The 576,716-nt window shown below is 35.4% G+C and overlaps 5 protein-coding genes across 12 annotated transcripts; 3 read left to right on the plus strand and 2 right to left on the minus strand.

Annotated features, from left to right (window-relative positions):
• Positions 1-12,622: 12,622 nt before the first annotated feature.
• Tmem117 (transmembrane protein 117) lies at positions 12,623-454,988 on the minus strand. Of its 3 annotated transcripts, none has more exons than XM_077798672.1 (8): positions 454,912-454,988; positions 445,624-445,928; positions 365,764-365,896; positions 207,327-207,426; positions 157,458-157,555; positions 88,908-89,067; positions 24,857-24,986; positions 12,623-14,281 (listed from the first exon to the last, which is right to left on the minus strand). In XM_077798672.1, exons 2-8 carry the CDS (start codon positions 445,898-445,900, stop codon positions 13,635-13,637), a joined length of 1,545 nt encoding a protein of 514 aa, XP_077654798.1. In that variant the 5' UTR covers positions 445,901-445,928; positions 454,912-454,988; the 3' UTR covers positions 12,623-13,634. The 3 variants fall into 3 exon arrangements, with proteins under 3 accessions (XP_077654798.1, XP_026257209.1, XP_026257210.1); XM_026401424.2 differs by lacking the exon at positions 454,912-454,988 and adding an exon at positions 454,441-454,740; XM_026401425.2 differs by lacking the exon at positions 454,912-454,988 and adding an exon at positions 454,211-454,307.
• Positions 131,941-133,711, plus strand: LOC144254878 (mitogen-activated protein kinase 3-like). The gene is given in 2 exon segments (XM_077798624.1): positions 131,941-132,016; positions 132,019-133,711. Coding segments are annotated over 2 exon segments (1,137 nt in total). The 3' UTR covers positions 133,080-133,711.
• A 25,460-nt stretch (positions 454,989-480,448) lies between the features above and the next one.
• Twf1 (twinfilin actin binding protein 1) lies at positions 480,449-491,703 on the plus strand. Its single transcript, XM_026401423.1, has 9 exons — positions 480,449-480,551; positions 482,157-482,234; positions 484,353-484,531; positions 485,874-485,969; positions 487,212-487,316; positions 488,969-489,094; positions 489,705-489,855; positions 490,038-490,159; positions 491,431-491,703. Exons 1-9 carry the CDS (start codon positions 480,527-480,529, stop codon positions 491,599-491,601), a joined length of 1,053 nt encoding a protein of 350 aa, XP_026257208.1. The 5' UTR covers positions 480,449-480,526; the 3' UTR covers positions 491,602-491,703.
• Positions 491,704-501,775: 10,072 nt separating this feature from the next.
• Positions 501,776-528,597, minus strand: Irak4 (interleukin 1 receptor associated kinase 4). 6 transcript variants are annotated; one of them, XM_026401436.2, is made up of 12 exons: positions 528,509-528,597; positions 521,706-521,875; positions 519,467-519,612; positions 518,490-518,672; positions 517,693-517,853; positions 516,771-516,835; positions 511,238-511,352; positions 510,723-510,832; positions 506,104-506,287; positions 505,204-505,266; positions 501,965-502,123; positions 501,776-501,835 (listed from the first exon to the last, which is right to left on the minus strand). In XM_026401436.2, the coding sequence occupies exons 2-12, from the start codon at positions 521,864-521,866 to the stop codon at positions 501,800-501,802; spliced, it is 1,383 nt and encodes a 460-aa protein (XP_026257221.2). In that variant the 5' UTR covers positions 521,867-521,875; positions 528,509-528,597; the 3' UTR covers positions 501,776-501,799. The 6 variants fall into 6 exon arrangements, with proteins under 6 accessions (XP_026257221.2, XP_026257222.2, XP_026257223.2 ...); XM_026401437.2 differs by having other exon boundaries at positions 527,582-528,597; XM_026401438.2 differs by lacking the exon at positions 505,204-505,266.
• A 181-nt stretch (positions 528,598-528,778) lies between these two features.
• Positions 528,779-558,499, plus strand: Pus7l (pseudouridine synthase 7 like). Its single transcript, XM_026401435.2, has 9 exons — positions 528,779-528,851; positions 531,890-532,812; positions 539,412-539,571; positions 541,574-541,766; positions 546,465-546,563; positions 549,564-549,645; positions 552,460-552,737; positions 557,294-557,347; positions 558,179-558,499. Exons 2-9 carry the CDS (start codon positions 531,906-531,908, stop codon positions 558,497-558,499), a joined length of 2,094 nt encoding a protein of 697 aa, XP_026257220.2. The 5' UTR covers positions 528,779-528,851; positions 531,890-531,905.
• Positions 558,500-576,716: the final 18,217 nt, after the last annotated feature.

Consider the following 576,716-nt stretch of genomic DNA (forward strand, 5'->3'; position numbering starts at 1 on the left):
ACTGAGGCAGACAGCAGGAAGCTGTCCACGACTACTTCGCCTGCAGCTGGACAGCAAGTTTTGGTAAGGGATCTCCACATCTACTACAGTCATTAGAATGTCTTTAATTGGAATTGCTGCTGTTTCATGAAAATTACTTGCAGAACTGAGGTTGTTTTTCAAGGAGAACAGACCATGGTTAGAGCTGAGACACCCCGATGACTTTCCTACTTTTGCATGTCATCTGCACATAGAAATTTTGACACATCGATCTCTTTATGTCCCCAGGTCTTGCTTACGTTAACCTTCTGAAAAACAGTATGTATTTCACTTCATTATACAAATTGAAATATTTGAAGGTAATCCTTTAGTTATTACAAAGATCTGAGTTACAAGAGTCTCTTTTGGTGTCTTTTTACTGGGTGGCTCAACCCTCTGTCACCATTTCCCGGCTGTCTGCGGTGAGCTCCCTAAATCAGAATCCCTTGTTAAGAGGGAGCCAGTTTGGTGTGGTATATTCACACAAGCAGGTGGTGAGTAATTTCATTCAGTTGTACAGAAAAGACCTAAAATACTGCATTCTAAATTGAAGACTAAATTGATTTAATTGGTTTTTTAAAAATATTGATTGGGTTTCAACATCCATTCTCCGTCAGAGTAATTTTTAAAACGTGCTCTATCTGATGACACCATTTCCTACTTAAAATTCCTCAAGGATTTCCCATTATCCTTAGAAGAAAATGCAAATTTCTCAACAAGGTCAAGCATAATCTGGCACCTGCACACCTCCCCACTTCAGCATATTCGAGAGAGACACCAGAGATACAGCAGTGAGCCTTACAAATACTAGACAGAACTGTGCAGATAATCCCTTAATAGTAGTGATAAGAAATATTGCCTGCTCTAATTTGGACATGTGTTAAAGACTTGGTCCCCAGATTGGTGCTTTTGGGAGGGGGTAAAACTTTAAAGAGGTGAGGTCTAGTGGGAGGTCTTAGGTCATTGAGAATATGCCCTCCAAGGGGATTGTGGAACCCCAGCCTATTTTTCTCTTTGCTCCCTGACCCCGAGGTCAGTGAGCATTCTGCTCCACTGAATGCTCACTGCTATTGTCATTGTTCCTATAAAAAGTCCAAAGCAACAGGTCTCTTGATCTTGGATTGGAAACTTCAAAATCTTGAGACAAAATAAATCTTTATAAAATTTGTTCTTTTTAGTTATACATGACTGTAGAAAAATGTTTTGATATATTTATACAAGCATGGAATATATCTTATTCTAATTAGGATCTCAGTCTTTTGGGTGTACATGATGATTCCATTCACCCTGGTGTATTCATATATGTACATAGGAAAGTTGCATCAAATTCATTCTACTGTCATAACTATTCCTATCCCCTCATTCTCACTGAAATTCTGCTCTTCTCCTCCCCACCCCTTGTTAGCATCCACATATCAGAGAAAACATTTGACCTTTGGCTTTGGGGAATTTGCTATTTCACTTAGCATGTTAGTCTCCAGGTCCAACAATTTACTGATGATGGTCATAAAGTCATTCTTCTTTATGGCTGAGTAGTATTCCACTTTGTGTATATACCACAATTTCTTTACACATTCTTCTGTTGATAGGCATATTGGTTGGATCTATGACTTAGCTATTGTGAATTTGCTGTTATAAACATTGATGTGGCTTTATAAGTGTAGTCTGCTTACTTTAACTCCTTTGGATATATACTGAGGAGTGGGATAACTGGGTCAAATGGTGATTCTTTGCCACCCACACATCAGATAAGGTGTTATTTCCAGGTTATAAAAAGGGCTAAAAAAAGCTTAACACCAAACAAACAAACAAACAAAACAAAACAAAACAAAAAACACCAAAAAAACCCAAACAAACGAAATGAAATTAAAGCTCTATCTCTCACCGTGCACAAAACTCAACTCAAAGTGGATCAAAGGCCTAGGAATTAAACCAGAGACACTGCGCCTATTAGAAGAAAAAGTAGGCCCACATCTCCATTATGTCAGATTAGGCCTCAATTTCCTTAATAAGACTCCTATAGCACAAGAATTAAAATCAAGAATCAATTAATGGGGCAAGTTCAAACTAAAAAGCTTCTTTTCAGCAAAAGAAACAATCAGTGAGGTGAATAGAGAGCCTACATCTTGGGAGCAAATTTTTACCACTCACACATCAGATAGAGCACTAATCTCTACAGTATCTGAAGAACTCAAAAAGCTAAATACAAAAAAACCCCAAAAACCAAAAAACAAAAAAAACAAATAGCCCAATCAATAAATGGGCCAAGGAAATGAACATAAGATTCTCCAAAGATTATATGCGATCAATCAACAACTATATGAAAAAATGTTCAACATCTCTAGCAATTAGAGAAATGCAAATCAAAACTACTCTAAGATTTCATCTTACTCCAGTCAGGATGGTAGTTATTAAGAACAAAAACAACAATAAGTATTGGTGAGGATGTGGGGGAAAAGATACACTTTTACATTGCTAGTGGGACTGCAAATTGGTGCAGCCAATATGGAAAGCAGTTTGGAGATTCCTTGGAAAGGTAGGAATGGAACCACCATTTGACCCAGCTATCCTACTCCTCAGTCTATACCCAAAGGACTTAAAAACAGCATACTACAGGGATACAGCCACATCAATGATTATAGCAGCACAATTCACAACAGCTAAACTGTGGAATCAATCTAGATGCCCTTCAGTGGATGAATGGATAAAGAAAATGTGGCATATATACACACAATGGAATAGGTCATTTTCAGGTAAATGGATGAATCTGGAGAAGATAATGCTAAGTGAAGTCAGCCAATCCCAAAAAACCACATGACAAATGTTTTCTCTGAAATAAGGAGGCTGATTCACAATGGTGTTGGGCGGAGGGGGGGCATGAGAGTGTTAGACAAACTCTAGATAGGACAAAGGGGTAGGAGGGAAAGGGAGGAGGTATGAGGGTAAAAAAAGATGGTGGAATGAGATGGATATCATTACCTTAAGTACATGTAGGAAGAAACAAATGGTGTGAATATACTTATATACAACCAGAGATAGGAAAAATAGTGCTCTATATGTGTAACATGAATTGTAATGCATTCTGCTCTCATATATAACAAATTAGAATAAAAAATAAAAACAGGGGACTGGGGATATAGCTCAGTTGGTAGAGTGCTTGCCTCACATGCATAAGGTTCAATCCCTAGCACCACAGAATACATACATACGAACAAACAAAGGATACAAGGAATATATATTGAAAGCTGAGGCTTGACCAGTAGAAAAGACCTGGTGGGTCTGATCCTAACAAAGGGAAAAAGCCCACAAATACTTTATTTATAGTGAAACACACCAAAGGAATTTATTGTGGGGAAGGGTTCTTCATGGTAAACAAGAGGTGAGAGGCTGTGGGGAAGTTGGCCTGACTAGGGACTTGTCACTTGCACAGTAATTCTTCCTCCTCCAGGCAGCAGGCTCCTCAAAGATAGCTGTAGCACTGATATCTCATTCCACCTCTGGGGAGTTGCATTTGAACCTAGGGCTGTCTGAACTAATAAATTCTGCGGTATTACAGAATTCTCTTTGAGCAGGTCATTGCCAAGGGAACAGAGCAGCCTCAGATGGGTCATACCACACCGAGAGTTTTCCAAGAGGCACACCTCTGCTTAGAGATGGCTTAGACAAACCCACAATTCATCTGCCTCTCCCAACAGTGGGGAAAAGGCTTACTCATACGTTGTTGGTGGGGCTGCAAATTAGTGCAACCACTCTGGAAAGAAGTTTGGAGATTCCTCAAAAAAAAAAATTAGGAATGGAAACTTTGTTTTATATGACATTTATCTCAGGTATTTTGTTAGGGGGACAGAATGTTGATAGATGAATTGCTCATTCCTTGTATCTTCCTTTGTTTTTTATGTCGTCTATTGTAAAAGTAAATATGATCCTTTCTGCCTTGGTAATTCTGGTGTTATTTCAGTTCTTGTGTGAGTGAGAGTGTGTGTGTGTGTGTGTGTGTGTGTGTGTGTGTTTCTGTGCTTGTGTACAAGAATGTCCTTACATTTGTGGATTCAATTGCGTTCAGCACTAACTCTTACTGAAGTCCAGCAGTGTCCCAGGATCCTGATCCTCATCAATGAGGTCTATTCTTACAAGTCAGTTATTCTTGTTTGGGGGCACTGAGGTGCCCCCATATGGTGTGACTCGCGGGGAGGACTAGTCCAGCCTGGCCCCTTGTCTATTGTCCTGTTCTACCTGTACACTGCCTTGAACCCAATACCGTCTGATTGGCCACTGGTAATCGGTCTATCACCAAGTACAAAGTGACCCATCTTCCAGTTGTGGGTTGTCCCTGTGCCCCTCCTTTGGCCTCCTTCAGGGTTGCTTTCTGTTTAAAATGATTTCTCTGGAACCATGATAGCACCTTGGCAGTGCTGAAGGTGACAGAGCTTCAGTAGTGTCTGTCACCACACCTCCTCCCTTGTTGGGTCCCTTGGATATAACGCTGACTCTGCCCTCTTGACATCTACTCCCTGACCTTCTCAAATAGAAGCACTCTGCAGGAAAATTGGGCCCTTGGCCCTGGTTGCTGTTTTCCTCGATGTCAGATTTATTTTCCTGTTTTCAGGTTTGAGCTATGACACATATTTAAGCACTTAGGTTTCAAAAAAAAAAATAGATCATCTCAACTCTGTCTGTTCTCCTGAAGGGACAACAATAAGTGGGGTTGGGGGAGGGGCACAAGAGGAGCATATCTTCACACTCACTACCTTGAGTTAAGAGGGGACTGATGATAAAATGCCAAAGGGCTGAAAGAGAGGACATGAGACCGGCCTTGCCTGGCTTGTCACCCTCCCACAGTCAGCACTCTGCAGGATCCAGGCTGGCAGGGCTGGCTGCGTGCTCACACTTGGACCCCGCACTATTGATTCACTTTGGGCTGAGTGCCAGCTTTTTCTTCCAGCCCCTACAAATCTAATCAAATTAATGGATGCTGCTGCTGGTTCTCATCAAATACCATTAAAATATAACTCTTTCATGAATAATTCTAAACATTGACTCAAAGCAATTGATTACAAGAACCACATATTTCAAATGGGAGGAATAATTGATGTCTTCAACATGTAAATAGGCTTGTAAGGAATTTTGAGATACAAGTTATAAGAGTACAGCTATAATCAGTTCATTTGGGTTTTAGAACTTCTGACTGGTATTTATTTTTTACTTTTGGCTTTCAGAGAACAACATGTAAAAGCTGAAAAACTGCTATTCATCTCTCCGTCCAGCTTTCCCTGTAGTGTCACTAAGAACGATGGAACTGTACTCATAGAAGGTGTCTCAGGACACACAGTCAGCCATCATGTAACTGCCTAATCGACCGATCACAGTCAACTCACACATCAGTAGAAATAGGTGAAAGTAGATGAAGATATAGCACTCCTGCCTCAGAAACGAAGCCAGCGGACTCCCAGCTGCCCTCTCTGGTTAGCAGCTCTTTATAAAACCATATATCATGCTTTTTCCCTGATTGGGCTCTTAGTACCTACCTTGAGCCTGCCTTACTTTGTGTGCATGTTTTCTGGATTCACTGTGATACTCTCTTTGAATTGGATTTTAAAAAATATTCTTACCCTTACCTCCTTCCCCATATCAAATGTAAGAAAGGACCCTGCCTCCCAACCAAACCTAAAGGATTTGATTGGCAGAGTCTGCATGCACCCTTACAAGAATTCTCAGAGAGAGGATCAGAGAATTTGAGAATATTATCTACATAAATAAGTCACTTCTAAGTTTATTACTTCATTCAATACATAGTTATCCATTCAAATTTTATTGAGTCAAAACCTGTGATAAAAAATCATGTGTCACCCTGGCCCCATCCCAGGTAGTCATTATAGACAGGATCAAATGGTGTATAATCTAAAAGGAGGTATAGACTGTAAACACATAGTAGAAGAAAGTGCTCAAGATACCACAATAGATAAAAGATAAGTCACAAAGGAATTCAGTGAAGGGGCACTCAATCCTACTTTGGAAGGTGAAGGAAAACTTAATAAAAGTGATGATATATGAGTTTATTTCAGTAGTCAGTGTGAAAAGGGGGGAATCTCAATAGAAGACATTGAGTAAAAGCAGTGTTGAGTAGTACAGAGGCTCATTAGGAGAGCTGTCAGTATTCCACATGCCTGAATGACTAGACCCCCTTTTTTATTAATGATATTCAAAATAATATTTGTAAGAAAATCACTTTAATAACTTAAGAACTCAACTCCATCCCAAACCCACTGAATTGGAACTTCCAGGCATAAAACACATCTGAGTATATTTTTTAAATCCTTCATGACTAGAAACTCCTGAGACTGGTTCCCTATTCTTTGTGGACACAGAGATGAATAGCATTTCCTAGAATCCCTTGCAGGAAGACAGACCTCATAACTGAGTCAGAACTCAGAGCCAGATGGATTGTACAAAAAAAAAAAAAAAGTGATGGAAATCTCTTCCATATCTATTCCTGGAACTTCCTACAGGATCTTCCTCACCTTGTCTCCTTCCTAATCAGCCAGCTGGGTACATGGATGACGCTAAAACCCAAGAGAGCCAAGGAACCATCTGGAATACATCTGAGTCCTTGAGTCATTGAATGAGAGGTTACACTGATGCACAACTTCAGCTTGGGCAAGGAGTGAATTTTTGTGTGTGTGTGTGAGTTAAGATACTGGAATTTTTGGAGTTATACATAATTCTATTATAAACCACTGATGGGAAACTTTGGCCACTCAAAGAAGGAAGTGATATGATCATATTTGCATTTTGGAAAGATTGTCCTAGCAGAAGTGTGGAGAATGGGTTGCTGGATGAAGTGTGAGTCAGGGAGATCACTGAGATCAATTGTCGTTATCCTAGGAAAAGAGGAGATCAGTGGCGATGATGGGGAGTGTGAGAGAGGACCCACTGTGGGAGACACCAAACTAACAAAATCTATTCATTCTGGAGGCCATTTGGATATGTGAATGATAGGGCCTCTGAGTCTCTGAAGCTCTAAATATTGCTCCTCAAATTCAAGAACAGTATAATTTGTTCAAAGGCAATTTTCCAGAAATTTCATGGTTATCAAATCTGAAATAACAATTGTCAGAGTTGTCTTTCCCGATGTGGCTATTGTCCCTTTTCTTTTCTTATAACATTTTGTTTCTGTGTCAAGAATGACTATTTTTAAACGTACATATTTTTCTAGTGTGATTAGGTTGAAGTCAGCTGGACTGTACAGATGAAATACTGTATTCAAGGCAAGTAAGTCTAAAACCTGAATGGAAAACCAAACTCTTTTTAGAACATTGTTCTCTAAAGCACCACGGCTTGCCCACAGTGTCACCTTTATTCCACTGGATGGTAAGGTGGGTTCTTTCTAAAAGGGCACGGCTGGGGTGACATCCTGTTTCAGAAACGGCTACCTGGACAGCATCCAAACACAGTACACGATCTTTGAAGGGCTGAGGCTCAGGTGTCGATGTCAGCTCTCTCTAAATGCTGAAGGCACAAGCACTTTCACTGTGGGATTTATAAAAGGTAGTGGATTACTGACATGATGAGAAAGTCGTGATAAGAAGCAATCATAAAGGAAGGAAATAATTTAGACCTCCGGAGCCTCAGGAAACATTGAAGAATTAGTTTGGTCCAGCAGCTCCAAGGGATTATGGCCATTTATTTCAGACAACATATCCACTTGTGTTAAACTAAGAGATCTGAACTTCTGTTAAAAGTGAAAAGGGATTATATTGCAGCTTGTCGAGTTCAAAACAATGACCAAGGGACAGAAAATTGGGAGCAAATGGCCCAGCTCTGTTCAGTGGCAACATCTACTTAGAACTGCTGAAGAAGGCATGCTCCGTGGGTGCTGCTGAAAGCAGGGTGCTGGCGGGGACTGGAGCCCACTTGTGATATTTACCTCACACTGGCATGACTCACCGCAGCCCAGAAAATTTCCACATTCACAGTCTTATTTAGTCCTCTGCAAAACCCGGAGAGGATCTCCCACTCTGGGATAATAATATATAGACTAAGAGTGTTCAAGGCCCACATCTTGATGGCCAGTGCTTGTCCTGTGAGGATGCAGCTTGCTCACCTTGCCAAAGATGTTTTAAAATGTAAGTTTTGAGAAAAAAAAATTGTAAGTTTTGAAATGATCACTTCAAAGTATGTATTCCAGAATCTATATTCAAATTATGCCTCCTAGAACTGTCCATTAGTTAGTATTTTTTTTCTCATATAAATGTTCATAACTACTTATTCCTCTTTTGTCCTTTAGCAGTTGGGGGTGTTCAAAACATGCAGAGTTCTATCTGCTTCCTTTCCCCAAGAAAGTGTAATCACACACCACACACAGACGACACACAGACACACACACACACACACACACACACACACGCACACACATACACACACAGGCACACGCACTGATCAAGGCTAGAAATTGCTTCAGGATCAATCTATGTTGTAGTATTGTAAATGTAGCTTAAGTCAAAATGCTTTGCAATGAAGTGACTGCTCTTGCCATTTAATTCAACTTTATCTTTTTCAATCATATGATTTAACTTGCAAATTGCATCCAGGCAGCTGTACAAATTTATTTAAAAATATGTAACTTAGGATCTTGAGTGATAAGAATTGCTAGAAATCAAGTAACTTGTATTTTTACAACTATTCCCTCTGTGATTCAGTAAAGATCTTGTTTGAAATATTCTGGCTTTGATGGATATTTGTGAATGATTGTAATGGAAAATTAGAAGGTTAATAAGGCCAAACAAACCTGAGTTCAAATCTTAGCTTTGCATTTGTCCAGCTTTATAATCTTGGGACAAGTCAATAAACCTCTCTGTGCTCAGGTGGAATATCTGTAAAGTGAAATTAATCAAACTTACCTCCAAGGGTTAACATGAAGATTAAGTAGGTAAGTTATGTGAACAACTTGGAAAATATTCAAAATGGTATTACTAATTTGAGGATTGAGCAAAGATCTGGATAGAGTAATAAATACATTAATGCAGGAGCACCTATGAACTGGTTTGGTTACTATAATTCTGCATTTTATATTATAGAATCCTCAGTTACATAGGTAAGATTTTTTTTTCAGTACTGGGGATTGCATCAACCCTGGGGTGTTTATTACTGAGTTACATCCCCATTTCCCTACTTTTATTCCTCATTTTGAGACAGGGTCTCACTATATTGCCTTGGTTGGTTTCAAACTTGCAATCCTTCTGCCTCAGCTTCCTGAGCTGCTGAGATCACAGGTACATGGGGAAGTCCCCATGAAGCCCAGTAGAATAATTATTTGTTGTTAAGCAATGTAAGACCCTGTGAAAAATCACTCTGGAGGATGGAGGTAGGAAATAAACCTATGAGATATAGTAGCCATATTTTATATTCACAGAAGGAAAATCATTGATAATTCACCCTAAATTAAAATATCATCAGGAATATTTTCTACATACTAAGTTAGTAATAATCACTTTCCGATTTTAATTTCCACTAACATTTTTCAGAATCTCTACCACCACAAAGCTCCTGAATAATACTTTTGTTAGGAAGATGTCAGTTTTAAATGGTGATGATTGCTTACAAGCAGACTTGGCCCCTTTGTTCTTCCATCAGGAATGTCCCAGTCTTCCTGAAGTGAGTGTTGGTTTTGTCTGTCTCTTATGTTGCCCAGTTTCTTCCTCTACCTTTGGGGTTTGCTCCACAGGTGCTGCTTCAATCCTCTCCCAGGTCTCGCCATGCTAACTGGGGTGGACAGAATGAGTTTAATGCTAGCAAGTTTAAGGGAACATCGGGCTGACCAGCCAGGTATTTCTGTAATCTCCTCAGCTGATCATATCTTTTTGAGTTCTCCATCTAACCCACAGGAGTTTTGGACTCATCTGAACCGTATATTCCTTTTGCAAAGCCCTTGATCCCCTCTCTACAGTTTCAAAGCTTGTTCACAATACATTGCCATTTTTATTCCTAATGTTTCATTGCAGCCACCTTGACTTGTCCTCTACTCTCTGCCTAACCTCTATCATACATATCCACCTCTTTTAACTCTTTCTAGTTATAGAGTGACTGGTGAGTTATAAGCACTCCATCTAAACTTCTCTAGTTGTTCAAATGATAATAAAGTGCTAGTCTAGCCTAAAGGTAGTAAGACAAGTATTTATGAGCTTGATTCTCTTATCCATATTGGTTCCCATGAATCATAACCCTTTGCACACAAAAATGTATTAAAGTCAAAATAGAAGTATAGGGAAAAATGAGAAAAATGCTGGATTATCTGCTGCAGAACTAATGCTGTTGCTCTTGCTTTCATATATGTGTGGCTGGCTAATAGGACAGACAGCCTTAGGTTCTGAGGGACAAAACTAGAGGAAATTGGGCCACATAAAGTAGTGAGCGAAGTCACAGTCTCAGAGAGAAAAATCACTGTAAGCACCATATCCAGGGTGCAGTTGCATTACCACAAGTTGGAATTTAAAATTGGGATTAGTTCTGACTGAGGACAGATACACGATAAGCAATGGTGGGGTCCTGAGGTCTTGGCTGACTGTCAGATAACCCAGTTGGCATTACGGACTATCAGTCATGGGCATAGCTAAAAGTGATTTATTAGCATTATCTTTTTCATGCTTCATATTGGGTCACATCGCTGACCCAAAGGGCAGCCAAGTAATATAACAGAATTGCTCATGGAGCCCAGTGGTGATATACGGCATACTGACTTCTACCTTTGCATCTGAGTGTCTGTGTTGAACTTCTCCCCATTGCACTGCCCACTAGTAGTGCTTCTGCACACTATATGTTGTCAAATCTAAGGCTATGAGAATAAAAGGAGACTTTGTACCTGTTGGACCCTTATGATAAATGAAGAAAAAACAATCCTTAATATTTCTAGTAAGAATCACTGGAAATCTTAGATGTGTGAAAGATAAGATATTCTGATAAGTAGCCATCACAAAGGAGAAAATGTGGTAACTAAATATGGTGATATAATACAGATGGTCATATGGTGATGAGATTTATGTCTAAGTGTATATTATCAGGCATAAATTCATAGTGTTTATTTAATTTTCCATTTAAACTACAAATGAAGTACTTTATAAGTGCAGGATACTGAAATTATGTCAAATTAGAGAAAATTCTGCACTGCATGGAAGAAAATATAGTAATTACTGCGCAGTAGAAATGTAATTGTTTGTAGTCCTTAAGCATTGCTACAATTAAGATATCACATGTGTTAAGTTTTTAGAATCAGTGCTTAGAGTTATTTTTAATCTTTTTTGTTTTAACTCTTTACCTTCTGTGTTTGTTACATGGCTTTTAAAAAATGCTGTTAATAGTTCAAAAGGTAGGCAGAATAATAGTTTATTGGTATATGACACAGGATTTGAGACTAAATATGAATTAAAAATTTAATTTTAACTTTGATTTTATTTAATTTTATAATTGTTACTTGGTGTAAATATAATATCTAAACAGATGTGGCAAAAAAAGAAAGGGGACTCATGAATAGATGTAAAAGGTCATTATCAGTAATGGAATAGTTGAAGCCTTAAAAGTTTCAAATCTTAAGTACATTAAAATTCTACCTCTGGAAATTATTCCAAATGGTGCCAAACTTATGGAACTTTTAGATACATATTTTCATAGCTGTTGATAAAGTCATCATCTCTAGCCAGTTCCCAGAAACACATAAGCATGGTGCCCTACAGTTGTTATTTTTTCTATTTTACATCTACTAATTAGACCTTCTTGTTCAGCTTTTCCCTTAATACTCATGCAAAAATTCTCAAATCATATTTTCATAAGGAATGCATACTGGTAATAAATGCCTACTTTCTAAATCAACTTCCTTTTTCATCCTACAAGAAAATGACTTTCGGAATAAACAAAAATATGGTCCCAGATGGTATTATTTACTTGTCCCAGGGCTAAAAGTTGAATATTCTAGGCTGTATGAATTTGGTCTAATGGCTAACATTGCCACATGTCAGGGATCACATTTCTTTGGACAGCATGGTCAACAATTACTCTAGTGAACTTGATCTCTGCATTTTCAGTGCCAGAGATATTTATGATTCTAAGTACATCATGCATAGCTTAAAGGTAAAAGAAACAGCAGGGGCATGGTTCCAACTGCTTAGTAAACAATTGTAGAAGGATGTTTATTAAAGCTGGCTCTCAAGTGACAGATAAATGCATAGTTCTATTATGCATGCTAAATTCAGCATGTGCAGGCTTAAAAGCAGAAAGATCAAAACAAGAAAGATTTAAAAAATCATAAAGACAAAATGCAGCTATGTCAGTATGTGACAGGAAAATAATTTTGTCCTAAAAATGATCTCCCCTCAGCCCCTCAAGAAACATGTAACCACAATTTATGGAATAAAATTAAAAGCAAGTTAGTAGTGTTCCATTCCTTAAGTTGCCTTGCATAGGGCTTTAAAAACCCATTCAAATGGGCTCTCATTAAGCCAAGATACCATTCAATCCTATTAAAAAAGGACCACATCACATAATTATGATGAATACTTCTTATTTATTAATGTGCAATGTTTGGTTCTTAAAAAAAAAAACCCAAAATGCACACACATCAAAGACACTGAACGTTTTCTCCTTGTACAGCTTTTCCCAACACATAAGGTTCCACTGCATGATCTGTAGAACAGTTCACTTATTCAGCATTGGCATGTTTTTCAATTTTCACTGTCCAGAACCACAGTTACAGAAAAATGTACAAATATTGTAGATGGTGGGCTGTGCCGCCTCCACATGATTACAAATTCAGTTCCTTAGTTGTCTGGGGCTTTGTGTAAATGCCAATAAATGTGAAAGTTCACCCAACTGTACCTCTTAACCTTTGTTCCCAAAGGTAAAGGGCAGGATTTTTAATCAAGTAGCAATTTATCTTTAATTAGGAAAACATAATTAGGTATTATCACCTAATTGTAATTACTGGTTGGAGAAAGTCATATTTCATGAGTAGTGACCCACATTGGATTACAGTTCTCCTCTTACTGAATTTTGCATCTATATTTGTATTTGGCAGACAGCCAATACAATGTAAAAGGTGATCACTATGCTTCTCTGCAGTGCAGGTGTCAAAGTCACCAACTCTGCTGCCAAAGAGACAACCAAGAGATCCTTCCCAAACCACATCTTGTCAATGTCTGTTTCCTGCTCAGACATCAAGTGTAAATCAAAAGAGTTGTATAAAAAAAAAAATACCAGGTGAAATAAGTTAGAGAACTGTTCCACACTTCATTTCTGGTACAGTTAAGAACAGTTTAATGTCTCAAGGCACCACTATGGTTGAACATCAGATACATGGATAGTTGGCTAATCTACTAGGCTGGAAAGTCGGTATGTAGCTTGTGCAGTTGTGAAAAGCAATCTCTAGAGGACTGTTAAATATATAGTAGGCACATGTATCATAATACAAATAGAAAACAATGAGTCCTAGAAAAAGCATGTTGAGCACCTTTGTGGCATTGTTCATATTTCTTTACCTAGCACTACGTAAACCTTACATTTACAAAAGGAAAGACTAATTTTTTAAAGTTACACTCAAGGTTACTTTTTGTGCTATCTCCACATAAGTGAATCTAGTTCGTAGGGGTACTTTTAGAAGTTGTTGGGTCTTGATCAGCTTCTGTTGCACTGGTGGATTCATTCAGGTGGGAGCTCAAGTTTTCCGATGTCAGGTGGGAGGACTTGTAAATGATCTCGTTGAAGTCGGACCTGATGCAAACCAAAGGAGGGTCGTTCAGTGGGTCTTCCACTGAGACTTGGGTGTTTTCTCGTGTGATTCCCATGTCTTTGCTATGTTCTGATGGGGACTTTCTTTTCATGCGAGTGTAAGTTTTGTCTTGATTCTCCATGCCTTGCTCATTTTTCAAAAACCGTCCAAAGAACCAAATGAAGAATCCAAACCACACAAAAGCTATTAAACTTGGAACAAAGGCCAGACACTTGACATCAAGGCTAGCCCCTATGAATCTGCTGTGCAAGAACATGTCTCCCTCAACATACGTTTTATTAGTCTGAGGGTTAGTGTGATTGGACCTCCATTCCCAGGACAGCTTGGTTCTGTTCAAATCCTTTAAGCTTTCTGAGTCTTTCACTGTATATATCTTCTGCCCTGGGCCAATATACTGCCCATACTCATGAGGTTTATAAAATATTTGGTTCTTCCACATATTAAGATCCAAAATCAAGACGAGAAAGATAATTCCATAGTTAAACCATTTACCTGCATTAAAAAAGAAATACTGCATTAATCAAAGACCCATAAAATTGCAATAGGGTTTTCTATAATAAAATGAAGATAATGGCATTAATATAAATTGTTCATATTTTAAACCTGTTAACAATTAAATTTTTGACAGTGCTATGCTGCCGTAAAGTGAATTGGCAAAGGAAGCTAACTAAATTCATTCTAGACATATGAAAAACCTAACTGTAGATCCCCAAACCAATATCTTATGATATTTATAGCAACAAGATTAAGTCCTTGTTTTATAGGCACCACAGCTACATCAAATGTGGTTCCATGTAGGTTATTTTCTAGTACATTTTAATTAGTGTTGAAAACAAAGTTCTAATGAAATTCTTAGAAAGTCCAATGTATGATTGAACAGCTCTTGCAGTTTTATAATTATATTTGGGCAAGAAATAAATCATTTTGTAATGCAAGCACAGTAGTATATCAATTGAATTCACATTGCTGTTGCAGGTAACCTGTTGATTAAGCCATTAGTTGATGTGATTCAGATCAATAATCCTTGTGCAATTGTTTCAAGACTTAAAAAATAATTTCATTAAATTATCAATGGTTGGAATGAATTCATCAAAAATATGATCAAAACTAATGAACTACTTTAAAAGACATAATTTGGAGAGAATGTAACTACTACGATTTATTTGCAGTCTTTAAAATCTTTTATAAACAAGATGTTATTTAGTGATGTCTTACTGAGTGGTGTCTTTACATCTGCAAATGCAAAGAATGTAGAAAAATTTCCAAGGGATACTAGTATCCATTATAATATTTGTATTACTTCATTACAAATTTATAGCATCAAGTATATTGTAATGATATAGTGAAGTCCACTTTGTCATTTTGTTGTAGCAAATTTGGTGATATATGTAAAAGGCCCTAGAAATTTCAATTGTAGTTTCAGCTACCATGCCCAAATTATTTTCTTTTTATTTGAAGATAATAGCATTGGACATTTTAAGTTACTACTTCTTTTCCTGTTTTGTTTTATGGTAGGTTCTTAGTATGCACCTGATCTAGTTTTGAAGTTCTAAGGAGTGATTTGAACTTAGTGCCAAATGTTATAAATATTTTATCATGTCTGCAAACAACATTCTCACTGTTCTAAGTTATTTTCTAGTTTGGGTTTGAAAAAAAAAAGCAAATAAACAAGGGGTGACAATATTTATTGAGCTCACAATCACTCTGTGTAGGACACATTGGTAGATAGCGAAGGCATATGTTTCTGCCTTCCAGAGGGAATTCATCATCGAGTTAGGGGAAAGGACAAAGACATCAACACATAACAATAAGAGGTCACATTTGATAGATACCCAAAGAGTAATACAGAAGACAAATGCTGTAGATGTTGAGAACATGGAATAAAATCGGAGGAGTAATTTTAGGATTTTGGAGGAAGTTCCAATTCATTAGGTCCTTGAAGGAAAAACAGGACAGAGAACACTTTGGAAAAATCAACTTTTTTAATTATTATTTTTTTAGCTTATGCTTTTATTATCCTTCAAAAAAATAAGGTGATGTAGAAGAGAAGAGCCAAGAGGAAAAGCAAGGCAGGATAGGGATAAAACAGATGAAGTGAAAATGTTCAGAGCTTCTCTCCTGGTATGAAGCACAGAGGTTGCTTATTTGTGGTGCTGGGGACTGAACTCAGGGCCTCCTGTGCAGCAAGCAAGCACTCTGTCCCCTGAACTATGTGTCTCAAACCTTGTCTGGTGTTAAGGGGGCACTAATCTGTAGTTTCCTCAACAAACAGAAAGTTGAAGAGGGGCTTTGGGTTCTTCTCTGCTGTAGGAGATTCAGACCTATTCTCTTGCTATAAACTGCATGTGTTACCAAAACTAGATTAAATAATAGAGGTAAGAGATCCTTGAGTTTGTATGACTGTCTGCCACAAATGTCTCCCTCTTTAAGTCTTTTAAAAATAAAATCACAAATAGGATAATCCCTCATAATGGGTTTCCTGTTGCTAGGGTTAACAGGATATAAAAAACTGGAGATAGCAGTAACCCAAAATCAGAGGACTCAAGAACACTCATGGAGATTGGCAAAGGGTACTTTCCTGATGGGTAGAAGATGCTCCATGTGTTCATGGTCATAGAAAACATAAAAGACCAATAAAATTGCTGAAGCAAAGTGGAAGTGATGGGCACTGGCCAAACTAAGAAAAAAAAAAAAACACAGAGGAACTTTTCTCTATAGTCTCTAATTATTTTTCTACCAGTTGGATACTGCTGGATATTCTACTAGTTAGATATAGTCTGGCCCTTCATTTCCACATGAAATAATCAATTTATGTTATTTCTCACATGCCCTGAAGTCTGAATATTTAGATGGAGTAGAGGAGAAGCAAATTAATACTGTGAAGCCTAACTTCAATTAATGGATATCATCCCCAGGCTCCCATACATCCTTACCAAACTGTGAGAGGGCATGCAGTGAGGAAATCAGCAGATGTAGGTCCCATCTCAACAGCAAACTTTGACCCCAGGTAACCTGTTCAGACTTGCTTCACCACAGTTATTCTATTTTCAAATTGAGGACACTAAATGAGATGGCTTCCAGTTCTATGATTTTTGCCTTCCTCCCCCCAAATCCTTCTATTTATTAACTCCAGGTAGAGTCCAATTTTTTTATTCTATGAAATGAAGAACTAATACCAGTGTAACTATTCAAAGGATCTTTTTGTGAGAATAAAATAAGAGGTTATATCTGAAATATTAAGTTTGCCAAAAAAATATAGGGTGGTGTTATTTCTCCAATTTCTTTCTTTTGCTTCCTCAGTCCAGATAATGTAACATCTTGGTGATAGAATAGAGTGAAAGACAGGTGTATACAGCTTGTAACAAAGATATATCTTAAAGGTGATCAAAGTTTTCAGTTTGGATAAACTAGCATGACATTCTGAGTGTTGACATCTATAGGTAAGTCACCTGGGACCAGAAATCCAAGAGGCCCACTTTGTAAATACATGTAAATAGACTTCTTTAAATCAGCACATTTAACTTCTGAAAAATCCTTAGTCACTGTCAGGTTGTGTACAACTTGCACTAGCATTGGGCCTGAGAAGAGTTCTTTTATATACACAGATTTTGAGGCGAAACAGCAAGGGGTAGTGTTCCCCAGAGTTGAGAGGCCAAATGAGGTGGGAAAGAGCAGAGGGGAGAGATGGGAGAGGGGAGTGAGGCAGGCTGCATATTAACATTCTAGTCCCTTTCATTTTCCTGTGGATGGGCCAGCACCCCCCCATCCTCCACCCCCCACTGTCATAGCCACTCAGTTGAAACTTGAAGCTGTTTAAAAGGGCAGAAGGAATGGTCCTTCTTTTTATTTGTGTTTGTTTCCAACCTCCTGATGTGACCTCCAGTCCATTTATCTATTTGCACAGAGGAAGGATATTCATCTTTCTCTCCATCATCTATCTTCCCATTTTCTCACACAGTGTTTTGTTACCTTGGTAATGCTTTCTCCTCTTTAAAAAAAAAAATTATTTTGCCCTGCGAGATGTGGTAAACCAGAAAGCAAAGTCAGGCAGGGCATCACAATCTCTATGCTCTTGTCTATAAAGTGAAGGAGTTGAGCTGTATAATCCTTCAGGTTTCTTCCTAGCCTGAAAAGTCTCTTTGATGAGTCTGTGAAATAAACATTGCCTAAACCTTAATGTTTTATGATGGGCCAGAAAAATCTCACCATTAGAGCAAAACAGATGGAATACACAGTTTTCATATGGAGAAAGGTTTCCCTTAAAAAAAAAACAAACCTGTATATTCTGAGAAACACGGTTTACCATAAAAAATAAATTTGAGTCCCTGAAATGACCCATATGGAAAGGATATAGACACAAAATGGAGAGAATAGAAAGTACTTCTTCTGTAGCCATTTCCCCAAGTGTGCTGTTGTGTATATATGATCAACAGTGACGAGAGGTTCAGTGTTTCCGCATTAATCACACGAGAGCTTTGCATTTCCCCCGTTGTTTCAGCTGCACAGCATGATGTAAATCAGCAAGGAGGTAGGCTAAGAATCCATACGTTATTCCTATTAATCTCCTTGTTGAAATATTTCACTGTCTCCTTTAATGAGAAATCACTGCATGGTGTTGGTGGGATTACCACTTTCTTGTATTTTGTGCTTTTAATGAATCTTACTGATTGTCAGAAATGATATTATAATGGAAATTTTATCTTTTTACTTTGTGGGATTTTATAGAATTCTGGGACACTTAATTTTAAAAGGATTCTTCATTAAATATCACCCTCACTTAACACAGCAAAAGACAACAATTTGGGGGAAAGTGTTATTTTTATAAGTTAAGGGGAAAGGCAATAAAGTGCTGATATTTCTACCATGTGATAAACCAGTCATGATTCAAACATGCAACTATGATTGTGTGTGTGTGTCTCTTACTGAGATTGAACCCAAGAGACCTTTTCCACTGAGCTATGTTCCAGCCCTTTTAATTTTTTTTTTTTTTTTTTGAGACGAGGACTTGCTAAGTTGCTGAGGCTGGCTTTGAACTTGGAACCTCTTGCCTCAGTCTTCTGAGTCACAGGTACCACCAAGCCTGGTAACTCCAGTTTTTAATCCTTTACTCAGCACATTTGCCAGTCAGCACTATAATTGAGCTGTTCTGTGGGCACCTGTTCAACTGGGATTTGATACTACTCAGCCAGACACCCAGGGCAGGTGCACTAGAGCCATGGTCCACAAAGCTCTTCAGCATCCATCATGGGACAGTGGGAAACCATGGCCTTGAAGAAGACAAGTTTTGGATAAATAAAATAGTTTTCTATCAATCTTCTTGGCCTTGTTCAATGTCCTCTTATTTTAGACAGAGCAGTGAAAACAGGGCTCACTTAGTTATCACCTCTTCAGGTCTCTCCCTAAATAATTGGGGGATCACTAGAAACCACTTAAGGACTTAGGTCATGAAGAGACCATTTAGTAAACCGAAGGTATTTACTTACTAATTTATGAATTAATAATAATTGAGTTAGTAAAGTACCTTCTTAAGACTTAAAAGCAAATTGATAAAGCTTCTTAAAGTGCCTCTCTTGTCATTACTAACTTCCTAAGTGGGAGACTATTCCTTTCAGAAGTAATTCAATATGACAAGTACAGGTAGTACTTGGTAGATCACTTTGTGATAATAAAAATAAAAAGAAGAGGCCATGCGGGTGTACTGAATTAGATGGCCATTAGCCTATGACTTTCTTGAAAATGTGTCATGGGAATGGTGTCATGCTCATTTCTCTGTTCTCTGGATCCTAGCCTGGTTTTTGATACACATTAACTCAGAAAATGTCCGTTAACCAACATATATATTCTGAGACAATGTGCCCAGAAAAATACAAAGAAATGAAATCTTAGTGTTTTGAATCAAATGTATGTGTTGCAATCATGTGGTGACGTCCAGATATGTCTAAATTGGATATAATCTGGAAAATTGGGAAAAGCAAAATATTCATATCTCTAAAATTATGATTTATTCTGTATTCTAAGTCCTTTTCTCTGGCTGTGAAGACATTCCTGAAGGGGATGTGAGTTTTATTGCAAAAATGCATGAATGAAGACAGGATGCTCAGCTTGAGTTGGGCAGACGAACTCGGGTCCAGCAAGGACTCACAGGCTATGGGGCAAAGCAACCAGAACCCTGAAGACAAGTTTTGTATGAATAAAAGGAATTGTTGCTTCCTATAAAAGTAAACATAGTTAACTTCTAGAACTGTACAAATGCATTGAAAATGAAAATAGCTTCAGGAGAGATTTGGAAAAATTCCCCATTGAGAGACGAGCAAGAGGTCTTCATGTACTCTGGAAAATTCGTGATCTTTGGGGACCGTCCTTGTGGACAGGATGTATCATATTTCCCTATAACAAGTCCCTTGCTGATCTTGTCAGAATCTTCTGCTGGCTGGACTAGAATCTTGCCCCTCCCCGGCACTACCCCTCAGCTGATTGACATAGGAGAACTCTTTAAGAAAACAATCTCTGGGAACTCATTTGCTAGAAATCACACACCTATGGAAATAAAATGAAGGGCTTTTATTCATTAGTTTGCACATCCTCGCTGCTGTTGAGCACCTGTGCCCTCACACCACTCAGGAAACTGAAGTGGAACACAGACGCTGTGGAAGCTTGTTTACTTCTACATTTTCCATTTTTGCCGAAAGGGTTCCCGGGGGCATCATTGTGCCAACAGTGAGAACTCTTCTCGTGGCTGCACAGGCCTTCCTTCTGGCCTTTCCCTCAACCCCCTCCTAATTTACTCAGATGATGGCCACCGATGGGACACTTCCTTTGTCTAGCTGGGATGACAGATGGCAGAGTTTCCACCGGGATTGGCATTAATAGGACTCAGAGGAGTTTCTGAGGCTGAATTGAGAGGCCATTCCTCTCTCGCCTCCAGAGGTTTAGTGCATCACATTTTTTAAATCCATCTCTGCACTCACCTTTTAGGTAAAAGGGAAGAGGGCAGAGGGGATAATTATGCAGTCGCTTTTAGCATTTTTTCTTTAAAAGAAGAACAATGGACTTGGGCTAAAAGTACCAGTGTGATGAATCTCTAATCACTTATCCCTTTGTTAGCTGAAGTCAAAATTCCAAGAAAAAATGTTTTAACACACCCTTGGATAAAGATGACTTATTTTTATAAGCTGTAGCCCAGCTTATAAAATGAAAGCTCATACATACTGCAGCAAACCATCTGTCAAGGGGGATCCAGATGAGCTAAACAGATGCAACAATTCAAGTTATTTCTGACATGCATAAATAAAGCTAGCTTGGAATCAGGATTAAAAAATACTCAATTCCTAAATGCTTTTAAAATGTCAATGGGAACTCATCAGTGTCAGATAACCCTCTGCATAGAGCATTGTGCCGGGAGAGAGCATTTTCCATTCCAGCTTTCTTCTGCCTGAGGACTCATGACAGTAGGTAACAGCAGAGCAATCAGAATAGTGGATAAATGGTAAGAGAACGCTTTCTCTGGCTACCCAGTGTTTCGAATTAAATAGGAAACACAAGCTCTGCATGAATGAAAGGAGAAACTTTAGGTAAAAAATAGTGAAAGCTTACTACAGGGCAGGCAATGTTTTAAGGGCCTTGCACTTGTACATTAATTCTCACAACTGTTCCCATTTAGGAGATAAGAAACTGAGCCTCTGAGAAGTTAAGGAACTTGATGAGGGAGGGCCACACCACCAATAAGTACAGAGCTGCAGCACATACATCAAACCTTTACCCTCAGTTGCTTCAGAGTGTGCTGAATGCCTTGTCTTGGTCATAGAAATGTGGCAGCTGGGGCCAAGGTGGGGCCACCTCTGACTCTGGAAGACCCTTGGCTGTCTCTGCCCCGGCTCTTCAAGTGCAGTATGAACACAGGGAGATAAAGCAATGGGGGAAGGCATCTAGGAGCCCTCAGGGTTCCTTTCTATCCCTGGCCCCTGCTTCTTCTGTGAACACCCAGACTAGCACCTTTCCCTGATCATTCTCCACTTTGAGACAATTTCGGTTGGTTTAGCTCTGAACTTTCCAGCTCCTGGAAGGAAGGACTCTGCCATGTGCCTTTCTATTCTACTGAATTTGCATTTTGGTTTTAACAATTGCATATGAAAATGAATAAAAGCTGAGATTAGATGAATTAGATGAATTCTGCCTATAAAATGTTTCTCAGCAGCAGAATTTCTCTAAGAGTGCTCCTCTGGCTGCCTGCCCCGTTACCACATGTTGTTGAGAGAACGATGAATTCAAAACCCTGCCCCCATACCCCGGGCATTAGATCCTGGGTGTATGTACGACTGATGGATTTCTTTTTTAACGTCTCCAGGTGATTCTAGCATACTTTAAAGTCTGAGTTCCATGATGAATATAGAAGGTTCCATGCTTAGTCACCACCCCAGGGTAATAAGTATATTTGCTTCTCAAGGAAAGTACTGAAGTGTCCTTTAAAAACAAAGCAAATGTTGGGGCAGCTGGTCAACAAGTAAGCATTTGCAGTTCACATGGAATCTTGCAAGAAATTTTTCCACCTAATTATGGAGAATCTTAAAATACATGACAAAGCACAGTATTTTGGAAATTTTATCTAAGCTTTTCCCCCAGAAACAATTGTCTTATAAGGTGAGGTAAAGTAGAAGGCCCTTCAGGATTAGATGCTTTTCCATAGCAACCTCTGCACCTTGCCAGCTTCTTCAGTTGATTAACAGAAAAGACGTAGTAATAGAAACAGAGCACAATGAGAGGGGAAGAGCTCTTTCTTCAGCCTGCAAACTTGTTGCCATTTTCCCAGGTATTTTAACAATGGGTCTGTGGAGGCATGTGAACAAATTGGATTTACCACAAATCAGAGTTAATGGGAGAATTCTTGATGGCAAAGCCCTCCCCTCCCCTACTTTATTTTGAATTTAAACACCAGAATCCTTAAAGGCCTTCCCAGTAGATCCAAGTAATAATTATTTTCATGGCCAATTTCATGGAGACATTCTGGAGTCATCTGCAGGTTCTCCATCAAAGAGGAGCACTTCTAAATTATCAATGTCACCTGGGGAAATCTCATTCCCTTGCCCTTTCCCAGACCTTCTGGGTCAGACCCATTAGGGATGGAGCCCAATGATCCATATAAGGTTCCTCCAGTCATGTGGCTATGTTCCCACCTTCTGAAAAATCTTATTTACATGCAATCTTCATGACAAAAATTTAAGTAGTTTTTCTTCCTGTACAGCTTTTAGAAAATAATACGGGGGGTGGGAAGGGGCAAGAGTTTCAAGTCACGTGTCTGCTTTTCTCTAAATGTAGTGTGGACTTTACTTTAATGTTAATGACACTGGAGTTTCAGGGAGTCCTGTGTGCATGGCTCCCTTCCAAGGCACTTCAGATAATTTTCTAATATACTTTTGTATTCATCTTTTTAAGAAAAAATATTCAAATTGTGTAAACAGTGCTCATTACAAATCCTGAATCTTCTTCCTTCAATAAAGGACAGTGTATATAATAACAAAGTCATGTAAAATAGCCCTAAATTAAATATTTTTAACAGCTCAATTTTTTTTAACTAATGTGTTCTTCAATTGGTTTCTTTTTTTCTTTTTTTTTTTTTTTTTTGCCTTAAACCAATGTTCTGCACTTAAGCAGTATATTTTTGACAGGCATTCTGATAGTCAGAGACAATATTAGCACAGTGATAGCCTGGGACAAGAGCTAGTAGCTAGAACAGATGGTCCAGGCAAAAGCCCACCCAAAGGGATATGCTGATGCCATGTGTATGATAGCTGTTTTAGAAGTCCGAGAGGGTAGCATGCTGCAGAGATTAAGTGGGGACTCAGAAACCACACTATGTGACCTGAACTCAAATTGATTGATTTACCCAGTGAATTTAATAGATGGGACTCATTCATTTTGAATAGGAAAAGAAACCTACTGCATCTTCCTTATTCATGAGCTCATTCTCCAATTTAGGAAGGTCGCCTCATGCTCAAAGGAAAAAACAGCCTCCAAGCTGGGAAGCAAAGGTTTTCTGCAGTGTTCAGATGTTAAGGTTTTCTGTGTTTGGGCTATTTTTATTCAGCAGCACAGACGGTAGTGTAAGCACAGATTTCTTCAGCAATTTTTATTATAGCAGGTGTGGGATCTTAGGCCATTGTCCTTAAAACACATGTGCCTTCATTCCCTGCATTTGAACAGCTTGGGAGCTAATGCCAATTTATCTGTGATAATTCAGCTGTCTGCTTCTTGTTATAAAGAAAAAGAAGTATAAAATGTAACTCCAGGAAGCCTTTTTTTTCAGATGAGAATGACTAAAATTTCATGAAAGAACATTATAACAGATCATATTTTAGTCATTTCAAAAGCAGGAAATATTTGAAAATGAAATACTCCGGGGTCTACAAAAGAATCACTTAAGACAAACCCATGTTCAGATACAGAAGTAGGTTTAACAAAATGAACGGGTAAGTGTCCTAACTCCATAATGGCATATGAACTGATGGGAGCATTTGGAATTCCATTGTCTCGATCTCGGTAGAAAATGAAGAAGTTTTAATGTTGAAAATATATACCATACATGGTGAGAAAAGAAATACCCAATGAGCAAGATCAAAGCCTTGTGGTACATGGAGAATGGCAGAAGTGTTATCTGTTTCAAAGATGTGTCCTCCCCCTTCCATAATCATATACTGGAGGGTCAACCCAGCAGGGGTCTGTGCGCCCTGGTTCACTTTAACTCTAAGAAGGAATATCTGCTAGTTACCACAATTGGAACATGAGTAGAGGTGACATGTTTCTTTTTCAGGCCAAGGTGGTTAAACAACAGGTGAGTCTTAAACATTTTCCCTATTCTTTTTATCCTCATCTGCCTGTTGGATGTTAACACTGAAATTGTCAAGGCTATTAGTAGCCGAAGTCCCAGACTGATGATGCTCAGTCCCCAGCCAACACGAACCACCTTTAATGAGAGAAAAAATTGAGTTGGTGCCTCTCAAATGTTTTGGTTTGCTTGTTGAGAGCAAACACTGGATAGCAGACAGTCGAATGGTGTTCAGTTATGTAGCATACCTGTTATGTGAATGCGGTATTCCTCCTTGAAGATCTTCTGGAAGAAAGGGATCTTGAACTGCATGTGAGGAGTGTGCAGCCCAGGGAGGTTTACATCAACATCTCCCATGAAGTGGGGGAATTCCCAGTCCTGTCAGAGAAAATCAACAGAAATCACATTTGTGATTTGTTTCATTTCCAAGTAGCAAAAACTTCCAAAACCGACTTCTTGAAAGTATTCATTTTATAATCATTTAAATGTAGACAGCTGTTGGATGCATCAATTTCATTCTGTGATGGTTATTTTATGTACATGAGGTAGCAGTATGCATTCAAAATCAAAATTAAGTCATAACTTAGATCCTTAGATTTTTCTCTTTCATGTAGCAATAAGAAACTAACACAGAAATGATTTACAACTATATATGTTTATTTCTTGCATTCTGGAGAACTGATCTTACATTTTTAGAGAAAGGAAGTGATCTGTATTTCATAAATTTGAAATAAGTGTGTTATATTTTGTTTTGCTATTTTTCAAAAATATGAACCTCTAATAACATGTGTTGTAGAAGAGGACAAAGTAAAGAGGATTTCATTCACTTAACCAAATTCTTCAACTTATACCAGGGGGCTTTATTAATCATCTCTGCTGGCAGCTGTTCAGAATGTACAATATCAAAGACTCCTGTCCGGATTTCTTGGAATTCAGATCAATTTGAGCCAAAAGATGGAGGACCTGACATGGGGGCACTAGAGATCAACAGGGAACTGATTCCCACACTGACATTAGTTATTTCGTGTCTCACCTGCTCTTGGTTTTTAGGTAGAGGCACCAAATTAAATTAAAGAAACAACACATTGAATCTGAAAAAAAAACATTTGAGATGGATTCACAGGCATTAATACACACAATTCTGCTTTAATTAATACTAAATTATCATGAAATCATAAGTGCTATATCTAATTAATATTTTAACCAACTTAAATATGAAAGTCTTGAACAAAATATTAATTTGAAATTTCAATCCATTAGCTCAATGTAAAACAGTTAAATTTATTCAAGACTTCTACCTATGCAGCTGACAGAAGTTTAGAAATAGAACGGCCTGAACTTTTTAGGAGTTTCCATGTCCATTCCACTCTTCCGTCTGTTGAGCACATTAACTAAAGAAGAATAAACCTGGAGGGAAGGAGGCTGTGTGAGTAGAGTAAAGCCTTCAGTGTCTAGTAGGTTCCTCATCTGGGAATCATTTCAAGCTGACAATACGAAAAAAGTACACAAGGAAAAAAGATGAAAGAATGCATCATATCTTTTCTATCAGTGTGTGTGTGTGTGTGTGTGTGTGTGAATGAATTTCATATTGGTCTCACCTCCCCTTATTTTTCAGATGCCATCAGCGAATAGACATGTCATTTGGAAAGTTCAGAAAACCCAAAGCACTAAGGCTGAATGAATTTGGAATATTTTGATCTGAAACATTAGCAAAAACTGAATTGGTAATGGTACCTGTTAACTACTGGTAAGGCTGTAGCATAGCATTTGCCTTTCCTTTTTCCCTAAAACCATCTTTTGCTCTTTCTGTGCTACTTGCAAGAAAATTGATATTAAATTTAGGCCTTTGTTAAAATATAACTGATGAAAACATATGCTTGGAAAAGAAAATGACTTGTAACTAGAATATCTTTCACTTACCCTGGATAAATGACACCTTATCATCGATACAGCAATTCTCTTTTTATTTCTTGGCTTAAGGAAAAGAATATTTCCTGGTAGTAATTGGGCCATTGTATTTAGAATTGGCTTCTTTTTAGAAAGACATTTCTTGGATGCTCCCATTTGGTTTTTCCTTTTGTGAAACTGAACTTTTCTACTGGGTGTGAAATTGGTTTTGGTTTGAAAGCAATCTCTGGAGATTTCATGTGAACTGCGATCAAAATTCCATTCACTAAAAAATGGCTTCTCAATTATTTCCCACCTGTACTTGGAGATAGAAAGAAGAGTTAAGGAAATGGGGAGTAGAAGGAAAAGGGAGAAGAAGAAGTCTTGGTGTTTATGTGGATGATGACTTTTGGGATTCTTAAAAGATAATCAGGGAAGGGAGTCAGTGGCAGGGGCTGGGGGTTGAGATATGAGAAAAAGAGGTGGTGCCATATAAGAAATTTTTTTTAAAAAAACATAAGCAAAAAAGATGTTGTCTTACTCAGAAAGTCTGACAGATGCACTCCTTCTATTTTATTTTTATAATAATCATGTTTTGCTTTGTCAAAACTTTTAATTTCTCAACTCCCTGTCTCCAATCTCTTCCTCAACTACTCCAGTTATTACATTTCAATTCCTACTCTACGTAGTTCTTCAAACTTATTATTCTTGAATCAGTGTAAACTCTGGCCTAAATTGACTTGGGGAGGGATGGAAAGAACTGTTACCATTTTTCAGAACATTTTGAGCTCATCTTAATGGAAAATGGATGTCTGAGGTTAATGAAATGTCGGTTATTTATTGAAAGAAGGCAGAAAAAGGAGGAGGATAGTCTTCTGAGCCTTCCTAGATTTCAGTTTCTTCATGTACAGATCGCTCTTGAAAATATCCACATCACAGTTTTTGGGGGAGGATGAGGTGATGCCTGAACAGCAATTGGCACACAGGGGAAAGTCGTGGAAATGGCCAACATGCATAGTTGATTTCCTCGCATGATTCCAAGGTCAGGTTTATTCTGAGAGTAAAGCAGAGGAAGGTGGATCTATTTTCTAAGGGTCACGTGTTGGTGGCTTTAAAGAAATGTCGGCTTTAAGATCTAAAGGAAAAGAAAGAGAGTTATCTTTTTGCCTTCATCCCTTGCATAGGACTCCCTACCACCATATCTCTGGCTGGGATTTGGCCAGAGCAGAGATCTACCCAGGTCAGGGAAAAAGGGGGAGCACCTCCCTCAAAGGCATATAGGAGGGGCCTCATGAGGAAGACAGAGAAAGACTTTAATGTTTCCTGGTGCAATGTGAGTCACAGTGACCTCCAGAAATAACTGTGGGAGATTTAAATGATGCAGAGAGGACTTCTATGCATGTAGGAGAGTGAGCCAGCAACATGTGCAACTAAAGGCTGAGGAAACCATGGACATTTGTGTTATACATTATTGAGCACTTGCAATGTTCTAATATCATCCTAGGATGTATGCTCTTATTGTCTCTCTGTGTGTGAATTTAAATACCTCATCTATTTATCTATCTGCACATACATTCAAAATAATCCTGAAAACTTGTTATTATTGACACATTTCTCCCGGTTTTATTGAGGTATAGTGTACAAATTAAAATTATGTGTACTTAATTAAAGTCACAATGTGATGTTTCGATATATGTAGTCATTATGAAATAACTATCATAAATTAATTAATACATTCATCCACAAATGGAAATTTGCCTCAGAGAAGTTATTTGTCCAAAGTGGAAAAAAGGGTCATGCAGCAGAGCCCAAGTTTTAACTGGTTCCAAAGAACCCATACTTTCCACCAGGCCAGGCTGTCATTAACCATGAAAAGTAACATTATTTTCTGTTTGTAATTCGCAAATGGAATTATTTTTACCTGCTTTGTGTTCTGAATGAGAAGCACCAATGATCATCTACACATCTCTAAGAACCAATGTCATATGGGTTTTAAATTTTCTCTCCCCAACCCCAAAGGGCTGCCATTTATCTGACCCTAATGTGAACAGGAAGACCAGCTTTAACTCTTTCTCCATGGAGCAGCTGCCCCAGGGACTGTTGGCTTTTATCAGACTGCCAAGAGGCGGATAGTTTGACCAATGGGTGATTTACAGCAAATCCTGAGACTGTCTTGGCATCATGAATATGGGTGCATAGCCAGTTTTATACACATGTTAAATATGCGTATGTTATGAGAATCATGGCTTCTTTTCCTTCTGCATGAATGTAAAAAGGCATATTTTGAACACAAGATAAAGTATTTATTAAAAGAATGATAAGCAAGATGTGTTCAGTTACTAAACTCACGGTAGATAGGCACATCTTGGACATGCACATTATGAAATGTTCATTTATTTTGTTCTTCAAAAAGTGTTATCAGTGTTTAGTAATTCAAAGCCTTCTTACTGTTCTCTGCTATTAAATCCAGCAATAACTGGCAGAAGTCTATCAGATTTGTGGTTCAGTGGTGTGAGAATTATCTAGGCACATGGTAGTATGCTAGTCTGGTTCTCATCATTTCGTGATGATATCCACAGTGCGAACAGACCACTAGCCTTGCATCTGCCTCATATAGGAGAAACAGTTAATTTTCATTCAGATGGGCATATTTCCATATAAAAATAAATGAGCAGTGTCATGATATATATCCAATCTTATTTCTTACATACTATGGTTTACTTCTGCCTATGGCAATAAAAAGCAGCTACTGATCCCTATTATTCATGGCCCACATTTGGACAGAATTTCAGGACAATGTTAAGTACATAAGCAAGCTAGTCTCAGGACATCCTGGATTCATCATTTCCCAGTGCTTTCTCATTACGATCCATGCCTCAGGGTCAAGGAAAAGAACTTGGTACTATTCAGAGGAACTCGAGCTTGAAACCAACACTGTTTTGAATTCCCTGACTAGCATTCAATTTCCCAAATCAAATGAAGAGACCTCATTTCTATTTAGGGAAGTGTTTGACGATAAAAATGTAATAACACTGATTATCCTGCAAAACTAGAGCCATCGTATCAGAACAGAAGTTATATTTTCTGGGTTAAAGATTAGCCACCTGTTTTTTGAGGAAATTAAGAAAGACATTAGATTTTAATGAAAAGCTGGAAACTATTTAGAATTGAATTGACAATAGATTATTCAATGTTGCTAAAAATATCAGTATTTTTCAATGTAATAATTTATATATCTCCTCTTTATAGACATTAGACTATTAAATTTCAAATTATTTCAAAAGCCAACTTTACAGATATATTTCTTTCCTTCTTTGTTAATCTCTATTTCACCATTCTCTAGAGCTGAATTTAGATCCCTGAATATCAGAACATTTTGCCAAAGATCTTCCCAGCTTGTAAAGTATCCTTAGCTTTTCCATGCTTAGCAGTGTCCTAGCAACAGGATTTTAGATGACAGTGAGCAGTGGTGGCCTGAAGAATTGTACTTATGCTTTGGGTGATATTTTTGTTTCTTATTAAGCAACTAGAGTGCCTGGTTTCTTTCAGAAACTCTGTGCTTCTTCTAATTGGCAAAGTTGCCATAGTATCATTCAGTTGAATTAATCCTTGGAAGCTCTGACATACAGTTGGTTTTGTTATTTATTTGTTTATTGCCTGTCTCCCCCACTGGAATGTAAGCTCTAGGGAGCTAAGAGGAATTTTTTTTTCCTGTTTTGTCCACTGCTGTGTTTCCCACACCTGAAATAGGGTTCAGCATAGAGTAAGAACTCAAATATTTGCTAATTGATGAATGGAGTGCTCTGAAAGTTATGCAACAATCCATTTTGGGTTTCATGTAAATGGAAACACAGATGGATGTAGTTAAACAGAAACAGCACAATAAAAACCTGTTTTTGTAAATAAATGTTACACATCACATAAGATTAATTATTATAAGGAAATTTGTTGTCTTACATTTTCTCTTTATTCACCAGGAATACTGGAATTGTATGGAGAGCAACAAAAAGTCTCAGCCATTAGCCAAAGATCACAAAAGAAAGAAGAGAATGGATCATCAGAGGGAGTGAAGGTCAAGTGTAAATATCATATCGTGAGTTGAGCTAATAAATGTTTGGGAAGTTGGTTAATACACTTTGTATACAACCAGAGATATGAAAAATTGTGTTCTGTATGTGTAATAAGAATTATATAGTGCATTCTGCTGTCATGTATAAATAAATTAATTAATTTTAAAAAACAGCAAAAAAATGTGTGTTGGGGGACTGAAAAGGGGTCCCCTTTGAATTGCCATTTGCAAAGGAGCTCATGAGATATGTGCAAACAAGTTGGAAAACATGAATGAGAATATAAAGGAGCATGTGGTTTGGAAAGGGTGAAGGGATAGCTTCACACAATGATGACAGTAGGAGAAGTGTTGAGGCAAAATGGAATGCAAGACAGAACCTGGTGTTCACAACAGAGGTTTCAGGACACTTTTTGATGTCCTTTGACATTGACCCTTTTCTCATATGTTGTATTCTGATTTTCTTTTGATATTCACTGTTGTTTTCCCCCTGAAGATCAAATGCATTCTATAACCTTTTGTAGTTTTCTTTTAGAAGGCAAATAGGCTACATAAAGGATTTAAAACCTTTTGGGGAAAAGTCTTGGGTTTCTGGTTGAAGTAGGCTTTTGTCAGCTAGTAGTAGAATTGGCAGACCTCATTCATCACTAAAACAAATCCACGCTGAACTGCAAATCTTTACTCAAAATGTAAAGAACTTGACTCTTTCACGCATTTCTGTGTATCCTAAAGAACTCTCAATATTATTGTGGTCTAAAATATAATTTATATTAGGGGTTTACTTTTTAGTGTCATATAATATCTTTTCTTCATCAATATTGTTTTTTAACTCACAAAAGACAATATAAATTCTGGCTAATTTTGAAGACATTTACCAGTGAGATATAAATATTAGTCTAGTGCCTATATAAAAAAACATGTCAACCCCAGAGCAGGTCTGAAAACTAAATATAGTCTATTACTTTTTAGAAAACTTGCCTAAAGGCTGTGGCAAGGTAACAGTGGGTTTTTAAAAAGAAGTTCCATTACATCTAGACATCTGAAAGCATCATTCCTTTGAGCGCCAAAATGGATACGTGTTTAATGAAATGCACTGAGCCTCATGTACAGATGTCCTGTCCTTACAGACTGATGTGATGAAGGACAAAATAAAAGTCAGTCTTATAAGTGTTTACAACTAATGGAAATGCATCATGTGGCATCCAGGAATAATGGAAAATCAATACCCCTTACTAGGGCACCACAGTTCACCAGTACAGAAGGCAAGAGTGTTCAACATCTTAAAGACTCCCATGAAATGGGGAGGGAGGAAGCCTTTGGCTATGAAGAGTGGCTGATAACTAAATTTAGTGCAAAGTCTGAAGAAATGCTCAGCACTGGGTCATTTTACATAGTCTTCCAAGTGATCTACTTAGTACTTTTTAAGAAGAACAAATGTTAACTATATAATAAAGTGACATGTATTTTACTCAAAAAAGAATTCCTCTTATAAGGAAAGAATGAAATCTAGTTAAAGAAAGTTATTAAACAACACATTTTTGTGTTCTTTTTCAGACACGGGCTACAGCATAATAACATATATTTCCTTCTTATTCTCTGCTTTATTGTATTTGCATATTTGGTACAAAATGCCACTGCTCTAGTGTCTATTCTGGCTTTACATATGCTGCCAGCAATGGTCACATTCAATTGTCTGAATGACTAATTTCTTCTATGGGCTACTTAGGAAAATTAATGCATACTGTCAAAAGAGTAGATATTATTGTCCTTCATAAATTCTTTATGTAATATTGAGGTCATTTTTCTCCATGAAAAAATAATGATAATGGATATCAGTGGGAAAATGTGATTCAATATATAAATGCTCACCTCACAAACAATGGAAAGAGTATGAAGTTGATCTTAATGTCAGATGGGTGGTAGAAAAAAACAGCCTTTGAAGTTCTTTATAGTGGTTTCATTTCTATTATTTTTTCAGGATTTTCTAATGGAGCATATATTCTAGTTGGGAACACAGACTAGTCTTTTAGCAAATGAGGATATAATATGTTGTCAAACAATGATAAGTGTTCTGAAGTGAGGAGGGAAAGGGATGAAAAATAGTGAGATGTCATGGGTGCGACTTGAATTGGTCAAAAGTAAGTGTATCTAAAGGCAATCTTTCTACCGAGTACTGGTTCATATGAAGAGAAAGCCCTGTAAAACTCTGGAGGAGGATAATATCAACTAGAAGGGAAAGCAAGCACAAAGGCCCTAAAGTATGAAGGATGGGACCTTTTTGTGTTCAAGAAGCAGGAAGACCAGAGTGGTTATGGGAATGTGGGTGATGTGGAGAGTGGTGGGAGGAATAAAGTCCACCCAGGAGACTGCTGCAGAAGTTCAGGTGTGAAGTGATGTGGATAAAACATGGGCAACCAGATGGTCAGGTCAAGATGCATTTTGAAGTTATTACAACTGGTTGGAGCAGCTGGTAAATGGCAATAGCATTTATTGGCAAGGAGAAGATTGGGGGGACGAATCCACTTTCAGAAAATGGGAAAGTAGGTAAGAAATTCAGAGAGCTATTCAGAATACGCTGATATGGAAAACTTAATAGATATTTGTCATAGTTTGAATCTCTCCTCCAAATCTCATGCTGAGATTTAATTGTCATTGTGACAGTATTAAGAGATGGGGCCTATAAAAAAGTGATCAATGGAGTAATGTCATTATTATGTGCCTGCTTGCCCTTTTGTGATGTTATGATGTAGCACAATGAAGACTATGTAAAATGACCCAGATGCTGGTGCCATGGTCTTAAACTTTCTAGAACCATGAGTGTTATGGTTTGGATGTGAGGTGTCCCCCAAAAGCTCATGTGTGAGACAATGCAGCAAAGTGTAGAGGAAAAATGATTGAGTTATGGAAGCCTTAACCCAATCAGTGAATTAATCCCCTGACAGATTATCTGAGTGGCAACTGAAGGTGGGTAGTGTGTAACTAGAGAAGGTGGGCTGTGTGTGGCTGGAGGAAGTGGGTCATTGAGGGGTGTGCCTTTGAGGTATATATGTTGTATCTGGTGAGTGGAGTCTCTCTGCCTCCTGATCCTCATGTGAGCTGTTTCCCTTTGGCACTCTCTTCTGCCATGATGTTCTGCATCACTTTGAGCCATGAGGAATGGAATCAGCTGTCTCTGGAATGAGACCTCTGAAACTGTGAGCCCTCAAATAAACTTTTCCTCCTCTAAAACTGTTCTTGTTAGTTTTTTTTTTTTTTGCCACAGAAGCAAAAAAAAAAAAAAAAAAGCTGACTAAAACAATGAGTCAAATGAACTTCTATTGCTTATAAATTACCAAGTCTATGGCATTCTATTACAGCAGCAGAAAAGGTACTAACCCAACATCCAAGTTGAAATATCATGTAGGCAGTTGAGAAGCTTAGTGAAGAGGCTGAGCCTAGAAACACAGATGTGGAGTCACCAGTGTGTCTATTGATATAAGGTCACAGAATTGGATAAAATTACATAGAAAGGGAGTATACAAAGCCAAAAGTAGAGGTCCAGAAGCCTAATACTAAGACACTTCAGCATTTAGAATCTTTAAAAGGAACCAGCAAAGTAACCTGAAAAGAACAGTCATGTCCTAGAAGCCAGGATTAAAAAAAAAAATGTTTCAAGCAAGAAGGAGTGATAACTATGTCAAATGTAGCTGAAGGTTTGAAGAAGAATACGACTGAATATTAGCCATCAGATTTGGCAGTATGAGGGTTGTTGTTCTTGACAACACCTCTGTGCTCCAGTGAAGGACAAGTGAAGGACAAAAACACAACTGGAGTTGACTCAAAAGGAAATGAAATGAGATGTATAGTCAACTGGAGAAAGGACAGCCTTTTAATAGAGGGTGCTGGGGAAATTGTGTAGAAACAGTCACAAGATGACACTGGAGCCTTATCTCTCACCAGTTATGAAAATCAACTTAAAATGGATTAAAGACTGACATAAGACCCCAAACCATGAAACTACTAGAGGAAAACCTAGCAAAAACATTTCTGGATATTGGAATGGGAAAGGATTTTTTTCTTTTTAAAAGATACCTTAAAAACACAGGAAACAAAAGTGAATATAGACAAAGGGAATTATATCAAACTCAATAGCTTGTGTTTAGCAAAATAAATGATCATCAGAGTGAAGAGATGACTCATGTTTAAGTAAAAGTATGTAAACTGTTCATCTAACAAGGGGTTAATATTCAGAGTTTATAAGGAACTCGAAAAACTCAATAGCAAAAAAGCAAGTAACTCAATAAAAAATGGGCAATAGACCTAAATGGATATTTCTCAAAAGTTGATGCATAAATGGTCAACAGATATAGAAAAAAAGTTCATCACTAGTTTTCAGAAAAATGTAGGTTAAAACCAAAATGAAATATCACCTTATTCCAGTAAGGATGGGCCAATTATCAAAAAGAGAAGATGATAAGTGTTGGTGAGGATGTGAAGACAAAGAAACTCTTGCACACTGTTGGGGAGAAGGCAAATTAGTATATCTACTATGAAAAACCATCTTGAGGTTCCTCAAGAAACTATAAATAGAACCACTATATGATCCAGTGACCCTCTCCTAGGTATATATCCAAAGGAAATTCAAGCAGTATGTCAAACAGGTTTCTGCACTCTCTTATTTATCGCAGCACTAGTCACAACAGCCAAGAAATGGGAAAAACACAAGTGTTCTCAGCTGATGAACAGATGAAGAGACTGTGCTGCATAAACACAATGGGACACTATTCATCCATAAAAAAGAATGAAATCCTGTCATTTGTGACAACTTGGATGGAACTGGAGATAAGTGAAATGAGCCTGGCATAGAAAGAAAGTACCACATGATCTCACTTATATGTGGATCTAAAAGCATTAATCGCATACAAGGTGAGAGAGTGGTAGTTGCCAGAGGCTGGGGAGGATGGAGGGGAAGGAGGGAAGGGCAAAGTATGATTGACTGGTATTAAGCTACAGTTAGGAACAAGAAGTTCTGGTGTGCGGTTACACCACAGGGTGACTATAGAAAATACTGTACTATGTCTGTACATCTGTATAACTGTTATGTATCTCAGAAAGCTAGAAAAATATTTGGAATGTTTTTGTTAAAAATAAGTAATAAATGTTTGAGACATGTTCATGATCTCAAACTTTTATGACTTATATGATCACGCAATGTGTACATGCATTGAAATGTTACATGGGACCTCACTACTATGTACAATTTTCACATTTTTATGTAATCACTTAAAAATTAATTTAAAGAAAATAATGAATATTAAAAATGAAAAATATGTAAAATAGTAGAGGTAATACATATAGAACTTTTAGGATCTCTGCTGTAAGAGAGAATAGTGTAAATAGACAGTAATTCAGGAGAGACCATGATTATGTTAGTTTCAAATGATTTTCTTAGTATAAAATAGAGTGAGTTATTATAGACTAGGGAAGTCTGAGACCTGTAATTTTCTTTTTATTTTTTCAGTAGTTTTGCAATTACCAGTGTTAAAACTGATTTGCACAAGTATGGACATACTGGTTGTTTACAGCTGTTGTCCATTTCTAGTGGACAGTGTCTATTCAGTACTGACTACCAGTCACTACTGCTTTGGCCAGTAGTTAAACATTCTGACCATCATTATCTGTGATCCAAAATGGCAATTTTTCTAAAAAAGCCAAAGAGCCCCTATCTATTGAATACAGCAGGCTTTTAGAAACAAGAGGCTGGGTCCTCACTTCTCTGTACCCAGTGTGGTTTCCTTCTATTTTCATCTTTCTTTGTAAAGACTCAGGCTCTGGAACAACCTCAGAGCCCCCTGCTTCTGACCCCCTGGACCACTCAATGATAACATGTAACAGAAAGTAAAACCTTTAGAGCAATGAATTTGAACTGTCAGATTTTCCTTGTCTGTCTTCAATGAATTTTAGGTCAAGAGTGTTCATCCTTTGAGCTCTAGAGAAAAATTATCCACCCTCAAGTAAGAAACCAAAGACTAGGAAATAAGATATATTGGTACAGGTTAGAGGGATGGAAAGAATAAAATATATTTTTGTTGTTTCTGAATTATATCCTCAGTGAATTGAAAAATTTTCTGAAACTATTGTTAGTCCAGAGGTCAATGGCCAACAAAAGTCTAACATGCATTGCTTTCCTTGTTCAACACCTATGGGAGGGATATTCCATCACCCTGAGTCCTTTTGGAAAACAGAACTACAAGCTGGGGTAAAGAATCTTCCATGCATGCCAGCAATGGCATATCTTCATACTGACACAATCCATTCAGGAAAGTCTGATGTGGCCACAGTGAGCTTGGCCTGTAGACTTCATAAAGCCCTTATACAGTCAATATGAGGTCTACATTTCTCAAAGAAATTCCCAAGGACATATTCAATTTCCCCAATGAATGGTATCACATTATTAGTGAACTAAATCAACAGTTATTAAATGCTTACTAGATGCAAAGCATATATTCTCAAAATGTATAAAATGGTATTAATAAGTGAAAAAATAAATTATGTTCTTACTTTACAGTTTTATACAATGGTGATTACAGGAATTGCCCCCCCCACCATGGAACCTAACAGATTACTAGTAGGAAAGAGACAAGATGAAATTAAATCAGTAACCCATGATATATTCCATTTTATCCCCATTTATATTATGGAGAAATCTTCACAAAAGTCCTATTTATGAGATTGGATATATTTTCATATTCATATCAGACTAAGCAAACAAATATTTATTATAAATCTGCTCTGTGCCATCCATTTGAAATACTTAATCTACTGTAAGCCACATGTAAATATATATGACAGATTTTTTTTCTCATTTTGTATGGGAGTAAATTGAGGCTCAGAGAGCAGTCAAGTAGTTTGCCCAATGCTGCACAATTGGTGCCAAAAAGGTTTGGTCACAGGGCAGTCTAACTACAAAGACGTTTTTGCTTGCCACATCAAATTTTCTCATGACTTTTCCTTTTTAAAAAATATATTTATTTCTTTTTAAAAAATATATTTATGTGGTGCTACAGATTAAACCTAGTGCCTCACATGTGCCAGGCAAGCATTCTACTACTGAGCTATTAATGGTGCAGTTATTTACCTGCCTAAAAGCCAACTGCCATGCTAATATGTATTTCTTTTTGATGATAAATTGTATCTGTAATGAAAGTGGTATGTTGCAGCTCACCTTGAAATGATGTTTTCTTTGGAATATTTTGCTTCTCGGAGCACATTAGGAAGTTATCCTGTCTAGCTTTCATTGCAAAATTAAGAAGTGGCAATGAATCTACTTTTATCATGCAAGACATTAACAAAGTTTGCAAAATATTCAGGTTGAGGTGCACATTTAACTGTAGATGATTTATAGACCTCTTATAATTTTCAGTGCCAATGCATAGATTAAGCTCTAAATTTATAATATTTAAAACAATGAATATTATCTCCCAAAAGTATTTACTCTTTGGTTTTCTCAGATGAGGATTTTTTTCATCATGCTCAGGCACTCTGATGGCAGAGAATAGACTTGGGGATGATTTAGGGTCCATCAGTGATAGTTATCAAACCTTGTAACTTGCTAAAAAGACACATCTTTCATGTTTCTTTGGAACTTACATAATGGTAAGATTTATGCTACTAACATATTGTGGCTGCACATATCATTAAGTGGTTAAAGTTTCATATTATGCCCATGACATGAGGCAAAGCAGAAACACATGAAAAGATCTCTATGTGTAAATATACACACATTTTATAGCAACCTAACAAACTTTTATTTGAAGTCTTCCTTTTCTGTATGTCAATGCAGTGTTTAATTTATTATTTTATGATGATCCTCACATTTCAAAGATTAGTTCTTTTTCTCATAATTATGATGGAGAGATGGCATAGTGTTCATAAATATAAAATTACTAATCCTTTTATTCAGTGTTCTTTATATTTGATTTTAAACAGAATTATCAGTATGATCAATATTAAAAAGTACAAGTGTAATGTTACTAAGAGGTCAAAGTTTTACATTGTATCTCTGTAGTATATCAGAAATCTAATGAAATATGTCATACTTAGAAATATTACAGACAATATTCTTAGTATATGTGGAAACAAAGTAACAGTGGGCTTTGGAAAGGAGGTAAAAATGATGAGAAAATAATTTCATGCCACCTCAGGATAATATCTCATAAATTTTTTGCTCATAAAAATGGTATGCCTATGGTTCTGAAAATTGACTTTTAATGCACAGAAAAGCTATATGGTAGTAATAATGAAAACTAAATATAAAACATAAAATTTTGCCTTCAAGCATCAGATTGTACTTGGTGAGCCATTGGTAAATGTGAAATTATCACATTTGCCAGTTGCCATAGGCTTTGCTTTATGGATATCTGCAACATTATATACATAAATCAATTAATATGGTTTTTTTATATATAAACCCAGGTGTGTGTGATTCATTGCCTCTCACTAGAAGAGAAGTTGGCAAATCAACATAATTATGAGACTGTTCAGGTGACAGAGTATATTGAGAAATTAGTTCTCTGAAAAAAGTTCCATGTTCCCTATGATTTGCCAACTGGTCCCTACCATTAATTCCCAACTTAGAGAGTCCTGGAATTTTAATACTCTATTTATCTTTAATGATAAATGTACTTCAACAGCTACAAAGATGAATCAAATCCCTTAACTAATCATGTATCATCTGCCTTTCAATTAGCATTAGCCAGAAATGGGGACTTCTTCACATCTCATCTTTGGGAACAATACATAGGAAGAATGATTTGTTGTTTTAATGGAAGCACCTGCAAAGTATGCAAATTAACTCAGATTCAGTGAAAGAGTCCTTCAATTGTGCTGTCTTAGCATCAACTGCAGTCTGTGTAAAAGAACAAATATTATCTTCGTAATTAACATTTTTTTTCTGGTTTTCTTTTTCAAGTCAATTGTCCATGATTTAGCATGGTCTTGCCAATAATTAAAGAGTCTGATCAATAGGTTACTCATTCTCTGATCTAAAATAAAAAGATAGCTTCTAAAGTTATTTAAATGAAAGGAAACAGACTCGCCTTTTCTAATATTATTAAGTATTCTGCTTGTCACACCTCCAGCTGGGCCATATAATTGATGTACTGTTTTAACAACAGCTACCATTCAAGGAGCTCCTATAAAAAACAGTTTCTGCCCCAGAATAGTTCTTCACATACATTTCCCTAATTATTCTTTAAAACAGTTCTGTAGGAGAGGTTTTATTTTTTCCATTTTTCAATAATGGACACTGATTTTCAGAGAAGGTAATTTTGCTAATAAGTAGAAGAGTAGAAGCCAACGTAGGCATGTCTAGTTCTATACAAGTGTTTTATATATTACATTGATGAAGTGAGTTACTTAGTTTATCCTGGCTCTAATTTGTGTCACTGTCTTATATTTGCTAAATGTCTGCACACTCAATAACTGTTTCAGTCTCTCTTCTAAGCATTGACAATATAGCAATGAACCAGGCAGATATGATTTCTAGATTCTGCCTTCCTGGGACTTATAGTTTGAATGTAGTATAAACACATAAACAGAATAATTTCAGGAAATTATTTACCCTACAGAGAAAATAAACCAGGATAACAGTTGGGCATAATCTACTTTAGCTAGGGTTAGAAAGATCTCTATGAGGATGGAGCCTCTGCAGCAAATGGCACCAGATTCTATAAGGTGTGCTGTGGATGCAACAGGAACCCAAACAGAGTTCCTAGTGGGAACAACAGGTAAAAGAACTGGTGAAGAGTCAAATAAATGAAATGAGTTACAAATAAAATAAACTAGGGATTGATAGAGAAACAACAAGGAGGGCATTTGAGGAAGTGGCTAAGTAGTGATGATGTCTGATCTGAGAACTGAGGCCAAAAATGACCCAGATGTATATAAAGTGGAGAATACTTAGTAAAGCAAGTGCTCAGTTATCTACTATATGTCATGAGCTCTCTTAGATCCTAATTAGAGGAATTATATCCTCTAATTTTGGGAGTTTGATGAACAAAAATCCATGAACATCCTGGTTTCTTGAAGCTTATAATCTAATAGGGATTTGAACATTAATCAAATAATAATGGGAATAGACTTTGGTATTTCTGAATACTAAAATACTGAAAGCTCACCCTGCAGTGGAAGAGGCAAACAAGTTAAACAGTACTTATTACTATAATTTGTTTCTATACCATTATTATAGGATGATACAGAATTATCAAAGTTGGGGTTATGGAGCTAATGGAGAAAGCATATACCTTATTCAAACTTCAAGAGAATGAGTGAATTACCCAGCCATTGTCAACCTTCCATTTTCATAGTGACCACAGGCTGCTAAGATCATGTAGATCATCCCATGCTTCAGGTATAGAACATTGCCATATAAATGGATCATCTTTTTTATAATTTGTGTTGTTAGTTTAAAACACAGACCAAATGGACCTTTTTCCAGTGAATATCTGTGGTTTACCTAACATTAGGTCATCTAAAAAATCATCTCTTCACAGACCTTCTTTTCTTATAATATTTAAAATTAAGTCTTTTTTCACCCAAAGATAGACACCGCTTATTTGATGATACAGTAAAACAGAAAATGCAATGTACAGAACTGCCACAATGTTCCGTGCACAACATTTGAATGCCATTACTAAAGTAATGTTATCAGGAATGGTTTGAAAATTTTCTGTAAGAAAATAGAAATGATTTTGGTGTCTCAGATTACCCTGCATCAGTCTGCACATTGCAGCCAACCATAAAACAGTTAACAATGGGCATTTGAATTTAAATCAACAGAATACTATCAAGAAAAGTGATTAAAACTTCAAAACTATGAATCCATGATTCATTCTGCATTCCTTACTCAGAATTAAGCTTGTATTGACTTCATATTCTTGTTGTCATTCAGATTGATTGCCACTGGAGTAACATTGGCCTGGCAGTTTCCTTGGTCAGTATTTACATCACATCATCAATATATTTTTTTAATGTTTATCTTAACCAAAGTCAATATTTCTCATCCTTGAGGTAATTACTTTGGTAAATGACTATGGCATAAATCAGATAACCATGGAACAAACCCTCATTGACAATAGTTATATGCATATCCTTTTCCCCAGTGCCTCTATAATTAGAAAAATTTGCAATGTTATTTACCTTCTTGAAATGGGACTTCAGGTATACACATACACACTTTTCTAATTATTTTCATAAACATTTGGCCACATAAATTTAAATTAGAAGGGCAGAAAAATTACTTAGTCTGTCTGAGTAAACCTATTTTTTTTTTACATCATGTACACACTCATGTTTTCTATGTGATTCAACATTCTCTGTTATCTGGCTCCACACTATTAAAGTAATTGAAATAAATGAAGATGTGATGAGAAATAAAACCAAATGACTTTTCACACAGAGACAAAAAATTATTAACATTTTCACTTTTAAATTAGCTGCCTTGCTAATTTGTAAACATCGTCTTTAGATATTTTCTTACTATTTGTTTTTTTCTATAACATGCTAATTTGGGAGCATGTTTCTGCAGTCATCTTTTAATAGTCCATATTAATCTGCTGATTCTACTTCTAGAAAACTCTGCAGAGAAAATGGCTTTCAATCTATTGTTATTTGTTAGGTGAACAAGTGGAAAGAAACTTTTGATAGATAAAAGTGAAACTGAATATAGTATATCATTCCATGGGAAATTATACAGCTACTCAGAATTAAAATTATGTAAGCTTTACCATATATTGTTAAGTGAAACTACATAATGCAAAGTTAAATATAAGCTATAATTTTAAGTGGCTATTTGCAGATGCACAGTGAAAATAAAACAAAAACTAACAAAAGACAGCAAGATAATATATCAAATTGGTTTTGTCATTACAGTAAAATTATAGTTTGTTTTAAATTGATCATGTTTTATGAATTTCTAAAGCATGTTAATATTATTTTAATTTTGTGTACCCATATATTACTATGTACATTCTAGATATTTATGCATATTCTAGACATATTCCCATTTTCAAAGCAATTTTTTTTTCTTTTTTTCTTTTTGGCTTTAAATCTTTCTTTAATTCTAACAGTCAATATCTTTCCTTAACCTCTAACCTTATATCCTCCTATAAATCTTGCTTTTATTCAATCTTGCTTTTATTTACTTTTGGTTGGAGCAATTCCTTTTCAGCTCAGGGTTCAAAGGGGATATAATATCACCTGCCTTCCTTTATGTCCCCAGAGTGCTGTGGATTTAATGAGATAATGTCCACACAGCACTTTGTGCTCCTTAGAGAAAGGTGCTATATAAAAAACAATGCATTATAATTATTTATGTTATTATAAAACCCACAGAGATATTAGAGCTACAATTTAGCACAAGCAGACAGGGTTGGACTAGCTCCAAGTATAGGCTGGGCAGGGTCCGTTAATACCAAGCTCTCAGGAATTGGATGCAGTTGCTGCTTCTTTTTCCCTGCATCTATTGGTACTAAAATGCAAATCCACATTTCTTCTTGATTTAAAAACAGAATACTTTAATTTTAATATGAAATCTTTAAAAAAATCATAACATGTCACTTATTTTTACTTGATTCTCTGTCTTCCTCTCTCTTTTCTGCTTCTATTTATGGTAAATAAACCTACAAAGCTAGGGTTAAAAAGCAGATATTACTGACTACTGAAAAATCAAAATTAATCCCTTCCTTAATTCAAGGGATTGTGAATTAATGAAGAATAACACAATTTTTGAGCTAATGCAGTACAGCCAACCACTACCTAATACACAAACAACCTACTTAGTGGCTCAAAAGTAGTCAGACATTTTTCTGAGCACTTATAATGATGGAACAGAGCTAAATTCTTAAAAAAAGAAAAAAAAAGTCTGAAACCTAGAATGTTCTGCTGTACATTTTGAACAAGAAAAGTTCTGTTCTGCTGGAGCAAGGAGCAAGGAAAGTATTGTACTATGAAACTATTGCAAAAGCCTAGGAAACACATGATGATGACCAACAGTCCCATAGTAAGAAAATGAGAGTGAAATTTGAGAAAATAATGGCACTGCTGTCAACATGCTGGATATGGGAAACACAGCATTAGAAGAAGCACAGGTGAAACTATTTTCCTTACTTGGAAGATTGGATGGCTGCTGGCATTACCACCAACAACAAAATGCAGGGGACAGAACAATTTGGGGGAGAACGTTAGGGTAAAAGAATGAGTTTTGATTTGTTAAGTATGAGGTTTCTAAAGGATATTCAGCTGAAGATGTCCAGAAGAGAGCTGGGAATGTGGATCTCCAGCTAGGGATAGAAGTCAGAAATGGAAATAAACTAGGGGTGGGGGGGGGGAGAAAACCTAGTTTAAAATATGTAGAAAAAAATAGTTTGGATGAACTCAGTTGCATACCTACTGAGATTTACTATGATATCCTTTATTTTGTGAATTCTGTCATTTCTTCCAGAGATGCTGTTGATGCCATGAACTCATTCAAAAGACAATAAAATAAATGGAAATGGATGAAGGAGCTCCTTTATGCGTGTGTTTGAGTTAATATTGTTGGTTTCTTCTCATTTCCTGTTTTTTATGTAATCATGTAATTTGTCATTCTTTCCTTATCACATCAGAGTATTCCCTCTTCCCCAATACACCTTCCAGAGGAAAAGTAACTTAAGGTTTTTCTTTTTTTTAATACCTTCATTTTAATGTGGTGCTGAGAATCGAACACAGCACCTTGCACATGCTACGCAAGTGCTCTACCACTGAAAAACATCCCCAGCCCTTTTAACTTAAGGCTTTTTAAGATCTCTTATTATTATTATTATTTTTTAATTGCCCCCTCCAAACACAGTTCCTGGGAAATTACCAATGGTCCTCACAATTGCACAGACATCCAGTCTGTTTCCTATTTTTTTCTTCTTCTGACTCACAACAGAAACCTACCACAGAAGACAAGGCCTGTGAACCTGCTGGAAGATGACAAATAGCCAGTGAGTTACCACTGACCTTTGTGGCACCCTCTCCCTTCAGTGCTGATTTTGCCTCCAGCTAACACTGCCAAAGAGGTTTCCTGTCCTATTTCTTCTCCAGGGCAGGTAATGGGGGGTCTAGTCTCCTGCTGCACTGAGTAATTCTGCTCTATGTTCTCTTCTTCTGGTACCATATAGGCTACAGAACAGAATGCTTTAGTCTTTGCAAATTTTCTGTAACTTTTTTTATCAACCACACACTCTCCCTAGGAATCAAGTATATGCTGTGGATGGAAGAATGAACCATATAACATTCATGGTGTGTTTCTTTCTACTCTTAAAGACTTGAATTTACATCAAGCGCCTCTATTTCAACTCTCTATTCCCATAAGATGGATTATTTCTCAAAGATGTCTCAATTTATCAGGCAAATGGACTCTTGGAAGGCCAATCCTCCAGCACTGTGCAGGTATATCTGATCATATCTAACTTCAGTGAAATACAAATTGGCTGATCGTATGTAAAACCACATATTTCAAGGAGAATAATCAGAACAGTGTTTATATAGCCTCTAGATAGCCAATGGAAAGAAAGTGTCAAATCAAACAGAAATAAACATACTTTGGATTTCTATTTTGAGAAACTAAAAAAAAAAACCACATTACTATTAAATCCAAATAGAAGTTTGATGAAGTATAAAGCAATAACCATCAGAAGATGGATAGATTTCCAAACAAAATACAGAGCTAAAAATGCCAACTTGTAGAAGGAAAACTCATATTTCAAATTACTGTGCATCATTTAATTTTTACAACATCATGCATGAAAGTTTAGTTACCTCAGGCTTGGGAAATAATAATAAAAAAATAGCACTGCCTATCCATTTACTTTGGGTCTGCTGACTTTATTATTTTTAATGCTAATAAAAATTTATATATTGTGAAGATGCTGATCAGATTAATTCTGACTACATGCTTTCTCCAGTAATTATGGTTCTGCATAAAATTTTTAAAAGAATTGAAAAGACATAAAATTTCCTCCTTTGACTAATTCTCTTTACAGCTTAATACTACTAAAAATTATTTCCCAATTTAAAGGCATTTCACTTACTTTTCAGTGAAAAGCTCCTTTTATAACTTTTAGATACTGTGTGTATGTTTCTGTCTTAATGAAGAAACAAAAGGGGAAGGGCAAGAAAAGTGAATAAAAAGGAAAGGAAGATAAATTCATTTACCAGCCTTCTATTTGACCCCAACACAGAAAAGGCTGTAACTGAGGGTGATTGCTGGGAAATGCAATTTTAGCTTTTCTTTATGCCATGGCTATATATCTACCCATGACAATGCTAGGTGGGGAACAGGATCTTCTTCTTCAAAGCAGTTTGGTTTTCAGAAATCACTTTTCAGGATTTCACTGCTCTAAATAACCATCCCTATTTCATTTCCTCAAATTGACATTTTTGAAACTGAGTTGACCAGGCCCTTCCAAGGATGGCGGGTATTAGGTGACTTTGCATGTGGCAAGTTTCTCAGCTGTGATTATGTACCCTGAAGTCAAGGACTATGTCTTATTCATCTTTTACATTCTTAGCCTGTGGTACAGCATCAGGAATGCAACAAATATACCAATTTACAAAGATATTGTCAAAAGAGTGGATGAGTGAGGGAGAGGGTGAATGAATATCTGTTCCATGAGACAGCTGCAATTTTCCAAATTAGAAAAAGCTGACAGATTAAGCTCTCCTGGTGAGAAGAATACTGCTTCCAAAAGAGTGCTTGGCACTTCTGTAGGAGCATAAAATGCAGGTTCTGGAAAGTATTCTCACATGAAGAGACAAAGACTTCAGCACTCTGAAGGGGATCTGACAAGAATGTCAACAGCCAGGTTGACATTAATAATGGAGGACAAGCACTCAGACAGGAGCAGCCTGCACTGCTTAAACTAACACTCACAGCACAAGACTAATTTCCTCCATTATGAATTCTGCTAAGCACCCACAACTTGATTCAAGTTTTATAGCTGTTAAAATAACTCCCTCATTCATATTTTACTGAATGGGTGGGGATAAAGAAGAATTCAACTTACTATTTGTTTAAATAATAGGAAATAGTTTGTATAATAGAGGCCCTGGAGAATGAGCTAAGTGAGTTTATTAGCAATTAGACACATGAAAAATTAAACACACATTTTCAAAAGTTGGAAGATACACTCTTCATCATACTTTATAATTCAAGCCTTTGAAAACCATAAGGAAAAGCTTCATTGATACCAGTCTGCAGTACTTCAAGGGGGGTAAAGATGCAATTTCTCTGAACTCTAATACCAGTGGATCTTTGTCAAAATTTCATTCTTTATTGATATTAATAGTTTTAGTACTCCTTGGGACTGGGAAAGACTTCCAACTGAAGAAGTTTGTTTTAATTATCTCCCTGACTAGGATGTTAAACCTGCAGCTACAGGCTAAGGTATAGAGGAAGCATCTCTCTCACAAAAGTGACTCTGTTTACGGATGAGATAAACTTGGTGGGAAAAGAGGACCATGCAGATGACCTCAACGTTTTCCCTCTAGTTTCTATCTGTTCTAGAGTTTTATCCATACAATCTTCTCCACATGAATCAATGCTCCATTGCTTAGTCCAAATGCAAACACTACAACTTGACAAAATTTCTCCCTTTATTCTTTTAAATATAACTTATTGTATCATTAACTTTCCAAAGAAAAATCATGAAAAAATTCAAGTGATATAAATGCACACTTTTCCCACCCAAGTTGGCTTACATGTAAGTTTCTGAGACTATGTTAATTAAGACCTTCACCTACAAAGGACTAAGAACTACTGTTTGTGCTCCATTTTAAAGTCAACCTTGGTTATTTTCTGTGATGTCCTGATGTCAAACAATGTTCCTCTTTAAGATGATCTCTGTGATCACAGTTTTTACATCTTTTCAAAGTGAAAAATAATCTATGCCCACATCTTATGCTCTTTCATGGCCATGTCCAAATAGGACTTTGAATGAACACTGAATAAAGTAGTTTCTATTACTATGCTGCTCACTACTTCCTTCTGATACAGCCTTTAATTTAACAAAAACAAAGCCCTCTAAATCCATGGTTCTCACTTCTTGCTCAGTTGGGCTCTGTCACTTGGATCGCTTTACAATGAGAATCAGGAGTATTTTTTTGTAAATCCTGAAATTATGATATAGAGCCAGATTTGAAACACAGCTCTAAGAACTGAGTGAAGAAAAAAGCCTATTGTTCCTATTGAGGAGGAAGAGGAAGAGTAGCAATAGTAGTAGTAGTTGTTGTTTTTGTTATTGTTAGTGGTGTTTATTTCTCTGAGTTTTAAGAAAATACCATCCTTGACTGGGGAATTACTCTTGTAAGAAATTCACTCCTATTATTCAGAAAAACACAAAGTTTCCAAGAAGAAAGGAACATCTTACCTGAGATTGTTACCACCTTAAATTCTCTTGGAAACTGTGCCAGGTGTAAGAAAACTTATTCATGATTTTGATGATTGTCTCTCCAGAGATTTCCTCTGCTCATATAGGGAGGACTTGGGGTTTATAAAGTGTAGAAGTTTCTATTGAAACTGAGATAATGTTGAAAGATAGGAATCATTCAGCAGTACCAACACCTTTGTCCTCTGTGATTACTTCAAACTCAAGTTACTTAACCCTGGAGTATTCTTGGGACACAACTGAGACTTTCATGATTCTATCAGAGGCTGGGAATTTTCTAGAGCTCAAATTTATTTCTACATCTTTGTAACATGAGACGAGGTTTAAAATTCAGGGTTTTTGAAGTTCCTTCCAGAATCTGTAACCTATGGGCAAAATTCCAAACTTTTAATCTAGAAGACTTATTTGCCATGAATAAAAGGTTACAGAATAGGTAGGATTGATTTAATTGGAAGATTAAACAATGGGGAAAAGGTTTCTTTTAATTACTGTATGCTCTCTTTCTCTGTGTGTGTGTGTGTGTGTGTGTGTGCGTGTGCTTGCGCACGCATGTGTGTTTAGACAGACGGAATAAAATTATGATGAATATTTGCCAATAAATCATATTCACTGGTCTAAATAAATGACAAATCAATATCCTTATTAGGAAAAAAAAGTGACTAAAGCTAATTCATTGGCCCAGAAAAACAATGTCCTCCACCATGGCAACCCTCAGAGGGGCATTATTTTCAATGACATGCTTGCTTAATACAACCATTTGCAAAGGAACAACTATTATACCACTTCAGTGAGCTGAAGATTTTCCTTATATTTGGCCTGTGGCATCTTTCCCCCTATGTTGGAAAACTCATCAGTTAAAATACACACAGATTGTCAACTACAGAGTAGGCACTCAGCTCTGAAATCACTCTGCTGATTCAAATTGTGTTCTGAAGGGAATTGGTCAAGCTGCATTGGACACAATGAGGAACAACGCAGCAATGTATGCTGAAGTGACACCGTCTGGGAAACAAGGAATAAAGCATGTCCTGCTGCCTGGGACCACTGCTACTTCACAGTGTGTGCAAGAGTCTGCAAGACAAATAGACTCCCTGAGTGGTTTTCCTACAGGGAAAAGGAAACAGAGTGAGAGCAAGAGCAAGAATGAGAGACTCCGTTGTGCACTTTGTGTGCTTCATGTTGCCTGGGTATTTTTGAGGAGGAGATTATAGACCACCACACAGTGCAGACTGCAGCACAATGAAAGATGACCACATGTATCTGTTTTGTAAATGAATGATATAGAATAGGCATCATTATTCAGGAGCAGAGGGTTATGCAGGTAGATTCACTCAGATCCATTGTTGTGGAATATTGCAATGATATACACCATTACTTGCACAACATGCCATTTTAAAATTACAGGTACTACCAAACATTTTGTTCAAAATAATCAATTCAAGAGCATAATAAAAGGAGAACAAGAAAAATCAAATAAGAGAAGCCTTTTTTCCCCCCAGCTAAGACTTAGATTGAAATGATTTAGGTTAGCTCATTTTAAGGTAACCAAATTAGATAAATAACAAGATTGTATTATTATTGAACTGGTAGCAGTTTAGCCGAAAATAATCCAATATTTTAAAAGACATAGTTTCACAGATCTAAATTGCTTCATTTATTAAAAGGGAAAATATTATTAAATGATCTGTAAGATCTTATGTGGAGCTAGAATATTATGTTTCTATAGAAGTGAAATAAACAACCATAGTAGAAAATAAGGGATTACACTGTCCCTAACTGTAAATTTATTTACAGAACCATAAAAGAGATTCTAACAGCACCAGCACTCACTATTCAGATATGTATTTTCAATTTTAAAATGTAGCATTAACACATCTGTACATACAAAACAATAATGACAATCAGAAAACAAGGTGATATGTTGACAGGGTAATTGAGTAGCATCAATTAGTGTTTTATTCACCTTAATCCTTACAGATGTTTGTACCAGTCTATGTGTTACATTTTTAGTCCTTCACATTGAGTAATAATTACACCACTGATTATATGAAACACAGGCATGAATCATTTTGGTATCTATTTTGTGCTCTGCAGGTGACATAGTTTACCTAATACACGATTCACAGTAACATATGCATGTGTGTTTCATTTGTTTGATAAAATGAGAAACTGTAAATTCATCTCAGAGAGGTAAGGTCACCTACTCAAGGTCTCACATCTCCTGTGATAATTTCACAAACTGAGTTTGGGTCAGACTGAAATTGTGGTGCCGCTCTTTCCATTATTCCATGTGTAAAGCAACTGAGTGGAACATGCATGGAAGAAATGGGGACTGGTGAAATGAACAGAAATCCAGAGGTAATAAAATTCTCTCCAGACACCTAGCTCAGAGAACTCTGCTACACAACAGGCCCTCTTACAGTAAGTCCCTCCTTGAATCTGCCTCCTTGCATTGCCCTGAGAGTTTAACTTGGGCAGTAGTTTGATGTTATCAGTGCCAACACTGGGCACACAATTGAAGGGTCCATTGAAATGTAGGGGCCCTTGTTTAAAAGGTCTCAAACATTTCAAGAAGGCAAGAGCTGAATACTCAACCAAGTACAGGATCCGTCTGAGTGTGGGAAGTAGTAACATGTCAATGGAGTTCGCCCAGGGGGCCTGTTTCCTTTACTTCTATTTGGCTCTCCTCTGAGGAGAAGAGGTAAAAACCATGGGATGGCTCCATTATCAAAACTATGTGAAGCAGCAGACATTTGCTTCTCCTAAAACCTTCCAGCTCTCAGACAGTACTAATAAGTTTCCTATATTTTCCTGATGTTGTAATTGTGGTTTTTAATTTAGGCCTGTTTATCCCTACTTACCTCTCAATGTTAGCAGAAAACCAATTTTTATTTTCTCCTTATCCTTTGTGTGTGCCCAGCACTAGACAAGCTAGGCCAACAACAATAAGAGCTACTCATACCCAGCTGGCCTTGCCCAGGTTTCCAGCTCCCTGCCATAAGGTTAGGCACAGCCCCAACCTCATAGTCTGTGTCAGTGCCAGCCAAACAGACTCCAGGAGAAACAGCCTATCACCGAGCTCCTCTGACCCAAAGTATTATTGCACGGGAGATTATGGAACTGAGCATGTAAAACTGAAACTCTGAACTCTAGTCACTGTAAAATTACCTTTTATTAATATAATTTATTGATTTTAACTTTATTTTAAATCATGGTAAAATAGGCATAACATAAAACTTACCATTGTAACCACTTTTAAGAGTACATTTCAATAGTGTTATGTGCATTTATGTTTTGGTCAACCTCTTTATCATCCATCTTCAGAAATTTTTTATCTCCTCAAACTGAAACTCTTCATACTAAACAACTCCCCTATTTGGCCATTCTCCAGCCTCTGGCAACCAACATTCTACTTTCTGTCTCTCTGAATTGAAGACTCTAGGTACCTCATAAATTGGATCTTGAATACCCACTAAAAGCCCATGTGTTAAATAAAGACTTGGGCCTTAGCTTGGTGCTACTAGGAAGTGGTTGCATGTTCAGGAGGTGGACTGTCGTTGGAAGAAATTAGGACAGTGAGTCATATCTTGAAGAGAGTATTGGGACCCCACCTCTCTTTTTGCATCTTAGCCTCTAAGAGGTAAACAGGTCTCAATCTGCCACATGTTCCTGCTGGGATGTAGGAGGCCACCACAGGCCCAAAACAATAAGGTCAAGTGATCACACTCTGACACCTCTGAAAAGTAACAGATTTCCTCCTTACAATTGGATTCTCTCTGGTATTTTGTCATAGTGACAGAAGGCTAACACATGGAGTCTTATGGTTCTCATCTTTTAGTGACTGGCTTATTTGATTTTAACTTTTGCTGTAAAATTTCCAGGTGAGTGTGGTGAACTGGAGAAAAGTCCCATCAGGGGTAATCAGTGGACAGCCAGTAACTTTTAGAGAATCTGCTTATTTCTATAGGAAATACAGCCTGAAACAGAGTATTGAATTTGGTCCCTGGGTTGTAAATATTCTGTCACCACTTTCCCCAGGCTAAGTCTCTTTCAGGTGCTTCTTATTTGTCAAGGAGAATATTAAAATACCTTGAAGTCAAATGCTTCAATCTAAATTTGAAAGGTGGTCTGTTTCTTGAGTTATTACAAAAGGAAAAAAGTGTCTTTTTGTCTCTTACTAATAAAACTCAACTTACAAACTCAACTCATTGTTAGATATTTAATGTCTTTAAAGAAAAAAAATTTTTTTTTTTTGGCTAATCAGCACTCATTTCTGCTTTCTTATTCTCAGTTCACCCTTGGTACTGGGAACACTTTGCACAGATATGCAAATCTTTGCAGGCTGATCTTGATAAATGGTCTATGTTTGTGTTATTTAGATTAGTTCAGTAATTGTTTGGAACAGAGGCCAGAAATCTTCCCAGGGGTATTAACCATTTACTTTCAGAGCTTTGAGATCTATGAGGAAGAAAAGATTATAGACCCAAGTTCCTCCATCATCTCTGCCCCAAGCCCACACCTACTCTTGCTGTCTGTGCACAGATTCTTGGAACCTACGAGCTGGAAGCTGGCTGAGAAGAGGGTCAAGTCCCTAAGATTTTCCTGAAAAGCTGAGATGTAAAGCTGGCTAACCTTTAGAAAAAAGCAGGGAGAAAAATCAAGTCAAAAAGATAATAAAGGTGGTCCTATGACCTTTAGACACAAGCAATGTGCTGTGGCTTGGCTTTAAATAGCTGGTACAATAGAATAGTGATTGAGGAACTAGGTGACTGAATTCACAACATACTTGAAGGTTGTTTTATTATATAAATCTATCCCTTTTTTGTTTTTTAAAGTATCTGGGAACTCCTACTAATAGTGAGTACAAGTAAGAATTAGGATACTCTCTAAGAATCTCAGAGTTTGATCTCTATTCTTTTCATTTTTCTTATTCAACCTGACAATTGGCTTAGTTTTGAACAGCTCCCGTATGAGAGAACTGGCCCCTCCCTTATGGCCTGCCTGCTTAGTGTTCTCCTCCATTATTGATCCAACATTGCTTACTTTATCACTTCCCTGATGCAGCCAGATCCTTTGAGACCACAGCCACTATGTCTACTGCCTCTTCCAGACTCTTTTCCAAGAACACTGCTGTATTTCCTACCCCAGTTACTCCTGATCCAGGTATGTACCCTTACAGGCACTTGTAGCCTTTATCATCTGCTGACTGCAAATTCCCTCATGCCATGGCTGTGCTTCCCCTGGAATGTTCTGGCTGCTTTACAGACCTCTGGTTCCATCTCAGGCCAGGTTGACCACCTCAGAACAGAACAAGATCAGCATCAACTCTGTTCCAGAAGCTACATTTCTTTTAAGTTATGAAAAGTTTCACACGGCCAGAAATTCAAACATGCCCAGAGGCATCTAGATTCCTACAATACAAAATCAATTCTTTTTCCTCCTCCACAGCCTCCAGCCCTATCCTCTTCCAAAGGCAACTACTGGGTACCCTTTCAAAGCGTGAATTCTTGATGCACACAGCTAAGGAATTAGAAGGTTTGGTCATGGGTTTCTGAGCTATTTCGTCCCAAGCCTGGTATATTTTTAAGGGAAAAGATTCTTGATCTGGCTGAAAAAGAGAGCAGGCAGACTTCCAGATGTTAGTTCAAACTGAGTCATGGCAATGCTAGCTAATAATCTTTCCAAAGCATTAGAGAAAACACTTCAAATCACAGTGTTTATAAATGTACTCCTTTGGCTTTTAGATTCAATAGGTACAGTGTTATATCTTTTTGAAAAAAACAAATATATATTTTAGTTGTCAATGGACCTTTTTAAAACTTACTTATATGCGGTGCTAAGAATTGAACCCAGTGCCTCACACATGCTAAGCAAGCACTCTACCACCGCGCTACAACTCCAGCCCACAATGTGGTATATTTTTTGTTGATTTTCTTTACATTATAACTAAAGTTGTGCCTACTTTGAGAAGCTTATTAACCATTTATGTTTATCAATATTCTCTTCATATTCTTTACTCACCTTTTACTTTCACACATTTGCTTCATTTGTGTCATATTTATTCCTTTGGTATGAAGAATTAGGTTGTGATCCTACTTTATTTTTTTCCCAAATACCTAGCCACGTATCTCACCATTTATTAAGTTTACCTTTTCCCTAGAGATGCGCTATGCCACCTTCATTTTACATTAAATTATTTCTAATCTATTTAGGATACACTCCAATTCTCTACCCTAATTCATTGAGCTACTATTTCTTCTTAAGGCAAAGTGATTTTAGTTTTTGTCTTCATGAAATATTTTAATATCTGACAGTGTCTCTCAGACTATTCATTGTTAACTTTGTACATGTAGTTTTCATTTAAATGTAAAATTATCAGGTTCAAAAAGTCTTCATTTGGATACATTAATATAGGTTCTATATGTACAGTATATACATTGATTGTGTACCAGTAAAATTGAGAAAATAATACACCTATATAAGCATCATATTTATTAATTATATATGATTAATTTTAGTAACATTAGAAGACTGATAATATTGACTCTTTCATTTCAATAAGCTATGCTTTTTATTAAATGCCTTAACAGAATTTTTTAGGGACTTCTTCACACAACACTTACATCTTTCTTTTCTAATTTTACGCCAGCTAGAATACTCTTTTTTATTGATATAAAGGGATAACTCCTTTCATTGCATTTTATAATTAGTTTCTGATTAAAGAAAAGCTATTTGTATATATCAATGTTATAACCACGATCTTTCTGAAATCTAAATGTTTCTCATAGTATTTGTGTTGGTTCTCTTGGTTTTCTGAGTATAGGACCATGTTAGCTGCAAACATGAAAATTCTGCATCTATTCCACTGATGACTAGTTTCAGAGCAATGTTTGATTTAGGTCTAATTAAAGGACAGCTGTTGTAGATATTGCAATTATAACCATTTCATTTTTCTTTTCAAAGGATCGCTTGCAAGAGCCTGGACAACTAAAGACTACATTTTTTCAGATTCGTTGGACTTTGGATTTTACCAATAATATAGTTTACACCAAGCAGAAGTCTCCTCATGAGATTTGGATTGTAGACTTAAGAAAAATTGAGCTGAACTTCTGGTCTGGTGATCTACAAAGTAGAATTTGGGTCATAGAAATTTTGGGGAAACACCAGTGGCAATTCCTGGTTTTATAGGTGTTGAGAGGCAGTGGGCAGGGTATTCATTTTGCTACGTAGATCTTACTAGTGACATTGTAGCCGTGGAGGCAAGTGCTGGGCAGCACTCACCACATTTCCCTGCTGCAGAATGACAGTATAAGCACCAACTTTCTTGGCTGATCAATTATAGGTACAATATTCTGGGAGACATACTTAGAAACTCTGATCTACCTGGAAGCTAAGCCCACGTCTTGCTGTACCAACTCATCCAACCATTTCATAATCAATTCTGCCATATGGCCTTTTCTACTTAAACTAGCTCTAGTGTTTTCTGTTTTTGCAACAAACTCTGATAGGACATCATTATCTTGCTTCCAACTTTAAAGAAAACAAACTGAGAATTCTAATATTTTGCGACTTAGATGATGCTGAATTTTTGAAAATGTTTGCATGTGTGTATATAAATACATGTGTGTAATGATTTTAAAATATTACCAAAATTATTTCTTTAATTTATTCCAAATCTATGGATGTTTACCCTTATAGTTGCTAATTTTATGGGGCATTTTCTTCCTTGGTGATTTCGAATTTCTAATGAAAGTTGATAACTTTAAAAAATGTTTTACATGTTACTTTTAAGCCTATTTTCCATGATCCTTTTATGTATGCATGTGGGCACATGTGCATGTGTGTTTAAAGGACAGGACACAGATTTGTCCTAGAGTTTTATAATCCAGTATATTATCTATATATTTGACCTTTGTTTTATCTGTAAATTTGATCAGAATAAAATTCTTTTTTACTTTAAAAAATGGCTACAAGAATAGGAGTGAAAATAAAAGTCTGATGTAAGACCTTTAGAAGTCACTTTATAAATTGACATAAATTTATTAAGTGGCATTTTTAAGTTATGATTTTTATTAGTTTCAAACATGCTGAATTATATTTACACTTATCCCACATTTATTTATTTTAATTTTAAATCAGGCCATTGTGTTAAATTTCACAAATAATCAATTGCCTAAAGGATCACAATTTCTTTTTAAACACAATTCCATTATGTTATTTAAAAAATAATTCTTTGAGTAAGTCCCATTTGTTGATTCTATTTGTTAACTCTAGCGCTATGGGCCAAGGACCTGAACAGACACTTCTCAGAGGAGGACATACAATCAATCAACACGTATATGAAAAAATGCTCACCATCGCTAGCAGTCAGAGAAATGCAAATCAAAACTACCCTAAGATACCATCTCACTCCAGTAAGACTGGCAGCCATTAGGAAGTCAAACAACAATAAGTGCTGGAGAGGATGCGGGGAAAAGGGCACTCTTGTTCATTGCTGGTGGGACTGCAAATTGGTGCAGCCAATTTGGAAAGCAGTATGGAGATTTCTCGGAAAGCTGGGAATGGAACCACCATTCGACCCAGCTATTCCCCTTCTCGGTCTATTCCCTAAAGCCCTAACAAGAGCATGCTACAGGGACACTGCTACATCGATGTTCATAGCAGCTCAATTCACGATAGCAAGACTGTGGAACCAGCCTAGATGCCCTTCAATAGATGAATGGATAAAAAAAACGTGGCATTTATATACTATGGAGTATTATTCTGCATTAAAAAATGACAAAATCATAGAATTTGGAGGGAAATGGATGGCATTAGAGCAGATTATGCTAAGTGAAGCTAGTCAATCTTTAAAAAACAAATACCAAATGACTCCTTTGATATAAGGGGAGTAAACAAGGACAGGGTAGGGACGAAGAGCTTGAGAAGAAGATTTACATTAAACAGGGATGAGAGGTGGGAGGGAAAGGGAGTGAGAAGGGAAATTGCATGGAAATGGAAGGCGATCCTCAGGGATATACAAAATGTCATATAAGAGGAAAGGAGGGGTAAGACAAGATAATACAAATGGAAGAAATGATTTACAGTAGAAGGGGTAGAGAGAGAAAAGGGGAGGGGAGGGGAGGGGAGGGGAGGGGGGATAGTAGAGAATAGGACAGACATCAGAATACATCAGACACTAGAAAGGCAATATGTCAATCAATGGAAGGGAAACTGATGTGATACAGCAATTTGTATACGGGGTAAAAGGGGGAGTTCATAATCCACGTGAATCAAACCGTGTAATATGATGTATTAAGAACTATGTAATGTTATGAATGACCAATAAAAAAAAAAGAAAAAAAAGAAAAAAAAAAGAAAAAATAATTCTTATAAAAACATGTTAAAAACAAGATTCTGAAAACTCCTGTTCCAATGGGAAGCCTTAATATCCCTAGAAATGGAAATCAATAGTGCTTTTCCTTCTAGTTTAAATATTCAGTCAGCATTTCTCATCCTAGGTCAGTGGTTCTTAATCATTCACTGAAGTTCCTTTTGTTCTTTGGTTCGTAAAAGGAAGAAACAATGTTAGGCTACACTTTTCTTCGACAGCATCTGATTTATACATTTTTGTCCAATCTTTAATTCATTTAATGCCAAGATACCTTGAGAAACACACAGACACTCACACACACACACGCAATGAGGCGACAGTTATGGAGTCAATCAAATCTCAACCATTCTTGGGAAGAAAAGTGTCATGAACAACAATTTTAACAATCATTTTATGACAAAAAAGAAGTGGAATAATGTATTGAATGCATCCCCTGTATGACTATGAGATGCATTTTGATGTGAAAATGTGTGTTTGAATGGCCTGCATGTTGTAGCACTAACTCAAGGATTTCTTGCAAGACTGGTCTTCCTCATCTCAATCAGGAGGCAAATTCGTTATTTTTCTTTTTTACATGAATGAATGATGTAGTCCTTTGGGAATCTGCAGTCAGGTTCTCAGTCTCTAGCCAAGAATGTCCCTGAAAGATGAAGGGCAGGATTCCCTGGCAGCAGAATCACCTTTTCATCTTTATGGATCTCCTTCTCCCCTCTTAAGAGTTCAGCTACATTCTTACCCTACTAATGCCACCAAGCACTGCTATGGTCTGAACGTGTCCCTGAAAATTCATTTGCTGAAATTTCATTATTGGTGTGACAATATTAAGAGCTAGAGACTTTAGGAGGTAATTAAATCACGAGAGTAGAGCCTTCATCAATGGATTGGTGCAAGTTGCTTGTCCATAATTTCTGCCATGAGTGGACACAGTCTCAGTCCCCTGTGGAGGATATGGCAACAAGGTATCATCTTGGAAATACAGAGGGGCAGCCTCACCAGACTCTGAAACTGCCAGCATCTCATGTGACCTATCCAGAGTTTGAACTGAGAAATAAACTTCTATTCTTACCAATTATCCAGTTTCAGTTATTTTATCAGCAGCAAGAATGGACTAAGGCTTTCTAGAAACTTCCACAAATGTAAAGGAATTTTAAATATAACAGAAAGGAATAGAAGATATTGAAGGCACTGAGCTTCAGATAACATTTTAAAATATTCATTTATATGTTTGACTTCATAATGCTACCCAGTCGGCAGCATCAACTGTATTATTACATATTCTTAGGAACTGCTATATCCAGGAGAGAGGGTCCAGTTGATGGTTTACTCAAATCATTTTGAAATAATAATTGTGTAACAGATGTAGAAAAGAGCATGAGAGGAAAAGAAGGACAAGAAAGAAATACTAGATTTAATCATTTGCAATGTTCTTACACTATGATTGATACCATATTTTACATATATAGCTTATTTTAGGAAAAAAAAGCTATAGTTTCTAAAATTGCCTATAAAATGCAACCTTCAGGCATTTTTCCAAGGCCTAATGGATTGTTCTAAAACATAAAACCAGGAATCCAGAAATTATTTGTTTCTGGTTTCCCATAAAGCTTCATTAATCATCACAGATCACTAAAAATCAGTAAAATGTCATAAAAGCTTGCTTTCCATTTTCCTGAATATCTAAGATTGACACTTCCATGGTGAAGGGTTACAAAATTGAATGGACTCAACATGTTCTAGAATACAAATTAGTAGTTCATGGCAGATAGGAAATACAGGCACGCACGCTTCTATGTAGGCGATGGATGCATAACTGTGGTTTTGCTGGCATGAGAACGTTTTATGGCTTACCATCAGCTCATTTCTTTGTTCATTCCCTATTTAAAAAAAAATAATTACAGATAAAAATTTACTGAATTTTTATCCTTATTTTATAGATAATGACAATAAGACTTATAAATGCTGAGATTTTCATAATATCACATAGCAAATGCAGGGACCAAGATTTGTACCCCAGCAAATCTGGCTCTAGAATCTATCCTTTTAAATACAGGCTCTCCTCAAAGTTTCCAGCAATGAATGATCTGATGTATTATCATGTAGCCAGAGTCTAAATCAAGTACTCAAGAAATTAAAAGTTAAATGTGTTGCTTGCCATGTCCTAAATTTGATCTGCTTTTGGAATACATATTATGTCTCTTCTACAGAAAAAAGTTTTTGAAATAAATCCCAATTTCTTGTTTTATTTCTAATACTTAAAACTTTACCCCTTTAGACTGCAGTGAATATAGTTTTATTGGTAAAAAGAAAATAGTTTCTGACTACTGATACATAAACTAACACATACTACTATTTGAGCATGATGATATTTGAGCAATATAAATTCATTTAATCCAGTGAAATCTGCCTAATTCTCTTCAATGCTGTTGTGCAGGCTTACAAACACACACATTTTAAACCTCTAATTAAAAAATAAAACTTGAATTAAAATTTGTACAGGTTTTTGCCAAGATTATAGAATGAAGTTTTTAGACAATATGCATTAAAATCTGAACTATATTTTTACTATTGTTAGATAAATTTTAATTTCAATGATAAGAAATTTAAAATTCAGGATTTTTTCTTCAAATCCAGACTTTGCCAATAATTAACACGATGACCTTAAATACACCATTTAACCTCTCCAAGTATGTACTTCTTCCTTTGTGAAACAAACACATATACTAGTCCACCTGTTCAATTGCCATGATAAAGGAAATGAGGGTGAGTAATAAACTTTAAAATACAATTTAAATTAAAAAAATATATAAAAAATTATTTTAAAAAGATTTTGTTCTGAGCCTTAGTTCATTTAGACTTGGGAGATTTACTAAAATCTGTTCTAAACACCCAGAGCCCCTATTCTGAACATGTCAGGTTTGTGCTCAAAGCCACCAATGGCTCCACAGTTTTGACCCCATGGAGTGGACACTCCTCTGGGCTTAAGCACTTCCACAACCTGCCTTCAAGCTACATAGCCACTGTTGGTTCCCTGTGTCAACCACTATCCACTCTACTGATCTCCTAAGACCTGTCTCTGCACTGTTCCAAATCCCCCTAATAATGCTCCCACTGGGCCATGTCTGTTCCGTTTTTCTCTTCTGTGAATTTTCTTACAGTCCTCAAAACCCCAAATTATTTATCCCTGGAGCCTCTGGAGAATCTATGAAGAGTAGACCTCATTTTTAGATGCCTCCCTTATGTTGCCTGATGGTTTTTGTTGCTATTTGTGTTTTAGTCTGGCTCTCCTCTTTAAACTCTACCTCCTTGTGGTGAAAGGCCACTCTTTATACTTTTTCAGAAGATTTCTATAGGGTTGACTATATAACTGGTGATTTTTTTCCTCTTAGATTATGCACCAGATACTCATTCAACAATGTCTTTTAAATGTCAGGCACTGTGCTGTGGAGCAAAATGAGCACCATGCCATGCCTCATGGAGAGCACAGTGGGTTGGAGTCAGTCCTGAGCAGATGTTCAGGGAAGAATTGCAAGGTTCTTCCTCAGGGAAACCCAGGGGAGTGACACAAACCCAAACCATAGGATTCATGGCAGGTTTCTCAACGGTGACCCTTAAGATAAGAATCTCAGAAAAAAATAAGGATCACCCAGGTGATTTGGGTACAACCTCATCCTTCAGCTTCTCCAACTGAGCTAAAAGGGGCTCAGGATTCACTGAGGCCCAGATCTGTACTGGGCCTTTCCAATCCCCTCAGTGACAATCATGAGCCCCTAACTCTTTCTTCAGTTGCTTTTCCACTAAGTCATGTGGCTTTACTCAGTCAAGCTAATGATATGCATGATGCATGCTATTTTCCTAAAGTCTATGAATTCATTTCTTAATTACATTACCAAATACTGCAGTTGAAATAAAGCACCCTAAATTGTATTTCCACAGAAGATATGATTTTATATTATAATTACCTATAATTTTATATTATAATTGTATTGAAAGTCTTTGACCTGTATAGAATATGGAATAATGCTTAAGAAGACTACAACTTTATTAAGCACTAAAAACAAAGTCTATCATCAAAGAGCAATAAGAAGCAAGACACTAGTAAGTATTAGATGCACATTATATGCTGGCCACTCAAAAGTATGTTTTCCATTCTTCAAAATTTCTAATGAGTTAAATACAAAAAGACCTCTACAAATGAGAAGAACAGATATTTCAGAGAGGTCAAGCATCTTATTTCAAGATACAGCAGTCAGCTTGAAACTCAAGCTATGTTCCTCCAAAGCCCACGTCATTTCTCCTTAACCTCTTCGCTTGGCTGATTACTCAGAGTTTTTCTCCAATCAGGATGTGACAGTTCCTTCCTTTTCATTGTCCTCATATTTCCCCATACTTTTCTATAATAGAAATCAACACAGCTTGTGCCTAGTATTTATTTCTGTGATTCATTGATTAGTATCTGCTTCTGACACTAGATCAGAAGGTCCTAAAAGATGGTTCTATTTTTATCTACCACATTTTATGCCCATTGCTAGGCATGTTGTTGGCATTTAAAATTTTCTTACCAATTAAGTGACACTTGCCCCATGCATTCTGAAGCAAGACCCTTGGGAGAAGTTGACAAAAGATACTTCCAGTTAAGATCAATGTAGTCCCAAATTGGTGAAAGATGTGCCAATTGTCTGGGAAATTTTAACAACACAAAAATATCAGTTTGAAATGTTAAGAAACATGCTCCAGGAAGCTTTTGCTTCTTATCAAATTGTAATAAAATATATAATGTGATAAGAAACTGAAAATGTACAAAGATGTTTTTAAATCTCTTGGTAGCATTTATAATGGAATAGGCATAGGTTTTACATAAAAATTTAAAGTAAAATTATTTTAAAATTACAGATTTTTATTCCTTTAGTGTTAGCTAAAACTGTGTACAAATGTGCCCATGTGCACACACACACACACCGGGGATATTACCTCTTATGGAAATATATTCAATGAGGATATTTTGTTTCCAGTCAAGAATTTGAGTGTGTGTGTGTTTGTGTGTGTGTGTGTGTGTGTGTGTGTAATTTGTGTAGTTTTGTTTTTATAAATCTGGGAGCTGATTCTGCCTAAATCATTCATAGAATGATTCATGCTATGCTTGAGAATGTAAACTTTAAGTATGCCAGGGAATAACATTTACTTAGATAATGACAGAGACCTACAACAATTTTATCAGTGGTCATATTATTATAAAAAATTCAAAGGTAGCTTTATATAAGCCAACTCAGTTTTTTTTTTCATTTGGCCTAGATATTTGATTGATACAAAGCAATCTGGCATAATCCAATGAAAGACTGGTTTTATCATTCTAAGCAAGATCTCTTTTCACCTGCTAGTAAGAATTGCTCTGCACAAACTTATAACAATTCTTCAAAGCAAAGAAGGAAAGGTATTAAAATAACACATTGCATAACTTATTTATTACAGAACCTCTTTATCTTATTGTTCCCATTTCATTGATAATGAAAACTAAAGTCCAGAGAAGTTACATAACATAGTTGGGGTGCCAGAGCTGGCAAGTAGGGCAATCAGGACATGTCTTCTCTGGGCCTCAGTTTACACACATGTAACAAAAAAGTGACTTTTCCACCTAAATGTGCCTGATTTATCTGATAAATTGTTTAATAAGTGAGACACTCATAGCACAAATTTGGTGCTTGGTAGGGACTCACACATAATTACTGAACAGATTTTATTCTCTTGATCAAATTTAATTTTGGGCTGCATGGATAAAACCCATGTTTCAAGGTAACAAGAATGAACATTTTTGTCATCAATGGATTAGCAAGTGTCACTGAGCACTATGAGAGAAGTCAGTGGGGATGAAAAAATTGTAGTTGTTGTGGGTTCAGTCCCAAGGTAGCTGCCACTCCCTTTATGGAAGGGGAAAATCTAGTACACCAAGAAGGTAAAAAATTGTTAGATTCTATTGGAAGCTTAGAAAGATCGTCAATATTGTTCATTAAATTTCAATCAACTTCACTGCATTATTATTTCATGAACAATTTCCCTGCAATCCAAACTGTCAACACTGAAGCTTAAATTGACAAAAGTTTCCTTCTTAATTGTTTAAAAGCTCTTTAACTGTTTGGCATGGAGGCTGTACAGAGAAGAAACAAATAAAACAACCCAGAGGAGCACTGACATGGGATAACATCAGTGGTCATCAGTGACAGTTGGCCTCTTGAGGGCTCTCGCACCAGAAACAGCACAGTTGCTAAAGCTGACAAAAAATCTCAAGATCAAATATCTTATGTGACGATTTCTGATTTGGTATCCATGGTGCTATATTTATGTAACAGTACCTTATATTCTGTAGATACTAAAAATATACCTAAATCATCAAAGAATATGAATAAATCACATATGTGACTCAAAGTGTCCCTCTAGAAGAAATATTAGAGCCTGTATTTGGGTTCTAAATCAAATACTTGAGTATCTATCTCATATACTGGTTAGCAGGAAGTCCACGCATCTGTGTTCAGGTTCTCAGAGGAGCTGAACAATGCTTCTCAAATTAGAATTTAGTTGAAATATTGTTAGTTAAAAAAGAAACAGTATGAAAAATACCATTGACTTGCAGTAATGTAACATATTTGAGGTCAACGTGAGCAGGTGGTAAGATGTCAGCATGGCTCACCCGTGCACAATCTGCCTCTGAACAAAGGATTTCTGCAAATCATATTTGATAATTGGTTGGGTTTTGGCTTATAATTTCTCACAGCATTAATGAATATTTCATTAGAATGAAGATCTTAGATCTTCCCAATATATGAGTCACTGTCCATATATGGCCACTGAGCACTATAAACATGAGTAATCAGAACTGACCTGCATTATAAATATAAATTGCCTGCTAATAACAATAGGAAAAAGTGTGAAATAATAATTTTTATGTTGATTGCATGTTAAAATTATGGTATTTTGGACATATTGAGGTAAAAAAAGCATATTGTTAGAATTAGTGTCATGTGCATCTTTTTGTGTTTTTAAATGTGGCTGCTAGAGAACTAACATCATCAAAATGGTGATATTACCAAAAGTTCTCTATAGGTTTAATGCAATGCCAATCAAAATCCCAATGGCATTTCTTGTAGAAATAGAGAAAGCAATCATGAAATTCATATGGAAGAATAAAAGACCCAGAATAGCAAAAACAATACTAAGCAGGAAGTGTGAATCAGGTGGTATAGCGATTCCAGATTTCAAACTATACTACAGAGCAATAGTAACAAAAACAGCATGGTACTGGTACCAAAACAGGCGGGCAGACCAATGGTACAGAATAGAGGACACAGAAACCAACCCACAAAACTATAACTTTCTTATATTTGATAAAGGGGCTAAAAGCATGCAATGGAGGAAGGATAGCATCTTCAACAAATGGTGCTGGGAAAACTGGAAATCCGTATGCAACAAAATGAAACTGAATCCCTTTCTCTCGCCATGCACAAAAGTTAACTCAAAATGGATCAAGGAGCTTGATATCAAATCAGAGACTCTGCGTCTGATAGAAGAAAAAGTTGGCTACGACCTACATACTGTGGGGTCGGGCTCCAAATTCCTCAATAGGACACCCATAGCACAAGAGTTAACATCTAGAATCAACAAATGGGACTTACTCAAACTAAAAAGTTTTTTCTCAGCAAAAGAAACAATAAGAGAGGTAAATAGGGAGCCTACATCATGGGAACAAATCTTTACTCCACACACTTCAGATAGAGCCCTAATATCCAGAGTATATAAAGAACTCAGAAAATTAGACAATAAGATAACAAATAACCCAATCAACAAATGGGCCAAGGACTTGAACAGACACTTCTCAGAGGAGGACATACAATCAATCAACAAGTACATGAAAAAATGCTCACCATCTCTAGCAGTCAGAGAAATGCAAATCAAAACCACCCTAAGATACCATCTCACTCCAGTAAGATTGGCAGCCATAATGAAGTCAAACAACAATAAGTGCTGGCGAGGATGTGGGGAAAAGGGTACACTTGTACATTGTTGGTGGGACTGCAAATTGGTGCAGCCAATTTGGAAAGCAGTATGGAGATTTCTTGGAAAGCTGGGAATGGAACCACCATTTGACCCAGCTATTCCCCTTCTCGGACTATTCCCTAAAGACCTAAAAAGAGCATGCTACAGGGACACTGCTACATCGATGTTCATAGCAGCACAATTCACAATAGCAAGACTGTGGAACCAACCTAGATGCCCTTCAATACACGAATGGATAAAAAAAATGTGGCATTTATACACAATGGAGTATTACTCTGCATTAAAAAATGACAAAATCATAGAATTTGGTGGGAAATCGATGGCATTAGAGCAGATTATGCTAAGCGAAGCTAGCCAAGCCCTAAAAAACAAATGCCAAATGTCTTCTTTGATATAAGGAGAGTAACTAAGAACAGACTAGGGAAGAAGAGCACAAGAAGAAGACCAACATTAAACAAGGATGAGAGGTGGGAGGGAAAGGGAGAGAGAAGGGAAATTGCATGGAAATGGAAGGAGACCCTCAGGGTTATACAAAATTACATACAAGAGGAAGTGAGGGGAAAGGGAAAAATAATACAAGGGGGAGGAATGAATTACAGTAGTGGGGGTAGAGAGAGAAGAGGGGAGGGGAGGGGAGGGGGGATAGTAGAGGATAGGAAAGGCAGCAGAATACAACAGACATGAGTATATCAATATGTAAATCAATGGAAGTGTAACTGATGTGATTCTGCAAGCTGTATACGGGGTAAAATGGGAGTTCATAACCCACTTGAATCAAAATGTGAAATATGATATATCAAGAACTATGTAATGTTTTGAACAACCAACAATAAAAAAAATAAAAAAAAATAAATGTGGCTGCTAGAAAAGTTTAAATTACATATGTGGTTTGTGTTGTATTTTCATTGGAAAAAGCTATCTTGAAGTGTGGGATTTTAGGAGGTTTGGAGCTCCTAGGAAGTGCAGCTCCAAGTAATTTAGCTAGAAATATAGATTTTTCTTTAAACTTATAGGAAAAGTTCATAGTTGTAAAGAAAAATAAATGTATGACTCATCAGTAGGGCATGCAGATCCAAACGACAATCAGACATTACTTCACACCCATTAAGATGGTTATCATCCAAAACAAATGAACCTAAACCCTCCTCCCCTTTAAAACAAACGAAAATTAAAAACAAAATCCAGAGAAGAACAGTATTGAGGAGCATGAGGGTAAATTGGAACCCTTGTGTGGTGGGGGGAATATAACATGGTACAGCCTCTATGAAAAGTAGTTTCATAGATTCTCAAGAAATTAAAAGTAGAATGTCCATATGATTCAGCAGTCAGCTTCTGAGAATATACCTAAAATAATCGAAAGCAGAAATTTCAGAAGAGATTTGCCTTACCCATGTTCATAACACCATCAATCACAACCACAAGAAGATGGGAGCCATCCATTTTTCTTGTGTTCATGGCCAGATGAATGAATAAATAAAATGTGATAGACAGAGACCATGGAATATTCTGCCTTAACAAGGAAGAAAATTCTGATACATGATACAATGTGAATGAACCTTGAAAACATTATGTTAAATGAAATAAGCCCATTGTAACTAGACAAATACCATATAATTCCACTTCTACAAGGGTATGCACAGTAGTCAGATTGATTAAAAAAAAAAGTAGAATGCTGGCTGCTAGGTCCTGGGTGAACAGGGAATGAGTTATTGCTCTATAGACAAAGATGGGGTTATAGTGGCTTTAAAAAGATGAATTATTCTGATGCTTGTTAAAATAGTGAGGAAGAGTTTATTGAGGACTCTGGTGATGGGTGTCAAGACTGTCACGACAGGGGAGAGAGACTGGGCTCAACTTCAATAGAGTCGAGGCAGCTGGGAATGTTTAGCCAAAGCAGAAAGGGCGTTGGGGGGCGGGGGTTCTGGACAGCAGGGTAGGGACATTCTTGCAAACCCATCTTGACAGGATTCTTGCTTAAAAGCCAGCCAGGATGACCAGACATACAAGGAAGAGATGCTCTCTGAGTGGAACTTTTGTACATCTGGAAAAGGCAGGCTTGAGGACCAGGCTGGACAACAAGACCTGGGCAGGAGGAGAGCTCAGAGGACACTGCACTACAGTTTGGTCAAAGAGAGTCTGTCAATCTCCAAACAATGTGGATGTATTTAATGCCCCTGAACTATGTAGTTCAAAAAGGTTGAAACATAAGTTTTATGATCTGTATATTTTAGCACATTTTTTAAAAAAAGTTAATGGCTTCTACCTATCATGAGAGTTTCTCTCCTCTGTCTCTCATTTCCTACTACTTCATTTCTATCTCCTGCCAAGGTTAAGGCCTTTGTCCTTAAGACATACTTAAGTTCAGCCTTCTATTAACTGCTCCATATTTTAAGAAAATTGTCTTTGGAGACTGGAGGGATAGTTCAGTGGTAGACAGTGTGCTTATCATGCACAAAAGGCACTGCGTTAAATAGCAAGTACCACCAAAAAATACTAAAAATAACTTTTTAAATTTTCCTTGAGACCTTTTTTTCCCCCCAAGTTTTCTACCACTTCTCACTATCTTGGACAATTTCTCCAACAAATGCTCCCATTTTATTTATATCTTTCAGAACAAAATCCTAGAAAGGGAGGGATAACCACTTCAGACTAGGGCCCAATCATCACCTCCGGTGTTTCAAATTCCATATTTCTTTTAATACAGTCCTGGTTCTCATAACTGTGTTTTCCTGCACATTGCTACTAAGCTTCTATTCTGTTTGCCCTTTGATTTTTCAGAACCCTTATACTTCTTCCTGATTTTTAAAGAACCCTTATACTTCTTCTTCCTGTGTGTTTTCCTGTTATATTTCTGGCACTGTTATAGAATTGTGGTGTTCAAAATATTTTTCACCATAAAATCCTGAGAGATATTTATTTTATAGGAATCTGCAATAAAATTGAAGGTGTTCCTATTGAGGCAGAATAGTCCGCATGCCTTTTATGGCTCTCAATGGCCCCTGCAGTATCACTGTGGAAGCCAGGATTATGAGAAATACGGTTTGTGTCTTAAGCTATGAAGATATGTTTTGTTATTTCTAACATCATTTCAGGTCCCTAAATTTCTCAAACATTTCACCCTGATTCCAAAAGTCATTGAGGCAAGATGTCATTAATGCAACAGAAAACTTGTACTTCTACAAACTATCTTGTGGTAACTATTTCTGATGTTCCATTTACCTGAATGGTCTCTGACCTCTCTGGTAATGAGACCTTTCTGCTACAGGAGAACTCTAGAATTCTCTAGAAATAAATAAATCAAAATGGTAGAAAAAATTAACATGAACATTGGAAAAAATAAGTTTAAGATATCTTCTACTGATTGTAACATTTTCCACATCTACCTAGAACTTACTGCTATGGCTAGACTGTCACAATAATTTTCCAAAAGCAGTAGAATGATTGAAGGTAAAAGCTAATAGTTTTCTCATGGAGTTATTTACTTACTGTCAGAATAAAATGCAACTGTTTCTATGAAGCTTCCAACCTTAATAGAACTGAAAATGTTAACTGAGTTGGAATTCTTGATGGTGTTTATCTTCCATGGCAAATGAACTTAATGCAATTCGCAGTTCAATTTGAGTTGCTGCACAAGTATGCAAGCTCTTACTGCAACACACTGGCCAAATGGTGGTGATACTACTCTAAAGGTGATGGCCCGGCTTTCAGGGAGTTCATAGTACAGTGGGTTGAGCACCATTTTGGAACTTCCAAAGGAAACCAGGCATAACCAAAGCAATTAGTATCACCTCAATATATTTCATAGTGAAAGAGTAAAAGGGTTATATATCATGTTGAGAAAAGGCTAAGATATTTGAACAACTAGAGATAATGGTCAAACCACATTTGGATGAAAAGTCTACTATATAGAAATTTCTTAACTGGTTCACTGCTCCACAGAGAAACACATTTGTAATCTGTCACAGAAGTTCAGGCCCAGGTCTAGCGGATCAGCCTGCTGTATGTAATGTGGCAGGACGCATTTTCCTTAATGGGCATTCCATGACAGCCTACTAACCAGCTCTGGAAGTGTGGAGATACAAATTAAAATACTGAGGGCTTCTGACCTGGGCAATTTTGGATTCTTAGTGACTGGGAACTTTAGATGCTTGGCAACAGTGTTATTTGAAAGCACCAACTCCAAATGCAATATATGTAATTTGCTCCTAGAAAAACTACAACTCCTACTTCAAATTGCTATATAACAATAAGGAAAAAAACTGTTTTCTTCTATACAGTGGAAGGGAAAATTATCCATTAATGGTCACAATGAAATATAAATATAACAGATGCTACAATACATAACACGCTCATTATCCCAAGACGTTCAGTGATTAACTATGCACATTTTCTTTTGTTATGCAAAAACATTCAGGCGCTTTATTGAACGTTATAAGCATTCCTAAGCAAGTAAAACTGAATGTGTCTTTCAGTTAACATACTGTTTAACACCAATCAAATTTTCAGCGGAAGCATAAACATCTTCCACTTAATCATCTTGGTAAAAATTGTGCATTTAGACTCAGAGCACAATCCTGCTATTTCTCTATACAACTCAAATGAGTTGAATTCTTTTCTTTAATGTATCCTCCTAAACGATCTATTACTAAGGATAGTTTTATGTCTGAAAGTATTATAAATTAACACAAATTTTGGTAACTGCTAAAGTGTGAATTGTGTGGTTGTGATCCCCTCTCCAATTTTAAATATTCACTCATCTTTCCTATTAAATTTTCATTGATTTTTCTTTTTTGAGATATTGAGGATCTCAGAGAAAGTGATATGTATTTTATTTGTCTTTGTAGCCCCAGTAGACTACAGCTAATAAATATTAAATGCATATAATCATATGTAAATACATATAAATATATCATTGGGTTTTCAGGGATGTGTTTTCTGGGTAGGTCATAATAGTGACATTTCCGAGAAAGGATTATGAGAAAAGCTGACTCCCAAGGACTCTGCACTGCCTAGGATGTGACATGTGGCTCAGGATAGAGGGAAGGGGTTATGGCCAATAAGAAAACTTGGGCAGCTCCTTGGGTGGGGAGCACCAAGGTTGCCAAATGAGGCTTTGATTGTGAAGGGTCTCATAGATGCTGAAAAGTCTCCTGAAAGTGACAAAAGCCACAGAAGGATTCCAAATGAGGAAGTAACAGGAGCAGTGCTGTTTATAAAGGAAAGCCCAATGGAAGGTGGACTCCATGCCCTGTTTCCAGCATGCTGTTCTTAGAACCCACAGGCTTCTGATGCTACCAGAAGAGCTACGTTCTCTCTTCCACTTGGCTGTCTCTCAGAAACATGAAGGTAGCTAGCATGTTCCTCCCCAGAGTCTAAGTTTCAAGTTAAACACATTCATTTCCTCCATCGTTCTAACGTTACTCTTTCTTGTACCTCTCGGCATCCTGTTTGCTGGCCTTTGGACATGCTCTCCAGTTTTCCAGTGTCCCTATTCTAACACAGTGCCCACAGCTTATCATAAAAGGCAGAAATCACAAAGAAAAACATTGGTAACTTTAACCAGCAAAGGAAGATCAGTAGAATAAAGGAAATAAAGGGACCTGTGGGTGGAAGCCACAGAGGGAAGGGGGAAGTGCTAAAGAAGGATATTGGCCAAATTATTTTGTTATATTGTTTGCATATATAAATATGTAGCAAAAAATCCTACCATTATGTACTACTATAAATGTACCAATAAAAATAAGCAGAGAAAAGAATGTTGCTCAACCTTTGCAATTAAACAAATAAGTGAAAAAATTAACTAGATCTATTAAAAAGTATGTGTTGAACATAACCTATAATAAATCAAATGATAGATCTCTGATTACCTATATAAGAATCATATTTGGGTTAAGATTTAGATTCCAGAGTTCTATTCTACATGGACCTTTTATATAATTGTCTTTTTAAGGGCAGGAATTTGCATAGATATGCCAACATCAGACTCAGCCCCCACCACATGCAGACATGGATATACACTAACCAGGCTATTCTTGGGCCACAGCTTGAAAGCAAACAATGGGTATAGTTATTCTTTTAAAAATTTTATTTGTTTTAATTAGTTATATATGATAGTAGATGCATTTATGCACTTTGATATATCATACATAGATGGGATATAATTTCTCATTTTTCTGAGTGTACATGTTACAGAATCATATTGGTCATGTAGTCACATATATACATAAAGTAACAATGTCTGTTTCATTCTTCTGTCTTTCCTATCCAAATGAAACTGGGAACAAATATTTGTAATACATGTAACAGGAAATGGGGTAACACACTTAATGATCAAAGAATTCATGATAAAAATATTACACTGTTCTAACAGGAATTTGAGAGGAGGGTATAAATAGACAATTCTCTAAAGAATAAATATAAATAGCCAAGAGAAATAACAAAAAATAAGCATCTTCACTACATGTACACCATCTCTTGTCCTCAATTTTGAAATATAAAAATGTTAAAAGTAAAGATTTATCATCAATCATCCTGAAATTTTCGGGAAATGGGTTATTATTCTGCCTACTACGCCAAGTATTTCCTGTCACTGTTGGTGGGAGTATATATTCTTACAACCTTTCTGGTAGTTTAGCATTAAAATGTCCATGTGGATTACTTTACATCACAGGACTATAGTCATATATTGATTGGATTAAGAAGTTCCATTTTAAAAACATTTCTCAAAAAAGTGTTGAAAAACATTTAACTTGGCTTTCTTCCCTCAAATCCAGTGGTGGTGATCTGTTCTTTATGATGGCCTTAAACAAGTTCCAGTCTATGCAGATATGGTAGTAATTTGTTAAAACACAATTTTTAAGTTGGACTTAATGACAGATGAGGGAATTAGAAAACCTTTTAGAAGCTTACTGTGACTTTGAGCAGAATCAATGAGGTTTTCTAAATACTCTAGATCTGTAAGAATTAATAATCTTAAAAAGATGTTCCGTTATTCATTTAAATATTTATTTCATTGAGTCAATCTCAGAAAATACACACTGTATTACCTGAAGGATCCTAAGATCCTAAGAACGCAGAACGTTTCATAGCTACTAACTATGAGAATGTAGACAGAACTCACACCTGCATCATGCTAAGGAGTGACAACTTTAGTGTCTTTTCTGTGACACTATTTCTCCAACACAAATCACTGATACATTTTATCCAATCAAATTGTGCTCTTGCTATATAGTTTACTCTTTCCCAGGTCATTATAGCTAGAGATGTTTTTCAGTTTAAAAAAATCAAATTTTATGACAATCTCTTTCATGTTTTCCAATTTTAATTGTTAAAGACTACTAACTTTCTTCCTCTCCACATCAAATAAAACACAATGTTTTATTTTATTATAGAAAATGTAGTTAATATATTTAAAGTTATATTATAAGCCACTGACCTTGAAATCTTGAGCCATTCAATATAAAAATATAAAACACAAACTAATATTATTATTAATATCAAGTAGTTTGCAATTGAAAATAGGTGATTGTAAATTTAGAGAGCACTATGGATTCTCCATGGCTAACTTGAGATCTATGAGATGTGAAGGTTTTAGTTTTTTTTTTTTGTTGTTGTTGTTGTTGTTTGTTTGTTTTTTACCCATCCTAATAGAAGTTTTTATTCCTAATGTGAAAGTCTGTGATTGCAATTTCCTATTGCTCCATTCTCAAGGTAGTAATTCTGCGTGGGAATCACCAGGTCAAATTCAGTAGGTAGTGACAATGAGTCCAGGTTTAGTCTTACTATACTTCCTTCTTTTCCCATTCCAAGGATTCAGAAAAAAAATAAATAACAGGGTCTGTCATGCTCAGAATCTCTTCCTGATAATATTGAATTCAGAGTTTCCAGCATGCTTCATAACATAGGGAGGAGCAATAACAGTCTCTAATTTTGTCACATTTTTAGACTTGTTTAAAGCTGTCTATAAGAGGTACTTTATTGGAATTAATGGAGGATACTAATTTCAATTAAGATTTTAGCTGAACAAAATCTGGGCTCAGGGAAAAGGCAAAGACCAGAGTCAAAGCAAAGACCCTTGCCTGAGTTTATGATGGATATGCTTTGCAAAATACGAAGAAAACTGATGAGATCCTAAGTACTAGAGCCTGTATCACATTTAATACAGAATTGTGTATCATCAATGGGAACTTAAGTAAGCTCTGTAAAAGAAAACATTCCAGTTTCTGGTCAATTCAAAAAACAAATCTTACATAGAAAATTCATAAGAAAGTAGCGCATTCAAGTGCACTATTCCAATTGTAAAAATATAAATATATAAAAGTTTCCCCAATGACTATACTCTAAAAGCTTTTGTTTAAAATGTGGGTAGTAAGTCCCAGTGACCTGTCAGGTACTGGTTTAAGTACTGGTCTGTTTAACCAACATCTGTTGAACATTCTCTATATTTGACCTGACCTATTCCATATAATTCTCATGACTTTTTAGTAAGATAAGTATAGACATGCAAGCAAAGAAATTCAATGCAACAGTGGAATGATTATTACTAAAATATCTAAACACTGCCATGGACATACAAGAAAGGGTGCTGAAGCTTATTTGAGAGAGGTAGGCAAGACTCCTTGGAGAGGTTAGTGTTTCAGATGAGGGTAGAGGAGTACCTGGGAGTCATGTGTGATGAGCCAAGCATGCATGTTGAGGAGAGGTCCTTCCTTTGCATATGCAAAAGCCTGTATCACAAGAATGGCATTGTCACTTGGGTAACCAGCAGGTGTTTCATCATTGTAAAGGTGAGGATTCACATTAGGAGAGAGGAGGTGGTGATGGTGATCCAAAGATAAAGCTAGCAGCCAAGATGTGCTAGATGAGAAGATGCTTGTGTGGCATGAAAAAATTTGGAGAATCAAATTTTTACACTAAAAAGATTACTTTGGGGAAATAAGAGACTATTATACTAATAAAAGTGAAAGTCATGGTAAATGAACTAAAGCATAGATGATGAGTTTAGGGGAGAAACAGATTTGGAAGGCATTTAACTGGAAGAACATCTAGACATGATAATTGAATGCAATATACGTGATAAAGGGAAATCTTCACTATTTCCAAGGTTTTTGACTTGAGTGGGTAGATAACAGCCGGAATAATTAATGGTAGGTTTGTTTTAGGCATAATGTACCAGACACATTCATGAAACCTCTAGGTGGATAATGCTGTTTGGCAGATAGGTATCCAGGTCTGAAACTAAGCAGAGACATTTGGAATTGAGAAACATTTGAAAAGACAAGCCTAAGGACAGAATTTGAAGCCTAAGTGACAGAGTTGCCTTATAAAAAGTCTGGGATGAGAAGATAAGAAAACCCAGGACAGAACTTCAAAGGATATAGATACCCAAGAGAGAGGTAGAGGAAGGGGATCAGACAAAATGGACTGAAAAGAAAGAGATATATGGTTTGACTTTGAGGGAAAAAAACAGAGGTAGTTTCATTGAAAAAAAAAGAGGAAAATATTTCAAATATGGAATTAAAAGCCAATGGTAAGAAAAAGAAAATGTAACCACCAGACCTGGTTTCCACACTTAACTCTTTAGTGTAGAACCCACTAATTTTCCTATTTGTATAATCAGAATGTACCTTGACATCCATGACATTGCCTCTCCCTCACTCTTTTCTAGAAAGTCAGTCTTGAAACTAAACAGGAGGATGAGGGCTGCGGGGGAATAATGCCAAAAAGAATTAGAAAATATACATGTTCTTCTTCTAAAATATTTTTTAAAAAATATTTTTTTTAGTTGTCAGTGTACTTTATTTTGTTTATTTACATGTGGTACTGAGGATCAAACCCAGTGTCTTACACGTGCTAGGCAAGTGCTCCTCCTCTGAGCTATAATCCCAACCTTTTTTCTACAATTTTAAAGAGATGCTGGATATATAATGCAACATTGCATGTGACAGAGGGAACATTCCCAAGAATCCTCTATTTCCCAAGCTCTATTACTGATGGCAGCAGTTATCTTCAGGTCTTCCCTATCTCTTTCCCTAAACTTCCAATATTTAACTCTAAAATCTTATTCCATACACAAAAATACCCACTTAGGTCCCCAAGTTTTTCCATTTTGAATCCATGCCCACCTCCCTATTCATTAAAACAAGGGGTCTTCCTTGGTATTCTCCCTCTTCAGAAGGGCCAGGAAGGGATAGAAGAGCTTGTAAACAATTATTTTTATTTTTTTTCCTAGACATATGTTTCTGCATATTAAGTTTGTTTTAAATAATTGAAAAATACACCTTTTGGTTTCATGCTATTTCTGTACTTTAGATTTTCTTCTTTTCTTGCCAAATAAATATACTCCGCTATTAAAATCAAACAAAGATTAAATGAATGCTAAGCATCTCAGACATGAATACCATTTTAGCAAAGGGATATTTATGAAATGAACTTTCATCAAAATTAGAGAAAAAAAGCAAGTAGTATTTAGTTTTATTTCTTCAGCTTTTCATAATAGGTACCACAGGAGCAATGCAGTTTTAGAGGAAAATACAAAATATTGAAAATTTCTCCATACTCCATCAAATACAATAAATTCAGAGAGCCATCTGGCACTTTAGAATTTTCTTGGGGTTCTATCATGTATAGCCATCTGAATCCAAGCAACAGCAATCATTAACTTATTACCTAAGAACAGTGAGTTTCAGAAAAATTATAGTTGAGCTAATTAAAAACTAATATTTCCAACCAAATACCCTAGTGAATCTGAGTCCACTAGATGAAAGAAGACCAAAGAATTTGCATTTTTAAGCAGCAACCAAGTGATTCTAATGTAGGTGACTATGGTAACAAGAATTATATGTAAGGATGTAAAAGAAGATTTCCAGTTGCCATTGCACACTTACTAAACAAGAAACTTTTGGAGATCGGTTAACCACACAACTCATAACGTCATAAAGATTCTGGTGATGATATGATTAGGTGAGAGAATCACTCCCACAGTGTACACTTCCATTTGCAGGCTATGATTATGGTTTCTCAGACTTCAGCTTCCTTATGTACTGTCACATAGTCCTCCTTAGCTGGAATCAAAGGAAGTTTGAATGATCAATTCTAATTCAAAGAAAAAATCTAAACATTTATTTATTCATTTATTGTTAGTGGTGCAGGGGGTTGAACCCAGGACCTCATGCACATTAGGCAAGTGCTCTACCACAGCTAGACCCCAGACCTCTGAATCTTTTTTTTTAATTAAATTTTCTTTTATATAGCTTATGCGATTTTGTTACACAAAAATGTCAGACCTCAAGCGCTTTTTGAATTTGATCACCACAGGAATCCTATAACAAGTCTGGAAAGACTACCATCCTAAAAATTTTAAAAAAGGCTTCTTGGAAAAGAAATGACTTAACCAAGGTCACCCAATCACTAAGAAATACAGCCCTCACTTCAGTCTATTGCCAGGAGTGTCCCTATCAGTCACTAAGCTTCTTGTCACTTGTCAAGTGCTTTTCTTTGGACATTGTGTATATCATTTCTTTTGATATGCCCAACACTATAATGAACTATGAAAAGTGTCTGGGCTTTGGAGTCATAGGAATATGTTTTTGAAACCCTCCTTCTGCTGCATCCAAACCCTATTTGCCTTGGAATAATCTCATTTGTAAAATTATATAGGTAATAATATATAGATTATTTACTTAGTAATATATACTAATAAGAGTAAATAGTAATATAAGGATAATCATATTATTTGTGTAGGTTTTAGAAGATTAACAAAGTGCATCCGTTTTAGTCTGATTTCTTTGCCGATATGACCAAAAGACCTGACAAGAACAATTATCAGAGGTCTCAGTTCATAGATGGCTGGCTCCATGGCTCTGGGCCTGAGGTGAGGCTGAACATCATGGAGGTGTGGCCGAGGAAAGCAGCTCAGAACATGGCTCTGGGAAGCACAGAGAGAGAGTGAGAGCTCCCCTCACCATGGACAAAATGTCAACCCGAAAGGCATGCCCCCAGTGGTCACCTCCTCCAGCCACACTCTGCCTGACTACAGTCACCATTTTGTTAATTCCTATTAGGGAATTAATTCACAGATTAGGGTAAAGCTCTCCTAACCCAATCAGTTCACCTCTAAATTTTCTTGCAATTTCTCTCTCACACACACACATTTTTGGTGGACACCTTGTATCTAAACCATAACAGCATCCAGGACAGTGCCCACACACAGTGAGTGCTAGTCTTTTGTTTTTCTTCCTCCCAGCCTCTAGGCTTCCATCTTTCTTCTCTTTAGCCCAGTAGCATTTCCATTGCACCACTCTGTTTTTCTGAGTAGGCTGTTCCTCGTCTATACTATGAAGGGTCCTTGTTATGGTCTCCTATTATTGGACACACCTGTAACTAAACTAGACACTGAATCTCCTGCTTGACAATATTTCCCCAGGCTTTTTCATGTCCATCTCCAGAGTTAGTGGCCCTTGACTTTGGAACTACATGTTAGGGAAATTGGTTTGGAGGCTCAGGTTCCAGATTGGGTATTGCTACTGACTGACTTTATGACATCTGGCAAGTTACAGAATCCCCCCGGGTTCAGCTGTAACAAGTGGGACATAAAAAAGTGATCCTAAATATTCCTTCTATTTTAAAATACCATGACTCTGTGATTTATTGAACTTGTCTGTCTAAAAATAGCCCTTTTTCATTTTTTATTTTGGCATGAGTTTTAAAAGAATACTCTGAATTATGGAGGATTCTTGGCCCATCTGATCTAGGGAGAGGACATTGAAATGATTGTCTGCCACATTTAGAGCTTATATCTACCCTTACCTCCACATGCCCCAGAACGGCTGGTACCCTGATACAATGACTGAATATATACATCTTCAACATTGTACTTTTTATCATGCACAAATGGTATAATGATAATTGGCAACTGCTAAAGAGACTTCCAGGGCCATCTGGACACACCTGTAACTAAACTAGACATTGACCACACTGCATTTACAAAGATGGAAGTGAGGATGAGGACTGAGATATTCTATCAGGGTGATGACTATACATTAACTGGGGGGAAGGAGGGGAGAGAGAGAGGGGGGAGAGAGAGAGAGAGAGAGAGAGAGAGAGAGAGAGAGAGAGAGAGAGATCTTGGAGAAATACTATTTTTAAAGTGTTATATCTCATTGCCTCAATGTAGCTTTGTATTAACTGCTGCCTATGTGGAGTAGTATAGAATTTATATCTTTCTAGTTTTTAAATTGTGTCCTAGTTTTCTTTTAAGAAAATACATTAGGGACTGAAGAATTTTACTTGAAATTGGAATAAAATTTGAATGTCTCTATTTTCCACTTACTTAACCAAATCTTATAATTCCTTCAAGCTATATTCTTCCCACATTATACATAAAGACTCAAATAATCTTTCCTGTTCACATTAATCCCTCACAGAACTTCATGCCTCTTTGAAAACTGTGATCTATATTATATGCCAAGCAGACTCTTGGTTTCATTTTCAAGTAAATGTGTTTGTACTCCAGTATTCATGATTAGATCCTAAATTTTTTTTGCCTGATAATCCCAATACTTCCATCTTACCTTATCCAAAATGCTCTTTTTACCATGGGTCACCTGTCAAGACATCCCACTAGGCACCTCATGCAGACTGCCCACTTGCTGGATTCCTTCATGCTGCCTAGACACAACCCACTTTGGTAATTCTGTCTACTATCTGGAGAACAATTGCAAATCAATATAATGAGATCTCCCTTTCTCATTCTCCTTGAACTAGCAGTGATATGGGAAGAGCAAAATTGTGTTAGCAAATAAAGCTGAGATTTAATCTTTCAGGCATCTACCATGAAGAGAGTGGGCATTTGTTATTAATTCAGGTAGTGCTTAAATTATAAGCTATTTACCATGTGTTATCACTTGGGACCTGTAACAGAAATCACCATTATTGGGTTTTCAAGTAGGAGCATAACCCTAGAGTAAGAAAAGTGAATATGTTAAACAAACACAAAGAGCAGTTTAAAATACTTTGGAGAAATTATATAAAATATTCCTAAACTCAAGAACATATTAAATCTCAGGGACAGCCATTTAAATAGACCTTTCCTTCTAAGTATCCTGTAAACAAAACCAGTTGGAATAACTTAGCCTGAAAATATATTCCAACTTGTCAAAACACCAAGGCTATTTAATTAAAATAGGTTTCTGCTTGTCGCTCTGCCCTATATTCTGAAATGATTGAATCCAGTTTGTACTACTGTGACTTCAAAAGAAGTGTCCTACTAAAGTCAGGTCAATGGGGTTTTAAAATGAAGTCTACAAGAGTCCCAATGTCTATTTTTTAACTAGTCAACCTACTTTGCAAAACTATGTATGAAACTAAAACAAGCACACTTTAAATCTGTTATACCATGAAATGTTTGTAGAATTCAATTTTCATAATTATATTTCAGTGCATTAAGAACTGCTTTTGGAAATATCACTTCTCTCTAAGTGCTTTTAGACCAGACCAGAGTCCTTTCTAACACTTAGCTGAGCAAGTTACTCAGATTTTATTTGGATACTTAATTATTATAAGATCATACTTCAGTAGAAATGACCTAGTATTATTGATGGTTTATTTTTCTGCTGTTAGTAAAACCTTGTACCTTTTGAAAAAAAAAAAAAACACATGTTCTTTGGCTTTCCTGAAATAATGGTATTTTCATTCTTTTGTTTATTCTTTCCTTTGGCAAGATAGTTATTGTAAAACTGTAATTCACCAAACATGAGCTTGCTGTGGAAATAAACTACTGGTAAAATATTTCCTCTCCTCGAGGGGCTCACAAGTTACATCAAGAACCTAGGTACACAAGCAACAGACAGGCACATAAGACAGAGAAGTATCAAAAAGATGTGTCAACAGCATGGAGATTTACCAGCTCTTGCCCTGTCAGCCTTTTTCTTTTTAACCCATTATGTCCCATCATCCAGATGTAGAACACCTGTAAAAAAATTTAGCCACAAATGGATCACTTACGATAGCTTTGAAGCAATTAGTGTGCTTTTAGAGGTCTATTCTTTTGAGAAAAGTAATAGGTATTAGGGCATTCAAAAGTATTTTTAAATTCATTATGAAAATGGCATACACTTTACTGCAAAAGTTACTTCTATTAAATGTTCAGCTGAACAAAATATAACATTCATAACTGATATTTAATATAAGAAATGCATTCATTAAAGTATTTCCTAGAACTGGGTTGTCATTTTACTTCAAGGAATGGATTATATGTCAAATTATCATTGGTGAAAAATAGCTGTCTTATAAATAGGACACAGGGACAACGTATACTGCATAGTAATGGGCGATGTGCTTGTCTGGATGTTCTGGGCTGCAGAAATGATGCCCACCTGCCCTCGTTATTCTCAATTTTATACACCAAAATTCATCTTTGTCCCTCTCTACCCTCCCTTGAGTTCTAGGAGGCTGACCTCTAAGGACCATGTCAACAAGGTTATTTTCCCTCTGATTTCCTGTTGGACTTGCCAATAGAAGACACTGCCCGAAATGAGACAAGAGGAGGTCGGGGTACTTCATGATTCTGTGTCACATGCTGTAAATGGCTGAGGGTGAACCTTTACCCAGAGCCGCAACTTCTGCTGCTTCAGCACTCACTGGCTTTGCTAGCAGGAAATAATAATAAACTGGATAACAACTGTCCCCATCTGTTGGCAATCTCTGGGTGATTCTATCTGGTTAGTTTCCATAATCCTGTCTATACCTCCGTAAACAGTTTCACTTTTGCACTGCCTTCAAAGAACGCTTTTGAATGCCATTCTTTTTCTGCTGAGGCCTTGACTCATATATTCATATACTGTTCCTGAGAAATAGTCTCATAGCAAGTCACATATATAAGTAAGCAACATTGTATGCCTAATGCTGTAATAAAGATAAGCCAAAAGTACAATGGATGCACAGGTGGATGTTTCTAGTCATTTGCTCAGAATCTATTTTTATTTTCTTCCTTGGGAGTAAGATATTCTACAAAAGCTTGAAGTGGCAGAGAATCCACAATCACTCTCTTTTTTTGACAATCTATTCATTGGTTATGATTTGTTGGTATAGCTTTGAAATATTGGATTTCAACCTACAGGCACCATGAGGGAAAACAGACTAGAGTCCTCTAAAAGCAAAACACTGATGAAAAAAACAAGAGGATCATACAATTATAGATTTGACACAAATAATGAAATTTTCATTGTAAACTGGTTAGATATAAATGTGTCATTTTGGGAACAAACACAGTCGATCATTTGTCAAATTTCAATAATGGAAAAAGAAGAGTAGAGCCAGTGTGCCTCACCTAAAGCAGTCAGTGGCACCTGCGACAGTTTCAATGGTGGTGTGGACAGACACAATGGGTTGACTTCCAAATATTCCACTTCTATTAGAAGCGAAAAATGACACTGGCTTGTGTTTATTTGAATATTGATATATTTATCATAAATGCATGGATTTTTCACAAATTTGTAAACAAAGATATTTTAAATTTGTTGGATTTCAAAGGAGACATCTGCTCAGCATACCTACAACAATGCCATGGGAAGCCATCATGGGGAAGAAAGTGTATCATGCCCAAGATGATGCATGATTTGACAGGAGAGGCCATATTATTTTCAAATGGCAAAAATGCCAAAATAAGATATTTCATAGGAAAATGACACCATATTGTAAAAAATGTAATGTAACCCTTTGTTTGAAGTGTTTTGCCACTTTCCAGAAAAATAGTTACTGAATAGGTAATGAAAGTTACTTCTTTGTATATTATGTAATGTGTGCCCAATGTCCTAATTATAGGACAGTAAATACATATGCCAAATATTTTATATTACACCAGTGTCCTATTTATAAGACTGTGTCTATTTTGTTCTCATTTATTTTAAAGGATACATAGCTGTAGATTATGCATATGATTTCCAACCTATTATAATGCACCCATGTCATTGAAGTATTTGCAAAAATGAAAACTTGGGACTTAATGAACAAATAGTCTCTCCTCTACAAAGCTTCTCTCATCACCTTGATGCACATAATTCTAAGATATTATATACAGACACACACATATCCATGCATATGTATATATATATGCATATGTGTACACATATTTGTATCTATGTATATAGAAAGATTTCTGCTAGGCCTATCGCCTACTTTCCAATTTTCTTCTGCTTTTTTTGTCTCTTTAAAAATAATTTTGTTTCCTTTTTATTTGACATAGTAATTGTGTATGCTTATGATATATAGAGTGATGTTATCATAAATGTATAAATTGTGGAGTGCTTTAACATATCCATAACCTCACATACTTAGCATTTGTTTAGGGTAATAACATTTAAAATCTAGCTTTTAAACAATTTGGAATATGTAATACATTATTATTTACTCTAGTCATCATGTCATGCAATAGATCACAAAATCTTACTCCTTCTAACTGAAACTCTGTATACTGTCACCAACATCTCCTCTTTCTGTCTCCATCATTTCCAGACTGGGGCATCTGGCCTTTCCTGCAGCTCCATAAGCTTAATTCAAAACTCCTGACATTTTTCTTCAAACCACTTATTTTGTCACATTTTTGGGCTTTAGTCAAAAGTTCCACCATTATTTCAATTTATTGCTTGAAATCTTGTAGTAGTTATTTGCTAACAACATTTAAAAATATCTATAGTATTAAAGAAATCCTGTAAGAAGCTATAAAGAAGATGAGTATATAAAAGTAATATGTGATTCCTACTTGAAAGAGCTCACAAAATGGCAGGGTGAACAATCACAGCTAATGATGCCATAATACTTATATTGAGTAACTTTCCCTTCATTTCAATGTATGCATAAACAATCCCTGTTATTTTCATCCTCAAATAATACATTTGTGTGTTCATTTTATTTATACAACCCTATTCAGTCCCCTAACACTCCATTTATAAAATGCCACACTACCATGCAAACTTAACTTCCTTCTTTTAGTACTCCTTTCTAAATCATTCTTCAACCTTTAAAGGAAAATTTTTAAAATAACATTTAGTTGCTTAAAACTCTAATTGGCTCATCATTATCCATAAAGTCCAAATGCTTCGTAGCTTTTCAAGGCCTTCCATGATGTGGCTTCAGTAACATTTAGTTTCTAGAACTTGTTGCTTAGAACTTTAATTGGCTCATTATTATCCTTAGAATAAAGTCCAAATGCTTTTCGGAGCTTTTCAAGCCCTTTGAAATGTGATGTGGCTTCAGTCTACTACAAACTTAGTATTAGAACTCACATATAACTTTATTAGCATTCTCACTCATTGTTGAGTACAGTTAATATTTTTTAGTACTTACTCTGTGCCAGCCACAGCTGTATGCAATTCTGAGCCATAACAAACGATATGAAGTCAACACTAGTATTAGCCCAGGTTAACTAAATACCCAATCTCAAAGTCACACAGCGAGTCAAAGGCAGAGGCAGAATTTGAGCCACAGATGTCTGATTCCAGACCCTGTATACTTAACCACCATGCTTTAAAATCCAGGTGGCAGTTAGATAACTTCATAATTGGCTTGGGACTAATTGCAAAGAAGTAGAAGTGCAAAACCTTTTCATACTTACCAATACATTCATAGAAATTTATTTTGTCATGGCTTCTTTGGCCTCCAGAACACCTGGTAGGCAGTTATTATCTCAGTGCTAGATCACATTGGTCCATGTATGAAACTGAATGGATTTTAATTTTCTCTAACACCAATTCCCTAGTGTCCAGTTATGTAAAGTGTCCATGAGAAATGGACATAGCTCCATCAGTCTCCACAGTCATCACTGTGCCTAATCCTGCCCCGAGCCCATCCACACACACTGAAGAATGGTATGGATTCCTCCACTTACCTTCTTTCTGGTTCCTCATATCTCTCTACCTACACCCCTCTTTCTCCTCCTGCTCTTCTACTGTCTCCCTATCTTTTCCTGTCTAGTAAAAAGAACACAGAATGTTCTTTTTTCTTATGAAGAAAAACTTCCTTTATGCGGGCCCTCATTCATACCAGATATGCTAGTTCCTGAGATAGTGAGAGAGGTGGATTTTGAAAGTGGCAAGAGTATAGATGTTCCCTTTCTACCTGAAAAATTCTTCTATATAAAAATATCTTCCTAAAATTTCTCTACCTTTCTACTCTTATTTCTTCTATTGAATTATAAATTCCTGTGCAACTACAAACTCTTGTAGTCTTAGTGATCTTTGAATGTCTTTCACTCCATGCTCGGTCCCCAGCACCTGCAGTGCACTAGGAATGAACAATACATGTTTTCTGAACTTTATGTAACAAAACTGAGTAATGTGATCATCATGCCATCACGTCTGACTGGAAAAACAATATACCTGCTTCTTGTTAGGTGTTCTCACAGGCAGGCTGCCCTTCAGGTCTCATCTCTTCCTTGAAGTTTTCCCCTTCTACTCTTGTCTGCATTGATCTGCCTTCTGTAAACACCTCTGACATTTTCTTTACTCATTCTACAACACTCATTTTTAGCTCTCATATGTCTTAGCTATATCTTTTCCTTAACCTAGCAGGGAAAATAGGTGGGTGGAACATATTACAAATCGAATACTTATGCAATGAAATAAATGGAAGTATAAAAACAAATGTCATAATAACAAACACTACATAGAACTTGAGATAAAATTTTTCCCAGAAAGATCTTTTCTTTAAAATTTACTTCTTGTGTTCTGTAGCATATTCTTTTGTATAAATCATGTTACATTTTGCAGGCATCCACTTAAGTCTTAGTTGTGATGACTTTACTAAAACAGAAGAGAAATAAATGTGCAACAACAAATAGTTTTAATAATAAATGCAGCAAATTCCTATCTCATGAACACCTATAAAATGATTGCACTTTCTCTAGAAGTATTAATAATTGGACCACTAATGTTGTTAAAAGTAAAAATCTTTATGGAAATAATATCAAATTCTTTGGGTTTAGTAGTATACAATCTACTTAGCATGTTTAAGACCCTGGGTTCTTTCCTGGCATCAGAAAAAAAATTAATGGTTTCTTTTTTTTTAATAATCAAACATTAAAGTACCTTTCTATCAAATAAGTGGAATTTTCCTACAATTAGAAAAGCCTTGGTCAACTGCTTTTAAATCCCTAAATAATTCTAATGAAGACAGGCCTTTTAATGAAACTGCTCCTTCCGTTTCCATTAATTTTACTACTTCTCTATTTTTATTTTATCTTATATATGTGAATATGAGATGAATTGGATCGTAATTTAGTTGGCTAAGGACTTGTTGGACCATTTGTATTATATATTTTCTAATGTCTTGAAGACATATGTCTTTAGGAGCTGTGTTTTCTTTATTGAACTCCTTTACCACCTGCGCCAGTTCCCAGAGCTTCTACATGATGCTGTCAAAGGGGGACATATGGCACTGTCAGGAGACTCATGCTGGACTTTCACTTCTTCATCCTCCTCAAGCATTTATTACTCCAGGCTTACTCTGTTTTTGTAAGACATTGTGCTAGCAAAACTACAGAGTCACAAAGAATAATAAGAAAAAAGTGGAGTGTTGGCTTGCAGTGCAGGTACAAGGTGCTGTGGAAGTTTGAAAGAGGAAGTAATCCCGTGACTTCAGTGAAGGGGTGTGTGAATGATGGGACCTAGATGAGTAGAGCAGGACAGACACAAAGTCTAGTGAGGAAAGAGAGGCTCCCAGACATCCTGGGAATAAGTGTGCTGTGCTCAAGAGCAAAGCAGCAAGCCCCTCGTCTGGGAAAAGTGGGAGCCCTGGAGATCCAGGAGGAAACAGAGCCAGGGTCACATCCTGGAGGACACAGGAGGGTCTGGGACTTTATGATTGGTCCCTGAGGAATCACTGACAGTATCTGAGGCTGGTGATATGTGTACAATATGACATTTCTGATTCGAGGGTAATGAGGGCAAGCTGTAGAAGGCAAAGAGGGTAGATGGGGTCATCAGGAAGCAAAAGTTTCCATCACCTATTTTATAATCATGTAAAGGACAGTCAGGACTGGAATGGTGGCCAAAAAAAAAAAAAAGAGAGAGAGAAGAAAGGATTGGAACAAAAAGACATGAAAAGATAAATGATTAGGCCTGACTTGCTGACTTGGTATTACGCAAGAGAGCAAAGGAGTTGAGGTCTATTTGGGGGGGTTCCTTCCCAACTCTTCTTTATATTTCACACCTATTAACTTGATTTTGAGACTCAGTTTCCCCCCCTTTTCTTTGGTCTGCCCCATCTCCACAGCCTCCACACTGACCTAGTCAGACAGGGACAGGTGCAGGACAATCCAAACTCTGCAAACTCTGCTGCCTGGGGATCTGGAATTGGGCCTGACAAGTAGAGCGGCTGCCCACTGAGCTGTTGGTTGTAGCCCTTTTCTTTCACGTGAACTGGAAAATGGAAAGAGCTGCTTTCCAGTGGGTGGAAAAAATAAAAACAGAAGTGAGAACCCAAGACAAGAGATGGAAAATTAAGGCTAGGACTTGTTTTACTTCAGTCTCTGATTTCAAGTGTCTCTACGGGCAGCTGCAACCATTCACTTGAAATGTGTAGGATGTCCCTATAATGCAGAAATACGTTCTCCCTTTGATTAAGCTGCCTTGGCAGGGTTATTGTTACTTGCAGCCAAAGTGGTCCAAACTGATATATTCCTCAGCATGAACTCTTCATCTTCAGTCAATTGGTCTCGGGCCACTCTCTGAACACTTGAGCATTTACTGACTCCTTGGCATTTTATGCCGTTCTTTCATCTAGAATGTCTTTCCCTTTCCAGTCTTGCTGACTCCGCATGAATAAATCCTGGCGATCCTTCTTTTCTTCCATCTGTCTTTTATTAAATACTGTTTGAATGAATCTATACTATCTGTAAATTTTAATGTTATAGTTTTCTACTTGATGTCCCTAGCTTTAGAGAGCTTATTTGGAAGAACACTTAAAACTTACATAAATAGGATAGAAAGCAGAACATGGTAGTGGGCAATAAGGGAATGTGTGTTCTCCCATATGTAAATGCAGCAAATGGAACAAATTTAAGGAGACAATGGTCTACTTGGTTACTTAAGACTTTTGACTTTAAGATGGATTCAGAGAGGTACCTGTAGGCCAATGAACCAAAGAGGATATTTAACATTAGGACATATATTAGGAAGTGGAAGAAGATAAAAATGGCCTTTCTACAGTAATTCGTAACGCATTGTTACCTAAGTGCTATAAATTCAATTTTCAGCTATCCAGAGGATGTCCTGCAGCTGGTGAGAGACAGATCTGCAACCTGCCAATACTGTTCAACTCCAAGTCTAAGGTTTGCTTCACTGTGCTACACTACCTCACAGCAAGGGAAAGAAAAATGTGTTAATTTTTAGATGAGACAAGAATATTCAATTTTATATTTTCAAACAATTTTTAGGCGACAATGTATTTTAAATATCATCCGTTCAAAAAATAATATACTCTAAGAATCACTGTGAACCTATTGCCTAGGATATATTATATGCCAATATGAAGAAACAAACAAACAAAAAAACCCCCAAAACTATTGTTCTTTTTTGAGACAACACAGAATAGCTCTTAAAAGGGCCCCTCTTTGCCTCTAGAAATAAGAAAAACAATCTGCTATCCTACAAAATCTCACATAAATTCAGAATACAATAGAGTCTCCTTTCCCTTTGGCAATGGGACCCTTTGTTCTGATGACTTATAATGCCTCAGGAGGGAAAGACCAAAATTGCCTTATGAAAGCAATACGAAAATGTCTAGCAAATGGATGGACATTTAATGAACAAGATAAGGCACCAAGAAATAGCTAATATCTCTTTCTGCCCCATTCAAAACATGATTTCTGAAGCCCCAAACATTCACACCAGAAGATTACACGAATCACGCTGGTTAGTGAGATATTATTGTACAAAAAAAAAAAAAAAATTCTGTTGCTAAGCAGGACAGAAATATTGTTTACATGAAAATGGAATCATCTCTGGTGAACACTGAAAGAAAGTAATAATTTCCATAGTAGAAAAAGCATCTTTACATCACTCCATTTCAACTGCTATAAAAACCCTGAGTTGCTTTGACAATTGCTTTTCCCTGCTTTGCTGGCTTTATATCATCCTCATCTCTATAGCTTTCTGTTTGCTAAATGACAGTATTTTTTTTTTTTTGTCCCTTCCCATGTCCCCCACCTCAAGCCTTGGCAGAAAATGTCACCATGCTGCATGGCTTCTAGAGGCCCACCTTGCAATGTTAATAAAATGAACTTTGGGTGCCCCTCTCATAAAATCCCTTTTGGCTTTTCCTCCCAGTAAACTGCTGAAAGTATGATCAGTTAAAGCCCCATTAATAGCCACTGTAAACTATGCACTTCTCTGGTTTTATGGAGCCTGTAGTTTATAGTGTTTGTTATACTGAAAACAAAGCATAGAACAATTTCAGAGAGAGGAGGGAAACACAAAGACACTTACCTGCATCACAATAAGAAGGTCAAAGACCAAGATGAAAGAAGCAAGGAATGCTCTGGAAACCTCATCACTGGGCAGAAATCCCCGGTTCAGCTTGTCCCAGCTGATCCAGTCAGTTGTAATGACAAGTACGACCACAGAAGTCAGAGTAAAAAGAACTGTCCTGCAAGGCAGAGGACGCTCATTACAGTAGACATAATAATATAGTGCTAAAGACTGCATACTATCCATACTATACTAAATGTCTAGCAGATACCTACCCGAGGCACATTCACCAAAAGATAAAAAAAGAAATAAGTGCTTTTTTTCAAAAGCAATTAGAAAAAGTTACAACATCTCTTCCAAGATTTTCTGTCAAGAATATTAAGAAAATGATCATGACACAAATAATTGACAACAAAAATATTACAAACGACCTTGGTTAATGCTGTTAAGTATCCCAAAGAGAAGATTGGTGTGTTAGCTCTCAGTCCACGTACATTGTTGAACTAAGGCAGTGGGTGTGTTTGTGAAAAGCTCACAGCAGTTAGTGAAAGGCTAACGAAGGCCTTGGATTCCATTATCCTCTCATAGGAAAGAGGAACAGTTTGACCAGCTTCATGACCATCATCAGTCATGATGAGCTCATTAGAGGAACCACTTCCAAAGGATAGTGCTATAGCTTCTTCTCCTGATAAGGTACATCAAATAGAAGGCTGTGGCCTAATGACCTCCCTCGCTGTATTATCTGCTCCTTGTTATAAGATGTAGGAGCCTGAGATTTTCTCTTACACATCAAGGTGCATTATCATTCACAGATGGGTTTTAATGGCTATTTGTTGAAATTAAAACTTTTATAAAATCAAAAAATTAAACACGTAAGTCTTTAATATTATTAACATTCAAAATAGATCTGACATGTGGGCGGTAGAAATATAATTTGCAAGATAATTGTCCAGAAGTCAGGGAAGTTTCTGCTTCCAGAGATATATTGGTATCTGCATTTTGTACTGAAATTTGAAAAGGAAAAAAATAATTATTTTGAAATAAATTCAACCAGAAAGCATTAAGTAAAAGAAAGAAAAAAAAAGCCAATAAAGAAAAAGAAGAAAAGGGCTGAGGTTTTGGCTCAGCGGTAGAGTGCTTGCCTCACACCTGTAAGACCCTGGTTCAATTGTCAGCACCACATAAAAATAAAAAAAGCTATTGTGCCCAACTACAAATAAAAAAATAAATATTTTAAAAAAAGAAAAAGAAGAAAACATATGATTGTGAAATAAAACCTTAGAAGACACAATTAACAAGTACATTTGACCTCTAACGTCTTATAATGAATACAAATCTTCCCTTAAGTCTCTATTTTAATTATAAAGGGTATACATTTCTAAATTAAAAGTTATGGGTTTCCTTTTCACAGCTCCCTATTTGAAGTAAGTTATATTTTGATATAATAGACAATGAAACCTTCCTAGATGTTTTTCCTGTGAATGGAAAAGATACATTTTAAAAGACTTTGACTCATGATTTACAAAGTAGAAATTCCAAGATTGTCTCCTCCTATTGTTTAGAATAATTTTGATCACAGAAATTCAAACAGATTAAATAAGCTTATGAGAAAACCTTAAAAATTATTATAATTTAACAGAAATTACAAATATCATAAATTCATATATATGAATAGTGGGATTTTAATGCTTTTATTGGCTAGGTTAGGACAATTTGTTTTTGGTTTTTGAATTTGAGAAATTTTAAATGATCTGAATGAAATTAATAATTCTCCTCCTCCTCCTCCTCTTACTCTTCCTCCTCTCCCTACCCCTCCTATTCTTCTTCCTTCTTTCTTCTCTTCCTTCTTCTTTTGTCAACAAGGACTATAACAACAACCACCATGAAGAATAGATAAATATGGAATGTTCTCCAAAGCTCCTTTTCATAATAATGGTATTGTCTTGCCAACCTTGGCTTTTCAAACATATTTACTCCAAAGATGCCATGGATATATATACTCTTTCAGAATGCACTGGTTGTATTGGCTGGTAAGAAAGTGAGGGTCCCAATTCCATGAAGTTTCCTCTTCTTTGCCTCCTTGCCTCCTTCACAGGACCCTTCCTCACTTTCTTGGTACCAAGCACTACCAGGTCATCACTTCTATTCAACATAGTACTTTAAGTTCTGGCCAAAGGAATTAAGTAGGAAAAAGGAATAAGAGCCATACAAGTCAGAAAGGAAGACATTATCTGTTTGCAGATGACACAATGTTATATATAGAAATCCTAAAAACTACAAGCGCACACACACACACACACACACACACACACACACACAAATACTGCTAGAACTAATAAAGCTGAATGAAGGTGGAGGATTTAAAATCAACATAAAAATCAATTGTGTTTCTAAAAACTAACAACAAACTCTCTGATAATTAAATCAAGAAACTAATTATAATTACTAATGAATCAAAAAGAGCAAATATACTTAAGAACAGGGTTAACTGCAGAAACAATCTAAAATGGAAAGACACTGATGGAAAAATTAAAGGTGACAGAAATAAATGAATGGATATCTTATATTAGTAGACTGAAGAATTAATATTGTTAAAATATTACTACTCAAATTGATCTATATATTCATTATAATCCTATAAATATTACAATGACATTTTTCACAGAAATAGAAAAACATTCCTAAAATTCACATAAGTCATAAAAGAAGATCCTGAATAGTCAAAAGAATATTGAAAAATAAGACTGAAGACATTGATTTCCAATTACATCACAAAGCTATAGCAATAAAAATGGTATAGAAATGGGTAAGAAGGCCAATTTTAAAAAAAAAACTAGAGTGCACAGAAATAAATCCACATACATTTAGTCAATTAATCTTTGACAAGTTTACCAAGAAGACACAGTGGGGCAAGGATAGTCCCTCACCAAGTGACACTGGGAAAAAACAGATATACACATGCAAAAGAAAAATTGAATACTATGCTCACCCCATAAAAAAGTATTAAAAACTCAAATGTAAGGCTGAAACCATAAGACTCCTAAAAAACAAAAACAACAACAACAACAACAACAACAAAACACAGAGAAAAAGTTCCTTGCTTGGTTTTGACCATGATTTTTTTTTTTTTTTGGCTATGACTCCAAAAGCTCAAGCCACAAAAGCAAAAACAAACAAATAAGATTACATAAAATGAAAAAAAAATTGCACATCAAAGAAAACATTCAACAAACAACAAACGATAAAGCAATCTGTGAAATGGGAGATAATATTTGCAAACTAAATACCCAAAATATGTAAGTAACTCAATGACTAAAGTTAATTAACCCAATTAGAAAATGGGTAAAGAACCTAAATAGACATTTCTGAAAAGACATAAAATGGTCAACAGGTACACTAAAAAAACCTCACTAATAATGAGGGAAATGCAAATGAAAATCACAATGGGATATTATCTCACACCTGTTAGGATGAGTGTTACTAAGAAGATTAAGGTGTTTTTTTTCAATTCTGGGGTTTGAACCCAGAGTCTCATGCATGCCAGGCAGTCACTCTACAACTGAGCCACATATCCAGAACAACACTATTATGTATAACTACAATGCACTAAAACAGAAGAAAAATGACAGGGTGAAATAAAAACCATATATATATATATATATATATATATATATATATATATTCCCCCTAGTGATGAAGGAAATGATATGTGAAGTAGAATAAAAACTAAGCATTTTTTGGTTATCCATTTATGAGGTGGCTTAAATTAATGATTTTTCAATTAAATAAACAAAGCTCTGTGGTTAAAAATAGAGAGGAAAGATTGTTGATGAGGATGTGGAGAAAAAGGAAATCTTTGCACCTTATTGTGGACTGTCAGTGACACCTTCTTGAAAACAATGGAAAAAATGGAGAATGCTGGCTAAATTTTGAGCTATATGAAAATAAGTTTTGGGATATAATATGATATAGTTATGTTAATAAAACATATCATCTATAGTTAAGAAGACTGTAATATTTGCTTGTAATTTGCTGAGAGTAGATATTAAGAGTTCTCACCACCCATAGACAGTTCTACCCCCCTCAGCAATGATTTTTGATGATGTTAATGGTGTTAATTAATTTTATGGTGGTAATTACTTTACAATGTATATCAAATCAATGTACACCTTGACTGTGTACAATTTTTACTTGTCAATTATATCTCATTAAAGCTGAAAAAAGGAGTTATTCATGCTAAAATAATCTCATTATGAATAAAGTCATTAAAATTAGTCATTAAATTTTTGTTATAATTTAGTGGTTACCTTGGCAATTAGAATTTATTAGAATGCTTTTTTTTTGTGTGACAGCTTCCTGAAACCAAATCAGCACTTATTCACCTCATGGATAATTACTTTATTTGGTAGTTTCCATTTATGCAATATATAATACTCTTAAGAGCTCTTTGTAAGTGTTTTGCTAGCTTTATTATATGCTTCTCTTTTGACAAAGGGTATTGCTACAGACCTCAAGAAATAGTTGCTGGTAACATTTTATTACTCCAAAGGGAAATTAAAGGAGTATTCTGCCTGATATTTAATATTTAATACTACAAAAGGAATAAAAATGGCAATCATTAAATATGAATGCATACAGCTCAGAGAAAGGGTCCTAAAAATAAAGCCTCGAGAGAATGGGAAAAGAAAAAAAAAATGAGGATCAAAAATATTAAGTGGTCATACAACCTCCAAATCTTCCTCTGTGCTATATACATTCATTCATTCAAATGTATTGAAGTGGTTTGATTTTTCTGAGCCTCTCTTTGTAAAACTGATAGATTTTACCACACTGATAATTCAAGTAAAACTGCCAGATTATAAGTGGTGACTCAATGGCTCAGTAAGGTTATATAGAAACAGTTCCTTGTGTGAAACTGCCATTAAGGAAAGGCAAATAATAGCACTTTACTATTGTAGCTACCTGGCATTCATAATATGCCAGGCTCTGGCACATTATGCTGTATACAAATTAACTTACATAATCTTTACCACAACCTTGCTGACATCACCCCTAATATTCAGGTATAGAAACTGAATTACAGAAAGTTTAAATAATATAAAATAACTATAACAAAGGCTATATAAAATAACTATACAGAATACAAGATAGAAGTGATATAAGATGCCTCAAGCCCAAGCTGACTCATGACCATTGCCATACACCTTCCTGTGACTACATTTGTAGCTAGAATTTCATTTAGTTCCTTTTTCATTGTAAGTATAGTGTTAGAAAATTATCATCACAAAGTCTTTAACATTGACAACAAAACTGGAAAGACTGTCAGGTACTGACAGGAAACATAAAGTGAATAGTCTTGTGGCACTGAAAATGGAATTAGCCATCGATGTAACATCCTTGGTTTTTATTTAATCAATATGGTTGAAAAAGAAAGATGTTTACTCTGGACCCCGAGTTTTAGGGAATTCCAGCCTCTCTTTTTAAGTAGTATCCAATTAAACAATTATTTGGATTATTTTCCTTTCTGTCACAGCCAGTGCCAGCATGACATACTGGCTCATCAATTTCACTCCCTCTGGTTTCTGGCCACCAGTCAAATGGAAAGAACTCATACATAATTATCAGCTTGAGTGGTTAGTCTCTTCACTCTCATGGTTTCAAATTTCCAGTTAATTTGTTCCCTTTTCCCCAATTGTTGCTAATACCTCTTATATTAATAGGAATTAGAATGTGAGACCAGAAGGGTTAACAGAGCAGCTTTTCCAATCCAATAGTTCCCAACCTCTGGGGAGGTTCTGAGGCACCACAGAGCTGCTGGTAAAGAAGGGTGAATTCACAAGTGCACTGAGTGGTTGGTAAAGTACAAACAAAATGCTTCCCCAGAGGTTAGGGCAATTGCACAAGCCACAATGTGCCAGTGATGTTAACTAATAAGAGTTCAGGTCTATGTCTCTTCAGCCAAAGATCCATAGAAATTATCAAAAATTTGATTTCATCTTCATGTCATCTGTTGAAAACATACTCATCTTACAGTCTATTCAAATGTCTATTATAGATTGTTTAGAGACAGAGAAGCACATGTAAATAAGTCTACATCATCTGAAACATGGTTTAATTCATAAACTTACACTCTCTTTCATCCTAGCTCCTGGATTTTAAAAAATGCTGAATGTTTTTTAAGTATCTAACTTGTGATTTTTTTTCTTTCATTCATCACCACTTTATGATAAATTTATTCAGTAGTCAAATAGCCTGAAAGCAGGTATCAAGAGACTGAAGGACGGACCTTCAAGGACTGACTGACCTCAGGTTTGAATAACCTGCAAAGGGCTCACTCATTTAGCATTAACTATCATGCAATTTCATTTTAATTAAACAAAAAGATGAGAAATGTGAAGAATCATCTAATACAAATTGAATCAAAAAACAAGATTTGATCTTTTTTCCCAATTTTTGTGGTGCTAGGGATCAAACTCAGCACATGCTATGGAAGTGCTCTACCACTGAGCCCCTCCACCAATTTTTGTCCAACTTAAAATAGCAACTCCACGTGACCAAATATAATTAATATGCTTTTCTGTGTTTTAATATATTAGCCATTTTTCATTTTCTAAAATGTGTAAAATCTTTACTTTCAGTCATATATATTATATTGCTTTCTGATCATGCCACACAATTACTATAGTCTTAAAAGAAGTTAAAGACCACTTATTTCCTTCTACAATATTCATGTTAAAATGTTGGAACTCAATCAAAACAAGCCAGATCATGTTTCATAGTTTTGCACTGAAAAAACAAAAATCCATAAATCCTATTTAAACTGAAAGAATTAAAAAAAATAATGCATGAATTGAGGTATAGTCTCATATTCCAAAGTGCTAAATCCATAAAATAAAATGTGGCATGGCAAAGGAATTTAAAAGTATTTAATATCATAATTTTAACCATGCTGCTTAAAAAAGAAAAAAAATAAATAAAACAAGCAGGCATAAACAGAACACTTTCCTTCACTTTTTACTGCAAAACCAAGAGCCAATTCAAACATACAGTTCCCCTCTGAACACTAAGTACCAGCACACTGAAGTCACAGATGGCCATCAGAGAATGCCAACACTTCTCATTCTGCTTGTTTTAATTATCAGTGTTGCCACTGCAACTCTGTAAGAAAAAACAATCACATTTATGCCCTTAAGCCAGTTCATTCTGAAATGTGAGTTTCCTTGGCCCTACAGCCCAGCTGATGAACTCAAGGTTGCACCTTGGGAAGAGCAACCTCCTGATCTCCTACTGTTGAGATCAGGAAGTACCAAGGGAGCACAAAGAAATGTTTGCCAAGTGACCTAGTGAAACAACACAGCTTCTCCATATGGCTTTCATTAAGTAAATGCTACTGCCAGTTATTGGCCAACCTGTACACATTCATTAAGATAGAATCCTTGAGAAGGAAGATGCAGTTATTAACTCATCTTGTTTGTGGCTCCATTGGGATCAGGAATCTGTAAAGGAAATTATTAGATTCTAATGTCTATTACACTATACATTTGTGTGTTATTTATCTTTATATCTTTCTATTACTTTTCAAAGGAAAGTGCACTGAATACAGCAGGAACTCAAAAAGCACTGAACAAATTGAAGTGAAGAAATAACTTGGTACCTCTTGTTCCTAAAAGACTATAAAAGAGGTGGCTGTAAAGTCACCATGGCTCCTAGCATTTGGCCATACACAGTGTAATGTATTGAAACAGTGCCATGGCACACACATCTGTGTGAACAATGCCCCTGGGAATTCTGTAGTGCCCAAGTATCCAGCCATGTGAAACTCTGGGCATTGGCAACATGATACGAGAGGTGTCAAGTGAAACAACCATAGTTCTTTTAGTGACTTGAATTCCTCTGCCTATCTCTGAGTGATGTTGCTGTTTAATCAGAGGCACTTAAAAGTCATTCATGTGTACAGAGTATGATTAGTCTTGGTCAGAAGGAACAAATTTAGTGTCTTTGTGTTTCACAGTTTTAAGTAGGAAATAAAATGTATGCTAAGAAAAAAATTGTACCTACTGGACAGCAAAATCCTTAAGATAGAGCTACATCATTTATTACTGATTAGTATTGACTGGCACATTATTGGTGCTTAATAAGCAGCTGAATGAATAAAATCATCTATCTAATGTGGGATAGAAAAATGCTCATCTTTTATTCTTTGCCAGGCACAGATGCTACTGTAATTTATGATACTTCCTCCAGTGTTCACAGAGCAAAGAAAGAGGCCTGGGCAATGTTAAATTAGGTTAGATGGACCAGGTGGGTGTGCTGATCCTGTGCCTCTCTTAGCAAACTCACAGCCCAGTGTTTCTTCTTAGTAAATTATCTTGTGCATACTAAATGATTCATCAATTTAACAGAGAGAAACAATGAAGTTCAGAAATAAAAGAAACAATAAAGATAGGGCTATGCAAATTACAGATGATACCAGCAAGAACTACATTATTCATCATTATTTATTTAATGAAAATAAAATGGAAGCTATGACACTCCAAATACAGTCTTGACTTTTGAAATATCAAAGTGAAAATTTTAAACACACCAAGTGGAAATTTTGAACACATCAAGACATTGAGAAGCATCTTTTTCCCATTCTTAAATTTTCTTACCAAAAAAAAAGAAGGAGGAGGAGGAGGAGGAGGAGAAGGAGGAAGAGGAGGAGGAGGAGGAGGAGGAGGAGGAGGAGGGGAGTACTGGAAGGAAAGAAACAAAAACTAGGATATTTTCAGGTGGGGGAGACAGAACAAGAGTATGTTTCATTTTATTTTTAATAAATGTTGGATTTGTTTACTGGTTTAAGAAAATTGTTCCCATAATATTTGGTGACTTTGACCAACCAAGAAATTTACACAAACCAAAACAGAGGACAAGAATAAATTTTGTGTTTCATCTTAAACATCTCTTGAAGAATGTATATCATCAGGAGACTGTCTATCAGAAAAAAAATATTTTTGTAACTCCCCACAAGTACCCTTGGAAGAGAATATCTTTTCCATGGCAATGTGCACATGATATAATGACTATGAAAACAGATGTTATAAACACAAAATATTTTTTCTGTTTTGAAAGAAGACTTGAAAATATACCACATGAACAGAAAAATTCCCTAAAGTTATAAAAAATGTTGGAAGGAAGTAATGCTGTGCCAGAATGAAAGATCAAATACTTAGTACTGGGATTCATAAAAGACTTACTTCACCCTTAAATTCTAAGGGAAAAGATTTTACAAAGATATAAAACCATATATGTGAAAACATATTTTTTTTTCTTGGGAACTTATGAAGACTAATTTATTTAAGACTAATTCAGAACAAAATGGAAAAAACCCACGGCTTTACTGAAAAATAAGGGAAACTAGCACCAGTTATCAGGGGGGTCTACTCATTAATTCAGTTTAATTAAGAAGCGATGTTGACATTTTAAAGACACACCATCAACCTTGTCTGATAAATCTAGTGGAGAATTTTGAAGCTATATAAAAAGTGGAATTTCATCAAAATTTAGAAAACCTCTTGATATAAAATATTACTAAAGGTAATTTAAAGAATTGAGAAACAGGATTACTTTGAATGGGAAAGTCATATTGCCATATATCCAAAAGTACAGGGAACTGAGGAAACATGTTAGGAACATCCACTATTACAAAGACATAGTTAGATTGTCAGGACACAGGAGTGATCTCTGCCCTTAGAAAACTTGTCATCCATTGAGGAGTGCCAATGTGTGTACACGCAATCAAGTTTAAAATCAAGTGAAAACCATAATGCTCTGGAAGTTTCTGAGAATATCCTCTTTGTTTTCATTTGAGCATCAAGGGTGAGTGGGAGGTTTAATAAAATTAATCCTAAAAGATTGGTAGACATGGGCTGGGGTTGTGGCTCAGGGGTAGAGTACTAGCCCTGCGAGGCACTGGGTTCAATCCTCAGCACTGCATAAAAATGAACAAGTAAAATAAAGGCATTCTGTCCATATACAAACTACAAAAAAATTAAAAAAAAACCAAGAAGATTGGTAGACATATTCAGTGGAATAAATATTGTAGGCAGAAAGACAAATTTGAAAGGAAATATGGAAATTGTAATGAGTGTGTAGTGAAATATGGAGGAAGGCTGGCAGATGTTTCCAAAGTTTCTAGGTTGTGTCACTTAAAGTGACTGAACTGAAATGAGAGATATGAAGGAAGCAGAAACAAAATATGAATTTGATTCTGAACTCATTGAGTTCAAGGGGCAGGCTGGATATTTACACAGGGATTAAGAGTTAGTTGGAGATAGGAACCTGGGTCCAGGAAAGGTGAGGTCCTGAAATCTGAAGCATTCAAATACAAATAATTGTTAAAGACACAATTTTTTTTTTCAGGTAAACAAACTGAAAGGAATACAGAGCAAATCAAGGACAGAATCTTGAAGATTATTCTTTTTTAAGGTATAACTTAAGAAGGATGGAGGCTAATAAGATGTGGCCAGAGGTAAGTAGAGATCAGAAGAAAACAATACAGGTGTTCACTGACTTAAGATAGAGTTACCCAACATAATTCAAAAATGAATTTAATATACCTAACTTAATATAGCTCACTGTAGAGAATCTGCTGCTCACCCTCATGATCGCATGGTTGACTGGGTGCTGCCCCTCACTGCCTCTGCCAGGTATATGAGAAAGTATTGTACAACATATTGCTCATCAAGAAACTGATCAAAACTCAAAATTCAGAGTACAATTTCTACTGAATGTATATTACTTTTACACCATCATAAAGTTGAAAAATTAAGTAAAAACATCATAACTCAGAGATTGTCGCTGTTATGGAAGCTAGAGGAGAAGAGAACTTGAAAAATGAACTGGTGATCTACCTTCCTAAAACCTTCACAGAGGTTTGGGAATAAAAATGAAAGATGGGCCAGCATTGAACCCACCTTCCATTAACACAAGACTACTTTAAATAGTGCACACTTGGATGTGAAGAGAATTTTAGATATTTTTCTCTATAAACTCAGATATGGGGTTATTTTGTGTTCTGCAAATTGATCTTGGCTTAATCAAAATGGAAGATCATCTGGGTGGGTCTCAATCACATAAGCTCTTTAAAGTAGAGAGTTTCTCTGATAGCAGTAGAGGAAGCTAGAGTCGTTGAAAGCATGAGAGGGAGGTTCTCTGTTGCAAAGAGAGAGGGAGTCAATGGGTCAAATCTGAGGGGAACCCTAGGATCTGAGAGCAGTGTAGAAATACAAACACAAGAAAATGGGGATTTCAGTCCATACCCACAAGGTACTACATTCTGCCAATGACAGAAATGAGTTTGGCAAAGAATACCAAACTCCAGTTAAGAATGCAGCCAGCTGACAACCTGACTTTGGCCTCAGCACAGAACCCAACCACATCAGGACAGACCTCTAACCAGTACAGCTGTAGGGTAATTGATGTGTAGGGACTTTTTGTTTTGGTTGATGAGTTTCTTTTCTTTTTTTCAATACAGCAAGTTTCTGGTAATTTGTTATGCAGTAATAGAAAACTAATAAAGTTCTAGAAACTTAATTTGGAGGATCCTAAAATGATTGGTTATTGGAAATATTTCTTAGACCAAATTTAGAAAAGAAATGCTTAGACATTAATATTTAATAAATTAAGATAAACTATAAAGGATTGCCTATTTAATCTGGAAAATGAACCTAGACTTCATCTGAATTTCCAGTTATAGGAAAATTCTTCCTGAATTAGAAAAATACAATTAATCTTGAAAAAAAAATATGGTCCATATACATGTCCTCAAGTACATAAATAATTGTACAGGGAAAACTGAATCTATGTCTTTTTTAAAAAAAATTCAACATGAAAGAATATTGCCTTTAGTATGTATTCAGTAATACTAAATTTTGGTACCTAGAATCTACATGCAATTTCTTTTCGTTAAATTCAACTACCATAGTCCTAGAAAATTATTATTTAGGATCTATTCTGTAAGAGAATCTATTCATATATCTAAAAAGCAAAATTTTCAAAAGAAAGATTCTGGCAACTAGCCTTGTTCACACTAATTATTTTTAATTGAATTTTATTTTTATTTTTTTATTTATTCTTTGTGGGTTTGTTTGGTGGTGGTGGGGTGCATACCAGGTATTGAACTCAGAGGCACTCAACCACTTGAGTCACATCCTCAGCCTTATTTTGCATTTTGTTTAGAGACCAGGTCTCACTGAGTTGCTTATTGCCTTGCTTTTTCTGAGGCTGTTTTGAACTCAAGATCTTCCTGCCTCAGCCTCTGAAGCTGCTGGGATTACAGGTATGCACCACCACACCCAGCTATTTTTTATTTATTCTTAATTGACAAGTAAAATTTGCATGCTTTTGTGTACAACATAATGTTCTGATAGATGTTATGTGTTGAAGAATAAGTACGTCAAGACATTTAGCATACACATATTACCTCACATGCTTGATATTTTGTAGAGAAAATACTCAAAACCTCTCTTAGCATCTTATCTCTCACAGTTAATAGTTGGAATTATTGCCACAAGCATCCCTGGAAGGTGGTTGTACCCTTCAGGGGACTCTCTACTTAAATGACTTCACTGCCAGAATTCAGAAAGGCCAAACTAAGGGACAGTGGTATGTTTGTTTGGGAACATGAAAAAGTAGAAGAGATTGGAACAAAATTGATGCTTAACTGTAGAACCACATGACATAAAGAGAGAAAAACAATATTATGAAGAGAAAACAAAGGAAATTCATTTTCCCCTCTTTATAGTACTTGAAAATATGATCTTTAATTCCCAAAGAGGCTACTGAATCTCTCTCTCCCACTGGTCTTATTCTATGCTTTGCTTTTGCAAATAAGTCACGACCAGCCCTGTATTGCTGCTAGTGCCAAATTTCAGATTCTTAAAGGTATACACTTGTCAGTGAAGTATATAATTTGTACTTTTTCTACCATCATCCTTATTTGCAGTGATGCAGAATCTGACTCTAAGCAAAATTTAGGTCATAATTATATAAAAAGAAAAAAAATTAAAGTTTTAGGTAGTTTTTGTAATATTCCAAACTTAAATCTTTTACTTCACAATGGATAAAGAACCCAAACCAAGAAAATAAATAAGAACTGTTGCAAAAAGTAGTCTTAGAGGAACATTGAAGAATTTTATAAAACAGCAAAATTGTTGTTAATAATTGATTTAAAGTTGACAAAATATGCAGTAATGAAATTGTTTAGGATTATGAAAACTAGAGAAGCCAGGTATAGGAAGAAATTAGTGGTCATTTGGGGGAGTGGGATTAGGTCGGTAGTGATTTGCTTTTAATTATGCCTTTTAATCTCACTTGCATTTTTGGTTTTGCTTACCATGTACATGTATTAGTTATAGAAACATCATAAATGTAAATGTCATCCTAAGTTAAATTCAGACAACAAAGGAAGGTGAAAAATCCACTTATATGTCAGACTTCCATAAAATTTATATTATTCTGTAACACTGGAGTAACTTCCCAATTATTTGACAAATCTGACAAAGATGGTGAGGAAAAGAAAATTATGGGCCGATTTCAATAGGAAATGCTGCTCATACTCATTGGGTTTCAAGAGATGTTATTCTCATATTCAATGATTTGTCCGAAACCATGAAGACGGAGTAAGAGAATGATTAGAGGTCTATCAACCTTTCTTCCACCACAATACCCTTTCTGTTTTTCATATATGTGATCTCCTTGTCTCTCTCCTTTCTGTTAATACCTCTATATATCTGCTAGTTTGACAAAAATGGAATAGTCAAGCAATAGCAAATACTGATGAGTATATGGACTACTGTGAACTGAATGATAGGTTTTTAAGTTAAGAAAACAACTCTGAAAAACTATTTAGCATCATGTAGTAAGATGTACACCCAGTATATGCCACTTCTAGGTATATAGGTAATACAGAAATTTCTAAGTATGTGCTCTAGAACATTTCCAGCTTTATTGACTGTAATAATACAAAATCTGGAAAGAACAATAATTCATGAATGTATCAATTATATTAATATAAAGAGATATTTACAGACACAAAAAAGAATGACCCACAAGTATATCAGCAAAAGAATTGAGTCTCACAAATGTAATGCTACATGAAAAATAAAAGACACAAAAGACTGTATTCATTTACATAAAATTCAGAAGTGAGTAATCTAGATTGTACTACTTAGGAATATAATTTTTTAAAGTATAAAGTATACCAAGAGAATGATTATTGAAAAAAGAAATAATGGTTATCTTAAGGAGAAAAAGAACTCTGATTTGGGAAGAAAAAATAAGAGTTGGGGAGGTCCCTATAATTGTCAATTTTTGAGTGTTGGGAGTTAAATATATATATTTAACTCTTCCATGTATATAATATATCTCATGATTATGAAAAAATCTTACTTCATTTCTTCCCAGAAAAAGATACCATAATAGTATATAATTTTCCCACTAGGACTTTTTAGTGGATACATCTAAAGACAAAGAGCATCTTCATGCTTTAATAAAATTCTTAATAAATATCAATAGGAGAATTTTTAATATGATGAAATACTTAAAATGTTCTAATTTATATTAGAAGTAAGTAAAACATGAACAATTTTACTGAGGTATAAATATATCAAAATATGTATAATATCTTTATGAGAAAAATTAAGAAACTTTAATACAAAATGAAAATAGATCAAAATAAATGGAAAAACATTCTGCATTTCTGAATAGAAAATTCAATATTGTTAAGATACCAGTTCTGCTCAAATTGATCTAAAGATTCACTTCAAACTCAATTAAAATCCCAGCAAGTTACTTCATGGATACTGCCAAACTGATTCTAAAACTTATATGGAGGAATAAAGATCCAGAATGGCCAGCAAAATATTGTTGAACAACAGAATCTGGCGACTGACACTATCTAACTGTTCTTCTTAATATTAATTTACAACGTGGTATATTGGTGAAAGATGACGAAAGCAGACTAATGAAACAGAAAAGAGCCCACAAATATACCCACACAAATAGAGTCAGCTGACCTTTGGCAAAGGAGTGATAGCAATTCAATGGGGAAAAGAACAAATCTGTTGAAACAAATGGGCAACCACATTCGAGGAAAAAAATTAATATAAGCAATGGTAGGTATTTCAACTCTCAAAAATTAATTAATGCAAAATAAATCATAGGTCTAAATGTAAAATGTAAAAAGTAGAAAACTCTGAAAGATAACATAGAAGAAAATCTAGATGGCTCTGTGTTTGACCAGAAGTTTTTAGATATAATACCAGAGGCAAATTCATGGAAGAATATTAAATTAATATTAAAAATTCATCTTTGAAAAACAATTAAGTTGAGATTAATACAAACTATGTTGTTTTAAGTAAAAAATTTAATTCTTACTTACTAGGCAACCACTTTTTCAAGCAATTTTTTAAAATATATAGTAAAAACATAAAAGGGGAGTTTAGTATACTAGAAAACTATTTAACACAAAAGAAAGGAGTAAAGGAAAAATACAAATGCAAAAAAGATATGACAATGTAGAAAGTAAATAGTAAAATAACACACACAAATTCTGTGAAAAAGTTGACACTTAAATTTGAAAGACAGAGGTTGACAGAATAAAGTATTTTTTTAAAAAATGTAATACCTATAGGAGACATACTTCAGATACCAAGACAATTTTTAAGTATAGGAAAAGATATATTATGCAAACTGTAACCAAAAGAGAGGTGGAGTGGCTACATTAACAGCATAGAGAAAAGATTTTAAGGTAAACATTGTGACTGGAAATAAAGAAGTAAGTTGTATAATGAAAACAAGGTCAATTCATCAAGAAGATATAATATTTATAAAAATATATGCACCAACCCCCAAAATAGAGCAAATAAATTTATGCAATTAAAAAAGATAGATGATTTAACAATAATTGTTTGAAGCTTCAATACCTCCTTTTCAATAATTAGCGGAACAGCCATACAGAAATCTAGCAAGGAAATACAAGATTTGAGCAGTATCATACACTAAGTAAAATAACACATATATATGGAATACTCTACCTGCACAAAGTAGAATGTGCTTTATTTTTTTTTGTTCTTTTTAGATATATATGACAGTAGAGTGCATTTTGACATATTATACATACATGGAGTATAACCGATTCTAATGAGGAATCCATTCTTGCTGTTGTACTTGATAGGGAGAATGTGCATTATTTTCAAGTGCAAATGCATAGACCATGTGGTGGGCTATAAAACAAGCCTCAATGAATTAAATAGGGTTGAAAATAATAGTGTGTCTTCTGACAACAATAAAATTATATTAGGCATTATTAACAAAAGATTGGAAAGCTTACAAGTATGTAGAAATAAAATAATACACTCCAATCAAGAAAAGAATTCAAATTACTACAATCAGAATTGAAAGAAATACTGATAAAACTAATGACTTTACAGAAAGAAATGGATTACAGAGGAATGCCATGAAAAACTGCAAGCCAACAAGTTATAAAACATAGATGAAATGGAATTTTTCCTTAGGAAGACACAAACTATCATCAAATAAGAAAAATTAACAAAAAATCTAAATCCATTAAAAGGTAAGAGAACTCTAACAAGTATGAAATTAGTAATTTTAAAACTTCTCAGCAATAAAACCTCATGTATGGATGATTTTGCTGGTGAATTCTACTCAATGTTTGAAGGAGATTTTATACTAATTCTTCACAAGCCACTCCAAGTATAGAGGAGAAGGGAGTATTTCCCAGTTCATGAGGTCAGCTTACCTTGATAGCAAAAGCAGACAAGATATCCAAATAAAAAAATTAAAAATCAATGTCTTATGGATATAAATTCAAAAACACACAATATAGTAGCACATAAAAGGGGATCAGACAAGACAACGTTTATTCCTGAAAACGCAAACTTGGTTTAACGTATGAAAGTCAGTCAGTGTGATAAAGCATGTTAATAGAAATATGGACTAAAATAAGTAGGTGATCATTTCAGAAAACAGGAAAAAAAGCAATTGACAGAAGTCCAAAAACCCAATGACTTTTTTTTCATTTTATTTATTTAGTTTTTCATTTTATTTATTTTTATTTTTTTAATTTGTTTTAATTAGTTATACATGTATCTTGACATATCATACATTTGAATAAAAGGGGTATAATTTCTCATTTTTCTGAGTGTACAGGTTGCAGAAACACATTGGTCATGCAGTCATGAATATACGTACAGAAATAATAAAGTCTATTGACTTTTTATGAAAATAGTACTCAACAAATTAGTAATAGAAGGGAGCCTAGATAACCTGATAAAAGTTGTCTATAAAAAACTCATAGATGATATCATATATAATGGTAAAATACTGAAAGGATTTTCACTAGGATCCTGAATAAGAGAAGGATGTTCACTTTTGCTATTTCTATTCAAAATAGTGAGGAAGTTCCAGCCAGAGAAACTAGGCAATAAAAAGAAATAAAAAGCATCCACATTAGAGAGAAAGAAGTAAAAAATATTTCATATTATCATGTCCTTTGATTTTTTCTGTAGAAAACTCTAGACTCAATAAAACAAAATAACTGTTATAAATAATAAATGAATTCAATGAAGTTAGAGGATACACAATCAACATATAGAAATGAAAAATCATTTGCACTAATGAACTATCTGAAAAAAAAATTAAGAAAACAATCTAATTTACAATAGCATCAAATTTTAAAATATTTAGGAATAAATTTAAGTAAAAGAGCTGTATATTGAAAACTATGAAACATTAATGAAATAAATGGAAAAGACACTTAAGGGGACATTCACCTTTAGATCAGAAAAATCAATATTATCAAAATTGGTACACCAGTCCAGATGACCACAGCTACAGATTCAGTGTTATCCCCATCAGATTGTAGTGGCAGTTTTCACAGAAATAGAAAAAGCAATCCTAAAATTCATGTGGAGGCTCTAAGAGACCCTAGATAGCTGAAATAATCTTGAACAAAAAGAACAACACAAAAGATTTGGATTATCTGGATGACATGGGCAGATTTCTAGCAAAGCAAAACCTACCTAAACTAAATCATGAAGAAATAGAAAATCTGAATAGATCTATAACTAGCAAGGAGATTGAATCTATAATGAAAAGTCTAGTGAATTCTACCAAATATTTAAATAAGGAATTGATATCAAATCTTCTCAAACTTTTCCAAAAAGGAAAAGAAACACTTCCTAATTTATTCTGTGAGGCTGGAATTACCCCAATACAAAAGTCAGACAAACATCTTAAGAAAACTATACACCAATATCCCTTAAGAAAAATTAACAATAGAAATACCATATTCTCAAGCAATCTCACTACTGGGTATATATCCCAAAGAAATGAAATCAGTATGTTGAAGACATGTCTGGGAAGGAGGGGAGGGAAAGGGAAGATATTGAAAATAATTTTGGTCCTATTATGTCCATATACAAACATGGCATAATGAATTCCACTATTATAAACAATTACAATGCACTGATAAAAATAATAAAACAAAAAAGAAAAGATGGGTGTACTCCCATGTCCACTGCAACATAGTCACAACAGTGATGATGCAGAGGCCATCTAAGTGTCAGCTAATCAATGAAAATATAAAAGAAAATTTGTAAAGAATGACTTCTGGAGACCTATAGTACAGCATACTGCTTATAGTTAATAATACTATAATGTGTACTTAATTTTCTAAGAAGCAGATCTAATGTTAAGTGTATTTATCATACAAATAGTAATAATAAATTAAAAAGATGGGAGCAAACATTTGGATGTGATGGACAGGTTTATGGCATAGATTGTGGGCATAGTTTCACAGATGTATACCTTTCTCCAAACTCACCAAGTTGTAAACATTGAATATGTGCTGCTTTTTGTGTTAATCATACTTCAATAATGTGGATTTTTAAAAAATCAGCTGTATTTTTATACACCAGTAATCAACAATCTGAGAATGCAACTAAAAGTTGCATTTATGATAGCATCAAAAAGAATAAAATGTTGGAAAATTAAACAAAAAAGTACAAGATTGTACTATGAAAACTACAAAACATTGCAGAAAAAAAATGAAAGAAAACCCAAATAAATAGGAAGATATCCCATGTTTATGGATTAAAAGATTTAACATTATTAAGATGGAAATATTCCTCATATTCTTTCATGTATTCAATAAATCCCTATCAAAATCCTAGCTGCTTTAATAGCAGGAACTGACAAACTAATCTTAAAACCCATGTGGGAATGCAAGGGAACATAAGAATAAGAACAGACATGCAAGTCAATAGAATAGAATTGAGAATTCAGAAATCAAACCATATATCCATGGTTGATTGATATCTAACAATGATGTCAAGATTATTCAATGGGGTGAAATAGTCTTTTCAACAAGTGGTGTTGGTATAACTGCAAAAGCACATTAAAAACTAATGAAGTTGTATACTACCTCACACCATATATAATGATTAACTCAGAATGAATCAAAGACCTATAAAGAGCCAAACTATAAAACTCTTATATGAAATTAAGGGAAGAACTTTTTGTCAACTTGAATTAGGCAACTATTTGTTAGATGTGATACCTAAAATACAACAGAAAATAACAATAAATTGAACTTGATCAAAATTTGAGTCTTTTGTGCTTCAAAAAACACCAAAAAAAATGAAAAAACAACTACACAATGAGAGAAAAATTGTGAACCACAGATAAGTATCTTCTATTTAGAATACATAAAGAATTCTTATAATTCAACCATGAAAAGACAACTCAATCTTAAAAATGTGAAAATAATTCAAATAGACATTTTTCTGGTAAGATTAAAAATGTCCAATAAGCACAAGATGTTCAATATCATTATACATATAGGAAAGAGAAATTAAAATCATAATGAGACATCACATCCTACCCACAAGGATGACTAAAATAAAAGTGACAGACAACAAGCTGGAGAAGATATGAAGAAACTGAAAGCGCCATCCACTGCTGGTAGGATTATAAAATAGTATCACCATTTTAGTAAGCATTTGGTAGTTCCCCAAAATGTTACATGTTATCATACGACCTGGTAGTTCCTCAAAATGTTATAGATCTACTGTATTAGCCAGAGAAATTCCACTTCTAGCTGTACACCCAAGAGAAATAAAAGCCTATATCCACAGAAAAACTGTGCACGAATGTTCATAGCAACAGTATTTTAATAGTCAAAAAGGAAAACAATTTAAATATTCATTAACTAGTAAATGGATAAATAAAATATATTTTATCTATATAATGGATTATTAAAATTGTACATAAAGAATGAATTGTTGATGTGATACACCATGAACAAAACTTGGAAGTTTATGTTAACTGAAAGAAACAATCATAAAAGACTATATAGTGTAATACCATTTATGTTATATACACAGAAAAGGTAAATACATACAGACAAAACACAGATTGGTGGTTGTTAGGACCTGGGAGGAGGGAGAAGGGGAAGCGTCTCCTTACTGGGTAAGGTATTGTTTGGGATGATGAAAATGACTTTGAATTAGGTGCTGAATAACATTATAAACCTACTAAATATTAGTGCATATTTTTAAAATGGCTAATTTTCAGTCATGTCAACTTTACCTCAGTTAAAAAAAAAAAAGCTGAAGAAAACCATATCCAGAATTTCTTCTCTTGTCTCCAAGTCCACTACTAATACTGTAGCTTAAGCCGTTGACCTACTGTTTCTCTCCTGGGCCTCTGGCATAGTCTTGTAAACACAATTATTGCTCACAGTGTACCTCCTATAATCATACTCCACAAAGCAACCAAGATGACCTGGTAAACTTAGACCAGGTCAGATGACTCCCTTCCTCCAATGTTATTTCATTGCATTTGGAATGAAATCCCAGCACTCTACCTTAGTCTGGCAGGATCTATACCACCTCTCTCCAGTGTTAAGCGGCACTATTTTCACTCTGGCCTTTCCTCTGTTTCTAAACCCCACCAAGATCCATCCTGCTGTGCAGGCTTTGGTTGGCTGTTCCCATCTGTCTTTGCTTGTCTCTTGTTACCCAGTGTTCTGGTTCAACTTCAGGGAAGAGTTCTCTGAACTGTAAAAGCATCCACCTGAGCACTCCCTCACTTCATCCTCTTTTACTTCCTGACAAGCAATCTTCCTTCACAAGCTGAAATTTTTCTTGGACTGTTTTTTTTTTTTTTTCTGTCATTTGTTCATCAACTACTATCCTCAGAACACATATGTTGGAATCACACTGCTTAGTTTATAATGTCGCTTTAGTGACAACTCATATTACCCATAAATAATTCATAAGGTTGTTGTGAGGCTTATGTATGGTAACATTTATGGAATGCTTAAAAACTTTACACTAAACGGCTGTCAAGTATGCTAGGCATTATTTATTTATTTATTTACTTTGTATTCTTTTAGTAAATATTCATATAAATAATGAAAATCAGTATTATTTTCATGTATTCAACCAACATTTTTATCTTTTTCTGTTAGTTTGAGTATCTAGAAAACTATCTGTTTTGTCAGATTTTGTGGTCTAGGGCTGTTTAGTCCTTCTGACACAAACTATCTAAATAACAAGGCGGCCCATGATGTCATTCCTTTGCAATAAGGAGACAGCTCTGCTTTCCTTATGTCTTCCCTGATGTCTTATCATCATCATCATCATCATCATCATTCTCATCTGAGGGCTCTGCAAGCAGCCTTCTCTACTTCCTTCATCCCTACACATGCACAGGGATGCATAGGGATGTTCAGGGACACTCCAGTGTCCTGAGAGCTAAGGGGCTAAGATACCAAGGGGAACATCTCCACTAGTGGGTCACTCTGAATGCAGTACAGTGTTCACAATTTGTGCTTGGTGAAGGAAAGATAAGTGATGTAGGGTGACACTTGATTAATTGTTATAAAATTAAGCAAGAGAGGCACGTTTATAATGGGTTTGCATTTCCAGACAGCATGAGACCTTTTAGATAGACAACGACAATGAAAAACAGTGATCAAATAAACAGATTAAAAAAAAAAACTATTCAGAAACAATTAGGTAATCTCCTAGACACCCATTAAATAGATAGATAGCTTTACCATATTAACTGAATGTCTTACACAGGTAGACAGTCCATATTAGACTACTTGCCATGTTACTGAATACTCTTTAAATCCTTAAGAAAACCATGAAATTGAATTAGCAACATTTTAGAGTCTAAAACAGAGATTTTAATTATTGAGTGGAATTGTAAAACATTAAACAATCCTATTATTGTGAAAATGTTAATATGATCCTGCAGGGTATAAATGCACCTTCACTGAAATAAATTATGAACTAAAAAAATATGGAATGATTATTTTGTTCTGTAGGTAAAGGACTACATATATTTTATATTTATATTTTCAGCTATAGTACATTTCCTGGGTGCTAATGTATTTCTCAATTGTTTTTCTATATGAAAGGCATAAGGATAAGTGATTCCAGGAAAGTACAGCATCATTGGCATCAGGCAGTGAAATGGCAGATTTTCTCCAGGGATAGCCCTTTTATCTAGGTGGCATCATCTTGCCTCAGAGTTATTATATCACAGCAGAAATGATTAAAAATAATAAATACAAAGTGATTTTGTGCTTTTCTAAATGACAAAGAATTAGTTAAATAAGCACAGAGAAAAATTAGATTTATAAAATGCATTATGCTATAGGTAAAAGCAACTCTGGATTTATTTTACCCTATCATTAACTTCCCAAAATGAAAGTCTTATCTATTTCAAACACCAGCTTATTTAAATTAAAGTGGTTAAGTTACAAATGCCATTACCTCTCTGTGACATAGCAAAAGAAAAGTCATAGCTTTATAAGAAAGTGCAATTTAAATAAAGAATTCTTGCATAAAAATAGAGCAGGGATTAACACAAATTATGGTCATGAAACTTTCCTACTACCTTCCATCTTAAGGTAACTGTTTCATTTGCTAAGACAGCAATATTAAAAATGAAACTTGTGCAATGAAAATAGTGGTATATCATATTAATTTAGCTACCATAACATTGTGTAATACCTAAAGCAGACCACATAAAATTTTCACTCTGGTGGCTAACTTAATATAAAGGTATTTGTATCCAGTGATAAGTTTTTATATTGAAGAAAATACCGCCTTCATTTCTCTCAACAGAAAAGTTTGTGGAAGTGACAGGAATGAACGTTTTTAATCACTGAGTGAGGAAAGGAGCCTGGGATATGCAAAACTTTCTGCTATAGTTTTTTACTTCCTGATAAAAGAAATTTACTTTCTATCTCTTTATTATTTCCTGAAATAAAGAAACAATGTGTGCATGTGAATATACACATTATGCATGTGGATTTATAATACATATATGTACAGCATATTCCATAGTCCATGCTGACTAAAAATGTTGTAATACCATTGAAATATCAGCATGCTAAGTATAGTTAGTGGAACCCTTCACCCATTTTCCTCCTTATTTTTGAGGCAGAACTTATATCTTTATACATCTTTTGTATACAAATGTTCAGAGAAAACTCTAGAGGAGTTGGTGCACACCTATGTTGATCTTTAGCACTTTTTCTTCTATAAAATGTCTGCATGGATTTCTTTTTAATGGCAAAAAAATTGGTTGTTTACATTCCATTTCATTAAACAAGGTAATTTTCCAACTTTGAACAAAGGTCATTATCTTGTAATTCATACTCAAATCAATAGAGAATTACAATAAGAAAAATTATATAGAACGGAAAGCAAAGAAAAAGCTTGTTGAGACTTCATTCAGATGGATTTCTTGATTTGTTTTTAATGTAGTGCTTTGTTCCGCACCCTATTAAGAATGCTGGAACTCACAAAGGTTTTTCAAAGACTCCTACTTCTCCACTTACCACTAAGTTAGGAAAATTATAATGGGGTTTCTTTACAAATATAATGCCACAATAGCACCAAGAGGATTATGGGACAACACAGTACCTTCCATATACATTCCCCTTATTTAAATTGGACTGCTTCCTTAAACTTTCTTCTCTTGATCTAAGTGTGGTAGATGGTCTCAAAGATCTACAGGTGGTTTCCTACTGTCAAATTACTAGGGGGAGAAAAGGGTGGAGGATGATTTAAAGCAATACTTATCTCTATCTGTGAACATTTGTCTTTTTACCATTAAACTCATGGAGCTCGAAATACATTTTGTCATAGCAAATAAGGATTACCACAGTAGCCAATTGTAAAATTAAGTTTTGAAGTAACTTTTGCCCATCAAACAAGTAATAAATACTGTACACCTTTTTTTTTCTGTGTATTTACTGAAGAAGTCACTAATGGGTGATATCAATGGATTGAAAACAGGAAAATGGAAAGTACTTCATTACTATGAACATTTTTGTAAGTTTGAAATACAGCATCCTTTAGGTAGAATTTCATGTGAAATAATAGACCTTCTCATCTTACATGGAAGGAGTCTACACCTGTGTATTTTATGTCTGAGACAGGATATGAGGAAAGATTTAGAGCTCACCTACCTGGAAGACATTTCAGAAAACCACAAGGTACAATGGCATGAGATTATCTTTGTAAACGCAGCGTAAATTGCAAATTGTTAAAAAGCCTTTTTTCTTTTGCCCCTTTATCTAACCTACAGATGCCTTTGGGAATAATAATCTTATTGGCCATCACAGCCTTCTCTGTAGAACAACCATGTGCTGTGTAAGAACATTATCACTATCACCAGTCCCTTCCTCTCTGACAGGCAGCAGGAGGGAAGTTGCCCACAGCTGCTTCCCAAGCCAGTATGACCTAGGAGAGGCAGGATTCAACGCAATGTTTTAACTCTTCTTAAGTGTCCTATACTTCTTTAACAATTTTCATGTTTTTTTAAAAATAAAAAATTATTGGTTTCTAAAAAAAATTGTTCTAAAAAAATTGTGCTTCAATCTTCAGCTCATTAAATATTAGTACTGTTAAATGGGGGCTGGCTGGGTAACAAAAATAATTTAATAATGATATTTTAGTACCATTTTGTTCCAAATGTTTTTTTTCCTAATTCAAAGAGATAATTTTAATTCAAAATAGGTAGTTATTTTTAATAGAGTCATCATTATTATTCAGTCATTGTAATGATAAGTGTGAACAGAAACATTTAGATCAAGGTCCACCTCAGTGAATGCCATGGTTTACTATTCCATGGGAACATAGTTGACTGCATGCTGAGAACACCTAACATTAAAGATGTCTTCTGCAGCTTTCACCTACCATCATCTGATCACCATCATCACCTCAAACATCAGGAGACTTTAAAATACTCTGCCATGGCCTCATCTCTCCACTGTGGCCAATAATTCAGAAAAACTGGTAAGGGGCATCAGGAGAGTGAGAAAAGACACACACATAGAGAAAGGAGGGACTACGTGAGACGCTGACCTATGATGAAGGAGCAGTGACTCAGAGCTAGTTCAGCATGTTTAGTATATAAATTTCATCCAAAGGTTCTTTGTGGGAAAGTTTCAGCAAAGCAGGAAATCTGAAGGACACAGGACTGGAGAGACATTAGGGTTATCTTGTTATGCTTGGAATTTTATGCTTGGAAATTAGTGCCTGAGCTCAAGGTCCACATTGATACAGCTCTATCTTTTCAGGGAGCCTCCTCCAACTGGGCATCACCATAGCAACTGGGCCATCTTGACCTACACTTTTGTACAGGAAGTTCCCAGTGCAAGACAGTCAGAGAGACCATGAGTCAAGTCACCACTCTCCACTACACTCCTTGCAATAAATCAACACCTTAACAGAGTTCTTGAAATGACTTCAGATAAAGAAAAGTGGTTCCAAAATGAGAGAAGGAAGGGCTGTGAAGACTTAAGACCTTTATTTTGAATATTGACTTAGCCACTTAAGCAGCTTTGTAATATTTATATTAGATAGATTTTGAACTATCTAGACTCAGTTTTCTCATCTTAAAACTGGGGTTACAATAGCTACTAGAGTGTGCCATATTCTGAAGAATCAGTGAGATCATTTATGTAAATCATTCAGCACATAACGATGGTTATTATATCACATAACCAGAAAATTTAGATTAAGATTTGCCACCTCATAGTAAGACATAGCTGAGTCCATTCAGGAAGCTGCTCTACCTCATACATAGTTTAGCAAGAAACAATGACTAGGGAAATGTTATAAGGATAAAAATACTAATACAAAAATGAGGAATATTTTTATTCAAATATTTTGTACACAAACACAGAAATAACACATAGAGCACAAATATGAGCCTTACATGTAAATTTTAGTTTTATAGTAATCACATTGAAAGAAATTAAGAAGAAAAAGTGGCATTAATTCTAAAAGCATTTTGATCCAATATAGCCAAAGCATTATTATTATAAGATATAATTGGTATAAAATAATAAATGTGATATTTTACATTCTTCTTTCATACCGAATCATGGATAGTGTGCTGTGTAGTTTATACTATTGCATGTTTCAACTCAGAAATATTTCAAGTGCTCAGTAGCCACCTATAGTTAGTGGCTCCTTTATTAGACAGTGCAGACTGAAACGTATCCAGAGGAATGAGCTGAATGCATCCATATGCATTTCAATATTGCAGCAGCCTATGGACACAGCCACAACTATATCTTTGCTAATTCTATAAATTTCATATGTGATTCTCAAGAAAATCTATCTTCTCCATTGAGATGCCTTGAAAGAGACACTGACTATTGAATTGTGAGAAGCTTTACAAGGTAAAATGTAATTACAAATGTTTTGAACCCATCTTTAATGTTTCTTCAAAAGACTTGAATAAATATAGATTCTTTCATCTAACAAGGTTGATTTTTTTCTTTAGTAAGAGTTTAAATAAAAGAAATGTCAAAACACTCTAATCTTTTTTTCCCTAGTGATGCTTTAATGTTAAAAATATTTCCCTAGAATATATACCATATGTCATGAGGGAAGAAAAAAAATTTTACAAGTAAATGAAACTTCATAACCACTCATAAAAGTTATAAATCTTTTCAGCTCTTTTGTAAAATATCTTTATTTTATTTATTTATTTGTCTGTTTGTTTATTTATTTATTTAATGTGGTGCTGAGGATTGAACCCAGTGCCTCAAACATGCAAGGCAAGCACTCTATCACTGAGCTACAACCCCAGCTCCTTCTTTTTAGCTCTTGAAAGAAAAAAAAAAACAGCCAATATACAGCAAGACCACATCTGTTCTTATATAATAGCCTAAGGTGAGGAGAACTCATGTCAAAGAAAAAATATAAACACTTATTTTTGAAAACAAAATGGAAGAAACAGGGAGGTTCCTTTAAGCTTTGAAAGGGTTTGTACTGTCTAGCATCAAATTTTATGTCACAGACGTATTTTGTTCAGACTAATTCTTGTTTTGGTACCTCTGGAGCTGAATCCAGCCCTAAACCAAGGTGAAACAATTCCTAGTTAAAATGTAATTAAATTTCTCTCCCATAAAAATGGCAATATTTTAACCTTTGTTCAATCTTTCCATAAAAGTAAGAAATTTTAATAATCTTTAGGTTTTTTAAAACTGTTTGTTTGAAAGACACTAGATTCAAATTATTCTAAAGAAGATTATGAAAATAAAAAATCATGATCTTACAATAATGAGTTCAGAAAATTATGGCAAAAATAATTCTGGCTCAACCCAAAATATATGTGATATATATAAAATATATATGCTATATATATAACATATGTGCTGTATTTATATGCTTTTAAAAATAGAAGTACTGTATTTTCTCAGGAATTTCCCCCTTATTGTATATTATTGTGTGTGTGTATATATTTGTTCTGCAGTAAAAAAATAGAAAATAAAGAGTTTTTACTATGTATTGTGTTTTATTTCAGGATTTAAAGTCAGATGTAAGTGTGTCAGGTGGAATTTAAGTTGGAGTAGCTGATTTGCTCTTTGAATGCCTGAGATAGTAGTTTACAATAAAATCCATAAGGTAATTTGGCCCCAGTATTAACGAAAATTCTGGTTAGGAGAGAAGATTTTATGTAGAGGAGAAATCAGATGTTAGTGGCAAATATCTAAGCTATCAATCCTTTAGGAATACAACCCTAGCCAGCAGTAGAGGAATGGCAGACAGGGTTTGCCACTAATGGAAATGGTTGAAAGGACTAGATCAGAGCTACAAGCCCAAAACAAACTAGGTGAAAAAACAAATGGAATAGAAATCTATACATAGAACTTGAATCAACATGTGAGAGGGTAGGAAGAATCAGCAGTGAATGCACTTGCAAATGAGAAGGGTTCAGCTTAGGTACACGATATTAGGCCTAGAGTATCAGAACTATTCTAGGTCACAGTAGGAGGAAAATTCTTCCTCTGGGTGTGCAGCTTTCCCCATCTTCCTCTTCTTTGTCAGAATAGTGTGGTCTCTTCAATGATCTAAGACATAGGTTATTTGAGGAATTGATGAAGTAACATGGGTATAGATATTGCAATATAGGAAATATTGCATAAGTCCTTTCCTCCTTAATGGAAGGGTTATTTGGTAGGGATGGAGTTCATTTGTCAAGGGTAGCAAGGACCCCCATCACAAAACTGGAAAATTAAAGATACGAAGCACAGAACTGGGTCATATGTGTAAATAAATTCCAAGTTAGAAAAGACTTCAAGAAAAAGAGTGAATGTTTTCTCTGACATGTGTAAGCTAACTAACAAAAAGGGGAGAGGGGGGGAAGAATAGAGTTCAGAGGATTAGACAAAGGGAAAGGAGGGGAGATAGGAAAGTCAGTGGAAAGAATCTGACATAACTTTCTTATGAACATACATACATCAATACACCACAATGAATCTCAACATCACATACATTCACAAGACTGGGACCCTAATTAGAATAATATATATTCCATGCATGTAAACTTTTATCAAAATGGACTCTACTGTCATGTATAACTAAAAAGAAACAATAGAAAATAAAAATAGCTCAAAAAATAAAGATTTAAAGCCAAACACATTATTGTTTCATACTAGGATTGATAAAGACAATAACCCGTAGAATCAAATGTACAACTTTAAAGATAATAATAATGTTTTAAAGGCACTGAATTTTTAAAAAATAAAATGAGAACATTACTTTGTTTATTCCAAAAATGATATTCTCAGAAAAAGAAATAAAGTAAAATAAGTGACTGTATTATATGATATTTTTAATTGTAATTGTAAATTCTTTGGGGGGTTTATGACATCCTACTAAATTCTAATGCCAATATTTCTACTGGTTATATCTTTTGTTGTAAAATCCAAGAATCCACAGTGCTGTAATGCAGTAAAATTCCATATTGTATAAATCTACATCAAAATTCTCCAGAACTAACCATATATTATTTATAACAGTAATTTCATCTTGTGATTCTGATCAAATCATAAATAATGAGAAGAAGCCCAAAATGGAATTTAGCTTTATTGAAATATATGATTGCATATTTCTTCCTTTCCTCCTATTTAAAAGGTTAAAACATGACATTTTGGGTCCACATTCAATACAATAAGTAGTTTAAATATAATAATGAGATTCCATATTATCTGATCAACTGAGCTTTAAATACTGTAGGCTGAATGTGGCTACAATAAAAAATTGCAGAAATGCAATAAAAATGCATTAAAGTCCTCTACCTTTCAAAAGTTATACACACATACATATATAATCTAAGCATATAAAATTATATGTATCTTTATTGTATATGTACGTGTATATATGTTTGTATATTATGTGTGTGTGTGTGTTTATTTGTAGTTTATAGTTTTTACAAAACTGCTGACCACAAATGATCTCACTAACTATTGTTTTCCATAGAAAGTAACTGAACTTATAAATTACAAATACAGTTAGTGGGAAATGCCCTTGGGAATCTGAGGCATTGCTTGAATTGCCTCTCTAAGGCAGGTTATTAACAACTTGCTTCACTGAACAACAATCTCACAGTTATTATCAGTGTCCAGTAATAACATCCTCATTCTGAAATATGAAAGTATTGATTTTCAAAATGTATTTTCAATTTAAAAATTATTTTAAAATGCTCATAAATACAGAAGGATGCATAACAAAAAAAATCTTTACAGTATTTTAATGATGGTTTTCTTGACATTATTTTCTTATTCTTTGACTTCTTTATTCCAGTATTTTCTCTACAGCTGTGAGTGTTGGGGGTGGGAAATGAGGATATGTTTTTAATACATACATGTATGTGTGTAGGGCAGGGTCAATATAGCATAGCAGCTTTTATGCAAGTTCTGAAGTCACACTGCATTTGTAACTGTAGCTTCAGCATTTACTAGCAAATGACCTTGAACAAATTATCCAATCTTTCTATGCCCAAAATTTCTAAGTGCAATGCGTGGATAACAATAATATTGACCTCATAAGATTTAAGAATGGCATGAACTCAGGCAGCAGCCAAATCAATCAACCCAATCTAGCAACTCAGGGTCTAATCTCCCAGAGTCTACTACTTAGACTACTTAGAAGTGCCTGTGGGAAAAGAAGTTCCTTATAACCAACACCTGAAATTCAGCATCTCTGCCTTGGGGATTTCAATTAGGGGAGGCCCATGTAGTTTCCCCCCCTCCCCCGGCTCTCTATTAGGCTTCAGTTTCAGGGTCTTGAGGGGATGATTGGTTCCCTAGAGGGCAGAGTGAACTTTTCATGAATCATAATTAGAGGCTCAATATGGAGAGGGTTCCTCCCACTCTTCTTCCCTCCCTCCTTCTGTGCCTTCCTTCCTTCCTTCCTTCCTTCCTTCCTTCCTTCCTTCCTTCCTTCCTTCCTTCCTTCTTTTCTTCCTTCCTCCTCTTCCTCTTCCTCTTCTTGTTGCTACATAATTATCCTCAAAAACCACCCATAAAATCTTACTTCATTAGCTTTATTGTTCCCATTTTGATAAAGGACAGTACAATATTTTTTTCTTGACAGAATGGAACTGACATATCCCTGGTGTCTTTAATGTCTCCTCTGTATCAAACACCCCGTTAGACATCTTCTACAACCCTATGAGAAAAAAAAAATAAAAATAATAAAGAACAATGCTCAGAGGGTTTGTTTGGCTAAGAATGGGATTCCATGCCAGTCTAAATCAAGCCCACGTAACCATTAAAATTGAGTACCAGGAAACTATCCTATAACATAAAAATAAACCAATGGAAGTGAAAATGAAGAGGAAAGATGACGTAACTATGAAAGGGGGGAGGATTCCAGAAAAAAAAAATGACACTTAAACCAAACTTTTGGATTTAAATGTGGTTTAATAGTGGGAAAAGGAGGCAGGGGCTTATGGGCAAAATATGATCATCATCACCAGGGAGGAGACACCTGGCAAGCTGGTGACACTGTGAATAGTATGTGGATAAACTGAAGTATATATAGGTCAAGAGACAGGAAAAAGACAAAAAGAGAGGATGAAGCAAATGCTGTAAAGCCTTGAACATTATGCTAAGAAGTCTGTTTTTCCTGCTGTAGGTAATTAAGCTGGATGCAGGAAGTAGTAAGGATGGGGTGGGTTGATCTCTGAGTAGGGAATTAGCACTAAGTAAAGATTTCAGAAGGTGACCTGCTCTAATCCCTTTTAAGAAGTAAATGCTGAGTGTTTTAATTTGTGACCTACTTGTTTATAACCTCTGCAATTCGTGCTTGACTTCTGTAGAGGTGAATGATCTCAAATATTGTCTTTGACCACCAGGGTACACAGGCTCTGACTAAAAGACTAGTTAGCAGTGTTGGTAGATTCAAGGTCAGCTAATAAGATTATTTGGTATATCCAATTATTCTGTGGCCTATGGTATAAATTAATTCAATATATAGCTGTTTAAGAATCCATATTACATATAAAGGAACAAGCTGTAAAATGTATCCTCAGTGATCAAGGATGTGGCCAAACTACACTTGGCCTCATGTTGCTATTGCAGATGATTAAATGCTGGTTCTCAAGGGAGCTGAACCTATCATCTTATAGCCAACCTTGAGGATTCTCTCAGTATAAGAAAAGCATTCAACTGATGGCCTTAGAGACCTTAAATGCCAGTGTCCTGAAAGAGGCTTTGAAAGCGCTGAGCTTTCACAGCTCATAAATTGGCTATGGCAGATCTGTCAGTAACCACCTTTTAAATGCTTCCCTGGGATTTCAGGTTTCCATTTTAGAAGACCTGTTTTCATTTTATATCCAGTTAAATTATGGTGATGCTTCCCTTTTTTTCCTTTAATAATGTTGTAGATCTAATTCAGAGATGAATGCCTGGGCTTGGTAGTGCATCCATCAGAGACGTCATTCACTTTGGAGTACCAGCCCTCATTTCTACAAATGCTTTCTAGGAATGAGATGATCTATAATGCTAAAGTGTCAGGACATGTACCATCCCAGAGAACCATCTCCAAATCTTGACCCTATGTAGATTTCTTTGCTCATTGTATGAATTCCAGTCACTTGCTAATTCTATTTGCTGCAGACTTCAGCCTAGAATAATAAATGAGCAAACTTGTAGAATGAGATTTTAACCCATATACCACATACACCTGAATGCAAACCCCAAGAAAATAATGAAAACTCACACTCTTCCCCTATGCTAAATATTTTTTTCTTCTGTTATTTAAAAGAGTACTAAAGTATATAAGAATATGTGGCCTTCTCCTCCTGTAGCTTTTCTCCCCAAACATGTTTAGTATTGATTTAATCAGTAATATTGTAATAGCTCCATTACTCACTAGTGGTATAAAGTGCAGCTAGTCACTACTATACAGATTTCTCTATATGAGAGAGAAAAGTTTAATGACCAGAAAATACAGATTGAAGTAATAACATAAGCGAATGGTAATTGGAAGGTCTAAATACCACTGTTATAAGCAGAAATGGGGGTTTAGCTAATGCTGATACTTTCCATTAAATGGGCTGAAGATTGTCTCACATACTCTAATAGTGGCAAATTTATCAATGAGGTGGTGTTGGGTAGCTGAATGCTAATCCCAACTCCCATTCTCCCTCCTCTGCCTGTACTTCTAGAGATGATTAAAAATAACCACTGCTTCTGAGTGACTGTCAGTCAAAGCTCTGTGTAGGATGCAGTAGATGCAGGGCTCAGAACTATGTTTTTAGCCCATCAAGCATCAGCTCACTGAAAGATGCTGAATAAATTAAACCAAAAATATAAACCCCAGGTTGATGTGTTTGAACCTCTCAGCAAACATTCTTCATACATATTTAATTGCTCCATTGAGACTGTTACTGTTTGGAGAGGTTCCAGGCATTATTTCCATTCCATTAGTAAGCTTGCAGGGTGTCTACTCCTTAACCCAAAATGATTGATTCTATAAATGCCTTTCCACTTACTGACCTGAACATTAATTGAGTTTGTGTATAGATTTAAAAGAAAAAGTGTGTTTTCAGAAAATGTTTAAAGTATATTGCTGTCATTAAATTTCTTGTTGCAGGAGAAAATGGTACATCTAAATGATGACACTAAATGTCTTATCTGAATTGGCTTTTTAAAACATGGTGTGCAGCAAATTCAGTTACAAAGCTTGAAAAAAAAACTAGCTAAAATAGATTTTTCAATGCAAAACCAGAATGTCTTCTTTAAAGAAAGGATAAACAAAGATATTAATATCTTATTCTGGCACTTTCCAGTTCTTCTCATGGTGGATGTATTTATTGTCAGAATACATAAAAAAATTTCTTGTATTCTATTACAGAAACCTAAAACCCAAAATATCTTATAATTTAGTTCTATTTGGGAGAGATAACAAAATGTTTGAGACCTTCTACACACAGAACTAAAAATGGTGAAGTGTATAGTACCTTACTTGCAAAATAAAACTTCTATCTTCATACATACTTTGTAAAGATAAGATACACGTAAGTGATGCTTATATAATGTTATTTGGCTTGAGAAACAGCTCACGATTTCCATGCTTATTCAATCTTTGTTACCCTATAAACTGTGATGAATTAAAATTCTTAATCATCTAGCCTAATTAAGATGAGTAAAAATAATTTCTAAAAATGCAAATTATAATAATAGTTTTGATGCTGCACATATTGAGTTATAGGATTGCTAGATACATTGTCCATGTAATATATTGCTTGTGAGTGCTACATATATTTTATATATAATGTGTTCCTTTTAAATTGCCTTTCTAAAAATGTAAGCTATTTTTTGATTATAGAGAATTCTACTTTCCTGACCCTATTACTGTTTTTTTTTTGCTAACAATCATTCTAATGCCAAAAGTGCTCTCTGTAGTCCTCTTACTATAATACCAGAGTTCTCAGAAGCACTTAGTTGCTGCTTAAATTGGTTTTCTTAAAAAAATAAACATAAAGAGATAATTGATATACAAATATGAAAGGAAGAGGTGAAATTGTTTGTTTGCTGATGACATGATCTGATATACAAAAAAACTTTAAAGACTCCACCAAAAAGACAAACTACCAGAACAGTTATATGTGGTAAAGTTTCATAATATAATAACACACAAACTTAGTAATATTTCTAAATGCCAATAATAAAGTATTTGAAAGGGAATTAAGAAAACAGTTCCATTTATAATAGTGTCCAAAATGTAGAATACTTAGGAGGAAATTTAACCAAGGAACAGAAAGGTCCTGAAAACAATAAAAACATTGAAATACTGAAAAATAGAAGCCACTAATGAAAGAAAATACAAATGAATGGAAAGATATCCCATGAATAAGAATAAGAATAAGAATTATAATATTATTAAAATTTTTATACTACCAAAGTGTCTACAAATTCAATGCATTCCTTTTCTAAATTACAGCATAGTCTCCTGAGAAACAGAAAAAAGGATCAATCCTAAGATGTACATGGCATGGAACCATGAAAGATTCTGAATAACTAAAGTAATCTTGTGCAAAAAGTCAAAGTTGGAAGCATTAATCACTGATTTCAAAATAAACTACAAAATTATCATAATCAAAACAGCATGGCATTGGCATAAAAACAAGTCTGTCAATGCAATAAATTAGAATGTCTAATCAAAAAAATGTGGCATTTATACACAATGGAGTATTACACAGCACTAAAAAATGACAAAATCATGGAATTTGCAGGGAAATGGATGGCATTAGAGCAGATTATGCTAAGTGAAGCTAGCCAATCCCTAAAAAACAAATGCCAAATGTCTTCTTTGATATAATGAGAGCAACTAAGAACAGAGCAGGGAGGAAGAGCAGGAGGAAAAGATTAACATTAATCAGAGACATGAGCTGGGAGGGAAAGGGAGAGAAAAGGGAAATTGCATGGAAATGGAAGGAGACCCTCATTGTTATACAAAATTACATATAAGAGGTTGTGAGGGGAATGGGAAAACAAACAAGGAGAGAAATGAATTACAGTAGATGGGGTAGAGAGAGAAGATGGGAGGGGAGAGGAGGGGGGATAGTAGAGGATAGGAAAGGTAGCAGAATACAACAGTCACTAATATGGCATTATGTAAAAATGTGGATGTGTAACCGATGTGATTCTGCAATCTGTATTTGGTGTAAAAATGGTAGCTCATAACCCACTTGAATCTAATGTATGAAATATGATATGTCAAGAGCTTTGTAATGTTTTGAACAACCAATAAAAAAAAGAAAGTGTTGGTAAAAATAAGATATCCACATACAATAGAATGAAATTGAAGCCTTAGCTTAGTCTACATACAAAAGTCAATTCAAAGTGAATTAAAAACTTAAATATAATACATAAAACTATAAAACTGGTAGAAGAAAACATAAGAAAAAGCTTTACAACATTGATCTAGGCAACGATTTTTTGATACCACCTCAAAAATGCATGCCAAAACAGCAAAAATGGACAAGTGGAATTTCTTTAAACTCAAAATCTTCTGCACAGCAGAGAAAACCATCAACAGTATGAAGAGACACGCTACAAAACAGATGTACAACTGTACATATAATACAGATGTGCAAATATACATATAATGAGAGGTTAATATTCAAAATATATAAGGGACTAAAAAATCTCAATAGCAAGAAAACATAGAAGATATACAAATACCAACAGGTATCTGATAAAATCCTCAAAATCAATAATCTCCAGGGAAATGAAAATTAAAACTATCATGACTACCACTTAATCCTTATTGAACTGCTATTATCAAAAAGATGAACAATAACAAGTGTTGGTAAGAATGTGGAGAAAAGGGAATACTTGCACATTATGGTGGGAATGTAAATTAGTACAGTATAGTCATCTTGGAAAACATTGTGGAGATTTCACAAAAAAAAAAAATTAAAAATAGGATTACCAGATGATCCATCAACCCCATTTCTGTGTGTATGTACAAAGGAAATAAAATCATTGCCTGCATTCCCATGCACATTGAAGTATTGTTCAACAAGTGCCAAGATATGGAATCAATCAAAGTGCCCATCAATGGATAAATGGGTAAAGAAATTGTTATATATATATATATATATAATGGAATCCTATTCAACCTTTGAATAAAGGGGGTTTTGTCATCTTCAATGACACAGATTAATCTAGAGGATATGAGTAAAATATAAGTAAAATGAGCCAGACACAGAAAGACAAATACTGTATAGTTTCCCTTTTAACTGGAATTTCAAAAAGTTAACCTCATAGAAGTGGAGAGTAGAAAGGTTATTAGAGAGGAGAAAGATGAAGGGAGAAAGCGGAGATATTGGTCAAAGAATACCAAATTATTTACATTAGACAAGAGGAATAAGTTTTAGTGATCTATTGAACAGCACAATGATTATAGTCATATTCAAAATGTTGGAAAAGAGCTTAGTGGTGCACACCTATAATCCTAGCAGCTTGGGAGGCAGAGGCAGGAGGACAGGGAGTTCAAAGCCAGCCTCAGCAATGGTGAGGTGCTAAGCAACTCAGTGGGAGCCTGTCTCTAAATAGAATACAAAATAGGGCTGGGGATGCAGCTCAGTGGTTGAGTGCCCCTATTTAATCCCTGGTAGCCCCCACCCCCCAAAAGTTGGAGAATACATTTTAAATGTTAAACATAGAATTACCTATTACTCAGCAATTTCACTCCCGATATGTATCTAAGGGAAAAGAAACATATCCACAAAGGGTCTTGCACAATTGTGCTCAAAATAGCATTGTTCATAATAGAATGCACAAAACTGACAAACATTGACAGGTGTGTTGTAGAGAAGACCTGTCCATGGAGCTGAAATTGCCATGGGGGTCTATGGCCACTGGTTCTTGCAATCCCACAGGAAGAATTTTCAGCAAGTTGCACAGAGAAATAAAGAGAAATTTATTAGAAAGAGAGTATAGACATTAGGTATAGGCACTGATGGCGCCTCTGTGGGGGATGGCATGGCCCTGGGATTTATAGATATTTGGGGAGTCACTTTGTTCTTTTCTTGTTCTTTCATACTAACTTCAACAGTTTATTACCTCTTTGTTGAGTCCTCAGCAAATTTTCTTTGTGAGGGTTGTGATAACCTAGTCACAAGCCTAGGTGTGACGTGATCTTATTATCATTAACTATGGTGGAGGGAGATTTGACATGCCAATTCCATTTTTTATATGTTTGTTTTGATAAGGTTCCCAGCGATTGCCAGTCCTGATACATGAATTGTTTTTGTTATATATGTCTGACATCCTTCCTGAAAGTTACCGCCATTCATTGTCCTTCTCCATCCACTTGTATTGAGCTGACTAGCTACCTAACAGGTGAAGAGATAAACAAAATGTATCTCTACAGCTCAGTTGGTAGAGGGCTTGCCTCACATGCACAAGGCCCTGGGTTCAATCCCCAGTGCCAACAAGAAAAAAAAATGCCAAAATATATCTCTACAATATGACACCATTCATCAGTGACAAAGGAATGAAATACTCATACATGCTATAACATGGATGCATGTGAAGAACATTACACTAAGTTTCAGGGAAAGAAGTCAGATGAAAAGACTTCATAGTGCATGAGTCCATTTATATAAAATGTTCAGAACAGGAAAATCTATGGGTACAAAAAGTATTTCAGTAGTTGCCTGAGGCTGGGTATGGGAGGAGGGATTAATTGCAATAGGCATGAGGAAGTTCTTTGGTTTAGGATGATGAAAATGTTTGAAAAGTGTGTAAGAATTGGATTGTGGTGATGGTTGCAGGATCCCCCAAATTTATCAACACATCATTGAATTGTCCCTTATAATGAGTAAATTTTATGTTATGTAAATTTTGTCTCAAAAAGAGTAAATTGCGATGTATAAAAAAAGTTTACATCACAAAAAATAATGAGTATATGAAGTGATAGATATATTTACTAGCCTGATTTATTCATTTCACAATGTATATATTTATGCATTTTATAACATCACATTGTATCCCATAAATCTATACAATCACTAGTTGTCAATTAACAATAAAATTTACAAAAAAGAAAGGAATTTTGAATTTCTTCATATTTGGTGTTAAATATAAATTTTTAAACCCTTGGGAACATGTAAACTCTTACATTGTAATAATGCACAGAGAACTCTCCAGTTTGTCTCAGGTTTAGCTTTCTTATATGACAGTGACCTTCTAGCCCATTTCTATGTATCCTGTGAAGACATTCATTCTACTATGTCTAAAGCCCATTCTAAAATCAAATAGGTAAGAGAGGAACAGCAAAGAAAACTCTAACAAAGTAAAAAATTGGGGACCCATTGTCCAGATATTAATTATATTCTGAACTTATTATAAAGCACTACTAATTTTAAAAGTTGAGTATTCATAAAAGGATGTAAAACGGATCAATAGAGAAGACTAGAATGTCCAAAGATTAGTGATAATGTCAAAAATATGTCAAATCTATGGGGAAAAAATCATTGGGAAAATGGTGAGACTACTGGACAGCCAGCTTAAAAAATCATGAAAGTTTTTTACTCCTCATTCTCTAAAAAAATGAATTAAAGAATTAAAAACAAAGAAAGAAATTTATAAAAGTATTAGAAGACATACAAAAATTTTTCCATAATTTCAAAGTAGGAGAGAGCTTCTAATAATAACATGAATCCTAGAAGTCATAATCAGAAATATTGGTAAGTTAGATGATATACAAATAAAATATTTTCATATGACAAAAATCTCATAGTTATCAAATAAAAAGAAAATTATTAATCTCATTCAAACTAAAAGTAATACAAATTAAAACTGCAAAGAATTGTGACTTCTTGTTTCATCAAAGGCAAGGATTAAAATTTTTGATCATATACTGTGTTAATAAAAGGGTCTGATAAGACAAATATCAAATAATACCATACATTATCCAGCAATGGTGACATTTGGTACATATTTTAAGATAAACAATTTGATAGTACTTACCAAAATTAAAAATGCATGTTCCTTTGTCCCAATAATCAAATTTCTATCAATATATACTACAGTTTCTTACAAGGGTGAGATAATATGTGTAGAAAGATATTTGCTAAAAACTAAATGAAATTTCATTACAACCAAACTTTTTATCAATAGGGGAATGGTTAAATAAATTGTGGTCCATCTATAAATTTATACACTCCATTTCTTATGTGATACAAAAGAAATAAGTAAGAGTTTCTGAGAAGAACTAGGTAACTGGGCGACAAGGACAAGAGATAATGGCAGAGGCCACTAGTTATGGCATATCTGTTTTCCTATTTCTTAAGGATAGAGTATTTGATATTAAAAATACATGTAAGTCATATGTGCAACTTTGGGGAGGTGCTTTTAAAAGAAGAGAAATATGTGTTGCATTGATTATTCTTTTCCTCTTTCCAACAGACTACAGTGTGAAAATTCAAGCATCTATTTGGCCATGAGGTAAAATGACAATGATAGCAATGCAGTAAAGTATAAGAATGTTGGGAATCTGTAAATAGTGCAGCCATAATACTGGCCTGATGTTGGTCACTTCTGGACTCTTATTAAGCCAGTTGCTGTCAAATTTCTGTCACTCTCAGTAAAACATGATCTAGGACAACAGGAAAATCACTATTGCCCAAGTATTTTAAAATTTAATTTGAATTCTTTTTATTGGTTCTTTTTAGTTGTACATGACAGTAGAATCCAGCTTTGATTCATATGCATGCATTTCCTATTCAAAAATAATTTTTGTAAATTATAATTGTAAATAAAATAATATATGTCAATAATTATCTTTCAAAATGATTTTTTTAAACCAGGGATTGAACCTAGAGGCACTTAAAAAATGAGCCACATCCTCACCTTCCCCCTTTTTCTTTCTTTCTTTCTTTTTTTTTTTTTTAATTTTGAGACAGGATCTTGTTAAGCTGCTTAGGGTCTCACTAAGTTGATCAAACTGACTTGGAACTTGTGATCCTCCTGCCTCAGCTTCCTGAGGTGTGCACCACTACATCTGGCTAAAACTGAAATTTTAACAAAGACATATGAAGTCATAGCTCAGATACTTGGAGATATAAAGAGTGAAACAGCAACTATCTCTTCGTGTGTGTGTGTGTGTGTGTGTGTGTGTGTGTGTGTGTGCCTGTGCAGGCATGTGCACATGCATCCTGTGATTCTAAGCATCTGAAATGAGAGTTATCATACTGGTACTGTTGTTTGGCCTTGATAAATTTATAAAGAATAGAAAAGAGGCTAAAGCCATGAAGAGAATAAGATATCCCAATTGTCAAAGTCACATTATTTTTAATTCATTGAGATTTTATTTTGAAGAGTAAAGATAAAAATTGTGGAAAGAAATCTATTTTCTCCTATATTTAATATAATGTAGAATGTGTTTAAAATTTTGGAGTCATCAAGTATTGATTTTTTGCATGTTTTTTTTCTGAAAAATTATATGATGGCAAGATCCAGCATCATTCATTTTAAAGAATGAATTGAGTGGCATCAGGAAAAAGGATCCAAAATATCTCTCTCTCTCTCTCTCTCTCTCTCTCTCTCTCTCTCTCTCTCTCTCAGAAGATTCAGCTTTATTTAGCTAAAAAAGGCACTACTTTATACACAATTGATTGCTAGTGTTATTTAATCCAATCTGTTCCTGCTCCATACACGACTTTTGTTCCTTTCTTAGTACCAATTTCTTTTTTAATTTTATACTTTTGAAAACAATATGCTAGTACATTTGATACATCTCATTAAAATTTTTAATAACTGATTATGGGACTGATTTTTGATAAACATGCTTGCTAATCAATTTTTAACTACTTTGAATAAGTATGGAGATCATAAAAAGCTAACAGGGTTCAAGAAGAGCAAGTCATACAAAATTAACAATTTTGTCCTGATGAAAGGTTTAATTTTGACAAAGGAAAGTAATAATCATTAGCTGCCATCTTGATTCAGTGTATTTGATAACATTTTCTGCTGGACAATCCTTAATGTCACAGGTACAGATGTAGCTTATTCAATGTTCTCGCCCCCAAAAAATAAATAGCAAAAGCTATGGTGCTGCCTGTAGCAGGCCCTAGTCCAGTTGCCAGGCTTGTGTTCAACTTTGCCCTGTTCTACATTTTTATCAACTATGTAGATAAACACAAAGAAAGTGTGCTTACACAACTTGTGATTAATAGATTGAAAATGCTAGAAAAAATAGTCTAAAACTAGAAATCACAAGGTGATTTAAAGGTGAAATATTAAAAACTCTATACTAAAAAATGTAAAGTCTTATGAAATGCAGGTATCTATATTGATGTAGTTTTTTGACAATTAGTTCAATTTTACTGTACAATGTGTCATCAAAATAATCAACAGTGATAAAATAACAAAAATATAAATTAAGTTTAGGAAAAATTCAAAGTACAGTACCAAGGACAACTGGTAATGGTCCAAATGACAGATAACCTGTGGAGTTCCATGATCAATTGAGTGCACCTGTCTTAAAAGATAAATTGATAGAATTTCCTAATCCACTTGAAAGCAGTTGAATTTGTCAATAGGATCCAGGATTGAACTAGTCCTTTGACTCTAGAGATGATTAAGAAAACACACCTTTGTTTTTAGATACTATAAAGACTACTACTGAAAATGAAATTGAGTTTTTAAAACCATAAAATATCAGATTTGGTAAAAACCAGAATATATTGCTTGCCTTCCCTTCCCTCTTTCTTTCCATTTATCCCTTGTATAAATTTTTAGTGTGTTTACTATTATGTACTATTGTATTGGCATTTGACATACAAAAATCAACTTAAAAGTCTCTCTCCTTATGTACTTAAAATCTCAACTATACTTCACATGGAACTGGTACTTAAGTAATGCTTCACTTTCTTGCCTATAAGCAACTTCTTTCAGCTTTGCCATAAATGCTCAGCTGCAAACACACACAAACATACATTTACATTTCTCCTTATATGTAATTTCTTCACATTTGTTTAAGTGATGTGAGAAGTTAAGCAGGTTTTCTTGGTGGAGTCAAAGTCATAATGGATTATAGAAAAATAACTACTTTCTTAGCTGTTTTTTTTCCTCCTTATTCTATACTGAGCTTTAGTATCCTAAAACTGTTCACACAGTAGTGCTCAATAAATACCTGCAGATATCATTGTTTTATTTAGCCAGCTTTCATGGAATACAGAAATAGTTTTCCTAGTCTCATACAATGAAAATACACTGACTTGTTTCAATTTGTACTATTTCATCTGTGACCTTAGATTACTTGGCTTTCATTCATTTTTTTTCAACAGAAAAGTATGTAATGCCAATTGTATGCTGTGAATTGCACTGGATTCTGATGATTAAATGGTCAAAAATGGTATAGTCCCTGTATCTAAAGAGCGTGCAGATTAATGGTGTGTATAAAAACAAATGTATATTACAATTCCAAATACGTGCTACAATGCAAAGAATAATAAAAGTTAAGTAGATGAGCAGTGAGTGTTCTAGGTAGAAGTAACTTGAGATTTCAGTTTTAGGTTAAGATAGAACTAGAAAATTTAAATTAAATCTGTTGCTGAAAAAACTTTAAAAAGCTGAATATTATATAAAACCAGCATTCTTTAAAAACATAAAACTGCTGGAGGGAGGGGAGGAGTGGAGATGGCGGCGGCGGCGGCTCAGGGGGGCGGGGGCGGGGAGCCCCGGGGAGCCGATGGGGTCGGCCCGGGGGTGCGTGGGAAGTCGAGATCGTGAAGGGGCAGCCGTTCGACGTGGGCCCGCGCTACACGCAGCTGCAGTACATCGGCGAGGGCGCGTACGGCATGGTCAGCTCAGCTTATGACCATGTGCGCAAGACTCGAGTGGCCATCAAGAAGATCAGCCCCTTCGAGCATCAGACCTACTGCCAGCGCACACTACGAGAGATCCAGATCTTGCTGCGCTTCCGCCATGAGAATGTCATAGGCATCCGAGACATTCTTCGGGCACCTACACTGGAAGCCATGAGAGATGTCTATATTGTGCAGGACCTGATGGAGACAGACCTGTACAAGTTGCTCAAAAGCCAGCAGCTGAGCAATGACCATATCTGCTACTTCCTCTACCAGATCCTGCGGGGCCTCAAGTATATCCACTCAGCCAATGTGCTCCACCGGGATCTAAAGCCCTCCAACCTGCTTATCAACACCACCTGCGACCTTAAGATCTGCGATTTTGGCCTGGCCAGGATTGCTGATCCTGAACATGACCACACTGGCTTTCTGACGGAGTATGTGGCTACACGCTGGTACCGGGCTCCAGAGATCATGCTTAACTCCAAGGGCTACACCAAGTCCATCGACATCTGGTCTGTGGGCTGCATTCTGGCTGAGATGCTCTCCAATCGGCCCATCTTCCCCGGCAAGCACTACCTGGACCAGCTCAACCACATTCTGGGTATCCTGGGCTCCCCTTCTCAAGAGGACCTGAATTGTATTATCAACATGAAAGCCCGAAACTACCTACAGTCTCTGCCCTCCAAGACCAAGGTGGCCTGGGCCAAGCTTTTTCCCAAGTCAGACTCAAAAGCTCTTGACCTGCTGGACCGGATGTTAACCTTCAACCCCAACAAACGTATCACAGTAGAAGAAGCACTGGCTCACCCCTACCTGGAACAGTACTATGATCCCACGGATGAGCCAGTAGCCGAGGAGCCCTTCACTTTTGACATGGAGCTGGATGATCTACCCAAGGAGAGGCTGAAAGAGCTCATCTTCCAGGAGACAGCCCGCTTCCAGCCAGGGGCCCCAGAGGCCCCATAACCTGGACAGATGTCCTTACCCCCTGGGGCCTGGCCCTGCCTCCTGCCTGCCCCTTCCCCGCTGGACTGTTAGAAAATGGACACTGTGCTCAGCCCAGACCCCTGCAACCCAGGCCAAGGGTGGGCCTGGCTACCTTCTCTCACTCTGCTGGGGTCTCCTGCTTCAGGCAGGCCGAGGTTCCCTCTCACCTCTATCCCTGTTCCCTTTCCCCACCCCACCCCACCCCATCCCACCCAGCCGTGGGCCTAAGGGGCTCAGTGGCCCTAGAGCAAATCTCTCTGCTGCTCTGCCTCCATCTTGCCCAGTCTCTGGAAGTTCTGGAATAGAAAGGCCCTGGCTGCCCCAGGATCTACCCAGGGGCAGGGGCACTAAGTAGGGCAAGCCCTGTCCCAGTCACCTCATTAAAACTCCACCCGTTTTCCCTGAAGGAACATTCCTAAGTCTCAAGGGCTAGTATCCCTGAGGAGCCAAGCCCAGGCCTAAACCCCCTCCCCCCTCAAAGCTGCCACATTTAACGCCCTTGCTGCTTCTGTGTGTGGGTGAGTGGAACTGGAGGCGGGGGCACGTGGAGAGTCCCGTGCCCCTGCCCACCTCCCCGTGCCTGTATCTAATATATAAATATAGAGATGTGTTTATGGAAAAAAAAAAAACTGCTATAAGGAAGCAAGGAATAATTGTGATAAAAATAGAAGGTAGAAAGATTCCAACCGGTATGCCTAGCAATCAAAGCTGGTTTTACTTGGAAGAAGACGTGAATTCGGACTTTTGCAACCCTTGGAAGCTCATAAAATTGAGTTTGTAAAGCCTAAGTATCTGAAAAGGTGGAGTTCTGACAAATCATTCCTGACTTTAACATTGGGAATATGAACAGCCTGAAGACAAGTTGAACTGTGAATAAAACAGCCCTTGCATGAACACTCAATTGAGCTCTACTATCTCACTACTTTATATCTCAAGCCTTGGCCTTCTATTGAGGAGGTTCTGAAGCATTCCCTAGCACAAACAAAAACCTACTCTGAGACAGAAGCCATCTTCTTAAGCCTCAAATTATTCCCAGACAGTGCTTTCAAATGCAAAATGCCCATTATACAGTAGATGATAACCAGGTTTCCAAGGAAGCAAGGTGTTAACACTACATCCAAGAGGAGCCACAGAAGCACATTCACTCAAAATGCCCAAATATAATGACCAAACATGTTTTATTAATCAACTATGCTTACTATTTCCCATGAAATAAAAATCAAGAAATAAAACTTGGACTGTAAAATTTCAAAAAGGACCCGAAACTTTTAAAATGAAGTGGCAAGTCTGAAAAACACACAGAGAGAAATTCTGTAAGTAAAAACCAATGACTCAAACCAAGAAATACATTAACAGAAGACTAAGGAGAACCAGTTGGCTAAAAATAGACTAGAAGAACATAGCAAGAAAAGAGAAAAAGGCCAGGCAAAAACAGAGGAGAGTGTGAGAGAATCACAGATACAGTGTGAAAGTTTGCTTGGCACCACGTAGAAAAGTGAAAGACAATGGCAGAGTGGCAACGTGTGTGTGGGCAGGCGGGGACAGAAACAGAGGGAAAATAAGAAAAGAAATTTCTAAAACAAGAACGAAACCAATCTACTGTTTGAATAATCCCAAGAAATTCCAAACATCATAAATAAACTTTAAAAAATCCAATCTAGGAAAATCATTGTAAAACATAAAGAGATAAGCAAAGAACTCTCCAGAGAAGCCACAGAGAAAGAACAGATTACAGATTACAGATCACAGAGACAAGGGAAGCCAGAAGACAGTGAAGTGATATACTTAAAATAATACATTCAGCATGAATCAAAAATGAGTTTGAACCTAGAATATTTTTCAAGATTAAGGTAAAATTAAGACATTTTCAAAGAAACAACTGGGGAATTTTGTCACCAGCAGACCTACAACTAAAGAAATAAAAATTTTAAAATTTTACTTTAGGGAGAAAGGATGATAGAAAACAATTCTAGGAAGAAGTCATGGATGCATAAAAGAATTAAGAGAAAAGAAAGAATATTGGGATAAGAGAACAGATACTAATATTGAGCATTGATAAGTTAAGGATACATCTATTCAAATTCTTCCAGTTAACACAAACAGAATTAAAATATTTTTAACTTTCATACTGATAAAACAAATGCAATTATGGATGCTATTAATCCAACTCCCACCCAAAAAAGACAAAAGGAATGAAAAGAAAAGCACAAATTTAGATGGTATGTTTAAACACAACAAAAGTAGTACTTACATTAAACATACATGGGACAAATGTTTCAATCAAAATAAAAATATTTTCTTATGATTTCTGAAAATCAGTGTGTACTTACAGATATGGACCTTATATGAACATAAACATTTAAAATATATTAGACAAAGCAAACTTTAAAAGCAAAATGTATTTCCAAAAATAATCACTTCAAAATGACAAAAGATATAACAATTTGATTGTATGTACAATTTAAAATCTCTTTAAAACTATAAAAGTGTTAGCACAATAAAACGACTTCTATCTCTTGAAGGTTTTTAATGTATCTACATATTGATTTAATTAAGAAGACCATACAAATCAGTAAAAATATAAAAGCTTTATTTGATGGACACATAGAGAACTATACATCTCCAAAATAGAGGATACACATTTTAAAACAAATCAGAAATTCTTCAAAATTGATCATAGGCTCATAAGTGATAAAGGATGGTTAAATATGCCTTGACAAATTTCCAAATTTTGCGAAGAATATGCTTTGACCACAAATCTATTATGCTAAAAGTCAATAACAAATAGATAACCAAAAGTAGTTGACATATGCCTTAGTACTCATATCCAGAAATACACATGGAAGAAAAGAAGTATGCCTGTGAAGTAATTCGCAAAATATTCACTTAAGGATGTTAGAAACAAGCAAAGAGTAGAAAATAATGAAAAAATAACAACAGAAATTAATGAAAATAAACATAAGAAACTAAAAGGATCAACAAAGAAAAATATTCATTTTTTAAAAAGACTACTAATGAGACTATAGAAAATAATTGTTTCTTTAAATAAAAAGAGGAACACATAAACAATATCAGGAATGACAAAGGATCCATCAATACAAATCCTGCAGGCCCTAAGATAGCAAGGAAAGATTAAGAACAACTTCATACAAATAAATCTGAAATGCAGAAAACCTGCAAATGAAAGGTATGCTTCATCAGCACAAACTTATGACCAAAGGAGAAATATGACTATAAGTCATCCTGTAAAAGCTAAAAAATTCTAATATCACAATATTCAACAGAGATGGAACCAAGATAACATTCACACACTGCTTCTGAAAATGTAAACTGGTATCAATGTTATGGAAAACTATAGAGATTTTCTAGTGAAGGTGAAAATATGCTTACCATTTCTCTCCCATCCTCTGAGTTAATGTGTGTCCTAGAGTTATATGTGTACATACACGCCAAGGGACCATTATATAAGAATGATTCAAAAGTATTAATTAAAATAGTTAAAAATGGGAAACTACAAAGATTCCCACTAAGAGCAGAATGATTTTTTAACAAAGTTACATTCATATAATGTAATATAAAGCCATATAAAAATGAGGTAACTGGAGATATACTATAAAACTTTACAGATATACTCTAAAACCTTATAAATATAAGTGGCAAAAAGAAAACATAGAACATGGTTATGTCAATTTCAAAAGGAGGAAAAGCTAAACTGCCCTGTTTGGGAATGCATGTGCAATTGGTGAAACCATAAAAAAAAAAAAAAAATAGAAAAGCAGATGATGACCATGAAGTTCAGATAGTGGTTAACTGAGGATTTGGGGGCAGGAGATCCAGAGGGTATAACATCAAAGACTTCAGAGATTATCTGATATGTCAGATGCTTTCTTTTCTTCTCACATAACAGAGGATATGCAGGGTTTTACTCATATAATACACTGCGCTTAAGACTTTTTCTGAATTGTGTTTTATTTCACAATTTTAAAAATTCACATATTTTAAGTGCTTTAGGCAAGTGATAAAATATCCAAAGATCCAAAGACAAGTGATAGTGTCACCTTGGAATTAAAGACATTCATTATACCTATTACAAAGAGTGTCAAGGGGAATTGGAGCGGCGGGAATTACAAAGGATGACGCTGAAGACTCAAGGAGATTTACAAAATCCTGACAACTTTTCTGGAATTTATCAGAGCACAAGGGAACCACTGAACAACTATAAACAGTAGTGGCAGAAAGATTTGTGTTTGGGTCTTTTAATTCTGAATTTTAGTGAAGAATGGGTTAAGAGGAAACAAGGATGTAGCAAGAAATGTTAAATGCCTATTGTGTATTCCAAGAGAAAAAGGATGATAACATGAACCAGCAAAGTGGCAAAGAAGAGGGGCTGTGGTTGTAGCTCGGTAGTAGAGCACTTGCCTAGTACATGTGAGGCACTGAGCTCGAACCTCAGCACCACATATAAATAATAAATAAATAAATAAATACATAAATACATAAATAAATAAGGTTGTGTGCATCTACAATGAAAACATTTTTAAAAAATAAAATAAATTATAGAGAAGAAAGAAAATATTGGACTTCACAGTTATAAAATGGAGGGATTTTCAGGACTTGAAGAGTTGTGGATATAGAGGTGATGAGACTACAATGACTGAGGGGATAATATTGTCATACCAAGACAGAGGGTGAGGGGGTGGGAGAGAAAGGAACAGGAAAAAAATTAAGGAGGAGGGAAAATAATGAGTTGCTTTTGGAAATTTTTAAGTTTTTCGATTCTCTAGGACATTGAAGATGAGATACGCAGTAAGCAATATAGGTTTCTCATCTACCTGGTACACATGCTGAGTGTCTGTTGGTCTAAGCACTGAGAATACAAGGATAAAACAGCAGAGTCTCTGCTCTTATGAATCTTTCATATAGCTGAAACTCAGGTGAAAATCAGGATGGAAATAGGGAATTTCAAGCCATCATTTGCTCTACATCTCATTTTTTGGAACATGAAAATTATTAGTGAGTAAACATATTTTTATAAAATCATAGCATGTGATTCAGGAAGTTGGATAAACAGTAAACCAAAAGAACAGACAATATAGTAGGACAGAGTGGCATGATTAATTTTTAGACCAAGCTAACTTAATCACCATTCAAAAGCAGAAAATGGAAAATATAATAGTGGGAAAACTACTCCTTCAGAGAGCTGATATGCTGATTAAATAAGGTAGTATAAAAACACCTTGCTCAGATCATAATAGGGGCTTGACACAGGAATCTGACTATGAAATGAGCATAATAGGGCACTTTTAGATAACTGTGAGAAAGCACACCATTAGCACATACATCAGGAATGTGACTGCAGAGTTAAGTAGCTCACAAAATTGACAAAGTTAGATTTTTGAAATGTAAAGTTTTAATGTTTGGTTTATGTAATTTTTATAAGTAAATATTTCCACTGATTTATTGTGTTTAATGTGGCTCTATATTAAAAGTATATTGGAATTAAAAGTAACAATTTTTCCCACAGCCTACACAGGTAATCTACAATAAATTTTCTTCCAATATAGTTAAAGCTAACACTTGTTAAATGTTACAGCTTAATTGTGGCTCCCAGAGGATACCTTAAACAGTGGAATGGGTGGAAATACGAGCATATATATTGTCTATATCTTTTCAAAGCAAAGAGGCAAATGTGAGACAAAGGATCCCAGGGATTAGAGGGAGTCAAGGAATGCTTTCTAGAAAAGAGAGAAATGGAGGGAAAGAAAATCCAGAAGCAAATCACCCCCAAATCCCCATATGATGCATATAAACTATACTATGTGCCTTTTCCTCTGGCGTGATGCATTCACCCGCACTCCATGAGCATGCAGCTAGGCACTCTGTGGCAGATTAGGTAATAGGAACAGTGACCACATTTCCCAAGACAGAAGATCATAGTGGTGTGATTCTATTCACAAAGGGATTAGGGGTTTGGTTTTGTTAGGTATTGATTTGTCTAAGTAAGGGAAAATGAATTCTTACTTAAATCAGCTTGCTTTATTAATATTTCTAATATGATGTTTAAGTGTTCGTATTTTATTCCTGAAATCATAAATCCAGAAATTCACACCTTTTTCCTTTCTTTCTTTCTTTTTTTCTTTCTTTTTTTTTTTGGTACTGGAAATTGAACTCAGGGGCACTCAACCACTGAATCACATTCCCAGCCCTATTTTGTATTTTATTTAGACAGGATCTCACTGAGTTGCTTAGCACCTTGCTTTTACTGAGGTTGGCTTTGAACTTGTGATCCTCCTGTCACAGCCTCCCAAGCTGCTGGGATTACAGGCGTGAGCTACCTCGCCCAGCATTTCCTTTCTTTTATAATAATCTGCCTATTTAACATCATAACTTGGGGACCTGGTAGGTGTCTGTCCAAAGAGAAACTTTGATTCTCTTCTCCAAACCTGCTCTTCCAGTAATCTTTCCATCTCTAATGGTGTCATCTCCAGTGCTCAAGGACACAAGAGTCATCTTCAAATAGTGTCTTCCTGCTATTCTTTGTGTCTACTTTCCCTCCCAGACATATGCTTGATCTATGCTCCTCTTCATCTCTACTGCTGCCTCTTTGGTCCAATCTAACATCATGTCTTGCTCAGATCACTGATTTGTGTTCTGCGCCCTCACCCCCAATCAATTCTCCACACTGCAACTAAATCAATCATTTTATAAACCAGCCTAAAATTCACCCTGGATTCATGTCATACTCTTTAGGTAGCCCACAAGGCTTCACATCACATCTTGCCTGCAACTACTTCTTAGACCATCTAAGCATCATCTCAAATGACCCTTCACCTTTTTCACCACATTGTCCTTCTTCCTACTCATAGAACAAGCCAAATTTGCTCCCACTCTAGGCCCTATGCATTAGCCATCCCTCTGCATGAGATGCTTTGTTCTAGATCTTCACATGGCTTGTGCTTTCGTGTCATTCAGTTCTCTGGTTAGTTATTTATGTGTCTGACACATAACAGGTAATAATCAAATTAATAGGATGCTCATTTAAAAAACCTGAACAGATCTAGTCAGGTATTTTTTTTTCTAAAATATTTCTAGAATCTATTTCCATCTTTTCATTTCAGCTGTTTCCTCTGTAGTCCAAGTCACCATGACCTCTCTCAAGGGTGACTGCAATATTTTCCTAATTGGTCTCCTTGCTTCTCTCAGTGGCCAGAGCAATCTTCCAAAATGTAAATGAAATCACATCATGCTTCTATTTAAAACCATCCATGGCTTTCCATCTCTCTTAGGAAAAAAAAAATCCACATGTAAAATGATGTAGCCTCTGCCTGCTGTCAACTCCCTCCTCAACCCTAATTTCTGGGCTGTGCATCTGCCCCAGCCCTACCTGTCAAGTAAGTTTTCTGGATCTTAGGTTCTTCAGCTATAAAAACAGTTAATGTGGAAAGCCATGCAAATTTACTGGTCATCTGCTGTACGGCAGCAACTATGATGGGCCTAGAGAACAGACATCTGAAAGGCATAGTCACTGCCTTTGAGAAGATCAACACAAAAAACAGTTACAGAGCAGCAAAAGCTATCAGGAGGGAAAGCTGAGTGATGTGAAATTAAGCATGGTGGAATCTAATGGAGACTGAGAAGGCTTCACAAAGGGGAAAATGCCCCAAAGATCCTTTGTAAGCTGTGAGACACTATGGAAATGCAAAGTGAGCAAAGCAGTATCATTGTTTGAATTTAGAAGTATGAGGTTTGTTTTTGTAAGGTCTTTGCTGCCCTAATACAGTATTAGGCAGAATGAGCTGTTTGAATAAGCTGAATTTCTAGCCAATCCTCAAAACCCATTTTGTTCCAACTTGCAAATATTTCTAAAATCTAATAATCCATTTTCTTGCTTTCATAAGTGTAATAGACTAAACATGATTGAATTTTTTTCTTTCATGACTGCATATAATAATGTGCCCCAGGGTCAGGTTTCTGCAAATCAACTTACTGCTGTGACCCTGTAATGCAAATATTGAGTAAGTGGGAGATAGGGCATAACATGTAATGAGCCAAAGGCATCCAAGCCCTAGAAAATGTCTTTGTATAAATCTATTACATAAGGTTGTTTTTGTATTTTTTTAACTCTATTGGGAATTAAAGTTAGTTGGTCTGATCTTACTGTGCTTTTTTCAATACAACAGTTAGTTTGCTGTGGTGCCATAAATAAAGTTCTACAGACTGGATGGTGTAAGAAGAAAATAATTTTTTTCATTTCTGGATGCTAGAAGTCTGAGATCAAGGGTTGATTTCTTCTAAAGCCTCTCTCCTTGGTTTATGGATAACTGTCTTTTCTCTGTCTTCATATGGTCTTTACTGGGTATATGAGTCCTAATTTCCTTTGCTTATAAGGACACAGTCATACTTCATTAAAGTCCACGCTAATAGCTTCATTTTAATTACCTCTTTAAAGTCCCTATTTCAAATTTAGTCACATTTTGATATACTGGGTGTTAAGTTTTCAACATATGAATTTTGAGAGAACATATTCAGTCCAAAACAATATGTACATTATAGATAAATAATTATATGAATTGTACATATATTATATACACATACGCACACATGCAGGCACATACACACAAATACAGAGAGGAGGAGACAGTTGGAGTGTGAGATGAACCCTCCCTACTCCAGGATAAAGGAAACCTAATATTAAACCCAGGGAGCATGCTGGTTAATGGCTTTAGAAAGAGGTAAATCTTGCACCCCACAAAGATGTATGAGTTAATGGTGATCCACATATTGGACAAAGGTCTAATAAGAGTATACATTTTCATTTACATAAGCATAAGGTGATGTTCACCCCATGACAAAATCAACTAAATATGCATTTCTCAGTGTCCCTGTTAAGTGGTAAATACCCATAATTAATTCTATCACTATGCTAGTTTAAGGGTATTTCCAATGACATCTTTCTCTGCCCTCCTCATCCTATTCTTATCCAGAGAGACCACTTATCAGTCTGAAGCCAACTTACAGGGAGGAAATGATTGGTGACTTAGCAGACCCTAAAACAGAAACGATAAGGAAAACATCTGAATACATATTGGTGGTAATTCTAACTGACTCGAGATAATTTTGATGATTCTCCCAAACAAGAAAGATGCTTCTCTCAGGGGGATACATTAACTTTTCTTTTCTTAAACATTTGGACCACCATGTAAATGTAGAGTCTGTTTATGTGACTTAAGTTAGATAAACTGGAGTTTCTTACTGTATACAAAAACAACAATATTTACCTCAATGGGCTTGAAAAGGTGTGGTAATATATTTAAAGCCCCACCCTTAGTAGAGAGTCTCAGAGATGTTAGTACTCTTCCCCCTTCCCAAATCCAGTCTAATAACTTAAACCCACTGTCAGAACAAATCTATTAAAGACATTCCTAAAGGGCAGAAAATTAGGGGTAGCTTAACCAAAGTCTTCTATAGTATAGGATGGGAGTACAGCAAGTGGTGATGCTAGGTGTCCAGTTCATTGAGACTTGAAATTTGCACTACCACATCTTGCACTGCAAAAGTGAAGATGTTTACATACTAAATTGCCTTAATAGAAATAAATAATGAATATCTTCCTATAAAATAGCTGTAAAATCAGAATTCAGTGGAAGAATATATGATTTCATATACACACATATGCATTTTATACTAAAAGGAAAAACTCAGCTCATTTTTTCAAAGGGGAAAAAAAACATACTAAATTGCCTTTGATAGTTTCAACCTTGGCAACATTCTGTTCTTTTAATTCCAGAAACTCTGTCACTGCACTATTTTTGCAATGCAACTGGGGTAATTCAACTGTATGCCAAGTACATTTTAATTTAGTTTCATGGCAGTTTTTTGGCCTGTCATTTCCTCTCTGCGATAGTCAAATTCCCTTTCATTAAGTAGTACATTACTTCATGGTATGTTACAAGAGAATCCCAACCAGCTGGATTTTAGAAGTGTGAGGGGAAACCTAAAAGTGTTGTGTTCTCTCTAAATTGGATAAAATATGTAAAGTATTTTCCTTTGAAATATAGTCATTGTTCCTCTTCCTAATCCAAATTGCCCCTACATGGAGATGCACGAAAATTAATAAAATAAAGTAAAATGCAGGATTCAGTGATTCTATCTCACCAAGCCTGCAGGTATGAATAAATCATGCAAATCCAGGAGCACTGAGTTAACCTTCCCACTGCTTATAGAAGGGAAAAGGAGAAGGTGCTGCATAGAAGCCTGGTGTTATAGGTGGTTGTTCTACCTGAAGCTTAAAGGACACAATCTTGTGGAGATTGAGAGGAGGACTGAGTAAGAATGAAACAAAGTGGGCTCAGGAAGAACAAAGTTAGGGGGACTTTTAAAAAATTCTCCATTTACCCTACAATGAAAGCTGTGATCATTGATTTATCATAGCATGTCTTATTGTCTCTGGTGGATTTTAGCTACTAAGTGTATTGAGAAGCAAGATTTGTTTTGTAGACAAAGGGGTTGGGGGACCACATTTATGTGTTAGAGGTTCAGAGAGAAAAACAAATGAAGCTCCTAATGATGCCTGTATTCAGATTCATATGCTTTCTAATTCTTGACACTTTGCCAAAGATCTCTTTTCAATTAAGACATTGTTTAAAAATACATTAAAATTATTAACCATTCCTGGATCCCCTTTCTTATAGATGAGGCACAGACAAAGGGGTAGAGAAGAGTTACCAATGGATGTGTAGAATCTAAGGGTTACAGGTTGGGGAAGAATGTTTCACCAAAAAAGAGGAGAGACCAGTACGTGTATAGCACATACCAAGATACCAGAAAGCAGTGGATCCACAGATGGGGGATGGATGACATCCAGGAAATCCTCATTTGGGAAGTTACAAGCCAGTTGGTTGAGAGAGACAAACAATCATATATTTCAGAAGCTTCGTTTAGCATTTTTAGTACTCTTGTTGATTATTCATCTGAATTTCTGTTTTTGCACTGGTTTGCTATACAACCTCTCAGTAGAGCTGTAGGTTGCTGAGTTAGTTACTAGGATGAAACTACAATACGGATAGTAAGACAGGGCTCTAAAGCTTGGAAAACTCATAGTTTATTTTAAAAATAGAGAACATTTTGGATTAAAAAGTGAGCAGCATATCTTGAAGAGTAATGGAAGTGACAACTTAGAGAAAAGTGGAATATTCTGAATAGTCTTTGTTTTGAAGGAATGCATAAAAGTAAATAAATTTTACCTTTGGGAGTAAGAAAGAAACTCCATCAATAATGTATATAAATGGAGGGATCTAGTTCCAAATAAAGGCCTAGATAGAAGCTACTAAGAGGGAAGAAGGTTTAAGGTGGGATTGGCAGAATGGAAAGGTTCAACTCATCTACAGAATCACTGTTCCTATAATGCTGAATAAGAAGAGTCTCCAAACTTCATATGGAATGGGGCCTGGAAACTGAGGACTGAAACAAATTTAAGAAAAACATTCTTGAAGCTTTTAGGTTTTTTGTTTGTTTGTTTGTTTTTGCTTTTTGGTACTGGGGAGTAAACCCAGGGACATTTAACCACTGAGTCACATCCCTGGCCCTTTTAAAACTTTATTTGGAGAGAGGTCTGGCTAATTTGTTTAGTGCCTCACTAAGTTGCCATAGGCTGGCTATGAACTTGCAATCCTCCTTCTTCAACCTCCTGAGCTGCTAGGATTACAGCCATGTGCCACTGCACCTGGCTTGATTTATGACTTTTCATTGAGGTGCACCTTCATTTATAGTCTCACTTCTTCTTGGATCCAAAATCACCAAAATATGTGATTTACTGTAGCACTCTGAAAAGATTTAGACTCCTAGAAAGTTCAGTATGTGGCATTATAGCATTACTTACCTACAAGACCAGGGCATAAATATAATGGGGTTTATATTTAAAAACATGGATTAAAGTACATGATAACTTCTACTTTTTAATATCTCAGGGATCCTGTATCAAGAGGCCACCTTGACCTGACCACAAAGGTGGAGAGAAGAGAGAATGGAAATGATGTAAGAGAAACTCTTGCCCATGGAAACAAGAGATCTACTGAAAAACCAGACATTTATCCAAAATGGACAGACTTGACCAAATAAGACTGAGTCTTCTGAAAGAGATGATTTTTAAATTATTTAATTTACTTTTTAATTGGCACATGTATATATTTATGGGGCACCACATGATGTTTCAACACATGTCTACCTTGTGTAATGTCCCAGTTCTAGCTCCTCAAACATTCACCATTTCTTTGGAATGAAAATATTCAAAATCCTTTCTTCTAGCTTTTTTCTGAAATATGTAGGATGTTATTATTATCGATGAGTCAATCTCCTGTGCAATGTAGACAAAGAAACCTCATTAATTAGTGACTTAAAATGTTCTGATGATTCACTGCATCCAACACCCTAGCAACAAAGGAGTGTGCTCATAACTAAGACATGAACTGTTATAGATCATAAAAATATTCTAATGGAATTATTGTATATTCATATATATACACATACATAACACATATATGTACAAGTATACATATACTTGAGATATCACTGAAATGAAAGGAAAACAGTATCAGTAAAAAAATTCATAGTTAGAAATCTATTCTAAGGTTGTCACACTGGTGACATGAAGAGTGTGATTGCTGCAGCCTTGAGGTCTTAGCACAAGTAGGCAACAACAAAATCTCCTGCATAAACAGCTAATAGTTCCTCATTAATTTGGGAGAAGACCCCTGAGATTATCAGAGAAGGGGATATATAAGATTATCTTTTCTCTTTCTGTTTTTGCACTCTTCCTTTTATTCTGACATGATAAGATGCTCCAGGATCATTTGTATTTTCAGCCACATCTTAGAATTTGTCATTTCCCAACATTCCTGGTTCCTTTAATTGGAGATTGGTATTATACACCAAGATCTGGGCACTAGGTGTGCTTATTGCCACTAAGGAGTGATCCTGTATATGCCCTCTCCATAGAAAAAGCAAAGTAATGCTGTCATGCTTAATAATGTGGATATGTTCTGAGAAATGTATCATTTGGTAATTTCATCATTGTATGAACATCCATCGTAACATGTACTTATAGAAATTTAAATGGCTTAGCCTATTACCTGCTTAGCCTATTTCTCCTAGGCTACAAAACAACACAGCACGTTACTATACTGGATACCATAGGCAACTGTAACACAATTGTAAATATTTGTGTATCTAAACGTAATTAAACATACAAAAGTACAATAAAATATCAGGTAGTAGAAAAATTTTAACTCCATTATAATCTTATGGAACGATCATTGTATACCTGGCCTGTAATCAACTGAAATGTCATTATGTGGTGTATGATGGTACCTATACCTACAAACATCTAAGATTATTTTTGCATCTGTCCATCTATCTATATATGACTTCATACTGATGTCTCTCACTGTAATCCAATTCCACATTGTTCATTATAGCCTTGCTTATCTGCAACAATATGACAAACCTTCAGTAGTGATAAAACTGGCTTCTATCATCCATTATGCATTTACCGATTGATCAATACCAGTATATACAGGTTTTAGCATTTGGGTTACTGTGAACAAAATGCCTAACAAGAAAAACTTGGAGGATAAAAAACTTATTTCAGACCTTTGGTTCAAGAGGTCTCATTCAATTTCATTGTTCTGGGCTCAAGGTGAGGTAGAATAGCATGGGAGAAGGGCCTAGCAGGGAAAAGTCACTCGGATTCTGGTAGGGTCTCCAGAGAAAGAGAGAGAGAGAGAGAGAGAGAGAGAGAGAGAGAGAGAGAGAGAGAGAGAGAGAGAGAGAGAGAACCCCTCAAGGGCAAAATCTCCAGTGCTCCACCTCTTGCAGCCATGCCCTATCTGCCTATAGTTACCATCTATTTAGTCCATTCATACTAGGATGAACTGAATAGGTTATAGCTATTATAAACTGACCATGTCCCTCTCCTGTATCATACAGGAGCTTCTGGGGACATCTCCTAAGAACCATAACAATATATAAAGCAGGCTTACAATTATTAACTGATACCTACATCAGAAATCACTTTACCAGTTAAAATATGGTTGTTTATCTAATATCTTGTTTTTAGTCTTTCACTTCCATATCAAAACATCATTTTCTAAAGTTAACTACAAAAGCATCTTTTTTCCCCCTCTACCTCCAGTCCCATTGCAAAGCACAGATTCTATTGGCTGTATAGTGTTCATAGAATGGGCATGCTCAAACTAACTCAACATTTCCTTAGGATGTTACTTTGAGTTGATTTAATCATTATTCTAAGTACTACATGTCTATCCAAATATATAGGTAAACTTAGATATGAAATAGGTTATGTAGAATTATAGAACAAAAAAACTTTGACTATCATCTAATCTAAAAACTTCTGGGACATTCCCTGACACTGAAATCACTATTTTCAAAGGCAAAGTGCCTTCTTTAATTACCTATAATGTTTAATATCTCCTTAGTGTTTCCTAGGAAAATTCTGGGGTTTTGTTGCAGTTGTTATTGTCAACATTTAAGACATCAATGAAATCTTTATTTTTAATCTTAAAAATGTGTTTTAAAGAAATTAAGTCCTTGAAAACCCTGAATATAAACCAAACAAGAAAAATATCAGTTGGCTTTTCATATGTGAACTTAAGTAAAGCTTCTGTTAATACATCACATTTTATTGGCATATTAAACTACATATTGTACATCTTTTTTTCTCACCTAATTCCTATAATCGAGAGAAAATGATATACAATTACATCAAGTTAAACTGTGCAGAATGCTTTGATTATTACTACTGTCTTCCAAGAGCTGTTACCTCAATACATCCAGTTATCAGCAAATCCTTTTAGTTTGAATTTATTGATTTTTTAAACAAATAAACAGAAAAAGAATATATGGAGGCAATATGGTACAGCAGAAAGACTATTAGACTTGGATTCAGTAGCTCTGAGTGTTTGTTGCCCATAGGAACCATAATTAATTTTGTGACCTTGAGCAAATCACTTACTGTTATTTCAATTTCTCTGTCAATAATACAAAGTTACTGGAACGTAAGCAGAAAATCTTCAAAGATTCTTGGATTTCGTGTCTTTCTTTAGCTAGCCTACATTCATTTTCAAGAAGAAAGAAAAGTTATAGTGAACATATACATTTAAAATATGAACAATAGTGGTTGAAGGTGTTAAATAAATGAAGTTGTTCCCTGTAGTATTTTCAGGCTTTGAGATCAACTTGCCATCACTCAGCTCTCAGCTTTGTTGATCACCAGCTATGCAACCTCAGCCAAAGGTTTCTGTTCTTAAAATACAGCTAGTAGCAGTATGTACCTTGTAGGGTAGTAGTGAAGATTAAATGAAACAGTGACTATCAAGAACCCAGTACTGGGGCTGGGGATGTGGCTCAAGCGGTAGCGCGCTCACCTGGCATGCGTGCGGCCCGGGTTTGATCCTCAGCACCACATACCAACAAAGATGTTGTGTCCGCCGAGAACTAAAAAATAAATATTAAAAAATTCTCTCTCTCTCTCTCCTCTCACTCTCTCTTTAAAAAAAAAAAAAAAAAAAAAAAAGAACCCAGTACTGGAGATACAAAGCATTCACTAAATGGCATTTGTTCTGGAACAGGATTATAGAATATTTCAATAGAGAGGTAATAATGACTGGTAGTTGATATGTCTGATATGACTGACAGGTTAAATGTCTATGTCTAAATAAAATAATCCTGATTTCTTTTTTGTTTCTGTTTTTCTTGTTCAATTGCTCTGGCTTGGATTTCCCAATAATATATTGAATACAAGTGTGAAGAATGGGCATCGTTGCCTGGTTTAGAAGAAAATCTTTCAGTTTTTCACTGTTAAATATGATGTTGGTTAAGGGATTTTCATAAATGGCCTGTGTTATGTTGAAGTACATTCCTTCTATACTTAGTTTGCTAAGAATATTTTCATGAAAAAAGGTGTTGAATTTAATCAGATGCTTTTCCAGCATCTATTGTGACGATCGTGTGACTTTCCTTCATTCTGTTAATGTGTTGTAATTACATTGATTAATTTGCATATGTTGAACCATCCTTACCACCCAGGAATAAATCCCACTTGGTTATGGTACATGATCCTTTCAATGTGCTGCTGTGTTAGGTTTCCTAGGTATTTTTGAGGACTTTTGCATCTTTGTTCACAGGATATGTGCTCTTGTTCAGTGTTGCCTGACAGGTATAATGCTTAACACCATCAACATATATAATTACAAATGAATAAACAAGGCAAGCTTGCCCTTTTCTCTGATTCATAAAAGCTCTCCTAGTTTATACATGAAAACATTGTTTTCTGTTTGGTTTCCAATATGTGAGTCACTCATATGCCAGGTATTATAAACAGTTTTTATTTAAGCTTCATAAGAATAAACTACAGAGTGACTCATCTGATTTGTGACACCTGCCTTATAAATAGAATTTACCTCTGCTTTGTCATAAAACTTCCTAGATAAAAAACAAGTATCAAAGCATCTCTATCTTCAACACAGTTAATGTATTATCACTTCTTTTAAAGACAGAAGGCACTCACAGAGGGAACTGTGACCAGTGGTGAAAATTTAGGAAAATGATATTCTGAAAACAAGAGTGGACATTACATAACCACCACTGCTGTGGGAAATGCATACTAAATCTGGGTGATAGCAACTGTCTGATCCCAGAAAGACTGATCATTGATGGGTACTGTCACCAGCCATACATGTCCTGGATAAACCTTCCTCTGCACTCTGTACCTCTTAATTTTAATCCCTGACTCACAAAACAAATAATGATTTATCTGCACCTGATCACAGTAAATGAGTTGCCTTGTAGAAGACACCAGAGTATTAGTTACTAGCAATTCTAATTTGAAAACCAATCAATTCTAAGTTTCCAACAATGACTAATGTAGCACAAAATTGAGCATATGGATTGCCAATCTCAGAACCAGATCTGAACCATTGTGAGTCATAGGCCCTAAGCAACCAGCTGTATCTTCAGAACATTTATTGTTCTCCCACTAAATTTGCCAAATAGCTGATGGACACATATGATCCAGATGAATTAAACAAAGGATGACAACTACTCTGATGCAATTCTCCCCTGAGCAGAAAATCTTAATTTAAACAAGCAGATCTTAATCGAAAAACACAAAACTAAACGTTTTTTAAAAAAGGAAGACTCTTATGCCAGCAAAAGACATTATTGTTATAATAACATTTTTCTCAATAAGGAACTTGCATAGTGGTCACAGTAAATATTTGCAAAATGAAGATACATACCTCAAAGTATTTCACTTATACACTGGAAGATGTGAGTAAATAGCAAGAGTGAAAATATCTGCACTTTCTAACAGGTCAAGTTATAGTAATATTTGAAGTTTTATTTTGTGTGGAAGACTAGCATTGTTAGACTATAAGAAACAATAGAAGAGATCAGGGCATAAATTATGGAAAAGAATGAAAACATAGGCAGAGATTTCCTGTACTGCTGAAATGGGTCAAGTGGCTATCCAAACTTAAATATGACTTTCTCTCTTCTGAAATTTATTGTTTTTTTATTTTAAATCCATGCATTTATACTATTATGTATGAACTCAGGGACCTTTGAAAACACAACCTGTATTTTAGAAACATAATAAATATGACTGAGGTCTCCTTGAACAGAAGAGTATTCCATTCAACCAGCAAATTTAAGATTGAAGAGAATAACTGTATTCTCCAACAACTACTATGGAAACTATGCAGCATCTCAAAGACTTTATTTAGGGGATTTTCTTTCAATGAACCATAAATCCAGTATTATTCTTGGACTCAATGTACCTATTCCAGACTTTAGCAGTTGGAATAAAGGCCTATAATAGGGGGTCCTATTTAAGAAAATTAGGATTAACATTATTTTTCTTTTAAACTTCACTCACCTTTGAGAAATGAAGACATAATCTCTAAGACAAAAATTTTCAGGGTCATTAGGAGAATGATCTTGTAGCACTATAGTTGTACAAACCTCAGTATTTTAATGGACTTTCTACTTGTAAGTAGAGGACATAATTTAAGATCAAATTGATTTTTTAAAGTACTGAAAATAAATGCCTAAAGTTTTTCATTAAAGAACTCACAAATTTTATGACTCTTATGAAGCACTCGTTAGTTTCAAAGTCAAAATGGTTTTAAATGATCTATCATTTTATTATTTTCAATGAAGTCCTCTGTATTAGGCACTGTGCCATGTCCTAAGGGCATGTTAAATAAAACATTTTTATTGTTTACATTAGTATGACAAAGGTAGAAATATGTAAAAAGCTAATCATTATTTTTACTTTAATATATTCCTTCAAACTAGTAAAGGAATTTTAGTTTAAAATCTTATGCACTATTTATTCTCAATCGTCATACAAAAAAAAATGAGGACTACACAAATAAGAAATTTCACCACAGAGATTATAGATGTTTTAATTCAATGCCTATGCAGCAAATATTCAAATTCAGGGTTTTTTGATTAAAAAAATGGATATGCTCTGGATAAAGCAAATCAATAAGTAGCAAAACCAGTAAGTATATTTAACTTTTTTCCTTGGGAATATTCATTTCTAAATATATATATATATATATATATATATATTTAGAAATATATATATATATATATATATATATATATCTTTCCAATCTCTTTTTTTGCCTTTGGGCTCAGTGTTTCCAATTGCTCCTCTCCTAATCATAACTTGATCTAGGACAAGTCTAACATTTATGAGCATTGTTCCAGAAAAATACCATAGACTTATTTTCTACCTGTTCTTAACTAAAAGAGCACTAGAGTATTTATCCTAGCAGGTATTTTTTCTTACTCTATACTTACTCACATTTCTTTTTAATGCCATGTAGATAACCTCTGTATTGAAGGTAGAAGTATAAAATGAAATAGAACTTTTGTTATATTTCTGCCTTAGACTTCATTCCAGAGCTTCATATCTGCATATAAAACTGTTTATTGAATGTTTCCACAAGCCACCTCATGCTCAACATATTCTTTTGTTCATTATGCCCCATACCTAAGATTTACTTCTTTACCACTACCTCCTCTCTCTGTGAACAGTATAATCATCCATTGAGTGGCTAAAGCCTAAACACTCAGTGCGACTCTTGATTTCTCCCTCTTCCATGCTGCACATATCTAACCTATCTCTGTGTCTCCTCCTGTCTGGCTCCTACTTATCCTAAGATGACACTTCAGCTTTACAAAAGAATACCTGGATCTTGTTTAGCCACACAGCACAGCACCCACTCCCATGGCTAACACTGTATCTCTTTCTCTTTTTATATTTATTTTTTTAGTTGTAGATGGACACATTATATTTTATTTATTTATTTTTATATTTTGCTGGTGCTCAAACCCAGTGCCTCTCATGTGCTAAGTACATGCTCTACTGCTGAGCTATAGCCCCCCAACCCCTCCTCTCTCTCTCTCTCTCTCTCTCTCTCTCTCTCTCTCTCAATCTATCTATCTCTATCTCTATCTCTCTCCGTGTGTGTGTGTCTCTCTCTGTGTGTGTCTCTGTGTGTGTGTGTATTTTTCATTGATCTGAAAATTACTCTGTCAAAGTCCTTATTTTGTCTTTCAAAGTTGTATTCTCAGAACCATGGACAGTGCCATGTCCTGGCAACAATGAAATTACTACACAGAGCACTGAGTCATGAAGCCAGAATTGAAAGCTAGGCAGGTAGCTCGAAAGGTTGTACTGCTAACCACTATTCTACATTGTATTCAGCATTTAATAAGTATTTATCTAAATAAGTCAATAAAATCATGGCTATTCTTAACTTAGCAATATTAAATCAACAATGACACTGGGTTGAGTAAATGCTCAGGCATAAGTATAGGACTGAGAGTTAAATCTCTCAAGCATAAATATAGTTTATTTTTTAATGAAAATCTTCATAAAATACAACATAATAATACAGCATCAATCATCTTTTTATCAAAATGTAGTACTCTTATGTCTGGTGAGAAAATTAGTTGAAGCATATCCTTGAACCTTGCTGTAGAAGGTCCAAAACAGCATACTTAAATTAGAACCTGCTTACTTAGTACCATGTTAAAAGTTACAACAGCTAATTTACTAGGTAAATTTATCAAGTTGTGACCAAAATTGTTCTGTTTTTCCTCAATTACATAGGCACCTTTTAATCAAGGATGAACAACTGCCTAAAGAGACAGGTTGAGAAAGGATTGTGCAGAGTATATTGCATTTTAATTAGTACCTCCTCCACTATGAAGTGGAGATATGCAACACTTTTCTGGTTAAAATTTAGTCACAGAATTTACAAGTTTGATACAAAATTAAAAGTAATTTCTTTTTGTCCCATTTAACATGAAAATCCTTCTATAGCATCCCTAATTGATGATTATCTAGGTTTTGCATAAAAGTTCTGGTGAGGGATTCATGAGAAGTTCACTGAGAAGTTCATGTTGTTTTAGGGAATCCCTTTTGTATGACTTACATTCTACAGTCCATATTTTCCCTCTGGAGCAAAATAGTATAATATTATTTTCTGGTCATCATTTTAGTCTTACAATAGAAAATATCAGAGCCGAAAGAGCCTTCATAGTATAATAAAATGCATCATTTTACAAAAAAGAAAAGGAAAAGGAAATTAAAAGGAAATCGAAATCTAAAGTAGTCACACAGGTTATACAGTCAGATATTAGCAGAGTTGTTACTAAAATTCTGCCTGACATTTTCCCTGAATCTTAGATGTTTTTATTTATTATATTTTTATTAGCATATTAGTCTCCTACAGCATGAGTAATGTAACTTAAACTAATAACTGTTTCTTGTTAAACTCTTATCTGGTCAAAATTAAGTGACTAAGTGCCTTTTGCTAGACATTTAAAAGTATGATATTGGGGCTGGGGATGTGGCTCAGGCGGTAGCGCGCTCGCCTGGCATGCGTGCGGCCCGGGTTCGATCCTCAGCACCACATACCAACAAAGATGTTGTGTCCGCCGAGAACTAAAAAATAAATATTAAAAAATTCTCTCTCTCACTCTCTCTTTAAAAAAAAATAAAAGTATGATATTAAAAGGAAAAATATTGTTCATTTGCAATATCTAATAATCCCCAAATCTCAGAGGTTTAACATTCATTCACACTGTATGCTCACTGAGTTGTTAAGGATGCTTGATTTATTCTGCATTTTTTCAGCTAGACCCAAGCACCCACAGTAACTACCAACCAAAGAACTTATATAAACATTTTCCTTGGTCAAAGCAAAGCACATAATCAGTAGGAGCAGAGAAGTAGAATCCTCTCATGTGTCTGGAGAAACAATAGATCCTCCAATTTCTTCTTCTGCTAATCACTCTACTAAAAAAAGAGTGTCTCTTATTTTAAAAAATAATAAACCAAGTCTTTGGGAAATATCATCCCAAGATGCTTCCCATCAGAAGCACACCAATGATGTCTCTGGAGAAAAAAAAATAAAACAGGAAGAGAGAAGATAACATGAGTATCATATCACTTGTTCTTTGTTTATGTGTTTCTTTACTTTAGGCATAAGTCAGTGAAAATGGTAGTTGTTAGTCCCTCTGAAAAACAGAAGAGCAATTGCATAAGATTTAGATTCTTAGATCTTTGTCTATTTAATCGTCAAAAGGGCTGGCGAAAGTGCTTTGGAAAAGATTTATGAATATTCCTTCTTTATCATTTAATATTTTCAAATGCAGCTATAATCAGGTCTCCTCCCAGTATGAAACCCTCAGTGTTATAGCAGCTTCATCTTTGCACAACTACAGAGATAAATTGAAGCACTTCATTCAGTGTAGAGATATCTAACACTAAGAGTCAAGAAAGAAAACACCTCCACAGTTGCAAATGATATAGTTTCTGACAGGCACTTATGAGTTAAAGCAGCTATACAAAAGTAAGAGGTAAATTCACTAGAACAAATTGCACATCGAACAAACTGCAATGTTGTTCAAACTGCTGCACATAATCACACTGCAACTCATGAAAGATTTCCTTTGCAAAATTTCTTCTCTAAAATAGACTTTTTTATACTAATTTCTCTTTATTAACTAGAGCAAAATCAAAAGAAAATACCTCTTTTTGAGTGGGTGACATGTAGTATGCAAATACTTTCTTTAACTGAATATAGAGTCTTGCCAATGATTTCTGTATTTTTATCTCCTAAGATTAAAAAGAAAACAAATGCCCTTTATATACATTAAATCCCTTTTATCTAAAGAGTGTGAACAAAAGGGAAGATGTCTTTGCTTCTCACATCATTACCATTTTGAACTGTTGTGTCAGATTTTCCTTTTTTTCAAATTATGAATACTGTTGTCAAGACAGTCTAAACAAAAATGGAAAAATATATTTAAAGTGACATTTAAATATTTTTCTTTAATTATTTTGTGCTTTTTATGATTTGAAATACTACTTTGAATAAAACGATGAAAAACTCTCAAATATATTATCTATTTATTAATTTACAGAAACAGTGACTATAAAAATAAGTGTGAATTTTAGTTTGCTCTCCATTGGAGAATATTATCCATTTGCCAGTGACTATAATTATTATTCTGAAACCATTTAGACTACACTTTACCCATTGAGGGTATATTATCATACAAGCTCAAAACAAACCCTTTTGTATGAGACAGATGATATATAAGCTTGAGTAACAATGTTCAAGGAAAAATTTACTGGGGTGCTTCAGGAAATATCTAGCATGATTTTCTCTCTTCTGAAATAGCAATTGTGATTAAGAACAGCTAATGACAACAATCACAGAAGCCTTCTAATTACTATATTCATGGCTTACCTTTGCAAATATTATATGGGTGACTTTGGTAAGTGGTAGCAGCAGTCATCAAGATGCTGATTTTGAAGATATATTAACTAATACAGAATATGTGTAGACATAGTAAATGGGTATTGTTTTAAGAGAGATGGTCCATAAATGCTATTAGTCTCTCCCCTTTCAAACTATGATTTTTCAAACCCTGCATTGAATTCTGTAGGGTACAAGAAATCCCAGAATCTCATGGCTTTATTTAGCACAGGAATTAAAAATAATCAAGATGTTTGGAAATTTGCACACCAAACAGGCTATTACAATGATTAATGGTATCAGAGACCTATTCCTATAATAACAGTACCTACTTTATAGGGTTGTCAGGATTAAATGAGTAAACATTTAGAATGTCAAGTCTTTAGCTGAGTGCTTGGAGCAAAACATATCCTCAATAAATATTTGCTATAGTTATTGTATATTATTCACACAAGGTACATGAGGAGCTAACAAACAGGAAAATATATGAAGGTTAAATAGCACCAAAAAAAATAGGCCACTCTTGACTTATAGGGACAAGGTGTGAATAAACATTTACAAGATTATATTCATTTTCACATTATTGAAAAACCCACTTCTGTTTATCTGTTAAGAATTGAGTTCAAAATGTCATATATCCCTGACAAAATTTAATGATAGTGCCAAAGCACAAAATATAATGTAGAGTACTTATTTTCCCCTAAGCACTAGATTACCATGCTTTTTGTAGCTTTCATATTAAAAAAGCAAATAAGAAAACAGAATTAAGTCTAAGAATAAACAGATTTTTCTTCTCCCATTTCAAAAGGCAGGTGCACAGGCTAGAAATTTCCAGCTCAAGCTATCATCAGTCACATTGCTTCTGAACATTAGCATACATAACTTTCACATATCTGGCAGAACCACTGTGCTGCTGGAGTACCTCACAGCCAGGTGAAATCACCTCTCTTTGTATCTTGAGATAGCTACCTTTTCTATTTTAATGGTCCAAATACACATAAATAATAGTGACTCTACAAAAACAAAATCAGATTAGACAGTGGTTGCTTTTTAATTGCAATGATTATGATGAGGCACCAAAGGAAATCATGTGAAGAAGAAACACAAATGGGCCAGATATGATTTGTAAAGAGGTTCCTTCGTTCCTGGAATTACTTTTTCAAATACTGGGCAATTTAGTGTATACAGGAGCTAGTTTTATGTATCAGATTTCACTGATGAAAATTACAGCTTGTTTTTGCTGAGTCAAAAACGTACTTACCTCTGGTCAAGTAATGCATCACTGTATTAGCAAAACTTCTGCCTTATGAATGTGTACATGTAACAGTATATAAGTAGAAATTAACTCATCAAATAATTAGGATAATGATTTTAATTGGGCATGGTAGCATCTCTAGATAGAACTCTATATATCTAGGAAAAGATTACATCCTACTCATGGTTTTATGAATGAGACAAGGCAGAAACAAAGAAAATAAATAAAACAATTTCTTACCAGAATAAAATGATCCTAACATTTCCTTTCTTCCAGAAAGCTCTTGCAGATTTTCCCCAATCAGGATAGGGTTTGTCCTGCAGCATCATATCAGTGACCTGAAACAATGACAGGAACTTGTTTAACACTTTCAGAAATCACAATCTGAATATTCAGCCCATAATTTACATTCTAGTGAGGTAGAATATGTACATATTTTAACATTAGGATATGTGAAGAGATAAAATTAGAATATATTTCATTAAATTAAAAATTTTAATAGCTTTTTTGACTTTACATCCTGAATGAGCACATATAAGGTCATTCAGCATGTCAAATATTGAGACCATTTTTTTTCAAGTCAATTAAAATTACCTTTGATATAAACCACCTTTAAATATCAATATCTCCACAAAAACAAACATATATAACAAAGAAAAGACTACATTCTTTTAAAATTTGTCTAAATTAGAAACTTCAAAATCCAAATACTTCTTGATGTGCCTAGATTTTTAGCTATCCTATTAGTCAAAATATTATCTTCTCTTTTTCTCTTCCTTTTATCATATAATTGTATGTGCAGTACAGTGTTTAATATTCAGTTTGATGCTATGTTTATTCTAATTAGCTAGCATTCTCCCATCCACAATTTTATGCCTTCTTCCAAAAATATTCCTCCTTTCTTCCCACATGCAGAGACGGTGCCCATCCTCTGAGGTCTACATCAAGTCCTGTTACCATCATGATATCTTCACTTTTCTCTGCTGACAGACACCTGCAGTTCTTGATACCCACTTCTCATGTCATATATCATGTTCCATCTTCTATTTTATTTACTTATGTGCATATTTTTCTCTCTCTACTACACTTTAAAATCTCTAAAGATGATTTAACTTTATCTCCTTTCTAATGTCTATAGAGAATTTTATATAATAGAATTAAGCATTTACTCAAAGAAGAAATGACAAAATGAATTAGGATATAAATGCTTGTTTGTAAAGACCCATTAACAAAGTAAATTGCTCATTAGTCAAATCACATATTAATCGTTTCTCCAAATGCCCAATATATCATAAACAGGTAACCTATTATGAAAGTATTTTAGAAGTCTTATGTCAGTGGAAGGTGAACTTTCTTCTTTTTTAAAAAAGAAAAATGAAAATATGTTTGTCTATGCATACATACACACACACACACACACACACACACACACACTACTCTCCTCCTTTTCCTATAGAATCTGTCCTCCCTTCAAGAAATGAAAACCTTATTTCATTAGCTGTGATTTCTATTAATAATGTTCAAATTCAAACACACAAAAAGATTCAAAATTAAGAAAACTGCACTGGGTATGGTAGCATATGCTTATAACCCAAGCAACTCAGGATACAGAGGCAGGGAGATTGCAAGTTGAGGTCAGCCTTGGGAACTTAGTGAGACCTTATCTCAAAATAAAAATAAAATGGGTGGAAGATTTAGCTGAATGGTGTAGTAACCCTGGTTAAATTCCCAGACACACACACACACACACACACACACACACACACACCAGAATGGGAAAAAAAAGAAAGAAAGAAAAACTCATACAAAATTAGGTATACTTTATTGAGTAATGAAGAATTTTCATTACCCATTAAAGCATACTTATCTCTTGCCCTTAAAATCTTAGCATTGCATGTAATTGAAGCTTCCAACAAATGGCCTTGAAAGAAGAGAGATTTAATCACTCATGACAGAAGATTGTGAGTCAATGGGGAATCTTTCTGGATCAGTGACCTTTGGAGAGTACTGAGTTTCCCATTGCTACTCAAGCAAGCCCATCTTATTGTGCCACACAGTGTCCAAAAAATTGTCCCTTGAAAATATTCACTGGAATGCCAATACCCGCCATGTTCTCCTAAGAAGCAACCAGAATGGTGGCTAAGAAGCCCAGTTTCCAGGAAAGACTTCAGCTTGATTCTTATTTATTTTCTTTCTCAATGTCAATTCTAAGAACAGAGTTCCCAACATTCTCTCTGTTGATGAGAACTAAAGTTAGTTCACTGTAATTAACTGAGCAACAATGCAGATTTATGAAAGTTCTGCCTAACAGTCCTCTAGTAATTTTACTTGATGCTTCATTATTGAATATGAAAACATTCAAGAATCACAGATGGTTTTAATATAAATTCTCAGTTAATTTCTTTGTAAATTGTTTTGATAAATATGAAATGCAACTAATATTAATAATTTAAAAACAAAAAACACTTGCTTTACTTATTTTTAAAATAATCTAGTTTATGCATTATTTTCTTTATCTATAATTTCTTCTTGATTCTTTAAAATTATAGTATTTCATTTTCTTACTCAGATTAATGCCCATGGATTGTATCTTCCTCCTAAAGTGATTCATGATATTTATCAAAATGAGAAAAGGAAGACAATAGAATAAAGATTAACCATGAGTCCAGTGAACTATATTATTACTAGAAAGTAAATAAAGATGAAAGTAGAGAAATTTAAATCTTATACATTTGGGGGGCATAAAAGAGTCTTATAACTTCCCTTGAGGAAAGAATTGTTATCCTTTCAAATACAACAATTTCAGCCACTGCTTTTTTTAACCTTGGACAAAAGTTCTTGTGTCAAATATTTTACTGAAACCTCAAAGTTAAATAAATAAATACTTAATAAATATTTCATGTTTGACCAAATTTGTTAAAGATTTAATGCATTCTGTTCAGCAATATTTATTCTATTCCTGAAAGAGTTTGCATGATAATAAATATTTTCAGGGAACAAAATGATTACTGGGTAGGTTTTATTCCGTTTTCAGTGTTTTCTCCAGGGCACTTTCTGGGAAGTACTTATCATACTTTCTAGAAGGAGGCAATCTGCTGCTGTATGACCAATTATTACAGCAGCATGTTTTGTGAAAATGACATCAAGGATAAAGCATTTTCTCAGGAAAATGGCAAGACAGGGCCAAGACTCATTCTTTCTGATGGCAGGCAGCTGATCTTTTTCACCCCAGCTCCAACTCTTTATTTTAAGTCATATCATAAGATCAATGTCAGGTCACTTGCAGCTAAATTGGCAGTTACAGAGACAGTCATTAAGGGATGCATTCAATAAAGGAAAATCCAATTACCTTCTGCATTAGAGAAATCAAATTCATTTCTTATGTTGGTCAAGGACAATCTTTGTGGGAAAAGATGCAGGAAAGAGAGGCTGAAGGCGATTTTAAAAAGGTTGCTGTGTGGTATAAATACAACAGAAACCTGTCGATGCTTCTCCCAAAGGGAGATATTAGAATGTGAAAATGCAGGTCTTTCTTTCTATGCAGAGAGAAATTTGTTTCACTGGTTGAATCTCACCATCCTTCCCTTCCCCGCTCCTGTCTGCTCATAGCACAGAGCCTCACTGTGGCACTTACCACATCATGCTTTGTCAGGCGGTCTTTCTCAGCATATAAGCTCTTTTAGGGGATTGATATTGTTCAGTCTGAGCAAGAAAATCCATTTTGAGGTTTAAAAGTCAGTAAAGGATTGTAAAAACAATTTATCTCTACAGGCACCTAATTGAAATCTTTGCTCCTCTGTGAGGCGGGCCTGAAAGATGCTGTGGCGACAGTGACAGTGTGAAAACAGCACTGGTGACAGACATGCCTTCCATTCACCATAGAGCTTCATGGATTACCAACTCTTAGGGGTGTGCTCTCCCTGTTAATTGTCGCAGCAACTCTTAAGTCATTATTTTCCACCTTTCTCCAATGAAGAGAGAGAAGCCAGTGAGATTATGGAATAGCAAAGTCACAAACCTAACGAACTGTTCTGTGTACCATTTGCCAGCCTGGGTTCTAATACAAGCTTCTTCATCTCCCCAGCTTTTGATTTAAGGCAAGATAATTAACCTCTTTGTACCTCAAGTTCTAATTCTCCATCTGGGAGCATGCAGTATTATTAGCAGGAGTTATATTTCTGCTTCCTCTTCCTCTGTCTTCTTCCCCTCTACCATTCTCTTTTATTTATTGTATTATTTTCCTATTAACTTTTTGACTCTTTGAATATATCTCTGTTTTATTTATCATCTTTAAATGATCTCTTCTCCCCTTATCTATAAAAGATGAGCAAATAAAAATACGTTTTTGTACCATATGTCATTGCTATATTGTTAGGGTTTAGGAATATTCTACATCGCATATTTCTTTTAACATTAGTCCTACAATTAAATTGCTTCAATGATCTTTCCCAATACTTCAGCAAGAGTTTGTTCTAGTGCCTGAACTTCATTCCTAATAAATTCTTCAGGAAAGTGTATGAGAAAAATGTTGCCATCAGCCAAATTGTTTATTTTTTTCTACAGTTGACCAGTGGGTAGGCTGAATACAAAATTATTGGGCTCACACATTTGCCCTTAGGAATTTCAGGCAATGTTTCACAGTTTTAAGATTGAGTGATGCCAGGAATAAACTAGAAATTGGTATTATTATTATTATTTTCCATATTTAATGGTGATTTGCTTATCTTGCTTGGATACCCAAATTTTTTTTTATTTTGAGTATAATAATTTTGCTAAGTTTATTGATTCCTCTGTTATTTTTCTGGGCATGATTTTCCCTTTTATGATAAAGGGAAAAAATCACCTTTTTCTGGTGATTAAAAATTTCTTTTATTCTTATAAGTCTTTCTAGAATCCTATTATTAACAATTATTTTTCTATTTTATTATTGTAGTTCTATAATTTAGGGACAATAACTATGCCTTTGCTGGTTTTCTCTGTCTTCTATATCTACCTTCTTTTTACCTTTAATTTTGCTCATTCAGTCCTGACCCATATTATGGATTTTGAGGTATACATCAATTAACATTTGTGAAAATTCCATTTTGACTATTATTTTCTCAGTTTTTTTTTCATTTCCACATTTTTTTCACTGAGCCTACCATCTCTTGTTTTATCTTCCCACACCATAATATCTGGGACCATTTTTTAAAAACTTATATTGTAAAGACAATTATTTCTCTAATAGTTTTCTAAGTCAAGGGGATGTCTTGGGTCACCCTTTTCCTTCACTCTGTGGTCACATTTTTTTGGTGGAGGATTTTTCAGCCACTGTTGAATTTCCCTGTTATTTTCTTCTTCTTTTTATTCCTAGTAATGAAATCCTTACATTGCTTCTTTGGGGACTGATTGCCATTGAATGATGTCAGTTTTTCCTGGACTTGCTCTCTGCAAGAGGTTCATGTTGAGGGGTAGCAAGGCCCATTTTCATCCAGCACACCCCCTCCTCAGCACACCCCAGCACCTACCTGGGAGAACTATCCTCTGCCAACATTGCCTTTGATGGGCACCCAACATGTCTCCTCTTAGCACTGCCTTGAAATGTGGTTGACTGTATTTGGCAACCTCCCATAATGGATTGTGCTTAAGAGAGATGTCATTTAGTCTCACTTAAAAGGTAAGACTAGTGTTCTTTATTCTTGTTCTTGGTTTTCTTTCATTCAACTATTAAAAACTCCCTATTTTAAAACAAAATTCTATAGTACTGTTTAAAATTATCAATCAGAAGCTTATGTATCATGATAATTTTTTGGCAATTTTGAGGTAATGCCACCAAAATAATTATTACATCTCTGCAATGCTTTTCTACTTTTTAATTTAGCTATATTTTTATTAATGTCTTCCCCTAATATGACTTTTTTTTCAAAATTTAAAATATGAGATCCTGTAGGAATTTGAACATAGGACATTTCAGTTTTTTGGAGAGAGAATTTTGAAGGAAAGCTTCATTACATATTCAGCTTATGTGGTCACATAAACATTTAGTTAGTTTATCTGGCAGCACACAAATAAAAATAAAAAGTAGCTAGTAAATGGAATGCTAAGAGTTCTATAATAGCATTTAGTAGGTGGAGTGTTCATCTCATCTCATAAAGATAGTAGACAAAACAAGAGATGGCAGACCCAAGAAAGAAGCGCAGAGAGAAAACTAGAGAAATAATGATCAAATTGGAATTTCCACACATGTTAATTGGCATACTCTAGTGGCCCCAGGTTGGTAGTGTCTCCCATCTCTTGAAAACTGCAGAAAAATATGGTACCAGGTATACACAATTTTTACAGACATCTATAATTATCTTTTAAATGTTTGGGGAATGATCTTGGAGTGTTATCATGGTGAATATTTTCTTTTAGTTTCTTATCCACCTCAGAAAATTGAGATAATTAGTGAATTATTGTTCCATCACAAAATATTCTCTTCCTGATTCTGTTGCTGACACTTTTATCTGAATTTCATTGAGGTTGTTGTTGTTTTATAGGTACACATCAATTTTAGAAAAAAACTCTTTAGATAAAATTACAAGGTAATATTTGTAAGCATGTAAAGAAAATTAAAACCAAACTTTCAATATCAAAGAACTCATATTTTGGCACATACTTTGAAATTTCTTATGGTGGCTAATTCAGAAATAGGATGGGAAGTTACAGGAATCCCTTTAATTTGTAAGAGCAGACCTTATGTATAAGGACTTTTGCTGCCCAAAGATGATGATTCAGGAAATATTGATTTATAATAGTTAAAACCAATATAAAAATGAGAGCATCTTCACACACCCAGGCCAAGAGGAAAGACAGCATATCATTATGAATAACATGAGCACTGACCATAAGCTACATACTATTGGTCACAAACCAGGAAATTTGCCTAACTGGAGAGGAGGAGAGGTGAAGAGCAGGGCTCCAATATTTTTTTTAATTGTGATTTTACTTCCCTGGTTCTAAGTATGTAGACATGAAGTCTGCATTTAAACTATCTCTCAAAATTCCTTCCAACACCATCATAACTGTAGCACACAGACTAAATGCTTTGGGGGGGGGGCAGGGGATATCTGATTGCTTACAACTTCTAAGCCTCATTTCTCTTTCTTCCCCTTCTAACCACATCTGGGAAAGCTGATAAGGAAACTTTGAGGCTTCTTTCTTTGGCACCAACAGGAAATTCATACCATATATAGAAACTTCTTTCTAGATTTCTCCCCATATGCACCATAAAAATTCCATATCTTTTTGTCTCTTGAGCCATGTTCAGACCTGTATGGAAGCTATTGTGCTGAGGAAAGAATTTTCTGATTTCCTATTGGTATAGTGTGACATCATTCATCTCAACACCCGAACAAAATTTGGACATGTGTCTATCTTGTTTATATGGAGTGGCTGCAACAATAACAAACCCAACATTGTCATCACAAGTACAGTTTTTTGCAACTTGTTTTGCTGTCTTGTTGGGGATCCCAGATTTTTATATGGGATAGTGTCATCTTCTGTTACAAACATATTCTCATCTCATCACTAAATCGTAGTTCAAGAGGCCTCACATAAATTGAGATATTTCTGAAAGATTGTGTTAAGGAAACTTCAATGTAATCCTGAAATTCCAGCCCCATGCATAAAAAACTGCTAATATTTAAATCCTTCCTACAAAATATAGAGGAAGTAAAAGATCCTAATTCTGGCTAAATAAACCCTGAACATAATGGGAAATTCTATAAAATGCAAGAGATCTTAAGTGGAAGAATTAACCCTGAAAATGTTCCATTACTGCAAGGATTTTATCTGTTTTGTTCACACTGGATCCCCATTATCTAGTGGAGAATCTAGTAGTTATAGGATGTCAGTAAATATCTATTGACTGACTGACTGAATGAATGAATGAATAAATAAATAGATGGACTGTATGAATAAAAAGGAATCAAGAGAAGCACGAAATGCAAAGTAGATATGTGGGGAAGGCTTGGACAAATGGCACTCCTTTACTGCTCCTTTACAAGGAGCTCCTGTACTGTCCCCATTTAATGTCTCTTTGGCAATTACTGAAGGGATGATGGTTATGGAGGTGGTAGTAGTGATTGTATTACTGACAGTGGTACATGTACAATAGAGCATTCAATTTCCTCCTGACCTTATTCCTTCTATGCCTGGGAAGGAGATGTTAAGGTGTCAAAAGAAGTATATACAGTCTTTCTTGACTGCTAGCAAAATAAAGAAACCAAATATGATTTTGAACAAGAGGGATATCAAGCCTAAGAGGCATGACTACTTACATTATCCAACTGAACAATGTATCTCTTTGATTGTGAATTATTTATAGAAGAACTAAATAAGGATACGTATTAATCATAAATTTTAAAAAATGTAGTATGCTTCTGTATGCATTATTTGCAGTGTTGTTATATTGTACAACTCAGGAGGGAGATGGTGAGTTATGGTGAATGTGGCCTCTGGGATTGTACAGTGTTCAGTCTGTGCATCTTTATGTGATGGCTCTGTTTTGTATTTTTCTATGCACCCACTTATTTTACCTTTTGTTCTGCCCTCCCAGATACCACCACACACACCACACCACATACAAACATGCATATGATCATTCTTATACAATAGCACTTCCAGCTGAGACAAAGAAAAACCCAAGGTCTAACCAGAAAGAATTACGCATACTCACTGAGAAACATTAGCTGAGTATGCAATTAAGTAAATGGAAACCATGGATTAAAGTTTCCTAAATTACCCAGTGATGCCTTGAATGAATTGCTCCAAGAGTATCAGAAAATCACTGGCAAACATCTACTAGTGAGCATTAAACCTGGAATGTATTCTACAGCTTTTCAGAAACACAACCAGGATCTCATAAGGCATGAATATTAATGCACTTGCTTATTATCTCCAATGATAACCTGCACTGCTTTTGTGATGTATTGCACTTTATTGCTAGATCCCTACTGATTTACAATGCATCATGGACTGTTTTATTATTAACTAAGGAAATTGGGCATGTCTCAGAATATAGAATCATTTAGAGAAAGACACCTGAATCACCTGAACACCGAAATATACACAATCAAAAACTTCTGCAGAGTTTCAAACAGTGTGTTAACAAATACAAAATAAATATGATGTGCTCCAGTGCAATTTGCTTTCTACCACACTGAATTATAATTTAGAATGAATAGGGGAAAAAATGAGAATGACTACTGGTTTGCTGAGAAAAAGCAAGCAGAAAAAAAATATTTATGGCATCTTTTGACACGCTATTCCCCATTGTGGTATAAATTATAAAACAACAATAGCCCAATATTACATAGTTGGGCATTTATTTTTGTTTTTTTCCTGAAAGAAGGAATACTTTTCAGTATGCACACCTATTCTGTTTTGTTAACATATATTGAAAAAATAATTACACAAAAGACACTATCATATGATGGCTTTCTAACTTAATTTATGAATAGAAGGGCAACTGGAAGAAAAGTAAAGGGTGTTTTCAGACATGTAATTATGAGAAGAAATATTCAAAATGGAGCCCTTGGGACAGAAAAAAAGAGCAAACATCTCTTCAATGGGAAAATAATTATTTTTAGGATGCCCAGCATTGCAGTTTTCTAAATGAAATGCCTAACACATGCTACCCCTAATGATAGTGTCCAAAACCCTAACTCAGTCTCCCAGGCCCAGCACCACTTGGTACCTTTCCATACTGCTTATATAATTATCATTTATCAGGATGGTTCAGCCTGCTCTATGGGGTAAAGAATCCAAAACTGTGAGCCAGTGTGGAAGGAGAAGTTTAACTGATTCGATATTCCTAAAGACAAAAATGGTAAGTCCACAAAGACTGGTAAGTCAACCATCTGACATAACCACAACAACTTCAGAATTTGAGAAATTATAAAGTAAGGCAATGCTGAAGTAACATGGTCTCTAAGTTTAAGCAAGCATTGTTTCTGTTTTATGATCATTGAAGACAGGTGTACCTGTGACACAATGACATAGTAGCAAGCTTAGAAAATCAAAAAGCATATTTTTGTAAAAAGAAATACTTTGTATCAACATTTAGTGTCTGAAAATAAATCCAGCTATTTGTGTTTTTTGCATTTCAAGTAAAATTGAAATATTGGGTTTTAGGGCATATTTTAAAAATTACACCAAATAAAAGTGCTTTAATCAAGCTTTTTGTTGTTGTTGTTGCTCTGTTGTTTAGTTACTATATCAGTGATAGCTAAAAATTCAAGATGTTTTCAATAGAATTATTAAGTTTGATATATATACATATCATACATATGCAAGTTATAAAAAATAGGAATAGATAGAAAGCAAGTTTGTACAGCCTGCCTTGACAAAAGGGGAACAAAAGGCCCTTCCTGTACTTGTCCCCAGTCATTATCCTCCCTACCTTCATCAAAGGAAACCACTAATCTAAATGTTGTATTTACTATTCCTGTTCCTTTATTTCGCACTGTGGTTTTACCCCATCTTGCTGTATCTAGAAATGAAATAAAATAAGTTGTTTATATACATATTTTGGCATGTTTGTAATTAAGCAGAATAATATAGTATCATTTTCCTGCATCTGGTTTTTATCATTCAATATTAGTTTCCTTAGATTTATTTATCTATACTGAATCAAATATTTGTACCTTTGATTCCTGATGCATATTTTTAATATGGTTTGCTTACTTCTTTTTCCTTTTAATCTTAATTAATTATATAAATATTTGCTAGTTTTATAAGATTTTGTAAAACAAATTTTGGATATCATAACCCTCTGGTAGTACTTAATTTTTATTATACTAAGTTCTCTTCATATCTTTATTTCCTAATACTTTTTGACTAATTCTCTTGTTTCTTTCCTTAGTTTCTTACTGTTAAATGCCTACTATATTCATTTTCAGAGATTTTTTGTTTTAATTTTGTACCATAAGCATAATAATGTTAGACTTTTCAATTACCAAATTATTTTATTCAATTTAGTCTTTATAAATTTAAAAATATGTTAATGGTTCTTATAAGTTTAAATTGTTATACCTTCATTATATGTTCACCCTATTTAATCCTAAAAATATTTTGCTTCCCCACAAAAGTCCATCTTGCTAGATATCAGCTTTTTTTAGAGAGTGTTTTCCTGGTATGTTTTTCAGTCTTTTACTTGGAACTTTTCTGTTTCTTTATGTTCTGGCATGACTCTGAAAACAGCATGGCAGAATTCTAAGAATGACCTGCAGTGGCCCTTGGCCTTCTCTGGGTCTGGGTGGAACCTGTGACTATAATGAGTTATGTCCCATTGATTGCTATTTCCTATGGTAAAAAGATTTTTGAGTGGGCCTAATTTAATCACATGTGCTGAGGGCCATTGCCAAGTAGGAATGATGCATCAATATTTCCTTGCCAGCGTACCCCATGTTAAATGAACTTGCCTTGGACATTGCATGTATGCTTTAGTAAGGTGACCTTGCTCAAAGACCAGGGCGGATCCGGGTTTAGAGCTGATCAGGTATGAGGAAGTTTCCCCGCTCCTTGAGTTTAAGGCGTTCCCGGTTTAAGATAATAGGGGTTTTAGGGAAGTTGGAGGTTGAAGATTATTGCTGCTGGGATTAGGGTGTTCCTGCTGCTTGTTCCCGTTGAGTTCTCCTGAGATTCAAATGGGATTTGGAAAAAAGCCTCGTGGAGTAGGTGATTTGGGGCGGCGGCTTATTGGAGATTGGACCAGAACATGTTTGTAGAGGCCAGTGTGAGTTCGGGAATAAAGGATTGCTGTTTGAATCTACAAGGTGTGTGGTGGCTTGTGATTCTGTGCCAAGCCCAGACATTGGCAACATGAGCCACTTCAAAGCAGTAGAAGATAAAGATATTTGAAACTTGAGAAGGATTCAATGCAAGTGATGCTCTCCTTTGCTGACATGGAAGAGACCCTTTGAATGGACCTAGAGTAGCCAGCGTTAACAGTCATCAAGCAAACAGGGACCTAAGCCCAGTTCAAAAGAAACTGCATTCTACTAACAACCTGAATCAACTTTGAGGTAGATTCTTCCTCAGGATCTCCAAGAGCCCAGTCTGAAGAATGCTTTGGTTTCAGCTTTTGAGATCCTAAGCAGCAAATGCAGAGGAGCCCAAGTGGACTTCCGACCTCCAGAACTGTGAGCTAGCAAACACATCTCATTTTAAGCTGCCGAGTTTGTTTGTTAGGCAACAATACATAATTAAAACAGCACATAGAAGGAAATGTTTTAAGCTAATCTGACAGTTTTTGTCCCCTAAAAGAACAGTCTCGTTGATTTGGCTTAACTGAAATAACCAATTTTTACCCCTTCATTGTATAGAATCTCTTGCTGACTTCTTTTCCTTCACTTTTGTCTTTTTTTTTTTTCAGATAGATTGAATTTTTATTTGCATTTATTCTGTATTGTCTTGAATATTATTTTACTTCTAATCACAATGAAGATTACTTGGAAATTTTACTTTGCCTTCTCAAATTAGCAAAATCTAATAACTAGTCAATATCACCACTTCATTCAAAATGAACAACTAAAACCTCACAATGACTGAACTCTAATAACACCTTCCAAACTCTACAGAGCAAACTGTCCCCGGCTCTGTGTTACTCCCTGAGGTAGAGAACAGTGATTCTTAGACTGTGCCTAATCCTGTTATTCCATTTTATAAAGTAGTAGTTTTCTGTCAGTTATTCCATTTTGAGTACAAGTGCTAAGGTAGAGTTACTCTACACACACTGTAAAAGTAAACATCTACCATTTGCCTAACAACCACAGGCATAAACTGATAAATAAATTAATCATACTAATAAAAATGACTGTGAACTTACTGAATTAATCAGAGGACATGGAAGCATGGGAGTAACAATCCCATATCAGAAATACCAAGCGCATAACTTATCAAACATATGAACCACCAAATGAAACAACACCTTCCTAAGACCCCCCAAAGGAGGATCACTCCAGGACTGGACATGGTAGCTCAATGACCCTGTCACCTGGTCATTCATCATGAACCATGCCCAGAAAACCTGACACAGCAAGAGACCTGTGGTTTCTGTCCCTCCAGGCTTCAGAATAGCATGGTTTCTCCTGCCCATGATTACACATGGCCCACTCCAAGCCAAGACATCAAATTGACACTCCATGTTGATGCTCTCACACTGCTGTCCATTATACACTGGCCTAGAATAAGTTCTGCACTCTAACGGCTCTGTATCCTAAGCAAGTTCTTTACCTGGTATCTAATCTTCTCTGACAACCTCCAGTGACTTGCATTAGTATCTGCTCTCTGCATTTGTTCTCAGTTCAGCCTGTGAACACCTGTGGCCACTATAACCCTTTCTTAGCCTTCTGTAATATGTGTGTGTGTGTGTGTGTGTTTGTATAAAGTGTGATGTGTGATTTGAATGTTATAGATATTAGTAGTAAAGTATGGAATAAAAGAACTTGTGATTGCCCAGCCTATTGGGTAACCCACAAGTATTTAGTGAATTGCAGCTGCTAAAAGTGGTATAACTTGTGAATTTATTATTATTCAATAAACTTTGATATTGGAAAAAGACACAAACATATTTGATCTATGTTAGTGGCATAGCTTGCTCATGACGTAAACTTACATGTAAATTTTCCAAAATTTCAATACTGTCTGGTTATTAATACTTAGATATTTTTAAGGAATAACTCATTTACTATAGTTAACGTTTAATATAGCTAATGTTCATATATATTTAAAAGCATATTAAACATACAGTACCCACAAATTCCATCTTGCATCTTGGATTGCCTGATTAATGTTTTTTCCTTTGTATTAACTGTAATGTCAACTTGAAAATTTTCGTTAGTGAGGGTCTGTTAGAGGTAAAGTTGACTTTTATTTTTCTTGAAAATATGTGTTTGGCTCTTCCCCTTATAACACAGTATCTCTGGGGAATTCTGTTGTAAGATAATTTTCTTTTAGTACCTGGAAGGTACTGTTCTTCTAGTCTCCATTGTTGCTAGTCAGAAATCAGTTGTTACTGTCATACTTGTTTTGTCTCGGACACTTTTGGGATTAGTTTTACTTTGATGGTAGTTTTACTCTCATGTGTCTGGAAATGAGTATTTTTGTTTTAAATTTGTTGTGATTCTCAAATCTGAAGATTCATACATTTTGATAATTAGAAAAATTATAAATCAATTTTTTTTCAAATATTGCTTCTCCCTATTGTATTTTCACCTTCAAAAATTTTGATTAAATGCAAAATAGAGTTTTGCCGTTTGTGTGTGTTACCTTCTATTAAATATTTTTGATTTTTCTGTGCATCAATCTGGAAAAATATAATTTAAAGTGTATTATATTTAATAATTAATTATTTTGTCCAATATGCTCTTTAAACCCCAAACTAAACATTTCTTTTTAATCATTTTAAATATTAATTTCTAAAAGTTCTTTTTAGGTCATTTTCAAATGACTAGTATTTTATTCCTCGTTTTACTTTCAAAGTCCTCTTAATTTACATATATTCCTTACTAGATTATTTTATATTCCATTTGGATCATTCTAATATCTATGATCTGTGTGGATTTAATTCTGTTAGTTGTATTTACTATGATTTCTAATAATATGTGTTTCCTTGAGTGCTGTATAATTTTTTATTATGCAGTCATGTGTATCATCACTTTATTTAAGGAGAGGTTTTAAAGATTGATTTGTTAATGTTAATTTGTTAATTTGTTAATTTTGGCACCCTGAGAGAAGAAATGCCTGATTTTGTGAAAGGCCTAAGGATACTTCCAACCTGAGATCATTTTATGGTGAGAATGTTGGTCTTCAACACGCTGGAGGAAGAGTTTATGGTTAGAAATTCTCAGTAGAGACTTCAGTTATTCCTCTCTCTAGAACTTAAGAGAAGACAATCAAGTTTCCAAGGTGCCTTACTCTTTAGGGCATTTTTATTTACAGTTAATGGTTTCACTGAGAGTCTAGCTTTTCCGGGTTCCTGGCCTCCTCTTGACTATTTCTGATTCTATAACATACCTTATCTGGGCTGTTGTTTTTGTCTCCTCCCCCTCAGGTGAGTGTAATAACAAGAGCTCTAAGTCACCAGTGATGGGCAAGTTCCCTTAAGCCAGCTGCTTTCCCACTCTATACCAGGGTTTGAGTCACACTCTGTTTTTGGTCTCTAATAATATCTTTACTTTCCCCAAAAGCACAAAGATTTTTAAAGAATTACTGTTTTTATCTGTTTGCTTATTTTATCACAGAATATTATCATTGCTGTTGCTTTTCCCTGGTTATGCAGCCCACCTTATTTTCAAAAACAGTTTGACTTTTTTGCACACTTTTCCTCTCATCCGCATTTTAGCATTGTATAGAATCAAATGTTTTAGCAAAGAATTCAAGTTTTCATCACTAATCTTAGAATGACATGATTAATAATTTTCAAAGGTATATAGCCAAAGAAACCCCACTGATATCTCTCTCTCTTTTTTTTTTCCCTAAGGTTATATTTGAGACTTGCTTCCTCTCCCCATACCCCATGTTTACCTTTATTTCTCTGAAGTAGAGAAAAGGCTAATCACGTTTTCACTTCATACCATCAGGGGCCTAACATATATTTAATGACCACTAAGAACATGCATTTCCTCCATGATCTAGGTATTATTACCTTCACACTTTTATAAGCCGAGACAAACAGCTTGGAGAGGATTGGTAGCTGGTCTGTTGTAATAGTGGGGCAGTGCCAAGATGAAGATTAAATGCAGGCAGGCTTGACTCCAAAGTCCAAGTACTGTGTGTCTATTCCCCCAATAGTCACAATGTTCGATGAATCCATAATTTATTTATTTTCTATTTTCAGAAAATTTTATGAAAATCCATTTATTTACTCAATGTATTCATTCAATACTTCACTGACATTAAATAAATAATAATTATATAATAATTTCAAAGTACTCTTGCATTTGTACCCATAACCATTCATTGTCTTGCGAGTTTGACAATCTTCTCTGCACAAAATGTTGAAACAGACATGGAGAAGTTTCATGATTTGCACAGAGCAATTAACTTACAGAGCCCAGTTTCTCTGCAGCCCAAGTAGGCCAATTCATTCTTAATCTTCTTCCTTCACTTATACTTGCAATTAGAAAATGGCAATTCTGTTACAAATAAAAACTGAAAACACTGGATGTCTATCTAGTGGGTCTGAAATATCATGAAGCCAAAGTAGGAAGTCTGAAACCAAGCTGAAACTGCAGAGGACCTGGGATGTTGGATGTGACCAACTGACTCTGTTACTGAAGAATCCACTGATGAAGAGGAATGAGGGTGACACTCCGCATCCTTTTATCTCAAATACACTTTCTACATTGCTAGTATACTCCTCTAAGATTGAGCATAAGTTATTAGAGGAAAGTTTACGAAAACAAATGTGGTTATTGTATGATATGAAAAATTATGAAAAAAACATTTTAGCCACAATTCAGTGTCAAATCTACCCTTATACATTAATCTTAATTCTGACTCTGATCATAAATATATAAGTAATATTTGCATTCCTTGATCCTTTTATATGTGCTCATTGGATTTGGAGAATGCTTATATGTTTTATTAAAATGCTTATTAAATATTTTCTTTTTAAAGTTTTTTTGAGCAACATACACTTATGTATTTCTTAACTCATAGGAAAAAATTTATTTGCTAGTCCAACTCAGTTTAAAGCAAGACTCAATTTGCTAAGTACCCATGGAATACTCTGGCCTCCACTACACATTGATAATTCATTAACTCACCCCAGGCTGGGCTTCCTTACAATGGAATGGCAAGCTCTATATACTTCACAAAATTTCTTTAGGGTCTGGAGCAAATACTATTTTTAAGTGGTCCACATGTCAGGTTATTATAGCACACAGGAAGCATGCAAAATATCCACTCTCAAAAAGTTTAGAAGGAGGGAGTTGAATGCTGAAGTTATTTGAATAGAACAGAACAACATGTCAACTGAGACCATTACTACCTATCAGCCATCTCTTTTCCAAAACTTATCAGGGCCAGGCACATTTAAAAATGTCTAATCTTCAGTTTTTAGATGTAGAATACAGTACATATACCTATAAAGTCTCCTCAAGAAAGCACACTCCTATTTCTCTAACAAAACACATGACTCTTTACACTTGTTGGGCCAAACAAAGAGCATGCAAAGCACTTATGTCAATTTGCAGAGCAAATTTTATGAAATCTTTTTTTTTTATTTCCAAGCTTCTGAGGGTTTAGAATATGAATAAGGAGTTGTAAATCTCAGGAGTATTTAAGTGATGTGGTTGCTTGTTTGCTACTCCACCCATTCTATGTATCTAGATATAAAGTTAGGTGAGTTCTCTTTTTGTAATAACTAGAAACCAATAACAGAAAACAGATCACCAAGCAATTTTTCTGTCATATTATTGTGCAGTCTCATCTCAAGACATTTGGATTCTGTCTACTGGAAGTAGGATGGAGGATTCTATTTTTTCCAAAGTCCTATCAATGATTTGCTATGTACCCTTTAGTAAGAAACACAGCTTGAAGTGACAACATATTAATATTTTATCTATGATGATAGATAAAGATACAAACCACTTATATTTATGAGGTTGAATTGCATAAGAAATTCAATAAGCAACAATATTTCATGTAAAATTAACCACTCCCCAATTTAAAGGTTTTTCTAAAATTTTAGCATTTTGGATGCTACTAAAAAGTATTGGAATATCAAAAAAATGGGTTGTTCATTTTATTAAAATCTTCATTTCAAGTGTTCATTTTCCTTATTATTACTTTCTCTAGATGGACCCTTCTATAGTCTGAATCAATACTATGTGCACAGTTCATGTGAACCAATACTTGGTTACAGTAGAACCTGTTTGGCATCTCTATTCAGTGAAATGAAGAGTTTAATCTTCTGTAAGCATAGACCTACAAACCTTCTGTCAAATAACCATCCTCAATTCACAATAGCAAAGTTATGGAATGAACTGAGGTGCCCTTCAACAGATGAATGAATAAAGAAATGTGGTATGTATACACAATGAAATATTATTCAGCCATAAAGAAGAAAGAAATTATGATATTTGCTTATAAGCGGATGGAACTGGAGATTATCAGGCTAAGTGAAATAAGCCAGTCCCCCAAAAACCACAGGCTGAATGTTCTCTCTGATATGTTGATACTAACCCACAATAAGCAAGGGAGGAAAAATAGGAACTCAGTGGATTAGACAAAGGGGAATAAAGGGAATGGAGGGAGAATGGGATTAGGAAAGAACAGAATAAATCAGACATAACTTTCCTATATTCATATATGAATACATAACCAGTGAAATGCCACATCATGTACAACCACAAGAATGGGATCCTAATTAGGATAAGTTATTATATATATATATATATATATATATATATATATATATATATAATGTCAAAATTCACTCTACTGTCATTTATATCTAAAAAAGAACAAAAAATGATGCTTGTTATTCACTTACAAAGAAGTAACTACAGAATTTCATATAATTCTCAGCCATCTCCTCAATCATATAATTTCCAATAAGTTAGAAAGAATGATTTAAACTCCAGATTTTTTCTAAATTTGGGGCGCCCCCCCGCCCCAAATCATGACTCTACCCTGTAACAGTGATGCAGACAAGCTGATTTTGACAGCATTTTTTTTCCCTAAGTGTGGAAGAACAGATGCACATTGTTGCTTTTCTTTCCCTAGTTAAGATTTCTGAACTGATTTTCTTTCCCTTTTACACAAAAGATCTTTAAGCATTGCAGGTTACTGGCTTTTTTATTTTGTTCTGGAGGAGTTTCAAGGGAATATTTTATTTCTTCTTTCAGGTACAGCATGCCTTCAACTTCTTTTGGACACTATAAGCAAGTTAATAAAATTCATGCTCATGATAACATGAGCTTAAGATAAATACATTTATTTCCCAGAGTATTCTATTGTATAGAAGCAAATCTAGCATTCTTTCCACTTCTCTAGCTTATCAAAGCCTTTCTCACATATCTTTACATATTTTCACTCTGATAGCAAATCCTTTCATACCCAACAGAGAAATACCATTTTCTTGTTAACACAATTGACAGAAAAATTCCTTTCAAGTAGATATTTGAAATTAAGAATGCAAAATAAGTCTACCATTCATTCTGACAGTTATATGAACATGGAAATCACTTATTCATTAAGCATTTATTCAGCATTAGCTATATGCTAAAGCACTCTTCTGGAATCCTGGGCTACATCAATAAAAACAAAAATGTACATTCCACTGAGAAAATAAAACGTTAAGAAATTAACACCATAAATAAATTTCATGATATAAGACAATAAGTGACCTAGATAAAATAAAAGATTGATTGTGACAAATCAGATGAGAGTGGCAGAAGGAGGTGGCAGCAGAGGAGATGGCAGCAGGTGCATTTAGTGTGGTCAGGGTAGGATTTGTTGAAAAGACGTCATGGGAACAAAGTAGACGGCAGGTAGGAGATGCTATACACAAAATGCAGACTAGCAAGAGCACAAGCTTGCTACTCAAGTCAACTGATCCCCTCTATTACCTTTGTAGATAAAAATCAAGAAGCAACTGATGCCTATAAGAATCCCTGGGGCCCTCTGATTATTGGGACTGGCATTATTAGGGCTGACTTTCTCTAAAAACCATGATAGTCCACCTATACTTTCCAATTCTGTCTTTTTACCAATAATGAGCCCTCGAAATAGTTAAGAAACAAGATGTACCAAGACTAAAGTGAGTACTGGAAAAACAAACAGGAAAAATCTGTATTTGTAGAAAAGGTAAGCAGAAAAGCAAAAGTCCATTCTTCTCTGTTCAATTGCATCATGACCAAAATTCAAGAAAATTCACAGTTCTACAAAACTAAAAGGAGCCCAAAGGAATAAATAAATTCTGATATGGAAATGTAAATAGTTCACATTGGCCAGCTCATTTAATGTGATCTACAAGGTCTATGTTTATGCCTTCCTGCCTCTATAATGTCTCCAAGTATTTTACAGTATTTTATAGCCTCCCCTTCATGTGTGTTATATAAGAAGCTCTAGGGGCTGGGGATGTGGCTCAAGCGGTAGCGCACTCGCCTGAGATGTGTGTGGCCAGGGTTCGATCCTCAGCACCACATACCAACAAAGATGTTGTGTCTGCCGATAACTAAAAAATAAATATTAAAATTCTCTCTCTCTCTTTAAAAAAAAAAAAAAAGAAGCTCTAAGTCTTGTCCCCATGTATACCAGATTGGATTCTCTTTATCCATTCTCAGCTTCACCTGAAACAAAAAGTATTTGATTTCATCAACTGCCTCGTGAAATAGAAAGCAAGCCATATTGATTCTTCCTTAGAGATAGTGGTTAGACAGATCAATGGTAAGTGAATCATTGGTGAGAGTACCATGAGTCAGTTATGATGTTACAGAGGGTCTCTTGGCTTGGTATTTGTGTACTATATACCTATTTTTAAAAATTCTGTCAATAAAATGGGGTTATTTCAACAGATAATTGATCCTCAAATGTTAGAATACAGTGCATTGATGGAAAAGTGTCCACTTTTTTGTTTGATAATTTCTACTCATGAATCAAGACCCAGCACAAAGATAACATTCTTGTCTCCATCATTAACCTGAGTTCCTCCAGGTTAGCCCATCTTAATCCATCTGAATTCCTCCACACTTCCTTTGACACATAGTATTAATTTAAAAAACATTAACTGAATATAACTGAATACAAAGCATATATATATATATATATATATATATATATATATATAGAGAGAGAGAGAGAGAGAGAGAGAGAGAGAGAAAGAGGGAGGGAGAGTCATTATATATATATATATATATATATATATAGTCTTTAGGCAAGCCTGACTTATGTATATATACATGTTTATACATGTGTGTGCTGTTTATTTGGTACTGGAAATTGAACCCAGGGGTGCTTTTCTATTTATTGACACCCCTACTCCATTTTTTAAAATATATATATATATATATATATTTAATTTTGATACAGACCTCATTAAGTTGGTGAGGCTGGCTTTGAACTTGTAACCCTTTGCCTCAGGCTTCCAAGCCACTGGAATTACAGGCATGTACCACCATGCCTAGTATACAACATGAGTTCTGAAGGGCATATATGAGGAACTAACAACTCATGGTCAGATCTACTCTTTTAGTGCATAATATAAAATGATATACTTTTGAAAAATAGGAAAATGAGAATTTTGCTTCAATAATCATAGGATCAATGAAACAGATGAAAATATCAAAGCTCATGATGACCTTGATTTTTTCCCAATTACATTTGTCCATCTGGATTACACTGATATGGGAAAAGAAATATGCAAATATAAAAGTCTGGATATAATTAAAAAACACATACATTAAATAATTTTAAGATGCTTCCCTAGTGAGAGCCCATCTGTGTGAAAAACTAATATGTACAAGAAAACTTATTTTCCTTAAAAATTGAATAAGGCTGTCTAAATATAAAATTACCACTTGCTTACTATAGGATTATTTTATATGCACTCCTGGGTTCTCCCACTGTTCAAATCACTCCCGAGGAGTAAGTCAGGCTTGCCTAAAGCTAGGGTAGCTCCTTCAGTCTAGCAGGGAGCCACTATCAAGGAGCATTCTGTGAGTTGAAATTTTAATGTGCTTCCAAAGCACTAAAAACACAGTCACATAGTAACCAGAGATTGGAGAATAAACTCATTTTGCTTTTCTAGTGCCATTATTTTCTAACTGCTTTATTTATAAATTCATAACTTTGTTTCCTCTTAATTTTCTTTCACAGGAATGCTATAAAGTGAAGAATACTAAGCCTATTAGGCACAGTAAAATTAGCCTTATTGGATATATAATGTGGCAACTCAAAATTATTTGAAACTGAACAGAGATCTGATTACTAGAATTTTGAAACATATGCTCTATACAGAAATAGGCTATTGTGATAGTAAATTATTCTCATTTTCACCTACTCCATCCCATAGGAAAACAGGCTAAGTGTGACATAACATATGGAGATGTTTGGCAGTAAGCAGTTCACGCATACATGCCTCCCTCTCTGCATCTTTCTATGTGCACTTAACAGCTCAGAGAGAACTTGCAAAGTTGGCTGTCAATTAAACAAACAAGTTGTAGAATGAAGGGTACCACTTTCACTAGACTGACCTTTCTTGGTTTGCCAACCCCAAGTCTCTGGAGGAAAAATTGTTCTGATTATTTTCATGGAGGCATAAGGTTCACTGGGAAGGCAGGCAAACCAGGGGTTCCTTGACTTGTCTGTCAGTGTTGGTGCTGGAAACACTTTTCGTGATATCTGTAAGAGCAGATGTCACAATCCTAACCACACCTCATTATCAGGCTTGCAAAAGTGCTTTCCACAAAACTGGAGGTTTTGGCAGAGACTTTAGACAACTCATCTCTGATCATTCTACATTCTACCTGTTGAATTGTCCTAAGAAATTCCTATTGGGTGTGTATTGCTTTCTGTCTTAAGTCGACTGAAGAACATTCTAGTAGCCTGTTAAAAATATGATGCTGCTGTGTTAGAAGGGGTGGTAGGTAAGAAATTCACAAATAACACCACCATTAAAAATCAGGATCATAGCTGGACATGGTAGCTCACACTTGTAAATCCCAGAGGCTTGGGAGGCTGAGGCAGGAGAATTGTGAGTTCAAAGCCAGCCTCAGCAAAAGTGAGGCATTAAGCAACTCAGTGAGAACCTGTCTCTAGATAAAATACAAAATAAGGCTAGGAATGTGGTTCGGTGGTTAAGTGTCCCTGAGTTCAATCCCCAGTACCTCCCAAATCAGGATCCTATAAATACATATATGTATATATATGCACATGTATGTGCATATATATGTATATTTATATAATATTCCTACTTTATAATTTTATAAAATTATACATATGTATGTGTAATTTTTTGTTAGGTAGGATAAACGGGAGTACCATATAGGCCCCCTTTTCTCAAGCACTAATCATATTATGTTTGCTCTGCATCATGTTAACCAGAAGTGAGACAACCATTAAATGATCCCAAATCCCTAATTTTCATAGAGCAGGGACCACTTACCTGATTTAGAAACTAAGAAATCAGTGCTATTTATAGAACATAGTCAAATACTAGGGTATTTGTATCATATAAACTAAGAATAATTTTTCCCAAATACTAACAGATGATTAAATTATATTTACACAATAAAAAATTACACTATAAACATAAGTTCATGAAATAAAGGGCATTTTTAGCATCATTGTTTTTTACTAAGGGCTTTTCTTTGTGTTGCTATTATTAATAATTTTGTCTTTTTCTTCTGCTTTTATGAACTTGTTCTTCTTAGAAGAATAACAGGTAGCAAAAGTCTGAAACATAATTTATAGGATAAAGCTTAAAACTGAGAATTTTTCATTGCTATATTTTTTCTATAAACTGGCCAAAAAATACAATTGTCCCATATTTGTGACTGAATATTTTGGGACAGCTCATTGAACTTAGCCAAGGAGCCATTCTTCCTTCAATTATTGTTTTAGCAATGATGATTTGCATGCCTCCCAGTGTTAGGCTCTTTAATAGTCACTGAAGATACAAAAGTCCAACAAGATACACTTATCAACAGTCATTTTAGGTTGAAGAAGAATATGGACAAATGAAGCCATGATTACCAGTGGATAAATTCAAAGACAGAGTATGCATAGATTACTATGGCAATATGGAACAATGGCATGGAAGTCACACTGAATCACATCAAGGAAAGCTCCCTGAAAAAGGTGGTACGGGATTTTAAAAAGTCCTTTTCATGCTTTGAACCTCTCTGAGCTCCCCTCTGTCTCATCTATGCAGTTGCATCTTTCTAAAACTTTTGCTTTTCTCAAAAGGTGCTTTTAAAGCCTCCTGTGATCTCATTGGATCCAACCAGATAATCCAAGCCAACATTCCTATTTCAAGGCCAACTGGTTAGAAAACCTAGTTCTATGTACAAAGTCCCTCCAGAATCATCTAGATTGATGTCTGAAAAGCCAAGGTACAGGAATGGATAACATTTTTAGAGTTCAGTCTGTTGCAGGGAGGATTATTTTAGGCCTTGAGCCTGGGACAGTCTTGCTAAGTGTGAAGGAAGTAGCAAGTTGGTGGAAAATGGAATTATTTTCCCTCAGCTCCCTCATTTGTTTAAGTGCCAAAACCCAGTACGAAGGTGTGAGCCTGCCCCTTACCCACTCTTTCTCTCAGCAAACTATTCAGTTGATCTTCTGTGACCATATTTCTTATCTTGGATCTTATTTCTTAGACCTACTTTCTCTTGTACAAAAACCAATCTGAATGTTCTGTAGATGATATTTCTCTAAAACAAGTGCTTGCAGAGGCCACAATACATAACCCTCTAAGACTGTCCAGGAAACAAATACATGAAAACAATATAGTGATTATAGTAAAGGGACTAGGCCAAAACTTGTGGAGCACATGACTTTAGTAAAGTATGTTATAATTACTTGTGTACTTTATAATCAGTCATGTCCAGATTTTTGTCACCTAAACATGTAAATACCCACAACCCTTATATAAAGTAAATAAATATTTAAATTAGGAGATCAGTGAGCTCACTAAGATTACACCCAGCCATATGTTGGCATTTACAACAATTATATTGGCTTTCATTCAATAATAGGAAATATTTAAATAAACAATGACACTTTTATGTCCTTAAAAATACATAAACATTAGTTGTAATTCTCCCATAAACATAGAAAAAAATTATAGAAGTATACCAAAATTTTAATTATCTCTAGTTGAGAAGTTTTGCTAACTTCTTTGCATTGTTTATGTATTTCTAAATTTTCTAAATCCTGCATGATTTTTTCATTTATTCCTGTGTATGCATACAATTACTATAAATATATTTTAAACAACAAACAACTGGTGTTTATAAGTGGTTAACAGTGATGTTTTAGAGGAGTATGTTATTACCCTAAAGCATAAAAAAAATCAACTAAAGGTATATATTTAGAGAAGGTGACTTCTAGATCTAGAAAAATTATCTAAAATTAACTATTTTGATTAAAATGGCTGTTTATTTCACTATACATAAAAGGAACCTACTCATCACAGTGTTGCCAATCAGTACAAGTAGGATATAATATCATTGCAGTCATCCTAAATTTCAGCAATGATAAAATAGATGATAGATGCAATGATAAAAATCACCAGTATTAATGGACTATTTACTATGTGCCAGCCCTATGCTGAGCAATTTGTATGCAATATCCCATTTAAGTGTTTCCCAGACTCTGCAAAGTAGATATGTTATTTCCTTTTAAAGGTAGAAAATCTTTATAACAGAAGGACTGCATAATTTACCCTGGGTGATTAAAAATCTGCTATATAGCAGATTTGGGAATGGTGTCTAGGATCTCTGAGTTTTCAACCCATGCTCTTAACTACAATGTGATATTTACATGTTTGAAATTGGTTGAATGACCTTATCCAAAGAGTCTGATAAATGAAATGATGCCCACCTAGAGGGATTGTTGAGGTTTAATATATCAATCCATGAATTGAATAAAGATGTACAGTTCTATGTATCAAACCTGCAGGTGCCAGGGTGCTAGCAGAGATAAGTAGATTAGATGAGAGAGAAAGATCAAAGCATTTATTAAAAGAATGCAGGGATGACTTGGATCTTACAAGTTAAATGTAAGTTTCTATTACAATAACCAAGAAAGAAAATGGACAGGTACAGAATAGGAAAAGCATAGTTCAGCAGTGACAAAAGTTATGTAACAAAGTCATCCATACATTCAGTATGGATCAGTTAATTGATGTGATTGTCACAAAAAATATACTCTTGGGCTAAATTAATAGACTGCCTAAAAGATGAGAAGCAACAGCTTAGGGTTTTTTTTTTTTTTTTCTGTGTTGATCGGGCCATAACTGGAGTAATGAATTGGGTTGTAGAACCACTGGGGTAGAGAGAAATATTGGAAAATGGAAGGGATACTGATATCTTAAAGGCAAGTCAATTGAGAAATAAATTGTAGATTCCTTTTCAGAGAATAAAACACTTAGATGAATTATATTATATATCTTTAAATATATTAGAGTATATCATATAAAAGGAAGTTTTGATATAGCCTCAGCAGTTGAAGTAATCATCACACAATGAAAGCTCAAAAAATAAAAAAGTGATTTGACAAACTATCAAATAGTCAGACCTAAAAGGTCTAGAGTGGGTTGTCCCAGGAGGCAAGCCTAAGCTAGACCAATCATAACCACTTTATACAGAACAACACAGTGATCATCGAGATTAATAAGACAATCATTACCTTCTCCTCTCAAACTGAGACACATTAATTAAATGAATGATTTGTAACTGTAAATTTTAATCAATTTGTACCCCAAACAGTCCCCATTTTATAAGCTAGGAAGATTGAATTATTAATAACTTTCCTGAGGCATGATGAATCGGGTGAGGTAAAGATCTAAGAAAAAGAAGAAATGTGAAGGGTTTCAGGCTGAGTGTACCCAGTACATGATTATTAATTAAATTTGCAAACAATCTGCTTCACTCCACCTGCAGAAGCACAGCCACAGGCAAATGTAGAACACAAATAAGCTATAAATAAATAAATATTTCCATTATAGAACAGGCTGGTGAATGTGGAAAGAGAAGACTGTTTATAAGATTTAGGTGGTGAGACTGCAAAGAGATTGTTCATTTTGTATTGAGCCTTAAATGGGCTATAACAGTAAATCTTCTGTGTAAAGAAGAAAAGGAAGATAGATGGTCAGTAATATTTTGTCCTGCATAAATATATATATTTTCATCCAGCAAAGTTTACAGATTTAGAGACTTGACCATTTAGTCCAAAACAGCTGTGTATCATTCTGTTATAAAGCAATGTTCCTCTTTTGAAATGTACTGCATTATAAACTAAACGTTCCTACAGAAAACCAGTAAGAAGTAGTACTGGGTTTGGAGCTAGAAATCACATGTTTTTAATGGTTTGTAGCTCAGTTTTTGTTAATCTGAGAAATGCATATGGAACAGCATTTTTTTCAATATGAGTAACATGACTATATGACTGGTGTCCCCAGGTTTTTGGGTTTTTTTTTTTTTTGATACTTAGGACTGAACCCAGAGATGCTTTACCCCTTTTAATTTTTTTTTTATTGTGAGACAGAGTCTCACTTAGTTGATGAGGGTCTCAATGCATTGCTGAAGTTAAAATCCAACTTGTGATCCTCCTGCCTCAGCCTCCCAAATCACTGGATTATAGTTGTGTACCACTGGACATGGTTTGGCTGCATTTTACAAGTCATGAAGAACTTCAGGCCCTTCCTTCCTGAGATACTTAGTTCTCCTTTATACATTACCAACCTTCACTCACTGTTTTTTATATTCTTAACCTTGTTACTCTCTCCCTGTAGTGTTTTATAAAAAGACTTTGAAGGTAGCATTTTAATTATCTCAAGACCATATTTTAGTGTGGTTTCCATCAAACAGCAGAAATTCATAGTGTTTGGGACTCCTCACAATGCAGAAAAGGAAATGGCTATAGCCAAGTGAACAGCACCAGATTTTAATCATCATACAGGATTATTTTCATAGGAAAACATACTTTTTGTTTTAAGTACAGCAGAGCTCAATTAAGAGCTGAAAGCAAACTTTCTTCAAACTTCCCTTGGCTCCTAAGTTCCTTGAACTTCCTTCCTTCCCTCGATATGCAAGGCAAGATTTAGTCATTCAGCACAAATAGGTTCAAAAGACTATTAAGTGTTAAACTCTGTACAAGATGACACATTTCTCACCAATAGTATGTGCTCAATAAATGCTTTGACATCTTCAAAATGCCCAAAAAGTGAAATGAGTCCAACACAAAAGGACAAGTAATAAGAATAATGTACAAACAATAAGAATAATGTACAAATGTGAAAAGAAAAGAAAACAACTGTTAACCATGGTTTTCACAAGATGATAGGAATTTGAGTAAATTTTTTTGTTTTTATTTCCCATTATTTCTTTTTTATTTTCCATATGCCCATTTGTGTCATGTATAAATAAAATGGTTTTTTTTTAAGGGGGGTGCAGGGGTAGTATAGTTACCATAGTAGGTTCTTTAAACCAGCCAGCCATCTTTCAAATCCAAATCTTTTCTTCATGGCCTAACTGAATATAGGCACTTAAGAAATAAAAGAAAACTTTGGAGCTTTCAAGAGGGTAAATAACTTTTAGCTCTGACTATACCAGGCACTGCATTACTCACAGACCAGTACTAGGTAATGCCAACCTGAGAACTGTGTACCTATGAACATCATTTTCTCTACTCTTCTGGGGGAAGAGATGAAGACTCAACAATTCTAGACAATTTGCTTACTTGTGGATTGAAATGGCAGAGCTGAAACTGAAAACTCATTATCTGATTCCTTATCTTGAGTTCTTTTAACACTACAAGTATTATTCTACTTGGTCAAGAAGAGTGAACCCAGGCATCAGAAGCATTGCATTGGTCTCTGAAGCACATTTTTAAAAAGCCAACTCTATGTGCCCAACAGGGCTACAATACAGTAGCAGTGTGGTTGGTTGTAGGGATCAGTCTCATGCATGGATTCTACAATTAGGTAAAACTCAAGTGGAAAAAAGAGGATGTTATAATAGTAAAACAGATTGTGACAATCCTTACAAGAAAAGCACATTCTGATGAATCATGGCAAAATCAATTTGTTCATTCAGTGTCATTGTGCTTAAGGATTTGATAGTAAAACCATTCAATATGGTATATAACACTTTACATACTAGTAAAATGAAAACATTAAATTACATATAATTTCAGGGGAAAATATATATTCTAGGGACCATTTTTTTTGTTTAAGTTTATTTTTATTTGTTCCTTTTAAATATACCTGACAGTAGAGTGTATTTGGACACATTACATACATGCAGCATAACGTATTCTAATTAGGACCCCATTCTTGTGGTTATACATGATGCAATGTGGTTGTAGGGACCAGTCTCATGCATGGATTCTATAATTATGTAAAATTCAAGTGGAAAAAAAAGGATGTTATAATGGTAAAAGAGATTGTGACAATCCTTACAAGAAAAGCACATTCTGATGAATCATTGCAAAATCAATTTGTTCATTCAACAGATATTTATTAAGCAACTAAAGGGGCTAGACATAACACAGGTGTGGAACTAAGGATGATAGGTGTTAAATTTGGACAGACTCTAGTATATTTAAGTTATGATCATGTTTGATAAGACAACTTGTAAATATGGGTAGGAAGGTTAAATTCAGAGGCAGAAGTACTTGAAGAACTTGAAATGCTGTGCTGAAATTGCCCTGAACCACTCAATACAGAAGAAGAGTTTGCAAAATGCTTATATTTGTGTGAACATAAGAGTCTCACAGAGAACTAATAAATATAATCTTCTTTACTGAAAAGTTTGCAGCAGCATGACCACTTAAGTAGTAAAACATGTTTATTTTAGAAAATTTTATTTGTTCACTTAGAAAGAGACTAGTTTTGTGTAATTCACTCTATAAAAACTGAACTCATTTCCAAACCATAAGCATTTTCAATTCTTAAGCTGGGCTTTTCTCTTAGTATGTTTGTATTAAGGAAATTCAAGCTGTCTTTGGCACATTTGGTCCGACTACAACATGAAACGTCATTTTTTTTTCCGCAAAAAGTATTAATAATAACAACCCTCAACAAAATTGATTTCTGTAAAAGGTTAACTTTGGAGAGGTCTATTTGCTTTTTAATCAACTGAAGGTTATCATGAATGTGGTTAAGTTATTGCTTTGGGATCATGTTTGAACAGTTCTCCCTGTATTCATACTTTCTGCTTTAACTGCCACACTTACCAAGTCTAAGGCTGTTAGCTCCCTAATTCAGAAGTCTTCTTATTGTACCTCAGGGCATAAGGAATATTTTAAGCTATTATTTTTATTTCAAAATTCTTTTTCCTATATTTCCATCCTGTGATCTTTTACCAGGATTTTTTTCCATTCCCTTACAGTGGTTATGGTTTCCCTACTTTGATTTATATTTCAATTCCTGAGGGCTATCTCTCAAGTATCTCTTCCTCCATTGTATAATTGATTCATTCCAGAACCCCTGGGAGTGGAGTGGAAAAGATATTGTGTCCAATCCTGCCCTACCTCCTGTCCCAAGCCCTCGGGATCACTGAGAGCCAGTTCAATTATCATGGGATCTCTCTCATCTGGGGAAGGGAAAAACAAAAGAAACTGAGGAAAATTAGTCAACGTGGCATATTAGGATGATTAACTTCAATAACTCTGCAAGTCATTTGAAGATATGTTTTTCTTAAAATATAAAGATATAAAAATTAATGCTACCTAGAATGTCACATTTTAGAAATCTCATTTCTGAACAGCGGTGAATTGATGGCAACCCAACAATGTTATTGACATTAGTACATTTTGGTAATACTCATCTATTTACTCTGGGAGGAATCAGTGAAATAATTCTTTCAATCATCTATTTGGTTAAAGCAAAACAAGGCCAGGTTTTTAAAAATTGTTTTACATTCTAGTGCTAAAAATTCCCATAAATAAAAATGATGAAAATCAGAACCCTTTATCGCAGTGCTTTCAAAAGTGCCACACATTTACCTATTGCCTCTAAGGCAAAGCATCCAAAGATAAGAATTTATTTACTGACTGTTTCTATTATCTTTTTGTACCTTCGGTGAAAGATCATTTCAGAAATGCAGACTTGGGTAAAGATAGAAATTCAATACTATTTCTAGATGAATGTAGAGCTCATTCTGGGGGAAAAAAAGTTTGAGAGCATTTTTAAACTTTCCATGTCCCTAAATATTATGTCATGAAATCATTTTGTAGACAGAAGATATTAAGTAGGCATGAAAAGCTTTGGTGAGCAAATTTAAAATGAGGCATTCGCAATAGGAAAAAATTTAATCTTATTTCTTAAATGTGGTTGGCTCTGGATTTCTGTTAAAATGCAAACATTATAGATTTGCTAAATTATTCTTTCATCCATGGAAAGAAGGAAGCTTTGTAGTAAGCTATCTCTAAAGTTTTCCAGCCTCACTTTTTCAAACAGAGACTCCCTTCTTTAAAACATTTAAAAAGGCATGTAAATGATAAAGAAGAGAGATCTGAGTCTGAGCTGGTGGGGTCTTTGGTCCGCTGGCTGGTGTTATTGGAACAGGCATGAGAATTTTCATAGTGCAGCTGACCCGTCATTATACACAGGGAGAATCAGTGAGGATTTTTCTAGGATGCAAAAATCATATGGGAAAGTCTGTTTTTCTTTTAAATCTTGGATTCAATAATTAATTCTGAGAGAAACAATCATGGAATATCTACTTAGAAGGCCATGCAACCACATGTGCTTTATGAAATTAAGGCAAGAGGACATCAGAGATGTTTTCAATGGAACCAGTGAAATCAATGGTTGTTGAATGACCAGTATTCATGCAGTCTGAGAACTACCATAACATCATTAATTCAACATTAATACTAGAGTAAATAGATACATCTGGAAGGAAGAAATAAAACAGGATAAGATATTATAGTCCCTTGTGAAAGCAATAAGCTTTTGGTAAAATAAACTGCTTGATCAGGGAAGTCTAAGGTTCCTAGTAATGGATATGCATTAGGTCACAGTGTAAATAGGTAAGAGACAGTTTGAGTGATAGTTCAGGGATTGGCTCTGATACAAAAAGACCATAGACAAGTTATTTTGTCCAACATTTAACTCTCAGAAGAAAGAGAAAATACGTCCTGAGAACAGGGAGCGCCTATTACCCCTGAAGAAGACACAGAATATTGGGAAATATTATGAAAACTGGGAGAGTGTGCCTAAGAAGCACTCAGCCAAGTTGGTATGAAGGCATAAAGGGGTTCTATGTCATTCTCAAAAATAAGTAAACACACATTCAAAGGCCCAGGCGGACCACAGATTCTTTGTACTCGTACAGTACTTTATTTTTCTGTATTCTCTAGAATGTCCATGTTCTCTGGATCTCCAACACAGCATACTCCTTTACATATTCCTTAAATTCACTTTAACAGTTTCAAATAGCAGATATATTCTGATGGTTTCAAAACATTTGTTTATTAAGGTAGGACATATGCAACCATTTTCAGGAACATTTCATCAAAACACAATAAGACTGTTTTTTTCTAGTTTGGTGAAGAATGTCATTGGTATTTTGATGGGGATTTCATTGAATCCATATAAATAAAGCTTCTGGTAGTGTAGCCATTTTAATAATATTAACTATGTGTATCCAAGAACATAGAAGTCCTTTCTATCTTCTAAAGACTTCTTTAACTTCCTTAGTGTTCTATAGTTTTAATTATAGAGGTCCTTCACTTCTTTTGTTAGATTAATTTCCAGGTTGTTTCTTTTTATTTTCTTTTTTTGAGGTCATAGTGAATGGGATAGTTTTCCTGATTTCTTTTTCAGCAGATTCATTATTGGAATACAGGACAGGAAGCTAGACCAAAATAAGGGAAGAAGGGCCGGGAATCCCATGAAAATAGAAAAAATATATCAGTGGAGGAGAGGAAAGGAATTGAAGGAGAGCGAGGAGGGATGGAAAAAGGGAGGAACAATGGAATTAAATTGACCAAACTATCCTATGTACATATACAAATATACTATAGTGAATTTCACTAATTTTTAATATCTATACAGCACCAATTTTAAAACGGTATAAATAAATAGAAGGAAGACAAGTGGATGAAAGGAAACAGGGGAAGAGAGGAGACAAGGGAAATGAAAAGCACTAGGGACCAAGTTACAGCAAATTATAGCCTTTGCTTGTATAATTATGTCAAAAGGAACCCCAATATTATGTATAACTATAATGCACTAATTTAAAAAATGAAAAAGGTATTTAATTTAAAACCACAACAATAACCACAAATTTCCAGGAATTTAGTGGCATTTATCTTAAATATTGAGTGTTAAAACATCTCACATGAGGTGTTATGCAAAATCCATAATAACCTCATTGCCCAAAGCTCATGAGACCTTTTATAGTCCTTTAGTAACTGTGTTTGCCACACTGCATCTCCCTTCTCTTAACTGTAAAATGGGAACAATAAAAAAAGATACCTAATAGCATTGGCTCTACATAAATCAATAGATTTAAAATATTTATTAGAAGCTCTCACATGTGAGGCTCAGTAAATTTATGTCATTATTGTTACTATGGCAACTACAATAGTTCAATTCAAGTTGCTAGTGTGAATGGAGGCAATGGTAGGGTTATTTATTAAACAATGTAATGAAATCAAACATCATTCAATAGTTGAATTCTTGAAAAATTATGGAGAGATGAAATCTTTAATACATTGAATAGCATTTTTCTTAAGATACACTTCATTGATGGATTATTCTCCACTATTCATTTCCTTTTATCACTTTTTAAAAATAAATTTTATTTCTCAGTTTACTTTGTTTCCCCACCACCACCACACATTTTTTTATTGGTGCATTATAGTTGCACATACTGATAGGATTTGTTGTAACATATTTGTACACGCACACAATATACACTATAACAATATAATATGGCCAATAGCACACCCCAGAACTTCCCCCTCTCCCTCACTTCTCTTCACTCCTTTGTCCATTTCATCTACTGATCTCAAATTTCATGAGATCCACCACCTTATTTCGTTTCCTTTTTTCTTTTTAGTTTTCACATATGAGAGAAAACATGTCCCTTGATCTTCTGGATTTGACTTATTTCACTTAATTTAATGGTCTCTAGTTCCATCCATTTTCCTGCAAATGATATAATTTCATTTTCCTTATGACTGAATAAAAGTACTTTGCGTATACTTACCAGATTTTCTTTATCAATTCATCTGTTGATGGACAATTAGGCTGGTTTCATAGTTTGGCTCTTGTGAATTGGGTATGGATGTGCATGATACATGGGTATGCATGTATCACTGTAGTAAGATGACTTTAATTCTTCAGGATAAATACTGAGGAGTGATAGAGCTGAATCATATGGTGGTTCCATGCCTAGTCTTTTGAGGAGTCTTCATACGGATTTCCATAGTGGTTGTGCTAATCTATAATCTCATTAACAGTGTAAAAGTGTTCCTTTTTCTTCACATCCTCTCCAGCATTAAATGAAATTTTTAAATGGAAAGGGAAAACTAAAGAAACATGGATATTAGCTTTCTATATGTGAATTACATAAATATGTATATTTCTGTATTTGTGTACAATTTTCTAAAGATATGAGCAAAGTAATTTAGATGTCCAATAAAGTGCCGCTTAATTGACTTGTGACCTAAAAGAGTTAATGCTGCTTACAAATTCAGGAACCTCACTCTAGGGAGTGGCTTGGACATCTACACATTCTCATTATTTATTTTTATCCTTGGAACACCTTCAGGAAATGTCATGTTGCTTTCCAGGTTACTAACAGGATCCTGCTAATTTACAATCTGCCACTTCTCTCTCAGCCTTTGGCCACAGATTTTGTGTTTCCATCCACTCTCTGGTTTGAAACTAGGAACCTGGGTGGAGAAGAGCATTATCCCAAATTGCCTACATTTGTTTCTGTGCCTTCTCTGTCATTTCCACACCAACATTTTGTTTCTCACCAGGCATCTGGTGGCTTGGATCCTTTTTTAAAGTTACTTTTCAGTATCCTCAAGAACCATCTCAATTAAGCTCATTCTGTGGATATTTTCAACAAAATCTCAAAATAACTAACAATAATTTTGTTCAAATTTTTACTTTTAATGATATGTGTGGGAAGAATAGTAAATATACTTATGTTTTAGGGTTATCAGTACTAATTTATAGGCATGCAGAAATTATGTGCCTCACAGTTTGACATCAAATCTTGTAATTATCTGGCTACACATTATACTCATGAATTTCAAGCATGAATGGGCAAAGCCTTCATTAGAAATTATGGACCCACTGTTTAGGAAAAAAAAAAAAACGCTAACATCAAAAGGAAGGCTGGCATTTGGTAAGCTTTCAAAAGCACAGCTCTGCAACTATTTCAGCCTGATTAACCATTCACACCTTTATATTTGTTTTAGAAAACTGAACCATCTGCAGTGTTTTGTGTGTTTTTTTAAGGCTCTTTAAAGAGTAAATAATGCCATTGGACATGTCAGTTTCATTTTTCCTTCAGCTAAACAGGATGAGAGGTAGAGTCCAAGAAGCTGATAAGGAACATTTTTCAAAGAAAAGGAAAAAACTGAAGGAGGCAGGGATTTTAAGGCTGTAACCAATGTTACATGTAAAGAGAAGGACTTAACATTTTGAAGCTCTACAAGTACCATGGCTTTTGCCATGGCTACAACATTTAGGGATTATTGATTGCCACTCATGGCTGCCATTGATGGAATATTATTTGAGTGGCTATGCAATTCCTTCCAATTCCTTCCCCATTAAAGATTGGCCAATTGCCCATCCCCCCACCACACACACACACACACACACACACACACACACACACACACACATACCCCAATCAACCTAATTATCACAGAATTTCCCTGCAGATCCTTTCTTCCACTAGTACTGTCCATCTCACAGGCAATACCCCATACTCGTGGCTGCTGGCATCTTGCACCGTGTTCAACCCTTGTTCCTCCTCACCACCTTTCTTCTTCACTTGCACATTAGCTCCAATCTGTCAGCCAGCTGTACCACAGCAAGGATGCCAAAGAGCAGGGCAGGCACCAACAGCTATTGACAACATGGTCAATAATCACTTGCCTTTTGTGTTGAATTCCTATTGTGTAGAATCCATGTAATTGACTTTCAGGGCTGGCTGTTTTATTTTGTTTTTAAGTTCCCAGATGCAATTTAATTTTTGCAATAATATTCCTAAACTTGATTATTTTCCATCCAAACTAAAACACGAGTATACCCAACATTTAAAGCCCAACAATATATGATTAATTTTTAGATGTCATGGCAACCAAAGATTAAATTTGAATTTGAATAAAAGAACTCAGCCTCCCTTAAAATTCTTCTCTTAGCTGGAAAGAATACTAATATAATTTTATGTGGAGCCTTGTCAAGTGCATTCAAGAAATGTCAAACTATATTTTTAGCCGTGGAGTTTGCTTAATCCCATAAGACTCTATCTCGCCTTTATGTTGACAAATGAACAGCACTGAAATATCAGGGATCTGAGCTTCTGTCAAGATCCACTCCGCATCAAAAGTTGTTGTTCTTGCGCAGCTGTTTTCTCAAAAGTTCTGAATTAGAATCTACACTTACCTTACTTTTATGATTCCCCTGGGTTTGCTTTGAATTCCTTTGTTGTCACCCCCTAATTGACTCGAAACTTTACTTTTATAGACAAGTCAATGAAGTGTTGTGGAAACATAAAGCAACAGGAAAATCGGATGAGTGTCTTCTGATTAATTGTCATCGAATAGGAAAGTACCATCTTCACTCATCTGCTTCCCAAGTTTGTTTCCTGAATAGCATATCTGACACCAATTCCCTTCCCTTCATGTTTTTCTGCATATTATTAATTTTAGAGAATGCAAAAGTAGTATCTTAATAAAATCTCCTACTTGAACTCTACTAAAATAAGCAGGGCTAAAAAGTGTATGCATTGAAAATATTTAAAGAGTGTCTTAATTTTGCCTCAAATGTAGACTTATTTAGAACTCAAAACCCATCTGGAGGGAAAATGAAAAGACAAAACATTTTATAGCAGTTAAAATTTCAAGTTGTCCACATTGTGCCAAGACTAGGTTGCAAAATTCTACATTTTTCACACCACTATTTTGTCGCTACGATTTGGCCATTCTAGACTCTTCTCATCTTTTGAAAAGTATACCTGAGATAAAAGTATTCCTTAGAGAATATGAACTCTTCATTGTGCATTTTCATCACTATACATAATTCATATCATTCATATCTTAATTCCTAAAGCAGAGAAAATTCTGGCAAATGACATAACACTAGCATCACATATATTTATAATTTAGAGTGACCTATTTAAATCTGACCTCATTTGAAGGGGGAAAAAAAGCTTGCTTTGTGAAATAGTGATTATACAATCTTGGTATCAGTTTGTATTTGACTGAGCTATGGAATAGCAGTACAGTGAAAATAAAAAGAGGTTAAAATTAGTAAAATGTCTTCATTCAGAAAATGCAAATTATGAACTATATTTTAAGATGTTCTCATTTATGAAACACTGTAATTTTTTAAATTAAGTAACACTAACAGTATTAACAGTCATAATTCCACATGCTTTATCTTTTATCTCACAGCAGTTCACAGCCATATTCTCTAAGTAATAATTACTAAAAGTAAGCCATCCCCTGGGCAAATGGCAACAATACTTCCTAACGTTTAATGAGAGGTAAAAAAAAAAAAAATCAAATTAAAGCACATGGAGAACTGGAAGAGCAGGTCATTTGCTGGTGGGAGGGTAGATTGAAAGAATTTTATGTAGATGACACATTACAATAGGCAAAATTACAAAATGACTGTTCTCGGTATTATGAGCTGAAAGGGTGGAGATAGAAGTACTTGTTCTGATAACTACAGGGAGGAAAAAATCTTGAATAATTTGATCCAAAGCCTGGGCACAGTGACACTTGCCAGCTTTTCCTCAAATCTGATATACTTTGAAGAAAATTTGCTATATCAAAAGGATCTTAGAAAATTGTTTGGTAAGAAGCCCAAACCAAGTTCTCAACTTCTCACTGATGGCTAGATAACATTAACTGAACCCTCATATTGTTTTGTGGCCATGTGCCTTCAGGATGCTGCCCAAGGGGAACCCATCACTCTTCTCATCTTTTCTTCAAGCCTGCTTCTCCCAGGCATGTTGTATAGTTTCATAGCACCAAAAATTCCTCCCCTGGGCTCCCCTTCAGCCTTCACACCTGATGGTTATGATTCCATAATGCCTGATGGTTTGACAAAAGCATGTCAAAATGTTCCTATGACCGACTTTCTGGAAGTGGGAGTTCCCAGTCCTGTCTCTGGGAGAGGGACACAGGTGTCTGTACTATTTGAAGCTACCAGGTGTGCTACCAATGTGCAGACAGGTTGGAAAACCACTGAATTATGGAATTCGGGTAAAAATTGATCAGGGCAAACAACTAGACAATAAGATTGTTTCACTGTACCTATACATAAACTGCCTAACAGCTTTATAAATACTGACATCTTAATAATATTTGTATTCATTTAAGATTTGCACAATGCATATTCATTAAGAACCCATCTGCACACCATTCCTGATAATAAACCAAAGCTAGCAAGTCAGTCAACAAATACAGCATGAGCTTGAGGTCTCTCTGCATCCATGCTGGTAACGGCCAACCTGACCGCAATAACAAGCATTTCATTAACACTTCAGTAAGTGTTATTATGAAAATGTTTTTCTGCCCACTTGAGCCTTAAATGTTTGGGTGGAATAAGTGCTGAGTGGTACAAGGATTCTGATTGTTTTTATGAGCTATGATTAGAGTGTAAGGGTTCTTGCCTTCCCTAAATTTTAGTGGTAATGTCAAAACAGGGAGGACTAACCCTTTAGAGAATGGATAAGTTTATGTGGTGTGGTAATGGCACCAGAGTGGCACCTGCCCCAAATCCACTCCCCACAATTTTTTAATACCTTTATTTTATTTATATGTTTTTGATGTGGTGCTGAGAATCGAACCCAGGGCCTTGCACATGCTAAGCGAGCACTCTACTACTGAGACACAATCCCAGTCCCCCCACATTTTTCTATCAACATTCGTGTCATGTGTCCACTTCCAGGTTCACGAACCCTGTTTTAAAAGCATAAAATAGGCATATCCTTTCCTTACCAGGCTGCAGCCACCACTGTGTGGAAGTTTAAGACAAACTTGATTGCCATTATGAATTCCTTTATAAAGAAGGATTAATGGGAGCCAGGAAGGATTTCCAAATGCTATAGCACCCAGAACTGGCAGAAAATAATATGCTCAATCTTTGTGTCATGAGGGGTACACCGTCTCTTAAATATTGAGACTATATAAGAAGCACTTTTTCCTGGAGACATTTCTATGGGTACTTTACAAACAAGTGCATCCAGTGTCTCTGTGATTACTTCGGCCTGCCCCCTGAGTGCATGCCTGCCCCCAGCACCAGAGCTGTCCCAAGATTGGCAGATCTTGCTCAAAGATCTGGAGAGTGAGTGAACTGCAAGCCTCACAAGACAGGGAGCAGAGAAACCTGCAGAGTGCTGTGCCCTCTGGTGCTAACAAGAAAGCAGGCACTAGGACTTGGTCAATAAGGGAATTCTAGTTCAGAGGAGGATTTAGTCATAAATGAGGTTAGCCTCCTCATTAATGTTGGAGGGGACTATTTTCTGTTGAACAAACTTGCAACCAGAAAAACAAATTACAAATTGGCACAAAACAGGAGTCTCTATCTAGTAACCCATAGGTAAAGTTTGTACTGAAGTTATAGTCTACTTAGCATTAGTGGTATTTTTGTGTTAAATTGAACACAGTGTCTCTTTGCAGGGAATACGCTCTCTGGTTCAATACAGCATCCCCCACCATCCATACACACTGCTTTATCTCACACCAGATGTTTCACAAATTTACTAGATCAGCCTGGCCTTAGGGACATTTGAATTTGCAACTCTGGCATTTATTATTTATGCAAGTTTAACACAGAAAGACACTGTCACTCATTAAAATCTCACCACAAATTGATGACTTCAGATATCTGAAAGAAAGTTGGTAAGGTACAAATAGATCAAAAGAGTTGCAGGACAACTCCTGCACAGCATGAGCATTCCCCAACCTGCAAGTCTCATGAGGGAATGTCTGTGACATGTTTACCATATGTAATAGAGCATAAAGTTTACTCTCTCACTCATTTATTACAGTTCCATAGGTGTTTAGTATATACTTGGTAAGTGAATATAATAAATACATAGTGAGACCCTCAGTGGGGTTTGGAATACTAAAGGCTTAATTTAATAAAATATTTTAAATTATGCAGAGAGACAACTTATGAGCTTTTTCATGTAAAAAGATTTTGGAGGAAATGTTAGTTTGAATGGAGGCAAAAGGGTAATATCTTAGGAAATATATGGGCTAAAATAAAGTTGGATTATCCTCCAGTTAGTTAAAGAAGCTTTGAGCTTCACAAGTCCCTTGATACCACAGAAAGTGTTTTCTCCAAAATCTTTATGGTCTATATAGACAGTCAGTTGGAGATGTTGACAATTTTTGGAAAGATAGCAATGGCACTACAATACAGGCTTATGGAACTAAGAAAGAATGCAAAACAGATGCCAGGAATATTTATTCTATGGCATGTGTTTGTATTATCAAAATAAAGAACTTTTAAATATTTAGACCTGGTTGGGCAAAAAATTGGTTCATTTCACTAATTTTTTATTTTATCAAAATAAAATGCATTTTTTTAAAAAACTCTGCACTTTTATTTGAAGAAATGCAAAACAAATCAACAAACAAAATGAAACAAAACCCTTCTATTAATTCTACCATCTCTAGTTGAAATAGAAAAATCCAACTAGAAATTAGTCAATTATAATAGAAGTCAAGGAAAAAAAGAACACAGATCTTGAAAATTCTTAGCTTTCTTTTTCTTACCAGTGGCTACAGATTCATAGTATCTTTTATGATGTATTTTTAAATCTTTAAAAGATACTGTTCTTTTCAATGAAAATGGATAGCTTCTGTCCAGGTTTCCCGTTTCATCTGAGCATTTGACTCATTTAGGCACTGCTTCTCACATATCCTCTGGTTAATAGTCAAAGCAAGAACAACTTGTAATTTCTAAATTAGCACATGTGGTGTCCTAACTTTCTTTTTGTGAGCCCTTGTCTATAGGATTAAAGAAATTGTTGATGTGGACTTTATCTTCCATTTTAATTGATAATTTTGGGAATGGCAAAGGTATTTATTTCATCTTACACTTGACTAGTCAGTAATTAGAATTGCTTGCTTAACTGACTGCTCTGCTTGTACAATAGTATATTCAAAAAGCAACTCAGGATGCTTCATTTAGCATCTTGGTAGATTGGTGAGCTAGTGGACTCAGGTTTATCACAGGGTAAGATCTAGGACAAACCTTACATATATCAGCAGCCAGGGTAAAAGAAATCTCTTCATTTCCTAATCAGCCTTCAGATATATAGGACAGAGGAATATATATGCCAAACAGGGCTTTAAGAAACCTCTCAGGATTGAGGCTGTCACTCAGTGGTTAGAGCACTTGCCTAACATGTGTGAGCCTCTAGATTGAATCCCCAGCACCATAAAAGAAAAAGAAAGAAAAGAAATGCTTAACCATTTCTTATCAAAAAAAAAAGTCTCCGATCATTCAAACTCTTCAATCACTTGAAACATGATGTAATAGCTTTTGTAAAGCAATAATGACAAAACATAAGTACAAGGTACTTCATTGCTATAAATTTCCTTTTGATGTTCATAGAACATTTAACTACAAATGCAACATACTCTATGAATATAAAATCTTTAGTACTTTCAAAATCCTTGAGGCAAACAACTGCTAAAGGATAGCAATTTCACATAAACAAGACACTTAGCACTTAAATAACCAGGAACTGCAGTATCTATCTTAAACAATGATAGTATATCTTATTCCTTCACTTTCTTTCAGTTCTAGGAAAATAGCATATTTGTCCAAAGAGAATCAGAATAAATAGCTGACTTTGATAAATTGAAAAGTAATAGTTTGGCTGTACATAATGGAAATATCACTTGCTAACTGAAAAGATATGCAATCTCCTCCCTCCATAGAATTATAAACTTCAGCAAAGTTAATTGACATGCTGGCAGAAAAAAAAATTTCAAACAAAAACCTGTGTATATTCCATGCCATATTAAGATCTTCCATCAAATATTCCCAAGATAATTATTTAGCTCGGGAGGATAGCATAACAGTTGAAAACTTGGAACCAGATGGTCTGGGTTTAAATTCAATTTCTGCACTGACCACTGGTGTGACCTTAGGCAAGAGCAAGGCATTTAACCTCCCTTAGCCTCAATTCTTCCAACTGTTTTAGGGTTATTTTAAGTGGGAAATGAGTGTATATAGAACATAAAGTCAATGATATAATGAAGTGAGTACCAGATATTAATGTTAGCTAAGATTAACCCTTGAAAAAAGAAGCTACATACCTTTTTTGTAATACTTTTAGAAATAACTATATTACTTTTCTCATTGTATATTGTTTTTGTTTTTTACCTTTTTTAGTACTTCCCATGGGCCTAGCTCTATTCTAAATATCACGTGTATCTATATACAGTGTGTATATATAATACATGTAAGTATTATTTTGCAGATATAATTATATTAACATAAATACTGTATATGTTTATATATAAGCAGTACTGTAAATAAAATACACTTGAAATAGCATTTGGCTTACAGGGGGTGCTAAATAATAGGTAAATGAAATGATGAGGGGAGCAATTCAGCTACTTCTAAAAGAACTACAAAAGAAGCACATAGCTTCTTTTTAAAAATTCTGATCTGACCTAATATTAACAACCTGCCTCATTTTATCATAGCATTGACTCTCAGGGGGAAAAAATCAAATATCAATGTCTTCTGGCATTTATTTAAACTTCTTCAGATAAATGATGGGTACATGGTACTTTAATAGGTATAGAACATTATATTATGTTGGGAAAATCATAAACAATATATGGTACAAAGGGTACACCTGCCCTGGAGGAAGTCTAAACCAAATAATAGAAATAAAGGATAATGGAATTGAAAGAGACTTAAACTGAGCTGGGAATGGAAAAGAAAAAGTGAATATCTCTTGCCTCTAGTGGGAATGCCTTTCCATAAGGCATGTCCTCTGTGTCTTTTGTATTTTAATATATTCCAATTCAATACCTTTTCCTAAGTGTCTTTCATACTCTTAGTGCAACATATTCCATAAATTTTTAATAAATGAATATAAATTACATACACTACATACTATGGAATGTTTTGGTATTTTTGAGATACATTGAAGTTATAAAACACATAGCAAAATCCAGAATTTTTGCTTCCATTCTTGAATATCTCTACACTATTTAATACACTTTTTTACTCAAAATTCCTTTTTTTTAACTTTACATCATACTCTATTTATGCTTTTGTAAAATTCAGGAGTCCTAAAAATTAAAAGACTCTTGATCATCATTTGTGATGCTATCTGAACATAGGAGGTCAGACCCTCCTGTCTTATTAATTTTTTAGTGGGAATTTATTATTTCGAAGGAACATGAAACACAAAGCTAAAATATTTATAGAGACATTAAAATATTTATACATGCAAAAGCAAAATGACCACATTTAGTGCCCTCTATATTTCCTAATGAATAAAAAGGAAATGTAAAAAATAATTCCTCAAAAAAAAAATAATAATTCCTCTCTTACATGCTTTGCTTCAGTCAAATGATCAAACAAACTGGCAATGCTGTTCTGGAAATTGTAGGTGCCATTAAGTTTACTGTCCTTGGGTTTCCTCTGCACACTAGTTCATATTGATGCCCTTTCCATACCCTTTTCACTTGCTCATGCACTACATTCCCCAGAGCACAGTATTCGCCTGGTTGACCAGGTCAAGGGCAGATTCTACCTAGCCCCCTTGACCATGTCTTTGCTTTCCTATTTTACTTCATCTCCTTCCATGTCTCCCTTAAGAGCACTTCTTCTGCAAGCCATGTGCCACCAAATCCGTGATATATGTTTTTCTCCTAGGGAATCTCACATAAAACAAAAATCTTAATAGAAAGATAATAAATCACTTAATTAAATGCTTAATCTAGTTTCATTTTCACTGTATAATGAAAGGTAACACACAAATTTTCCAAACATGGGGTTAACTAATCAGGAAGATGGCTGAAGTCCTGAAGTAGCTTCAGTGAATAGGCAGGAAGAAAAAGCAAATGAGGAAAAACTCAGTTATGTTTGGCTCTCAGGTCCAGTTCCAGTCGTTAAATACCTGGTTTGTACCCTTCCATTTGTCATATCCACTTGTTCATTGAGTTTGCTCACTCTGCCCTTATAATCCATGTTTCACAGTTTAAATTATTTCCATCATAAAGTTCGGGAAAGCTATCATTGCCACTTTATTTCCAGCAATAAATCAAATTCAATTATGCTTTTTATTCTGTCATTTTGAGATCAGTGGAAGACAAATAATTAGAAAACTGGCATTGATCATAATATGAATTGTCAAGCTCAGTTCCAGACAGAATAACAAGCCAGATTTGATGTTGGTTATATTCCAAGTTGTTGTTCATTGATAAACTTAGCATTTGCAAAAGAGTCTGAAATACAGTGACATGTATATATTAGAAAAAAATTTAATTCAATAAACTATTTTTTTAATTTTGTGAGATAAAAATAACACAGATATTTTGTTCCTGTCTCCCTCCCTTCCTTTCCTCCTTCAAAACTGTGTGATAAGCATGGAACAACAGAACATTTAGCACATTTTTAAACTGTATGTATATATAATCATAAATTATTTTATTTTAAAAAATATTTAAGTTGGAAGGAATACTTTTTCTTTCAAACACCACAAAAGTTTTCCCTTCCTTGATTTTGTTCTAGATTGAAAATAAGTATTAACCAAGAAGGCGAATGAATAATTCTCAAATACACACCATACTTTAATTATTTCTGATTCTCCACTGAAATTTTATCATCCAGTCTTAAGTAGTACTCTCTGATTTCAGGGACATATCTCAACCCAGCTTCCTTCTTCCCTAGAGCTGGGATTAGGACTATGCAATGACAGCAACAATGACTATTCAAGGAAAGTATAGCAGGATCTGCAAAGGTCCAACTGTGTTTTATACTCCTACCCTTTACCTGAAAGGATTGCATCACCATTCTGGAACAATCATATTGATAATCTATTACATTCACTCAAGGCTATCACCGGTATGTGTCTTCATGGTTATGCAGATAAGTTTATCACAAACATACTTATCCTGCCTGGTTCCACATTGGGTGCTAGGAGTGCAGTTATGAATATGATTGGCATCATAACTCCCTTCAAGAAGCTTCTAGCTAAGGAAAGGTGGAGTTTTCAAAAGATAAAATATCCTTTTGAGAAAACAATAGTCCAAGATAAATATTAATTATAAAATCTCTCTGAAGAAATAGAAAATGTGTGACAAATAAGAAGGCAAAATATGTCACTTAAACATTTAGATAAATAATATAGTATTTATACATAAAATAGGTACAGTTAAAATATTTCTAAAAATTTCTTTCTTCTAAAAATGCTATACTTGCTGGAGTCTCAAAAGAAATTATTAAGAATATTTGGGGGGCTGGGACTGTAGTAGAGTGCTTGCCTAGCATGCTTAAGGCACTGTGTTTGTCCTCAGCACCACATAAAAATAAACAAATAAAATAAAGGCATTCTTTCCATCTACAATTACCAAAACAAATTTTTTAAAAAAGAATATTTAGAATTTTTCTTGTTGTAACACAACTACAAAGGCTGTCTTATTAATCCAAAGGCATTTCCACATGAAGGTATTGAATAAGCTTGTCTGGTTCTAATGAAACTCCAAGTTTCAAGGAAAAAAAAACTGTTAAAATCATACGCAATTTTATGAAAAAATTATGACAATATTTTCCTGAAACAAAGGTAAAACTGGTAAATAACTAAATTATTTTTGGTGTCTATGACATTGCTTTATGGTAGAATCTTTGCTGATAGCAGCACACATATGTTAAAACCCACATTTAATCCTGAGAATGACATGTCAAAACCAAGCACTGTTCTGTCACTGCTGGGAGTTGATATACATGGCATGTGGATTTCAGGATGAAGGATACTTCATGACTTCAGTGTTTACCATCCAAATTGTCTTCTTAAATCATGTTCCTATTTCTTCTTTGTATCCTCCTTACTTCACAAGAACCCTAAGCCGCATCACTAACATGAGTCATACTAGTTGTCAGTTTAAGAGAAAAGCAACTAGAACAGGATGTATGAGGGGCCTGGGAAAGGAGATAGCATGGTAAAAATAAAAAGGAAGTGCCTTTTCCCTCTGGTATTAAATTTGAAAGAGAAGCAAGTGCTACCATGATGGCCACGGAGTCTCCTGCCACCTTAAACCTCAGCGGAGGATGAAGACAGAATGGCAAGCTGGAGACATATGCTGTGGGACCTGCTGACCTTCCTCCAACTCCTCCATGAATGGCACAGGGCAAGGGCACACACACAGACATGGATGTGGTAATGCAAGAGGTAGCCAGTGTGGTTTTATGAGCATCTTCACATACAGAGCTACTTCTGCTCCTGCCAACATCAGAGGGTCAGTTTAGTGCTGGATCACAATGCTCCTCACTTTATGTATTCTTTGACCTTACTTGTATTAAAATCGATTTAACACAAAAATCAGTAACCCTAACCTGGCATGATATACTTCTGTCCTCTACATGGGGCTACTGAGAGCCAGCATCTGTCAGGATTTCTCAGGAAATTGGATCTACTAGAGCTTGACACTTCGTATGAGAAGGCCAAAGATACTTTACAGATTGGTTGATATAAGCCTCATCTTTGGATCAAATTATTCAGTCCCAATATTTCTTTTAAACCATGGGAAAGCTTTGAATTATTTCCAAAAGAAGTAAAATCCTCCTTTCAAAAAAAGGCACCCTTTGAGTGTTAATGTAAATAGTCACTTGCTTTTTCATGACAGGCACCTTCATCATTAATATTCATTTCATGATGAGAATTCTACACACAGATGAAGGTCAAAGTCACCTGAGACTCCTCTCATGAGGAAAATATTATTTTTAAAATGTTATCAATGCACACATATTGTATACGTATAAATATTTATGTGAAAACTTACTGCCCACTCAGTGAATAGAAGCGGGAATAGCAATGATGTGCTCTGGGAATCCTCCCTGTGTGACTGTACTTTCAAAGCAGAAGAGCTCGGTATTTCCTTTGCTATTTCTTTCCCTGTGTCTAATGGGGAAAGGTCAATGTTTCATATAACATAAGCAGAAAGCGACTCTGGATTCTGTTCCAGTTTACAGGAAGGAAAAGATGAGAGCCCTCAGAAGGCTAGATGGCCCAAGATCATACTGGGAGGTTAAACCTAGAACACAATTTTCTTGACCCTCAATTCAGTCCTAGTTTTGTGGTAAAGCAATAATCTTGGGTGTGGGGGAAAAGGTATCAGGTTTGCTAGCAGAAATAGAAAGCATTACAATAGTGAATTTAGGATGAACTATGAAGTGTGGCCAGACCTTGGAGTGAGACCAAGACAACAGGCTGAACTGTCGGGTTCTTTGTATTCCTAACCACAAGAGATAACAGACAAGCACATGGCAGGAAATTCAACCAGAAAGAATTAAAGGTCTCTGATCAAAGCTGCATTCTGTATTTTCCTCTAAAGTCTGTCCTAGCAATTAAATCCTACCTTTTCATTAAAAAGGAAAAAAAATCCTAAAAAAAAAAAAAATGGTAACCTGGAAATAGTGGCAGATCTGTATGTAGGATAAGAAACACTGTCTTGGAGGAAAGTTTGAGGACAAATTAGATCAAATCAAATTGGGTCACAAACCAATAATGATGTCAAAATGGGAAAAAAATGGTTTATGTATCAACCTTGTCATGAGCCTATAAACTCAAGTGATTTCCTAAATCCTGATAGTCTGTCATTTCTCCCTGAACTTTTATCAGAGTAGCATTTGAGTAAAGTCAGGAAGCAATGTTCCATATCATCTCAGTTCACCTCAGCATTAGTAAGTGGAGGAAAACTCCAGACACTCTGGACATAGGCCTGTGGGGTGGGATTGTAAGGTTCCCGGGGCTCCATATAAGGGTCAGGAAGCTTAGGCAGCATTAGGCCTGGATCATTGACCAGCTCTTATATGTTAGTTAGCTTTGCATCACTGTGACCAAATGTCTGGCAAGAACAACTTAGAGATGTCAGAGATTCAGTCCACACTCAACTAACTTCATAGCTCTGGGCCCAAGGTGAGTCAGAACATTATGGTGGAGGGGCATGGCAGACAAAGGCTTCTCACTCATAGAAGCCAGGAAACAGGGAGTGAGAGAGCCTGAGGAGCCAACACCTGCCTACAATTACCACCCAGTAATCTGCTGAAATTATTAATCCATCAATTGCATTAATCCATTCATTAGGTTACAGTTCTCGTAATCTAATTGTTTCACATCTTGCATTCACACAGGAGTTTTAGGGGGACACCTCATATCCAAACCATACTACCTTGCCATCACTGCAAAGGACCAGGACCAGCCAAAAATGTGAACAACAGCAATAAAACACTTTATATATATCTTACACCTCAGCATTTTAAGTCCTGTCACAAGGCCATACATTTATTCTTTATGTAAAACATGTAATACAGGTAAGAACTATTAAACCCATTTGAGGAATGTGCAAAATGGACCTCTGAAGATTGCATAGCATTTATGGATGATCAAACCATAGGTGGCAAAACCAGAGAATTTTAATTTTTGAACTCTTGATCTAGTTTTTTGGTTTTAGGTTTTTTTTTTTTTAATTTTAAACAAATTCACCATACAGTCAAAAGTACAATCATAATTAATGCAGAAAATTTTCAAAAGACATTACTCCAAATTTCAAGGATATTATAATTTCCAGAGTTTATGTAACTTCTTCTAAACAACTTTTCCCAACAGAAATGGAAATTTTCATATGAGGCAGCCTGGTCTCAATGTCCAGCCTCTTCCAGTTGCAATTTCTAGTGATTAAAAATAAATCATTTCTGTTCTATTAGCATTCAATCAGCAGGATAAGGGAAGGCTCAAAAGCAGACCATAAAAACTCTTTTGTGGTTATAGCCATGTGTCAATTAACCATGGGACTATGTTTTCAGAAATGTGTCTTTAGTTGATTTTGTTGTTATTTGAACACCACAGAGTGCACGTCACAAACTTAGATGGTAGGGCCAACTATAAACTTAGGCTATGTGGTATGTACCATCATATATGCAGCCATAGTTAGCCAAAACATCATCATGCAGCCCATGATTGCACCTGACACTTCTCTTGGATAATCACTGGGCACAGATAAGCTAGACTGTATTTCCGTTCCCTGAGAAACATCTGTTCTAGGTAAAAAGCAAAGTTATCAAGAGAAATGGCAGGGCCTCTGTTGTGAAGATCTACCTATGAACTCTGGGATGCATCTGTAGGGTCATGTCCACACCAAATCTTACTGGGGTCAGACATATCTTTCTTTTAGTAGTTCTCATTTTCAAGTGAATGGACTGACAAAGATAAACAACTGCATTTATGAAAGGTGTTGATACAGTGTTGTGTCTGCATGGGGTTATACTTTTGGCACTCTGTGATTCTCTCATAAATTTATAGAACCTAGAGCCTTTTAGCAATATACTGTCTTCAAGTTTGATTAACACAATGGTTAAGAACAGAATTTACTGTGTTAACAACTGAACTTAGCATGAAATATGGATTGGCCTATTTGTTGTAGCCTTAAAATTAATAAAGAGTAAAAATGCACACAAAAAAATATTGAAACAAAATTCTCAGAACTCTTAGTTACAATAAGTTAGTAGGTTCAAAGAGGAAAATAAATATAGAGATCTATTTTTTTGAGTCCTTAAAAAATATTTCATATGGTCTTGAGACAGGCCAGACCATAATTCTTACCTGAAAATTATACAAAAAAAAAGTCTTCACAATACAATTTAGAATTTTGCAAGAAAGAATTTTCCTTTAATTTTAGGAACACCTATATGTTTGTATGTTCAAATATAGTGTGTGTGTGTGTGTGTGTGTGTGTCCTTGTGGAAAGCCATCATTAATATTCAAATCGCACTAATTTTTTTTCTAGGTCCACAGATATTTCATATAATCTCTGGACTTATCTATACTCATAAGTTTGTTCTACTCAAAAAAGAAATAATTGTTCAAACCATCAAAAACAGTGTCTTTCCAATATTAGGAACACATCTTCTGTCTTAGTTAGAAATGGGAGAAGTTAAAATTGTCTTACCATCCAAGCTGTGACAAAGTCCCCCATCCAGGTCCCTACAGCAGCTAATTTCATGAAACTTTCATTGCGGATGCCCATATAGTCTGTAATGATATATGCTCTGTGGAAACAAACACACAAAACATTGCCCGGACTCAGAGAGCCATCTAGTCAAAGCTTTTTAGTTCAGCAACACACAAAGGGACATTCCCTTGGGTCTCAACAAGCTACCTTGCTTTGGTCTCACCACATATGCTTATATATTTGAAAGGCTGGGAAGAGCTCTGAAGGTGTCTGGGTCAGCTTCAATTAGATTTGAAGGCTGATTGTGGCTCTAGCAATTATCATGTGCATTTCACATTTGAACTGCAAGACTAGCAACAGCTTTTGAAAAAAGCAAACAGAAATACTCAGCAAAGGCATCATTTCAGGCTCACTCAAGTCTGAGCAGAGCAGAAACAATTCCTGAATTAGATAGCTTGAAAGGGGAGAAGAGAGCTAAGTTAGCTGCAGTTGTGTCAATTCAAAAACTACTAAAAAGGTGCTAGGTTAGGCTTTTATACTTATTAGAATATTGAATTTTATCACTTTATTTTTGTATATTTAATTCATGTTTGCTTGAGATAACACCAATTCATATTCTTCACTACTCAGAGACAGATTTAAGGAAACAACAGATCATTAAATACCATCATTAATAAGACCGCAGTGTCATTTAGTAAGCATTTTCTTTTTCAATTTTCTCATATACTAATTTTTACTAATTAAGTGTTATTTTCCCACTTTGTGATTTCTTAGAGAAAACTGGGAATCCAGAGTTCACTTAATTGGTCCAATCAATAATACATAACTAATGAATAGTTGCTAGGATCAATTTTCTCTTCCTTCCTTTTTTTTAAAAAACTCAGTTACTGAGTTTGTTTTTTACCTTTCTCAACTCAGATTGATTTTTACTTTAAATTGTGTTCCTTTTGTTATAAATTATAGTTATACAATTTTCAGTATTAAATTTGATTATTCTTAGATTAATTTTATAATAGATAATGATATGCTCCTTTTTTCCTATTGAAATTGTGAAAATGCAAGTTTTTCAAGTTAACAAGAGGTAAATTATTTCTAATTCAGTTGTGTCCCCTCCAACACAGAGTTTTTCAGGTTCTTTCATTACCTATATAACAAATATTCTGGATAATGGTTCAGAATAATATCAAGATTTGAGAAAAATTTCCATATAAGGAAGCAATATTAAATTTTATTTAAATGCATGTAATTTAAATTACTACCAAAATAGTAACCAGAATGTTTCACTTAATAACAAAGGTAAACTTATAAACTCTTAAAGCAATTCTTTTTCCATAAGTTTCATTCACCTACCTTGGAAGGTCTATATAAATGTGTTATGGTCACAACCACAAATTTGGGGTCTCCAATTCCATGGATCTCCATAATAGCAAAAAAATGTATAACTACCATAAATTGCATGCTTACACTGTGCCCTTTAAAAACAGTAACTCCATCAATTTTGATGTAAGTACAGTAAAAGGTACTTATATCAAAGTACCTTTACCTATTACAATTTCACATAAATGAAATTGAAGTTTAGATAATCTTTGCAATTTTGCTCATGGTAAGCATGACAGGACTGGAATTAAAACTTGATTGACTCTCAAATATAGGCACTTAACCAGTATTACAAGTATTAGTGAAGATGTAAAAACACACAGAATATATATTCCCCCCAAACCCTTGCACTGGATATTTTAGTCAACAATCAAGACAAAATTCCCTTGAAAATAAGTTATAAGAGGAAATAACAGTAGCCTGCAGAAGCTTCAGCTCTTCAGAGTTACCATCATGTCTTGGACTCATTTTAGGTTCCAAGTTAAGTAGCTGCTTCTAGTTGGAACCCCCTAGTTAACTAGGACATCTTGGTATTAGTCCGTTCAGTACCATGATCACAAAACCCCTCTGAGGAGTGACTTCAATGTACTATAGAATATTGGCACTGGTAACTGTCCAGCTCTTTCAGTTTCACCTATTTTGAAGAACTTTCTCAATGTCACTTTTCTATCTGTCTGCTTTGTCAATGAATTCTAGAACCATTAGGATCCAATGAAAATGTTATTGTACATTCCTTGTGGTTGTATCAATATGTATAAGGGAAAGCATCATTCTTTTATTTCAATATCTAAAAATATGGATGGGCTGGATATGTTTGCAAAAGATCGATGATCTAGCCAAGGACAACAAAAAGAATCTAAATAAAATACAAAAATTACCCACCCAAAATTCTAAAAGGCACCCAAGATTTGATAAAGCAATGAGGACTAGAAATAACATGACACTAGATTGAAGAGAATTATGGAAAAAGTTAGAATCATGGGAAGGCTAGCTATAGTTTTGATAGACACACTTGCTAATTCTACATGCTTGGCAAGAGGTTAACAATCTGAGCTTCACCTGGGCAGAGGATAGTCTCATGATCTGGATAAACAATATTGGTAACTTAAGAAAACAATATTATAGAAAGAAAGGAGGACCCAGAGGAGAAGATGACCTACAGTTGGTTTGCCTTTCAAGACATTTGCCATATTCTGAATTTGGGGGAGGAGACTATTAGACTAAAAAAGCACTATGGAAACTGGGAACAGTGGTGCTCACCTGTAATCACAGCAATTGGAAGGCTGAGGCAGGAGAATCCCAAGTTCGAAGCCAACCTTGACAACTTGGTGAGACTCAGTCTCCAAATAACAAAACAAAACAAAAAGGGGCTAGGGATATAGCTCAGCGATAGAGAACACCGGGGTTCAATTCCCAGTTCAGCAAAATAAAAAATAAAAATAAAGTATGTGGAGGTTCAGCAACTTCACTGTGCTGAGGAGACTTTTATAGCTCAAAACTTTCCAAGAGTGTGATCCAAGAGAATAAGGGTTGTGGAGGGCTAGAAGAAAGCACAGAGGGACATACCCTTGATAAAAGCACAAATCAGTCCTTTCCCAGTCCATTCTATGACAGATTATAGTGTCAGCTTCTGCTCTTTTCCCCCAACAGAGGAACGAGTGAGCTTTTTCTAGAAAAATAAAATATATTCTAGATCTGATATAAATTTTTATACAGGACATCTGTCAGCCATTCAAAAATTACTATGAGGTCAAGAAATAGGACCATATCACAAGAGGAAAAAAATCTAAAGCAAGATAATCAGTTTCAGGAAGACGGGCTATTTTGTTCAAGGATGAATCCCCAGTGCCTAGAGCACTGCTTGCATATACTAAGTGATCAGCAAGCATTTGTTAAACTTCTAAATTAATGGAGTGACCAAATTATTCATATTTATTTCCACATGACATGAGTAGACCTATGTACATTAAACCCTAAGAATATAAATAAAATGGGATTGAATCACAATGAAACTTTCCCATATAAAAAGACCTTAAAAAGTTTTAAATTGTTTGATGGGTTGTTCACTTTACTTCCCCAAAGACGTTTGTAGCTCTTTGCTGTCCTATGTTCACCTAGGATGACAGGACAACACAAATCAATTATTCTTTCCTCTGGCTGTGAGCACATGATAAGTTCTAGTCGCTATAACAATGCAGATGAGATAGCATGGATAATTTATGAAATAACTAATGTACTGAAAAGTGAACAGTGCTATATGAAGACTAGTAGTTATTCTTTGCTGCTTCAGATAAATATGAGGATGAGTTATTAATATGCAAACTTGTCATAAAAATTTTCAACTACTATTTCATTGATTTGCATGTCCATTAACATTTAACAATAATTCCCAGTTGGATTGTAAAGGACAGTGTATGTATATTTTTTATCAGCCAGTTTGAATATCACATGAACTTTAAGAAAGTGAAGTTGTATAGCTGCACATACACATGGGTTTGGGGAAGTGATTCAGGATTAAATATTTGCTAGGAGGCACTGTTAAAACTTCAGTTTTGTTCGTCACTTCAGTTGAATATTTCAACTATTCGTATGTCTTTTGGTTGTTTTTATTTGTACTTTAACTATTATTTCTACTATGCATAGATTTAGAAAATAATGCAGATCTACCAGCCTTTCAGGTAAATATCAGTCATTAATACAGTCTTTAAAGATGCTAAATAAATTTCTTCATAGGCTAAAACTTCAGTTTTTATTCTTCCTTAAGACTTCAAACTTAACTGTCAAGTCCATAACAAATGTGTGGAAACTGCAATATATAGGATCTGGAAAAGGTTAATAATCATCGGAACAACTCAACAACATGAGCAAGTAACTTTCACCCCTATTGAGACCTATGTGCTAAATGACTAAACAGACTCTAACATGAACTAAATAATAAAACTATAATATTATGAATTGGTCTTATGGGTGAGAGTCTTGATCATTAACAATAAAAGTTTCATTTCACTTCAGTCTATTACTCATACCTAAGTGGATGTAGTCAATGCCAGGTGATTTAGGGGTTGAATCTCTGAAAGTTTAACAGGAGGCAGTAAACATAGATCACCAAACCAATATGGATTCATGCTTCACTGAAGATCCATCTGTGGCCAGCTGGATTCATAATGTCACAGCTGTCTCTCCCAGTCATGTTTGGGCAGCATAAACAAGATTGGGGGCTTCATATACAAGTAAATCATGGGTAAGGAGTTGACGTACGTGAGAAAAGTCTTGCATTGAACACAGTGAAACTTACACAAAAACTCGTAAGTATTCTTAACACATGGAGGTAAAAAAAATTTTCACTACAAAATGTCAATGATTGTTGGGGACCACATTTTATCCCCTGTGAACTGAGGAACAAAATCTACAGCAAGATAAAAGGAGTCCAGAAGCAGGGAGAAAATTCAAACAGACTGACTCTTGTAAAGAAGGTAAGAAGAAACAAGAGAGACCAAGGGTGATGTGGGAGTCTAATTCCAATGTCTGCCTGAGACCTGCAATCCCACATCTTGAATTCCAAGGGGCACACCTGTTACTACAAGTAATCACCACCTTTGAACCCCAACTTTGTCCTTCAGCTGACTTGAGTGATTTTCTATTAGTACCAATGAAAAGTGTTAACTATTTACCATGGAAAAGATATTACAATCTATAAATGTGGTATTGAATATGTTGTTCAATTTTAATAATACTTTTATCCCTTTTGAGAGGAATATCACTAAATTGAATGCAAGAAAAGAGTCACTAGTGTAGTTTAAAGACTGAGTCTGGTTTTCATTATTCCCCACAAGAACAAGGATAAATATATATGTGTCCGTCCTTTATGGCACTGCCCAAGGCAATAGTGAGGCTTGTATTTACCTTAACAGATTCTATATGTGTGCTTAAGTTTGGAATAGTGCGCTCTTCCTCAATTGAAAATGCTTCTATATGCTCTAAATGAGAAAAATCTATTAGAATGTGTCTCCATTTTGAAATATGTGGGGCAAACTAGGAGCGTATGTCAAATGAGTGACAGTAAGTGAAGTATCTGTGCCTTGAATAGATAAAAAGCTAGATCAAGAGTTCAGATCTCTCAGCTAGCTAATGCAAATGGAGCTTGATTTTGAAATAAAAAGTGTTGAAAAAAGACAAAGACAGATAATGTGTAGCTTGGAGAGAGTGAAGGCTACATTTCTGACAGATCAAACATTTTTATAAGTCTCATACAAAGTGTCAGAAGAAGGTAAGAGAAGATCAGAATAATCAGACATCATATAGCATTGTGGAATACACTGAAGACAGCAGTATAGGAAATTGGGAGAGGATTCATAGTAGTGAGTCTGACAACGACATAAGAGTGACCTAGGATAGAAATGCAGGACTTTGAAGCATCTTCTCTTACGGTGCTCAACTCTCCCTGAACTTGGTCCTTCCATGTAAGGACTCCAAAGCCTGCGGGACATCTTTTTAGTCAGATAATGCCTTATTATTATCAAATGCCTTCAAATTAGGAGAGATGGTTCTTATTGCTCTATAAATTTGTTCTGCAACATTACTAATTATATAGCTTCGTTTGAGTTAACAGTAAAGAATTTCATGCTCTGCTTTTGCATGTGTACTTCACAAGCTTCACCACACCAGCTCACAGTTTAAAAAAAAAAAAAAAAAAAAAGACAGAGTGAAAGCTGCATTACCACTTACCCTGTGAACATTTCAGATCCATGAAGTTCCTCCCAAATAATTCAGTCAGTTTTCTGAGAATAATTTTTTATGCCATTGGAGCTAGTACTTTTAGCTCCCACAGAATTAGTTGTCTCTTTTACCACTTACTGTAATAAAGTCCTGTTGGTACTGAGGCCAAATGTGGTTCCAAAGATTCTCTTTCCTACAGATCTCTAACTAAGACCCTCCTCATGTTGTCAATATGTGTGCCAAGACCCATCTAGGCCAACAGCAATGAAGACAAAATTCTGCTACTGCAACCAGTGCCACCCTTGTAAATTTTAAGATCAGCGTCAGTACACCACATTACTTCACCTGCCTGTGCCACAATAACCCAATATCAAAAGTTCTGATGTACTGCAGTCTCAAATTCCTACAAAGACTATGGACAAATGCCTCTTTTGACTTTTACTTTTTCTTGTACAATAAATAGCTTCTTACTTTCACTTTCAGGTGTGAGTCAATGGAGTAGGTGTAAAATAGATTCTGTTTTATTTATAATAATATCTTTCTTTCAGTACCTGCTCATTGTCTTCAAACCGGATATCCTTGCTTCAACCCTCTCTCAGATTTAATTCCCCAGGAGATTCTTTGATGCCACATGTAAACATCACTCTAAAGGCACTTTCACATGTCAACTTGGTCAAGTGAGAAATTATGTTTCCCTCCTCTAGACTCTACCAAAATGACAGTACAGGAATAAAACGTAAATAAAAGAATAAACCTGCAGAGTAGGCAAAGGCATGACAGATGATGGGAAATTTTAATAAAATGTTAGAAAGCTGATTGAGGAATGGTTAAGGGAATGGTTTCAGCTTCTCTGTTGTGGTAACTCTTTCTGGGGTATGTATTAAAAAAAAAAAAAAAAAGCTGAATTTTGCCTCTGGACCTCAACAGTGCTCAGGGACTGGAGGCTTGGTATTTCTGAAGGGTGAAGGAGAGAAAGGATGGACCTTCTCAGAAGGATCAGTAGAAATGTTACGTGGTGAGTTATTAGGCCACCAGGAGCCCTGCTCTAGCCAATGAAAGAAGAACGACTTTCATCCCGCCTAGTTTCTAAGATTGGTTTATCTATCTCTACAGATCCATATATACATGTATATATAGTTGTATATATATATATCTCCACGTGTATAGATCTTACAGGGATAGATAGCCAGATGGATCTGTAAGAGTTCCACTATCCACTATGCTGTTTGTCTGGGTTGAAATTTGTGGGGAGCCATCCGTGCACTGTGCATGCACTGAATCCACCACATAGAAGCCATTGGGTAGGAAAGTCTGGTGCTGGGAACTCCCAGTAGCATCCCTGCTGGTTTGAGAATGCTGGGTTCATGTGACTTCCTACCTCGCTCCAACAGAGGTTCTGCACAGCACAGGAGATGGGGTGACCCGTTAAGAACCCAACAGCCTGCTGACCCCTACCCCTATCCTGTTTTGTCGTGAAGAAGTTCTTATAGATCCCTTTTAATCTGTACTGCTATAAATAAAGCAAGCGCAGGCTCCTTTCATTGTTAGAAGCTGCACCCCTCTGGTCGGCTTTGCTGTTGCTGCCCCCGCTCTGAATACATATTTCTGGTCTCTGGTGTTTACTTTATGGTACTATTTTCCTCGATTTTATTTTGCAGCTAACCCATCCCTCCAGCAGGAACCCTTTCCTTTGCTCACACGGGAGGTGAGTGAGAGAAAACAGAAATTCATCTCAAAGAAAAACTTATAAGCTTTCCCCAAAGGCATATTAACAACTGAGAGTCCCCCAGTGAAATAGCCAAATCCCCACAATCACAACCTCTGTCCCTCACCCATCAACAAGCCTGTCCATGCACTGAACTTTCCAACCATCTTTTGTTGCTCACAATGAAATATGAGCAGACTTCAGACATTTCCATATATTTGAGGAAAAAATTCAGAAGGGGCAGAAAAAGCTCAAAACTAAGCGAAACCAAGGAACTTAGAGGAAAAAGTAGTATAGAAAGCAAAGAAAAATTGTGAGGACAGAATAAAGATATTTTTTAGTTCGGTAAAAGCAAAATTCAGTTATATATTGTCTACAAAAAGTAATCTAAAACTAAGGCTACCTAAAGGTGAAAAGTAAAATATTAAAGACAATATACAAACAATAACAAAAAGAAACTGATGTAGTTTTATGAATATTAATATTCAAAGGCAAATAATATCATGGATGAATAGGAGCCATCCTAAAACTAAATGTTTCAACTCATCAGGAAGATAGAATATGTCCTCAAGATATGTAAATTAAAATAAATCATCAAAAATTATAAGGAAAATTCACATTAAAAATGTGAGATATCAATGAAATTCTCTCAGTAGCCAATGGAACAAGAAGTCAAAGGTGTGGGTGTTGGGGCATAAAGGATTTGAATAAGAGGATTAACAAACTACCTAATGAATAAAGAGTAATTCACGAACACATTTGGTCCTATGAAAATGTGTAAAATTGATCATTCCCTGACAAGACTGAACAAAATATAAGTAGGTACAATTAATCCATGTGAAAATGTAAAAGTGGTATTACTAAAGATACTGCAGAAATTAAACAAGCTAAGTATGCATATTAAGAAATTTTATGCCAATAAAAACGAAAATTTAGATGAAACTGACAAATTTATAGAGACAATAGAATTTACCATAATGTACACAAGAATAAAAAAGAACCAAAAATAGATCCGCAATTATTCACATAACTTAATCTGTAATCAGAAACTTTCCCATTAGAAAAACCGAGGCCCAGATGTGCACATAGGCACCAAAAGAAATATGCAGGAATGTTTATGGCATCATTATTTATAACAGTATGAAACTGGAAACAATTCAAATGTCTATCAACAGAAGAATGGATAAATATATTATGGCATAGTCATACAATGGAGATGATTTAACAATAAAAATGAACAAATTATTGTTAGACAAAGCCTAGACAGATCTCAGAAACCATTGTACAAAAGAAACCCAACAAAAGAAAAGAGAACATATTGTATAATTACAAATATATAAAGCTCAGAAACAGACAGAACTAAGTAATGTTGGAGACCATATTACAAATGGTAAATCTATGCAGCAAAGCAAGAAAGTGAAAAACCAAAAAATAAGTCAGTGGTAGCTTTGGAGGGAGAGGTTTATTATTAGAAAATTCAGCCAGAAGCTTTCCAAATACTAGAAATTTTTCATTTACCATGAATGGTGACAATATGGTAGTCACTCAATAACATTTTATAATAATTCACTTTGCTATAATTAAGCTGCACATATGCATTGCATGTATTTTAATGTAGGTATATTATTTCTACTTCCAAATTTTTTTCAAAAAAAGTAAGCAATCTATTAGCATAGTAGAAGCTCCAGAAATAGTAGCTATTCTTATCATTTTGTGGTAGAAACACTGAGGCAATAAAAGATCAACATAGCTTTTTAGAAGAAAATTATTTTGATGTTGAATTGGAGGTTGCTATAAAGGGAGGTGTAGGAACGACAGAAGATTCCAGAAGTCTGCTTCAGCCTCTGCTTATTGGAGCAGTGCAATCAGTGACATATCTTAGCTAGAACAAGGACAAAGGTAAAGGAATAATAAAATATGAAGATTAAAAATAATGATTTAGTAAAGAGAATTAGGTGCCTACAATGTAATTCAGCCCCTACTTTAAAGCCTATAGACAATTCAAATTTAGAAATTAGATCATTTGAGCTTCTTCCATAAGGTACAGCATTTTAAACATCTTTCTGCTTTTTCACTGATCATGCTTCTTGGTGTCCTTAATAGACAAGTGATAATATAGTTGCATTCCAGGGCTACCATTTTTATGTACACTAGTGCCTGATAAGGTAGAAATGAAGTCAAGTGTCACTTGAAAACCCCATAAAAATTTATATCTACTTTATATATCTCAAAGGGTAAAGTAGGAAGTCACCTCGAGGCAAATTCCCTCAGTTTCACAAAGAATCTTCAAGTAACTTTTCAGTAGCTCTCTGGGTTAAGGTAAGAGTCACCAGGGAAGGGGAGTGAGAAAGGGTGTAATACACTTCCATAAATCTAGCATAGCTCTCTAAGACACTTGTAAAGCTGATCAGCAGGGAGGAAGCATGTAGATCTGCTTCCCAAATGGGAAGCATGGAGACTTGCTGAGGAGGACCCAGTGGTAAGGAAGAATGATGAGACCTCTCCAAACAAAGCCTGGAGAGTGCTGGGCAGGCCTAGCCCTTGGTCCATTTACCAAGGGGAATGGGTGGAAGAGCTGTTTTCAGCACCTGGCGTGATGAGTGGAAGCTCTTCTGAACTCAGCCATGGCGGGGTTTAGAGACTCCATTGTGGCCTATGCAGGTTTTGGACTAGGGAAGGAACTATTGCTTGGTGGACAGAAGTCCTTACAACAATGCAGTTGTAGCTATGACAGCAACACCATATAGCAGTCCTGAAAAGACACATGTAAAGAACAATCAGATGGCATCGATTTTTCTTTACCTGCTGTTTGAAAAACATAGACTCAATGACTCTATATTGAACTAGGTCAAGGCATCAAGTTTAAGGTTGATTGGGGAAGTAAAACTTCAAAAGGATATTGTACTCCTTGGTAGAGAATACAGGTAGAACTAATTAGAAAGGTTAAAATATATCAAGCCCAAATTTGTATCTTGATTTTGTGAAGCTTTATATATATCACCAACATATGATGCCAGAGATTTCTGCACAGTCAGCCTAAATCTGCTTGGCATACATATAATCCCCCATAAATACTGACAGTATAGGTTTCTGTAGCAATTAAAGGTCTGTCTGGGGATTTCGCTTTAAGAAATGCAGGTTTAAGGAGCTTCAGAACATACCCTGCCCTGAAAGACTAGCCACTTAGGCTGCCTCCCAGCCTTCCTGCAACTTGACATTAAGGCCACTGCTTATCCCTGAAGGAGGGAGCCAGATAGTTATTCATTCTTTCAACTATATTGATTGAACATCTCCTATATGCTGGAAACTGTGCTAGATGCTGGGAATACCAAGATGAATAAGCCATGGTCATTACCATTTAGCAAATGAAAAAAAGAATTGCAAACAAACCAGCAAGCCCTGGTGGAAAATGCTATGCATGAGAAGAGAAGCAAGGATGAAAGGTGCCTAATTCTTCCAGTGTGAGGGGGAGGAGCAGGGAGAAGAGAAGGACTCACAGAGGGGGGAAAAGCATTTGAAGTACAAGGAAATAGTTCTCCAAAGGAAAAGAAGACGTAAAGCAGGAGGGCATGCTACAGGGAGCAGCAAGGGCAGCTCTAGGCTGCTTCTGGAACGCCCAGGGAGACAGGCAGGTGACTCAGGAGGCAGAGGCTCTGCCTTAAGGAAGCTTGCTTTTTAAAACTTCATAGAAATGGGAACATTAGAAGGACAAGCCCCACTCTCCTACCACAGCATCTACCTGGATGTTTTCTATTTCATATCTGTAAGATGCTTTTCATTAAGGAAACTGTCAGTAAGGGGGTCTCCAGAGAAACAGAACTAGCAGGTGACGGTGGATGGCTAGGTGATAGGGACACAGAGTGTGAGATGAAGCCACAACACCTACTTGAAGATAAAGCGATTTGTTTTAAGGAATTGGCTAATACAATTTTGGGGCTGACCAGTCCACAGCCTGTAAGGCAGGACAGTAAGCTGGCATTTCTCAGGCAGGAGCAAACCTTGTAGTTTTCAGTTAAGTTTTCTTCTTTCTCTGGGAAACCATTTTTTTTTTTTTTTTGCACCAAAATCTGCCAAATCACTGGGTGAGGCCAATTCACATGATAAGAGTAGGCTCCTTTCCTTAAAGTCATCTGATTATAAATGTCATTCATTTCTACAAAACATCTTCACAGCAAAATTGAAATGAGTGTTTAATTAATAACTGGGTACCCCAGCCTAGCCAAGTTGAATCCTAACTAACTACCAGAGAAGCCATGTTAACAAATTTACATTTCGATCTATTTGTTTTACATCTGAAACTATAAATCCCTTTGACATCTGAAAAAAAATTTAAAATCCCTGCAATCCCAAATTTAAAATTTATCAGAAGTTCTGTAACATCACCTCCACTTTCCCCAACACATACACTCACACACACACACACACACACACACACACACACACAATGGTACCCCCTCAAGTAGAAATAGTGCTTCTCATCAATACTAGGTCATTGAGAAGTCAGCATACACGTAGTCATCCCTTAATATTTTATAATTCAAACTATGATATTTTATAATACTTCTGAAATTTTAAGTCAATTCCCATTATTTCATACCTGTGCTGACAGCAGTAATGAGTTTTGTTTCATTTCAACACACAATTATGTGGCTCCTTTTTTTCTTCCAGCTCCTTTCTGAAGTCCTTACTTACACCAGAATTATCAGTGCTGTTGAGCATGTAAGTCCTGCCCACATCTGAATGGGTACATGTGAACAGGTAAATTGTTCACATTCAGGTCCCATCTAAAAGCATTCCTTTGAAATCCAAAGGTATTCACTGTTGAAATCCAAAGGTATTTCTGTTGAATGCAGAGGTCATGTTTAGGTTAGGTATTTTTATCAAATGACCTATTTTTTTCTATTAAAAATAGACCATCCCCTTTAACAGAATCATATTCTGCAACCAGCACACTGAACTCAGCGGTCATCAGCCTGTGAGAAATGCTGTAGAAAGTTCAATAACACAAAAATCACCAACAGGCAGAACCTGGAAGATCAGAAGCCAGTCTGGAATCTTGATAGTTTTAGGGCATTAAATAAATATAGGCAGAAGTACCTAGCCCAATGCTTGAGACTGTAAGCTTTCAGTGAATACCAATTAAATCAAAAGAGAAAGGGAGGGAAATTCCACTTTCTGGCATTAGATGGGAGGAAGAAATAGAAGTGGATATCAAACCAAATGGAGCATGTGTCTATTAATGGTCAATTTATTGATAGAATAACACATATGTATTGCAGATTGTAGGTTCACTCATACTCAAAAATATACTTTTAATCATCTTCATAAAGTCCTTAATTGAGGTGATTCATTACATGTAAGCAGGAGGCCTCAAGGATAGGAGAAGGGAACAGGGGACACATTGCTGGAACTTTTAATTATGGCTGCCGGTCATGTGTCCATGTGTCCCAACCCTCAAAAGGAAGAGGGGTTCCTGAGCAATCAGAGTGCAAACTGGGATCCCTCATCTAGGGGTTAGCAGGTAATTAAGGCCAAATTAGAGGTGCTCTGCCAACTGAAAAATCAAATTACCAAATCCAGAGAGATGGTTTAATAATAATGTGGACACCAGGATGCAAAATCAGAAACTTTTCATAGGTAGGCACCAGGGAAGCCAGCAGCAACTCCTGGGCTGACAGGAAGGCCCTCTGTTTCACACACAGTTAGCTTTTCATCCTCTCCTGGATCTGTGAGATAGGAGCTCTTCAAATGGGCAGAACAGGCCGAAGGGTTGCCTCTAGATAAATCTTTGTGTCTGAGCCTGGTGAACCATGTCTGATTATTGTAGTCAAGCAGTGAGTGTACTCGGCAAGGAAAAACAGGTAAACAGCAACTTGTATTTCACATGGCATTGATGACATTTCCAGTAACCTTAGTTTGCCTTACAATCTACATTGAGAATCAAACCCGAAAACAGAAGACAACAAACAGAAAACTATAATTTTGACTAATTTGAGATATTTGTTGTCAGCTCAACTGAATTGTCCCTTTTTTTCCTAGTTCTTTACTCTTTCCAATATAACCTTCCCTGTTTTGAGCACACACCTTCATTCATACCAGACAACAGTCCAGGAACCATTTCAGGCCCCATTTCCCACACTCTGCCCTGGGTTTTCTCCCTCGGCAAGTCTTCCAGACGCCAGTCTGTTCACTTCAAGCTGCTTCCTTAAATGCCTACCTGGATTTTCACTGCCACTTCCCCAAGACACCATTTCCAGATACCTCAGTTCCCTTCACTGCCACACAAGGAGAACATGCCCAACTCACCCCTCACTCCTGCCGAGGCCCTCTTCATTGTCAGTCCTGGTTATATGTAAGAGCTACCTGGTTACATTTTGAAGAGACATTGTGGTCTAGGCCACCCCCAAAAGGTCTCACTTAACTAAGCTGGTGTTGGGAGCAGAAAAAAATTAGTACATTTATAAACCTTCTGGTGATGTTAACACACAGCCAGACTTAATCACTAGTGTGGCTAAAGCTCCCATGTGCTGCATGGGTGAAATGGAAGGTAATTGGTGGCCAGAGTCACCACACAGACCCAAGGTCTCATATGTCACATAAAAGACCATTGGAAAGTAGAATGTGCTACAAGAATCATAAGCACTGTCAAGAATCATAAGCACCATAATAATTATAAGCACTGAAATGACACAAGTAAGTACATTTGGATAGATTAGGAATGATCAAAGCTAGCACCCATGAAAAGAAACTATGTACAGCCTCTTGTCTTCCAACAAGGGTCCTTATTTATTCATGAGACAGGGTGTTCACCAGATTAGCAGTCATTCTTTTTCAGAAAAACCACAGATATCCTGCCACCAGGAGGCATCTAGAGTCTTCTTTGGGTGCTCAGCTTTCAACTCTGTGAATTCCCTCTGCATGCTCATGAAAAACTGATGAAAATATCAAAGAGCAGTCTGTTTCAGAATAATTGATTTAAAAACACACAGCATATGATGACATAATTATATCTTTGGTGATTAACAAAACCAGAATGACTTAAATTAGAGACCTTCTGGTTGAAGCAAGCTGCCGTCATAAGGTGATGTGCCAGGCACACAGTTGCATTCAAAGTCACATAATAAGTAAAAAGAGCCCCACCCAAACTACTTTTGTTTATTTTGGAGTCAGTTTTCATCAAAAAAATAATTATGAAACATGAGTTATGAATCAAGATGAGCTTCAATGTATTTTAATATTCTTTTAGTTTATTTAAGAAATAGGGGAAAGGCCAGGCATTGTGGCACATACCTATGATCCCAACGACTGAGGAAGCGGAGGCAGGAGAATCAAAAGTTTGAGGTCAGCTTGAGGGATTTAGTGAGACTCTGTCTCAAAATAAAGGGCTGAGAATTTTGCTCTGTGGTACAGCACTTGCCTAGCTAGTGCAAGATTTCACTCACCAATACAGGAAAAAAAAAATTTTTGTTTTGCAAAGTGGCTTTGCTAATGGCTGCATTATATTCTCAAACAACACCTGATAACTAGAAAGTAAAATGAAAAAATGTGTTTTAAAACCACAGACGAAAATGCACCTATTTAAAACAATAACAAAATAAAAGGGTGACAACATCAGTTCAAAAAGTGTTATACAAATGAACTGTGTTGTTTAAAGAGAAAAACACCTCTGCCTAGAAAGTGAAGGTTGACGAAAAATACTATGTGCATTGTTTTTAATAAGATCATACACTTTATAACACTTGAAGAGCTCATCAAGGGGGAAATAAACCTTTTCTTTCCTCTTACCAATTTCTAATAAAATTTGTTGATTAACAAAATAACATGACATTCAGTCCTACTATTTTTCTTCATCTACTGCACATAGCAATCTCCAATCATTCTGAGTTCTAGCTTTCCCACTTCTGATGTTTTGTGCAATGCTATCCCTATGCCTGGGACACCTTCCCTTATTGTTTTCAAAGGTCAACTCTTACCTATCTATTTAAGAAATAATATTTCAATATCACTTCTTCTTCTTTCTGAAACAGAGTTGGGCCCACTGAACAATATATTCCAAACATATTTTTATTTTTTAAATCAATTAATTAATTAATTTTGGTACTGGGAATTGAAACCAGGGGTGGTTAACCACTGAGCCATATCCCAGCCCTTTTGAATGTTGTTTTTAGAGAGAGGGTCTCTCTAAGTTGTTTAGAGCCTCCCTAAGTTGCTGTGAATGGCTTTAAATTTGCAACCCTCCTGCTTCAGCCTCTAAAATGCTGGGATTATAGGCATGTACCATCATGCCTGGCTCTATAATATTTTTAAATAAAGAAATCAAGATGTGTGTGAGGATAAAATGTGTCAGAAGATTAAAGAGGAGAGAGAAAACTATGTAGGTCATGATTTATAAAACTAAAATGATCTAAAACCAAAACTGATAATCCACCTAACTCAGTAAATCTATAACAAAGGTGTAGTGAAGATTTCTACGGAGATTTCTTAGCTCAAAGAAGTAGAAGAATTTAAAGGAGGGTCAAATATGGATGTCCCTCAACTCAAGTATGTTTATGTCCTCATAAATTCATAGCAAATTGAAAATAGCATTAGTCAAAAAACACATCCACCTTCTGCCCATTCTAGCTTGGCAACGCGTTGCAACATAGAACCAGTTTTGTTTCCTCTATGGCTTAGTGGGGCCTGGGCCTTATTGTCAATGCCCAGCAATGTGAAAGAAAAATATACTATATATCACTAGCACAGGAGAAGTTCAAAATTCTACAATTTCCACTGAATACATATTGCTTATTGTACTACCATGAATTTAAAAAAAAATGTAAGTTGCAACCATTTAAAGTCAAGCATGATCTGTATTGTCATTCAGATGTATATCATGACAGTTTCCATGTCCAGCATAGATAATATCAAAAATCATTGGAAGCTGGCAAAATTCTCCTGTTTCTCTCCCCCTCACTAGTTGAATTTAGGATCAGACTGTTACATAGTGTTTGCCACTAGCCACTGCACTAAACAATGACTAGCAAAGGAATCAGGCCAAAGACATATCTAGGAGCAAGGCACATGTCTTTGGGGACAGCACAAACCATGGCAAAACTGACTCAACCAATATGTACTATAGATGCTGAAAGGCATTGGGATATAAAGCTCAAGGTAAAAGAAGATTGTTACTACAACTAAGGATAAAAGAGAAGAAATGCTACAATTATAACAATAATGACAACAATATACTATGAGGTCGGGGGAAGTAATGTGGAAATAGCATCAGAATTGAAATTTAAAGGATAAAATAATTTATATTTGGCAAGAGACATGGGGGAATTTAAGAAGAAAAAAATAAGATGTGCAAAAATAATGAGACAAGAGAGATAATGATGTATTCAAAGTCCTTAAGGTACCCCCAAACAGAAGCACAACAAAGGAATTGGTTAATGGAGAGCGGACAGAGTAGAGGGTCAAAGCTGGGAAGGCAGGCAGGTATCAGATCCTCCTGGACACCAAGTTAAAGAGTCTAAACTTAATCTTGAGTAAAAGGAAGCTTTCAATTATTCTAAGCTTAAAAGTCAGATGCTGCAGATCGTATTTTATCAAGACTAAACTGACAACAGCCTGGAGACTTGATTGATAGGGCAATGAAGAAATGAAATTAAAACTGTTAGGAGGCTACCGCAGTGAATCTGGTGAAAGAAAAAGGTCTGGCTAAGGAACTAGCAGAAGAAATGAGTGAAAAGCTATTTTACAGTTAAAAAATCTATTAAAGGGTTTCTCCTATGGTCTAGGCGCCATACTCGTCCTCAGTTCTTACCATCCATGATCTTGCAGTCTACCATGGAAAACAAATAGGTCTTTCCACTAACTGGCACAAAGTTTCCTGCTTTTCCATAAATACCATCATCTTTCATCCATGGGAGAAAAAAAATCTTATATGGTAAAGAAAGATGGAGAGTGTTGGCTTGAACAGTGTTATTTTTTCTTTCACTTTCTTTGTTAATATATTCATTCTGGGTTTATCCAGCTTTGTAAAAAAGAATGTTGCCCACAGTCAGTGTTGCAGAGTTGTTAACAGAAAATGCTGTCATTGTTCATGCTGTGGACTATTGGGGATTCTGAAATTGTCTTAACTGGTTTCATGATTAAAATCAATGCAAGTTCTTTTAAAACTGGTATCTAAGAACCTGGAGAGAAAACTCAGGACTCTCAATCTTCTGGGTACAATAAGTAGCCACAAATTGTGAGCTTTCTGAACTGAGTGTCATGACTTCTTATGCCTTTTGGAGGCTTTACTTTTATTAAGAGGGAAATGAATAGAGAAGAGATTTTGGTTTTGTCTGTCAGATTACGGAAATAAACAGAGCCCTGTAAAGGTGTATTCTATGTCATGTCAGGAAACCATGTTTAGCAAGTAAAAAAGCAAACAGGGATGAGAACTCATGAATTTCATCATTTAGAAGGTGGGGATAGTAAAAAGAAGGAATGGATGGAGTTACGAGAATATATATTATTACCTAAATATACAAAGAATACTATTCCCTGCTCCTACTCCTTATACTTCCACTAATACTTAGAGACTTTCAGCATCCACTCATTGGATAATCCTCTGTTAATGTCAGAAGACTGACATGATGGAGGTTGGTGTTAAGTGTGATTAGCCTCACTGACCAGATGGGATAATAGCACAGAGAGAATAAATTACTTTCCAGTGGTTACTGAGCAAAGCAAAAAGTGGATGTAGAAATGGCTTCACTTGTCAAGTAGATGGAAGTACTATATTTTGGGTGTTTCCTAAAGAAAGAGTTGAAAGACTTGCAGTTTGGCCTGAAAAGTGATAGTCAAATTGGGCCTAAGGAAGTTGTGATTGCCACTAAAGAGATGTTAAATACTTAGTCCAGAGACAATAGGAAACTTGGCTTGAGGGCATCTCAGGAATGGGCAAGACCACTCCCATCTCAGGTTCAAGGATATAAAAGTAAACATTCCTTTGAGGAGAGACCAGCAGGGCATCCTCCTTGCACAAGGGGGCCTAGGAAGTTATTTCACCCTGCTGTAACCCTGGTCCCTGGAGTCTTGGCTACTGCTTGAGATGGTGGCTGACTTTGACATCAACCATGAAGTGCTGGTTCTGCAGGATTGCAAGATGCTGGAGTTAGGGGGTCATGGAGACTTCTACTGAGATTTCCAAGGAAGACTGGGAGGCCAGACAAAGCGAGGAGGGTCAGAGTCCCTGTGGACAGCCCCTGAGAAGTGGTTGATGAAGATGTGAGAAAGATGCCTGAGTGATGAAGAGATGCCAGTACTGTGGGATGTCTGCCAAGGAAAGCTGCGGGAATCAAGCAGAAACAAGCCAAGAGAGAGGCCATGTGGTCTGCAACCAGCAAGACCAAAAAAGCGGAGTTACATAAGCCTTTTAAGAAAACATCAGGATGCCTTGTGCCCCAGAAGCTATTGTTTGACCCATTGGATTTCAGTCTTGCTTTGGTCCCATCCCATCTTCCTATACCTCTATTTCCCAATTGTGGAGTGGAAATGTTTACTCTGTGCCTTTAAATACTGGATATATGTAACTTGTTTATGATTTTTATAGGGGCTTACGCTGAGAGTTTGCCTTGAGTCTCAGAGACTTTGGACTTAGAATTCTTTGACAATGCAGAAACTGTTAAGACGACGAAGACTTGTAAATGGACTAAATGTACTTGGCATTGTGAGATGGTCAGGAGCTTTTGGGGACCAAGGCAGAATGCTATAGGTTAGGAGCTGCCCCCCCCCAAATGCTCGTGTGTGAGACACACAAGAAAATTTAGAGGTGAAATAATTGGTTTGCCTTACCCTAATTAGTGCAAGAACCTACTTACGTAGATCAACTGAGTGGTAACCATAGGCAGGCAGGGTGTGGCTGGAGGAGGTAAGTTATAGGGATGTGCCTTTAGTGTTTCTATTTAGTCCCTATTGAGCAGATCTCTCTCTCTCTCTCTCTCTCTCTCTCTCTCTCTCTCTCGTCTGGTGGCCATATTCTGAGTTGCCTTCCTTCACCTGGTCCTTCTGCCATGATGTTCTGCCTCACCTTAGGCCCAGAACTATGAAGTCGGCCATCTATGCACTGACACCCCTGAAACTGTGAATTAAAATAAACTTTTCCTCCTCTAAGTTGTTCTTGCCAGATCTTTTGGTCACAGTAATTAAACAGCTGACTAAAACAGCTGGGTTGCCAGTCTGTGGTACCACTGGAAGGTGACAGAACCTTTAAGAGGTGGAATCTAGTGAAAGGGTGTTAGCACACTGGGATATGTGCCTTCGAAGGAGACGTGATCCTGAACCCTTCTTCCTCTCTTTATTTCCTGCCTGCCATAAGTGAGCAGCATTCTCTACTACACATTCTTTCCATGATTTTTATTGCCTTAAAAGTAACTGCGTAGAGTGACTATGGACTGAAACCTTTGAAACCATTAGGCAAAATAAGCCTTTTCACATATTAAGTTGATTTATCTCAGGTATTTGTTACAGTGACAGAAGGCTGAGAGAGAAGGCCTGATTTAGTCACTTGCTCAGCTGCTCCAAGCTATCAAGAAAATGGTATTTCTGAGGTCTAAATTCAGTAGTCCTAAGTTTTATCATTCATTCAATAGCAACCTAAAAGGTAGCCCTCAACTCAGAGGTGAATCCCTTCATTTACCAAAACCAAAAGGCCTGTCAAGAACAACTTAGAGGAGTAGTGTAGATCTAGCTACAAGGAAGTTGTACTTCATAGCCACTCGTTTACAGGCACCATCATTACCTCATCCCTGCCTCCCATTATGAATATATCTAAGAAGGACAGTGAGAGGTGGGAAGTTGCAGTTTTCTTTAAAATAGCAACCTAAACTTGCTTAAGTTTGGCATATTAAACTTGCTTAATTGGTAGAACAACTAAAGAAAGAGATAAAATAAACTATCCATTTTAAATTCAATTTGGTGGAAGCATCAATCCAAGTTCAACAGATCTAAGAAAGACAACTTAGTTTACTTTAAACTGTTGAGAAAATTTTACTCATTTTACTATTCAGTGTAAGAATTTAAAAAAAAAAACGATATTATAGAAATAAACAAACAAACATAGAAAGGATTTATTTGGTCAGACATTTGTGGACTTCTTTTGCCATAGGATTAAATTGGTTCATTATAGGACATGAGCAATTTCTGAAAACCCTATCCTACAATGATTGCCTATTCCTTTCCTAAATTATGAATGAAATGTTCCACAGATATTCTAGCCATCTCTCTACAAAGGAAACAAGATTAGTTTTGGAAAAGTTGACTTGGGAGTTGTAAGTATTAAAATGATCAAAGGAGTAAAACTCTGAATATTTCCTACAGAAGAAATACTACATAAACCCATAATTGGAGGGTAATTAAATACCATTGAAGTATTTTAAATGTGACTCATTAGCATTATCAGGAAAATCTAAAATTTAGTGTGTGTTTCTGTCTACCCTTCAACACTATATCTTATTTTTTTAACAGTTAAAGTATCTCTATGATTTGTATTTCCTTGTCAACTCACATTAAAATACAATGCCACAGTGTACAACTCTTTAATTACGACAATGCTCATGAATCACTCCACAATAGAGTAAAGGAGGTCTAGGTTTTCAGTAGATTCTTACTTCCCTTCTATAAAAATAGATAATATACGGATGAGACTCATTCTTTCCCTCTTTTTCATGCTGACCACAAATCAATGTTTCTTAAAATGTGCTAATCAAGAGATATAAATAGAGTATTTTAACACTGTCAGCTCTGAAGTCAAGGAGGCCCATGTTCAAGCCTTTTTTCCTACAGCTTATCAGAAATTGGTGAGAGTTTATACATAGGGTTAATCTGAAAAATAAATGAGATAATTTCTTATAAAATTCTAAACATTGTACCTGATCCCTGATCAGTACTCAATAAATGGTATTGTTCACTTTTTTTTTTTATTATACCATCATCAACTTAACTAACGGATAGTCAAATTCATCCTGATTGCAATGGGAGGTAAGATCCCTTAGTTTATGAGTACAATGTTAATGGTAAAACATCACAAAGAATAGAGAGCCTACATCTTGGGAGCAAATCTTTACTCCTCACACATCAGATAGAGCACTAATCACTAGGGTATATAAAGAACTCAAAAAACTAGACACCAAAAAAACCAAATAACCCAATCAATAAATGGGCCAAGGAAGAGACACTTCTTAGAAGATGATGTACAATCAATCAACAAACACATGAAAAAATGTTCATCATCACTAGCAATTAGAGAAATGCAAATCAAAACCACTCTAAGATTTCATCTCACTCCAGTCAGAATGGCAGCTATTATGCATACAAACAACAATAAGTGTTGTCGAGGATGTCAGGGAAAAAGGTACACTCATACACTGCTGGCAGGACTGCAAATTGGTACAGCCAATATGGAAATCAGTGTGGAGACTTCTTAGAAAATTTGGAATGGAACCTCCATTTGACCCAGCAATCCCTCTCCTTGGTCTATACCCAAAGGACTTAAAAACAGCATATTACAGAGACACAGCCACATCAATGTTTATAGCAGCACAATTCACAATAGTTAAACTGTGGAACCAACATAGATGCCCTTCAATAGATGAATACATAAAAAAAATGTGGCATATATACATAATGGAATATTACTTAGCAATAAAAGAGAATAAAATCATGGCATTTGCAGGTAAATGGATGGAGTTAGAGAAGATAATGCTAAGTGAAGTTAGCCAATCCCAAAAAAACAAATACTGAATGTTTTCTTTGATATAAGGAAGCTGATTCATAGTTGGATAGGGAGGCACAGCATGAGAGGAATAGACAAAACTCTAGATAGGGTACAGGGGTGGAAGGGGTAGGGAAAGGGCATGGGGTAATTAATGATGGTTGAATGTGATGATCATTATTATCCAAAGTACATGTATGAGGACATGAATTGGTGTGAATATATTATGTCTACAACTAGAGATATGAAAAATTGAGCTCTTATATGTAATAAGAGTTGTAATGCATTCCACTGTTATATATAAATTTTAAAAAATCACCGAAAGAAAAAAGATATGTAAGAACAAAAATATACTATATTAACTTTGTTTAGGAATGTATACATATCTATTTGAGTCCATTTTTCATCTGTGACCAAAGGACCTGTCAAGAACAACTTAGAGGAGGAAAAGTTTATTTTGACTCATGGTTTCAGAGATTCAGTCCACTCTCAGCTGATTCCATAGCTCTAGGCTCAAAGTGAGTCAGAACATAATGGTGGAAGGGTGTGGCAGAGGAAAGCAGCAGGACTTGGTGTCCAAGAAGGAGAGAGAGCTCAGCTCACCACCAACAAAATATACACCCCAAAGGCATGCTCTCAATAACCTGCTTCCTCCATCTACACTCTATCTGCCTTTAGTTAGCACCCAGTTCATCCATATCAGTGGATTCATCTACTGATTAGGTTGTAGCTCTCATATTCTAATCACTTCACCTTTGAACATTCTTACATTGTCTCACCCATGAGTATTTGGGTGACACCTTGTATTAATTAGTAGAACAACTAAAGAAAGAGATAAAATAAACTATCCTAATAGACTCACACCAATATAACTGGGAACAGGAAAACCTGATTTTTATGGAAGAAACCAAACTTAGAAATGAGATGGCAAATATCCAATGTACTACTGATTATAATTAGAATTCATCTATAAGTTTATACCATTTATTAATTTGGATTATATAATCTATATAATTATTCTATAACTCAAATATACTTCCTTGACATAAAATATTCATTTACTTAATTTTTATTAGTTTTGTTACAAATTATAATTGTGTATAGTTATGGCATACAAAGTGAGGTCATGGTATATATAACTATTGTTAACCACAGTCACCATGCTGTGCAGTAAATCTCAAAAAATTCAGTCCTCCTCTCTCACTGAAACTTTACACTCTTTGACCATTAGGCACCAAGATATATAATTGTTACTCCAAGTAATGACAATACTTAATTACCATTCAAAACAAAAAGACCATTTGGAACAGCTAAGGTATAATAGAAAGAAAATCAGAATTCAATTTTTAAAAGTCCTGACCCCTGCAATTTACAATCTCAGAGCATTTCTACTCATATATATGAGTTAATAAATGAGTTACTAAATTAACTGATGAAACACTCTCAGTCATGTTATTTAGCCTCTTTGAAAACTGTGTCTGCTTTCATATTTTTAAAATAAAGATAGTAGACTTAGGTTTCCGGTCCAGCATGTTCAGGGCTTAGAAACCATCACTTCACACTTACAGCAAGTAGACAACTGAACCGGAAAACCTGAGCTGGACTGCTGGGGTCTCTGTGTGGACAGCCTAAGAGTAAAGAACTCCAGGGGATACAGTCATAGGGAGGCCTCCAAACTTTTGGAAGTTTACTCCCTGGAAATTCTACCAGGTTTTCAATGTGGAAAAAAAATGTATTTTTTTAAAAAAAATCCCTGTGCTTTTAGAAAGGGGAAGAGAAAAGTACTCATGTTGAAAAATGCCAGAGCACTCTGCTCCTCACAAGGTCTGTCCTCACAATCAACCATTTTAGAGGGCCTATTCTTTCTGGAGTCTTCCCTGAGTCCAGCAGACCTGGTGGGAGGAAAGTATGCAACTTTATCCCCTGTAGCCATCCTGCCTGATGTAGCCGGTGGGGTAGGATAAACTAAGTAGTGCCTGTGAAGTTCACACTCCAGGGTCAGAGCTCACTGAAAGACTGATCCTAATTACAGAAATATAGAACACTTCCCCTGCCCATACATCCTACCACCACATTGCTAAAGGCCTATTTTCTACAGTCTCTCTCATCCAATGATTCATTTTAAGGCATATAATAGGCACAAAAAAAAATCAGCTTGAAGAGACTAAGCAAGCATCTAAATCAGAGCTAGATATGGAAGGAATGATAGAATTATCAAACCAGGAATTTTTTTAAAAAACTATGAACAACTGTGAGTAATATGCTTAGAATTCTAGTATGTGAAAAGGAGCCAACATGCAAGAGTAGGTGGGTAATGTAAGTAGAGAGATGGAAATACTAAGAATAATAATGCTACAGACCAAAAACACTATAACAGAAATCAAGAATGCCTTTGATGGCTCGTTAGTAAACTGGACTTGCCAGAGAAAGAATCTCTCAGCTTAAGGTTATAATCAGCAGAAACTTCCAATACTGAAAAGCAAAGAGGAGGGTGGGGGAAGACTGAAGAAAGTGAAACCTAATATCCAAGAACAGTGAGGCAACTACAAAGTACACAATATGTAGTTAACAGAAAAAAGAACAGTAGAACTATTTGAAGCAATAATGACTGAGAATTTCCCCAAATTAACGTCAGATACAAAACCCCAGGACCAGGAAACTCAGAAAATATCCAGAAGGATAATAACCAAAGTTACACATAGGTCTATCATATTTAAACTGCAGAAAATCAAAGAAAAGGGAAAAAATCTTGAAAGAAGCCAGAGGGGGAAAAAATAAAACATCCTACCTAGAGAAGAGACTTATCTTCAGAAACTAAGGATTTTAAAAAAGAATGGAGTAAAGTATTTAAAGGATTGATAAAGAATAAAAGCTAGAATTCTGTACCATATGAAATTACCCATTAAAAGTGAAGAACTCAAGAATTCCTTAGGCAAACAAAAATTGGGGGAAAAAAAAGTTGTTGCCAGCAGACCTGCATTTCAAAAAATGCTAAAAAGATCTTCAGAGAGAAGGAAAATTGCATGTTACAAATTCAGTTCTAAATAAAGGAAGGTAAGCAATGGAGAAGGAATGGGCAAAGGTAAAATGGAAATAATAATACCAATCTCAGAGCATTTGTACTCTCATGTGAGTTAATAAAAGAGTTACTAAATTAACTGATGAAACAAATAGCAAATAGTAGGTGCTCAATTTATGACAGAGAAAAATCCCAAAATCTTATCTGGTTGAAAAAAAAAAAAAGCCTGATAAAATTTTGATTGAGCAGACTGTGTTCAAAATGTTTGTTGAAAAATAAAGGGAAGGAGGGTAGAGAGCTGGAAAAAGGGATGAAGAGATGAAAGGAGGGAAAGAACTCAATGTTATAATTTATGTGACTGTCTATCACTATTAAAGGTAATATACTAACTTTTTATTTCACTTCTGAGCAACAATATTTACATTCGGGTCCAAATACATTTTCCAAGACAGCTGCTACTTAATAGCGCCTGTTGAAGTAGTAGTAAAGAGCAGATATTTGGGGGCTAAGGTTGTGGCTCAGTGGCAGAGCACTTGCCTCTCATATGTGAGGCACTGGGTTCAATCCACAGCATCTCATAAAAATAAATAAATAAATAAAGGTATTGTGTCCATTGTAACTAAAATAAGAGCAGGTATTTGAAAACTGGTAGCTCCCTATCTTGGCTCTTGGTCAGCACTGTTCCTTTGTCTTGTTTTGACTTCCTAGAGATGTCACTTTCATTCTTCTTACAAGAATTTACACTGTAAGGTTTTAGTTCTGGGGCCCACTGGGTTCACCATGAATTTGTGCTAACGGACATTAGCTCATCCTCTTCGACTATGACATGAGAATTAGTGGGGGCAGAAAAAGAACAAAATTAAATTAGTGGTATCTTCTAAAGAGCTCGAAGGGGAAAAGCTAATAGAGACCAGATTAAAAAGTCAAAGATGAGATATTGTGCCTGCTCAGGAGAAAAGAAAAAAGATTACATCAATTCAGCCACATGGCTTTCCCACAAATAATACAAGCTTGAACACTTGTCACCTCTTTGCTATGTGGATCCACTCCATGTCAAGGCACAGAATGGCAGAGGAGGTTACATCCATGAGGAGCCAATATCAGTAAAAGACAAGATGAAATTTGCCCCAAAGGGTTGTATATTAGAAAGGAATGAGAATGGGGAAAGATCATAGAGGAGAAATCGGAGGCCAATTAAATGAAAGAAAGGGAAGAAGATTGCCACGAACATCAACAAGAGACAGGGAGGAAGTGCAGACGGAGGTGAAATGATAATATCAGAAACAACTGCAATCTACTAAATTCAATGGCTAAAAATGAAACCTGCAAAATATAGCTTAAAGGTAAGCAAGTCATTCTGTGGCATTCCTTCCCCACAGAGCAATAGTACTGATTAATGTCCCCTTGCCTTGGACTTCTAATGTCATGTAATGCAGCAACTTTACAGTTCTCTGGCAAAATATGCTGTCCACAGGTTACGGAGGTGGGGGGAATGTTCAAAAGGAAAAGATCTGGAGTTATGTTGAGGAAAGTATATTGCAAAAGGAAGAAGATCTCACTAAATAATATGAAGTGATCATAAAAATGTCTCTCTTCAACTGATTAAAGAAATGGAAATTTTTCTCTAATCCAAAATATATATAATGCCAACCAAAAATTAACACACACACACACACACACACACACACACACACACACGAACTTGAGACCAAAAAGAGGTAGAAGAGCAGTATTTGGGACATTTCTGAAAATCTTTTGCTTATAATACATATTGAGGCTGGGAGGATAGGGACTCAAATGAAGAACTGAGCAATAAAGGGGAAAAGAGAAGTTAACAGAGAAAGAATAGAAGACAAAGGGACAGAAAGCCAGGAGAGACACACAGGGAAATAGATAGAAGTAAAGAGAGACAGAGAAGATCTTGAGAAAATGACTTACTGAGGGGGAAAAAAAAAGACTGCAAGAAATCACCCAATTCACCTCTCTACATTCAGGCCTTTTCATAGCCAAATTGGTTAGACAGACAAAAATATATCTTTTTAGTTCTATAGTTAAACAATTTGGAGGAGTTGCATGAATAAACTATCTTAGATAGCCAATTCCCTTAGGCGGGAAGTGTTCCTTATAGCAATATAAATCCTACATGCTTTGCTGTGTTTTCTTCTCAGTATTAATGGAGAATGGTCTGAGAGTATCCTCTAGGAAGTAATTTTTCTTTCTTATATCTCCCCTCAGGCTTTTTCTTTTCTTGTCTGAATAATTGTTCCTTTTCCTGTTCTTTGTGATTCTAATTTTCTAAACTTTTAATTATCTTTATTGGTTTCCTGAGCATCCTCTGCCAATCCCCCCTGAGCCTACCTGAGAATGATCTAATAGAAGAATCACATGAACGTGCATAGATCATCTTACAGTGCTTGCAGGAAACCAAGCAGTTGCACGGGCCTTGTTTCCTTTGACCATCCCTGTCTCCCATTAAAACAGGTGTTACAGTCATCTGAGCAATGAAGAAAAGGCACAGAGCAATTAAACCCCTTGGAGATTGCTAGACACAGAGAGGAAAACAGACATGTGAGCAGACACATGAGTTCAGTAGCAGCCAGTACCTTTATGGTAAGGAGGAGAGTGGAAAGATGGGAGGCAGGAACAAAAAATGGGAGCTTGACTCTGAGGAGGTTTTTGTGTCTGCCATTTTATTCACTGGGTGATGGATATTTTGAGCAATCCAGGGCAGGACCAGACCTATTTAAGTGGGAGGCTATCTTCCCACAAGTGGGGTATGATCTAAAGCAGGCGGGAGAGGTTTATGCCAAACCAACTGTGAGGATTTGGGAGTCTCTTGCAATAAACCAAGAGGCAATGAGTCCCAAACTAAGGTAAAGCTATAGAAATGGAAGATTTGGACATGTATTCAGGGAACATTAGGGGACGGGAGATGATAGCTCCTGAAAGAGACTGAAAGGGAGTAGCCATGAAGCAGGAAGAGCTGATGAGGAGAGTGAAACCCAAGGTAAATAGCTCTGCTATGGTATGAATGTTTGTTCTTCCAGAATTCATATGCTGAAATTCTGACCCCCAAGGTGACAAGGTGACAGTGGTTTTAGGAGTTGGGGACTTTGGGAGGTAGTTCAACTATGGGGTGGCACCTTCATAAATGGGATCACTGCCCTTGTAAAAGAGGACTAAGAGTAACTCTTCACCCCATGCACCATGTGAGGAGAGCAAGATGGCACTTTCTATAAATCCAAAGACAACTGTCTTCAAACACTGAATTTGCCAGCACTTTGACCTTGGACCTCCCAGTCTCTAGAACCATGAAAACTAAATTTCTCTAGTCCTTATGCTGCACAGCTCATGCAGTTTTGTTGCAGTGGCTCAGATGAAGTAAGCATCAAACCCAAGACTGGACAGAAGTAGCACAAAGTCTGCCAAGAAGCCAGAGTGGGTGTGTGGCAGGTCACCAAGAACAGCCCTAATGCAGTACTTCCAGGAAGACACAAGGGACCGGGTATAGGGAGCTGCAGTGAGTTGAGAAGTAAATACTGAGAAATAAAAGCCATTCTATCTAGAAGTTTTATGTGATGACGAGAAACAAGGCAGTAACTTGAGGGAAATGTAAGAGGCAGAGAAGGAGTTTTGCTTCGGGATGTTATATACAGAGGAGAATAAGCACCATATGAGCAAAGCATCATCAAGCATTACATTTTTATAGGTGAAAACACATTATCACTTGGCAATGAGTAAGCCTTAGCTAAAAATAGAAGAACGTGGTATTAAATATTCCCATGGCATGAAGTATTATAAGCATTAATGTGTGCAGTAAATCTAAAAGACAATTAGGACATTTAAATAGAATTTATTGGTCTCTGCATGCATAGATATTTATATATATTTCAAATTCTCTACTAGCACTGCCCATGGGAAGGGAGGAATGACCAATACTCCAAATAAAAAGAAATCAATCCCAATTCTTTTATATGTAAATTCTGTCACTATGTATCCTTGTCCAACATATTAGTAGGTAATAGAAAGCTAGTGATTCCATCTGGCATGTTTATGGGGCATAAAATAACCCATGATTTGAGTTTTTAGCTCCAGCATTATTTTTAGTGCATCACATAATATAGAAGTACCTAGCATTGTGTCTGGCTGATTACAGCATTACAGAGGATAAATGAATTGAACTAAACTCTGTCACTATCTTTGGAGTCCTGATATACCTGAATTCCTTGTTCACAAAGAATCATTCAGATCTTAATATGGTTTTTAACATCACATGAAAGCTGTTCAATCTGACTTTGCTATTGCTCTACAATCTGTAACTACCACTCCCTTTAGTGCCACATCAGGTCATGATTCTTGGTGTCCTTACTCCCACATGGCTTACTCAGCTATCATTCTGCTACGGCTTCTAGGCCCATTTTTTTCTTTTTCTTTTTTTCTTTTTTTTTTTTTTTTTGGCTTCTTACTAATATCCCATTTGTCTTGGTGGACTTTTAAAAGCATCCTTCCGTATAATATGACAAAATTCTGTGTCTTTCTCATTCTCTTCTTCACCAACAGCTCTAGATTTCAAATTTGTATTTCATGGAGTTCTAAGCCAGGACTCCATGTAATTCACCATAAAGGCTTCATCTAGAGTATCTCTAATATTAAAATCAGTGTCCAATATCAGGATATCAACAGTTAATATAAAACAGAGTTGCCCTACTAACCCAAATGTTTAATAAACAGAAAAAAAAATTTTAAAGTTTTTGATGCATTACTCTGGCCCTGGAGGCTGAGGCAGGAGGATCATGAGTCCAAAGCCAGACTCAGCATTTTAGCGAGGCCCTAAGCAATTCAGTGAGACCCTGTCTCTCTATAAAATATAAAAATGACTGGGATATTGCTTAGTGGTTAAGTGCCCCTAGGTTCAACCTCTAGTATCAAAAAATAAAAATAAAAAATTCAAAAACCTAAATAATTAAACAGCTACATACTCCAGATTTTACCATCCTAAGAAGTGTTCACTGTATGACTTTCCTTTTCAATTTGGATGATACTGTAGTTTGGATGTGGTTTGTCCTGTAGGGGTTCATATGCTGGGGCTTGGTCCCCAGTGTGGTGATTTGAGCCTTCAAGAGGAGGAGACTAGTGAAAACTGATTGGGTTATTGGAGGTACTGCACTCTGAAGGGATTAAGGTAGCTCTCTTGGACCCTGAGTTAGTTCCTGGGAGAGAGATTATCATAAAGAGTGATCCTATCCCATCCTCACTCTCTGGCTTTCAGTCTCACCATGAGATTTCTCCCTCTTACATGTGCTCCCGCCATGATGCCATCTGCCCTGTGACATAGGCAAGAGGGCTCCCACCAGAGCAGAACAGATGTCAGCATCATGCTCTTGAACTTCCAAAACTGTGAGCTAAATACGACTCTTTTCTTTACAAATAACCCAGCATCGGGTACTTTTTCATGTCAATGGAAATGGACTTAGGTAAATTTAAAAAGTACACCATTAATACTAATCTCTTCAGTGAAGTCACTACGGCATACCATTTGGCACACAAGAAATGAAATATCACTGAGATCTGCAAAAGACAGTGGTAAAAAATAGATTATTCCTCACCAGCTAGAAATCTATTTAAGTATTTTGTGCTGAAGGATTTTTTTTTTAAATTAAGAAAAGAAAAATGCTGATACCAAGAAAAGACTGATTTTGTTAAAGGATAATTAGCTACCGTCCTACTTAAGATTTCTTTAGAATAATGGCAGTAATTTCAGGTTGGCTTTTTTTTTTAAGAATGCCTAAGGTTGACTTTGCCAGTAACCAAATAATAACAGCAGATTTCCAAGCAGATGGACAAGAACCAGATGTCAAAAGCAAATTAACACATCATGAGACTGTTCCATCCCCTGAACAGTTGAAAGACATCCTATAAGATGATGGGTTGGACCTTTGCCAGCCATACCTGAGGCAGTAGAGGTCTGCAATAAGATGAAATCAAGCAATGACAAAGGGAACCATAAAGAAAACAAGAAGAAAAAAAGAGTTTATCTATCCTACTATTGATTTAATCAACTGTTCTAAGAAATATCTCCCAGATCCATGCTGAATATTATTTGAAGAAATTGAATAAGATCTATTCCTTCCAGAAAATTTGAAACAGAATAAGAATAGCTAACTGATGTATCAGGGTCACCAATGAGCCCAGCTAGCTGTTTCTCAAGAAACTCAGAGAGAGGTGAGAGCACAGAATCTGGCCCCTAGCCTTCAAGACTCAAAAACTTGACTTTGGCAGCAATCCAAGAAGGGGTACATCCCTTTAGAAATGAACTCAGAATAGACTATTGTAAAACAGAGATTGCAAAAGAGCCACATTTAAGCAGGGAGATACAAACATTGCAGTGACCAAGGTCTTCACATTTGCTCAACTAGAGTATTCTTTCCCAATAGGCAGGTATAATATCTGGGAATCCTAATTAAAATCAGAAACTACTCTGGACTCAGGGGAAAAAAAGAAGACAATAATTGGATGATTCAATTCTTTAATAATAACAAACAAAAATGTCTGCTGTCTCTCTCTTCAAAAGACAGGTGTTCTGGGAAATAGAGAATAGTATCATTATTATCACTGTCTCCTAGATAAAACACTCAGCCATATTAGAGCCAACATCCAACTCAGAGAATGTATGACCTCTGAGAGGTCAAGGACACTATCTGAATTATCACTATACCCCACGTCTGGCATCTATAAGACATTCAATATATATTTGCTGATTGAACCAACTCAACTAACCTTTTTCTATGTTTGCAGTGCTGACCAACGAATATTCTGTTTTCAAATATGTTAATATTCAATCTGGTCAATATAGAACTTGCTGACCCAGGGGCCACTTTGTACAAAAGCTGACATTACTCATCTCTGCTCTAACATATTAAATTGGACTCTTTGGAGAGTCATCCTATTCCTTATTTCAAAATTCATTGTGGATACATGTTTGAACTGTCCCCAAGCACCACCAACATTCATTTTGATCTGTTCCAAATTATTTTGTTTTCAATTTGGCCACTGGTAAGATCTGAAAGCTGTCTATGGGTCATGAAAAATAATTCTTAAACTGTAAACAAGTGCCAACTTTGAATTGAGCTTTTTATTCTCTCTCTCCTCTTCCTCACCAGTGCTTTCTACCCTCAACTTTTCTTCAAATCTCCAGACCCACTTTTGCTTTTCCTTTCTATTTTTGTTCTGATGTATACACCATCCAGCCTCAATTCTATCCAAGTTCTAATAAATAATTTCCATTTTCCCCTAACTTTCCTACTTATTTCATAGTAATCACATTAAATTTCAACTTTTAAAATTTTTGTATTACTTTTTATTATGTTAATTGTGTATATTTTGGGGTACACTGTGAAAACTCAATACACAAATATACTGTAGAATGATCAAATTAGGGTAACTAACATGTCCAACTCTGTCATTTCTTTGTGTTTGGACCATGTGGGTTCCTCTTTTCTCATTATTCATAAAATATATAATGTTATTGCATACTAAATTCACTCCGTTATGCTACAGAACTAGGATGTATTACTTCTAACAGAACAACTACCCCATTTTCAATATGAACTTCATGTAAATTGACTTCCCAATCTTGGACACTCAATGAGTTTGCTGATTTTTCTCAGTGTTTTTGTGAAAGAATTGTCTGTTTTGATAATTCTGAATGAATAGGTAAAAATTGAAAAATATTAAACTGAATAAAGCAAATAAAAATGCTAGTGAGTGTTAAGGCTTCAGGAATGGACTCTCATTAACATGCTGGTTTGGGTTCATGCAATAGTCCTCACACACGGGAAACACATGTGTAGTGCAGACAAAAGCTCTTTCCTTTATAATACTTATCCCACTGCAGAAGCAGCAAAACCAAGTTGTAGTGATATAGTGAAAGCCTTTATGCCCAAACAATATATTTGTACTGTGATCCCATTCTTTTTCCTTCAGTGTCTCCTATCCACATATACTTACACATAAATATGCAGAAATAACTTACCTAATTTGCTTTATTCATTAGCTAATAATGAATAAATTTAGAAAAATATCAGTCTGGATGCCTTCAGGATAGATGTTCTACTAATCATGGAATTCCTGATGCAGGTTCATAACAGGAATGGGAAGAATCAAATACTAGACATGAAAGAAAACATTAAAGTAGATATTCCTATTGATTGATTTATTCTCTTTTATCAATTATCTGGACTTGATTCTTGTGCTAGTGATGTCAAAGATAATTTTTAAAATCGTTTTCCCTAATGTTTTTCCTTCATTGCTCCTTCTTGGACTTTCTATATAATGAGAAAGCCAGCCAAAATAAAAATTTAGAAACCATTACTATTAATAAATGCAGGCTCTTGCTCCTGAGTAAAGTGTCAAAACATTTCCAGAGGACCAGATTTTAACCTCCAATTCATTCTACTTCTGTGCAATTACCAAATGCATACCGTTCTAACCAAGGAGCACATTTTTAAAGTTTGACATTGACATGCACCACACAGCAATCAGAACTGGGCAGAAGCCCATGACTTACTATGATTTATATTCTGTCCTTGGAACTAATGTATAGTGAATGGTTCAAAATCCTCTTCCCTTTCTCCAGACCTTTAAATGGAATCAAGTATAGGCACAATATTAATTTTAAAGTTAACTTACTCTAATTGAATGGCAATGCTTTATTATAGCCATGTATCAAATAAGGGCCATAATATATCATAAGTGACACAGCTAAAGTAGATCCTTCCATGCTCTGCTCTACATTTTGCTTGATTTTTCATTCACGAGCTTTTTAAATGCCACTGTTAGTAGATTAATATACTCTGTTGGTAAATTAACATTACTAAATCATCTTTATACTAGCCCTAGCATTCCTAAATCATGCAGTGATATGCAAACCAGTTCACACTTTTTCAGAGGTATTCTTATGCCACAGAAATGCAAGAAAAAGAAAACTTAAGTAGCCAGCTAGTCTGTATGCCTTCCCCCAAGAAGAATTGATTTTCTCCCATGAGTTCTACCTCTTTGTCCCTTAGATGACTCTCTCTCTTTCTCAGTAGCATCTAAGAAAAAGAAATGAGTTAATGGCATTGCTTAAAAGATCTATGTAATGCTATTTGATAAAAAAAAAGGTGATTCTCAGTGATATGACTTATAACTTCCTAGGAACTGAAAATAAAAAAGGAGACTCCTGTAGTTATATTGAGAAATCATATATGATTTTTATTATTGTCTGTCTGATTATCACTATGAACTTTAAATTAGTCTATGACAGAACTGTGAGGTTTATGCTGCCCTTCATCCCCCTTGAGAAGGATCCTGGACACTGTGACTCTTGTTCCTATGAATTACATTTATTTGTGGGACGAGAGACAATGTTATTTCAATGCCTCTGGATGTTCTCAAGACAGTAATAAAGCTCTTGCCATCTTCCAGCAGCTTGGGAGGGTGAGGCAGGAGGATTGCAAGTTCAAAAAAGCCAGCCTCAGCAAAAGCAAAGCCCTAAACAACTCAGTGAGACCCTGCCTCTAAATAGATTACAAAATAGGGATGGGGATGTGGCTCAGTGTTTGAGTGCCTCTGAGTTCAATTCCAAGTACAAAAAAAAAAAAAAAAAAAAAAAGTCATGCCATCTATATATGCTATGGTTTAGATATGATGTATTCTCCCAAAACTCCTATGTTAATGCAGGAGGTGAAATGATTAGATTATGAGAATCATAACCTAATCATTCCATCTTAGTTTGAATAGAATAACTGGGTAGAAACTATAGGCAGATGGGCTATGGCTGAAGGAGGTGGGTCACTGAGCTCATGACCCGAAAGGGTTTATCTTCTTTGTGTCTCCATCCCATTTCTCTCTGCTTCCTGACTGTCGTGAACACAGAAGTGCTCCTTCACCACACACTTTTGCTATGATGTTCTGCCTCACTTTGGGCCCAGAGCAATGAAGTCAGCCCACCATGAACTGAAACTTTGAAACTGTGAACCCAAATAAACTGTTCCTTCTCTAAGTTGTTCTTACTGGTTATTTTGGTTACAGAGATGAAATGCTGACTCATACAACCTAAGACATCCTTCAAGCACTGGATCTTCTGCCTCCGAGGGAAATTGTGATCTACTTGCATGTCACCAGGAAATCCCCTAGTCCTAGGTTTCAAGCTCTCCTTTGTGCTCAGACCACTGTGCTGAGCTCATTTGCTCACTACTTTGCTTTCTGAAAGCAGCACCCTGCCAGAGGGTGTGAGTGAAAAATACACTTTCAGAAATTCTGTGACCTTATCAATGTGTGAAGAATCTAGAATGTAATAAATGCCTACACAAAGATGAACATGTCATCCCACGCACTAGTAAGAGAATGACTTATTTCTATTCTTAGCTCTATGTTATTTTATTATAAAGAGAAATCGCTGGCACATTTCAGATTCTTCACTATGATCAGCATAACAGTGAACCATGCTAATTCATATTCCAAGATGAAGCATCTGAATTTAGCATCTTCTCGTGTCACAAGGAATGGCTATACTTTTTCCCCCTCATCAGTTCTACAAATCTCATAACTTATAATAAATCTTTTCTAGACCCATCTATATCACCAGAAGATGTGGGTGTAGTATTTGCAATAAACAGTTAACATATCCAAATAGATGGTTATAATACAGTATGAATAAAAACTGATGACTGGACTATATTTATCAGACTTTTTTCTAGCCTAACAGAAAATAAACTGGAAACATGCAATTTTCAATTGTTTCTGTTTTATAATACAGCTTTTCTGCAATAACAATGACATCTAGACTACTGTCCTTGCAAAAGCCCTGAATTTTAAAAAGAATGGAAAGTTGATTGTATTCTGCCCTCTGTTGTGCCAACTGACTCTGCAATGCTGAGAACAGAAGTATTTCCCTTCTGACCTCAATATCAATCAGTGGACATTGTCAAACCTGACATTTTATTGTCCCTTCCTTAGTGGCATGCTGTAAATAGAAACATTATTGTTATAAATTGTTCTTTGAAATTTGACATTGTACAAATTACACTGTGTACTCTATTTTATTAAATGGTAAAACTCAGCAGGCTTTCTATCAAAAGGCTAACCCATGGTACTTTATTCTCCTAAGAAATGAGTGCTATGTTGGCAGGCTAAGCAAAAGGCCTCATCATAACCATCTGTCAGCAAATAAGTCATAAAGGGTTTCCCCCCACCCCCTAGGACACACTTTAAGGCATTAATCCTGATCTGTTTTAATATATATCTTAACATAGAGAGGTAATACACTATATCTCAGCCTGAGCCCATGCCTGCACTCACAAAAAAACAACCAACATATAAACACAGGCCCAAGAATTAGTACATAAACAAAAAGTCAATTCAAAGGAAGTAAAGAGGGATCAATTGTTTTTCTGGTCTTTAAAAGGTGTTTAAGTCAATCACAAATATCTGAACACATTGAACACATACTTTACACACTGGGGATTGATGTGTAGAATATAAAGAATGATAAAGTTGTCTTCATTAAACTCTTGAGTCTTGCTGCACAAGTATTGGGTGAACACATAAAAAAGTAAGGCAGTACATGATAAGTATTGCTAATTGCAATTACATTGACAAGACACTACTTTGATAAGTATAGCTAATCCTAATAGATGTTCTTCAAAAAGGGTTGGAAAACTATACCTCTTTGCAAGTAATTATTATAAAATATCTGAAGATAATTTTATTAGATCATGGATGCTTCACTTCTACAACAGTAGAACTGAGTAGTTGCAACAGGGACCTATGACCTACCAAGCCTAAATGTTTTATCATCTCTATAGAAAAAGTTTGCCAATACTTACTCTGTAAAATCAGAGAAGAGAGGTAAAGAAAGTCCTGGTAAAGATAGGCTATAAGAATTGGAAGAAATCATTGAGGAAAGGGAAGAAGAGAATACTCTAAGCTCAGAGAGACACATAAGCAAAAATCACAGAAATGGGAATCTCTGGGTGGGAAAATATTTAAGCCAGCCTGGCTTACATGGGTAAGGGCTCTTTTGGAAAAGTGAAGACCAAGTGGAATAGGTAGTTTTTAATTTGCACAAGACTATCAAAGCCCCTAAATACCAAGTGAAGAAAGAGGGACTTTCTCTTCTCCAGTCCACACAGGAGAGCTCTGTGGTAGTTGTGATTCTATTTGACTTGCCTTGTTTTTAGTAGATAGGTAAAACAATGAAAGATATAGTTTAGAAAATTTCACCATTTTTAATTTCAGTAAAGCAGTAATTGTATTTTATCTAACTAGATCAGTTTACTGCTGAGAAAGGATCATCATAGAGCTTTTTATACCATCTCTATAAATTCAGCCTTCCTTTTCATTCTTTTCAAAGAACATTTAACATTGTTATTTATAGTTTCTTACCCAGCCCATACTTGTATCCCTTACACCTGTGATCCGTATTTTCTTCATGTTTAATACTCTAAGAATCAAAGCCCTGAGTAGCAACAGGGAAAAAGAATGGACTTTGACCCTGTCCCTTTTGATTTACAGGGAGTACAGGTGCTGTCATTTTGATTTGCCCAAAGGTTAAGGCTTAAAGACAGTACAGAAAGTATAGTCCTCCACAGAGTCAAATACACTAGGGCCAGCTCCCAGGCAAACGGTTTTTGATATTTTTGTTCCTGGCTGCTGGCTATTTCAGTCTAGCTGGGGGCAACAGTTGAGCCCAGGAAAGGATTAGCAGGTCTGTGAAGGTAAGCAGTGACACCGAGTGGTGTAGCCCAGGTGCAAACCATTTGTACCCATCAGACCTCTCCTAAGAGTTCAAAGAATTCTGTGGCAGAATTATAATTTCTTAATAGGTATATTCCCAAACTACCAGGATCCATCTAAGGAAGACTCCCCAATCTTCAGATTACCCTTGAGTCAAATTCACCTTTCAGGTGTCACCCTGGACCATATTAAACATCATAGGACCACTTTAAATTTAAAGGGAGACTTCAATTTTTATTTAAATCAGCCTCATTCTCCAGAGGCAGTGATAAGACTAGTGAAGCCAAGCCCTTGTCCTGGAGCTGTGGCCAGGGTGGTCTGGAGTATGTGCACCAAGCACAGGCCTCAGCTATAAAGAGCCCGTCAAGCCATTGTGGACCTGAAATTCCACAAGCCAGGGCCAAGAGGAACCAAGGCACTCAGACCTGGACCCTTCCCACCCACTGGGTGGCAGCTCTGCACAGTGCCACACCTGCTCTGCCCAGCACTGGAGGACCTCAACCTCCTATTTCCCAACACAGTGTAAGAAACAGAAGTGGGGTAGACCTGAATGGAAATTCAGTCTCAAGAGTTAATCAATAGCATTGGTATTTTTCAAAAACCTCATTAGCATAAGTTTGGATCAATAGTGTTGACCTAAGTGCTATATAAACCCCTAGAGTAGCACACTCAGAGGGTAACCCACCTGGGGGTCCCCTCCTGCCACTGCAAGAGTTCTGTTTCTCTTCACACTTGAATACCCTTGTCCTTTCACTCTGGCGTTCCACTGTCCCATGAATTTTGTTCTTCAGATTTGTGAGATAAGAACCTGGAAAGAACTTGTCAGCAGCTGATGGAGTCTATTGCAACACTCAAACGCATAGCCCCAAATAAGAGAGGCAACACTGAGAGCTACAATGTGCCGCTCAGTAGCAATGGAAAAGACTTGGTTTTTCTCCATTATAGAGGTCCACAGCTTATATAGACCCTACCCTGCAACAGAAGCAGAGTCCAGTTTCATTTCAAACTCTGGTATCACTAGATTTAACTCAGCAAAGTTATGGAGAATTTTTAGGTTGTCAAGTATGAAGGGAAATACGTTGCACTGGAAAAATCACAGGTTCTGAAATTAGAAGATTGGAGTTTGATTTTACTAGCACAGCACCCTTGAGCCAATCATTTAATTTCTATTAACATAAGTTTTTCTTACCTATGAAATGAAATAATTATAATCTCATAGTATTATTTAGAGAAGAAAGGAGAAAAAAATTGTGAAACCACACTGCAAACTAAATTACTGAATACCTATTTCTTCATGTTTTATACAGCAGCTCCTAATGTGTTGTCACAAGAGGTCCTGGAGATATGTCCACTCTCTTGTTTCTGCAACAACAAAGCTATTTATTTAGCCAAACTAAATCATTGTTTGACTTTTTCACTTTGATTATCTCAAGTTACAAGGGAGTTTTCCAGAGGCCAAGTGGTATATGATGACATCATGACTCTATCAGCTGATAGAATGGCATGCTTGTGTCTGTTTGGTTTTCTAGAAGTTTCTAAAGTAAATTATTAGAGTCCTTGATAAATTTTAGAATATAAAGGAGTTCCAATGACAAAAAGTTTGAGAACTACTTTTTTACAACATGTTTAGAGTTCTTTAAGGGTACTTTTAAGTAAATAAAGCTCACATTTGTTCCTCTGATAAAAACCTGTGTAGATTGGAGACAAATATTTTGGAATAGTCTATATTTGTGAACTTACTGACTTAAAAATAACAAGACAGAAAGAAAAATAATGGCAAGTTCTATTATATCAACCATGGCATTATGGAGTGCTTTTTCTACTTTTAACATGTTGCTCTAAGGCACACACATAAAAGTCCAATAAGCTCCCCACTCGAAAAAACCTTGAACTAATTAGCAAAGAAGAGAGTATTTTATACAGCAATATGACATGCTGATTAAAATTCCAATTGAACAATTTTCTTCTGTAAAAGTAGTAATATAACTGGGTATAATTTGAAACTAAATGTACTAATTGTGCTACAGACCAAAAAAATGAATTAGGATAGGAATAGATCTGTGACAGTCAATGTGTACACTAGTCTCCCCTTAATCTTGGCATCATTTTCTGCAGTTTCAGTTACCAGAGGTCAACTTCAGTTCAAAAATATTAATGGAACATTTCAGCCATAAACAATTCATAAGCTTTAAACTGCTGTTCTGAGTAGAACAGCATAATGAAATCTCACAACACCCTGTTCTATCCCACCTGGGATGTGGACCATCCCTTTGTCCAGTAAATTCATTCTGTATATGCTACCTGACCTGGACAGTTGAGGGTCTGAGAGTGAGCACAATCATACAATTTTTATTCCATTATATTATTATAACTATCCAACTATTATCTGTTGTTAATTTCTTTCTATATTCAATTTATAAATTAAACGTTAACTAGGATGAAGCATCTATGTTAGGTTTGATACTATCCCTCCATTAGAGGTCTTGGAATGTAGCTCCCCCCATATAAGAGAGGCCTACTACATAAGAAAAGAGTCATCATAATTTTCTGCTTGGTTCTATCAAAATTATTTATAGAGTATAATATAAATAATCAGTGTTCATTTAATTGACACCAGATAAAAATTGTTATCCTTAGGAAATTGATCCTGGTGATTGTAAGATAAGCTGTAAATATTGTTTGGCCTCAAACACTATGTCCATATACTACCCTGCTAAAATGAAAAATGTTTTTTAAAAAATGGAGCTATGGTATTTTGTCTGATAGTGAAAGAATCTACCAAACACTCAAATATAAAGCAGAACCACTTTAAAGGGCCCCCAACCATTTGAGTCTCTGATCTCTCCAAATAGATGTTTGTTTGGAATTTGGGTGCAAAGCACAGAAAGTCAAGTAGGTCTGGATCTGAATAGAACTAGAATTTAAAGCCAGCAGGCAGAACCAACTCAGCTCTGAAATGGAAAACAGGACAAAAGTTGATGCCAGCAAGAAGGAAGAGTTGGAAGCAACATCCAGGAGTCCCTGAGCCAAAGCATTTTTAACATTCATCTACTGGAATAAGAGCTATGGCATTGTTCCTCATTGTTCACTTTCCAGATCACTGCACTTTGTTAAAACTGATTGTTGAGACCAAAATATCCTTAGACGACTTATAGGAGGAAAGCTTTGGTAAAGGAGAAAAGCATCATTCAATTTAAAACCTCTCTCTCTCTCTCTCTCTCTCTCCCTCCCTCCCTCTCTCCCTCTCTCCCTCTCTCCTCTCCCTCTCAACTGTGACTCTAGAAGAAGTTACAATTTTAAGAGGAATTCTACTTTTTAAGAGGAGCTCTACTTTATTTCTTCTTTCTCCTTTCTGGAAAACATACCTGCAGAAAGGGGACCAAAGGGACAGTATTTTCTTCGCATTTTTTAAAATCTTTATGTCCAAGAGTGATTAGGCACAAAGATAGCAAAGATCATTTTTTTTCTTCCAGGGAGAAGAGGGGTTACAGAATTTCAAACAGATGCAGATTTAATGACATTACATAAAAGGGCAAAAATTTACCATTAGAAACTACCTTGCACAGGTCCAAGGACATATTATGCTTTCCTCTAAATGTATCACTCTCAGTTTTCTGTGCTACTATACAAGTAGTCTTGAACCTAGGCCAGAGATCAGGGGGAGAGCTAAAGGTGGCATGTTCTTGCGGGTGCACTTGGATCCAGCTCCCCAGGCATAATTTGGTGATAGCGAACCAAAGTCTTCATGCCACATGCCCACAACCCCTAGCCATCTTGAAATGATAATGGCTTCATAACCATGATTCTTATGATTCTTACTTAAGTTTAATGAGTACATGTTACGTTTCCACTGCTCACCTTTTTTGTTCTTTTATATTTCTTAACTCTATAGCTATACTATAAAGATACCCTGATTATCAATTACTAATCTAATCAAAACTATATTTATTGGCAAACTTATTAGATATGTAAAGCATTTTTTCTAGGGATTGTGGTAAATAAATGCCACAAAGTCCCTGTCAAATTAACTTTAGCTGATCATAAGAAATAAAACAAGTATCAAAGTAGCCCTCTCCAACTCTGAGAGATGTCCTTATGTTTAAAAAAAAAAAAAGAAAGTTTAATAAGATGGCCATATTTAATAGCAAAATGTAAATCATGTCAAATTTGTGAAGATTTCTAACAACAAAAAAATCAACATAGTTTTCTTCCTTGGTAGCATTTAATGAACATTCACTATATATCAGACACAGTTCTTGTTTAACCTCCACAATTCAATGTGATCTTCAGGAATTCTGTTTATTTTAGATGAAGCAGAGATACAAAGCTCACAGGAAAGTCCTCCCCTATAAAGTGCCTTACTCTTCAGAAACTGAAGACACTTTCACCCTACCTGGAGAGCACAGGTTTAAATATCAGCACAGGATATCAGCAGGACAGAGTGCTCTTTTAAACAGGCAGGCACAGCACCAGAATATATTCAGCAGGAAACCCAAAGGGATCATTGTAATGCCACTATAAACATATGAAGTTAACAACTAAATTATGCTTAGCATGGGGGACTGAGAACCAGGATGGAGCACTGAAAGGGACAGTTCTGGGGAATTCAAGCCATCTCAACAGGCAGAAAAGAGAAGTAATAATTATCCCCACACAGTGACCTTTTCTGACACAGGAAAGGAAAGAATGAAAGATACCACACAGGGAAAACCCACAGTTTAAATAACACACTGAAAGAGTTAGAGTTGAAATATCAATTTAGGAATCAATCTATATTTAAATTTGTTTAAATAATTATAATAATTAGGATAATGATGTTTAAGTATCTTTTATATTGATGTGTTTTATTGACACAATGATATACTACTAGCCAGGGCTTTCTAAAACAACAACAACAAAAAAAAAAAAAAAAAACAGATAAGGTAGAAATAGCATAAGTAGATTCTGCACCAAACTTTTTAATTCCATTAATATTGGAAGGCTTTGCAAAGTTCAAGTGTAGCTTGATAATTAAATAATATGAAATAAAAGTGCCATGGCTAAGTTTAGTGCTCAGTTTATCCCACCAATTTTTTAGAATCTCAAGGTCTTAGGGTAAAGAATTACTCTTAATTCTGGGTTTAAGAAAACATAAATGTATTTTAAGTACCTAAATATAATTTAATATGTTGTCTAATTTTAAACAATATTTTACAAAAGCTGGGCATTTTCTTATTGGAGATCATTTTAAACAAATAAAATTTATTGCTTTACAGCATTTCCATATTTTGAAATTCCATTATGTTCAAACTAACAAAAATATTTTGTTGGATTTTTTTGTTTGGGGTTTGGTTTTCCTTAGGGTTTTTTTTTTTTTTTTTTTTTGTATTTTGCTTTGTTTTTGTCATTTGTTTTTAAGGATAACTCTTTATTCAGGAAGAGGAGTTTAATATAAATTAATAGGAAAAAATATCCAATAAGGAGAGTGAAAATAGGCGAAATATATGACAAGAAAAAAGGCATTTCAGAAAAAAAGTATAATGATAAAAATATTTTTTAAATGTTTAGTCTCATTAGTAATCAAGGAAATGAAAATTAAGACCAAAATTGTATCATTTCACATCCATAGATTAACACTAAGAAGTCTAACAACACCAAATGTCAGTGAGGATGTGGATCAGATGGAATACTGTGAGATAGTATAAATAGATGTATTCTGAAAAGTGCATTGTGAGGCAATTTCATGATTGTGCAAACATCATCGAATGTACATGTATTAGAAGTTAATAGCCTACAACTTACCCAGGCCATGTGGGACTGATGTTATATAGGAGTGTTACATGGTCAGAACTGCATTTATAAATGTGTATAATCAGTGACTTCAATTATTTATGTGTAAAAATCATATTACATAATTATTATTTTTTAATTGAAATTATTTCCAATTTTTCTCCTATACTTCCTAGAAAGTATGGTCATGTAACATATTTGCCTCAAATCCATTCTATGTGTTTTCATTCATATGTGTTTCTGGAAACCATAAAAGGAAAAGGTAGCATGATATTTACTATTTAGTTTATAAGAAAAAGATTTAAGAATATCCTTTGGGCAAATCAAAAATGCCTGTATCTCTATAGAGTGACTTACAATAGAAAATCTATAGAAAAAGGAGCTACAGAACCTGTGTATTCCTTAATACACAATTAGAAATCACTTAAAATGGTCAGTAGCCTAATTAGATTTAATATATTCCTAGTGAAAAATATGTCAAATGTGGACAAAATTCAAGACCTTAAAAATGTTAATTAAATTCTTTTCCAACTCTTCCTCAAATTTTCCGCATTATCATAAACCCCATGCTTATTAGCCACATGGATGCAATTTTGTTTTATATCAAATAGTATAAATAAAAAATGCTATAGTATAAACATCATTCTAATAGAATTATTCTATTTATTTTATAGATGAACAATAGAGTCTTTTATTGAAATATCCTTACATCTTAATTATACATCTTAGTATTTCATTAAAAATAAGCTAATATTTTAACCTTTTTTACCTAGAGAAGTTTTGCTGAGGTACCTGTCTGTTTTAAATGGTTTTAAAAGGTCCTCACATTATGATTCATACAACTCCCTCTCATAATGATTCTGGTTCTGGCTCTGAAACCTAATCTTGTATATGTGACATTAAATTATGCTAATGTGTTTTTATTAATGGAATTGTGGGACACTGTGTTTCTAATTTATAAGGCTTTCAGTACAATAACCTGCTTGATGAGATTTGGGATTTATTTGTTTACTAACTTCGTCAGAAGTTTTGCATGTTGAACTTACTCCAGTCTCAAAAGATGCCCCAAGGGAGTCATTAACTTTAAAAATAATTAAAATCAATAATGAAAGCTTGAAACTCAGAACTTAGAGACTCTACCACAAGAAAACCACTTTACAGCAGAAATCTTGGATTTATATTCCAGGGAAACTAATTATTGATTCTCTACAAATCAATTTCTTTATGTATAAATGGATGATCACAGATCACAGAGGTTTCTGTCTTTCAGTGTGAATAATCTTAGAGATTTGCATATATTTTTAATACTGTATGGCACAGAGCAACCATAAAAAATGAATTGGGGACATGAAACACTAGACTACCAGGCATCTAATTAGGATTACATTTAACTGAATTAAATCATGCACAAATATAGTGTGATTCCACAAATGCATTGTTTTCAAATTTATGTCTATTGATTAGTTCAGGGACATGATGAATATTCTAACTGTAGTCTTTAAAACTACAGTTTAAATTAAATTAGAACAAAAATTAGATGGCCAAAATGAACTATTAAGAACTGTTATTTTTTCAGATTTATGTGTCAATTTATTCTTTCATTCCTTCAAAATATATTTCTGGGAACCTACTACATGTCATAAAATTGCCTCTGGAAAATAATGCTATGGTCTCCTCAAACCTGTGACAATTAAGTCTTCAAAAAACTAGTCCAGAAATAACAATAACAGAAAGTCCAATTTAACCATAAATGCCACTTACTTTTTCATTTTGCAATTATATATCAAATATGGAAATTAAATGAAAAATTTAGAAGAGGAGTTGGCAAACTTCTTCTGTAAAGAGCCAGACAGTAAGTGTTTTAGGCTTTGTCTCTGTTGCAACAACTCTACTCGGCCATTGTGGCACTAAAGCAGTTATACATAACCTATAATATATATCACACAATACATAAACATGTGGGTAACGAAATTTAAATTTCAATTTTTCATTAGTCATGAGATAGTATTCTTTTGATTTTTTTTTCAACTATTTAAAAATGCAGAAATCATTCTTAGCTCATGCACCATACCAAAATAGGTGAGGGGAGGAATTTAGCCCATAATCCATGATTTGCCAACCCCAATTCAGAACCATGAAGTTATTCTCTTTTAGAAATGTTCCTTTTAAAAAAAAAATCACATGAAAAAATAAGTTTGAGTTTCTCTTGTGTGTGTGTGTGTGTGTGTGTGTGTGTGTGTGTACAGAGGATTTAGCCCCGGGGCACTCTACCACTGAGCTACATTCCTAGCCCCCATTTCTTTGTTTTTTGAGGCAGGGTCTAAATTATCAAAGCTGGCTTTGTACTTGCAATCCTCCAGTCTCGGCCTCCTGAGTTCTGGGATACAGACGAATGCCCAGTTCTAATATAGTTTTACAAGTTCTATGATGCTGTTTGAACCTCACTACATTTATTCAGTGAAAGACTCCCTTAATGCACTTAATTTGAGTTCATTTTAAGTTGTATCTCTTTGAGGTTGAAGAATTTTGTAGTCTGTCTCCTATCTCATAAAATCTTGTCTTACAAGTTCATCAGGTCTTACTCAACATATGTTGATATATTTTGAAGTATGCAAAAGCAAAATATATAGTAGTCCTTCCTTATCCACTGGTATGCTTTCCAAGATCCCCGTGGATGCCCCAAACAAAGGACAGTATTGAATCCTACATATGTTTTTTTTTTTTTCCTTTTTTTATCTGTGTGCCCTGTAGCATTGCCATGTAGCACCAGAGTTAACCTGTCTTCCCATGTTGTATGTCCTGATGCCTCCTTTGCATCATTGCTTTTTTTTTTTAATTTGGGGCCATTTTTAAGTAAACTAAGGGTTACTTGAACACAAGCTCTGCAATACTGTGACAACTGATTTAGTAACTGAGACATCTACTAAGTGACTAGTGGGCAGGTAGTACATACAGCATGGATACACTGCACAAAAGGATGACAAAAGGCAGGACAGAGTGGGATGGCACAAGATTTCATCCCACTACTCGAACAATTCACAATTTATAATTTAGGAATTGTTTATTTCTGGAATTTGCCATTTATTCTTTTAAGGAAAGACGGATGAGTGCTGCAAGCCATCTGAGAAATGCATGAGGACTTTTTTTCACCATCATAGCCAGGGAGTGAGTAGATCTGACACTAGGAACTTTTTCAGTGGGCAGACCTACAGGGACAGACCACCTGTTACAGCGAGCTTCCCCTCTGCTCTGTGAGAAAGGTCCCATTCAGCACTGGAGATGGAACTGAGCAGTCAGCCTGCCTCTAACCTCTAACTTGCTTTGGTGAAGAACTTTCCACAGAATGTCTTTGGTGTTTTTCAATATAAACAAAGCAAAAAGGCTCCTTTTTTTTTTTTTTTTTTTTTTTTTTGTTAGAAGCTGGACCCGTCTGGTGAGCTTTGCTCATCCTGCCCTCACTTTTGAAACTACTTTCTGTGTTCTGTAGTTATTTTGCTGGACTGTTTTTCCTAGCTTTTATTTCTCAGCCAGCCCATCCCAAGTAAGGGGAACCCCATTCCTGCGCCCACATGGGATATGGAGGATACATGAGGAAGGACTATCGCATTACAAGTTGAACCCCAAAGAGCCTTCCCTGTGGTTTGTTTAATCACGTATCAGCTCTTGAGCTGCTCACAAAGTATATCCTCTACTGCAAAGGATCCACCCTGGATGAACAAGCTGTGTATGTGCAAGCTCTGTCAAGATGGTGTCCCCAGCTGCAGAGAATCACTTTTCCTAGAATATGAAGGAGCTATGTCATGTGTGTTGCATGATCTCTATTCTCAGCCAACTGAGCCAACTCCAGTTTAAATTAATTGATACAATTTTATTAAGAACTCTGATAAGAAATTAAATAATTCTGTGGGATCTTAAATATTTCTGAATAGTTGGCATATCTTTCTGCTCCAAAGCCATGATCCTGAAAAACATTGGTTGAGGGGGAAAAAAAAAAGAAATGCTAATAATATGAAAATGTCTTTCAAGCAAATGGTATTCTATTTCAAAATTAAACATTTTGGATAATTATACCACTTCCTTTTTCTGAGTTTTTATCATCAACACAGAAGTTATGATTATTTAATTCCTGTAATTTTCCTTTCTGAATTCTGTCTCTTGGTTTTTACAACTCTTTTGAGTTACTTGCTTGTACAGAATGTCAAAGAAATATTGGGTTTTTTTCCTCCTCTTTTTATAATATAAGTACAACAACATATTTCAGGATCAGAGAATTTCTAAAGCTAAGTCTTTGAGAGAAAAATATTTTCTATGAATAAGAAAATACAGGATATGAAAAGAAACTGGAACTGTCAGCACAAGTAATAATAGTTATGTTGTTGGAATCATTTTTGTAGTTTTGAAGAACGCTGGCAAAATCATGAAGCAGTAACATTTTGAATCCTTTTCAAGGTCATAACTTCAGGTGAAATTATCTTGATGCTTCTACGTTGTTCTTAGAAAGTAACCCCTTCATGCAAAAAAAAAAAAAAAAAACATAATTCAGTAATTTAACAGATGGTGTTTCAAAGTGAGAGAAAAATCTTCGAGGAGTCCTTCCCTTCAGATCAGCACAAAGGTGAAGTAAAATACCCAAACACTTAAAAGATTGAAAAAAAATGTATTACTTCTAGCCATTATTTATGCTTTTAAGGAGAAAATTTATCTCAGACTATTTAAAGATAAGAAGAAAAAGAGAGAGTTTTGACCAACATTCTTACAAAGGGGATAATCTAAGATGGTTTGAATATTCAATGAAAATAAAGTTCAGTACATTTTGCAAAACTTCAGAGTTCTTGACCTGTATGCAGCAGCCTGTACCTATGGAAATGTCAGCCTCGGAGTAGCAGATAGTAAAGAAACACAGGTTAGGAAAGCCACATCAACGTGACTCATTTGAACGACTGTTCTAAAGAACACTTTTCACTGCCTTCAGCAGGTTAGGAATATTAAAGCTTGAGTCCTGCTGAGCATGCCTGGATAGTTTCTATTTGTTAACTCCCCAGGAACTTGTTGTAATGTCTCCTGGTGAGTATGAGATAGAACCACATCCTGTAGTTGCCAGCTGGTAGGAACAAAAACACCTGGGCCAGGTACTTGTTAAGTGGCATATTTCTTCTCCATGGCAGGCTCAACAGACGGAGAAATCTGCTTCTTAGTTTGGCCTGCTTTTTTTAATTACACAAAGTGTCAAATCAATAGTTTAAGGCCCATCTTTACATGCCCTGCTTCTAGCAATGGCTGATGTTTTTGGTTGTTTTTTTTTTTTTTTATTCCCCATTGGATTAGTCATTTTACAACCTGCTACAATGATCCCACCATTTGTTCTTTATCCATCACTGCTCTCGAAGGGCTATATTTATTATACCAAAGTTCAATTATTAAAGGGACAACTATTTTTATCCATGCATAACCAGGAATTAACATATTGTTGTGGACACTGATTATTCAAATATATAACTGCACTTGGCTAATTGGGGAAATATGCTGATTTGCTATCCATATTTAAATCTGAAGTATAAGCGTAGGATCACAAACAATATCTCATATACTAAATAGCTTTCAACTTCATAACCTGATAGGTGTGAGCAAGACATGAAATCCTCTAACCCCACAATAAAAATCCATTGTTATTATTTTAATAAAGAAGAAATGAGTAAGAAATTAGTAAAAATTTTACTAAGGATTGTCTTTTCCTTGCATCTAGTGTTCAAATTATAATGCTTGAATGTTATATTGCTTTCTATATAACTGAAATCCAGTTCTTCCCATCACTAATTTTAAAAGGAAAAAAAAAAGAGGCTCATATGTCAAGGTAACTTTGATATCACAGGCCACACAAACTCAGAATGCAAGATAGGTCTGAAATTTATCAACAACCCACATTTCTCTGAAGTCATTTGCTCACTAGCTTTTAAAGTACCTGTAACACCTTACAAAATCCAATTACTTCTCAGGGAATGCAGGAAATGTCTCACATGTGTTTTTAATACAGCACCTAAGGAACCACTTGGCACCTGCCATCTCCCTTCTCTGCCTGAGATGATGTTAGTTCATTTTGGTGGTGGGAACGGTAGTAGTTGCATCTGCTCCTTGGCTCCCTGATACCTCAAAGTCTGAAGGAGAGAACTGGGGATGTACTCAGTGGTGGAGCCCTTGCCTAGCATGTGCAAAGCCCTTTGCTCATTCCCAGCACCACAAAACAAAAGCAAGGGAAATTCAAAGACTAAAAGGGAACTTTATCTCCACTGTTGCCACTGCCCCTGGCACTCAGCCATGCCAAACTCCCAAGCTGATACCACACCAACACTGTGGGGATAAAGTCCGGCTTTACTGAAGCAAGACACAGAAGTCTTCACACCACACTGCCTGACCACAGTTCCAACACAAGGCTGCCTTGTGCCCACAAAGTCTCCTAAATGTGTTAATTTAAAAGAACACTTTAATTTTTGCCCTTCCTACCTCATGGCAAGCTAAGCCAAAAAAAAAAAAAAAAAAAAAAAAAACAGTACAAGAAATGGACACCATGTGATAGCCACATTCAATTTTCCTTTTTAATAAATACTTTGGATTAATCTTATTGCCTGATTCTAACTCCACTGTCATATCTTTTCCTAGGAGAATCTTACATACCATAAGAGGAAAAAAACATGACTGTTCCTGTGTTACAAATGAAAAAAGAACAAAAAGGGAAGTAATGCGCCGACAACCACAGAGCTACTGCATACCTGACTCTGAACCTGAACACAGAGGGCAGATTCTTGTTCCATATGGAGGCTCATACAACATCCCCACCATCCTTCACACGTGTTCTGGCTTGAGCAACACCAAAGATGACAGAATAGCTCAGATTCAAGCTGGGAATCATGAAATAACCCTGGTCCAGTCTCACATGTGGACATAATTACTAATGAACCCATCTGAGGAATCAAAATGTATCATTGTGGGAAAAGCACAAGGCTTTTCTGTGTTAGTTAAAAAAAAAAAAAAAAAAACCTGAGCCCCTGAGAAAATTGAATGGACACTGGAGTGAAAAGGAGAAGGACTAGGAAAAATAATGCATTGGTGTACATCAATAACAGTTCATCTCCTTTTCTAAATTTTGTCTAAATTGCCTTAAAGCAAGAAATGCTTCCATGTTGTTAAGAGTTCTAGGAAAAGGGATCCCAGCCTTTGTGGAAAGGGCCAATCCACCTTTTCCTCTACAACGCTCTTGCTATTTCTGAGACGCTATGAATTTTTCTGAGAATTGCAATTTTTAGTTAAATATAATTATTATATATCATTCTGCTTTAGCCCAGATCTATAGATATATATTCTTTTAAAGTCACAAGTAAGACAAATTTGAAATTAAAGTTTCTTTTATGTATTACTTACTAGCAAAGGAACTTTGAGGTATCTACATATCTATCTCAGCTTTATAGCTATGCCTGAGGTATAATGCCTAGTAAATAAGCATCCAAAAACCATCAATTTTCATTTCTTCCTTTTATTTTAATCCCTTAACTTTTCCTATAGCATGGCTGGGTTGTTTGTTTGCTTTTTGGTTTTTGGTACTAGGGATTGGACCCATGGGTGCTTCACCACTAAGCCACATCACCAGCCCCTTTCTATTTGTTTTATTTTGAAACAGGGTCTAAGTTGCTGAGGCTGGCTTTGAACTTGCGATCCTTCTGCCACAGGCTCCCATGTTGCTGGGATTACAGGTATGCACCAAGTGCCCAGCTGGCTGAGTTCTTATATGCTTATTTTTTTTACAGGAGCTATAGATGTATTTCTGATATTAAATAATAAACGACTAATGATGAATTATTTAATAAATGAAAACCATAGTCAGGGGGTCCGCATGTCCCCACTTTCCCAAGACAGTCCAGGTGGACCCTTTTGCCTTTGCTATTAAAGAATCCTCTTTGGTTGTCAAAAGTGTCCCATTTTGGATGATAAAGTTTGTGATTACCTTGTCCATAATGCAATTGGTGTATCTTCAGAAGACATAAGTCCCTCCATCCCAGATAAGTAGATTTTTCTCAAAAATTATTTTTATTGGTGACTTTGCCAAATCAAAAAAGAAAATAGAGAAATCATACTGATTTGTTAACCAATGTTTAGGCAGCAGTTACTTCTTGTGACCCCTGTTTAGGCATGTGAGTTTGGCAAAAATTAAATATGCAAAAGTCCCTATTACTAGTTTTCTTGTTGTCTTATACCACTTCAGGTCTAGAGACATCAAGAATCACATCTCTAGATTAAAATAATCACACAGCCTTTGACTTTTTCTTGCAGAAATAGTTGCCCTTTTTCTTCTGCCACTTAAGTTTTGCACATCTTCCAAAGTGCATTACTGAAAATGGAATGCAGGGATGTTGAAGATCAATGTGCAAATAATAAGAGCATGGTTGTAAGCCTTGCCTGTACCACGCTTCAGGACTGGCTGTTTGTGAGGCTCCTCCAGCCCCTCTCCTTGCTTCAACCTCCAACAGCACTGCTTTGCTCTGACTGATTCGGCATTCATCACATTGCTGATCATCGTCCTTTTAAATGAAGACATATTTGTGTCCCCAGCTCCTCAAGGGCAGTTGGAAAAAACCTCAATAATAACACTAATTGAAATTTATTAAGCACTAAATGTGTGCCAAATGCCTTACGGTATTTATTTAATCTTTAGAAGCAGCCCTTAAACTATACTTTGCAGATTAAAAATAAAGGGGGTGAGGTTTGGAGGGGGAAAATAACTTGCCTGAGTTCACGTAGCTAACAGGAAGTAGAAGCAAGATGTGACCCGTGGTTGGTCGGATGCTTAGCTCTGACATTCTTTATATGACCTGAATATAGAGAGAGTTCTCCAGGCATCAGACATAAAAATGTTCAGAAATGATTTATCTGTGTATTAATAGGTTCTAAGAACATATAAAGAACAGGTAAAAAAAATTACAAGTTTTCAATGGAAACAAAACATGGTTTTCTAAATCAGACCCTTTTAATCATAAATTATTTATCTGCTCGGCACCTGACACACATCTAACAGTAGCCTCACAATAAACATTTGTGGAAAGAAGGAACATACTTATTTTCCGACTACAGCATTGATTGTATTTTTCTTTTGTTTTGTTGTTTTCATTGCCAGGTGGAGCACAGCCTGAACCCCATTTAGGGTCATATTGCCCTCCAGGAGACCTGAATGCTTGACCTCAAAATGGATTTGGGGAACTTGGCCAGAAAGTCAAGAACCTATCACAAAAGAAACTCAGAACCCAAGATCCTAATGTCTGTCAGGCAGAGGGGAAAAAACAAAAGACATTTTCTTGACTGAAGATTCAAGAAGAAAGAGAGCAATGAGAATGCAAAGCCTGAAGTGACAAGCACAATATTTTTGGCATCCTCTGAGAATCCCTTCTATTATATCCGGATGGATGAGGGAAATAGAAAACTATAGATCCAAAGTAAGAGGGAGAGGGGCGTACTGTACATTTCCCTTTCTGAATTGTTTTTGTTTGTTTTGTTTTGTTTTACTTCTGTAATATTAGGTGCTGTTCTATCTCTTCAATATGGTCACTGAGTTCTCAATTCCAGTTTGAATTCAAACTGGAAAAACGGGGATGTCTGCATTGGGGGTAAGTATGGCAGTCTGTTTCCTAGTGATTCCTAGATAGAAAGCCAGAAGCCCTCTGGATGCTTGCTGTGGTTCTGGCTATTGAATTCCAATTGTGAGCAACGTTTCTCAAAAAGTCACTTGCAGAAAACCCACATCAAAATCTAGATGCTAACTAAATTACAGATTCCTAGACTCTTCTGCACCCCTGGTTAACCAGAACTTTGAGGTTAAAGCTCAGGAATCTGAATTTTAAAAGACATTCCTTACATGATTTTAAGCACAGAGAAATTTGTGAAGCAAACACAAACTTGAACCAGTCTGTGGTATATCCCATTTATAGGATACATCTGGTATTACCTATTGTGAATTCAGTCTCTGAAACTCCTAGAATTTCACCACCATTCCTAATTTTTCCCTTGATTTTTGCCAGAATGTCCAAGATCCCACAGAAAGCTGTTAATAATTGGATAAGTAGAAGACACCTGCATCTAAATTCCAGTTTTTGATTTACTACTGACCATAACTCTAAGTAATTTAATTATCTCTCTAAATTTTAAGGATTTTTTTCCCGCAAAACAGAAAAAGAAATCAAATGGTAACATCTCACAATACTGTTGTATGAATTAAATGTAGTTTGCATTTCCAGATCATAAATAAGTTAAAATTCCCTTTCCTCATCATTTTTGTACACTTTTATTCTTTATGGTTAAAAGGAGGGCATTGCTGTATTCTTTCATAGCCAAGTCGGAGCTTTGGGTCATTAATTATTGTAGTCCCAAAGTCTCTTGGATAAAACAGCATTAGTCATGTGCAAGGGAAGAGTGAGTGCACACCTGGACAGAAAATGAATCTGAACAGCAGCACAGTCCTCTCCCAGCTGCATCCACTCAGACAGGAGGAAAAACGCCCGTCTGGCACAGAATGCAGCTGTTTTGCTTCTCGGAGCTACTCGGAAACCCAGTTTAAGCATATCATACATAGAAAACTACAGGTTTAGCCAAAAGGCACAAGACAATTGTTATCTTGATAAAAAGAATTATAACATTAATGAAAATATACTTTCTCTATAGAGGGAGGTCTTCTGGTAATTTTTAAATATTACTGTAGGGAATATGAGGATAGTTCACATTCTACCCATGAATTTAAGGGATTCTTCCACTGTATTGCAGGCCAGAAGGAAGACTCTCCCTCTTCTCTCCAAAAGAATAATGCTTCTCCTTACTCCTTGGCTTTCTGCATTGCCCTGGGGAGCTCAGCTCTGGGACAACCAGAGAAAAGACACAAAGTAACCACAGTCTCTAGGCACTTAGAGACCCCAGGAATCCTCCCGGAACCTGTCATTTGCAGAAGCTGGATGCAAATGTTAAGGCCTGTGCCCAGGAGAGAGTCAAGACTTTTCACATGACTCTAAAGTAAGTATGGGGATATAGTGGTCCCTGTCCTGTCATTAAAATACCTGTGAGGCAGTCACTTGGCCTTGGCTTTCTCATCTCTACAATGGAGCCTACTCTCCCTTCCAGGCTTCCCCCCAGCAGATCATTATTGGACCCAAAAGAAAATGTATAAGCTAGAGCCTGGTAAAGTGATAAAGCAGCCCAGATAGAATGAGTCATGATTGTCTGACACTGTAGGTTGACTGATCCAGCACCTGTATTGGTCAGCTTTTCATTGCTGTGACCAATACGTAAGAAAAACAACTTGCAGAAAATGTATTTGGGCCTATGGTTTCATATTTTTCAGTTTATGGTTAACTGGCTCCATGGCTCTGGGCATGAGGTGAGGCAGAACATCATGGTGGAAGAGTATGGCAGAGGAAAGCTGCTCAGCTCAAGCCAGATGGCAGCAGAGCAGGGAGAGATAGACAGAGGAAGAGGACAGAGACAAGAAAAGCCCTTGTAGGGCATGCCCCTAGTGACTTATGTCCCCCAACTACGCCCTACCATATAGCTTCTACCACCTCCCAGTAGACCATTCAGCCATCAATGAATTAACTCACTGATGAAGTCAGATCCCATATGATCCAATCACTTCCTGAAAGCCCCACCTGGGAAAGTTGCTGCACTGGGGACCAAGCCTTCAATACACAAGCTTTTGGGGGATATGCAAGATCCAAACCATAACAATTCCCTAACTCTCTATCCCTTTCTTACCTCTCCATAGGAGTTAAGATATGCAAATATTTAACACTCCTCTTTCTTTACAGCTACAGATAGCCTTAACACAGAGGTAAAACTTTCCAAGTAGATTGGCTAGCACTGCCTTTCTTTCCTTCTTTCTACTTTGAACATAAATATGCTGTGTGGAGCTGTAGCAGCCATCCTATAACCATGAGGCCAAAAATACAAGGAGAAAAGCCAAAGAGTGAAGCAGGGTGAAGAAGAAAGGTAAAAAGATCCTGGGTCCCTGATGGCATTGTGGAAAAACTGAACCAATTCTAGCAACCTCTTACGTTTAAAAGAAAAATGAGAAAAGTGACCCCTGTTTGTTTAAATTACTAGCAATAACATATTCTATTGCATGCAGCCAAATGTATTCCTGAGACAAAACACATGCCATAACAATATTTTCTAAAGCATGTCAGATCATGTCACTTCTCTGCATCCAAACATTCCCAGGACTTCCCATCTCACTTGGGAAGGCAGCCTTCCCAAGACCTGTAAGGCCAAGGTCAATTTGCCCCTGATGAACCCTTTGACCTCATCTCCTCTATCTTTCCCCTACTGGGTCCACTCCAGTTACATTAAGCCCATTGGTCTTGACACAATCCCAGGCACACTCCTTCCTTCCTGGGGCCTTTCCCTTCCTAAGATTGCCTCAGCCTGGAACTCTCCTTCCCTTGACAGCTGTCTCCCTTGCCACTGCCTGGACTTTGCTGGAATGTCTCCTCTCCTGAAGAAGTCCTGCCTCCCAACATCAGATTGCAACACCTGGCCGTCCCCAACACTTCTTACTTGTCCATAACTTTTTAAATTAATAGAGATCCCCTATATCTCCTGCACACTCCAGTTTCACATAAAAAGCTGATTTAATACTTGAAGGGTTTTTTTTTCTCTGATCCATAAAAAAGGATGAACAACATTTTAAAAAATCACTTTATTACTTATGCCATAATTCCAAGAGAGATTTGAGGTACCTTATAAAACAAGCCACATAGTTTATGCATGGTAAACCCTATCCTAAATAAACGTAAAAGATTATGAGGGTGATTCCCCTTTCTCCTTATTCTAAGCTCCTTGGGTAGGCTCAAACTCCTTGATGAGAGTCCGGGGAAATTAATTAACTGTGACAACAGGCTGGTAGAAACCCACATCATCCTTCAGAAATGCCTACATAAGTAAATGAAGTCTACATTCTCCAAGGTCAAAGGGTTACTCCAAATAATGACCTCAAAACAGCAAAAGTGACAAAGGTAACCAAAAACCTGTAGCTTGTTGAATGTAGCTCAACAATGCTGCAAATAATTCGGGCGAATGTTAACTACACTATCTTTCACATCTCAAGTCAAGGCCAGTCCCCATGAACTCATTTAGTCATCCCTCATTCCCTTGCCAGACTCTTCACCTGATGTTTCTCAAAGATCCTAGCTGGATCTCAAAGCTTATATGTGGTTTACTCTCTTGGATATGATGGTCTCCTTAGAGCATCATTACCATGGAGAGAGGGCCATGTTACAAGTGTAACTTTGTGAACCTCTCCCCCACTTGCTGAGTTTCAGCTATGCCTTTACCTGCACACAGCTGGGCTTTCCTCTTCATCGCATCTCTGCAGCCTACCACACAGACTCATTCTCCATCTCTTGTCTATCAGGACAATTTCAACTCAGCATTTTTTATAAAGCCCTCTACCCCAACAGCCTTATGTGGATTTTTTACATAAAATAAAATTTATATAATTTATAAAATTTGTAATTTGGTAGAGTTTTATTTTGCCAAATAAAAAAACCTAAACCTATAATTACATCTTTGTTTCTCTATGAACGGTTTCTCTGGTTTTTAAAAATAAATATTTGCTGTGCTCTAAACAGGTTCCAGGATAGCAAGGAATATGCCCTAAGACTGTTTCATGGAATTCTAGTTTACATTTATTCTCATGTATTAATTTCATCAGATCACATTACTAAAAATTAAAGTGCTACAATTTTTATTATGTATATTTAAGGCAGATCACACAATGTTTTGATTTACACAGTAAAATAGTTACTATAGTCAGGCAAATGAACATATCCATCATCTCACATAGTTACTCTCCTGTTTTTGTGGTGAGAGCATCTAAAATTTATATTCATAGCAACTATCCTGAATACAGCAGGATATTTTAACTATAGTCCTTATTAACTATAATCCTCATGCTGCTTGTTAGATCTCTAGATTTATTCATCCTACAGAGCTGCAACTTTGTGTCCTTTGACCTACATCTCCCCATAAAAAAGACTGTTGTAAGTGAACACTAAATTAAACAGAAGCTTCCCAGTGCTTAAAACCAAAGAGAGAAACGGCAGTTTATCACATCACATTAGTAATCACACCATTCAAGAAAGAAAACCCTTTGCTTTAAAAAAAAAAAAAAAATTAGAGAACTGTATTACTGGATTCATGTACCAATGCCACTACAAAACATCTCCTAGAAGCTTTCATCCGCCAACTGATGGAACACACACACACATTTTCTCTTCAAAGAGCCCCTTGATAAAATACCACTTTAACTTATAAATAACTTTAGCACAAGTCAGTGGCCGTATCATGGATTTATTTTTTGGTTTTAATCAGAAGCCCTAAACGTCTTTGAAATCACAAAGTAGTATGAATTTCCAAACTATTTTCTTATTTAAAAATATATAGTATGTATGTATGTATAAATAATGCAAATAGCTAGTTTAAATTAACTTAAACATCAATATTTAAACACATGCTCTCCTTTGGAAACAAAATACAAATAATGTCAACTGACTCACACTGTTCTGATGACTCTAAGGAGAAACCTCTTCATGGCATCAACCTAGTTAATTTTTATTCATCTCCAGAAGTTTATTATCACTCTTTTTAGGGAATCAACTCATGCTCTGTGGTTTTCTTTTCTGGTCTAGCAAGATGCACTTCTCTCTCCAGAACTGTCTCTCAGCAATCCCTTAAGAGTTCCCAAAGAAGCCCCTACTTTCACTTTGGCATATAAACCTGATTAAATAATCTCTGTAACACTGGAAGAGGTTTTCCTCTAAGAAATGATTTTAAATTTCCCTCCTTCCATCTGACTGGTGCCATGTTTGAAAGAAGAGAGCCCATGTATTCACTGCCTCTTTGTTGGTTGTCCCTAGCAACCACCTTTCCTTCTTTTACTCCCTCAGAGTCATGCTTCTTTTACAACATGAGAAAATTGCGTATAATTTTAATTGGCTCTATTACCTCTTCCCAGTGCATCTGTAATAAGAACAATGTACAGAGTAAAGACACCAACCCAAGACTGACAATTCCGGATCCTATTTAACCATACAGGAACTTTCATTTTTCAAACGGCAAACATGTTGGAGGTTATTTTGAGCAATTAGATTGCATTTTTAAAAGCAAATTAGCAAACTAGCACGGATAATAAAATATTCAAGGTTATACAGAGAATACAAACTGTCAATGCTGCTTGTTAGATCTATAACATTCCATCATACATAAAATTTGCTTCAAAATAGAAATAATTATATATTAGAGAAATACTAATGTACATTCTTCATGTTTCAGTAAATAATATAATTTAAAAAAGTCTTGGGAGACAGGCTTTTCAAGTCTCAGTGTCTCTTTCCAAGTCTCTGAGGAGAGTACCTTTCTGCAGGAAGAAGGATGGTCAGGTTTCAGATTCTGCAAAACATTCTGCCTGCTCAACTGAGGAGACCTTGACTCCAACAGCAGGTGCCCTACATGGTTTTATCTTCAAGCCAGAGAGCGAAGGCTCTTTACATGCAAACATTTAAGATCATGTTTTTTTGTTTGTTTGTTTTTTTTTAAAGGGAGAGGAGAGAGAGAGAGAGAGAGAGAGGAGAGAGAGAGAGAGAATTTTCAATATTTATTTTCTAGTTCTAGGCAGACACAACATTCTTGTTGGTATGTGGTGCTGAGGATCAAACTCGGGCCGCACGCATGCCACATCCCCAGACCTTAAGATCATGTTTTTAGGCTTACATCTTACAGTCATGTTAGAAACTAAAACTGGAAACATGACTAACCCACCAATATGGCCACAATTAGGTTTCAGGGCAACCTTGCCATTTCAGTAACCACTTGTGGTTTTTCACCTTAGCATTTCTCAAGTAAGACTCGCTAGAAAGAGAATGGTAACGTCCTGACACTTTCTTTCCCCTCTTTGGTCAGGCCATGGTCCATAAGATACTGACTAACTACTGCTTAGCTGTTCCATGTCAGGGGATTCCCATATTCCAATCAGCTCTGTCCTAGGGCACAGTAGGGTCATCTGGTTAAACCCATGGTATCCAGATCTAGTCCTTCCTACCTAAATATAACTCTAACCTTTATTTACATCTCCAAATGACAACATTGCTGAAAAACTTTATGAAACTTATCTGATGGTTTTCACAACTCTTCCTGTGCTGATTGGCGATCCGTTCTTTCGTATGTTCAATCAGATGTTTGCATCCTTTGCCTTTTTAGCCCCACATTCAATCCTGTTTGATGCACTCCTGAATGATACTGCTCTCTACTGAGCAAGGAGGCATCCATCTTGGCACCACCTTTTACTTGAGTGTCTTTCCCAAAATTCTTGTGGGCACAACCACCAATTCACTTACCATATCCCTCTCTTTCCATCTCTTTCTCTCTAACTCTAAGGAAAAAGTGCCTACCTCCTATTATGACTTACAAACCTATTTTTAGTCCACCTAATCTCACTTCTGTACCTTTAATCTCTCACTCTCTCCTGCTTTCCTCCCTCATCTCACAAATTTAACAACGACTCCAGTCTTAAAGCAATATAAAATGGCAATGATAAATTAAATGCCTTGAATATGGGCCCTCCTGTTTTGGGAGTGATTATTTTAGTAATTCAGTAACATTGATACAAATCTCATCTTTCTTACAATAAGTCATGGAGGTGGAATCTAATCATACCAAAAACATCCTGTATTTTGTACTTTAACTGAAATGTATGAGGATAACAGGAGGTGTCATGTCATACGAAACATAGATTTTTACTCAGAAAACTCTCCATTAGACACAACTCTTCCTCTGTCTCTCCTCTTCTATCCCAGCCATCATATCTTGCCTCACAATCCTCCCACTAAAAAGTGCTGAGACCTTCTTCTTTCTCCCTCATTTAACTTGCAGGGTAAATATGTTTGCTTTAATAAAAACATAGCCCAGTCAAACTGTAATAGCTCCCTCTTATTATTTTCTCAGAAACTTTCTTTCCAACCCAAAGAAATTCTCATATGAGGTGCTAAGAAGACAAAGTGCTCTCTGTATCAGATCTAGAAAACTCCCACTGCCCCACCATCTTTTTTTCTTCATAACTACCAGGTTGCTCCAGAAAGTCTGCCCTCTGCCTCGAACCACCAACTCCTGCTTGATCCCCTGCAATGACTCTTTCTAACCATCAGTTGATACAACTTTCTAGAAATTCACCAAAGATCTCTTAACTATCACAGCTAATAGATTTGTCCGGTTTTGTTTTTTGTGTCTTCTCAGATCATTTTAAACCTTCCTCTTTGAGTTCTTGCCATGACATTGTATCACAAAAGCTCACAGAGCACAGCTTACAGACATGATCCTTGGTTTGAACTTATCACTTAATAAGTTTACAGCCCCCTGGGCTGGGAATGTGGCTCAAGCGGTAGCCCGCTCGCCTGGCATGCGTGAGGCCCGGGTTCGATCCTCAGCACCACATACCAACAAAGATGTTGTGTCCACCGAAAAACTAAAAAATAAATATTAAAAAAAAAGTTCATTCTCTCTCTCTCTCTCTCTCTCTCTCTCTCTCTCTCAAAAAAAAAATAATAAGTTTACAGCCCTATTTAATAAGCAAAGCTGCCTTTTATGTCCTATAATTCAGCTAAAAGGCTATCTAATTCATTGAGTTGTTATAAAGATGAGTTAAAACATGTAAAGTTACCATAGAGTGGCTGAACTTGGTAGGAGATGAATAAGCCTCCTCCTAAATGTGAGAGTCCTGATTTTCTCTCCTTTCTCCTCAGAGAACATTCTTTTAATCTTTTACTGGTTTTGCCTCCTCCTATCTACTAAATATGAGCATACACCAAAGTTAATCAAGTCCTCACCCTTCCTTCTACTCCTAATTTTCCTCCTCTTTCTCCTTCTTCTTCTCTTTCAGAAAACTTACTGACTCAATGACTTCAATGACTTTACACACCCACACACACACACACACACACACACACACATACACCTAACCTTTCACTGTGCTTCTGTGCCTTCCTCATGTCTTATACTCTCCATATATATAACATCACACATTCTTGTCTCTGAAATTTGCTCCTCTCCAGATACTTTTCTATATAAGCATTGCCATTATTATGGCAAGTAAAATTACTCAAAACCTTCCTCCATGTGTAGACGACAAGCTGCAAGACATTTCAAATTAAAGCCCTCTACAATCAGCCTCCCCACCTTCTCTGTCCCCCATTACAACAACAACAACAACAACAAAACACCAGGTGAACCCACAATTGAGCCTTCAAACTTGCAGTTCCTCTTACCAAGAATACTTCCCATTTTCCTCAACCTTAAGCTCTAAGTTCCAAGACTAGACAAATTCTTCTTCTCCCTGAATAATTCTTCAATTTCCCTGACCTTTTCCTCTGAGTGCATCCATGGCTATTGTTTGTCCCACACATTTTCCATGTCACATTTACTTCTTTCAATGGTCTTGTGAAGGAAAACAGGGACAATGCTGGAGGAGAAGGAAAATCTAATTATCTATGAAGTCTTCTGTGTGTCCTTGTCACTGAGCCAGGAGCTTTCACTGGTCCTCCCAGTGTTTGTGAGAAAGACACAGTACTGCTGCATGTTTTAGAGTTCCAGGTTAGGAGTTCTCATATTTCTTATATTCAGAAGTCACTTGATAATATTCATTTTCTCATTTTTGTTCCAAATTCCCGAGGTACGTGGAATAGTTTGTGCCTAAAATTTGTCATAACAGAATTATATGGTTATTCATAATCTCTTTTCACTGTGTTCCTCTCATCTAGGCTGTCATCATTTAGCTAAGTAAGAGGCTGGGTCTCTAACTTTAGTCCATAAAGCTGTCACCACCATCCTCATGGACAATTTGCAGTGACATGCCCATAGGCATGTCAAGAAGAAATACATATAAGTGTCATAGTCAAATAGTTGGTGGCAATTTATTCTGCTTTTTCTGTTGCTGTAATTTTAATGAGCACACTGCACATTCTCATGTGGGACCTGCAATCCATTAGAGAATGTTGCTGTACACACTATGTTGGCTCCTGCCTGTCACAGAGCGATTTGCTGACAAAACGAAAACCGTGCCCCATTTTCTCAACACGACAAGAGGTGAATGGTGAAAAGTTTTGTAAATGACTTACAAAATGAATGCCATCACCCATTTATACATTTTTAAAAAATAATGACCTCTCCACAATGAAAGAGTGAAATTATTACATATTCTTGAACTACTAAAATGCATTTACTTGCACAAATGTTGGCAGAATTATGTCAAAAATTGAGTTTCTCACCTTTTAACAATGGTGAGTTTGGAAAAAAATAAAGTGGCAGGTAATTCTTTCCCAGTTATTTATTTACATATTTTCCTTTTATCTTAAAGAGATTTTGATGAAGTGACAAGCTATTTTTTAATAAATCTATAAGTTATTCTAATTTATTTCTAGGCATAGATTCTTTGAACAAATTAAATATATTCTGTCCTTTCATTCAATTTCTCTGGTCTGAAAAGTTTACAGAAGAGAATGTACAAAACACTTTCACAACACACTGAAAAAAGCAGAATCCATATGAGTTTAGAGAGCTCAAATTTCATTTGCTTCATATCCACAACATAATTTATTGCAATAATTATATGTCTGTTATGGAAACCACTTTCCTCCCAAAGAAGAAACGCTTTTCAGCATGAATGTGTCTGTACATTTTTTTTAAATCACCATGACAACTTTTGCTTCTTCAGTATATGAAATTTGTTAACTGCTTGAGACAATGTGAAGGAAAAGTATTGTGAAACAGAAGCGGTGTTTGCTCCATCTTTAAATTGACATAGCAGGAAAAAATTACAAAAACCCAAGGAAATGATTACATTGGTATTCACAACATAGAGCAACTGATCCAGGTAACACCGCCTACCAATGTCTTTCTGGTGAACACCTGGTGAAATCACTTTCTATTGTGATTATGGAAGATCATGTTCAGCAAGAAAATACAGGTTTTAGATTTTGTCATACTGATTTGACTATCTCCTGTGGCATACGTGAGCTTTCATTTTTGACCACAGGTTGCTGAGATGCTTAGTGAATATGTTACTTTCAGCCAGTTCAATAACATAGATGTCAATAACATAGATGATGAATCTTCCATAAAAGAGTGTCTCTATTCCTGATGTCTCTATACTGTTGATTTACTCCAAATTGAGCAAAAATAAATAAAACAGCTGCTCTCAAACAGCTTCTCATCAACATATCTAGAATAAAAAGTGTTTCTGCAATACTTTACTTTCACATAGAATAAGCTCAGTTAAAACTCAGGGAAAACTGGTGAATCTGACTGAACAGAAGCTAAGCAGGTCTCAGGTAGACACATGGAATCCCCAGTGCTGAACACGTGGACACCACCTAACAAAGAACAAATCAGCTTCACACAGGTTTGATGCCCAGTGTTATCCTGATGTGCATTTTTTTTATTTCTATTTCAAAATAAATAAATCAAGGAACAAAGAAGTATATGGTTTACCCTATAGTCACACAGATAACACAGCTAATCAACTGCAGAATTTGGGCCAGAATCTAGATCTCCAGATATTTTGTTTTTTGAGTTGGCCATCAATGATTTTTAATTGCTTGATTCCTTTTTTATTTTTGGACAAAGTTTCAATTTTCTAATATATCAACTGGCCATATGTTTCCTATCTTTTGATCCCAAAGACTTAATGCTTTTCTGGGACAAATTTTCTCTCAAGTTCTCTATGACATCATCTGCCACTATGTGCTAACTTGGAGAGACAATCTTTTACTTCATTCCAGAGATAAAAGTATTTTGTAGTTACAGATGTATTTTGTGAGGGGTGGGGGAGATGTTCACGAAACAGTTACTCTTCCATATCACACAATACAAGTTCCTTAAGAGCAAGTCTCCCGATCGTCTTAGTTCAAAACCTAGCAGGACCGTGACTGGACATAGTTACCAAGAAAGTTTTCTTTAAGCCCTGTGTGTTGGCACATGCCTGTAATTCCAGCAACTCAGGAGGTTGAAATAGGAATATTGCAAGTTCAAAGGCAGCCTCAGCAACCTAGCAAGGCCCTAAGCAACTTAGCAAGAACCTGTCTCAAAATAAAAAATAAAAAGGGCTAGGGATGTTGCTCAGTAGTTAAGCATCCCTGAGTTCAATTCCTGTTACCAAAAAGAAAAAAAAAAGTTTTTTGAATAAATGATTCATTCAGAAGATACTCTCATTAACTTAGCAATTTAGATATATAGATTATTCCCCTAATGGAGGCAAATATTCACAAAAGACAGCCACAAGTTTGTATTTCACACTTCAATATAAAATATAACTTTTCAAGCTGTATAAGTGAAAGACAGCCATCATTTAAACTTATTTCATTCCAAATGTCTGAGACACAAACTGGATTGAAATTTCTGGCTTCCTCCTTAAGTGAGTGAGAGCTCTCAGGCTGGAGATCAGAGGGCTGCACTCTCCACCCTGCATACAGGTGCCTGCTCAAGCCTTCCCTGCATAAAGAATTGCACTGGCCTGCAGTGGAACCAAGGCCTTACTTCCCACTTGACTCAGTAAGCCTGAAGGTGACCTAAATGAGGCTGCTATTTCTCAATCCTTGAAATGATATTGCAGGCAGCATTTATGCCTCCATTTTCTGAAGGAAGTTCTCTCCAAACCCAAAATATGTAGCTTCTTCCTCTTCTTTGATGTATGGATTAAGGAGTTTGGAAAGGTAATTGGTGTCAAGCACAGATTCGGAAGTCAGACTGCCTAGATTTAAATTGAAACTCCCTTCTTACAGTTATGGAAACTTGAGCAAGTTATAGGACTTCACTGTGACTCATCCCTTCATCTGTAAAACAGACATGACAACATCACCTGTCCAATAAGGATACATTGAGGATTCAAAATTATACACACACACACACACACACACACACACACACACACACACCAAACAGTGCCTGCAACAGAGTGTTAGTATTTGTTGTTCTTATCAGGTTCAATGGGCAGTCTGTAATCTGTTTTACTCTCCTACATCACCCAGTTTCCCATAGATGTGCATTAAGTATAATTTATGTTAAAATACAAAAGAGAAAGTCAAGATCGAGAACATACTAGCTGCCAAAGTTACCATATACTTTTTCAAAGTTGTATTCTAACACCCACAACTTCTATTAACTTTACAAAACTCCCTCCAACATTCCCATAATGTAAGTAAATTAACATTAAAATAAAAGATCTGAGACAAATGAGAAGGTTTTTATTGGGAACACCTTTTCCAACATGATATAAGCAACTGTTTTGAGAACAGGGTTTTAAAAGAGGACAAATGCTGGAGGAAAATTAGTGGGATAGCACTAAAAGTAATTTGTTAATAATTACAAATGCTTTCAAATGTGTATACATGCAAACACTTGTAATTTTACCTCTCACAAATTTTCCTAAAATTATTACTGCTGAAAATTTAAATGAGAGAATTATACTATAACCTTGCTTTAGTAATAAGACAGCGATCTAGGCATGGTGGTGTATGCCTGTAATCCCAGTGACTTGGAGGCTAAGGCAGGAGGATCACAAGTTCAAAACCAGCCCCACCAACTTTGTAAGGCCCTAAGCAACTCAGCAAGACCCTGTCTCTAAATAAAATACAATAAATAAGTAAATAAATAAATAAATAAATAAAAGGACTAGATATAAGGTCCTTGCTTAGCATCTGGACAGCCATCTTAAGTGACAACAATCATTTTAAGAAAAATTTCACTTTCCTGCCCAAGGGCATATCTGAGAAAGGCTCATCACTCCCTCATACCAACCCAACTCTTAACTGCTGCATTTGGGCCCACAGGCTCTAATCCCTGAGTCTGTCCCATAAAAGTTGCAGAACCCAATCCTGTATTGCCTGTCTTCATCACTCTTGTGTGTATCTCTGCCTGGTCTCCATCTTTCTGATGGAGAATATCTGACCCAATCATATCTGACCCAATATCTGACCCAATCATATGATTTGACCCTCCTTGATGTCCATATGATCTTGTCTAACACCCTCCTGCCCAAGGAGTACAGGCAAGTTTGGGAGCAAGATAGAAATTATGCTGATGAGGTACATCAGACCTTCCCTACCCATCTGATTGGCACTGCAGGGGTCCCTGATCAGAATCCCAACTGGGATTATAACTCACCTGGAGGAGTAACAAGTAGAAACCAATTCATTACTTGTCTCATGGCAGGACTTAAAAAGGCAGCCCATAAGGCTATCAATTATGGAAACTCCAGGAAGTCATCCAAGATAAAAATGAAAACCCTTCAGCATTTCTAGATCACCTGACCAAGGCTTTATGACAATATACTAATCTGGACCCCGAGACTCCAGATGGGAGACAACTACTAATGACCTACTTTTGCTCCCAGAGGTACCCTGATATTAACACCAAATTAAGGTGCCTAGAAAAGGATCCCCTACTCCCTAAGCTGAGGTTCTGGGAGTGGCTTTTAAGGTGTATAATGGGAGAGAGGAAAAGGCCCATAAGCAAAAATATCAGATGCTTGCTCAAGCCATCTGTTCAGCCTCAGCATCTGTCCCTGGTTCATTGGCCCATGGAAGGGTCCCTTGGGACCACCTGGACCCTGTTTTAAATTGTGGTCAGTTTACTGGGTTTGTACAGGCCTAAGCCTGGCAAGCTTCCAGGCCCTTGTCCTAAATGCCATCAGAAGGGACACTGGACAATGTTCCCAAGCACATAGTGGCCCCCAACCATCCAGCCCTTCTGGTTCCCCTTTCCAACTCTTGGGACTGGCTGAAGAGGACTGACAAGGCCCAGGTCCCCATCACCTGACCACTACCATCACTCCACGGGAACCCAGGGTAACCCTGCATATTTCAGGTGTCTGTCTCCTTCCTCCTAGACACCAGGGCTACATATTCAGTCCTCAAGGAGTTCTGGGGGCCTACTACCAACCCTTACAGACACCTAGCCTTGTTTACTTTTTTGGGTCTCTAATTTTTATGGTCATTCCACAGTGCCTTGTGCCCCTTATGGGAAGGGACATTCTCACGAAGTTGGGGGCTACACATTTCTTCTCTCCTCATATATTCTTCCATCCAGACTCGCCTGCTGCTCCCCTGATCCTCACCCTGACCTTAGGACCATCCCCTATTCTGTCTGCCAGTGCCTTCCCCTTACCCACTTCCGAGTGAACCCTACTGTCTGGGATGTTTCACGTCCTTCCATCGCCTCACATCAGGAGCCCATTCACATCCGTCTCAAACCCCCTCCATTTTCTGGCCCAATGACAATACCTGCTCTCCCCCCTTGCTGCTGCTGTCCCTCTCTTTCTGTGGAGCAGTCTTGCCAGGCTCCTGACAATAAACCCGCTTCTTATCCCAGGTGTGTGTGTGATTAGTCCTGCGCCACTTGTCTTTCATTGGTGCCAGTGACTCCATCACGTTCTCCCATCAGCTTTGCTCTCCCCTCTGGGGATTTGAGCTGCTTTGGGATCCTGGCCTGAGGGCCCAGGATAATGACCACACACCTTCCTCCATTACCCAGTGCTCTTCTTCTTCATCCACACTCTGGCCTCATTTGGGTACAAGTCTCCTCTCTAGAACTTAGATCTTGGCCCAGCACCAAGATCCCCACCTATCCCTTCCCCTTGGCAAGTTCACTCCTACTCTCCATGGGGAACTCCCAATCCTTTCCCCTTGGTGAGTTCACTCTCAGGTCTTGGTTCTCAGCTCCTCAGCAGAGCTCACGAAAGCCCTGGCCAGGCAACCAAGACTCTGGGCTGCCTGGGACTAGGGAAGTAGTGGGTGACTCCCTTCTCTCAGTCCCAGACTCCAACTTGCCATGAGGAACTCCCAAATCCCATCTGACTCACCTCTCGGCTGCCTCCTCACCCACTTAGCCCCACTCCATTTGGCTCCTGATCTAAAGGCCCATAGACCAATTCAATCTTCCAATATAACTTTTGCAAGGGCTCAGGAAAATGGAAGAAAATCCCATATGTGCAGGCTTTCTCCTTTCTCCATTCTAAGCCTTCCCTTTGCTCCTCTTGCTCCCTTGCCCAGCTTCTAGTAAAGCTCTGGATTCCTCCAGAGACCCTACTTCTAGACAAACAAGGGACCCAGAACCCTCCTACCTTGTAAAGCCCTAGGCAGCAATCTCCCTGGCCAAGGCCACACTGAAGCTAACTTTGAAACACAAAGGACAGACTCAGCAGGCTCGATAAGAGGCCTAAGGGGGGGAAAAAATAAGAAAGAAGTGTCAATTAAACTTTTCCATTGGCTACAACACAGATGAATGACTTCAAAACTTTATCTCTCTTTCTCCCTGATCTCACATGCTCATTTCACCTATTTGCAGCTGAAAAGCAGGGATTTGCTCTAGGGGTCCTCAACACATGCTGGGGCCAACCTTTGCCTACTGTTGGGGATGGGTCTCTTGCCTAGGAATGCTGCTGTAGCTTCTCATTAACAAGTCAAAGAAACTCACCTTTGGGGTCCCATTCATCATGCTGGCTCCCCATCACCTAAAGGAACTCCTCACCTACAAGGGCTTACATTCCTTACCTCTGTCACCTTTTATCTCTACAGGTTTCCCTGGTGGAAGATCCCAGTCTTACTCTCCATACATGCTCACCTTTAAATCCTGCTACTCTCTTCCCCACTCCTCAGGACTCTTCCACCTCTTCTCTTCTTAACCATTCGTGCATTGAAACTCTGGAGGAGCTTCTTCCACATCCCTCCCACATACAGGAAAGACCCTTGCTCTAGGCAACATACACATGGTTCACAGATGGCTCCTCCTGCTTTCAGTAGAGAGTTCGTCAGACAGGCTTCTGTTACAGGATTTCCAACCCCTCACCAAAATTGGGCTGTCCAGAGTCAGCACTGCCCAGCACCTCCTGACTATCGCCATTGCCTCAATGGCACCCCGTTCCTGGAACGAAGGTTCAGATACTGCACCTTCCCAGCAGGAAGAAGCTACAGAAAATTGATCTATGCTCCTATCCTTTAAGGGACCCAATAACAAACAAAAGGGAGGGAGTGAATGTAAGGTCCTTGCTTAGCATCTGGATGTCCATCTTAAGTGATAGCTGCCATCTTAAGAAAAATTTCACTTTCCAGCCCAAGGGTGCTTCTGAGAAAAGCTCACCACTCCCTCATACCAACCAACCCTTCACTGTCTGCATTCTTTCCTGCCCAAGGGCATATGACTGACCACTCCCTCATAGCAACCACTGCATTAGAACTGGCTCTAATCACTGAGCCTGCCCCCAAAAAGTTGTGAAACTCAAGCCTGTATTGCCTCTCTTCATCTATGGAGAAATGTGCCTTTATTTGTCAGTTCTGTGTGTATCTCTGCCTGGTCTTGGTCTTTTCATTCCTCAATTCTCATCTCGGTCTTTCATTTCTCAATTTCTGGTCTCCTGGTTCCTCACTAATACAAACTAATACAAATTAAAATCTACAAATAAACCAAAGTGACCAGGAGCACAAATCATATCTCAATAATAACCTTGAACATTAATGGCCTAAATTTAATCCAGACTGGCAGACTGGATTTAAAAACAAGACCCAACAATATGCTCTCTCCCAAAGAGTCATCTCATAGACAAAGACATCCACAGACTGAAAGTGAAAGGATGGGAAAAAAATATATCACTCATATGGATCATGTAAAGAAGCAGGTGTGTCTATCATCCTATCAGATAAAGTGGACTTCAAGCCAAAGTTAATCAGAAGGGACAAAGAAGAACATTCCATACAGCTTAAGGGAATTATATATCAACCAGACATAACAATCATAAATATTTATGCCCCAAACAATGGAGCATCTACATACATCAAACAAACCCTTCTCAATTTCAAGAATCAAATAGAAAACAACACAATAATGCTGGGTGACTTTAACACACTTTTCTCACCACTGGATAGATCTTCCAAATAAAAAATAAACAAAGAAACTGTAGAATAAATAATACAATCAATAATTTAACCTTAACAGACATATATAGGATATTTCATCCATCAGTGGCTAAATACACTTTCTTCTCAGCAGCACACAAACCTTCTGTAATACAGACCATGTTATATAAACTATCATATATGTTGTCATACAATTGTAATATTACCCTAATATATTTTTAGCATCTGTAGGATTATTTCGATAGCTCTCTTTCCATTGACATTAGTTTTTGTGTTCTTTCTTTTTTCTTGATTAGAATTGTTTTATTTTTATCAAATTTTAGCTGTATTATTTCTTCCCTATTTCATATAGTTCTGCTTCTACTTATTTTTCCTTCCTATTACTTCATTAATTTGAAAATAATTTGTTATTCTAGCTTCTTTCTGATACAAGTATTTTAAGTTCTAAATGTTCATCGGAATACTGTTTAATTCCAGAGATCCTGATATTTTAAGCTTTTATTATCACTTAGTCCAAAGCACTTTTTATTTACTTTTCTGGTGCTTTTTCCCTTAACCCCAGAGATATTTATAAGTGTGCCACTTAATTTTGAAATAGTTGACGTGGGGCTAGGGTTCAAAATATCTAAAGGTGACTAATTTCTAGTGTAATAAATCATGCAGGAAACACAGTCTACATGATTTCAAATTTTTAAAAAGTTATGGAAATGCTTTTTATATTGATTGTATTGGTTACATACATGTCAAAACTGATCAAATTGCATACTTCAAATATGTGCATTTTATTGTACTTCATTTTTACCTCAATAAAAGTATGAAAAAAAATTGTTTTTTACTTAAAGAAGCAGCATGTATATCTTATTTAAAATACATTTAGGGGCTGGGATTTTGGCTCAGTTGTAGAGTGCTTGTCTAGCACATGTGAGGCCCTGGGTTAGATCCTCAGCACGACATAAAAGTAAATAAATTAAAAATAGAGGTATTCTGTCCAACTGCAACTAAAAAATAAATATTAAAAAATAAAATACATTAATATAGCATTTGTTATGTTTAAAATACTGTTCTAAGCACTGCGAAAATATTAACTAATTTAATCTTATAGTAACACTATAAGGTGATAATATTCTTATCACATTACAAGTGAAGAAAAGAGTGCACATAAAAAGAAGAAAATTGCCCAATATCATAAAGTTTACTTACTAGGAGACATGCCAGAGTTTCAACCTAAGTACTCTAGCACCAGAGTCCATATGCTAATTCACTATTTTTTTTCTTAAAGTTAACTTTTGCCTACCCATATTTAAAAAATATTCTACAGTAAATGTATGTATTTTCCATAACCAAAGTGATTTTTTAATTGTATAATAGGATATATAAAGGGTAACAGCATTTTCTTAGCTATCCCAACAATTATGTTTATTCTTTGCCAAAGTATATATTTATTTCATTGATATTGTCCTAAATGTAAATAATTAGTAGAGATATACAAAGTTTATATTTATTATGAATTTCACCTAATTTAATATCTCCTTAAATTTCACAGAATAAAAAGCTCCCTGATAATTATACCACTTTTGTGTTTTCTTAAAAATAAAACAGTTTGCGTCACAGATTTATGCTTTTCTTATCTAGGCTGTTTTCTAGGCTAACAGTGGAATGTGAGCCATCCAATTGTCTACCTGTTACAGAGAGACTAATAGACATGTAGCTCTCCAATGAAGATCTCAGTAGGATCAACACTTTGGTTAGATTCTGGCTATGGTTATTTTGCACACCATTCTCTACTGTGGGGACATACCCGTGTTTTAAGAATAAGACCAGTCTACATGAATAATCCCATTGGGATCCTTCAGAAAAACATTACCACCACATAACCAAACTCAAAAGACAAAAAGCTAGGGGAAATTGTGCTTTAAGAGAAGAAAATGTATCTTTTTAATATTTAAAACGTATTTTGCAAAGAATTTCAATGTTTTGAAATTTTATTTATAGACATCTTTTTAAAAATATGCCACACGGAGATCTGCTCACACTGGCCTGCGTGGGACCCAGGTTCACAATAGGCCCAGGTCCATCCCCCTTCACTGGCAAACACCCACCAGAGCCCAGCCTCAGGCACAGGACCGCCTCATTCAACTATCAGACTACTGTGAGAGGCAAGGCCCAGCCCAGATCTGCACACACTGACTTACACAGGATCCAGACCCAAGGTAGGTCCGAGTTCGCACCCCCACACATACCTGGGAGCCTCAGACTAACCTACTTCCATCTTGAGACACTGCAGTCATCCCCATAGCCTTCCCCATGCAGTAGCCCCTACCTTTTTGACAAGAGACAGGGCCTAGAAGCAGCTGTGTCTCAGAGGAGGCATCCCAAAGACAGTATGAGGCCCACCCTTTCAGCCCCATCTCTATAAGTCATCGCTTCCATCTTGGGGCACCTCCACTTTTATCTTTAGTTACCTCAGCTAATGCTGCCACCACTTTTAGTTGCAGTAGCATACACTGAGGGACACCAGCAGGGTCTGGAAGCCCAACCTCAGGGTAAGGTACAGACAATCTGTACAGGTACTCCAAGAATATAGGGAAGAAACTGTAATATCTCAGATCCACTCTGCAGGAAAGGAAGACACACAGACAACATGAAAAAACAAGGGAAGAAAGTGCCCCAAACAAACCAGGATACTATAATAACAGAACCCATGGACAGCGAAGATGATAAAATGTCAGAGAAGAAGTTCAGAAGATTCATAATTAAAATGATCTGTGAATTAAAGAAAGACATAAATGAGCAAGTACAGGCAAAAATTGATCACTCCAACAAAGAGATAAGAGAGTAAATACAGGTAGAAAAAGGTTACTTCAAGAGAGAGATAGAGACTCTGGGGAAAAAAAAAAACACAGAAATTCTTCAAATGAAGGATACAATGAACCAAATAAAAAAATTCAATAGAAAGCATAAACCAACAGACTAGATCACTTGGAAGAAAGAATGTCAGACAAAGTATACAATCTGGAAAATAAAGTTGATCACACAGTGAAGATAGTAGGAAACAATGAACAGAACATACAAGAATTATGGGACATCATCAAAAGACCAAATATAAGAATTATTGGGATAGAGAAAGGCACAGAGTCTCATACCAGAGGAATGCACAATCTCTTCAATGAGATAATATCAGAAAATCTCCAAGCATGAAAAACGAACGAATTGGAAAAACAAATACAAGAGGCTTACAGGACACCAAATGTACAAAATTACAACAGATCTACACCAAGGCACATTATAATGAAAATGCCTAGCATGCAGACTAAGGATAGAATCTTAAAAGCTGCAAGAGACAGGAATCAGATCATATATAGGGGGAGACCAATTTGTATCTCAGCAAATTTTTCAACTCAGACCCTCAAAGCCAGGAGATCATAGTACAACACATACCAAGTTCTGAAAGAAAATGGATCCCAACCAAGAATCTCATATCCAGCAAAATTAAGCTTTAGATTTGATGATGAAATAAAAATCTTCCATGATAAACAAAAGTTAAAAGAATTTACAACTAGAAAGCCTTCACTACAGAACATCCTCAGCAAAATATTCCACGAAAAGGAAATGAAAACCAATGATGAAAATCAGCAGAGGGAGGGATTACACTAAAGGAAAATCTAATCAGAGAAACCAAGTCATGTTAAATACCAAAAATAAACAAAAATGGCTGGGAATACAAATCATGTCTCAATAATAACCCTGAAGGTTAATGGCCTAAACTCACCAATCAAAAGACATAGACTGGCAGATTGGATTAAAAAAAGAAGACCCAACAATATGCTGTCTCCAAGAGATGAATCTCATAGGAAAAGACATCTACGGACTGAAGGTGAAGGGTTGGGAAAAAATCATACCACTCTTCAATAAATGGTGCTGGGAAAACTGAAAATTTATATGCAAGAAAGAGAAATTAAACCTGTATCTCTCATCATGCATGAAACTCAACTCAAGATAGAACAAGGACTTAGGAATAAAACCAGAGACCCTGCATCTAACAGGTGAAAAACTATGCCCTAATCTCCATTATGTTGGATTAAGCCCCAACTTCTTTAGTAAGACTCCTTTGGCGAAAGAATTAAAATCAAGAATCAATAAATGAGATGGATTCAAACTAAAAAGTTTCTTCTCAGCAAAAGAAATAATCTGTGAAGTGAATTGAAAGCCTATATCTTGGGAGCAAATTTTTACCCCTCACATATCAGAAAGAGCACTAATCTCTAGGGTATATAAAGAACTCAAAAAGCTAAGCACAAAAAAAAAAAAAAACAAATAACCCAATCAACAAATGGGCCAAGGACCTGAACAGACACTTCTCAGAAGAGGATTATGAATACAAACAACAATAAATGTTGGTGATGATGTGGGAAAAAAGGCACACACGTATATTGCTGGTGGGAATGCAAAGTGGTGCACCAATCTGGAAAGCAGTATGGAGATTCCTTGGAAAACTTGGAATGGAACCACTCTTTGACCCAGCTATCCCTCTCCTCTGTCTGTATTCAAAGGACTTAAAAATAGCATACTACAGAATCACAGCCACATCAATGTTTATAGCAGCACAATTTACAATAGCTAAACTGTGGAGCCAACCTAGATGCCCTTTAATAGATGAATGGATTTAAAAAATGTGGCATATACACACAATGGAATTTTACTCAGAAATAAAAGAGAATAAAATCATGGCATTTGCAGGTAAATGGATGGAGTTAGAGAAGATAATGCTAATTGAAGTTAGCCAATCCCAAAAAAACAAATGTCAAATGTTTTCTCTGATATAAGGAGGCTGATTCATAGTGGGATAGGGAGAGGGAGCATGGGAGGAATAGACAAACTCTAGATAGGGCAGAGGGGTGAGAGAGGAAGGGAGGGGGCTTGGGGTTAGAAATAAAGATGGAATGTGATGGACATTATTATCCAAAGTACATGCACGAACACATAAGTTGGTGTGAATATACTTTGTATACAACAAGAGATGTGAAAGTTGTGCTCTATATGTGTAATAAGAATTGTAATGCATTCCACTATCATATAAATTTTTAAAAATTAAATTAAAAAATACATGCCATATGTTTTTTTAAGTTAACCTCTCTATAGAGCTTTCACAATTATTATAACCAACACTTTGACACAGTTTAGCTGAATTTCAAAACAGATTGTTCATATATTCAGGGAGATTTGCAATAAAATTGATTTTCAGATTACAAAAAAAGCACTCTTTCAAAAAGTCTCAATATAACCCCAAGGTGTTCTTCAAATTCAAAGCATTTTCTTTCTTTCAAACATCCCTGAAAATTTACAAATTACCTGATGTTATTCCTTTCCAATTCTCGATTAAGATTTATAGGCACATATATTGTTTCTAAGCACAAACCTTTCAAAATGGAAAAATATCCTTCTCAATATATGTCATTGCTCTCAAGGCTTTGGTACCCAGGGGATCTCCATCTAAATCAGTTCACTGAAGGCAAGACCTTCAGGGTGTTTTCAACAAACATTAAAAATATGTCAGTAGTTATCAGAGATGCAATTTTTCAACAAGTTCTTTGATCTGCATCATTTCCTTTCAAATATAATTATATAACTTGGAAAAAATTCCAAGAACATTTAAAGTGATCACACTCAAATTTAAAGATCACATGTGTCCAACATGAACTAACATTTATATTGAAATAATTGTGTTGCACTTTCATTCCATAATAATAAATGGTATCCTTCCTGTCTCACTGTCTTACTTTTGGCTTAACCCTTTAGAAAACAAGTTCCAACAACTTCCAAGTTCCAAGGTTGAGATAAAATTTAAAAAAAAAAAACTGTGTTTGTTCTTTGTCCTGGGTTCTTGGCTCAGAGCTTCAAAACCCCTTGGAGTTTCCTGAGTGACAGGAATGTCTATTTTTAATTCACATAAGCCCCTTTGGGTTGTACCTGAATTTATGCTAGCAAGGTGATTTCTGAAAGTAGGGGGGAAAGATTGCCTGGACATCTTCATTATGGTGGCTGGTTGTCAGAACAAATAACCATGTGATCAGCAGGTTGGAACTTTCATTTCCAATTCTGGGGAGTGAAGGGAGCTAGAGACTGAGCTCAACCGTGTGGACACTGACTTAATCAATCACATCTATAAATTGAAACCTAGATTAAACTCCAAACAGTGAAGCTGGGTGTGGTAGCCCACGCCTGTAATCCCAGCAGCTCGGGAGGCTGAAACAGGAGGCTCACAATTTCTTTTTTTTTTTTTTTTCTGAGTCATAACTTTTTTTAATCTATAAAGCACAACTGGTAATACATGATTTTTGTGTCATTTGCTTAGCATTATTCAACATATCTGATGGGAAGATCCATAGTCCATGAGAGAATCGCTGAAATATTACTGATGATTCTTGTGGAATAACCCAGACCCACTTAAACACTTCCCCTTCCAGAGGTCTTTTATAGAAAACATGATGAGTGTGATGTCTAAAGACAACAAGACAGGAAAGAATTTTGTAAACAGAAATCTAGGTCACCTACAGCAGGCTGTCAGACCCTCTGTAGATGGCCACCTGTACTGTCAACTCTTTTTTTTTCTTTCATACATGATAATAGTGGAATGCTCGCAACTTCAAAGTCAGCCTCAGCAACTTAGCGAGGCCCTAAGCAGCTCAGAGAGACCCTGCCTCAAAATAAAATATAAAAAGGGCTGGAGATGTGTCTCAGAGGTTAAATACCTCTGGGTTCAATCTCCAGGACAAAAAAACAAAAACAAAACCCCTCCAAACAACAAAACTTGGAGAGCTTCCTGGTTGGTGAACATAGGGAGGTGATGGAAAAGTGAAGCAACTAGTACACGGAAATTGGTACATGAAAACCCAGGAACCTTCCAGATTTTGCTACTGTACCTCTTTATCTTGCCATTCATTTTATTTCCTAGTTGACAATGGACCTTCATTTTATTTATTTACTTGTTTGCAGTGCTGAGATTCGAGCCCAGCGCTAGACAAGTGTTCTACTGCTGAGCTACAACCCCAGCCCTGGCCATTCATTTTCTATATTTACAATATAACCAGAATTGGAAGCACACCAGTAACCATAAGGAGTTGATTCCAGTAGCCCCTACAAATATCAAAATCCATGAATGCTCAGGTCCCTTATACAAAATGATTTATTGTTTGCATATTACCTGTGCTCATTCTACATATTTTAAATCTCTAGATTACTTATCATATCTAATACAATGTCAATGCTATGTATAATACATATTATGCTGTACAATCTAGGGAATATGATTTTTTAAAAGTCTGTATATATTCATTAAAAATGCAATTTTAAAATTTTTTTTTCAATTTGCTGTTGGTTGAATTCAAGGATGCAGAATCCAGAGATAGAGGGCCAACTTCATGGTGCTTTCCTAAGATCTATGTCATTCTAGCAAAAATGTAAGCCTAAACGATGGCTGTGGAAATCCCAAATTTTAGACAAGTTGAACAGAGGGAGAGTAGCAGGGAAAAGCAGGACTGAGAACTATAATCCTAAGTGGGGGAAGTCACATGAGACTAAGCCCTTAACCTGTGGTGTCTGCATGAACTCAGGGTGGTGTCAGAATTGAACTGAATTACAGGACACAAGTTGTGTCAGAAACCACTCAACAGTAAAGCACTACAAAGGAGGTGATGAAGAAGTTCTTTTGCGATACTGACCTAGACACCCACCAATGAAGGTAGAAAAGCTGAAAATTATAAAAGCTCTTAGTACTCCTTGTACCTCAAGCCCAGGATAATACACATTAGAAAGATTCACATGTGTCTCCTGGCACTAATGTGGCCTACACCTGAGAAATCTAAAAGGGGAGAGACTCTGGCTGGTGACCTGATTTTACTTTCCAAGAGTGGCACCAGGAACAAGTCACAACCACAAAAGGTGCAGGACAAAGGTTATGTGACTATTTCTCCAGACTCAGACAGGGGGACACTCTAGAGAGGGCTAGCAGGAGTTGTCTTAGGCTCTGCCCAAGAGAGCCCTAAGGACCAAGTGGAAATAACAGGAAATGAGGGTGGAACCAAAGTAACCAGCCAGAAGAGATGTATTCACCCACATCAGGGGCATGGCATGGGAGAGGTTCCCCAAAACTCTGCAGAAGGATCTCCAAAGAACCTGCAAAAGTGCCCACAGCCCCTTCAAGAGTCCCAGAAGGGCTGACCAGGGCTGTAACAGTCAATGATGACTCTTCCCTACCACCCTACCCTTTGCTAGAGGAGGAGAGGGGGCTGAGAACATTGTGGAAAAAGGTCAAACTTCTTTGCCACAACCTGCGTGCAGCAATCTGAGCCAGGAGGAAAGCTCAGTATTGGTAGGCTTGGTTATTGCCATGGCCTGGAGGGAGACTGTTTCAGAAGAAATAATTTCAAATAAATTTGTATTTACCTAAGATGAGCCAGGAAAGTCATGAAAGATAGCTTCTATTTCATTCAAAGAGGGTGGGAAGGGATAAATAATCCCATCAGAACTGCTACTAAAAATAGCTAGAGTCTTTGGAGAAGTCTAATCATTCAATGAGATAAACATCTTGCTAGAACTTACCAGCTTTGCTAGTATTTATTGAGTTACATTATGTAAGCATACATTTATTTCACATGATAACCCTATGAGTGGCAGGTACTAGCATTAAGACCTTTGTTTTTAATAAGGAAACTGAAACTTAAAGAAAAAAAACTTGTACATGACTGAGGGGCACATCCATCATGTTGACTTGCCCTTTGGATACAGGTTTTAGAAATCATATTGACAAACTGCACAATGATGATGAAGTCCATGTGATTCTTTGTGAAGTTGCTACTATATACCAGATTCATCAGCTTCTCCAGTAATTTTGAAAAATAAGTGGGGTACATAGGGAATTAATGCCCCCCCTACCTTTGTCTCATCCAGGCCATGGACAGTCTTTAAAATATGTTTTAATGCATCTCAATCTCCTTACCAAGATGATATGCTTTCTTCTATTGTAGAATGTGATCATAGCCAATTTAAATAGATCCCTCTAAATGGTTACCTGATTCACTACTTGACAGGAGGGGAAATATTTAATGAAAGAATACATAGTGTACAATTTTCCTCTTACAATGTAAGCTCTGCCAGAGCTAGTTTTACAATAATTTTTAATTATATACCTCTGGGCTTCGAGTATATTTTATTATTCATTTATTCTTGAGAAATGAAAGAAAATCTGACATTTCTTGCATATATACATAGCATAGGTTTTTGTTACTGCTGTTCATTAGAACAGATGTGGATATTATCTATTATCATTATTGTCATCATTGTTATTATTATCTTCCCTCCAGCATCAAATTGCCATAGTGACTGTGAGTTGGGGGGAGGGTTCACAACACCTCTGACACTCTACAGGATTTATCACAATTTGAGTCTGCAAGTTTCCCTCAGGACATCCAGGGCATCCATGTATACATCTGCACACATTTCCTTCACCACTCCCGCACTCCTGTTCTGTACCCTGAACTTTATATGCAGTCTGTGACACACTTGGGAATCTGTCAAAATGAATGACTCCATATGTAACACATAAAGGGATTATTATTGTTGTCTTCAATTATCTCAAATCCCAAGGATCATAATAAATGAAATCTTAGGAATAATGAAATAATAAATTTTCATTTAGAAGGAATGACAAACTGAATATCCTTAATACATAGCATCACTCTCACTCTTAGACTTCCTAGGACTTGGGTAATATTGCCCTTGAATGTCCTCAGGGCTGTCAGTAAAATTAAATCTTCAGTCTTTACTGATGCAAATTGTTAACTAAAGGGAATACAAGACATTGTTTGTGAAACAAAAGGTGACAGATGAAAATGGCTGAAGAAATCACTCTTTAGAACTATATTAGCAAGAGATTTCCTAATGATTCTGAAGGTTCCTTGAATCCATGGACCTAACAAGCACAATGCCACAAAGTGTGCCTGTGTCGTCAACATAAGATTTTCCATAAAGGACAGAACAAAACAGACTGAGACAGTTGAGGAAGATCCCAGGAAAGAGATTCGTCTACATATTAGCTTCTCAGTCCCTGCAAGTGATTCATATCCTTAAAGTTCTGACCATGTTAAGAAGCTCTGCTATTCTAAAAGTCGAACCCAGCAAACAAACACTGTGGTCGTATTCCCCATTATCCAATAGTTTTATTCATCAGCTGAGTTCCTAGCCTTCCCTCCAACCCCATCCCTCACTGTTTTCAATTCTGCAATAAAACTGTGAATTATTGATTGTTGTCTCTTATCCGTCCCTCAATCCCCATGGCTGATCAAATATTGACTGTAGTTAACTTTTCTGTAAAATTGTCAAATAAAATAAAACTTTATTACTTGCTGAGCATCGATCATTATTTGCTCTGGGAGAGCTGTTCTTTGCAAGGTGATGAAATATAAAATTAATTCCTCAGGCCTTTCTTTCCAACTGAAAAGTCATTAACCTATCCCTTTGTTCTAAGGGCACAAATAATTATGTTTGATGTCACTTTTAAAATGGTTTGTCTACATTTCAGGTAAATTTCGCTTCAGTTTTCATTATGTTTTCCTACTGTCTTAGCAGCATTTTATATTACATAATTTTAAATAAAATATTTTGATGAATCCTTTAAAATATAAAAAAGTGGGTATTTATACTCTTTTCCTACTCTGAATGCCCCAATTATAATTTGTAAAAACTATAGTCACTTACTTTTGCTTAATTATTCAAATTATTCTCAGAATATGTCTTGTGAATAAAAAATGATTTTTAAAGACACTTTTAATTTTAGATGAATAATTTTATAATATAATGAAAATTATCATAGTACTATACATGAATATACATAAATTTGTCTCCTGGTACTCTCACAAAATTCTTCTTGAGCAAGGAAATAACCACATGGATAGGAAGAACCTAGGCATTCTTCAGCTAGCATTAAAACTAGAATAGAATCCTCCACCATTTAATATATATTTCCTAATATCATTCATGTAAATATCAAAATGTGCCAAGATTTATATGTATATAAATACAAAAATGACTATAGAAATCATGAAGTATTGATTTGTTAATACTCTATTTCTGAAAGAAATACCCTGTATGGCATATATTTGTATTTTTATGTTCTGAGTGTTCATATATATTCACAGTCAATGAGAGTGCAATGAACATGTCCCAGACTGTCTTGGCCAATAGTGTTATTATGCCATGCTAAAAAAATATGCTCTGTGATGAATATGCTACCTTACTAGCAATTGAACATGTTCTGAAACATATACTATTTAGTTAATCATAGCTTCATTGTTGGCCCTTCATTTTCTGCACTGAAAATAGTTTTGACCCACGATGGCTAAAAATGGATTTGCACATGATAGTACATACCAAAATTTGTAAGACCCAGCTGCATGTTTCGAAATACTCGGGGAAATGTCTAGTCTTTAATATATACAACACAAAGGAAAAATAACTAAAAAATAATGAGCTAAGGATCTATCTCGAAAAAAATATAAAACTAACAATAAAATTAATGACAAGAAATGAAAAAAAGAGAAACACTGAAGAGTAGAAACCAAAGAAATAGAAAACAAACAAAAAATTAAAAACCAACAGAGCCAAAAGTTGTATCTTTTGTATAAATCAAAACTGATAATCCCTTGGCAAGAACAATGAAGAATAAAAGGAAAAGAGTAGGAAAGTAAAGTAATAATGTTAGCAATGAAAGGAGTAACATCACCACAAAATCTATACATACTGAATATTAAAATTATAAGAGGGAGTGATGAGATTTATGGTAATGAATTTTAAAATTAAATGGTTAAATTGCTAAGTGATACAAAAATGACACACAAAACCCCAAGAGTTTTCAACAGTGCTGTAACTACTAAGGACATTAAATCTACAATTAAAAAATGTTCTGCAAACTTTCAGGCTCAGACAGCGTCATTGTGAAATATCACCAATGCTTAAAGGGAAGTATAACCCCCCTTTATGCAAAGTGTTCCAGGGAACACATAAAGAGGAAATTATTTTCAACTTATTTTAGATCAGCATCACCTTGATTAACACATTCTCACAAGAAATTAATACAAAAGAAAAATTATAGGCCAGTTTATTGTGGAAATAAATGCAAAAATCCTAAATAAAATATCAGTCCACCATATCCAGTAATACATAAAACAAATGATACAACTTGATCACTTTGGTATATTTTCCTGAGGGCTTAGAAGTTGGGGTTTCATAGTCTACAATCAGGTGAGGACTTAAGAGATAGAGCCCATGACAACTCAAGTAAGTAAAATCATAGCCACCTTCCAAAGTGAGAATTTTATATAAAAAACAATAACTTCCATGAAATAGCAAATGAGGAACTAAAACACACCCTGCAGAATGAAGTAAGGAAACACAACAAATTTTTTATTGAGAATGAAAGGAAATGGTGGACTTGAGGACTGAGTTCACAATATTTGTGTGGTCAAGATAAAAAAAAACCAAGCCAAGTTATTAATATCAAGTTATCCAAGGTTGCTACAGTCTAAAGTTTTGGATGAAGCAAACTCAAATTCTCTCTGCAGTAAAGTACTCTAAATAAAAAGCTCAAAGAATTACTACAGATAAAGTTCTATGGATTATGAGCTTCATTAATTAACCAAAATGTAGAAACATTAGAAAATATCAAAATAAGATGAAGACTGATAACCCTGTATTTAGCAGATATCTAATATAAAATAGCTATTTTACTGATATTTTGACAAATAATTTTTAAATGTTTTAAGAGAGCTTAGCACAGTGGTACACACCTGTAATCCCAGCTATGCGGGAGGCTAAGAAAAGAGGATTGCAAGTTTGAGGTGAGCCAGGAAACTGAGAAAAACTGGTCTCAAAATTTTTAAAAACTTAAAAGGGTTTGCAATGTAGCTCAGTGGTAAAGTGAACCTGGGTTCAATCTGCCATACTGAAAAAAGAAAGTTTTAAGAATTATTTTTTAATAAATGAACAAACCCTGACAGATTTTTTAAACCTAATAGAACTTCAAGAGTTGAAAATCATAATTATTAAAAGTGAAGTGAAATAAATAAGATAAAAGGCAAATTACAGATAACTGCAAAGTGGATTTGTGAGGTTGAATATAAAGATGAAGACAATACTCAGAAGTAGTACAAGAAGCTTAACTGTAGTCAGAGAACATTGCATACTTAATACAGCTTTTGTAAAATTTGTCAAAACTTGACATATAACTAACTCACCAAAAGGTCAATTTTTGTAAATATTCCATTGTAGGCTAAGAATGCAAGTATTACTGCATTATTGACTGGATTATTCTATATTTTTCCAGCAGACCAAGGAGCTAATTATGTTGTTCACGTGTATTTATGGGGTTTTTTCCATATACTTATTTTTCTATTTCTGTTTTTCTTTTTGTCAATCATTGCTTTTTCATTTTGACACCATATTATTAGATATGTCATAAAATATCCCTGGCAAATTGAGCGTGTTTTATAATAAAGAATATGATCACATCAATAGATATGATCATGCCATAAAATTGAACATCCACTTATCTCTTGACAAGTAGAAATAATTTTTATCTAACTATAAGTAAAAGAAAACTTCTTTTGTCCAACAAAGAATACATAAACAAAAAACATAAAGCACTTAATTCAGAAGCAAGACAAGAATGCTTTTCATTACCACTAAAAATAAATATTATAATAGAGATTCATGTCAATGCAATAACAAAGCAATAATACATAAAATACATAGAAACTGGAAATGGAAAAACAAAACTTTCAATATTTAAAAATAACAGGATTGTCTACAAAGAAACCTTAAAGAATATATAAATAAATCATTCTATAAATGTAGATGATGTGACAGATATAAGAACATTATATAAAAGTCAATTGCATTCCTTTAAACCAGCAACAAATTGCTAGAAAACTCAATTTTAAAACACACATATTTGTGCTTGTGTGTGTGTGTGTGTGTGTGTGTGTGTGTATTAAACATTCACACAGAATACAAAGAACCTTAATGGTAATTTGGGGGACCAGATTGCGCTGCCTAAAAGAAGCCGTTGCTAAGTTTTCGAGGATGTTATGAACCAGTTGTTAAATACAACCATTACTTAAAAATAAGCTATGTAAGCTACAATACTTAATTAAGCTATTGCACCCTCCAATTGTTTGTGTTATTGAAGTAATTGGCATCTGTTGTTTATTTGGTGGGAGTACTATATAACAGTGGGCTAGACAACATTTCTTCCCAATTTTATATTCAATGATGTTACCTTAGTAACTTGAAATTGGCCGTGGTAGGATTTATGGCATAGAAATGAGCAAACTCTACAAATCTTTTCCCTAATCCCATTCCCAAAAAGATTACTTTTAAGCATTTACTGTCAAACCACTGAACCAAGACATAAATGTATCAAACACTATAAAAAGGCTTTCATGGAGAAAATTATTTTAAAATTAATTTATTGAGCACCTACTGTGTACCAGGCATAATTCTAGGAATACCAAACAGATTTTTTTTTAAAAAAAAAAAAAGAATCTTTGTTCTCACATTGTATCAAGAAGAAATAATATATAATATTGGGTTAAGCATGTTGGTAGTAAATAAAATAATTCTAGAAAAGAAGGGACACTATTATAACGAGTGCCTAGAGAAAACTTTGAAACATTTATAAAAAAAATGACAATATCCTCATGATATCAATTTCCAGAAGTATTTATTCAACAAAAGGCAAACATACAACACAAAAAGGAAAGAAACTTGTAAAGTAGTCTAGGTGGAAAGACTTCACTGAGAAGGAGAAAGCTGATTATGGTTAAAGACTTAAATATTTAAGACAGGGATTAAAAACTAAATGGATGGAAAAGTGTAACACATTCATAGATCACAACCTCCAAATTTGAAAGGCATAACTTCATTAAAAATTTATATTCATGTGGATTGCCAATAGAAATCCCAAAAGCTTTTGATAGAACTTGATCATATAATTCCAAAATTTTATGAAAGAATAAAGGTCCATGAATAATTAAGGTTTCAAAGAAGAGCCAAGTTGGTAGTTCCTGCCCTTTGAATCTTAATTTATTATGAAGTTACAGTGATTAAAATAATATGGCATTGGCAAAGGAATAAAGTTCAGAAACAGACCCTCTCAATTTGGAAAATCAATATACCAGAGATAGTGTTAAAGATCAGTGGAGGGGAGGAGGATTATTACAACTGATGCCTACAGAAAGCTCTAAAACATTTAGAAGAAAGCACAGAACAATCTCCTCATGAAATCAGTTTACAGAGAATTTCTTTAATAAGATACAAACACACGGTCCATAGAGGAAAGAACTATATGACTTCAACTACATTATAATCACAATTTCTGTCCATCAAAAAGAAAATCAATAAATGGAAAATGGCCACCATAAAATGATATGCTGCCTGGCATTTGCTGGGGGAGAAGTGCAGTAGGTTGTAAGTAGAGGAAAAGAAGCAACAGGAGTGACCTAAACTGATGGCTTTGACACCTGCTGCAGAATAGTGAGTACCTGGGTCCACTGTACTATCTCCACCCACGAAGGTGTTTGAAATGGCTGAAAAGTGGAGGGGAACAGTCATGACACACATACTTTGCAAAAAAAAAAAAAAAAAGATTAAAATCTAAAGCATTTAAATAATCCTAAATTTTTAACGAGAAAAAAGAACTCCACAGGAAAGAAAATGGCCCACAGACATGAATATGTTTTCTAAAGAAGAAGAATATAAAAGATTAATAAACATATGAAAAGATGTTCAACGTCACCTGTAATCATGGAAATTAAAAACTAAAACCACAAACAAATATCATATTATAAAGACTAATAAAAATGTTAGAGAAGTGTGTGAGTAAGAACTGATCTGTAGCTGACAGGAGCATAAATTGGTACAATCAACCTTGAGAAGATGCACATACCCTACAACCTTACAATTTGACTTCTAATTATATTTGTTCTTTGCACATATGTACATGAAGAAATGTTACAAGAAGGTTTTTAGGGACAATGCTTGCATTAGTAAAAAAAAAAATCACTAAGGATAGAAAAGACAACTTTGTGTTAAATTTTTCTACAATGTAATACAACAGTAAAAATGAGTAATTTTTTGCCATAAATAGCAACATTGATACATCTCAGGAAATTTAATTCAATAAAAAAGCAAGTCTTGGAATAATACATTATGCAGGATTCTATTTATACTAAATTTCAGAAATGCTAAAATATTAATCAAAATATATTTACAAGTGATAAAAATACAAAGAAAAGAGAATTACAAATATTTTATATATTATCTTCTACATTTGATATATTTCATAATACATTTATTGTTTTTAAAATGGATGATGTACACAACTTTGGCAGAAGAGATTTCTTTTACCACAAGGTAAGATAACAACCTCTGTTATCTGTATTAATCATGATCTAGAAACTTTCCACTATATTCTTAGAGTCAGAAAATCTGTTCAGAACAGCAAAGCTAAAACACACACACATACACACACACGCGCGCGCGCGCGTAGAAAACAAGACATATCCTCCCATCATGTCATAAAACACCTGCCATTATCTTTCATGTTTCAAAAGTTGATAAGAAAACTCAGGAGCCCTCAACCGTCTCCCAATTGCTTTCCTTTCTCTTCTAATATGATTCTAGATATGATAATCAGATGCAAGCAATACATGGTACGTCTCTCTCCCTGGTAAGTCCTCACAATAATTTGTTGTCCAGCACAGCCTGTCTAAATAATTGCAAAACTGCAACACTTCAGCACTGTTAGCCGGGAAAAAATCATCAAAAATCCAAGCCAGACTGAGTATGATAAAAATGACAGATATTATGGTAAGAGTTCACTCAATTCACATGTAGATTAAGGTAAAGAGCAGCAAATAGGAAGAATTAGTACACAGAGCTAACTCTAGACTAATGCGGCTGTGTCCTAGCTGCTTCATTTCTTTAGTCCATTCCATGTATATATCTGGTTAAATATCACACTGGGCCTTATTTGATTTTTATTGTTTCTCTTACTGGACTAAAAGTTTTTTGAGCCTAGAAACTATATTTATTTCATCATCTTCAAATGCCAAGCATTAGACATATAGTAAGCGATCAATAAATAGTAAATGAATGAAGACATGATCAGTAAATACATGAGCATTCATCAACTCTTGTTTTTACAAGTAAGAAAAACGAGACCATCCAGGCTACTCAAAATGCCTAGAGGTTTTGTTTTTGTTGTTTACATCCTTTACTGTACCAGTCAGAGAAGTCAACAGAACCAAAAGGAGATACACACGAGACACTACACACACACACACACACACACACACACACACACACATACATAGATTAATTATGAGGAACTGGCTCACATGATTATGAAAGCTGAGAATTCCCAAAATCTGTCATCTGCAAGCTAGAGACCCAGGACAGATAGACATGTAAATCAGTGCCAGTGAAAAGGTCTGAGAGCCAGGGAGGCTGTTGAAGTAAGTAAACCCCAGTTTGAGAACTGGAGAAGTCAGAATGAGATGTCCCAATTCAAGGCAGAAAGCAATGAGGGGTAACTTCCTTCTACCTTTGCCTTCTGCTCTCTTCAGGTCTTCAACAGGTTGGATGATGCCTGCTAATACAAGGAAAGGCAATGTGCTTTACTGAGTCCACTGATTCAAATGTTAATCTTACCTAGAAACCTCCTCACAAACACACCCACAGAAAATGTTTAATCTAGGGACAATGTTTGCATTTGTAAAAATGTAACCTGGGGTCAATCAAGTTGGCATGTAAAATTAGCCACTACACTTTGATTTATTGATTTGTTTGGTTTATTCAGTAAATAGTTTGTGAACCCAATTTTCATAGCAATACTGAGTCTAAGAAGTCTAAACATAGCTACCAAAAACTGCAAATTCTGCACTGGCAGAATTTTAACACAACTTTAAGGAGTAATCACCATAGATTAATGCATCATATATTAAAGTATCTTTAATCAATTTGGACTAATTTAGAAATTATTATTTATACTTTTTTATCAATTATTTATACCTAATACCAATGCTAACTAATGCAAGACTAAATGTCATTGATTTCCCTGAGAGTCAATTAAAACCAAGGACAGTCACTCCATGTTATGTTTTCATCTCTCTTTTCAGAGTTTGGACTCTGTTAATTTCTTTTATATTTTTTTATGGTCTCAGGGACTAAGAAAAAATAATGTTAGAGTTTATCCAACATTTCTAGATGTTGTAGCAGAAGGAATTTTTTCAAATGTAAAGTCTGTCAGAGTGCAATTTTGAAAGTATAATCTGTTTCCTAAGAAATCATATCCCATATCTCTACATTTTCTCATCCTCTTTTGTGGAACAACTTAGAAATGTATGTGATGTTCTAAGAGTCTTACAGCATCAGAGAATGAATAGATACTACAAGAATTATACATATGATCTTTACTGTTGGCCAGGTAGACAGGAATCACAATTAACAAAGTCAGTACATTACCTCCATTAAACTATTTTTTTAAAAATCAGGTTCTATTAATAATGGTCTTTGATTGTGCCCTGAAGAAATCACCAGCATCTTTAAGCTAAAGGCAAGATAAGTAACATCCTGTTGGCTGAGCTCTGACTCCTCTTTTACCCATTGCCAATCAAGGAGCATTGCATTAAAAGCATTTTTATTAGATTTTACTCAGTCATCCTTGAAGGAGAAAGAAGAAACTTTGAAGTGTATGTCAAAATATGCTTCTAGACTTAGACATTCTTCCTACTGAAAAAATTAAGAGAATTTGTCACAAATCTGGAGACCATCATTGAAAAAATATTTAGATCCAAATAACACCATGTGTGTGACCTTTGGCGAATCAATCCATAATCCTGAGCCTCAATTTTTCATCTATTAGTTAAGAGAGTCAGCTTTATAGCTGTGGTTTCTTATGGCTCAATCAAGGGCATATTGTGGAGATAATCAAGGGATCAGTTTTTCAGAGCTGAGACATTATTACAGAATAACATTAACTTGAAGGTTCCTTCTTTATTCATTCACCTCAAGTCCTGGTTCCAGATATTGGAATGATGTAAGGGTCACAATATGTTTTCTTTTTTAAAACAACCTACACCAAGTTAAACTGCTTTTTGGCAGTAAATAAAAAGCATATACTTCAAATACAGAAAATCTAAGAGTGTGTAATATCCATCTTAAATCTAACAGAAGAGTGCTCGACTCACACTCACATCTTATTTCTGTATCTGAACAGTTTTTATTATTGCCACTTGTAGGGCACACTGACTATCAAGCAAAAGGTCTGAAACCCAGGACAGCTCTCCACCATTCATTCAGTCACTGTTAAGAGATACAATTGAAATGTTGCTGCTGATATCATGGCCCTCCCCATGTGATCAGCAAAAAGGAAACACCTCTTGTGTTTCTATCAAAATGTAGATGAGGAAACATCAGATAAACCCAAATTGAGGGACACCCTATAATATGACTGATCTATTTGCCTTTATATTGTCCAGGTTATAAAACCATGAATAATGGATTCAGGTTTAAGGAGAGTAAAGAAATGAAACAAGACAATAGAATCTGTGATCCTGAATTGTGTCTTGACCTGGTAGAGTTGTTAGGATGACTATTCATGGAATAGTTGTCAAAATTTGTATACAAGCTACAGATTAACCATTGCACCGTGGTTGAATATTTTGATCTTTAAAACTGTGTTTATGAACAAGAATGTTCTTGATTTTAGAAAATATAGTTCAATTTGTAGGGGCATATACACAACAATAACATGTACTACAAAGAGAAAATAAAGTACAAATATGGTGAAAATGTTCATGATTACTAAATATAGCCATTGGGGAACTTTTGTACTTTTTTTGTATTTCTTTTTAACATCTTTTTCTTTAAATTATTTTAAATAAAATGTTGACAAAATAATTGCATGTGTATTTGCCAAAAGAAATCTGAGAATGTGCAGGTGTTCCATGCAGACACAGAACCTTCCTGTCCTGAGGAATATAATGGAGAAAGAGAGAAACAAGATATAAAACAAACCATTGTAAATTGTGATAAGTGATACAAAAAGAAAAAAACCCACAACACCTAAGTAAGAGATGATGGAAGTGAATGAAAAGGTTTCAGTGGAAATCAGTAACGTAAAGGTCAAGGAACTAAGACAAGGTGACACGAAAGCAGAGGCATGTGGAAACCCAGTGGAAAGCAGCAAAGGCCTGTGGGCACATGTGCTAAGATCTTCATGTGGGTCCTCAGGCTTTTAATTGCCGTTTAAATTTACAAAGGACAGTAGAAAACAATATGGCAGCAGAATACCAGAAGAGCAGGAGTGCAAAATCAGAACAGCCTATGGAATTAGTTTGGACACATGGACATTTTTCCAACAAGATAATAACACTGCAGACAGCTAGGTAACAACCACAGCAAGAAGCAAACAAGGCAATCCTGGGGGGGAAAAAAAGTTCTCATTTGGGTGAAGGAGTGAGAATAATCACAAAACCAAGAGGTGATGCCCATATAGTAACAGGGTCACCTGCTATTGTCACAAAGCAGTCAATAGGCTTGACTGTGCAGAGGGTGGAAAAGATCATGGGTCCACATTAATTTGTGCTGACAGCTAAAGAATAACCACCCTAGGAGTCCTCTTTGAAAGGGAAGGACAGTGACCTGAACTATCTGAAATTTCCTACAAATGCCTCTATGAAGGGATGGATAATCCTTTGATTACACCAGAATCCCATAAACTCTGTCAAGAATTGTGGCTGTGTAATGAATCTAAATTTGGAGTTCTATCACATATGTAATTGACAGAAGATTTGAAATACCATCTGTTATATTTAAACTTCTCTAAAAAAATTTCTCTAAAAATGTTCCTTTTCTCAAGGAAAAGTGATTCTTTAATATAAGTTGAGTAGAATAAAAAATGAGATGTTCCAACAGGATGCCTGCAACATTTTCCCCCAAAAAATACATCTGAATTCAGTAATTGTCTGAGCATTTCATATTTGTTCCTAAACTCATGAGAATTCCCTTAAACACCAATCAATATAACAATAAAAATAAGGAATATTTCTCTGCATTTTTGTTTTCTATCTGTAAATGAGATAAATTCAATTTTAATATTTACCCATTTTTCTATATCTTTCACTTATCCACAGTTTATTTCCTAAAATTTCACAAGTTGGAATTTAAACTCTACTTATTTCTATGTTAGCAGAAGGAGAAGTCTGACGACTGTAAACATTTATCAAACATTAAGGGAATCTGGAGGTTACCTAATTCCTTCTTCAATAAAAAAAACAACATTGCATCCATCTGATCCTTGCATACACCTTGGGTGTGGTGGTTATGTGCCCGTGGACTATATTTTCAGTTTGATGTCTGACTCATTGCTTTATTATTATTATCATTATTATGATTAGTTTTTAACTTAGGTCAACATTTTATAGGCACTGATTCATGGGTTCCTCACAAAAACCATTGAGCATGATTATATTCATTCTATACTAGACAAAACTAAAGCCTAACAAAGTCAAAATTCACTTAGTTACTAAGTAGTGAGTCGGACAGATGAAGTACTGTGTGTGTGTGTGTGTGTGTTTTCAAAGATATATTTTTTTATATCTATAGAAAATAATAGTTAAAATGTTTAGGAAATCCAATATGAAATGTTTGGGTAAACTCTCCTCTTAATCACTATAACCCCTTGACTTTGATTTCAATTTTGTTTTCCTTCCCTTCCTCCCATGTTTCATCGCTTTCTTCTTTCCATTTATTCAACTATACATTGCTTGCTTCCCCCCAAATTTTGTAATTTAGTTACTGATGTCATACAAGGAGACACTAAATAACTCTTTGCTCTTGTTTCTTAATAACCAGTCCTCATCAGTGCCTGTGATCAATCTGAGCTCTCTGAACCATTCATCACAGAAACAAAACAGGGGAAGGTTGAGGAGTGCTGCCCTTCACATCTGCCCAGACAGCAAGAATATTTTTATCCTATGCATTATCCAGGTCACCTTATTTTTATTTGACTTCATTTTCCATCAATGGCATTTCTGTTCCTCAGCGTGTACTCTAAGTGGTTGTGCGAATTAACTTCTCTTCACTTTGGCTGCATTGTCTTTGCTGTGAAGCCCTAATGCTGTGCACCAGACCACAGCGCACACCTCCTCAGAGCTGCACTTAGCCATATTATGAGCTGGCTTCCAAAGAGCAAATGCCAGCCGTGCATCATTTGTGCTGATCACACATCACCATGGTAGTCTTCTGAAAAGGCTTTTCCATGCTCATGTGAATAGTTTAAGGAAGGAGACACCTTATTGCTCTCATTCAAGCACAGTATTTACATTTTTCTGCTACAAGGCTGGGTTTGTCAGTCTACCGTGAGTGAAAACATTCAGTATCATGTTGAAGCCACTAAACCGTAATCTGATCATTACTCTGCTTTCTTATTTGTTGTTTTTGATTAGATGCCAGACTTCATTTATGTAATTCATAGTCTGGAAATTAAATTAAAAGGAAGCCTTGTTGCTTTTCTTTCCTCATCCATCTCTAAACTTGAGTGATATTTTTATAGTTTGAATATAATATATGTGAAGACATTCTATGAATCATGATAAAGATTATTTTGCTCATTCGAGGGCACTCTATTCTTAACATTATTCCCTCCTAACCTTCCATGCTAAGCACATTTCCAAGTTGTTTTTTCACATAAATAAAGAGTTACTGCCTAAAGACCTAATGGCTTTTTGGAACTGAACATGAGCACTGCTAAGCTTCTTGCTTCTTTAAGATGCTCACATCCTCCCGAACACCCGTAGATGCCCTATATGATACTTACACTTCATTCTACTACTGAAGCACATGCATAATATGCATTGTCTGTCTGTGCACTGAAATATGTGAAGGAGACTTCTAATCCTGGGAGTAACCCTATGAATGAAGTAGTGTTGGGGCACAACCTGGTCCCAGTGTTTTAAAACTGGCCCCAAACTGCCATGAGACCAAAAAAAAAGAGGTAGACAGATTCGGAATACCACTAAGCATAATTTCTTGCAGGACTGACTGACAGAAGTGTGGTCCTGGGTAGCAGTAAGACCAAGCTGATTCCTCCAATTTGGGTAAGAAGGAGGGGTACATATATTGGTCAGTACAAAAGTGACTTCATCCTCACCAAAATGTATCTGACTTATCTTAAGCTAATATCAAAAAGTCGAGTACATTCCCGGCACCAGGGTCCATTTGGAAAATACTAATGGTTTTGTCTATGTATAGTCTGCTGGGAAACCACAGGGAAATCTGACTAGGTTACTCTGGGGCATTCACAGAAGTTATGATCCAAGTGGTTGTGGTCATGTCAAGCTGTATCTATACAAGTAGTATAACTATACTTACTCCACAATTTAAAAAACAAAGTTCAAAGAGATTTTTCTCAGTCACCTGATACCAGAATTTTAAGTTAAACTCAACACTTTTGATGGCACTTGGTTTAGAGTTCCCAACTCTTCTTATACCCTTTTTTCTATCTCTGTATTACAGTTAGATTATATGTGAGTGTATGGAATATTTAGATTATTACATACTACTATTATTATTTTTGGCATTGAAACTGAACCTCAGAGAGGCCAAATGACTTATCCAAGCTCACACAGCCAATAAATAGACAATATTCAAACTCAATACTAACTGCTTTGATGTTTCACTATAGCATACTACCTTTAGTGTTCACATAAAAAGAGTAACCAAGATACAATTTCACACTGTGAAGGAACAACAAGTTTTAATGCATCATTCATATGGATTCATTTTCTTCATGCATAGTAAAAACCAACTCAGTTTGGTTTATTTTTCATAAGTGATTTACTCATGGTTGTGATAGGCACATGTGGTAAATTCAAGTATTTAGAGATTGATCAAGGAAAAAACAGGCCATAAGAAGCCATGCCATAGAACATGCTTTACTAAGTGGCTCTTAAGACTGACTGCAAGAGAAGGATGTTCCTCTCAGCAAGAACACTTCCAAAGACATAGCAGGAGTCCATCACTCAGAGGGGAATAGGCAAGGGACTTGCATGGAAAGAAGAACATGGAGAGGGGGCTTACCTGTCTAGGTGATGCCAATCAACAGCAGGGTGCTCCGGGTCAGAGGACTCAAAGAGCTGCAGGGTTTGGTGGCTTAGAGCTAGACTTAGTCCTATGAATGGTTAGCAGATGTTGGGTGCAGATTCACAGGCTATGTAAAACAGTCAGGCTCTAAATGACTAAACATATGCTCTTTGGGGGCTTTATTTAAAGCAATTGCATGTGTAAGAAATTGAGTGTGGTACTAGCTAGCCATCGAGTCTGCCATGAATAAGGGAATAACACAAGGATCAGTTTAGGCTAACACACCAGGGCCACCTTTAGCCCATTTATACAAAAATACACAAATCCCTCAATAATAGACTCAATCTTATTAACCTGTAAAATGTAAGAGAATAATAGTTAAATCCATGAGCTATCCTCCTGTTTATATTTTTAACAAATAAGCTCATAAATTCTGCTTTCAGACTACACACAGAAAAGAATAACTGACTAGTTTCACAAGCCCTGTAATTTCTTTCACCAAATCAGCTTGCACCAGAAAGCAGACAGACCCTATTTACTGAACAAACTGGTGTGTAAACTGCAGAACTATCTTGGATTTTGTGATGTCTGTGTCTTGTAGCCTCCATTCTGTCTTCACCACTTTTCCCAAATGAGTGGAGATAATGGACTGAATTCTGGCTCCTAGCTTTTTGGCCAACTGTTGCTTTCTTAAAATATACATAAAGTAGCCTGACCATTGAGAACTCAAGAAATTTTACAAAATAGCTGTTTACATGAAAACCCCCTAGCCTCGGGTTTAAACGATTATTCATAGCCTTAGCTTATGCCCAGAATTTTAGGCATATTTGCTGAAATATTTCCATAAAACTTTAGGATTAAAAGGCCTAAAAGTAATGTTAGGCCAGTTCCCTCAGTTTCCAGAGGGGAGTGAATGATTTCCCAAGGTAACAAAAATAGATGGCAACCATCAATAAACTAGAAGTCAGAGTCCTGAGCTCAGAATGAGGTCTCAAGTTCCATTAAGCCACACTACCCACTTTAAACATCCTTCACAGTTGATCTTGAGCCAAGAGAAGATTCAATAGAGGGTGGGTGGTAAGAGGCTTGGTACTCCTATGTGCTTTTAGGATGCTGATTCTTGTCAGACTGAGCTCCATATAATATAAAAGACAGAAAACAACATTGTGAGTAAATTATTGACTGATAATAATATCTAAACACTGCTAACACAGAACCTTTTTTTTTTTTCCCCACTGAAAAACTGTAATCCCAGTAGCTCGGGAGGCTGAGACAGGAGGCTTGGATTTTGTGATGTTCAAACCCAGCCTTAGCAAAAGTGAGCCACTAAGCAAATCAGTGGGACCCTGTGTTAAATAAAATACAAATTAGAGTAGGGATGTGGCTCAGTGGTCTAGTGGCCCTGAGTTCAATCTCCAGTATCAAATAAATAAATAATGAGTCAAGCTATTTCTTTTATCAAAGATCTGATCTTGGATTTAACCAAAAGACATAGGATTTTTTTCATCTCAGTTTGTTCTGAATTTTTAGATAACTTTTAATATGCATGATTAAATACTGGAAATTTCTGAGGAAATGCCATTACTGACTGAAACATTCCATTTGCCACAGAGTGGAAGAGGGAAAAGGGTTTCTATTTGCTGAGTTATTTTCACCAACCAGATTCTATTACAACGTGTCAACAATCAGACCTTTCATTCTACTCAAAGGAGCTTTTTTCCTGAAGTTGGGGATTATCATACATGGAACGAGGAAAAATCAAAGACATTTGGCCAAATGCATTAGTCATGTTCACAGAGCCTTTATTAAAATGCTTCCAAAACTTTCTAGAGATAGAAGTCCATCTGTTGATAATTAGGAATTTTAAAAGGAAAGCTTTCCACATATGTATGTAGTGTAAAAATAATCCCTTGCATAATTTATCATCTGTACGTATTTACACTGATTAATGAACCTGCAAACCTAAATGAAAATTAATCAGAAGTTATGAAATAGAACATGAAATAATGGCCATATTAAAAACTTTTTTTGTCTTAATGTCTTTATCTAAAAGAAGAAAGAAGAAGAGGAGGAGAAAGAAGAAATGTGTAGTGAAAAGAGCTCCAGACCAAAAGATCTGAGTCCTTCTCCTAATTCCAGTACTTATTAACTTTGCAAATTTGAATGAACCAATACTCTCTCCAAGCCTGTATCTATCTCCGCCACTCTCTCAGGGATACTGTTGATGAGTGTGACTGGGAGATTGTCATGAGTCTTCCAGACAGCAGGCACTGCCTCTGTCCAGTCATTCACGGAAATGTGGCTGCTGTGCAGGATTTGCCAGAAATGATCTTCATCTGGGGTTTCAGCATGCATGGCATTCTGGGGAAATGAAAAGTCTGGCCATACCAGATGAATTTGCACCAAGCATGTTTCCAAAAATGGCTACTGTCCATCACAAATCCACACCCAAAACACAAAAACATAATTAACAAAACAAAATACTCCATAGGCAATTTGGATACACAAATCTCCTTCCTGCTCTCTGCCCAGAGACTTGGGTGAAGTATACTTACGGCTAAATGCAGCTACAAGAGTAGAGCTAATTAACAAGAATATTTTCTGGATAAAGTAAGTGATAAGGTCCTAGGAATTGCTGTTCAAGATTCATTATGCAGATTGAGGAATTCACAATAGCATAACAAGGAATGGGATAAAGGGTACAATGGATTAGTTTCATTGCCTAAAAAATATAACATTTTTATTAAAATAACTGTCTCTAAAATTACTGTGGCCATGTCTAATTTAAATTCTTTCAAATGTGTTTCAGCTATCATATACTCTTCACTAAAAGCTTTAGAAAAGTGTTACGAGTTCATGAGCTTTTATTGCATACCGAGAACTTCTACAAATAAGGTAGGTCTGATACAATTTTGATCTTTCCTTAAAGTAAACCTATCATTTTCAAATGATCTGAGAGAAAATCTGAAGTGTAGAAAAGAAAAAAAAATACATACAACGAATCTTTTGAGTGAAATAGTCCTTGCTTTATTCAGTCAACAAAGGTTCGTTTTTGCCTTCCTAACCATTTCAGGTATCTGTTTCACTAGGGTTAGCACAGTTCCCTACGTGTTGATGTTTCCTGTCCAAATTTAAGACAAAGGCAGAAAAAGGTTGTGCCTGGGCACAGCTGCAACACACAGCGTGAAATGAACCCAGCAGAGTGGCCTAGTCACCAAGAGCAGCCGGCACATACCAAATTGCCAGTGATTAATGCATGACGCACCAACCAGATAGTCTAATTAAATAACAGTGGTTAATTACTAATTAGTATGTGACTTATGTAAATAGAAGCACTTAGACTTGTCAGATGTTAAAAAGAACATTGAAAAAAATCAAAGCTCTGTCATTTCAATGATCTATTTAAAAATGATGGATCAGGAAGGTTTTTGTGCTATCATTTGTCTAGCCAAAGCACAAAACGAAGAACTTGTTTTTATCTTTCTAAAATTAATGTCCTCATTCTACATAAGTAATAACGTTACCTTTGATGTCAGGAAAGGGCTATAAAGCTTCAAATGGTACACTATTTTAAAATGTGCAGAAGTAGTGTATATAGTTCCTATTATCCATTTAAGCACCAGCCCTTTGGAATATCTACTACTAATCAGCAGGACAAATTGGCTTCTCTTCCTACATGTTTATTAAGTGCATATGCAGAAAGATCTGGTTTCAACTAAAAACCCTTCTAGTTAGCCAATACAGTGCAAACATCCAGAACATGCAAATCTACTGTCCATGTTGTAGGGGCTAAAGAGGGTGCCCGTAGAATCTGAGCATTGGTTTTAGATATATAAGATTTGCTTTCACAACTGGGAGATTTGAGAGCTTGCTTGCTTTTTTTTTTTTTTTTTGGCATCTATAGAAAAAATACCATCTGTCTCCTCGTTACCATAAAAAAAGAAAGAAAAGGAAAAGCTTGATGTGGCATCATGATGCCAACCTTTACTTTCAATTATTCATCATCTAACACACACACACACACACACACACACACGTACGGACGCATGAATAATGTTTTCTCTTTTTGCAAAAAGTAGGTGGATATACCACATGTATATTCCTACATAAGATCAGGTCAATGCCCATCTTTACTAAACACTTCTCATAACCTCACACACACACACAAAAAGCCATTAACAATACCTAATAATACTTTACCTATCTCCTTAGTGATAGTGACACATTTTATTCCTTAAAACAGAAACCCATATACAAAAGAACATTCTGAAATCACTTTACAACACACTCACCAGAAAAGGCTTGCGGATGCAGGTCCCATTGCATAATTCATCCATGTGTGGCCAGAATATCACCCTCAATCAGAACCATCCTGGATGCTTATGTAAAATGCATTTACCTGAGTCCTGCCCCACACCTCTGGGAATCTGTATTTTTGAAAAGTACCCTCAGGTGATACCAATGGGACCTGAATCATGAAGGTGGGCTGTGGTTTCTGGATACTCACCTAAGACTTCAACATGCATACACCTGCAGGCACTATGCTCACTATTTACCTCCACCTCCATCACCACTACCTCTGAGGAGAGGAAATGAAATTGTGGTTTTCTACTACTACTACTACAGAAGAAAGAGAAGGTTGGCAATCAAGGTGAGAAATTAACTCACAAGCTATGTTTAGTTTCCTGTCTTGTTTAAAATAATCATTGATCGAAATACACAGTCATGTAGTGAAAGCTCTGGAGAAAAAAAAATATTGGATAATTCAAATACAGTGATTAAGTTAGAAGAAAGAAAGTAGAAGAGGGAAGAATAATAGGGAAACTGTTTCTAGGCAGTGGAAAAAGGTTATCATAGCCATGGGGATGGTCCATTCCCAATGAGGAAGTGAGCTCTGTGAATTCCTAAAACCAGATCTGGGGAGAACAGTGCTATAAGAAATCCCCTTTGCTAGCCCAGGACTAGGAAGAATGCCTTCACCCAAAGGTGGGATTTGGCAGGACACCAGGCTGTCTTTGAATAGGAAAGAAACAAGAAATGCTACAGAACAGCACCAGGTAGAAAAGCAGAAGTGGCAAAGACAGTGGCCATTAGGAATCAAAAGAAGCTCAGAGGACTCCAGGAGAAGACAGGACCTTAGGAACCCCACCCTACCAAAAAAACAAAACAAAAAAACCCACCTGGGAAGAGGGGGATATGCTATCATTCCAGTTAATGGAGGTGCTGGGCAGATTAACAGTTCATTCCTGCATATTCTTATTTTGTTCTTGTTTTTGAGGGATGGAGATTGTCAACTTTGTAGTATTTCCGAGCCACTAAGCCTCTGGAATTAAACTTGCCCTCCACCTTTAAGAAACATTCTATGTTTAGATTTTTTTTAAAATCCATTTTTTATCTAAACTGGCTGTGTAGTTTTAGTAGGGGCATGTAGGGGTATTATTATTTTTGTTACTGTTGACTTTTATATGACAAACCTGACTTATGATGTATATTTATATATTTTATAGTATTTATTGGGGATTTAGGAACATACTACTAAAGGGAAATTGCATGGAAATGAAGGGAGACCCTCATTGCTATACAAAATTACATATAAGAGGTTGAGAGGGGAATGGGAAAATAAACAAGGAGAGAAATGAATTACAGTAGATGGGGTAGAGAGAGAAGATGGAGGGGAGGGGAGGGGGGATAGTAGGGGATAGGAAAGGTAGCAGAATACAACAATTACTAATTGGGCATTATGTAAAATTGTGGATGTGTAACCGACGTGATTCTGCAATCTGCATTTGGGGTAAAATTGGGAGTTCATAACCCACTTCAATCTAATGTATGAAATATGATATGTCAAGAGCTTTGTAATGTTGTGAACAACCAATAAAAATTAAAAAAAGAAAAAAAAGGAACATACTACTATTTATTCCATTGTTTCTATAAAAAATGCCTTCTGAGTTCTGAAGAAGTAATTTATGAACAAATTTGGGGATCGGTATAGATAGGTAGTTAAAGATTCCCTGTACAACTAAATTCTGGCAAGTTCTATCTCCTGTGGAGGTATTATGGTTACAAAAGTTTATCTACAGTGCCCTCTAGTGGTTTTAAATCTCATTTCAACACAGACAAAAAGATTGTCTGAGCAAAAGATTTTCCATGAGATGAATGTATGTAATTATTTAAATCTTGGAACCATAACATCTGAGTATTTTAAATCTGGGAAATATTAAGAAATATTGTTTGAGTTCATTATGTAGTCAAAAATTAATCACTATTCACTCGATCAAGACACAAAAGGAATATCTTCTTTGGGGAATCAATAAATGGAGGCCTTCCAGGATTTCATCCTTTTTAAATTAAGGACATTCATGGGGAAACAATAATATGTGATTTAAGAGGTTATTTTATAATTTGAATATTCTTTTTCATTTTTTTAAGTCCGTCTTTCCCTTTCTCAGATGAGGCATTGTTCTTGGACAGATCATATAGCTAGTCATAGAGTAATAACAGCCAAAAGGGGAAAAAATGTTTTTCCCATGGTAACTTCATCCTGTGTGTAAAATCTCAAATCTTTGATTTATACATTATTACTGTAGTCACCCAATTTCTTTTTCCTTCTGAAGTGGGTTACTAAGGTTTTTCATATGCCTCTGAAAAAATACCCAATGTGAGGCTAATCATGGGAATTATTGGAGGCTGTTTGCTGTTCTCAGGCTAGATGCAAGGTAATTTACCTTAAGCTTAATTAAATCATATTGTTTTCTCATACTCACCACAGGATTTCACAGAACAGGGGGGGAAATACAACCTCAAATAGAGGTTGTAAAAACAAAAGAGATCAGAGTAAGGAGAACAAAGAAAACAAGAAAAGTGTCAACATAAAAGCACCACATTAAGGAAACAAAAAATAGTGGTAACCAAAAGATGGAAATGCAAGTGTCCATCTTCCTTGCTGTGACTAGATGATTAGCCATAAAGTAAGGGAAAGTATACACCGTGGAATTGGGTAGTATAACATGCATTTTGATCATGCATAGACCTACTTACACCTATCAAATAATATGAGGTTAGCAAGTTGGCAATAGTACAGTACAGAAGTTTTAAAATGCTGCCCCAGAATCAGGGGCACCACATCACCGGAGAACTTGTTAAAAACTCCCAGGATTTACCCCATATTTCTCTCTGTAGCTCATATTCTCCTTGAAAGAAAAAATTATAGGGATCAGGTTCAAAGAACTCTCAGTGGCAAAGGAAAATGATTCTGGGCCTGAACCACAAAGGACTGGATTCCAAGAGGCTGCCTCAGCCCATTGACCTCCCTTGGCCTTTCTGCCTGCAGCCATTCCTGCACAACGTTTCTATGCCGTGGGGGACACAAGGACTTCTGAACTTGGCTTACCATCTCTACTCTTCACATAATGAGGTCTTCCATTCTTTAAGGTCCACTACCATACCTGAGGTGTCTATTTTTCTCCCTATGCCAATCCTCTGAAAGGTTGATGGGTTTAAAATCCTTTCTCAATTTCCACTTTCCAGTCCAGCATGTGAGTTTCCACAGGGTTCTAGCATCAAGGGAAAAAAAAAACTGAACAAACTGAAAACTCAACAACCCTTCTTTTCTGTCAGTGGAGTAAAGTCACAGGGCACACTAGTGCATCAAAAATGGGAGGCAGACAGGTGAATACTGAGAATCACAATTTACCAGAGCATAAATCCAAGAGTTCAAATCCCTAGAGGAACCAAAGCTGGAGGTATGGAAAGAAACCTGAGCTTTAATTGATGTACTGCTGAAGGCTCTGTGTGGACAAATTTTACTACAGGAGTGGGTTCAATCATGGAGGATGTTATGGTTTGCATCTGAAATGTCCCACAAAGGGTCATGTGTTGAAAGCTTGGTCCCCAGTGTGGCAATGTTCATAGGTGGGTCTTTTGGGAAATGATTAAGTCATGAGGACTTTGATCTCATCAATGGATTAATCCATTGATGGGTTAACAATTAAATGGATTTTTTTGGAGGTAATAGAAACTGTAGGAGGTGGGACCTAACTAAAGGGATATTTTGAAGTATGACAAGTATCTTGTTCCTTGCCCCAGCCCTTTAATTTTTATTCATTCATTCATTCATTCATTTGGTACCAGGGATTGAATCTAGAGGTGCTTAACCACTGAACTATATCATCAGCTCTTTTTAATTATTTTTTTTTATTTATGACAGGGTCTGGCTAAGTTGCTTAGGGCCTTGCTAAGTTCCTGAGGCTAGCATTGAACTTGAAATCCTCCTGCCTCAGGGGGAAAAATAAGTGTGAAGAAACAAAGACTTCCTTAACAACAACAACAACAACAACAAAAATATATAGAGAGAGGGCGGGGAGAGAGAGAGAACAGAGAACAAGCGAGAGAGGAAGGGGAATTTGTTACCAGGAGACCTATCTTTCAAGAAATGTTAACAGTTCTTCAGAGAAGAAAAATAATAGAGGTATAAAAATGAATCTACATTAAAAAGGAACATCAGCGAAGGAATAAATGATGGTAAAATTGAAATATTTATTTGTTTTATTTTTAATTAATCTGACTCTGACATAAGTTTGTTGGTAATAATAGCACCAGAGGGAGGGAAAGATGGAAGATGGAGAGGTAAAGGAAAGTGCACTATCCAGTTGCTCTGAGGTTTGCGATTCAAGGAGCAACAGTACTACTTCCCAGCAAGGTGGGTAACAGGAAATTTTCTGAAATCCAAAATTCTAGAAAATAGAGACACAAAAATGTGTCTGCTTTGATCATTGGACAGGAAAGAAAAACCTTGGAAACCCAGCTGGTAACACTGGCAGTGCCAGTTCACCATAGAGGGGAAAGGTGACATAAGCAGAAAGAGAAAAACTATTGGCACAGGAGGTATGGAAAGAAACCTGAGCTTTAACTGATGCACTGCTGAAGGCTCTGTGTGGGCAAACAGAGAAGTAGTCTGATTTTAAATGATCCAGAAGCAGCTCAGCAAACTGATACGTGAATAAAAATCCACTGGTGAGCAGAAGCAAGTAGCCATCATGGGGCAGCCTTCTGCTGGGGGAGGCCAACAGTTCATCACAAGGGTTATCCGACTGTTCTTGCATACGGCAGGTAGGGCATGAATGAAATAGGCCGAGAAGGATTGCACCTAAAGGGATTCAGGTTGGAGATACAGTCATGAAATTAGCCAGAAAGAATGTGAAACCAGACATGTGGTCACATTTGCACCCAGGTTCTCATCCAGGAAAGGCCACATTTGTGTATGAGACCTGTGAAGGGTTGGTTGTTTTGCCCTTTGAATGGAGTTCTTGGGAGGCCCCCCAAAATCCAGATGACCAACAGAGATCAGCATCTTCCCAGGAATACAGTGTGTAAAGCTATTCTGTCTAGAGCAGATATCAATTAACAAAACACCCAACTCCAATCAAAGCTAAAAACAGCTACTGTAACTTCACATTAAGAAATTTGCATCAGTCCTGCCTTGGGAGTATATCTATCTAGTCTGTCCAGACAAAACTCCAATTATACTTCCTATCCCATTCTACCTTATACTGGTGAGAAGAAAAGTTGAAAGCCATTACAACCAATTTAGATTCTAGGACATTCCAACAGACAGTTTAGTGAGCAACTCAATGAGGAAGAGTTCAACAATCCCCACCCATTGCTCCCCCTAAAGAGTCCACAGCCAAGCTGGGTGCAATGGTGCATGCCTGTAATCCCAGTGACTTGGGATGCTGTGGCAAGAAAATTGCAAGCTCAAGACCAGCCTCTTCAATTTAGCAAGGTCCTAAGCAACTTAGCGAGACCCTATTTCAAAATAAAACTTAAAAGGGCTGGGGATATGGCTCAATGTAAAGCACCCCTGGGTTTATTCCTTAGTACCAAAAACAAAAACAAAAAAGTAGCCAAAGAAGAAACAGGAAGAGGGACAGTATGGCATAGGCAGTGTGAACATCCTTTCTTCTGAACAGTTTGGCCACGTCAATCTCCTCATTTTTCATTTTTCCTTGCCCCCCTACATGGAGTGTGTGTGTGTGTGTGTGTGTGTGTGTTTGTGTTTGTGTGTGTGTGCACGCGCACACAAGCATACAAGCGTACACATTCTTGCTGTTCCATTTTGCTCATATATACACATATATGTAAATTATAGAGAATATGTATTTTCATGTATATAAACATATAAATATAAAATATATATTCCACAGAGCAACCCTCACTGTTATGGCAACTCTTCAATAATGAGTTAAATCAGCAGTTCTCCATCAAAAAACTGAAATGCACTGTTGGCCACTTGTGTTCACTGAGCCTATGTGTTGAAGTTAAGAGATACCAACAATGTAGAACTTATTACCAAAAAAAAAAAAAAAATAACTACCCACCAAAGGACATCCTCACAAAAGAAGAAAAGGAATCCATCTCAACAGATGTGCAAGTCTGAGACCTCTGAAAACATATGGGAACAAACAAATCTCTCCCCAAAATTTACAATCCCTCAACAAAGAAGCAAGCATGAATGAAAGGTAATAAAATTCCAGAGACTTTTTAAATTGATTATTGAAAGTGCTAGTCAGCTAAAATAATATTTAAGAAATAAATTAAGAGAGAAAATACAGAAATGAAATCCCATCTCAATAAAGAGAGATTCTGAAAAAAAACAATTAGAACCCCTGGAAACATGAATTAAAAAAATAAAAAAATAAAATTCATTTAAAAGTATCATTAACAGGTTACATTACATAGAAAACAGAACTTGGAACTTGAAAACAGAATATTTAAACTGGAACACTCAGTATGCAGTAAATAAAAACAGATTTTAAAAGACCATAATAGAATATACAAGAACACAAGGATAACATTAAGAAACCAAACTTATTAGGATACAAAAGGGTATAGAAATATAAACTAATGGCATTAGGAATCTTTTCAGATTAAAAATAGCAAAATTTTTTCCAACTTAAGGAACAAAATGGACATCCACATACAGGATGCATATAAAAGCACAAACAGACAAAATGAAAAAAGAACCTCTCCAAGATACAACATAATCAAAATGTTTGACACAAAAAATAACGATTATTTTTATTAAATTAATAGTCATAAGAGAAAAACATCAAGTCATATTCAGAGGTAAACCAATAAGGCTAAATCCTGATTTCTCAACTCAGGCTCTACAGGCTAGGGTTACTTGGAATAAGATAATTCAAGTTCTAAAAGAAAGCTGTTGCCATCAAAGATTGCTATATCCAGAAATGCTATCAATCAGAATCAAAAAGGAAACAAAAAATTTCCATGATAAGCAAAACTAAAAGAATTATTGACACTAAACCAGCACAACAGAAAATACTTGAGATAATAATACACAAAAAACTCAAAAACAAACTACAGAATTCTCAAGTGGATGCAGCTCCCCAGAAAAACAATTAAGTAAATTAAAATTAAGAATGAATTAAGTCTATGAAACAAACCAAAACCACTAGAAATAATGAATATCTCTCTATAATAACTCTGAATCCCTGAATGTAAATAGTCTCGACTCCCTAATTAAAAGACACAGACTGGCAGAATGAATTAAAATACAAGACTCAACCATATACTGTTTGCAAGAGACTCGCCTTATAGGAAAATACATCCACAGACTGAAAGTTAAAAAAAAAAAAAAGATATTCCATGCAAACAGTGTTTAAAAACAGGCAAGGTACCTATTCTCATATCTGACAGAGCATATTTCAAGCAAAAATAAGAAAAGACAAGGAAGATCAATACATATTGTTAAAGAGAACAATCCAACAAGAAGATATAATGATACTTAATATCTAAGTTCCAAATCTCAATGCACTTAATTGCACAAAACAAATACTTCTTGACAGTAAGTCTTAGACCCCTAAAGCATAACACACCCCTAAAACCAATAGATCAGTCATTTACACATAAAATCAGTAAAGTACTTCTGACCTAAATAACACTATAAATCAAATGGGCCTAATAGACATCCATAGAATAGTTCATATAACAACAGTTGAATATACTTTCTTCTCAGCAACTCATAGAATGTTTCCCAAAACAGACCATATTTTAGGTTAAAATGCAAGTCTTAGTAAATACAAAAAAAAATAGAGATATTAACCAATGCATCTTATAATGGAATAAAATTAGAAATAAGCAGCAAGAAAAATAATAGAAATCACATAAACACATAGAGATTGAACAATAATCTTCTAAACCAGGAATGGATCATAAAAAAATAAGAGTAGAAGTTTTTAAAAATTCCTACTTTAACAACAAGAATAGGGATACAATGTACCAAAATCTCTGGGACCTTATGAAAGCAATTCTAAAAGAAAAATTTATAGCATTAAGTGCCTTTTAAAGAGAAAGTTCAAAAAAAATCTAATGCAACATCTCAAGGAAGTAAAAAAGCAGAACAAACTGATTTCAGAACCAATAGAATACGGGAAATATTTAAGATCAAAGCTAAAATTATTGAAATAGAGAATTAAAAAAAACAATACAAAGGACCAACACAACAGAGCTGGTTCTTTGAAAAGATAAACAAGATTGATGAACTCCTATCCAAACTAACCAAAAGAGAGAAGATCCAAATAAACAAAATCAGAGTTGAAAAAGGAGACCACCAAAGACATTTCTGAAATCCAAAGGAACATAGGATCTGTTTTGAAAATTGGTTTTCTAATAAATTGGAAAATCTCGAAGATACTGGCAAAGTTCTAGACACATATTGCTTACCAAAATAGAACTAAGAGGATATAGGAAAACTAAACAGAAAATATGAAACAATGAAATAGAAGCAGTTATAAAAAGCTTCCAACAAAGAAAAGTCCAGGACCAGATGGATGCTCAGCTGAGTTTCACCAGAACTTTAAAGAAGAAACAACACCAATCTTCCCCCAAATTATTCCATAAAATAGAACGGGAGGATGCACTTCCAAATACATTCTATAAAGCCAGTATCGCTCTGATATCAAAAACAGATGAACATTGGGGCTGTGGCTCAGCAATAGTGCACTTACCTGGCATGTGTGAGGCACTGGGTTCAATTCTCAGCACCACATATAAATAAATAAAATAAAGGTCTATCAAGATAGATAGATAGATAGATAGATAGATAGATAGATAGATAGAGATATATAGATAGAGATATATAGAGATAGAGAGAGAGAGAGAGAGAGAGAGAGAGAGAGAGAGAAATAAAGACACATCAAGGAAAAGAAACTCAGACCAATATCCCTGAAGAACATAGATGCAAAATCCTTAATAAAAATATTATCAAGCCACATTAAACATGAATTAAGATATTATACCATAATCAAGTTGAATTCATCCCAGAGACACAATGTTGTTTCAATATACATAAATCAATACATGTAATTCATCACATAAATAGAATCAAGGATAAAAATTACATGATCAATTCACAGATACATTAAAAACCCTTTGATAAAATTTAGCATCCATTCATGTTAAATACACTGAAGAAAGTAGGGATTGAAGAAACTTACCACAACATCATAAAAGGTATATGCAACAAACACAAAGCTAACCTTATACTGAATAAAGGAAAACTGAAAACATTTCCTCTAAAATCAGGAACAAGTCATGGATGTCTACCTACTCTCACCACTCCCATTCAATATAGTTCTTGAAACTCTAGCAAGAGCAATCAGGCAAGAGAAGAAATCAATGGAATATTAATAGGAAAAGAAATCAAACTATCTCTGTTGTTTGTTGATGACCTAAAGGACCCAAAAAAATCTACCAGAGGAATTCTAGATCTGATAAACAAATTAAGCAAAGTAATAGGATATAAGATCAACATAGAATAATTAATAAATTGCCTACACTCCAATAATAAATGTGCAAAAAAGAACAAAAAAAAACCTTAGGAATAAATCTAAGAAGGTGGAAGAACTCTACAATAAAAATTATAAAACACTGAAGAGATAAATTGAAGAGGCATTAAAAGAAAGACCTTCCCTCTTCATGGATAAACAGTTAATATTAAAATGGTCATATTACCAAAAACAATCTACAGATTCAATGCAATCACCAGAATAATACCAATGACATTCTTCTCAGAACTATAAAAAAAGTCCTAAAATTTATAAGGAAGAATAAAGACCCAAAATTGACAAAGCAATTCTGAGTAGCGAGAATGAAACAGGAGGCACAACAATACTTGATCTCAAATTATACTACAGTGTTATAGCAACAAAAACCGCATGGTAGGTCATAAAAACAGATATGAAAACCAATGTTATAGATTAGAAGACATAAAGACAAATCCACATAAATACAGTCAGCTTATCCTTGAGAAAGTTGCCAAAAGCATACACTGGATAAAAGATAGGATTTTTAACAAATAGTGCTGGGAAAATTGGATACCCATATGTAGAAAAATGAAACTAGATCCCTACCTCTCATTCTCACAAAAATTAATTCAATATAGATCAAAGGCTTAGGAATTGAACAGAAACACTGCAACCACTAGGAAAAAAACAAAGGGTCAACATTCCAATATATTGGCACAGTCACCAACTCCATTTGTAAAATTCTTAAAGCCCAGGAAATAAAACAACGAATCAATAAGTGTAATGGCATTGAATTAAAATGCTTCTGCATAGGATAGTAACAGAGTATAAGAAAAGAACCTACAAAATGGTAGAAAATCTTTTCTAGCTTCTCTTCCAACAGGGAATTAATAACCAAAAAACACAAAGAACTTGAAAAATTGAACACCTAAAAAAACCCCAAAAACTAATAATCCACTCACTAAATGGAAAATTATCTGAATAGACATTTCTTGAAAGAAGAAATACAAATTGCCAATAAATATATTTTAAAAAGTTCAACATCCTTAGCAATCATTAGATGCAAATCAAAATTATAATGGGATTTCATCTCACTCTAGTCAGAGTGGCAATCATCAAGAATATAAACAACAATAGTTGCTCCTGAGAGTGTGGGGGAAAAGACACACTTATATATTGTTAATTGGACTGTGAATTAATACAACCACTTTGGAAAGTAGTATGGAGATTCCTCAAAGAGGAACGGAACCATCATGTGACCCAGCTACCCTATTTCTTGGTATTTGTCCCAAAGAACTAAAATCAGCATACTATAGTAATAAACGCACTCCAATATTTACAGCAGCACAATTCACATTAGGCAAGCTATGGAAACAGCCTAGGTTCCCCTCAACAGATGATTAAATAAAGTGTGATATATCTACACAATGAAGTTCTACTCATCCAGAAAGAAGAGTGAAGTTATATTATTTGCTGGTAGATAACTGGAACTGGAGAAAATCATGTCAAATGAAATAAATAAGAACCAGAAAATCAAAGGTTTGAATTTTTTTTTCTCACATGAAGAAGCTAAAGAGATAAAAAGAATTTAAAAAGGGAGATCTTGCAAAAAATAGAAGAGAGGTCAGTAGGGTACAGGTAGGGAAGAAGGAGTGGAGGGAAAGGGGAAGAAATGTGGAATGAAGTTGACCAAATTATGCTGTGAACATGTATCAATATATCACAATGCATTCTAATTTTATATAGAACTATAATGTACCAATTAAAAATAAATAGATAGAAGAAAGGCCAATAGAGTTAAGAAAGGGAATTGAGAGAGGGAAGATGAGGGAGGAAAAGGGGCAGTACTTGGGATTTAAATAGTGCAAACTATATTATATGTATTTATGAATATGTCAAAATGAATCCCACTATCATGTATACCTATAATGCACTAATAAAAGCATTAAATATAGTAATAGCAACAATGTATTCAATTACATTGTGTATAACATGCTTCTGTGTAAGCAAAATAAATGATCGCCATGATACAAGGGATGGGAGAAAGGGATTAGCAACATTTTGTTATTATAAGGTACTGGTGCTGCTCATGAAGCAGTACAGTGTTAACTGAGAGTAGACATGGATTGATTGTAAGTAAATACTGTGAACTTTAAGACAACCACTAAACAATGTTTTTTTTTTTTTGTAAGTAGTACAATCAACATGCTAAGAAAGGAGAAATCTTAGAATCATAAAATGCTCAATTTAAACTATAAAAGGCGGAAAAGATATGGAAAACAAAAAACAGAAAAAGAGAAACAAAAACAAGACCCAAATATCTTTTATTATGCTAACACAATAAAAGAATCTATATTCTTGGCTGAGCCAGGACAGCCTTTTAGTCCTCACCTTTCCTTCTGGTAATGTCTAGATGACCTTGTTCTATTATTCCCAAACAGCAATTTAAAGTACTGTGCTCGGAGGCAGAACCACCACCTACCTGCAAAATGAAGTATGTTTTGCACCAGTTGAGATGGATTTTTGCTATAGATATTACCTTACCTATTGATTCTATGGCCCTTTGATCTAAACTTCTGACCCAGCATCCAACCCCTCATTAGTAGGAATACAGTCATTTTATCTCCCTCTTGCCCTGCACAGTACCTATCACAGAATTTGTTGTGAGTGACAATCTTAGAGTGGGTGCAGCCCTGGCTTTGAGAAGAGATGGGATTGGAGTCAAATCTGAGCTCTACCACTTTCTAAGATGGAACCTTGGAAAAAGTCATAAAAGATAGTTAATCTCTTTGAAGCTTGATTTCTTCACGTGAAACAAATAAAATGATTATTTTGTTTTATGGTGCTGGAGATTAAACTCAGGATCACTACAACACTGAGCTACATCCCCAGCTCACTGATGATACATCAATAAGAGCAGCAGAAGAGGAGTACCCATGGAGCCTTAGAGTAAAATTAGATGATGTAATACTTACCATGTACCCTACTCATACTAGGCCTTTGGCAAGCACTCAGTAAATACTGATGTCAGGGACAATAATAATAATGATTATGATGCAAAAGAGGCATTATAGTTTTCATATAGATGTTATTTTTATAATTTGAGAGGAATGGGAAGGAATAAAAAAAAGCAAAGAAAGAAGCCAGACATCTTTAACAAAAGAGTTAATAACTGGTCACAATTAAGTGAGGAATTGTCTAAACTTTAACAACAGGGTATATTTGAAGAGTAGGAGGTGGGAATCTACAAGCAAAAACTCAGAAACTCAAAGGCAGAATGAGGATTGCATTAGTCAGCTTGTCATTACCATAATTAAATAGCTGAAGCAGCTAACTTCATAAAAGAAAGAGATTATTTAGTTAACAGTTTTGGAGGTGCAAGGGTACAGCACCTGCATTGGCCCAGTTCTGAGAAGGGACCTATAGCCAATGGCAAACAGTGGATGGCAATGATGAGATTATGTCAGTGCAGGTGGTCACATATTGAACCAAGAAGTAGAGCAAAGCAAGATCCCACAATTCTTTTCAGGGGAAGCTCCAAATGACCCAAGGACTTCCCACTGGGCCTCACCTCTTATAGATCCACACACACCTCCAATACCACAAACTTGGAGTCAAATCCGAGCTCCACCATTTTCTAAGTCTCTTAGGAGACATTCAAAACACACTCAAACCATACCAAAGATCTCCTCATTCCATTTCACATTTAGACCCCTGTCCCTACACCACAAAAAGGAAAAAAGAAATGAAATGAAAAACTAAAACAAGCAAGAACCTATGTATCATTTCTCCCATTCTTTTTATTTTGTTTCATGATGCTGAAGATTAAACTCAGGAACACTATACCACTGAGCTACATCCCCAGCTCATTTTCAATTTTTTGATTTTGAGACAGGATCTTGCTAAGTTGCCAAGATTGGCCTGAAGACTTGAGATCCTTCTGCCTCAGCTTCCCTAGTATTTGGGTAACAGCTCTGTGCTACCCTGCCTGGCTCTCCTATTCTTACTGCACTTTATGTTTTAGAAAACCGCATTTAGACAGGAGTCTCAGAAAGCTTCCTGGCAAATGAATCATTATGGTTGAGGGTGCCAGCTTTTCATTTAATTACGTAAAGTTTGTACCCCAGTTTGACCATTTTCCAACTGACCTAATATTCTCTCAGAGCTTCAGTTTTCTGATCTCAAACCTCTCAAAGTTAATATCTGTGTCAGAATATTTTGTACAAAAACCACAGAAATCGAACTGAAACTAGCTTCCACAGGAAGAAAGTTTACTGGATCAAGGCATCCTAAGAAAAGTTAATCAAATGAATCATGGGAGAGCCAGAGGTGAAGCTCAGCATGAGGAACAATGGAACCACAGGTGCCAACTGGATTTTTTTTTTCTGACTCCTATCTGCTCTTTGCATTGTCGATTTAATCTTCTCTTATTAAAACCAACAGATACGGCCTAGGAAAGTTCCTAGAGCTTCAGCTACCAAGGAAGTTGCTATAGTTTGGATCTTGAATGGGCTCCAAAGGCCCACATGTTGAAGGCTTGGTCCCCAGGATGATGTCCTTGGGGGGGGGGTGGAAACTTTAAGAGTAAAGCTTACTGGGAGGGCTTTAGATCCTTCCAGACATTCCCTAAAAGTGTATTGTGGAACCCCAGCCAGCTATTCTTCCTGTCTCATGCTTCCTGGACAATAAGTGAGGGTTCTGCTCTGCCATGCACTCTTATCATGTTATGCTGCCTCCCTGTGGGCCCAAAGCCACAGGGCCAACCATTGTGGACTGGAAACTCCAAAACTGTCAGCCAGATAAACATTTTCTCTTTATAACTCATCTCAGGTATTCTGTTATGATGGTGGAAAGCTGACTAACACAGAGGTCCCAAGTTAACTCTTTTTTTCTGAAGAAGCATTCTAATAAACTAAGTTTGAGTAAAGTTACCTCTGATCCAACCAAATATGGCCAATGGTACATGGTTATATAAGAATACGTCTGCTCCTATTGTAACCATGGTGCAGCACAGGAGAAAACATGGAACACTGGAGATACAGATATTTACTAAATTGGTATTTTTAAACCATTTACAATAATCTTAATAAAAATCAGGGGTACCAGGGATTGAACTCAGGGGAACTTGATCACTGGACCACACAGCCAGTCCTACTTTGTATTTTATTTAGAAACAGGGTCTCACTGATTTGCTTAGTGCCTCTCTTTTGCTGAGGCTGGCTTTGAACTCACAATCCTTCTACTTCAATCTCCCAAGCTGCTAGGATTAGAGGTGTGCACCACAGTGCCCATCTAAAATTTTAATGATGTGTTTCAGTGAAAATAGATACATTAACTTTAAGTAAAAAGTATATAAAACTATATGTTGAATATAATCTCAACATTAAAAAGCATACTAAGTACTAAAATCACTGTAAGAAAATTCACTAAAATATTAATAGTATTTATTTTGCTTGGGTGATGAAAACATTGATAATTTTCATTTTTTTCCAAAATGTTTTAACTGCTACATATTTTTTCTAAGGGGCTGGGATTGTGGCTCAGTGGGAGAGCACTTGCCTAGCACGTGCAAGGCCCTGGGTTCAATTCTCAGCACCACATAAAAATAAATAAAGGTATTGTGTCCAACTACAAATAAAAAAAATAAATATTAAAAAAACACATTTTTCTAAACTAAGCTTGTATTGCTTTTATAATCCATCAGAAAACAAAGAAAGGTTTCTATTGTTATTTTAATATCACCTACATTTTTCAGATTAAATTCTATAGTACCTAAGATTCAAATTCATGCCCTGCTCAGTTTATAAACTTAATAATGTCCAAGAAACTGAGACAAGAGTTCTATATGTTTTCTTGTAACTTCTATAGGAATTAGGAAAATTAACTGGAAATTAAATGTGCTTATTTAGAAATAGAACTATAGGAGGAAGTTTTTGGAGATCACCCACTAAGATCATATAGATTAATTTTTATAGTTGGTTATTTATCATGTTACCATTATTACTTCAGTGATGTTTGGATTGTTGGCCAATTTTCTTTTAGATACTATGACTTCTGATCATTCAGTATTTCACAGTTCATACAAGGGCCAGATCACTAACTAGTACTAACTAATGTGAGGACAACTAACTATTAGTGATGCCTTCACTTTTTGAAGGTTATTCCAGCTCTTCAAAGAGAGTAGGCAGGGAGTACCAGTTTACCTGGAAACAGTAATCAGTCCCTATGTAAAACACTGATTCATCTACAATCAGCCTTTAGAAGATACCAGATTTTACAAAAAATATGTAAGGGATGTAGGACAGGCACAAAGTTTAGAGGACAATTTTGTAAGCTGTGTGACCTTCAGCAAATTCCTTAATTTCCAGAGCTTCAATTTTCTCACCTACAGTAAAGATACTACATCTAACTTATAACAGGGTTGCTGTATGGATTAAGCAAGGAAACCATATGATCAACTCATGCTGGGCCTAACACACAGAAGGCGCTCATCAAAAGTTCAACCCCATCACAAATTCTTTTCTTCCCCCTTTTCCCCAATCCAACAAGGACCATGTTTCTTCAACATAATATGTTGGATAAGTAAATGCAAAACATGATTTTCTTTGAGTATACATATTCACTAAGATAAAGGGATGATTATAAGCCTTTAAATTCATTGAAAAGGAATAGTAGCTATAAAGTACTCTGCTAGATAAAAAAGGGAAAAAAACACATATGAAGTATTTGGACAATGTAACTATTGCTAATGTCCAAAATCCTGGCCCTTACTACTGTTTCATTGCTGCTTCTTATTTGTATATTCATTTGTTTCTAATTTTCAATTCTTAAAGATTAGAGACTATACAAAAGTTACTCTATGGAAAAAAACATTTACCCATCAAATGCTAAATTTAAAATTGACCTAGAAAACTCTTATTATAATGAAGGACCAAAATATGTGAAGATAAAGAGATATCAAGTTTTACTGAATTGTCATATTCTGTTACCAAATATTTTGAGGAATCTATTGTTAATCCACATAACCCCATTCCTCAGATATGCAACACATTGCCTTATTTCTAATAGGAAAAAGCACAAAAGTGCCAACTTTTTTTTGACAGCTCATGGGACCATCTACAAACGTGATGGTCCCTCCCAAAGAAAGACAAGTATATTTATAATACTTGGCAGTGCTTTATTTCAGGTAGTTAATTCACTCCAGAAGACAATTACACACCTTCCATGGATACAAGTCTGCCTCTGCAGGATCAAAACGCCTAAATATTCTGCATTAACATCTCCAGCCTTACAAAAATATTCTAATGATAAAACTAGAGTTTTAAAAGAAAAACATATCTGAACTGTAGGTACTTTAAAGGAATTTAATGTAAACCTTTATATATCTGTGGCCTGAAACAAACTAGTTGTGAATTTTTTTAAAAAATCTCCTCCCCCATTTTCCCCCTCACAGACTTCACCCCCTCCAACTTGTCAAAGGCCCTTCTCTCAGTCCCACATTCTATTACCAAAATCTAGTGCAGACACCAGGGATATGTGTTCTGATTGCCAGATTTAGCAAGAGAGCTGATATTTACATAATCTGTCCTGGAAAGAGTTAAGGATTTGTTGCCTTGAGATGAGGTATATAGTACAAGTGATAATTGTAAGTGTGACAAACTCTAGTTGTTCTGCATCCATTATGTGCCAGGCACTTTACATTTGTGATATAAAGTCTCCTCCACATGCCTGCAAAATAGGTGTTATTTTAATATCCATTTTATAGATGTATACTATCTCAAGGCTAGGAACTGGCTGGGTTGGGATTACATTCTGGCACCGACTCTATAATTTGATTAACTGATGCCTGAGGTTAGTTTGAATCCCTTTAATCCAGAAAGATAGAGGAAAAAGACTTCAGCTCAAATACTTCCATCTCTAGGACCCTTTTTTCTCTACCTCTATTGTCAAGGATGATCTCTGCTTTCTGTAACTTTTCTCACACTTTTTTTTTCCTGAGTCAATGATGTAACTTTTGTTCCTCCCTGCTATATATCGTCATTCAACATATATGTATTTTAGTTCATTGAACATCAATCATGTGAGAATAACTGGAGCCTGGAAAGGACCAGTGAGCAAGACACAGTCCTTGACCTCAAGACTCTTCAGTTTAAAGGTGAAGAGAGACAAAAAGGTTACTGTGATTGAAAGGTAGACAGGAAGGCTGGAACAGAAATCCTTGAGAGCACCAAGGGTTCAGGGAAGACTTCCTGGAGAAGGCATATAAACTGAACCTTGACAGAGAAGTAGAACATCCCTCAAAGAACAGACATGAAAGAGGATCCGATGAAAGTGCCACTCAGGCAGGAAGTGTAGATCTGCAGACCTCGGACAGCAGGTAGAGCGGGCCCACGGTCCACGTTTTAGAATTTGGAGCATGAAGAAAGAGGGCATACTTGGCATAAAGAAGCCTGCAGAGGCAGCTAGAGGCTGGATCACAGAGGATGCCGTCAGTCTCATAAGCTAATTCAGAGTGAAGCACATGAGGAGCAGTGAATTTCAAGATGGTGGCTAGCATGTTCAGACTTGCATTTTTATTCAGTTCTCCTTAGTTTCAGTGTGGGAAAATGGATTGCAAAGACAGAGACTGGAAACAAGGAGACCAGTTTTAGAGGCTGCCACAATAATTCAAGTGAAAATGATGATGCTCTGATTTAAGGCAATAGGATGTTAAACAAAATATGGAGATATAATAATGAACATCTGTCTTTCTCCCTTGCACTATTTTTTCTTGTTCTCTCACGTCTGTCCTTAGATAATAATAATATTTGCAAAGCATTTATTATGCAGCAGTCTCTTTCTTAAAAGATTTATATTTGACTCATTTAATCCTCAAAAATAAATCAATTCTTCATTATGTAAACAAGCGAACAAGTTTTTTTTAAAAAGTAACATGGCCAAAGTTCTTGATGAGAAATGACATCTTATATACTTTTCATTTTATATAAATACTGATGTTGGGGAGAGAGAGGAAAATCAATAAGTATTTGTGGACTGGATACAATTTTTCATTCCAATGGAATGAAATTTCTTGGAAATTTTATGGAAAGAGACACATCTCCCAAAGACCTCAAACAGAGACTGGGTGATGACTTATCAAGCATGCTTTGGAAAAAAATCCTACATTTTTTGTTACACTCAGAAAATCCTAAGTCCTCCCAATAACACTAATATTCCCATGGCTTTATGATTCAGTGATTTTAAAGGAGACAGAACTTGATAATTAGTGGGAAAACCTCTGAGCTTGCAAGATTCTCCATGAGCAAAAACATCATCACTGATCTCAATGACACTTGGGAGTCACCATGTTCCCCTCTGACTACTATTTTTGAGGTTCTCCTGGCAGGGCTCCCACATGCCTGGACAAAAGGAAGCACCCACTTATACATAGGGAAGACACTTCAATCATACATATGTCCCCAGAAATCTAATCAAAGTGTAACAGAGAGAAAGAGATATTTTATTAAATGCCTCTTTGGTCCACTTTAATTTCCTAAAGCACTGGCATGTAATAATATGCTAATTTTCATAGAAAATGTAGCAATTTAAAGTGAAATTAGAGCTATATTCTGAGGAAAGGTTGAAAATCTCTCAAATAGGGGACTGTGCCTTTATTGCTTTTCTGCTATTAACTTGCTCTGGGATTTTGAGCAAGTCTCTTAAGCCTCTCTCAGCTTCATTTGTATCTCATTTGTAAAATAAGGAATAATACTTAACAACTACCTCACAGGGACATACTGAAAAAATAATGAGCTAATGTAGATCAGCAAGTTGCTTTGAGAACTTTGGATGAAAGATTCAGCATATTAAATCCTAATTAATTTTAATGAATTAAAGAGACACAAATCCTATTAAATGTATACACTTCAGAGGAATGGACTATGAAATCATAAGCTATTTAAAAACTTTTATGATGTGAGGCATGAAAACATTTAAATACAAGATCATTTTCTAAATGTTCATTCCTTTTAGATTAAAAGCCAGTAGTGTTCAATTTCATCTTCTTCTAAAACTCCAGAGGATAGCAGAATGTCTCGTGATGGTATTTTAAAAGGAAATGCAGAGTTACCTTGAAATCATTTCTGTATAATAAAATGGTACAAATTCCAATTTCTGAAACTGCAGGATAAAAACCTTAGACACACTGGTCCCTCAATTCCCATGCTCATCCACATTTCTTAGGTGGGCTTAGGGCAGGCAGAATGTTAGCAGCTATGACAGGGATTCTAGACTAAAGGGTGATGCTCACTGCTCTAGCATCCTCTATTGCAAGCACTGCCTTTCAGAGGCTATTTTAAATCAGTTTTTCTATAATTAATATTTCCTAAGGCAGATCAGCTTCCACATTAGGAAATGTTGGCCTTGATTTATGTGCTAGTTTAAATCTTTAAAAAAAAAGTGGGGAGGCATGTTTCTCATTTTGGAGAAATGACCTAAAATGCTACTGGAGAACTAGCATAAGGTATGGTCATTATCTTATTGCATTTTTGGCATGAAGAAATAAAAGTCTATTTCTTTGTGAGTTAGGAAATGCCATTGATCCAGAAGATAAGATTGATTTTAAGATCTAAGCTCCTAAATGAAAGTCAGTTATTTCAGATTTTTATTTGATCATGAAAGCTCAAGAAGAAAGGAAAAAAATAAAAGTAGTTCATAATAATGATTTGGTATACAGAAGGACAGGATCTATGGAACTGGAATTCCTAACAAGAGCTCTGACATTCTTGAAGGCTTAAACAGCTAAGTATAGAATACCCTAAGTTGGAGAGAATTGTCCAGTAAACGAATACATGCAAATAAAAAGGGGACCTGAATGTGATTGGAATCTGGCATGTCAGAATTGAGATCTCTGATACCCAAACTTTGTCACTTTTGCAGTTGTCAACTAGTCTTTTAAAAAACTAGAGAAACCATCAATAGGTAGAATAAACTTTAGAATATAGACTAACTCTGCAGTTAAATAAAATGTGGCAGTAGAAAGATTCTAGGTCTTATTTTTATGAAACCAAAATGAAATTTCAAATACAAATATGTCATCAGGAAAGCTCAACTACAAAATTGCCTGTCAGCCTACTTTCCATTTTGGGGTGGTCTGAATCAAGCACAGTGACTAAAAAGCAATGAATACTATCAACATGTGCTGAAGAGAAACAAATTCTGAAAACCCATCCCAGAAACATAAATGTAAAGTTGGAAGGAATAAAGCTGTACTGATTTGTAAACTTACTTTTAAAATATTTTATCAAGAGCAGATCACAAAAGGTAGGCTGTAGCCTACACTATCTTAGCACCCAGAGAAGAACAGTTAAATCACCCAAAGACCATCCCTCTCTTCTCTCTCGCCCACAATAAGCGTCCCTTACTGAATATGACTGCTTTCCACCAAGTATGGAGAGCGCTTCGAATCCTTTAAAAAATACTGCCCCTCTTAGTAGTCATCATCTGTCAACTGGAGTTGGATTCTGAGGTGACAACTATTTCTTATCTCCAACTGAAAAACTCATAAGGAAAACTTGCTTATAATTTAAAAAGCAGTGGTTTCCCTTTATTATACTGAGCAAATACTTAAATATTCACTTTTAAAAGTTTTGGAAATTATCAACCACCATTCAGAGGAACTTCTTAATGACTCCCCCCATCCTGTCCCCACACAACTCCCATTGGTGACCACTGTTAGTTGATGTAACTCTTCTAGAATTTTCTGATGCACTACAACCCATATTTCCTCAGTCTGTTTTCATTCTAATTTGCAGCAGTACAACAACAGCTTTCCTGAGGGGAAAAAAAATATTGAAACACTACCATATGAATGTAATGACAAATTATGACATTGCCAAATTTGTCTTAAATTTTGAAAAAGGTATGTCACATATATTTATGTAAGCTAAACCTCATAACTCACAACCTTCGCCCTTGTGAGCTGAGTTAAATAACATAAACATATATACCTAGAGCCCATTTCTCTAGATGCTGCCAATCAACCACACACCACACACACACACACACACTCACAACATCATATATACACACGTATAGCAATATAGCATATTTACACACACACACACACACATATATGTGAATGAATCTGGTATGCCCTTTTTGTAGAGATATTTTGTCACACAGTATCTAATTTTGTTGTTATAAGAAGACATTTGACTGAAACCTTTCTATTATAATTTTTCAAGTTTTCATGTCTTCCATAAGCACCAACATCTTTCCTAAGGCTTCCTCTAAGATTCTAAAGGCATTTCAACCAAAAAAAGTATATATTATTTTAGTTAATTCAAAATAAGAATATGATAACAATATCCTGATGAATTGAAATTGGTGGTTTCCTATGATTAACTGCTGGTACTAAACCAAGGTGAAAATAAGATTTTTCCCTATCTTAAACACTCATGTATTTTTTGACAGATATAACAAGAATAGGAATTTTCAGCATAGTGAAGGAAGTCAAGACATATAACTTGCAGACATCACAGAGCTCAGAAATGGATAACACGGGGTCATCAGATAAAACATGTAAGCTGTTTTGTATGCTTCATCATTGTTTTGAGGACTTAATACATGCATTGACCTTAACTTTACAAAATAAGATAGCATCTAACCAAAAAGCACATGGAAAAAAATTCTAACTCAGTACCTAAAATAATAAAAAATTAAAATATCCAGTTGTTTGCTCACTAGATTATTATTTTTTTAAACTGGCACAGGACACACAAGACTCCCAGAAAACAAAATTAACTAAAAACCTCACTGAGAGATTAATTCATAATAAACTGTACAGGCTGCACAAGGCAAAGTAAATATCATAGGGATAAGACAGCAAGAAACAAAAAAAATAAAGAAAATAGATCAAAATAAATTTAAAATAATTAAACAAATTAAAAATAAATAGAAACTAGACTGAAAAAAAATAAACATCCTAGTATGTGCCTGAATTTGTTCAGTCAGTCTGCCATAACAAATTTAAGAGACTGGTTGTCTTGAATAACAGAAATTTATTTTTTCACAGTTCTGGAGGCTGGAAGTCCCAGATCAAGGGGTCCACAGGATTAGTTTATTGTTTGAATTCTTCTTGGCTGGCAGGGCGCTCCTTCTGGCCATGTGTTCAGGTGTCACCTCTCTGTGTGCATATGCTTGATGTCTTAACACCCTCTCCTAAGGCCCCAAGTTGTATTGATTAGGGTCCAATCATGTGACTTCATTTTATCATAGTTATCTCTCTAAATGCCCTATCTCCAAATGTACTCATATTCTGAGGTACTGGGGTTAGGACTTCCAACACACAAACCACTTCCTATATGAATTAGGGAAATGATTATTTTAAAAATAATAAATAAAACTTAAAATGAAAATATAGTCTGAAATTTAAAATCTATTTAGTAATTTAAACAGTAGAAACTCAGTTAATATTTCTAAAAATAAAGCTGGGTGCGGTGGTGCATGCCTGTAATCCCAGTGGCTAAGTAGGTTGAGGCAGGACAATCAGAAGTTCAAAGCCAGTCTCAGCAAAAGTGAGGCGCTAAGCAACTCAGTAAGACCCTGTCTCTCAATAAAATACAAAATAGGGCTGGGGATGTGGCTCAGTGGTTTAGTGCCCCTGAGTTCAATTCCTGGTATCAAAAAAAAAATTTTTTTTAACTAAATGGAGTGGAAAATATCTATGAATAAAATGCAAAATAGCGAAAAGAAATAGAAAGATAAGAGAATGATAAAGAATGATCCATGGAGAAGAATAGAAACACGTGGTCCAATTTTTCTCATTGAAATTCCAGAAAGGATATTACAAAGTGAGGGATAGGCAGAGCCAATGGTTGAGAATTTTCCAAACTTCAGGAGGAACATTAACTCTAAAATTTGGGAATCCCAAGAAATTCTAAGCAAGTAAATTTAAAAGAAATCTACATCAAGATTCTACATAGTAAAATGCAGAACTCCAGACACAAAAAGATTTTAAAAGCAATAAGTAAGGAAGGAAAGATACTTATCTACAATCCTGGAATAAAAATTATAGCGATCAGTCACAAAGGATGTCACAGAACAACAGAGTAACACTGCAAAGTGTTGAAAGAAAATAATAATCAATTTCTACTTCTACAACTAGTTACACAACCATTTTAAGAAGAATGTAAAAGACAAAGGAAAAACAGATGTGTTGATAATAAAAAGGTGACCATGATTCCTTCCAAGTACATTAATTATACATGACATTTTATTTATATTTTTCTGTATTTTCAAAAAAGTCTGCAATGAATCTATGTTGCCTTTAACCTCTTAACACTATATTATAAGCAACATGTAAACAAAATATTTAAACAATTAAAACATATACATAATTAAATGATGAAAAATAACTTCATAGTCATTTTCTCCACATTAACCAAAAATCTACTTTTCTTGGGGTATTGCATTTCAGAGTCAATTAAAAGAAAATGGGATTCATTTAAAGGCTATTACTCCTTTCCAATAAAATCTGTGGTTAGAAAATGACAATTTAAAGCAAGAAGTGGAAGAGTGACTTGGAATTCAGGTATTACAGAATTGTAAAATTTTGTCAACAAAACATCATAGGACCAACAAAGTCTGGAACTCTGAAGAGTCAATTCTGCAGGTTTGCTCTTCCAGCATGAACCTTTTACATGGGCAGTCACAAGTATAGTTAAGGAAGGAGTCAAAGCAGGCATTCTGTTGGAATCCACACACAGTTCATCTTAGCTTGTTTTGGAAATTGATTTCTGCTAACTACTTTTCAGTTTCTAGCATTTGCTTACCACATCTTGATGGTTTTTATGAACACACAAAGCACTAATTAAAAGCTGAGTATTGTTGCTTAATCATTCCTTCCAAACAATACCCCATACACAAAACATTTGAAAATAAAATCAGCCAGACATAATCACACCACAATTATATTGCACAAACACTTTTAAAATGAAAAACTATCATAATTAACATCTAAGAAGTTATGTTCTTTGTTATAATTTCTTAAAGTTGAAATGATTATCAGAATAGATTATGGTATATTCCCCAGGCACTTTTGCTTTCAATATTTCTAAATAATTACATCACCTTTTTTGTCTGAATATTACTTTCACATAAATATAAAGCTCTGACCTTGTAATTTTCAATATTTCATTGCAATTTTACTAGCATTTGAGCTTTGGCAGAATCCTGCTGTTTTCCTTGCAATACAATGACTTTAAAATAACTTTCCAGCCCACACTTCACTTGGTGAGCCCAGAAGATGACGGCTTTAAAAAATCTCTAATCAATCCATAAAGCACTCTCGAGAATTTCAAGCAACTGTTTGAATTCTTTGCATGAAGAGATTTGTAGGAATTTATGGACATTTTCTTCCCATTGTTTTCTATCAAATGATTCCCAGTTTATTAATTTATGATCTTTATTCATGTTGGGTAGATATGAAAAAAAATAATCTCAAAGGAAGAAGCTTCAGATAAAGTCATCACCCAGGAACTCATTTCAGCTCAAAGAAACTTTTACTGGAAATGTGCCTATTTGTTGATATTTCCTTAAAAGTCTCTTTCCCCTCCAAAATTTAATGGAATGGTTTCCCTTTGCAAATAAAAGAAGACATTTCAGTATGTGAGCTGATTTTAAAATGAACATTCCATTTTACACGATCGAAGAGAAATGAGATTAGCAAAGAAATAGTAATAGATTGTGACAGGATGCTTTCCTCTTACCTCCTCAGACACAAATCTGAGTAACAAATGCTTCGGTTTAAAACCACGGTATTGCTTCCAAACTATTTCAGCACATCCTGTGCTCCTTTATTGGTTTCTAAAAAGGTCTATCAATAAGAGAAATTTATGTTCTAATTTCTTCCACTCTAGAATTCAAATCTTTCCCTAAGGTCATGATTTGCTTTAATTCACAAAGAAATGTTAGTAGATGCTGATAAAAAGAGATTTAGTGCAGTGGGAAAGGTCAGGTGCTCATCACCTGATTAAAACACTATGTCAATGTAATTCAGTAATCAAGGTACACCTTTCAGATAAATCAGGAATGGGAAAGTAGTGTATATTTTAAATGCTCCTCGTTCTGAACACTCTGGTTTTACATGCCAGTGGAAGGCCACACGGATTGATAGAGGCGTTTTCAAGTTCTTTAGAATAAAACAACCCATTGGAAGAATTCTATATATTGTGATCCAACATACAAAAACAACTAAGTTTATGACATAGTACTTATCCTTAATATGAACCATTACTAATATTTCTTATTCTGCTCTTTTGTTTTTGTTTTTTTTAACTTACTGAATCCCATAGACTGTCATGTGAATTGCTAACTGTGACCGGGGGCAAGTTATTTATCCTCCTTGCATCTCATGGTTTTCAATTTAGTTTTATAAAATTTTGAGAAAATATATGTAAAATTCTTGGCACATCATGAGCTCTCAATGCATTCCTTCCTGTACATCCCACTCTTTTACTTTATATAAATTAGTGGATTAATTAATAATAATTAATTATTATAAGGATTCCTTATAATATGTTGACCAAAACCAAAAGCTAAATGCATCAAAAAACAATAAAATTTATGCATAAAGTATGATTACTGAAGGTGATGACACCTCACAAATCACACTTCCCTACATCCACAACCCTGTCTGGTACTCTGTCGGATGGACCTGGACAAGTCCAGAGGTCTTTCTTTGACTAATGGGATATATGCAAACATGACATAAACTGAGGCTAAAAAATGACTTGTGTATGTGGGTCTTGTCCTCTTGGTGCCGGAAACTCTCTCTTATTACCTTTGGAATGTTACCATCATGGGAATGTACCTGTACAAGGGAAGAGCCCAGCCAACAGCCATAATCAACAGACAAACCTGTGAGAAAGGCCATCTTATAGCACATCAGACCACAGCCATGTAAGATGAACAAGCGTACCCAGCTAAGCCCAGACAGAATTACTGACCCATAGAAAATGAGCAAATAAAACAGTTTTGCTAAACCTCGAGGTGGTTTATTATGCAGCTCTTTCAAGTGCATGGCTATTTTCAACTTTGTAGTAAGAACTGAAAAACAAGATATGTTAATCTGCTTGACAAGCCACATATTAAGGAAATCTGTGAGCAGGGAAAATGTGGTACTGTATGAAAGAGGTCAAAGGACTTTTTCAAAAAAAAAAATTATGTACTTCAAATTCTTGACAGCTGGGCTCCTAAACAGAATGTATAATACATAAATACTCTCTATATTTTGACTGGCAGTATCACAGGACAAATAAGAGAAATACCATTCTATTCCAAGTCTATGTCCCAGGGGAGATTGCAACTGAAAAATTCAGAAGGAGAGAAGCACATGAGATGACTCTTAAAAAGATAAAAGAGTTGAATCAGCTCAGGAGGCTGAAGAAGAAGATTGCAAGATCAAGGCCAACCTCGGCAACTTAGCAGGCCCTAGTTAACTTAGCAAGACCCTGTTTCAAAATTAAAAATTAAAAAAGGAGTGGGGATGCTACTCAGGAATAAAAACTGCTGGGTTAAATCCCCAGTACTAAATAAATTAGTTAATTTAAAAAAGAAGTCTTTTCCTAATATGAGCTAAGGGGTTAAGATGCCATCTTAAAAACTTGTCAATACTATATATGGAAGTAGATCGAATAAGTTAATAATGTAGGAAAAATAAAAGAAGTTCATCATTAATCTTTAAAAGTCTTTATCACTGGCCTTTCTGGACATTCTAATGTACAGAAATATAAAAGTAAGTAATTTTTAAAATATGGCTCACAATAAGATACGAATCATGAGAAGTCTGGCCAATAACAAGTAGAATCTAAGTAAAAATAAACAAATGTACTCTAAGGCAAATAAGATAGCTACAAGCCCACAGATCTGACTATAACTTGATCAAAGGTATTCTTTTTTAATATGTATTAGAATAAAATTGGGTATAAAATAAGAGTTTGTGGATTTGTTGGCAGGACCCATCTTTCCTGCACCTGATGTTGCCTAGCAGACTTATTCCTTTTGTGGAGATGGATAACTGGAATCTAATGTCATTAATCATTTCATGGTGCACCTATCTCCTTCCTTTTCAGTGTTAAAATCGCTATAGCCCCTCTGATTATTGTTTGCTCCTCAGGGAAACTAAGTTGACCCAAACATCTGGCTTCCCTAACATCTGCAATCTCATCCTAAAACAAGAAATTCCCATTTCTATGTATAGATAAAAATAAAATTTTACTTAATGGTACAATAGAAAAGTTCACATTTCTTGAAAAGGTATTTCTGTAGTAGAACTACTTTCCGCTAATTGTGTGAAGCAATATTTTGCTTTGGTGCAAACATTTATGTCTTCTGTTTTTCCATATTAAAGACTTTTGGACTTGGTAGAGACATTAGAGGTCATCAGGTCTAACCAATAATTCAAAGGATCTATCCTGTCTATATTCTCCTGGACAGGTGGTTCATCCAGGAGCATCTTGAACACTTCTACTGGCAAGGAACTTGTTATACCAATGGAACAGGCATTTTACTTCCAAATGCCTCTAATAGTTTAAAACATTCATGTTTCTATTTAGCCCTAGTTGATTCTCCATAACTGTCATCCATTCATCCCTTTGGTTTCTGTCCTGGGGAATTACAGTGTAAGTCTATTCCCCCATTGTGCATGATGGATGTCAGCTATTTGAAGATATTGATAATATTCCCCAGGCTAAAACTCAAATTTAACATTACTCAAATTAATTTGTCAAGAAAGCCCATATTAGGGTGTTCTGGCCTCCAAATGCAAGCAGATACCAAGTGAACCTTGAAGAATATGGACTGAGATTCAGTCAAAATTCTCTATATATTGTCTGATAATGAACAGTACTAATAATTTTGTTATTCTGGAAACACTACTACTTATTGCATTAGTTCTTTTGACAGTCATCTCACACAGGTGAATTCTATTCAGCCTCCAAAAAAAATTTTAGAGCTTTGTAAAATAAACTTCTGTTATAAGTACAATCTGCAAAGACTGAACATCCCTAATTTGAAAATCCAAAATCTGATACGCTCCAAAAGCCAAAACTTTTTGAATGCAGATAATGCATAAAATGGTCTGGAATTTAGAACATTTCTAATTTCAAATATTCAAAATAGCAATGCTCAGTCAGTAAAATCTATGCAAATATTATAAAATCCAAAGAGTCAAACCCTGAAACACTTCTGGTTCCAAGCATTTGGGAGAAGGGCACTCAACCTTTGTTTCTGGTAGAATTTAATCCAGGTGAAGGATGTAAAGTTGTTTCTAATTTTACTCTTGCTACTTTCAACCCACCACAATATCCTATAGAGATATTCCTTAATGCTGATTCCTATAGCTACTTCCCTCAATTTCCTTACCATCATCACAACTCCTGATAGGTGACTGGGTACTTCAGAGGCATATCCAGAGCATAGTGACTTGCCAACAGATGTTGGTAAGGGTCATGGGGATGTTGTGTTTTCAACATGTGCTTCTTTATGTCATCCTAAACTTGTACTCCTGTATCTTTTCTTTTTCTTTTTTTCTTTTTTTGAGCATAAGATTATAAATCACTATCACACACAAAAAAATGAGTTTTCAGCAAAGACCACCTTTGTTAATGGAGAAAGCAATGCACCCCGAGAATCTGCTAAGATCTAGTGTAAGAGATTGATTTTTAGACAGAAAAGAATATATTTATTTCAGACATTATATTGCTTAATCACCTAACTAATCCTATCAAGTAGGTGCAATCATTTTTACTTTATGGCTGGGGAAACTCATGGCTACACCTGCAGGTAGTCTGGCGCCAAAGTACTTGCACCTGAATTCTGACTCTGCCTAAAACGGTATCAACCACATGACAGTCAGCAAACTGTTTAGCCTTTGTTAGTGGTTAGTCTTGCCTCCTGAGGTCATCATGAGCATTAAATAAAACGATACATATAGATCATGTTACATGGTACCTGTAAAATTTTAAGGTCTTGGTAAGTGTTATCTATAATTATTACAGCTCAAGACAAGAGAGTTAGAAAAGCAGCAGAGGCAGCACTTGAAGCAGTGATGACCCCAAGCCAGTACAAATATGCACAGTCAAGGACACACAAAACTCATTTTATTTTTCCTCTAGCAAATACAATTTGTCTTCTTGACCACATCCTTCAATACAATAAAAAACAAAAATAGAATTTTGAGACAAATAAAAGGAACAATGCAACCAAAGACATATAGCACAGTTACAGATTTTATGGCAACAACTTAAAGATGAAAAACAAGCTAAGGAAGAAGTAGGTCACTGAAAAGATGAGTTACAAGGCAGGTAGACCAGAAGCTCAAGGCAGGACACTTATGAAGTAACAATGTATTTAATTGCTGCTTTGTATCTGAGGGCAAAGACTGAATGGCATATTGATTGTGAAGGGTTAAACAAATTGCCCCAGTCCTTCCTCACCTTCCTGGGCTCTGGACTGCCCCTCTTCACTTTCATGAGTAAACACTACATCAGGAAGCTAAATTATTCAATAGCATTACATATCATTAACAGACATGGCACTCTTACTAAGGATATAAACATAGAAGAAGACCTAATTGTCTAGGGTTTTTGGTTAAAAAAAATCTATTTGCATGTTGTTAACACAATTGAGGTTATATTAAATACTTGATAAATGGAATAGAAGAAAACAAAAATTTGCAGTTTGGCCAGGCACGGTGGCACAGGCCTGTAATCCCAGCGGCTCGGGAAGCTGAGGCAGTAGGATTGAGAGTTCAAAGCCAGCATTGGCAAAAGTGAGGTTCTAGGAAATTCAGTGAGACCCTGTTTCTAAATAAAATACAAAATAAGGCTGGGGATGTGACTCAGTGGTTGAGTGCCCCTGAGTTCAATCCCCAGCACCTAAAAAAAAAAAAAAAAAAAAGTTATAGCTGGAACAAGATAAGACATATGGATAGGTCACAAATTTTGCCTATCTTACTTTTTAGATAAGAGGTTAATAAGAAATAAGAACAGAAATCCCAAGGAGTACTTTCTCACTGTCAGCTACCAATCAATCTAAAGGGTACTTTATCATAAGCACTCTTTTAAAAGATGTTAAAGAAGCAAGAACTCAAAAACAGCAGGTTATTCACAAAACATACTTTTCAAAGAATAATTCCCACCTCCATATTCCTTAATTTTAAGCAAACAATATCAGTATTCTCCTACAAAATAAAATCTTATAAGGCCTCTAATGTTGGAACTCACTAGAAAAGTACACTCAGAATTTCTCTAGATACCAAAGTCCTTGAAAAAAAGAGACTGAAGTACTACCTCTCAGTGCCAGGCGAGAAAAAAAAAAAAAACAGAATAATACAGATAGATCTTTCCAGAGCCTGACAAAGGTAGGAAGCTCTTCTCTTCCAAGTGGCTTGAAGTCAAGAAGGGCATGGAGAAAGTTACTTAATTCAATTTAATCAAGCCTTTCTTTCTCTAGTGTGGCAACTAGAATAGTTTTATGGAAAAAGCTAAGTCAACCACAATTCTGATATAACCCATAAAACTTCTTGTTTAATATACCTAAACTGGCAAAAAGATGCAAAATGGAATTTTTTTAGCTTCTGAAAATTCTCTGTATTCAAGCAAACATCGCTGCTTTAAAAATTAAGAAGTCACTAAAATTTCAGCAAATGAAAATGGACATAGTCTTGAATTAAAAAGAGCCAAAGATACTTACCTGCAGATTCCTTTAAACAGCAGGTAACTAAAGAAGTATCCCAATGATAACTATGCCATCTTGGAAACTCATCCCAAACCAAGAACCCCAAATTGCCTGAGCAGCTTTGAAGGCCAGGTCATGCAGCAGTAGGCATGTGAGAATCTTAAAGCAACACACCACTGCAGGAAGCTGTGGTCTGTTTCATAGTTCTCAGCCACCTAGACTCCAAAGTATTAGCTACTTCTTAATATATTTTCCTCTCTGGAAAAAAAACAATAAGGTAAGAGCAACAATAACTCCACAGCCAAAAGAGCTACAAGACTATATGCTGCATGGAATTTTCATATCCATCATCTCTTCAAAGCAAGCTGAAAAGGTGTTTTTTTTTTCAATTGACAAATGGAAATAGAGTCCCAAAGACCTAAACAACTTACTTAATGCAAAGCGTCTAACAAACAGACAAAAGACTCGAACTATCTTACATCCTCTAAATTGCAGTCACTGTCCATCTGTATCTCTGACCCTTGAAGGGTCTTCTATTGTTCCATTCCTGAGTCTGTCTTTCTTGGTTCTGCTATGTGCCCTTTTCCTTTTGTAAGAACAGCAATAAATATATGGGAAAAAAGTGTGGCACTCCTCTGACTCTTTTATTTAAAATTAAAATAATATTTCCTCATGAGGATGATACATGAAATCACAGGAAAACAGTAAGACCTGGAACAACTACAGGGATACATCTCAAAGCACCATGCCCTGTTCATCATGCTCGCTGTGGTCAATATGGCCACTGACAACCATTTTACCATTTTTTTTTCCACTGCTGGAGGGAGAGGAGCCAGACACAGCTATTAGATGCATAGAGGGTTTGAACCTTTGCTATACTCACATTAGCACTATCCCTGACCCAGTCAGCTAATGTAATATGGGAACCCAAAGAGGAAACTTATTTCACCCAGGCAACTCTGCAATTGGCACCTTCAAAATGTAGATATGAAGGTATTTATGTGAACTAAAAATACTTTATTATTTCAAAAAAAGCTGGCATCCATCCTTCCCTCAAAGTAACCACTTCTGGTTAGAATGCAGCTTTATATTTTCTTCCTATCTGCAAACTCCCTCTCGTGCAGAAATGCTGACAAATGTGATGAGCAAGCTGAAAAGTTTTGAAAGGCTGACTGAGGCTGAAGAACAAAAAAATAAAATGTCATTACTAAACCCAGTAGCTTTATGGACACATGATTCAGAAAAACCATGTAAATGCATATCTAATTAATATTTGGTCCGCAATATTACCTTTTGATGGATACTGTAGTGCTGTGGAACTAAACCACTCAACCATTTAAAAGATTTCCCTATGCGTGTGAATCTTTCATTTTCTGGTAGCAATTTAGAATTATGTTAATTTTCCAGTTTACCTCAGTACCATTTAAAATTACAGCTTTATAGGATACTAAGTAATACATCAGTTGGAAGTAAAAGCTAACACATCTGTTCAGTTAACAAATATTTATCAATCACTTATTATGTACCATGTAGATTCTGGACTAGATCCTGTCAATACTAAACCAAAGAAAACAAACACAAATCTTACCTGCACTGATCATAAGAGGCTAAATAATCCTATGATAACAAATCACCAGAAATCTTAGGAGTTTAACTCAACAGACATTGGTTTCTGACTCCTCTTGTTACATGATCCACATAGGTCTGCAGGGGCTCTGCTCAGGACCTGAGCTGGTAGACACACATCACACTGAAGCTGTACCATCTAAACACGTGGCCTTCTCAGTCACTACAGCAGAATAAAAGTACAAAAAGAACCATGTTCTGGGGGAAAAGGCTTTGGAAATAAATGGAACCTATCACTTCTGGTTACAGTAATTTTCTCTACCTAATTTCAAGGGGGCTTGAATAATAGAAATCCGTTTTCAGGAAAAATAAGAATCAAATTTGGTGAGCACAGGTAAAATTGCTCTCATAAAACTCATTATTTGATGGCAAATATATACAGATGAAAAGAGAATTAAAATACAGTGTGGAATGACCTCAGCAAGATAGCAGAGTAGGAAACACTAGACCCTGCTTCCCAACAATTCTCTTTGTGAAAAAATCCATTAATACATTCAGAAGTTTCTGTGCTCAGGATGAGTGCAAAGTGACCAAATCTAAGCCAAAAGGAAGAGTGGAGACACCCTGCTACCATAATACTCACTGCCAGAGCACAATCCCATGTCATCAGGAGAAAACACACAGCTCCCAGCTTCTCCTGAGAAGGGAAGGAAAGGGCGGGACCATATAGTCACATTCTGATTTTTCTGAATGCACTCAAAGCACAGCTTCTGTTTTGCCTGTTTTCCAGCACTGTTGGGACTTGCCATATTCTAGATGGCTGGGGGCCACTGAGTATAAAGACATCAATTGAAACTAGCACATCAGCACTCATCATGCTCATGCATGGGAAGAATTAATACTGTTAAAAGGCCATACTACCCAAAATGATCTACAGTCAATGCAGTCCTTATTGAAATCCCAATGGCATCTTTACATAAATGGAAAAAAATCCCAAAATTCATATAGAACCAAAAAGAACTCTGAGTAGCCAAACAATTTTAAGAAAGAAGAATGAAGCTGGAGGCATCATATTTCTCAATTCCAAAATATACTACAAATCTACAGTAATTAGAACAATATGGTACACTAGACCAGAGACCCTGTGCCTAATAGAAGAAAAAGTAGGCCAAAATCTTTACCATATCAGCTTAGGATCTAACTTCTTTAACGAGACTTCTAAAGCACAAAAAGTAAAATAAAGAATCAATAAATGGGATGGATTCAAACTAAAAAGCTTCTTCTCACCAAAGGAAATAATCAATAATGTGAAGAGAGAGCCTACAGTATGGAAGAAAATCTTTAACACATGCACCTCAGGTAGAGTATTAATCTTCAGAATATACAAAGAACTCAAAAAACTTAACACCAAAAACAAACAAAAAAACAAAATAAACAAATAACCCAATCAATGAATGGGCTAAGGAACTGAAGAGGCACCTCACAGAAGAAGAAATACAATCAATCAACAAATGTATGAAAAAATGTTCAAAAATCTTTAGTAATTAGAGAAATGCAAAACAAAACTACTCTAAGATTTCATCTCACCCCAGTTAGAATGGCAATTATCAAAAATACAAACAACAATAAATATTGGCAAGGATGTGGGCAAAAAGGTACACTCATACATTGCTAGTGGGACTGCAAATTGGTGCAACCATTATGAAAGACAGGATAGAGAATCCTCAAAAAACTTGGAATGAAACCACCATTTAACCCAGTTACCCCACTTCTCAGTTTATAACCAAAGGACTTAAAATCAGCATATTACAATGATACAACCACATCAATATTTATAGCAGCTTAATTTACAAGTGCTAAACTATGGAACCAACCTAAGTGTCCTTCAACAGAAGAATAGATTTTAAAAATGTGATATATATCACACTTTTAAATATATATATATATATATATATATATATATATATGCACACTTACATACACAATGGAATATTACTCAGCCTTAAGGAAGAATGAAATTATGGATTTGCTGATAAATAGATGGAGCTGAAGAATATCATGCTAAGCAAAATAAGCCAATTTCAAAAAACAAAAGGTCGAATGTTTTCTCTGATATCCAGATGCTAATTCACAATGGGAGTGGGGCTAGGGAAGAACAGAGTTACATTAGATTACGTAGAAGGGAGTGAGGGAAGGCAGGGGTATGGGGGTAGGAAGGAGAATAGAATGAATCAGACATTATTACCCTATGTACATATATAACTATACACCGGTGGGATTCTACATCATGTATAACCAAAAGAATGAGAAATCATACTCCATTACATACATGTAAAAAAAATATGGTACTGGCAAAGAGACAGACATATAGATTAATGGAACAAAACAAAGAATTCAGGACAAAAACCATGCATATGTCATTAACTGATCTTTTAACAAAGGTTTTAAGAATGTACAATGGGAAAGAATGCTCTCTTTGACAAAAGGTATAGGAAAAGTGAATATTCACTTGCAAAAGAATGCAATAGGAACCTTATTTACATCTTAATAAAAAGTAAACATGAACTAGAAAAAAGGACTCAAACATATTAAGAACTATGTAATATTTTGAAAGACCAATAATAAAAAAAAAAGACCTGAAACTATAAAACTCCTGCAAGAAAACAGTGACACAACCAAAAATAGACGAGTGGGGCTATATCAAACTAAAATATTTCTGAGCCATAAGGAAATAATAACAGAGTGAAACAGCAGCCTAGGGAATGGGAGTAAATGTTCGCAACTCATCTTCCTTGTGGAGGGTTAATATTCTAAATATCAGGAATTTCATCAACAATAGCAAACCAACAAAAACCAAGAAGCCAATTTTAAAAGCAGGCAAAGAACCTAAACAGATATTTCTCCAAAGACATATGAATGACAGACAAATGAAAGGTTGCCTAACATCACTAATCATTCAGAAAATGCAAATCAGAACCACAAGAAGATACCAGTTTACATCTGTTAGGACTGCTGTTACCAAAAACAAAAAGATAACAGGTTACCAAAAACAAAAAGATAACAGGTGTTGACAAAGATGTGGAGAAATTAGAACCATTTCACACTGTTGGTGGGAATGTAAAATGGTACAGCTGCTGTAGAAAATGGTATGGATGTTCCTCAAAAAAAAAAAAATTGAAAACAGAACTACCATATAATCCAGAAAACCCACTTCTGGGTATATACTGAAGGAAATAAAATCAGTACTTTGAAAAGAAGCCATCGGCACTTCCACATTCATTGCAGCTCTATTCACAATAACCAGGGGACAGAAACAACCTAAATGTCCATCAGTGAGTAAATGGATAGAGAAAATCAATCTTGAAACAGAAGAAAATCCTTCCAAATGGAAATCATGAACAAACCTTGAGGATATTATACTAAGTGAAATAAATCAGTCTCAAATGGACCAATCCATCATAACTCCACCTGCATGAGGTCTCCAAAACAGTCAGACACAGGAACCATAGAGTGCAGTGGTTTTGCTGGAGGGACAGGGAGATGGGAGGTTACTAATCAATGGGTAGAAAGTTTCAGTATCACAAGATAATTAGGTTCTACAGATCTGTTACACAACACAATGCCTATGATCAACAGTACTGTGTGGTACATTTCAATATTTGTCAAGATAGATCATGAGTATTGTTCTTACTACAATAAAAAATAAATAAAATTTCCATCAAAAGAGCATTGCAGGGGCTGGGATTGTAGCTCAGTAGAAGACCCCTTGCCTAGTATGGGTCAAGCCCCATGCTCACCCCAGTACTATGGGAAAAAAAAATTAAAGAGCATTAGGGGGGAAAAAAAAACATAGTGTGGCAAATGTTGTGCTATGGATGCTGGTGTGGTGCTATGGGAACACATAAAAAGAATAGTTTATCTGACCTTAAATAAAATATTAGAAAAGCTTTCCCAGAGGAAGTGGCATCTAAGCAGACACCTGAATAATGAGTTTGAGTTTGCCTAGGGTTAGCAGTGAAGGGGTGCAGAATGAGGACTGGAGGTACTTATTTCAAGACCCAGAAGTGAGAAAGACAAAGTTCTATTGATAGAACTAAAAGAAGTTCACTTTGCATGGGATTTCATCTGGGTGCAAAAATAAGGAAGGGCAAAACAATGAGATAAGCGGAGGCTACATTGTTTCAAGCCTTATAATTCAAGGGGAGAACTTGGACTTTACCATGGAGACAATGAAAATCCTCTGAAATGTTGCAGAGATATAGATGTTTTAGAAGCTTTGCCACCATATAGAGGTAATGAGAAAGGCAGCTATTGCAAGTAATCCAAGGAGACATGATAAAGAGATACTTAGCATATAGAATAAATGAGCCCTTGTGATTTACTGCAGGCATGATATAAGGGAGAGAAAGAACATACAAGGAGTTTGATTAGAGTAAGAAAGGAAGATTAAAACCTTTCATGATGAGAATATAAAGAAAACTGAAATTCAGTACCTGGGAGGAGAGAATAGAGTAGGAGAGTGTATGGAGTTAGGCACCATGGAAACAGCATTTTCAAAAGTCAGTAATGGTGCTAAGTGACTAGGGATAGGGGGAGAGGTCAAGTAGAATAAAGACTGAGCCATATCCATTAGATGGTTTGCCAAAGAGGCCAGAGGTAAGAGAACATGAATTTTGGACATACTCAGGGTAGTAGCAAGACTTGCAGCAAAGAGCAGGACTGTGAGACATGCACTCAAACCTTTTAGTGAGTTGGGGAATAGCCAGTAAGTTGCTGGATGAGGACTGGAGGAAGTATAGGTGAATGCCAGAAGCCTCCAAGAGTTTTTATATGAGGGTGGGGATAGAATTTTAAATAAATTTTTAAGGAGATGACAAATCTATACTGCACGCTAACAGATGTCTATCACAAAGAACATTTTGCTCCATCTTTTCTTGAAAGCAATTAAAGTGTATTTCTACTTCATTCAGCAAAGTAAAAAGATGATTCTGTGACTCTGTTGTGCTTTCTTTGATTAGTGATGCAGTGACACTACCAGCTGAAACAGTTTTATTGTATCTTTTTACATTTCCACTCATGATATAATTCTTAACTCCTGAAGTAAAATTCAAACTCATTTCCTGCTAAAAGGATATACATATAAATCCATGTGTCACACAAAGCTCAAGAGGAAGTGTTAAGTGATTTTAGTAAGAATTATTTGTCCATGCGCAAGCTGCAGTAAAAACTGCCAAGACGGAAATAGTTTTAAATACAGGTAGTTTCTCATGTATAACTGAAACAGCATTGCATCATTGTTCCTAAATTAAAGTGGTCTATGGCACCTCCAATCTGATGATTCCAAGAAATTTTATTGAGCTAAAAATAGACATTTTAAACATCTACAAGAGGTTTACCTATCCCAAAGTCAGAATAATATGAGAAGTAGCCTGGACTTAACCTTTCCTTTTTCCTTTTTCAAGCTGAATACTTACTTTTTAAAATAAATGCTAAAAGAAAAATAAGCTTAGACAACAAATCACAGACTTATATATAAGTGTAAAACAATTAAAATGTTACTCGCCAATTACTTTCTCCTTCATTACAAATAGAACTTGAAACCATCCCCCAAAGATCTGCATCTGCAGAGGAATTGTGATGAACCTCTTTGTCATGATGCCTGATAACTTTTGAAACGTTTCATGCAAGACATGCCCTTGGAGACTAGCAAATTTCACTTGGGTGCCATCCCCCACAGTTAGGCAGGTCTTTAAAAGCAGAATAAAGACCATGGGCTGGAAAAATCACTACTTCCTGTGAGGGCATTGTTAGGAATGTTACTGAGGATGTTGTTCTCTAGGTTTTGGAGGGTCTTCATTATGAAAACTCACAGGAGACATTCTCTATTCCAGTAACAAAGATCAGTAGTGCCTCTCCCAAAGAGATGATGTGTAATATGTTGCCTTTATACCTAAGGTTGAATTCTGTGAGTCTGATTTGCTCATTTTTCATGGAACTGCTCTGAGGACTCCCACCATCATGATGGAAAAAAAATATCCAGAGGAACATAGAACAGAAACTAAAATTAGTGCAGAGAATGAAAGAAAGAAAAGGAAAACTCTGACCCATCAGAGTTTTGGGGATTCTGTAGCCATTCTGGGATGTGTGTGTGTGTGTCTTTCTTTATGTATGTTTCCATTATACATACAGAAGACACTATACTAAATGCAGCATATTAGTTATCTAATGTTTGGAGGACAAATTACAACACAACAGAGCAGTTTAAAAGAGTAAACACCTGGGCTGGGGATGTGGCTCAAGTGGTAGCGCGCTCGCCTGGCATGCATGCAACTCGGGTTCGATCCTCAGCACCACATACCAACAAAGATGTTGTGTCCGCCGAGAACTAAAAAATAAATATTAAAAATTCTCTCTCTCTCTCCTCTCTCACTCTCTTTTAATAAAAAAAAAAAAAAAGAGTAAACACCTATTATCCCATAGCTTCTGTGGGTCATTATGCACACTTTAGCTGGATCCTTTGGCTCAGAGTCTCTCACAAGGTACTTACAATGACCACATGGGCCAAGGCTACAGTCATATCATAGCTTGACTTGGGGAAGATTTGCTTCCAAGCTCACTCCTGTGGGAAGCCTCAGGTCTTCCTGGTTATTGTCTGGGACAATTCCTTACCCTGTGGGCCTCTCTGTAGGCATAACAATGTGTCAGCTTGCCTCTTTCACAGTAAGGGCTCTGAGACAGTAAGAGCAAGCAGGGCAGAAGCCTACTTAACGACAGCACAGTCTCCCAATGCCTTGATCAATTTTTGTCTGTAGAAGCCAGTCATTAGCCTACTCTTAAGGGGAGGGGAATATGCAAGGGCTAGGCTTGACTGTCATGAGGTGGGAATCACTGGGACCATCTCAGAGGCTACCTGCCATACAGTGACATCATTTCTCACATTACAAAAGCACTCTTCGTCACTCCTGTTGGGGTTTGATATGTTTGCCTTTCAATTTTCTTAAACTGGAGTCATGGATACAGAAAACACAATCAGACTGGTCAGCGATTCCTAAACTTTGATCAGTCCTCTGTCAACTGCCAAGGACTTTTCTGAGGTTTCAGTCCAAATGTAGATATCTCTATTATGTTATTTTTTCTCTGTTAGCTGGTTATTAATACATGGTAAATAATCCTGATACCAATCATTTCTTGAAAACCTCATTTTTCTTAAAATAATCTCAATCTACTGCTCCCTATTAGAACTGAAATTTGATGCAAATTAGCTGCAACTTCCATGGATATTCAGTGTGCATCGAAGCCAACACTTCCTTCCAGAGCATCACAAATGATGCTCTCTCTCCCTCCATCCTACTGATTTTAGGTAAAATGACTGTATACTTAAGGTATCCCTGGACTTCACAGTCCATACCCCCTTTCACTTTCAGCTGTCCTGGTTTCAATGGTAAGTCACAAAGCCATCTTATTTTTAGGAAGTGTGTGTTGCTTTACTTTATTTATGTTCTGGTTTTTATTAGGATTTGTTTAGAAGCGATAGAGAGAAGGGTAGAGGGGGTTGCCTTTTTGTCTCTCCTTTTTCTGGTGGGAAAGGTGCAGAGGAGAAAATAGCAATGAAAAGAGTGAAGTGCTCATTGTTGACTCTTCCCAGTCCTAGTTCTCCAAGCAGTGGTGTACATTTAACATATATTTAATAAAACCAGGAAAAGCTCAGATCACTGAGCAGAATTTGGACAGATATATTTAGCAAGTATGAAATATGCTGAAGGATATTAAAGACAAAGTAAACAAACTCACAGGAAAATATGGGCAAGCCTGTTCTGACTCCCTCTTGAACCTGCTGGGTAGATGAGAACTTCCTGGGTGAGAAGCAGATGGGCAACCCACACAGCAGGTGGCTTCAATCCAAGTGCATTTACACAGCTCTTGGTTTTCCAGACCAGCATTTTTTTTCTGGGCTGTGATGGAAGAGATCCTATAGGTATGCAACCACCAGGTTTACTATCTCCCTGACTTTAACCAAAATTATGGGAGAAACATGCTATGTGTAGTATATGCCCAGAAGCTTCCAGACCCAGGTTCAATTGATTTTTTTTTTCTTTTTAACTCAGATTCTTCCCTTCCTGATCTCATCCTTTGTCTTCAGCAAATACCTTCTCTGCTTTTACCAAAATAGGAGGTACTTGAACACATATTTCTCTACCTTACACTGAAGAAAGCCCCATTGCCATGGAAACCAGGAGGTATGCATAAGTTCAGCCTCAGTTGGATCCTCTCTTCCAATTGGTCAAATTCCCCATTTCTTGACTCATTTCAATTTTGTAGATACAAGACGGTAATGGATTTTAGCTGGTCCTGGCAGTACATACCTATAATTCCAGAAACTTATGAGGCTGAGGCAGGAGGAACTCAAGTTCCAAGCCAACTTCAGCAATTTAGAGAGGCCCTATGCAACTTAGCAAGACCCTTTCTCAAAATAAAAAAGCCTAGGGCTATAACTCGGGGGTAAAGCACCCTGTGTTTAATCCCCAATACAAGGAAGAAAAAAAAAGGAGGGGGGGATAAGTATAATTTTATAATTCCTCTGACTTACTATTCAAATCTTAACCATATCTTCATAAATTCTCACTGACTAGTACCTCTTTCTGAATTCACTAACTTATTAGCACATTCATTTCCACTAACCAGGGATTGATAATCAAGATATTTAGGACAAACATGACATGAGAAGTACCAGAATGGATATAGTCAAAATCATCCTACTGATTTTAGGTAAAATGACTATATACTTATGCACTATGTGTGGATAAGTACCAGAGCATACTAGTCACCAGTACAGTGTCTAACTAACCTTAATACTTTAACCTTCCTCTTCTGAAATATATTTCTCTTCTGATCAGTTATTGCACACTTAATGTCCTGATTGGCTAAGGAAAGAAAAGGTATTGTAAATAGGGAAGAGAAGTAGAATATTAGGAAGTATAAAATCACTTCCTAGTTGAGGCAGGCGTACTTGCATATATGATTGGCAGTGTTGTTCCTGAAAAAACTCTGATTTTTCCCATTCCACTCACCTAGTATGACTGTATTTCCCAGCTTTCTTGTGCTTGGATGGACCAAATAATTAATTCTAATCAGAGAGTTTTGAGCATAAGTGATCAATGTTACTTCCAGGCAGAATATTTAATTGTCTGATTCTTCTCAAAACAACATAAGCCACTTTCTCTGCCTGGATCCCAGGGGAAAAATAACTAAAACAGGACCCTCTAGCTGACTCACAATGAAAATGTAGCAAGAAATAAATTTTGTTGCTTTTAGCCATTGAGATTTTTGGATTTTGTTATTGAGGTGTAATCTAACCCATCTGACTGACATATTTTATTTTTAAAAGCTTATTGTTATCCTACTTCTGATTATTATCCTACTTCTGAGACACTTCAGTAGCTTTTAACATGAAGTCCATAAACTTTTTCATATAATGGTATCTAAAACAGGAGGTTGGGAGAAGGACAAGAGAGTTCATCCAGTTCTCCAAAACTGCTAAGTGATCCGTGAGTTTACGATGTTACGACAACCTTGACTTGGATCTCTTAGTACTGGATTCTTACCTGGTTTTTGATAACCCTTCATTATCTGGCTATTACCAAGTATGTTCATTCCCTACTTTCAGATCCAGCTCTGGATACATTCTTATTTGACTTCAGAGAGATCTATCCTTAAACTGTGACTGGTGATAGATGCCTAAAGTAAAATCCTCAAAATACACTTTTTATTTATTTATTTTAAATCACTGAGGCTAAGGCCAGAGAAATAAAGAGTGTCAACAGCTCTATATTTTTCTGAAAACTTGTTTCTAAGAAACATACAGAGAAGAGAATTTTAAAAGCCACAAGAGAACATTGCTGGTGGGACTGCAAATTGGTGCGGCCAATTTGGAAAGCAGTTTGGAGATTCCTGGGAAAGCTGGGAATGGAACCACCATTTGACCCTGCTATTGCCCTTCTCGGACTATTCCCTGAAGACCTTAAAAGAGCATGCTACAGGGATGCTGCCACATCGATGTTCATAGCAGCACAATTCACAATAGCAAGACTGTGGAACCAACCCAGATGCCCTTCAATAGATGAATGGATAAAAAAATGTGGCATCTATACACAATGGAGTACTATGCAGCAATAAAAAATGACAAAATCATAGAATTTGCAGGGAAATGGATGGCACTAGAGCAGATTATGCTTAGTGAAGCTAGTCAATCCCTAAAAAACAAATACCAAATGTCTTCTTTGATATAATGAGAGCAACTATGAACAGAGCAGGGAGGAAGAGCAGGAAGAAAAGATTAACATTAAACAGAGACATGAGATGGGAGGGAAAGGGAGAGAAAAAGGGAAATTGCATGGAAATGAAGGGAGACCCTCATTGCTATACAAAATTACATATAAGAGTTTGTGAGGGGAATGGGAAAATAAACAAGGAGAGAAATGAATTACAGTAGATGGGGTAGAGAGAGAAGATGGGAGGGGAGGGGAGGGGGGATAGTAGGGGATAGGGAAGGTAGCAGAATACTACAATTACTAATTGGGTATTATGTAAAATTGAGGATGTGTAACCGACGTGATTCTGCAATCTGCATTTGGGGTAAAATTGGGAGTTCATAACCCACTTCAATCTAATGTATGAAATATAATATGTCAAGAGCTTTGTAATGTTGTGAACAACCAATAAAAAAAATAAAAAATAAAATGAAATAAAATAAAAGCCACAAGAGAAAGGAATCAGATTTCATATGGGGGGAATCCAATTAGGTTATCTGCAGATTTTACAACCCAAACCTTGAAAGCTAGAAGATCCTGGAACAACATATATCAAGCTCTGAAAGAAAATGGATGCCAACCAAGAATTTCATATCCAGCAAAATTAAGCTTTAGATTTGATGATGAAATAAAAATCTTCCATAATAAACAAAAGTTAAAAGAATTTACAACTAGAAAGCCTGCACTGCAGAACATCTTGAACAAAATATTCCAAGGAGGAAATTAAAAACAACAATGAAAATCAGCAAAGGGAGATATTACACTAAAGGAAAAACCAATCAAAGGAGAAACCAATTCAAGTTAAATACCAAAACTAAACAAAAAATGGCCAGGAATACAAATCATGTCTCAATAATAACCCTGAATGTTAATGGCCTAAACTCATCAATCAAAAGACATAGACTGGCAGATTGGATTTTTAAAAAAAGACTCAACAATATGCTACCTCCAAGAAACTCAAAAGAAAAGGCATCCACAGACTGAAGGTGAAAGGTTGGGGAAAAAAACATACCACTCACATGGACTGTGGAAACAAGCAAGGGTTTTCATCCTCATAGCAAATAAAGTCAACTTCAAGCCAAAATTAATCAAAAGGGATAAAGAAGGACATTTCATACTGATTAAGGGAACCATACATCAACAAGACTTAACAATTATAAATATATATGACCCAAACAATAGAGCATCTATGTTCATGAAACAAACTCTTCTCAAGTTCAAGAGTCAAATAGGCCACCACACAATAATTCTGGGTGACTTTAACACACCTCTTTCACCACTGGGTAGAATTTTTAAACAAAAGCTAAACAAAGAAACTATAGAACCCAATAATACAATCAATAACTTAGACTTAACCGACACATATAGAATATTTCATCCATCAATGAGGGAATACACTTTCTTCTCAGCCTCACATGGATCCTTCTCTAAAATAGACCATATATTATAAAGCAAAAACAAAAAAGTAGATATACTACTCTGAATTCATCAGATCATAATGGAATAATTATAAACAAAATTAAAATTAAAAATTAAATCAAATTAAAAATTAAATCAAAATTTACAATTAAAAATAGAAGCTACTCCAACACATGGAGACTAAATAATGTGCTATTGAGTTAACAATGGGTTGTAGAAGACATCAAAGAGGAGATTAAAAAATTATTAGTGGGCTGGGGCTGTGGCTCAGTGGTAGCACACTTGCCTGGAATGTGTGAGGCACTGGGTTCGATCCTCAGCACCACATATAAGGAAATAAAAAAATAAAGATCCATTGACAACTAAAAAATTATTTAAAAAAACTTATTAGTGATAAATTAGAATACTGATTTGATTATGAAATAAAAATCTGGGACACTATGAAGGCAGTACTAAAGGAAGGTTCATTGCATGGAGTTCATTCCTTAAAAAGAAGAAAAAGCCAACAAATAAATGACCTAACATTACATCTCAAAGCCTTAGAAAAAGAAGGACAAATCAACACCAAAAGCAGTAGAAGACAGGAAATAATTAAAATCAAAGCTGAAATCAATGAAATTGAAACAAAAGCAACAATTGAAAAAATTGACAAAACAAAAAGTTGATTATTTGAAAAATTAAATAAAAATTGATTAAACCCTTAGCCATGCCAATGAAGAGAAGGAGACAGAAAACTCAAATTACTAACATCCATGATGACAAAGGAAATATAACAACAGACACCACAGAAATACAGAAGATAATTAGAAATTATTTTTGAAAATTTGTAATCCATGGGGCAAGGGATGTGGCTCAAGCGGTAGCGCGCTCGCCTGGCATGCGTGCGACCCGGGTTCGATCCTCAGCACCACATACCAACAAAGATGTTGTGTCCGCCGAGAACTAAAAAATAAATATTAAAAATTCTCTCTCTCCTCTCTCACTCTCTCTTTAAAAAGAAAATTTGTAATCCAATAAAATAGAAAACATGGAAGGCATTGACAAATTTCTAGAGTCATATGATTTTCTCAAACTGAATCATGATGATATAAACAAATTACACAGATCAATTTCAAGCATTGAAGTATAAGACAACATCAGAAGCCTACTAAGCAAGAAAATCCCAGGACCAGATGGATACATAGCATAGTTGTACAAGACATTCAAAGAAGAACTAATACCAATACTCCTCAAATTATTCCATGAAATAGAAAAAGAGGGAACACTTCCAAATTCATTCTATGATGTCAATATCAGCCTGAATCCAAAACCAGACAAAGACACACCAAAGAAAGAAAACTTCAAACCAATAACTCTAATGAACACAGATGCAAAAATTCTCAATAAAATTCTGACAAATCAAATACAAAAACACATTTAAAAGTTACTGCACCACAATCAAGTGGAGTTCTTCCCAGGGATGCAAGGTTGGAAATCAATAAATGTAATTCATCACATCAATATATTTAAAGATAAGAATGATATGATCACCTCAATAGACTGAAAAAAAAAAGGCATCTGAAAAAATAGAGTACCACTTCATGTTCAAAACAATAGAAAAACTACGAATAATAGGAACATGCCTCAACATTTTAAAAGCTATCCATGCTAAGCCCAAGGCCAATATCATTCTAAATGGAGAAAATGTGGAAGCATTCCCTCTAAAAACTGGAACAAGACAGGGATGCCCTCCTTCAACATTTCTATTTAACATAGTTCTTGAAACTCTAACCAGAGCAATTAGACAGATAAAATAAATTAAAGGGATACAAATAGGAAAAGAAGAAATCAAACTTCACTATTTGCCGATGACGTGATTCTTTACCTATAACACCCAAAAAAGTTCCACCAGAAAATTTCTAGAACCAGTAAATGAATTCAGCAAAGTAGCAGGATATAAAATCAACACCCAAAAATCAAAGGCATTTCTGTATATCAGTGACAAATCCTCAGAAAGGGAAATGAGAAAAACTAGCCCATTTACAATAGCACCAAATAAATAAATACATAAATAAAATACTTGGAAATCAACTTAACAAAAGAGGTGATAGACCTCTACAATTAAAACTGCAGAACACTAAAGAAAGAATTAAAGAAACCTTTAGAAGATGAAAAGATATCCCTTGTTCTTGGATAGGCAGAATTAATATTGTCAAAATTACCATACTACCAACAGCACTATACAGATTTAATGTAATTCCCATCAAAATCCCAATGACATTCCTCATAGAAATAGAAAAGGCAATCATGAAATTTATCTGGAAAAATAAGAGACCCAGAATAGCAAAAGCAATCCTTATCAAGAAGAATAAAGCAGGTGGCATCACTATACCAGACCTTAAACTATACTACAGAGCAATCATAACAAAAACAGCATGGTATTGGCACAAAAATAGACTGTTAGACCAATGGTGAAGAATAGAAGACACAGAGGTAAATCAACATATATATAGTTATCTCATACTAGACAAATATATATATTGGAGTGCCAAAAATATATATATATATATTGGAGAAAAGATAGCTTCTTCAATAACTGGTGCTGGGAAAACTGGAAATCCATATAGAGCAAAATGAAATTAAGTCCCTATCTCTTAATGAACAAAGTGTATCAAGGGCCTAGAAATAGACCAGAGACCCTGCACCTAATAGAAGAAAAAGTAGGCCCAAATTTTATCAAGTCAGATTAGGTCCCAACTTCCTTAACAAGACTCTTATAGCACAAGAAATAAAATCAAGGACCAATAAATGGGACGGATTCAAACTGAAAATTGTTTCAGCAAAAGAAACAATCAGTGGGGTGAAGAAAGAGCCTACAGAATGGGAGCAAACTTTTACCACACACACATCAGATAGAGCACTAAACTCTAGGATATAATAAAGAACTCAAAAAACACCAAAAAACAAATAACCCAATCACTAAATGCACCAAGGAACTGAACAGATACCTCTCAGAAGATGATATACAATCAATCAACAAATATATGAAAAAATGTTCAACATCTCTAGCAATTAGAGAAATGCAGATCAAAACTACTCTAAGATTTCATCTCATTCCAGTCAAAGTGAGATGACACTGCTCATTATCACTTATTGTTGTTGTATTCTTAATACATTACTGGTGGGATTACAAATTGGTGCAACCAATATTGAAATCAGTATGAAGATTCCTTGGAAAACTTGGAATGGAACTACCATTTGACCCAGCTATCCCACTCCACGGTTTATACCCAAAGGACTTAAAAGCAGCATACTATAGTGACAGCCACATCAATGTTTATAGCAGCTAAATTCACAATAGCTAAATTGTGCAACCAACCTAGATGCCCTTCCATCAATGAATGGATAAAGAAACTGTGGTATACATACACAATGGAATACTACTCAGCATTAAAAGAGAATAAAATCATGGCATTTGCAGGTAGATGGATGGAGTTGGAGAATATCATGCTAAGTGAAGTAAGCCAATCTCCCAAAACCAAATGCCGAATGTTTTCTGATATGTGGATGCTGATCCATAATACAGGTGGGAGGACAACATGGGAGGAATGGAGGAAATTTAGATAGGGCAAAGGGGAGGGATGGGAAGGGAGGGGGTATGGGGGTAGGAAAAATGGTGGAATGAGGTGGACATCATTACTCTAAGTACATGTATGAAGAAATGAATGTGTGAAAATACTTTGTGTACAATCAGAGATGTGAAACATTGTGCTCTACATGTGTACTATGAATTGAAATGCATTATGCTTTCATGTGTAACAAATTAGAACAAATAAATACATTTAAAATAAAAAAACATGGAGAAATGACTATTGTTAATTTTAAGAATATTCTCAAAGTTTGAAGTGTAAAATTAATAAGCAAATTCTCTGGAAGCAATTCACCAAATGGATGCAGAAATAAAGCTTCTTTACTAGCTTAGGTAATTGAACTTTCATAAACTTATCCTAAACTGACTCTCCTTCAGATGATATTGTGAAATGATAATCAAAGCCACCTTCCCCGAGACACTTAAATTATTTAAGAAGTTGGAATTTCCTGGTTCATTGCTCTTCTTTCTGCTGACCCCTAAATTAACTTGATATGATCCCAACAAACATATCACATTTGTTGCTCCATTAAGACCTATCCTATGAAATCCTGTTCACTACACAGTTTTGTGTATACCCACATATTCAATTAAGATGACTCTATAAGGTTCAGAATACATCTCTGTGAGCTTAACTATTCTCAACTATTTTATCACCAGTGATTTATTTTTATACTTAGATTTAAATTTGCATATCAAATTCTCTAATAAAAGTAACATATTAGGGGTTGGGGTTGTGGCTCAGCTGTAGAACACTCACCTAGCACGTTCGAGGCTCTGGGTTCAATCTTCCGCACCACATAAAAATAAACAAAATAAAATAAAGGTATTGTGTCCAACTACAACTAAAAAAATTTTAAAAAATTAAAATGTTATAGGAATCTTATTAAGGAAGTTGGTGCCTATGCCAAGATGTTGGAGTGTTGACCCTCTGTTTCCTTCTAGCAGTTTGAGTGTTTCTGGTCTAATTTCTAGGTCATTATTGATCCACTTTGATCTAATTTTTGTGCAGAATAAGACATAAGTATCTAGTTTCATTCTTACACATATGGCTAAAATACTGTGTTTTCTCCAATGCATGTTTTTGCCACCTTTGTCAAAGATCAGTTGGCTGCATCTATGTGAACATGACTCTGTATCTTCTATTGCATTGGTTTTTGTGTCTGTTTTTATGCCAATAATATGATGTTTTTATAACCATCGTACTGTAATATAATTTGAGATAAGATATTGTGTTGCTCATAATTGCTTTGGCTATTTTGGATCTTTCATTCTTCCATATGAATTTTAGTATTGTTTTTTGTAGCTCCATGAAGAATTTCATTGGTATTTTGATGAGGATCACATTGGATCTGAATGTCATGCTTGGTAATATGGCCATTTTGACAATATTAACTCTGCTTACCTAAAAGCTAACAATGGATATTACATATATATGCATATGTGCACATACATAATAGTATATTAAATATTATATATTATTATATAATAGAGGTTTATAATATACTAAAAATAGAATATATGTATAGATAATACATACAATCTAGAAGCAATCAAATCTATTAATTGTTTTAAGTATGTTATATGTGATGTATATATTCTTTCCTGTCACCCCCAGGATATTTAATAACTTGTGTATAGCAACATGCCTGGGAACCCTTCTAATTTTTTAAAACATGTGTTTGAGGGAGCAAGAATGAAACTATGTAGGCTGTAAAATATACATCCAAAATCTAATACATTCTTTTATTTCTTCATATTTCTTTTATTTTAGTGACTTTTTATTTTAAAGGACATAAAGTGGTGACTTTTTAAATTAGGTAAGTGTATTCATTAATAGGTTGATTAAATCAGGCCTTATCATGTTAAATTTCTAAAGAATTTCGATATTACAAATTTATTCTGTTCACATTTAATTCTATTTCTTTTGTCACCAACTTATGCAGCAATGTTATGTACAGGGTACCTGGTGGTAGCCTAAAGGAGACTGAAGCAGACAGAATTTAAACATTTCCAACATAATTCGGTCCTTAAAAGTCCAGGCTGCTCACCTCAGTCCACCGCACGATGAAACCAATTTGCTTCTGATCTGATGAGAAGGATAAAAGAGACTGTAGACATCCCTAACCCAACAGCATAAATAGTACATACAATTGTGCTGCAATTGATGTTTCCTTAGCAGGAAGATATTTGCATACTGAAATATTTTATTAATAGAACTCTGTTTCTGTTCTTCAACAATCCCTCAAAAATGACCATGGGGTTAATATAGTACAAATAGAATAACCTGTCACAGAAATGTTGTTTCCTCAGATGGTGCTAGGCTGTCTCTCATTCATTTGTTAAATTTGACTATATAACTTTTGGTAAGCCATGAGACTTGAGCTAGAAATATACATCAATTTTCCATGTCTAGGAAATAATCATTTCCTCGTTTTTTTTCATCACCAGGAAGTTGTAATTGAAATGGAACTTAAAGGTATTCATTATTATATGTACTCTAGATGAGATGCACACATGCATGCACATGCACAGCCTGCTATGCAAGCAGTTAGCATATCATCCATAATCCCATCAGAGTTTCCCTCTATTTTCAAAAACACCAATATTACCAAATAGCCATTTAGTAACATAACAGATACACAATTTTCTCTTCTGAATTCTAATGAAGTGTTATATTAGATTTCTGTATTTTTTCTCATTGGTGGAAAATATAATAAACAACAGCTTATAAACATTCATAGAAATGAGTTCCAACAGCATTTGAGTCAGAAGCCATGAATTCCATGGACTAATTTCATGTTTTAAGTGAAGTGTATTTATGATTTTATATATATATATATATATATATGTATTATGGCTCAGGAAATTCATATTAAAACCTACTAGTGTCAATTGTTCATTTGGGCATTTTGTATGAAAGTAGTAATAATTACTAAAATTGCATATAGTAATATAATAATTGTTTTGTCATAAATTTTACCATCTTGGGGCTGAGGATGTAGCTCAGTGGTATAACATTTACCTAGCTTGCACAAGGCCCCAGATTTGATCCCCAGTCCTCACACCCACACATAAAAGATTATTTCATTATATTGGCAAAATACTTGTTGTTGTTACTATAGCAGCTAATATTTATTGAGAATATATATTGCATTTGAGAAACTAAAGCATATATTTTATTTTATTATAATAGCAACTAACATTTATTGGGTGTTCATTATCACGTGAGCATCATACTAAGTGACTGGCACACATGATCTTCTTGGTTGGTACAACAACCCTAAGATAAGTACTAATATCCCATTTTGCACTTGAGGAAACTAAGGTTCAGAATGGGAAGTTAACCCAAGCTCATATAGTTAAGGATGTTAGGACAAAAGACCATGCTGTTTCTACTACACCACTTTGCCTTTCATACCAAATAAAGCTAAAGGCAACTGAGATTTTCAGTGAACTTGGATTTAGTTTGCTTCTGCACTTCAGAAGCAAGCATTTCCTCCAGATTAATATTGGTGATTATGATGTTGTGAGTAGTGATTCTAGTGATGATGCTGTAACAACCCATTTCTGAAAAATGAGGAAACTATCACACTATTCTGCCATTAATTTTTCCAGTAGGTGACTAAGATGAGACTAACATCAAGGTGTGCTATTTCCTAGTTGTCTCTTGTGACAAGCTGATAAAATATTTAATGAGAAAGTTGGAGGAAACAACTGTGAACAATGACCACAGAACACTTCTTAAGTTTGTCAAATCAATGTTGACTGTGGGCAGATAATAATGTTCTCTCACAGAGTAACAAGGATATAGCATTGATTATGTTTTTAAATAATGTTTTAAAACTTCATCAATTCAGACAACACTAACTGAACATATAATAATTCAGATATGCTGCACTATTTTGCCTTTGTGCTATTAAAACAAAGTACTGCAAAACCAAGAGCATTTAAAGTACGTAACCTACTCTTGAATTCTCTAGCTAATTAAGTCCCATTTTCCTTCTCTTCCTCGCCCCTCCCTTCCCCTCCTCCCTCTCTCCTATGACCCAGCAGGTCAAGCCTCTTGAACAGACCCATAAGTTCCTTTCAGAAGTTGTTCTTCTCACCAACCCATTCCCAGCAACCAGTTTTGCCCCTTACTCCCAGCCTTACTAATTAATGGTGCTATTATGGTGAATTAATTATACAAGCAAGTCAATGTTTAGCCTAATTAAGAGTGAAGCCAACAAATTATTTAAAGCACCACTCCAGCAGAATTTGCATTCAGCCTTGTTTTAGCAGCCCAATCAAGCTTTTCAGCCTTGACTTGAGTACTTCAAGGCCTCATTAAAACTTACAGCCAAGCGCCCTTCCCACTCAGCTTCAGAACCCTGCCCCAGTTCTCCACCGGCTATCCATCCTAACAAAGTGCCTCATTATATACCTTTGGAAAGAATGTGTCTTTTTTTTTTTTTAATTTACCACAATTCATGTCACTAGCTTTGTATTTCAGTGTTGTCAGTTTGGGTCATACAAAAGTTGGTAGTTTAAAGTCATTCAAGACCATTTAAGTATTTTCTTACCATTGCCCTGCCGCCAAATAAATATAACACCTTTAAAAACAAAGAAACAAACAGAAACATTCCTTTCTTAGAAGAATCTATCGGTGTAAACGTTGGTAACAAAATAAGCAATTTTCTACTTGAAGAGCAGCAAGTAAAAGTAATGGTTCTTAGTAAACAGGTGTACCTGCCTGCCACTTCTAGATCAGTGGTGACAAGATGTACTAAATTATCACACTGTATCCAAAAATGTGTACAATTACTATGCATCCATTAAAAATGTTTTTTAATGGCAAGAAGAAAAAGAGAAAAAAAAGTTCAAGTAAGGAATTTGAAAACATTAATGAAGATTGTGAAAATAGTAAACCCGGTCAAAAAATAAAATACTGCTCAAAGTGAAAGTTCACCCTGAATTTATCCCATGAACGGGTAATTCAGTCTTGGGAATAATACTTCGCTGAAACCTACACCTCTGGCAACAGACACCAAAGCTATAAGTCAGAGTCTTTTCTGTCATGATGTGGGACACATCATGTAAATGTGAGCATCTCAGGGGACAAAGCTTAGGTCAGCCGTGTGCAGGGACTCTAAAAGCGCTAGATCTTGAGCAGTTTCATCCAGTCCTTTAAGTCTCTGCTAGTCTTTCGCTTATTTATTTTTCTTATTCATCCTTGCTTGTTTGGGCTGTCCCTCTGTACAGAGAAAACATGCATTTTAGATCTCAGAAAAGTATCCATTCAAGCGTTCTCCTCTGCCACCTGCCCTAGCTCACTTGTCCTTTGCTAGCCCACACCTCCTAGGGGTGCTCACCACTATGTGAATTCCCACAGGGTTTCTTATTAAACTTCATCAGAAAGGAGACAGAAAAGAGACTCAATCTATCCCATTTTTATCATACCCACCACCTACTTCACATGTTCACTGTTGACGTCTAAAATATGAATATGAACACATTTTCAAAATTGCTTATATCGATTTGTCCCATTTTCAAGTTCTCTCTGAAATACTTACACCTATTGATATGTTAATTAATATTTGTAAAAATTCTCTGAAAAGGAATTTTTTTTCAGCATCGTCATATCCTGCCCCTAAATACTATGTATGTACCATTTGAAAACTTATTCCAGTTCACAGAGGAATTTTTATCGATGAATAAAATGTCTAAATTCCTCAGTAATAAATATAATTCTTGCCAGTTTTGTAATACTAGAATAAGTCTATAAACATGCAGATATATTTGTAGGAATGTGTTAAGCCTATGTCAGAACATGAGAAGGAGCCAGGGACTTCACAAAATAATCAGTGCTTATTATAGAGTTCACTGTGGGTTTCTGCAAAAGGTTCATGAACAACAAGACAAATACTTTAACGCCAAGGTTTAGAACTGAAAAGGAAGATTCCCTTCTTTTACCAGAAAACCTGTTACTCATTCATGAGCTGATCAGTGCTGAAAACGTGCCTTTTGCTGCCATCAAGTGGCTCTTTTCGGAATAGTCTTTTGAATGGCAGCCTTGGGGTGTTAGCTTTACCTCCCCACACCATTTCTTTGCTTGACCTGAGATATGCATTATCCTTTGGGGGATGAGGATATTTGAAAAGACCAACCAAGCCTTTCTTGAATTAAATCTTTATGCTATTGGTGCTATAAAAATTAGATTACTGATAATTTCTTCAGAAGGACAACTTCAAAGTGTTTGAAGTATCCAAAAACCAAAAATATTTCCTAGCCCTAAGTGACCTGCTCAGTTTCTAGTCAGTAAAGACCTTGACCTGGACTTTGGAGCACATCCCTTCTCATTCCTACTAAATAAAGAATGTCTAAATGGAATGCCTGTAAGTTGCCTAGTTGAACACAGAGGGCCTCAAGAAAATTCATTTGGAACCATTTTTTAATAAAATCATAGAACCGTGGAAGAAAATGGTTTCCTGTGTCTTCCCTATTAATGTCATTTTTCTGGGGGCTTTTGGTCCTGTAAATAATGCAATATATTGTATTGTCACTACAGAAGTTCAACTGTGGTTTTTATATAACTTTTTTTTATATAACTCTTTGAATGATCACTTTGCCCCTTTTTCTTCAATATCTTCCCTTTTCTCTCCCAAGAGATAGCCAAACAGTAGAAGGAAAGCAAAACAAACAATTATACTGTAAACCCAAGACCAAGACACTCCGGCAGCTGCAGCAGCCCCTTTGTATCCTGAGAAGGCAGCAATCATCTCAGCATACTGGTTCTTTGGACTGAAAAATTCCTTTACATGATTTGGGTTATGAAAATGGCCCCAAAAAAATCAAAGGCGAACAGAAGTTGAGGCAAAAGGGGAATGAAATTGGTCTGCAGGATAAAACAGAAACTCTCCAAACTATGGCGGTGGGGGCTCCAGAGGGAGGTAAGAATCTGAAACTGGGAAAAGACAATGTAAGGAATGTTTGGCAGTAGGTAGGTGTTCGAAGATCCTAACATTGACATTCAAAGATCCTGTACATTAAAGCCAAAAAACTGTGTCCAGATGAGTTCCCTGGGGAAATTCTCCTCCCTGGAGCCCAGTGTGGCGTCAGACAGGCTTCCCCAGCACCTGTCTGTGCTCATGCTTCTGTTTCCAGCCTGCTCTTCCTCCACAACCCTTTGCAGAACTGTCTAATATGAAGACTTGCTTAAATGTCTCACTTCATATAAGTCTAAATCCTTGTTTCTGGTCCCTGCAGGAGGGTAAAACCTCAATTCCAGAAGTCACTGACACTGACCATCAGCCCACAGATTTGCTGGACAGGTTTTTATGTCCTTCCGCTTTTCTGACCTTAGTTTTTCCTTACCTTTACCTAATCTCAGCTCTGCATATTAAGAGCCTATCCAGCTGCATTATATTTTCCAGCAGTTCTAAGGATTGTGCAGTAGAAGCCTCAGGTTACTTTAGTCTGCCACCTTGTGAGGAAAAAAAAAAAAATTGCTCTTAAAAGGGTTAGAAACAAAACTGCCCAGGGCCAGCACTTTCTCTGCAGCACAACCCTCACCTACCACCTCACTATTTTATTTAGTAAAGGTGACTTAAAGAACAAAAGGAGATTTTTTAAAGCATTGTTTTGGAGCTGTGAGGTGTGGAGTGGAGGAAACAGAATCAAAGGAAAGTGCGGTCATTTCTCCACAGTGCCAGGACATATGGACAATCTGAGTCTTGGTCCCTTTTAGCCCCTTCAGTTACCTTATCTCTTTTCCTCTCTGTTTGACAGCCTCTCTATTCAGCTCCCCTAAGGTGTCTAAAGCCATAAGAGTCAGTGCCTACCACAGGGAATTCCCCGCAATGAAAAAACAGAAGCCAGGCAACTTGACCCTTATCAAGTCAGTTGTGGCTAGGTTCTGTTCTAGATAACCCTCGTGATTCTGTTCTCTGTGGCAAAACATCATGGGACTCCAACTTAGCCCATATTTACACCCAGTTCTAAAACTGGAAAAAAGAAAATAAACAATTTTAAAAAGTGGACCAGTCTGGGAAAATTTCTTTCTTCTCCCTCTCTGAAGCAGTACAGCCACTCACGGCTCATACTATTCCTGAAGTCTTGTTGTTTGGAAAGGAGTCCTAAAATATATGAACTCAAGTCTAGCCTTCACTGAAAATTCTCTAAAACACTTTTGGGAACTGTGCTAGGCCAGTATTCCTAGAGAAATTCATAATCAAAGACAGACCGAAATCCTCCATGCAAATAAAATTCAGTAAATAAGAATCCTGAATTCCTCTAGCACTGGCAATCATCTGATATAAACCAGTCAGCTGAGATGTCTGTGTGTTTAGTGTCCGTTCCACACTCAGATGCCATCATTTTCTGCCCCACATAGGATGAAGAAATGCCTCAAATAACAGTTTCCCCTGAAGAAACCCCAAAGTACAGTTTATCTATTTGCTCTTAGAACTGAATTTTCTTCAGATTTACATTCCTACTTTGAAGTGTTCACTAGTTCAAATGATGTGTATCATGAAAGTGGGTAAACATCTTTTATAAACAGTGATTTTTTTTCAATCTATAGAACTAAATAATTTGTTCCTTGCTTTGGAATTTTTTTAAAATGATACCTGTAAATCTTCTCAGCAAAACATCCTTTTCAAGAAAAAAAAATGAGGTGTGTTATTAAAGGATTCAACAGTTACATAGAAACATGTGATAATGTATTTAGTCTGAGAATAAAAGAGAACCACTTACAATTTTCATTAAGATAGTACACATAAATTCTAAACTATTATCTTATTTCCTGCATGTTCTTACAACTCCTTTCAACTGTCAACCTCAGCTTATGTGATTGAAATTCAAAGAAAGACTAGTACACACGTGGCAAATGAGTAGCAAAACCAGCCCTCAGTCAGATCTGTGCTAGCTTTTCAAAAGGTTGTGTTACTCATATTCACCACTTACTTTTTCAACTCTTTCTCTACTGCTGCTTAAAATGAATATTTAATTAGAATGTAAACTTAGGAAAGTGGCAAAACCTCTCTAGTCCTCAGTTTCTTAATCTGTAAAATGGAGATGATATCTATTGCATAGGGTCAGTGTGAGATTTGAGATGATTCATGTCTCATTAAGAAGTGCTCAGTAATTGTTTGCTGTCATTAAGATTATTTTTATTATTAGCTACTGCATGCTTTGCAGTGTGCAAGGTATTATTTATTACCACATTTGATTTAACTTCTACTTTCTTCAGAGTAAGCATTTCTGGTTAACATATTCCTCACTAGCTCCATATAAAAATACAAATAGATGAAAAGGTAACTTCTGAGCAAAGAATATATTTTATATATTACATTATTATTATTTCTGTTACTAGAAATAATACACATTCTAAGCAGCCCTAGGTTAGAGTCTGTAACTGCATCACTTAAAAATAGATTCAATATTAATAGCATCAATTCTAACTACAAGAAACAATTACAAAGCATTTTAATAACTTTATGCGCTCTGAATATTTGATCTAAAATTGAATTCTTGAATTTATCACTTCTTACCAAGGACTAAAGTATAAAACTTGTAAAATATCTGATTTTCCCTTTAAAGGTGGAGAAAAAACAGAATTTTAAATTATCTTTCATTTCAGCATTGAACATGATGCTAAAATCTATACATAACATCAAAAAACTGCTTACTATAGAACTGGCAATAATCTTGCCTAGACTAATATTTAGAAGAAAAGGATATTATCTGGCTTTCCAATCTGTTGGGAAGGGTAGATCAAGACCTTCTTTAGTAACTATCTCAATGAATAACAAATATTTAAAGTGATTTATTATTAACACTGAGCTAATTTCTTAATGCTGTAGACTAAACCAATCTCCTTGTATGCTGCCCTTAAAATTTACTGAGGGCAAACCAAGAGGAAATTATGCCAAAGGACCAATCCTTGTGCCTCATTATATAATGAAAGAACTGGAAAAAAATTTGAGAAAACTGCAATCTACTTACTTATCAGCACATGTTCATGCTATAATGATTTTGATAAGTATTTAATTCAAGGTAACCTACTTTTGAAATAACCCATTTATAACAAAGGTCTCTCTATTGAACTGTCAAAAGAGTAAAAAATAAATAAAATTAAAAATAAAAATAAATAAATAAGGGCTGGGGTTGTAGTTCAGTGGTAGAGCGCTCGCCTAGCACATGTAAGGCCCTGGGTTCAATCCTCGACACCACATAAAAATAAATAAATAAAATAAAGGTATTGTGTTCAACTATAACTAAAGAATGAATATTTAATTAATTAATTAATTAAAAGCCACAAATGTCAAGTACCTTATTTAGCCAGGCACTGCAGAGTGTTAGAAATGAAAACATGAAGATCCTCCTTGCATCCTTGCTGTACTAATGAGGTGAATATAAGCAAGTCACTAAGTTTACTATTTCTCATATTCTGTCACTATAATAAAACTAGTACCTGCCCTCAAATTACCCCACAGAAAAGTCTGAAAATATAAGGAACAAATCTAAGTATTTTAAAATACTATGTTTATTGGGGAAAAAAAATCTGCACGTCTTAGGGAAAACACAATTATCCCTCTTCAGGGTAGGCTATTTGTAAAGGAGATTCAAGTTACTACAAACCAAAAAATTCTGATTGAATTCTTCTGAATTTCAAACTTAACACTCACCACAGTAGAAAGGGGAAAGATAACCTACCCCATGTTGCCATCCATCAGAAGAATCGTGTTGTATATGTGAGAAAAGATGAAGAGAAAGAGAATTGTGCTGAAGAACATCGTCATCCAAGATCCATGATCCTCTCGAAACATTTTTAACCGCAGCAACTGACCTGAAATATAAATAGTATCAGAAATCAACAGACATTGTAAATCAAAATACACACATCTCTATTTTATTAAATCGTTATGTTCTCACTAAATTATGAAGTCTTTGCCATAGGACAGTTTTATGGGTGAAACTAATATATAATATCTTTTTTTATTCTTTTCTAACTAAATGATCATGAATAAAGTCTAAGATAATCATGATATCACACATGATACTGGAGAAAAATTATCCTAATATGAGAATTTAGTATCCAGAGACCTGTTCATTATTGTGGCATGAAAACAAAATGAATTAACACACACTACTTGCTATTTTTTATTTCATGAATGTGTCTTTGGTTCATACTGAAACTACTTAAGGCAAGTGATAAAGGAGTTATCTAAATTCCATATCATTTCCTTTTGCTTCATTAGATCCATTCTTAATGTTGGTCAGATGATAAAATGAAGCACAACCTCATTTATAAAAAAAATACAATTGTTTAAAGTACATGAAGACCTGAAAAAGAAATAAAATCTTTGTAATAAGTCACAGATGACTTTAAAATAATTCATACTCAAGAGCAGTCACACGAGCAAGCTCAAGGGGGACGAAGTCATGGATGTGTTATGGAGGCTGGTGTGGATCTCAGCAAAATATGATTTCCACTCATATCCCTAAAATCCCATTCACAAAGACAAATACCAAACCTAGAATGTTTAAGTTCAAATACCTTAAGAAAAAATATTTTTAAATGAACACTGAAGTAAAAATTACCAATATCACAATTAGTCCAAACAGATTTTTTGATTTATGATAAAGGAGAAAAATGAGGGCACTAGCATCCCCAAAGGTTAGATTTTTTTTTAAGTGAGAATAATAAAAAATTGAACACAGATCACCCTGGTCCCTCCCAAGACAAATTTTCTCTGTTATACTTATCTCCATTCTTGACAAAGCATGTATGAATAATGATAGGATAGATTATATAGATGTAGAAATTATAATTAAAATTGGGTAGGTCTGAAGTCTTATAATAAAATTTCTCACTAGAGAAAATATTACCTTTTTAAAAGTTATGAAATTATGTGTGTGTGTGTGCGCGCTCGCCTGTGTGCACGCACACGTGCATGCGCACCCATGCATGCTTCCATCTGGAAATGACCAATCTAGCTCTCATATAGCCATAGGAAAAATATAATAGGAAAAAATAATCTTTGAAGATTTAATTACTGAACTTTCCCTTGGATCTCACTTTCATTAAAATAGCATGTTAATGTCATTTGGAAACCAGGCTAACAGAAACACTATCCTACTTAAATTCTTAGATGGAACAAAAAAGTAAAAAGGCAGATTGGGTTTCATTACCTGGTTTCTTGACCTGTGCTAGAGAAGCAAAGGGCAAATATGAAAGTCAGCAGAACATGACTGCATAACTGAAAGGAAAATGTGGAAGACTCTCTACTGAAACAAATAATACTAGTATTGAAAATTATCAGATTATAGAACTTGTTGATTAATTGATCCAATTAATTAATTCAATTAATGGAAAGCCAGATATTTTCAAGCCTCCACACAACACATTTACAGGAATATGACAGTTAATAGATTTTAAGCATAGACTGCTTAGAAGTAAAAATATATGACATACAATATCTTAAAGCAAACTACAAAGAATATTTACACATTCCTTAAACAAATATTTAATGTGTGACCTTATATGCCAGACAAGGTCCTAGGTGTCAGAGCTGTGAGCAAATCAGGAGAGGGCTCAGAATCAACCATTATTTTGAAATGTAGAGGAAATATGGTCTTGTTTTAGACTCATAAACTCTCTTCACTCAGGAATGCATCTGTTGCAAGTCCTTTTGGCATCAAACCAAGATCTATTTATTTAATTCAGTAATTTATAACCAAGAGCCACAAGAACTGGGAATTAGAGTTCATTTAAGATTTAAATGTGAATTTCTTTCTTAACATATTCATGTGTCAAAAAATTATTAATGGATGTACTTTAAGAGTCAAATAATAATGGTGGTGGTTTTAAGAGTGAGTTGCAAATAAAACATTGTGGGTTGACTTGCACTGGCTGAAATAATACAAGTTAATAAAAAGGAGAAACATGACAGTACCATTTATGCTGTCATTGCAAGCTGATTGTCTGGTACTAATTTTGGCTATTAGAGTCATTAGAACAAAATGGCAGGTTGACATGGCTTGAAATTCACTGGAAAAAAAAACAATAAAAGTGCTACAATACATTAAGGTTAGAACTGGTATTGACCCATATTTTTAGTCAAATTTCATTGTAAGTTTCTCGTGGACAACTTTAAAATTAACTCAATGATAGATCACCTAATACTAAAAACGTACACACAGAATGCCATCAGATGACTGCTCTCAAAAATGATATTTTAATACAATCCAATCAAAAACGTTGGAGCTATCTTAGAATATCACGTGAAAATTTACTATCTCTGTCCTGTGGGGTGACCATTCGTGGTGTTGGCATGGGACAGTAGTGATTTATAACTATAATTCTGGCATGATTAATAATAGTGACCTCCCTCCTTTCTGAAGTATACTGGTTTGGATAATACATTATAGTTGTCTCTCAGTATCCACAGAGGATTGGTTCCAGAACTTCCACAAATACCAAAATCCATGGATGTTAAAGTCCCTTATATAAACAGCATGATATTTGTGTATAAGCCATGTACTTCCTCCAATATACTTTAAGTGATCACTAGATTATTCATAATACCTTGTACAATGTAAATGCTACTAAAATGCTTGTTATACTGCATAGTTAATTAATCTGTCCATGTTCAGTACACATGTAATGTTTTTCAAATATTTTCAATCTGGGGTAGGTTGAACATGAATATATAAAGCCCACAGACATGGGGGGCTGATTGCATATGCCACATTTCCTATAGGTCACAGAGTGTGCAGTTTTGTAACATTTTTCGTTAGAGGAATTTCAGGAAACAACAGAGTAAAAACATTTCTTATAAGTCAACAGAAGAAACAAGCATCATTAAGAATGGTATATTTCTGTGACTCAGGAGGCTGAGGCAGGAGGATCACAAGTTTGAAGGCAGCCTCAGCAACTTAGCAAGACACTGACTCAAAATAAAAAAAATTAAAAGAACAGGGAATATAGTTCATTAATTGAGCACCCCTAGGTTCAATCCCCAAGACCAAAAAAAAAAGAGTGATACATTTTTGACATGACCATATATATGTATTTATAAATCTAAGTATATGTTTATGTTATAAATAAGATCCATCTTGAATTATGCAGATCATCAACCTCGATATGGTGAAGGTGAGTGTAAATATAGTTTAGAGTCATCAGAATAATCTGGTGTTACACAAAGCTATGCATCTATTGGAGGTGAGGTAAGAGTGGGACTGCTAGATACAATATTAGTAAACTGCAATGGCCTAGAATATAAGAATCTATCCTGGAAATTCAATGGGCTTAGGACCACTAAGATACCAAAAAACTTTAACAAGATGATTTAGAAACATATTTAAAAGTATACGACGTGCTCGTATACTTTGTGGAAGACATAGGTAGACAAGTGTAAGAGAAAATTCTTCAGAAAAAAATTTTGCTTCTGTATTCTCATTAGCAAAAGAATGAAAAGGAACATTTCATTTCTACCTCACTGCCAGACCTTTTTAAATCATGGTTCTTTTTCAATCATGGCCCTATTCTTGGGAGGTTGTTAATGCAGAGGATCAGAAAGAGCAGAGGCTTCTAGATTCATAAAGAATACATGAACTTAGGTCTCCAACATGGCAGAGCATTTAGGGATGATTAGGTGAATTCTGGTGAAGATCAAAGTATCAAGGGTCATGGCCTTGGAGATCCAGGTTTTCATAATGATTTATTCCTCAGGGAATTAATGGGGCAGATAGTGCAGCCACCTACCTCCATTAGAAGCACATGAGCTGAGTAGATCAGTCATGTTAGAGCCATAGAGCCAAAGAGATGATAGAATACCATCACCCAAGCAGCATTAGAAGAAGGGGTAGAAAGGTAAATTCAAACTGAAGAATTTATGTTCAGAACGCCTATATTTCTGGAGAATTCCATAAACCTTTAGTGATAGAAATAGTCATCTAAAAAATTTACCAATATTGTACCCTCTACTCACCTCATAAGGCAAAACTCAGAGCAAGATTATTTTTTTTATTGGTTGTTCAAAACATTACAAAGCTCATGACATATCATCTTTCATAAATTTGATTCAAGTGAGTTATGAACTCTCATTTTTACCCCAAATATAAATTGGAGAATCCCATCAGTTACACATTCACATTTTTACATATTGCCATATTAGTGACTGTTGTATTCTGCTACCTTTCCTATCCCCTACTATCCCCCCTCCCCTCCCCTCCCATCTTCCCTCTCTACCTCATCTGTTGTTGTTCAATTCTCTCCCTTGTTTTTTTTCTCCTCTTTCCCCTCACAACCTCTTATATGTGATTTCGTATAACATTAAGGGTTTCCTTCCGTTTCCATGCAATTTCCCTTCTCTCTCCCTTTCCCTCCCACCACTTGTCTCTGTTTAATGTTAATCATTTCCTCATGCTCTTCTTCCCAGAGCAAGATTATTTTAATTTAGAGAAAAAAGTATGGCACTACACATAAGATGCTGACTAGGAAATATAAAAGGGGAAATGAGGGAATATTTTCCTCCAGAGGACTCCAAGCTGAAATTAACACTATTATCCATTAAGACTTCTGCTCCCAAACCTCCTACATGATTTGGCCATCCACATACACAAGAAACAAATGGCAACTGCAGTGATTTAAAGGAGTATATCTACTTTGTTAAAGTCAGAACATGTAAAGACACATTACCAGGCATTCACAAACCAGCAAGGATGTTCTCTGTTGCAAATAACAAAAGCAAAACTAAAACTAGTTTAAATTATAAAGAGTCCTTCTTTATTTGCTTTCTTCTCAGATTTTCTTCCTTTTTCAAAATCATTTTTGCTCCCTAAACCAAACATAATTGGTTTTCTGCATACAATAAATGTTCAGAAAATAATGCAAACTATTTAACTAAAGGGATGGAATGACTTCAATCAAGACTTGATCCAACACACAAGTATTATTACTGAAGGCTTGATTTATCTCCATTTCATAATTTCAGCTCCTTAGGTTGGAATCTCATCATAGCTAATGCCATATACCTTCTCCTCCGATGCATTTTCACACCTTTTTGTTTCCCAGAAGACAGAAGCAGTCTTAAGGAATGTGTCTTCATTTTTGTCCAGGGAGGATAAGACAATGCTTTTACCCTCAACAGATATATGAAAAACTGTTCAACATTTCTAGCAATTAGACAAATGAAAATTAAAACTACACTGAGATTTATTTCATTTCACCCAGTCAGAATGGCAACTATCAAGAATACAAGTAACAATAAATATCAGCAAGGATGTCAGGAAAAGGTCCACTCATACATTGTTGGTGGGACTGAAATAAACCAATCCCCAAAACCAAAGGCCGAATGTTCTCTCTGATATGCTAATGCTAACACGCAGTAAGAGGTCAGGTAGGGAAAAATTGATGTCCATTGGATTAAACAAGAGGGAATAAAGGGAAGTGAGTAGGGATAGGAATAGGAAAAGGCAGTAGAATGAGTGTGACATAACTTTCCTTTGTTCATATATGAATACTGGACTGTGCAACTCCACATCATGTACAATCACAAGAATGGTAAGTTATACTCCATGCATGTATAATATGTCAAAATACATTCTACTTTCATGTATACCTAAAGTAAATAAATAAATAAATAAATAATTTTAATTAAAAAAAAAAATAAAAACAATGATTAGCTAAGCCTGTCTCACCTGCTACACTCTGAGACACAGATGAAATTAGTTCCCTGGCACCTTCTTGATCCCTAATGCAAGTGAAATTTGCCTAATATGTTACTGAAGAATACACAGCCAAAAATTGGAAAGCTCCAGAGTCCTTGAGTCCCTGTTTGGAACAGAAGTGACTGCCATGTTTGGGACTGATTGTGAGTAAAAAATTCAATAGGTCTGAGGCACTATATAGTATTATTATATTATCTCTTTATTATATTTCATCTTACTACCTACTGGGTAGATACTACACTATCTATAAACTGCAACAAAGTCATGGCCTTTTGTTACCACTGTGTCCCCACAATATGTTCTAGGATTTGAATATAGTTGGTAAGTCACAATACAATCATCCCCAACATTAGCTGCTGTCACCACATCACACATTAATGTGCTAAAGCTTTTCCTTGTTCTTTTCCATTCTCATTCTATTCTCCTCAACCTCTATTCAAACTTCCCCTCAGAGCTTCTAGGTAAAGCCACTTTCACTCTTAGAATATGACATTGGTCCCAACCTCTAAAAGGTATTATTGCCATCAAACATGATTTCCTTCAACCTCCTGCCCACTCACACTCCACTTGTCTAACTTCAGGTATATTCATACTTCCTTCCCTTGTTTCTCAGAGAATGATGTAATCCTCTCAGAAAAGACCCTATCTGTGGCTTAATAAAAGAATACCCTCCCCTCCCTGGGGATCTTGCTCCAACCATCCTTCATCTTCTTTGTACCTCCAAGCTCTCCTTTTCTCCTCACTCTTTTTCTCCTGCCTCAAAAGTTTCTTAAGTCAATCCTAAAACTAATACTTACTTGATCTCATGTCCTTGAACTATCATCCACTGTCTTTGTCTTTTCATGCAGACTTCATGAAAGAGGAACCATGACATCCCTCACTGAGATCTTACTTGCCATGCAAACACAACACTAAAATTCTTCTGGCCAATGTAATTTACCTCAACCACTGCCAACTCCAGTAGAAATATATTGACCTTTGAGATACTAGACATCTTGGCTGCATATGACATAGTATCCTTTTTGACACTCTTCCTTCTTGACTTCCATAACACCAATGCACCATTTTTATTCTTTCACTTGTCGCACAAATTATAACGTTCCCATGGTCTGTCCTGAGTCTTTATCATATCACAACATGGCCTCATCCACTAACGTGGTTTTAACCCTCAGTATCTCCAACAGAGGAGTTTCACTTGCCCACTGTCCTTCTAGATATCCTATTGGAAAATCAAACTCAGTATATAAAAACAAATTAGAAATTCTCACTCTTTGCCCCAACAAATAATAATGCCCTCATCTCCAATGTGGCCTTTCTCATCCCGAAATCCATGCCTACTTCTGAATTTACTATTTTATCATTTTCAGAATAACTCCAGGTAGAATTCATTCTTCCTGCTTACTTTCCATTTCAATCAACACTCCTATTAATTTAGGTCCTTACTTGAATATTATTCTTTCAAAATTTAGGTTCTCATTTTCTCTGGATGAGATTTTTTTTCAACAAATGTATAAGTGTCCCTTTCCATCTCAAATTCACCTTTCACAAAGCCCACAGATCTAATAAAATGCAAATATGGTCACATGATCCCTTTATTTAAAACATTTCAATGATAATTATTTCCCTTTTTATGTAAAACATGAAATGATCATTATTTCCCCCATTGTATCAAATCTAAGCTCTTCAACATTGCATAGAAGACATCACTTGGTTTGATGCAAGCTTACCCCTCTCTCATTACTCTCTACCTTCCATTCTGTTTCCACTAAGACTAAGCTGGCCATGGGTTTTTATGCTGAGCTCTCTACCTATCATACTCTTGCTTCCTTTCCCATCACTTGACTAGTTCCTATACTTCCTATACTCCTTGAAATGCATGTCAGAGGCAATCTTCTACAGATCTCCTTGTTAAATAGTTCATATAGTGAAGTAACCACTCAAAAGAGCTTGTAGAATGGACTCAGAGGAGCTAAGTTCCTCTCAGTGCAGACAAGGAGGAATAGCCCCTTGCCAGATATAATTTAAGAGACTTGATTATACAATGTTTCAGATCCAGTCCAATTCTGGGATTGTATAATTTGTTTTGTTAGTGAAAAAATTAGCTCAAAATCTGATAACTTAAATGACTACTAGCTTTTTAAAAAGCATTATCCTTATTAAAATAAAAAGTGGTCCTCCTTATGTTTTATCTGCCATTATATGCCTCTCTCATATATGAGACAAACCTAAAGTAACATACTGAAGATATTCTTTAAAGGTCAAGGTAATATTTAATATTTTAAATACTAGAATACCAAATGTAAGAACTATTTCTTATGACTGGAATAGAGAATAGAATATAAAATTAAATTGGATCCTGGCATTTGAAAATTAATCAAATCACTTCAAATCAGATAAAAATGAGTACACGAAGTACTCATTACAGATTTGTATAAATTTATGTAGTTTATAACCACATGAATCCTATTTCTTTCTTTCATTTTTTTCTTTAAAATTTATTAACTGAAAATTTTTAACATAGTACAAATAACTACAAGAAGAGAATCAAAACTCATAGTATAGCTCAGTGGTATACTTAGAATATATGAGGTCCTAGGTTCAATTCTCAGCACCAAAAATTTAAAAAATATATATAAGTAATATCAATAAATAAAGATGAATACAGGAATCATTCCAAGATTCAAATATCAACAAAGAAAATTATCTAGCAAACACAATAGAATACCATTAGGGAGAAAGGGTACTCTCAGTAGACAAACTTGGCTTTATACAATAAGATCATAAAACTTTTGCTCCCCAAGGGCATTAATCCATTAATATTCAGATCAAATCCTGTTACTTCAATGTACAAAGAGAATTTTAAAACACCACACAGATGGTTACCTTTCCCTATTAGAAGTAGGAGCTTACTTTAAAAATGTTTGTTATTCACTAAATTTGGCAGAAAAACAAACATTGAAAATTGAAATATAATTCCTTATAATACTAAAAACATTATTAAATGTGAAATTAAGAAGAGATTCTAAAAAGAAAGTAAAGTGAGAGTGTAATTAGAAACCTGCAAAAGTGATAGTGCTCCCAGAGTGAGTTTAATGCCAATTTTGAAAGTGTATTAAGATACAATTTTAATAAAGTAAGAATCTCTTAACTAAACATGTGGAATAAACTCTTCTCACTGAAAAACAGTAATAAACCTTCCATTTTATTGAAAGAGTCCAAATGCAATGTTTTACTATTATAATTTGACTCTGACCATTAAACCATCCTTAGGCTTAACTAATTTAAATTCCTTACTATTTCTCAACAGAAAAATCCTAACACCAAAGGGAAAGAAAAGGCATTCATTTATTATTATCTAATACTTTACCTTTTAAGTAAAACTAGGCACAGATAAAAAAGAAAATAAATTTACATTATATCTTAGCTTGTAGCCCAAGAAAATATTTAGTAGCATACTTAATTTTATATGTAAAATATACTTCATAGTTTTGATAAAATCCATTTGGTCTGTGTTTTACATACAGATGTACTAAGTGTAATCATATGAAATAAAATTTCTAAGGTCAAACCCAATTTTATATTGTTCAAACAAATAAATCATAATAAGCTTAGATTAAAATCAATTATTTTAAAAGCATAATTATTTCAACATGTCATGATCAAAATTCTTTTAATCTATGCTTCTAATTCAAGTGAAAGCAAATAAAATATTTTCTGAAATATTAGAAGCGGTCATCATGTCTATTTTATGTTTTGAAATTGGCAATGGAATAGAAAATACAGCTCCCTATTCTTCAAAATTAACATCACTACTATTATTTAATTCTTATATATTCATCATTATACTTGTACCAATTTTTAATAATAATAATATACTTTTAAAATAGGTTCTTATTAAATTTCAGGCATTCTATTAACCCAACTAAAAAGGAAATCAGTATGAAGATACCTTAGAAAACTTGGAATGGAACCACCATTTGACCCAACTAACTCACTCCTGTGTCTATACCCAAAGGACTTAAAAACAGCACACTACACTGATGCAGCCACCTCAATGTTTATAGCAGCTCAATTCACAATAGCTAAACTGTGGAAGCAGCCTAGATGCCCTTCAATAGATGAATGGATAAAGAAATTGTGGTATACATACACAATGGAATACTACTCAGCATTAAAGAATGAAATTATGGCATTTATGGATAAACGGACAAAATTGGAGAATATCATGCTATGCGAAGTAAGCCAATCTCAAAAATCCAAAGACCAAATGATTTCTCTGATAAGTGGATGCTGATCCATAATGGGCAGGGGGCAAGGAAAGAAGGGAGAAACTTTGGATTGAGTAGAGGAGAAAAAAGGGAGGGAGAGATGGGGAGGGGAAGTGTGAAGGGGGAGATGGTAGAATGATACAGACATTATTACCCCTATGTATGGGTATGATTGCAAGAAATGTACATGTACAACCAGAAAAATGAAAAGTTGTGCTACATTTGTGTAAAAACTATTTTTTTTTTTTTAAAGGAAAGGCTGACGTCCCTGGTTTTGACCTGTCCTAATCAATCATAAGAGTTGGAAGCCAGGCCCCTGACCACAAGCAGGGTGGAAGAGAGAAGAGAGTCTGTTTTCTCACAAACAGAAATATTGGAAAAGGAAAGGAAAACCAGGTCAGAGGTCAAGAATGGGCCACGACATTCACATCTCCAGTATTCCTATTATCTGTCTCCAGGTATCCAGGTCTCTATTTTCATCCTGTGCCGCAGTCTGGCTGGGCACAAAATCATGAGCCACTCAAGCAGGAACAAACTTTATTTCCAAAACTCCCGCGAAAATGCCATGCATGAGGCCTTCTCCCGGGACACACTACACCAACAGGAAATCCCTCCTCCGGAATTCCCTCCTACAGCACTTCCCCAACCAATGGGAACTCTCCCCGGGAGTCCCCAGGAGAGCTCCAAAGTAGCAGGCCTAGGCAGACAGCAGGGGTCTAATCTCCAATTGAATGCACATCTTAACATAATCATTATCATCTCAATGGCTTGCTGGGGTCACCTTTCAACCAAAAATGCCATGCATCATTCCTACTTGGCTCTCAGCAATCCCTGATTTGTTTTTTATTCATAGCTCTCCTCAAACTCTTGCAGACTTGCATCTTGTACTTGCAGATTTATTATTCTGTCTACACCTTCCATTTTTATAGATTTACTAAATAAAGATATTAAAAATTCATAACAGAAATCTAAATAATAGAGTACTAGTATCAAACACAGAGAGATATTAATTACAGTTGCTTTGGTTTTCAATTCCCCAGTTATATCTCAGAATAATGTATTCTAACTCCTTTGTTTAATAAATAAGAAAACTGAGGCATAGTAGAAATAGCCCAAGAATGGTCACACAAAAAAAAATTTAAGACAGAGTCTTGGTCTCTTTTGAGGAACTTTAAGGTGAGTAAAGGAGTCTATCAATTATCATTTCTTTCAAATCAAGAGTAAGAACCCTTTGGGAAATTCTGTAATACAATTCTAAGCCAAGATTAAAGTAGAATCAAAAGATCAAGGCTCAGCAATCACTTGGATAATCAGCACCAAAACGGGTGTTTTTACTCCAGTTAAAATAAAAATGTATCTAATACTTTAAAAATATATCAGTATTATGAAGTGGAAGCAAAGTAAATCAGACAACATAAGAATTTTTGTTAAAAATTTAATAAAGGCTGTTTTACATAAAATTTTTATGTGGTAAGAGTCACTTGCCCTATTTTACTCAGACTCCAAAGCTAAAAACAAAAATTAGAAATAATAGTATAATTTTAAATACTGTATGTTTTTATATCAATGTAGTAGGTCATATGGCAAAGTATTCATTTAATTGACAATATGTTCATAATTAAAAATTCATGTACTACATATTTGTTGAGTAACTGCTATGGGCTTGGTCAGTGATTTGTAACTTAAATATAATGGCAAGTGGGGAAAACAGAGCCAACATATATTTTATGCATAGTAAGGGAAGTTAGGAGACAGGGAGACTAGTAAGATAAAAATGAAACAGTGCCAGTAAGAAAATTAAAAATCTAGGGTTACTTTAGAACAAAAGGCCCAGAAGAACACTAAGAAAATAAAATAATACTAAGTCTGGGGATACTGCAAAGTAGAGGAACTGAACCTGAGTCTTTAACAGAAATCAGGATCTTCCAAAGAATCTGAAGTTGTCTTAAAACTATAGTACCTCCTGGATTCCAAATTTGGCAAATGCAAATACTCCTTGGAGAAAAACAAGCTAAATTTAAATCCTCAAAATGTAGATAAATTATAGTATTACAGTATGAGCTAAAAATAAAAATTCACCCAACATAAAAAGAAATGTGAAAGTTGACAGCAATAGCAAATAAAGTATGTAAGCAATACAAGGACTTTATATATTGGAATTATCAAATGTAAAGCATTTTTAATCTGCTATATCCCAACTTCACATGCTTATGAATTCTTCTTCCTTCTTAAACATATGGAATATAGTTAAAATTTCAACATCTTCATGCACTTATTATATGAACAGTACCACTACTGGGTTCTTCTATTGGATATTCTTCTTATTATGGGTCATATTTTTCTGGTGATTTTTTATTAGGTGACAGGCATTGTGAAGTTTTACCTTCTTGAATGCTAAATATTTTTATTATTTATGAATACTCTTGAGTTTATTGTTGAGGATATATTTAAGTTACTTGGAAATAGTTTAATCCTAATAAGTCTTTCTTTTAAGCTTGTAAGATGGCAGGACCAGAGAAGTCTTTAGAGTTAATATTGTCCCACTAGCATTCTTCTGAGTACTATATGTGATGCACCATAAATGACAAGGTTTTGTCTTTCTACCTTGTGGGCCCACTATTCCTGGTCCTGTGTGAGCTCTAAGAATTCTTCCTGTATTCCTTTTGAGGTTCTTTCCCTAGCCTTAAGTGGTTTCTCACATCATTACTCTGTTAAAAAACTTGAGAAAATTTGCAGCTTTCTAGAATAATTTCTCTGTGCTCTTCTTTCCTCTATGGCAGTCTTCTCTCAAATTCTAGCTGTCCTGTCCAATCCCCCCACAAGCCCTGGGCAGGAAGTGTTGGCACATACCTGTAATCTCAGTGATTTGTGAGACTAAGGCAGGAGGATTGCAAATTCAAGGCTGGCCTGAACAACTTAACAAGACCACATCCAAAACAGAATAAAAAGTGTTGAGGATGTAGCTCATTGGTAAATCATACCTGAGTTCAATCCCCAATATCGCAACAAAACAAAATCTACTCTGTTTTTACAACTCAGGGAAACTCCAGGTTCTATCCGATTTCCTTGTTCCTGTGTTGAAGTCAAGAAACTGTGTCCAGGAAGTAAGCTGGAGTAATTGTAGGGCTCACTTATCTTAAAAGACAAAGATCTTAAAGTCAGACAATGAAGACAAATACTCTACAGGAACAATAATTATAGAAGACTTCCCAACAGCAATAGTGGATGTCACAAGACAGGACTTCAAAGGGCTGACAAGAAGTAGCTATCCACCTAGAACTATGCACCTAGAAAAATCACCTATCATGATGAAGGCATTCACCTGAAGCATCAAAGAGCAAATGAGGCAGCTGAGACTTAAAGGGCCAAGATGGCTAAGAGAAAGAAATGCATTTTAGATGAGACCAGTTTATCATTGCTCTTCCCCTTGTAGATTTGCTGATTACCAATGTCCCTTAGGGATGAAATGGAAAACTGTAGCCTACACTTAGAATCAATGTCACTGTGTCAGAAACACAAAAATTGAAATTTATGTCTACCTATGAACTCATGACATGAGAGACCAAAATATCAGAAAAAGGGAAACTATAAAAGTAACTTAAAATTCTAACACAATCTCTCACAGAGCATTTTCTAACACCTAAACCATGTAGGTGAGAGGAAAGAGCAAGTAGAAAACAGCTGATAAGAGAAAAAAGCTAAGTACACATTTTAGTAGCATCACCATGCTGAGGAAATAAAAATTGGAGTTCGTGGTACATCAAAGTAGAAGAAATCTGGGCAATGTCAGGTTTTAAGTTGTAATACATGAAGGGCTACAATACAGTAAGTAAACCAGAAACAGACCAGTCCAAAGGAATCCTGAAATACAGGTTCTATTTTCATGACAGAAAAAAATTAAGTATTTCCTAGGAAAGATTATATAAGCATGAACATTTACTGTTCTACAAATATTATCTTATAATATTCAATTAAAATTATGCATACAAATAAATAGAAAACAAAAAATTACTGAAAACCAAGAGAGAAGTCAATTATATAAGCAGACTCATTAATAATGCAGATACTGGTGTTATAAGCATAAATATCAAAATGACTATAACTAATATGTCCAAAAGTACATGAAAAGATTATTAATTTTTCCAAAGAACTGGGATCTCCTTTTTTTTAAAATCAACTGAAAAATTTAGAAAAGAAAAAGAATAATTAGAATTAATAACTGATAAATTTAACAACAATTATACATATACATGCCTTGCTGGATTCTATTTATATGTTTCTAAAAATTGCAAACTAAGCAGAACAGTGATTCCTAAAAGTATGTAAGGACCGGCAAGAAGAGTTACAAAAGCTCACAAAGAAACTTTTATCCTGGTTGTAGTGACAATTTTACAAACATAAACACAGGTCAAAACCATATACTTAAATGCGTGCAGTGTCTTGACTGTCAATCATACCATAATAAAGTTGTTTAAAAATAAAAAAACAATAATATCATTTAAGATGTAAAATATGTGTAATTTGATTTTTTAACAAAAACAGGCCAAAGGCAAAATGCAGTACATGAACAGATGCTATACAGTTATTGGAAAATGTTAGCAATAGTATTTAGACACTAATGAGTTATCTGTGTTGACTCTCCGGGGTAATCACAAAAAGAATAAAAGCATTTATAACTAACAAAGGAATGGAGTAGAAAAAAATAAGGTATAAAAATATTTGGTTTATCCAAAGGAATGCAAAAAGAAGGGAAAAAAGAACAAAAGGAGTATAAAGCAAATCAAAAACTAATACTATAGCAAAACAATAGATTTAAATCCAAGTATGTTGATGTTTACATAATGCAAAATTATTAACTGTCACAATTAAAAAAAACAATTGTCATAAAGATTCTTAAAATGAAGGAAAATGAAAGCAAAAACTGAAATAGCATAACCCCTAAATACCTTCTTTTCTAAAGATTATATTTTAGGAAGAATGAACCTCACTCCTGAAGTGATCTCAGAAGAAATATCTGAGACAAGAAGGAACAGTGGGAGAATAAACTGATAAACATCTATTACATCTTTAAATATATATATATATATGACAATAAAATTAATGCCTATTTTCTTCTGAGACTAGAAAAGAAATAGAAAACTAAACAAAATCCCATGTGAGTAAAAGAGGTTAATCATTGTTAAAATGTTCTAAGGAACTTTGACTATTTGGAAGATGATTACAATATTGATCAATGATAGTCTTGCTGGGTTTTTAAACATGTGTTGTAAATTTCCAAGCATAGCCATAGCCACTAAAAGGTAGCATTGGATGAATAATTTCTAAACCCAGTAGAGGAATGAAAAGGGATAGAAAAAAGAAAAGGACAAACAAAATTCAATCAATCTGATCAGAAAAAAGAAGAAGGAAGGAAGGGAGTTCTGCTAATAGAAAATGTAAAAAAAGTCTGCAGACTCAAGACCTCATATAAATGCAATATATTGATGCTGCTACTTAAAAACAATAATTTATAGATAAAATACAGACAATTGATTAAAAAAACAAAAGCCAAAGATGTATGTTTGCGTGAAACATGTACAAGAATACAGAAGTGTTGGAAATAATAGACTGTAAAATTATATAGCCAACAAAACTAACTGAAAGTAAGCTAGGGTAGTTATTAATCATTATATTATGACCAATATTAAATTCTTCAGGTAAATACAATGATTTTTAAATTGATAGGAAAGATAAGATTAAATATATCGATAAGGTTGAGTCAACAATATAAAACAAAATTTGATAGAACTATAGGGAATATTAGGAAATCCATGACCATAGGGTAAGATTTTAACTTCCCTCTTACTTATTGATATAGGTCATGCAGACCAAAAACAAGACAAAAAAACTGACCAAGAAATAGAATATTTTAATAAAACAATTAAAACCCAATTAATGGACTTTACATTAAACTTTGCAGACAACAATTAAAGAATGCAGATTTTCTTCTAACATACATTTAAAAATTAACTATATACTATGCTATAAAACATCTCATTAAATTAGACATCACTCAGACCACATTTCTAAATAGTTCTCAAACTACTCCACAGGATTGAAAGGGAAGGAACCCTTCCAAACTCATCCAATGAGACCAACAGAGTAACAAAAAAAAAAAAAAAAAAAAAAGACAAGGACAACACAACAATAACAAACGAATCTATAGACCAATATCACTAATGAACACAGATGCCAAAATTCTCAACAAAAAGCAAGTTGAATTTTTTTCACAGCATATGAAAAAGATCATTCACCGCCATCAAGTCAGTTTCATCCCTAGGTAGGACACAAGAATGGCTCAACCTACACAAATCAATGACCATAATATAGTATATCAACAGAATGATAAAAATCATATGATCATCTCCATAGATGCAGGAAAAGCATTTGATAAAATTCAATATTAAGACTAGGGCTGGGGTTATGGCTCAGTGGTCGAGCACTTGCCCTAGCATGTGTGAGACACCGGGTTCAATTCTCAGCACCACATAAAAATAAACAAATAAAGGTTAAAAAAATGCATTTCTTAAAAAAAAAAAAAAAAAAAAAAAAGACTGCAGTAAAGGACAAGTAGTTGATTATCAAAGAAAAGGAAAAGGGTAGATAGCACTTCCCATCAATCAGTTGCTAACAGCCTGGGGTGGGGGTATAAGGAATGTACTTTCCAACACAGGCAATCACTCCCTGGACAGTTCTCTTCCTGCCTTTCCTCATTTTTGGTGATGTAGGCAGAAGAAGAAAGGAAACCTAAAATATCTCTCTCTCTCTCTCTCTGTCTCTCTCTTTCTCTCCCCCCCTCCTCTCTCTCTCTGTTCTATCCCTTAAATAAAACTTGTTTTCTTGCTTCACTGTTTCTGGGTGTTTAATATTCAACACCAGGGGAATGAGGACTCAATCCTGATTTTCAAGACCAGCATCAACATTACTTCATTATTAAAACCCTGAAAAATTTGGTGTAGAAGGATCATACCTCAACGTAATAAAGACTACACATGACAAACCCAAAGACCATTATACTATATGAGTAAAAACTGTAAGTATTTTCTTTAAGGACAGGATCAAGATGAGCTGTTAACTATCATCACTCTTATTACAGTTTAGTACTAGCCAGGGAAATCAGTATAGAAATAGAAAGGGAGGAAGTCAAACTGTATGCTTGTAGATGATAGATTCTCTACGTAGAAAAACCTAAAGACTCCACCAGAAGATTAATACTGGTGTACAAATTCAGTAAAGTAGTCGTAGGACACAAAATCAACATATAAAAATCAGTAACAAATTTTCTGAGAAAGAAATCATGAAAACAATCCCATTCACAAAAGCTATAAAAGGGTAAAATGACTAGGAATAAACATAAGCCAGGCTATGAAAACTTCTATAATGAAAATTACAAAACAATGATGAAAGAAATTGAAGAAGACACATACACACACCAAAGAAATCCTATGTTCATGAACTGGAAGAATTAATACTGTTAAAATGTCCATATTACATAAATATTATTAAAATGTCCATATTACAGATTAAATGCAATCCCCATCAAATACTTATAACATTCTTCACAGAACGAGGAAGAAAATGATTCTAAAATTCATATAGAAGTACAAAAGACCCCAAGTTGCCAAAGCAATTTTGAGCAAAAAAGAAAAAAAGCTGGAGGCATTATAATTCCTGAAATGCACTTCGGAGCCACACAGAGGTTAAAAGCAGTATGATATAGGCATAAAAACAGACACATAGACCAGTGAAACTGAATAGAGAGCCCAGAAATAAACCCGTGCATCTGCAGCAACTGAATTTCTGGTTTAATCAGCTTTTTCACTGCTGTGACCAAAAAATCTGACAAGAACAACTTTAGAGGAGGAAAAGTTTACTTTGGGGCTTATGGTTTCAGAGGTCTTAGTCCATAAACAGCCAACTTCCTTCTTTGGGGCCCAAGGTGAGACAGAACATCTTGAAGGTAAGGTGTGGTGGAGGAAAGCAGCTGGGAATTTGGCACCATGAAGCAGAGTTCTGCTCAAAAAAGGCACCCCCTAGAGACCCCACCTCCTCCAACCATACCCTGCTTGCCTACAGTTACCATTCAATTAATCCCTATTAGGGGATCGACACTGATTAGATTAAGATTCTCATAACCCAATCATTTCACCTCTAAACCTCCTTGTATTACCTCACACATGAGCTTTGGATGAATACCTAATATTTAAACCATAACATTCCACCCTTGTACCCCAAAAGCTCATGCTCATTTCACAATGCAAAATACATCTATTTTATTTCCAAAAGTCCCCATAGTCTAAAGAGTTCCAAGACTGCCCCCCAAAAATCCAAGTTCAAAGTCTCTTTCAAAAACTCAAGGTAAAACCTCAGTGTAAGCCCCTATAAAAATCAAAAGCAAATTACATATATCTAATATATAAAGATAAAAAGTAAATATTTCCATTCCAAAAGGAAAAATAAGAAAGAAGAAATGAAACCAAAGCAAGACCAAAATCCAGGTAGACAAACAAGTCCTGTAGCTCCATATCCAGCATCTAGGTCATGGAGGTCTTCTCCAAAGGGCTAGTGTAGTTCTGCCCCTGTGACCTTGCTGGTTTGCAGCTTACAGGGGCTCTCTGTTGGCTTGTCTGTGCTCAATTCCTGCAGCTTTCCTCAGCAGATGTTCCAGGGTATTGGTGTTTCTTAATCTCAGGGGTCTCCCCTGAAGTTTTGACTTTTCCTCCTCACATCTCCATGCATTGCCCTCTCAGGCACAGCCTGCAGGGACTCCAACCCTGCTGCACTTTGTCTGGCCTCTCAGGCCCTCCTTTGAAATCTTAGTGGAAGCCTCCATGATCCCCTAACAGCATCTGTATTCCTGCAGAACCTGCACCATGGGGTTGCCACCAAGGTGTGTTGCCATCTCCAGCAATAGCCAAGCTTCAAGGGACTCTGGCTGCAGCAGCCTCTGAGTGCCTGGGTTGGCTGAGTATGTTAAAAAAAACTTCCTAGGCACTTCTGTGCAGGCAGAGTGACCCACTGGTCTGTCTCAAAGGGATTTTTGCTTTTACACCCAAGAGCCTGAGAGGGTGTGGTCTTGCCAATTCCTGAGATGCCCTTGAGCCATCTTTCCTAAGGTCTCCAGGCCAAGTATCGAGCTTTTCTTTAGTGGCAGTATATCTTTAACAACCTTAGACCCAGTTTTACTCACTCTTCTCTAGCCTAACTCCAAGTGTTTTCAGATCTTTCTGCTTTGCTTTCCTGTCCTGATGACCACAATAAACTTGGCTACAAGCTGGCAGCAGTATCCATGCCATATATATAATTTAAACCATAACATTCCACCACTGTACCCCAAATATATATGTATGTATGTGTGTGTGTGTGTGTGTGTGTGTATATATATATATATATATATATATATATATATAAAATTATTAAAAGAGTATTTATTAGATTGATTTACATAACTAGAAGCTGAATAGTCCCACAATGGCCATCTTCTGCAGGCTGGAAAGCTGAAAGAAGCAGTAGTTCAGCAGCATCTGCTGCTGCTTCCTTGTTCTTACAACTTTTGTTCCATTTAGGCCTCCATCATATTGGTGCTACCCACTTAGGGTGGGTTTCCACTTCAGTTCCTGTCCCACAGGCCAATCATTCCTAGAAACACACCCTTATTGAAACACCCAGAAACCTCAATCTTAAACATTTCCTAATCCAATCAGGTTGCCAATTCAGATTAATCAATTGTGAGGAAGGCCTTAGGCCTGAGCCTAAGCAACTTGATTTTAAAAACTCCAGTTTGAAACCTGCATTCTCACCAGGCATACCACAGAGCCCTCCAGTGTGGCCTCAAACAAGATACTTCCTCTCACCCTGATAAACAGAGTGAAGCCCTGGCAGGCTGGGTGGAGACCATCAAACCAGATGTTTCTGACCCCAGGATAAATGATGTCACTGAGAAATCTGTGGTAGCTGATAAGGATTGAAAGGGGGGGTCAAAAGCCCCCAAATTTAGTACAAATAATAGAGCAAATGAACAGGGATTCAGCCAGCCAAAACAAGGATGCACTCGAGCTGGAGAGCCTGATGAGGACTGACATCCCATCATTTGTCATTGTTCCTGAGCTTCTGCGTGATCCTCAGGGCTCTCAAACTCTACCGCCTGGTCTGGACCATGGTGAGAACGGCAACTTCTCCCTATGACCCTCTCCTCAACCAGTCGTCCACTCCACACCAGGAAAAGCCTGCCTTGGTTCTGGAACTGGTCACTACGGTCTGAGGGACTGTGCATCTGCTGGACATAAAGCATAAGGCTTAAGACTTTTGAACTTAGCATGCAGAGGGAATGTCTGTCATTAGCCTGTCATGATTATGTGTGCTTAGAATTAATCTAGAATTGTTTGCTGTGAATTAATTAATCTATTTGCTGTGCATTGATTATGCCTATTGCAGTGCCTAGCATTAAGGATTGTCATTTTCTTGATTAAGAATCTATGGAGTGAAATTGTATTGAGCAATTTGAGTGAATAAAGCATTGAAAGGGGCAAAAGCACGTGGACATTCTTTATTTCTCCCCTCGACTGCATACGTCACAATTTTGCCCCCTTGCGACATCAGGACAGTACCAAAAACCTACATTAGAGAAATGATACCTTCTTCAATAGGGATTGTGGGAAAGCAGGGTACCCATAAGCAGAAGACTGAAACTCAACCTCTATCTCTCACCACGTACAAAACTGAACTCAAGAATAGATCAAGGACCCAAATTAAGACTTGAAGCTCTGGAACTACTAAAAGAAAACATAGGGAAAATAGTTCAGGACATTGTTACAGGCAGATTTTCTGCTAGGACCCCAAAAGCTTGGGAAACAAAAGCAAAAACTGAAAAAAGAAATTATTATTATTATTATTATTTTCAAACTAAAAATATCTACACAGCAAAGAAAATAAGAAGAGTGAAGCTACAACCCCCCTAAAGAATGGGAGAAAATATCTGCCAGCTATTTATCTAATAGAGGGTTAATATCTTGTGTAAATAAGAAACTAAAAAAAAAATCAACAAGAAATAAATAATCCAATTTTAAAATAAGTAAATGATCTGAAGACATTTCTCAAAAGAAATATAAATATCCAACAAAAAATATGAAAAAATGCTTACCATCATTAACCATCAGGGAAATGTAAATAAAAACCACAAGAATATATCATTTCATCCCAGTTAGAATAACAGGTACCATCAAAAAAAATGCTGGCAAAGATGTAGAAGGAACTTTTATTCACTGTTGGTGGGAATGTAAATTTGTACAACCATTATGTAGAACAACATGGAGGTTCCTCAAAAATAAAAATAGATGTAGCATATGATCCAGCTACCACACTTTTGAGTATGTATCCAAAGGAAATGAAATCAGCATACCTAAAAGATAACTGCACACCCAGGCTCACTGTGGCACTATCCATAAAAACTAAGCTATGAAATCAGCCTAGGTACCCATCAATAAATGTATGGAAATGAAGGACATTATGTTAAGTGAAATAAGCCAGATACAAAAGACAAATACTATATCCTCTTTCTCAGATGTGGAAGCTTTAAAAAGTCAACATGAAAGTAGAATAGTGATTACTAGAGATTGGGAAGGGGAAGAGGGGATGTTGGAAAAGGGGGGGGTGCATTTGATCAGTGAATGTTGTATGCATATGTAGAAATATCACATAAAACCCCATCATTATGTATAATTAATGTGTGTTAGTAAAAATGTTTAAGGACCTATAGTGATATTCAACAGGTTATTTGTGAAATTCAATGTACCTTAGAAATCCTCTAGTCATGGCAAATAAGGATTTTACTAGTAGTTGGTGAATGAAAACATCCAACTGGTCGGTATGGAAGGTTCTTTCTCAGGAATTACAAATGTGTCATTAATCGCAAAATGTATGTGAACCTTATATTTTAATATAATTATTGTGCAATAAGAGAAATTAATAATAAGTTTAAGAATTTTATACCTCTTCCTTGAGAAATTTAAAAACATTTCAAAATAATGCATAGATAAAATAAAAACCCTAAGGGAAATTAAGAAATTTTAGAATTGAATAATTACAAATATACTATATATCAAATATTCAGAATGCAACAAAAATAGCACAAGGTGGGAAATTTGATCTTTAATTACTTATATTACAAAAGAATGGCTAGATAGCTATCTATAAGCTAAATATCCAACTTCAGAAGGCAAAGAGGCTGGGGTTGTAGCTCAGTGATAGTGCACTCACCTAGCATTGATCCTCAGCACAACATTAAAAATAAATAAATAACAGGTGTTGTTAAAAAAAGGTATTGTAACATGTGGTAGCCAGTATCCAAGATAGTCCCAAAGAGTCTTACCTCTTGCTAGTCACCCCTATATCATATCTTCCCACAATGAATTCTGATTGGCCAGAGTGACCCACGGAACATGCCAGAAGTGACAAATGAGTGGGGGGAAAAACCATTTTTCCCTTTAATTCTGGATAGAATTCAGTAAAAGTTTAAAATAAGAAAGATTTTATTGAAATCATTTGTATTTAGTTGTCCATCTACAACAAAAAAAAATATTAAGAAAAAGGAAGTAAGATAAAGAGCAAGAGACTAAATACATAGAAAAAGAAAGAGGATATTAAAGATAAGTACAAAAAGTAATTAAATAGAAGGAAAAATACAATACAGAGGATCCACAAATCCTAAGAAATTTCCTTTATAAAATAAATAAATCTCTTACTAGACTTACAAGAAAAATGACAGTCACTAAATATACTAGAAATTAAAAAACCATAACTACAAACACAGCAGAGATACAGGACAAACTTCCTGAAAATCATATAACTTACCAAAGTAATGATAATAATAAAAAACTGAATTAATCTACAAACAAAAAAAATTATTCAGCAGTTCAGACAACTTAGAAAGAAAATGACACCCTCTTAGAAAGAGGATGTTATAGAGGAGATCTTTAAAACATTCAAGTAACAATTACAATCTTTCACACACTCCTCTTCAAGATGTTTATAGTTCATTTCTAAAATCTATAAAAATAGGTATTTATGACTAATGTTCATTTAAATCTGAAATTCAGATGCCATCATTTGCAGTTTTCTCAGGCTACCTTCTACAACAGATGAAAATGTTTCTCAGAAGAACCTCACCACAGCTCCTGAATTTCTGTATGAGTGCAGCTTAGGAATAATAATCTGAAAATGGGGAGAAATGTGTTGAATCTACAGTTATACAACACTCTAATAAATAAACACAGGAAAAATCAACTATCCTTATATGAAGGGATATGCCAGAAAGTCTTTAAAGGACCGAGGTTGTCTAGTGCTTCTATGACTTTAAGTAAGAATTTCACACTGACTATTTTGAATTAAATTATTCCATTAAAATGATGAAAATTTCCTGACAGATATATACAATGAATAATTTCAAGATACATGAAAACGAAATCTAGATAAACTGGATTTCCCCAAACATACATTTAATGATTCTACAGGTTAGCAACTTTTTAATTTCAACCTTTTTCAACAAATATTACTTATGCAGATACTTAACGTGCTGGGAATAAATATTTTTAACATGTTCTATGTTATATATATGTGTGGCAGGTGACTGATTTGTGCCTAAAATTGGGATTCAGGTTGGGCTAGTGAATTAAGTTGGAAAATTTTCAATAGTTTCAATGATTTACTTCTGAAGGAATTCTGGCTGGATGTAAAATTAAAGAGCATGACAGCATTCTTTTTTCAGCACATGATGATGGAGCTCAGCCCACCAATCCAGGACTGATCCCATAAAACATAGCAGCAAATTCTCCTGATACATGGGAATAAATATATTGTTGAGAGTGGAAAAAAATCATTTTTTCCTTTACTACTGGGTAGAATTCAATAAAAGTTTAAAATAAGAAGGAATTTATTGAAGTCATCTTTATTTTAATAGCTTGAGGGTTTGTGAACTTAGAAGCACTAGGAAAAACCATTTGCATGGATCCCCAACAAGGTGAAATCCTGAAAGTATAGCAGTGGTCACTCACCAGCCTCAAAGAGTTCATGGGAAGACAGTGAACATCAATAGAGGCATCAGCATGGTATATGACACAAGTAAGTGTTTGAGATTTGTAAAGGTGCCTAGAAATCTGGGCTTCCCAAGAGTCAATTAAATTGGATCATGCATATAAATGTGACCCTCTAATCCAATTCAATACTTTTGATCAAATTTAAAAAGATGTTGTAACACGGTAGCCAGTATCCAAGATAGTCCCAAAGAGTCTTACCTCTTGCTAGTCACTTCTGTATTATATCCTTCCACAATGAATTCTGATTGGCCAAGGTGACCCACAGAACATGGCAGAAGTGACAAATGAGTGACTTCTAAAACTAGGTTGTGAAAGTTATTGCAGTTTCCACCTAGGTCTCCTTCTTGAAATGCTCACTCTGGGGGAAATTACCTACCATGTTATGAGGACAATCAAGTTGCCCTATAGATAAAGTTCACATGGGCCAAGTTGCCAACCATTTGAGAAGCATTATCTATCCATCTTAAAAGACAACTCTTAAGTCAAGCCTTCACAAGACCAGCCTTGGCTGATATATTGAAAGCAACCTCATGGGAGCCCTCAAGCCAAAACCAGCCAAGCTGCTCCCAAACTACTCCCACAGAGAAACTGTATGAGATCACAAATGCTTGATCTTATTTAAAGCCACTGAGTTTTAGGTTAACCTGTTAAAAAGTAGTAGATAACTTTATGCTTTGTAATTATTCTGAAAACGAATAGGAGTTTCTTGAGAATTGGAAGCACAGAAATAATCACATGAAAATCTATGATATTTGGTGGTTATGAGGAGAGATCTGAGACTATAAAATAGAAATAAAAGTATAATATTCATGGTAGAAAATGCTTATTTTATATTAACAAAGTGTTTGACATTATGAAGAGAGAGCAAAAGAACTTCTGTGAAAATAACCTTTATGGCATGAAAGCCTTGAAATAATCAAATAATCAAAGGGCAACTTTTGTGTAGTAAATGTCACTAATGACAGTTTTTATCTCTACTATAATTCACATTAATATGTCATATTTTCTTTCTTACCATATTTTCTATCCTTTTAGTCACAATGCTGATATATTTATTAACAATAAAATAACAGACATAGGAGTTATTTTATATGATCAGTATCTATGCAAACTGAATGAATAATAAAGTTCCATAATTGAAATGTTTAAATTCTTTCATCTTTAAGCATCTAGGCAATATTGTTTCAAAATTTTAATCTACCAAGATTTGCAACCTGTGCCACAAATAGAAAAATTAATCAGCAAAACAAAGAAGGAGCCACACTATCCATATTCTGGATAACCAACTAATTGTATTTACAGAAAAGATATAAAGACTAAAAAGAATTAAGATGCTCAGTGCCAGTGTTGCTTGAAATTCCACTCTTAGTAAACTCTATTTTATTTATTTCTTATTAACATTTAATGATACTGTGTTTTAGGCCTAGTTATACATGATCTATAAATTTATTTAGCCACTATTCTAACATGTGATATCTACTACTTAATGTTTGTGTGTTGCATTCCCACCTTGAATTTCACAAATATTATCTTTCTATGAGTTGAACACTGTTGAACATTAGTGACATTTACTTTTCCATATATGAAAGCATGAAAAATATGTAGTTAGAACACTGGTCTATTTCTCAATAGTTTCAATTCCAAGAATCATCTGTCCTTAATGCTGTTACATAACTAAACAAAATGAAATTGATTATTCTTATACTACATTAACTTGAAATTGTGACAGAAAAATTATCTTATATGTTTTTACTTAATTGAGTACATAAGCCTGCAAATTAAAGTGGTTAGTTAGGAAATCTTTTCAAAACACAATTTAATTTGAATTAATATCTTGTACAGTCTTAGAAATAATTATTTGTTGGTACCTGTGCAAAGTAATAACTTATAATGAGTTTGCAGTAAAGAATCTGATAACTATAAAAGGCTAGAAGGTACTGTGGTTTATAATTAACATGTTAAGGTAAACCAGTGATCCCTATTATAGAAGCACACTTGAGATCAGTGTCACATTGGCGAAACTGCCAATGACCATGTACCCCCCTGGTTGTGCACATAGACTACATTAAAAAATCATTTTAGATAGCATTTAAATACAAATGATTGCTTAAAATCTCAACTATTCCTTCTAGTAAAGATGTTGATATAAATCCATTATAATCACTCATATCATTTTTGCTGACAATCATATTTTATAAAAGGATGAGCCCTGTTAGAGGGAGTGTCTCTATTCCCTAGTCCAGGTTGTTACCTTCCAGGTAGAGAAGGATTGACTAGCCCAAATCCTCCTAACATCTCCACTTCCAGGGGAGAAGAATCTCAGACCATTTTGGGAGAAAATTGGCATACCTAAGTCAGGTCCTTCTCTCTAGAGTCCAAATCTCTCCTGGAGAACAATGCAAATTTGGTTCTGCTCCCCCAGGGAGATATGTCCAGTGGTCATATGTCATTGTGAGATACGTCATTGTCAAAAACTGTGGAAACCTGTTTAACTTTGGGGTTTAATATTAGAACATCCCCTTGTGGCAAATAGGAGCTACAGCTCCAGTACATAGTCTTCCAGGAATAAAGGTGAGATTTTGCTCACCATAAGCTTTATTTGCTCTTATTTCTTACTTTATTTAGAACTTGGGCAAGACAGAAAGGTACTTCTTATTGTGGTTCCTCAAGGACTTATAAATATCAGTGGTAAAAACAACAAATTACAAATGATCAAATCCAACGACTCAGACTCCGTGAGCTCCAACTTTTATATTCTTGCAAACTACCTAGATTGTTTGAAGCTACAATGAAAAGATGCAAAGAAATAAGGTAAAGGTAAATTTAACTGGTATGGATTTGATACTTACTACTCCAGTGCAGAATGGGAACGGGTTCTTGTTCCCCAGTGTTAAAGAAGGAACATCAGAGAAATGCAAAATGTTACCAGCGAATTTTAAGAAAGTAATAGAAGACAGACTCCTCCAGAAAGGAGGGGGGCCTCAGAGCAGAAAGTCCATGGGAGGGAGTGTAACTTGCTTTCTTATAGACCCCAGAACACTGTCTTTAATCATTGTCTTCTCTTTCTTCCCTGTATACAAGACTAGGACCAGAAGTGCACAGGTTAATTGTTAGCAATCCAGAGTGCAGGGCGCAATTGTGAAGGTTAACATCAGTGTTCCTTGCTTTGATAACTAGTTGTCACCTTCTGGACCCCCACCACTCATTACCTATACTGACTGCTGACCTTTGCCCGCCCTCAGATTGACAAAGGAAACCTCCAAGCAAAGGCACTCCAGGCTCTCAGAGGCCACCTGGGACATAACTAGGTAATGTCATGCTAACAGAAGACTCCAATTGACCCAATTTGCCTTTGCCTTACAAACACAAGCAGATATTTAAATTACTAAGTATGGTTAAACAAAAAGCACAAATAAGGGCTAGATTTGCCTGTGTGTTGATTCCCTTTGCTTTCACTATGAGGAAATCATTAATACCCATCTTGGTAGATCAGGAAAGGGTCTATGTTCCCCAGCGTTGAAGATTAAACACCAAAGAAACGCTGAGGCAAACATAGAAAGCAAGTTTTATTCAAGAAAAGGAGAGAGATAATCTTCTCTGAACAGAAGGGACCCTTGAGCTGAGTGTACACAGGGTGGGTGATGGGGGAGTGGAGGGAGGTGGGATGAATCTTGCTCTTTTATAGGCCCCAGAACCACTTTTAAATTACTGCCTTCTCTTTTTTCTCTATGTATATGCCTGGGGCAGGGATGAGGAGTTAATTGTTATCAACCCAGAGTGCCCAGGAGCAGGATTGCAGCAGTTAACAACCCGTGGTCTCATTGATAACCAATCATCATCCTCTCTCAACTCCCATCCATTAGCTACACTGACTGCCTGACTTTTGCCCCTGCCTCAGTTTGCTGAGGAATGTGACATATCCAGTCCACTCAGGGCAGGTGGGGCTTTAGGCAGACTGCTTTTGGCAAAGAAAGCATGTGGGGGGTCAGCACAGTGGGCCCATTTTATAGAATTATTCTCTTAACCTCACTTCCCACCATTCTCATCTATCTGTCCCCTTATATCATCATGGATGGTGTCTTTTCTAGTATATCCTTAAATTCAAACAGGGGGAGGGAGGGCACAAGAAATCGTTAGAATAATCAATTTTTACAGATAATTAACTTACTGCCCCAATCTCTAACTTTATATCCCTTCCTATTAAGAGAAGCCACTGCACGCATACCTTCTATTGCCAGAGAAAAGAGACTAGACGGGTGTTGAGAGAAACCAAATTTGGTGCAATATAATTGACTCATGGTTAAATCCAACAACAACAAAAAAAATCATTTACTGTTAAATTTACTGGTCCTGCCTAAAGCAGGTAATCTGATATGGGCAATTTGCATGGAGAGTTAGCTTAGAGAAAGAAAGATCTAGAGTTATCTATAGTGGAATTCACAAAGGAAGGCCACACTGAGAACATGAGAGTGGGCTTTTGGGAGGCCTGGTGAAAAGAGCAGGCAGCGGCAGGGATGGAGGAACAGCTCACACAGAAAGTGTGAAGGGAAAGTATGTCGGATGAACAGGGTATGGATTACATCTGTAATCCCAGTGACCCTGGAAACTGAGGTAGGAGGTCACAAGTTCAAGGCCATCCTGGGCAATTTGAGAGGACCTGTCTCCAAAACAAAAGCGGGGAGGGGTTTGCTATGTAGCTCAGTGGTAGAGGGACCCTGGGTTCAGTCCCCAATACTGCAAAAAGTGGGGGAAGGGTTAAAAAAAAAAAAGATGTTAGCTACGCAAAAAGGTGAACTTGTTTATTTGTTGTCTATGGAGCGAGCCTCTATGAAGCCCATATGTTGTTGTGAATATAAACACTGTTCCTTGCCTCAAGAAACTTGACATTTAATCCTGTATAACTATATACAGAAAGAAAAAGGCAGATAATATTAAATTGTGACTAAGTAACAATTGAGTTGGACAGCAAATGTGATATTTGAGAGTAGGGGGAAAAAAGGAAAAAAGACAAGGTGAAAAAAATAAAACTTCTATTGAGCTGTTCCTCCTTGCTAAGGTCTTTCACATAATATCTTATTTAAATTTCATAGTATGCCCTGGGTATAACTGGCCCCATTTTATAGACGACAGAGCAGAGGCTCAGAGAGATTTTAGATTATTCCAGGTCACACAGCTAGGAAGTGTGGATTGAAACTTAGCTTTATCAGGACTCCAGTTCTTCTCTTTCCACTAAACAATACTATTTTAGAAGAGATCATATGTAAAGGACACAGCACTAGAAAATGAGCAAGCACAGTCCTGCATCCATTCATTCACTAAATTGTTATTAAATACTTTCTCTATTTGAGCAAATTACCAGTGAAAAAATTTTCAAAAGGGTCAGCATTTTGCTACATTTTTGACGCCTCTAGGCTAGTTAGACAATTAGGTACAGAAAAACCAATAAATACGAAAAAATGTGGAACTCAATAAAATAAGTACCTCGGGAGCGGGGGAAGGAAATATTATGGATTTCAAATGAGGAGAGATTATTTTAAAAGAATCAATAAATCCACAATAAAGATGAAAAGCTTTATAATAATTGTAGCCAGAGACTCCAGTGAGAGGACAACAGGAGTAAAAATGCAGAAGTGGTGCTCACCACAGAGACCAAGGACCAACAAGAAGCAACACTGTGACTGAAGTGGGGGGAACAGGGAGGGGACCACAGGAGCACAAGGCAGAGAAGCAGGCTGGGTTCAATCTGGGAAGGACTGCAAAGAGCTGATTAAGGTTTCTTACTGAACTTTGAATGCAATGGATAACTAGGTTTCCAAGCAAGGAGGAGGCACACTCAGAATGTGAGTTAGAAGACAAATGTATACAAAGTAACCCAAATTTTAAAGGATGATCTTTAAAATGCTACTGAAATTGCACAGTGGAAACCATTATAGATTCGAAGTAGTGTGATGGCAAAAAGTATTTTTTAAAAGAGAGAAGAGGATTCAAGATGTTTTAGGGATTAAACCTACAAGACGTCATAACTGATATGCTGTTAGGTGCAGGACAGAGGGAACACAGAGAACGACTTGGTCACTGGGGAAATGGTAATGGCAGTAACAGGAAAGCAGAAGTTACAGAAATTAACTGTTGGGATCAGGGGTGGTGGGGGAAATCCCAATAAAATATCAGAATGGAGAGAAAGGTACTAGAGAAGATGGAAATATTTTGAGTGATGCTGGACCTAAAGATATAACTGGAACTGCATCAATTTAGATCTGATCAATGAGTTCTTAAGAGTTTATTATAATAGACACCCTAAGAGCACCACACCACTATGTTCTTTGCAGCACTATTCACAATAGCCACAATGTGAAAACAATCTAAATATCCATGAAAGAAATCTAAATATCCATGAATGAAAGAAAATATGGTACCTATACACAATAGAATGCTTTTCAGCCTTTAAAAGAAGTAAATTTTGCAAAATGGACAACATGGGTAGACCCTGAGGACACTGTGCTAAGTGAACTCAGCCAATCATGGAAGGACAAAATACCTCCTGGTTCTACTTATATAGGTCTCTGAAAAACAAAGAGTGGAATGGTGGTGTCAGGGCCTGAGAGAGGAGGGCAGTTACTTATCAATGGGTCTGAAGTTTCAGTCCAGCAAGATGAACAAGCTCTAGCCATCTGCTGTACAACTTGGAGCCTATAGACAAAAATATTGTACATTTAAAGAATTGTTAAGGGCTGGGGTTGTGGCTCAGAGGTAGAGCACTTTTCTCGCATGTGCCCGACCCTGGGTTCGATCCTCAGCACCACATAAAAATAAGTAAGTAAAATAAAGGTATTGTGTCCAACTACAATTTAAAAATAAATATTAAAAAAAGAATTGTTAAGAGGATGGGCTTCATGCTAAGTGTTCTTACCACAATAAAATAAATTCTTAAAAAAGAGTGAGACCATAAAATGAGGAGAGAAGAAGGGGGCAGATCAGGGCTAGGGACATAGCACTGGAGTTTCTGAACCACAGAAGCAACTTCTCGTGTGGCTCACTGAATAGTTGGAGGAAACTGGAAGCTAAAGAAGAACCAATAAAAGAAACAACAAAAAAAAGGAAAGTAATATAGAAGATAACTTTCATCATGAAAGTCAAATAACAAAGCATTAAGGGAGGAACAGTTTACGGTATCAAATTATACAGAGGTTAAAGAGAATAAAGAAAGAAAAGAAGATTTGGTGTTTAAATGATCAACTGAGATGGAAGAAAGCATTTTCAGATGCATGTTGACAAAATCAATAATTTTAAGGGTTTATGGTAGACAGCTGTGGAACTCAGTATCACACACTATAATTCCCAGCATTCAGAAGGCTGGCATAGTGGTAAGGGCTAGGATGCCCTGGAAGCTTCTGTACCAGGCAAGCATCAAACCGGTTTTAAAAAAAGAAAAAATAATTCAAAGAAAAGGTCTAGAGCCAAGAGAGCATTTGTCTTGAAACATAAAATCAGCAGTAGCTTCTAATTGCCTAATTAACTACAGAGCTATACAAAGCTATATAAAAGGATCAGCATTAGGTGGAATACACTTTTGTTTAGGCAGTGATTAATTCTCAAATGAGACTGGCACTGACACACTTTGCTGTTAACCTTGGTAATAACTTGGTGACAAGTTAAGAAAGAGAAGTCAAAAAAAAAAAAAAAAAGCATCCAAAATCCCTGCAAGAGATGTTCTAAAAATGGAACAAATTGTGATTGCTGACGACATAAAAATAACCATCAACTTTAATCGGACTAGACCAGATGGAGCCTGCATACACAAAAAGGGCACTGTCATAATTACATTAAAAAAAAAAAAAGAAAAAGAAAGAAATATTCTGGGAGGACAGAATGACATCGCCTTGTAACAGCTGTAATCACAGCTCCCTTCGGCCTGTCCCGAGGCATCACGTAACCAGTATTTTTGTCAAACAATGTGAATGCATCTGACAGTAATGTTCTATCACAGGCTGTGCCCTTGATGATAAAAGTGCTCTGGTGTATCAGAAATAGAAACTGAAGGATTCCCCTGCTCACTGGAGAATAATATAAAGATATCAATCTATCATGCCGGTGAGGATGACTCAAAGCCACAGACCAAAAGACCGGAACAAAGATCAAGTCTTTCTACAGAAATATAAATCAATCTCAACCAGCCAATGTCTAAAATTATATCCTAATTCTGTGCAACTAGGTGACAAGGCAAGGGGATTACTGAGATCATTCACTGCAGCTCCAACATTCTAGACTTTTTAAAAAAATTTATATTTATTTTTTAGTTCTCGGCAGACACAACATCTTTGTTTGTATGTGGTGCTGAGGATCGAACCTGGGCCTCACGCACGCCAGGTGAGCGCGCTACCGCTTGAGCCACATCCCCAGCCCCAGCTCCAACATTCTGTGAGTTTATAAATCTTTATGAAAGTTTCTGGATTTTGCTGATAAATATCTAAAAGAAATCTAAAATTAGACATACACAATTGATTTGAAAACTCAGGGAAGAATTATGAAGCTTCCTGATTTTATTTTGTCCAAGAGCTTGAAAAAATAAATTACTTACTATGTATATATTTGTCATATGTATAATGAGTAGGGATGAGGACACAAGAGACAGAAAATAGGCTTGATGACTGGTTTAGACACTGCCCATTGAGGTGACATAGAGCCAGTTACACAACTACTCTCCTTCCCCATATGTAAAATGTGGATAATAACTATTTCATCAGATTGTTGTTAGGATTACAGTGGGAGTTCTATAAATCTTTTACTAAAGTGCCTGACAGATGGCACACTCTCAAGATGAGTTAGTACAATTATCACTTTATCACTATTTTGATAAGTCATATTTGATCTTTGTGTATAATTCATCACATCTAAAACAAGGCACAGGAAGGTCTTGACTAAACCGTTCAGTCAACCAATGGCTTCAAGTAATCTGAATATGCACTAGGAGGCTGCAGGCAATGTGGAAAGGTATCTGACAATTGCAAGGAATAAGAACCACCAGGAAGAACAGCAGAGGGCAGTATGGGCTCTAATGCTCCATGTATTTTAGGTCTATGAGAAACCAGAAAGTGCCAGAATCTCTTTGGTGTACATCTACCTCATTTATGGTTTAGCCCCTTCAATACTTAGTATGAAGTGGGACAGCTGCAAGAGATCTACTTTGACTTTTTAGTGTCGGGAGCTGAAGAGAGAGTGTCAACAGAACTCAGCAGTTACATATTCCAACAGCAGTAATGCAACAACATCTCTCCATGTTTGTCCTTCTGAACATGTAGAAGATTTATTGTCAAAGATGTTTCAGACCAGGACATTAAGTATCGAAATAAAGGCAGTATTCAATGAACATCCCACGTGTTCCACAAAATGCCGATGCTCCACAACTAGTGACCAGGTTACATCTCAATGAACACTGCATAAATTGAAACCATAACGAGACAAAAATGGGTTGTCTACACCTCCCCTACTGAACATTGTAGTGTAGCCACACAGTACACTGCAGAGTGAGGGCCATTTCCCTTCCTGATTATGTGGCTGACCTGGCACTTTGGCTCACTGCCAAAACATCATGAAAGAGTATCATGTAGCTCAGAAGCGTCAAAATTCAAAGTGTGATTTTTTTTTTTACCACATGCATATTTTTTCTCCAAACCATTGCAAAGTCAAAAAATTCCAAGTCAAGCAATCATTAAGTCAGGAAGCGTCCTATCATGCATGGTACAGGAGGTAACAGCATCCTGCAGCCATTGAGATGTACTTATCACAGTTACTTAATGATCTGGGGGGGGGGTACAATTATAATAAATATTCAATACACAAGTTTACATTTTATAGATCCATAAGAAAACATACTAAAATATTAACAGCAGTGACCTCTAGATGACAGAATTATAAGAGAATTTTTTTCTTCGAACTTTCTACATTTTCTAAATTCTAGACATGTTCTTTTTGCTTAATAATTTAAGCAAAAATTTTTATAAAACAGAAAGAGGTTAGCATTAAGTCACAGAGAACAACTGGCTTTTCACTACCTCATCTTTTAGAATGAGAGGATGTGACCAGTTCACTGTTGCTGTGGCAGGTGAACTGAAATCCTCTCCTCTGCATTTTGTTTTCCCCAACTCTTTCCTCCATGCCTTCCCTGGAGTGAAGAGGATGGGTTAGCAGTGAAGTCAGTTTATCCACCTCTTTGTTCCTTACTCAGCTCTCCTTCTCTCCTCTCTCCCTGCCAACTGTTTGCCATACTGACCACGGTAGTCTTTTTTTTTCTAGATCAGACAAGAAAGTCATTAGGGTGAAGATTGGGGTGAGGTAAAGGACATAGCAATACCTACCACAGCAACAGTGGACTGGTCACATCCTCTCATTCTGAAAGATGAGTCCACCCTCACCCTTATTGCCTCCTCTAGTTGAGGACACATGCTTACACAGTGAATATTACAGGGTTTTTTTTTCTTCCTTCTTTCTTTCTTATACCACTATTATAGATATTCACAAGTTACACTATGAAAATCAAACACAGTCAAGTTCCTACCCTCTGAAGCTTTCCAGCCTCCTCTCCCTTTGATTCCAAAGTTTCCAAATAACCCAATGTTTTTCCCAGTTCTTCAACCCCAAATGAATTGATACCATGAATGAGAGAGAGAGGAAAAGAGAGGAGCTATAGTTACCACCCAATTTCAGCTGTCCAGCCATACTTCCACATGCAGATGTACTGGTCAGAGACAGGAAAAGTAACCCATTGCTCCTGACTATTTTTCTCTTCAACCCTCTCTATCATGCATCCAAGGCAGTGGCTGCAAGCTCCAATGGCAGGCACTGTGTGTGTTTTGTTCTCCATTGAACATCTGGTACAGGGCTTGGCACACAGAAAGAGTGCCACAAATACTTGTGAAATGAATGAATTAGTTCATTGAATCACAGGATCAGAGCTGGAGCATGGGTAAGAAAGAATAAAATTGTGATAACAATCTAAAAGAAGAAATGTGTTTATTAACACCGAGATTCTTAACAGACTTCAAATCTGAGACAGGCATTAGCAATGGAGAAGAAAAGGAGCAAGACCAAAGCAGAATCTGAGTACATTTACTAATTCAACTTTTTCCCTCCATAGATGAATGTTCCCAGCACTACTCTCCAAGGGCATAGGATAACTCCCTCCTACCCACCACTGATCCACACATTGGTGTATATTAAATATTATCACAGCTTGCATGTGTTCGATTGGATTTAGTCAAAGACTTGTGATCTTTTAAGTATGGAAAGAATAAATCATTTCTACTTTTCACATCTGTATATTTACATCTAATATCCAAAAAATTAAATCTTTTGAAATGAATCAATATAAATGGAAGAGCCCATGGGAACTTATGTCCTATTTGAGGAGATATATTTAATATTTGGTCACTTGTAATATTGCTGCTTTCAATTATATTTCTGTAAACATAAGTGAAAAATAAGTATTTTTCTTTTTCCATGTTGGAAGTGAAGAAAGTGCACAAAAGATTTTAAATTTTCCCTTTATTATTTTGTTAAAGTGCATTTTGTGAGTCTGTGCCTTGCCTAAATCCAATTTGTATTGATTTTCTGAATATAATATTATGCCTGCTGTAGGGCAATTTGTCACACAGTGGCAAAAATGAGAATGACTCATAAACCTAGAGAACAACTGGATGTTATATTTAAATAGAGTTACAGCTGGACATGGACAGATTTACCTCCAACTGCTGCTCCTTCCTCCTGTGCTCAGTTCCTAGATGGTATTCCAGTCCCCCACCTGGAAAATTCAGCCCTCCCTGTTGGCTCCCTTCCCCTCAATTATAGTAAAGTCTACCCCAGTATGACAGAATAGATACTGAAAAAAATTTTTATTGACCTATATAAATATGTGGACAGCAAGAAATTTAAAACATGATCATAAAACAATTATGACTTTGCCACTGTTGCTTCAGTCCATTCACATTTGTTAAACACAGGGCACTCCCTTCTGGTGGAGGAGGAGTCAGATTCAGGTGCTGTGTCCATGGACTTTAAGTTTGATAAGTATGCCTTTAAAGTCCCTGGACTCCAGGGACCCATATATATACCATGGATAAGCTTCCAGAAGCCTAGAAATCCTTTAAAGTACAACAGTGTGTTTACCTATCAGGATGTGCATTTAACAGGGCCATACGTTCAATAAATATCGAATTCTCAAAAGGACTGGTAGACCCAACAAGGTTAAGAACCACTGCCTCAAGGCTTAAAAAGTATTGCATTTCTCAAAACATTTCCAGTTGCTTGAAGTATTCTTTGAACTTTTCCTCTGGAATGTTTCAAAGTGCAGGATAACTTCCGTGAATAATCTCAATGATGACAAGTCTTTTTTAGAGAAGGGATCTGATTTTTAAAGTTGTCTGAAAACATGGTAGGAAAACATGATAGGTAGATGAATAAACTGTGCAATTTATTTTTGTTAAAATCAATACAAATATGAAATAATGAGTTATTTATTAGGGAATGTAGATTAAAGGGTAGATGTTAATTAAAAATTACAGGGAAAATACCAATTAGAAACATTAACAATTTACAAATAATATTAATCAATGGGGGAAAAGTCACATTTTACTTTTTATTCATTGTATAAATGTTTACTGAGTGTCTCCCATGTACCAGGCACTCTTGTATGTGCTGACCATACAGCATTTAACAAAAGTGCCTATTCTCAGGGAGTTTCCATTCTGTCACCTGTTTAAAAATTCAATTCATCTAACATACATTGCTCAACAATTAATATATAAATAGGACAAAAATATAAAATACAAAATGGATATTGAAGGAAAGTATGCTGTAGAGAAAATGGGTAGACAACTCTTAATGGCAAAATACAATAACGTTTAGCAGGTGAGTAAAAATACTTGGTAAAAATAAACTAACTGTAATGAAACATAGAAATAAAGAGGTAAACAGTAATGGTATCCTATTTGATAATTCTCATAAAAAATACACATACTATACATATGTAGGTATATGTGTACACACACATATGTTTTAACATATTCAGTCACCTGATCTAAGCAAAAACTATAATAAAGTTTTGATGCTTTGAGAGCACACAATCATAACAGGGAAGCAATGGAAAATAAGATTCTCATCAGACTGGAAACTGAGTTTGCCCCCTTCTTTAGAAAGCCTAAGGACAAGCCAGATCCAGAAATTCATAGAATAGAAAGTTCTTACTCCAGACCTAAATCACTTTCCTAATTTAAATGAGTAAATTAGTCTTTCTCCTCTATGCTGAACACTTTGTTTCTAACACACTTATGCTGCTCATCAAAGAGTGCAGAAATACAATTTTCTGAAATTATCCCTTAAATATACATACACAAGAAGAATTAAATAATTACATGTGGTTTTAAAAGTATATAACAATTGATGAAATGAGAGAAATCTAACAGGAAAATGTCTTGATCCATGGGGTCTGCCAGGAAGAGAAGGGAAATTATTGTCTGCTTCCCACTGTCCCCCAGGACTCCCCAAGTATTCTAGCTTGCGTACAGAGAAACTCATCTGATGCTTTTCAATTGAAGCTGTCATTTCAACCTTTCTCTGCAACTTATGGAGGATCAGAAGTCTTTGCAAGAGACAACACACACACACACACATACACACACTTAAAAGTGGACATTTTGATATACAAATGTTGAAGGAAGTGCTATTTGGAATGAAAAAAATTGTGAAGGATTTTTCTTAGGTACAGAGAACATGAGCTAGATGACTGTTTGTTTCATCTTCTGATGGGTAAGATGAAGGAGATGGAAGCCAAGGCACTGATGGGGGTGTGGGAGGAGTAAAAAATGATCAACTGATAGAAAAGAGTTGGGTGGGATCTAGGAAGATGTAACCCTTTGTGCAAGGACCTGCTGAGGAGTCCAGGGCTTGGGGTAGGAAAATGTTAACATTTATGCTCTAAGCCATCTAATACCCCCATGTTCTCTTCAGGACTGAAGTTAGGAGTAGCTTAATATATACAAGTTGCAGAGAAGTGTATGCATTGTCCTGAAATGGGTAATGATTTCTCTTCATGTTACAGAGACACACAGTGGTAGCTCAAAGATCAAATCTGTGCCTGAAGAACTCCTCTGTCATGTACAGCCTTCTCTGCCATTTATTTGGTTTTAGAAACAATAATATCTTATCTGTCTAGTCATGAATTTCTCCACTAATTTCAATGCTTATTGCTATCACTCAGAGATAAAACTTGACTCTTTACATTATGAAATGGTGGCATGTAACTCAGGGTACACTTAGAAATTCTTATTCAAAAGATGAAGATGTAATTCAGATCACTAATATAAATAAGTATGAAAATACGAAGCTGTGTTTAAGGAAATAAACTTTCTTTTATTGAACTTTTTAATGAATCTCTTTTATTGTATAATTATGAAAAAATTTAAAAATTACTCTTTTTAATCTGTGAAGATGTCAAACTGTTCATGCAAAATGATCTTGGAGAAATCAAAATACTTCTTTTCTTAAATGATACTGTCTGGTAAAATGACCATGTATTCACTGACGGCACAATACTCAGTGAATGTGTGATCATTAAATATGATAATCATGCAAGTTAAAGAATTGGGCTTTGTTTTTTTTCATAAAGGAAGAAGTTCAGCCATCGGAATGATGCTATTTGAGTACATAAAGGAGTCATTGAGGCTGAGTTAAACACTTGCTCAGCCACTCTTGATGGTAGGAAGATGAGAAAGGACAGTATTCCTGTTCCAAGAGGTCAGATAACCAGATAACCATGATATATAAATGGTCCAGGCTGAGCAGAGCTACAAGATGACAAGTATTGCCTGAGTCAAATAAACTCTCTCTCAAAAATAAATAAAAATTAAAAACTTTAAAAATTGTAATACAGAAAACTTAATTAACATTTTCTCTAATGTCAGGCTCCTCCACAGCCCACATCTCAGACTACAAATGTTCCCTTATCACCTGCCACTTCATCTTGTCTTTATCTAAAAAGGAACTAGCCCATTTCAACAGTTAGTGTGTCAAATATTATAACCAATTTTAAATGAAATTAACAGCAGGTTATTAATGAAACATATAAAATCAGCCTAACAAAATTTTCCACTGCTCTATCTTCACTAAGGAAAAGTGGGATGACTCATCCTGATGTCCTTTCAGCTAATCTGTACTTTATTCTATACTCAATAACTCCCCCCTGTACTCAATTAACCTCATGTCTCAACACCCAATTTCCTAGAAAAGTTCTCATTAAAATAGCAGCAAAACAGTAATTACTGGTGCTTAATGACCTTTGCCCATCCAACACTAGAGAAACCAGATTTTTCTTTTCATAATTTCACAGCATTCACTTTCCTTGGCTTATAGCCAAAAAAAGCAGGAGAGGATTAAAAACAAAAAAGTACCTGCCAAGTAGCACCAAGATAGGTCTGATAAATATTTTATTACTTTTCTAAATGTAACTGGACTCCACAAAATCAAATAAATTTCAGGAGACCTTAAAACTGGCAAGAATAAAGTTACTCATGTCACAGTTTAAACATTCCATCAATATCTCATGAGTTTTCAAAAGGTCAACCAGAAAATGAAGGTCTTCAAGCCTTTGGTCTGTAATTTAGAGGAAATAATTCACTTGTAGCATTTGCTTTTCTGTTTAAAAGTAGTACTGTGCTGTTGACCTAAACAAGTCACTGTTGGACTTTAATAAAAAAATCCAGGGTTTGTTTTTTTTAAGATAATGTTGAATTATTTTATTTCCTAATATGCAAGTAATTATTTTTATTTAATGCCATTTAAGTAATTAGTGATTTATTATCTAATCTATCAATTTAATGGAAGTGTTAAATAGCACTGAATCTAGAACTGGCTCTTCTGGGTTGCCATATATCCCTCTTACTTCTAAAACATTCATAGTCACCTTTGAGTGATACTCCACGATCTGTCTTGTTCCAATAGCCACCTACCTCTATGCCTTCTCTCCTCACAGTGGGAGCCACTTAATCTTTCCTGAGTGTTTGGTCTTATCTCAGGCTTTGGACCAATAGCATCCTCATGAGAAGGGAACTTTAGCTCAATATACTGCACTAGATATCAAGTCAACTCTGCTATTAGTCCAGCTCTGATAACCACCTCTTTGGCAAACTTTTAATGTCAGGCTCTGCCTTGTTCCTGAAACCAAGTCTCAACTGATCCTCTAGATGTGGTAACTCAGTCCCCTGATCATTTCCCTCTAGTCCTAGGTCTCTGTCCTGATAAAACCATCTCTGGATTTCAAAATGAATGAATGAATTTTACCCCCAATGTATATAGATAGCTATATCCTTGCCTCACATCCTATTCCTAACCTCCCCCACTCAAAGCTGTTCCTAGTTCTAACTCTCAGATTTCCCCAAATATCTTCTCTTCCAGTGGAGCTAACAATGTCATGTCCAACTCTGTCTCAAGACATATGACAACTACTTGTAAATTCACCAACAAAATGCATAATTGATAAACAGGACTTTTGATACATTTATAAACTTATGTACATTGAATAATTAAGTCTTACCAAAGTTCTTTAAATGTTAGCAACATGATTCTCTCTATATAATATGTCACCATTACTACCACATAATAAACCAAAGAAACAGTGCAAATTTTTATATAATGACATATGAAATTGTACCATATTTATTGAATACTGAGTCTCATATTTTCCTAGGCTCTTGAAACAATGATGAGGCAAAAAGATTCAGAATGTTGTGAAATAAGTAATACTTTTTTCTTTTTGAAACATAGGTCTTAAAACAGGCTTTCAGAGGCTTCATCTATTTTTTACAAATTCTTCAAAAACATAAATAGCTTTGTGATAAGAGTTCCATTCCCTCATTTTGCAGTTTTACTTTATTTTATAATGTTCTTCATAGGGAAAATGGCAAATGCAAACAAATTAAAGGATACCAAATGAATGATCTATTGTTGAAAAGAGCATTTGGATAAAAGTAACTCTCATATGTCACTGGCGGGAACATAACTTCTATTCTTTTCAAAAAGCCATCAAACAATTTGTTTCCAGAGTTTCTTTAAAAGTCAATTTGTTTTGACCAGCAATAATTTCCTATCTAGGAGTACTTCCCAAAAATAAAATTTGGACATTTATAAAAATATTTACACACAAAGATGTTTTCAATGATATAAAAAAAATCAGCAATGAAATTCCTTTCAGTAATTGCAGTAAAGCTACATAATAAGAAACCAAATAGTCTTTTAAAATTATGTTATCTTGTAATACTTAAAGAAATCGGAGAATCTAGAAATAAAATTAAATTTTGGTTAGTGAAGAATGGTGGAATGGCAGGAGATTTTAAGTTTTTCTTTTTCATTGTTCTTTTCTTTCTTTCTTTCTTCCTCCTCCTAACTTGCTCTTTTTGTTATATAATTTCCAAATACTCTATAATAAACATGCATTGCTTTTAAAATACCCCCCTCCAAAAAAAATTATAAAGAAAGTAAAATATTTTAAGGGCATGAGTGTATCTTCAAGTTCATAAAGTAAGGATCTAATTGGTTTCTCGTCTAACTCCTTAATAAATTAACAGGAGCAATTGTCCAAAACAGCTGCTCCTAGCCAGGCATAGTGGTGCTTGCCTATAATCCCAGAGACTCAGGAGGCACAGGCAGGAGGATTGAAAGTTCAAGGTCAGCCTCAGCAACTTAGCAAGACCCTGTCTCAAAGTAAAAAGCAAAAAAGGCTAGGGTTGTTATTCAGTGGTAGAGTGCCCCTGGGTTCAATTCTGAGTATTAAAACAAAAACAAAAACAGCTACTTGAACTTCCTAATCTACCTCTGTGTGGCAACCACCCCTATCCTTACAACACTGGAACAACAGATCTCTAAGGTGGACCTTAAAGAAAAAGCAAACAAGCAAACAAAACAAAACACAAAAACACTGTATCTAAGTACCCTGTTCAACAGTATAGAGTTAGAAACTCCAGCTGTTTGATCCTACCTGTACATTTAAACTGCACTTAGGAGAATCAGACACTTTAAAAACATATGAAAAAAAAAAAAAGAAAAAATAGTTGTGAGTAGGCTCAAAACTTAAAAATAAAAACTCACCTTCAATTCTAAACCAACCTGTTTTAACAGGAGAGGATCGTGGATGATATAAACACTGAGTGTTTCCAATTTCAACTACCTTTATATTCATATACATATGGAGATAAAATGAACATGTAAATCCTTGTCATAAACTTCCTCAGCGATAAGGAAAACAGTTTACACAAGGTCATAGCTAGACAGTGGCAAATCCAGCTCTGTCTAAGCTCATTTTCTTTCTAAAACACCACTGAAAAGTAATGATTCTGTAAATTCAGAAGAAGACAAAGAGAATGTATGTAAAATACCTTGCACTGTGCTGGCATTGAGCAGGTACTCATTTTTTATAATTGCTGAAAGCTAGTGACTTTTCTACATTTTGATCTCAAAAAGAATTAAAATGTTAGAAAAACACAACTAAAATGAATTAAATTAATTGTTGTTAATTGCTTATTAAGAAAACAAGGCATAATATCTTACATGATTCTAAAAAGCTAAACTCAAAATATGGTAAAATTCTTGTTTTGAATAGACATGATCACAATATGAGGTTCTTGTAATATATATATATATATATATATATATATATATATATATAAAATATATATATATATAAAATATATATATATATATAAAATATATATATAACCAATGTGTTACATTGCACATAAAAAAACCCTACACATGATAAAAATGAATTTATCTTTTTAATGATGCATAAAACAGTTCAGTTAATAACATAAATTGCTACTGGTTTAGACAGAGGAACCATCAGTAAAAATATTCAGTAAACTGAACTCTAAATAATTCAATTCCTATCACCCTACAAAATTCATTACTAACAGGATGCCCTTTAATAGGAACTAAGGGAGATACTTTTGTTTTCTCATTAAACATATTCAGTACCATACTTCAAGCAGTATGAGTCTAAGTAAAATAGAATGATTATTGGCTACTTTCATATGACAAGATTAAGACACATATTGGATTCTCAATAGTATGAAAAATCCTTTTGTGACGGTGGGAGCTGAGGTGTCAAGATCTTCTTGATCTTTCCCAAATGTCTGATAATCTACATATAGCATATACTTGAGAGATATCACATTGACTGACAGCTGCTCCATCCAAGTGGAAAATGATCATTGCTGTGTTTCTTGGCTGAAATGAGAATGTGGAGATTCTCAAATTAGTCAGATAGGTTACTTTCTAACTACTTGTAAGGCCACTATTGTCTGAGAGTCAATCCGACTTTCTGTAGATCTCCTTAGACTCTCTGGTTCTATTGAAAATGTTAACAAATCAGTTCAGGACTTGAATTTCAAGGAAAGTGTAATGTAAGAGAAGCAGACTATTAGAGCACAACTAACTATTGTGCTGGACATTGTGAAGTAAGTTATTTAACACCAACATCACATGGTGTACTTATCCATGGAAACCTACTTAGGGGACACTGTAATAGGTCAATGAGATCAACTCACTCCTGAGACTCTTGGAGGCTGTTTTTCCTTGCATCCTAGATATCAAAAATGGAATATAGATGAGATGAAAACAGCCTACCATCTTGCATCCTGACCTAGCTCGGGTCTGAAAACGTATGGTTTAGGTAGAGCCTATTGTTATTAATCATTACTAAGTTGGAGTCTATTATTAATCTTTATTAATACATCCTGAAAGTCTAGCTTGATAATGAAAATACCTATAAGGTTATTAAAAAGTTATAACTAGACTACCAAGAGAAAATTATACCATTAACATAAAATAAAAAGTCACAAGAACTCAGACTCACAGGATTAAGAGTGAGGAAGTACTTTAAAATTCATCCAAAATCTATACAAACTCCCCCCAGGGGGAGAGATAATGAATTCTGTTTTGATCTGTTAAGTTTCAGATGCCAATAAGTAAACAGTAGAAATTGGAAGAAAAGTCAAAGCTATGAAGTGTCCATATGTATTTTGGTGTGTGTGTGTGTGTGTGTGTGTGTGTGTGCATGTGTTAGTATATTAATCATCACCTTCATAGACTGATGCCATGGGAATGAACAAGAGCAATGAATAAGTTATCCACAAAGGAAAAGATGGACAATAGCAACATATTAAGAGTGCTTATGTTTAGTAGAATAAAAAGAAAGAGTTACAAAAGGCAAGCACAGAAGGTTGTCAGATGAAAGAGGAATTGGGATAGTTCAGTATCAGAGAAGCCAAGGAAAACAACTATTTCAAGAAATTAGCCTAGAAAAGAAATTGAAGAATGTTGTGAGAGATTGAGGAAGATGTGCTTTGAGAAGAGAAGATTGGTTCCAGCAATACTTTAGTAAAAGCATTTTGAGTATAGTTCAAGGGAACAAGTATTTATTTAATGACCTGAGGGAAAGAAACTACAATTTGATCCTATAAGCACTTGAACGGGGAAACAACCAAAGTCATTCAGAGTTTACATGATGAATCTCATCTTCTCCATTTTTTCTCTTTGAGCAGCCTATTTTCCTTTTGCACAAACAATATGACCAATGTGATCACTTGACTAAAAAAAAAATTATAGGGCAAACACTCACAACAAATTGAAACTTCATTGTCTTAATGCAAACTTGCCCGAGAATCTGGTAAGCTGATAAACTGTGGGTTATGGGGGGGGGGATAATGAATTCTGTTTTGATCTGGCCTTAGGTCATGTGCACATTCCTGTCCAGTCAACTATAATGAGGGAGGGGTAAGGCATATGGTAGAACCATGGCCACCAAGGACTTCAGCAAAGGCTACAGACAGAGGAAAAATTCAAAAGGGATCTGAGGGAGTGGAAGACCATGAAAAAATGTGTTTATGTCAGACAACCTAGACTTGACTGTTAGAACTGAAGTCATGCTCAGTACCATGAGGGTGCCTTCACTGTGCTAAGTACTATAAAGTGTTGCTTTTGAAAAAAGCAACCTGTTTTTATGACATGTATTTTAAATGTTTCTTCTTGAATGTCAGAAGAGTAGGAGACTCAAAGGAGTTGGATATAAGTATGCAACTACAAACTAAGAACACAATGAATACTGCCACATAAAAGTGACCAGAGAAAATAGAAATGACTTCATAAAGGAGCTGACATTTTTGCTGAAATATGAATAGAAATCTGACAAGATATTGTAAAAGAGAGAGGGAAAAAAACTCCATCTAAGAGACACTATCTCTCCACTGGACTGAAAGCCCCTTGAGGGAAAGAATATTCCCTACTTACCTTTGTATCTGCCATTCCTAGTGTAGTATCTTAAACAAAATAGAACCTCAACTAATATTCACTCTTATCTCTCCATTGCTTCCACCCTCGTCCAAGCCTCCATAATGTCCTGAGGCTTCTAGAACAGCAATTCATTTGTCTCTGTGCTTCTGTTCCTGCCCTCTTAGAATTAGCTTTGACAAAACTAATGTGAAAATTTAAAATGAAGTCATGTTACTCTCCATTCAAAACAACTTGAAAAATATCTACCACACTTAGAATAAAATCCAAATTCCTTATCTTGCTTCCCAAAAGACCCAGAATAATCTTGTTCCTGCCTATTTCTCTAATCTCATCTCTCCCCACTATCCATCTTTCACATTCCATTCTAGCAACACTGGCCTCCTTGTGGTTTCTGGAACACACAAAGCTCATTTGATCTCTGAGATTTTCATTTCTGGTTCTGCCTGGTTGCTCTTTTAAGCCTATGATAAAGCTTTGCTTCTTCAGAGAGGCCTTCCTTGATCACCCCATCTAAAATAATGTCCACTATTTCATTGTCCTTTTTCCAGTTAGACTACTGTATCTTATTCATTACCACCTGGGATTTATTATACATTTTTTGTTTATCTCTTTATAGTTTATCCTCTGTTATAGGTCAAAACACCAGACAGGGATTTGTGTGTATTTTGTTCATCACTCTATCCCTCATTCCTAAAACAGTGCCTAAAGCATTGTGGATGCTCAATAAATATTTTATGAATGACTGACTGGCTGAATGAATGAATGAATGAATACCTAAGCTATACTTTCAGAGGAATGTGAAGAAAAGAGTTAAAACAGCAGACTAGAATTACTATTCATAGAAAGGTCTTCTTACAATTAGGCCCTTGGCCAGCATCTGTGAGCTTGGATTAGGGAGGGTTCCCACCATTATCTAATTAGTCTGGCTCATGGCACCCTAAACTGTTTATATAAACACTCTATGATGAATACCTGTGTTCCTGCTGGGAATCTGGACTTTGTTTACGTGCCAGAGGGTGCCAAGGTGACCATCCCTCAATAAGAAAACTGTATGCTGAGTCTCAAATGAACTTTCTTGGGGGCAACATTTCACATGTTGCCGTAACTCCTTGATAGAAGAATTAAGTGAGACTTGTGTACTTTCACAAGTAAAGGACTCTGAGGTTTGTGCCTGATTTGCCTCATGCACATTTGCCTCATGCACTTTGGATCTGTTCATCATAATAAATCCCAGTCGTGAGTCCCAGTACACACTGAAGCCTGTGAGTCTCTTCATGAATCATCAACATGGATAGTCTGAATCTTCAGATAAAAGGAACATTTTGCCAGCAGCTTATAAATTAGATTTGAAGATTTTGGTAATCATTGTCAAATGGGGAGGTTAGGAAAAAGGCTATTGCAATGGTCCAAAAGAGAGGTGGAAGGCAAAAAGGGATGCTGTGAGAATATATATTCCAAGGCACAGTCTTTTGACACTTCTGATAGAATACACTGGATTACAACAGGTTAAGGAATGAAAGAAAGCTAAAGAAGCTGAGACAGTGAGCGCAGACTACTCAGAAAATGAAGAAAAAGTTAAGAGGGCATGGTGGTTTCAGAGTTGCTTGATTATGAGAAAAACCAAATTAGACTAAGTGGTTAAGAGTAGATTTTTTTTTAAAGCAGTCATGAAGCTTGAGAATTCGAGAGATGTTTCCCAAAGGAAACATTTGGAGACAGACTTAAACACAAAAATGGGACCAAAAATAGAGATCAGACTGAAAGCTCAATGAGAACAGGGACATGTATTGATTTTGCTCACTAGCATGTTCCAAGCATGTGTAAGCATGCCTGGCATATGGTATGCACTTTCATATGGTAAGGAAAAAAAGGCAGATCATATTTTAAAAATAGACAAATCTTGAAGTATGGAGGAATAAACTGGAGAGACATCAAGTAGGATTATCCCATACTTGTCAGCAAAGTAAGAAGCTAGTGAGTCGGGGAGGAAGATCCTGAAGAGAAGAACATCTGTGACTACTTCTCTGGGGAAATTATTAAGGAATCAATAAGAAAGTTAAACACACACACATTAATGAATTAATAAGAAAGTTAAACACACACAGACACACACACACGAGTCTTTTTGCCCAGATTTCCTTTTTAGAGATAAACAAAAAGTTGGATGAATTCTTAAAAATACTTTTAGAATATATATAACATGACACCTAACTGAACTCAGTCAAATCAATGTCTTTAACAGTGTTCCTAAGAAAATAACTCTTGGATGAATTCTTTATCTCTATGTCTAAAACCTGATGAAAAAGAAAAAAGACACTGCTTTTATCTTAAACCCATCTAGAATGACAGGACATAGATGTGATCTTCATTTTAACTAGAAGAGAAAAGGTACTTTTACACTGCATGGGGTGAGATTTGCTGACAGACTTTCACTAATGGTCTTAAGAGTTCAGACTAAACTACAGAAACAGTCAACCTTAAGACTGCAAAGGGAATTGTTAGCATTTGAAAAGAAAACACTGCAAATTAAACTTCAAACACTATTTTATCACTGCTTCAAAATACAGAAGATTAAAAATAAGGCTATATTCCTACATTCAAAGTTACTTTCTTCCTTTTTCATGAATCACATATTATAGAACACATTCTGGTACTGTGCTGGAATTCTCAGATCCCCCTCAAGATTGAAGAACTTATCTGCCAAGCTGCTGGGGAGGTTGTTAGCTGCCTTCTCCCAACCCTCAGCCCTCAGTCCTCTCCAAGAATGGCCCTTGTCTGAAGAGAGCTCCTGTCCAAGGTTATCCTCCCTTCCCAGAGCAGTCTTCAACCAATGGTTGGTTTCTGTAGGGGTCTAAAACTCCATGCCTGGTAAAGGCGTAGCTCAGTGGTAGAGCATGTCCTAGCCTGTGCTGGGCCCTGGGTTGGATCCCTCGTATCTCAAAAACAAACAAATAAAACCTCAGTCCTTATCTGGACTACTCTGTAGGACCATTCCAGCCTAAGAACTCCCTGTGCAGAGCTGCCTGGAACCTTGTGGCTATATTGCAACTCAAATTCTCCATCTGTCTTATTCTGGTTTGCATTTTTCCCTTCCCCAAACCATTCCCCATTAGATTTCCTACACCTCCTTCTCAGAGTCTGCTACCCAGGAAACCCAATCTATAACAATCAGCCATTATTCTAAGAATGAAATGTTAAGTGAAATTTACGTATTGTTTGTTCATAGCTTTAGCAAAGTGGTTATTATAGTCTATAGCCCCCAAATTATCTTGTCTTAGAAAAAATACAATGTGAGAAAGAGAAAAATGTATAAATTCCACTTTCAAAGTAAACTACGCCTTTGGGGTTGTGGCTCAATGGTGGAGCACTTGCCTAGCATGCATGAGGCACTGAGTTTGATTCTTAGCATTGCATATAAGTAAATAAAAGGTCCATGAACAACTAAAAAAAATTTAAAAATAAAATAAAATAAATGCCAATCCCATCATTAATTATCTACATGACCTTGGGCAACTTAATCTCTGTGATCCTTACTTGCTTCATTATTAAAGAAAAGATAATAATACCTACTTCATTATGTTGATGTAATGTTTAACTAAGGTGATGTAAACAAAAATACATAGTAAGGGACCACCAAATGTCACATCTCTTCTCTGCACTAATTATCAATGGGGCATGGGTTTAAAGTTGCTTTCCCCTTAACAGCCATGCATTACAGTTTGCACCACTGATGCAAACCCCTGATGATTAATAGCATGGAATTATGAAAGTCCCATAGTATAATGGATAGCATTGCTGATCAATGAGTTTTGAGAATGTATTATTCATCCTCTATGGAATCAAATACAGTACAATAACTTACCATTTACTGAGCATGCACAATACAGCAAATATACAGTATTTTATATTTTATATTTTATTTAATTCTCAAAACAACACTGTAAGGCAAGAATGATTCATCTTTTGCAGATATGAAACTGTCCATGCTCAGAGAAAGTAAACTCTTTAAGGCTACACATCTAGTAAGTGGCAGAACCAATAGTTAAGCTTAGTTTTTCTGTAGCTAGGTGTGCATTGTACTATCAGATTTCTTATGCTTTACTACTCTTCTATAGACTTGCTCCAATTAGAGGCTTCTGGTAATCAGCTATTTAAAAACACATGGAGCCATCTTAGAGATAGTAGCCTTCAAAACACCACAGAAAGAAAAGGATTATAAGTCCTAGTTTGATCCTCACTGAAGAAAGAAAGAAAGAAAGAAAGAAAGAAAGAAAGAGAGAGAGAGAGAGAGAGAGAGAGAGAGAGAGAGAGAGAGAGAGAAAGAGGGAGGGAGGGAGGGAGGGAGAGAGAGAGAGAGAGAGAGAGAGAGAGAGAGAGAGAAAGAAAGAAAGAAAGAAAGAAAGAAAGAAAGAAAGAAAGAAAGAAAGAAAGAAAGAAAGAAAGAAAGAAAGAAAGAAAAAATAGTTGAGGACAATTTACTCTTAAGGACACATCACCATTGTTTCCATACCCAGTCCATGGATGCCTTCTCAACACTGCTATCCTTGAGTAGATTGCTTTGTCCCAGTTTTTGAAGCTACCCCAGGTCCTATTCTGATCCTAAATGAGTGTAACTCCTACTGACCTTTCTGCCTGTGGGCCTTTTCAATGAAAAACTACCCACTGGATGGAGTTCCTGGAGTCAGAGTGTTTGCCTCTCCTACAACAGGGGCCCCTGTTCCGAGATCCCATGTTTGCAGTGGCTGAGAAGCATGGTCAAAAAGCAGACTAAATCCTTAGCAGACTCCAGCTACACCTTTTTTAAAGAGCATCTTGAGTTTGCTTTCTTGTGGAAGCCCCTATATTTGCAACAAAGATTGCCTTTCAATTGTTTAATTTTTCATGATGCCATTTCAACAACCTGCATAATGCTATTTCAATAACCTGCAATAATTTGTTTTAATCAGTTTGTGTACATTGCAGAAAGAAGCAGAGAGAAAAAGCACATTCTTTATACTTAAATTTCATTAATCATTACTCTGTCTGGGGAGTAGCTGTTTACAAGATGCCAAATAAAATTTTCTCCTAGGAAACCTCTTGAATACTGGATTCTAGCTTTAATCCAAGTGGTAGTCCTGCTTCCTGCTTTGGGAGAGAATGACAGTTGTTACCATTACCCAACCCTTCACAAAAAATAGGTGAGGCCCATAAATCTCTATCAAGAGCAAGAGCACAAAAAGGATGGAAGCTGTATCCTGTTCCCTTAGAAGGCTCACGTGTTGACAACAAGGCTATTAGGGCATGGGGCACCTTGATCTCAAACTCTGTCCTTACAGAGCCCGCCAAGGCACACAAAGCTGAATTGTTCATGCCAAAAGAGGCAAGGTGGCCACCCTGCTCTCAAGAGACTGCAACTGCATCTAATCCATGAGGTGGTTTTTGGCTCACTGCCTCATTTTCACAAATGGGATGAAATAGGAAAACAAAACATGCAGATCAGAGCAACAGTGTGCGAGATGGTAAAGACAGTTGTTTGGAAGTTTCCACTTGAGTGTATACTCCCATACCAAAAGAAAAAAAAAAAAAAAAAAAAAAAAAAAAAAACATCCCTGGCAGGTTATTGAATCAAGACCTCTCATTGAAAAAGCCTGTACTGGAGTCCCAAAATAAGCACAGATTTCTGGAAATGCTAGAGAGAACTGAATAATAGTCATCATTAAAACCAAATGCTGGACAGTGGAATGAGACAGACATTATTACCCTATATACATGTATGATTAAAACTGCCAGTGTGGCTCTGCACCATGTTCAGCCAGAGAAGGAGAAGCTGTGCTCCATTTGTGTACATGTGTCAAAATGCATTCTACTGTCATGTATAACTAATTAGAACAAATTTAAAAATAAAATTTAAAAAAAAAACAAATGCTGTGGATTTGAATGTACTTCTTAATTTAATCAAGAACCAATTTGTCTAGTAGATTATAAAAAGTAATATTACATAGTATTAAATACAGTGATCTAAAAACCTATTACCACATAGAAATTCAGGAAAACATTTTAACTAATAAGAAATGAACAAAAAAAATACTTTCATAGTGATGAAGTAATTATTTCAGCTATTTCTGTCCATTTGGTTAAATTTTGGCTCCTTTTGCTAATGGAGTCGGTCTCTCCCTGTTTCCTTTCTTAGGATAGATTTTGTTGGCTGACTCCTTGGTTTTGTTTACCTTTCAACAAACCAGTATTTGTCTTGTATTTCATATTGGGGATTGCTTTTCATATTATTATTGAGTTCCACAGAAGGTAACATGTATAAATCAAGCACAACTTTAGAAATGGGTGGCCAGGGTCTCCATACTAAGAGGAAATCCAACAACTTATAACTCTTCTTCTTACCTCGGCCTGCAAAGGCCAGAAACACTTTGGAGAATTTCAGTTAGCTGATGGGCTGAATATTGGCTCAATGTTGTTTTGCTGAATTTGAGAAATGTAATTCCAAGTCATGAGAAATCTATTTTGTTCACAGTATTAAGATCTCAGTAGTGTAATAGTTATTTCTGGCAGGTTTTGAATATGAAATATGAATTGAGATATGAATTGAATGATCAATATTTGTATGTATATATAATACTTCAAGAAGAAACATAAGAAACAAAAAATTCATGATCCAGAGCCTTTTAACAGTTTCCCTTTTTTCAATGTTTCCTTTTTGTAAAAAACCCATCTCCAAAATAACTAATACCAGTTGTTAAGAAAATGTAATATGATTTGTGCACACCTATTCTTTAATTAGTTCTCTAATAAAGCTTAATTCTCTAATAAAGCTTACCTGTTTGTATTAAATAATTTAAACATGCACACTCAAGTTTTATGTAGAAAAAGGACAAACACATAGAACTCAAACTCCTCAGAAACTTTTGGAGGAAAAATAAAAACTTAATTGAGAGCTTTGCATTTTTTAAGAAACACTTCAAAATCAGAATCCTCTTATTACATTTTTTTTCAACCTCAGCATTGGTTACTTACTAAGAAAAGTAAGTTCCAGAACTAAGAAGAGATTCAGTTATGAAAGAAGAATCTGCAAAAAAATGAATATCTTTAGTATTAGTCTTAGAATTTTCCCCCATCTAAACATAAATTTAAAAATTTATTTGCCAAAAAATTTAAAAAATTCTTTGCCAGCTCCAGAATCTCAAAATCTACAGCTGATTGTGGAATAAGCTGCTATATTCAGTAAATTCCACAAGAAGGTGCCCTTTCCTAGGAAGAGTGCCTCCTTCACAAACAGCAAGCTCCATATGTAATAACCATATTTTTCTAATAACCATATTTTTAAAGTTTTAAAAAGTGAAATTGATTTAATAACATTTTTACTGAACCCAATATATCCAAAATATTATCATTTGACATGTAAGCAATATAAAATTATCAGTAAAATATTTTATATTTTATTTATATCATCCTGATATACATTTTATGCCTACAGCCACATTTCAACTGCTCAGTAAATGCATGTAACTAATGGCTATTACATCAAACAATGCATGTCTAGAGAATTCTACCTATTTCACTAAGTACCAAATTTAATTTTTGATTTTAAAAAAGCAAACATTTGGCCTGAATTTCTTGGGCTATATAATACATACATACAAAATTGCAAATCAATTTTTTTCTAATGCTTGAAATAGTCAAAAGAATACACAAATGCTTTTTGGCTATATATCACATATATCATAATAACATGAAAATAATTAGCCTAAACTCTCTAATCTTTTAACAGAATAATAGCCTATAAATACAAATAAAATAAATCCTGGTCTTGTTTCATAATACCTATGTTGGTTATAGCCAAGCATAAAATATATAGGAAGGTATAATAGACCCAAAGTGGCAAGCTTTTACGTACATAAGATGGATACTTCATGTCATCAGCACAATGAAATAAACAAGCATTAAAAAGTGACTTTAACAAGTATCTCCTCCTTGTAAGTTTTAGAATTTCTATTTAACCAGCTCCAGTAGTTAGAATTTCATAAATCACAAATGAAAGTCATAAATGGCCTATTTTTCAGTCTTAATTCTCTTCTTTCATAATATATTGCTCTTCTAAATGAAGAAAGGCAACTTGATACAAAAACATTCTTAACAAAACTGAAAAGGGTTGAATTTTATAAGGCCATAAGGTCCTGAAAGTAGACTGGGCTTTGTTTTTCTGGTCTAGCAGGAGCACAAGTTTAAAAGAAAACCTTGTTTCTTTTACAAGATGTGTTTATGAGAGCGGTGAAAGACAATCACTTTGAGAAACTGCAGTAGCAAGAGGTCACACCACTCTGTGGACAAATGAAGGGAGACACTGTCTCTGTGTCTGTGGGTGATTCTTCAGTGTCCCTGCACCCAGATCCGAAGCACTACTAACTGATGCTGAGCAAAATACAACTTATTTTTAGAAATTGCATACCCCAGAGGCTGAAGAGGAGGATTTCGAGCTCAAGGCTAACAGGAACAAATGGGTTAGGGAATTGTAGTTCAGGAGTTGCACTAGGCTCTAGGTTTAATCCCTATTACCTCAGAAAGAAAAAAGAAAGGGAGGGAGGGAGAGATGGAGAAAGAGAAAGAAAAGGGAGGAAGAAAAGAAAGACATGCATAGACCCAAAAGGAACAAGCATTCATCTTCAATTCCTTATGCTCTGCAAACTTCAACAAACCTTAACTATTAATTCTGCAAAACAATTTTGAAATTGGATATGAATAACTGACAGGCTGATTTTCTTCCTGTATATGAAAAACAAGAAGTAAAAATCCAGATTAGTTAGAAACAAATTTTTTTAGGTTCTCTAACTGTGTAACATGATTGGTTTTATGTTGTGGTATTCAAATATCAGTATATCATTCATGAAGTTATGAAAAGTAAAAAACAGGCAAAACCACACTAATAAAGAAACCTATGACTTAGAATAATTTAAACCTTTATTATTTATGGGAGCCTTCACATCCCCTTATCTGATCTTTACAAATTTGTAGATGTGAGGACAGGTCTTATTATTTCATTTTATAAATGAGAAAACTGAGGCTTAGAAAATTTCCTACTAAAAGTCAATGAATAAGGAAACATGAAAAATGTTACCTGAATGTACCAGAAACACTTTAATGACTTGAAGAAAGCTTTAATTTATATTCCTAACATATGAATCATTTTTCTTTCTTGGTGAAAACATGCTTCCTACCTAAGGGTCTATCACAGCTTTTGTGTTAAATTTCTCTAGCCAGCTGGAGTCGCTTTCAGTCTTGCTCAAGTGAAGGTTAGAACCTCTTGGAGGCTTAGCAGGAGCTTCTATAGCAATGTGTCTCTGTGTACCAGCATGCTCTCAATTATTCAAGATAACATTGAAAGGCCTGGAGATAGATTACTTCAAATGCAGCAGAAACAAACTAACAGCTGAGTTAGATAAAGTTGAATAAAGGAATATTTTAAACTGAGCATTTGTATACAATGTACATCGATGAAATCTGCAAAAAGGAGTCAGAGCTCTCCTTAAAATATAGCTAAGCAAGCACAATAGGATGATTCAGAATCCAAACTCGCCATAGAGAAGCCACAGCCCACAAGAGACCCTGAATAGGATGAGGCATGACTACACCTCTCTGCATCTTGGCTGCACACACTGATACACTTATCTTAACCAATTACAAAGTTCTACTTGTTTATTAATTGGGACCCACACCAGGGAAATGTGTAAGAGTTTGCTGCAGGATTAAATGGCACTTACCATCATCTAGCCAATGGGCAGCAATGGAATTACATATGGATTTATGCACTGCAATATATAACACAATGACACCACAGAAGCTTTTTGTTTCTATTTCAGCATTCAATTTCATCAACACTGAAGAAAATCATTCAAAGTTCTTTGGAGGATGAAGTTTTAGGAAATACAAAATAAAATCTGCCTTCTTCATTAATCTATTACCATCTACTCATGACCTATATCAAAAATAGAAATTGTGTTTAAATGCTGAGACTCATAAGGAATAGAATAATTTCAGCATATGCTTTAGATAAAACTGTTCATATGTGCATCCAAAATATACCCATATTAAAATAATATTATCATTATAGAGTTTTCAGATCCATGATCTAAAAATGCTTGACAAGCTTATTCACTTGTCAGTACCTATAATTAGCACCTATAATTTAACTCAAATATATTTGGCTGACTGGCTAATCAAGTGTAAGTACAGATTTCCAAGAACTCTTTTCATTAGACATTTCCAATATATCCTTGGTATACACTTATAAATCTACCATATTTAATACACATCTACCATATTTAAGTCACTGTTCGCCATCTCTGTTCAGGGACTTTCAATGATCAAGACTTTTTTCATGAGCAATAACCAATTTTACTTTTCAAAATAAAATGCTTGTTTTATTTTTGTCCTCTAAGTTACTAAAACAACTATTTGGAAATAATTTTTATAGAGTGTTGCCAGATTTTAAAGTCCCTAATATATAAAAGGGGTTTTCTTTTTTCTTTATGTTATTCTCCTGCAGAAAGACAAAATTTCTACCAAAATCATATTATATAATTATATCAATAACAAGTGATTTAATAAAAGCAGAAATTTTGCTACACATTGTTAACACCTCATCTGATTCTTTATTTTTAATTGCTAAAAAATTGTTCCTTTTTCTTATGAATATTTTCATAATATAGGTTATCTCTGAAAATAATCTCCTGAACTGGTATATTATGCTATTTAATCTTCTATTTCTTCTACTGAAAAATTGGTTATCTGACATAAATTAGGACAGGATGTTAGCTGACCATATTCTTAGCAGCTTTCTGAGGATGATTACCTCTGAGAACATAAATAACTAAAGAAATCCCAATACTTTAGCTGTTACCTGTATAAAATAATATATCAACTAAGTTAACTATAAAAGTCATCCTGACTTCAGGGCACATCTTCAAAGCTCTGAGATTCCTCTGAGGACTACAGAAAGCTGTCTAATTTAGAAAACATAGTTTGCAGGAAAGTGAGTAGCTGATCAGGGCCTTGACTTTTTCCTTTGACTTTGTTTCTAATTTTTTATTAAAGAAGTAAAGTTTCTTCATTGTAACAGGTGAAACATTACAAAGATATCTTCAACTACATCAAGATACAGTTTTAAGAACCTTAGTATATCTTTTCACAACTTCCTGTATATTCAAACAAAATATATGCATATATAAAGACTACTTATGTGTATGTGTGCATGTGTGTGTTGCTTGTTTTTTGTTTTTACAGAAATAGAATCATACTATACACACTAATCTGCAACTTGTATTTTTCACTTAGCATCATGGATGCTGTCATATGTTAATAGATGTGGACCTGTGGCTACATAATATTATATAGAATATATGGTCCATGTTTTATGAAAAGCTGTTCTTGCCAGGGTATAGTAGCACTTGCCTGGAATCGCAGAGATTCGGGAGGCTGAAACAGAATGATCACAAGTTTGAGGCCAGCCTTGGAGAGTTCAAGGCCAGCCTCACCAATTTAGAGAGAACCTGAGCAAGTTCATGAGATCATGTCTCAGAATAAAAAACAAAAAAGGCTAGGGATATAGCTACGAGGTAAAATAACTCTGGGTTCAATCCCAAGCACAAGAACAATAACAAAACAAAACAAATGAACAACAAAAAAAGAAAAGACAATCTGTCATTCACATTGATTTCAGCTATTTACTTTACCAGTCCCCAAATACACATGTGTTTATAAAAAAAATTTTATTTTCATAAGACAGATTCTCCTAATTAATGGATGAAAAACTATGGGTTCTTTTATACAAATAAGTATTTCTGAAAACTGAAAATCAAAGTTCATAGACCAATTAGAAATATGTAGCAAGTCTTTTTTTCCTGAAGAAGCAATTGAGCAAATATGCATAGTTTTGTTATTGTGTTGTTGTTGTTGCTTGATTGTTTTTGTTTGGGGGAGCTATTTGTTTGGTTTTGTGGGGTTTTGTTGTTGTTTGTTGATTGATGGGTACTGGGGATTGAATCTATGGTCAATTTATCACTTAACTACATCTCTAGTCCTTTTTACTTTTTTTTTTTAGTTGTACCTTTATTTAAGTAATTTATTTTTATGTGGTGCTCAGGATCGAGCCCAGTGACTTATATATGCTAGGCAAGGGCTCTACCTCTGAGCTACAACCCCAGCCCTTACTTTTTATTTTGAGATAAGCTCTCAATAAGTTGCTTAGGGCCTTGCTGTGTTGCTGAGACCCCCTCCAGTTTGTGATCCTCTTGCCTCAGCCTCTCAAATCACTGGAATTATAGGCATGCACCACCATGCCTGGACAAACGAGCATAGATTTTTAAGATGTTAGTACATGGATATTCTCTGAAGCCCTGTTTACAAAAGATAAAAATGAGAAACATCCAAAAATTCAAGAAAAAAAAATAAATTATGTTAAACACACCTAATGAAACAATAAGCATAGGCTAAAATTGGGTTTGTAGTATTTATGTATTAAAAATGGATACTATTATTGATTAAAATATTCCTAAATAAGATAGAAAGAAAATATCCAATTGAAAATCACTGTTGCAAAATAATCCCAAATAAAAGATATTGAAGGGAAGGATATGGCAAAAATGCTAGTAATAGTTATTTCTATATAGTAAGGCTTTTTCCTCTCAGATTTTGTTGGTCCAATATTTGTTCAACAAATATTTATTAAGTAGCTACATATCAGGCACTAGGCTATGCACAGTGTTGGAGGCAAAAAGCAATAACTTACAAAAAAAAAAAAAAAACTTGTGTAGGTGAGGACAAGCAGATACGGGAGCCCAGAAAAAGTAAAGCAGTGGAACTTTAGGAGAGAGAGGGGGCAGGTCAGAGGTTCAAAAAACATTTGAAATTGTATAATTTAACTCTATGGCAAGCCTATGAGATACTTCCAAATGCAGTGCACTGTAAAAGTTCTATAAATTACCTAAGACTATTGAATAAATAAGTGATAGAAGATTGGGTCAGATTTTAAGATTACAATATTCCTGCCACTTGAGTGTCAGTGGAAAAAACATGTGCCACTTTCAAGCAGAGGCAGCAAGGAGAAAGTACATCTTCTCCATCCTCTCACAGCACCTTGTGCTGGATCTGAGCTGGGAGCCCTTGAAAGCCACATCTGGAGGTTCAATATAAGCTCTCAAATGACCCTAGAGGTGACACAACAGCACCAGCCTGACTGGGCCCAAATGGCAAAGAAGACATGGAACACCAAATTAGGAGACCTCAGATGAATCTGTCAGAGAGAAGTCCAGGAATGCCACCACATAGGAACACATAGAAATACACCTAGAAAAAAATAATGAGTTATACCAGCTACTATTCTTGAACACTAATAAGAATGGAGTCCTAGGGACAGAATGAGCCATTAGACACCACACAGATCATGAAAGACGTTCTTCTCCCATCCCTACAGGGGACATATTGGAAAAGATAAGGAAGAAATCTAAAAACAAGAATATTTTACCCAAAGGGATTAAATCAATCAACACTACCCAATAAGGTTTTCAATTTTGCAGTGTAAACCATTCAAATTATTCCATATGAATAAATGTATCCAGTGGGATTAAATGAAGGGGTTTCCAGCTACACAGAGGATGGGACTTGTGGACTGGTATCATGCTGGTTAAAAATAAAGATAACATAAAATGGGAAAGAGAAAAGCACAGAACATGAAGACAAGACAATATGCCCTCAGAACTTCTCTTGTTCCTTGGCAGTCAAATGTAGCAATGGTGTGATAATTTATCATTCTTCCTTTCAATAACAAATAAAGCAACTCAATGTAGTTTTGTTCTAGGCCCTCTCCCAAATTGGATTCTTTGAATTTTAAGAAAGTAGATGAGCAATCCAAACAAAGACACAAGGGAAAAGGGGGAAAAAAATCAAGAGATTAAAAACTGAATTTATGAAAGAAACTCTACTGGACAGGATCCTGCATGACTTATAGAAAGGGAAATGAGGAAAACAAGCCAAGTTGAATTGCTTGAGCTAGTGAAAGCATGAAGCAAAAACATATTCCAAAAACTCAGTCGCAGATTTCCAACATCTCAAAAGATCCCAGGTAAATGTGGTCCAGAGCTCTAAGCTAGGATTGTCAATAGTGGGGGACATGCGGACAGGCTCCCAGTGCAGTTGTGGTCCATTTTGCTTATTCTTTGACTCTGTTTACACATATACACAAGTGTGCACTTGTGCGTGTGCTCAGCGCGCACACACACATGCACACACACACACACACCATACACACTTCCCCACCATCTTTTTTAAGCCCCTGCTCTGGGTTTAAGTAAATCTTAAGGTAGCAGAATACAACAGTCACTAATATGGCATTATGTAAAAACGTGGATGTGTAACCGATGTGATTCTGCAATCTGTATTTGGGGTAAAAATGGGAGTTCATAACCCACTTGAATCAAATGTATGAAATATGATAGGTCAAGAGCTTTGTAATGTTTTGAACAACCAATAAAAAATAAATAAATAAAAATTTTAAAAAATCTTAATGCTACAAAGCAACTGTTCCTATTCACTTCTTAAAAATACATAATTTTGGAAATAATTTTGGGCAACTTGTACCTATTATCTGCAGCTCAAAATAATTGAAGTTACTTGCTTTTTACCAAGGAGAATTAAGATACTTTGTATGAACCCGTTCAGTTCCCCTGGGGATCTCCTATTACTCGAAAAACTACAAGAGAAAACTTATCAGATACCAAATGTTATTTACTAGTGAGAGAGTATAATTCCTACCTACATCCCTAGATGGATTTCAGTCACCTTGGTCTCACTCCATCCCACTGGGTCCAATTTGATAGCACCATTACCCTTCCAGAAATGAAGAATTTGAGTGTGTTTTTATATGGCGAAGAAATCAGTACAATAGACAGTAGTTAAAATTAGCACAACCCATATTTACGGAGTGCTTACTGTATGCCAGACTAACAAAGTCTTTAAACTAAAGAGCAAGTCACACTAAAAAGAACACTTAAAACTGCAAAATCAATTATTCAAGAATCTATGTAACCTAAAAACCAAAAGAAGAAGAAAAGCTGGGGGAAACATACTATCTATGTATATCTTCAGGGTTTAATATTGTTTTATAAGACTTTTTAACCTCTCACTCCTGAAAAGAGTCATATTAAAATTCCATAATTCTTTCCTGTTTATTACAATGGAAAGGCAGAATTTCATTTTTGTAAAGTAAGAAAGTTCAGTTTTATTAGTCCAGAGAGAAAAACATCTGCTACTACAAAAATGAGGAAAACGAGGGTAGGAAACTAAGAACAGAAAAAGAAATGAAAAAAAAGGAAGTAAAATTAAAAGGCTAGTGAAAACATATATGAATTTTTCAACTCAGATTAAAAATAAGTTATAACAAACACAATTATAAACCCACTTGTTGTAGTGGTAAATGTTCGGAAGAATGTTGAAAGGATAAAAAAATGAAAAAAAACATGCATATGCTTGATATTTTTAAGGGGAGAAAAAGGGAATCCAAAAATTAGCAAAAGCTTAAATACTAATGTTGGTAGAAGCAAGAAACAAACTCAGAATAATTTTTTTTTTTAAAAAAAAGCAAAACAACAGAAAAGAAATAAAAGCAGAAAATAAAAATACAGGAAAAATAGGTGAAAACAATGCAAAAAATTTTAAAGATTAAAATGGAAGTGAACAAGTATTTTTTTAAATGACATAAAATTAACAAAAATGCCTTCCTGCCTCAGCACAGGCCACAGCTTTTGGCTACCATCATGGCAAGCAAGAAGAATAGCTAATTTATTTTATTAAATTTTGGTACCAAAATTAATTGTTAAATATAAGTTTCATTAGAAAAGTGATATACTGTGTGCTGGGTAAGTGTGGTTCTTTTATATCATATGTTAAAGCTAGTATAATTTCATATATATTTGTAAAATGTAAATATACTCTCATATATGGAAAGATTTTGAATCTATGGCCAGACCATCCTCAAAGTACCTGATCTCTTCTGATCTCAGAAGATTTTGATTGAAGTGGATTCTCAAATACTTAACTTTTCAAATACTTCCTATACTGTACAGTACATAATGTGGCAGCTTATACTGTAGTAAGGCTAAAGAAAAAGGAGATGTTCTTTAATATTCAAGCTGTGGCATAGCATTTGGGAATGCAGATATGTAAAGTGTCATCATTTAATAAAAAGAACAGAATGAAAGCAGGTTTGATTAGAAACTGTTTTCTCTATTATCATTATCACCACACTTAACTACTATATGCAACATCTTTCTGTTTTTCCTAAAGCATTTATCTCTATTGAGCATCTGCCTCTATTTGAGAGCAGGGAGTACTAGGGATTGAACCCAGGGGTGCTTTACCACTGAATTACATCCCTAGACTTTTTTATTTTTTTTTTTCTTTTGAGACAAGGTCTCACTGTGTTGCTTATGACCTCACTAAATTGCTGAGACTGACCTTGAACTTACAATCTTCCTACTTCAGCCTCTCTAGTTACTGGGATTATAGGAAAAGCATCCAATCACTTCTTAAAGTTGTATTTCATACTGTATCTTCAATGCAATTCTCTACTAATCTTCCTACACCTTCTTTGCCTATTTTTCCTACACTTTCGACTCTGACTTATAATCTTTTATTTTAAGACATTTTCCATTGCAGTAAAATAACCTCATTTGCATCATCATTTCTTTATCTTTCTCTCTTTGCCAAAAAAGAAACAGGGTGGGTGGGGGGAAGAAGGCTGTATTCTGTGTCTATTAAAGAAATTTTATAATGCTATGAAGGGTACTAAGAATTCAAAGACTGGCTACTTTTTATTTATTTGCACCATAAAACAAGACATGCTACCTGATGGTACAGTGGGTAAGCATGTTATTATCTTAAATATCATAGTTGTAAGATGGAAAAATTCAAAAGTACCTTTACAAGTGGGAGATTATCAACAAATTATGCTCAACCTCTTTCTATACAGTACGCCATATCATGATGTATAATTTTTAATACTTGAGTAAATTCTGATAACATAAAACAACACACAAAGGCTCTGTAACAACAAGTATTTAGAACCCTCAACTTAAAGTTAGCAAAACTAGGTCCAAAAGAAAGTATTGTGCAGAAAAGTGTCCAACTTCTGAATACCTGCTGTGTCACTGAGTTCCACATCAGCCAAATATTCACAATGCCTTAGTCATAGGTTTCCTATGGTTGGAAGCAGATACTTTTTTCACTTATTTTTAGAATAGTATTGGTGCTCATAAGGATGGTCTGTGCCAATACTGTTTTCAAGCCAATCCTTGATCACTACAGGATATGAGCCCAAAATGGAAAATGATGAACCTGCTGTTGAGATGGCGGCAGGTGGTTCTGAAGACAGAGCGCTCTAAAATGCCTTAGTCACAATTCCAGAAAAAGAGCAGGAATTGCCACATTCAATCACATCAATAACCTTCAAACAACTTGAACATTTTAGATACAGCACAATTATATGATTAGTATGAATAAATGTTGATCGATATGAATAAGTTGATTTATAATGTAGGATGCATTATATAATTATATAATTGTAATATGTATAATTATATAATTACACCTTATATATATATATATATATTTTCTTATTAGAACAATACCTGGAAGAATTGCTAAAGATCCAATAGGATCTTCAACAAATACTAGAAAAATATTCTCCAATTAATTCTTTATGAATTTTTAGTTTCTTGTTGGCATGTATCAGTTATCAAAAATTATCAAATCAGGTCAATAACAAGTCAATCCATTTTTTAAGTATTGTACAATTTCTCTGTAATAGTTTATTTAGCTTTATTAAACACTAGTCACTGTTGTGGAGACAGCCAAGGGCAGATTATTTATTAATTTCCAGTCACAAAACCATGATATCAATGAGGATAAAGCTGGAAATTAGAGGTTGCTTTTTTGCATCATCTAACATAATAGACACCTTCATTCACTTGTTTATTCATGGAACCCATTTAAAAATGTTTATTAAACCACTTAAATAGGCCAGGTGGTAAAGTTTATAGATAGAAAAATTAGGGGGTAACATCTGAAATAAATTTTGAAAGCAGATAAGATTTCAAATGTGGAGATGCAAGGGGATTGACAGCATGTATTCAAAAGGCAGAAACTGACAAGCCAAAAACAGGGAACAGAAAGAATCCAAGTTTTGTCTCACATCCTGTGTTTCAACAATTGTTTTCCATTCTGCATTCAGAAAGAAAATGAGAGTAAGGCATCGATTGATCATGCCATCAGAATACACATTTTAAAGCATGTTTCAATTTGCCAACAAATTTCTGTCAGTAGTGGGTAGAAAATAGTTGCTACTATTTGGCATATAATGTAGAAAATCATCATTCCTAAAACTTCCCTTCTTGTCATTTCCTTACTATGAAACACATCTCTGAAAAATAAGATATTATTTATAAAGCACTTAAAATAAGTTCTAAATTAGCATTAAATAAATCCAATATATAACAAAACCCCTGATTCTCCCTTTTGCTTAGAAAAGGTTAGAAGGTACATGTCCTCAAGATCACAAACACACACACACACACACACACACACACACACACACACACAAAGACCTCAAGAATACTGGAAAAAATTCCTTATAGAAAAGTATTTTATAATGCATTAGATTTCTTATATAGCTTTTCAGCTATTCTAGTATCCATTTTGTGTGAAATTATACATATAAAGAAATTTATCTATTTCTTTTGTGGGGTTTTTGGAATATGTTGATATAAATTAACATTCTCTACTCTCTACTTTCTACCTGTTTAAATCTGTAATGATATTTCCTCTTTAACACTTCCCCTTGCAACCCACCCTCCACCACCCTGTACTGGAGATTGAACACAGGTGCACTTTACCACTGAGCTACATCTCCAGCCCTTTTTATGTTTTTTAATTTTGAGATTTTGAGACAGAGTCTCGCTAAATTGCTGAGGCTGAGCTTGAACTTGTGATCTTCCTGCCTCAGCCTCCTCCAGAGCAGCTGGAATTATAGGCAGACATCTCCATGCCCAGATTCCTTCTCTGAGTCTCATTATTCACAATTTGCGCTTTCTACCTTGCTTTCTATCTTTGCTTCTTGATCAGCCTTAGTTGAACTTTCTAGTCATATTAATCTTTTAAACATTAACACGTTGATTTATTCATTTTCTCTACTGTTTGCCTTTTTATTTTTTATTTCTGTTCTCATCTGCTCTTTATTATTTCCCACTTCCAACTGACTTCTAGTTCAATTTGCTCTTCTTTTTCTAATCCCTTAAGATGGAAACAGAGCAATGATTTAGAACCTTTTTTCTTCTTTATAGTCTAAGAATTTAAAATATGAACTTATCTCTAAGTACTACTTTTGTTACATCCCATCAGTTCTGATATATGCCATGATATCAAACAATTCCAAAATCGTGGGGCTTTAGAACAAAACAAGTTTATTCTTTTCTCACACTGCATGTCCACTAAGGGTCAGCCACGGGCTCTGCTCCATGCTGTCTTCATACTGAGACTCAAGCAGACGGTGCAGCAACTATCTGGGAAACACTAGTGGTTGCCAGGGAAAACAGAAAAAAAAAAGCCAGAGGGTCTTGCATCAAATGCTCCTGCTCAGATACACCACAGCTCACCCCTGCTCTCACCTAACCAGCCAGAACTCATCCCAAGAGCAAGAAGTATTTGTGTCAGAGATGGTGAAACAAATATCTGATGAACTACATGAATGACCACAATAATGTATATTTTCCCTCACTATAACCTATAAGAATGAGAACATTGTGTATTGTACTTACTGCTATGTCCCCAGTGCCTTGGATTGAGCCTCCCACACTAATGGGTATTCTAAAAGTACCTCTGGAATGAATGCTAGATATCTCTTTTATTGACCTTTCTTGCATATCTAAGGCTAAAATATGTCTAGATTTGCCAAAGTATTGTATCTACAGATTTTCCACCCACTGGTGGCAGTTTTCTGAGGTAGAGTAAAAATATTCTTCTTTTACATTCAGTTTAATCTGTCAGCTTGAATTCAGCTGTTAAGTAAATGTCTGTCTTCTCTTAAACACGAATTGTCAAGCACTTGTGTTTACAAAATTCTGTAGAGGGAACAAATTCAGTAATCTGTTTAGACTCTAAATAGAAGCAGGAGAGCAACATCAAAATAAGTGGATAGGGTAATTTTTAGATGCCGAAACTCACAGACTCTGCTGGGGTTATAATGGGGGAGAACCTGGGTGTAGGGCATTGGGGGTCTCATCACTACAAATCTCCTTGCTCATGTGGACAGAGCATCTGTTCATTCCCAGGAAAGAAAGATGTTTTTCTTATTCTACGGGGCATCTGAAAGTCAGAACATTAAAGAATGACGACTGTCCCCATGATGGCCAACTCCAGGATGAACTTCCCCACCTCTAGTGCCAGCAATACTATCACAGAGTCAGCTCCTTTGTCTTCTTCAGGTCTTTATTCAAATGTCATCTTAATAGAGTCAGGACTGCCAGGGATGGGCCAGGCACACAGAAGGACACTCCTAAGAAATATCTCGCTCACTATAAAACCGAGCCCTCTCCACTTCCATATGCCGCTGGAAAGAGGAGTGGGGTGGAAACCCTCCTCAAGGAACAAAATGAGTATTTCAGAAGAGTAAAGAGATTGCCAAAACGAACATCATTTGTTATGCATCATCTTAGAGGGAATCCAGAAACAGGGCTTGAGGATTTCCCCAAAACACCAATTTTAAATACATTATATTAAGGTTAGAAACTAAAAATAGTTACACAGATGTATTTGTTTATTAGAGCTTCCCTCTCACTTAACAGAAAAGGACTCTATCAAATGAAATCTATGATCTTGCCAGCCCACCTCACTCCTACTTTTTCCCCTACTCTCTATTCTGCTTGGTAACAGTCAGCCATTGGTCTCTTTGCTAGTCATCAAATGCTCTAAATGCCCCATGGCCTGGTGTCTTCTCCACTTGCCCTTCCCTTCCCATGGAATGTTTTCTCCTAGAAAGATGTGTAGGTTGCTCCTTTATCTTCTTCAGGTCTTTATTCAAATGTCATCTTAATAGAGAGGGAATTCCAAAAACTTACTGGGCTTCCTCTCCTAACTCCTCCTGCTTGAGGTACCACACAGCCTGACTGTCCTCTGACATAACATAGTGGCAAATTGACTTGTTCAGTGTCTCTTTTCCCTCTAGAATGTAAGCAGAGGCTTTGCTGTGTTCAATGCTCTATCCCCAGAGCCTAGAAAATGCTTGGTTTTTATTGAATGAACAAAATTAAGATTTATATTATAGGCTCCCATACTTTGCAAATAAGTGAAGACAAACCAGTAAGCATGATCCAAAGAGTTCAGGAAAAAAAGAGAAACTCAATGACATTAATACCTTCACAGCTTAACACATACATCTGTGAACATAAATCTGCTTTTTCTTAGCCGCTCCTAGAGTTGCGAATAACCAGAATTATATATTCGTTTCTCTGAGCAAACTTGGAAAATAAAGTAGGATGATCTAATGAGAATTTAAGTTTCTACTTTTAGAAATAGATTGATATGTCTTGTGTTCAGTATATGATGGGAGTGGACTCAGGGAACAGGAGTCCTTAAAATGAAAATGTTATTTTAAAAAGGAGGAGGAGGAAGAGAGTATACTTGTGCTGTCAAGTCTTCCTCACATGCTCTCTTCTTCCTCCTCCTCCCTCCGTCCTCACTGGTACCACTCCTTAATGCAGCCTTGATCACTGAGGTCAGGTGAACCCCAGTACCTGCGGCACAACTGGTTGCCTCAAGGCCAACTAATCCTGCATCCATCTTCCCACAATACTGTTTTGATTCTGTCATTCTTGTGGTCAAAAACTTTTAACTTTCATCCTCGATGTCATATATTTTGTTTTTTTCCCCCACAATCAGCTTATATAACTTTTTATATTTAAAATTCTAAAGGGAGGGATATGATCCATGGCTTCCTAATGTTTTCAGGATATATTTTGAGCTCTCAAACCTGGAGTGAAGGCCCTCCAAAGTTTACCTTGACCTTTCTATTTTCCTGCATCTAGTCCACCCCAAATCTACGGATACAGGAAAACTGCCTTATGCATACTCTACCCCAAAATATTATGCCCTTTCCTTCCCCCACAGCTTTGTGTTTACTTGGAATACCTCATCCTCTGTGGTGCTGCAAAGTAAAAGCTTGAATTCAAACTCAGGAAGTGTCAACCATACACAGAGACTTCTCAAGAGATGGTGAATTCATCACTATCGGAGGTACCCAGAGACAGCTGAAGATGGAACAAGGAAGCTCATACTAAATGCATTCATCCTGAGAATCCATGGCACCCAAAAAAATCCTACTTCAGTATAAAATCTTATTGGGCCATTTCTGTTTGAAATGACTTCTTGCCCCTTCAGAGTAGATGGTCTACCCTACCTATGTGGCAGTTATCATGTGCTGGCAGTGTAGTGACTTTGAGGGTATTTTTTCGTATATTAATATCTGATACTGGCTATGGTTTAAAATGCCTGCGTGGTTGCTTTGCCAGACTAAAACCTCCTAAAAGACAAAGACTTATGGCACCTATCACTGTCCCAAAAAATAAATACTCAAAAATATGTTTGTCAGTGATGATGCTAAAGAAATGTTGCTGTTAAAACAGGAATAAACTGGAAGGACATAAAAAGAGAGACAGAGAGAAGTTATGAAGCAGCAGGAAACATTAGCTTTCCTGGACTGCTAAAGGGTAAGTTCAAGTTCATTATCTCAAGTTTATATGTATACAGCATTTGCTGTTCACATTTCAATGGTCATGTCCTCAAGGGCACATGAAGTATCCTAACAAGCATGGACTAGGCAAGGGACATCTTGATGTGTAATCACATTCTTCTCAAGTTAAAGCAAAGAAACAGAGTCCAGTCAAGAACATTAGATTACTAATGGCTGCAAGAGCAGGAAGCCTTGTGCTCAGTTTCTGGGTTTAGCAGAAATGACAGACTTTGTGCTGGTACTGTACAACTTCTTGCTGGGTCAACTAAATGACTTTCTTTAAGCAAAAGAAAGGGCTGGTCAGGCAGGAGGCAGTGCCAGGAAAAAAAAAAAAAAAATCCCTGAACTCAGACAATGTGGAGCAAAGCTGTAGGGAGTGGCCCAGCACAATCCAGTCCTGAGGCAGACGAGGTTTTGTGGCTGCCAATTCGCCATCTGGGATGCCTGAAAAGGAGTCTGTCTGGGAATCCAGAGGCTTCAGTTTATGTTCCAATTTTACTGTTGGCTATTGTTGTGACCTTGGAGCCAGGCAAATCAACGCTGAATATTTCTGTTTCTCCATCAACAATACTCTGGGTAACAGCAATAAAAAGAATACAAATAAAAAACAAAAAGACAGCTTCTACCACCACCGATATATTCATACTTAAAGATAGTGTCAGGACTATAAAGCAACAAAGTCTGTAGAAGTCCTTATTTCAGTCAGATACCCTGTGTTCCCATGTCTCTTAATAGCCTTTTTTTGTCTCCTTATATCCTTACAAAACAACACAGTCACCATATCAAAACACTGTCCTACTTAGTGTTCTGATATGGTGATATGGTGACTACTTAGTGTCCCACCTTGTTAGCATCCTCTCAAATCACACTCCTGTTCCAGCCAGTACTAATGACTCCATTATTCGAGCAACAAACAAAAACCTCTATTAATAATGGTTTTAAATTAATTGAATAAACAAGCACTCTTCACTTTCAATTTCACTACAGATCATCTAATCAGCTGTCGAGTTCTATTCTGGATTAGTTATATCGAATAGTGAAGTGGTTTTGGTCTGCACTGTATGTATGGGTCTGCCTGCTGCAATTCCACTTAAGAAACTGCTACCCTTACCTCCCATTAGTAGGAAATGAGAAGAGGGGGCGGAGGCAATAACCTGATGCAGAAAGAAAAGGGTCCCTTGGCCCCTGAAAGATGCATCCACATTAGGTACAGTAAAACATACCTAGAAAGTTACCCTGGTTAATACTTGCTTAATGATAATGCTCTAGCCTGAGCTAGTTTATTAAGTCCTTGAGGTGTCTTTTTACGGTGCTTGTATCCTCTGCCCTACAGGAACTAGAGCAGCCGGACGATTCTAAAACACTAAAGGCTACAGCTGATTGCCCGTAAATGTTAATGGATGTGCAACTGGCTGTACTGAGAGCTAATGAAGACTCCTAAGAAGCAGGTGTGGGAGGAGATGGCCATGTACTTAGGATTTCCACCTTCACCTTCCTTTCCTGTTTTATCAAAGAAGAACATTAAATTCACAGGATAAGTTTCTTATAAAGGGCTACAAGCTTAATTACTCTTATATACCACATTTCCCTATTAAAAATGGTATTCTCTGAGGATTTTTAAAAAAATCTCAAATATCAATAATTTTCCAATTTACTCTTTTAATCTATTTTTTAATCTGTGCTTTTTTTTCTATTATTCTTATACCACAAAGCCACTCCAAGCTTTGGAATAACATTTCCTCCTAATTTGTATTTTTTAGTCCCTTCTGGTTCAAAAATTATTTCCTCTGTGAAAAGGAATTGTGTGTTGACAGTTCAAGTACATAGAAAAATGAAGATACTAGCACTCAGTAAGACTGGCTGAGGATGAAGATGATGATACAACATTTAAATAATAGTTGTTATGAATTCTAAGCATTTATATTTTTGTAGGTTTATATATTTTGAGAAGACAACATTTAAAACTATATATATATATATTCTAACTTGCATTTTGCTATACATATAGAGTTTTTAAAATAATTCTCCTAAAATGGAGTACTTATCATCTTGATAATACAGTACTTAAGATAATCAATTGTTGACATTTATGCTGAGTAGACCCAAATATACTTTTTAAAAATACACTATCAAGTAGTACAGTAAACTTGAAGATCATTTATACTATTCAGTTATTCAGATATCAAATTAATACAAAGGACGTCAAGCCATACCCATATCATAGTATGAAATAATGGTTTTTCTTTCCTAAATATTTGACTTCCATGTTTTGATAGTCCTGAATTACCATGACTATCTTACCCAAATTTTCTAGAATATCTGGATCTTCTCAGTTTTTAAATAAAATCATATATATAGCTCAAAATACAAGGAAAAAATTCAAACTAGGCTTAAAACTAAGACAACAGAAAACAAATAAGCATTTAACATTATTAATTCACTAAGTGATAAAATATTATTAAGTTGATTGGGAGATGTTCTTTTGTTAAAATAAAACCAAAGAAACAAGGTAGAATTTGTCCTCTCAAATTTCTCAATATATTGAGAATACTTTTTACCCCCAAGCTTTCTGTTTAGAACTAAAACAGACAATAAGTACACAGGAAAAAGCCAACCCCTTATTAGTTTACATAACATAAACACAAGAGAAATACATCTTCAGCATGTATTCATCTATTGCAGCCCCTCAATTATCATTCTTTTAACCCATCAAGAAATGATTCCATTTTTAAAAATCATAGTCTTTGCCAGGCACAGGAGTGTCATGAGTTCAAAGCCAGCCTCAGCAATTTAGCGAGGCCATAAGCAACTCAGCAAGATCCTGTCTCTAAAATTTTTTAAAAAATGGCTAAGGATGTGACTAAGTGGTTAAGTGCTCCGGGATTCAAGCCTGAGTACCAAAATAAAATAAAATCACAGCTTTTTGAAGAAGAATGATTTTTAAATGCTTATTACCACATTATAGTTATGCATAATAGATGGGTTCATTTTGGCATAATCATACATGCATGATTATTAAATTTGCCCCATTTCAGTCCCCAGTGCCTCCTCTTTCCCTCTCCTTCTCTCCACCCCTGATCCCCTTCCTCTAGTCTAATGGTCTTCCTTATTTTTTTTTAATCTGTGCTATATATATACAAAGGTGGAATTCACTGTATTATATTTATACATACACAAAACACAATTTTATCAAATTAATTCCACATTTCCTTCACTTTCCCATCTCTCCTCTCTCTCCCTCAATCTCCTTCTACTCCACTGATCTTTCTTCTGTCCTTATGAAATCAAGAATAATTTTTATGTAGCTGGATACCTTGGGGGAAAACAAACACATGTATGAAATCCAAAAGATTCTAATCTTTGTAGATAATTTTTTTGGTGGTACTAGAGATTTAACCCAGGGTTACCTTACCTTACTGCTGAGCTACACCCCCAGATTATTTATTTATTTAATTATTTATTTATCTATTTATTTGAGACAAGGTCTCACTAAGTTATGCTGAAGAGGCTGGCCTCAAATTTGAAATCTTCTTGCCTGAGCTTCTCAAGTCACTGGGATTATAGTCATGAACCATTGTGCATGGAATAAATCTGAATCTTTTGTATTAAAACCTAATGTGGACTTATTTGAGCGCTGTTTGTAGTCTTCATGTGAATATCTACAGAAATAGATACAAAGCTACAGAACTATTAGTGTGTTTGACAACAAAGCATTTAGCAGGTGGCCTACTAAATATAGGCACATACACAAAATTCTGAAAAATCTGGCCTAGGGATGATGATGATGATGATGATGGTTATTATATTATTATTATTATTATTATTATTATTATTATTATTATTATTATTGATACCAGGGATTGAACTCAGAGGAACTCAACCACTGAGCCACATCCCCAGCCCTATTTTGCATTTTATTTAGAGACAGGGTCTCGCTGAATTGCTAAGTGCCTAGCAGTTGCTGAGGCTGGCTTTGATCCTCCTGACTCAGCCTCCTGAGCCATTCAGTATTCACCACCACACTCAGCTGGCCTCAGGATTGAGTTTTAAAAAGCGGTTCTGGTTTAAGCTTGGCAAAGATGCACTGCATACTGTTCTGACCACTATTCAAAGTGTAGCAGTCATTACCTACGTGCTCAGTACCTTCTTCTCTAACCAGTTTCTCCTAATGACTTTCTCTCCCTCTATTCCTCTCCTTCTCTCTCAATTACTCTGTCAGTCACCCAGCCCAATTCTCTTAGTTACCTATAATATCACCTTTACCTGTTCACATCCATTAGTTGCGGAAGATTCACTGTCTCATTTACTTCCATCCTGCTTGACTTTCCATTGTTCCATCCCTAATGCAGCCAGGTCAGAGCAGTCTCAAGCCCATAGCTCCTAAAATGCCTTCCTGACTCCTAGTTACTCTTCATTCTCTCCCTTTCTCATTCGCCTTAGATTCTGCTTCAAGATTAATCATGGCATCATCTCATACCTTGTTCAAATTCTATCCTGAATTCAAAGACCACCATGGAGGATATAAAGTCCAAAGTTAAGAGACCCAACCTCCCTTTCCCTGCCTTTCCTGCTCTTTCCTAACACAAATTCCTTCCATTAAAATAAGCCCTCAGGTTTCTTTTCCCTTATACATTAATAAAGAAAAAAAAGAAAGAAAACACAACAGTTGTCCTCATCTCTTCTGCTCACTTTCACATCATTTATATTCTAATCCCACTCACACTGTAGCCTCAGTTGAGATCTGCAAAATTGGCAGCTTGAAAGCTTTCTTTCACCTTGCTGGCCCACTATGCTCTGCCCTCTTGAATTCCCACAGCACTCATAGTCTGTACTATTCATCTGATTTTGATATGCACTTACTTGTATTATCAGAGTATTTAATTTTTCATGTATATATATACCTTGTCTCTTTAGCCATATTTTAAATACCTTATCATATATTTTATGAATGATCAGATGAGTACCTTCTATAGCTTAGAATAAAAAGGCAAGGGGCTGGGGATGTGGCTCAAGCGGTAGCGCGCTCGCCTGGCATGCGTGCGGCCCGGGTTCGATCCTCAGCACCACATACAAACAAAGATGTTGTGTCCGCCGAGAACTAAAAAATAAACATTAAAATTCTCTCTCTCCCTCTCTCTCTCTCTCACTCTCTCTTTAAGAATAAAAAGGCAACATTGGCAAAGTTAACATGTAAAAGATGAAGATCACATTAATTTATGTTTTAATTCAAATTTAATAAGTACTTTTATGCTTTAGAGACTCAGAATTAAATGCCTGCACTCATATGACTTACATCTGGGAAATCAGACATTAATGAAACAATTATACATGTTTTGGGGGAAAATATGAATAGGCTTAAAATCATTTTAGATGCTACACATATCAACTCATTCTGAGTGCCTGCCTTCCATCCACTCCAGTTCCACCTGGGTCCTGCCTTCAATGAATAAGTAGCACATCTTTCTTGTTTAAAGAGTCTGACAGCTCCTTCAGGTGGAATTCATCTGACAATGTGTTAAAAGAGCAGTGTTAGCTTCTCATGCTACAGTTCACCTGATGAAATATATTTATACTTTATAAAACAAATGAAAGAAACCCCATAGGTTCTCTTTTCTCACAAAAAGTTTTTGTTTTGTTTCATTAATACTTTCCTTATCATTTCTACTTTCTTCTGGAAATTTCTGTTCAGAACAATTTTTTGATAAATAAATAAAGTAAGATGGACACAGAAAAAAAGAGCAGTGTTATAACAAAACTGCAACTAATAGAGGTTCTTGGCACATGTTGGAAGACAAAAATAAGGGAAGGGGCTGGGGATGTGGCTCAAGCGGTAGTGCGCTTGCCTGGCATGCATGCGGCCCAGGTTCAATCCTCAGCACCACATACAAACAAAGATGTTGTGTCCACCGAAAACTAAAAAATAAATATTAAAAAAAATTCTCTCTCTCTAAAAAAAAATAAATAAATAAAAAATAAAGGAAGGAAGATGAACAGCAGAAGAGATGCGGTTTATTTGAGACATATATTTGTTGCAATCTTGATATTCTAAGATTTATCCTTGGATAAAGTTATTCAATCAGAAGGCATTACTTTGTCCCTGATTTTCCCTTCATAGAATTGTTTCCATGGAATTTAAAGTATCATAAAATTGATTTTATGCTGAAATACTACACTCTATTAATGAAAGTTTAAGATTCAAAAACATAAAAATATTTCTGCATTTGTCAATTCACCATTCAGTATTTCCTGTACAAAGCAGAAAAAAAAAACTTTGCTAAAATTTAGAGCAAGGATATTCTAAAATTTAAGATAATGAAAAATCCCCCCCCCCCCGTGGAATTTGAAGTTCTTGTCATTGACAATAACCAGAGCCATATAATATATCACATCTTCCTTTTTCCCAGGTTCCAAGGAAGCTCAAACTGAGAAAGGTAACAAAATTCATGAAATCAAAACATATTGGATTTTCCCTGTTTTTAGTGGTCCTAATTTTCTATCCCTATGGTATTAATATATATATATAATTGTAAATAATTTCAATTCATTTTTGAAACAAATATTATTCTTTAATAAACTCAAAAAATCAAATTCCTCTTTGTATATGTCTTCTCACCAGCATAACACTTTAGATTTCTTTATTCATAAATATCTCTAAAATATCCTGCCCCTCCTCCCATCAAAGCTAGAGTCATCCAAGCAAACAGGAAAGAGAAGCACTGGAAGAGTATAAACTGACATTTCAGTGAAATCTAATTTTCATAAATCTTAATCTAATATCTTAATAAGACTTAGTTTTAATAAAAGACATTATTTTGAATGTATCAGTTTCTGATTACATTTTGCTCCCAATGTTTATATCCAAATCACTATAAAATTATAATATTTATGTCTGATAGAAAAATAAAATTGATAACCAATGAATTGGATTCTATTATGTGTTTACAGAATCATTCTCTCCCTCATCACTGTGCCTTAAATTGACACTGTTGTGTTGTCATTTTGATGTTTTCAAAGATGAGATTTACTATCATGAAATTTAAATGAACTAGGCTCTGTGCACACCTGTAATCCCATAGGCTCAGGAGGCTGAGGCAGGACGATTGCAAGCCATCTCTGCAACTTAGTGAGACCCTCAGCAATTTGGCAAGATCCTGTTTCAAAAATAAAAAATAAGGGGCTGGGGCTCATAGGTAGAGTACTCACCTAGCACTTGTGAGGCACTGGGTTCGATCTTTACCACCACATAAAAATAAAATAAAGAAATTGTATTCACCTACAACTAAAAATATATATTAAAAAATTAAAAAGTACTGGGGATGTAGCTCAGTGGTAAATCATTCCTGGGTTCAATCCCCCATCCAAAAATAAAAATAAAAGAGAGAATACTTACCAGCTAATGAAATGAAAGGAGTAATAATATTCTATTTAATATTTATGTTTGGTGTTTTAGTAAAGAACCCCCAAAAGTAACACTGTTTAGTTGATGCCACAAAATTATTCTGATCATTTGTAAACCATCTCAATATTTCTGTAATAAAATTTTTATGCTTGTAATTATCAGTCCCCCTCCCAACATAAGACACCATCATCATTACCCTCATCACCACCATGTAACATAAGCTTGTACCCACAAATTGTTAAAGGCTTAAATATAGCCTTTTAAGATGAATTATGTATAAATGCTAGTTATTTGGGAATAAGGATGGAAACATTTATCACACACAAAGCCAATAAGAACATTTGTGTTTGCATTAAATTTTGGATTCCTTCCCATTATGCTTCAGGCTGTAAGTTCCAGAGCACCCTGTTGTACTCTTTTGGTTCTTGTGGTCACAAATGGGAGCTGAAAAGATGACACCTTGCATGTAACAGGAAGGAGTCAAAGAAGGCCTCACAGAAGAAGGAAATGCTTGAACTGGGACTTGAAGGAAAAAAGAGAAGTGAGCCAGGTTGACAGTAGGGGAATGAGAATGATGGGCAATGCAGAGTACAAGTGCAAAAGGCACAGAGACATAAGGCGACATGGCAGGATTGAAAACCAAAAATAATTCTGTACAGCATGGAATGCCAAGAGATAAAGTTTGCAGTCAGGCAGGAGTAGGTCATAAGTAGTTTTGGAAATCAATAAAAGGAGTTTAGATTTTATTCTGTGGGTGGTAAGAGGCATTTAGCAACATAGAAAAATTATTGTTAGATCTATAATGAACTGGAGGAAGAGAAAACTATAAGGAGGAAATGATTAAGAGTTCATGAACCAAGGAAACATGGTTCATAAAACAATGGCCATGCAGAGAGATAAAGCAAAACAGAAAGGGGAGATAAGCTTGGAGTTCATCAGGAAATTGAATCGAAAGTCCACTATCCTTACTTGCCAAGATTTACAAGGACCCCATATAATTTCACAGGTTTTTTTTTAGTAAGGAATAAAAAGACCTGCACTTTAACACCTGCAGCTTAACCATATGATTCTCAATCAATCTTTAATAAAGGAAAACAACTTCTCCAAAATGAATAGTCTGATCTAAGTTTGTCATAGCTTGCTACATTGAAAAAAAAAATCCCCAAGTGGTTTACAAACCCATTGAGCAACTAATTGTAGTGGATGCTTACTGTTTTGGTACCTAACACTCTCTACCCATTTTTTGAGAGGACCCTCTCCCACCTACCACCCATCATTAACCTTGTCTATCCATGATTATTATGTACAACATCATGTTCATTCAGTATTTGATAGATGACATAACCAACACTCTGTTCTTACATACCCTCTGTGTCAATGATCTGTCTCTGAACTCCACTTTGGCCACGTACTCAAAAATCCACACCCTAGATGGAAATCACCACTACAGGATGACTTTATATCTGTTACAACATGTCATTGAACCACACCCATCATTTCTGTGCCTTTTCTTATTCCCATTTCACCTGTTCAGTTTCCACCAAATCTCCAGGCCCTTGCCCACTTCTTCCAGACCATTATCTCCCTTCATCTCCTTTTCATGTCCATTCAGAACCCCCTGTTGATTAAATTAGTAACTCTATTGCAAGATCTCTTCATTGATCTTCCATCTTTTGTTTGCAATAGGGCAAGCCTGAGCTGTCCCACTCAGATGACTCACACTCAAATTGTGTTCCAGGTGACTGAGCTCTCAAAGAGAAAACTGCTCAACTTTCAGATTAATATCATTCAAGTTTATGGTGGCTAACTTCACTGGCTCTTAGTGACAGTAAGCAATCCTTTCATTTGTGTATAGTCTATTCACTTCTATACTCCCTAGGATCACTGTTCCAACCCCTGACCACTTTGTTTAGCCTCTGTATCATCAAACCCTTCCACATGTTTGTCTTCAGCTCTTCTTCATAGTAAAATGAAGCCTACCAGGTAAAGAAACATTCCCCTCCCTGCTCCTCCACCTGAAACTTATCTATCAGAGTACTATCCTTTATCTTACTCATGCCCAGTACCTCGGAGCCAGGGTCTCTTCTCTTTTTCCTTAACTACAACAAAATATTGTTTTATTTGTTGATTTCTAACAAATTACACAAAAATTCAGAGCCTCTGGCTATAGGTCTTACATGAGGTTGCTGTCAAGCTGTTGGCTGGAATTCCAGTCTTATGTGAAGGCACAACTAGGGGAAGATCAGCTTCTAAGCTCATTTCACATGATTATTGGCATGATTTAGTTCCTTGTAGGCATTAGGACTTGAGACCTGTCTTAAGGCCACCTAAGTCCCAAAGACCTTCAGAGATATTTTCTTCTATATTTTCACTTCAATCTAACTCATTCCTGTGCAACTGTAGTCAGGTCAATTAATCTTGTCCCTTAAGTAAAACCAACAACAACAATAGACCAACTCAAAAACCTGCCCTCGCTCTTTCTTCCATTTTTAAGCTACTTCTCCATTTCTTTCTTCCATTCTCTCAGAAATTTCTTGAAACTATGTACATACACATGCACATAGACAATAAATATAGAATATGTACATTATATATATATATGTAATAGAAGCAGATGGCAACAGTTTGAGAGATAGAGATTGAGATTATACAGTATATGTATTGTATGTGTATGTATATATGTGAATATTTTCTTGCTTATTCCTTAGAACATTGCCATTTGTTTCTAACTCAACTTCTAGACTACAAATACTTTGTCACCTGTGATCTTATAATTTCCAAATGCAAAGTTCTCTCATTGAATTCTCTTCTTAATTGATCCAGCTATAGCCTTTAAAACTAGTTTCTTTTACCGTCATGGCATGTCTCTCCTCTTCATATGTTAGACATACATGTGTTTAATCACTCTTCTGTAGGAGGTAAGTTTTTATGAGGACAGAAACCTTGTCTGTTTGGTTCCCTCTCTAGAAGAGGGTCTGACATGTAATAAGTGATGAATGAATATCTGCTGAATAAATATCATCCACCTCTTGGTCAAATTGATTAGGCTAGGGTGAAAGCCACCACAAAATGTGTCAGCTCCAGTCCCTTTCCTGAGAGTTTAAACTTGGGACCAGGAGAGTCAAGCCAGCTTCTCTGGGTGGATGTAAACAGATCTTCAGGGTGAAAAGAGAATGAAGCAGATGTGATACAGAAGTTGAGACAAAGAGCATCCTGACAGAATTTGAGGCCCCAATTCCATCCCAAAGTACAAAATGAACTCTATCCTTGGTCTCTGTGAAATATCCCAATATCCCCATCATAAGTTACCTTTTAAACTAATTCAGTCTCTTTTTGCATTGTATCCTACTAAGAGATTCCTTACTAATACACTGCTCTGTGGATGAATAGATACAAAATAAACATCTTAAAGCCAACTTTTTTTTAAAAATGAGGATTAAAAGTTAGTGTTTTGGTTCTCATTCCCTGAATGAACATTAAATGGCAATGGTTCGCTTACTTTAATGAAAATACAATGTGATAAGGAGCCATTCTTTTTAAAATTTACAACCTCTTTACTGTCCCTCGCTTGGGTACTACTTATGAGAAAGGAGCTATTTCCATGTCTTCCCTAGATAAGATTATACACACATTCATTGATCTCCAAAGCCATTTATAATGAAGTTTGGTACTAATTTAACTTCATGCTAATTTAACTCCTTTGGCAGTGAAAAAGTACACGATTAAAGAGAAAACAGTTGAAGAATCTAGTTACAACAATGCATTACAAATTAAGGCTGGAGGACAAACTAAAACGATTCTAAATTGGCATTTAGTGATATAGGAGCTCTATCTTAGAGAATAGAAATTAAATAATTAGCAACATTACATTTTATGGGTTATGCTACTTACCAAACAAACGCTGATGGAAGAGAAATTTGCCAGCTATTAGTCCTATGAGAATGGCAAGTAGCCATAGAAGCACCTTCAAAATCCTCCAGCCAACTCCTCTAGGGTATTTATTTGTTACAAATGAAAAACAGTTTCCAACAACAATAACATTGGCTTCTGTTTGGCTGTGAGAAACTGGGTCCTCCGCAAAGATTAAGAAATTAAAGAAGATCACCAAATAAGCCACGATCATGCGAGACCAGGGATGCTGAAAATAATAGCGGAAGTCTTTACCCATCCTTCAAAACTTCAGTGCTGCAGTTTACCTGTGTGAGAAGAGAGACACAGAGTTAGAGTGGGAAACAAGCAGCATTCTCTTCCTGTTATTTAGTCAGATTTTACAACAGCTCAGTAAAAAGGTACCTGAATGAGATGATTGATGCCTGTTCCTACTGTGGCACCAGGACAAGTCTGAGGTTGAGGAAAGTTAATATTGTCCCTCCCTACTATCTAATCATACCTCTTACTAGTTGGGAACTTGGTAAAGAGGGGGAATGAAAGAGTAGGGGGAGCCGGCTGTGGTGGTACTTCCCTTTAATCACAGCAGTTTGGGAAGCTGACGCAGGAGGACTGTAAATTCAAGGTCAGCCTCAGCAATTTAGCTAGGCCCTATCTCAAAATAAAACAAAAAAAAAATAAACAGGGTGGGAATGTGGCTCAGCGGTTAATTAAGCACCTTTGGATTCAATATCCCTGGTGCCAAAAAAAAAAAAAAAAGGAATATATGAGAGGACAGGAGACATGAGAGGGCAGGACACAATCCAAAATTGGGATAATGACCGAGATGACATAGGAAGGAAGAAGCACAGGGAATAAGACCAATGCCACCATTTTCTTCTTTTAGATTATTTCACCTTACAACCATAGTCATCTAAAAAATGAAATAATATAAAAGTAAAGTGAACACACATAAAACACCCAATAAACATTCTCCTCTGCCTAAATCCCTCCCCTCAAAGTCATGATCACTTAATAAATTTGGTAAATAAACTTTCTAATCTCTTTCTATACATGGATAGATGCACACATGTGCGTAACCTTTTGTAATACCCAAAGGCACAAAGGTGTTACAAAAACTCGTAATGTGCCTACAGCAACGGATCTGCAGACCTACTCTGGAAGCACTGCCATCTCAAAGTGTGAATGTCCAGGCCCCACCTTCAAAGTCTCACTGTTTTCTTCCCTCTTTCCTCTTCATGAACCAGCCTACCCAGAAAGCACAAAAGCTGTAACTCCTACATGGGGAGGTTTGTCTAGGCCTACCAGGGCTTGTGAGTAGATATCCAATTCTAGAGTTCATTTTGGTGAACTCATTTAGCTTTCAGACTAAGTAACATCTGCTCTTTCAGCAATAAAACTCTTTAAATCTTGAAAACAAAAGTAATAAGGGCGGTCATTTGACTGCCATCAACCAATTTACTTTTCTTCTTTCTCAATTTATTTAGAGAAGGACTCTCCTTCAGAGAGGAAGGAGAGAGAAGAAGGACCCTTGCAAAGTGTATAGTCCCTAACATGACAGGCTCTCTGCTGGATGTCTGCTTGCAACATTACAGCATTTTTGTCATAACAAGTTCCTGAAATACTATTATCATTCCCATCCCTTTATTTTCCAGGGAGAGAATTAAGGCTCACATAGGTTATGCCACTTTTCCCTAAATCACTCAGCAAAAGAGAGCTGATCTGAACCTCTGAAGTATGACCCCCAAGGCACCATTGCCAACCTTTGTAGCACTTTTTCTTCTTAAAGGAAAGATCCAGAAACCAATCCCAAGAATGCCTTTCAGAGGTACATTCTTCTTTAGAGACAATTATATACTTATATAGGACAGGGAAGATTATGTAAGTAAAAGAATCTTTCTCTGATCCTGGACACTTGAGGGGGAGGGGAATCCATTGACAAACATCATTTTACAACTGGCAAAAAGTCCAAAGGTTACACCACAAGTCTGAAGTGCTTCTAAATCAACGAAAGATCTGAGAATAGTTTCCAAGGGTCCCAAATCTCAATCCAATACTCTGGGCTGATGAATGTCAATTAAACTCACAATCTAAGTTAATGAAGGCATGTTGTAGCTATTTTAGAAAAGCAATGTAAACGTGCAAAAGAATTGGCAATAAAATTCAGCCAAACCCATAATCACTACGACCTTGGACTCATACGCCTTCTAAGAAATTTCAAGTCCCTTATGATCTTTGTGAACACTCTGAAATATCTGTTCCCAGCTCAGATCACTTAGGTATGGTGGCTTTCTCAAGATTCTTTAGTTGTTCTTCCCTCTTTCCTTTCTTCCTTCTTTCCTCCCTCCCTCCCTCTCTCCTCCTTCCTTCTTTCTTTCCTTCCTTCCTTTCCACAAGACTATCACTCACAATAGCAGCAAGGACCTGTGTGTATGGTTCTCACACCAGAGACCAGAACACGTAGTGAAGTATAAAAATGAGCATTGTGCATTTTCATGATATTTAGTGTGTACAAATGCAGAAATGGGTCAGTTTTCAATTTCACGCAACACTTTTGGAAGTATGCAAAAACCACCACCAAAAAGAAATTCACAAAAATCATCTCAAGGACCAATGACATTTGAGGAAGGACTTGTACTACATGACCATCAGAACTGCACAAAGATATCCCTTAGAAAGTTACTATAATGAGTTACTTCCTATGAGGCACCCATTAGCAGTGAGGGATTCTAGTGAGAGCCACCACCACCTCCTCTCCTTCCTTGCACACACATAATCAAGACAGCAGGATTTAGACCACTGAATTTACATGACCTTGATTCTTTTTAAAAAATACTTTGTGGAGGACTAGCATATACTTATTTTGTTGCTATTTTTAACTTCAGAATCTTGCCTGTGGGCTATATAATTTCCACATGCCCAAGTTAAATTAGAACATGCAAAAAAAATTGGAGACAGCTGTTCCTCTCCTAAATTTATGCTATTTCAGGAGAGAGAACTATACTACTGAGCAACAATCCTGTACTAGTATCTAATCTCATTGAATTCCCACAGTAATGCTATGAATGCTAATGTCACTCTTACAGTTAAGAAAAAATGAAGGCTCAAAGTAATTGTCCATTTAGTTCACATACTCAGCAAGTGGAAGAGACAGAATTTGAATCCACATTGACACCTAGTCCTTAATCTATCTAATATACCATATAGCTGGAAGTGCTTCTTTCAGTAAGATATTTTTCATAATGCTTATAGTTCATTCTTCATTTCTACTTTTAAATACTAGCAGAATGAAACAGGACCCTGATATTGATCCTTTCATCATTTTATTTTATTGTAAACTCCTTAGAGAGGTCATAAGAGGCTGTTTACTTCTTGGGAACAGCAGGATGCTGAGCTCACAGTGGGCAATCCATAGACACATATGAATGATCTGAGTGGTAACACTCAGAAAGAGAAACCCCTTCATTGTTTAGGTGAAATGAGAAAAAGGCAAAGCAACCTCACATTCAACTTCCACTAGAAAAGAGAAAAGCAGCCAGGTTCAAAGACTGCAGTGGTGACTCGGCCAGAAACATCACTGATTTACCCACACACAACCCCATTTCATTTTAGCACCAGGCTCCACATATCATCATCATCATCATCATCATCATCATCATCACTCAGGGATAACACTAACTGAGGACTTGCTGTTTGCCAAATAGTATACTCATGAGCTTTATAAGCACCTCTTTTAAGTTTAATAGCAGCCTAGTGAGGAAAATGCTCTTCCTTTCCCCATTTCACAAATGTTGAAACTGAGACGGACAGTTTAACAGTATTGCTATTATTGTTGATGTTGTTTTGCTTATGTTTGTTTGTTTGTGTGGAATTGGGAATTGAATCCAGGGGTACTCTATGACTAAGCTACACCCCCAGACCTTTTAATTTTTTATTTTGAGACAGGGTCTCACTAAGTTGCCAAGGCTAGCCTCGAACTTGTGATCCTGCCTCAGCCTCCTGAGTGGTATGAACCACCACAATCCACAACTTTAGTAGGTTGTATGAAGGAATAAAACTTGTCTATATCATAACAAAGATTCAAGTTAAAGCTACCTGGCCTCAACACTCTATACTATGCCTTTCCTGTACAACAACGTAAATTCCAATGTCTTGTTGTTTACATGTTGGTTAGAAAGTTTCTGATAATAAAACCATCCGATATAAAATATTCACAGTGCTTCCAGGACGAATGGATCTATTATTACTATTCAAATTGACCTTGGTAGCATGATCAGAAAAAAATGGGAATCATATAACTATAGGAGTATTTGAATTCTTTCTTCTTTGAGCCTCAGTATAAGTAATTGAGTTGATCTGATTGTCCTTTTGCTGAACATCACTGGTGTGCATTCTGCATCTCAAAACAAGACTAATTCACACAAACTTAATTCCTTCTCATAAGTAATGACATTGTTAGGTAGATGCCACTATTTTAGAATCCTCTGCTTTTTCATATAATAGCAACAATAATGATGTTTGGTAAGAATAGGCTAAAACTGAAAACTCATTGGCCTTTCATGGTTTCTAACTCTGGAGGAACAAGATTTATACTGGATATTTGTAAAGTCAGAAATTTTAGTACAAACCAATATTTCAGAGAAATGCAAAGGAACAAAAAAAAAATAAAATAAAAAGGAGAGATGTAAGACTCTCAAATAGGAGAATGTTTTGATTAAAGACACAGGGGAAATCACCTGGGACCGATGCAGAGACACATCAGTAGTTCTGTGTGGCTGGAACATAAGGTGTTTGGAAGTGTCTTGTGAGAATTAAGAATGATTTGGGGCCAATTCAAAGAATATTATTTAAAAAGTGTTGGTTGGTACTAAGAAGAGATTAGGAAATCATAAAACATTTCAAAGCAAAAAAGTGAAATGATCATACATAAAAAGTGATGAAGTCAAATTTTTTTCCATAATAACACTCATTAATTCACTTGTTCAATATTTACCAATCATCTATTTTGTGCTAGGCAGTAGCCTATGTGCTGAGGTTACTTATACCTAGTAGACAGCCAACAAATATTTGCTGATGGATAAATTCATGAATAAATAGATGTGTTGTTGAAAACAGACAACAGACCAGGTTGAGATAAGAAAAAAAATACTGAGGATTTCATTCCAGAGACAGTAGATTCTGAATCACAATGTTATTAATAGAATACCTGTTTCCATGCATCTGATAGTTATTTTGTGGGGAACAAACCAAAAGATAAAAATTAAATACACAGTATTTCAGAAAGTTGAGAGAGAAAATTAAAGCAAGGAAAAGTTAATAGGGAGTCAAGAGTGAGGGACGTTAAAGGTCTCACTGTAAGCTGATAGTAGAAGACACACATGAAAGAAGGACCAGAGGCAAGGAAATATCTATGGAAGAAGACCAATCCAGATAGAGGGACAGAAGTTGGAAAGGCCTGTTGCCAGGGCATGCATGGTACATTTAAGGTAGTACACGAAGGCTAAAATGACTGGACAGTATGTGGTACTGGAGAATATGGAAGAGATGCAGTCTAGGAGGAAGTTGCATCATGATCAGGCCTTGAGGCCATCCTATGGATGTGAGCTTTCACCCAGACAGAAATGGTGATAGAATCGGACTTTCATATCAAAAAGGGCCACTTTGTCTGCTGGTTCAAAATACTTTGTAGGAGTCAAGGAACAGAAGTGGGGAAGTTATTGAGGAAGCTATTGCCAGTTACCTTGAACCACACAGGTATAGAGGAAGAATTTAAACAGCTCAGCTTCTGGACACCTTCAAAAGGAAGAGCCAATAAGAGTTATTAAGGCAGCCAAGTATGGTGGCACTATAATCCCAATGACTCAGGAGTTTAAGTCTGGAGGATGAAAAGTTTGAGGCCAGCCTCAGCAATTTAATAAGACATTCAGCAACTTAGGGAGACCCGGTCTCAAAATAAACAATTAAAAAATCCAGCAATGTAGCTCACTGGTAAATCTCCCCTAAGTTCAATCCCCAGTACCACCTCACACACACACAAAAGAAGAGTTATTCGTGGATTGGATGTGGACATGACCTAGACAAAATCCAGAATAGAACTGCCATTTCCTGAGATGGACAGAGGTTCAGTAGATGTAGAAATCATACTCATACTGACAGTTTTGAATGTTTTTTATGTGTTGTGCTGTTGGAATGCACATTTCACATATTATCTCAATTAGGCCTTACAGCAACTATTTGTATTGGCCAGTGAAGAAAAAGAGATTCAGAGAAGTTGTAATGTTCCCAAGGTCATACAGCTACCAACTGGCAGAAATAGGTACAACTACCTCTATATAACACTACACTTAATACTTTTAATTATTGTCATATTGCCTTTACTATAAAGTATAAAATACAGAATAAAGTTTCAATGGGAAGGAAGAGCAAGTACTAGGTGATGACTTGCACCTAGTGGGCACTCAATAAATATTTGCTAATGAATGTATAAATGAATAAATAGATATGCAGATGATAACAGTCCAGCCTTGGGTGAGGAAAAAAAAACACTGAAGAATCTATTCCAGAGACAGTAGACTCTGAATAATGGGACATCCAAGTCTGTAAAAGGAGAAATGATAGAAAAATAAATAAACCAAATGCATATATGCTTGAATATACCAGCTCTGAGGTAAGGACAGATCATAGTATATAATCCTAGATGATTATAGAAGACAGGCAAGGGGAAATGATACAGAGCATTTTACATAATGCAAGTGCTTAATACAGGTTTAAGAAATACAAATAGCAATAATAACAATATAAATGTAAAGCTGAAACTCTTACTTTAGGTCCAATACAAAAGACCACACAGCCTTTTAAATAAAAAGCAACCTTTTAAGTCAATCAATGAAACTGCCATAAGTGGTTCTGCATAGATACCAGGACAGCATTTGTGATGCCCTAGCTAATTTAGAGGATCCCAACCATAAATCATTTCCTAGACTTTCTCTTCATATTGTTTCTACCTTTTAGTGGTTTTCTTCCCTTTTATCCTTCAGTCACTGGGACAACAATCAATGAAAGTTTTTAAAACAGAATCTGAAAATGAAGTAGGTCTGAGTCCTTTAGACGATGACAACTCTGTTGTAATGGCAAAATATTTTAAAGTCCCATTGTATTATAAAGCAAAAAAACGAATCAAACAGTAACCAATAAATTCTTTAAAAATGTGAAGGTCCTTTTCAGTGGCATCCGCTTCTGATAAAGAATGAATTGCCATGGTCACACTCTATCAATAATGCCAAAGCTAATATTCATTAAGTATTCTTTAATATATTAAATAAAAGTCACATGTCTGAACTTATTTTTTAAATGACCGAAGCTTAAGCAAGCAAATTAAATAAGACTGACAAGTACTGGCTTCTTTTCTTTGTTTTTTGATCCTGGGGATTGAACTCTGAGCCTCACACATGCTGAGCAACCACTTTACCACTGAGCTATGTCCCCAGGCCTTTTTACTTTGAGACAGGGTCTTGCTAAATTGCCCAGGCTGGCCTTAAAATTGCAATCCTGATGCCTCAGCCTCCAGGGTATCTGGGATTACAGGCATGGGCCAAACTGCCCAGCTGACAAGTACTGGTGGGTTTCTGATCACATGGATTTAATGAAAGGTGGGAGGAGAGGGATAACTATCTGAGTTAAAATGTTAAAACCCCTAATTGCTTTTAAACTCCAAAGTCTGGGGGAGTAAAAGAAAGTATAGCTAGGACTTTTTTTTAAAACCAATACTTTATAACAAAAATAGAATTTTACAGGGATTCTACTATTTTTTTATATTCAATAAATTGGAAGTAGTTGTTTCTGAAGACAAAACAAAACCCCAAAAGCATCCCAGAGGTCCTTCCTTGCGTGTCAGCCAATATATCACTTATAATTAGAGGAGAAATGCATGACCTTATATTTAACCATTCTTTTAGTCAACATTTTGTTTCTTTTTGGTTCCTGAGACTTATATCTACATATAAACACTAAAGTAAGCATGTGATGTTTACTTTCACCCCCCCACACACACCCCCACACACACCCACACACACTTCATTGTTCCACAGAGGGTTGAATAAATAATGGCAGCCAAAATGTTACCTCGTTGGTCAAACATATTTGTGGGCCTAAGGCATTTTCAAAAATACAAATAGAAAAAAATAGTTTTATTTAGTCAGGATGAAGTTAGCAAACATTCAAATACTCAAGTCAAGTCAATGGATCTGTCTGTCTTTCTCCCGCGCTCCCTGTCTCTCTCTCTCTCTCTCTCTCTCTCTCTCTCTCTCTCTCTCTCTCTCTCTCTCTCTCTCTCTCTCTCTTCCCCCGCCCTTCTTTTCTTCTCTCTTTTATCTCTCTGCCCACCCACCCCCGTTTATTTTAAGGACGACACCAATGAACTGCAACCTGTTAATTTAATTAACAAAAATAGGGCTTGTGTTCAGGTCCTATGCAAGGAATCACTGAAGCGAAGAAAGTTCAAGGACTGTTCTACCATCTTTTACCGCCTGGAGCCCAGGACTTTGAGGTTCCCACCAAGATCCGTGAGCCTGGAAGTCTCCTCTGCCCTTACCCAAGGGCTGGTGCGTCTGCCTGCCTCCTTGACACTTCACCCAGCCTCTTTCCATAACATCCTCCGGGAGGGAGGAGGGAAGGCGCCGGGGAATTCGGGGGCCGGGCCGGCGTTCCGCGGTCGCTTCCACGGTCGCGGGAGGCAGCGGGGCGCGGGCAGCGGGGCCGGCAGGGCTCGGCTGCGGCGGGACCAGGGCGGGGGAGGCGCCCGGCTCCGGGCCGCGTACTCACCGAAGGGGCTGCGCAGGCTCCGGGCGACTGCACACGGGAGACCGGGTCAAGCACAGCCCTCCGGCGCGCCGGCGGCCTCGCTGGGAAGCGCAGCGAGACGGACCGGCGGCGTCGCTGCCACTGCTGCTGTCACCGAGCTATAAATACCGGCTCGGCCCACACCCGCCGCCGCCGCCTACGCCGGGCGCCCTCGGTGCTGACTCTCACCGCGCACTGGGAAGTCCGCCGTGGCGGGCTGCACACTGCGAGCGCAAGGGCAACGGCGCCGCGCAGGTGACCGCGGCCGCTCCAGCTGTGCGGCAGCCTCCGCAGCTGGAGGCATGGCCTCCGGCCGCCCCCGCCCTCTCCCCTCCTTCCCGCCCCAACCGCGGGCCGAATCCAGCCCGTGGGCCCCAAGCGCCGCGGCAGAGCCTGCCCCGGCTGGCCCGCCTCTGCAGAGCGGCAGCCGCAGGCAGGGAAAGATTTAGGAACCTGGAAGGGGGGTGGGGGCCACCGAGCTTCAGCCTAGGGTGTCAACAGCCGTCCCTTCCTCCTGCGGGAATTGGCAGACTTGTACAATCCACATCCTGCAGGTAACCAATGAGGTTCCCAGTTGGAACGTCTTTAAAGAGCAGCAAACTTTCTAACGCAGCTTCAGGTCACAGAACATCCTTCTGCTCCTGTGTCTTGGAGATGCCAAAGGTGGGGGTAGGGAGAGCGAGCCCACAGGAGTTGAGAAGTCTTATATTTTATACGTACTTTGCAGCTTGTCTGCTCTCTCTCTCTCTCTCTCTCTCTCTCTCTCTCTCTCTCTCTCTCTCTCACACACACACACACACACACACACACACTACACACACACCCCCCTATACAAATATTCACATATATACATACATGCGTGACTACACATAAGCATATCTATTCATAAGAGACATGCACAAGTACACATGTGTTCACGCGTATATGCACATATAAACACACACTCATGCATACGCACATTTTTACAAACATAGATGAGCAAACACATGCACAATTGTTAAACTTTTTGTAGCCCAAGTTTCTCAAAAATCTCTTTCTGTAGTGTTTAAATGTTTCTCTGCAGCCTAGGGCAGGAAGAATCTTTGACCACATTTGAGGAATTTCTTTTTTCCTTATGTAATCTCCTTTTCATCATATATATGTTTGTCTCTGTTTCCTTCCATAGCTTATGACAACTGCTGTGTCAGTTTACTGGTGCTTATGTTTAAAAGCTGCAATCTAGTGTGATGATATCGCATGATAGTTCATGAAAGTGGAATTGATCATTAGTTTGAATAGTTAAATGGAACTGGGGTGATTCATATGTGCCTACAGTAGCAAATTTAGGAAGGGAGAGTAGCCCTCTCCTGAAATGATGATTCAGAAATTGGTTGTGCAGCAAGAAGAACTGAGATGGCAGCAGATTTTGAAATGGAATGGAGAGAGCCATTCCCAAATCCTGCAGTGTAGCAAATCTGCACAAAGATTATTAGAAGTTCATGGTCATACTTTCCATTAGTTTGATATGTTTCTAGATTTTAAGAATAACCAGTGTATATCTACACTGTAGTCATAGTTCAAGATAATTTAATGGAATTTTTAACTTAGTAAGATTCTCTTTTGTGATGCTTCCCAAGTTTTTTCCAGAAAGAGTTGTTTCCGAAGCTAGTACTTTGTATATTCTATTTAAACTCTTTTTTGTACTATATTGCAACTTCTTTTTCTTCCCCACCAAGCTATGAATTCTTTAAAGGCAAAAACTAAATCTTACCATTGCATCTTCAGCACCTAAATATAGTAAATTGTAGTAATGAATCCAACAAATTGTAGATTCATTACATAGATTAATTATCAGGTTCTACTCTAACTTCATAATTTTAATTGGGATTATTTTCCAAAGAATTGTTAACTGTGTAACTGTTTCACATGTGTTATGTGTGTATTGTGTTTTCCTTGAATCTCCATTTAAAGGAAAGACTTTAGTCAGCTGAAACAGGAAAATATTAAATTTCTGGCCTTAATTACATGGAACTTGTTATCGTAGCTTTAGATCACTCTTTGTTTAATATCATCTTTAAGAATAAGCTTGATCAGTGCTATTTTCTCTTAATTGGACTTGGGTTAGAGAATATATTTCTTCAGGACCATTCTAGGCAAAAGACTGAAATGGGCAAGATTTGTTTTCTATATCAAAGTTTCTTTTTCACCAGAGACCAAAAAATTTGTTCCCTTTACTTTGGGACCTGCCCAGGATCTCTAGTTCAGGATCAGGCAGAGGAATAACATTTATACTTTGATCTGTGTCATAATAACACATAATAATAAAGTCTCAACTTATTGCAGGCTTATTGTATATCACATTCATTACCTGTATTAAAACATTTAATCTCTTGACACTTCTGTGAGATAGCCACTACACATGAAAGGGAGGTTTTATGTTTTCCTTTGAGGAAAAGAGATATACAGAGACTAAGTAGCTCATTCTAGATCTCACAAGTGGCCAGAGTGGTAGAGAAAGAATCAGAAGCCACCCAATTTGGTTTTGTGAGACCACATTGTAACCTCTCATTGTATACTTCCTTCCCATCCATCAGGAAAGATGTGCATTTTATAGTCAAGAGACATGTAATAAGGAATGTTAGTGTGAATTCTGGTTCTAGCTATAATCTTAGGCAACTGCTACTACTAAATTACAATGGGATAGCTCTGCCTTTCACCATCACCAAAGTGGTGAGATGTTCAATCTGAACATGGATTTTGGGAACTTTCAAGAACAGCTCCTTCCCAGATTTTGGGGTACTGCTTTCTCTACTCTTCAGTCTTGTTCCATCCCAGTCATTACCACACAGAAATGTTATGAGTTTTAAATGACCTGAGGTGTACAAAACACCTATTGGTCAGGTATATAATAGGTTCTCAATACAAAGCATTTTTTCCTTCCCATCAAATTCATTAGTCTATAAAAACTATCCTTGAGGCCAAAATCTGTTAGCCTAGTATTTAAGTGGTGATTGCTCACTCACAGAGATTAGCCATTTCTCTGTTGTTCATCAATTTTAAAAGGGCATAGATAAAAGTTCAAAAAGAAACCAAGATAATAGGACTTCAGATCTCCCATTCTCTTACCCATATTTCACTTCAAACATCTCCTTTTTTTTTCAGATATAGAAGTTCGGCAAATTGGCCACAGCTTCTGGTTAGGAAACTCAAACTATTTATATTGTTATCCTGACAATGACAGAAATAGATTAAGTAGGATTTTATATATATAAAATATATATTGAACCCAGGTATTGAATCCAGGGGTACTTAACCACTGAGCTACATCTCCATCTCCCTCTGATCTTTTTTTTTTTTTTTTTTTTTTTTTGAGACAGGGTCTCACTAGTTGCTTAAGGCCTTGCTATGTTGCTGAGGCTGACTTTGAACTTGCAATCCTCCTGCCTCAGTGCCCAAAGCCACTGGGTGTACACCACTAAACTCAGCTAAGTAGGAAATTTTCAAATCACACTAGCCAATCATCCGCTTATTCGACTTCTACATACAAAGTTAGCTTTGTTGATAGGCATAAAAATGTGTCTTGCTTTCATATAATTCCTTAATAAAATCTGATGCAAGAGTTCAACATCAGAAATAAGGAGACATGTTTTTCTGTTTACCTCACCTGTCCCAGAAATCTATTATGCAATTTACTCTGTATTGTAAGAAAGAGAAAATACAAAGTTAATATATATATTTCAATCATTTAAAAACCTTTGATTATGAAAAAAATTGTAGCTTGTTTAAATGACCCTTTTAAAGCAAGAGGAAACCATAGCTGGAATTATCTGTACCCTCTACCAAATCAATCAAGGAACACTTATGTCCATAATTCAATGGACTCCAAGCAAAACTATTTTTAATTTTCAATGGGTCATTTGGGATGATGCTAATTGCTCATTATAAGTATAAGTGACATAATATCCTTATTGCTAAAGAGGCAAGAAAAGTGAATACAATCCATAATTTTATTCTGGTATTTAAAGGGCAGTGACTCTATTGCCAGAATTTTCCTCAGCAGACCTAATTTCAAATGTTCATTCCCATTGAACCCAATGTAAACTGATATGTTTTAGACCACATGTCCTGGCTTTTGCTTGGAAAAGTTGATTATCACTTGTCTATTTCTTGGAATCTTAAAACCTTGTGCTCTGGAATCCTGGTTCTGCCAAATAGCAATATGATCTAAAGAAATTATCCTCCCTTTACATTAGTAGTAAGTGGGTGCTTCATAAATTGTTAGAAGGAATATATAATGTATTTTTTATTTTAGCATTTGGTCTGGTACATATTAAATTGTCCATAAATGTTGGCTTTTATTATCATTAGTATTCATCTCACCCTTGCCCTTATATTCTGCATGTCCCACAGAGTTTCTTTAACTGAAGGATTAATTCACTTAGTCTTCACTTAACCTTGTAAATGACTGGGCATAGACATTTTTCTGGATAGTTTTTAAAGCAAAGGAGATATGCAAACACGGTGAACTAAGTGCCCTGCCAGAGGTAGAGCTGCTGCCTGCTTGGGGGCCCGCATCAATGCCATTCATACACTGGTTATCTTGCAGAATTTGTACACACGAATGCAGCAGCTGCTCAAAGGGACATTCCTCCTGTAGTGACAGACAAGGGCAATTGTACCACCTACTCCCTTTGTGGTTCCTTTCACCACCTCTTCTTACTTTCTCTTCTACTGCACCCTTACTCCTCCATACAGAGGCCCTAAGAACTGACCCAGGGCCTCATTTTCAGATTGCAGTGCTTGGTTATGATGACCTCATCCACAGGAATGTGACTCCTGGTTTTAAATGGCAAATTTGCCTTGGGCATTTTGCGTTGAACTTCCAGTTCTTTCTAGTTTGGGTTCTCCTGAAACAAATGGTCTTTTTCTCTTCTTCTACAAAATTCTTTCCAACAGGTCACACTTAGACAAGTTTGAGAAATCTAGCCCAAGGCAGGGGAGACTTGATTTGGGGAATACAAAAAGGTACCAGTTTTCAAGAACATTTGACTTCATATAAAGTATCAAACACACCATCCAGTCAATAAACATACCCCAAGCAACTAGACTGTCTATTGGGGTAAACATAAGTCAGTGCCTAAAAGTTCTGTTTTTTCTTGCAAGTAAACTAAGAAGACTCCCAAGAATGTGTTGGGACAGCCAGGAAGAAGAAAACTGGCCACTTCTCTGGTCTCCGGTCTTTATGTGAGGATCAAAGCAGAATGATCTTGGTTGTGAAGTAAAGTCATATTCTTCTAAAACATCTGAAGAAACTCATATGTGCAGTTGGCAAGCCATCTCTCCTGTGTACACTTTTCTGCTTAGAGTCATGGGGTAGCCCTTCATTTTTTTCCTGGCTCAACATCACCAAGGAATGCAAGAGTAATAAAATGTCCAAACCCTCTCCAAGTTCTTTCTTTGGGATTGGTGAACAGTATGCTGGAGTGTTCATAGCCTTGGGGTTGAATGCTATCAAAGCATAGCAACATGCTGAGGTGTCCAAGACAAATAGAGTATGTGTTTCCGTAGGGACTTTGTGATCCAAATGAGCAGAAAAGAGATGGCTTATAAATCACCATGAGTAGTAATGTAAGGTGACATATGATCAGGGCCAACTGTATTTTCCTGACCAGAAGGGCTGTAGAAATTTGAAATGGAGAAAAAAAAAAAAACTATCCTTAGGAATTTCTGTAGAAAGCCAAATGGAAGAAGTTTAAGGCAAACATTGAATGATAAAGAGACTTCAGAAACACAAAAGGGTGGACTGGTTAAGGAAGAAATTCCAGGCAAAGGGAGCAGCAGAAATAGAGTGCCGATTCCCAAAATGCTCTCAACAAAATTTGTGCAGAAGCAGGGGAGAAAGGAAGAGGGAAAGTAGGAAGGGGTGAAGAAAGAAAGCTGTAGCAGCAAGAATGGTGTGGTCCATTCTCAGGAGGAGGGATTTGTGTGGGGGGTGATGAAGCAGATTATTTAGAGAAGTTGGGATTGCCCGGTTGTTGAGACCAGACTTCTTAGTTTCAGTTGTTTTAACAGTAAGGAAATGGTCAAAGAGACAGGATGTGGATGGGTAAAATGGAAGACAAGAAATAACTGGCACCAGGAATTTTAAATAATAAAAAGAGGAAATTATTTATTTATCTTTGTATTTGAAGACAATGATCATGTTTACTGTAGATATGGAATAAAAAATGGTAAGTAAGCCTCATCCTCTACCCATAGACTGGGAGGGCTGCTCTCCCTGCCTCCTTCAAGGACAGAGGGGAGGACCCTCACCTTCAACATTTCATATGAAGAAATGAAGAAGAGCTTGGAATTCTTTTCTCCATTGGGCTGCACAACTGGGGTCCCTCCTGTACCATAATCAGAGACATAATTGGCCCATTCTTTGTTTTACGATGCCATTGAAAGGGCAAGCCTCACAGAGAGCATTGTGTGCTAATAGTGAGCACTCACGTCATTGAATTTAGGGCCCACTCCAAATCCAGAATGATTTTGCCTTAATATTATAGTTGAGCATTCTTAGGAAATGCTGTGAGAAACACATCTTTAGGCAACATCATCATTGTACAAACATGCTTGAGTGTACTTACACAAACTAAAATTGTTAGGATGTCGCCAGGAGATACAATTTTATGGGACCATCATCATTATGTAATCTGACTGAAATGTTGTTACAGAGTGCATGACTGTAAATACATTTGCAAAGACCCCATTTCCCAGTAAGATCATGATCTAAGGTTCTAGGTGGACATGAGTTTTGCAGATATACTATTTAACCCACTACATTCACATCTGTAAATAAGCAAATATCCCTTATATAATGTCATAATTTTATGTATAATACCAATTTATTTCTCTGATATAAGGTAAAAATACATAGAAGAAATCATTTACTTAATAACAAAGATAATTAATTTTTTGCAAATATCTCACATTTATTTCAGCATTTTACTGCATTGGATTTTTATTTTGCTTATGTTTACAAAGACATATATTAGACTTTTGAATGCCAAAGTATTACATGTTATTTAAGTTTCCATTCCAGAATGTAAATCCAACATCTTCAGGAAGCTTTTCTGTGTCAGATATTTCTATTTTCTGTTGGAGAAAAAGATGAAGTCCATCCTCTGATAGAGCTTATTGACATACAGTTAATATAAAATGAACAATGATATAATATCATACAGTGAATTGTGCTGTTAAGAAAAGTACATAGAGGCTGGGGGTGTAGCTCAGTGTAGCTTAGCATGACTGTGGCCTTGGGTTCAATCTTCTGCAACTACTAAAATAAAAGAAAGAAAAAAAACAGAAGAAGAAGAAGATAGGATCAGAACATTGAGAAGGACGTGGGGCACAATTTTAGACAAGATGACCAGAGCAGATTTCTCCAAGGTGACATTTATGCAGAATAATTAAGCTAGTTCCTTGCTACTACAGTTTTATGTCTATTTTCTCCTTTGTATCCTTGGTAGAGGTGATAAACAGTCCACATACTAAAGTTAGATATTATCTTCTTATAAATTGTTATGATGCTTAAATAATACGTATTAATATAATCTCAATTCTTTATGTCAAGGGAGCATTTTGGTCATTGTATTGTGAACAAACCATAAACCGATACATTTGTAGTGTGTCCATTCACAGTCACTTCAGTCCAGGCACTATTCTAGATGCAGGCAGATACAGAAAAAAAAATCAACACAGACAAAAATTCCATTATCACACAACTTCACTAGAATGTAACTTGTATTTCATTATTAGATTTGAATGAGAACCAAGTTTTGAAGTTCAATTCTCTCATTCCACTCTTTACCCTTAGTAAATCACTTGAGAGCTCTAGCCTTCAATTTCTAAGGAAAGTGAATTAGACAATATCTGAGTTCCCTTCTGACTCCAGCACTCTGTTGTTTTAGGGTAGCAACAACCTGATTAACAATAGCTAAGGAGACAGGTTTAATATGATCTCAATTTAGGCAGTCACTAATAACCCTGGAACCATGAGGAGAGAGAGAGTAGCAGGAATCCTCTACCAGTGTGGGTGGTCTCACTATGGAAAGATGACATTATCTATTCTGAAGCAGAGGTCTCAGCTGGCAATTAAAAATATAGGGAGCAGATCTTGCCTCAGGGATTATTGAACTGCCAAAAACTAGACAGAGAATTCAGTGACTTCAAGACAAGATTGAGTTAAGACATGCAAAATGAAGTGTAAACTTCAATAAATAAAGTAGTCATTACTATTGGCTTCTCTCAAAACTGGATGATACTCAAGAAGCCAAAATAGAATAACTGAGCAGGCATGGCAAGGCTTAGATAGGAAAGCAGCTGTTTGGAGGGCACTCTTGGACCTGCCACCTACTCCGTGCACCCTGGATGGGGTAGTTAGTTCCCATCCACCCAAGGTGGAAGGGCAAATTTCTGACTTTGGCAACTAATCTGATGGTACACTTTAATGAATTAAAGAATAAAAGGCCTGTGTGCAGGCTATGAAACAATATAATAAATTTAGGTACAGACAATAGTAAATTCAAGATACATGACCGGAGATGGTAGAGATCTCCAGCAGGCAGTTGCTTATAGAGATCTGTAACTCCAGCAAGAAACTGAAGCTGAAATAACAGATGTGCTAGCCATCAGAATCCATTATGAGTCAGTGTTTCTCAAAGTGTGGTCTCCAGACCATCTGTGTTACAGTAAACTAAGATAGGTGCTAAAGAACAAATTCCAGAACCCTACCTAATGAATCAGAATCTCTTAAGGAGGGATTTTAATATACTCCTAGTGATTCTTATGCACATTTAATTTGGAGAGTCATAGATAGAAGAAATTATTGATGTGATGCTCTATAAATATAGTTACCTAAAGAAAATGAGGACAGAAGGCAGCCAAGGAAGGTCATCGATACAGTCCTGTGGCATTCAAATTCAGTCACTTTCTAGCATCAATTAAGTGCACCCCTTCCCTCCCGACTCCTAAATATTTGCCCTTCACCAAAACTTGCAAATTGGTAGTGATGTGGCCTCTATTTTCTTTGACTTACACACTACTCTAAAGACTTACCTTAGTTGAAAATCTTTTAAAAACTAGTAGGTTTAACATAACAAGACAAAATAAAACTGATTTCTAGCTTCTCATAAAACCCAAGAACTAGTCAGATTTGGCTTTCATTGTTGAATGGCAAATAGCTGCCCAACAAGATCTTTTAGTCATTTAGTTACACAGCAGGTTGCTTGGCCTCTGAAAGCATTTGAAGCCTAAAATGCACCCTATGGAGGGGCTTTCTCCCTTCATCTTCCCCATCCCCAGATCCTAGACCCAAAGACATGCTCTCTTGTCATAGATCCCAGAGTCCCCATGAACTGGCATATGATTTGTGAAAACCACATGAAACAGGCCCTCCTTTATCTGGGGGTTTATTCTCTGCTTCTAGAACTCATTTCTTGGAATTATAGCTGTTAAAGGCTCAGGTCCCTTGGAGACACCTAGAAATGCTGTTCTGGAAGCAGTACTTACCTCACGCCAAGGTGAAGCCTGACATGAATACCTTTACCAACAGTACTAGAATCTTCATTAACCAAAGTCAGCAGGACACCAGGGTCCCCGCAAATGAGCCTTGGCAAACCCTTAGAGCTTCAGTAAAATTACTCTTCCTCCAGAGTCATCAGGACCTGCCCATTTGAATGAGAGTGAAGGTCTGTGGAGGACAGCATCAGAGTCCATGAATTAAATGGATGGATTTGGTGAAAGGCAGAAAGCTTGTCCCTCCCTCAAGTAATGAACTTCCTGTTTCCCTTACATCACCAACATTAGCTAATTGATGAGTCATTATTTTAAAAAAATATCCATGCTAGGAATGTACAGGTAATTTTTAAGCTTTAGTGCTATGAGTATGTATTTATTAATCTAAGTAATTTGTCACTTGAAATTATTAAGCTGGCACAAAAATATCTCTTATCTTCAATAAAAAGAAAACTGAAAAATTAGCTTTTGAACTAATATGGAAAGTGTTTCAACTAATTCACTATCAGCACATAAAATATTTTTTTCAATAAAACCTCACTTATATAATTTTGTTTTCAGTATTTTGAGATGATTTCCAGACATACCTAAAGGATTATGCCCAACTTTTTTTTCTTGATTATCTCATTTTTTTTCCCTTGAATAAATGTGTAGTACAATTGAAAGAAGATAGGTTTTTGGAGTTAGATGGGCTTGGGGTCAAGTCCTACTTTGCTATATGTTCTATGAACTTGGCCAAAATGTTTAACCTCTCTAAAACAGATATCCTTGTCTGAAAATGTTGACTATTATATAATTTGTAAACTCCAGTGAGGATGAAATTGTTAAAATAAACATCTGGTATATCCTGGCACATCTTCTGTTACCATCTTTATAAGTCTTTAAGTTTCTTTCCAATAGATAATATGTCTAATGAAAGTCCTCAAATTTTTAAAATAAAATTTATGTATGACTATTTCACCAACATTTTAGTGGGAAAAAAAATCATCAGATCTTCATTTAGTATCTCTTAAACATGTGTTGTTGATTCGTTTGGTACAGTAAGTCTAATATCATAGCCACTACTATTAGGTAGAGTTATCTGTAGAGAAGAAGGTTTTCAAATTTCATTGGACTTATACTTATTTTAAGCAATATTTGATTCATCTGTTTTAATCAGTTTTTTTCATCTCTATGTCCAGAAGATCTTACAAGAACTATTTTAAGGAAAAAAGTTATTTTGGCTCACAGTTTCAGAGGTTCAGTTCATGGGGGGCAGACTCCATAGCTCTGGTCCCATAGGAGGCAGAACATCAAGACAGAATGGCACAGAGGAAAAAGAAGCTGCTCAGGACTTAATCAACAGCGAGCAGAGAGAGCTGCACTCACCAGGAACAAAATACAAACCCCAAAGGGAGGCCCCAGTGACTTATCTCCTCTAGCTATATCCTGCCTGCCTATAGTAACCACCCAATTAATCCATATAAGTGGATTAATCCACTGATTAGGTTACACTTCTCCTAGTCTAATCATTTCCTCTCTGAAAATTCTTGCATTGTCTCACAGATGAACTTTTTAAGGACACCTCATACTGAAACCATAACATTATCTTACAAACTTTTACAGTCTGTCAGAGAAACAAAAATGAAGACATTGTCCCTGCTCATCTTACAAAGAAAAAGGTAGACAGGTAAACACATCATCATTACAATCCAATATAAGAACAAAGAAATAAGTGTCCTATGAGAACACAGAATACCGAACTGCTAGTTTAACTTACAGATATGGAAAGATTCACAGAAGAACTAACAAGTAATATTACAAAATTACTTGAAATGATTCAAAATTACATGAAAACTTATTTTTACTATGACAAACAGAGCTTGATTTAGTGGTGTTTTACTTGTATACTACTTTGCATTAATTTACATTCTTCTCTGTCAGTCCATGGATTGCTTTATATATGAATGCATTATCCAAAATAAATACGCGTGTTTAAGAAAAATATACCCAGAGAATTTTAAAAAGATCTCTTCAATAAATATCATTATAGCATATAATTTTGTTAAATATTTGCTATTCATAATGGAAATTTTAAAGTATTCCTTAAGCTCTTTAAGGATTTTATAAGTCCCAAATTATAGCCATTTATAAAATTGTTAAAAATTAATTTTGTCATTAAACCAAAGTATGTTAAAATATAGAAATAATGAAAGAGCATTAATCTTGATTTACTTTAATCTGAAAAATCAAAGATTTAATAGTAAAAAAAAAGAATCTTACTTTGAGCTGGTCTCTCATAGAAGTCACTCATACTTGTATTTTAGCAAAAATGTCATATGCACATGAGGAGCATCTTAGATGCTTAGAGAGGTCTTGAAATCTTGAATGTCAATTATATTCCCACAAATGTGTGAACAAATGTGTGAATGTCTTTTTAAAAAATGCTTTGAGGCCCATAATATTTTACTTCTATTGCAGTACTAAGGATGGAACCCAGGGCCCTGTGCATGCTAGGCAAGCATTAATCCACTAAACTACAACCCCAGCCTGCTATCCTTTTTTAAATTTTGAGACAAGGGCTCACTAAGTTGTTTATGGTGGCCTTGAGCTTGACATCCTTCTAACTGAGACTTGTAAGTATCTAGAATTACAGGCAAGTGCCATCAAGCCTAGCAATGATTTATTTCTTTATTGTCATCTTTGTAGTCATTCCCACAAGAGATAGATGAGACTGAACAACCATACCCACATGATCACACTCACAGATGGGTCATACAACATAGTGCTCTTACCCTCATGGACTATATCTTAGAAATGTACAAAATAAGATAAAATATTGCAAATTTTATTTGTCTTGAGGGGATTCAAATCTCTGCCTTTCCCCAATGATCTAACTAGGTAGTCCTGCAAATAATCACATTTGGAATATAACAAAAAGAGAATTAATTAGAAAGCTTAAAAGGTGGATTTGAGTCAGCTCTGCCACTGCCTATATGAATCATCTTGGATGAGTTGTTTAATCTCTGTGATTTCAACACCTCATTTTTATAAACAAATAAATGAAATGATGCAAATAAATGGATCATTTTATAAATGCATTTTTATAAACTTTAATAGATTCAAACATTTGTGGATATGGTATTAATATTCAAGACTTCAAGACTACTCTGGGTACCCAAGCTTCTCTCCATGTGCATCTGTGTATCTTTACTAAGGCACAAGATTTCTTCCTGTAAAAAATAAGGTAGTAGACCAAAAACAATTAAGTCTACTTAATTTCTAAAATTCTATAGTTCTAAATAATTTTTATCAAATGCCAATAAATAAAAATCTTATTTTGTGCCTTTACTTCTTGTAGGAAGAGAAATAGTTGGGTGAAAATTTAATTTTATATTTGTCTGTGTTTGAGAATTCTTGTCTTTCATTTATGAGTGAGCATTGCCCCTCTTGCTATCTTTTGATCATGAGGACAGAGAAGTGTGCAAGATGCATGCAATTATGTATCAACAGAATAAAGAATGCTTGCTATATAATCATCTTCAGTAATGTATTGATTCTATTTGAAAACTACATGCTGATAAGAACTAGAGAAACTGAGCTCAGTGGCACAAGCCTATAATCCCAGCGGCTCAGAAGTCGAGGCAGGAGGATCCCAAGTTCAAAGCTAGCCTCAGCAACTTGGCAAGGCCCTAAGTAACTTAGCAAGACCCTGTCTCTAAATTAAATATAATAAGGACTGAGGATATGGCTCAGTGGTCAAACGCTCAATTCAAGCTGTGGATAATCATGTTTCTTTCTCATTTTTTTTTCTAATTTTATTTGCCCATGCTTATTCAACTTTATGAAATATAAATTTAGAGGATTTAAGAAATGTGTTTAGATCTTTTCCATATAGAAAGAGACTACAAAATGTTTAGGATATCAAATGCAACTCTTTTCTAGAATTCAGCATCAGCCTACAGTTACACTCTGTAATGATGCAGATTTCAGTTTAACCACCCAGTCTTGGCTATAATAGAGAAAATCAATGCTATTGGGTCAGACATCCCTTCTGAAATATCACAAGGGGAAATGTGATACTATTCTGAGAAATAAGATAGGGAAGTTCATCTTACAGTGGAGTCTGCCCCCGTCAAGCTTCAGAATTGAAAATCAGAAAAACCTACATTAAATAGAAAGACTTAGAATCAGGTAAGTCCTCTTTTTTTTTTTCCCTTTGGCAAAGCTAAGGGGCAAGAAATAAAGCAAAAATTTGACATAGTCTGTGTCTGCAACACTTCCTAGAAAGTGGATTGTTAAATCCACAAACCACTAACTTAACAAATTCCCCTCTCCGGGTACTTAGTGATTTCATCAATAGCTGTGGTGCAGTGTTGCCCCTCTTCCTATGAGTCTGTGCCTTTAGTTTCTTTTTAACCCTGTGTTCTCAATTTATGCAAGATATCATAGAGAACTATGGAAATTCTACCAGTTTTGCTGGAATGATGTAGTGCTGAGAGACATTTCAAATTGATAGAGCAAGTTATGAGAAAGAAAAAGGAAAGTTACAGAAGGAAATTAATAAATGTACAGAGGTATTATGAAGGTATGTGTTTCCTTTAAACACCATGGATATACGGATCATTCTAATCTCCATTCCTGACTCCATTAAAAAATTGTATCAAAATCTGAACAAAGACTGTAAGAGTAATAATGTTAAAATATTACATTTAAGAGAACAAATACAAAATGTAAAAATATGAAAAGTAAGCTAGGGAGGGTGGGCATGCATACAGATTACTTATAAATTAGAAAACAAATGTGTTTTAAAGTTGATTTCTCCGTGGCACATGCCAGTAATCCCAAGTGACTCAGGAGGCTGAGGCAGGAGGATTGCAAGTTTGAGATCAGCCTCAGCAATTTAGCAAGGCCCTAAACAACTTAGAAAGACCCTGTCTCAAAATAAAAATTAAAAAGGGCTGGGAATGTGGCTCAGTGGTTAAGTGTCCCTGGGTTTCATCCTGGTACTAAAAAAGAAAAGAAAAAAAAAAGTTGATTTTATTTTCCAGTCAACAGAACAAGAAAAATTGTTAGCACTTACATTTATGTACTTTCCATTTCCCACAGGAAACTTGATTCACTCAAACACTTAGAACTAATCATGCATAAATGGGTAGAAGTGAAAATCTATTTGTATAACTTTATCTTCAAATTTTGAAGAGCATGTAGGGGAAAAAAATCGAAGTCCTTTTCTTCAATAACACTGTGGAGGTGCACTTAAGATTCTACTAACCCATCAGAGAGGCATCCTTGAAGAATAAAACTTCTTCCCTATATTTTTGTGCTGCTATGTAAGTGCACACATATACCTGTGCTTTAACTAAATATACATTTACAAGTAAGATAAGTCAAATGTGGGCATTAAAGTCTCTCCTTGTTTCTGTATTTTTTTTAAATCTTTCATAAGATACAATGAGAAGTGACTCTAAATTTAGTACACAAAACCAATCTCTCTGAAGATTAAAACTCTTCTTCTTGCATTAATACAACTGATATAAGTAAATTTAGTGTAAGTAGGAAATAATGAAATAAATTTGCATCTAATTCTGAACTTATCGAAGGATTGCAATTTTATTTTTCTGGAATCAACTAACCTAATATAATGTCCCTTCAATAATACTCAGGACAATTGTTTTCTACATAATTTATGGTCAGAAAAATCAAAAAATTTTTTTGAGAGAGACAGTGAGAGAGAATTTTTTAATATTTATTTTTTAGTTTTCGGTGGACACAACATCTTTTTATTCTATTGTTTATGTGGTGCTGAGGATCGAACCCAGAGCCGTGGGCATGCCAGGCGAGTGCACTACCACTTGAGCCATATCCTCAACCCTCAAATATATTTTTTTAAAAACTCACAGGTCGTGTAGTTTTTTTCAGCTGACTTTAAAATATTTAAATACTTTCTACACTTTTAGTAGTAAAATATCCTAGGTGCTGTCAAATTTGTAAAAATACTGAGTTCATTCCATTAATTTAAGGCCATAAATTCAAATTTTCCTTTTGACAAGTCAGGACTCCACATGGAAATAAACAAATGTATACAAATCACACAAAAGAGAGAGAATCTCTTAATTTATCCTCATTCTTCTTCCAATAGGAATATATATTTGATTATTATATTTTAAAAATATAACTGTTACTGGCAGAAATATATTTCCCTAACCAGTATATTATCCCTTTAGGTAAGGCCAATGCCTTTGGCAGAGATCTAAAAAAAAAAAAAAAAAAAAAAAAATTATTTTCCCAGAATAGGTTAATAGGCTGTTGAGCCCAGCTTGCTTTTCCAAACAATTTAAAACCATGTAAATTTTTATTTAAGTCTGTTGCTTATTGTTATTTTAAGAAAATAATTTTAGGACCAATTTGTTTATTCATATAAATATGGGCTTTTTCAAAGGTCCTTTATGTGTCCAGATGCTGAAGAATCCAGCGTGCTCATGAAGGCTAACAGGACTGGCAGTTAGGAGATGTTTATATTCTTTCATAGTTCATAGTTCCCAGTGCCTAAATAACTGCCACTTATTTTAAACTCTTAATGAACTTCAGGTCATGTGAAATTTATTTAGGTAATTTTGCATAGAATGAACATAGTTATCAGAGAAAATAATGCTAGCATTACGTCATATTTTGGTTGTCAGGTGGTTGTTTATGTTCAATAACTTTGATGGTATTGATATCTCATTTTAAAGAATCTTTAGTTCATGATAGATAAGTCATTTTTCTTAAAAGGTAATAATGATAGTGCAGATATCTTTAGAATCCTAAAACTTTTGGAGGATTTTGCAAATCACCAAAGTGAAACACTGACATGTGGTGGGTAAGTCTGTTCCTTCTTGCTAACTACTTTCCAAATGCAGTATTTATCAAAAAAAAAAAAAAAAAAAAAAAAAACAAAGAAACAAACAAAAAAACCCAAACCAAACCAAAACAACAACAAAAAAAAACCTGTTCTCTGTCAGCTACTCTTTTATCTTGGCCATCTCTCTAGAGTTTTTAGAATGTTATGGGTAATGAAAAGGAGGTGAGTAAAGTAAGGAGAAATGACTGTAGAGAAGGAATGAAGTGACATTGAGGCAATGGAGCAGAAGGAACACCACCACCCACTGTTATCTCCCACAATTCAAAGAGCCCTGTCTACTTCCTCCCTTCTTCCAGAGCTGAGGAGCCCAGGTGATAATGCCATTTGAAGTGATGACCATGAGCTTTGAGTTCAGAATCCTTATAATTTGCACAGAAAATAAGCATTTAAAAAAATCCTCCCCACAAAGAAACAACTTACAATAGCAAAAGGTCTACTTAATATACAAGAATATGCAAACAAGCAGATGTTTCATGTAGGCATTCCAAAACTTGACACATTAAAATCTGAGGCCGTAAATATTTGAAAAATACAACACAAATTTAGGTGACAAAGAAAATTAATGGAGAGTTTTATTTCTGCCTTCTCTTGCATTGCCTTTCTGCTCTTGTGCATAGCCAGCTATCTGGTCTCGTTATTTAGCATTGTCTTCTGTATTCAAAGTGCTGCTGCTGATGGCTGATGGTGTTGTTTTGCATGTGTGCAAGGGTTGCAAAAAGATGGTTGCATGACCAGCAGTTCTCTCCATCCAGCATAAGTGGAAAGGAAGCCCTTAGTTTATGGCTATTGCAGCAATTTTCACAGCCTGTTACTGTTTATGGCTTTGGGCTCTTCACCTTGTATGCTACCTGACACCTTGACTCCAAACAAGTGACCTACTTTTCAGTTCATGATCTGCAGTTGCTGTTTCCTGGCATTTTATAGCCAGACTGCCTCATTTGAAAGTGTACCTCTGTGTATCCTTATAACACCTCTCCTCTGTCTTCAGCAATTCACTCTGCTTCAGTTCCTCAGACAGCTGATACTGGGTATTTTATGATCAGAACTGAGACAACGGGTGTTGATGAGAGGCAAGGGGCAACTTCCCTGACTGCCTAATTATCTCTGACTAACCTGACTCAAGACTAAGATTCTTAATTGTCAAGGCCCTGGCAATTTACATCCAAACTTGAAGCATTAAAGGTTCTTACAAATAATATATGGAAAGAATAAACAATAACATAATAGTCACTATTTATTTAACATTGACTATGTGCTTTCTACTGCATATAATTATTCCTAAAACTCAAGAAATCCTACAAGAATCCAGTTTTAGCCCCATTTTACAAATGAGGAAAATGAGACTTCTGAAAAGATTAGGTAATTTTTCCTAGATGCTGCATCTAGCAAGTGACAGGGTGAGATTTGAACCCAGGATTGTCCAAACACAAAGCCCAGGTTGCTCTGCTGGACACTGATAATGCATCAAAACAGCCCTGATCAGTCACTGACATCTAGCACAGGAGCTGGGGTGCTCAATAAAAGTTTAATGAAGTAGTGAATGGGCACCTTCCTGTGAACTAGTTTACCACATTGGCTTCCAGTTACCTGGCAAATTCTCTGAACAAGTGAGACCCGGGACAAGTTATCTGTGTTAATAGGAAGGAACACTGCAGTACAAAGCAGAGGACTTTGCATGAGCAGGCCTGGGTGAGACACCATTCAGAGAAACCAGGAGGAAAAGATCACAAAAAATATTATAATAGTAGAAGGATGGTAATGAAGTGAATAGAAATAACTCAGCAAAATGAAAAAGTAGCCAAAACAATCCTGGGCCAATACTGTTGTTCAGAGATGACACTGCAGCTGTGGTCCTTTCTTCTCCCTTTTCACTATCTCTTATTCAAAATCACACACGCCCTCAGTCATAGAAGTGAGACTGCAACCCGGAGATTTTTCCCATCAAGAAATACTGCCTCCCGTATATGGATTAGAACACTGAATTCTTAAAAGTGCAATTTAACTCACTGAGAGCTGTATTTTTCTCATGAAAATTACCCATTATTTCAAATGTATTTCTGTCCCAGACTTGAATTGTAGAACAGAAAGATCTGTATTCTTTTGAGTACTTTATTTCATCTCCATTATAAACATCTAAGATTGGGCTGTAACAATAAGAATATACCTGAGAACTCACTGGGGATTTCTTCCCTCTATTCCACTTCACTGTTAATGAGCTAGAATAATTCAATAGAAAATATCAAGACTGTGACAATGATTGTGGAAGAAAGAGAGGAAAAGGGGTAGGGATGGGCGGGGGGGGGGCAGGGAGGGAATGAGAAAGAGAGGGAGCAAGAGAGAAGGATAGAAATGATCTTTAAAACAAATGAAACAAGGTTAAAGTGGATTGCAGGTTATCTGGCCAGAGTCTGGAAAAGTGAGCTGTGATTTAATTATAACTGTGCTTCTGTTCTGTGAAAGAACAATTCAGAAAGAAGCAATAGTTAACAAGTTAGGGCCTTGAAATAAGCTTCTTTGAGAGGGAGTCCAGTAAACACTGACAAGAGAAATGAACCAGTTGAGACCCATGTAGGTTGGCCACACCAAAGGGCCAGAATGTACAGAAATAAATTAATATAATCTCCCAGAAAGAAAAGAAAAAAGAAAGAGTTCATGATGTGAAGGATGGAAGGGAAAATCAATTCAGAAAACCTTAATGAAAACCACTCAACATCATGGGGGAGCCTGGTCAGAATATAATTATGAGAGCAAGGGGAGGGACCATTGAGTCAGTGAGTCCAGGGACTCCAAGCAGAATACTGCAGTTCTCTAATGAGACTAAATGGAAAATTAGACTCAGGAGTCAGAGTGGTAGACTCAAGTTTTTAAGGAGAGAGCCCAGTCTAGCCCCAGGATCAAAATAAATTGCTTTAATAAGATTAATCAGAACTGTCAATTGCAAGGACTAGAGATAGACCAGGAGGCAGAAACAAGAAGAATCTGGTTAAATTATGAATCTTTTGCTAACATAATAATGAAATAGAACAAAATAAGTAGTCTACGTTTTCCTCAATAGTTTATAAGCATATTCCCAACTTTCCACTTAATGTAGTAAATCCAAGATACACTTTAATTGTAATGATATTTGCTGCCTGCAGTGAGTCAAGGGAGAGAAAGAAAAGACAGGACAAGCTTCATACTTCTTTGGTCCCTTCCCACCCAATGTTCCAACAAGCTTGATTCTCCATTGACAACAGGTCAAACATAACTAAAATAAAACAGCAAAGAGAAAGCATTCCCAAGGACTTTCTCTTTCAGTAACTGTCTCTGAAAATTCATGTGAGAGAACAGATAAAACAGTGTCAGATCTAGACTGTAGGTAACAAAGAATGAAGTACAATACAGCATTAAAGGATTATAGCACAAATTCGGAGAGAAAATATTGACTCCTGTTCACAGTACTATTTAATTATTCCACAAAGTAGTCTGAAGATAGCAGAAATTTTTAAATTCTTATGTAAATTTGGGGTGATTCAATATTTAATAAAATGTTGAGATTCAGAAAATATATCCATCTCCTATAGTATTTTCAATTACTATAGAGGTGAATCTTATTAAAGTTGATGTTTTTAAAGAGAAATATTTATATATTTTGAAAGATCTGCAGTACTTTAAAATACAATAAACAAAGCTTACTTACTGGCATTTGTACAAAGTATTATTTTTTGGATCTAGGCTGATTGGCTTCTCTAGCAAAATTATAAAAATTCTTTGCCACTATCTTGTTATATGCAGGAAATGTAAAATATCAACTAACTATAATTGCACCTTTAAAATTATATGTGCCTCCTTGTATACAAATTTTCTCTAATTGTAATCTAAAATTCAGGAACCAAATAGATTTGCATATTACAGCATCCCTCATTTTACAAATTTGCTATCCAAATTCTTATGCTAAGAACTAAAGAACTGTATAATGAGAGATATTTGTACATAACAGTTTGGGTAAAGTAAAATAGCTCACAAAACATACTCGGCTCTTAGTAACAGAGACTGGAAATAACAATTGGTTAAATTGAGTAGATGCTATTTTTCTTGGGCATAGAATAAATCTGATCCATTACAGGACTGATAAGGGAGCACAGTATAAAGACCCAGGTCTTTTCTTCCATCCAAATTTATAGTTTTTATAATTATGTTTGCTCAGGTACAAGACAGCAGCTATCACATCTTTACTCCAATAGGAAACAGGAGAAAGTGGGATGGGGAAGTAAAAAAGGATTCTTATCATCCAAACAGCCCTATTTTACAAAACTTTCAAAAAGACTCACCCAACAACTTTTCCATCCCATGTGGGAATTTAACTACTTCTAGCTTCAAGGACAGTAGAAACACAGACTTTTAGCTGGATACATTGCCACACCAAATGAAATCTGAGTTTTGTTATAAAGGGGTAAGAATGTTGTGAAGTGACTGTCCATCTCACCAAAAGCATTGAAATGAATGTGTTCAAATATAATTATTTTAATGTCTTTTAAACAATCTTTTTTCTTCAATTCATTGTATCACTGTTCTCATATTAACAAAATGTTAAGAGCTAAATGTTTTACTGGAACAACCCTAAATGAAGATCACCAGACTGATCTAGCTTACTTTTAACAAACAAACACCATAATAGATACATTGAAACTGTTTTATAAAGTCCTTGTTATGGAGCAGTGCTTAGTGAAAAGTTAGTCCATTTTGGATCCCAACTCTGGGCAGAGGGTCTCCAGGCAGTTCCAAAAACTAGTTTAAAAAGAACATAAAGAGGCTTTAAAAACTCTTCCATAATCTCTCTAGGTATTGTCACCCACCCCTCTCTCATTTATTGCTATGAACTTGTTTATTAAATTTACTTACTTATTCTAATTTGTTACATATGACAGCAGAATGCATTTCAATACATAGTACACATATAGCACAATTTTTCATGTCTCGGATTATACACAAAGTAGAGTTACACAATTCGTGTCTTCATACATGTACTCATGTACTTGGGGTAATGATATCCATCTCATTCCACCATCTTTCCTACTCTCTGCCCCCTCCCTTCCCCTCCCTCCCCTTCGCCCTATCTAAAGTTCCTCCATTCCTCCCATGATCCCATGACCATCACCACTGCCCCCCCCCCCCCCCCGCCCCCGCCATTGCTGTGAACTTTTTGTTTCTAACTTATTCTTTGAAACATAATGCAACAGGACTGGAGTTGTAGCTCAGTAGTAGAGTACTTACCTAGCACATGTGAGGCACTGGGATGGATCCTAAGCACCACATAAAAATAAACAAAACAAAGGTATTGTGTTCATCTACAACAACAACAAAAAATTTAAAAATAATGCAATAGAATAAAACAAACAAAACCCTGCTATGCAAACTCAGCTTTACATTTTCCCTTGCACCGTCTCCCAGCCAGATTTCAGATTCTTAAATTTTTCCTCTAACATGGAAGAGCTGGAATCTGTTGTGACTGCAAAAATAGTTGAAAGACATAAAAAGTTGTTGCTCATATTGAACTCAATATTAGAGGGTATCTTCTGCACATGCTGTTTAATCATCAGAGGAGCTTTATAAGTGTTAATTAACATCACTAGAAAAGATTTAGAAAACAAGGAGAGAGACAGTTATGTTCAAAGTGGTTTGCAAATATTCCCATTAGCCAATTAAACCATCCTACCCTGAATGAGATTAGAGATAAGGAGAAAAAGATTTAAGATGCTGTTGCTAAGGTACTTCTTCAACCCAGGGTGAAAATCCCACTATAAATAATACATTAATATGCTGGCTGCTTTGTGCTTTCCTGCACTTTCATTCCAAGTTGCATCCTTATCATTATCAACAACTGCTTTGAACCAAAATGTTCCCTGTTTTATTCATTAGAAAATACATATCATTTATTAGGATTACTTCAGTTCAGATTTCACTTGGGAAAGTAATAAAGAGATATTATTTCCTTGAACTGATCTTTAACCCAAACTCTTTGTTCTGTTTCTCAGTGACTCAGAGAAACACAGCCTGATCAGAATGAAAGGATCTTCTGTTATAAATTCCATTTTGTTAAAAGTTTTAGCAGGCTTGCCGGGTGTTTATTAGGGATCATTGGGGATACTAATTACATGCTTATGATAAAAGTTAATTTCAGCTAAGGTACATTGCTTTAATGTTAGATCCTCATTTTTTATGACCCAAAGTGTTCTTTTCATAATTTGATGCTTTATAAATCTAAGGATGTTATATAAGACTCAGTAGCTAACAGTGATACTGCAGGAACCAACAGAAGAAATCAACTTTGGATAATTGCTCATGATGTTAAGAAATTCAATCTAACATTATTTGCTCTGTTTTAATGATTATTTTGAAGCATATTGTATAATAACATATTGTGTTGGACTTAATGCTGTCTATCTGATATGAAACCTAACACACATTGAACATCTAAAACAATAGCTTTATAAAGGCATGTCTCACTTTATTTCCACGATAAATTATAAGATATTACTATTGGTATATGAATAAAAATAAAATAAAAGCTGAGAGGGGTTAAATAATTTCATTAATAGTCATACAAATTCATAGGTCAATTTTTAATTCTACATCAGACTTTCTTCTATATAAAAGCCTAAAATAAATAATGCAACATTTTATAATATAATTATTTCACAGATAAAAGAAAGATAAAGAATTCTTTATAGTTTTATATATATTTGCTCTATATACAAATGTGTACTGTTCACATTAATTCTCTTACGTATAAAGAATTTATAGAGGATGTGAGATTTTTAGATGTCATTATTTGACAATTATCCAGATAGAAGATCCAGGTCATGGTCGTAAATGAACAACAAATCCATAGACCAAATGTCATCTGTATGTATGCATGGTTCTTCTGTATTTTCATACTTTAAAAAGTTGAAATAGAGATTTTACATAAAATTCTAATTTCCTATATCCTTGAAAATCAGAAGATCTGTTACCCTGGACCTGAATTCCCATAGGGCATCAGTCAGCTGGAGTTGAGCAGCAGCAGCTCCCTTTCAGGGGAACATGTGCTCCTGAGTGCCACAGTCAGCATTTGTCAACTTCACTAATTTATGTTACTTAACTGTCCCCACTCCTGCATGCATGTGGGTTTGTGACCGACCTTGAACTTAGGTTCTAGCACCAGCTTTACTATATTCTAAGCCTGTGTTCCAAACCCAAGATTTTTTGTCTCTTCTATGATAATTGCCTTTTATTCTTGGGCACTGTGATCTAAGTAGTCAGTGAGACCAAGACTGATATGACTTGTGAACCAAGGGCAATTAATCATATGCTTCCTTCTAGGAATTTGGACTTATTTAAAAAGAAAGCAAGCAAGCAAAACTATTAAATCTCTTCATGAAGCTGGAACTGGGACTGTTAATTTGTGGCCACAATCTTTTTTGTTTGTTTGTTTGTTTGGTTGGTTTTTAGTTTGCTGTTGAGTAATATCCCCAGCCCTTATTATTTTTCATTTTGAGATATGGTCTTGCAAAATTGCTGAAGATTGGACTAGTCTCCAACTTGTAATCCTCAGTCTCCCTCCCAAATTATTGGGATTATATACAAAGGCCACCATGCCTTGCTGTATTCTGTCATTGTGACTGCATAAGCAAACTCCATGGTGCGTGGGGGGGCAGATAGAAAACAAGAGGCAGAAGAGCTAAGCCATTAGGATCCATGAGATTCTACTATATCCTTATAATACATAACCTTTTGGTATACATTATCTTAAATGCTTTCTGTTCCTTATACTTGTCCTAGCCTTGATGTCTGCTCAGTTCCTCAATACCTCAATTTCCAAATTTCTTAAAGTTAAAAAAAAATAATAAAACCTGCCAGACAGGATTATGTTGGTCATTTAGCCTACCAGATTGGGTCATGTTGGTGTTAATATAGTGTGTGTGTGTGTGTGTGTGTGTGTGTGTGTGTGTGTACACACTCATACACATACATATTTGTACATGGATATATATTCTTTGAAAACTGTAAATCACTATAAAATTCCAAGGCCAGCTCTAAGGCAAATGTTCAATAACTGGAGATACATTAGATGAGAAAAACTGATAAAATTTTGTGGCTAGGGCAGAGCAATGCAACCAAGGCCCTTACAGCTTTTAATTCAAACTACTGTAGAAAATAAGTATTTTGGTAGAAAATTAGCACTATCTGGAGGATGCCAGAGTGGTCTTAATTTAACTGGACTTTCCTCTTCTTCAGGGCTGAGCATATAGTCAGTGGTCTTTTCTAAGCATCAATGTTGGAGAGTCAATTTTTTTTTCTCATCAGTACTTTTGAGCAGTGCCAACTTCCTTAAGCAATTTTCCCTAGTCACCAGGACATGAATCAGCCAAAAAGTTGCAAGTGAACTCTGCAATTTTTTTCTCTGCTCAACAATGCAATCAAAACTAGTAAATCAGGGTGAACCATTGTGTCAGGAAGAACTTGGTTAGAATTAAATGCCACCCTTTGTTTTAAAATCCAAACAAGTCATGAAACTCAGATTAAATTGTGCTTATTCCTGAATAGGAGGATTTGTTTGAGGGAGAGTTCAATAACAAGCAACAAAATGTAGCAACCTTATTTGCTGTGGACTCTGTAAAGAAAACTGCACAGATCAGCTATTTAGTAACTAATTTAAACTATGTTGTATTCAAAGAGTGATTTTATTAAATTATACTTATATTGCTGGTGGGAACAGTATGTTCATAAGTAGATAATAATCTTGTGCATTTTTTTTTTTTTTTGCCCAAGGGCCTAACAACAAGATCTTAATTTATACCCAGGAGTAGTACAAAAGCTGTACAAACATAAATACTAAAGTTACCTTTCAGAAGGGAACTGTACAGAGAATGAGAAAGAATTTCAACTGATATATGCTATCATGCAAATTATTTGAATAATTGTCTAAGAGAATAGAGGGCCAATCTAGAGCAGAGCAGATTTACAGTTTCCAGGGGGTAGAAATGACCACAGAGGAACACTCAATACTAATCTTTTCATTCTCAGTGACTGCCTCTTTTGGGAATGAAGAGAAAGAAAAACGTGGTTTAAATATGCCCAACTGAAAAGTCAAGTCAACAGTTGGAGATTAATTTAAATCGTGGGGAAAATAAAGACCTTCTTATATATTAATTTCCATTCTTAAAAGGGAGGATGCAGGATAGACCTTTTCTTTACATCATATTGTGTGGATCACAAGAAGAGTAAACCAAGAAGGAGGTTGTGCACATCCTCTAAGGTGAAAATATACGTGTAGTAAAATGGTCATTTCCATTTTTGAGCATCCTTTGCAGAGCCAGCGGGCGGCGGGTATGCAGGGTGCTAGCACCAGCTTTCCGGCTGGCGAAATCGAAGGAGCGACTACAAATGACGAAAGATATAGACCCCTGGCAGGGAGCGCGGCGCGGGCGAGCGGGGGAGTGGACCTGCGGCGGGCGACTGGGGCGTTAGGGGCGCCGTCGGCCTCGTGGGGCTGGGCGGGGCGGGGCGGCCGTGGGTCGCGGGCGGATGACGTACGGCGGCGGGCGGAGGAGCTGCCACTTCCTGGAGCTGCCGGCCGGGGCCGCTCGTTGCATTCAGCGCTGGAGCCGGGAGCCCGCGGCCGCCGCCATGTCCCACCAGACCGGCATCCAAGGTAACGGCGCCTGGCGCGGCCCTCGGGGAAGGGACTCCCGGAAGGCGACGGGAAACCGGCAGGCTGTGGCGCTGGGAGTGCGACTTGCGGGTCTAGCCTGCCCCTCTTCTCGGGCGCTCCAGTTTCCCGGGTGCTCCCGGCCTGCGTCCCTCCCAGCCCCGGCCGCCGCCACGTAACAGGCAACCCTGAGTTCGGAGGAGCGTCGGAAACTGCTCTCCGAGGCGGCCGGTGTGGAGGGGGCGTGCCCTCCGTGCCCCGGCTTTACCTCAACTTTCCCCCTTTTGTCAGGCTGGGAAGAGCTGCTAGAGTGGAGGCGCCTGGGATTCTTTTTTATCTGTCGGGCTGGGCGAGTTTTCTTTTTACTAGACTTTGATTGTAAAAAGAAACATATCAGGGTCTTTCTTAAATCTGCAGAGTGCTTCCCAAACTCTTTTCCGCATTTTCTGTCGAATGTGAGCGTAGACTATGTTAAGAGAAATCCTGAGGATGGGGTGCATTTCGATCTTTTTCCTAGGTCCTTTCCAGGGGAACTGAAAAAGTCTGATCTGTGTGGTTGCCTTTAATTGTATCCCGTGTCGACAGTTGAATGTGCAATTACTGTGTATCTGCCCTCCATTATTTTCTGGTTTGAAAATGGGCAGCCTGGAAGCGCTCACCTCATCAGAATCAAATAATATGTCCCGGGGTTACTCACGATCTCTTAATGAGTTCCAGTATAAACTCAACCTCTTCCTGTTAATAGGCAATGAATCCTTCCCCCAGATAAACACTTAATTGTATGTTGTACTCTTAAGGGTCTTTTGACTATTCGCAAACCTCCAGTCTCATGGACACACAAGCAAAAAGTCTCAGTTCTAAAAGCATTGTTTTATTTGTCCGCATTAATTTTAGTGTTTTAATATGCAGTTATGAGTTCATGCTTGAACCTCATAGTAAGCACTGCCTAAAGCGTCCTCTTGCTGGTAACAGAAAAAAACAAACGAAATTGAAGTTTTAATAGGTGCAGAAAAGTTGTGTTATTAAATGTGTATTTTAATGAGCTTAACTTTTGGGGAAATACAAGAAATAAGAAGTATAAGATCTAATAGGTATTAACTGGCTTTTTTGTTTAATCAGGATAGTATATCTGATACTGCTATTTTTAATAGGCATATACAGAGAATGAATTGATAAAAAAGCTGTCTATTACAAGCTTGAAATTGAACTAGAAGACAATGAAAACAACTTTTCAACATTTTCAAACAAGTAGTAAAAGCGTTTTCAAGACAATAATTTGCTGATTATTTGGTTTGAGTACCTTCAGTATGTTTACTTTTGTGTTATTCCTGTAGAATTATCTAGCTAAGACGGATTGGAATTAATATGTTTAAAGAACATATGTTAATATGTATATTAATTAATGTTTGAAGAGCTTATATTAACATTTATATTTCTTAGTTGTACTCAATACCCACTATTTTATGTCTTTAAATGTTATAATACTGATAATAAGAGGATGCTCCAGCTTTTCCTTTGTATTATAATTTATTTTTTCATTATATTTAGATAGTAAAATAAAGTACTTCTAAGTATAAAAACTAGGTTTATTTTCCCTTTTCTCCACAGCAAGTGAAGATGTTAAAGATATCTTTGCCAGAGCCAGAAATGGAAAATACAGACTTCTGAAAATATCTATTGAAAATGGTTAGTTAAACTTTTAAATGTTTTGTGTCCCTGGATTACTAGGTGTTATACTTTAAATTTGTTAAGTATTGTCAGTAATTCGAACTATTAATTAGTATGAAGCAAGTTCAAACCTTCACTCAAGAACTTTGGATTTTTCACATTTTGTGCAGGTTGCTAAAGAGGCCCCTGTTTTTCTTCTAAATTCTGTAGTTATCAGAGAAACATAAAGCTTATTTTTAGTGTAACATCTTTCTTATGCTTTTTTGTGTCTCAAATTTCTGCATCACTATTTCTAATGACAGTGCTTTCATTCTTTTCTGTATGGAAATCAGTAAACGGGTGATTATAAAAAATGGAAAAAAGGTAGCTTGTGAATTTATTATTATTATTTGGTAAAGTTTGTTTTGAAGTAGTCTTTCATTTTTTCCATCTGATTGCAACCTGTACTACAGAAATGATTACCTTTTCTTGTTTCGGGAAAGTTCTGAGAATTAACAAACTCTAAGTTGACTTTTTAGAAATAATTGGATAAACTGGGAAAATGGTTGGTTTAGGAGAATTGAAATCAGATAGATTTGAATTTGTACGGTTATTGCTATAAGTACTTGATTGTTGAATGTGTTAAGATCTTCCAATGACCTATTTTCTTAAATACTTGGAAATATTTTGCTTTGGAAAAATAACTTGTCCTTTAATAAACTGGAAGTAAATCTAATTTGTTTTCTAGTTCTGCTTGTCTATTGAAAATACTAAAACAGCTGGGTGCATTAACACACACTTATAATCCCAGCTACCTCAGAGGTACACACAGGAGAGTCACAAGTTCCAGGCCAGCGGCAACTTAGCAAGAACCTGTCTCAAAATTAAAAAACAAACAAACAAACAAAACAGGCTGAGGATATAGCTCAGTGATAGAGGGCTTCTGGGTTCAATCTCTAATACTGTAAAGACAGAAAAACAAAACCAGAATAGTTTATAAAATCAGCAGTTGTTTATAGATATTATAATATTCAAAGGAATAAATGTATACTGAAAAGCAGCATATTTTAGCAATATTGAGCTAAAATTTTAAATGTCATTACTTTCTAAGTAACTAGTTAAGTAAACAAGTTAAAGTTCATCTAACTAGCATCTCTTCAGAAGGAAAACTATTTCCTATGTCATTGTTTTCTGTGTTTTTGTTTGTTTTGAGAAAAAAATAAATTCCAAAGAATAAATTACAAATACCTATCTCTTCCTTTAAATTAATGACTTAAATATTTTAAAATACTTGCTTCAAGGCTTTTTTTTAAAAATAAAGTGTTTTTAAAACAATTATTTATTTATTTTTATGTGGTGCTGAGGATCAAGCCCAGTGCTTCACCTGTGCTAGGCAAGCGCTCTATCACTGAACCACAACCCCAGCCTGCTTTAAGCCTTTTTAAAGTCAATGTTATAAACTTAAAAAATTTTTAAATTTTATGATTTTCTAAAATTTAATGGTTTGTACAATCTATTTTTACATGTATCCTTTAATAAAATATAGTGCTGTTTTGAGTATTTTAAATTCACATAAACTACATACTATCTTATTCTGCATATTTTTTTAATTCTGCATATTCTATAAATGTTATTTTTATAAGGCATTTTGATAGTTTATGGATCCTATTTAAGTAGAATGTTTTCATATAACTCTGCCACATATTATTTATTCTTATTGATGAATGTTGAGGCTATTTCTAGTTTTCACTGTTACTATATAGTACTGTAGTGAATACCTTTGTGCATATGTGCAAAAAATTCTGTGTGAAGAATTCATCCACAGTTTTACTCAGTTCTGGCAGATAGCACTTAGAAATGGAGATAACAAGTTATGCTTTGAGGCAAATTTTAAATCTGAGCAAAATTGGTAAATCTAATTTTATTTAAAATGTCTTACAGTTCAATATTAATTTCAGAAATGCTAGTTTTAAGTGGTAATACAGTTATTTAAATGTGTCTTGTTGGTAATTTATAGCATAGACATTTTGAAAGAAATATATTCAATCATCATTATTCAACCATTAAACTAAACTATTATGATCATTTGTATATATTCTATTTTAAATTTGGTATTTCAGACCAATTATTTGTCTTTTTAAAAATTTCTTTTCATAGAACAACTTGTGATTGGATCATGTAGTCAGCCTTCAGATTCCTGGGATAAAGATTATGATTCCTTTATTTTACCTCTGTTGGAGGACAAGCAGCCATGCTATATATTATTCAGGTTAGATTCCCAGAATGCTCAGGGATATGAATGGATATTCATTGCATGGTCTCCAGATCATTCTCATGTAAGTAATTATTTTAGTTTGTTTACCATTAAGTGCTAGAATTTTTTTTTAAATTTTCTGAAATATTTCTAGGCCAAATGAAGGTTAATAAACAGTAGTCATTTCCAGTAGAAGGGAATGATCGATCATGTGGATAATTCTTAGATTGGTATTGTGGAATGAGGAATAATGTGCTTAGATTCAGAAATTTTGTCCTTGAAATCAAAAGAATTATTATTGATTTAAAAATTTTAAATCTGGGGCAATTATAATTGACTCTGCCTCTAAAGAATGAAGCTGTTTTGCCCTGAGAGTAATAACAATTCTGATAACTAAATGAAGATTATATTAAATTTTGTTAATATTCATAAATTATTAATAGGTATCATTCATGTGATGGGCATGCACACTAACAAATATTTCATTTAGAAAGGTTGGTAGTAGACTGACTAAATAGAACAAAAGATGAAATTAATATATGAATACTACCTAGTATTTTAAGAATTGTCAAGTTCGTATTAAAAGATAATTCTTAAACCATTTGCAAAACACGATGCCAGGGCCTGGGGTTGTAGCTCAGTGGTAGAGTGCTTGCTTTGCATATGTTAGGCTCTGGGTTTCAGCCTCAACACCACATAAAAATAAATAAATAAAAATAAAGATATTGTGTCCATCAGCAACTAAAAAAAAAAATTAAAAAACATGATTCCATCTTAATTTTACATAATCTCTCTAAAAGAAATATTGCATTTTACCATTTAGGATTGTGAAATTATTTCTGGATTAGGAAATTATTTCTGGATTAGGAAATTATTTCTGCTAGTTGGTAGTTAACTTTAGTAGCTTTCCATAGATAGTAGTAAACTCCTACATAATAGTATGTATTGTATTTCTTTTCATTTCTGTGCGCCTCATAGAATGGTATATGCCATAAGTAAGCCATGACTATTTGATTTTTAGCAATTTCAGTGATAATATCTGATCTAGCTTTGGGAAAAATGTCACTATCCAGGTTACCTCATTTCAGTATTTTTTCCTCATATTTTAAAATATTTTTAATGGATTTAATTTTGTGCTTTGAAAAATGAGGAACTTTTTAAAAATTGGGTTTTTCCCTCACTTTACAAAAAATGTGACATATAATTTAAAAATCTACCATAGCCATTGACAGTTGACATACTCATGTTATGATGGTTATTCATATACATATACTTTAGCATATTATAGGCTTGACAATATGAACTTCAGCTTACCAACTTATTTTTAATGTGCTTGAATATTTTCATACATTGAGTATTTGCTTTCTTTTGAAATGGTATGTTTTTATCTGTAAACTTCTAAGTAAATTTTCACAACTGAATAGGTTCGGCAAAAAATGTTGTATGCAGCAACAAGAGCAACTTTAAAAAAGGAGTTTGGAGGTGGCCACATTAAAGATGAAGTATTTGGAACAGTAAAGGTATAAAACTTATGCACACACACACACACACACAATTTTTTTTTCTGTAAGAGATGAGATTTCACTGTGTTTTTTAAACTGGTCTCAAATTCCTCAAGCAATTCTATTTTTTCAGCTCTCTGATAGTTGGGACTATACGTGTGCACTACTGTGCCCATCTAAAACATATTTTTATGTGGATTCTTGATATTATAAATAAAATAATAAGAACTCCTAGATAATGGGTGATTCATAAGAATTCAGATCGGTGAATCAGTACACAAAAGGATAAGAGAGAAAATGTATTTCATGATATGTAAGTTAACTCTAAAGAATATAAAATTTTGAATTTATAGAATTGGTTCTACTAAAACATACTTTTCCTTTTGAAATGTTCACATGGCGAATAAATGTATTTATTCATATACACACAAATTAAGAAAATTGAAATGTTTTTAACAGATTTTTTTTGTTGTTGTTATTGACTTGTTCAGAGCTTTCCTGATTCATAAAGTAATATAATCTACTAGATAGCCCAAGAAAGTAAATGGGAATATGATGCTTGTTCACCATTAATTGTGGGTTGGGTTGAATTCTCTTTGGAGTTTGTCTTCCAAACCACAAAATTTGGATGATATGAAGACCTCTTTGAAGTATTTTCTTTTAACATACAAACTATAATAATATTCCATGAATAATTATAGAAAAATTATATAATTATTTTAATATGAAATTCAGAATGTTTATTGCATTTATACATTGCATTTATATTTATATTTATTGCATTTATATTTATATTTATTTATATTTATATAAATATAAGTAAATATAAATATATATTTATATTTATTTATATTTATAAATAAATATTTATATTTATATTTATTGCATTTATATTTATATATTTATATTTATTGCATTTATACATTGTTTATTGCATAATTACTGGACAGTTATTCCCAGAAGGTTAATTGCAATTATATACTAGAATCATAACCAGCGTCACCACCACCAAATTCATACAAAAGATGTAATCATTATAAAACTTCAGGAAATAAAGTATAGACATTCCCCTTAAGAAAATTTGAAACCTTTAAAATATTCAAAATAGGGGATTTTTTAAAAGAAATAAAATTCTTAACGCTTTTTCATTTCATTTCATTTCATTTCTAGTAAATTAATAGTTTTGCTTTTCCTAAAGTAACTTTGCTCCAATTTTATGTCTAGAGAATTACTGATAATAGTTCATTTCTATGCTTACAGGAAGATGTGTCATTACATGGATATAAAAAATACTTGCTGTCACAGTCTTCCCCTGCCCCATTGACTGCAGCTGAGGAGGAATTACGACAGATTAAAATTAATGAGGTAAATTACAACTTTGAAATGCTTGCAAGATTATAAGTGTTTCAGAATACCCTATTCTTAATTAATAGATATAGTGGTAACTGGAGAATAAAGATATTAGCACAGTTAGGTTTATTCTGTTTAGTTTGGAGTTAAACCTGTGTGGTTAATGTATTTTTGTTTGAAAGTTAAAAATAATTATTAAACTCCTTATTAGTTTAATAAGTAGGTTTCTCCTCAAATGTACGTTACAACAATAAATCTTCTGTTAGAAATACAACTGTTGTACTCTGTGCTTTAAATACTGTATAAATGGGAAGTGTGTGTTGCAAAGAATTTCATATCTAATAAGGTTGCCTGAAGCAGATTTTTTAAAATGTTTTTCAGAGAATAGTAAGGTTAAAGAGAAAAAATAAAAATGCTGTAGAACGTACAAGATTTCTACAAGCTTTGTAAATTAGCTTCTATGAACTTTGATGGAGATAAGTGTGGAAGATTGTTATTTGCATAGTTATTGAGCATATGAGTCAATAAATTTCAACCACATTATAGTTTAATCATATTTTAATGTGTTTTCTGCAGACATTCTAATTGAATATTGAAATCATTAATGTATTTCTACTGGGATTTTATAGAAAAGAACAAGTAACCCAAACCACAGTTCAGTAGTTTGAGTATCATACAAATAGGAATTGGTCTGGAAAAGGGTTAAATATCACTAATTAGTAGCAAGAATCTATCATTATATTATTTTTAACTCATTATTTGAATGGGGTTTTTTTTTAATGTGAATTTTTTTTTTTTTTTTACAAGTTTGATAGTTTGTTTTATTCCTTGCAATCAGAACCCAGAGGATCATATTGGGGTATGCATTTGCATATGTTTTATGATGTTTTCATTATCTAGTATCATGCTGTAGAATCTCCATTCATTTTTTAAAAAGTAAAATTTGTATTTAACTTTCTGATGAAACACAGCAAATGAGACTCTACCCTAGCTATTATTTATCAGGTATAAAAATCTTAAAACATGTTCATTGAAAGCTTTCTTGAAAAATCCCCCTCTTCCAATCCATGCACACTTATACTCTTAGTAAAGAAAGCTATTACGTCTGGAACTTCTGCAGTAGTATAGCTTGTTGAGCTGTGTTGTGTATTTGCATATTGTTTGTACTTCTTTCAATTCAGTGCATGGTGTTTGTGTTGTATTTTATGTCCAAGAGAACCAAGTAAATTTCTGCATATATTTTATGATTTGTAAATTTAAGTAAAATTTTGTTCTTAAAAGGGTTGATCAGGTGACACTTTAAAAAGTTTGTATATCTCTTTGAAATTGTGCCAAACCAAGCATAGCGAAGATTAAAGAGAACAAAAATTCAACAAATTTCCACTAAAACTGCACACTTACTCAAATATTCACTCCTAACGTTTTCATCAAGATGTGCCATGGACTCTGCATGTCAACACAGTGCTAGTGGATCATGAACAGATGTGAAAAATAATTTGCTTTTTAAATTCACAGTGTTTTAGGTATTAATTTTAATTATTTTAATTATAGATTGGGAAAGGGTTGAATGATGCTATGTCATAGATGTTGGGTTTTCTCATTTTTGCCATAGGACACTGCTAATTGCTATAGTTTTACCTGCAAATTATTGTATCTATCATATTTAGGTACAAACTGATGTGGGTGTGGACACTAAGCATCAAACACTACAAGGAGTAGCATTTCCTATTTCTCGGGAAGCTTTCCAGGCTTTGGAAAAACTAAACAACAGACAGCTCAACTATGTGCAGTTGGTAAGAGAAGTATAAGGGTTGTTATGAAGGACTGCTTTTTTTTGGTAGCTTACAGCTTGTATAAGGTTTATTTTTTAAGAACTTTATTAAAATTTATTTCTTGACTATTTTTACTCGTTTTTAAAAATTACAAAAACTATATGTTTTATTATGAAAATGTCAAACAATTCAGAACTAAGTCCCCTTTGTATTGCAGCTTTTTATGAGGGGAGGGTACTGGAGATTGAACTCAGGGGTACCTGACCACTGAGCCACATCCCCAGTCCTGTTTTGTATTTTATTTAGAGACGGTCTCACTGAGTTGCTTAAGGCCTAAGTTGTTGAGGCTGGCTTTGAATTCGTGATCCTTCACCTCAGCCTCCTGAGCTGCTGGGATTACAGGCTTATTATAGGTTTTTTATTATAAAATTTTAACTTTAGGTCTGGTTTGTAGTTCAGTGGTAGAGCACTTGCCTAGCATGCATGAGGCACTGGGTTTGATCCCTGGCACCACATAAAAGTAATAAATAAAATAAAGGTATTGTGTCCACCTACACCTAAAAAAAACATATATTAAAAAAACTTTCAACTTAATCTCTGCTTTAATGAACATTTTTTTTCTTACTGATAGGAAATAGATATAAAAAATGAATTTATAATTTTGGCCAACACAACAAATACAGAACTGAAAGATTTGCCAAAGAGGATTCCCAAGGATTCAGCACGTTATCATTTCTTCCTGTATAAACATTCCCATGAAGGAGACTACTTAGAGTCCATAGGTATATATATATATATAGTATATTATTTCTAATATGTTATTTTCACTTTGCTTATTGATATTTCAGCACTATATTCTTATTTATTTCTTGTCCAGTGGCTTAATTATAATTTTATGTGGTTTATGTACTTGCTTTAATTGATATGCTACTGATTGTATTTGTTGTTATTTTTAACTTAACAGTTTTTATTTATTCAATGCCTGGATACACATGCAGTATAAGAGAACGGATGCTATACTCTAGCTGCAAGAGTCCTCTGCTAGAAATTGTCGAGAGACAGCTACAAATGGATATAATCAGAAAGGTAGGCTCATCTATTTTAAAATCTTCAGTTTTCACTAGTTTTTTTATTATCATTTCCATGTACGACAGGGTACATTATGAGTTATAAGTGAAAACGTTTATTTTTATTGTTCTCTTCCTGAATCCTTAGGGTATCCTATACGTACTTAGAGATGAGCTATCATTGTTCTCATCTCTCTACAGATCTGCACTATCTAATATGGTAGCCATAAATCATAAGTGGCTATTTAAATTTAAATATAAATGTATGTAAAATTCAAAATTCAATTTCTTAATCAGTATTGGGAGTTATAGCACTTACAGAACATTTCCATCCATTTAAAAAATTCTGTTGGAGAGTGCTGCTGGAGCTACGTATTTGTGATTAATTCTGGATTTCTTATTAATACACAACTACAGTCTCCGTTTATATCTGTGAATCTGGGGATCTCTGGGAATCATTCCGGCTATGAATCTGGGGATCTCTGGGAATCATTCCGGCTATTAAGAAAGGAAGTAGTTGGCATAAACATATGAGTTTTGGGAACCAAGCTACTAGTTTTCTTAAATTTATTTTCTTCAGTGCAGATAAGCCTTAAGGAAAGAAATGGTTTATTCTTGAGCTCTTCAACTTTTAAAATACAGGTCCTTTCAGACTACCAGTATTTTAGATACTGAACTGTGTGAGCCATTAGGATTGTAAGAATCACTGTACTATGGGTAACACCTCTACAGCAAGGATTGGCTGATTTATTTTTCTACAAAGAATCAGATAGTAAACACTTTAGGTTTTGCTAGGCCACATATGGTCCCTGTCACATGTTCTGTTTGTTTTTATATTTTACAGCCCTTTAAAAATATAAAATAGTCTTGACTTGGGCTCTGTTTGGCCTGCAGATCACTTTGCCTACATCTGTTCTAGCATGATTTCAAGTGAACCAAGTGATGAAGTAATGAGTGATGTTTCTTGAATATATAGTGAAACAAAGCAGAACAACTTGAGCATGTAATAAGTAGCTTCTATTTTTAAACGTATTTAAATAGGAACAGTAAGAGGGAACCAAATAGAAAGTGGTTATAGTTGGGTATGTATTTTAGCAATTCATATAGCATACCCTGAAAAAGAGGTGAAACAATTTACATATATGGTCCTGGATTCTGTTTTACTGAAATGGGTATTATGCATTTGCTTATGAACATTCATACCTAAAAACTGGCTTTTTGCTTATATTAGGTTTTGAATGTTATGCTTTTTTATATTGTGTCACACAAATTAGTATTTCCTCTTTGCAGATTGAGATAGACAATGGGGATGAATTGACTGCAGATTTCCTTTATGAGGAAGTACATCCCAAACAGCATGCACATAAGCAAAGTTTTGCAAAACCAAAAGGTCCAGCAGGAAAAAGAGGAATTCGAAGACTAATTCGGGGTCCAGCTGAAACGGAAGCCACTACTGATTAAAATTGTTATATTAAGCATTGCAATACTAGTTTTTTAAAAGTACAGCTTTTAGTACGGGGGAACTGAAATCATTCCATGTTGATATATGGTAGGGAGAAAAATCGTACTTTTTGAAAAATAGCACTTTTCACTTCTGTGTGTTTTTAAAATTAACGTTATAGAAGACTCATGATTTCTATTTTTGAGTTAAAGCTAGAAATGGTTTCAACCTAGTAATGTTTAATTTTGTCACACTGTTTTCATAGAATATTGATTCCACACTTTCACATAATTCTTAAAATTTTATATAGATGGGCCAGTTCCAGAAAGTCTGATGTCTTAAAGTGGGATCTACTTATTACTGTTTGATCAGACATCAGAATTTTTTTTTTAAGGGAAGCAGAAAGACCTTAAAATATTCATACTACTTGGTGAATAATTAAGGACCAGGTTAGATTGTTTTCTAAGCTGAAAATTTAGTATGCCTAGGAAAATGTAGAAATTGCTTATTCTGAGGAACTGTACTGACAAACTGGGATCATGTCTACAACTTTTAGAAACAGTGCTTTACTGCAGCAGTCTTTTCTATTTGACTTTTTTTTTTTTTTAAATGGCATTAAAATTTCTGAAGATCAGCTCACTCTGAAACTTTAAGGGTACCAGATGTTTTCTATATTGCAATATTTCTGATAACATCAAAAGATAGCCTTAGAAGTTCTTTTTTCTAGTGCTTTAAAAAAATGTCTATTTCCAAAGTAAATCATTTCATTATAAGTACTATGAGGCCAAATGTTTATGTACAGATTGAAATTTAAATTAATATAATTCAAAAGGATACCAAACTAAAGTAAAAAATATTGAAAAATTTTTAAACTTTGTTCTCTGTAATTATGGGTAGTTTATGTTCTATATCACTTCTGTGCAAATATTCAGATATAAAAGCGTTTAGAAGTTTTAGAGGTTAACAGCTTAACACAGATAAATAACTAGCTAATGATCTTGTTTCAATTAGTATCTTATTTCAAAACACATTTAACTGTTCTCTAAACCTTTGCATTTTCATTTATAACCTAGAGAGATTTTGAGCCTCATATTTCTTTGATACTTGAAATAGAGGGAGCTAGAACACTTCGTATTTAATTTGTTAAACCTGCTGCAGAGCCATAACTAAGGAGTTTTCAAAATGAACTGTGGGTGTCCAGGATTTGGAATTTCTTGACCTAAACTCCATGCTGCGTATAACAAATGTCAGAAATGCACATTTCATAGAAAAAATATGAAGCACTCATTGCTAAACCTTATTATTTAAGATAACACATGCACCTTTCAGAAATTCAGTGTGTTTAAGTAAAGCATATAAGAATAATTATGGGTTGAAAGATTTAAAAAATAGATTTAAGAGTATTTGTGTGGGATTTTTGTTTGTTTACAAATAATTAGACTATAATATTTAAACATGCAATATAGTTGACAGTAATGTTGCACTTGTTTACTAAAGATACACTTTTAAGTTGTTCTATGGGTACACCAATAGACAAACAAATTATTGCATTAAGAATCTGGGAGCTATGTTGCAGACCATAGCTGATGCTGTCATTTTTCAATCAGGAAGAATATTATCTGTAATGAAGATATAAAATAATTTAGTAGTGAATGTTTTTCTGTACCATCTATGTGCAATTATACTCTAAATTCTGCTACACTACATGAAAGTAAATGGACATTCCAGAATATAGATGTGATTATATAATCTTTAATTATTATTAAATCAATGATTGCTGAAAATCAGTGATGCATTTATTTTAGAGTAAAACTCATTGTTTACAGTATGTTTTAGGTGACACTAGATGGTGAATAACATATTCCCACTAAATTTATATAGCAGTGAAAAATAACATGCCTTCTGTGGACATTTTATAAGTGCATTTTATATCACAATAAAGATTTTTTCTCTTTAAATTGTGTGTATTCTATGTTGGTTTTCTAGTATAAGTTTTTTAATGTTTGGATAATTTTACACAATTAAATTCCTGGTGATAGGTTAGAAATTTCATTCATTTGGGTTGGGGATGTGGCTCAAGTGGTAGTGCGCTTGCCTGAGGTGCGTGAGGCACTGGATTTGATCCTCAGCACCACATAAAAATGAATATATTGTGTCCAAAAAAACTAAAAAATAAATACTAAAAAAAGAAATTTCATTCATCTATTTATTTTATTAACCAGTTTGCCTAAATCCGTAAAGCATTTTAAGTAATTTGAAACCTTGGCAAGAATAGTTGTGATTATAGAGTGTTTAGTTGAGCTTTCTCACTATTGTAGCACTCATGAAAATTCCATAGGTTAGGGACTGGGGTTCTGGCTCAGTGGTAGAATGCTCACCTAGCACGTGTGAGGTACTGTGTTCCATTCTCAGCACCACATAGAAATAAAATAAAAGTATTGTGTCCAACTACAGCTAAAAAAATACTTTAAAAATTCCATAGGTTACTCAGTTCCTGTTGTGGTAGAAGCACTCCAGTATTATATGATGATTAGCGTGCTTGACATTAAACTTTTAGAGACTTGCTGTTCCTCCAGAAATATTGAATACATTTCTACTATGCAATTTCCTTTCTAATTGAGGATATGTTACAAAATAGACAACTTTGATAGCAGTTTTATAGAAAATAAAGGTTCTTTAAAAAGCTGATTTTTAAAAAAAAATTTTTTAGTTGTCAATGGATCTTTTATTTTATTTATTTATATGTGGTACTGAGGAGTGAACACAGGGCCTCACACATGTCAGTCAAGTGCTCTGCCACTGAGCCACAACTTCAGCCCAAAAAAGGCTAATTTTAATTTTTTGAAGGCATTTTTACTCAAGAGAACTAAGATAAGGTGCCTGAGATAATATTGTAAGTAGTTTGGTGCTTACTTTCATTATATAATTAGCCACACATTGTAAGGTGGAAGATTTATTTTTAAGTATATAAAACATTGATCCTAAAGAAAATGGTGTGTTTTGTGTGTGTGTATACACATACACAATAGAATATTATTCAGCCATAAAGAATAATGAAATGGCACTCACAGGTAAATGTATGGAACTGGAAACTATGGTGCTAAGTGAAATAAGCCAAGCCCAAGAGACCAAAGACTGAATGTTCTCTGATATGTGGATGCTAACACACAATAAGGGATGGGGAGTTCATTGGATTAGACAAAGGAGAATGGAGAGAAGGGAGGAGGGATGGGGATAGGAAAGACAATAGAGTGAACTGAACGTAACATTCCTATGTTCATATATGAACAACCAGTGTAACTCCACATCATGTACAACCACAAGAATGGAAAGTTATACTCCATATATGTATAACATGTTTGGATACATTCTACTGTCATGTATATCTAAAAAGAACAAATTAAAAAAAATTGATCCTCTATCTTCATATTGAAAGACTTTTCATACAGTATGTAGGATCAAAACTACTTCTGAGGTATCATCCCTTTGTTGGAAGGCATTAGAACACAAAGTCGTTAAGAAATATAGGGCCAAGATCTGGGAGAGGAAAAAAAGAGACAAACTCAAAAACTGGGGGCCACTATTTCTCTGGGAGCATATGCTAGCTCTCGAAGAAGCTATGAGCCAGTATGTACATACATTTGTTTGAGTGTTTGTTCTCAATTCCTTTGCTGTACACCCAGGTGTATACCATATGGAAATATAATCATACCATATGGAAATATAATCATACGTTGTATCATATGCTAATTCTGTTTAACTGTTTGAGGAACTACCAAACTATTGTTTCCTATAGCTGCTTTACCATTTACACTTCCGTTAGCAAGATGCAAGTGTTCCAGTTTCTCCACATCTTCACTAATAATACTTTTCACTTGTGATTTTTTAAAAATTTGGTTTATTGTAGCCATTCTAATCAGTGTCAGGAGATATCACATTGTGGTTTTGATTTGTCTTTTCCTAATGACTTGATATTGGGCATCTTTTTTTATGGTTATTGACCATTATTAGTATGTCTTCCTTGGGGAAATTTTCGTTCAGATCCTTCACCTATTTTTAAAATTGGGTTATTTTTAATTTACTAGTGACTCAAAAAAGTGTTTTATGTCTTCTAAGATAGTAGGCTCTTACCACATATATAGTTTGTAAACATCATTTCTTTAAACTTTATTCTTTAAACTTCTCCTTCATACCGAGGATTAAACCCAGGGCCTTGGTGCGTTTTGGTAAGCACTCTTCCACTCAGCTACATTCCCAGCCCTTTTTATTTATTTATTTTATTATTTTTTTTTAAGAGATAGAGAATTTTTAAATTTTTATTTCTTAGTGTTTGGCGGACACAACATCTTTGTTTGTATGTGGTGCTGAGGATCGAACCCGGGCTGCACGCATGCCAGGCGAGCGCGCTACGGCTTGAGCCACATCCCCAGCCCCCCTTTTTATTTTTAATTGCCCATACTGGCCTCAACCTTGTGATCCTATTGCCTCCCCTCCAGTTGATTACAAGCACCACCACCAAATCCCACTAATAATGTCTTTTGACACACAGAAGTTTTAAATCTTAATTAAGCCTCTCCTCTTTTAAAGCTTACTTAGGTTTCGGGTGTCATAGCTCAAGAAACTTTTGTCTAATTCAAGATCGAAAGTGTTTATACCCTTGTTTTCTTCTAAGGGCTTTTATCTCTATCTTTAGGTATTTTATTCCTTATGAATTTAATTTTTGCATATGTGTGAAGTAGTTGTCCAACTTCATTCTTTTGCATGTTGATACCCAGTTGTCTTAGCACTATCTATTGACAAGATGTATTTTTCCCCTGTTGAATATTTTTGGCATATCAGTTAACTTTATACACAACAGTTTATTTTTGAACTTTCATTCTGTCATTGAGCTATATTTCTGACTTCATGTCAATGCCATTTAATATTGATTACTATATTTTTGCAGTAGGTTCTGAAATTAGGAATTGTGAATCTTCCACCTTTGGAAATAACTTTGTTATTCTGGGTTTCTTACTTTTGTATATGATTTTTTTTTATTGGTGCAGAAAAGCGAACTTGGATTTTGCTAAGGGTTTTGCTGAATCAGTAGACTTGTTTTGTGAAGCACTCTCATCTTAATATTGTCTTCCAATCCATGATTATGGAATGCCTTTCCATTTATTTATGTCTTTAATTTTTGTTCAATATTGGTCTGTAGTTATCTTTCATAACTCTTGCACTCCTTTATTTCATTTATCAGTATTTTATTCTTTTAGACTCTATGTAAATGAAATTGTTTTTTAAATTTTCCTTTCAGATTTTTCATTGTTAGCATATTGAAATGCAACCCATTTTCACACATTTCTCTCGCATCCTGCAAATGTGATGAATTTGCTCATTAGCTCTAGTAGTATTTCTCCCTGCTGTGTGTGTAGACTCTTTATGGTTTGTATATTTGACATGTCATCCACAAATAGATAGTTTTACTTTCTTTCTAGTCTGGATTCCTTTTCTTTCCCTTTCATTTTATTTTTCTCCCCACCACTTCTTTTTCCTCCACCATTTCCTCTTCCTCCTCTTTTTTGTTTTGTTTTACCTTATAATCCCGGCTAAATTCTTCATTCAACAACATTGACTAGAAATGGTCGGAGCAAATATTTTTGTCATGTTCCTGATTTTAGGGAAAAATTTTGGTCTTTCACTAGACACAAATATCTAAAGATATTCTAGCAATTTAAATCCATATAATAAGAATTACATACAAACATAAAAAAATATATAAAAGTATTTTATGTTAAATCCAGGTAGAATTTATTCAAGGGATACAAGGTTGATTCATAAAAAAATCAATCATAAAAAGAGGCTGGATTTTGTAAAATACATTCTCTATATTTATTGATATGATCATGGTATTTTTTTCTACTAAAATGATATATTTATTCATTTCTATTTCTATTAAGTTTGAGTGTTGCTAAAGCTTAGTAGTCAAGGAAATCTCTCTTGATGACATAGTTTTAATGCTTCCATAATATTTGTCACTACCTGATATTGTCTTATTTGTGTGTCACATTCATTTGAAAAGACTGTCTCCTGAGAAAGTTCCTAAGAAGAATTTTTTAACTGTTCATTATTTTATATCCATTGCCTTTACAATGAAAACCAGAGAAAATGATTAGTAAACATTTCTTACATTAATTTATACATTATTATGTTAGGTAAGACTATTTCATAAGATTTTTTTCCTAGTCTCATTATAAGACTCAGATCTTAGCTTAATTTTGGAGTTCCATTGCTGCTGCCTCCATACGGACTTTTATTTATTTATTTTTGTACTTCATTTATTTATTTGTGTTAGTTTTTCATTGCTGTGTACAAATTGCCCGACAAGAACAATGTAGAGGAGGAAAAATATATTTTGGCTCATGGTTTCAGAGGTTTAGTCCATGGTTGCCAACTCCACTGTCCTGGACCCAAGGTGAGGCAGAATATCATGGTAGAAGGACATGGTGGAGGAACACTGCTACATTCATGGTGTCCAGGAAGGTAAGAAAAAGAAGGGAAGGGGACACAGGGAAGATAGCCCTTCCGGAGCATAACTTCAGTGACCTACCTCTTCCAATAGTGGGACATGATGTCCTACCTGCCTACAGTTACCACCCAGTTAGTCCATTCAAACTGGGATAGTCTGAATAGATTACATCCATCATCTTGCATTTGAAAATTCCTGTATCAACACAGGAGCTTTGAGGGGACACCTCAAATCCAAAGTGTAATATTTTATCCCCCAAGTTCATGTTCATCTCACAATACAAAATGCATTTAGTTCATCTTTATAGTCCCCATAGTCTAAACAGTTCTAGTATTGTCCAAAAGTCCAAGTGAAAAGTCTCATCTGAGACTCAAGACAAACTCTTGGCTTTGAACCCCTGTAAAGATCAAAAGAAAGTTACATATATCCAATATGTAATGGCAAAGAGTAAACTTTCCAACAGAGAGGAATAGGGGTATAGAAAGAATTTATAGAATGAAGGCAAGAATTAAACCCAGCCAGGCAAACATTTCCTGTGGCTCTACCTCTGGCATGTGGGACACATGATGGGGAGATATGATTTCCAAAGGGCTTTGGCAGCCTTGCCCCTTTGGCCTGGCTGGTCATGCACATGTGGCCTCTTTCAGTTTGGTTTCTCTGCAGCCAGCAGCTTTCCTCAGAAGACAGTCCATGTTACTGGCATCTCTTAATTTAAGGGGTCTCCACTGTAGCTTTGGCTTCTTTTTCATGGCTTCACATATTGCCCTCTTAGGTGCTGTATGCAAGTATTTTGATACTGACATACTTTGCTTGGCCTCCCAGGCTTGCCTTTGAAATCTTGATAGAAACCTCCAGGACTTCCTAACTCCAGCATGCTGCATTCTTGCAGAATTAGCATCATGTGGATGATACAAAGGTTGGCTGCCAGCTTGAGCTTTGGACCATTGGACCATGGATGCAATGACATGTGAGTGCTTCCGTGATTAAGCACAATGAAATGAATTTTGGGAAAACAACTTTTGGGGCACCCACGTGAATGTGGTGTCCTCATGGTCCTTTTATTGTTGTTGTTATTTTGTTACCAGGATCGAACCCAGTGGTGCTTAATCATGGAACCACATCCCTAGCCCCCCCCTTTTTTTTGATAAAGGATTTCACAGAGTTGCTTAGGGCCTTGCTAAGGTGCTGAGGCTGGCTTTGAACTCATGATCCTCCTGTCTCAGCCTCCCAAGATGCTGGGATTATATGTACTTATTTTTTTCACTAAAATGCAAGTTTAAAAAATCATCAGACTCTTCTTTCTGCCTCTGATTCTCCCTGAAAACCTGGATTAAAAGATGCCTGCAAATTCCATGCCACTGCCTAAATGCTGTGCTGCCTTGAAAATCTTCCACAAGATTAATTAGCCCATCACATTTATTCACTTATTTGGTACCAGGAATTGAACTCAGAGTTGCTTTACATCCCCAGGGAGATACATCCCAGCACTTTATTTTTATTTTTTATTTACTTATTTTTTAAAATATAGTTGTAGTTGGACACAATACCTTTATTCTATTTATTTATTTATTTATTTAGTGTGGTGGATTGAATCCAGGGCCTTGCACATGCTAGGCAAGCATTCTACTGCTAAGCCAGAACCTCAGCCCCTTATTATTATTATTTTTTTTTTGAGACAGGTTCTAGCTAACCTGCTGAGCCCTGAACTTGCTATCCTCTTGCTTCAGCCTCCCGAGTCACTGGGTTTACAGGTGTGCACCACCATACCCAGAGGTCCATCACCTTTAAACTCGGCCTCACACAAATTCTCAGGACATGTACAAAAATGTAAACAAATTCTTCGCCAGAATGTAACATGAATGGCCTCTAGTCCAGTTTCCAATAGAGTCCCCATTCCCTTCTGAAACCTCATGAGCACAGAATTTATTGTCTGCATTCCTCTCAGCATTCTGGTGTTCTGAAGCTCCCTCCACAATTACCCATTAAGGTATGCTTATCTAATTCTAAGACTTCTCTAGCTTTAATCTCTAAACCTTTACAAATTCCTCCCACAAACCAGCTCCAAAGGACCCTGAACCACATAGTCCAGATTAGTCACAAAAGTACCCCACTTCTAGTACCAATTTTCTGTGTTCATTTTTTTGTCTCTGTGATTAAAACACCCTGACAATTACAAGTTAGAGAAGTTTATTTGGTTCATGGTTTCAGAAGTTCAGTCCCTGGTAGGTCAACTCCATTGCTCTGGGCCCAAGATGAGGTAGAATATGTTAGAAAAGCCTTGGTGAATAAAGGAGTACTGCTTAGTTGATGCCAGTTGCTTATACGAGGGTTTTTTTTCAGTCATTTTTCATACTAAAATAAATTCCTTCCTTCTGTTCATCCAAAGCCATAACATTTTCAAATAATATAAACAAACTACAAATTTTAAATGTAGAATAAATAGTTAAAAATCATTTTAAAAAGCACTACTATAGGAAATCTCTCACTATGATAAAACAAATCAATTAAAAAAAACTAGGGCCTGATGAAATAAAGAATCTAGTGAAAAAATCAGTATACTGCAACCCTAGGGTATAATCATACTCTCTCTAATTTTCACACACTGTTGAATGTGTGCAGAACCTATAAATATGATAGGATCATCACAGGCAAATAATCATAGGAGTCTCTTGGTTTTCATTTTCTGTTGCACATAATAAATTACTACAATCTTAGTGGCTTAACACAACCCATTTATTATTTCACAGTTCTACATGTCAAAAGTCCAGGTAACTCAGACAGGCCCACATTCTGAAGGTCTCACACAGTGAAAATCTAGGTGTCAGCTGGAGCAGTGGTATCATCTGAAGATGCAGTACTCTTCTAAATTCTTTCAGGTTGTGGCAGAATTCAGTTCCATGTGGTTGCACAACTGAGTTCCCATTTGTTTCCTGCTGACTAATAGCTCTCATGTGCTAGAGGCACATGTTTTAGTTTTGGAAATGTTGCCCTCTCATAACATGGTACTTAGTTCTTCAAGAGCCATAGGAGAATCTCTCTTACTTCCTGAAGGGTTTACTTGACTTGTTTAGACCTATTTCAAACAGTACCCCTTTTAATACTTATAGTTAGCTCACTAGGGGCCTTAATTGCATCTGCAAAATCCCTTCAACTTTGCCATGTAATATGATCTAATAACAGCCACATCATCAGGGCAGCATCATCAGGGAATATTTAATTTGTGGTGAATGACTGTTGAAAATAGTATAAAATGAACATGAGCCTATAAACAGTTGAGTGTAATAAAATTTTATAATCACATCTGTAAACTTTAAATATTATTACCTCAATATTTACACAGTGCTTGTACATATTCTGCATCAGTTGATTTTCACGACTTCCTACCAGGGAGGCAGGAGATATCAGTCCATGTTATAGATGGGAAAAAAAAGTTTCTAATCATGTTTAGTGGTGTTCAAAGGAGATGTTTCAGGGGTTATTATGTGTACTGAAGTTAATACTAAGTGGGTAGGGCTAAGTGTTGATATGGTGACTGTACTTTTATTTGTTCTATATGTTGGAGGTTCAATGTATGCTTTAATAACCATTGCATCATGATGTCTTGTTAAAGATAAAGAAGAGAATTTAGAAAAAAATAGTTTAAAAATTGTTATATATATATATATATATATATATATATATATATATATAGGGTCCTTTCCTTTACAGTTTTAAGAAGTTGTCATCTCTTGCAGCAGCTGTTGGACCTTTTAAAAAGAAAGAAAAAATGAAAAACTACATTACACAGCTGGTTTGAAATGTACATTTAGGAAAAAATGACAAACCTCATCCCCTTTATTCCCTTTACTTTTTATATGAGTGCAAAGAATTGGTACCTTCTTAATGTCTGGTCTCTTATTTTTCTTTTCATGAAGACATTGACTAGCAATAGAGTACATAGCTTCAACTGAAGTGGAATCAACATCATTCATCTTTACATCAATATAATCTTCAATTGTCTTTTCTTCATCTTCAATTTCTTCTTTAATATCTAGCTTAAAAATGAGTGTTAAAATTCTGTTAGCTTCAAATACAAGAGAAATAAATTAAATATCAATTTTAATTATTTAAATTAACCTATGCTTTTACTATCCTTTCACTGTCTTTTTTTATAGCACTTTTAAGAAGGGAAGATACTGGGCTGGGGTTGTAGCTCAGTGGTGGAGTGCTTGCCTTGCAAGCTTGAGGCACTGGGTTCAATCCTCACTACCACAAAAATAAATAAATAAACAAACAAACAAATAAATAAATTTATAAATTTAAAAAAGAATGGAAGATACACAGAACAAACATTAAATATTAAACCCCCTAAATACTTTAACCTCTTGCCTTCTAATTTTTGCATTTACATGTGAGCTAATTGCTTATGTGTTCCCATTAGTAGCAGTTAATAGGCAGGCAGGGCAGAGTTATCTGCCTCATGATGTGCTTCTGCTAATGCAATTCCAACTCCTAGACACATACATCCCTCCCTGCATTTGAAAAACTTCTCTATAGGTACTTAGATTGTTTCATCAAAGAGAAAGAAAGGAGGGGGCATAAGGGAGAAGCCAGGATGAAAGAATAATGAATGAGGATAGAAGTCTAGGACCATGGTGGTACAGTGGTAGCTCCCAAAACATGTCTATGTCCTAATTCCTGGAACCTGTGAATGTGACCTTATCTGGAAAAACTACATCTTTGTAGACATAATTAAATACCTTTTTTTAAGAGAGAGGAGAGAGAGAGAGAGAGAGAGAGAGAGAGAGAGAGAGAGAGAGAGAGAATTTTTTAATATTTATTTTTCAGTTTTCGGTGGACACAACAGCGCATGCCAGGCAAGCGTGTTACCGCTTGAGCTACATCCCTAGCTCATAATTAAATATCTTAAGAGGAGGTCATGCTGGATTTTCCAGGTGGCCACTAAATACAATGACAAGTGTCTGTATATGAACAAAAAGAGGAAAAAAGATATATAGAAGACAATGTGATTACAGAGACAGAGACTGGAGTGGTAGAGACATAAGTCAAGGAATGCCTTCAGAAGGCAGAAGAGGAGCCTCAACAATGGTAAGGCACTAAGCAACTCAGTGAGTCCCTGTCTCGAAATCAAATACAAAATAGGGCTGGGGATGTGGCTCAATGATTGAATGTCCCTGAGTTCAATCCCCAGTAACCCCCCTCCCCAAGAAAAAGAAGGTGGAAGAGGAAGAAAGGATTCTCCCCTGGACTCTCCAGAGGGAGCACAGCCTTGCTAACACCTTGATTTCAGACACTTGGCGTCCAAAAGTGTGACAGAATAAATTTCTGTCACTTTAAGTCTTCTACTTTATGGTATGTTTTACAGCAGCTCAAGAAAACTAGTACAGATGTAAAAGATTACTTATAAGAAATAGAATGTAAAGATAAGAAAATTTTCTCTAGTGACATAAGGGCTTATTAAAGCATCACACTCTGGGCTGGGGATGTGGCTCAAGCGGTAGCGCGCTAGCCTGGCATGCCTGCGGCCCGGGTTCGATCCTCAGCACCACGTACAAACAAAGATGTTGTGTCCGCCGAAAACTAAAAAATAAATATTAAAATTCTCAAAAATAAAACAAACAAAGCATCACACTCTTAGCTTTATATGTGCATTAAAATCTTATTATTTTATATTGATACCATATTCAAGCCTTAAGAATGGGTGAAAAAGTATAATCTTCCCTTAAGTTTTATGATGTTCACTATTAAATGATGAAGTATAAAACTTGTGACTAAGAGAGATTCTGTACTTTTCTGTATTACATCCTCACTTAATTTGAAGTTTTGAGGCTCTTATACATTCTGAAGAGGAAAAAGATTTAGGTAATAGGATAGAAAAAGTAGGCCTTTAGACAGGTAAGCCTTGCCTAAAAAGTTTAAGCTGCAAGTTAGTAAAACACTGAGTTCCATCTTTTGCCCTCTGTACCTCTTTTCTCTGCCCTCCTCTATTTTTAATCTATATATTTTATATAATTCAATTCACACCCAAAGCTTTATCTATGACTTAATTAATGACTCAAAAATAGCATCTCCAATCCAGGATTTTCCATCAACTTCCAATAACCAATTAAACAGATAATTTTATTTCTCTGATTAAGACAAAATTTTACTTTTTAATGTGCCACTTAAAATTTTAAATATTACTAAAACAATAACTTTAACATTGTATCTATAAATATACTGATATGAAATATTATATTGCATGTATTACTGCATGATTGCATTACCAATATACCATGGAGAGCTTTATGATGTACATTTTTATAATGGAAAAAATATTATAACATACAGATACTTTACTTATGGTTTCCACAAAAAGGTATGGCACCAGATCCTTGAGCAAATAAATCAATCCCTTTGATTTTCTAATTCCAATTCTAGCTACATAATCTGGTATATGAATATTTCTGATATGATTGTACCGGTTTGTCCCATTTGGATACATAAATTCCAATGAAATCAGTATGGTTATTTATCCAAGTTTAAGAAAAACTTATATATGATATTTCCATCACTCTTTAATTTCATACAAATTTCAAAATTCTTAAAACTTGTGACATAGAAAAAAAAGAAGGGCATAATTTTCCTCTAGTTTTATTTATCATTCAGCTAACTTACTTATAAATTGTCAATGAAATGTCTAATATATAAAATTAGATAATGTTTTCTAAAACTTTATAAATATAATATAAATAGAGAACGTTTACAAGCAATCCTATTCTGATACAAATTTAAATGTAGTCATTTCTTTCTGAGCTAGAAAACTGTTAGTAACCATCCTGGAAAGTAAGGAATTAAGGTAAACTGGAGAAGATCTCAGAAATCATTTAGTTATATTCTAATTTCACTCACAAAGAATGTATAAGTGACCGTTCTAGGCTTCACAAATATTTCATGGCAGAGTTGAGATTAGAAATATTTAATGCTCTTTCCATATATCATTATGTATTGCCAGTAGAAATACTTGTAAAATAAAATTCCATTTCTAGATGTCAAATTTACCCATACATAGTAAATATTTAGACAATAAATGCAAAGAGAAAAGAACTAGAAAAAAATTGAATCTTTCAGTTACTAATAACTGAGGTTCACGGTGTTCATCCACAGCTGGAAGTCCAGTGATTATTTCTAGTAAAACCTATGAAGAAAAAAATCCATTAATATAACACTTAGGATAACATAAAAACTAGAAGGAATATGAATCTTGATTATGAGATCTGGTTAATATTTTCTGTACAAAATGTATAACTTTTGGTATTAAAGCAGAAAGAACACAAACCATGGGCATTTCTCATCACCTTCCTTCATGGGCACCTAGGATCCCACCATGCCCCCATAAGCAATTCTTTCCTATTATCAACTTGTAAAAGAATCAGTCCAATCAACATGTGTTCTGGGAATTCCTAATCCTTCTCCAGTCTTTCAGGGTATTCTTCACAAGAATAAAGAAAATTAAATTTGATTATCTAATCCCAATTCTCTGGCTCTTAGAAGAATCTTATGTTCTAAACACTAGACATATTCTACAATCCCATGCCTTAATGGTACAGTGCAATGAAGTCAACTTTCCATATGTGAAATATATTTGAAAAAGATTAGATGAAGAAAAAGCCCTTAATATCTCCAACACTCACACTCTGTTCCTTACCCAATCTTAGTAACTATTAAGAACAGACTAGTAGATCAGAAAATGCCAAGAAAATGGAGACTAAAGAACATATTGTATGACATGACTCATTCTATACATTGATTTTAATTTAAGCTCATCCAATTCACAAAAAATCATTTATTGCAACAATTAAAAAAAACCTCAAAAATATCATACATTGGGAGACATTTTCATAAACTTTCTGATATAATCAAAGGTTAATGTAAATGATTAACATCTTAAACACAAAAGCTAAGCAAGATAGGTATATTAAAATACTCTTTTAATTTCGTACTTGTAGAAGAATGATTATTGTATGTAACTTACCACACCAAAGCTGTAGACATCAGATTTGGGTGTTATTTCTCCTCGTAAAGCTTCAGGTGCCATATAAGCTGTTGTGCCCACAATTCTGCTAGTCATGACTGTCTGGGCAAACTTCTCAGAGGCCCGTGCAAGTCCAAAATCTGATATTTTGGCAGTAAAGTCTTCATCTAGTAAGATATTTGCACTACAAAAATGTAAAATGTGGAGAAAAAATGTTTTCTTCCCAAGGAAGTCAAATAGTTCCTTAGATATATGAAAGTATATATGCACACATATATATACACATATATTTACATTGTTTGCCATTTTATTGGATATATCATAAAAGCATGAAATTTGTGTAAATATATCTAGGATTCATATTACAGTCAAATAGAAAGAGGAAAAACATTTAGGAGAATAAAAATGAAATAGAAATTTCCATGCTAGTGAGAGAGATTTTCATAAATATTTCACAAATAATTAAAAAATTTTTAGTTATTGATGGATCTTTATTTTATTTATTTATATGTAGTTCTGAGAATTGAACCCAGTGCCTCACACATGCTAGACAAGGGCTCTATCACTGAGCCACAACCCAGCCCCATAAATAATTTTTTATATGAAATTTTAGTCAGCTTTTTGCTGCTGTGACTAAAAGACCTGAGAAGAACAATTTCAGAAGAGGAAACCATAACACAGGGTAACTTCCCAGTCTTCCAAAGTGCCATTTTTTTTCTTTGTGGTTATGGGGATTAAACCCATGGAACTTGCACATACCAGGCAAGTGATTGCCACTGAGCTATATTCCAGCCTTCAAAGCACCATTCTAACAAAATTTTAATTTTCTTATTGAGAAATAGTATTTGTGCATCTTTGTGGGATATATTAATTATTCAATATATACAATATATAATAATCAAATCAGGGTAATAAGCAGTCCTATCTCTTTAAACATTAATCATTTTTAAGTTTTGGGAATCTCATACTCTTCTAGTCATTTCAAAATGTATCACAGTGTTATTTTAACCTCTAGTTACCCTACTGTGCTATAGAAGAACCAGAAGTTATTCCTCCACTCTGTTTTTTGGTGCCCTATGAACTTCCTTCTCCCCTTCCCTTCCAAGTCTCTAGTGACAATTACTCTTTTCTGTTCTTCTATGAGATTGACTTATTAGTTTCCAAAAATGAGTGAAAATGTGGTATTTGTCTTTCTGTGTCTAGCTTTAAAATAAATTGAAAACACCATTCTTAATTCCTTTCCTAACAATACTCAATTCACTTAAAAACAAATTTCTAAAGTTATCTCAATTATTTATTACTCTGAACTATTTTTGTACCATCTGGAATCTTATAAAGGGTAAAATTATGTATAAAAGACATTAATGAATTCGTGACAAGCATCCATTTATATATTCATATTTTCATTCAATAAAACCTTATTGAAAAGACTTTGTTTTATAGTATTTAAACTTGGTGATGAATATGTGGTGAATCTTAGAACTTTATCTGTGGAAAAAGCATATGAAAAATTAAAAAAACAACAGTATTACACTGGGCTAGGGCTATAGCTCAGTAGCAGAGCGCTTGCCTAGCATGTGTGAGGTACTGGGTTTGATCCTCAGTACCACGTTAAAATAAACAAATAAAATAAAGTCATTCTGTCTATGTACAGCTACCACAAAATTTAAAAAACAGTATTACATGATGAGAATATCAGATACCAAATGCTGGAAAACCAATCATGTGCCAGGAATTACTGGGGAAATTCCAAAGAAAAGGTATAAATTATACTTTGTTTTGGAGGATTATTTGAAGTTGATGGTTATATGAAGAAAAGAAAGGCATGTCAGGGAAATGAACATATACGAAGTGATGAAAACACAACAGCATATGGTATACAGAATCAATTTAAAAACTAGTGTTCATGGAAGATGGAGTGAATTTGAACAGTATCTACAGTTTACATAGTATGGAACTGATAATTTCAGATTTATCTTTTAGAACCATAACCTGGAAGTATTGTAGTGAACAGGTGAGAACTGGTACAGACTTGTTTTACATTGACTAGGAAGGTTTGAAATAAAGCCAATAAAAGATAACAAAGATCTAAACAGAGGCAGAATAAATAGGAAGTGCACATTTTCAGGCACAGAAATTTGTGACAATAGGATATAGGGACTGAAAAGTGTTAAGTTTTGGAAATGAATAAATAGTGACTTCATTTGATTACAAAGGAAATACAGTTTTGGGAGCTATGGATGAATTATGGGTTTGTGTAAGCCACCTCAAAGCAGGGGCATTGCTCTTTTGAGATCTCTCATTTGCTCGTGATAGCAGGGGCGAAAAAATTCTGTCTTCCACAGAATTTACTGGTTCATACAGCTCTAGATTCAAACAGCTGCCTGGAGGTGAAAGAGACAGCAGTGTCCTCGAACTGAATTAAGGCACCAGGTGCCTGGAGGAGGAAGAAGTACTGCAAAAGTTGATATGCTACCAATTATGCTGTGTTCTCCTCAGCTTTACTTTGGTTTATCTTGTAGAAGTTTCTCTCATAATAAATCCCTTTGATGTGTTTGCATATAAAATAAAGCACATGGATCTCCCCTTTTTGTTAGAGATCAGACCCCACCAGGCCTGATTGACCCACTGAGCCCCACTATTAATCTACTAATTGAGTTTTTTGTCTTTATTTCTTATATTTCTTATTTTTAATCATCTCATCATCTCGAGTTTAGGTAAACTGAGTAAATGTCATGCAGGTCATGATAATACAAGAAAAAGATGTTTGGTTGAAGGGATGGTTTGATTTCTAAGATAGTGACTTACAGGCTCCAGTGGGATACTCAGGCAAGGAGTTTTAGTACAGGCACATTGAAAAATACAGTATTAGAAGCTGATGATATTGACTTGAGAGTCACCTAGGCTGCCCTTAAAGTAAACTGCCAGGCTGTCTTAAACTTGCAATCCTCCTACCTCAGCCTCCCCAGTAGCTGTGATTACAAGCATACACCACTGCACCCAGCTCCACTTCTTTATCTTAAAAGAACCTTAAACACAACATTTACAAAAGAGAATTTATATTTTCACTTTCCCCAACACCACTCCAACAGAGACCTCTTTCTATATAAGTGAATCATGCCACAATGATTCCAGAGTACAATTCTGGATGTCATAATTCCAAGAGTTATTCCTGATATTTTCCCCCCTTCACTGCCAAGATATCAGCAAAGCATGCCATCTTAATCTCTCCAATTTGCTCACTTCTCTCCAAATTAACTGCCATGACCAAGACTTGTATGGTAGCCTACTAACCACCCCTTCTTACAAACTGTTCTCCATACCAGAGTTACAATGATCTTGTAAAACTTACATATTATGTCACTTCCTTACTATAATTTTAATAACATCTAATTACATTTAAGATTTAATCACATATAAAACCTTACCTTGCTCTATCAGGCCCTATAGGTCTTAACTCCCTATCTATTTAATTTTATTTCAACTCCTGCATCCCTTCACTTTCTACATAACAGTCAAACTTTATTTCACCTCAACTCATTGAACTCCTATATTCCTTCCCACTACTGATCTTACAAACATGGTTCTTTCTGTTTGTTCTCTCCATCTTCTATAGCTGCCTTCAAACTGTTCTTGCTTATTTCCTACTCATTCTTTGGATGGAGATAATATATTTCACATATACATACTCATACACACTGAACCTATACTAAATACTATGATTCTATTATTATTTTGTGATTATTCAATTGATGTCAAGCTCTATATATGCCACTTTTGCTAAATTGCATCATCTACAGTACTTAGTATATAGCAGGTTAATATTGAACTAGAGAAATATAAATACATGTGATGGTTTAGATATGAAATATATCATGTGTTGCAGGCTTGGTCCCCAATAAAGAAACGTTTAGAGGTGGGGATTTTGGGATCCTCAGGAGTACTCTGACCTCATCAACTGACTGATCTATTGAGGGATTTGTAGATAAGGGCATTAATGGGAGGTAGGACCTAGTTGGAAGAAGTAGGTTACTGGGGTATGCCTTGCAAGGGTATTTCTTCTGACTCCTTCCTTAGTCCCTCTCTCTGCTTTCTGCTGCCATAAGGTAAGCAGTTTTGTTCTGCCATGCCTCAGGCCCAAAGCAACAGAGCCAGCGGATCATGGCCTGAAACCTCTGAAACAGTAAGCCAAAATACATCTTTCCTTTTCTAGTTGTTCATGTTAAGTATTTTGTCACAATAATACAAAGCTGACATAATACTTAAGAAGAAAGAGAACTGAAAAAGTACTCACGGAGGATGAAGGTGATTCAGAAAAGAGTAATAATCCAGAAACTAACAAAGAAACTATTTTCCACAAGGCAAAAGAGTTCAAGAAGAACAGAATAACATAATGTCAACAAATAAAGGGAAAAAAGTCAAGTAGGATGAGTACTAGAAATAGGTCATTGGATTTGAAATAAAGCAGATTACAGATGTCCTCAGTGAGAAGAGCTTTCATGGACTTTTGGAGAATGTATCCAGTTGCTTCAGGTTAAGACATGCATGTGAATAGTGAATAAACACAGTGACAACAAATTAAAGACGGCTTTCCAAAAACTTTTCACAGCTGCATTTACCTTTTAATATCTCTATGAATATGATGGTTTTCATGTAAAAAACTGATTCCATTAGCTGCACCCTGAGTAATCCTGCATCTTGTGTGCCAAGAAAGTGGTGGAGTACCATCCTTATGAAGAAACAAACCAATTAAAAAAAGAAAAAAAAAATCTATAGAAAATATGTAACTCAATATTTTTTCTAGGTAATAACTGAAAAATGCTATCACTAAGAATTTAGGTCTATAATTTTTTAAGTTATTAAAATATGTCTAAATAAGATCAAATGGAGGTTAGCATTTCTTATTTGAAGATAAAAATATATAAGAGCATTTCAACATCTAACCTTGACTAGTAATTTTAGGTGATCGCCTAACAGACTGGCAATCCTACTTGTTTACATATCAACTAGACAGCTTTTATAGAGCAAGAAAAATATTAAGATTAGTGTAATTTAAACGATCCTGTACAAAGTAAATATTAATATTCTAGCACAGAAACAGAAGCCAAATGATATGATGAACAAAATATCTTACCAAGCAACACAGTCTGTCTAGCAATGAACCGTTGGGCATGTAAACGTATACTAAGCAGAGATCATCGCCATCACTTGAGAAACCAAGTAGTTCTACCAAATTTTCATGTTGACACCTATGACAAAAAATTTTCCATGTAGATCATTATAATATCTATTTGTAAATATTCAATTTAGTGTTTCAACAGAAAAAAGATCAAGAAAATAGTATGTTGCCAGTGAAGAAAATGAAAACGGCCTCATTCATGTAACTGCTTAAGTAAAAATACATTTTTGCTATATGTTCAAGAACTTTTCATGGAAGCAGTTTGTTTTTCTGTTTAAATATAAGTGATGTTTAGCCTTTATTTCCATATTAATAAGGCTTTTTACCATTGATTAAATGAAGGAATGTATCTTTTTGAAGAGATTTATATTCTGTAAATAAAAATTGGTTGTAACAATAAAGTTGGGTTCTAACTACAGTTGTATTTATAAATTTTTTAATTCAATTCATATTTGAGATTTTTTCTTTTTGTAGAGTATCTGAATATATAAGACTTCTCATTATTTAAATGTATATTTGGAGTGGTTATATTTCACATATTCTGATTTTACAATAATACTGTTAAAAAGTTTTGCAAAGGTTTACTTTTGGGAATTTGGAATGAGAGTGTGAAATATTACTTAAGAAAAATTCTATTCACTTAGTTTCAAAATTTGCTATTCTAACCATCTCATTATATTTTGTGTCTTCAGTGTTCACTAAGTTGTTAAAAATAATCAGATATTGAGATGGTAGAGATAAAGATTTTTAAGATATGCTTTCTGCCTTCAGGTGGATCAGTTCTCTATAACAAAAATAATTAATAATTAGTGTGTATGTAGATTTTCTATAGGATGTTTTCTAATTTTGGTTTATCTGGTATTTTCCAATGAAGCTTGAGGATAAATGTCCCCCAACCAACATACTACTAAAGTGAAGGCAGGGTTGTTAGGATTTCACATCTGAGGTGAGGAGCTGGTTGTTATCTTAATTTTGATTGCCTGGTTAAAGTGTTGTTCTGTCTTTGCTGTATAGCTGTTTTCCTCCTTGCAACTAATAGGCGATCTCTGGGGAAGGTACTTCCAGATTATGTAGTTACTTTGCCCCTTATCAAACATCTCAAAATAATCTTAATTATGATAATTGCAAAAAATTTCAGTTCTATATTGTGTTCCATGTTTATCAGCATTTTACTCTAAGGAATTGATCTCTTGTTATTTATCTTTCTAGCTAGCTATCATCCATGAAACTGTATTTCAAGGGTAGACTCATAGATTTCTGTTTCATAAAGTGAGTTATAATCTTTACTATATTGATTTTTAAATTATCTGAGATTAGACTTGGGAGAGTCCTATAAAGTATGAATACTGTGTCTTATTATGAGGCCCACAACACTTTCTGAGCACTTCTTTCTTTTTTGCAAGCAAGGCATTCTAGACTCATCTTGTACCTTCTCTGCCCTTATCCCTGGTATCAGCCATTTCTCTAAGGATTCTGGTTCTTTTTAAAAAGAATGGTATTTAGAAACTGAGATTTGAGAATTCCGTATGCTTCATTTTCTTCACTGGCAATGCCATTTTTTCCACAGAAGAATTTTACTTAAATTAACAGTAGTAAAAATGTAAAAATTAAATTTTAAACATGAATTATGCAACAAAAAAAACAGGAAGTATCTCCATTAGCAAACAGACTAACAAATTCTCAGACACTCAGATACTTTCTGAGGCATATCAAAACACCTACATCAAAAGTTGCATTCATTTGAGAGGTATCAATACATTTTCAGTGCTGAGACTATTTGTAGCACTTACAGTATATACAAAGCAGCATTATACTACTATAGTTCACATTTGATAAACACAAATTTAAGCTTTATGCCACAATTTCCCAATTCAACAAACAGCTAATGCAATGACAATTACTCATTCTATTTTTTTTTTTCCTTGCACATGGGATAGCCACATCTTCTTCCTTAGAATAACAGTATGTTTTAAAATTCAAATACTTTCTATCACGGAAACTTGACCTAACTGTACAAAGGCTCCTAAACACAGTAGAGTCAAAAGTTTCTTCTTTGTAAATTCCATAAACTTATAGTTATTTCAGTACAGTTAAATACAGAAAACTACTTCAGATTATTGGACAATAAAATTCTGTATGTCACTACCTGTATTTAAGTAGGAGCATACCACAACTAAAACCACAGTAAGTAAACACTCTCATCTCCTCCACTGCTTTTTCGGGGGGCCTTTTCCAAGTCATAGGAGCTAGTTTACATGGATACCACTGGATTTCAATCTATCTCTGATAGTTTCTTATTAAGAGTTTTTAAACTTAATTTTCAAAAGCCTACCATTCCAATCACCTAGGGTTTTTTTTTTCCTTTTCTCTTCACTAACTAGATGAAATATAAAATGTAATGCTTCCAAATTTTATAAACATCCTGTGTTTCATTAAAAGGATTAATGGTATCTAAAATACCATTAGTGGGTAAGATATTAACCAAAAAAATGAGATTAAGAATATTTTAGAGAGCACTGTTTTCATAACTAGAAAAGTTATAGATTCATAATGAATACAGATATACTAATATCTTAACCCTGCTGATTTATAATGTCAGTAGTACAGCAAGTGCATGCAGGAAAGAAAAAGAAAATTTCAGGAGAAAAGTCTACTAAAAAAAGTTTTGGATGATGCCTGAAACACAAAAGAATTTTATAGTGCTTATAAGCACCATCATTTTTTTTTCCCATCCAAATAGTTCAGATTTTCTTCCCATATCAAATTTTGTTCTGGAAATAAAAAATTTTCAGTCTGAAAACTGTTAAAAAAATTCATTAGGTAATACATCTTATTAAATTTCAGATTTCACGTATCAAAGCAATGTGAACCATGTGTTTTCTTTTATAGTAACATTTTTTTTATAGACTGAGTACAAAATTGGGGAAATATTCATTTAAAATAATTGATACACTTTTCTGTTTAAGACATCAAACCCAAAAATAAAAAAAAAAGAAAATAGTATGTTATATATCAAATATATATCTATGTCAATTATATAACCATAATTTTCTGTAAATGGTTCTCTCTTCTGAAATACTGATCAATGTTAGAAGCAAAACCTCTTTCTATTTTATAGTGAAAATTCAATAATTTGGCTCATTAGAACTTGTCATAAGTTGGTTAAAGATTGGGTTGATGCCTGTATTTGTTCAGTACAATTTTCAATAGCAAAAAGAAGACTTTAAGAAGTCTGCTCAAACTTTTATAATACTCTCAAGAATTCTCTAACACACCAAAATATTTTATCACACACTAAAGCACTGATTTATAGGCCAGATCTTTAATCACATCTAAATTATACATGTCTGATCTTTCATCACATCTGATTGTCTGTTTTTTTTATATATATATACCTGAGGGTAATAAAACTGAAGAGAAGTTACAGTATAACAAAACTTCATGGATCTCTGGTTCAGCTTAGAGAAAACAGAGCTGAGTTCAAAGTCAAGTTGAAAATCTAGCTCTGCTACTTCTTAGATATGTGACCTGTAGCAGGTCAACAACCTCACTGAGACTCAGCTCCTTTATTTGCTAAATGCAGAAAATAGTAGCTAATTGGTAATATGAACACTTATAATTAAATGAATAAATATACAAGAGCCTAGAAACATACCTGGCACATATGTACTCCTTCCAAGTGCTTACTCACTTTGTTCATTCAAAATGCTTGATACTTCTAACATTTCCTTATAGCAAATAAATTATCTCTACCTTCATTAATATTTTAAGAAATATAAATTTAAAAAATAATTGTTTCATTTTCCACCAAACTGGCACATTTTAAATATTAGTAGTTAACATTTACTGAATTTATACTATCCTTAAGGTATTGTGATGATTTACTTGCTTTGTTTCATTTAACCTTCACAAGAGGGTAATATTATCCAATTTTACAGATTAGAAAACTAATGGACACAGAGTAAAGAAACTTGGTCAATGTCATTCTATTAGTAAGGATCAGAGATTGGCACATATCAAAAAAAATAGGCAATGGTGATTAGGTAGCAGTGATATTTACACTGCTAGTAGAAGTAAAATGATTACACTTGGGGTAGAGGGTGTAGCTCAGTGGTGGATCATTTGGTTAGCATGAGTGAGACTCTGGGTTCAATCCCCATCATCAGAAAAATTAAATAAATTACCATTACTTATCTATAAAAAGTCATTTGAACATGTATTTGGAAAGTATTTAGAAAGTTAATGTAATCTGACCTGGTAAGTCTTTTTGGAATTTATCCTGATGAAATAAGCCAAAATATATTTAAACATTTAAAGATATTTGTGATCCTTAAAGGATCTTTGATTTGTAATACTGAAAATTAGAAAAAAAATCTAGTAGGACAATGGTTAAGTAAGATATGGTCTTTATAAATGACAGAATGTTACAAATAATTTAATTTTTTAAAAATTTATTTTTAATGACATGGTAAAAATGCTACCAACATCATAAAACAAGTACATCAGAATATTTGCAATGGTTACCTCTGAGTTATATATTTAAGAGTTGGTTTTGATTATTTTTTTAAAAAATTTTTTTCTATATTTCCCAGTTTATCTACTTTGAACAAATTACTTTTACAACTGGAGAACTGGAGGTATGAGTAGAGAAAACAAATTTTCTTTTTTTTCAGTGTGCATTATTTTTACTATACCTGAATCAATTTCAGTTTATTAAATATTTCTTGAGATTAACCAAATAGAATTGGTAATTTATAGCAATGGGCCTCGGGGATATAATTTGGTAAATCCCATTAAGATCCAAATCCAGAGCTCAGGCTCTGGAATCAGATCTGGATTTGAATCCTATCTTTTAACATTTACTGTCTATTTAACCTTGGGCAAGTTATTTAACACTTCTAAATATTTCTTTGTTTTAAAGGGAGGTTGTAAGAGTTGTACTGAGAATTAAATGAGTCAATATAAATAAAATATGCAACACAGTGCCCAGCATATTGCATACACTCAAATGTCAATCAGTATAAGTACTAAATACATTTCTGATTTGTTTCTCCTACCTTTCTTGATGATGTCAACAATTTCCCAGCATTCTAGGTCAAAGTATTCTAAATATCTTTGCATATAATGCTTCCCTAGTTACTTTATGATTGTTATCTAAGTGTCTATTATTCTGTAAAGTTTTTTTAAAAGTATCTCTACAATTGATCTTTCATGAATTTTGGGTGCAGAAAACATAATAATGGAAAACTGCTAAAATTCCATGTAACTTCGTTATGATTTAAAACTAACTCCTGTTTAATCTACAAGCATATGAGTGTATGCAGTCATAGAATTGAGCCAATAGTACTTATCTAAACCCTTTACTTTGATTTTATGTAACTGCATTTGGAAATATCCATAGCTCATGGTACACTTTGGTAAAGAAACCAGGTTCCTTGTACCTTAACTGGTTCTTTTCCCCTCTATCACACTGCCAAGTAATACTTACTTTGCCATTACTTTTATTTCTTGATCAAATTGTTTTTTCAATTCTTCAGTACTAATGTCTACCATCTGAAAAAATAATATGCAGTTTAATACAGTATCATTATCCATGGCTTCTAAAGCTGAAGCAGCTCAAGAAATAGCTGGCTGATCTGCTTTCGTTAAAACAATAAGGTACTATTTTCCTTATTTGTAGAACAACTGATATATAGAAATTTTAGTGTTTTGCTCAAGGTCCATGGTTTATCAGAGAACAGAAAAAAATTATGAGCCTCCCTAAGTTACTGTGAAAACAAAATAGAATGAGACTTCACTGCATAGAAATTTTGAAGTAACAGAAAACCAGTAAATTTGAATGCAAAAAGAAAATAAAATATTTGAAACATATATGAGAAAGAATGACAATGCATATATATGTGATATATTAATATTTTTAGGATATAACAACAGATTTAGAGTATAACAAATCAAAAAGTAAGGGGTGAATATGTAAATAGAAATGGGAACAAAGAATATAGACAAGAAGATTTCTAGTCTTGATATATATTTTCTAAACTATATTTTTAAATAAGAAAAGTAATACAAAATATATATATATATATATAAATTTTCTTAGTATCATTTTTATTTTGATTACTCATGAGGTACTATGTGGCGCAGGATTTCTCAATTTTATTTTGCACATCTCTCAAAATTGTATGTATGATCATATGCATGTGTGCAAAATATTTTTTTCTAGGGATGGGGTCCACACCTCTCAATTGAATTTTAAATGTTAAGGACTACCAGCTTTAGGAAGGCATTTATTAGAAGAAAATACATGGCGAAATAACATATTTCCTAAAGATTAATGTAAAGCTTGTTATATCACATACTAGGAAGCAACTATTCCTTTCATTCTTTTCCTCCTAAAAAACATTACTTACAGCTGCCAACTTCTTCACTGCCACTGCTTTGTTGTTCACATAGCCTTTATATACAACTCCAAATCCTCCCTCTCCCATTTTATTGCCACCAACAGAAATGGGCCGTTCATCAAAATTATTTGTGACATTCTTCAATTCATAAAATGAAAAACTATGAAAACCTAAAATGCCAATAAAATAAGGAAAAAGTTACTAAATACAAAGAAAATTAGTTTTAATAATTTTGATGTTTTCTCAACTTAATATTTCGTACATATGCAAATACAAAAGAAAAGACAGGAGAGATGGGATGGGGTAAAACCATGTTTAAAACACAAATTTTAAACTTTATTATGAAAATTATGCTTAGTGATCTTACCAACCAAACATTCTAGTTACTACCCAAAGTGAAGTCACATAATTTCTTTAAAAAAATGTCACTTGCAAGTTATGGAAATATTTACTTATTTTTCCCTAGTTTCTATGTTTTGTTTTGTTTTGTTTTTGTGGTACTGGTTCTCAAACCCAGATGCATGCTAGTCAAGCACTCTACCTTTGAGCTATATCCCCAGCCTACCACTTTCTATGTTGTTTTTTGTTTTTGTTTATTGCATATCTTTACCTCTAATCACTGATACTTGTTAATGCAATGAAGATAATACATAATAAATGAAGAGGGGAAAAAAAGCCCATGTTAGAGCTATTGCCAGTGTGCCTTTGACAGCTAAACAAATGAAAGAAGGAGAAATTTATTTTAAAACAGTGATTGTCATCATGACAAATTTACTAGTAAAGAGAGCAGTGAAAATGTTACTTACGTGTATCACTAAATTCTAAACTTTTATTTTCTGGACTTGAAGAGTCAGGTAGCACATGGTTTTGTTCAAGATTCTGCACAGGTATCACAGATGTCCTGTCTTTTCCATAGAAAGGCATCTGTTTTTGCTGAACTGTTGTAGCTTCTGTACAAGGTACAGCATGAACAGTTTTGGGAACAGCATCTGCAAAACAGAATAAAAAACAAAACAGAATAAGAAACACTTATTCCTTCCACAAGAAATTGTGTGTAAAAAAGTTCAACTAGGAACTCAGTTTAATTAATAACATTTGAATTTTCAGAGGTTGGCACTATATTTTGACAGCATACATAAGAAGCTACCTAGTAAGAACTTGTCAGTCACAATAAATATTGGTATAGTAAGGCAGTGTTTACAAAATGTGGCTCATGTGCCACCTGCACCAGAAACACTGAAGTACTTGTTTAAGAACATAGACCTTGAATCTAACTCCAGAATTTCTGACTAGGTCTGGAAAAGACCTCCTTGTTCAACAAGAACCCCAAATGATTCTTATGCACAATAAAGATTGAGAACCACTGGTATAAAGGGCGTCAAAGGGAGAAAGTTAAGGTTATAAGGAAGATAACTAGACACTAACACACTACAATGCAGTGTGGGGAAATCATGATGATAGAGTGTCATCAAAGTGGAATTTGAAGGTGGAAAAAACAAGAGCTCAAAAGAATAATTTCCTACAGCCTACACAAGTTCTAAACTTCCCGATGGCACAGAATTATCTAATTTTAATGGTGGAGATCAGACTCACTTTAGCAGCAGTCTGAAGTGTCCTGTGTCTGCTTGTTAAAGAGTTTGGGAGAGCTGAAAGAATGAAAGGAATTCTTAAATGAAAGGTTCATTTAATATGAGAAAGAAAGTAAGAGTAAGTAGAAATGTTTCCATTTCTGCCATTTGTCTTTCTACCCTAATTGTTGATACCCTGGTCACACTCAGTTTACCTGGAAGCAAAAGACTTGCAGGAGCAAAAAACTCATTTTGGATCAAAAGATCCACAAGATCACCAACTGTGCAATTTGTGGTACCCCAGTCAAACAGTAATTCACAAGTGGGACTTTTTCCAGTTTGAAGTAATGCTTCAAATCTCCTTAAAAGCAAGTAACAAAGAAACAAATTAGGATATAATTTGAGTTCATATGAAAACAGGAATTAGCCTCCTTTCTCCTTGTCTTGCTTACAGAACCTCCTATAAAATTAAAGGGAAGGGATAGCAGGAGAACAAGCAAAAATTACCACAAGCCAGGAAGGAGAGGCAGGAGAAAAGATGCTGAAGATAATAATAAAAGTTAACATTTACTGAGTACGTAGTGGGCTACAGGATGCAAATGCATGAACTTGTTTAAGGATATTATGATTACCATTTTAATTAACTAATGAGAAATCCAAAGTTGGACTGGTAGAGTAACCAGTCCAGGGTCACACAGCCAATAAGATACATCCAAGGTGAGATCCAAATTCAGATTTCTCTTCTCATAAGGATGTACTTTCAACATATATTACTTCCTTCATGACTTATTAACTAAATTAATTTTTATTTATTTAACTTTAAAAATAAATCCACCTTCTTAATTAAACAAATAGAATATGTACACATTCAGGAAATTACTCCTTTGATTTTAACTATATTTAATATTTAACTAAATTGAAAGAAAACAGAGCCTTTTTTCATTCAGTACTTTAAAATTAAAAATTAGTTTCATGAAGTAACATTTAAAAACTTAATCAATATAACTTTCTCTGTTTTTCCTCCAACTATTTTATTTGGAAAATTTCAAACCTACAGAAAAGCTGAAAGAATAATGCAATGACCAACCATTTACCTACCCTTTGTCTAGATTCACCAACTGCTAACATTTTGCTAATCTGGGTTCTTGACCATACTGGTTTTTCAATATCTGTGAGTGTGACAATGTTTGAAGTGTAAAACAGATGTCTTGCATAATGTCTCACAATCTATATTTACCTTACTACTTTCTCATGATTAAATTCAGGTTAAAATTTTCGGTAAGAACACTACATAGGTGACAATGTACCCTTCTCACTGTGTCATATTCAGAGGTTAAAAAAAAAATGTCATTTTGTGTCATTACTGTTGATCACTTGTTTAAGGAAGGTTTCTTTATGATAAAAGTAACTTTTCCCTTCTTAATTAAGTAACTTGAGAGTAATATGTGGATATCTTGTATATCTGTTCATCAACAATCTTTATCTTACGCTTTTAAGTTCAATGATGAACCAATTATCATTAGCGGTTGTAAATTTGTAACTTTCTGATTTTATCATTATTTTAATCATTATTTCCTGGCATTATTCTCTAAAGAAGAGCTTTTTTCCTATCCCCCTCCCACAACTATCAAGTTTTAAATACTAATATCAACAAACTATCTTTAAAAAGTAGCTTTCACTTTTTGAACTTGATGCTTTCACAAGTAATTTAAGATGTTTAAGCCTTCATATCAGCAAATATTTTCTGGAAGGACTAATACAGGTGTCAAGGCTTTAGATTCTTTGCCAGGTGATTGTTGAATACCAAAAATAAATTTCCTTTTCTTTTGCTTTCAAAGACAGATTTTGACATAGGTCTTAATTGTAGTGACTGACAAAAAAAAAAAAAAACCAACATATTTTACACTAAGAAAAAAATGAGTACAAACAAAGAATGTTAATCATGTGAAGCTACTGTTGAAAAATTCTGGGTATGATCTAAGAATTACATTTGGAGATATGAACACTTACAAGTTAACAGCCTTAAAATCAATTTGAAAAACTGCCAAAATACATTGGTAAGGGTGCTTAGAGATTCACACACTTAAAAGTTTAAACTCCAGAATTTTACTAGATTTTTACAACAGTCTTATGTTCCTTCAATCTGAAAATTCAAAGTGTAAAACAGAGTGACAGAGAACTAGAGCAAAGGTGAGACTCTTTACTCTAACTCAAAAACTTATTTTCAAGATCACAATATTAGCCCAGCTGACAAGTTGAAGAATGAAGCAAAAATTGCAAAAGGAAAAGAAGAAAACAAAAAGGGGTGACTTATTACCCACAATAGAGAAGTTCACTTTCTGAATTCAATGAGTCAATAAAATTAAAGGGAAGGGATAGCAGGAGAACAAGCAATTAATAGGTATTTCTACCTACTAATGTAAAAATTTCAAAAGAAAAAGAATTTTATGTTACCTTATGTGAAACTGATTGTATCTATCATCACCAGATGGTTTTTTAATAGCTATAGCTAATTTCTTCCATCCTTCTTGAGGATCAATAAAATCTGACAACTTTCTAATTAGGCCAGCATTGAGGCAGCGCACATACGTTGATGGTGTTATGGGTTTGTTCATCTTCTATTCCTGAAATATGAAAAAATTCTCATTAAAATTTTACAGTAGTTTTGGAGGTGACATCTGTGAGCTCATATATCATACTTTGCTATACTGCACGAAATGTTGGCAACTGATTATAACACAACAAAGCAACACTCCAAGGTCAACTAGTTGATGTCCTAAGAAGAAATCCAAATTAAAATGCATTTTCAAGTTGTCCTCTGGTTTTGCTTTATTTTTCCACCTATAAATATCAATAAAAACAGGAGGACTTTTTTTCTGACACTGATATTTGCCAAGTGAAATTAATACAATGCAGCAAAAATTTTAACTTTATCTGAAAAATTTCTGTGAGTATGTTTGGGAATCAAGTCTATTTATCTTTCCATTTAAAATACATTTTTTTCTATCAACACTTAACTATTAAAATCTATGCAATATTCTTTGGTAAAAGTGAAAAGTAAATATACTGAAATAATTTATAGCATTAAAAGATATATGGCCCAGATAGTTGTGGTGGCACTTGCCTGTAATCCCAGTGGCACAGGAGGCTGAAGTAAGAGGAGCACAAATTAAAGGCAGGCTTGGCAACTTAGTGAGACCCGGTCTTAAATAAAAAAATTTAAAAGGTTGGGGATGTAGCTCAGTGGTAGAGTATCCCTGGGTTCAATCCCCAGTACCACATATATACAAACACATACACAGAAGATATGGTCCATTCACATACTTTGTTAGGATGCTCTTCCTTGACCCCTTCACTCCTGCCAGCCTCACCTCCCCAACTCCTGGTATTGGGGATTAAAACCAGTGGCACTTTACCACTTATCTCCATCCCTGGTTCTTTTCATTTTTTTTTTCATTTTGAGACAGGGTATCCCTAAGTTTCTGACACTGGCCTCTGAATTGTGATCCTCCTACCTCAACTTACCCAGTGGCTGGGCTTGTAGGCCAGCCCTACCACACCCTAACCCCTACACATACTTTGAGTCCTTGAGATCTACCTCACCACAATTTTCATTCCCTACTAAGCCAAAAAATGTGGTTTGCCATTTCAACATCTCTCTAAACAGAACCTTTATTTCCTCAATCTCCCTTTTCTTCTATAACTTTACTCTGGAGATAGAAGCCAGGGATAAGTCTCACAAGTTTACTTGTTTACCAGACCTGTAGAATACAGCTGTAAAGAACTAGATAATGGAACAGACTGGTGTGAACACCAGTTTATTACATCCCTTTTCAACTGGGCATTCAATGCTATTATTTTTACTTCTCTTGTGTCATTGTTCTTAGTGACTATTTCATACTTTTACCTCTCTATGTAGCTTTAACTTTTTTCATGCCCTTCATTCTCAGTAGATGGTGATCTTTCCTTCCAATGACTCAAGACAGATATTTTTCTGTCAATTATTTTTGCTTCCCTTTATTTATTTCTTGAAAATACAAAACAATGTATTTACAGAGTAAAGAATACATTCATAGGGTAAAAATTAAAAAGTTATAAACAAGAGTAAAAAGCAAAGTCTCTGTATCATAAGCTTCTAGGTCAATATTCACTTCTTCTCTTTATCTTCCTTTGACCACCATATCTAAATAGGCTTACCTGTTCTCTACCTAGTTATCTTTCATCACTACACATATTTAGTTGTTACTTCATGAGTTTGGGGACCATACTGATTTTATGAATTAATATATACCCAGAGACTTGCACATTGTAGATACTGGTGTTCTGTGCTTATTTTAGGAATGAACAAATTATTGCTCAGTACCTTACTAGGTGAATTATGTCTTTCATTTAATCCTTTCAGTAACTAAGACAATTTTGCCACTTTTATACTGCATAGTAGTAACTGAAAGATCAGGAACTTGAACTCATTTGGAACTCTTGAGTCCAAAATTCATGCCATATAACCTTGCTTCTATAATTGATACATTGTTCATATCACTCTCTTTTCTAGAGGGACCATTCCTTTCCTTTTATTCATTTATACATTCAGCAAATATATGCATCAGGCTTTATACCAAAGAGAAAATCTTTGTTCTTAAGTTGCTCAGTCTAGCAGAGAATACAAACAATTAAAATCAATGATAAACAAAGAGGTATGTTTAGAGTGTTATGTGGCCCAGAGAAGGAGCATCAAGCAGAGGCAGTCAAAATTAGGTATATTAGGACATATTTGGTTTGGTGTCATATATTATGATATATTTGGTTGAGTGAGAGGTTAGTAGGATGAGTTAAAGGTTATGATAAACCCAAAAGGAAATTCTATATAGAAGGAACAGTCTGGAAAAAGATGAGAAAGCATGGGTTAGGCTCAAATAATATCTATTATAGCTGGACCACAAGGTGTATGTGATATAGTTAAGAGATGAAGTTGGAGAAACAGGAGGGTCAAATAATTACATGCTCTGTAGACTAAGACAAGGAGTTTAAATTAGTATTAAAAGTTTCAGAGGAGCAACTTCATGATTTTTAAGAAGGGGGTATTATATGATCTTTGTTAAGTGGATTCCTCTGGATAAAAAATTAAAGAGATCAGTCAAGGTCAAGAGACCATATCAAGGCAAGGAGACCAGTTTGAAAACATCTGCAATAATCTGGATGAGCAGAAATGAAAGCCTGAAAAAAAAGTATACTTTCAGGTAATAGACAAAAAAAAAAAAAACAAAAAAACAAAAAAAAAAAAAAACAGATGAAAAAGTTTAGAGACCAAATCAAAACAATTTCATAGCCAGGCAGAGTGGTTCACACCTGTAATGCCAGTGACTTGGGAGGCTGAGGCAGGAAGATTGAAAGTGCAAAGCCAGCCTCAGCAATTTAGCAAGGCTCTGGAGACACTGTCTCTAAATAAATAAATAAATAAATAAATAAATAAATAGCCAGGGAATGTGGTTCAGTGGTTAAGTAGTTCTGGGTTCAATCCCCCATATCATAAAAAGAAAGAAAGAAAATTCATAAGAGATCAGAGATTAGAGGAAAGGGAGAGTGAGAGAATAATGAGAGGATGCCTAGATTTTGTGAAATACCTATTTGTGGCACCATCTAGGAAAGGTGCCATCAAGTAGCTATATGCATGTCTGGAGCTTAGCAGAGTGGTTTCAGCACAGAATGCTCACTTATGTATTCTCATTTATGAATTGAGGGGCTGGGGTTGTGGCTCAGGGGTAGAGTGCTTGCCTAGCATGTGTGAGGCACTGGGTTCAATTCTGAGCACTGCATATAAATAAATTAATAAAAAGATGCATCAACATCTAAATTAAAAAAAATTTATGAATTGAGAGCATATTTGCATATACAGGTGAGAAAACAAGTTAAAAATAAATTTCCCAATTAGCAACATATAGAATGGGAAGGAACGAAGTAAAAGAAGCAATTTAAAAAGTACTTGATAAGTTATGGAGGCAAAAAGAAAATCAGGACAGTACCATATTAGATTTATAGAATGGGGACTGGTTGGTCTCCATTCTAGAAATCTAGAGAGGTCAAATAAATACAGATTAGTATGTAAAATTTGGAAACCTGAACGATAGTGGTGACTTAAGAACAGTACAGTGAACAGTGAATGAATGGTAAAAATAGATTTTCCAAGATGTCCATCTATGAAGAGAAGGAGAGGAACAGGGGAAGGGAGTTGAAGAAGAAAAAGAAGCTGAAATATGGAATCTAAAGTTGTATCAATGAACACTGCACATTAAAATCCATTGCACTCAATGAATCTTTTATCCGTATGTGATTTGGACCTTACAGACTTTATGAAAGAGTTCCAGGGACCCCAATCACATTTTGAGAGCTGCTGGTTAAGAGTTTAAGGCTTAAGCTGGTTGTTGATACAAATGAGATAGTGAAAAGATCAGTGCTGAGCAGAAGGAAATCTCTTCCTCTGAATCTAAAAAGAAGCATAGAGGGAGAGTTCCCACACAATGTCATTTCCTCTATGAAGTAGGACACAAAGTCATCTAGGGCTAAGTAAAAGCTCAAACCCCTTAAGAGCCAGCTACTCCTCTGAGTCCAACTCAGAAGGTAGTATTGGCTTTTCCTGACAATCAACTGTTTTGCTCCAAAATGTCACCTGATCATTCTTCTGTTACAACAATTATTATATTTTATTGTTTCTGTCTTCCCTGCTTGTGTATTCTCCTGGGTAGCAATTCAACCAAATTTACTTCAGCAGCTACAGAAAACATTTGTGCTGAATGAAAGGCTGATATTTTTAAATTAAGAAATCCTGTCTACATATAGATTATGCAGTTGACTCCTTCAAGTTATTTTCCCGTATTTATCCATATTTCTCTAAACTGTAAGAAATACATGATTGACAAAGCTAGAAAGGTACAAATGCTCAATAATTCTAAAAACTACAGCTAAAATGCAGGGAATTGAGAACAAAAACAGGCTATATCATGGTCAGAAATAAATTTTGTAACTCTCCTGTACCCAGATTTCTAGCTGAGATGATAGTATAGGGACATCAGGAAAAGGAAGGCCTTTCAACATCTCCTCCATAGATGTATGCCCAAAAGTTCTAAATTCCAGAATTTAAAATTTTACCTTATATTTTCATACCACCCCAACCACATATTTGGAAGAATATAAACCAAAATATTAACAGTGGTTATCTCTTGATAATTATTTTATGGTGATTTTAATTTTGCTTTTATGGCTTTTCAATAATGAAAATAAACTGTATAGAAAAACTAGAAAGTAACATCTTTTTTAAACTCCTTAAAATGTACTTTGGTAAACTATGCATTAATAGAAGTGGTGCTGGATCTATAAGTATCCTTATGATTATTTTCTCATATCACTAATTTCTATGGTGAAGACAAACCATTCATATTTTCAAATAAGACAATGAGGACAAGTATACTAGATGAGGTGGCAATATACTAAAATTGATGTCTGCTTGTGGAATCCAAATGCGTTTCTGTTCATATGCCCATGGGATGCCCCAAGAGACTTCAAAACATTTTTGTGAAATGAATCAATACAGTTTAAGCCTGTGATAAAAGGAGGGGAATGTATAGGGGTTGGAGAATGATGGACTTTGGGTTTGCATGGGTGTGGGAACAATTATTTTTTTGAATTTATTACATAACATTGTTTTTAAAAGTAATGCACAGAAATATATGTAACCTCAATATTTAGAGTAGTGTTGAAGGGTTACTGGTTGGGTACAAACAATAGATATGAGAATATAGCTGAGTTTTTCAGATGCTGGCAGTCTTATTTAATCAAGCACAGTACTTTTTAACATATTTGTAACCCTTCTAAAATACATTATTTGCTTTCATATGTTCTTAGCAAAATATGCCAAATAGTCATTAATGTTTATTTTTAAACACCTCAATATCATCACCAAATACAAAAACTGATGATAACTTCCTACAAAATTCTACAGGATAGCCTTTTCCAAACTGGGATATGTGCTGGCATATCATAAACAAACATGTATCTTTTTTAAAAAATGACTTAACTCAATGGTAAGTAATTTAAAATGTTTGGGGTATTTAAAAATTATATAATGTCATTCATTCATCCAATATTTACAGAGTGTCTCTTTGAGCTAGAAGGCTCCTGGAAATAGAGCTTTAGGACAATTGGGTGGTGGTGGGGGAGAATTAACTGCTGGAACTTATATTCTAATAAAGAAGTCAGGGAATAAGCAAATGAATGAATTCTATAGTATGTTGAAGTAAGGACACAGAAGCAGGAAAAGTCAAATTAGGAGAGTGTACCAACAATCTGATGGGAAATGCTGGCAGCTTGGATTAGTGGACACAGCAGAGAAGCTGCAGAAGATCCAGGATGCTGGGTATATTCTGCGGTAGAGCCAATAGAATCTTGTGTGCTGAAGAGGGGAGGCAGAAGATAGCACCAAGGATTTGGACTTGAACACATTTCTGACATATACTGACAGGAAGACTGTGGAAGGAGTAAGTTTGTTCTGGAAGATCAGGAGGTCAGTTCGGACAAATAGAAATCAAACTTCCCATGAATGTTTAGTATGAAAACAGGAGAATAAAAGAAATCTGAATTTTCCAACAGACGTCTACAGGATCACTACCAGAAAGGGAAAACGACAGATTTAATATCCTGTGCTTTTAAGGCGCTTGGGGCAGGCAGGTTTTTGAGATACCAATAGCGCCTAGTTTCCATTCTCAGTGGCTAAAAGTATTTTCTCAGGGTTTGCTTTTTATCCTTTGGTGTCTTTTGCTTCCAAGTCGTCACGTATGTTCCAAATCTGGTAATGTACTTATCTGATCCTACAATGCCTCTCCACTTTCTAATTGGAATCTTGAAAGCCAGAGAAACTTTTCCCCGCCACAAGTATCTCCGTTGAGTGCTGACTTGACTTCCTGGTTCCGAGGAAAAAGGCTCAGGAACACACACCCGGGGAGCCAAGAAACACAGAGTATCTGAGCCAACAAATGGCTGGGTGACGCCCCTCCACGCCACAGGTTCATGCTCTGGTTTGACGAACTTCTGGATCCCCAGGGACCCACCAAGCTCTGTCCACGACAGCCTACTTCCTAACTTTTCTGACTTTGATGGTAAGGCGATTTGCGTTCTGCGGCGGTCCCGCGACAACCCCGAGCAAAGAGAATGAGGCTCGACTCCCACAACCTTCGGAGAAGGAGATGCACAGGCCGGAAATCCCTTACCTGCCGGGGAGTCAGGTGGGAGGCACTGACCCGACACCGCCAGGCCGAGCTAGCAGCAGAACGCCAGCGCACCCGGAAGCGCTGGAGAGGGGAGGTGCCTTTCTGAAGGCCACGCCCCCTGATTCCTCTAGGTGCCTGTAGGCGGCTCTACGACTGTAGAAACCCTTGCGAAGGTAGATTCTTTAAGGGTGAGCCTGTCCCTTTAAATATGCCTCCGTCGGAGGCTGAAAAATCAAAAGCTTCCGGACATGCGCAGAGCGTGCAGAGGAACGCCTTCTTCTGGATTTAACACGGGTGCGAGATTTTGGCGCCACGTGGGGATCGTATGTGTGTTCATGATCAGGTCGGGATTGAGGAGTCCTACTTTTTATCCTCAAGAGAAGGGTGACGTGGGCCAGGGTCGCGCCTTGTACGGGCGGGGCAGGGTGGGCGAAGAAACAAGTAGAGCTGCTGTCAGTGTTGGAGAGTGTTTGGATGTGGAGGCTTTGCCGCTCCAGGCTGTCGTTGGAGGGGTGGCTTCGGTAGGAGTTTCACAGGCCTGGGCGATTGGTGAAAGAAGAGGATGAAGGACAAGGAGCTACCCTTCTCTGTTTCCAACACCGTCGCAGTATCCCTCCTCAACCAGCAGTTCCTCAACCACTGCCAGCCAGCTGCCCTCAGCGCCCCACTCTTCCCTCATCTGCAGACTTCTGCCTGGGAGCACTAGCCCTTAATGCATAACTCCACTTGGGCGCCCTTTCCACCCTCAAGATCCCCTCAAGGTTTTTCCACCTATTTCATTAGTTTAGAAGTCTTTCGTATCTTTTCTTGGGGAAAGAAATGATGATCATCTTCCGGGGCCAATTCCTCCAGCTGAACCCCTTGTTTTTCTTCCCCAACTCTTATTCCATCAGATGCATCCTGCTCAGTTTCCTCAAAGTCGACTTAGAAAAATGTCCTTTTGGATTGTGTTCCTTTTCTACTCGAACATCTCCAGTGGTCAGCTAGTGATGTTGCAATCGATTCTAAATCTTTGACAGACCATTCAATGTCCTTCATACTCTGGCCTTAATCCAGCTGTTTTTTACAAAATTCGGTCAAAGTTTCCTCCCACCTCTAAGTGCTCTGTATCCGGGCCATTTTTCTCTAACATATTGCGTATTTTGTTTGCATGTTACTTATGCCTCTGTCATGTTTCTACCTCTTGAAATATTTCAAAGACTTAGATGTCCGCTTCTTATATTGTGTCTTTTCCGATTATCCTAGGCAAAAGTCACCTTTTCTTCCTTTTCATTCTTAAAGCTCTTATTTTGTTTTAGGTGTTTCATTCAACAATCAGTATTGATTATAGACTTACTGTGTGCTTGATGCTGTTCTAAACACGGGTTAATCAGTGCATAATGCAGAGTTCCTTTTCGAATGGAGTTGATATTAGATTTGGGAACATAGACAGTAAATAATAAAGAGAAACATTAGCTAGACATGCTATGGAGAAAATTAAATAGGATTTTGTGGAAGAGAATGACTTGCATATTCCTATGGATTATTGGTCAGAATAAACCTCTCAGAATGTGAATCCTAAAAGATACAGTTATATGATTAAGGACAAATTTAAGCAGCAAAAACAGTTATGAAGATAGTGAAGAATGGTAGTATAACTGGAGTATAGTGGGTAATGGGGTAAAGGTACAAGATGAGTTTGGAGAACAAAGGCAAAATGTTTTTGGAAGCCAGTACAAATAATTTGACTTTTGTTATAAATGTAATAAGAGGGCTTTAAACAGAGTTGTGATATGATTTACCTTTTTAAACAACATTCTGGATACTGCATCGAGAAGGACTATAGTACGCTGGATGCATAAGCAGGGATTAGAGGCCTTCACAAAGTCTTGAGAATTTGGGGGATGGAAGTATTTAAAGTAATGGTGATGAAAGGACAGTGAGAGTGATCAGGGAGTCATATCCTTACAGTTTGTACAGATTTTTTTTGTGTGTGTGTGAGAAAGTCAAAGTTATGACCATAAGAAAGGATAACAAAAATAAAGTGAGAGCTTGAGGATGAAATTGAGGAAGCGAGAAACCAAGAAATTAAATGGATTATCCATATAGATGATCATGATGTAATGCTGGATAAGAATATTGTGAACCAGAAGTTTTAAGTGAATAAAGAAAAGTCATCAGGAGAGAGAGGATGGCAGTGGAGGATAATGCCTGATGGCATGATCTGCAAAGGAATTGGGATTTTTAGAGGTAGGGGAAGAAATGATAGAGAAAGATCAGTGGGAAACAGAAAGTATAATCTCCAGGTCCTTAACTAGATAAGTGTAGGAAACAAACAAACAAACAACAACAACAACAACAACAAAACCACTTTACTTGAGAGGACTATTGAAGAAGGAACCTGGGGAAATAGCCAGGTTTTAATAAGGGCAAGAAATAGAAGGGACTGTGTAGGAAACTAAAGAATTAAGGAAAATGTATATATCTTCATTTCGTAAATTAGGATATAGAGAATTTGCTGTGATTTCTGCATAGCACAATGGAAAGGATTGAGAAGGGAAGTGGTTTGCTCAGTTGGTCCAGTTTAGTACAGTATATTTTAGAAATGAGATGAAGGTCCAGATGATGATAAATTATCTGCATAATATGAATAACACAAACTGAGTATTAAGGCTCCTAGACAAGTTATCTTTCCAACAGCTCCATAAGTTATGGTAGCAGTGGATTTTATTACTGAGTGAAGGTGTTCTCAGAGAACAATTCTCTTGTCTACTGCTTCAAAAAAACCCTGTAAGGGTTTCTTGTCTATGATGCCAAGGATATGATTACAATTTTTCTCTGAATCAACCTCACATTTTTATATCAATATTAATTGAGGGCTTTAGGGAAGGCTTAAAGTCCAGGACTAACCTAAACCTCCCATGAAATGTAAACTCATAGTACGTTGGCATTTAGAACTTTGTTAAGCTATCAATTTTGACTTTTTTTTTTCATCTTGTCCCCTCTCCTGTTTTAACTTCTAATATATAAAAACCTAGCCACTATTTCTCTGGAATTAGTTGAAAGTTTTAGGCTCAAGAGGTGGGATTGGACAAATCATTGTACTTGTCTTTTCTTTGTGGACCTACAGATGATTTTTTTTTTTTTTTGTAAGCTTGGAATTGATCCATTTTAATTCTGGACAGGAGGCAGAAGACTAGAGTGAATGAAGAATCAATTTATAAATCAGTAGTTGTACCAAAAATGGGTCAAATACACATGATTTATAGTCATAAATTGTTAATGTCATCTAAGGGGACTCAGGATTGAAAGGTCTATGTACATCTTGTAAACCTTTTCCCTTTTTTGTTAGCTACAACTTCTCTTTCTGATTAACTAATTGTCTTTTTGTTTCTTTTGTAGGCATTATTATTGAAGAATGGAAGAAGATACACATTATAGAATCAGGTTTAGTTCTTTGTGTTTCATCAATGAACATGTTGGATTTCAGGGTACTATAAAAAGCTCACCTGGTGACTTTATTGTTATTGAGATCGATGAACAAGGACAGTTAGTTAATAAAGCCATTGATGGACCAATTAATGCAGTTAGTAAAATACCTGAGCAGAATAATTTTGCCAAAAAGCCAAAATTAGATCTTCAAAATTTGTCCTTTGAAGATGGAAGTTACCAAGAACTTAATACTTTGTCTAAGTGCTCTGATGGTGACCAAAATCATCAGTCTAATTCAGAAAAAGAAGATACCATCAGTGATAGGACTTCCAAGTGTGAAGAAGAAAAAGCTGATGTATTAAACTTCTTTTTAGATGAAAAAACAAATGAATTACTGAATCAGTTTGCCTGTGATGTAAAAGAGAAATGGAATTCAGAAACTGAGCTAATTGGGCCATCTCCTGAATTCTCATTAGGCAGGATCCTTGACAAAAACCAAAGGGCTATTTTACACAGTGCTATTAGGCAGAAATTTCCTTTCTTAATAACTATAGGAAAAAACAGTGAAATTGTTATAAAACCAAATCTTGAATATAAAGAACTTTGCCATTTGGTATCTGAAGAAGAAGCACTTGACTTTTTTAAGTATTTGGATGCAAAGAAAGAAAATTCCAAATTTACCTTTAAGCCTGATGCAAACAAAGACCACAGAAAAGCTGTCCACCATTTTGTCAATAAGAAGTTTGGAAACCTTGTGGAGACCAAATCTTTTCCTGAACAGACTTACAGTGCTGGTGATCCAAATGTAGTAATAACAGTAAGATTTCGGGAAAAAACAAAGCACAAGAAAAGGTCTCTTCTTGAATGCCAGGAAAGAAAAGTGATATATACAGGTAACTAAATAATAAATCATGTCTTGGAATAGCTTACTTAAATTTAAAATTATGTGGAAGCTGAATACCTTCAATGAGTTGAGTAGACATGGCTAGAGAGATTCTGGGAAAAAAAATATACCGGTCTGTTACTTAAAGGAAGATGAATCCTTCCAAATTATATCAGTGTAAAAATTAGCCTGAAAACTTGGGTAATAAAGATGTTTATAGTTAACATAGCCTCAATTGTATCATGTTGAAACCATTGTTTTGTGCTCAAAAAGTTTTATTGATTTCACATTTTGAACATCAATTAAAATTAAGTTTTTGGAGATAAGAAGAATTTGTTTGCTATGTTTAGAAAAGTTGAAAAGAACCCCCCCCCCATAACCCAAAACAATTAAACTTCCCTACTCATGGTAAAGGCTCCTAAAACTGGGCTCTGTCAGTCTTCTCTAGGATGTGCTCAAATTTTGGCATGCATTTTAATCATCAGAAATTTTTGGTAAAATGAATTTTTGAGTCCCATTCCAGTTTGTGATTCAGAAGGGTTGGAGGGGGACTTTACAAATCCTTCACTAATACTTTATCTATTGGTTTGGGGACTACATTTTTAGAATCACTGTTTTAGGGGATGTATAGAATTCCTAGGACAGATGAAATTGATGAAATCTCACTGTCAGTTCTAGCTGACAAAGTTTAATTGGTCTGTGTCCTGTTTGAAGAATGGAAAGTATTTCATATGGTCATGTTTTACAAATTTACTTAGTGAATTATTTAAAAGAAGACCAGTAACCCACGTTTGCACGGTTGAATGTGGCACAGAAACAGGACTATGTACCATGTACATACTTTGTGTTGTAAATGAAAAAGAGTTTGGATTTTTGAGTTATGTGAGTATAACTTTTTATTATGACTCTAGTTCACAGAAATATTTATGAAATTTTAAATATCCTTAAGATTTAAGTTCCTTAAATGTGAAAATGGAAATAATATATAGGCAAATTATTTAACAATTTATATCTTTTTTTCCCCCCTCCTCAGTATTGACCTCAAAGGTGCTGTATCACTGAACTATATCCCCAGCCTTTCTGATTTTTTTATTTTGCAACAGTCTTGCGAAGATGCCACCACAGTTGCCCTTAAATTTCAGAACCTCTTGTCTCAGCTTCCAAAAGCACTGTGATTACAGGTGTGCACTACCATGCCTGGCACAATTCATAACTTTTAAGTGTACTTTAAAAATGAGATAATAGTAAAACCTTACAATGATATTCTCAGGATTAATTGAAACTCATGAAATTATTTAGTATGTAATAATTACTTAAACGTTAGCATCTTTTTCTCTCCTGGTAATTTCTGTCTAGTTGTATGACTTGACTTTCCCAAGATAAAGCTGCTAACATAGAATTTGACATATCAGGCATGCAATAAATATTAGCAGATAAGTCTATTATGAAGGAAAAACAATATTAACTTTATATGTAGGGAGAAGAATTGCTGTTAAGTGATTTAAACAACTCTAGGAATTCTTATTTTTAATACGACTTGAAATTCTAATAGTACTAATTTGAGTTAATGAGTCAAATGTGAAAACTTTTTATATTAATTTAAATAAATTTTGTAAAGCTATGAATGGTTGGAGGGATATATTAAAAGAAGAATTAATGGCTTGCCTGAGGATGATTATGAAGGTACTGGGATACCTACAAGCCCAAGAACAAAGAAAGAGACAAAAATAAATTTTGCCTACTCCATATTTTTGCTTAGGCAATGCTTTATGAGAATCAAAAGGTAAAAATATTTAATAACCAGATCTCTATAAAACCTGGATCCTTTTTAAAAAAAATCCTTAAAAATTTTTTAATTGTGGTAAAACCATTTTAATTATTTTTAAGTGTATAGTTCAATGGTAAGGGCACTCACATTGTTGCACAAATATCACCACTATTTGTCTCCAGAATTTTGTCATGTTCCCAGGGTGACACTCCATACTTATTAAATGAAGGTTTGTGTTACTTAGCATAATGTGTTCAAGGTTCATCCATATTGAGGTGTGTGTTAGAATTTCTTTTCTAAAGCTGAATAATATTCCATTGTATGTATATAACACATTCTGTTCGTTCATTCATTTGCCAATGGATAGGGTCACTTCTATTTTTGGACTATTGTGAATTATGCTACTATGAATATGGTTATATTCAAGTTGCCTTTTCAGTTCTTCAGGGTATATACATAGCAGTAGAATTATTAGGTTATATGGTAATTCTGTGTTTAATATTTTGAGAAATTGCTCTGCCATTTTTCCATGACACATTTTTGAAATACTAGTAAAAAAGACTTTAAGCATCCAATAAAAATTTCATTTTAGATATTTATTTTCCATCACTAGAGGATTCATTTGACTTGTAGGTCTTAAATTTCCTCACTATGTTTGTGCTTTCCTTTAATCTTTGAGTCTATTTTTGATAGAGCCTTAAAAATGTTTGCTAATTTCATCTCTTTCATGGACTGATCTTTATTTGGGTTATGGGTCATGTGTTTATGCTTCTTCACATGTCTAATACTATTTTTAGAGGCCCAAAATTGTGCTATTGCATTGTTGAGTATCTGAATTGTGTTGTCTTCTTTTTTGTCAAGTAAAAAGTATTTTGCAGATTCATTTGAGGTTTCATTTTAAGTTTAAAGGGAAATTTACAGTAGGTTTTACTCTGTGACCATTATAGAGCTCTTGTCTAGAAGAAGTCCAGGATAAAGATCAAGGTGCAGTAATGTTAGAGTCTGGTTCTCTCCTTAGTTTGCAGATCAGCACCTTCTCTCTCACATGTCCTTTTCATGTTTTTTTAAATTTTTTATTTTTTAGTTGTTGATGGATCTTTATTTTATTTATTTATATGCAGTGCTGAGAAATGAACCCAGTGCCTCACACATTCTAAGCAAATGCTCTACCACTGAACTATGACCCTAGCCCTTCATTGTGTGCTTTTGAGGGAAGAGAATGAGAATGCTGTGTTGTATCTTATAAAGATGCTAAACCTATTGTACTAGGGTTCCACCATGATGACCTCATTAACTTTAATTACTTCATTTGAGGCCTCATCTTTAAACTGGCCATACTGGTGTTTGGAGCTTAAGCAATATGAACTTTGAGGGTATACATATAATCAGTACATAACAGATGATAAATGATTATTATTATTTCATGTCACTAAGTTTTAATGCAGTATTCAGAAGTTAATAGTGATTCTGGTACCAGAAACGGTTGCTTCTATAACAAAAACCTAAAACTGGTAGGTACCTATTCTTAGGCAGAAGTTTGAATGTCCCTATTATGAAAAGGGATTATTATGATAGTTTACAGTAAAATGTTAGAATCAAGACAAAAGGGATCCTTGGTATATAGTGCCAGGAAATTTAACATTGTGTTAATCTTTTGTTAAAATGGAAAGCAAAAAAATGTATCTGTTGAAGGAATGCTCAAAGAAAGATTTCCAGGCAAGTGTTGAAATGTAAACTGGCTTTTTATTGCTTATGATAAAATTCTAATGGAAAACCAGTCACATATAAAAAGGAACTGGATATTCTGTGTCCAAAAACAAACAAACAAACAAATTATATGCATACATATTTAAATTTCCAATCACTCCAAGTTGCACATGATGTTTAAATTAAGAAATGGCTTCCAGGCAAGGTCCAGACAGCATGCTCTAAGAAGGAAATCTAGATGTGATTATACAATCCTTTTGTTAAAATTTTAGAAAGATTTGTAATAATGCTTTAGAGAGTAGTTCAGACAGACAGAGACCTTCTAAGGATTCTAAAGGTGTAATTCTTGGACTCCTGTTTAAACAGTAGTTCTAGGATTTTTAGGGGAAATATATCTCCATAGCTTTAGCCCAAAGTAGGAAAGGTCGTTTCTTAATAAATTTGATTATCTTTTGTCTAAGGGAGTGAATCCAAAGAAGATCCATACAGTTCTTTTAAAGGGTCAGACAGTAAGTACTAAATAAAGAGGCATTTGAACTCCCAACTTGCAAAGGCAGTCACTAGTGTGGGAAAACTATTTTGCTACAAATAGGCATATATGGAAAAATACTTTTTCCCCCCAGAACTAAGAACCAGAGGTAAATGTAAGAGCCATTAACAAATTCCTAGACATTGATAGTACTAAATTCTGATAAAGGGACTAATAACAATTACTAAGGATCAGTGACTTCTTCGTAATTACAGTTTGAATGTGGAATTCAGAGTGCTTATGCCATGTGTGTCCCAACATATTGAGGTGTGTGAAAATCGATATGTTTTCTTTCACAGTTCTTTGTATCCTTTATATTAAGAGAAGTTGTATTTGGGGATGTAAATTCAAAAGAAAATGTACCCAACTTGTGCCTTATTTATTTCTGAATTTGATGTATATGTAGAGATCCTAGAATTTGAGCTGATGTAATAGGATGAGTCTTTGGGGCCATAGAAAATATGTATATTTTGAATAGGATTGGAACATTAAATATGATTAAGAGCATGGATTTTATTTTTCAGCATTCATGATGGCTCTCAGTTTGCCAATCCTCCTAATGTTGCCACACAGTTTGGCCTGAGTGACCAATAGGACAGGATAGTAATTGTGGTGTATGATATGACTTTTGAAGCTAGATCTTAAAAGTATTATACTTTTGGTCCATTTTTCCTGGATTGCTTACTCTGGGGAAAACCAGCTACTATAATATAAGATACTGAAGCCATCCATTCTAGAGGAACTAAGACCTCTCACCAACAACCAACACCAACTTGCTCACCATGTGAGTGATTCTCTTTAGAAATGGATTCTCCAGTTCCTCTTAAGCTTTTAAGTCACGGTAGCCCTAGCTACATTTAACTAGAACTTCATGAGACCTAAGCTAGATCCACCCAACTGAGATGCCCTTGAATTCCTGACCCAAGAGTAACCATGAGAGATATATCAACATTGTAAACCACTAAGGTTTGGTGTGACTTGTTGTGCAACATTAGATTAATAATACATAGCCTTTAACCCTAGATATATACAAATTGTTAATCAGCAACGAACTCAAGGGATTACCTCTTCTGATTTCTGGAAATCTTTCTCATCTGGTACTCTGCCTGGTAAATTCCAGCTCACTTAGCCTTCTTGAACTCCAGTCTCTTTACCCTTTTAATTCAGCAAGACTATTCTATCTGGATTCTACCTCCATGTATTGTGGTCCAGAAAGTATTTCTAAGTAGAAAACCAGCAGCATTTCAGGACTCACCTCATGTGACCACTGTTATTCAGTTTCCAAAAACAGCTATTCTGTATGTTTTGTTCAGTTTTCTAATTGTTTACAATGGGCTGGTATTCATGATTCCAACATAGCACAAGGTAGAAGTCTGAAACTAAATTTTAAAATTTAATATTATTGATTTTCTTTGTAATGCTTCATTTTTCACAAATAAGAAAAAGTTATATATCTTATAAATTTAGTGACATTTAAGTTTTTGTAAGAGTTCCCATGTTGTTACTTCAATAAGATTCAGTGTAGAAAGATAAATTTAAATTGATTATTTTAAATTGGAACTAAAAGTCTCATTGTCTTAAATTCAAGGATATAAACTTCTACGTAGATGTAATAATATCATTGATTTGATTCTCTAAAATGGTTATATGAAATTCCAAATAATTATGGACACAGAAGTGCTTTTTTCCTGTGGCTGGGAATATTGCTCAGTTGGTAGAGTGTTTGCCTTGCGTGCACAAGGCTCTGGGTTTAATCCCCAGCACAAAAAAAAAAAAAAAAAAAAAAAAAGGAAAGAAAGAAAAAAAGTGCTTATTTCCTTAGGCTAATTTGCAACAAACTGCTAATCTTAAATGAGTTGGGGATTCCTTCTTACATGGCTGACCTTTCCTAATGATATCCCCAAGATTATCAGGAATATATATGACATGTTGAACCCTAATCTTTAATCTCCTACAATGAATGTTATTGTATAAAATTTAAATTGGATTGCTAGCTTAGAACTACAGTCATTGAATATAATAGTTAAAAAAATAAGAATAACCTATTTTGGGGGAGCATTTAACCTTGGAACTTGAAAAAAATTTGAGGAAGAGATGCCGCTGTTATTAGATCCTGAAGAATAAATAAAAGTATGACGAATAATATATGGAAGGTACATGTTTTAGACAGAGAGACTCGTACAAAAATACAGAACTGTGGAAGGCTGTAGTCTATCTAAGGATTAAAGAAGTTCTCTGTGTCAGAATTATAGGGTACACAATGAAAGGGGTACATATGGAGATGGGAAAGCTAAATTTGTGCTAGATATGAATGAAAGGTTAAGGGATTTGGATTATTTTTTTAAATTTGTAGGCCATTAATGAGCCAACTCCTTTTAAACAATAACAGATGAAATCTATGATATTGATTTTGTATTTCAATTAAAAATGTTCTTTATCTAATATTACGTTGTTACCCATGAATATGTATAACTATGTGTCCATTAAAATTAAAAAAAATGTTCTTTATCTAAATTGGTTCATTATCCTAAACTGTAGTCTGGTAAGAGTGTCATAGATATGTGGTAGCTACTTTTTTAATAATCTGGGATAATTTGTGTTTTAGCTTTTACCCTACGAAAGGAAAATCTGGAGATGTTTGAAGCAATTGGTTTTTTAGCTATCAAACTTGGTGTGATTCCTTCGGATTTTACTTATGCAGGCCTTAAAGACAAGAAAGCCATCACCTATCAAGCAATGGTTGTGAGAAAAGTGACTCCAGAGAGGTAATAAGGTATTATTATAAGTGTATTAACCTATCAACATTAATTAATTTATTATAGACCAAACTGAATACTCTGCATTAAACATATAATTGTCTTCTTCATAGAGTTTTGTCTCAATTTTCCATTGAAAATATTGGAAGTTTTAGAATAAAACTGAGAAGTGACAATTTTTAAATTGTCCAAATTGTTTCTAAATATTCTGTGCTATATTCAAAGATGTATTATATTCAGGAAAGTGTCATAAATAATTTTTTCCTAATTATTTTAATACTTTTATAACTTTATTATCCTTATTTAGGATAATCCTTGTTAAGTATAAAATACTTTAATTAGCTTCCCTTTAGCTTAATCAAGTTTTTAAAAGTTTTTGTAATTGCAAAATAATTTATTATACATTTAGAAAGTAGAAAAAAGAATAAAAATAAATTAAATCACTGATTATTCTAAGAAATAACTAGCATAAACATTTTGGTTTATTTCTTTTAAGATATTTTTCAGACTCTACCATGTATTCATATCACACATATATTTATTATATATATGAAAATCATATTACATATGCCGTTTATATTTTACTTTTCAAAATAAAATACTTAAATTGTATGAAAATGTATGTCATCAAATATTTCAAAATCATGTCTGTGATACAGATTTATTAACAGTTACCTATTTTTGGAAATAGGAATTCTTTCAATTTTTTTATTATAAATAATACTATGATTAACATTTTTATACTTAAATCTATACCCCATGCATACTTTCCTCAAGACAGACATCAAAAAGTTGAATCATTGGGTCAAAATTCAGCCGAATTTGATGTATTATTAATATTTTAATCCTTATTCATCAGATATTTAAGTATTCACCTATTTACAAGTAGACTTGTCTAAATTCTTCTGAGCTTCTTGTATAAGAGATAAAAAGTTGTGATTTTTGTTTTTGTGGTCAAGAAATACAGTATAAGTAAGAAAGAAAGACTTTAGATTTTGGGCCTTTGAGAAAAAAGCTAGTTTTTAACTACCAAAGAAAACAAATGTTATTAGTTCCTGTCAAGAGAGATTGTTTTCATTTGTCTCATGGTATGGGGTTTTAATTACTCTCCAAGTAAAAACAGGATTTTAGTAGATGCAAAAAACCTAGAGATATATTTGGAGGGATAATAAAATAAACAATTTCCTAATAAAACATAATTTTATAAAGACTACAGAATATGAAGGTAAAAGAAAATTTACATTGGCTCCTTCAGAATCTTAAAATTCATTCTAAGAAAGCTGAGATCTACTTTAGGTGTTGGGTAAGAATTGAAAGTTTGAGTAAGGAAGTGTTCAAAACAGAATTTCAGGAAAATTCTCTATGCTAGTGGCTTTTCTTGATAATTTTGGGAAAAAGGACTGACAAGGAAAGGAGCAAAATCCAGATCAGGGGAAACATCAACACCTATCATTTGAACTAATGAGAAATCAGAAGTCCCACGTAAGTACTCCGTGATAGCATTAGTTAGTAATACATGTTCAAGTTCCTAAATAGGACTACTTTTGTTAGTATAATAGTGACTAGTGCAAATTACTTGTTGAAATAACATTAACTTTAGAATGTTCCAGAAAAAAATACTGTATTATTATCAGTATTATTCTGGTATAATGAATTATATGGCAACTATCATTTCAAATCTTATATTAAAGTAATTTTTAGGAATTGCATGGCAACTATCATTTCAAATCTTATATTAAAATAATTTTTAGGGCTGGGGATGTGGCTCAAGTGGTAGCGCCCTTGCCTGGCATGCGTGCGGCCCGGGTTTGATCCTCAGCACCACATGCAAAACAAAGATGTTGTGTCTGCCGAGAACTAAAAAATAAATATTAAAATTCTCTCTCTCTCTCTCTCTCTCTCTCTCTCTCTCTCTCTCTCTCTCTCTCCTCTCTTCTCTCTTTAAAAAAAATATTTAAAGTAATTTTTAAATGTAAGATTCAACCAAGTCTATATAATTTATCATTTGCAGGTTGAAAAATATTGAAAAAGAAATTGAAAAGAAAAAAATGAATGTGTTTAATATTCGATCTGTTGGCAAGCCCCTTAGACTTGGACAGCTCAAAGGAAATCACTTTGATATTGTCGTCAGAAATTTACAAAATCAAATAAATGATTCTGCAAATTTGAGAGAGAGAATTTTTGAGGCGATAGAAAATGTTAAGGTAAGAAAACTCAATTTTTAAATAGAGAATCACAGGAAAACCTTCATAGTCCTTCTTTTTACACTGAAGTGCGAACAGAACCTTCTGTAACTTTTTATGTGCGTGCATAATTATTTTTAAAATGATAGGGTTATTTGGCTTGTTTTCTGTGTTCTTAATTCAGTTTTATTAAAATAACATAAGTATAATTTTAAAAATACAGTATATGGAGATTCCTTAGAGAAAGGAGAACAATCTCTTGCTTAAAAAGAGATTTATTTCTTCCTTCCTTCCTTTCTTTCTTTCTTTCTTTCTTTTCTTTTCTTTTTTCTTTTTAGAATCTTCTTTATTATTTTTGTCAGGGGAATTTATTTAGTTAGTTTTTGGAAAATTTTTTCAGTAATTCTTTTAGAAATCTTTGTTAAATAGTTAATTACTTTTCAAAATTGTACATAATATTTTTTCTTTTTAATTTGATTTAAAATTTTCTTCAATATATAAATATAGATCATGCACATTTTATTATGTCTTATAGTAAAAAATTGCTTAAGTTTTTAAGTGACATCTGCCAGTCATTTAAATATGCATATACAAACACAGTCTTTAATCAACTAGACTAGGGCATCCGCAAATTTTTCTATAAAGGGCCAGTAATAAATATTTTTGGCTTTATACGCATATGGTTCTTATTGCAGCTAATCAACTGGCCTTGTGTAGAAGCAGTCATAGATAATACATAACTGAATGAACATGTCTATAGAAGTTCATTTTTAAAAGAGTGTTGAACCAAGTGTGGCCTGTGGGGCTTTAGTGGTTTGCCAACTCCTAATTGAGAGTAGTTCTTATACTGGGGAACTTTAAAAAAATTTCAGCAATCAATTTCTACTTTTAAGTCAATTAAATAAGAACATTTGGGGCGTGGCTTTGGCATTGGTATTTTTTTTCTTATGTGGATATTTTATTATTACTATTTTTTATATGTCTATTATATTTTATTTATATATAACAGTGGAATGCATTACAATTCTTATTACACACATAGAGCACAATTTTTTTCATATCTCTGGATTAAACAAAGTATATTCACACCAATTTGTGTGTTCATACATGTACTTTGGATAATAATAACCATCATATTCCACCATCATTTCTAACCCCATGCCCCCTCCTTTCCCCTCCCACCTCTCTGCCCTATCCAGAGTTCATCTATTCCTCTCATGCTCCCTCTCTCTTCCCCTGGCACTGGTATTTTTAAACAGCTTCTTAAGTAATTCTACTCTGTGGCTAACATAGAAAGACACTGATCCAAGTTCTGACCACAAAGATCTTTTTGCATAATTTTTTATTTCTCTAATAGGAAAACAAACAAAGCATGATTTTTAGCTGCCTTGGAGTTGGGAAAATACATTTCAACTAAAGAGTTTTTAAATTTAGCACTGTCACATAGGTATAGGAATTCTCTGTCTATATATTCTATACTTTTTATCTTTTTCCATGACTGATCTATCTAAAAATTCTGTTTTTCCTAAAAAACTATTTCTAAAATGATGTCTTCTAAAAAATGGGGGGAATTCACTGAACTCCCATAACATTTATTACTAGTCATCCAGTGGTACTTAGGAAGATACAACTATATATTATAAAATTTCCATTAGAAGTAATCTTAGCTTTAGCCAGTTTGCTTGCTTTTTTTTTTTTTTTTTTTCTTGGTACCAGAGATTAAACCCAGGAACATTTAACCACTGAGCTACATCATAGCCCTTTTTGTTTTTTATTTTGAGACAGGGTCTCACTGAGTTGCTTAGGGCCTCCCTAATTTTCCGAGGCTGGCGTTTGAACTTTTGATCCTGCTCCCTCAGCCTCTTAAGCTGCTGAGATTACAGGCATGTGCCACCATACCTAGCTCTACATTTTTTTAACTGGTAGTTGTCCATATTGATGAGATTTGTTGTTGTATATTTATATATGTACACAATATAATCCTCAAACATAATTTGTTCATTATCACTCCACAGCACTTTCCTCTTTTCCCAACTGTGATCCCCTGGTCCCTTTCCTTTACTGACCTCCCTTTGATTTTAGGAGATCCACTCCCACCTTTCTTTTTCTTTTTCCTCTCTAGCTTCTGCATATGAGAGAAAATAATCCTTAACAATCTTTAACCTTCCGAGTTTCACATATGTTGCTTAACATCCATTTTCCAGCAAATGCCAGGATTTCATTTTTCCTTATGGCTGAATAAAACGTATTGGGTATATAAACCACATTTATATATTGAGTATATAAACCACATTTTCTTGATCCATTCATCTATTGATGGATAGATACCTGGGCTGGTTTCATAGTTTGGCTATTGTGAATTATGCTGCTATAAACATGCATATGCATGTTATCACTGTAGTAAGATGACTTTAATTCTTCAGGATAAATACCACAGAGTGGTATAGCTGTGTCATATGGTGGTTTCATGTTCTTTTGAGGAGCCTCCATATTGATTTCTATAGTAGTTTACTCACAGTCCCACCAGTAGGCAAAAGTATTCCTTTTTTCTGCATCCTCTCTAGCATTTACTATTATTTGTATTCTCGGACTACCATTCTGATTTGTGTGAGATGAAATCTCAGTAAAATTTTGATTGCATTTCTCTAATTGCTAATGATGTTGAACATTTTTTCATGTATTTGTTGGCCATTTATTATTTTTTCTTTTGAGAATTGTCTGTTTAATTCATTTGTCCATTTATTAATTGGACTATTTGATTTTTAGGTGTAAAGTTTTTTGATGTCTTTATATATCCTCTGTCAGAAGAGTGGCTTAGCCAGCTTTTTTTCTTTTTCATTTTCTTCTTCTTCTTTTTAATTGAATTATGTTCCAGGATTTATTTCCCAAAGCGTAAGGCTTTGGTTTATAAAGACAATATTATAAACTTGTCAATTTCTTTTACATATTAAGAAAGGATAATACTGTTAAAACAGTTACAGAGGCGAAGAGAGTTGCATTGCACCAACAATGATTTTCAATTTATATACCTAAGTGAAATTTGTTTTTAAAAATTTTGTTTATTTATTTATTTATTATTTATATATGACAGTGGAATGCATTGCAATTCTTATTACACATACAGAGAACAATTTTTGATATCTCTGATTTTACACACAGTATATTGACACCAATTCGTGTCTTCATACCTGTACTTTGGATGTTAATGACCATCACTTTCCACCATCATTTCTAACCCCATGCACTTTCCCTTCCCCTCCTACCCCTCTGCCTTATCTAGAGTTGGTCTATTCCTCCCATGTTCCCTCTCCTTCCCTATGAATCAGCCTTCTCATATCAGAGAAAACATTAGGCATTTGTTTTTTTGGGATTGGCTAACTTCACTTAGCATTATCTTCTCTAACTCCATCCATTTACCTGCAAATGCCATGATTTTATTCTCTTTTATTGCTGAGTAATATTCCATTGTGTGTATGTATATATATATATATATATATATATATATATATATATATATATATATATCACAGTTTTTTAATCCATTCGTCTACTGAAGGACATCTAGTTTGGTTCCACAGTTTACCTATTGTGAATTGTGCTACTATAAACATTGATGTGGCTGTGTCCCTATAGTATGCTGTTTTTAAGTCCTTTGGGTATAGACCAAGAAGTGGGATAGCTGGATCAAATGGTGGTTCCATTCCCAATGTTCCAATAGTCAGCTTTCTTTTAATTCTCATGAACAAATAAGAGAGTTAAGTAGCCTTGAAAATAAGGAGTCTTAAAGTTTTCTTCAGATAGTAATAACTGATTGCTATCAACCTTTTATTATATTTAAGTAATTTGGAGGGAAAGTTAAAATTATCCTGGTCATTCTAAGTTATTGTCTGATATTAGTTTATTCAAATTTGAAATAATTAAAAATATTCAACTGAGATTTAATGTAGAGTCCTTAATCTACTACAGTTGATTTTGTACATGACATAAATATGGAGTTCCTTTTGTATCATACTGATAATAAATTATCTTAGCATGTTTTACTGAATAGTCTTTGAGCTGTTGCTCAACAATAATTATTGGCTGAATACATATACTTTGGAGCAGTAAATTACTGTTTTCTATTTCTTTTGAGTACTATGGAAGTTTGGAAACATGACATCAAAATTCACCTCCATCAAGAGGTGATTTCTGTGCTCCACCCTGGAATCTAAGTGCTACGTTGGCTTAAGCTAGAGTACTGCTGGAGTGACATCGTGGCATTTTGTTGGCGCAGCTTTTAAGAAACTAGTCAAACTAAATAATAAATGAATATATAAATGAGTCAAGACTTGTGGGGTTTGAAAAGAAACATTTCTTGTTCCTAACATTTCCTAACAGCAGAAGAGTCTCAAAATAAGAAAGTACCCAAGGGTGAGATCAGATCCTGTTGTTAGGTAACCAACATCATTTCAGTTTTCTTTGAACTTTCCTGACTTTAACAGTGAAAGTTGCATGTCCTAGGAAATCCTCAGTATTGTGAATGGGAAGCTGACATTTTTTTAAGCTTTTTCCACTGGTCTTATGTGCTTTTAATTTTCTAGTTATTTGCTCCCTGAGTACGTATTACTGATTACAGGATTTAAAAAAATAAATATGATGAAAAAATTTGATTATGGTAAATTTTTGATGCAATGATTATATTTATTTAATTTGAATTTATTGACTATTTTGTATTTGTAGAATAAAGGTTTTGTGAATTACTATGGACCACAGAGATTTGGGAAGGGAAGGAAAGTTCATACAGACCAAATTGGATTGGCTTTGCTGAAGAATGAAATGGTATGGATTTTGAAAATATAATCTTATCTATTGAGTCATCTATACTTATCACATAAACCAGCCCATTGCTTTCTTAACCTTAGCCTATGAACACTTATACACACATAGATTATATTTATTGAACATTTATTAAACAATTACTGTTTTCTTGATATTATGTTATAAAGAAGCAAACCACATGTGGTGTACCTTAATAATACTCATTTGAGACTTGGCAAAGAATTAACACTCCTTCAATTCTTAGTGAACCGAATAGAAGATTTAAAGGAAACATACCCTATACATACAGAAATCAGATATCAGATTGCTATGGTTTTGATATGAGGGGTCCTCCAAAAGCTCTTGTGTTAATGCAGAAATATTCAGAGGGGAAGTGATTGGATTGTGAAGCTGTACCATAATCAGTCTATCCTTATTTGAACAGACTGATTAGGTGGTAACTGTAGACAGGTGGGGCATAGCTAAGAGTATTCCCTGAAATGGTTCAACTTCCCTGTGGCCCCTTCCCCCTTTCTCTCTGCCTCTTGACCACCTTGAGCAGAGCAGCACTCCTCTGCCACTCCCTGCCGCCATGTCATTCTGTTTCACCCTGGATCCAAAGCAGTGAAGTTAGCTGACCATAGACAGCCTCTGAAATTGTGAGCTAAAACTGACTAAGTTGTTAGGTATTTTGGTCATAGCGACAAAAAGCTGACTAGCGCAAAAATCATATAAAAGAAAGTCCAAAGACTAAAAGTGAAACAACAAATTTGAAAACAAAATCTGACTAGTCTCAAATGAAAATAAAAATGTATGTCACAAATAAGAAGCTGCATTTCACCAGTTAAAAGTCTGTGTGTGTGTACACACACATATATTTGTATATGTAACTTTAATATATATTTATATTTATAATTACATGTTATATATTCACATATTTTTACATTGGAATGGATTGCACAATAAAAATTGTATATTTGAACAAATACAAGATTATTAAATGATGGTTTAATGCTCACTCATTTGTGTTCTAATGTTTTGAGTGGAAGAGAAAAGCAGCAAAACTTCTGAGAAGCATTGTGCATTAAACATCATCTTATATATGGAAGTATGGCTAACAGCAGTATATTTATACCACATCTGTAAATTTGTATTCAGTTCTGGGCCTCACATTTTAGGAAGGACTTTAACAACTAGAAAATAACTGATACCCTAAAGCATGGTCCAGAAGCCATATTCATGAAAAATGTTTAACAAATGGTATTGCTTCAGTCTGGAAAACTCTGAAGAGAAAATTAACACAAAATATTTGAAATTTTGTTGTATGAAAGAAGAGATGTTTGGGATTTAAAAGATACAGCATACATTCTACTTAAGTTCCACCATTTGTCAAATGTGTTGCTATAGGGAGACTATTTAACTTTCCTGAGCCTAGGTTTCCTTATCTGTAAAATAGAGATAACATGTATAGCACAAGATTTTTGTGAGAAGTAAGGATATAGCTTTTGTGAAAGCCAGACCCATAGCAGATGATTGTTGAAAAGTTCAGTTGAGGGGCTGGGGCTGTAGCTCAGTGGTAGAGCTTTTGCCTAGCATGAGTGAGGCACTGGGTTCGATCCTCAGCACCACATTAAAAAAAAAAGTAAATAAAGTTATCAAAAATATATTTAGGGGCTGGGGATGTGCCTCAAGCAGTAGCGCACTTGCCTGACATGCGCGGGGTGCTGGGTTTGATCCTCAACATCATATAAAAATAAAATAAAGATATTGTGTCCACCTACAAACTAAAAACTAAATATATATATTTAAAAAAGTTCAATTGAACTTTTAATGCTCTGGTTCTCTTTTCCTTTTCCATTTTTTAAAATATTTATTTTCCTATTTACCACTTTATTCTTTAAAATTTTTTTAATCTATTCTTTTTAGCTTTACATGATAGTAGACTCTGTTGGTAAAATTATACATGCACATTTATGTCTTATTCTAATTAGGACCCCATTCTGTGGATGTACACAATGGTGGGTGTCACTTATGTTTTTTTCATATATGTACACAGGAAAATTATGTCAGATTCATTTCACTATCTTTCCTATTCCTATTTCCCCGTCCTTCTGTTCATTCCCCTTTATCTAAGGTACTGAACTTCTTTTTCCCCCCACCCCCTTATTGTGGTTTAGATTCCATATGTCAAAAAAAATTTGAGCTTTTGGGGCTGGGGATGTGGCTCAAGCAGTAGCGCGCTTGTCTGGCATGCGTGCGGCCCGGGTTCAATCCTCAGTACCACATACAAACAAAGATGTTGTGTCTGCCGAAAAAACTAAAAAATAAATATTAAAAAATTCTCTCTCTCTCTTTAAAAAAAATTTGAGCTTTAATTTTTTTTTTTTAATGATTGAATACTATAAAAGAAGCTTGAGTGGGAGATTGGGTTGAATGACCTCTTTTAAGATCCCTTTTTACTCTAAGATATATACTACAAATAAATCTCAGTACTGGAGACAGTGATAAAATATAGGAACTGAGTAGATGTCATTTTTAAATTTAAAATAAAATATTAAAATTGAGAATCTTTTCATTAAGATTTTGGCAGTTATTTTTAAGACCAAGAAATTCAGGGAATTGAGAACACAAATGAAATGAAATCATTGGCATGCCATTTCCCTGTACTTGCTTCCTTCCCTTTTTTGTTGTGTGTATTGAATATTTATGCCATTACTTTATACTTGTGTTCACATCTCAATTTAGGAAAAGAATGACAAAAGAAGAATTATAGAAGTGATTGTGGGAGGGGGCACTTTTCCCAGTCTGTAGTGTTTTAAACCTACATATAAAATTAGTTCATTTTGGAGGTTTATTTAACATTGACTATTAACTTTTGAAAGCCTCCAGAGAAAATTATAGCATCAAATATCATTCATTAAATGCCTATCCTACTAGGGTGTCCAAGAATTTAAATCTGTTTTTAAAAAAGTAAGTTGAGATTTTCATTTAATATATATTTGTTTGCTTCATTTTTTCAAGGTGAAGGCCATAAAATTATTTCTTACACCAGAAGACTTGGATGATCCTGTAAATAGAGCAAAGAAATATTTTCTTCAAACTGGTATGTTAGTTTCTTTATCCCATACATAGCCGTACTGATATATAATATAAGATGGTATTTTTGTTTTTCTAAGCTGAAACCCTCTGCAGAGAGGAGGTCCAAATTTTAAATGGTACTGATGGCAGTGTAATTCATTAGAATCAGTGAAGAATTGAAACATAATCTAATTAAAAGTTCATTTTTGATATTCAATACTTTATGCATTGTTTTTGATCTAGTTGTAAAATATTCCTGACTCTCAGCCTTCATAATTTTAGATTAATGTTATGGTGTATACATAAAACCCTTAATGGGCTGCAGTGAAGAAAAGTGGCAATGAGTGAGGCTGCAGTCAAAAGGCATGGACTTCACTCTTCACTTAAGTACTTTCCACCTGTGTGATCTTGTGCAGGCCATTTAACTCCATTGTTTTTGTTTTCTTGTCTGTAAATTTTAGCTAATAATGTTACCTAAAAGATGTTAAGAGATTTAAATGATACCCTTAAAATAGTGGCTGGCATATACTCCATACTGAACAAATAGTACTTGTACTTAAAAAATAACCAAAGCAACCATACCATTTCAGGTTCATTCAAATACCCAATCAACATACCTGTTTGTACTAAATTTCACTTACATTGAAATAAAAGACATCAGTTTTCAAATCTCTAGTCATTATTTTTAATCATATACATATAGATAATTATTCACAGAAGAGAAATATTTTTGTGTCACACCACGATATATAAATAGTATGAACATTTTGACTTTATGAATAATCTAAGTAATAATAAAAGATATTTTGAGGTGACTTATTTGTTTATACCTTACTATAGATATAGAGACTGTGAAGATAATTTTCTCATATCAGTAATTCTTAAACTTTAATGTGCATGAGAAACACCTTGTGTATTTATTAAAATGTCAATTATAAGGCCCTACCTGAATGAGCATCTTTGCAGTAGTGCTTAGTAATCTATGCTTTAAAAAAGTGTCTCATTAGTGAGACCTAATAGTATACTGAAAGGATCCAGGTCTCAATCCTTTCTTATTCGAAAAATTCTGTGTATATGTCCAAAATAACTCTTTAAAATCTCTAGTTCCTACTGACTCAGCAGCTTATTTAATTCTTGGGAATATTTGTTGTTGTTGCTGTTTGTCTGGCAGTCTTCTGAATAACCTGAAAGTTAGTTTAGCTCTATTCTAAAGGAAGGAATTCTGGCAAGCTGTTACTGATATTGATGTTGGAATTTTTTCATTTTTTTTTTTAAAGCAAGGAAAGTAAAAGGAAGGCCAATCCAGTGAATGTCTTAAGGATAGCTAGGTTTAACTGATAGTGTTAAAAATCGTCTTAACAAAAGTCAGCCCAGCCAGGCTCGATGGCATACACCTTTAATTCCAGCAGCTCCAAAGGCTGAGGCAGGAGGATTTTGAGTTCAAAAGCCAGCCTCAGCAAAAGCAAGGTGCTGAGCAACTCAATGAGAACCTGTCTCTAAATAAAATACAAAATTGGGCTGAGGATGTGACTCAGTGGTTGAGTGCCTCTGAGTTCAATTCCCAGTACAAAAAAAAAAAAAAAAAAAAGTGGGCCCAAATCTCCATCATGTCACCTTAGGAATTGAATTCCTCAACAAGACACCTAAAGTGCAAGAAATAAAATCAAGAATCAAATGGGATGTTATCAAACTAAAAAACTTCTTCACTCCAAAGGAAACAATCAAGAACAGAAACAGTCTACAGAGTGGGAGAAAATCTTTGCCACTTGTACCTCAGATACAGCATTAATCTCCAAGATACATAAAAAACTAAAAAAACTAAACACCAAAAAAATTCAAATAACCCAATCAATAAATGGGCAAAGGAATTGAACAGACACTTCAGAGAAGAAATATGAACAGTCAATAAATATATGAAAAAAAGTTTAATATCACTAGCAATTAGAAAAGTGCAAATTAAAACAACACTGAGATTTCATCTCACTCCAGTCAGAATGGCAATTATCAAGAATACAAGTAATAGTAAATGTTGGTGAGGATGTGAGGAGAAAGGTACTCATACATTGCTGGTGGGACTGCAATTTGGTGCAACCACTCTGGAAAGCAGTATGGAGAGTCCTGAGAACACCTTGAATGGAACCACCATTTGACCCAGTTATCCCACTCCTGGGTATATATATCCAAAGGAATTAAACTCAACATATTGTAGTGATGAGGCCACGTTAGTGTTCATAGCAGCTCAGTTCTCAATAACTAAGGTATGGAACCAACCTAGGTGTCCTTCAGTAGATGAATGGATAAAGAAAATGTGTTACATATACACAATGGAATATTACTCATCCTTAAAGAAGAATGAAATTATGGCATTTGTTGGTAAATTGATGGAATGGTAGACTATCATCTAAGTGAAATAAGCCAATTTCCAAAAATGAAAGGCCAAATGTTCTCTCTGATATGTGGATGCTGACTCACAATAGGCAGGGCGCCAGGAGGAAGGAGTGGAAGTTCACCGGATTGGAACAGGGTGGATTGGAGGGAAAGGGAGTTGGTATGGGAATGGGAAAAACAGTTGAATGAATTGGACATAACTTTCCTTTGTTCATATATGAATACACATCTAGTGTAACTCCACATCATGTACAACCACAAGAATGGGAAGTTATACTTCATGTATGGATGATATATTAAAATACATTGTAATGTCATATATAACTAAAACGAACAAATAAAAAAGTCATCTTTATATATATGTTGATTGCTTCTCATTTAGACAGCATAAGAAAAATCTCCATAGTGGCTTTTAAATAAAAGTGGCTAACTGATTTGCTTTTCATTTCAGAGGATGCTAAAGGCACACTTTCATTGATGCCTGAATTCAAAGTTCGAGAGAGAGCGTTGTTGGAGGCATTACATCGCTTTGGCGTGACAGAGGAGGGTTGTATCCAGGCATGGTTCTCTTTTCCCCATTCCATGCGCTTATTCTATATTCATGCATACAGCAGCAAAATTTGGAATGAGGCAGCGTCTTACCGACTTGAAACCTATGGATCAAAAGTAGTGGAGGGTGATTTGGTCTGTTTGGATGAAGATGTTGATGAGCATTTTCCAAGTACTAAAGTAAGTATCATTCATCAAGGAGATTTAATTATCATATCAGAGACATTAATTTTCAGAACCTCTGATTTTGGAAACACTTTCAAACTAAGCATACTTTTAATTTATTTTTACTTAGTATTGATCATCTGCTTCTATTCTCTGTCAATTGAGGATTAACAAGTTAGAAAATGGAAAAATATTGGGGTTGAGGATGTGGCTCAGTGGTAAAGTGCTTGCCTCGCATGTGTGAGGGACTGGGTTCAATCCCCAGCACCACGTAAAAGTGAATAAAGATACTGTGTGTTCATCTACAACTAAATAAATATTAAAAAAAAAGAAAATGGAAAAATAAAAATAGTAAGTGGTATGGAGTGAGAATGGTGCATGGTACCATTTAAAACTTCCTTTAAATAATTGACTTTAAAAAAAAATCACATGGGCAATGCACAAAACAAGAAAAATTAAAGTCAAAACATAGCAATTGGGGCTTCATTCCTTTAGCTACACTAATTTGATTCCCTCCTTGTCTCTGCAAAATCAACCTCTGTTGATCGGCATTTGACTTTCTAGATTTTTCTCCATGCTTTTACATAAATATCCACAGAAAGTGGGGTTTTATTCCATTAGTTACCATTGAGAAAATAAAAGGCAAGGCTTAGAAGCACAAAACTTCTAAAAGAAAAGTAAGTTTTATAATCATGATACACAGAATATGTAATATTATGTTTCTTTTCTATAAATGTGATTTTTATGTAAATATGATTTCATAACTGCCTTTTTTCCTCTTAACAATGTTTTTTATTTCAGAGCAACATTTAAAAATTTTTTTTTAATTTGTTCTAATTAGTTATACATGACAGTAGAATGCATTTTTGACACATTGTATACAAATGGAGCACAACTTCTCATTCCTCTGGCTGTATATGGTGCAGAGTCATACCAGTAGTGTAATCATACATGTACATAGGGTAATAATGTCCATCTCATTCCACCATCCTTCCCATTCCTACATCCCCTCCCCACACCTCACTCCCTTCTACACAATCTAAAGTTCCTTCATTCTCTTCTACCCCCATCCCAATTATGGATAAGCATGCACTTATCAGAGAGAACATTTTATAAGCCTTTGGTTTTGGGGGATTGGCTTATTTCACTTAGCATGATTTTTCTCCAGCTCCATCCATTTACTTGCAAATGCCATATTTCATTCTTCTTTAAGGCTAAGTAATATTCCATTGTGTATATATACCACATTTTCTTTATCCATTCATCTGTTGGAGAGCATCTAACTTGGTTTCATAACTTAGCTATTGTGAATTGAGCTGCTATAAACATTTATGTGGCTGTGTCACTGTAGTATTCTAATTTTAAGTCCTTTGGGTATAAACTGAGGAGTGGGATAACGGGGTCAAATGGTTCCATTTCAAGTTTTCTGAGGAATCTCCATACTGTTTTCCATAGTGGTTAGATTAACAATGTTTTAATGACATTTACATTAATGAAATTATAACTATTTATATCATAAAAGTTGATCCTTTCATTTTTTTCTCTGTTCAAGTAGTATGTTATCTCTGTGGGTTTTAACTAAATTATGAAACTAGATTCCATAAATTATGTGTGAAAATTTATTTTATAATATTGTAATAAAAAAGGAATAAATGATTGTTTTCCAGCATTATCTTAAGTCAGTCTCCCAAATAAGTTTTAAAGGATTTGAGCAGTGCTTATATATTACATCATATGAGCAATTGAATTTTAAAGAAGAAAAAGACTTTAGAGACTATTTTTTTGTGTGTGGGGAGGGTACTAGGGATTGAACCCAGGAGTGCTTAACCACTGAGCCACATTCCCATCTCTCTCTCTCTCTTTTTTTTTTTTTTTTTTTTTTAATTTAGAGACATTAACTCACTGAATTACTTAGGACCTTGCTAAGTTGCTGAGGCTGGCTTTGAATTCACGATCCTCCTGCCTCAGCCTTCTGAGCCACTGGGATTACCTGCGAGACTGTTTTTTATAGATAAGAATTAAGATCCAGAGTCACACAAGTAACAGAACTAGAAAGACCCTGCTTCTTGACTCCTAACCCAGATTGGTCTCTACTACATGAAGATAAAAAAGGGGTCAGCATCAAGAACTAGATTGTGGGGCCTGATTTTTCAAAAATTAAGGAAAGATAGATCTGAACTCTGTATAAAGGAAGCATTATTTAAGTTAATGACAAATTCTAGATGTGTGTTTTAGTTTCAAGTAAAACTAATTTAAGGAAGAATCACCAGGAACTTATTCATCCTTATGACTGAAAGTTATGATTGATTCAGATGCAGCTATATCCAGGGACTTAAGCAGTGTTCTAAATAAAATGTCTTTTCTTCCTAGCATATGTTTTTGATGGCAAGATAGTTATTAGAAACTCTAGGCTTACTTCTCGTAACTCTATTCATTTTCCTGCAGGAAAGAGGCTTTTCTTTTCCAACAATGTGTACAGGAGCCATGGAATTGAATCTTAGTGGCTAGGAATGGCCTGGCCTGGGTCACATGTCCATACCAAACAAATTAATATAGACTGGAATATCTGACTAAGTCTGTGTTCCTGGGACCATGCCACCTAATGTGTATCTGAGAATTGGGAGAAGATCCCCTGGAAAATGAGGGTGCTGGTACAGAAAAGTGGAAGTAAAGGTTGCACAAGCCAGACAACAGATGTGTGCTTCACTATTTCATTAAATGGATGGTTTATAAATATTTAGGTAAGAAAGTGATCACCAGGGGACAGCATTTATTACTAAGAATGGCTATTTGACTGAAACAGACTCTCAAACTGTGGAAAAAGAAATTTAGCAGTTTTATAGGTTTTTGTAGTTACATCATGTGGGCAAAGATATGCGAGTGATCTTCTGATAAATAATTAAAAATCAGAAAAATAATTAAAAATCAGAAATAAAAACTTGAGAAAGCTGATCTACTTAAGTCATTCTTTTTTAATTCAAAATAACATTTGCAAGGATAGTTTTATGATCAGAATTGTATCTATTCTTCTTTTTGGAGCTGGAAAAATTGCATAATTTCCTTTTGCTAACAGAAAAAAGAGACTATATATTTTAAATCTTATTGATTATATTTTATTAGCACTGACAGAAGAAAAGGCATTACAGGGGGCTGGGGATGTGGCTCAAGTGGTAGCGCGCTCACCTGGCATGCGTGCGGCCCGGGTTCGATCCTCAGCACCACATACAAACGAAGATGTTGTGTCTGCCAAAAACTAATAAATAAATGTCAAAAAAAATTCTCTCTCTCTCTCTTTCTCTCTCTCTCTTTAAAAAAAAAGGAAAGGCATGACAGGAGGTAAACTATAAAATATGAAGATGAAAAGGAACAAGATTGCTAAAAATGGCATAATTGGGCGTGCAATATTATATATCTGTAATTAAAAACTATAGGGGACTAATCTTATTTCCTCTTTTGATGGGTTACTAGATTAACAACTGTATCTGTTTTGTTATTTAATATGTCTATGGATCTATGGAAGACAGATTATACTTATGTGTATGAATCTATGGAAGACAAAAAGCTAGAAGTTTTGATTCAAGAAAGATCATAGTCCTATGTCATTTGTCTACCCCTTGTATTTTGGTCAGATCACATCTCAGCATTAGAACTTTATATCATTTCTGAGTGTTGTTAAAAGGGGCTGTTTACCAATAATTGAACAAAAAAACCTAAAATGAGAAAAGAGGAGGGGAATTTCTGATGAATAGGAAAAATTGAGGGGAAAGCAAGTAAACTTGGGTTGTAGATAGCATATTATATGATGTCTGCTCTAGAAATATCAGAATGCTTTTAATCCTTTTAATCTGATATTTTGGAAATATCAGAATGCTTTAAATCCAAGGTGATAGCTGCCTTTATACTTGAGCTTTTATATAGAAGAGAAATCAGAATTGTATAGAAGGATCACAAGTTCAAAGCCAGCCTTAGCAACTTAGCAAGGCACTAAGCAATTCAGTGAGACTCTGTATCTAAATAAAATGCAAAAAAGGGCTTGGAATGTGGCTCAGTGGGTCAGTAGACTTGGGATGTAGACACTATATTATATGATATATATTATATATTAAATGTTGAGAGCAATAATTTTCAAACTGAATTCATCATGTACATCTTTTTTTTCCTCCTCTCTGTGACACTTATTACTATTCTATGAAACAAATGTTGACAAACACCATACCAGCATAGAGTATTATGATATTTGTTGGGGACAGAGGTTGGTGGCATTAGAGGGGTTTGTTTTACAGAAACAGAGTTTTGATTCACCATAATAAAGAACAACTTATAAATCAGGAAAAGATTGTTGGTTCAGATTAACCTACCATTCTCCTTGTTTTCCAACTTTAGTTATTAATAGTTAAAGCAGGAAGAAATATTCTAGTTTTTATGTAGTCTATGTCTCCAGAGACAAATTATGAAAAGATCTTGTTTGTTTGCATATTCAGTATAGGAATCAAATTATACGCAATAGTTAGAGAAATTTGAGGTAATTTTAACATTTGGGAGTTATTCATATATATAAATATTTTAAATAGGTTCATCTGGTGACGGAAGAAGAGGAATCAGCTAACACATATACAATACACCAGGTAAACTTGCTTAAAAAACACGTTCACTAAAATCTAACTGTAAACCTTGTTCCCTAAAGACAGAATGTTGACCAGTTCCCCCTGCTTTAGAGAAATTTTTAAAAACTTTTAAATTAGGTTATAATTTATGTATAAGTTCACTTTACAGTTCTACATGTTTTATAAGCATATAAAGTCATGTGACTGTCATAATAATCAATATAAAGAATAGTTTCATCTCTTACCCAAATTTCCCCTTGTACTTTTTTTTTGGCATTGGGGATTGAACGCAGGGGTGCTTACCCACTGACACATCTCCAGCCCTTATTTGTATTTTATTTAGAGATTGAGTCTCACTGAGTTGCTGTGCCGGCTTTGAACTCAAGATCCTCCTGCCTCAGCCTCCGGAGCCTCTGGGTTTACAGGCATATGCCACTGCAGCCAGCCCTCATGTACTTTTATAGTTAACCTCCACTCCCATCTACAACCCCTGGCAACCACTTATTTATTTTCTGTCATATGGTATTGTTTTTGAAAGAATGTCATATAAATAGAATCACATCTTGGTAAATGGAATCACCTTAGTTATTGTGAGTCCTTTATTTGGGACTCACAAAAGAGTTTGCTTTTTTCTTTACTTGGTGCATTAAAAATATTGTAGTTTAGTGTCCAAAGCATGTTGTTGGCTGACTATAGTGTGCGTATTTACATACATACATACATACACACACACATACACCACACATCTTGAACTGTTTTTACAGATGTAGGTCCCAGTCATACAAGTAAAATATGATCATACATACATTTTTCTGAAGGCTGTTTCATGTATTTTTTTTTTCCCATTCACAGGTGGTTCTTCCCGTACTTGGATACAATATTCAGTACCCAAAGAATCGAGTAGGGCAATGGTACCAGGAAACACTTAGCAGAGATGGACTACAGACATGTAGGTTTAAAGTACCTACTCTGAAACTGAACGTACCAGGATGCTATAGACAGATTTTGAAACATGCCCATAATCTCTCATACCAACTAATGGGAGATCATGATGTCAAAATGGAAGGTTCCCACATCGATGAATCAACTTTATCTCTTTTGATCTCTTTTAATCTTGATGCTTCATGTTATGCCACAGTTTGTCTGAGGGAAGTAATGAAGTATGACATTTAAAACTGATACCCTTAAATAAAAAAAAAACAAAACAAAACTGATACCCTTGATATAATTGTGTGTGTGCCAGTCGTTGAAGGAAAGGTAGCTAAAATTTCGTGACTGTCTACCATACGCTAGGAGCTTCGTAATTGTTGTCTCCTTTGATTTTTCACAGCATCCTGAGAAGTTGGGGAATTTGATGCTTTAAAGTTCCAGGGGACATATAGCAAGTAAGTGTCAGGGTCTGAATTTAAGGTCTGTGTGAAAGCCTATGTTGTTTCTATTTTATCGTGCTTCAATGAACTTTATTCTATGTCATAAAGGTGCCAATTGTTTTAAACTGTTAATACCATATATTGCTGTAAGCTAACACTTAAGATAAAAATTGTGAAATAGTATTCATATCCTCTAGCTCCTTGCTTAGAACACAGGTGAAACTAGATTGCATTGAAATCATTTATGTTTGGAGAGAAACAGATGAAGCATTTTGCTAATTAATAATGTCATCATGGGCTGGGGTTGTAGCTCAGTGGTAGAGCACTTGCCTAGCATGTATGAGGCCCTGGGTTCAATCCTCAGCACTGCATATAAATAAATAAAATAAAAAGTATTGTATCTGTCTACAACTAAAAATATTTTTTAAAAAAATATCATCCTTTTCTGTTTTTTAAATTATTGTTTATAACTACATATGAGGAAAATATTGTTATCCTTCTTTATAATAGCTATCCCAGGTTATTTATTACCCCTTTATGAAACAAATAATTGATAAAACTTGAAATAAATATTTTCATATAATGTTAATATCCCCACATATATTGACCCCTAGCTTTTGGGGTTATTATCTAAAATACAGATTTTAGAGTCAGATCTCTACTTAGATCCAGCTCTGATAAATTACCAATGAATTTGATTCTTTTTTGAGAATCAAGACAATGTCATCTTCATAAGTGATAAGTAAGAGGATTATTTTTACTTTTTCTGTTGCTAAAAGAAGAAAGCATTTTGCCCATTTCAAAAACTTAATGTTTGTTGATTTCACTGTCTCAGATCATGAATCATTCTTTTTTAAAATTATTTATTTATATATGACAGTGTAATACATTACAATTGTTATTATACATATAGAGCACAATTTTTCATATCTCTGATTGTTTACAAAGTATATTCACACCAATTAGTGTCTTCATATATATACTTTGGATAATAATGTTCATCACATTCCACCATCATTTCTAGCCCCATGCACCTTCCCTTCCCTCCCACCCCTCTGCCCTATCTAGATTTGGTCTATTCCTCCCATGTTCCCTCTCCCTCCCCCATTATGAATCAACCCCCTTATATCAGAGAAAACATTCGACATTTGTTTTTTTTTTGGATTGGCTAACTTCACTTAGCATTATCTTCTCTAACTCCATCCATTTACCATCAAATGCCATGATTTTATTCTCTTTTATTGCTGAGTAATATTCCATTGTGTATATATGCCACATTTTTTAATCCATTCATCTACCGAAGGATATCTAGGTTGGTTCTACAGTTTCGCTATTGTAAATTGTGCTGCTATAAATATAGTATCAATCCTAATGACTTTTTGTCAGTTAATTGTGTTTGGAGGAGAAGGACAGATATGTTTTAATTGAAAAGAGAAGATCTGAGCATCCTTTCATTGCATTATATCATGATGAAGTCTGGAAAACAGTATGGATCATTATATATTAATAACAAGTCACTTTTATCTACTTAAAGTCAATCTAACCATTTAGGGGAAGTCAGCATAAGAAAATTCAAAAGAAGGGAAAAAACTCTTTGCAGTGCAAAATTTGCTTGTTGCAGTATTGTTCTATATGGTAAAAGAAATCAGAAATAATTTCAGTGACTGCATTAAGTAACCAATATAAATAAAATGAGATATACCAAATTGATGGCAAACATGTAGTTATTAAAAATCATGATGAAGGATTTAGTAACATTAGAAACTATTGCTCCCCTAAAAGATACTACAAATGCAGTAAGGCACTGAATTTAACTTACAAATGAGAGGCATGTTGGCATGGTGATTAAAAGCACAAATATTGGAGAGAAACTCCCCCAGTTTGAACTGTGGCTCTGCTAGTTATAGCGTTGGGTAAGATACTTAAGTTTCTGAGCTTCAGTTTCAACATTTGTAATAGGTATGTTAATATAGATTTTACTCAGTGCATAGGATTTGTGTGAGGATTTCATGAGTACTAACTAATATAAGAAGTGCTTAACAAACATTTAAGTTATTATAAATAAATGTCTTAAGGTGCAAGCTTGAAAGAGAAAAAAATAAAAGAAAATGTTCGTTTAAGATGATGAAGTGTGTTTTTTTTTAAAATACTGAAAAGTTACTGTTTTTGGAATTTTATAACTTGCCAATAAATAAATCTCAAAACAAAATAATTGGATATTATAGCACTATTGTTTTTTTTTAAATTGCCTTCAGAGTTTGTTTATTGAGAATGAAATGATGTTTTTCAGGTAGTAAAATTTTTTTATTAGGAAAAAATGTTTTAACTTTATTTCATAAGTTATATTCTGTAAATGGAATTAGAAAATGAGTGTATAAATTACAAAAATCTGGGGTTGGGGTTGTAGCTTAGTGGTAGAGCGCTGCCTAGTATATGTGAAGCACTGGGTTTGATTCTCAGCACCACATCTAAATAAATAAAGGTAAAGTTCTATCAACAAGGAAAAAATATTTTAAAAAATTTTCTTATAAATGTTGAGTATGAAAGGAATAAAATTTGCCATCTTATTTACTTTGCCTCTAGATGGCACTGTAATTTTAGCTATCTTATTTATTTATTTATTTAGTAAATATTTCAGCCATACATGAAGGAAGAAAGAATGACTTAGTTTATTTTAAGCCACTATAAAATATATTTAGATATTATTCATGTGGGAGATCATTTTTATGTACCAATAATATTTGCCTTGATAACTTTTTTTTTCAGTTTAGGAATTGTATTATTGTACTTTGAACTAACTGATGACCAGTCACCCTGGTTTTTATACTTTTTATGGGATATTTCAGATCTTCATAAGCATGACCTTTGGTTTAGTTTCAGTTTTCAAGATTGTATTTGAAACTGAATAATAGTTTCTATAGATTATTACAGGGAAACAATTTTGAGTTCTTTTTATTAAGATAAAAACACCTGGATGTTTTGTCAGTTGGAAAAAACTAAAGGTTACATGTAACTTTTGATCCAATTGTCATGTATTGAGTATCTGTTATGCAAGTTTGTCTCATTTTGTCCATATACCCACCCTATGGGGAGGTAGCATCCCCCTTCCCTCTTTTTTGTGGATTAGAAATATATCTGAGTGTTATTGACCTATTTAAGGTCAAAGAAGGTAGTATATAGTTGAATTTGATTATGCTTCATAGATCAATACTATTTCATCTACCCAATATTTGCCTTCTGAAGACAGAGTTTTTAGATAAGTTCATTTCTGCTAGCTTGATATTGCCTACCATTAGTTAATAGGCATATTGGAGTGTGTCTTGAAACAAGATTTCTTTTGAGATTCATAACTAAAATAGAAATAAAAGAGATCCTTCAGGAAATTTCCAAATCATTTTGGAATATTTTGCAGAATATTTTGGGATTTGTTTTGTAGTGAAATGCAAAACCATATAGGTCCTAGGAAGTTATTTTAGATAGTACCTAGTCCAAGTTAAATATCGTTGAAAAAGCATAGCAAGGAAGTAGGAATTCTCTTTTAGTCCTCTCATCAATTTTTTTGCTTAAACCTGATTGATACTAATTTACATATATTAGTAATGCTTGCTGATTTAATTTTTTTAGCAGAAATATCTAGGGTTTTATGCTCAGGAATATCAGCAGCCAGCAATATCTAACTAGAATTTAATAAGATTGTTTTGTTTTATTGAATGTATTTTTCCACTTAATGTGTATTTATGGCAAACAATTTTGGTGTCTAGTCTATGTGATAATACTGTATTTCCTTTAAAACTAAATTTAATTTTAAAGAGGGAGAATCAATTGAAAGGTAATCAGTAAATAACAGTGAAAATATAGCAGTAATTATGATGATAATATGTGAATAATTAAAGTTTAAGAAATACTGGTGTAGTTGAGAATCTTTTAATTCAGACATGGGCTCCAATACTATGAATAGAGGTACCTCTGATCAAAATTTTAAAAATTAAAAGGCCTGAGGATATGGCTTAGTGATTAAGCACCTCTAGTACCAAAAAATTAAAATAAAATAAAATTATGAATAGAGGTACTAATGATCACATGTACCATATCTTAAAATTTTACTACTAAAAACCATCGGTGACAGCTTGGGAGGCTGAGACAGGCGGATCGCAAATTCAAAGCTAGCCTCAGCAAAGGTGAGGCACTAAGCAACTCACTGAGACCCGGTCTCTAAATAAAAACGAAAATAGGGCTGGGGATGTGGCTCAGTGGGTTTGAGTGCCCCTGAGTTCAATCCCCAGCGGGGGGGGGATATATATATATATATATTTTTTAATGATAAGGAATTCATTTTAGAGAATCCTGTGAAGCACTAAGAATAGTGTCTGGCACCAAGTAAAACTCAGTAAATTTCATCAAGTGTTCTTAGAGTTATTATTACTTCTCTGTGCTCTCTTATAAAATTCTTATTTAATGACTTTCCATTGGGATCAATGTGTTTTGTCATAAAGTCATTAAAATTAGCTTTCACAGAAGGTTTTTTTTTAATAAGTGGAAATGACTAAATCTGGAGATTCAGAAGTTCATTCAAACTATCTAGGCCAGTGTTTCCCAACATTTTCCATCTGGAAACAACCAGTAAGAGACCAAAAAGAGCATGAAACCCTGCATAACTAAATGCAAAGTTTTTTTTGTATTAATGAAAGGTTGTAAAAGAGATTGGAGGAATGCTCAGAAGGCAGCAAAATGGGACAATTTTTTCTCAACTTCTGAAATGTTTGCATTTTATTTTATTTTAATTTTTTGGTACCAGAGACACTTAATCACTAAGCCATATCCTCAGGCCTTTAAATTTTTAAATTTTGAGACAGGGTCTTTCTAAGTTGCTGAGGCTGGCTTTGCAATCTTTGAACTTGCAATTTTCCTGCCGTAGCCTCTTGAGTAGCTGGGATTACAGGTGTGTGCCACTGTGCCTGGCTAATTTTAAAACAAGAATATGGTTGGGTATTAATTCTGCAAATAAAAACCTTGAAGTGGACTTGAGTTTCAGAAAGTAGAAGGTAAAAGAATTGATGGATTATGATTGTGTTTATTCAGAGTGGTTCTGGTAGTCCATACCAACAAATAATGCCAGGGAGAGAATCTATGCATTATACTTTTTAATAGTGCCAATGACAGCTTAGTACTCTAGTTTAAAATTTAGTGCCTATAATAGGAATTTTTTTTTGCTTTCATATTTCCGGTAGCATCCATCTTAGGGAGAGCTGATGTCTATGGAACTATTTTAATCTGGTTTTTTAATCCTTCTGCTTTATACGTTTTTTTTTTTTTTGGCCACTAAGCAGCACCAAATATAATAGTCTACAAATACTTGAATGACCCTAAATTAAAGGCACTCTATGATCTGCAGTGAGAAAGACAAATACAAGATAATAACCCTATTTTTGAGGGGATAATAGTGTTATATTCTATAGCTTTTCATTTGATTTGAAATATACTTGCAAATATGCAGACTAAATGACAAAGAGAAAAGAAGCAACATCTTTATATTTTATGGCTCTCTATATGTTGCTTGTCCTCTCAGCACCCTATTCTAATCCTTAAATGATACTTGTATTAGCATTACTAAGAAGTTTGAGATGTTCTTAAAATATATTTTGAACTATTCTGTCCAAATGCTGCTTTCTAAATATCTACTGGTTTCAAGAATGGGAAATAATGTTAATGGAGTTAATCTTGTGTAATTTCAGTGTGGATTGTCAGAAATACCTCTAAGTAAAGAAAATGAGTCTAATCTTCTTAAGCAATTTATTTTCTCAGAGACTTTGAGGCAGGACCCTCTATTACTAAAGAAATATTTTGATTATGGGAAGAAGTCAGGATATCCATGAAATCATTTAAATGTAGACATTGGAAAACATTAAAATTATGATATATTAAACTATCTTCTTAAATTTTAAGTCTTCTTAATCTTAAGTGTTCTTAATAAATACCCAACTCAGCCACAAATGTAGAAATAAAACCCTGTTATAAGGAGGAAAATTAAACAATGAAGACAAAATTAGAGCTATTTGGTTGTTTTAAAGGGAAAAGATCAATGACCTGGTCAATTCTTAGCTGAAGGTGTTTGGGCATCAGGATCCGGTTGAGAATGGAAGGGGATAGGAACTCAATTCTTTATGCTTTTATACTAAGCCACCCTTTTTGCAGTAAGCCTTAGTGACATTTTCTTAGACTGGTTAGGTCAGGATTCTGAATTTTTTACTACAATAGGGTTTAACCTTAACTGATTGTTTCCACCCCAACCCCAGGTCATAAAAGACTAGTGTTCTTTTCTAAAAAGGGAAGGTGAAGATTCTATTAAAACCGTTATAATTCCCCTTAGGATATAATAAAATGGATTTTTTTTGCACATGATTTTCAAGAGGAAACTAATTTTAATTACATTTTTTATGCTATGTAAACAATAATGCAGTTTTCATATAGGGGAACACTTATTCTGAGTTCAAAGAGCATTTTCTTTGAATTTCATAGTGAAGCTTTTGATGACTCTATTTTCTATGTTCATATCTTCTTTTCTTTAGATTATTGTGCTAATTATCTAACTGGGTGGTCTTTATTCTTTATTCTAGCCAGTCTATCTTTTACACTAATGTCAGTAATTTTTCTAAAAGTAGAAAGTCTGATCTTGTCATTATTTTTAGGCTACATAATGTTTCAGTATTAATGGAATAAAAGTCAAAACCCCTCAAAGTAGCACATGTAGATAGGATGTGATAAGAAATTTTATGCCAAAATTTAGATAAAATGGAAAATTCATTAAAAATGTAATTTAATGATATTATGTCACCGAAATATACTACAATTGAATAATCTTAACAACCATTAAATGAACCAGTTTCCTAACATTTTTCTGTATAGAAAAATTTAAGCCTGGATGACTTTAATGACTGGTTCTACTAAATATTCAAAAGTGATGAATTCAAATCTATACAAACTCTTGTATAGATTAGAAAAATGTGGAACAGTCCCCAACTTATTTTATGAGGCCACAGGTCTAATATAACATTGTTGGCATTCAAGAAATTCTTCATAAATCCTCCCTACTAACAAATCCCCATCCACTGAAGTTATCTTTATTCCAACTTTAATTCATAACTTTCTTCCTTTTCTTTATAGCTTCACTACCTCTGTATTCATTTACATATAAAATTGTATAGGTTAGCCCATTTTTAAATTTGTGTGAATGGAATCATACATATCTTTATTTGTGTCTTGTTATAATATTATTTGTTAATATATTGTTTAGGATTTTGGCATCTCTATTTTAATATGAGCTTGGAGTGTAAATTTTTATTTTCAGACTGTCATGCAACCTGGATGTGGTTACATAAATACATGCTTTTAAAATATTCTTTAAAGTTCACAGACAAACACATATTGGGCTTGCATTTTAAGCATTTTAGGGCATAATAGTCTTTGAGATAACTTCTAAACACAGCAAAGGAAGAAAACATAATGAAATTTTTGCTTATGGAATAGAAAAAAGTGTTTTCAAACTATGCATCTAATAGGGGATTAATATTTAAAATATATAAAAGCTCAACCCCATATCAAGAAAGCAAATAATTAAATTTTAAAATAGGCAAAGGCCAGGTACAGTGATGTACTCCTATAATCCCAGTGACTCAAGTGGCTAAGGCAGGAAGATAGCAGATTCAAGACCTGCCTCAGAAATTTAGCAAGATCCTGTCTCAAAATAAAATAATAATATAATTTAAAAAAGGACTGGTGATATAGCTTCTCTTCAATCCCCAGCACCTCTCCAAAGTGGACGAAGGGCTCTAATTAACATTTCTTAAAAGAAAACAAATGGTCAATGAGCTTATCAGAAAACATTTAACATCCTGATCATCAGGGAAACATAAATTAATATTACAATGAAATATGACTTCACACCTTTTAGGATGGCTATCATAAAAAATGAAAGATAACAAGTGTTTGAGAAGACCTGGAGAAAGAGAACCCTTGTACACTGTTGATGGGAATGTAAATTAGTTTAACCATTATGAAAAATAGCATGGAGTTTACACACACACACATACACACATGGTAGTACACACACACACACACACACACACACACACAAATACTACCATATATTCAGCAATCCCACTACTGGGTGCATTTGCAAAGAAAATGAAGTCAGCATGTCAGAATGATAACTGAATTCCCTCATTCATTGCATCACTATTTATAATAGCTAAATATTTATAATAGCTAAAGGATTTATAATAGCTAAGATGTAAGTGTCCATCAGCAGATAAGAAAATATAGTATGTATATACAGTAGAATACAATTGTGCCTTTAAAAAGAAGAATGTTTTGCTATTTGTGAAGACATGGATGGTTCTAGAGGACATTATGTTAAGTGAAATAAGCTAAACATAGAAAGACAAGTACTGCCATGATCTCACTCAAATGTGGAATCCAAATAAGTTTATCTCATACAAGTTGAGAGTAGGATAGTGGTTATTAGAAACTGAAAAAGGATGGAGGGTTCAGGGGATGTTGGTCAAGGAATACAAAATTTCAGTTGGACATGAGAAACAAATTCAAAAACCTATTGTACAACATGGTGACTATAGTTAGTAACTATGTATTGTACACTTGAAAATTGCTGAGACTAGATTTTAGTTGTTCTCACCACACACACTAAAATGAGGTAATGCATATGCTAATTTAGCCATTCCACATTGTATATATATTTCAAAGCATCGTATTGTACACATTAAATATATTCAATGCATTTGCCAATTAAAAAATAAAAGAGAAACCAGAATGCATTATAATACTTATTACATATATAGAGCACAATTTTTCATATTTCTGGTTGTATACATAATATAACCATCATTAAAAATATTTTGTAAATGAATTCTTATTTTTTTTAACTGCAACTTTTGTAACTTGTTATTTTGTTTACTGTGTTATCTTAAGAGAGACATTACACTGGGAATAATTTTTATCTGATTTTCCTGAATAAAGTGCTGTTAACTTTAACCCATTTAATTCAGTAATCAGTGCCTCTGGGGAGTGATTAATTTTGTTTAGAGGTTTGAAAAAGTCAAGAGATTCTTAAAACCAAAAGCATATACCAGAGAGAAACAGCTTTAGCCTAAATGCTGTCCCATTCAAAAAAGCACCACAGGGACTCCTTCAGAAAGCATCTTGAATATCTCACTTTTCAAATACAAATCAGTGGTGTTTAGGAACTCTGTCATTATTCTTCCTTCAACACCCATATGATAAATGGCACCCATATTCTTAATTTGTGCTTACAGGATCTCTGATCCTCCCCAGGATCTTTTCATTAAGTCTGAGATCAAAACTAATTTCCCACTAAGTTGATATTTGTCTTTTTAATTTTCTCTCATTTTCCCAAAAGCTGAAAGTTATGTGATACCACAGTAGATTCAGTGCAGAAGTATATGGGGAAATCCAATTGTCTTTTATTGGTCCTGGTATTAAAGTGATTTTTTAAAAAAATGTAAAACAAATCTACGCTTCTCACTAAATTTGATTAGAAGTTTTTATTTTTACTGACTATGTAATCTAGTGGGTGGTAGGTTTATTATTATCATTTTAAATGAATTAATATCTAAAACATCTCTCAGTTTCAATTTCTAATACAGTAAATATTGTACACATAACTGTCAGAAAATGCTCTTTGAATGTGTAAAGGGATCTTGACAAGGATACCCACGCTCACCACTCTTATTCAACATAGTCCTTGAAACTTTAGCCAGAGCAATCAGGCAAGAAAGGGAAATGAAAAGGATTCACAAATAGGAAAAGAAGAGGTCAACTTATCTCTGCTAATGACATGATCCTGTATTTAGAAGATGGAGAAAACTTCACCAGAAGGCTTGTAGAGTTGACAAACAAATTCAATAAAGTTTTGGGATATAAGATCAGCATACATCAATCAATTGCTTTCCTATTCTCCTATAATGAATCTGTTGAAAAAGAAATGAGGAAAGCTATCTCATTCACAATAACCTAAAAAAACAAAACAAAACAAAAAACCTGGAAACTGGGAAATTAACAAAGCTGGTGAAGGACCTCTACAATGAAAATGATAGTACACTAAAGAAAAGTTAAAGAAGACATTAGATAAGAGAAAGACTTCTCATGTTCTTTGATAGGCAGAATTTTTTTTATTTATATATAACAGCAGAATGCATCACAATACTTGTTACATATATAGAGCACAATTTTCCATATCTCTGGTTGTATACATAGTATATTCACAACAATTCGTGTCTTTATACATGTACTTTGGATAATAATGATCATCACATTCAACCATCATTAAATACCCTATGCCCCCTTCCTTCCCCTCCCACCTTCTGCCCTCTCTAGAGTTTGTCTATTCCTCTCATACTGCCTCTCCCTATCTCACTATGAATCAGCCTCCTTATATCAAAGAAAACATTCGGCATTTGTTTTTTGGGGATTGGCTAACTTCACTTAGCATTATGATCTCAAACTCCATCCATTTACCTGCAAATGCCATGATTTTATTCTCTTTTATTGCTGAGTAATATTCCATTGTGTATATATGCCACATTTTTTTTTATCCATTCATCTATTGAAGGGCATCTAGGTTGGTTCCACAATTTATCTATTGTGAATTGTGCTGCTATAAACATTGATGTGGCTGTGTCCCTGTAGTATGCTGTTTTTAAGTCCTTTGGGTATAGACGGAGAAGAGGGATAGCTGGGTCAAATGGTGGTTCCATACCCAATTTTCGAAGAAATCTCCATACTTCTTTCCATATTAGCTGCATCAGTTTGCAGTCCTACCTGCAGTGTATGAGTGTACCTTTTTCCCCACATCCTCGCCAACAGTTATTGTTATTTGTATGCATAATAGCTGCCATTCTGACTGGAATGAGATGAAATCTTAGAGTGGTTTTGATAATGATGATGAACATTTTTTCATGTGTTTGTTGACTGATTGTATATCATCTTCTGAGAAGTGTCTCTTCAGGTCCTTGGTCCATTTATTGATTGGGTTTTTGTTTTTTTGGTGTTTAATTTTTTGAATTCTTTATATGACCTAGTGATTAGTGCTTTATCTGATGTGTGAGGGGTAAAGATTTGCTCCCAAGATGTAGGCTCTCTTTTCACCTCACAGATTGTTTCTCTTGTTGAGAAGAAACTTTCAATTTGAGTCCATCCCATTTATTGATTCTTAGTTTTAATTCTTGTGCTATAGGAGTCCTATTAAGGGAGTTGGGGCCTAATCACACATGATGGAGATTAGGGCCTACTTTTTCTTCTATTAGACTTAGGGTCTCTGGTTGTATTCCTAAGTCCTTGATCCATTTTGAGTTGAGTTTTGTGCATGGTGAGAGCTAGGGGTTTAATTTCATTTTGTTGCATATGGATTTCCAGTTTTCCAGCACCAATTGTTGAAGAGGCTATTTTTTCTCCAATGCATGTTCTTGGCACCTTTGTCTAATATAAGATAATTGTAGTTTTGTGGGTTAGTCTCTGTGTCCTCTGTTCTGTACCATTGGTCTACCAGTCTGTTTTGGTGCCAATACCATGCTGTTTTTGTTACTATTGCTCTGTATTATAGGTTAAGGTCTGGTATAGTGATGCCACCTGCTTCACTCTTCCTGCTAATAATTGCTTTATCTATTCTGGGTCTCTTACTTTTCCAGATGAATTTCATGACTACTTTTTCTATTTTTATGAGGAATGTCATTGGGATTTTGATCGGAATTGCATTAAATCTGTATAGTGCTTTTGGTAGTTTGGTCATTTTGATAATATTAATTCTGCCTATCCAAGAGCAAGGTAGATTTTTCCATCTTCTAAGGTCTTCTTTGATTTCTTTCTTTAGGGTTCTGTAATTTTTGTTATATAGATCTTTCACCTAAGTTGATTCACAAGTATTTTATTTGTTTTGAGGCTATTATAAATGGGGTACTTTTCCTCATTTCCCTTTCTGAGGATTTGTCACTCATAGACAGAAATGCCTTTGATTTATGGGTGTTGATTTTATATCCTGCTACTTTGCTGAATTCATTTACTAGTTCTGGAAGTTTTCTGGTAGAACTTTTAGGGACTTCTAGGTATAGAATCATATCATCAGCAAATAGTGCCAATTTGAGTTCTTCTTTTTCTATCTGTATCCCTTTAATTTCTTTCCTCTATCTAATTGCTCTGGCCAGTGTTTCAAGAACTATGTTAAATAGAAGTGGTGAAAGAGGGCATCCCTGTCTTGTTCCAGTTTTTAGAGGGAATGCTTTCAATTTTTCTCCATTTAGAATGATGTTGGCCTGGGGCTTAGCATAGCTAGCCTTTATGATGTTGAGATATGTTCCTGTTATCTCTAGTTTTTCTAGTGTTTTGAACATAAAGCGGTGCTGTATGTTGTCAAATGCTTTTTCTGCATCTATTGAGATGATCATATGATTCTTATCTTTAAGTTTATTGATGTGATGAATTACATTTATTGATTTTCATATGTTGAACGAACCTTGCATCCCTGTGATGAAACCCACTTGATCATGGTGCATGATCTTTTTGATATGTTTTTGTATTCGATTTGCCAGAATTTTATTAAGATTTTTGCATCTATGTTTATTAGAGATATTTGTCTGAAGTTTTCTTTTTTTGATGTGTCTTTGCCTGGTTTTGGAATCAGAATGATATTTGCCTCATAGAATGAATTTGGAAGTGCTGCCTCTTTTTGTATTTCCTGAAATAAATTGGAGAATATTAGTCTTAGTTTTCTTTAAAGGTCTTGTAGAACTTTCCTGGCTGTGTATCCGTCCAGTCCTGGGCTTTTCTTGGTTGGTAGACTTTTGATAGCATCTGCTATTTTGTATCACTTGAAATCGATCTGTTTAAATTGTATATATCATCCTGATTTAATTTGGGCAAATTATATGACTAGAAATTTGTCTATGCCTTCAATATTTTCTATTTTATTGGAGTACAGGTTTTCAAAATAGTTTCTAATTATCTTCTGTAATTCTGTAGTGTCTGTTGTGATATTTCCTTTTTCATCACGTATGTTAGTGATTTGAGTTTTCTCTATTCTTCTCTTCTTCAGCATGGCTAAAGTTCTGTAGATTTTATTTATTTTTTCAAAGAACCAACTTTTTGTTCTGTCAGTTTTTTCAATTGTTTCTTTTGTTTCAATTTCATTGATTTTAGCTCTGATTTTAATTATTTCCTGTCTTCTGCTGCTTTTGGTGTTGATTTGTTCTTCTTTTTCTAGGACTTTGAGATGTAGTGTTAAGTCATTTATTTGTTTACTTTTTCTTCTTTTAAGTAATGAACTCCATGCAATGAACTTTCCTCTTAAAACTGCTTTCATAGTGTCCCTGAGATTTCGGTATGTTGTATCTGTGTTCTCATTCACCTCTAAAAACTTTTTAATCACCTCTTGATGTCTTCTGTAACCCATTATTCATTCAGTAGCATATTATTTAGTCTCCAGGTATTGGAATGGATTTTATTTCTTCTTTTATTATTGATTTCTAATTTCATTCCATTATGGTCTGATAGAATGCAGGGTAGTATCTCTACTTTTTTTATTTACTAAGTTGCTTTGTGGCATATTGTATGGTCTATTTTAGAGAAGGATCCATGTGCTGCTGAGAAGAAAGTATATTCTTTCATTGAAGGATGAAATATTCTAGTCAGTTAAATCTAAGTTATTGATTGTATTATTGAGTTCTATAGTTTGTTTGTTCAGCTTTTGTTTGGAAGATCTATCTAGTGATAAAAGAGGTGTGTTAAAGTCACCCAAAATTATTGTGTTGTGGTCTGTTTGATTCTTGAACTTGAGAAGGGTTTGTTTAATGAACATTGCTGCTCCGTTGTTTTGGAGGCAGCATATTGTTGGGTCTTTTTTTTCATCCAATCTGCCAGGCTGTGTCTTTTGATTTGTGAGTTTAGGCCAATAACATTCAGGGTTATTATTGAGAAATGATTTGTATTCCCAGCCATTTTTGTTTATTTTTGGTATTTAACATGACTTGGTTTCTCTTCTGGTTAGATTTTCCTTTAGTGTAATCCCTCCCTCTGCTGATTTTCATCATTGTTTTTCATTTCCGAATCTTGGAATATTTTGCTGAGGATATTCTGTATTGCAGGCTTTCTAGGTATAAATTCTTTTAAACTTTTGTTTATCATGGAAGGTTTTTATTTCATCATCAGATCTAAAACTTAGTTTTTCTGGATATAAGATTCTTAGTTGGCATCCTTTTTCTTTCAGAAGAAATCTCCTGGCTTTGAGGGTCTGGGTTGAAAAATCTGCTGAGATACGGATTGGTCTCCCCCTATATGTGATCTGATTCCTCTTTTTTGCGGCTTTTAAGATTCTATCCTTATTCTGTATGATAGGCATTTTCAGTATAATGTGTATTGGTGTAGATCTGTTGTAATTTTGTACATTTGGTGTCCTATAAGCCTCTTTTATTTGGTTTTCCAACTCGTTCTTCATGCTTGGGAAATTTTCTGATATTATCTCATTGAAGAAATTATGTATTCCTTTGGTATGAAACTCTGTGTCTTCCTCTATCCCAATAACTCTTAGATTTGGTCTTTTGATTCTGTCCCATAATTCTTGGATGTTCTGTTCATGGTTTCTAACTTTCTTCACTGTGTAATCAACTTTATTTTCCAGATTGTAAACTTTGTCTTCATTTTCTGACATTCTTTCTTCCAAGTGATCTAGTCTGTTGGTTATGCTTTCTATAATTTTTTATTTGATTTATTGTATCCTTCATTTCAAGGATTTCCAACTTTTTTTTCAGCATCTCTATTTCTCTTTTGAAGTAATCCTTTGCTACCTATATTTGCTCTCTTATTTCATTGTTGGAGTGATCAATTTTTGCTTGTATTTGCTCGTTTAGGTCATTCACAGATCATTTTAATTATGAACCTTCTGAAATCCTTCTCCAACCACTGTCTATAGTTTCTGTTATTATAGTGTCTTGGTTTGTTTGGGGCATTTTCTTCTCTTGTTTTTTCATGTTGTCTATGTGTCTTCCTTTCTTGAAGTGTGGCTCTGATATATTACAATTTCTTCCCTATATTCTTATAATACTTGTACAGATTGTCTGTACCTCACCTTGCTGTTGGGCTTCCAGACCCTGCTGGTATCCCTCAATGGATGCTAGTGCATCCTGGATCTGGGACCTGGGTAAGTTGGAGTTGGTTGATCTGGGCCACTGGGGTTGACCTCTAGTGGTAGTCTGCTGGTCAGAAGAGGCGGTCCTGCACTAGAGGCTAGGCTATGGCAAGTGTCTGCCCCAACAGAAAAGGGCTGGACCAGGCATGCTGTGCACCTGGGCCCTGCAGAGGCCAGTGTGGGTGTATCTGGGACTCTGGGCTTGACCTTCTGAGGTAGTATGCTGGTCCGAAGGGGCAGTCCTCCATCAAAGGCTAGGCTCTGGCAGTCTTTGCCCCACAGGAGGAAGGGTGAACCTTGCCTACTGAGATCCATGATCCCACATGAGCTTATGTGGGCTGTCTGGGCTGGATCTTGGCTCCCATGGTAGTCTGCTGGTCAGAGGGGGCAGCCCTGCACCAGAGGCTAGGCTTTGGTGAGTGTTTGCCCCCACCCCCCGTAAGGGGTGGACCTTGCCCACTGTGTGCCTGGGCCTCCTCAGAGGCTGGTGAGGGTGGATCTGGGTCGCTAGCTTGACCTCCTGTGGAAGTCTACTGGTCAGAAGGGACAGTCTTGTGCCAAAGGCTAGGCTCTGGTGGTCTCTGCCCCACCAGGGGAGGGGTAGACCAGGCGTGCTGTGTGCCTGGGTCCTGCAGAGGCTAGTGTGGGAGGGCCTGAGCCGCTGGGCTTGACCTTCCACAATAGTCTGCTTGATAGGCAGAATTAATATTATCAAAATGTTCATACTAAAAGTATACAGGTTCATTGCAATCCCCTTTAAAATACTAATGGCATGCTTCACAGAACTAGAAAAAACAGTACTAAAATTCATTTGGAAAAATAAGAGACCCAAAATAGGGCTGCAGTTGTAGCTCAGTGGTAGAGCACATGTCTAGCACATGTGAGGCACTGGGTTCAATACTCTGTACCACATAAAAATAAACAAAGATATTTTTAAAAAAAGAGACCCATAATAGTTAAAGCAATTCTGAGCAAAAGAGCAATGCTGGAGGGATCACAATATCAGACCTCAAATTATACTCAAATAGTTAAAGCAATTCTGAGCAAAAAGAGCAATGCTGGAGGGATCACAATATCAGACCTCAAATTATACTGCAGAACTATAATAATAAAAACAGCATGGTACTGGTACCAAAACAGATATGAAGACCAATGGAATAGAATAGATGACAAACCCATATAGAGTTATTTGATTTGAGACAAACAAGCCAAAAACATGTTGGAGAAAAATTGGCCTTATTAACAAAAAATGACACTTCTGCACAAAAATCAACTCAAAGTGGATCAAAGACCTAGAAATTAGACCAGAAACTCTGCAATTGCTAGAAGGAAATGTAGACCCACACTCCAACATGTTGACATGGAACCAACTTCCTTAACAAAACCCCTAAAGTATAAGAAATAAAACCACAAATCAGTAAGTAGGGTGGCATCAAATAAAAGGCTTTTGCACAGTAGAAGAAACAGTGTGAAGAGAGAGCCTACAGAATGGGAGATAATCTTTTCCACCTGCACCTCAGATAGGTATTAATATCCAGAGTATATAAAGATCTCAAAAAACAACACCAAAAAAACTAATAACCCAATTAAGAAATGGGCAAAGGAACTGAACAGCATTTCTCAGAAGAAATGAATGAACAAATGAAGGAAATGAAAGAATGAAAAAATGTTTAACACCACCAGCAATGAGAGAAATTAAAATTAAAACAACACAGAGATTTGATCTCACTCCAGTTAGAATGGCAATTATCAAGAATACAAGTAACAATAAATGTTGGTAACGATGTGGAGAAAAAGGGACACTCATATATTGTTGATTCTGCTCGATAGGCAATGCACCATTCTGGAAAGCAGTGTGGAAGATTCTGCAAAAAACTAGGAATGGAACCCTTATATGGTCCAGTTGTCCTACTCTTTATGTCCAAAAGATGTAAAATCAGCATACTATCGAGATAAAGCCACATCAATGTTTATAGCAGCACAATTCACAATAGCTAAGCTATGGAACCAACCTAGGTGCCCTTCAATAGATAAATGGATAGAGAATGTAGTATGTATATACACAATGGAGTATTAGCCATGAATAAGAATGATATTATGACATTATGGCATTTGCTTGTAAATGGATAGAACTGGAGACTATCATGCTAAGTGAAATAAGGCAGACCCAGAAATCGAAAGGTTGAATGTTTTCTCTGATATGTGGAAGCTAGTCCAAAATAAAAAACACAGAAAAGAAATGGGGAAGTGAAAGCTTCTGTTAAAATAAAATAAAGATCGGTGCAGCAGAGGAAGGGGATTGATGGGGAAGGAAAAGGATAAGGAATAAACAGTGGAATGAATTTGACCTGACTTTTCTGTGTACAGGTATGAATATACTATAGTGAATCTCACCATTATGTATATCCAGAAGATACTAATTAAATAAGAATCATAAGTAAATAGCAGAAAGATCGGTAGAGGAAAGGGTGAAAGGGAAGTACTGGGGACTGAATTAGAGTGAATTATATTCTGTGCTTTTATAATTATATCAAAATGAATAACAATATATAACTAATATGAATCAACAAAAATGAAAGAAATGAGAGTCTTGAGAAGTAAGGTTTGAGAACAACTAGTATTGAATAAAGTACACTTACAAATGTGTAGTATGTGTTAAATATTAACATGGGTAGGGATTGAGGCGCTAAAAACATTTGATCATTTTGCTGCTAGGATTTAGAAACAGACTGGACTCCTAAATTTGAGAGTTGAGCTGTAACTACCTGCAGTTGTCTGCCTTCCCTAAAACCACTGCTAGGTTCTCTCCAACATT

The sequence above is a fragment of the Urocitellus parryii genome, chromosome 5 (assembly GCF_045843805.1).
Source record: "Urocitellus parryii isolate mUroPar1 chromosome 5, mUroPar1.hap1, whole genome shotgun sequence".
NCBI lineage: Eukaryota > Metazoa > Chordata > Mammalia > Rodentia > Sciuridae > Urocitellus > Urocitellus parryii.

Coding starts and splice junctions, on each gene's coding strand:
- Tmem117 (XM_077798672.1), bottom strand. CDS start 445,900: ATGGGTAAAGACTTCCGCTATTATTTTCAGCATCCCTGGTCTCGCATG. Junction 365,897..445,623: donor CTTCCATCAGCGTTTGTTTG/GTAAGTAGCATA, acceptor TTTATATTTCAG/GTCAGTTGCTGCGGTTAAAA. Junction 14,282..24,856: donor ATACCGCATTCACATAACAG/GTATGCTACATA, acceptor TTTTTAATGCAG/GTAAATGGTTTAACTATGGA.
- Twf1 (XM_026401423.1), top strand. CDS start 480,527: ATGTCCCACCAGACCGGCATCCAAG. Junction 487,317..488,968: donor GACAGATTAAAATTAATGAG/GTAAATTACAAC, acceptor TATCATATTTAG/GTACAAACTGATGTGGGTGT. Junction 490,160..491,430: donor AAATGGATATAATCAGAAAG/GTAGGCTCATCT, acceptor TCCTCTTTGCAG/ATTGAGATAGACAATGGGGA.
- Irak4 (XM_026401436.2), bottom strand. CDS start 521,866: ATGAACAAACCCATAACACCATCAACGTATGTGCGCTGCCTCAATGCT. Junction 518,673..519,466: donor TGCAAGTCTTTTGCTTCCAG/GTAAACTGAGTG, acceptor TCTGTTTTGCAG/ATGCTGTTCCCAAAACTGTT. Junction 505,267..506,103: donor ATGTCTACAGCTTTGGTGTG/GTAAGTTACATA, acceptor TTTTCTTCATAG/GTTTTACTAGAAATAATCAC.
- Pus7l (XM_026401435.2), top strand. CDS start 531,906: ATGGAAGAAGATACACATTATAGAATCAGGTTTAGTTCTTTGTGTTTC. Junction 546,564..549,563: donor CTTTGCTGAAGAATGAAATG/GTATGGATTTTG, acceptor CATTTTTTCAAG/GTGAAGGCCATAAAATTATT. Junction 557,348..558,178: donor ACACATATACAATACACCAG/GTAAACTTGCTT, acceptor TCCCATTCACAG/GTGGTTCTTCCCGTACTTGG.